Raw genomic sequence first — 571,480 nt, 5'->3', positions numbered from 1 at the left:
TAACGGTTTCACAACCTCACCGCTAGTGAGGTTATCCATCAGTCCAGCCCTGGGCCCGTATTCATAAAGTGTCTAACATGCTGACCACACCGCCCGCGAGCGTTGCAAAATAAATGTACACATTCATGTTATTCAATCATTGCACTCACACTGCTCACGAGCATCTGCTTAGCCAGGCGCTAAAATAGAACTTGGTTCTATTTGTGAAGCTTGACGCGCTGCAAGTCCCGCCTCTCCCATCTCCTCATTGGTTTTTAGGAGCATATACCCATGTGGGTGATTGAAAGATGAACTGAGGTCCACACTCCAGTCCAGTTGGTGGTGGTAATGCATCTTAAAGTTGGTTGCCAACCGCCATATAAAGTCCAAAGAAGGAGAAGCCTGAAGGAAGCCTGAACTTGGTGTACCATTTTATCTGTGGATTAATTGTCGAGTAGAGGACCTTGTGCATTTCAGGTAAAATAACAACCCAATGTTTATATCCCAGGACAAATGAGCTAGCAACAGCAATTAGCTAGCTAAATTGCCATACATGTTTAATGCTTTTCGACCTGTCCCCAAATTAATATAGTTGGTTCAGGTTTCGTTTTGATATTTCAACCTGCGTGTCCTGATCACATCTGGTGTGAGGGGACAAAATCAACATGCGCGCGATGGCGCACTCGCCCAGTCTAGTCAGCATGTTAGAGTGCTAATCTAGGATCAGTTTATTCCTTTAAATAAAAGGTTAATAAGATCACATGGACAGGGGGTACCTGATCCTAGATCAGCACTCCTATTCTGCAATGCTTTATGAATATGGGTCCCGGCCAATCAGCTACCGCCCACTTATTTACTTACTTACTAGACCCTCTTCTTTATAGGAAAAACACATGAACACCATGACATCCATCAGCCTCCATCACCATGACATCCATCACCATAACATCCATCAGCCTCCACCACCATGACATCCATCAGCCTCCATCACCATGACATCCATCACCATAACATCCATCAGCCTCCACCACCATGACATCCATCAGCCTCCATCACCATGACATCCATCACCATGACATCCATCAGCCTCCATCACCATGACATCCATCACCCCCCACCAACATGACATCCATCAGCCTCCATCACCATGACATCCATCACCATGACATCCATCAGCCTCCACCACCATGACATCCATCACCATGACATCCATCAGCCTCCACCACCATAACATCCATCACCCTCCACCACCATGACATCAATCAGCCTCCATCACCATGACATCCATCAGCCTCCATCACCATGACATCCATCACCATGCAATCCATCAGCCTCCACCACCATGACATCCATCACCATGACATCCATCAGCCTCCATCACCATGACATCCATCACCCCCCACCAACATGACATCCATCTGCCTCCATCACCATGACATCCATCAGCCTCCACCACCATGACATCCATCAGCCCCCAACCACCATGACATCCATCAGTCTCCATCACCATGACATCCATCAGCCTCCATCACCATGACATCCATCAGCCTCCACCACCATGACATCCATCAGCCTCCACCACCATGACATCCATCAGCCTCCATCACCATGACATCCATCAGCCCCCAACCACCATGACATCCATCAGCCTCCACCACCATGACATCCATCAGCCCCCAACCACCATGACATCCATCAGCCTCCATCACCATGACATCCATCAGCCCCCAACCACCATGACATCCATCAGCCGCCACCACCATGACATCCATCAGCCTCCATCACCATGACATCCATCAGCCCCCAACCACCATGACATCCATCAGCCCCCACCACCATGACATCCATCAGCCTCCATCACCATGACATCCATCAGCCTCCACCACCATGACATCCATCAGCCCCCACCACCATGACATCCATCAGCCTCCACCACCATGACATCCATCAGGACAATAGAGGATGACACAAGACAGATAGACTGAGCTCAGCCAGATTGGTAAGGTATCTACTTGTCAGTGGAGATGGATAGGGACATGAGGACTCTAAATAGGTTACACAGATTACCATCCCAAGTCTCTGTGGCCTAGACCACTGCTGGGAGGGAGGCAGAGACTGTCAGAGCTGACAGAAAACAGACCAGGAAATGTTCTTAGCAGCAGGAAAGCGTCACCGTGCTGCTGGGCAAAGACGTTTGATCAAGACTTGATTTGTGGTTGTAATCTGTCTTGAAATGAGACAGAGTATGGGGGCAACATAATTATGTTGATTGATAAGTTAAATATTGTACACAATAGACTACAAACACCCAAACAGTATTGGAGTCACTTTTCATTCAGCTAACAATGTCAGTATACTGACGCTACCTTGACATCCATGACTCTAGGAACAAACTAAACAGACAAAAGTATTTAACAACTCTAGCAAGAAAATGGAAGTCAAAACAACTAGACTAGAAGATAAAGAACATTTTCTTCTAAGACAGGCTGAATATCTGTTCTCTTGTACATCAAATGGCCCTCACTACATATTCGTCGCCAAACCCACTGGCTCCAGGTCATCTATAAATCACTGCTAGGCAAATCCCCGTCTTATCTTAGCTCACTGGTCACCATAGCAACACCCACCCGTAGTCTGCGCTCCAGCAGGTATATCTCACTGGTCATCCCCAAAGCCAACACCTCCTTTGGCCGCCATTCCTTCCAGTTCTCTGCTGCCAATGACTGGAACGACCTGCAAAAATCTCTGAAGCTGGAGACTCTTATCTCCCTCACTAACTTTAAGCGTCAGTTGTCAGAGCAGCTTACCGATCACTGCACCTGTTCACAGCCCATCTGTAATTAGCCCACCCAACTACCTCATCCCCATATTGTTATTTATTTTGCTAATTTGCACCCCAGTATCTCTATTTGCACATCATCTTTTGCACATCTATCATTCCAGTGTTAATTACAAAATTGAAACTATTTTTGCACTACGGCCTATTTATTTATTGCCTTACCTCCATAACTTACTACATTCGCACACACTGTATAGATATTTTCTGTTGTATTTTTGACTTTATGTTTTGTTTACCCCAAATGTAACTCTGTGTTGTTGTTTTTATCGCACTGCTTTGCTTTATCTTGTCCAGGTCACAGTTGTAAATGAGAAAAAACAAAAACAATTCTTAAATTATTTAAAATAAGTACTGTTGCGAGGGGTCCGTATGGATGCTCCACGGACGCAAAAACACACACTTTCTGTATCTAGTCTTTCTACACCCACATCCACCCACTGCATTTCACACACAGATCCCGCTAGACAACCAAACTACTATCCCCATGTAAACACACATGCACCCTGCCTGTCCGTCTGTCTCACGCAGATTTAGTTCTGTACAGTCCATCAGCTCCAGGTAGAAGTTGCCTGTCGACACAGATCTAGGATCAGCCTATCGTCCCCCACATCCTATTGTTAACCATTAGGAGGGGACTTGAACAACTGACCTTAAGTTAGTGTCTTATGGAACGCATTCCATCCTCCTCCTACCTTTGACTCGCAGGTAGAAGAGGAGTGTTAGCAGCATCCCTCCTTTATCTGGCGGCAGCAGAATCACCTGCTCCCTCTGTTTACAGTCCGACCTTCATCATAGCATTCTCTCTTCCCTCCTTCTAGTCCTCCTCATCTTCCTTCGACACCAGTTCTCCTCCCATCTCTCTCTCTCTCCCCACTCCCTCCATCCTCCCCACTCCCTCCATCCTCCCCACTCCCTCCATCCTCCCCACTCCCTCAAGGCTGCTACTCAGCAGCAGTCTCTCTCTCTCTCCCTCCCTCCCTCCCTCCCGCCCTCCCTCCCTCCCTCCCAGTACTTCCCTACTGCCTAGTCTTTGGACATGTCTAAAAGGCAAGACAGTATATAACAGTCCCCAACGAGCAGCTCTCGTTCCTCTTGGATTTAGCTAGCTGCTTTATTTAAGCTAATCGGCACATAACTGAGAATATCAAATGGGGCTTTCCATAGAGGAGCCACCACGGTGATACAGTCTAGAGGTCTTCCGTTTCGAAATGTATCCGTGGCTTTCCCACTCGACCCGATATGCATAAATACATTTTCAAAAAACGTAGACCCGTTCCGAATGGACCCAACAACAGTCCGACCTGTTCCGAAAAGGCCTGTGGAAAAACAGACCCAAACAGACTCGTGCTGGTTCGGATCCGAGAGACACGTTCAGATCAGAGAGTAGAAAGAGAGAGAAAGAAACCTCCAACTGGGAGCTGCCATCGCCATCAATAAACGAGCAATATATATATATATATACACTGAACAAAAATATAAACGCAACATGCAACAATTTTAAAGATTTTACTGAGTTACAGTTCACGTAAGGAAATCATTCAATTGAAATAAATTCATTAGGCCCTAATCTATGGATTTCACATGACTGGGAATACAGATACGCATCTGTTTTTCACAGATGCCTTTAAAAAAAAAAAAGGTAGTGGTGTGGATCAGAAAACCAGTCAGTATCTGGTGTGACCACCATTTTCTTCATGCAGTGCGACACATCTCCTTCGCATAGAGTTGATCAGGCTGTTGATTGTGGCCTGTGGAATGTTGTCCCACTCCTCTTCAATGGCTGTGCGAAGTTGCTGGATATTGGCGGGAACTGGAACACGCTGTCGTACACGTCGATCCAGAGCATCCCAAACATGCTCAATGGGGGACATGTCTGGTGAGTATGAAGGCCATGGAATAACGCCATGGACATTTTCAGCTTCCAGGAATTGTGTACAGATCCTTGCAACATGGGGCCATGCATTATCATGCTGAGACATGAGGTGATGGCAGCGGATGAATGGCACTTTCAATGGGCCTCAGGATCTCGTCACGGTATCTCTGTGCATTCAAATTGCCATCGATAAAATGCAATTGTGTTCGATGTCCGTAGCTTAAGCCTGCCCATACCATAACCCCACCGCCACCATGGGGCACTCTGTTCACAACGTTGACATCAGCAAACCGCTCACCCACACAATGCCATACAGGCTGTCTGCCATCTGTCTGGGACAGCTGAAAGAAGAGCACACTTCTCCAGTGTGCCAGTGGCCATCGAAGGTGAGCATTTGCTCACTGAAGTCGATTACGACGCCGAACTGCAGTCAGGTCAAAACCCTGATGAGTACAACGAGCACGCAGATGAGCTTCCCTGAGACGGTATCTGACAGTTTGTGCAGAAATTCTTCGGTTGTGCAAAACCCACAGTTTCATCAACTGTCCGTGTGGCTGGTCTCAGATGATACCACAGGTGAAGAAGCTGGATGTGGAGGTCCTGGGCTGGGGTGGTTACACGTGGTCTGCGGTTGTGAGGCCAATTGCACGCTCCCTGAAAACCTGAGACATCTGTGGCATTGTCTTGTGTGACAAAACTGCACATTTTAGAGTGCCCTTTTATTTTCTCCAGCACAAGGTGCACCTGTGTAATGATCATGCTGTTTAATCAACTTCTTGATATGCCACACCTGTCAGGTAGATGGATTATCTTGGCAAAGGAGAAATGCTCACTAACAGGGATGTAAACATATTTGTGCACAAAATGTGTATGGTTTGAGTGCGAGTAGCCATTTAGTAGGCCTACCAGTAATTCTATTATATTGCAGCAAACACAACATTACAGTTGGAACTTAATTTGGCCAAAGAAAATGTCTCAACAGAATGAAACAAGACACTTGTTGCATATTTCAATAACTGGTTTGGAGTATAAAATAGGCTTACAATAATAATAATAATAATAATAATAATAATAATGATAAAACAAATGATAATGAATACGAAAATAAATAAAAGTTAGAAAATTGCATCAAACATGAATAGTGAGTTGTACACAGTCCATTTGACCGCGACAACGTTCTTCTCATCTTTGTCCACTACAACATCAAAACTTGTCCCCGAGGACATTCCCCTTGTCGTCCCCGAGGACATTCCCCTTGTCGTCCCCGAGGACATTCCCCTTGTCGTCCCCGAGGACATTCCCCTTGTCGTCCCCGAGGACATTCCCCTTGTCGTCCCCGAGGACATTCCCCTTGTCGTCCCCGAGGACATTCCCCTTGTCGGCTTCTTTTAACTATACTCTTTATCCTCTCACTTTCCTTTTACTTCAATGAAAAAGGCCTCCATCTTTGCAATAAACAAAGCCAAGGCTCCTTTCACTCACTCTCGCTCGCTCTCCTCAGCTGAAGGCGCATGTGAGGAGAGCAGCCGGAACCAGTTTCAGCTGGACATAAGCTATACGTTTTATTGAGTTGCAATTGTCTGACACAAATAACAAACGTGCGCAGTTCTCATCACCTCACACAGATTACATGAACAGAGAACAGGTCCAATTGGGTCGTGTCGGTAAATCATTTTTAATTGCACATACCCGAGACCCGTGGCAATTACAGTGCCTTCAGAAAGTATTCACACCCCTTGACTTTTTCCACATTTTGTTGTGTTACAGCCTGAATTTAAAATGAATTAAATGTAGATGTTTTTGTCACTGGCCTACACACAATACCTCATAATGTCAAAGCTGAAATGCCTTGAGTCAATAAGTATTCAACCCCTTTGTTATGGCAAGCCTAAATGAGTTCAGGAGTAGAAATGTGCTTAATGAGTCACATAATAAGTTGCATGGACTCACTATTATTGTATGTGTGGATGAAAAACGAATTTGAATGACTCCAACATAAGTGTATGTAAACTTCCGACTTCAACTGTATGTTTATCTTTTTTTTTTGCTATATAGTTTCTGCCCCACCTGCCCTGAATGGTCGCCACTGGAAGATTATTCTGTCGCAGGTTTAGTAACTGAGTTTCATTCATTCTCAAATGTAGTTGCATGCTTGCAAATCTTATTGTATTTATTCACACATCACATCACGCGCTTGCAAGTGTTGTTGCATTTGTTCACATGTTTGCAAATATGTTTTGCAATTACAAAACTCAGTATACCGGTGCAACTCATATTTTACATGTGCAAATCATACTTTACATGCTTATATAATTATGTCATTATTCTACCTCCATAAATGTTGCACAATGTATTTTATGTGAAGCGCATTCAATGGCGCCGTAGGTGATGGCTGTCGTTTAAGGGCTCCTAACCAACTGTGCTATTTTGTTTGTTTTATCGCATTGTTTATAACTCATTTTGTACATAATGTTGCTGCTACCGTCTCTTATGACCGAAAAGAGCTTCTGGACATCAGAACAGCGATTACTCACCTCGAACTGGACAAATATTTTTTCTTTAATGAGTCCGACGCGAAGGATATACTGCTTTGTCAACACAAGGCCCAAATCCCCGTCATCATCGTGAAGAAAAGACGGAGGAAAAGGGGGAGGAGCTTGTAAGAATACACAGACGAGTAGGTAAACCACCACTTCCCTCCGTATTATTGGCCAACGTGCAATCATTGGAAAACAAACTGGACGATCTACGATTAAGACTATCCTACCAACAGGACATTAAAAACTGTAATATCTTATGTTTCACCGAGACGTGGCTGAACGACGACACGGATAATATAGAGCTGGCTGGCTTCTCCGTGTATCGGCAGGACAGAGCAGCTACGTCTGGTAAGACGAGGGGCAGGGGTGTGTATCTATTGGTCAATAACTGCTGGTGCGCAATGTCTAATATTAAAGAAGTCTCGAGGTATTGCTCGCCTGAGGTAGAATACCTCATGATAAGCTGTATGCCACACTATCTACCAAGAGAGTTCTCATCTATATTATTCGTAGCCATCTATTTACCACCACAAACTGATGCTGGCACTAAGACCGCACTCAACGAGCTGTATAAGGCCATAAGCAAACAAGAAAACGCTCATCCAGAAGCGGCGCTCCTAGTGGCTGGGGACTTTAATGCAGGCAAACTTAAATCTCCTTTACCTAATTTCTATCAGCATGTGCAACCAGAGGGGGAAAAAACTACAAAGTATTGACTCAGGGGTGTGAATACTTATGTAAATGAGATATTTATGTCTTTCATTTTCAATAAATGTGCAAAAATGTCTAAAACATTATTTTCACTTTGTCATGATTGGGTATTGTGTTTAAAAATATACACAACCGTTCAAAAGTTTGGGGTCACTTAGAAATGTCCTTGTTTTCGAAAGAAAAGCAATTTTTTGGTCCATTAAAATAACATCAAATTGATCAGAAATACAGTGTAGACAATGTAAATGGCTATTGTAGCTGGAAACGGCTGATTTTTAATGGAATATCTACATAGGCATACAGAGGCCCATTATCAGCAACCATCAGTCCTGTGTTCCAATTGCATGTTGTGTTTGCTAATCCAAGTTTATCATTTTAAAAGGCTAATTGAGCATTAGAAAACCCTTTTGCAATTATGTTAGCACAGCTGAAAACTGTAGTGCTGATTAAAGAAGCAATAAAACTAGCCTTCTTGAGACTAGTTGAGTATCTGGAGCATCAGCAATTGTGGGTTCGATTACAGGCTCAGAATGGCCAGAAACAAAGAACTTTCTTCTGAAACTCGGCAGTCTATTCTTGTTCTGAGAAATGAAGGCTATTCCATGCGAGAAATTGCCAAGAAACTGAAGATCTCATACAATGCTGTGTACTACTCCCTTCACAGAACAGCGCAAACTGGCTCTAACCAGAATAGAAAGAGGAGTGGGAGGCCCCGGTGCACAACTGAGCAAGAGGACAAATACATGTGTATAGTTTGAGAAACAGACGCCTCACAGGTCCTCAACTGGCAGCTTCATTAAATAGTACCTGCAAAACACCAGTCTCAACGTCAACAGTGAAGAGGCGACTCCGGGATGCTGACCTTCTAGGCAGAGTTGCAAAGAAAAAGCCATTTCTCAGACTGGCCAATAAAAATAAAAGATTAAGATGGGCAAAAGAACACAGGCACTGGACAGAGGAAGATTGGAAAAAAGTGTTATGGACAGACAAATCGAAGTTTGAGGTGTTCGGATCACAAAGAAGAACATTTGTGAGACTTAGACCAAATGAAAAGATGCTGGAGGAGTGCTTGATGCCATCTGTCAAGCACGGTGGAGGCAATGTGATGGTCTGGGGGTGCTTTGGTGGTGGTAAAGTGGGAGATTTGTACAGGGTAAAAGGGATCTTGAAGAAGGAAGGCTATCACTCCATTTTGCAATGCCATGCCATACCCTGTGGACGGCGCTTGATTGGAGCCAACTTCCTCCTACAACAGGACAATGACCCAAAGCACAGCTCCAAACTATGCAATAACTATTTAGGGAAGAAGCAGTCAGCTGGTATTCTGTCTATAATGGAGTGGCCAGCACAGTCACCGGATCTCAACCCTATTGAGCTGTTGTGGGAGCAGCTTGACCGTATGGTACGTAAGAAGTGCCCATCAAGCCAATCCAACTTGTGGGAGGTGCTTCAGGAAGCATGGGGTGAAATCTCTTCAGATTACCTCAACAAATCGACAACTAAAATGCCAAAGGTCTGCAAGGCTGTAATTGCTGCAAATGGAGGATTCTATGACGAAAGCAAAGTCTGAAGGACACAATTATTTTTTCAATTAAACATAATTATTTCTAACCTTGTCAATGACTACATTTGCTAAGCATTTTGCTATATTTCCTATTCAAACTCATTTCATGTATGTTTTCATGGAAACCAAGGACATTTCTAAGTGACCCCAAACTTTTGAACGGTAGTGTATATTTAATCTATTTTAAATTCAGGCTGTAACACAACAAAATGTGGAATAAGTCAAGGAGTATGAATCCTTTCTGAAGGCACTGTATATCAGACCTGACCTAGATCCGAGACAAAATTCACAATTTAGGACCCGCTCGGGTCCCGGGTCAGAGCTAGGAATTCCAGGTCTGTTGGACCCGTGACCTCTATCACACATTATGACCTCTATGACCTCTATCACCCTGATGATCACCAGGGTGATGTTACCCAACTCAACCACTAGATGGCAGAACTAGCTGTGGGTTTGACACCATCACCATCCTTTGCACTGAATCCATTTCCACCTAAATTTATACATCAGTGTCTATTTTTAGACTAGGTGCTGAGGTTCTGAGGCTCGGAAGAGAGTGGAGGAGGCGGAGTTGCCTTATGGTGTCCATGACCTGTGGTTTTGTTCTGGACCTAGAGGCTGTGGGTGTGTACTGCCAATCCCTATATACCTACCGCACACACTCACATATTGTTCCACATCAGAAAGGATTAAAACAAGCATAACACACACACACACACACACAATTGCGAAAAGTTCACGCCTTAGATAAGCAGCTATTGAAAAACCATAAATGCCACCTTTGGCACCGTAAACCCCTGCTTCTGGATGGCTGCTTGCTGCTGCCTTCTAACTGATCTAACTCCCACTGAGATTTCCCTCCAACAGTGAACCTGCTAATGTTGCAACACTGGGGAGGTTGAGGTTGTGCAAGCATTTCCCACATTCCTTCACAGTGAGAGTATAGCGTCTCCCTGGCCAATACCACAGGCTTTATCAGAGCAGGGCTGAGGTGGATTGGGACCAGAAATCGGCATTTCTAACACCCCACCGGCCCATTTAATTCCATCAAGGCCGCCACACCGGCCCATTGGTTTTTCCTTGAGGCCCCCTACTAGCCAAATAATGGTCCTTCTGTGCAAAAACAACAATTCAGACAGGCCAACTGGGCTGAAGATGGACCAGCCCATCTGGCATTTGCCAGACCTGCCTTATGGCCAGTTCATCTCTTGAGCAGGGCTAAGGCACGTCACTTTATCAGCCAGCCTACTGCTGAAGGAGACCTCATTACCGCAGCTCTATAGACCTCATTACCACAGCCCTATAGCCCTCATTACCACAGCCCTATAACCCTCATTACCACAGCCCCATAGACCGCATTACCACAGCCCTATAGACCACATTACCACAGCCCTATAGACCTCATTACCACAGCCCTATAACCCTCATTACCACAGCCCCATAGACCGCATTACCACAGCCCTATAGACCACATTACCACAGCCCTATAGACCACATTACCACAGCCCTATAGCCCTAATTACCACAGCCCTATAGACCACATTACCACAGCCCTATAGCCCTCATTACCACAGCCCTATAGACCACATTACCACAGCCCTATAGACCTCATTACCACAGCCCTATAGACCTCATTACCACAGCCCTATAGACCACATTACCACAGCCCTATAGACCACATTACCACAGCCCTATAGACCACATTACTACAGCCCTATAGACCGCATTACCATTACCACAGCCCTATACCCCTATAGACCTCATTACCACAGCCCCATATACCTCTTTACCACAGCCCTATAGACCTCATTACCACAGCCCTATACTAATATAGATAGACGCCTATCTGAATCTGCCCTTCACACCTTTTCCTTCAGCAAAGTGGAACCGATGCTGTTGGTTATATAACAAGGATGAAGGGTAGAAGACATAGGTGTACGATGCATTGCTCCCAGTCTTGCGTAGTAGGCCCTGGCAGTTGGAGGCTATTATTTAGGGAGGTAAAGCTAATCCTAGATCTGCAGCTAAGAAGCTAAGACCAGATTTGCAGTTAAAGACACACTCCCGTTAGGGCTGCACGATACAGGCAAAAAAATCCAATTGTGATTTTTTTCTAACCAAATATTGCAATTTGACTCGCAATATAGATCAAAACACTTGGGTGAACTGTTGGAATCATAGAAATATTATTTATATTAAGAAGCAAAGTGGAAAGCAGCATCGTTCTTATTTGGAACAATCTGTTGACTGCATTTGACCTAACAGAACAGCATGCAAACTTACAGCGAATCTAACAGCGGGGAGGAGAAACTGTACAGCTTGAGTTACAGGAGGCGGGGCTATGTGTGGGAAGCAGCCAAGAGAAGAGGGAGAGAGACGACAAACAGAGTAAACTATAAAACCGGACGTTACATGTGTCTGAGTGGCGTTTTAAAATTTTGCGATATGGATATCTGTTGCGATATTGTGATTTCGATGTGAATATGATTATTTTCTAACTTTTCCTGTTGAAAATCAGCAGCGGCATTTTGTGATGTTCTAAATATGCTCAACCCCCTCGTAGATCGCTGTTGTCATATTATGTAAGAGTTGAAAATTGCTAGCTTTCAATCCTGTGTTTTTCGAGAGAGAGAGAGAGAGAGAGAGAGAGAGAGAGAGAGAGAGAGAGAGAGAGAGAGAGAGAGAGAGAGCGAAAGAGAGAGAGAAAGAGAGAAAGAGAGAGAGAAAGAGAGAAAGAGAGAAAGAGAAAGAGAAAGAGAGAGAGAGAGAAAGAGAGAAAGAGAGAAAGAGAGAGAGAGAGAGAGATAGTTGAAGACATATAAAGAGACAGATAAAAACAGAAAGAACAGGGTCGGGTTAAAAGGAGGCCATCATCATCATCATCATCATCATCACATAGATCAGACAAATGATCCAATAGATTCCCCCCATCTTTGCGATCACCCGCCCACTGGAGATGTAGCCTAGCTAGCACTATAGCCCCATTGTTGCTATTGAGCGTGTACCAACTAAGTGGTTTGTCCAGTGGGGGCCTCGGGGGCGAACGCCATTCACCAGAGGTCCAATCTGCGAGAGAAACACACAATGTAGCAACCACTTGGCATGAACCGCTCCAAATCCTGTCCCATCAGCCCCGGAAGGGGTTAGCTCAGGCCTCACCCACAACATATGGGTCAGATACATAATTGAAGACGTACAACGGTACTAAGGATAGTGAAGTGTGAAGTGAACTGCAGTCAGGCCAGATAAGGCTTTGAGTGGCTGAGACTAAAGGAGGGCATGTGATAGGTTGTTAGGCTGTTGGGGTTTTTCCTGGGGCTGTTTTCTGGGTTATGGTCGTTCCACTCTCAGTGCTACCCAGATTAGTGTTCCCCTAGGCACCACCAGTGCTGAAGTCCTGCAAGCATCCTGACAGTCTGCGACAGGGCCTGAGCTATTTTTATGCCTGTCTGTTTTCTGTGTGTGTGTGTGTGTGTGTGTGTGTGTGTGTGTGTGTGTGTGTGTGTGTGTGTGTGTGTGTGTGTGTGTGTGTGTGTGTGTGTGTGTGTTCGTTCGTGTGTGTGTGTGCGCATCTCTTTCTCCATCCCCCTCTCTCTCCTCATCTCCCCCTCTCTTTCCCTGTCCCATCTCGATCTCACTTTTAGTTATTGCATCAGCCAATCGATAGACAACAAGCCTACATAATCTCTGCCTCCGAGGCTTCTGCTGCAGGACACTGCTGAGATGTGAGGAGAGAGAGAAGGCTTATAGATGAAGCAGAATCTATAAGCCCCGCCATGACAGAACACAGCAGGGCATCTCTCTCAGTCTCCACCTGACCTCTGCTCGGCTGGGTCCTATTCATTAGGGAACATCGTAGCAAAACATTTTGCAACAGAAAACGAAAACAAGCGTTTCTTATTGGACAAGTTCAGGTAGTCCTTCCCTGTTTCAGTTTGTTTTCTTCTATTTCGTGCATAATGAATACAACCCTGGTTGGTCCCCCAGTAAGACAAAAGGAGGAATCTGGGCATTCCTGTTCTATCTTAATGAGAGTGACGACAGCGTATTGAAATGTGATGATGACCAAATCGTATAGATACAAGCTTCGGGATGCGTAGGACTGCTGTCATACTTGCTGTTGCTGTATCCGTTATCAAGTTAGACTCTTTGGTCAAACAAATCAGGAAGATCATTGATCATGATGTAAAAGGTGTCGTCTTTCCACGCCAATCTTACTGCAACTGGCAATAGTACAGTAGCTCATTGTACACTCTTAGAAAAAAACTAGAACCTAAAAGGGTTCTTTGGCTGTCCCTATAGGAGAACCCTTTGAAGAACCCTTTTTGGTTACATGTAGAACCCTTTCCACAGAGGGTTCTGCCTGGAACCCAAAAGGGTTCTACCTGGAACCAAAAAGGGTTCTCCTATGGGGACAACTGAAGAACCATTTTGGAACCCTTTTTTCTAAGAGTGTATGGCAAACTGGTGACTTAAAAGGTCAGGGTGTGGGGGGGTTGATAGTTACAAGGAAACATGATCTGATCTGGTGATGAGGATCTTTATGATCTGATATGGAGTGTCTGAATGTGACAGTCAGTTCAGGAGACAGATGAATACGACAGTCAGTTCAGGAAACAGATGAATATGACAGTCAGTTCAGGAGACAGATGAATATGACAGTCAGTTCAGGAGACAGATGAATACGACAGTCAGTTCAGGAGAACGATGAATACGACAGTCAGTTCAGGAAACAGATGAATATGACAGTCAGTTCAGGAGAACGATGAATACGACAGTCAGTTCAGGAGAACGATGAATACGACAGTCAGTTCAGGAGAACGATGAATACGACAGTCATTTCAGGAAACAGATGAATACGACAGTCATTTCAGGAAACAGATGAATACGACAGTCATTTCAGGAGAACGATGAATACGACAGTCAGTTCAGGAGATAGATGAATATGACAGTCAGTTCAGGAAACAGATGAATATGACAGTCAGTTCAGGAAACAGATGAATATGACAGTCATTTCAGGAGAGATGAATACGACAGTCAGTTCAGGAGACAGATGAATACGACAGTCAGTTCAGGAGATAGATGAATATGACAGTCAGTTCAGGAGATAGATGAATACGACAGTCAGTTCAGGAGACAAATGAATACGACAGTCAGTTCAGGAGACAGATGAATATGACAGTCAGTTCAGGAGAACGATGAATACGACAGTCAGTTCAGGAGAGATGAATACGACAGTCAGTTCAGGAGACAGATGAATACGACAGTCAGTTCAGGAAACAGATGAATACGACAGTCATTTCAGGAGAACGATGAATACGACAGTCAGTTCAGGAGATAGATGAATATGACAGTCAGTTCAGGAAACAGATGAATATGACAGTCAGTTCAGGAAACAGATGAATATGACAGTCAGTTCAGGAGAACGATGAATACGACAGTCAGTTCAGGAGAACGATGAATACGACAGTCAGTTCAGGAAACAGATGAATATGACAGTCAGTTCAGGAAACAGATGATAGGGAGCCTGAGCTGAACTGAACAGAAAACACTGCCATTTTCTCATGTGAAGAAGCCCTGGGACACAACATAACTGTTTTTGCAGAGGTCGTCAACTACTTTACCCATTCAAATGAATGAGACAGAGATATCCAGTGTTTTAGAAAGCAAGCTACTGCTGCCACCTTCTGAGCACATGTACTTCTTCTCTCTGACCCAGAATGTGTCGACTCCCCACCAAGCAGCCATGTTGAGAACTGGAAGCACACATCTCCCAGCCAAAATCCTTCCCTCCATCTTGTGCACTCCTTCAAATTAGAGTGATGGATAGACAGTGTGAGGGAGCGTTAAAAAATCTGCCAACCAGCAAGTCTTTTGCTGCCAGTTAGTTTATTGCCGTCCTAAATCGCATCCTCCCTGCAGTCAAAATATTCCCACTAAAGGTCCCACCGAAAATGATTTTCCACACTGCACAATGACTACATCACAGAGATAAATTAATACAGGAGTGGCTGAGGGAAAATTAGGAATTAAAAGGAAGAGGTTTGTAAAACACATCTAAAATACTGAAAATGGCTATACAGATAGATTTAATTAAAACACAGGCCTCCAGTAGCTGAGTACAGTGACAAGTAGGTTACCATCCTGCCATTAAAGCTGTAATCCACATTAGGGAAAACAGCGCCACTGTACATCTGTTATTGTTTTAGTTATGAAACTGAGAGAAAAAAATGGCGATACATACTTTGCTGTTCTATCATGCGTGCAATGATTTCTGAGAGGAAAAAAAAACATTGTTTGTTGTATGAAGTAATTTCTTGGTTGTCGCAAACGGACGTGGCAGTTTAACGTTTACTGATTCCAGCTTTAAAAAGGCGTATCTGACAGATGGAACTGAAGACACAGTGCTTTTACCAACAGGACTGAGACTTGGGAGAGGTAGATGCTAATGCTACGGGCTATGCGATGCTATGCTAACAAAGCTACGCTGACAGAGCTACAGTATCTCTACTAACCAACAGGATTTTGATAATAACGTTAGCATACAGTACACTAAGGGCATGTATACACAATACAGTACACTAAGGGCATGTATATCTTTACAGAGTAAAGTCCTTCTACAATGACAAGTACCATCATAGGAGTATCTGAGAGTTTAATCTAATGCTGTGTTTACACAGGCAGCCCAATTCTGATATTTCTTTCACAGATTGGTATTTTGACCAATCAGATCAGCTCTGAAAAATATCTTGATGTGATAATATCTGATCTGCTTGGTCAAAAGACAAATTGGTGGAAGATTAGAATTGGGCTGCCTCTGTAAACATAGCCTAATATGCCGTGAGCAGTGAGGATCCTCGATTAAAACCCACACAAAACCAAATCATCCGATCAAGTCTTTCTAGGCTCTGAGAAGGAAAGACAAAGATAGAGCGGGACCATTCTCATTGGAAGGTAATGATGTGGGGACGAGCGCTGCAGGCCTATACAGGGCATTACGTAATGAATGGAAAACCTTTGAGGCACAAAACGAGGTACATGGGAGAGAGATGGATGGCTAGGCATGGGCAAACATCTCAGAGAACGGCCTTCCCTCACCAAGCTATTTGCTAAATGCCGAGAGCAGTGTCGCATCATCGAGTGAGCTAGTGGTACACTTGGTGTTGTTACCATTTAACGTCACAATTAGATTGGCGTGGTAAACGATGTGCTCTTGTAACCCATTTGGCTTAAGGTAAAAATGTGTGTATGATACAGGATCAGACAGCTCACATGTGTAACGATATTACATCCAAGAGAGCAGCCATCTGAGCTTCATGCATCATCATCACCTAGCAACGCTTCACACACACTGCGGTAACCATGGTTTTATGGTCCTTGCATACACACACACACACACACACACACACACACACACACACACACACACACACACACGCTGTGACACACTGACTCAGTCTCCGGGGGATCGGTTTCATCTGCATGTCAGCTGAATCATCCAAGCCATTATAGATTAGTGTCAGCAGCAGTCTATTGAGTGGCAAGGAGCGAGTGTGTGTGTGTGTGTGTGTGTGTGTGGCTTCATAAAGATGAGCAATAATGACTATAAAATAAATCATTAAAATACTAAGCTATATTGTATAAAAAAAGAAAAGGGAAATTATATAATTTTATACTAACACTAATTGCTCAGAGAAAGAGATTTTGTTTAACAAGTATTATTTATATTTATTTTGGTAAAGGTAGGGGTCAATATTGACACCCCTAAAGATTCTTATAAATAAAGTGGTCAAAAGTGTAGTATTTGGTCCCATATTCCTAGCATGTAATGACTACATAAAGGTTGGGACTCTACAGACTTGTTGGATACATTTGCAGTTCGTTTAGTTTGTGTTTCGGATTATTATGTGCCCAATAGAAATGAATGTTAAATAATGTGTTGTCATTTTCAAGTCATTTTTATTGTAAATAAGAATAGAATGTTTCTGAACACTTCTACATTAATGTGGAGGCTACCATGGTTACGGATAATCCTGAATATAATGTGAATATTGATGGGATAAATGTACAGAAATTCAAAGGTCATACCCCCAAGACATTCCCATTTAGTTTTGCATACAATATAGCTCAGTATTATAATTATCTATTTTATACAGTCATTATTGCTAATCTTTATCAAGGATCTCAATCATTTCGGACCCCACCGTATATGTAGCCAATGTGAATCTGACCTTGGTGAAATCCTATTCTTCAGACAATACAACAAAGCTAATTTGATGGAGAGGTATATATTTACGTTAATATATTAATTCAGATGAGTCACAGTTTTTCTAGATCCGTGTGTGCACTGCATAGATGTATAAAAACAGGAATATGATGTGTTTGTCCACTGTATAGTTTTTTCAGTGAAGACTTGCCTATGCTCACATAGGTGTTTGCGGCTCTGTAACATAAGCTATGCATTACAGTTCATTTGTTAGCCTACATAATGCAGATACTAAAATACATTCCTTTATCATAGGCTAGCCATGATGAAAGGCATAGAGGGGTGGAAAAAAGTATTTCCACTTACTAACTCCCCTTTGTCTGTTTCTGTGTCTATTCAACTGTCTTTTCTACCTCAACACTTCAGACAAAAGGTCAAGTACGAGAGCGCCAAGAATCCAACATGGACTTTGCTTTGAGTTTCTTGACTAATTTCCCTTTCATTGCCAAGCAAAACAGAGACAGCTCAGTACATCATGTGAAGGATGTTTCCAAAATGTCAAAGTAAGACGAGCATGGTTTCGATTAAGAATCATCTGGTTGAGGTATTAGGAGTGATGTCGGATGTCAAAGATAGGGTGGCATTGCTCAAACAGATTTACTTTATTTTCACACGTGAGCACTTGCATCCACAAAGGGGCATTCTGGTCAGTGTAAGAGAGCACAGTGAGATAACAAGAGAACAATGGAGCTGTATAATACCACTAACAGAACTACTGACAGAATAACCCTGTTAGTTTAGTTGTTAGTCTCTCTACTACAGCTGTATAATACCACTAACAGAACTACTGACAGAATAACCCTGTTAGTTTAGTTGTTAGTCTCTCTACTACAGCTGTATAATACCACTAACAGAACTACTGACAGAATAACCCTGTTAGTTTAGTTGTTAGTCTCTCTACTACAGCTGTATAATACCACTAACAGAACTACTGACAGAATAACCCTGTTAGTTTAGTTGTTAGTCTCTCTACTACAGCTGTATAATACCACTAACAGAACTACTGACAGAATAACCCTGTTAGTTTAGTTGTTAGTCTCTCTACTACAGCTGTATAATACCACTAACAGAACTACTGACAGAATAACCCTGTTAGTTTAGTTGTTAGTCTCTCTACTACAGCTGTATAATACCACTAACAGAACTACTGACAGAATAACCCTGTTAGTTTAGTTGTTAGTCTCTCTACTACAGCTGTATAGTACCACTAACAGAACTACTGACAGAATAACCCTGTTAGTTTAGTTGTTAGTCTCTCCTACAGCTGTATAGTACCACTAACAGAACTACCGACAGAATAACCCTGTTAGTTTAGTTGTTAGTCTCTCCTACAGCTGTATAGTACCCTTTTTTATGCAAAGGGAATTCTGAGCACATTTGATCTCATCTCTCAGAAAGAACATCTGACTGTATAATTCCATCTTTATAGATGTGGGTGGAACTGCAGGGGAGGATAGAAATTGCTAGATGCAGGAAGGGTGCTAGTTGACACAGATGCCTGTTATGTCATGCTTATGACATGCTACTGTATGTCATTCATGATTAAAGGGATACTTTGGGATTTTGGCAATTAACCGTGGTGTAAAGTAACTAAGTAAAAATACTTTGAAGCACTACTTAAGTAATTTTTTTTGGGTATCTGTACTTTACCATATATATTTTTGACAACTTTTACTCCTAAGGAAAATATGTACTTTTTACTCTTTTCCCTGACACCCAAAAGTATTCATTACATTTCGAATGCTCAGGCATGACAGCAATATGGTCAAATTCACGCACCTATCAACACATTGTCATCCCTACTGCCTCTGATCTGGCGGAAACACAAAAACTGCATTTGTAAATTATGTCAGTGTTGGAGGGTGCCCCCGAGCTGTCCGTAAAAAAAGAAAAAAGAAAATCGTGCCATCTGGTTTACGTAATATAAGGAATTTGATGTTTAGCATTTACTTTTACTTTTTACTTTTACTCAAGTATGATAATTTAGTACTTTTCCCACCACTGTACCTAAGTACGTTTAAAACCAGATACTTTTAGACTCTTACTCAAGTAGTATTTTACTGGGTGACTTTCACTTTTACTTGAGTCATTTTCTATTAAAAGGTATCTTTACTTTTACTCAAGTATGACAATTGAGTACTTTTTCCACCACTGGCAATGAAGCCCTTTATCTATTCCCCAGAGTCAGATGAACGTATAGATACCATTTGTATGTCTCTTCATCTAGTATAAAGAAAGTTAGAGGTAGTTTCGCGAGCCAATGCTAGCAGCTACCAGTCATTGCGCTAATGCTTGTTAGCAAATTGTGCTAACGCTAGTTAGCAACTTTCCAGGGGCGGTGTGTTCATTAGGGCGATATGGGCGACGCACTGCCAAACGGGAAAAGGAAGGGATTTTTTTTCTAATCAATTATATCACAGCAACAGTAGTTATCAGTGTTCTAATCTAGACGTCTGATCTGCCACTAAATGTCCAATCAGGCTAAAGTCGTGCTTCAAATGGCCCCGCCCCCTTTGGGGCGATTTCAGTCAGGTTGAAAATCGCCCAGAAGTCTCTCATAGCCTGTCATGTAAAATCTTTTTTTTTCAAATATCAGAGCTTTCAATACAATCTCTATGGGTTTCTGAGGGCTTGCACTTACGCGCTTTCGTCATACGTAACATAACCATGAACGTAACTAAGAAAAGAGCGGGTAGCAGCGTCAATCAATTCACGTACTACTATCAAGATGGCTAGCCTTCAGTGCAACTGGATTGTCTCTTTGAAAGAAGTTCACATCAAAGACCATTCAAAACGAGCTACTGTAACTGGAGTGTATGCTAGCGGTCATGAGGGAACATATTGTGGAGGAGGTGAAGTCGGCGAACTTCGTAGCTATCCAAGCTGACGAGACCACGGACGTTTCTACACAGATACAGCTGGTGTTTGTGCTGAGGTACATAGATAGCAACCACAAAGTGCAGGAGCGCTTTTTTGAGTTCCTTCCCATCTCGGAATCAACCTCAGTCTCAATCGCCAGTGTGCTTTTGGAGAGACTGAACGGTCTTTTTGCCATTCAATGGGCCAGGAACGTCTGAATGCACTGGCCATGCTTTCCATGGAGAGTGAACTAGTCCTCAGCATGCCTGATTTCAATGAGAAAGTCATTGACCGCTTTGCTGAATTGAAAGAGAGAAGAGAACAGTTTCAGTACAAGTAATGTAGCCTCTCTCTCTCTTTGTCCCTCCCTGTCTGTCTCTTTAACACACACACGCCCAAATCAGTTCACAGTTGATGTTGTTTAAAATAGTTATTTTTCATTTTAAAAAAAGTTAAAAAATAATAATAATCTGTTCATGTTCATTTTTACAAATCTATACAATTGGCCAGAATATGGTTGTTCATATTTACAAATCTATACAATTGGGCAGAATATGGTTGTTCATTTTTACAAAGCCATACAGATAGCTGTGTTTACCTTTTCTAGAAATTATTTTCAAATTCTGTTTTCAGGCAAAATGTCTCACTGTTCATTTTCACAAATCTATACAAGAGGGCAGAATATGGAAGTCTATAAAAATTTCTTATTACCAATAACTTGCATCAATGTTTTCAGTAGCCTCTATCAAAAGCTCCTGCTTGCTTGTTGTGAATTATGCTCAGGTGCACATATTTCCAATTCAACCATGAGGCAAAAAATGTGGTAAAAGCTCTTGTTGATCCTGCAATCTGAACAAATACCAAGATGCTGTATTTTCAGCTGATATTTCATTTGTTTATGGAAATGCATATTGTTTATGCAGTGTTGAGGAATGTGAAAGAACACCCTTGATTATTTTTACAGTGATAACTTATTTTGCTTTTGTAAGCCAACACTTTTGAGATCAGTCAATAAATGCTTCTGGCATTGACTTATATGCTGCCCCTGTCTTCATGTTGTTGCTGGACATATCTTTTTTAAAATGTGTGTAGGTCACCTAAATCATCAGAAAAATTGCCCCCCCTGAGAATTTTTTCAGGAGCCGCCACTGCAACTTTCTTTAAACTGCACGCAGAGACATAAAAATGGTATCCACAAGTTCATCTGACTCTGGGGAAGTAGATAAAGGGCATTTCCAAAATCCTGACGTATCCCTTTAAGACAGCATACATTGGGAGAAATCATGGAAAGTTGAAGACATGTTACATTGCAAAACAATGTCCTTACTCAAAACGCATAAGCACATACACTCACACATACAAGCATGCACACACTATAGGAGAGAAATGTTCTGAGGGTGATATGTGGCCTACCAATTTTACTCTTTGTGAAATGGGGAGTCTGGAAAAGAGCATCCTGGCAAATTAATTTAGAGACCACAAAATACATCTGCAGAAAGCCCTTCCTTTCCTTTCCTCATCTCCTCCTGTCTCAGGGGGGTCCTCGACAGTTCCTTTGCTTCAAAATGCCTGAAGAAAAGGCTTAACTAAAGGTGGCTAACTTTATATGAAGGCATTTAAATGCCCTTTCTCTATTTAATTTTGTTTTGTTACGAAACGAAAACTAATAGCATAAGAGTAGAGTCTTTATTATACCCGAGGGGCAATTCATTACGCAGCACGTAGCGAAACACGCTAAATACATGACAATGAATATACACCAAAACAGTATTTAGACAGCACACAATACTACTACAGCTGATTGCAGCTGGGATGAATGCTAATTTAGACCTGGTTTTACATTTGGGGAGCCTGTACCTGCGGTCTGAGGGAAGCATTGTAAATTAATCAAATAAGGGATGACGGGAGTCCCTCAGAATGGATTGTGACGTGACGTGACTTCCTCTTTCAGACATTAACACTCCATCTTAACTCCTCCTTCACATTTACTGGATTGGTTGAACAGTGCAGAAGAGAACCTCCTGACGGTTTTTTGAATCTCATCAAGAACAGCATGTGGGGGATCTAGTTTCAGGCGTTTCTTTTACACCTGCTACGGTATTGCCTAACTGGTGGAGTCATCACATCAAGTGAATTGGCCATCCCTAAACTGTGCAGATGATCTGGGTCTCATAGTGAGGTTATCGTCCATATCATGGAAGTTGTCATTAAAAACTAGCAAATAGAAATAGTGGAACTTAGAAAAAAAACACAGAATCACAAGCCACAACAACTGATTAGCTCGCTGTGTCACCGCGAGCCCAAATTAAATCTATTCTAAATGCTCTCTGGCTCGCACTGACGCGCTCTCTCTCTATGACATAATCCTAGCTAACACTGCGTGGCCTGGCCTGCACACAGCACACCCATTCACTCACCAGTACATGCAGGGCCCTTATAGCTTTCGGATAGCATGTGATTGCAATGCTAATAGCATGCTAATGCCCTCAGTGCAGTGCCTCATCAAAAGGAACACTGACTGATTTCCTTCTCTCTCCCTGTTTCTTGATTTCCTTTCTCTTTCAATCAATTTATTTCTCTCTTTCTCTCTCCTGTCATATCGGTCTCGCACTGTGCCTTCTCAGTGGAATTAAGTCATCATTGGTACACTGGCTTCCAGGCTTTGACAGCAACCCCGTTCTCTCATGTGTGAACGGCCTACACACACATTCTCTCTCTGAGGTTTAAGAGTGGACCAATGAGTGAGACACCTCCACAGCACTCAGCCCCTCCCACATATCCCCTGGCTACGGCAAAGGCACTTAGCACTATCACTTAAGCCCCTAGGGTGAAGAAAGAAAGAAAGAAAGAAAGAAAGAAAGAAAGAAAGAAAGAAAGAAAGAAAGAAAGAAAGAAAGAAAGAAAGAAAGAAAGAAAGAAAGAAAGAAAGAAAGAAAGAAAGAAAGAAAGAAAGAAAGAAAGAAAGAAAGAAAGAAAGAAAGAAAGAAAGAAAGAAAGAAAGAAAGAAAGAAAGAAAGAAAGAAAGAAAGAAAGAAAGAAAGAAAGAAAGAAAGAAAGAAAGAAAGAAAGAAAGAAAGAAAGAAAGAAAGAAAGAAAGAAAGAAAGAAAGAAAGAAAGAAAGAAAGAAAGAAAGAAAGAAAGAAAGAAAGAAAGAAAGAAAGAAAGAAAGAAAGAAAGAAAGAAAGAAAGAAAGAAAGAAAGAAAGAAAGAACGAAACTACATCCTCAGAGCTATGACAGTGTAAATTAATATGCCAACTTATCAAGACAATCATGAAACAATAATTGTTATCAGACGAGAGATAAAAACTATTAAAAAGCTATTATTTCTTAGTGGAATAAATGTGTCACAGGTTGTGTAATGAATTTCAGTCCCACATTCCCCCATGGATATAAAAACACACTTAGACATAGCCTCATTCTACTCCTCCCCCTTCTGACCTGCTTTGACCCCACTTTCTCACTTGCCAGCAGCAGTGACAGCTAGGTCACACCAGCCAGCCAGTTCCACTGTGTCTCCCATTAACCTGAACTCCCACTCAACTACACTGCAACCTATGAGCCAAACCACACCGACATGCCACTGAAGCAAAGAAGGGCTGGGTCTGGTTAGTGCTTGGAAGGGAGACCAAAAGGTTTATGGTAGTGTATATGCCATGCTTTATGGTAGTGTATATGCCATGCATAGCCAGTACATAAGAGCGGGTCGTATAGGATAGAATGTGATGAGGGAGGGAGGGAGGAACCCCCCCCAACCCTCCCCCCATCTCACCCCACACACACACACTAGGTTAGAGACTCCAGAGTTCAATGAAGCAACACTGCAGCCATTTGAAGTCACCAGAAGCACCCACAGTGCTGAAATACACCAGAAGCATCTAAAAAGTGTTTGGTATTTTTCCCTTCTCTTCATAGGAGACCTCCAGAGGAACTCATTGTTGAAGGAAGGTGATGATATAGGAGACCTCCAGAGGAACTCATTGCCCAGGTCTATTACCCAAGCATAATGGCATTACAAGGCATCTACATCCAGGGCCCTTATCCTAAACGGTTGCCAGATTCCTAGGCCCTTATTGTCATCCCCACATACGACATATGTCACCATGGCGACATATTTCAAAATGGAGAGAGCTATCAAGGTCATCACTAAACGGCCATGTTAGAGAGGACAAGGGCGGCAATGTAGTCAGAGGTTTTTAGCAAGTGCATGAGCTATCCTATTTTCTCTTATTCCAGAGTTGGGGATCGGGATAAAGTTAGTGGTCAAGTTTGGGTATGGGTTAAAGGTCAGTGTTAGAAGCTAGTGTAAAACTGCATTTTGTACTGTAGTTAGAAAGTACGTGCCTATTAAATCAGGGCTCGTATTCATAAAGCATCTCAATCTTATTCATTACGATCTAAAAGGCTAAACTGATCCTGGATCAGCTCTCCTACTCTGAGATGTTTTATGAACACAGGCCCTGAATTCCCCTCATTAAACGTGTTCCTGACTTGTGTCAGCAGGTCAGAGGCATCATTTAGAACGCTCTGAGCTGGCCCTCCTGTTGTTATACGGGTTAAATCATAGGCCGAATCTCATGTCGTCAGGAGAGAGAAGCGAGCTAAAGGCCAAGTCGTAGCAGAGAGTCAATCAGCCAATGTTATCTGTTTCTGTGAAGCTAAGGAGTATGGAAAGGCGAGAAGTGTGCTCTTTCTGACTAGGGTGTGTGGAGTGTGTGACAATATTATGTATTTCTGTGAAACAGCTAGCATAGCTAGCAGCGTCTGCTCTCTGACTAGGGTGTGTGATAATATTATTTATTTCTGTGAAACAGCTAGCATAGCTAGCACAGTCTGCTCTCTGACTAGGGTGTGTGGAGTGTGTGCCTGCAAGCACACAATCAGTCAGGTGTTGATTGGTGCTTGTTCATGGTGGTGCTCCTCTCCAGAAATGGAAGGAAAGTTGGTCCGCCTCACCTTTACTTACCACAATAGCATGACAACTATAGCTATATCCTCTGGATAGCATGACAACTATAGCTATATCCTCTGGATAGCATGACAACTATATCCTCTGGATAGCATGACAACTACATGTATATCCTCTGGATAGCATGACAACTATAACTATATCCTCTGGATAGCATGACAACTATAACTATATCCTCTGGATAGCATGACAACTACAACTATATCCTCTGGATAGCATGACAACTATATCCTCTGGATAGCATGACAACTATAACTATATCCTCTGGATAGCATGACAACTATAACTATATCCTCTGGATAGCATGACAACTACAACTATATCCTCTGGATAGCATGACAACTATAACTATATCCTCTGGATAGCATGACAACTATATCCTCTGGATAGCATAACAACTATAACTATATCCTCTGAATAGCATGACAACTATATCCTCTGGATAGCATGACAACTACAACTATATCCTCTGAATAGCATGACAACTACAACTATATCCTCTGGATAGCATGACAACTATAACTATATCCTCTGGATAGCATGACAACTATAACTATATCCTCTGGATAGCATGACAACTATAACTATATCCTCTGGATAGCATGACAACTATAACTATATCCTCTGAATAGCATGACAACTATAACTATATCCTCTGGATAGCATGACAACTATAACTATATCCTCTGGATAGCATGACAACTATATCCTCTGGATAGCATGACAACTATATCCTCTGGATAGCATGACAACTACAACTATATCCTCTGAATAGCATGACAACTATATCCTCTGGATAGCATGACAACTATAACTATACTATATCCTCTGGATAGCATGACAACTATAGCTATATCCTCTGGATAGCATGACAACTATAACTATATCCTCTGGATAGCATGACAACTATAACTATATCCTCTGGATAGCATGACAACTATAACTATACTATATCCTCTGGATAGCATGACAACTATAGCTATATCCTCTGGATAGCGTGACAACTATAACTATATCCTCTGGATAGCATGACAACTATATCCTCTGGATAGCATGACAACTATAACTATTTCCTCTGGATAGCATGACAACTATAACTATATCCTCTGGATAGCATGACAACTATAACTATATCCTCTGAATAGCATGACAACTATATCCTCTGGATAGCATGACAACTATAACTATATCCTCTGGATAGCATGACAACTATAACTATATCCTCTGGATAGCATGACAACTATATCCTCTGGATAGCATAACAACTATAGCTATATCCTCTGGATAGCATGACAACTATAACTATATCCTCTGGATAGCATGACAACTATAACTATATCCTCTGGATAGCATGACAACTATAACTATATCCTCTGGATAGCATGACAACTATAACTATATCCTCTGGATAGCATGACAACTATATCCTCTGGATAGCATGACAACTATAACTATATCCTCTGGATAGCATGACAACTATAACTATATCCTCTGGATAGCATGACAACTATATCCTCTGGATAGCATGACAACTATAACTATATCCTCTGAATAGCATGACAACTATAACTATATCCTCTGGATAGCATGACAACTATAACTATATCCTCTGGATAGCATCACAACTATAACTATATCCTCTGGATAGCATGACAACTATATCCTCTGGATAGCATGACAACTACAACTATATCCTCTGAATAGCATGACAACTATAACTATATCCTCTGGATAGCATCACAACTATAACTATATCCTCTGGATAGCATGACAACTATATCCTCTGGATAGCATAACAACTATAACTATATCCTCTGGATAGCATAACAACTATAACTATATCCTCTGGATAGCATGACAACGCATATCTGTGACTCAAGAGGGTGGAAATCTGCCCTGTGAAGCGAAGGCAATGATCAAAATGTAGTCACCAGAGAGAAAACGCAGACAGGCAGACAGGCATGCCTATGGAGTGTGGAGTGACAGTGAGAAGCACGGTAGGCTGATTATAAGCCTGTTTCAGACCGTTTTCAACGATATAGCAGATTAGAGGATTGTGTTAAGGCCGAAATAACACAAGGTCAAAGGTAATATTATTAGTATTCAATAGACCCCTCTCTGTTTTTGATAGGAACCATCAAAAAGAGTGTTGAGAGAGTTGAGAGCAGAGAGAAATAGGTGGCCTTGCAGTGAAACGTCATCCATGGCATCTGCATTCAATCAAGGGCCAATTCCATTTAATCAAGCCAATCAAGCCAAATTTGAGAAGCGGGTAGTGTGTAGGAGTTCAATGTAATATGATGAACAGCAAAGTCCTTCATACTGCTGACCCCCTTAAAAACGTGTGACTCACCATTTTCAAAGCTCTATACACTGTTTGTTAATTTCCTACCATTAGACCCACTTAATGGACCGTGGTTTAACATGTAAAGGGCTCTGGCTGTAGGTGGTTGAACATGTAAAGGGCTCTGGCTGTAGGTGGTTGAACATGTAAAGGGCTCTGGCTGTAGGTGGTTGAACATGTAAAGGGCTCTGGCTGTAGGTGGTTGAACATGTAAAGGGCTCTGGCTGTAGGTGGTTGAACATGTAAAGGGATCTGGCTGTAGGTGGTTGAACATGTAAAGGGCTCTGGCTGTAGGTGGTTGAACATGTAAAGGGCTCTGGCTGTAGGTGGTTGAACATGTAAAGGGCACTGGCTGTAGGTGGTTGAACATGTAAAGGGCTCTGGCTGTAGGTGGTTGAACATGTAAAGGGCTCTGGCTGTAGGTGGTTGAACATGTAAAGGGCTCTGGCTGTAGGTGGTTGAACATGTAAAGGGCTCTGGCTGTAGGTGGTTGAACATGTAAAGGGCTCTGGCTGTAGGTGGTTGAACATGTAAAGGGCTCTGGCTGTAGGTGGTTTAAAATGTAAAGGGTTCTGGCTGTAGGTGGTTGAACATGTAAAGGGCTCTGGCTGTAGGTGGTTGAACATGTAAAGGGCTCTGGCTGTAGGTGGTTTAACATGTAAAGGGCTCTGGCTGTAGGTGGTTGAACATGTAAAGGGCTCTGGCTGTAGGTGGTTGAACATGTAAAGGGCTCTGGCTGTAGGTGGTTGAACATGTAAAGGGCTCTGGCTATAGGTGGTTGAACATGTAAAGGGCTCTGGCTGTAGGTGGTTGAACATGTAAAGGGCTCTGGCTGTAGGTGCATGCATTTGCTAAATTAGTATATGTGAATGAATGGTAGCTACAAGCTAGCCACGTAGTGGTAATTAGATTGGATGAAGGCATGGCCTTGTGGTACCCACCCCTCCCCCACTGTCAGAGAAAAAGTCCCTAGTCAAGCCTCTCATGCACCTGCCCCCCTAGACCCCCCATTTGGGGAGAATAGAGGGTGTGTGTGTGTGTGTGTGTGTCTCTATATGTTTAAGGATGGGTGTGGTTTCTCCTCTACTCTGTTCTTGCGGCGTAATAATCAAGCTGTGCTATAGGGAGGAGAGAATGGGCAGCGAGGGGGCTGACCTCCACAGAGAAATGGAGTCAATTACCAAGTGTTTATTAAAGCTGCAATATGTACATTTTTGGGCGACCTGACAAAATTCACATAGAAATGTGAGTTATAGATCTGTCATTCTGATTGAGAGAAAGTCCAAGAAGCGGTAGATCTGTGCTATTTCCATGCTTCTCGTTTTTAAGTGTCATTTTTGCATCTTTTACTTTTGGTTTGGTACACCAGCTTCAAACATCTGAAAATACAATCTTTTTGATGATGGAAAATATATTTCACAGCAGTTTAGATGGTACAACGATTCTCTACACTATACTTGCTTGTCACATTGTAACAATGTACGCTGGGGGTCGGGAAGCAAGGACAGGGAGTGCATTTAATGATAAATAAAACATGGAACAAAACAAGAGTAGCGTCCAGACAGGAACAGAGTAACAGAATCAATAACACCCAGGGAAGGAACCAAAGGGAGTGACATATATAGGGGAGGTAATCAGGAAGGTGATGGAGTCCAGGTGAGTCTGATGAGGCGCTGGTGCGCGTAACGATGGTGACAGGTGTGCGTAATAAAGAGCAGCCTGGTGACCTAGAGGCCAGAGGGGGAGTATACGTGACACACATAAACTTAAAATCAGGCGAACTATTAGAGGAAATGGAGGAGTGATTTCTGCATAGTGCACCTTTAAAGGGGGAATCATATGAAACAATGTGCTCGGTGAGGAGAACTGATGGAGAAGATGATTATGATGTTATTAGCCTGGTAATTGGCCAGACTGGTTATCAGTAGCAGTACAGCTTCTGCAGAGACTTTACAACCACCTTGCTAATACGTACGCATGTACCAGGGTTGGGGGCAATTCTTTTCCAATTCAGTCAAGTCAGGAAGTTAACTGAAATTCCAATTCCAAATCCATATAATGTAGTATACTGTCCTTATACTGTCTTTAGTATAGTAGTATAATGTAGTAGTATAATGTAGTAGTATAAAGTAGTAGTATACCATCCTTATGTCATTAGTATAGTAGTATAATGTAGTAGTATAATGTAGTAGTATAATGAAGTAGTATAATGCCTGTAAAATACATATCTATCTATGGGTTGCCCTACTTTGCTCCTGGCTCTTGGAAGAGAGAGTTCACACGCCTCATCTTAAACCTGAGACATTCAAATCTGAATCGTTCCTGTGCCTTGTAATTTTCTCCTTGTTGGGTGGCAGAGCTAGGTGATCATACTACTCCCCCCAGATGTAAAGGTTGGGCTCCTCCCCCCCAGATGTAAAGGTTGGGCTACTCTCCCCCCAGATGTAAAGGTTGGGCTCCTCCCCCCCAGATGTAAAGGTTGGGCTCCTCCCCCCCAGATGTAAAGGTTGGGCTCCTCCCCCCCAGATGTAAAGGTTGGGCTACTCCCCCCCAGATGTAAAGGTTGGGCTACTCCCCCCCAGATGTAAAGGTTGGGCTCCTCCCCCCCAGATGTAAAGGTTGGGCTACTCCCCCCCAGATGTAAAGGTTGGGCTACTCCCCCCCAGATGTAAAGGTTGGGCTACTCCCCCCCAGATGTAAAGGTTGGGCTACTCCCCCCCAGATGTAAAGGTTGGGCTACTCCCCCCCAGATGTAAAGGTTGGGCGACTCCCCCCCCAGATGTAAAGGTTGGGCTACTCCCCCCCAGATGTAAAGGTTGGGCTACTCCCCCCCAGATGTAAAGGTTGGGCTACTCCCCCCCAGATGTAAAGGTTGGGCGACTCCCCCCCCAGATGTAAAGGTTGGGCGACTCCCCGCCAGATGTAAAGGTCCATTAATATTCAAGGTTCTTTGGGGGATGGTATAAATTATAGATTCCTGCTTAACCAAATCTATTGCTGTTTCAAATGCTCTCAATGTGTTTAAGACCAGCTCACCACTTAGCAGCTCATCTTTCTGAACTCTCAGATGTGTGAAGGCCCAACATGTGGTGTGTGTGTGTCTGTGTGTGTGTTTCCGCCTGTCTATTCTGAAATGGTGGTCTACTACACGTCCCCTGCTGCTCAAGGCAGTCTCTGCTTTTCAGGACAGTCTCTGCTGCTCAGGGCAGTCTCTGCTGCTCAGGGCAGTCTCTGCTGCTCAGGGCAGTCTCTGCTGCTCAGGGCAGTCTCTGCTGCTCAGGGCAGTCTCTGCTGCTCAGGGCAGTCTCTGCTCTTGATCCAGTTTCTGAGTCACTTCATTGTGCAGCAATGAGGGTGATGGGCGTGGGAGAGGGAGAGGTGAAGAGAGCACAGTGCCAGTGATGGGAGAGGGAGAGGTGGACAGTGCCAGTGTGGGAGAGGTGAAGGTGGACAGTGCCAGTGTGGGAGAGGTGAAGGTGGACAGTGCCAGTGTGGGAGAGGTGAAGGTGGACAGTGCCAGTGTGGGAGAGGTGAAGGTGGACAGTGCCAGTGTGGGAGAGGTGAAGGTGGACAGTGCCAGTGTGGGAGAGGTGAAGGTGGACAGTGCCAGTGTGGGAGAGGGAGAGGTGAAGGTGGACAGTGCCAGTGTGGGAGAGGTGAAGGTGGACAGTGCCAGTGTGGGAGAGGGAGAGGTGAAGGTGGACAGTGCCAGTGTGGGAGAGGTGAAGGTGGACAGTGCCAGTGTGGGAGAGGTGAAGGTGGACAGTTCCAGTGTGGGAGAGGTGAAGGTGGACAGTGCCAGTGTGGGAGAGGTGAAGGTGGACAGTGCCAGTGTGGGAGAGGTGAAGGTGGACAGTGCCAGTGTGGGAGAGGGAGAGGTGGAGAGAACAGAGTGCCAGTGTGGGAGTGCCGCTCATTCCTCCACTGACTCACACACAGCTACCATTTTCTCTCTTTAAAGGTCTGCTAACAATGTTCTTGTCAAACCTCCTTTACATATTGCTTCCGCTCCATATCTAATGCGGTAAACTGTTGACTGGGAGTCATTTTGGAAAGAATGTCAGCTATAACAGTTTAGAAGCATATTTAGTAATGCTACATAGCCTAATTCCTATAACATAAATGTCATAGCAAAATGTATATAAATATATTTCATATAATCTAGCCTATACAGTGTTTCAATGTAGAGCTAGAACAAATCATTGGATAGTGAAGTGAAACCAAAACATAACAGTATGTATTCAGACCAATATAGCCATTATACACAGTCTGAGACTTCCAAAAGGCTTTGACAAATAACAAACAAAAATATGATCCGAACGTAAAGTAAGCTACATCACACTACCGTAAGCTACATCGCACTACTGTAAGCTACATCACACTACCGTAAGCTACATCGCACTACTGTAAGCTACATCACACTACCGTAAGCTACATCACACTACTGTAAGCTACATCGCACTACTGTAAGTAAGCTACATCGCACTACCGGAAGCTACATCGAGAGGCTAATGTAACCTCATATGATAGACCAATAAACAACATGCACAACCACATAAATACTAAAATAGCTCAGAGATCTATACAGTGGATGAACAAAATGCACTAATATTAGCCTAAAACTCATAGACCTAGGAAACAGCTCTTTACCAAAAATAGACTAGAAGCAGATGTTTGGGGAAGCACATTATACCGCATTGATATCATATTCTCCTGAAAACGGTTATGGACATTATTGATGGTAATCTCCTTGGCAAAGACCATTAAATATCACTCAGTAGCAGTGCACCAAAACCCTTTCATATCAGAAAATGGTGGTCTGAGACTGACGGAGGCCGTAAATAAAAATAACACAATATTACAATTGACAGTTTAGTCGCTTATGTAACTAGATGTGGGTGAAGAGTATCCACGGTTGGTTGCCATGCGCAGCCTCGTAAAAACCTGCGTGTCATTAACGTGACACCTGTCCTCAACATGCGTGACAGCTAATGTGGATCCATTACGCCTATGGGTACTTTATGTGTACTTTGTGTGTACTTTATGTGTACTTTGTGTGTATAAAGTAGCACATCAGCAGCTAGAGTACTGTGTAAGGGCTGTGTCATACATAAAACGCCTTTCATAGACAGTGCACTACCGTAAGCTACATCGCACTACCGTAAGCTACATCACAATACCGTAAGCTACATCGCACTACTGTAAGTAAGCTACATCGCACTACCGTAAGCTACATCCCACTACTGTAAGTAAGCTACATCGCACTGCTGTAAGTAAGCTACATCGCACTACCGTAAGCTACATCACACTACTGTAAGCTACATCGCACTACTGTAAGCTACATCGCACTACCGTAAGTTACATCGCACTACCGTAAGCTACATCACACTGTTGTAAGCTACATCGCACTGCTGTAAGCTACATTGCACTGCTGTAAGCTTATTGCACCACTGCAAGCTACATCGCACTACCGTAAACTACATCGCACTACCGTAAGCTACATCGCACTACCGTAAACTACATCGCACTACTGTAAGCAAGCTACATCGCACTACCGTAAGCTACATTGCACTACCGTAAGCTACATCACAGTACCATAAGCTACATCGCACTACTGTAAGCTACATCACACTACTGTAAGTTACATCGCACTACCGTAAGCGACATCGCACTGTTGTAAGCAAGTTACATCGCACTACCGTAAGCTACAATCGCACTACTGTAAGTAAGCTACATCGCACTACTGTAAGTAAGCTACATCGCACTACTGTAAGCAAGCTACATCACACTACTGTAAGTAAGCTACATCACACTACTGTAAGTAAGCTACATCGCACTGCTGTAAACTACATTGCGCTACCGTAAGCTACATCGCACTACATCGCACTGCTGTAAGCTACATCGCACTGCCGTAAGCAAGCTACATCGCACCACCGTAAGCAAGCTACATCGCACTACCGTAAGCAAGCTACATCGCACTACCGTAAGCAAGCTACATCGCTCTACTGTAAGCTACATCGCACTACCGGAAGCTACATCGAGAGGCTAATGTAACCTCATATGATAGACCAATAAACAACATGCACAACCACATAAATACTAAAATAGCTCAGAGATCTATACAGTGGATGGACTCTAGAACATGGATACTGTGTCTAAAAACAGACATGATTGGCCGGCTGTACCTCGATATTCTATCCCCAGCAGTCATAAGCAAGCCAAGGAAGAGTTGGACCAAAATGCCTCATCACTCATGTCCTCTCCAACACCTATATACCAACCCTATGTCCTCTCCAACACCTATATACCGACCCTATGTCCTCTCCAACATCTATATACCGACCCTATGTCCTCTCCAACATCTATATACCGACCCTATGTCCTCTCCAACACCTATATACCGACCCTATGTCCTCTCCAACACCTATATACCGACCCTATGTCCTCTCCAACACCTATATACCGACCCTATGTCCTCTCCAACACCTATATACCGACCCAATGTCCTCTCCAACACCTATATACCAACCCTATGTCCTCTCCAACACCTATATACCGACCCTATGTCCTCTCCAACATCTATATACCGACCCTATGTCCTCTCCAACACCTATATACCGACCCAATGTCCTCTCCAACACCTATATACCAACCCTATGTCCTCTCCAACACCTATATACCGACCCTATGTCCTCTCCAACATCTATATACCGACCCTATGTCCTCTCCAACATCTATTTACCGACCCTACAGTGAGGGAAAAAAGTATTTGATCCCCTGCTGATTTTGTACGTTTGCCCACTGACAAAGAAATGATCAGTCTATCATTTTAATGGTAGGTTTATTTAAAGAGTGAGAGACAGAATAACAACAACAAAATCCAGAAAAACGCATGTCAAAAATGTTATAAATTGATTTGCATTTTAATGAGGGAAATAAGTATTTGACCCCCTCTTAATCACAAAGATTTCTGGCTCCCAGGTGTCTTTTATACAGGTAACGAGCTGAGATTAGGAGCACACTCTTAAAGGGAGTGCTCCTAATCTCAGTTTGTTACCTGTATAAAAGACACCTGTCCACAGAAGCAATCAATCAATCAATTCCAAACTCTCCACCATGGCCAAGACCAAAGAGCTCTCCAAGGATGGCAGGGACAAGATTGTAGACCTACACAAGGCTGGAATGGGCTACAAGACCATCGCCAAGCAGCTTGGTGAGAAGGTGACAACAGTTGGTGCGATTATTTGCAAATGGAAGAAACACAAAAGACCTGTCAATCTCCCTCGGCATGGGGCTCCATGCAAGATCTCACCTCCTGGAGTTGCAATGATCATGAAAACGGTGAGGAATCAGCCCAGAACTACACGGGAGGATCTTGTCAATGATCAAGGCAGCTGGGACCATAGTCACCAAGAAAACAATTGGTAACACACTACGCCGTGAAGGACTGAAATCCTGCAGCGCCCGCAAGATCCCCCTGCTCAAGAAAGCACATATACATGCCCGTCTGAAGTTTGCCAATGAACATCTGAATGATTCAGAGGAGAACTGGGTGAAAGTGTTGTGGTCAGATGAGACCAAAATGGAGCTCTTTGGCATCAACTCAACTCGCCGTGTTTGGAGGAGGAGGAATGCTGCCTATGACCCCAAGAACACCATCCCCACCGTCAAACATGGTGGTTGAAACATTATGCTATGGGTGTGTTTTTCTGCTAAGGGGACAGGACAACTTCACCGCATAAAAGGTACGATGGACGGGGCCATGTACCGTCAAATCTTGGGTGAGAACCTCCTTCCCTAAGCCAGGGCATTGAAAATGGGTCATGGATGGGTATTCCAGCATGACAGTGACCCAAAACACACGGCCAAGGCAACAAAGGAGTGGCTCAAGAAGAAGCACATTAAGGTCCTGGAGTGGCCTAGCCAGTCTCCAGACCTTAATCCCATAGAAAATCTGTGGAGGGAGCTGAAGGTTCGAGTTGCCAAACGTCAGCCTCGAAACCTTAATGACTTGGAGAAGATCTGCAAAGAGGAGCGGAACAAAATCCCTCCTGATATGTGTGCAAACCTGGTGGCCAACTACAAGAATCGTCTGACCTCTGTGATTGCCAACAAGGGTTTTGCCACCAAGTACTAAGTCATGTTTTGCAGAGGGGTCAAATACTTATTTCCCTCATTAAAATGGAAATCAATTTATAACATTTTTTATTTGCGTTTTTCTGGATTTTTTTGTTGTTATTCTGTCTCTCACTGTTCAAATAAACCTACCATTAAAATTATAGACTGATCATTTCTTTGTCAGTGGGCAAACGTACAAAATCAGCAGGGGATCAAATACTTTTTTCCCTCACTGTATGTCCTCTCCAACACCTATATACCGACCCTATATCCTCTCCAACATCTATATACCGACCCTATGTCCTCTCCAACACCTATATACCGACCCTATGTCCTCTCCAACACCTATATACCGACCCTATGTCCTCTCCAACATCTATATACCGACCCTATATCCTCTCCAACATCTATATACCGACCCTATATCCTCTCCAACACCTATATACCGACCCTATGTCCTCTCCAACACCTATATACCGACCCTATGTCCTCTCCAACATCTATATACCGACCCTATGCCCTCTCCAACACCTATATACCGACCCTATGTCCTCTCCAACACCTATATACCGACCCTATATCCTCTCCAACAGCTATATACCGACCCTATGTCCTCTCCAACACCTATATACCGACCCTATGTCCTCTCCAACATCTATATACCGACCCTATGTCCTCTCCAACATCTATATACCGACCCTATGTCCTCTCCAACACCTATATACCGACCCTATGTCCTCTCCAACAGCTGTATACTGACCCTATGTCCTCTCCTACACCTATATACAGACACTATGTCCTGTCCTACGCCTATATGACTCTATGTCCTGTCCAACACCTATATACAACCCTATGTCCTGTCCAACACCTACATAACGACCCTGTCCTGTCCAACACCTACAGTATATGTATTCTATACAGATATACATCTAGCTTACATATATATATATACACACACATCTAGCTTACATACCTATATGTATTTTATACAGATATACATCTAGCTTACATACCTATATGTATTTTATATATATATATATATATATATACACACACACATCTAGCTTACATACCTATATGTATTCTATACAGACATATATACTGTACATATACACCACATAATAAATAGATATTACACATTAAGGCACACATAGATCACCTGCCTTCTCCCCTACTAGTCAAAGCTAAACCCCTCAGAGTAGAGAGAGAGATAGAGACCATTTCAACTCAGAGACACACAAAAACGCACTATAAAAGTATACTTTTTCTGCTTGACAATCCACAACAATGCTCCTTTTGTTTTGAGCAACGCAATAATCAGCGGAGAGAGAGCGAGAGAGAGAGAGAGAGACAGAGAAGATTGGAGAAAGGAGAGTCTTGTTATTAGCTACATCTGCTACATGACACACACACCGCCACTCCCCCCGGAGCAAAAACAAACATTTTGCCAACACTAACCCCCACCCACGCCCAACCCCCCTTTTGACCAAAGCCCCGTTATTTGGGTGCTGGATGCACTTAACTAGCCGATGAGAATCGTTATTAGTGCCTGGGCTAATTATCTTGTTATGGGAGGAAGAGGGGAGAATTACAGATAGGGAGTCTATTTTGGGGGGTTAATTCACCCCCCTCCCCCTTTACACAGAACAATACGCAATGACACAAATCACACCCTCCGAGCTCTGTCCCCCCCCCCGCCTCCTCCTCCTCCTCCTCAAGAGTAGCAGTCATAATAGCAAATCTCTGTTCTACCAGAGATGACAAAATCACATAGGTACCCATAGACCTTGAGTCCAGTCAGAACAGGCATTACAAACAGGTTGCTTCGTGGTGGTGGTGTTAAGCACAACACAAAAAAACACAACAACCAATCTGGATAGGGCTGCTTTTTTTCTTATCAAACGGTAACATTTCTCACGTACCGTCATCCTTTATAGGATGCATTTAGTCCTCCTTTGAAGAGCCGTCGGCTGGGTTACAAAGAGCCCTAATCTGGGAGTCGTGGTTCCTTTGTGCCTCGGCTGGCGGACGGTGTGGTGATGAGAGCGCTCTCGCCTCTTCCCAGCAGCACTGACTAGCACAGCCAGGTAGGCACACACCCACTGCCGGCACATACACACACTCCATCACCGCACACACAGCCTCTCTCTCACACACACACACACACACACACACACACACACACACACACACTAACACACACACACACAGTGCTGCACTCTCTAACAGGTCCAGACCCTTTCAAGGGGACTGCCAACAAGACACCAGGCCAGAGCCCAGACTGTAATGTTATTGCAGGAAACAAGCCAGAAGAAGCCGCTAGCAGATAGCGATCAAGGCTAGCAGGAAGCATGCATCCACAGTGTATAGACACAGTCACTGCCTGCCTGCCTGCCTGCCTGCCTGCCTGCCTGTCTGTCTGTCTGTCTGTCTGTCTGTCTGTCTGTCTGTCTGTCTGTCTGCCTGCTACACATGAGAGGATGAGCTAGCTAGTAGCTATACACACAGCAGTTATGGAGGCAGAGCGCAGAGCACGTACACACACACACAGAGATTACATCCAGGCTAAAACCCAGAGAATGACACTGCCGTCAAATCTATTTTCCGTGGTGGAGAGATGGATGGATAGATGGATAGAGGGATGGAGGGATGGATGGAGATATTGCTCACCGGTGTCCTTCCTCCTTTTCTTTCTGGCTCCTTCAGCACATTATCCTGGCTGGTATTTACGTTGGGCCGGGAAGGAAACGTAGCTACATCCCCTCCTCTCTCGCCCTCTCTCCTCTCTCCCCGATGCCTCTCTTCTTCTCCTGGCAATTTATTTAATTATTTCCTCCCTCTCTCTCTCTCTCTCTCTGACTGCCTGCCTGCCTGCCTCCCCTCCTCCCTCCCTCCCTCCCTCCTCCCTCTCTCCTCCCTGTAGCACGGTTGCTACAGCTGTCAGTGTTGCCCTCTCTCTTTTTTTTGTGGCTATTTAATTCCCCCTGTTTCTCTCTCTCCCTCTGATTGATGCCTCTCCTCCTCTGCCGGCAGCACTGATGTGTAGCAACAGACAAATGGAGGGATTGCCTTGAACTTTAAGAACATATATTTTATGGTACAGTGATCTCCCTCTCTATCTCTCTCTCTCTCTATGACATCTCCTCCTGATGTCGCCAGGCACGGGGGGTAGCGACGCTAGCACTAGTGGTAACCAAACTCGTCCCCGGAGAGGCAGTGGTACACAGTGGAGGCTGCTGGGAAAACACGACATGGATCGATGCTGAGCGGGGGAATAGGCGGAGGTGGTGCAGGGGACCGCTGGAGAGCCCGGAGCAATCTCCGCCTGAGTGCATCCGGGCTTTCAACCCCCCCTCCCTCTCCTTCTCCCACACAGAGCGGGTCTGTTCACACTCTCAGGGCCGAGAAGAGTTCTCAACTGAAGGCTCACACAACAAGCCTGACAAGGCCGGATCAGTAAGCCAGCTAGCGAGCTCCGTTTAGAGGGAGATTAAGCATTGTCTGTTGTTGTGAGCTGTGTGTTTTGATGAGGTCTGTGAGGAGACAAGCTAGCATAGCCTCTACTCTGCAGTACAGTAAGGTCAGTATAGGGAGAAATGCAATAGCAAAAGCTGGCGAATGTAGGTCAATGAACTAATTTCTCTAACTTTACATTTTTATACTTAGAATTTGTATTGTTTATAATTCATCTGAATCTGGCATCTGCCAATCAATAGTCAATGAGAAAAATGCTCTGCCAGTTAGGCGAGTTCTATTCTGTATCATCCTGTCTAGTGAGTGTATCCATCACTGGTTAGTGTGAAATACATGTCTAATACAGCGAGCACACCTATGTTTGTATTGGGCTTTTGGAGCACAGCGGTAAAAGGCTTATACAGTAAATAAATGATAGTATGCTACAGTCAGTGTGTGAGGTCGTCCACAAAATAACAGGGGGAAGAGATAAATATCTAGAGTGGTTTCCTAACCTAGAAACACAATTGTTTAGCACATTCATTAATAAACAACATCCACCTTAATGCATATTCATATCCGTCTTTGAAGAACCAGAAGCATCCGAAGGAAAAGACAATAACTACTTGTACAATCATTTGATTCTGAAATACAGTGACCATAAGAGATAAACCAATAAGGTTAACAAACAGAGTCTGGATTGAATTTGCAGTTTCAAAAATAAAATAAAAACTGTAATAGAAAAAAGTCCAGGCAAACCCCCTTGGGATTCCGTAATGAGGGGATCTAGTATTTCGGAACAAATTCCCAATTGTGGCAAACCCCCCCCCCCCCCCCCAAACAAGGGACTTCTTTGCTTTCACTAAAAATACATTCCTGATGACCTCACTTCCTCCTCTTCCTACTAGCCATTGAGACATCTCCATACAGCAACAGATACAGTGTATGACAGACACCCTGCCTTATCCTCAAATACTCCTGACTAACCGCTTTTATCACTCAATGAATAACAAAAAAAATAATAATACTGTACCTATGAACCCCTTCTAATATATTACTATCATCTTATAATGATCCTGAGTTATCAGCCTATTTGAGTCTGTAGAAACATAACCACACTTAAAATATCATATTATGAGTGATAATAAAACATTATAAGGGCTTAAACACGCTTAAAACAACTCATTATACCTCATTATAAACTGGGTGGTTCGAGCCCCGAATGCTGATTGGCTGAAAGCCGTGGTATATCAGACCGTATACCATGGGTTTGACAAAAAATAATACTTTTCACTGTTCTAATTACGTTGGTAACCAGTTTATAATAGCAATAAGGCACCTCGGGGGTTTGTGGTATAGTGGGGGAAAAAAGTATTTAGTCAGCCACCAATTGTGCAAGTTCTCCCACTTAAAAAGATGAGAGAGGCCTGTACTTTTCATCATAGGTACACGTCAACTATGACAGACAAAATGAGAAAAAAAATCCAGAAAATCACATTGTAGGATTTGTAATGAATTTATTTGCAAATTATGGTGGAAAATAAGTATTTGGTCAATAACAAAAGTTTCTCAATACTTTGTTATATACCCTTTGTTGGCAATGACACAGGTCAAACGTTTTCTGTAAGTCTTCACAAGGTTTTCACACACTGTTGCTGGTATTTTGGCCCATTCCTCCATGCAGATCTCCTCTAGAGCAGTGATGTTTTGGGGCTGTCGCTGGGCAACACGGACTTTCAACTCCCTCCAAAGATTTTCTATGGGGTTGAGATCTGGAGACTGGCTAGGCCACTCCAGGACCTTGAAATGCTTCTTACGAAGCCACTCCTTCGTTGCCCGGGCGGTGTGTTTGGGATCATTGTCATGCTGAAAGACCCAGCCACGTTTCATCTTCAATGCCCTTGCTGATGGAAGGAGGTTTTCACTCAAAATCTCACGATACATGGCCCCATTCATTCTTTCCTTTACACGGATCAGTCGTCCTGGTCCCTTTGCAGAAAAACAGCCCCAAAGCATGATGTTTCCACCCCCATGCTTCACAGTAGGTATGGTGTTCTTTGGATGCAACTCAGCATTCTTTGTCCTCCAAACACGACGAGTTGAGTTTTTACCAAAAAGTTCTATTTTGGTTTCATCTGACCATATGACATTCTCCCAATCCTCTTCTGGATCATCCAAATGCACTCTAGCAAACTTCAGACGGGCCTGGACATGTACTGGCTTAAGCAGAGGGACACATCTGGCACTGCAGGATTTGAGTCCCTGGCGGCGTAGTGTGTTACTGATGGTAGGCTTTGTTACTTTGGTCCCAGCTCTCTGCAGGTCATTCACTAGGTCCCCCCGTGTGGTTCTGGGATTTTTGCTCACCGTTCTTGTGATAATTTTGACCCCACTGGGTGAGATCTTGCGTGGAGCCCCAGATCGAGGGAGATTATCAGTGGTCTTGTATGTCTTCCATTTCCTAATAATTGCTCCCACAGTTGATTTCTTCAAACCAAGCTGCTTACCTATTGCAGATTCAGTCTTCCCAGCCTGGTGCAGGTCTACAATTTTGTTTCTGGTGTCCTTTGACAGCTCTTTGGTCTTGGCCATAGTGGAGTTTGGAGTGTGACTGTTTGAGGTTGTGGACAGGTGTCTTTTATACTGATAACAAGTTCAAACAGGTGCCATTAATACAGGTAACGAGTGGAGGACAGAGGAGCCTCTTAAAGAAGAAGTTACAGGTCTGTGAGAGCCAGAAATCTTGCTTGTTTGTAGGTGACCAAATACTTATTTTCCACCATAATTTGCAAATAAATTCATTAAAAATCCTACAATGTGATTTTCTGGATTTATTTTCTCAATTTGTCTGTCATAGTTGACGTGTACCTATGATGAAAATTACAGGCCTCTCTCATCTTTTTAAGTGGCAGAACTTGCACAATTGGTGGCTGACTAAATACTTTTTTCCCCCACTGTACCACTGTCACGAATTCAGCCGAGGCTGCCCCTCCTCCTTGCTCGGGCAGGCTTCGGCGTTCGCCGTCACCGGAGTACTAGCTGCCACCGATTTATGTTTCTGTGTTCTACTTGTTTTGTCTTTATTGTACACACCTGGTTCCCATTATGTTCATGATTTGTTCCCTATTTAACCCTCTGGCTCCCACTGTGTTGTGTGTGTGTTTGTTCTATGTTTGGGGTCAGTGATTGGTGAGCGGGATTTGTCCTCCCTGCGTGGAGATTATGTTCATTTATTTTCACGAGTAAAGTACGTTGTTTACTAGCTCGGTGTCCTGCGCCTGACTCCGTCCTACCGCTACACACTGACGCCTGACAGAAACACGCACCTCAAATGGAGTCAGCAGGTACATTCATTCCTTCCGGATCAGTGGAGGAACGCGTCCAGCAGCAAGCAACCATGATACAGACTCTCGGCACAGCCATGGATCGCGTGTTGAACACTATGGAGCGATGGGAGAGAGGGGGTTTTCCTACACCTCCTTCAACTACACTGCAACCCACACCGCTGTCCACCCCTTCGTCACCTGGGTCCAGTGGGATTCGGCTCTCGCTCCCGAGGGCATATGATGGAACAGCTGCCGGGTGCCAGGGGTTTCTGCTCCAGGTGGAGCTCTACCTGGCGACCATCCAGCCGGCTCCCTCGGGATACGAGAGCGTGTCCACCCTCATCTCCTGTCTGTCGGGAGAGCGCTCGAGTGGGCCAACGCCGAGTGGGGAGGAATAGATGTGGCGTCGGTGCGCTATGAAGATTTAATTTGATCATCCACCGGAGGGGAGAGCGGCGGGGAAACGTCTGTTCTACCTCAGACAGGGGAAGAGGAGTGCTCAGGACTTCGCACTGGACTTCAGGACCCTGGCAGCCAGCGCAGGATGGAATGAGAGGGCCCTGATTGACCACTACCGATGCAGCCTACGGGAGGACGTTCGTCGGGAGCTGGCCTGCAGGGACACCACCCTTAACCAGGACCAGCTGGTGGATTTATCGATACGGCTGGATAACCTGTTGGCCACCCGCGGACGTCCGGATCGGGGTCCGTCCATTCCATCCCCCAGCACCTCCGACCCTACACCGATGGAGCTCAGAGGTTCTGCTCTAAGGGAGACCGGAAGGGGGGCCGTTTCCTGCACCAACTGTGGCCGCAGAGGACACACTGCTGGTCGGTGCTGGGGAGGTTCCTCAGGGAGTCGAGGCAGCAGGCAGAGCACTGGTGGACCATCCCAAGTGAGTAGGCACCCGACTCACCCAGAGCTCCCTGTTGCGCACATGTGTATTGACATAGAATTTCCTGAGTTTTCCCTGCATTCCCAGCATAAGGCGCTCGTAGATTCAGGCGCAGCTGGGAACTTTATTGATTTGCCCGTAGATTAGGGATTCCTATTGTTCCTGTTGATGTGCCCTTCCCTGTACATGCCTTAGATAGTCGCCCTTTAGGGTCAGGCCTGATTAGGGAGGTCCCAGCTCCACTCTGGATGAAAACGCAGGAGGGTCATGAGGAGATAATTAGTCTCTTTCTGATTGATTCTCCTGCGTTTCCAGTGGTGTTGGGGCTTCCCTGGTTAACCTCTCATTACCCCACTATTTCATGGCAACACAGGGCTCTCAAGGGATGGTCAAGACAGTGCTCGGGGAGGTGTGTAGGTGTTTCCATAGGTGCAACTACGGTGGAAAGTCCAAACCAGGTCTCCAATGTGCACATTCCTCCCGAATATGCCGATTTGGCTCTCGCCTTCTGTAAAAAGAAGGCGACTCAATTACCAACCCATCGACAGGGGGATTGTGCGATAAATCTCTGGGTAGGCGCTGCACTTCCCCGGAGTCACGTGTATCCTCTGTCACAGGAAGAGACGGCGGCTATGGAAACATATGTCTCCGAATCTCTGGGACAGGGATACATTCAGCCTTCCACTTCACCTGCCTCCTCAAGTTTATTTTTTGTGAAGAAGAAGGATGGAGGTTTACGCCCGTGCATTGACTACCGTGGTCTCAATCAGATCACTGTTAAGTACAGTTATCCACTACCTCTCATTGCTAGTGTGACGGAGTCATTGCACGGGGCGCGCTTCTTCACCAAATTGAATCTCAGGAGCGCGTACAACCTGGTGCGTATCCGGGAGGGGGATGAGTGGAAGACGGCATTTAGTACCAGATCTGGGCACTAGGAGTACCTTGTCATGCCGTACAGGTTGATGAATACTCCATCAGTCTTCCAATCCTTTGTCGATTCGATTTTCAGGGACCTGCACGGACAGGGTGTAGTGGTGTATATAGATGACATTCTCATATACTCCGCTACACGAGCCGAGCATGTGTCCCTGGTGTGCAAGGTGCTTGGTCGACTGTTGGAACATGACCTGTACGTCAAGGCGGAGAAATGTCTGTTCTTTCAACAGTCCGTCTCCTTCCTAGGGTACTGCTTGTCCGCGTTAGGGGTGGAGATGGAGAATGACCGTATTTCGGCCATGCCGAAAGGAGGTGCAGCGATTCTTAGGGTTTGCCAACTACTACTGGAGGTTTATCCGGGGCTTTGGTCAGGTAGTGGCTCCCATTACCTCCTTGCTGAAGGGGGGACCGGTGCGACTGCGGTGGTCAGCTGAGGCGGACAGGGCTTTTGGTCACCCGAAGGCCCTGTTTACCTCTGCCCCTGTGCTGGCTCATCCGGATCCCTCCTTGGCATTCATAGTAGAGGTGGACGCGTCCGAGGCTGGGATAGGAGCTATACTGTCTCAGTGCTCGGGTACGCCACCAAAGCTCCGCCCCTGTGGTTTCTTTTCGAAGAAGCTCAGCGCGGCGGAGCGCAACTATGATGTGGGGGACCGGGAGCTGTTAGCTGTTGTCCAGGCTCTGAAAGCGTGGAGGCATTGGCTTGAGGGGGCTAAACACCCTTTCCTCATTTTGACTGACCACCGCAATCTGGAGTACATCCGGGCGGCGAGGAGACTGAACCCTCGCCAGGCAAGGTGGGCCATGTTTTTCACCCGTTTTGTGTTCACCCTTTCTTACAGACCAGGTTCCCAGAACGCTAAGGCAGACGCTCTGTCCCGGCTGTATGACACAAAGGAGAGGTCCATGGAGCCCACTCCTATACTTCCGGCTTCTTGTCTGGTGGCACCGGTGGTATGGGAGGTTGACGCGGACATCGAGCGGGCGTTACGTACGGAGCCCACTCCCCCACAGTGTCCAGAGGGTCGTATGTACGTTAAGTTAGATGTCCGCGATCGATTGATCTATTGGGCTCACACGTCACCCTCCTCTGGTCATCCTGGCATCGGTCGGACAGTGCACTGTCTTAGTGGGAAGTACTGGTGGCCCACTTTAGCTAAGGACATGAGGATTTATGTTTCCTCCAGCTCGGTGTGCGCCCAGTGCAAGGCACCTAGACCCCTGCCCAGAGGGAAATTACAACCCCTACCCGTTCCACAACGGCCGTGGTCACACCTATCGGTGGATTTCGTTACGGACCCTCCCCCGTCACAAGGGAACACCACGATCCTGGTCGTTGTGGATCGGTTTTCTAAGTCCTGCCGTCTCATTCCTTTGCCGGTCTCCCTACGGCCCTACAGACTGCGGAGGCCCTGTTTACACACGTCTTCCGGCACTACGGGGTCCCTGAGGATATAGTGTCTGATCGGGGTTCCCAGTTCACCTCAAGGGTCTGGAGGGCGTTCATGGAACGTCTGGGGGTTTCACCCTGAGAGTAATGGGCAGGTGGAGAGAGTAAACCAGGATGTGGGTAGGTTTCTGCGGTCCTATTGCCAGGACCGACCGGGGGAGTGGTTGGCTTTCATCCCCTGGGCAGAGATGGCCAAAAACTCCCTCCGCCACTCCTCCACTAACCTGTCTCCTTTCCAGTGTGTACTAGGTTATCAGCCGGTCCTGGCACCATGGCATCAGAGCCAGATCGAGGCACCTGCGGTGGATGAATGGTTTCGGCGCTCTGAAGAGACCTGCAACGGGCTATCAGGCGACAGAAGGCGAGCGCCGACCGCCACCGCAGTGGCGGTCGGCGCTCGCCCGAAACCTCTCGACCCGAAACCTGCCCCTTCGCCTGCCCTGCCGGAAGCTGGGTCAGCGGTTTGTGGGGCCATTTAAAGTCCTGAGGAGATTGAACGAGGTATGTTATAGGTTACAGCTTCCTCCTGATTACCGTATTAACCCCTCGTTCCATGTGTCTCTCCTCAGGCCGGTGGTAGCTGGTCCACTCCAGGAGTCTGAGGTACAGGAGGATCGTCCGCCCCCACTAGACATCGAGGGGGCACCGGCGTACTCGGTCCGTTCCATCCTGGATTCGAGGCGTCGGGTGGGGGGCCTGCAGTATCTCGTGGAGTGGGAGGGGTACGGTCCGGAGGAACGGTGCTGGGATCCTAGGAGGGACATCCTCGATCCCTCCCTGTTGAGGGATTTCCACCGTCGTCATCCGACTCGCCCTGCTCCGCGTCCTCCTGGCCGTCCCAGAGTATCTGGCTGTTTTGGCAAAATCACTACATATCCCATCAAGCCAAGCGGGAATAGGCTGCCCAGTTCCAAGACCAGTCATGAGCACAAGGCTAATTCAGGAGGCAGATTGTAGTTTTTATGCCGTGATATAAGGAGCTGGCGGCGAAAAGTTTGATTAAACAATTTAGAGATGGAAACAAATAAATAAGATGTCTTATATTTAAGGACAGTGAATCGATACACAATCCCGAAATCAGCTGCAACTGTCAATAGTAAAACAAAGCTCAAACTATGTTTGAGTGAACCCTGAATATGAATGGTGAAGTCGCTTCCAGACACGGTAGACATCGCCTCCTCCTCACCGCTCTATTCCTGTTGGTTTTAAGTATTTTTCTATTATCTAGTCTTTTATCTGACATCAATCACCAGGGCACCCACTCCCACACCCTGCAGAAGCATGTTTGTCAGGGTGAAACGTTCAGATTAAAAATAGAACAGTATCATATAGAACGAACAGAGATCTTCACTTCACAAGTCTAGTATGTCTATTCTCTATTGTAGTGACGTGTCGTTTTAACGTCATATGTTGAACAATGTTGAACATCCTTTTACTGTCTGTTTATAATGCTGTGAACTGTTATGGACTACTGACTTCCTCCAAGCTCTCTCTATCTTTCTCCAAGACAAAGGGTCATAAAAGTGGCCCGTAACACGTCGGTGTGATCATAGAAATAAGAATGAAGAGAAGTGAGTTGGAAGCTTCAACCCTGACAAAGTGACTGGTAAACTCATGGGTACACTCGCAATGGCTGCCTGATAATTACATTTAATCATTTTAGCAGAAGCTCTTATCCAGAGCGACTTACAGTTAGTGAGTGCATACATTTTTTCATACTGGTCCCCCGTGGGAATCGAACCCACAACCCTGGCGTTGCAAGCGCCATACTCTACCAACTGAGCTACACGGGACTAGTAATAATGTGATGCAATAATGTTGGAATGTTCTATCAACTGATAGACCCAGTCGGTTTTAGAACGTCGTGACCATGCCCGACTATGGGGAAAACAACCTGTGGTTACCTAGGTTACCCCCTTGGCTCACAGCAAATACTTGGCCTTTTTCAAACGCAATTTTCTTTTTGTCTGCTTGTTTTAGTCAATTTACTACATTTAAGCAAAGTACAACATGTCTAAAGATCACTTTTCAACATTGCCTGCTCCTGAGTGTTCTCACTACTTAGAAAAATGTAATATTGTAGGGCTTCCCTTATGCCCCTTTCCATGACGATGCTAGCAGCCACATGAGTGAGTGCTAGCTAGCTAGCGACCAGAACATTAAGCTAGCCAAGACCAACAACACAAACAAACAGACTAAAACAGCTCCAAGTAGTGAGTGGGGTTACAAACAGACTATACTAAACAAGTTAAATGTCTTACATGTGATTAAATGTTTTCCACACACATAGCTACATGCAGTGGCGATTTTAGCATGTAAATCTTGGTGGGGCAAACAAAAAATTAACTTGGGGGGATGCATTCCAGCAAAGCCATTACACAACACTAAACAATACATTAATTGCACTATAACGGTGACAAACGGTGCCCACAAACTGTTAGGGCCTACATAAAGCTGTCCCAACACCTTGCTATCAGCGGAGCCTTGTCTGGCAGTGAAACAGTTCATTCAGCCTCATTTACTGCGTAACAAAACATAGCTGATATGGCTGACTTGCTTTAAAAAAATGTGGTTTCGACTGACAATTGAGATGTACAAACTATGGCATCAGGGGACGACAACCGGATAAGAGGGGGTGTGATACCACTTGACCTCACAGGACTACAAAAGGACTCTGGTGTCTCCCCCTCACGCTCTTAACTTCTTTTCCTACTGGACCTCTTAACTCTGGACCCAAAGAAGGGAGAAGGATCTCCATCTCCAGCTGCCCGACCACAGGGCCTGGACCTTTGCCTTTAATGGCCAGAACTGGTAACTGATAAGTTAGGGGGAAAGTACATTTTAGGGAATAGTACCTGTAATCCAGTACAGAAATTGGGACGGAAGTGCCCATGCACTAAACAGACTCAGAAGAAGACTTACTCTCAGAAGAAGACAGAAGACCTCAAAGAGCTAGTGTAGCCTGAATGGTACACTTCAGCTAACCTTCTCCAAGGATAAAGAGCTAGCTTAGTCTGAACGGTACACTTCAGCTAACCTTCTCCAAGGACAAAGAGCTAGTGTAGCCTGAACGGTACACTTCAGCTAACCTTCTCCAAGGACAAAAAGCCAGCGTAGCCTGAACGGTACACTTCAGCTAACCTTCTCCAAGGACAAAGAGCCAGCGTAGCCTGAACGGTACACTTCAGCTAACCTTCTCCAAGGACAAAGAGCCAGCGTAGCCTGAACGGTACACTTCAGCTAACCTTCTCCAAGGACAAAGAGTCAGCGTAGCCTGAACGGTACACTTCAGCTAACCTTCTCCAAGGACAAAGAGCTAGCATAGCCTGAACGGTACATTTCTGCTAACCTTCTCCAAGGACAAAGAGCTAGCGTAGCCTGAACGGTACATTTCAGCTAACCTTCTCCAAGGAAAGAGGGAGAAGACTATTAGAGCACAGCCTCTGCAACTCCAGCAAGGAGCCAACAGAGAACAGCAACAAGCATAAGGACACCAACTCAGGGCCAGAGGAGCAACCTGAAGGAGGAACCCCAAAATAACCAGAAAGGACACACGGCCATCATTTTCCTTTGTTCTCCTCCATGCAGCCTGAACATTCTAGAAGACACAACAGACTTTGATCACATACTGAGTATGACATCATTTCATTTTTAGGATCTCCAGGTCTTCACTTATTTTATTTCATTCTACTTACTACCTTTCCATGATCGAACTCATCATGTTTGTAAATATTTTGATTAGTGTTATTAAATGTTGATTGCGTAAAGAAATTGTGTTTGTGTTGTTATTCTGATAAAGAACTCCCAAATGATTCTCAAAATAATTCCTACCTTCAGATAAGTCTGTTATTACTGTTGTTCTAATTGTAGTCTTATAGAGTTATTGTAAATAACTGATGTTACGAACCCCATGGCTTTGAACGTCTAGGGTGATGGACATGAGACCCGTAACATAATTCATGTAAATTATAAGTGTGACATGGAACAGTGAGAAGGAAAAACTACACGACAACCATAAACTACCGTCAAACACAAATGGTTTATTTCTGAACACACGGTAACGGTTTGGGAAAAAGGGCTGAGCAGGACCCAAGAAATGAAACAATAGTGTAAAACACCCCTAAACTGATCTTGCCTGCCTCAAGAACCGCTAGGCTACTGCTACCATACAAAAATACAGTGGGTGGTCCGCTCAGGTCTACCTAGTGTTTATAGACAGTTCTTTCTACGGGAAATGTATGCCCAAGGGCAGCTAGCTCAAACTCCCCTTTTCCCAGAAACACACAATAGTTACCAAACAAAGTAACCAGCAAATTAATGAGTACTCTTAACACAGGACATCACAGTATCCATTACTCACATACAAAACAGTGGTCTAACAAAATTACCAACCAGAGTAACCGGCAACTTAGTGAGTAAACAAAAACAGGACACCACAGTGTCCATACTCACATACAAAAATAGTCTCTCTCTCTCACAACTAACACAAGTGACTGGTTTTTATATAATGGGATGTGTGATTGAAAAAACGAGTAACAGGTGGTGCAATGCACAGGAATGTTCACTGATTGGTCCAATCAGCAGACACCTCAACGACCACCAATCAGGAACATACAGGACACCTGTGATTAGGGCAGAAGGAGTAGAAACACACAAAAACACAGGATACCTGTATCCGTAACAACTGATAAATCAGGTCTTCTTAGAAGGCCATTTTGTCAAATAACTGGACTGGTTAATCATTTCATAGTAATAACACACTGCCTTACTTTTTATACTACATTTGTAACTACCACGATGCGTAGAAGCTTTGGGGCTTTGTGTTCAACCTGAAAATAAGATTTTTTAAATACATTAAACGTTATCGCCATCTGGAGCTGCTTTATGTACTGCATCTTTAATTGTCAAAATCAACCAATCAATCATTCAGCCAATCAATCATTCAGCCAATCAGTCATTCAGCCAATCAATCAACACAACCAAGCAACACTGAACCACTCCACCTTGTTGAATAAGCTCCTGGTCACGGTCCCCTGCTCAGATGTTGCATGCATCAACCAATGGCTGCATGCCACGTCATTGACTGTTATAACATATGATGTGGTTAGCTGATACCTATCCAGGTGTTGTGAGATCTGGCATGCGTCAGCAACACCTGGGCAGAGGGACACGCCCTCAGACACTGACACCCAGGTGGACACGCTCTCAGACACTGTGACACCCAGGTGGACACGGCCTCAGACACTGTGACACCCAGGTGGACACGGCCTCAGACGCTGACACCCAGGTGGACACGGCCTCAGACGCTGACACCCAGGTGGACACGGCCTCAGACACTGTGACACCCAGGTGGACATGGCCTCAGACGCTGACACCCAGGTGGACACGGCCTCAGACACTGTGACACCCAGGTGGACACGGCCTCAGACGCTGACACCCAGGTGGACACGGCCTCAGACGCTGACACCCAGGTGGACACGGCCTCAGACGCTGACACCCAGGTGGACACGGCCTCAGACGCTGACACCCAGGTGGACACGGCCTCAGACGCTGACACCCAGGTGGACACGGCCTCAGACGCTGACACCCAGGTGGACACGGCCTCAGACGCTGACACCCAGGTGGACACGGCCTCAGACGCTGACACCCAGGTGGACACGGCCTCAGACGCTGACACCCAGGTGGACACGGCCTCAGACGCTGACACCCAGGTGGACACGGCCTCAGACGCTGACACCCAGGTGGACACGCCCTCAGACGCTGACACCCAGGTGGACACGCCCTCAGACGCTGACACCCAGGTGGACACGGCCTCAGACGCTGACACCCAGGTGGACACGCCCTCAGACACTGTGACACCCAGGTGGACACGGCCTCAGACGCTGACACCCAGGTGGACACGGCCTCAGACGCTGACACCCAGGTGGACACGGCCTCAGACACTGACACCCAGGTGGACACGGCCTCAGACGCTGACACCCAGGTGGACACGGCCTCAGACGCTGACACCCAGGTGGACATGGCCTCAGACGCTGACACCCAGGTGGACACGGCCTCAGACGCTGACACCCAGGTGGACACGGCCTCAGACGCTGACACCCAGGTGGACACGGCCTCAGACGCTGACACCCAGGTGGACATGGCCTCAGATACTGACACCCAGGTGGACACGGCCTCAGACGCTGACACCCAGGTGGACACGGCCTCAGACGCTGACACCCAGGTGGACATGGCCTCTATGTCTCTCACACAGAAACGCTGTGATACTGCAGCTGCATAGTCTCCTCCCCCTCCTCCCCCGAGACAATAGAAAGGCTATCTCCAGGACAATTTATTGTGTTCTTCCTCCTCCTCCTCCCATTCCTCCCTCACTCCTTCATCCTCCTCCTCCACAAGAATGGTCACAGCTCATGATCAGCAGCATTTGGGCCAACCCTCTCATCCTGAAGCACTAAAACAGTACTATAGATAAACTAACTAACCTAACCAAGCTCTATGTGGCACACAGAACACAAACATGTTCCTTACAAACATAGCAGGTGTATGGACAGCAAGCTACAGAATACATCACATGCTCTACGATTACCTAAGCACAGAATACAGTATCATATAAAATCACCACACACCCTCAATGACTGCATTTATCTATATTGCCGACAGACTGGTGGTCAGCGTCCGGTAACAGTGTTCTCCTCTAAACAGAGCACAGGCATCCCTTACATCACACACACACTGGTGCACTAGCCGGCAAAATATGCTGGTGCAGCAAATGTACTGGAGTGTATTATAGGCAACCTGAGACTATGTGTGAGAGAGAGAGAGGCCACGATACACCACACACAGCATAGAAAACCAACAAGAGGGCACAACGTGACTCAGATGCCTGATATAGACCTAAGGGTCGAAACGTTGTTATAAATCAAATCACATGGGCGCAGTGTGCGGCGTTTTCCTTTCTGACATCTGTCATTTTTATCTCCTAAGTTAACCATTCTTAACCAATTAGAGAAAGTGATTGTCATTTCCGACATTAGCATAAAGGTTAACATGCACACCTCTCTGTGACGCTGACATTAGACAACCCAACACCAAAGAACCCATCAACACAGAATATCTCAGTCAGACAACTTGAGAGTACTGTGTCTCAAAATCAGCCTCACAGCCAGGGAATGTCAGAAGGAATGGAGAGAGAAACCCAAGAGGGAATGGAGAGAGAGACACCATAGCTAGTGTCAGAGGGAATGGAGAGAGAGAAACCATAGCTAGTGTCAGAGGGAATGGAGAGAGAGAAACGAGAATGAAGGAAAGAAAGGAAGAGGGGGAGAGAAGAAGAGAAGGTGTCAGCAGTGAGCTGAAGACATCCCGCTGCTGTCACCACCTTGTGAAACGGACGAGTGGTAAACCCCTGACACCTTATAGGAGGGAACGCTCCAGAACTAAGATGGTAAACCCCCGACACCTTATAGGAGGGAACGCTCCAGAACTAAGATGGTAAACCCCCTGACACCTTATAGGAGGGAACGCTCCAGAACTAAGATGGTAAACCCCCTGACACCTTATAGGAGGGAACGCTCCAGAACTAAGATGGTAAACCCCCTGACACCTTATAGGAGGGAACGCTCCAGAACTAAGATGGTAAACCCCCGACACCTTATAGGAGGGAACGCTCCAGAACTAAGATGGTAAACCCCCGACACCTTATAGGAGGGAACGCTCCAGAACTAAGATGGTAAACCCCCTGACACCTTATAGGAGGGAACGCTCCAGAACTAAGATGGTAAACCCCCTGACACCTTATAGGAGGGAACGCTCCAGAACTAAGATGGTAAACCCCCTGACACCTTATAGGAGGGAACGCTCCAGAACTAAGATGGTAAACCCCCGACACCTTATAGGAGGGAACGCTCCAGAACTAAGATGGTAAACCCCCGACACCTTATAGGAGGGAACGCTCCAGAACTAAGATGGTAAACCCCCGACACCTTATAGGAGGGAACGCTCCAGAACTAAGATGGTAAACCCCTGACACCTTATAGGAGGGAACGCTCCAGAACTAAGATGGTAAACCCCCGACACCTTATAGGAGGGAACGCTCCAGAACTAAGATGGTAAACCCCCGACACCTTATAGGAGGGAACGCTCCAGAACTAAGATGGTAAACCCCCTGACACCTTATAGGAGGGAACGCTCCAGAACTAAGATGGTAAACCCCCGACACCTTATAGGAGGGAACGCTCCAGAACTAAGATGGTAAACCCCCTGACACCTTATAGGAGGGAACGCTCCAGAACTAAGATGGTAAACCCCCGACACCTTATAGGAGGGAACGCTCCAGAACTAAGATGGTAAACCCCCGACACCTTATAGGAGGGAACGCTCCAGAACTAAGATGGTAAACCCCCGACACCTTATAGGAGGGAACGCTCCAGAACTAAGATGGTAAACCCCCGACACCTTATAGGAGGGAACGCTCCAGAACTAAGATGGTAAACCCCCGACACCTTATAGGAGGGAACGCTCCAGAACTAAGATGGTAAACCCCCGACACCTTATAGGAGGGAACGCTCCAGAACTAAGATGGTAAACCCCCGACACCTTATAGGAGGGAACGCTCCAGAACTAAGATGGTAAACCCCCGACACCTTATAGGAGGGAACGCTCCAGAACTAAGATGGTAAACCCCCGACACCTTATAGGAGGGACCGCTCCAGAACTAAGATGGTAAACCCCCGACACCTTATAGGAGGGAACGCTCCAGAACTAAGATGGTAAACCCCCGACACCTTATAGGAGGGAACGCTCCAGAACTAAGATGGTAAACCCCCGACACCCTATAGGAGGGAACGCTCCAGAACTAAGATGGTAAACCCCCTGACACCTTATAGGAGGGAACGCTCCAGAACTAAGATGGTAAACCCCCGACACCTTATAGGAGGGAACGCTCCAGAACTAAGATGGTAAACCCCCGACACCTTATAGGAGGGAACACTCCAGAACTAAGATGTGCTTAACAATACTGGGCTGCTTCAGTAAACGTTCAAGTAACGTCCAGGTAACGTTCAGCAGGTCCATTGCTGTGAGCAAGCACACGAGGAACATATCTATATCATATGTTGTTTTGTTTTTTATTTAAAAAAAAGGTTTAATAAAATATTATTTATTTATCATTACAATACTTATATTTTACTAATATAGAAGCAACTTTTAAAACAACTTCCATGTCCTCTAAGAGTAACTAAATATTTTTGTGCACCTAGCTTGGTCTTGATGTCATGCTCATTGGTTTTACTGTGATTTAGCGAGCGTATCATAGATTCAGTATAGTGACCAAGTGACATAGTTGCTAACCTAAGCCCCTGAGGAAATTAACAGATGTAAAAGGTGGCCAGTTGTCTTTCTAACGTCTGCAGTCAATGAACAGATCAATTGACAGTATTTGCATACTCCACATTCAGACCCTCAAGGACCGATATTGAGTATGCACAGGCTGATGAAAGAGGTTAACCTCTGTTTGTTTGGAGATAAAGGCTATCTGAGACGAGGTCTAATGTGACTCTGTTCCTTCTAGGTGGTCTAATTTGCTGTTACAGCCTGACAAGCGGTGTTGTCGATAACATCGTGCACAGGCTGCCTTGGTTTCTCCTTCAGAGAACAGGATGAGGAACCTGAACTGCCGGTTAGTCCAAGCATGAACACTGAACACCACAAAAGGTAGAGAAGCATGCCGTGTTACAGTAGCAAAGACTGAAGGAATGGTACTTATTTTAACTTGTAAATAAGTGTAATGTTTCATCCTACAGTTAACTACTAGGTTAGTTACAGTTAGTAAGTTACCATTCCTACACTATACTCTCCTAGATAAATACTCCACGAGGGCATGTCATGTTGTGGTAGCTAGCTAGTGGTAGCTAACTAAACGTAAACAAATGAGTTGTATAATCCCACAGTCAACTATTAAATGTATTTACATTCAGTTAGCTAGCTAGAGTGACTCTTCTCATTTACTAGCTACAGAACACAGCTTCATGCCTCCAAAAATAACGGGGAGGTGCCTCCAGTTTTGTTTACATTTTGCGAATGGTTAGTGGTGTTAGCACCTCCTGGGAAACCAGGTGTAATCCATGTGTAGCACTAGTACTCACTGTCTTCACCTGGACATGGCATACCAGGCTTCATTGGTATACTGGGGAAGACTGCAAGAAAAGAGTGAAAGACAACTATGAATATCCAGAGACATGCCCAATCAAAACCTCCGGATATAGACGGACTAACGGTTACTCATATGAACAGGTATGTATCCCAATCCATTCAATTAAAAAAGATAATGAGATAATGGTAGAATGATTGGAGAGGAGGAGAGGAGGATCTGAAAAGAGAGAAGAGAAGACGAGGTAGAGAGAGAGGGGGGGGGGGGTGAGTGCAGACAGACAGAGGTCTGACTGACCGTGCAGCAGGAGTCCAGAGTTCCTGTTGCGGCTGTAGATCCGGAAGGCCTCCTCCAGTTCCATCTGAGAAGAGATGGTACATGGGTCTCCTATGGGACACACGCATGGTGACACACACAAACAGATGATTAACTTATTTCACACACATAGTCGAGATAAGCAGGTCGTAGCTAGCTAGCTTATGACCTTGTCTACCCTGATTACAACTGAGTTTTCTTCCCCACCTACCCTCATCGTCGATCCACTTGAGTGTGATTGGCTGCTGCCGGGCCAGGCTGCACATCACCCTCACCTCCTCACACAGTCCCATGTAGGTTACCGTGGCAGCCAGGTCCGTGATCAGCATGTCCCTGCACACAAAGGAGAAATAATATGAATATTATTCAAATCACAAAGACTCTTTCACATTGATGAATATTATTCAAATTACAGACTCTTACACATTGCAACACACCAAGGTTAGGGCAAATGGAATTACACCCAATTGGATTCAGTCGAGAAGGCTTGAACATAAATTAAAATGCAGCCCAAGCACTGAATACATACACTTCAGTCAGAGAGTATTTCCTTAAGACAACTCTGGAGGTACATGTCCAGTAGTGGTTCATTGTTAGATGTGTGGACTAAATATCTTGTAAAAAGGGAATTACAACAAACCACTACGGACATCCATCCGTCAAACACTCACGTGACTGCCGTTTGAATGTGATAAACAGACCTCAAGGAAGGATGAAATACAACACAATATGATTTTATCAACTGTGCACGGCTACAGGTTTCACTGTGCAGATGAACATTTGGACTTCCTTTAGCGGGAGATAGCGGTATGATCCATGGCAGTGACGGCCTGGTGGTCAACACCATGCCACACACAAGCTGCTGCACACTGCGTGTGTGCGTGTCCGTCTGAATCCTGAAACGAGGGGGCTACTGGATGCCGGGTTGTGTTAGATGCTACTCCAGGCAACCACTAGTCAACCACTAGTCAACCACTAGTCAACCACTAGTCAACCACTAGTCAACCACTAGTCAACCAACCAGTCAGCCACTCTCATTCAGATATCACTCTTGTCTTGTATCATTGCTCTATGGATGGGCATGAGTACTCCAGTACTCGAACGGACGTCAAAACTCAATCTTTAACCAGAGATTTAAAAAAATATATTAATAATAATAATACTGTAAAACTATTTGGTGGAATGTGCTTTGTGGTGTGTGTGTCCCCGAGAAAAGAAAATGTCATGTTGTCTTGAAGACAAGGTTAACTTGCTTTGACTCTAGTGTTCCATAGGCCTACATGTGAATTTGAGGGGCACAACAACAAAAAAACCAAGGCAAGCGTCACACAGTTCTTCTCCCTAAATTCTCTTTCCCCTCAGTGTCTCACTCACTCAATTGCATTCTGAACGCTCCCTCTACACATGCGTGCTGAGTTTGCACACAAACTCCGATTAGGCCTAAAGAAATAAATGCTTATAAAAACAGTGGGACGGCGGGCATAAAAAATGCCTCTAACTGATGGGATACACAAGATACATTCCTTGCCAAATGACAACAGTTTTATCACAAATTCAAAATGGACTGGTTGATTGAAGTAGGGAAATATGTGTTCCAACAACGACCAGCAGTTTTGGCATAATTGCGTTTTTTTTTGCCTAGGCTATAACATTAGTTTAATAAAGACAAAGAACATATTTTCATTAGAATCATTAAGTCTTGAACTACTCATCAAACAGATGTCGTAATTCATCACCATGCAGCGTTCAATGTCGGAATTGTTCATCCGTTTAGCAAATTCCAAAGAACAGGCAGAATAAACTAAATCGAATGCCTGTAGGTCTGTATTGAAAAGAAGACCGATTTTGTTTTGTAATCATTTATTTTTTATTTCTTTACGCGCCAAACTAAGCCCCGTTTCAAATGATCACTCTTTGAGAATAACTGATCCAGACGCGCATCACTTCACATGGCAACTTTTTTTATTTAGAAAAATATTCTGTTTTATTTTATTCTGTTATAGTACAACTGTGCCCCCCCACCCCACATTCTGACATTGCATTTTTGTCCCCCCCGCAGTTTTATCATTGGTTATCATGTGTTATAAAACAAGGCGGGTGTGCTTTAGGACCATGCGGACACCCCCGAGCGGTTGGGTAGGTTGCTTGGAGTGTTTATATGACTGGATAAAATAAATACATAAAAAGTTGTGTCCCCCACCCTACTTCTAAAACCAAAGTTGCGCCCCTGATAGTACATCATTTGTTTTGGCTACAAATAGGTGTCTTGACTGTGATAAGGGAAATAAGAGTGTCTTGCCTGTTAAATTAACAAGGCTTTGCCATTGCACAGCCATAGGCTTCTATAAGCAAGCGCCACTGCTGAGGCTACAGCCTTTTTGAATATTGTGTTCCACGATATAATATAACCAGTTGATATTACAGTTTCAATAAATTATTCTTAAATGGCAATTGTTTTTTTATTGACTGAATCTATAGGAGGCAATTTAGCAATTAGGATTTGTTATCTGTAATGGTTAATGATACATTTGGCATTGTTGTGCACTGTTGGCATATACACTGAACAAAAATATAAACGCAACATGTAAAGTGTTGGTCCCATGTTTCATGAGCTGAAATACAACATCCCCGAAATTTTCCATACGCACAAAAAGCTCATTTCTCTTAAATGTTGTGCACAAATGTGTTTACATCCCTGTTAGTGAGCATTTCTCCTTTGCCAAGATAATCCATCCACCTGACAGGTGTGGCATACCAAGAAGCTGGTTAAACAGCATGATCATTACACAGGTGCACCTTGTGCTGGGGACAATAAAAGGCTACTACAATGTGCAGTTTTGTCACACAACACAATGCCACAGAGTTCTCAGGTTTTGAGTGAGCATGCAATTGCAGGAATGTTCCCCCAAGCTGTTGCCAGAGAATTGAATGTTCATTTCTCTACCATAAGCCGCCTCCAACGTCATTTTAGAGAATTTGGCAGTACATCCAACAGGCCTCACAACCGCAGACCATGTGTATAGCGTTGTGTGGGTGAGCGGTTTGCTGATGTCAACGTTGTGAACAGAGTGCCCCATGGTGGCGGTGGGGTTATGGTATGGGCAGGCATAAACTACGGACACAATTGCATCTTATCGATGGCAATTTAAAGCACAAAAATACCATGACGAGATCCTGAGGCCCATTTTGAGGCCCTTTTAAAAAATGTATATATATCTGTGACCAGCAGATACATATCTGTATTCCCAGTCATGTGAAATCCATAGATAAGGGCCTAATTAATTGATTTCAGTTGACTGATTTCCTCATATGAACTGTAACTCAGTAAAATCTTTGAAATTGTTGCATGTTACGTTTATATTTTTGTTCAGTATAGATCAATTAGCACATCTTTTTTTTCCATTCCAGTGTGGGCCTTGCCCTTGTGTTCTAAACATGAATATTTTCTTCCATTCAGAGTACTCGAAAAAAAACACCATGTGAGTACTTGAACAGTCCAAAAATGGACAATGCCCATCCCTGCATTGCTCTCTGTTCAATAGCAACTCATCATAAGTACTCTCCTTTGGTTGAGTCAATGACACTAGAAAAGGCCTACAGTTCTCTGCTATGGGTAGCAGGTGTTATGGGGTAGCCATGGCAACTACTATGTATAGGTTAATTTTGACTTGTTCTACAATATGCATTTATGGTTTTCTATACAGAGACCAGTTTGAGTCCAATGACAGACAGTGGCTTCATACAAGCCAGAGGCAAGAGACACAAGGCTCCTCTTCTCACAACTCACAGCTGCATTCTACAATACACCAGCTAGACAGCTGTATTCTACAATACACCAGCTAGACAGCTGCTCTGTGCTTTGTTAGAGAGAAAATTGGCAACCTGGGCAAGTCATTCTTATTCATTGACTAAAATAATTCAGTTCCCTCATGCAGTTAAACAGGTGTCTCACTATTTGTGAACATTTTAAGTGAAATATAAAAGGCTAGATGAAAAAAATCAACCAGCTATTAGCAAACAGCTAAAGCAAATAGCTAACAGCTATTTATAAACTATGTATTTAACAAACTATGCAAAATAGGCAACCAGTGTCTAGTAGTTAGCCTGGTGGAACCAGCCTGATAGCTGCGTTCACTATTATGTTTAGAAGTTAAACGTGATCAGGCTGGTTCCACCAAGCTATCCAGTAGTAGGATATTTCCATGAAATATCAGAGGCACAGCATATACAGAAAAGGTTGGCGGCACTGATGAGATGGCTAGCCTAATTGGAAGTGGATTGCAAATCCAACTCACATTCATTGGCATGTGGTGAGCAGACCATTCATTATAATGCAGGTTTCACTTCTGTTTCTCGGCTACTAGGCTACTATTGACGTGGACACAGACACCCGTGATTGTTCCTTGTTTGTGGCTCAAACCATTGCCAGGTCTCAGCTGTTGACTGCATCATGGTTGGTGCTGCGGCCATCTGCCGGATTCAGAGCGTCTATTTGTTGGCACAAAATGGCTACCTACCCTGCATCGCCAGACCGGTGGCAGGCTACATTTTGATGGATAGGTTAATATCGTTATCACCATACAATGGTATCAACTGGTGAACTGCATTTGTAATCCATTACAAATCCATAGGCCTACATCAAATCACTGAAAATATTTGGTTTATTTTCATATTTGAATCTAAAATAGTCATTTAACATTCTGACAATTGAGATTACGCTTCTCCTACATAAATTCATAGGTGACCTTGTGGACACCCTTTGATATGGACACTGTAAACTGTAGTGTGTTCATTTTCAACACCACACCTCATTAGGCCAACCTAACCCGCTACTGTTTGAATCTGCTACTGTTGACAACACACAAACCCAATTCAGAATATGGGCATTGACCAATGGGGCCAATAGGCAGCAAACATAGCGTATATTAGATATGTTCAGGATCATTTAAGCCAGATATACAGTGGGGAAAAAAAGTATTTAGTCAGCCACCAATTGTGCATGTTCTCCCACTTAAAAAGATGAGAGAGGCCTGTAATTTTCATCATAGGTACACGTCAACTATGACAGACAAAATGAGGAAAACATTTCCAGAAAATCACATTGTAGGATTTTTTATGAATTTATTTGCAAATTATGGTGGAAAATAAGTATTTGGTCAATAACAAAAGTTTCTCAATACTTTGTTATATACCCTTTGTTGGCAATGACACAGGTCAAACGTTTTAAGTAAGTCTTCACAAGGTTTTCACACGCTGTTGCTGGTATTTTGGCCCATTCCTCCATGCAGATCTCCTCTAGAGCAGTGATGTTTTGGGGCTGTCGCTGGGCAACACAAACTTTCAACTCCCTCCAAAGATTTTCTATGGGGTTGAGATCTGGAGACTGGCTAGGCCACTCCAGGACCTTGAAATGCTTCTTACGAAGCCACTCCTTCGTTGCCCGGGCGGTGTGTTTGGGATCATTGTCATGCTGAAAGACCCAGCCACGTTTCATCTTCAATGCCCTTGCTGATGGAAGGAGGTTTTCACTCAAAATCTCACGATACATGGCCCCATTCATTCTTTCCTTTACACGGATCAGTCGTCCTGGTCCCTTTGCAGAAAAACAGCCCCAAAGCATGATGTTTCTACCCCCATGCTTCACAGTAGGTATGGTGTTCTTTGGATGCAACTCAGTATTCTTTGTCCTCCAAACACGACGAGTTGAGTTTTTACCAAAAAGTTCTAGTTTGGTTTCATCTGACCATATGACATTCTCCCAATCCTCTTCTGGATCATCCAAATGCACTCTAGCAAACTTCAGACGGGCCTGGACATGTACTGGCTTAAGCAGGGGGACACTCAGGATTTGAGTCCCTGGCGGCGTAGTGTGTTACTGATGGTAGGCTTTGTTACTTTGGTCCCAGCTCTCTGCAGGTCATTCACTAGGTCCCCCCGTGTGGTTCTGGGATTTTTGCTCACCGTTCTTGTGATCATTTTGACCCCACGGGGTGAGATCTTGCGTGGAGCCCCAGATCGAGGGAGATTATCAGTGGTCTTGTATGTATTCCATTTCCTAATAATTGCTCCCACAGTTGATTTCTTCAAACCAAGCTGCTTACCTATTGCAGATTCAGTCTTCCCAGCCTGGTGCAGGTCTACAATTTTGTTTCTGGTGTCCTTTGACAGCTCTTTGGTCTTGGCCATAGTGGAGTTTGGAGTGTGACTGTTTGAGGTTGTGGACAGGTGTCTTTTATACTGATAACAAGTTCAAACAGGTGCCATTAATACAGGTAACGAGTGGAGGACAGAGGAGCCTCTTAAAGAAGAAGTTACAGGTCTGTGAGAGCCAGGAATCTTGCTTGTTTGTAGGTGACCAAATACTTATTTTCCACCATAATTTGCTAATAAATTCATTAAAAATCCTACAATGTGATTTTCTGGATTTTTTTTCCTCAATTTGTCTGTCATAGTTGACGTGTACTTATGATGAAAATTACAGGCCTCTCTCATCTTTTTAAGTGGGAGAACTTGCACAATTGGTGGCTGACTAAATACTTTTTTCCCCCACTGTAAATCTGTATTTGTATTTCCATCATTTTAGGGCAGCCAGTGGTGATATGGTTAGTATTTCACTGATCTCGGTTAACCAGAAGTAAAATTCTCGCGAAAGTTGTCACTTCCCGTTTAACTTCTGGGGGGGACTGACATTAATAATTGGGATTTCCGTTTTGTGAAGGAAGCAAAGTGTCCTCCCTTGCAAAAGGAAACTCTCGGCCAGATCCCTCCCTTCAGCGAATTTCTCCCGTGTGTATGATCCGTGTGGATACACGTGCGAAGCAGTAAACATGGAAGTGAGTGCGGATGTTTTCAACACAACAATTTTGAATCTTAGCAGTGTCCATTCCATCCCGTAGTTTAAGCCAATGGGTGACTGGCAAAGGGGACGTTTTAACATGCTTGCCAACTGGCTATGGCAAAAGTTTAAATATACTGTATAATAATATTAATTTAATTAATACAGCCACAGTATATGAAACCAAAACAAACCCATTTCATTTAGCAGGTTAATGTGCTTTGTTCAACCACTAAGTTAATAAGAGGCAGTAGATACCCTGAGTGTACAAAACATTAGGAACACCTGCTCTTTCATTTTACATTTTACATTTTAGTCATTTAGCACACACTCTTATCCAGAGCGACTTACAGTTAGTGAGTGCATACATCTTTCCATGACATAGACTGATCAGGTGAATCCAGGTGAAAGCTATGATCCCTTATTGATGTCATTTGTTGAATCCACTTCAAATCAGTGTAGATGAAGGGGAGGAGACGGGTTAAAGAAGGATTTTTAAGCCTTGAGATAAGTGAGTTCTTCAAACAACAGTGTTCAGCAAACAGTTGATAGGACAGGCAGTGGACGAAGTGCACGCTGTTGTTCACCGGTAAGTCTACATTTCAGACGAGCTCGTTGCCATTGCAGCTATCTGAATCAGGCAGCTTTAGATGTGAGGGAAAATGTTATATATATTGAACAAAAATACTCCACAGTTTCATCAGCTGTCCAGGTGGCTGGTCTCAGACGATCCCGCAGGTGAAGAAGCCGGATGTGGAGGTCCTGGGCTGGCGTGGTTACACGTGGTCTGTGGTTGTGAGGCCGTTTGGACGTACTGCCAAATTTTCTAAAACGACGTTGGAGGTGGCTTATGGTAGAGAAATTAACATTACATTCTCTGGCAACAGCTCTGGTGGACATTCCTGCAGTCAGCATGCCAATTGTACGCTCCCTCAAAACTTGAGACATCTGTGGCATTGTGTTGTGTGACAAAACTGCAGATTCTGGAGTGGCCTTTTATTGTCCCCAGCACAAGGTGCACCTGTTCCAAGCTGTTCACCAGCACAGCAGCATTGATTTGATCAAGAATGTCCAATATCCTGGCCTCCTGAGTGGCGCAGTGCTAGAGGCATCACTACAGACCCGGGTTCGATCCCGGGCTGCATCACAACCGGCCGTGATCGGGAGTCTCATAGGGCGGCACACAATTGCCCCAGCATCGTCCGGGTTAAGGGAGGGTTTGGCCGGGGGGGGGGGCTTTACTTGGCTCATCGCGCTCTAGCGGCTCCTTGTGGCGGGCCGGGCACCTGCAGGCTGACCTCGATCAACAGTTTCCTCCGACACATTGGTGCGGCTAGCTTCCGGGTTAAGCAGACGGGTGTTAAGAAGTGCAGTTTGGCGGGTCACGTTTCGGGGGACGCATGACTCGACCTTCGCCTCCCGAGCCCGTTGGGGAGTTGCAGCGATGAGACAAGATCGAAATTGGGGAGAAAAAGCGGGTAAAAAAACAACAAAGTGAGAGATCATATTGATACATACAGTATAAGCATTACACATTATTGTTTCGGAGGTGCCAATGTGAAACATGGTATTTAATGAAAATATACAGTGCATTCGGAAAGTATTCAGACCCCTTGACTTTTTCCACATTTTGTTACGTTACAGCCTTATTCTAAAATTGATTAAATTATAATTTTTCTTCTCATCAATCTACACACAATACCCCATAATGACAAAGCGAAAACAGGTTTTTAGAAATTTTTGCAAAGGTATTAAAAATAAAAAAACAGAAATACCTTATTTACATAAGTATTCAGACCCTTTGCTATGACACTCAAAATTGAGCTGAGGTGCATCCTGTTTCCCCTGATCATCCTTGAGATGTTTCTACAACTTGATTGGAGTCCACCTGTGGTAAATTCGATTGATTGGACAGGATTTGGAAAGGCACACACATGCCTATATAAGGTCCCACCGTTGACAGTGTGTGTCAGAGCAAAATCCAAGCCATGAGGTCTAATGAATTGTCCGTAGAGCTCCGAGACAGGATTGTGTCGAGGCACAGATCTGGGGAAGGGTACCAAAAAATGTCTGCAGCATTGAAGGTCCAGGAACACAGTGGCCTTCATCATACTTAAATGGAAGAAGTTTGGAACCACCCAGACTCTTCCTAGAGCTGGCTGCCCGGCCAAACTGAGCAATCGGTGGAGAAGGGCCTTGGTTAGGGAGGTGACCAAGAACCCGATGGTCACTCTGACAGAGCGCCAACGTTCCTCTGTGGAGATGGGAGAACCTTCCAGAAAGACAACCATCTCTGCAGCACTCCACCAATCAGGCCTTTATGGTAGATTGGCCAGACGGAAGCCACTCCTCAGTAAAAGGCACATGACAGCCCGCTTGGAGTTTGCCAAAAGGCACCTAAAGGACTCTCAGACCATGAGAAACAAGATTCTTTGGTCTGATGAAACCAAGATTGAACTCTTTGGCCTGAATGCCAAGCGTCACGTCTGGAGGAAACCTGGCACCCTCCCTACGATGTTTTTCAGCGGCAGGGACTGGGAACGATCTAGGGATCTAGGGAAAGATCTAGGGAAAGTCAGGATCTAGGGAAAGATGAACGGAGCAATGTACAGAGAGATCCTTGATGAAAACCTGCTCCAGAGCGCTCAGGAACTCAGACTGGGACGAAGGTTCACCTTCCAACAGGACAACAGCCCAGGAGTGGCTTCGGGACAAGTTTCTGAATGTCCTTGAGTGGCCCAGACAGAGCCCGGACTTGAACCCGATCGAAAATCTCTGGAAAGTCCTGAAAATATCTGTGTAGCAACGCTCCACAGCCAACCTGCCAGAGCTTGAGAGGGTCTGCAGAGAAGAATGGGAGAAACTCCCGAAATACAGGTGTGCCAAGCTTGTAGTGTCATACCCAAGAAGACTTGAGGCTGTAATCGCTGCCAAAGGGTCTGAATACATATACATACATATAAGTTTATGTAAATGTGATATTTACGTTTTTTATATTTAACACATTCGCAAAAGTTGTTTTTGCTTTGTCATTATGGGGTATTGTGTGTAGATTGATGAGGGGGAAAAAACGATTTAATAAATGTCTATATAAGCCTATAAAGTAACAAAATGTGGAAAAAGTCAAGGGGTCTGAATACTTTCCGAATGCACTGTAAATGTAGAACGAACGGTCCGTCTTTAGTGTTTCCCCGGGGGTACAATAACTACTGAGCACAGGGCTTGAAATCACTGTCCCAGTTTAAGCACCGCCTTCGCTTAATTCGGATTCGTCCAAATAATAAATGAAGAAAACCCAAAACCAGGAACTACTGCTGCTTGTAATCACATAATTGACAGATTCTCTAAGTTTACATGTGAATCTGTCCACAAGAGATTAGTATTTGACAGATTGTGGTGTAGGGTGGTATTTGGGGTTGTTCTGTATGACAGGTTGTGGTGTAGGGTGGTACTTGACATGTTTTGGTGGGGTGGTATTTGGGGTTGTTTATCTGACAGGTTGTAGTGTAGCTCAGTTGGTAGAGCATGGCGCTTGCAACGCCAGGGTTGTGGGTTCGATTCCCACGGGGGGCCAGTATGAAAATGTATGCACTAACTGTAAGTCGCTCTGGATAAGAGCGTCTGCTAAATGACTAAACATTTTTTTTAAATGTGGTGTAGGGTGGTATTTAACAGGTTGTGGTGTGGTGTAGGGTGGTATTTGACAGGTTGTGGTGGTGTAGGGTGGTATTTGACAGGTTGTGGTGTGGTGTAGGGTGGTATTTGACAGGTTGTGGTGTGGTGTAGGGTGGTATTTGACAGGTTGTGGTGTGGTGTAGGGTGGTATTTGACAGGTTGTGGTGTGGTGTAGGGTGGTATTTGACAGGTTGTGGTGTGGTGTAGGGTGGTATTTGACAGGTTGTGGTGTGGTGTAGGGTGGTATTTGACAGGTTGTGGTGTGGTGTAGGGTGGTATTTGACAGGTTGTGGTGTGGTGTAGGGTGGTATTTGACAGGTTGTGGTGTGGTGTAGGGTGGTATTTGACAGGTTGTGGTGTGGTGTAGGGTGGTATTTGACAGGTTGTGGTGGTGTAGGGTGGTATTTGACAGGTTGTGGTGTGGTGTAGGGTGGTATTTGACAGGTTGTGGTGTGGTGTAGGGTGGTATTTGACAGGTTGTGGTGGTGTAGGGTGGTATTTGACCGGTTGTGGTGGTGTAGGGTGGTATTTGGGGTTGTTTCGTGACTGACTCCTATGGGGAGGGAGATGGGAACCGCTTGGGCCTCAGCAGCAGACTACAGTTACCCTCACTAGGCACATCCTCTGCCAACATGGCACACACACACACACACACACACACACACACACACACACACGTGCACACATACACAGAGAAACGGACACATGGGCTGTGTTTACACAGGCAGCCCAATTCTGATAATTGTTTTACTGATTGGTCTTTTGACCAATCAGATCAGCTCTCAAAAAGATCTGATGTGAAAAGATCTTATGTAAAAAAGTTCTGATGTGATTGGTTAAAAAAAAACAATGAATGGAAAATATATCAGAATTGGGCTGCTTGTGTTTTAATCACATCAGATCAGATTTTTTTCAGAGCTGATCTGATTGGTCAAAAGACCAATTAGTGGAAATAAATATCAGAATTGGGTTGCCTGTCTAAACACAGCCTTAGATCCATAGAGGATCCTACCTTATCTTTAATCATCTCAGAACCCGGAACCAATTTGTGCAAGCGCTAGATAGTTTAACGCCTGTCACAAGAGATTATCTTGGCATACAAACCTAAGGAATACAATCTCTAGTTAATATGAACATTACAAAAAACTCAATTGTTTGTTGGTGGACTTCACAAAACCCTTTTTTCCCTACATTTTCTTTGATCCAATTAGCCTATTGAGTAGTCAACAAACTCTGGGTGTCAGTCCACTGTTTCAATCTGCCTTGTTTAAACCAACTCTGGGTGTCAGTCCACTGTTTCAATCTGCCTTGTTTAAATGCCAATGTTTTGTTTGAACACAAGTACAACAACACACTAAGGTTGGCCAACATCCCTTTAGCTACTGTTAGTTCCAGTATTTCATTTATGAGCTTCAGGGTTGTGGCCACAACAATTGTAGAGGTATGTTTTAGGTCAGGTGTGGCAGCTAGCGTCCCTAACGGCATGTGCAGGAAGCAGGTCTCTGACACTTACAGTACCAGTCAAAAGTTTGGACACACCTACTCATTCAAGGGTTTTTCTTTATTTGTACTATTTTTTACATTGTAGAATAATAGTCACGACATCAAAACTATGAAATAACACATATGGAATCATGTAGTAACCAAAAAGTGTTAAACAAATCAAAATCTATTTGAGATTCTTCAAAGTAGCCACCCTTTGCCCTGATGACAGCTTTGCACACTCTTGGCATTCTCTCAACCAGCTTCATGAGGTAGTCACCTGGAATGCATTTCAATTAACAGGTGTGCCTTGTTAAAAGTTAATTTGTGGAATTTCTTTACTTCTTAATGCATTTGAGCCAATCAGTTGTGTTGTGACAAGGAACCAAACATGCGTCGAAATCACTAAGCAGTGTACTTCGAAGCAGCATGCCGATGTTTGGTTAAATTACATAATCTGGTGTTACAATCTGTAGCTAATTCAGAGCCTAATGCCATGTAAGGACTTAAAGAATACGGTTGTGGATACTTCTCATGATACAGTGGGGAGAACAAGTATTTGATACACTGCCGATTTTGCAGGTTTTCCTACTTACAAAGCATGTAGAGGTCTGTAATTTTTATCATAGGTACACTTCAACTGTGAGAGACAGAATCTAAAACAAAAATCCAGAAAATCACATTGTATGATTTTTAAGTAATTAATTTGCATTTTATTGCATGACATAAAGTATTTGATACATCAGAAAAGCAGAACTTAATATTTGGTACAGAAACCTGTTTGCAATTACAGAGATCATACGTTTCCTGTAGTTCTTGACCAGGTTTGCACACACTGCAGCAGGGATTTTGGCCCACTCCTCCATACAGACCTTCTCCAGATCCTTCAGGTTTCGGGGCTGTCGCTGGGCAATACGGACTTTCAGCTCCCTCCAAAGATGTTCTATTGTGTTCAGGTCTGGAGACTGGCTAGGCCACTCCAGGACCTTGAGATGTTTCTTACGGAGCCACTCCTTAGTTGCCCTGGCTGTGTGTTTCGGGTCGTTGTCATGCTGGAAGACCCAGCTACGACCCATCTTCAATGCTCTTACTGAGGGAAGGAGGTTGTTGGCCAAGATCTCGCGATACATGGCCCCATCCATCCTCCCCTCAATACGATGCAGTCGTCCTGTCCCCTTTGCCCTTTGCAGAAAAGCATCCCCAAAGAATGATGTTTCCACCTCCATGCTTCACGGTTGGGATGGTGTTCTTGGGGTTGTACTCATCCTTCTTCTTCCTCCAAACACGGCGAGTGGAGTTTAGACCAAAAAGCTATATTTTTGTCTCATCAGACCACATGACCTTCTCCCATTCCTCCTCTGGATCATCCAGATGGTCATTGGCAAACTTCAGACAGGCCTGGACATGCGCTGGCTTGAGCAGGGGGACCTTGCGTGCGCTGCAGGATTTTAATCCATGACGGCGTAGTGTGTTACTAATGGTTTTCTTTGAGACTGTGGTCCCAGCTCTCTTCAGGTCATTGACCAGGTCCTGCCGTGTAGTTCTGGGCTGATCCCTCACCTTCCTCATGATCATTGATGCCCCACGAGGTGAGATCTTGCATGGAGCCCCAGACTGAGGGTGATTGACCATCATCTTGAACTTCTTCCATTTTCTAATAATTGCGCCAACAGTTGTTGCCTTCTCACCAAGCTGCTTGCCTATTGTCCTGTAGCCCATCCCAGCCTTGTGCAGGTCTACAATTTTATCCCTGATGTCCTTACACAGCTCTCTGGTCTTGGCCATTGTGGAGAGGTTGGAGTCTGTTTGATTGAGTGTGTGGACAGGTGTCTTTTATACAGGTAACGAGTTCAAACAGGTGCAGTTAATACAGGTAATGAGTGGAGAACAGGAGGGCTTCTTAAAGAAAAACTAACAGGTCTGTGAGACCCGGAATTCTTACTGGTTGGTAGGTGATCAGATACTTATGTCATGCAATAAAATGCTAATTAATACCTTAAAAATCATACAATGTGATTTTCTGGATTCCGTCTCTCACAGTTTAAGTGTACCTATGATAAAAATGACAGACCTCTACATGCTTTGTAAGTAGGAAAACCTGTAAAAATCGGCAGTGTATCAAATACTTGTTCTCCCCACTGTATGTATCCATTAACCTATTGATCCGTCATAGTAAAAATCTAATCAGAGTCCTCTGTAGCTCAGCTGGTAGAGCACGGCGCTTGTAACGCCAAGGTAGTGGGTTCGATCCCCGGGACCACCCATACACAAAAAAATGTATGCACGCATGACTGTAAGTCGCTTTGGATAAAAGCGTCTGCTAAATGGCTTATTATTATTATTATTATTATATTTGTCATGTACACAGGATACAGCAGGTGTAAAGTAAAATGCTTTAATTTTTACATTTACAGTCATTTAGCAGAAACTCTTATCCACAGTGATTTACAGTAGTGAGTGCATACATTTTCATACTTTTTTGTACTGGTCCCCCATGGGAATCGAACCCACAACCCTAGCGTTGCAAACGCCATGCTCTACAAACTGAACCACACGGGACTTTAATGGCATACTCATGTCCCATGTCAACACTTCCCTGTGGACCTTTCTTTAACGTGACTTCATATAGGCACTTCGATGTAATTACGTTAACATGTACACTGAGTACACAGAACATTAGGAACTGGTTCAAAGGCACTTAAATATTTTGTCTTGCCACTTCACCCTTTGAATGGCACACACACGATCCATGTCTCAAGGCTGAAAAATCCTTCTTTAACCTGTCTCCTCCCATTCATACACTGATTGAAGTGGATTTAACAAGTGACATCAATAAGGGGTCATACTGTAGCTTACACCTGGATTCACCTGGTCAGTCTATGTCATGAAAAGAGCAGGTATTCTTAATGTTTTGTACACTCAATGTATGTTGTATGTTCTGGGATGCTGACGGGAGAGGTTGTGTTTTCTCTAGCAGGAGGTAAGCTTGGCTTCTTATATGGTGTTGAGTAAAGCTTAAACCATGTATTTAGATTGTAGGTAGGTATTGTAGTTAGGTATTATAGGTAGTTTACTCAGGTAGTTATTGAAGGTTATTGTAGGTAATTATTGTAGGTAAGGACTGTATTCGGCGGACTCCGGCGAAGCACGAGGCTAGCCTACCCACTACTTGGACCAACAAAGCTAGCTAGCTAGCGGGTAGCTACCGGTAACTTTTAGCAACTGTGGTTAGCTGTTTCCAATGTTATTTCACGCTTAAGAGTACCTGTAATTGAGCCAGCTAGCTGCCACCTTCAGCTGTTTTTCTAACCTCATTATCATTAACGTTAGGTGGTTGGTAGCTGCTGTACTTAATTTCGGCTACTGATTGCAGTCTGCCAGTTTGGCTTTATACATAGCTTGGGCTTTGTCGAGTAAGGCTTAAACTATGTATTTAGATTGTAGTTAGGTACTATAGGTAGGCATCGTGGGCTGTATATTATTAAGTAGTATAGGTAGGCATCGTGGGCTGTTGTGGGTAGCTGTTGTGTAGTTATTGTAGGTTACTTTTGTATTCGGCGGTGCCGGATGTAGCACGAAGCTAGCTAGCTAACTCACCTCCTGGATTAGCTGGCGAGTTGCTATTAGCAACGGTTGCAACTAAAAACAATATCCTTTTAGCCAGCTACATTCGTTCGCAGCGACGCCGTTTTTCAAACAAAGTCAACACAGTAGCCATTGCTAGCCAGCCAACACTACCAGCAGGCTGTGGTAGCTAAATACAATATCTTTGTGCTAGCTACCCAACGTTTAATCGTTGCTGCGTTATGAAAGGTAAGCTTGGCTTCTTATATGGTGTTGAGTTAAGCTTAAACCATGTATTTAGATTGTAGGTAGGTATTGTAGTTTGGTATTATAGGTAGCTTACTCAGGTAGTTATTGAAGGTTATTGTAGGTAATTATTGTAGGTAAGGACTGTATTCGGCGGACTCCGGCAAAGCACGAGGCTAGCCTACCCACTACTTGGACCAACAAAGCTAGCTAGCTAGCGGGTAGCTACTGGTAACTTTTTGCAACTATGGTTAATTGTTTCCAATGTTATTTCATGCTTAAGAGTACCTGTGATTGAGCCAGCTAGCTGCTACCATTCAGCTGTTTTTCTAACCTCATCCGAGGCATTAACGTTAGGTGGTTGGTAGCTGCTGTACTTAATTACAGCTACTGATAACAGTCTGCTGTAGTTTACAACAATTCTAATTTCTAAAGTGGAAGTTGGGAGAGTTTTACTCGGGTGGTTCAGTGAAACAATTATAGTTTCTGAGGTGGAAGTTGGGAGAGTTATATATATTTATTTTTTTTTGGTGAGGGAGGCCTGCTCTCTCCTTTCCCTGATGTTTAGTTCATTTCATCCCGATCTCCTCTGCATTATTGTAGCCATCTGCTGCAGCCTGTCAACTATGCCTCTGCCTATCCCTGTTCTCTCCTCTCCGCACAGGCTACACAAACGCCTCACACCGCGTGGCTGCTGCCTCTCTAACCTGGTGGTCCCTGCACGCACCACACACCTGGAGTTCCAGGTCTCAGGCAGCCTCTGGAACTGCCGTTCTGCCGCCAACAAGGCTGACTTCATCCCAGCCTATGCCACCCTCCAGTCCCTCGACTTCCTGGCACTGACGGAAACATGGATTACCACTGAAAACACTGCTACTCCTACTGCTCTCTCCTCGTCTGACCATGTGTTCTCGCATACCCCGAGAGCATCTGGTCAGAGGGGTGGTGGCACAGGAATCCTCATCTCTCCCAAGTGGTCATTCTCAATTTTCCCCTAACCCATCTGTCTATCTCCTCATTTGAATTCCACGCTGTCACAGTCACTAGCCCATTTAAGCTTAATATCCTTGTCATCTATCGCCCTCCAGGTTCCCTTGGAGAGTTCATCAATGAGCTTGACGCCTTGATAAGTTCCTTTCCTGAGGATGGCTCACCCTTCACAGTCTTGGGGGATTTCAACCTCCCCACGTCTACATTTGACTCATTTCTCTCTGCCTCCTTCTTTCCACTCCTCTCCTCTTTTGACCTCACCCTCTCACCATCCCCCCCCACTCACAAGGCAGGCAATACGCTTGACTTCATCTTTACTAGATGTTGCTCTTCTACTAATCTCACTGCAACTCCCCTCCATGTCTCCGACCACTACTTTGTATCCTTTTCTCTCTCGCTCTCCTCCAACACTACTCACTCTGCCCCTACACAGATGGTAACGCGCCGCCGCAACCTTCGCTCTCTCTCTCCCACTACTCTCTCCTCTTCCATCCTATCATCTCTTCCCTCTGCTCAATCCTTCTCCCTCCAATCTCCTGATTCTGCCTCCTCAACCCTCCTCTCCTCCCTTTCTGCATCCTTTGACTCCCTGTGTCCCCTATCCTCCCGGCCGGCTCGGTCCTCCCCTCCAGCTCTGTGGCTTGATGACTCATTGCGAGCTCACAGAACAGAGCTCCGGGCAGCTGAGCGGAAATGGAAGAAAACTAAACTCCCTGCCGACCTGGCATCTTTTCACTCCCTCCTCTCTACATTTTCTTCATCTGTTTCTGCTGCTAAGGCCACTTTCTACCACTCTAAATTCCAAGCATCTGCCTCTAACCCTAGGAAGCTCTTTGCCACATTCTCCTCACTGCTGAATCCCCCCCCCCCCCCCCCCCCCCCCCCCTCCTCCCTCTCTGTGGATGACTTTGTCAACCACTTTGAAAAGAAGGTTGACGACATCCGATCCTCGTTTGTTAAGTCTAATGACACTGCTGGTCCTGCTCACACTGCCCTACCCTATGCTTTGACTTCTTTCTCCCCTCTCTCTCCAGATAAAATCTTGCGACTAGTGACTGCAGGCCGCCCAACAACCTGCCCGCTTGACCCCATCCCCTCCTCTCTTCTCCAGACCATCTCCGGTGACCTTCTCCCCTACCTCACCTCGCTGATCAACTCATCCTTGACCGCTGGCCATGTCCCTTCCGTCTTCAAGAGAGCGAGAGTTGCACCCCTTCTCAAAAAACCAACACTCGATCCCACTGATGTCAACAACTACAGACCAGTATCCCTTCTTTCTTTTCTTTCCAAAACTATTGAGCGTGCCGTCTTTAGCCAACTCTCTTGCTATCTCTCTCAGAATGACCTTCTTGATCCAAACCAGTCAGGTTTCAGGACTGGTCATTCAACTGAGACTGCTCTTCTCGGTGTCACGGAGGCTCTCCGCACTGCTAAAGCTAACTCTCTCTCCTCTGCTCTTGTCCTTCTAGACCTGTCTGCTGCCTTTGATACAGTGAACCATCAGATCCTCCTCTCCACCCTCTCCGAGCTGGGCATCTCCGGCGCGGCTCACTCCTGGATTGCGTCCTACCTGACCGGTCGCTCCTACCAAGTGGCGTGGCGAGAAGCTGTCTCCGCACCACGTGCTCTCACCACTGGTGTCCCCCAGGGCTCAGTTCTAGGCCCTCTCCTTTTCTCCCTATACACCAAGTCACTTGGCTCTGTCATATCCTCACATGGCCTCTCCTATCATTGCTACGCTGACGATACACAACCAATCTTCTCCTTTCCCCCTTCTGATAACCAGGTGGCGAATCGCATCTCTGCATGTCTGGCCGACATATCAGTATGGATGACGGATCACCACCTCAAGCTGAACCCTGGCAAGACGGAGCTGCTCTTCCTCCCGGGGAAGGACTGCCCGTTCCATGATCTCGCCATCACGGTTGACAACTCCGTTGTGTCCTCCTCCCAGAGTGCGAAGAGCCTTGGCGTGACCCTGGACAACACCCTGTCGTTCTCCGCCAACATCAAGGCGGTGACCCGATCCTGCAGGTTCATGCTCTACAACATTCGGAGAGTACGACCCTGCCTTACACAGGAAGCGGCACAGGTCCTAATCCAGGCACTTGTCATCTCCCGTCTGGATTACTGCAACTCGCTGTTGGCTGGGCTCCCTGCCTGTGCCATTAAACCCCTACAACTCATCCAGAATGCCGCAGCCCGTCTGGTGTTCAACCTTCCCAAGTTCTCTCACGTCACCCCCCTCCTCCGCACACTCCACTGGCTTCCAGTTGAAGCTCGCATCCGTTACAAGACCATGGTGCTTGCCTATGGAGCAGTGAGGGGAACGGCACCTCCGTACCTTCAGGCTCTGATCAGTCCCTACACCCAGGCGAGGGCATTGCGTTCATCCACCTCTGGCCTGCTGGCTCCCCTTCCTCTGCGGAAGCATAGTTCCCGCTCAGCCCAGTCAAAGCTGTTCGCTGCTCTGGCACCCCAATGGTGGAACAAGCTCCCTCACAACGCCAGGACAGCGGAGTCACTCACCACCTTCCGGAGACATTTGAAACCCCACCTCTTTAAGGAACACCTGGGATAGGATAAAGTAATCCTTCTACCCCCCCCCCCCCCCCCCCCCCCAAAAAAAAAAAAAAAAGTATAATTGTAAAGTGGTTATCCCACTGGCTATAGGGTGAATGCACCAATTTGTAGTCGCTCTGGATAAGAGCGTCTGCTAAATGACGTAAATGTGCCCTTGAGCAAGGCACTTAACCCTAATTGCTCCTGTAAGTCGCTCTGGATAAGAGTGTCTGCTAAATGACTAAAATGTAAATGTATAGTGTGCGTCATCTCTTAGAAAAATGCTTAGGTTAGAGTCAAACGTCAGGAAAGTCAAAGCATTATCCTACGCATGAAGAGATTCCCAAAAGCCTGGCAGTGATGAGCGAGGTATGAAATGATTCACTATGACAGATCAAAGCCCATGTGAATCTCTAAGTGCAGGTAGAGGCTCACTGCATGTCTCAGACAGCTCAGGAGCTCCTTTGCACACGAGAGCCCACTGAGTTAAAGGGATAGTTCACCTGAAATTAAAGTTTGCCAGACTTTTTCATGCCTTAAAAGGTGGTCTAGTCAAGCTGAACCCATATACCACACCATCTGTGGTTGTAGTTCCTATATGCAATAGGAGACATCTACAGGCTCCAAAACTGGAATTAAAGATAGTCACCATGTAAATAGATGACATGGGTCCCATCTTCCCTTTTCATTTTTACTTCAGTGTGACCTATCCCTTTAACGATAACTAATATTGCTGCTCATAATGGGTTGCTAGGCAACTGAAAGAATTAGGCTGTCTGCAAACGGACACTCAGCCCACCAGAGCCACACAATATTACCTCCCCCACCCCTTTAAATATGTTTAGAATTGGGGAATAACCAATGCATCCGGAGAGCGCCGAAAGAGGGCTGAAGCAATTCTGAGTATTCAAATTCTACCTCAGTCAACTTCCCCACATTATCACAGACTCCATCATTTTCATTGCATAACTAGGCACTGTCGAGCTGTAATCTTCAAACCTTGAACAGTACTTCCTACCTGTGCATGCACACTTCCTTATTCATGTTCATTTGCGGGTTTGTAATGTCGATGTGACACACAAAGTAAATACAATGGGCAAAAGTGAGGGCTATGTATAACAAGACTCAAAGCGTTCAGTCATCAACAGAGAAATACACTACATGACCAAATGTATGTGGACAACTTTTCGTCGAACATCTCATTCCAAAATCATGGGCAGTCAAGTTCTTCAACACCGATCTCAAAAAACAATTTCTGTATGGATCTCGCTTTGTGCACAGGGGCATTGTAATGCTAAAACAGGAAAGGGCCTTCCCCAAACTGTTGCCACAAAGTTGGAAGCACAGAATCATCTAGAATGTAATTTGTATGCTGTAGCGTTAAGATTTCCTTTCATTGGAACTAAGGAGCCTGAACGATCGAAAAACAGCCCCAGGCCATTAATTCCTCCTCCACCAAACGTTACAGTTGGCACTATGCATTGGGGCAGATAGCGTTCTCCTGGCATCCGCCAAACCCAGATTCGTCCATCAGACTGCCAGATGGTGAAGCGTGATTCATCACTCCAGAGAACGCATTTCCACTGCTCCAGAGTCCAAAGTCGGCAAGCTTTACAACACTCTAGCCTACGCTTGACATTGCGCATGGAGGTCTTAGGCTTGTGTGTGGCTGCTCGGCCATGGAAACCCATTTCATGAAGCTCCCGACAAACAGTTATTGTGCTGTCGTTGCTTCCAGAGGCAATTTGGAACTCTGTAATGAGTGTTGCAACCGGGGACAGATGATTTTTACTCGCTTCAGCACTCGGCGGTCCCGTTCTGCGAGCTTGTGTGGCCTACCACTTTGTGGCTGAGCCGTTGTTGCTCCTAGACGTTTCCACTTCACAATAACAGCACTTACAGTTGACCAGGGCAGCTCTACCAGGGCAGAAATGTTACGAACTGACTTGTTGGAAAGGTGGCATCCTATGACGGTGCCACGTTGAAAGTCACTGAGCTCTTCAGTAAGGCCATTCTACTGTTAATGTTTATCTATGGCGATTGCATGGCTGTGTGCTCGATTTTATACACCTGTCAGCAACGGGTGCCTGAAATAGCCGAATCCACTAATTTGAAGGGCTGCCCACATACTTTGTATATATAGTGTTAAGTGATTCCCTTCAAACATTCAGAGAGTCTGAACCTGACCTTTCAGTGCACAGCAGGTCTGGTTAATAAGCCAATTGGGTGATGTTATGTTATTGTATAGCGCCAGCCCACTAGCCTAGGCCATAGTCATCTTCTCTGCCTTTCTTTTTGGCACAATGATTTGTTTAGGATGGGGTGGGATCTTCAGAGCCTCCGCAAATCAAGGACACTGACATTTTGCATATTCAAAAAATAGCTTATCAAACATCCAAGTATATCCTGAGCTTGGCTCGACTCTCATCCGCTGAGGTGTGACTGATCAGGACTTTTGTTGGCAAGACATTGAAGGAGCATCCTTATCACAAGGTTGCAGCCCATCATTAACATTTGATGCATTGCATCTGAGCCATTATAAGTTGCAATCATTTTTTACCCCAAGACAATTAAGGACATCGTTTGTTTGTTTCAACAACCAGAAACGTGTTATTAAGAATATAGCCTCCAGGGTTATGGGTTCATCTCCAGAATGTAGAAGAGAATATGGGTCCCTATTCACATTGCATCTCATTAGAGTGCTGGTCTGGGATCAAGGAATCAGCTCTTGTTCACTAGGATTGTAAAGGCAAAACTGACACTAGATCAGCACTCCTAGTCTGAGAAGCTTTGGGAATACTAACACTGGTGTTTGGCCATATGAGACCACATCCTATTCTGACAGGAATTATTGCCAAGTTGTTCAGGGGGCATCATCGTTCCCCATTTATTATTAACACCGCAGCCCTCAACCTCGTAACCGCCAAGCCTTACATCTATCTACCTACCTACAAGAACCTTTTGTCTGTAGACAAACTAGTATGTTTAAACTAGCACATCACCTTGGCTCCCTCTTACGGCTATGTCAACAGCCAGGCCCAGATTTGTTTGACTGCCCGTCCCAGCAACACTTAACACACGTCTGTTAAATAATAGCATCAGCCACCTACAATAAAAGCACCGATATCACTGCAATTTTGCAATCCTGGAATGTGACGATGATTCTCCAGTGACACTGATTCAAGGAAACAACTTATGAACTTGAATTATGCAATGTAGTTGAATATTTATTTATTGCCTTACCTCCATAACTTACTACATTCGCACACACTGTATATATATTTTCTGTTGTATTTTTGACTTTATGTTTTGTTTACCCCATATGTAACTCTGTGTTGTTGTTTTTATCACACTGCTTTGCTTTATCTTGGCCAGGTCGCAGTTGTAAATGAGAACTTGTTCTCAACTGGCTTCGTGGTTAAATAAAGGTGAAAAAAAAAAAAAAAAAATACACATGGTTGTCTAAGTCCCTGAACGTGTTTAGTAATGATTAGGCCTGAGATGAATAAGAAAGGTCTTATCAGCCTATCAAACATGGTATGGCCATTACTTTCTGATAATATTGTAGCGAACGGCGGGGCAGGGAAGTGAACCCGGGTCGCTGGCGCGAAAGTCAAACACCCTACGCATCGCGCCAATAGTGTTAACGTGGCTCATATAGTAAGGATTGCTCCACTGCCACCACCGAACAGGAAGGCACCGTGCTTCGACTACTCAGTCCTCTCACACGTCCGGGCCGTGCTTTCCGATGGCCTCACAGCCGCCATCCTACTTCTGACACCAATGTAGCGAACAGCGGGGCAGGGAAAATAACCCAGGTCGCTGGCGTCGAAGGCAAACACTCTACCCATCGCGCCAATAAGGTTAACCCACTTGGTGGGAATTGTAATGTGGCTCATATAGTGACGATCACTCCAATATGACCAGGGTTGTTTATGTCCAACTATATGTATGTACATGTATGTGTCACTGTCCCATATCCCCATTCCCATGTAAACTCAGCAAAAAAAGAAAAGTTCCTTTTTCAGGACCCTGTCTTTCAAAGATAATTCGTAAAAATCAAAATAACTTCACAGATCGTCATCTACAGGGAGACAGGACGGACAGCTGATCGTCCTCACAGTGCAGACCACATGTAACAACACCTGCACAGGATCAGTAAATCCGAATATCACACCTGCAGGACAGGTACAGGACGGCAACAACAACTGCCCGAGTTACACCAGGAACACAATCCCTCCATCAGTGCTCAGACTGTCCGCAATAGGCTGAGAGAGGCTGGACTGAGGGCTTGTAGGCCTGTTGTAAGGCAGGTCCTCACCAGACATCACCGGCATAAACGTCGCCTATGGGCACAAACCCACCGTCGCTGGACCAGACAGGACTGGCAAAAAGTGCTCTTCACTGACGAGTCGCGGTTTTGTCTCACCAGGGGTGATGGTCGGATTTGCATTTATCGTCGAAGGAATGAGCATTACACCGAGGCCTGTACTCTGGAGCGGGATCGATTTGGAGGTGGAGGGTCCGTCATGGTCTGGGGCGGTATGTCACAGCACCATCGGACTGAGCTTGTTGTCATTGCAGGCAATCTCAACGCTGTGCGTTACAGGGAAGACATCCTCCTCCCTCATGTGGTACCCTTCCTACAGGCTCATCCTGACATGACCCTCCAGCATTACAATGCCACCAGCCATACTGCTCGTTCTGTGCGTGATTTCCTGCAAGACAGGAATGTCAGTGTTCTGCCATGGCCAGCGAAGAGCCCGGATCTCAATCCCATTGACCACGTCTGGGACCTGTTGGATCGGAGGGTGAGGTCTAGGGCCATTCCCCCCCAGAAATGTCCGGGAACTTGCAGGTGCCTTGGTGGAAGAGTGGGGTAACATCTCACAGCAAGAACTGGCAAATCTGGTGCAGTCCATGAGGAGGAGATGCACTGCAGTACTTAATGCAGCTGGTGGCCACACCAGATACTGACTGTTACTTTTGATTTTGACCCCCCCTTTGTTCAGGGACACATTATTACATTTCTGTTAGTCACATGTCTGTGGAACTTGTTCAGTTTATGTCTCAGTTGTTGAATCTTGTTATGTTCATACAAATATTTACACATGCTAAGTTTGCTGAAAATAAACGCAGTTGACAGTAAGAGGATGTTTATTTTTTTGCTGCGTTTATTATATGATGGCACTTGGTCCCCATCCCACCAGTCCAACTTTAAACAAATTACAACTTTTAAGGCTTTATGAAGCCATTATAAATCCAGTATGAGGCTAAATAGATGCTTCAGAAATCATTGCAAATATAACGTTATAGGTTATGCCACTTTTGACAAAGCATCATCATGTAAGGACCTTTAAATCCCATTATCCCACTGTTATACCGAGAAGATTGAACGACTGCTAGTTGTTTTTTTTTGTAGTCGTTCAATCTTCTCGGTGTAACAGTTGGGATAATGGGACAATTCCGAGTCCAACTCATTTCTCATCCTTGGATTGAGGTACGTTTTCTGAGCCATATCTCGTGCTGGCTCCATGATGTCTTAATCTACACAGGAATGCTGTCAGACCCTAGTGCAGCTGTAAGCAAGTGGTTCGGATCTGCTGGCTACCTTTGCTTCAGCCTTTATAACTTGTAGTTCATTATAAGTGTGACCATCCCACCTTGCCTTTGAGCAACTTTGGTTTTAGAATTGGGAGGGACATTTTATTGTATATATATATTTTTTAATCCTGTTGTATAAACACTCCAGACAGCCTACCCGACTGCTCGGACGCGTCCGCATAGTTCTAAAGCACACCGTTGCCTCGTTTTGTATCACATTCCAATAATACAACTTGGGGGGACAAAAATGCAATTTCATGCCCGTCCGTCCGTCCCGTCCCCAGTGAAAGTTGCGCCCCTGCTTTGAGCTACCTAATGCCCTAGGCTATAATGACTATTTCGCACCTAGGACTTATTTAAATTCACAACATTGTTATTCCATTTGTGACAGTGACACTCATGTCAGTGTGAAACAGTTTTGAAACGAGCATAGGCTAAACTACAAAGTGTTCTGCTAGCCATACTGTAGGACTGAAACGGTTATCAATGGGGAATTCCAACTCTAACCATTCCACAGGTTGTTTCGTCGTCGATACATCAACAAAAGACGCAGTTTCTCATTATTTTTTCATCTAGAAGACAGCCAACCTCCATACTAGTTACTTTGTTAGAAGCCGAATGTTGCAAATGCAATCCGGTTTAAAAATTGATACAAAGTAACCCTTGAGTGACCGCTCGAAGCCTCGAGGACATAACCGACTTGCTAAATACTCACCCGCTGTAGTGCGCTTTAATTGTCACGTACTCCGAGCCCAGGCCCATCAGGGATCCGTAATTTGAAGGCATTGTAATCCAGGATAGGAACTACCAGGCAACTAAATAAACCTGTATCAACAGGCCTCATTTGAAGATAAACATTTCCATGGCACATTTGGTATTGACCGCTCGATTGAAACTATGCCGTTATGCGACGTGTCAAGCATGAAATATCCAACTACCTGCCTTTCATGGAATTCGCACGGAACGTTTTATATTCGTCATTCTGGACACGGTCGTCTCCGGTGAAATGGGGCTATGGTTACCGACCGTAGGGGGCGGAGAAAACGCACTGCCAGGGCTGGCTGGCCTGGTCCAAATCACCTGTTGACAGTGTTGGGTAAAACTAACAATACCTTAATAGAAAATGACTCAAGTCAAGTGAAAGTCACCCAGTAAAATACTACTTGAGTAAAAGTCTAAAAATATTTGGTTTTAAATATACTTAAGTATCAAAAGTAAAAATCATTTCAAGTTCCTTATATTAAGCAAACCAGACAGCCCAATTAAAACAATTATTATAATTTACGGATAGCCAGGGGCACACTCCGATACTCAGACATAATTTACAAATTAAGCATGTGTGTTTAGTGAGTCCTCCAGAGGCCGTAGGGACCACCAGGGGTGAATTAGACAATTTTCCTGTAAAAATGTAACAAGTACTTTTGGGTGTCAGGGAAAATGTATGGAGTAAAAAGTACATTATTTTCTTTAGGAATGTAGTGAAATAAAATTTGGCAAAAATATAAATAGTAAAGTACATGGCCCGGTTGCATAAAACGTTATGTTAATTTCTCCCTAATCTTTTACCTTAAAGTTTCCTTGACTTTAAGTCAGTTGCACAAAACATTTTAAGTTAAATTTCCCCCTTCAATTAAGTGAAAAGGTTAAGGGTGCCCATGAGGTCCCTTAACTGCTTCATTCAGTATGGATATCGATGTAAACAGCATTTGTGGAGGTGAATATTGCTTTCATCTGCTCTGGTTACAAAAGGAAAACATCAACCAGATAGCTACTTGGCTAAACAATGGAAGGTGCACAATCCATGACTACAAAGCTAGCTGGCTAGTTAGTTATAGCTACTCTGTAAGCTAGTATTTTTACTTAAGTACTTTAAACCAATGCCCGTTGATTTAGGACATTTACCTAAGTAAAATATGGCAGTCATTTACATTTTAAGGGCCATGATCCGCTTTGTGAAATTACTGGTACAAATTCAGGAAATGAACAAATTTAATCAAAGCACTTGAGTTTTCCTTTGTGACATTTTTAGTAATAACCTTTTCTTAATTACCCTAAGTTTGAAGATATATATATATATATATATATATATATATATATATATATATATATATATATATATATTAAGTGTTTGTAATCATTAATCAGAAGGTTACAACCAAACCGAGACCGACCCTCACCTGTTCTGATCCCTGAGCTATTAGGTTCTGATTAGCCCATTATATCTCGGCTCCAGGGTTCCATCGATTGAGATAGAGAAGTTCTTGAGTGTGGCTGTAACTGTTCCACTTGTGCGCCATCTCATGGATTTACAGAGTAAATGCATTTATGAGACTCAAACCATTAGGCTACTACTGGAAACAGTTAACTTGTATTCATGTATTTAGTGACATGTATTAACAAATTGTATTTAAGAAATTGATCCTAGCAACAAATTAGGCACCACTGTATATACAATAACGGTCAAAAGTTTTAGAACACCTACTCATTCAAGGGTTTTTCTTTATTTTTACTATTTTCTACATTGTACAATAATAGTGAAGACATCAAAACTATGAAATAACACATATGGAATCATGTAGTAAACAAAAAAGTGTTAAATCAAAACATTATTTATATTTGAGATTCTTCCAATTCTCTTAACCAGCTTCATGAGGTAGTCACCTGGAATGAATTTCAAATAACAGGTTTGGCTTGTTAAAAGTTAATTTGTGGAATTTCTTTCCTTCTTAATGCATTTGAGCCAATCAGTTGTGTTGTGACAAGGTAGGGGGGTATACAGAAGATAGCCCTATTTGGTAAAAGACCAAGTCCATATTATGGCAAGAAAAGCTCAAATAAGCAAAGAGAAACAACAGTCCATCATTACTTTAAGACATGAAGGTCAGTCAATACGGAACATTTCAAGAACTTTGAAAGTTTCTTCAAGTGCAGTCGCAAAACCCATCAAGCGCTATGATGAAACTGACTCTCATGAGGACCGCCACAGGAATGGAAGACCCAGAGTTACCTCAGCTGCAGAGGATAAGTTCATTAGAGTTACCAGCCTCAGAAATTACAGCCCAAATAAATGCTTCACAGAGTTCAAGTAACAGACACATCTCAACATCAACTGTTCAGAGGAGACTGTGTGAATCAGGCCTTCATGGTCGAAATGCTGCAAGGAAACCACTACTAAAGGACACCAATAAAAAGAAGAGACTTGCTTGGGCCAAGAAACACGAGCAATGGACATTAGACCGGTGGAAATGTGTCCAAATTGGAGATTGTGAGGGAAAAAAGTATTTGATCCCCTGCTGATTTTGTATGGTTGCCCACTGACAAAGACATGATCACTCTATAATTTTAATGGTAGGTTTATTTGAACAGTGAGAGACAGAATAACAACAAAAAAATCCAGAAAAATGCATGTCAAAAATTTTATAAATTGATTTGCATTTTAATGAGGGAAATAAGTATTTGACCCCTCTACAAAACATGACTTAGTACTTGGTGGCAAAACCCTTGTTGGCAATGACAGAGGTCAGACGTTTCTTGTAGTTGGCCACCAGGTTTCCACACATCTCAGGAGGGATTTTGTTCCACTCCTCTTTGCAGATCTTCTCCAAGTCATTAAGGTTTTGAGGCTGACGTTTGGCAGCTCGAACCTTCAGCTCCGTCCATAGATTTTCTATGGGATTAAGGTCTGGAGACTGGCTAGGCCACTCCAGGACCTTAACGTGCTTCTTCTTGAGCCACTCCTTTGTTGCCTTGGCCGTGTGTTTTGGGTCATTGTCATGCTGGAATACCCATCCACGACCCATTTTCAATGCCCTGGCTGAGGGAAGGAGGTTCTCACCCAAGATTTGACGGTACATGGCCCCGTCCATCGTCCCTTTGATGCAGTGAGTTGATGCCAAAGAGCTTGATTTTGGTCTCATCTGACCACAACACTTTCACCCAGTTCTCCTCTGAATCATTCAGATGTTCATTGGCAAACTTCAGACGGCCCTGTATATGTGCTTTCTTGAGCAGGGGGACCTTGCGGGCGCTGCAGGATTTCAGTCCTTCACGGCGTAGTGTGTTACCAATTGTTTTCTTGGTGACTATGGTCCCAGCTGCCTTGAGATCATTGACAAGATCCTCCCGTGTAGTTCTGGGCTGATTCCTCACCGTTTTCATGATCATTGCAACTCCACGAGGTGAGATCTTGCATGGAGCCCCAGGCTGAGGGAGATTGACAGTTATTTTGTGTTTCTTCCATTTGCGAATAATCGCACCAACTGTTGTCACCTTTTCACTAAGCTGCTTGGCGATGGTCTTGTAGCCCATTTCAGCCTTGTGTAGGTCTACAATCTTGTCCCTGACATCCTTGGAGAGCTCTTTGGTCTTGGCCATGGTGGAGAGTTTGGAATCTGATTGATTGATTGCTTCTGTGGACAGGTGTCTTTTATACAGGTAACAAACTGAGATTAGGAGCACTCCCTTTAAGAGTGTGCTCCTAATCTCAGCTCGTTACCTGTATAATAGACACCTGGGAGCCAGAAACCTTTCTGATTGAGAGGGGGTCAAATACTTATTTCCCTCATTAAAATGCAAATCAATTTGTTACATTTTTGACATGCGTTTTTCTGGATTTTTTTGTTGTTATTCTGTCTCTCACTGTTCAAATAAACCTACCATTAAAATTATAGACTGATCATTTCTTTGTCAGTGGGCAGATGTACAAATTCAGCAGGGGATCAAATACTTTTTTCCCTCACTGTATATATAGTTGAAGTCGGAAGTTTACATACACCTTAGCCATATACATTTAAACTCAGTTTTTCACAATTCCTGACATTTAATCCTAGTAAAAATTCCCTGTCTTAGGTCAGTTAAGATCACCACTTTATTTTAAGAATGTGAAATGTCAGAATAATAGTAGAGAGAATGATTTAGTTCAGCTTTTATTTCTTTCATCACATTCCCAGTGGGTCAGACGTTTACATACACTCAATTAGTATTTGGTAGCATTGCCTTTAAATTGTTTAACTTGGGTCAAATGTTTCGGGTAGCCTTCCACAAGCTTCCCACAATAAGTTGGGTGAATTTTGGCCCATTCCTCCTGACAGAGCTGGTGTAATTGAGTCAGGTTTGTAGGCCTCCTTGCTCGCACAAGCTTTTTCAGTTCTTCCCACACATTTTCGATAGGATTGAGGTCAGGGCTTTGTGATGGCCACTCCAAGACCTTGACTTTGTTGTCCTTAAGTCATTTTGCCACAACTTTGGAAGTATGCTTGGGGTCATTGTCCATTTGGAAGACCCATTTGCGACCAAACTTTAACTTCCTGACTGATGTCTTGAGATGTTGCTTCAATATATCCACATAATTTTCCTTCCTCATGATGCCATCTATTTTGTGAAGTGCACCAGTCCCTCCTGCAGCAAAGCACCCCCACAGCATGATGCTGCCACCCCCGTGCTTCACGGTTGGGATGGTGTTCTTTAGCTTGCAAGCAACCCCCTTTTTCCTCCAAACATAACGATGGTCATTATGGCCAACAGTTCTATTTGTGTTTCATCAGACCAGAGGACATTTCTCCAAAAAGTAAGATCTTTGTCCCCATGTGAGTTGTAAACCGTAGTCTGGCTTTTTTATGGCGGTTTTGGAGCAGTGGCTTCTTCCTTGCTGAGCGGCCTTTCAGGTTATGTCGATATAGGACTCGTTTTACTGTGGATATAGATACTTTGTACCTGTTTCCTCCAGCATCTTCACAAGTGTGACACTCTGGCTCTGGGACTTTTGTATTTGAGCCAGGGTGTATTTTGTTTTGTTGGGTTTTGGTTTTGTATTTCTAGGTTTGCCTTTCTGTTGGTTGTATTTCTAGGTTTGGTCTATGACTCCCAATCGGAGGTAACGAGTGTCAGCTGTCGGCTCGTTATCTCTGATTGGGAGCCATATTTATTCTGAATGTTTTCCTGTGGGAATTGTGGGTTTTTGTTCTTAGTTCTGTCAGTGTTGCAGAGGACTTCACGTATCGGTCGTATTTTGTTGTTTTGTTCCAGACTTTGATAAATAATAAAGTCATGTTTCTTGGACACGCTGCGCCTTGGTCATATTTAGACGACATCGACCCTCGTGACAACAAGGTCCTTTGCTGTTGTTCTGGGATTGATTTGCACTTTTCGCACCAAAGTACGTTCATCTCTAGGAGACAGAATGCATCTCCTTTCTGAGCGGTATGACGGCTGCGTGGTCCCATGGTGTTTATACTTGCTTATTATTGTTTGTACAGATGAACGTGGTACCTTCAGGCGTTTGGAAATTGCTCCCAAGGATGAACCAGACTTGTGGAGGTCTACAATTATATTTCTGAGGTCTTGGCTGATTTCTTTTGATTTTCCCATGATGTCAAGCAAAGAGGCACTGAGTTTGAAGGTAGGCCTTGAAATACATCCATATGTACACCTCCAATTGACTCAAATTATGTAAATTAGCCTTTCAGAAACTTCTAAAGCCATGACATCATTTTCTTGAATTTTTCAAGCTGTTTTAATGCACATTCAACTTAGAATTGTGATACAGTGAATTATAAGTGAAATAATTTGTCTGTAAACAATTGTTGGAAAAATTACTTGTCATGCACAAAGTAGATGTCCTAACCGAGTTGGTAAAACGTTTGTTAACAAGAAATGTGTGGAGTGGTTGAAAAACGAGTTTTAATGACTCCAACCTAAGTGTATGTAAAATTCTGACTTCAACTGTATATACACATATATTTAAATTGAATATTAAAACATACAATCTACTTGCAGTGAAGCCGCTCAACATTTACATTACATTCAGTCATCGAACAGACTCCCATCCAGAGAGACCCACAGAAGCAACAAGGGTCAACGCTCTGCTCAAGGGCACGTCGACAGATCTCTCAAAAACAGGGACCCGAACAAGCGACCTATCAGTCACCGGCCCAAGCTTGATACAGCCAGGCCACCAGCCCTCCAAGGCTCCCCGAGAGTTGCCCTTCAACCATCCAATAACCCCCCCGCCAACCCACAGTCCCCCCGAGAAAAGAAATCACAATAAAATCAAACAAAATAATTCCATACCCCAGAGACCCCCCACCAACCCAAGCCACCGTCCCCCACAACCAAGAAAATTAACAAAAGAGAAAAAAAATAGATAAAAAAGAAAACAGAAAACAAAAGACATTAAGGAATCAAAATTCATAACAGCTGAATACATTTGAGTGCATGTATGGCACTATTTACGTGTGTGTGTCCGTGCATGTGCATGTGTGGCACCACTGTATTCTGAGGTTGATAATTTTTTCCCAATATTGACAAATGTACAACTGTATTAAAACATGGGAATACAATTTAATTGTTATCCAATCAATCATCAAAACAGTTTGGGTATTTCAAACAGTGAAATTAGAAAAGTTTATTTAAAATGTACAGGTACTGTTAATATAAAAAGTGTAAGTAAAACGTGACAATGTCCTGGTATAGATTAGATGTGGTAGGAGGATGACCAGTTTCAGTCACCATGTTCAACAGTCCACGCTCGGTAACTACACTTATTAGTCAGAATCCAAGAGCAAATGCATTGCAGTTCGAAAGTACTCAATTCATTTAATCCCCAGGAAATACTGTATCTGTGTGCACCAGTTTTAGAGCCTTCTGGGTATCTGCATGCATTCATGGCACTTCATCCGAGTTTAGTGGATGCTGAATGTCAACATCCGTTACAACATTTCCAGGCACATTCTCTGCTGTTTCCACTCTGGAAAACAAGAAGCAAACAAGTCAATAATTTAGTTAGTAATAGTATAAAGTAGGGTCGGGACGATACCAGTGTTGCAATATTTTTCCCATGGCAAAATTAAAACACGAAGCAGACCAAACTTTGGTCCTTTAAAAACCTTCTGTATGTAAAATATTGTCTGCTATAGCTTGGAAAATAAATACATGTGACTGCATGACAACATGCTTCTTTCCAACATTAGGGCTGTTTTCCTAAAGATGTTCAAGCCGCTTCAGGTTTTGTTTCCTTGTCACAATACACTAACGAGCATCACGATACTGTTATCGTCCCGGCCCTAGTATAAAGTAATCTGCATTACTCAGTTATTACTATGATAGTCTGAAATATTGAATCCAAATGGATGACGTACGGGGAGCTACTGGTGACTTGTAGAGGTCCCGTTTCTTGCACAGGAACCTATGATGTATTACATAAATTAGGATTGCTATAGCAACTAAAACGGACTAAATGACAATAACAACATTGAATTCTTTAGCCATAAAATGAACAATTTTTCACTCACTAGAAATCATTTTTCAGGAAGAACTAACTTTGACAATGGATTTGCTTTCATAAATGTTATAAGAGGGTTTTATACACTGCTCAAAAAAATAAAGGGAACACTATAATAACACATCCTAGATCTGAATGAGTGAAATAATCTTATTAAATACTTTTTTCTTTACATAGTTGAATGTGCTGACAACAAAATCACACAAAAATTATCAATGGAAATCAAATTTATCAACCCATGGAGGTCTGGATTTGGAGTCACCCTCAAAATTAAAGTGGAAAACCACACTACAGGCTGATCCAACTTTGATGTAATGTCCTTAAAACAATTCAAAATGAGGCTCAGTAGTGTGTGTGGCCTCCACGTGCCTGTATGACCTCCCTACAACGCCTGGGCATGCTCCTGATGAGGTGGCGGATAGTCTCCTGAGGGATCTCCTCCCAGACCTGGACTAAAGCATCCGCCAACTCCTGGACAGTCTGTGGTGCAACGTGGCGTTGGTGGATGGAGCGAGACATGATGTCCCAGATGTGCTCAATTGGATTCAGGTCTGGGGAACGGGCGGGCCAGTCCATAGCATCAATGCCTTCCTCTTGCAGGAACTGCTGACACACTCCAGCCACATGAGGTCTAGCACTGTCTTGCATTAGGAGGAACCCAGGGCCAACCGCACCAGCATATGGTCTCACAAGGGGTCTGAGGATCTCATCTCGGTACCTAATGGCAGTCAGGCTACCTCTGGCGAGCACATGGAGGGCTGTGCGGCCCCCCAAAGAAATGCCACCCCACACCATGACTGACCCACCGCCAAACCGGTCATGCTGGAGGATGTTGCAGGTAGCAGAACGTTCTCCACGGCGTCTCCAGACTCTGTCACGTCTGTCACGTGCTCAGTGTGAACCTGCTTTCATCTGTGAAGAGCACAGGGCGCCAGTGGCGAATTTGCCAATCTTGGTGTTCTCTGGCAAATGCAAAACGTCCTGCACGGTGTTGGGCTGTAAGCACAACCCCCACCTGTGGACGTCGAGCCCTCATACCACCCTCATGGAGTCTGTTTCTGACCGTTTGAGTAGACACAAGCACATTTGTGGCCTGCTGGAGGTCATTTTGCAGGGCTCTGGCAGTGCTCCTCCTGCTCCTCCTTGCACAAAGGCGGAGGTAGCAGTCCTGCTGCTGGGTTGTTGCCCTCCTACGGCCTCCTCCACGTCTCCTGATGTATTGGCCTGTCTCCTGGTAGCGCCTCCATGCTCTGGACACTACGCTGACAGACACAGCAAACCTTCTTGCCACAGCTCGCATTGATGTGCCATCCTGGATGAGCTGCACTACCTGAGCCACTTGTGTGGGTTGTAGACTCCGTCTCATGCTACCACTAGAGTGAAAGCACCGCCAGCATTCAAAAGTGACCAAAACATCAGCCAGGAAGCATAGGAACTGAGAAGTGGTCTGTGGTCACCACCTGCAAAACCAGTCCTTTATTGGGGGTGTCTTGCTAATTGCCTATAATTTCCACCTGTTGTCTATTCCATTTGCACAACAGCATGTGACATTTATTGTCAATCAGTGTTGCTTCCTAAGTGGACAGTTTGATTTCACAGAAGTGTGATTGACTTGGAGTTACATTGTGTTGTTTAAGTGTTCCCTTTATTTTTTGAGCAGTGTATTAACTTATAATTACTAAGATTTGGATTTCAAAATATTTTAAACAAATAGAAATGTTGAAGTAAAATGACTTACCTCACAGAATTCATGCATCTCTGAAAGTTCAGTAAAAAGGAAAAACAAACTAGTTAACATCAAGGAGTCATACTGAGACCAATGTCTCTTTTACAGATGAGCCCTGAATTATATTAAGTACAGAAAATACACACATCAAAATACATACAAAATGCAAGTAGAAAGAAAAACATGCTCATAAAGAACAAACACATTTATCAGTAATAAGGACCTCATTCAGCTTTCTGAATTATCCTAGAGACACCAAAACATCACATTTAAGAACATTTTGAAGATTGTAACACAAATAAGGTGCAAGAACTAAAAGCGGATTTACCTAACTGTCTGTGTAGAGACCAAAGAGTTAACCATCCCTGAGATTGGGTGTGGTAACTCGTATGTCTAAAGTTTAGTAAAGATGTTAGGTACAGTGGGACTTTTTGTAAAAGGGCTTTATAAATGAAAACATAGCAATGTATCAACCTACGTGACATCAAAGAGGGCCAACCAACATTCTGAGAGAATGCAGTGATGAGTACTAATTACTAACACAAAGATGGCCGCCGGTCCACCCACCGTCAAATGTCAACTTAAACGGTCATGTCTATTCTATGATCTATATTTCTATGATTTCAATAGGTTTCCTATGGAGGATTGACAGTGTAATTTAAAACAGATATTCCCATTCAAATCAACATTGTCACGGATTCAGCCGAGGCTGCCCCTCCTCCTTGCTCGGGCAGGCTTCGGCGTTCGTCGTCACCGGAGTACTAGCTGCTACCGATCCATGTTTCCATGTTCGACTTGTTCTGTCTTTATTGGTTACACCTGTTTCCCATTATGTAGTATTGTCTTCCCTATTTAACCCTCTGTCTTACACTGTGTGTTGTGTGTGATTGTTTTATGTTTTCGGCAGTCGTTAGTGTGCGGGTTATTTCCCTCCCTGTGTGGAGGTTGTTGTATCTCAGAGTACCTTCGAGTAAAGTACGTTTTCTGTTCAGCTCTGTGTCCTGCGTTTGACTTCGCCTACCGCATTTCACTGACACCCTTGACAAACATTCACTGATGTGTGGACCTCCAACCATCTTTGTGGTACCATTTGAAAGGTGAAATTTCAAATTGTATTCAGTATTTAAGTATATTTATTAGGCAAAACATTACACTCACCTTGTATTCAAGAACATGTTGAGTCTCACCCGATGGAGGGCACAACACAAAAACCTCATGACCTAAAATAGGGCCTAAACTATATGCGTTTTTAGATCATTTATGTTTTCTAATAAAACAAAATATATAACGTTTTTTTTCTTCAAACAATTATCAAATTGTTTGACAACCCTGTTTTTAAGCTTTTAAATTATATCAATCTCAACCGCTCATCTTTTCCAGTGATGAAGACATGGCTGTCTCATGGTTTGGTGGGGTATGCAAAATAGGTCAACTTTGAGCACCTTTATCTCTTGAATGTTTTGGCATTCAGGTCCAAAAAGTCACGTTCTGCGCACTTGTTTTTTGTTCAAATCAAAAGGGGTGCTGTCAAGAAGTGAAAGAATTCAAATGGATTTACCATTAAGCCAGCCTGTAATTATATTGTCAACCAAAGCTATCTAGAGCCCATGCTATATTCAATGATCAGAATTCTGATGTCCTGTACGATATTTAGCCTCTACTTCATACTTACCAGGTGCAGTAGTGCTCTGGCCCGGTGAACATTGTGTATGTGCCACTGCAAAGCTACACTCTGAGTTGGATGAGTAGCTTCTACAGTAGTATCCATCTAGAACGTGGCACACTGTGTTACTTGTTGTTGTGCACTCTGTCTGAGTGAAAAGGCCCTGTCCTGGAAAATATCAGGGTTGATTCATTTCAGTCAGAGGACTACTTGTGAGAAGAAGGCACCTCATACCGTTTTCACACTATTGTGGTGACCTGAAACGTACGACACTGGCTTAGATATTTTCTTTTTTACATTGTACTTTCCAATTGGTGGATGCAGAACCCAGCCAGTGCAATACAACTCAGCTCAGCAGTGAAAAGGGTATGATGTGCACAGCTAAAAGGAAAGGTGGGAAGGTTTTGGAAGAAAATGAAATGTACCTGGATCACAGGGAGTGCAGGGAAAGCACTTGTTTAGACCATTGGCCTCGTTCATGAAGGTCCCTCTGATACAGGGTATGCAAGATGTGCTGGACTCCAATGTACAATCTCTGCGGACCACCGAACCTAATCATAGAAAATACAATTTAGTAAAACGCATCTTTAAGTAGCCTAGTTGTGTTGTTTTGGCTACTTGAAGAGAATTAGGGCCTATCACTCGCAGCCCACCTCTTCCAATGCATTGTGAGAAAGTGTGCATCGAATTCTACTAGATGAAGAGTCAATTAGTATAACATCCTGGCATTTAAACCATACTTGATTTTCAAAAATTCACATACTATAAAACATGCGATTGAGTTGTTTCCCGCTATTGATTTCGGTAGGGTATCCCCATATCTAATTGATCAGCTGTTGTCAAAGCCGAAATGACTGACATCCGGCCATTTGAAGTATACTAGATTATTTAAATATCACATACTATATGTACGAAAGACTACTGAGAGTAAATATCAGTTCATCATAGGAGCGCTGTAGCTCCGCCCACAAGTGTTGTGGAGCACAGCATGTGGGGCAATCTAACCCTCCTGTTGTCCTGGGGTCATTCTGACCCCAAATTAAATATTTTGCCGACAAAATATGTTTTTTATTCATCAATTGGTCTGAAAATAACGGTAGTTGTTTAATACTATGCTCTTTATGATTCAAACAAATTTGAAGTAATTTGATTGAATGATGGGTGTTTTACTAAATGTAATAACTTCTGTTGTCCTCTGGGGTCAAAAAGACCCCGCAGCACAAAGTTTACATACTGCTTGGCAAAACATATTTGATCATGTTTCTTTGATGTGTGGGGTCAAGCAATGGTTATGACAAAAAAAAAAATAATAATAATAATTCTCACAGGTGTTTGGGCATTTCACATTTTAGTCTGAGAGAGACAGGCAGCACAATGAGGAGGCAGAAGTTTTATAATGCACAGGAGGCTTGCAAGATAATTTTTGAAATAAAAGAAAATAATGACCAGGTGGACAATGCTGCACATAATGAGGATGAATCAACTGATGAAGAGGGTTCAGGGTCAGAAGAGGAGGAACATAATGATGAGGTGATAGATCCAACATACAGACAGCATGCTACTTCTTCCCCCGAAGATTCCCCCACATCTCCTGCTGCAGAAATGGAAGATGATTATGAATATAAGGAAATGGATGAACGTGATGATGACCTAGAATCTGAAGCTGGTATGGAAGAAGTGTCAGAAGTGGAGCACTGCACCTAGTATGATGAAGAATCAACAGATGAGGTAGAATCTGAAGTTGAAATGGAAGAAGTGTCAGAAGTGGAGGACATCATCTATTATGATGAAGACGAAGAATCAACAGATGAGGTAGAATCTGAGGAAGAGGACCCAGCTGAGATGGAAGAATATTTCCAGTCAAAGGATGAAACATTGATCTGGTCTTCCATCCCTCCCAGTGACCGACGACGCATGTTGACAGCAGAGAGAGATACAAGCCACCATGGTCCAACTGCATATGCAAGGTCTCGGATTGATGACATAAAGTCCACTTTTGACCTGTTTCTGCCAAAGCCTATTGAAGACGCAGTGCTGAGCATGACAAACAAGGAGGGGCAACGCGTTTATGGCAACAAGTGGAGAAAGATGGATCAAATGGATTTGCAGGCATATGTGGGTGTGTTGATTCTTGCTGGCGTGTACCGATCTAGTAAGGAAGCTACATCTAGTTTATGGCATGCCGAGTCTGGTAGGACAATTTTCCGTGCTATCATGACACTCAAGATGTTTCATAAAATCTCAAGAGTGATTAGATTTGATGATAAAGCCACAAGAGAAAATCGCCGTGCACGAGACAAACTTGCTCCCATTCGAGATGTATGGGACAAGTGGGTGTCTCTCCTGCCGTTGATGTACGATCCAGGTACTGATGTGACTGTGGATGTGTGACAGAAGGAGCCCTCTCTGGTTCTCCTAGTGATAGTGGGAAATGGCGCCACCCCATGGCCGCTGTCAAATTGGTTAAGGAGATCCAGCAGGTCTCCTCCAGCTCTACCTCTGCAGCAGCTCCCCCTCTCCCAGTTCCCTCATGCCGACCAGCCCTTCCTCGCCCATTACCCAAAAGGAGTAGGTGCAAATTCTGCCCTCGCCGAAGTGATTTCAAAACATCCAAAATGTGCCAAAAATGCAATGCATACATCTGCAAAGATCACGCCATTACTACCTGCCTCGCATGCAACTGAGGGCTCATTCAGACTAAAAAGTTAGGTTTTGAAGTTGAAAATGTTTTGGAAATGAATTATAACATGTGTTATATGTCAGGTAATAAGTTGGAATAAAGTTGACTGAAAAGTTGAAACAGAGAAGTGATTGTAAATGTATACTGTATGCTTTATAAACAGTCAAACCAGGCGGGGTCATTTTTGACCCCAGAGGACAAAAGGTGTGATTATGGGCTGTCATTAATAAAAATAAAATGATTCAAAAACAGCATCCTCACTAAACTTTTACAAATACCACTCAGTGATAAGTCAAATAGTCAAAATAATAATAGGTCAAAATAATTCATAGTTTCATTGTATTTTTACTTAAAAACAGGGTATACTTTTATGTAAACAAGGTCTATTGGCTCTAAATTCCAAAACAAATGAAAAAAATTCTAGTAATGGGTTGAACAGAAGTAAGACTAAAGATGTAACACAGAATTGATTGAAAATGTATACTGTATGCTTTATAAACAGTCAAACCAGGCGTGGTCATTTTTGACCCCAGAGGACAAAAGGCGTAAGGCATTTGGGAGAACAACACGAGGTTAACTGAGAAGGAAGTAACTAGAGAAAGTACACAAGCCGTGATAAGTTCCAGCCATCTCCTGTGATGACCTTCAGTTAGCATTCTTTAATTTAGCCAAGGCCAGTGTATGTCCTTCAGAAATGTGAGGTCATATTTCTTACAATTCATGTGTTGTGGACGCACTCCGTTATGCTAATTATCGTTTTTACCGCAAGTTAGCAACTGTAACCCTGCTAACCCTGTTGTTTGTCATCTCATTTCAGACATTTACCATTTCAGTGTCAAGTCTTATATATCCTGTGGTTATATGGATGTATTCTGTATAAATTATGTGGGTATTTTGTTAGCAATGAGCCGTGTGGATGCATTATACATTGAAGTTCATGCACGCATGACTGTAAATCGCTTTGGATAAAAGCGTCTGCTAAATGGCTTATTATTATTATTAGTTGTGTGAGGATGATGGTGCTGCTCAGTAGTGCTGTGTGGTTGCACTCCTCTGACCATTCCCTTTTTCAGAACCACACACAAACTCTTGGTTAACACAATTGTCAAGCCATACACTATCTACATTCTTCCAATAAGAAAGCTGTTAAAACAATCAATATGTGTGTATCTTTGAAGGTCTTTGTATAATCTGTAATTTGTTATACAGGCTAGCAAATGTTATCATTGTCTGTTTGTATACTTCTTGTAGATATGCTGATGTTTCTGCAATAACAAAATAACAAAATATAAAAAAGGACTACTGTTGCCAGGAAATGACCCGCCATCACATGATCCTTCTGAGCCTGTGTAGGGAACTGATTAAACAAAAAAACTGGTTGATTTAGTTTAATGAACATTTCGTCACTGATAGTTTGTATGGAGTTTTTATTTTTTTAAGCCGCATTTTTTATCCACCTGTACAGTGGGTTGCAGAATGCACATATAATTTTTGCAAACGCCATTACACCAAATAAGGAGAAGGTGGGAAAGGTTAAGAATATCTGAGCACTAACCATGGAAAGTCCCTCATAAACGAAAGTGTAAGCTAGTCCGAGTTCATCTAACAAGGTAAGACTGCTCTGTTACATGTGTAGGAAAAGTGTATTCAATATTGATTAAATATGTGTAATATCGTATTTTGCAACATGATTTTCGTGTTCGAAATGAAACGTTAGCTAAAGTATTATTTAACGTTGAAGTTGGTGCTAGCCCTAAAGGACACCACTCCACGGTTCATTTAAGTGCATGCGCTGTCCAGCCGTTTGTGTAGCCAAGACAAATTGTAGTTTATCAAAGTTACATTATTGTACCTTCATTATGCTAACCTAGCTACTTTATTGGCTATCTACATACATGATAAAAGACAAACACCAAGAGGCTGGTCAGCGTTGTGTTTTTTTAGCTACATACAGGCTTAAAGGGTAACGTTAGGTAGCATAAACGTAACTACATGTAACATATGTGACCGACCGGCTCGATTCGGTCGTATGCAGTGGTGTAAAAAGTACGCAATGGTCATATTTGAGTAAATGTAAAGAAAGATACCTTAATAGAAAATGACTCAAGTAAAAGTGAAAGTCAGCCAGTCAAATACTACTTGAGTAAAAGTCTAAATGTATATGGTTTTAAATATACTCAAGTATCAAAAGTAAATGTAATTGCTAAAATATACTTGGGTATCAAAGGTAAAAGTATACATTTTCAAATTCCTTATATTAAGCAAACCAAACGGCACCATTTTCTTGTTTTTTTTAATTTACGGATAGCAAAGGGCACACTACCAACACTCAGACATAATTTACAAATGAGTCATTTGTGTTTAGTGATTCCGCCAGATCAGTGGCAGTAGAGATGAACAGGGATGTTCTCTTGAGAAGTGTGTGAATTGGACCATTTTCCTGTCCTGCTAAGCATTCGAAATGTAATGAGTACCTTTGGGTGTCACGGAAAATGTATGGAGTAAAAAGTACATTATTTTCTGTAGGAATGTAGTGAAGTAAAAGTAGTCAAAAATATAAATAGTAAAGTACTACTTAAGTAGCAATGGTGTAAAGTACTTGAGTAAAAATGCTTTCAAGTACATTTACATTTTACATTTTAGTCATTTAGCAGACGCGCTTATCCAGAGCGACTTACAGGAGCAATTAGGGTTAAGTGCCTTGCTCAAGGGCACATTTACGTCATTTAGCAGACGCTCTTATCCAGAGCAACTACAAATTGGTGCATTCACCCTATAGCCAGTGGGATAACCACTTTACAATTATACTTTTTTTGGGGGGGGGGTAGAAGGATTACTTTATCCTATCCCAGGTGTTCCTTAAAGTGGTGGGGTTTCAAATGTCTCCGGAAGGTGGTGAGTGACTCCGCTGTCCTGGCGTCGTGAGGGAGCTTGTTCCACCATTGGGGTGCCAGAGCAGCGAACAGCTTTGACTGGGCTGAGCGGGAACTATGCTTCCGCAGAGGAAGGGGAGCCAGCAGGCCAGAGGTGGATGAACGCAATGCCCTCGCCTGGGTGTAGGGACTGATCAGAGCCTGAAGGTACGGAGGTGCCGTTCCCCTCACTGCTCCATAGGCAAGCACCATGGTCTTATAACGGATGCGAGCTTCAACTGGAAGCCAGTGGAGTGTGCGGAGGAGGGGGGTGACGTGAGAGAACTTGGGAAGGTTGAACACCAGACGGGCTGCGGCATTCTGGATGAGTTGTAGGGGTTTAATGGCACAGGCAGGGAGCCCAGCCAACAGCGAGTTGCAGTAATCCAGACGGGAGATGACAAGTGCCTGGATTAGGACCTGTGCCGCTTCCTGTGTAAGGCAGGGTCGTACTCTCCGAATGTTGTAGAGCATGAACCTGCAGGATCGGGTCACCGCCTTGATGTTGGCGGAGAACGACAGGGTGTTGTCCAGGGTCACGCCAAGGCTCTTCGCACTCTGGGAGGAGGACACAACGGAGTTGTCAACCGTGATGGCGAGATCATGGAACGGGCAGTCCTTCCCCGGGAGGAAGAGCAGCTCCGTCTTGCCAGGGTTCAGCTTGAGGTGGTGATCCGTCATCCATACTGATATGTCGGCCAGACATGCAGAGATGCGATTCGCCACCTGGTTATCAGAAGGGGGAAAGGAGAAGATTAGTTGTGTATCGTCAGCGTAGCAATGATAGGAGAGGCCATGTGAGGATATGACAGAGCCAAGTGACTTGGTGTATAGGGAGAAAAGGAGAGGGCCTAGAACTGAGCCCTGGGGGACACCAGTGGTGAGAGCACGTGGTGCGGAGACAGCTTCTCGCCACGCCACTTGGTAGGAGCGACCGGTCAGGTAGGACGCAATCCAGGAGTGAGCCGCGCCGGAGAGGGGGGGGGGGGGGATTCAGCAGTGAGGAGAATGTGGCAAAGAGCTTCCTAGGGTTAGAGGCAGATGCTTGGAATTTAGAGTGGTAGAAAGTGGCCTTAGCAGCAGAAACAGATGAAGAAAATGTAGAGAGGAGGGAGTGAAAAGATGCCAGGTCGGCAGGGAGTTTAGTTTTCTTCCATTTCCGCTCAGCTGCCCGGAGCTCTGTTCTGTGAGCTCGCAATGAGTCATCAAGCCACAGAGCTGGAGGGGAGGACCGAGCCGGCCGGGAGGATAGGGGACACAGGGAGTCAAAGGATGCAGAAAGGGAGGAGAGGAGGGTTGAGGAGGCAGAATCAGGAGATTGGAGGGAGAAGGATTGAGCAGAGGGAAGAGATGATAGGATGGAAGAGGAGAGAGTAGTGGGAGAGAGAGAGCGAAGGTTGCGGCGGCGCGTTACCATCTGTGTAGGGCAGAGTGAGTAGTGTTGGAGGAGAGCGAGAGAGAAAAGGATACAAAGTAGTGGTCGGAGACATGGAGGGGAGTTGCAGTGAGATTAGTAGAAGAGCAACATCTAGTAAAGATGAAGTCAAGCGTATTGCCTGCCTTGTGAGTGGGGGGGGGGGTGGTGAGAGGGTGAGGTCAAAAGAGGAGAGGAGTGGAAAGAAGGAGGCAGAGAGAAATGAGTCAAATGTAGACGTGGGGAGGTTGAAATCCCCCAAGACTGTGAAGGGTGAGCCATCCTCAGGAAAGGAACTTATCAAGGCGTCAAGCTCATTGATGAACTCTCCAAGGGAACATGGAGGGCGATAGATGACAAGGATATTAAGCTTAAATGGGCTAGTGACTGTGACAGCGTGGAATTCAAATGAGGAGATAGACAGATGGGTTAGGGGAAAAATTGAGAATGACCACTTGGGAGAGATGAGGATTCCTGTGCCACCACCCCTCTGACCAGATGCTCTCGGGGTATGCGAGAACACATGGTCAGACGAGGAGAGAGCAGTAGGAGTAGCAGTGTTTTCAGTGGTAATCCATGTTTCCGTCAGTGCCAGGAAGTCGAGGGACTGGAGGGTGGCATAGGCTGGGATGAAGTCAGCCTTGTTGGCGGCAGAACGGCAGTTCCAGAGGCTGCCTGAGACCTGGAACTCCAGGTGTGTGGTGCGTGCAGGGACCACCAGGTTAGAGAGGCAGCAGCCACGCGGTGTGAGGCGTTTGTGTAGCCTGTGCGGAGAGGAGAGAACAGGGATAGGCAGAGGCATAGTTGACAGGCTGCAGCAGATGGCTACAATAATGCAGAGGAGATCGGGATGAAATGAACTAAACATCAGGGAAAGGAGAGAGCAGGCCTCCCTCACCAAAAAAAAAATATATATATATATATAACTCTCCCAACTTCCACCTCAGAAACTATAATTGTTTCACTGAACCACCCGAGTAAAACTCTCCCAACTTCCACTTTAGAAATTAGAATTGTTGTAAACTACAGCAGACTGTTATCAGTAGCTGTAATTAAGTACAGCAGCTACCAACCACCTAACGTTAATGCCTCGGGTGAGGTTAGAAAAACAGCTGAATGGTAGCAGCTAGCTGGCTCAATCACAGGTACTCTTAATCATGAAATAACATTGGAAACAATTAACCATAGTTGCAAAAAGTTGGTCCAAGTAGTGGGTAGGCTAGCCTCGTGCTTCGCCGGAGTCCGCCGAATACAGTCCTTACCTACAATAATTACCTACAATAACCTTCAATAACTACCTGAGTAAGCTACCTATAATACATTTTACATTTTACATTTTAGTCATTTAGCAGACGCTCTTATCCAGAGCGACTTACAGTTAGTGAATACATTTTTTTATTTTTATTTTATTTTTTATACTGGCCCCCCGTGGGAATCGAACCCACAACCCTGGCGTTGCAAACGCCATGCTCTATCAACTGAGCTACATCCCTGCCGGCCATTCCCTCCCCTACCCTGGACGACGCTGGGCCAATTGTGCGCCGCCCATGAGTCTCCCGGTCGCGGCCGGCTGCGACAGAGCCTGGATTCGAACCAGGATCTCTAGTGGCACAGTTAGCACTGCGATGCAGTGCGATGCAGTGCCTTAGACCACTGCGCCACAATACCAAACTACAATACCTACCTACAATCTAAATACAGTGGGGGAAAAAAGTATTTAGTCAGCCACCAATTGTGCAAGTTCTCCCACTTAAAAAGATGAGAGGCCTGTAATTTTCATCATAGGTACATGTCAAATATGACAGACAAAATGAGAAGAAAAAAAAAACAGAAAATCACATTGTAGGATTTTTTATGAATTTATTTGCAAATTATGGTGGAAAATAAGTATTTGGTCAATAACAAAAGTTTCTCAATACTTTGTTATATACCCTTTGTTGGCAATGACACAGGTCAAACGTTTTCTGTAAGTCTTCACAAGGTTTTCACACACTGTTGCTGGTATTTTGGCCCATTCCTCCATGCAGATCTCCTGTAGAGCTGTGATGTTTTGGGGCTGTCGCTGGGCAACACGGACTTTCAACTCCCTCCAAAGATTTTTTATGGGGTTGAGATCTGGAGACTGGCTAGGCCACTCCAGGACCTTGAAATGCTTCTTACGAAGCCACTCCTTTGTTGCCCGGGCAGTGTGTTTGGGATCATTGTCATGCTGAAAGACCCAGCCGCGTTTCATCTTCAATGCCCTTGCTGATGGAAGGAGGTTTTCACTCAAAATATCACGATACATGGCCCCATTCATTCTTTCCTTTACACGGATCAGTCGTCCTGGTCCCTTTGCAGAAAAACAGCCCCAAAGCATGATGTTTCCACCCCCATGCTTCACAGTAGGTATGGTGTTCTTTGGCTGCAACTCAGCATTCTTTGTCCTCCAAACACGACGAGTTGAGTTTTTACCAAAAAGTTATATTTTGGTTTCATCTGACCATATAACATTCTCCCAATCCTCTTCTGGATCATCCAAATGCACTCTAGCAAACTTCAGACGGGCCTGGACATGTACTTGCTTAAGCAGGGGGACACTGCAGGATTTGAGTCCCTGGCGGCGTAGTGTGTTACTGATGGTAGGCTTTGTTACTTTGGTCCCAGCTCTCTGCAGGTCATTCACTAGGTCCCCCCGTGTGGTTCTGGGATTTTTGCTCACTGTTCTTGTGATCATTTTGACCCCACGGGGTGAGATCTTGCGTGGAGCCCCAGATCGAGGGAGATTATCAGTGGTCTTGTATGTCTTCCATTTCCTAATAATTGCTCCCACAGTTGATTTCTTCAAACCAACTGCTTACCTATTGCAGATTCAGTCTTCCCAGCCTGGTGCAGGTCTACAATTTTGTTTCTGGTGTCCTTTGACAGCTCTTTGGTCTTGGCCATAGTGGAGTTTGGAGTGTGACTGTTTGAGGTTGTGGACAGGTGTCTTTTATACTGATAACAAGTTCAAACAGGTGCCATTAATACAGGTAACGAGTGGAGGACAGAGGAGCCTCTTAAATAAGAAGTTACAGGTCTGTGAGAGCCAGAAATCTTGCTTGTTTGTAGGTGACCAAATACTTATTTTCCACCATAATTTGCAAATAAATTCATAAAAAATCCTACAATGTGATTTTCTGGATTTTTTTTCCTCAATTTGTCTGTCATAGTTGACGTGTACCTATGATGAAAATTACAGGCCTCTCACATATTGTTAAGTGGGAGAACTTGCACAATTGGTGGCTGACTAAATACATTTTTTCCCCACTGTACATGGTTTAAGCTTAACTCAACACCATATAAGAAGCCAAGCTTACCTTTCATAACGCAGCAACGATTAAACGTTGTGTAGCTAGCACAAAGATATTGTATTTAGCTACCACAGCCTGCTGATAGTGTTGGCTGGCTAGCAATGGCTACTGTGTTGACTTTGTTTGAAAAACGGCGTCGCTGCAAACGAATGTAGCTGGCTAAAAGGATATTGTTTTTAGTTGCAACCGTTGCTAATAGCAACTCGCCAGCTAATCCAGGAGGTGAGTTAGCTAGCTAGCTTCGTGCTACATCCGGCACCGCCGAATACAAAAGTAACCTACAATAACTACACAACAGCTACCCACAGCAGCCCACGATGCCTACCTATACTACTTAATAATATACAGCCCACGATGCCTACCTATAGTACCTAACTACAATCTAAATACATAGTTTAAGCCTTACTCGACAAAGCCCAAGCTATGTATAAAGCCAAACTGGCAGACTGCAATCAGTAGCCGAAATTAAGTACAGCAGCTATCAACCACCTAACGTTAATGATAATGAGGTTAGAAAAACAGCTGAAGGTGGCAGCTAGCTGGCTCAATTACAGGTACTCTTAAGCGTGAAATAACATTGGAAACAGCTAACCACAGTTGCTAAAAGTTACCGGTAGCTACCCGCTAGCTAGCTAGCTTTGTTGGTCCAAGTAGTGGGTAGGCTAGCCTCGTGCTTCGCCGGAGTCCGCCGAATACAGTCCTTACCTACAATAATTACCTACAATAACCTTCAATAACTACCTGAGTAAACTACCTATAATACCTAACTACAATACCTACCTACAATCTAAATACATGGTTTAAGCTTTACTCAACACCATATAAGAAGCCAAGCTTACCTCCTGCTAGAGAAAACACAACCTCTCCCGTCAGCATCTGTATTGACAGAGGGTCCCTGGTGCTTCGAGGGTGACTGTTGTCGATACTTAAGTAGTTTTTTTGGTATCTGTACTTTTACTTCACTACATTCCTAAAGAAAATAATGTACAGTCGTGGTCAAAAGTTTTGAGAATGACACAAGTATTGGTCTTCAAAGTTTGCTGCTTCAAATGTTTTTAGATATTTTTGTCAGATGTTACTATGGTATACTGAAGTATAATTACAATCATTCCATAAGTGTCAAAGGCTTTTATTGACAATTACATTAAGTTTATGCAAAGAGTCAATATTTGCGGTGTTGACCCTTCTTTTTCAAGACCTCTGCAATCCGCCCTGGCATGCTGTCAATAAACTTCTGGGCCACATCCTGACTGATGGCAGCCCATTCTTGCATAATCAATGCTTGGAGTTTGTCAGAATTTGTGGGTTTTTGTTTGTCCACCCGCCTCTTGAGGATTGACCACAAGTTCTCAATGGGATTAAGGTCTGGGGAGTTTCCTGGCCATGGACCCAAAATGTAGATGTTTTGTTCCCCGAGCCACTTAGTTATCACTTTTGCCTTATGGCAAGGTGCTCCATCATGCTGGAAAAGGCATTGTTCGTCACCAAACTGTTCTTGGATGGTTGGGAGAAGTTGCTCTCGGAGGATGTGTTGGTACCATTCTTTATTAATGGCTGTGTTCTTAGGCAAAATTGTGAGTGAGCCCACTCCCTTGGCTGAGAAGCAACCCCACACATGAATGGTCTCCGGATGCTTTACTGTTGGCATGACACAGGACTGATGGTAGCGCTCACCTTGTCTTCTCCGGACAAGCTTTTTTCCAGATGCCCCAAACAATCGGAAAGGGGATTCATCAGAGAAAATGACTTTACCCCTGTTCTCAGCAGTCCAATCCCTGTACCTTTTGCAGAATATCAGTCTGTCCCTGATGTTTTTCCTGGAGAGAAGTGGCTTCCTCGCTGCCCTTCTTGACACCAGGCCATCCTCCAAAAGTCTTCGCCTCACTGTGCGTGCAGATGCACTCACACCTGCCTGCTGCCATTCCTGAGCAAGCTCTGCACTGGTGGTGCCCCGATCCCGCAGCTGAATCAACTTTAGGAGATGGTCCTGGTGCTTGCTGGACTTTCTTGGGCGCCCTGAAGCCTTCTTCACAACAATTGAACCTCTCTCCTTGAAGTTCTTGATGATCCGATAAATGGTTGATTTAGGTGCAATCTTACTAGCAGCAATATCCTTGCCTGTGAAGCCCTTTTTGTGCAAAGCAATGATAACGGCACGTGTTTCCTTGCAGGTAACCATGGTCAACAGAGGAAGAACAATGATTTTAAGCACCACCCTCCTTTTAAAGCTTCCAGTCTGTTATTCTAACTCAATCAGCATGACACAGTGATCTCCAGCCTTGTCCTCGTCAACACTCTCACCTGTGTTAACGAGAGAATCACTGACATGATGTCAGCTGGTCCTTTTGTGGCAGGGCTGAAATGCAGTGGAAATGTTTTTTGGGATTAAGTTCATTTTCATGGCAAAGAGGGACTTTGCAATTCATCTGATCACTCTTCATAACATTCTGGAGTATATGCAAATTGCCATCATAAAAACTGAGGCAGCAGACTTAGTGAAAATTAATATTTGTGTCATTCTCAAAACTTTTGACCACGACTGTACTTTTTACTCCATAGATTTTCCCTGACACCTAAAAGTACTTGTTACATTTTGAATGCTTAGCAGGACTGGAAAATGGTCCAATTCATGCACTTATCAAGAGAACATCCATGGTCATCTACTGCCTCTGATCTGGCGGACTACTTGAGAGCTCTTCTTTGTCTACACCCATTCAGCATCATTCACACCCTCATAAGCCTTAGCCCCACCATTTCTTTAAATGTGCTATACAGAGTGAGTACGGTAGTGTATTAAACAACCAAAGATTGCAAGACTAAAGGCTGGTTTATACTACGTCTATCAACATATCTGTAGACAGTTGTCGCAGTGACATCATGAACATTCTATTGTGGTCCAACATCAAACTTGTTGTTATGAAAAAGTATAAACACAAAAACAACAGGCTGCATGACATCAGCAGCCTGGTGGTCCAAAATAGCATGACTGGTGTATTTTAACACCAATAAACCCATCCGTATTTAAAAATGAATTTGGTTTATGTCAATCTAGCAAACCAGGCAACTAAAAGCAACTTTCTAAACAATTATTTGGTTAGTTTGTAGCTTGTTGGCTAGTTAGCTAACTTTAAGTTAGCTGGCTAGCCAGTTCAAATAATGACCATATTCTACTGTATAGCTAACATCTTAACTTTAACTAATTTTGTATTTGTTATTATGTAAAATAAACTCTCAAGATCATTATTTACAAGTTAATGGTGAGCTAATTACAGAAAATAGCTTACAGTTGTGAGTGTGACGAAATAAAAGCAGGGCATTCTACCGGAGAATTTTAGAACTTGGACACTGTCTCGTTGCCCTAACGTCTTATCCTGATTTGACTTTGGTGCTGGTCATCTTAGCTAAAGCTAACCAACTAGCTAGGTTCAATGTTAGCTAGCTAGCTAACGTTAGGCTATAACTAGCAATGCAAATGGCTCTGAGATATGAATAATATTACTACACAGATCATACACGTAACGTTAGCTAGTGAGCCAGCCTGCTAACGTTAGTTAGCTAGCTAACAGTACACTTTAACTTACAATTACAAAATTAGAAACGTATAATATCTGAAAATGTAGCTAGCTAGACTCTCTTACCCGTATACATGGATGAACGCTTCTCCCTCTCTGTCATGGATGCCATGGTTGCCCTTAGTTTGAAGATGTAATCCGGAGACAGGTGTTTTATACAACAGCCTTCTTATGTGTGTTCTCTTTTCGACTCCCTCCGCATTATTTGCAATCAAACGGCTGAATTTTCTCCATCTCCTTAGCTATCATACTCTGCTTCCACCGGGCATTCAACTGATTTCAAAACTCGGTCCTCCAGAAAGTGGAGCACATTAGCAACACTTATGCAGTTCTTTGTGATATCTTTCAATATAGCCGTGTAAGAAAGGATTACCTACACATACTGAGCAGCTCATGTTATAGACAGAAGCGTGCTACATGGCAGAACAATCCAAACTTATATCACGGCATGTCCAGCCCATCCATTATCTCAGCCAATCATGGCTAGCAGGAAGGTTCCTGTCTTTTTCCGTGGCTAAACCAACTCGTAATTGAACAATTTAATTCGTATTTAGATGGCATACAAGTTTGTTATTGAGAGTTCACATGTTCCAGCAGGCATTTCTGCCAAAAACGCATTTTGATAAAAAATAAATGTTTACATTCAAATGCCTCTCCTGTGCAGTAGTGTCGAATGACATTGGCCTAGTTTCCTGAAACAAGTCACATATGGCTTTGCGTTAGTATACACATCAAAAAGTCCCAACGCACCACTCAGCCCGTACTCTACCTGCAGCATAACCAATCAGAGCTGCAGTAGGCCTATATGCAAATAATTCTGTGCCATTTACTTTGAACTGAACTGTTTACACTATGAGCCGGTTGTGAGTAGATGCAGCTCTCACTTTAATCTCAAAACAAGCGCATGTAGCCACGTGTGCACATTTAGTTCATATCCTTTACTAGTTAGTGAGTTATTAGCCCAGTTATATATAATCTGTAGTCAGCAATATGGGAGTGATTGCTTTCTACAAGAGCACAAAACGTGTACATTTCTAGACATCTTTGAAAAGCAAGTCAGGAAAATAGTTTTTTTGCCTTAAAGGGGCAGTGTTGTATTTTGAGACAGGCTTGAATAAGCCAAGTAGCCAATTGGCAGAGGGTAGCATAATTTGTCTGATTCTCTGTAATAATAGTGCATTTTGTAAAGTTGTTTCTTGCATCAAATAACACATTTTCAGTCACCTCTTTGTCTGAAGGACAAGTGGATAAACAGGTTAATGTCAAGCCCTGAATGCTTTTTTCCAAAGTCTAATGGAATGTAGGTCTACATTGAACACCACACATTGGCTGCTACTGTAGGCTGAATGATAACAGCTATTGCCATGTTAAAATGTTATGGGATGCCTTTTCTCCATTGTTTTTGATGGTAGGCCATTCTGGTAGGCCTACGTTATGATCAAATAGCCACAGTAGCCTACGTGGCCACTGTTAAAACTGTAACTGAAAGCAGGTACAGCCTCAGTGTTGCACAGAATTTTCACAACGTTAAAGTTTGCGCTCAGCAGACCTGAAATTAGTTCAGTGCCGAAAAGTGAACATTGGTGTCAATGTGTGTATATATAGTGTATCTTTTCCATAACCAAAAATATTGTATTTTCAGCTGTTTGAAGCTGGTGTACAAAAACGAAAGTAAAATATGCAAAAACTAAACTTAAGAACGGGAAACATAGAAATAGCTCTTCTTAGACTTCTGTTCAATGAGAATGACAGATCTATAACTCACATTTCTATGTGAATTTGGTCGGGTCACTCAAAAAGTTACATATTGCAGCTTTAAAAGCGTGCAGACTGAGTTAGCGACCAAAGCCAGGGGGAGGCGTTGCTTCACTGGCCGATGACGTGTCGGGGTAATCCAAAACAGATTCTAGATGTCAGCTAGCATGCTAGCACTAAGCCAAGGTGGAAAAAGTTACAAAACTCCCGTAGCCTACTTCACAGAGAACATCCCGAAAAGTTGACAAAACAAAAAAGACGAGGTACTACACAATAAGAGCAAGCAGGTATGATTTTCTCTTTCGTTTTGAGCCCACTGCAACAAGGCACCAGAGCCTGCTGTGCTAACAGGTTCCCACTAGATAAGTGACAAAGTCTGAAGAGCATGCTGCCAAAGACTTTTATAACTAACCAAGATGGACCACATCTTGTCGTTTCCAATGGAAGCAAATTAATCATAGTGGGCAGAACAAGCAGGGAGGTGGGCAGAGCCAAGCACGAGCTAGCGAGATTCTATTGGCGCGTTCGAGCATGTATTTGCATATTTCTGTTAGGGAACGCCTACTCTGTGAAGTGCACGTGTGCAATAACTTTCACTCCTTCTGAACAATGCAATTAAAAAATAAAATAAACTTAGGCAAAGGGTAAAGTCTACAAAACGTAGTCCACTCTGTTCATAATAGGTTCTAGTTTTGGGAACAGAAAACTGTATTGAGATCAAATGTTTCATTGATGAGAAAATTTGCAGAATGTCGGCCAAAATCCATCTCGCTCCATCTTCTCCCACTGCCGGCCACTGGGTTTCCTCTCATCACCATATTTGGTAGTGAGTGGAAATGCCAACCGGATGCTTCAGATTTATACATCAGGTAATTCATCTGGCTCATTGTTCTATCTGTGATGCTGCCTGGCCGAACGTGCTCCTTGTTTACATCACACTTCCTGTGATTTTGATTGATGGATTACCTGATGTATATCTCGCTCACCACTGCCAACATTTGGTCTGGAATGTAATTACATGCTAGCATGGCTAGTGGCTACTGTTAGCCAACTTGAGCTAGCATATGAACCAAGGGGCCAGGGTTCCGGTCTAGAAGGACGGTTTTGACTGCTCCTACAGTTTTGCTTTGGTACTGCAGTTTAACTGACGCCCGGCCCAGAAAGACAATTTCCATACACGGCCGCATAGAGATGTCAGATTAGACAATTCCTAATGAGACACTTTATTCATCACCTTTGTGCACAAAACATCCCATTGAATTATTCAAATAATTGTTGCTGAGGCCGTGTTTATTTTTTTTCATCACTCAGATATTAACATATTGCGTTCATCCAATGTATGCCATGTTTTTGGATGACGTGATGACATCGGCGCTGCTCCCGAATGCTAGTGCCATGTGATGTTGGTCCGTATAAACTGGATGCAATCCGAGTATAGACGGTCCATGAATTGGCGTATGTGAACGTGAGTAGATTACCTTGAAAACAACGGGCGGACATCTTGGACGCAGTCTCCAGTTCTTATTATACTTCAGTGATACGAACTATGTAGTTTAAATTAGTGGATTCGGCTATTTCAGCCACACCCGTTGCTGACAGGTGTATAAAATGGAGCGCACAGCCATGCAATCTCCATTGACAAACATTGGCAGTACAATGGCCTTACTGAAGAGCTCAGTGACTTTCAACGTGGCACCGTCATAGGATGCCACCTTTCCAACAAGTCAGTTCATCAAATTTCTGCCCTGCTAGAGTTGCTCCGGTCAACTGTAAGTGCTGTTATTGTGAAGTGGAAACGTCTAGGAGCAACAACGGCTCAGCCGCGAAGTGGCTCACAGAACGGGACCGCCGAGTGCTGAACCACATAAAAATAATCTGTCCTCAGTTGCAACACTCACTACAGAGTTCCAAACTGCCTCTGGAAGCAATGTCAGCACAATAACTGTTTATCGGGAGCTTCATGAAATGGGTTTCCATGGCCGAGCAGCCGCACACAAGCCTAAGATCACCAAATGCAATGCCAAGCGTTGGATGCAGTGGTGTAAAGCTCACCGCCATTGGACTCTGGAGCAGTGGAAACGTGTTCTCTGGAGTGATGAATCACGCTTCACCATCTGGCAGTCCGACAGACAAATCTAGGTTTGGCGGATGCCAGGAGAACGCTACCTGCCCCAATGCATAGTGCCAACTGTAAAGTTTGGTGGAGGAGGAATAATGGTCTGGGTCTGTTTTTCATGGTTCGGGCTTGGCTGTCCTGCACAGAGCCCTGACCTCAACCCCATCGAACACCTTTGGGATGAATTGGAATGCAGACTGCGAGCCAGGCCCAATCGCCCAACATCAGTGCCCGACCTCACTAATGCTCTTGTGGCTGAATGGAAGCAAGTCCCCACAGCAATGTTCCAACATCTAGTGGAATGCATTCCCAGAAGAGTGGAGGCTGTTATAGCAGCAAAGGGGGGGACCAACTCCATATTAATGCCCATGATTTTGGAATGAGATGTTCAACGATTAGGTGTCCACATACTTTTGGTCATGTAGTGTATGTAATAACAGCAAAACATAACTATGTTTGTACTTATAGGTAACCAGATCGTGACTACAACTACGTCTTTGACCACATTGTGTTGTTACACTGGTGAGTAAAAACTCATGCCTTCTACCCTTTAAATGAAGAACATACATTTAGTTGGTTATCAGAGTCCAGCATTTGTACTACAAATCACTGTGTGATAGAAGGCATTTTGGTTGCTTGGCGATTGGAGAACAGCATTAGGTTTTAGTATGTTGCTATTACATTTTATATGTTGGCGTTACATTCTATATTGTTGGCATTACATTTTATATTGTTGGCATTACATTCTATATATACATAAAAATGTATGCGCACATGACTAAGTCGCTTTGGATAAAAGCGTCTGCTAAATGGCATATTATTATTATTATTATATTGTCGGCATTACATTCTATATGTTGGCATAACATTGACATATACGATAAAATTCCCTTGAACCAAAAATGATCTGTTCTAATTTAACATTTGTTAGATATTGTACGGCAAATATTTAAATATTGTATGGTATTAAACTTTTCCAATAATTGTATTAGTGTGTGACTCTCAAGGTCTACATGAGGAAGGACGACAACAGAGGTGTTGCCATTGTGATAGTTCAAAAGTAAGAATCCAGGGTGGTGGACCTTCTTCCACTGAGATGTTGAGGATTGGAGAACCATGGCTCGGTCTCAAAGCTCGATATGGACGGTAAGTTAAACGTTTTTGGTTTTGTAAGCTTAGTAGCTTGGCATAATTTCAGGCTACAGCAGTACTTGGCACCAGATAGGATACACCAATGATGTACAGTGGGGGAAAAAAGTATTTAGTCAGCCACCAATTGTGCAAGTTCTCCCACTTAAAAAGATGAGAGGCCTGTAATTTTCATCATAGGTACACATCAACTATGACAGACAAATTGAGAAAAAGAAATCCAGAAAATCACATTGTAGGATTTTTTATGAATTTATTTGCAAATTATGGTGGAAAATAAGTATTTGGTCACCTACAAACAAGCAAGATTTCTGTCTCTCACAGACCTGTAACTTCTTCTTTAAGAGGCTCCTCTGTCCTCCACTCGTTACCTGTATTAATGGCACCTGTTTGAACTTGTTATCAGTATAAAAGACACCTGTCCACAACCTCAAACAGTCACACTCCAAACTCCACTATGGCCAAGACCAAAGAGCTGTCAAAGGACACCAGAAACAAAATTGTAGACCTGCACCAGGCTGGGAAGACTGAATCTGCAATAGGTAAGCAGCTTGGTTTGAAGAAATCAACTGTGGGAGCAATTATTAGGAAATGGAAGACATACAAGACCACTGATAATCTCCCTCGATCTGGGGCTCCACGCAAGATCTCAACCCGTGGGGTCAAAATGATCACAAGAACAGTGAGCAAAAATCCCAGAACCACACGGGGGGACCTAGTGAATGACCTGCAGAGAGCTGGGACCAAAGTAACAAAGCCTACCATCAGTAACACACTATGCCGCCAGGGACTCAAATCCTGCAGTGCCAGACATGTCCCCCTGCTTAAGCCAGTACATGTCCAGGCCCGTCTGAAGTTTGCTAGAGTGCATTTGGATGATCCAGAAGAGGATTGGGAGAATGTCATATGGTCAGATGAAACCAAAATAGAACTTTTTGGTAAAAACTCAACTCGTCGTGTTTGGAGGACAAAGAATGCTGAGTTGCATCTAAAGAACACCATACCTACTGTGAAGCATGGGGGTGGAAACATCATGTTTTGGGGCTGTTTTTCTGCAAAGGGACCAGGACGACTGATCCGTGTAAAGGAAAGAATGAATGGGGCCATGTATCGTGAGATTTTGAGTGAAAACCTCCTTCCATCAGCAAGGGCATTGAAGATGAAACGTGGCTGGGTCTTTCAGCATGACAATGATCCCAAACACACCGCCCGGGCAACGAAGGAGTGGCTTCGTAAGAAGCATTTCAAGGTCCTGGAGTGGCCTAGCCAGTCTCCAGATCTCAACCCCATAGAAAATTTTTGGAGGGAGTTGAAAGTCTGTGTTGCCCAGCGACAGCCCCTGGCTTGAGCAGGGGGACCTTGCGTGCGCTGCAGGATTTTAATCCATGACGGCGTAGTGTGTTACTAATGGTTTTCTTTGAGACTGTGGTCCCAGCTCTCTTCAGGTCATTGACCAGGTCCTGCCGTGTAGTTCTGGGCTGATCCCTCACCTTCCTCATGATCATTGATGCCCCACGAGGTGAGATCTTGCATGGAGCCCCAGACCGAGGGTGATTTGACCGTCATCTTGAACTTCTTCCATTTTCTAATAATTGCGCCAACAGTTGTTGCCTTCTCACCAAGCTGCTTGCCTATTGTCCTGTAGCCCATCCCAGCCTTGTGCAGGTCTACAATTTTATCTCTGATGTCCTTACACAGCTCTCTGGTCTTGGCCATTGTGGAGAGGTTGGAGTCTGTTTGATTGAGTGTGTGGACAGGTGTCTTTTATACAGGTAACGAGTTCAAACAGGTGCAGTTAATACAGGTAATGAGTGGAGAACAGGAGGGCTTCTTAAAGAAAAACGAACAGGTCTGTGAGAGCCGGAATTCTTACTGGTTGGTAGGTGATAAAATACTTATGTCATGCAATAAAATGCAAATTAATTACTTAAAAATCATACAATGTGATTTTCTGGATTTTTGTTTTAGATTCCGTCTCTCACAGTTGAAGTGTACCTATGATAAAAATTACAGACCTATACATGCTTTGTAAGTAGGAAAACCTGCAAAATTGGCAGTGTATCAAATACTTGTTCTCCCCACTGTATGGCAAATAGAAATCCTATATGGATGGTGTTAAAAGATAGATGAGAGGTATTGAATGGAGTTGAAGGATGGGACTAATAACAAATAACAATAAATAATAACAAGATAACTAATAAGTAAGCATACTGTGTCCAAAATGAGCTTTTGGGAAAGAGCACAGTTAGAAAGATATGGCATATAGAAGCAAATCGGATGGACATCATGAAAATGATCGGAGAGGTTGAGAGTTCAGGAGCAAAACAAATAAAATTTAATTATTGTAAAATTGAATGTGTCCATAAGGTGTAGATAGTAAGTATTTGCTGGAAGTAGAGGCCTGGGCATTGTTGTTCACTAGTTTACTCCAAGTAGGGAAAGGATGGCGGGGTTTAAAAGTAATAAAGGGGAGTATATACACTGCTCAAAAAAATAAAGGGAACACTTAAACAACACATCCTAGATCTGAATGAATGAAATAATCTTATTAAATACTTTTTTCTTTACATAGTTGAATGTGCTGACAACAAAATCACACACAAATGTATCAATGGAAATCAAATGTATCAACCCATGGAGGTCTGGATTTGGAGTCACCCTCAAAATTAAAGTGGAAAACCACACTACAGGCTGATCCAACTTTGATGTAATGTCCTTAAAACAAGTCAAAATGAGGCTCAGTAGTGTGTGTGGCCTCCACGTGCCTGTATGACCTCCCTACAACGCCTGGGCATGCTCCTGAGGGATCTCCTCCCAGACCTGGACTAAAGCATCCGCCAACTCCTGGACAGTCTGTGGTGAAACGTGGCGTTGGTGGATGGAGCGAGACATGATGTCCCAGATGTGCTCAATTGGATTCAGGTCTGGGGAACAGGCGGGCCAGTCCATAGCATCAATGCCTTCCTCTTGCAGGAACTGCTGACACACTCCAGCCACATGAGGTCTAGCATTGTCTTGCATTAGGAGGAACCCAGGGCCAACCGCACCAGCATATGGTCTCACAAGGGGTCTGAGGATCTCATCTCGGTACCTAATGGCAGTCAGGCTACCTCTGGCGAGCACATGGAGGGCTGTGCGGCCCCCCAAAGAAATGCCACCCCACACCATGACTGACCCACCGCCAAACTGGTCATGCGGATGTTGCAGGCAGCAGAACGTTCTCCACGGCGTCTCCAGACTCTGTCACGTTTGTCACATATGCTCAGTGTGAACCTGCTTTAATCTGTGAAGAGCACAGGGCGCCAGTGGCGAATTTGCCAATCTTGGTGTTCTCTGGCAAATGCCAAACGTCCTGCACGGTGTTGGGCTGTAAGCACAACCCCCACCTGTGGACGTCGGGCCCTCATACCACCCTCATGGAGTCTGTTTCTGACCGTTTGAGCAGACACATGCACATTTGTGGCCTGCTGGAGGTCATTTTGCAGGGCTCTGGCAGTGCTCCTCCTGCTCCTCCTTGCACAAAGGTGGAGGTAGTGGTCCTGCTGCTGGGTTGTTGCCCTCCTACGGCCTCCTCCACGTCTCCTGATGTACTGGCCTGTCTCCTGGTAGCGCCTCCATGCTCTGGACACTACGCTGACAGACACAGCAAACCTTCTTGCCACAGATCGCATTGATGTGCCATCCTGGACGAGCTGCACTACCTGAGCCACTTGTGTGGGTTGTAGACTCCGTCTCATGCTACCACTAGAGTGAAAGCACCGCCAGCATTCAAAAGTGACCAAAACATCAGCCAGGAAGCATAGGAACTGAGAAGTGGTCTGTGGTCACCACCTGCAGAACCACTTCTTTATTGGGGGTGTCTTGCTAATTGCCTATCATTTCCACCTGTTGTCTATTCCATTTGCACAACAGCATGTGAAATGTATTGTCAATCAGTGTTGCTTCCTAAGTGGACAGTTTGATTTCACAGAAGTGTGATTGACTTGGAGTTACATTCTGTTGTTTAAGTGTTCCCTTGATTTTTTTGAGCAGTGTATATAAAAAACATGGGGGATTGGAAGTGATGCAGACAATTACATTGATGGAAGTTACAATCTATCTGCAATATTAAGCTGATCTACCCCCCCACAAAAAAAAAAAATAATAATAATAAAACATTTATTTCCTGAATAATAAAAACATGGAAATCTTAACTATGCTTTCTCTCAATTTGAAACTGTCAATCGCTCCTCAATCTGAAATCTCCTCCTCTCACATCTCTACTCTAACCTCAAACTCTCTTCATCCCTGCTTTGCCAATGTGTGACCCCCCCCCCTCCCCCATTTTTCAACAGGGTTAATGTGTTAATTTTCTCTATTTACAGATAGACCTAGCAATCATTTTGACGCTTCTAAACATTGAGCTCTCTATCGCATGTGGTAGAGCAGAGTACAGAAGAGTTGATAAGTGCTGTCCAATGTGTTCACCAGGTAAGTACCAGTTCTGTATACAATATGGATTATTATGAAGAAAATACATTGCAATACCAATCAATCCATGACACTGACCTTCTATCCCACAGGAAACCGGGTACATAAACACTGTACAGAATTTACAAGTGCTTCCTGTGTCCCCTGTACCGACTCCACTTTCCTTGATGAACCCAATGGTCTTACAGCATGCAAACTGTGTACCAACAACTGTGACCCAGGCTTTGGCTTAACGGTAAAGCAGCCATGTAGACCTTCATCAGACACTGTCTGTGGGACACTGGAGGGGTTCTACTGTCTAGACCCAACTAAGGATGGTTGTAGAGCAGCCCAGAGACACAGCAGCTGTAAACCTGGTCAATACATCAGCCACACAGGTTGGTCTTCTGTCTCACTCATAAAACGAATTGTGTTGTCATAATTCATTTGAGTCAAGTTAACTTCAGTGTGAATAATCATTACAGTTAATGGAATTAAATTAGTAGGGGAAAAATTAAATGCAATTCTTAATTAACATTTCAACATGTATTTATGCAGGAACAACATCTACAGATACTGTGTGTGCTGACTGCATTGGTGATACTTATTCAAATGGATCATTTACATCCTGCCAGCCACACACACAGTAAGTGTGGCTCATGCAAATGGTTATTTCCTTCAAAATATAAACTAAATACTGCAATACGCTAACAGTTTTCATAATGTAAAACAAAGTTAGATTATCAAATTGTCGATTACCAATGGTCCATTTCTCTTATTATAGATGTGATACCTTGAAGCTTCAGCAAATTAAACCTGGAACTCATTCATCCAACTCTGAATGTGGACCGCAGACCTCCCTTCCCATAGCTGAAATAATATCTGCTGTTGTGGTGGTGGTACTAGCTGTGATTGCAGTAACTATATTTATAAGAAAATATCTATCTGGTAAGATGATTTTGGAGGGAGGGGAATTATCAGTTCTAATAGTTATTGTTTTAATTGCCTAGATCAGGGATGGGCAACTTTGATGGGCAACACCCCCCCCCCCCCCCCCCCCCCCCCCCCACACAGACACATTGCAAGGAAAACATTTTAGTGGCCCTCCTCTTGACAGCGATGTGACATTTTGTTGCGTTTTAGGGTGTAGAGAAAATGTTGCAGTTTTATAGCAAGCTTGCTGTAATTCTACACATTTTGCCATGGGGCGGAGGGAAATGTTGGCAGTGTTTAATATGATATCTGAGTCAGACTGACTAACAAATTCAATGAGGGCCCCCTGGTCGGTAATTCGACCATGATAACAAGTTTAGATAGTTTAGCGGCCAGCTAATTTAGGTATCTAGAAATATTTTGCTGACATGGGATAATTGCACAACCAAATTTCAAAATTGCATCTTGTGTGTTCTACTATTCTAACTTACAACAGTAAGTTGAGACCCTGACTGAGCTTTAAAAAAATTAATCAAAGTTAGTTTTTTGGGGAAATTGATCCGAGGGCCACCAGTTGCCCATCCCTGGCTTAGATGAACAGTGAGAAATATCCAGTTTTTGTCAATTCTGACAATACCACTGCCTACCGATCATATGACGATATTGATTATTTTGTCTCAACGCTAATTATTGTATTTCTACACAAAAACCTACAGATGTACATAAAGGCCTACAAATGCCTATAGAGGTATGTTCATGTGCGCACCCCCCCCCCCCCCCCCCCCCTGTATTTTATATATTACTCACTGTGATAAGGAGATAGATGACAGAAATTGTTCAGTTATTTCTATTGACTCGAGGGTTCCACTTGATGTTTTATTGAGTTGAGGTTTCATTTGCAGGAATCAGACACAGAGGGAACAACGATGTTTGTGGGACCAAGAACAGGTAAAGGTTTTGTTAACATATGTACAAAATGGTATGCATGAGTTCTCGTAACAATAGTACGTTATATTTTTGTAAACTTGACTTCTTATGAATATTATGCTTACCAGATTCAACCCTCCAGGACATTCATCAGAACAGTCCAGTCTAATGTGTGGTTCATTGGCTTGAAAACTAGACTGGGCAGTAGGGTCCAATGTCTGTCCACTACATGGTAAATGTGATCTAGACTCCATTTTTAAATAAAAGTTGGGTGCTGGCACATTTGTTTTGTGGTGTACAGATTAAACCGACTATGAACTTGATACATGGTCTGAAACCTTAAAACACAATTCCATGAAAACTTTTTTTGTTGTTAAATATTCCAATACTGGGGACAAAGATGTAAACCTTAGTAGGAGCCAAGTCTGTTCTGTCCAGGGTAATGTCAGATGGCCTACATTTTAATGGTCAGTCCAAGTCATTTGAGCATAACTGGAACTAAATGAGTTTTGTATGACACTGCACCTGGTCTTTGGATGATGGTGCAGGATACAACAGCATCTTGGAGCAATTGTCCTTGAACTGAGAAAATCTACAGATGATCCCACAACATCCCCATGGAACTTGTGCTTCTGGTGATGGTGTACTGTAGATTCTGTTGATACAAACTGTGCAAAGGACCTTTGGATAACATGGCCTGGACACTGGTTTGGAAAACAAATGACTTGTGTGACCATGGCTGTGTATATTCCCATGCCCCACAAGGGGCAATGGTGCAAAGAGAAAGTATATTTCCAGTGTGTGACCCCAATTAATGATATACACTTCATGGCTTTTCTTACAGACCTCCATGATTGTATAGTTCCTTTGCTTTTTATGCATATTTTGTACATATTGCATAATAGTGTTTATCAGATTATTCACATAAAACTGACTTTGCATTGGATTTTTGATCATGTATTGTTTTTTGATTCCATGGGTTTAAAGTCTATTCTATTGAATCCATTTGCTTCTCTGTAAGTAATGGGTTGTGCTTGTTTCACCAGCCATCAGTGCTCAGTCTCTCTGATGTATGATGTTTCTGTGTAAGTATGGAGACATCTCCATTGTCCAATCGTGGGATTAATAAGTAGAGGATCTGCAGTAAAATGTTATGTTCAAGTGTTCCAATGACCTTGCATTGTAAAAATCTATTACAGCAAAATGTGAACTGCAAGGGTGTGAGTAGGCCAGTTAAGTTAATTTGTATACTGTACCTCCTAATATTTCAGACCGGTTATACTAAATTCAATGGTTTCCAGTCATACTTTAGGGAAGAAAATATGCATTTTCAAATCATTTGAACGGGGCCAATATTTTTTTATTTAACCAAGTAAGCCAGTTGAGAACAAGTTCTCATTTACAACTGCGACCTGGCCAAGATAAAGCAAAGCAGTGCGATAAAAACAACAACACACAGTTACATATGGGGTAAAACAAAACAAAGTCAAAAATACAACAGAAAAAAATATATATACAGTGTGTGCAAATGTAGCAAGTTATGGAGGTAAGGCAATAAATAGGCTAGTGTGCAAAATAATTACAATTAGTATTAACACTGGAATGATAGATGTGCAAGAGATGATGTGCAAATAGAGATACTGGGGTACAAATGAGCAAAATAAATAACAATATAGGGATGAGGTAGTTGGGCGGGCTAATTTCAGATGGGCTGTGTACAGGTGCAGTGATTGGTAAGGTGCTCTGACAACTGATGCTTAAAGTTAGTGAGGGAGATAAGTGTCTCCAGCTTCAGAGATTTTTGCAATTTGTTCCAGTCATGACATTACGACATTACTGTAGACCGGATATGATGTTTGTGACCTCACCCTGCTTGATATGCTTGTCATGAGCAACGGGGCCGATAGCTGGCTTACCTGGTTAAATAAAGGTTACATTTTTATTTTATTTTTTATGGTAGGATTTAGATTCTCCCAGTCTGTCCCACACTCCAGTACAGTAGGTGGCGGTAATGCACCTTAACGTTGGATGCCAACCGCCAATAAACCTCACTGAAGAAAAATATGCTACCCATCTTGCTAGCTAACTAGCTAAACAACAGACACAGCATTTACAAATAAGTGTGTTTAAAAGCAAGTTGACATGATAGTTGGCAAGTATCAGTATTAATGTATCGTGACAACGTAGAGTTCTGACGTCTTTATCAAGTCGCAATGGTGTGCCTTTCGTTTGAACAGTATTTCCTCATTGGTAAGTTAGCTGGTATAGCTACATTTAGGTTTTACAAAAGTGTGATATAAATTGGCTAGTGTTAGAAATTGCGTAATTCAAATCTGGTATTGGAATAAGAGAAAACATAATCAAGAGATATTCAATCCAAGCTAAATTTATTATATGCAAAATGTATGTATGATAAGTATGAAGGTTCGTATATACGGGTCCACTGAAATACCACGCAGGGCATTCAGTTAACTAATCCATTGTTCTAAGTTCTTCTTAAAATACTCTGACAGAAATCCTCCACTTCTTCTGTTGGCCAACCAGAGCAAAGGACTGAGTGTGGTCCAGCCAATCCGTTGGCGCAGGGGTGGGCCCAACTCCTCGGCACTCCATTTGTTACTAGACATAGTTGCTATGATAACCTGCGGAGTCAGCACCCAGAAAGACATCATCCCACTGTACTCCATGTTCAAGGACAGTTTCACAGAATACAAAGAGAGAGTGTTCGCATCTGCAAGAAACACAAGTCTTATCTGTCCTACCCCCAACGTTCCCCACCCTGTTATGTGAAACAATCCATATCAGTACAGTGCTCCTCATTAATGCATTCCTTCCAAGCTATCCATCACATACAGATCCAATTATGAGAAAAATAAAACCCAACAATTCCCTCTTTTGACGCCCTCTAGGGTGTCACTCATTAAAATACAATACAAACAAAAATAAACACTTTTATTAATAGACAATTTGATAATAAAAATCCTTCAATCTACACCCAACTTGCAAACTGTTACCAGTCATCAAAGAAGTTCAAACCTTCACATAAGGAAAGACAAACATTCACATGGTTAACTTGATTAATAAAGCATAAAACACAGGATTATCCCTAGAGTGAACACAAAACACAAGATTATTAAAACTCTAGGGTGTGATTAAAGATTTTTAAAGGGAAATTTTAGAATTCCCTCTTTTGACACCATTTATGGTGTCACTCTAAACAGAGTATAATCACCCTTAAGAATAACAGGATATGGAAATTAAATCACAACATTTAATGTTAATAAAAAATAAAAAATAATAATTTTAACCCTCTATTCCTCCCCTACACCTAACATGTACTGAGTTGGCTACCAGCCACCCAGGAATCCTTTACCTTCACATCAGGAAGAATAAACAATCACAGTGGTTAGTAAAAACATAAGGTAATAAATGAGCAAGAACTGAAAATAAATGCGTGTATGTATTTTACTAGGCAAACCATGGATCATCCAGCTTGGTCTCAGAGTCAGTAGCAGAGTCACCCGCATCATCCTGGGCCGGTAACAACAGCATCATACCTGACGCCTGCACCGCTCCTACCACTGACCTCCTGAGACAGGGGACGATGCAAGCAGCACAACACATTAACAGCAAAAACACAATTATTAGGGTCAGAAATCCAGTAACCACCATAGAAGAGTACTCACCAAACCAGTCACTCAGCCAGGAGAACAGCCCACCACTCCCCACTCCAGCCATGCTCTCCATTTCTGCTGACAACTTCTCCAGGCCAACAAGGGCCTTTGTTATGCTCCCGTCAGGGCTATTATTGTTAGGAATAAACGTACAGCATTGTTCCCCAAACATCTTACAAACACCCCCCTGGTTAGCAAGCAACATGTCAAGTGCTAGTCTATTTTGCCTAGCCACCCTAGAGGTGGCCTCTAGTTGTTCGAACATTCCAGTCAGGGCAGTGCGTGTGTAGTTAACAAATCGCTGTTGGTTATAATATATGTAATTTATCCAAGATCGCTGTTTAGCAGCATCTATGGCAGGACCTATGATTGGCAACAGATGCCACAACCCATCGTTCCTGTTGAGTGCCTGGAACTGTAATGGTACTCCCACAGGCACCCCCAACAGGTTAGAGTGGATCTCCTCTTCTGTTGACCATGGGGCACTACGTCTCCCCCGCCTCATTCTCTCTCTGTCTGGGGTTAGCTGGGCAATCCCCAAAAGTTGGTCTGAGGAAACATCAATAATGGTCAGTGGTATAATTAAACTAGCTAATGCACACGTGCCCTGCCAGTCCCCCTTTAGAATCGGGGTTAGTTTTCTATTTGGTCCACAGATCCACCACACATCAGCCACCCCTTTTGTCTGGGTTTTACCCTCTATTGGCCAAGTGCTGTTCATGGTTACATTCACAGCACAATCCCCGGGTGGTAGCCTACCATAGTTAACACCCTTACCTGTTCCAGTAATGCAACTGTAATTACCTCCATAAGCCTGAACTCCCTCAGGTGCCTTTTGTGGGGGAACCTCAGGGAAAATCAAACTTAGGGCTTTGCACAGGGTGGTGTTTGGCAGTGAATGGTAGAACTCTTCCAATATGCACTGCCATCCTTCCCCTTCTCCTAAAGCGAATGGGTGGGTTGCCAACCCAGGTCTTGCATGCCCACAGATAACACAATTCTGCCTGGCCAGTGTCCTAGCCGTATACCTCATGTATGCCAACCACATATTTTCTTTCCCTTCATAGCCAGTTTCTGTCCCCAATTGGTCGCTGTCCGTTATATCCCTAACATTAATCACCTGAACAGGGTTTGGTACCCTAGTGGGTTGAAGTTGAGCTGGTCCTGGAGCGGGGGTGTGGTCCAACTGGGTCTGTCTCTCCCCAGCTGCAGGTTTGGGTGTGACTGCGATGGTGAACATACCCATGGTGTCTGGTCCGGATCGTACTGCTGCTAAGGTGTACACACCTGCGTCTGTAAGTTTAATGTCTTGAATGGTTAGTAGGATTTCATCACCTTTACATGCACCCCCTTTTGACCCCTGTACACCCCTTATCATTGAAAACCTAGCTGCTTTAGAAGCATCTCCTAATGCATACGGATAGCCTCTACGCCATTCCCAGAAGGTGCCAACATTTGTGATCATATAGTCCCAATATGGACACCACTTTCCCTCACACAGATAAGTACCTCTCTTTAACACATGGGGATTCATTTTGTTACAGTTTCCCTTCTGGTTCCAATTGCAACCAGTGTCCCCAATTCCACTAGCCCTATTCCTCCATGACCAGATCTTACATGGTTCTAGGGACATCACTTGAGATTCCCCTTCCTGTAAGGTAATGACTATGTTATGGTACTGATTGGGAGCTGAGAACACTGTTCCCCATAAGGCGAGCCCCACTCCTAACCACAACATCATCATCACTCCCCTTCTGTTGCCAAGTCCTGTTGTACCTGATCTAGAGTCCTTCCTGGAACTATGTCCTTGGCACAGTGTGTCCTGTGGTACCACACGTCTTTCTTGCTCGTGTTCACCCGCAACGAGTGGCTTGATACCTCTTTTACCCGGAAGGGCCCTTCCCACCTTGGCTCCGTCCACTTTCTGGAATGCACCTTCACTCTCACCCAATCCCCCACCAGGATGTCTCTGTTCTCGTCCGTGGTTTCAACAGCAGGAGTGCGCACTTCCACCACCTGTTTAGACAATCTTTCAACAAGAGAAATTAGCGCTTGCATGTAGTCTGTGTATCTGATTTTTGCAATATCTAGCCTAGGCATACTAAGATTGTCTGCTGGTGGCCCTGGCATTCTGCGTCCTGTCATAAGCTCATGGGGCGTTAAATGGGTGTCAGACCCAGGTGAGTTTCTCATTGACATTAGAGCTAGGGGCAGCGCATCTACCCACTTCAGTTTAGTTCCGGCCATGATTTTGGCCATTTTTCGTTTCAGCGATTGGTTAGCTCTCTCTACGAGTCCCTGCGATTGGGGGTGGTATACTGACCCGAACTTGTGGGTGATTCCTAGGGCCTGCTCTACCTCCCTCAGGTGTTTGTTCTTGAAATGTGTACCGTTGTCGGAACGGACCATTCGCGGGACCCCGAACCTTGGAATGAGGTCCCTCCTCAGCCATTTAATCACAGCCTTTGCATCTTCTCTTGCTGTGGGGATGGCTTCCACCCATCTGGTGAATCTGTCAACCATTACCAACAGGTATCTTTTTCCTTCCACTCTGTTGTCCTGTCCCATGTCCGTGAAATCTATGCAAATGTCTTGAAATGGCGCGTCAGGTATTGGGAAGCTGCCAATCACTGCTCCAAGTGACACTTTGTTGTTGTATTGTTTGCACACTTCACAGCTCTCTGATGTCTCTCTTGCCATGTCCAACATGTGTGGATGCCACCATGCTTTCTCAACTGATTTTGCGACACTTTTCCATCCTCCATGAGCCTTCTCATGCTCTTCCCTTAAGATTGATCTGAGGAGTTTTGCAGGTCCCACTGTTTTTCCTGTGTGAGATCTCCAAATCCCATGATGGTCTTGTCTTGCTCCCTGTCTGCTCCATACGTTCTGTTCGTAGGCGCCTGCTGCTTCTTGCAACTGTCTTACTGTGTCTGTCGTCAACTCCTCCTGTCCTTGAGTGGCTCGTTGCACCATCTGCTGGGCAGTGTATCCTCCTGCATCCTTTGCTGCTTGATCAGCCCGATCATTTCCTTCACGCACTCTGGTGCTTTCTCTGCTATGACCTTTGCACTTCATTATTGCCACTCGTTTGGGAAGCTGGATTGCATCAATTAACTTCTGTACTTCAACCTTGTGTTTGATGGGCTCATTTGAGCTGGTCACAAATCCTCTCCTCATCCACTGTGGTCCATCAATGTGTGCAATCCCATGTGCATAGGCAGAGTCTGTGTAGATGTCCACATTCTTTCCTTCACTTAGTTGTAGAGCTCTCCTCAATGCCCTAAGTTCAGCTAGTTGTGCTGAACTTTCATTGGGATTCAGTCTTTTTGCTTCAACAACTTCGTGTTCTCCTTCCTTGTCTTGCTTTACCACAGCATAGGCAGCAACATTCCCTTCCTTTGGGTCTTTTGACCTATAGCAGCATCCATCTGTGAACAGGGTGGTCTTGTTGCCGTCCAGAGGTGAGTTCTGTAGGTCCATTCGAACCTTGATTTGTTTGGCTGCTCTGTCTTCACATACATGTGGTTCTCCCTGACCCATGCCATCAGTCATGTTGGTTGTGGTCGTCACATAGGTAATGTGTTTTGCAGTGATGGCCTTTGTTATGTTGGATTTTCTTTTGCTGGACAACGTGAAAAGTTTAGAGCCAATAAAAGCTGTCACTCCATGGTCTGTGTTGATTTCAAGTGGATGTCTCATTACAATGTGAGCTGTTTTGCCTACAGCTTTAGCAATGGCAGCCATGTGTCTGGCACAGTCAGTTTGTCCTGTCTCAATGTTGTCCAGTTTTGCACTGTAGTAGTGTAAGATTCTTCTCTCCCCCTTTTGTTTCTGATACAGGATGGAATGCACATAACCATCCCTTTCAGAAACATCCAAACAGAATGGCGTGGTGTAATCAGGTAAAGACAGTGCTTCAGCCTGCGCTAGCGTTTGTTTGAGTTGGATAAAAGCTGCCTCTGCCTCTGGAGTCCACTTAAGGACAGCTGTGAGGTTTCTGTTTCCTGCTTCTCTCAAGATTGCTCGCAGTGGTTCCACCTTAAGACAGTATTCTGGCACGTGCGTTCGGCTGTATCCAGTAAGGCCAAGAAATGACAAAAGGTGTTGTACAGTAGTGGGTTTGGGATGTTCCAAGATTGATGTCCTCTGGGCCGAAGAGACAGCTTGTCCCTTTCCTGACAGTACTCTCCCCAGGAACTGTACACTTCTCCTACAGCACTGCACTTTCTCTTTCTTCACTTTGTACCCTTTCTTAGCTACCAAGAGGAGAAGGGACTTGCTGGCCTGCAAACAAGACTCAGCAGTTGGTGCTGCCAACAGGAGATCATCAACGTATTGAAGCAGTGTCACCCCTTCTGGTAATGTTAACTCCTCCAAGTGACTTTTCAGGATAGCGTTGAAGATTCCTGGGGAATCACGATATCCTTGTGGAAGACGAGAATAGGTGAATTGCTGTCCTCTGTAGGTGAATGCAAATAGTGGTTGAGACTCCGGGTGTAACGGAATGCAGAAAAATGCATTAGCAAGGTCCACCACTGTAAACCAGTCTTGGGTAGGTGAGATGTTTTGCAGGGCCAGATATGGGTCTGGTACAGGTCTAACGTCCGGTACAGTTACTTCGTTGATTGGTCTGAAGTCCTGCACCATCCTCCATTTTCCAGTGTCACCTTTCTTTACTGGTAAAATTGGAGTGTTCCAGTTGGAGCAGGTTGGATATATTACTTGCCCTTTTTGAAGTCCTGATATTGTAGGCTCAATTCCCCTTGTTTTTTCTTCACTGAGTGGGTATTGGCGCTTGCAAACTGGAATACAGTGATCCCTCGCCACTTCGCGGTTCACTTATCGCGGATTCGCTATTTCGCGGATTTTCATAATGCATTTTTTTTTTTTTTTTGGTGCATTGTGCTCTGCATTCTGATTCGCTAAAAACTCACTCCCGCTTCTTGTATCAAAACATGCTACGAATTGTGCTATCATTTTGTCGTCTCGTGCAGTTATGTGTACGTACATAAAACAGCTTGGCAAATTTACATTAAGTTGGCCAAATTATCTTGTAATTTCGAACATCTTCTAAACCCATAATGTCGACGAAACGGCCTACACGTGAGTCACTGTATTTGTATACGTAATAGTTGCTAATTGTAAAAAAAAAAAAGTTTTCTATTTCGCGGATTTCACTTATCGCGGGTCATTTTCGGAACGTAACCCCCGCGATAAACGAGGGATTACTGTAGTAAGGCCACTGTCTTTTCTAACTGAAACCACCACTGGTTCTACATCAACTAGTCCCACATCCTCTGCAGTTAATGTCCACAGTTGTTCTGGTAACTGGTTGAAGATGTTGACCGTGTCTGGATGGTCAGTCATTTCTCTTCCATGGTAACGAGATCTTCTCACCACTTCAGGTTTTCCAATGTCATCCACGTTTAGTAAGATTCTCCAAACCTGATTTCCATCCATGACTGAGCTTTGTATCTTATAACAGGCGCTCTTGCTCCACTGCAGGCAGCTTGCCTTCTTTACTGCTGGTCCCAATGATCTTGCCTCATAGCCAAACCCTACTAGGAGAGTAACATGTGGCACAGAGTCACCAGGAAGTGCGTACCATTTGTCTGTCAGTACCACATCTCCATCCATTACCATGCAACTGGTTGCCACTCCTTCTTTGAGTATGTACATGTGATTGCTTGTCACACTTGGTCGTCTGTCCTCCATTTCTTCTTCCCATGCTTCATCATATGCTTCATCCAGGTCCCTGGTGTAGTTCATTGTGACGTGTGGAGGGTCCTCAGGAGGGTAGTATGCGTTTAAAGTCTGTATCCATGCCTTCCATAGCTGGAACTCTCTGCATACTCTAGGAGCATCAGGGTCAGTATCCATTAACTTCAGCCAATACACATATGTTTCTTCCTCCTCCTCTTCTTCTGAGTGTGTTCCCATGTACAGCATGCGTGGGGGATCAGAGAGTTCCTTCATGAGTATTGGCATGAGTTCATCAATAGGTGTGATAGAAGCATGCAGTCCCTCTTGGTTACAATAGATGCTGCATCCCAGCTTGGAGAGCAAGTCCCTTCCCATTAACCCCACCGAACACTCTGGATTGTAGAGAAACTGGTGAGTTACTTGCAGGTCATCCCATACAACTTCCAATGGAACTGTATATGGCTTTCTCATAATTGCCCCAGAAACCCCAGAGAAAGCTTGTGTCTTGGTAGTGAGTGGATATGATGCTTGTACAGAAGACCATGTGCATCCTGTATCAATCAACATATTATGTTTTCTTCCTCCAATTAAACATGACACTACCGGTTCTGACCCTGGTGGAAATGAGTAGATGTTGGTGTTGAGGTTATATTGGGTTTCTAGGCAGCTTCATTGGGGGTCCTGGTTGGGGTGTTGCATTCCCATCCATGACATACCTGGTAGCAATGCCGCATTGGGCACTGGTTGTGGCTGCCCATTGTTTCCTCCAGGGTTTTGCTGGGGTGGTGGAAATTGTTGGCCTCCTTGCCAGCTTCCTCGTCCCTGTTGGAACCTTTGCATTCCTCTTCTTTGCTGTCCACCATACCCTCTTCCTTTTTGTTGTCTTGATAGCTGGTGTGAGTGTGGGCAAAATCTTGCCATGTGTCCTTCTTTCCCACAATTAAAACATCCTCTATCTGCGTATCTGCGGGGTGCATAGCCAGGCTGTTGAGATGGGTCTGGTTCTGTGTACATCCCGACAGAGAAATACCCATTTGGCCCCACAGGAGCCATCATCCGGGGTGCCATCATCCCAGCCATTGCCTGTACTACTGCAGCAGCCGCGGCTGCAGCTGGATCAATACCTGGCACACCCTGTGGATTCGGGGTACTGGTCAGAACCATCTGTTTGCCTGGTTTGTCTTCAGCCAGTTGTTTTTTCAAAACTTTCTTCTGTAGCTGCTTTAGTTCGTCTTCCTCCTTCCTCTTGCCTTCCCTCCATCGCTCCACATGATGTTGGGCTATCTCTGTGAACTCTGGGATGGATTTTGCTGTGAGTGCCACAACCTTTTCACACTCTACCCGGGCCTGGTCTGGGAGTCCCCCCAGGCAGTTTGCCAGGAAGAGGTGACTCATTGTATTTTTGGTGGGCTCTTCATTCCATGCTTGTCTCCAGAGGCACTTTGCCCTCTTCATGTAGGCTGGTATGGTTTCATCATCATTCAGCGTCAGTGTTCTCATGAGATCTGGCCTTGCCTGAGTGGGATACTTCCTTCTAACTGCATCCCATATGACAGTTCGGTATCGATCAAAACCAGTTGCTGCTCCTACTATTCCTCTCAGGCCTGCTTGTGTGAGTATCTCTTTGCATTCATGATCTCCCATGCACCTGTTCATCACTGCCACCATATCCCCTATGGTGAGTTCATCTGCTGCAGTAAGGCTCTCAAAAGCCTTCACCCACCTGTGTCCTGATTCTTCAGGCTGGGGTAAACTGTCAACCAGAGTTTGCACATCCCTGTGTGGCCAGGGTTTGTATACTGAAGCTCCCACTGTTGTTTCTCTCAGAGGATACTGACCCCCACAGTTACCCCCTCTCCCTTGAGTTTTGGCCCGTGTGCGTTGTGCAGGCCCTTCCTCATCCCAAATATCTCCTTGAAAAGCTCCATAGAGCATTTTTGTCTGCTTTACGTCTTCATACTCTTCCTCTTCTTCTCCCAAATCAATACAATGGCCCCCCCTTGGCTCTGATGTTCTTTGCAGTGATGTGAGTGCCAGCTCCTTTCTGTCTTCTCTCACCTGCTTTTCCAGTACTTTCAGTTCCTTTTTTAATTCGGCATTGTTGTCATAAATGGTTGAACTGGCTGTGCTTCTACCTCCTATTTCCTCATTCTCTCTCTCACTTGCTCCGGTTCGACACAAGTCCCGGTACTCTGTACTTCTCTCTGAGTCTTCTTCCTCTTTATCCAGTCTACTCAGCTGAGAAATCTGTTCTTTCAGTTCTCGTGCAGTTTTCAACATCTGTTCGATATCACCTCTTCGTCTATTCACCTCTTCTTCACCCACCCATGTGTCCTGCAGCACGCCGTCTTTCTGCTGATACTGTACCTGCCCAGTCAGTTCCAACACTGGTGCCATTGTTTTTGGAGGGGTTTCATACGGTGGTGGGGCCGATGGCAGGGCTGGATACAACCGATTTGTTATCTTGGGTGGTGCTTTGTCTTCCCACATTTTCTTTAGTTTCTCCAACATAGCCAAACCAATCCGCTCCTTTAACCTGGCTTTCTCCATCGCGTCTTTGGACTTCCCTTTGAGGGGCTCTCCTTCCTCTTTCCACTCACTTACTGCCTTCTCTGTTCTCTTCTTCAGGGCCGTCAGTATTGTCCTCGGTTCTCCTTCCCCTGGGATTCCATTCATTGCCATTATCCATCCATCTGCTATCCATTCTTTGTATAACTTTTCTCCTCTCCTCTTCCATTCCTTCCCGTCTTTTCCCCCATTTATCTCGAGGGTGGATTTCAACACTTTAATTACTTTATCTGTCATTTTTGCCAATGTTGTTGTATCTATACTTTTGTTTTAAGAACTTTATTATTTATTCTTAATTGTAATTTAAAACCTTACTGACTCCAATATTTTGTATAAAAAGTGCTTTCAATGTTAATGGTCTAATATTTTTAGTTTATAACGCAAATTGGTAATTGTAATACCATTAGACCACTTTATTTAACTAAATAACCAAAAATGCAAATATAAATGATACAGATATCCCCAGTCCTAACCCATCAATAATTGTTTGTATCAATCTAAATCACCCCCCTTCTCTCTCTCTCCTGACTCTTCAAAAGCCACACTCTCGCTGTCTCCAGCCCCTCCCCTCGCAACTCTCTCTCCCTCTCCTCTGGGAGCAGGTTCCTTCGAGGAGCTGTGTTAGTGTTTCCAATATTCTGTGGTTATTTAAAGTACTTTCATCTAGTTATTTAAATCAAATTATTCCCACCTAATTAGTTAAAGTTGGTGCATGTTTATATTTAAATGATAAACCGAATTATTTCAGTCTAATTGTTTAACCAGTATTTTGCAGGGTCAAACATTACATCAAATAATCAACAAAAAAGAAGCCTCAACCCAAGCACCTAAAACCAGTATTATGCTATGTCAAACATCAAACACTGAATCAAATAATAAACCAAATTGTTTCAACACAACTATTCAAAACCAGTTCAGTCACACAATTAATCACTTTAGCTTTATGTTCCCAATTGTTATTGATGGGTTATATGGTTTAAACAATCACGAACCCAACAGTTATCCCTAAATTACACAGTTTGGACAGCCACAGACGTTTTAACTTCCAATTCGTTTTCTAACAAAATATACAGGCTTGTCATTCACACTCTCATTCATAAGACCACACTCGCACTGTCTAACTTTTAAAGTACCCCCTATGAGCCTTCAGTCATAGCGTCGCACTATCTAATCTATTTTAAAGTACCTCCTATGAGCCTTCAGTCATAGCGTCGCACTGTCTAATCTATTTTAAAGTACCTCCTATGAGCCTTCAGTCATAGCGTCGCACTGTCTAATCTATTTTAAAGTACCTCCTATGAGCCTTCAGTCATAGCGTCGCACTGTCTAATCTATTTTAAAGTACCTCCTATGAGCCTTCAGTCATAGCGTCGCACTGTCTAATCTATTTTAAAGTACCTCCTATGAGCCTTAGTCATAGCGTCGCACTGTCTAATCTACTTTAAAGTGCCTCCTATGAGCCTCAGTCATAGCGTCACACTCCCATGGGTTTAACCATCACAATTATCAAACATTTGCATAGTATATTATGAAATCGAAATAGTATACTGTAATTGTTATTTATAGTAGAATAGGGTTCACTTACATCAAACAGGTGCTTCACAAAATTAATTTGGATAAAGCCAATGTGCAAAACTTCAGTTATATTACAATAGGTGTTTTGCTTACCTTTATAGAAGCCCGGGCAATTTGTGAAACACGGTTCGATGACAGTGATGTCCAATAGGCTGGGTGAATTCCAGCGAAGTGAAGTTCCGCTACCAGATCACAGTCGGAGGTCACCAATTGTTAGAAATTGCGTAATTCAAATCTGGTATTGGAATAAGAGAAAACATAATCAAGAGATATTCAATCCAAGCTAAATTTATTATATGCAAAATGTATGTATGATAAGTATGAAGGTTCGTATATACGGGTCCACTGAAATACCACGCAGGGCATTCAGTTAACTAATCCATTGTTCTAAGTTCTTCTTAAAATACTCTGACAGAAATCCTCCACTTCTTCTGTTGGCCAACCAGAGCAAAGGACTGAGTGTGGTCCAGCCAATCCGTTGGCGCAGGGGTGGGCCCAACTCCTCGGCACTCCATTTGTTACTAGACATAGTTGCTATGATAACCTGCGGAGTCAGCACCCAGAAAGACATCATCCCACTGTACTCCATGTTCAAGGACAGTTTCACAGAATACAAAGAGAGAGTGTTCGCATCTGCAAGAAACACAAGTCTTATCTGTCCTACCCCCAACGTTCCCCACCCTGTTATGTGAAACAATCCATATCAGTACAGTGCTCCTCATTAATGCATTCCTTCCAAGCTATCCATCACATACAGATCCAATTATGAGAAAAATAAAACCCAACACTAGCTAGTTGGTGTCCTGACAAATCAAATAGTCAAACTATCAAATTTGAGATTGAATCAGTAAACTTTAGTTAACGATGCTAGCTAGAAACGGACTTTGCAATCACTACACCCACCCATAGCATGTTGCCAAAGTAATGAGGTACGCTAGCGATCATGTTGAATACATACTTTCATTCGAGTTTAATTCATCCTTCCTTGCCTAACAGTTGCACCACAGAACACTTTATATTTGGTAGCAGTATCCCTTAATGGTCGGCATGCAAAGTTATAGCTAGCTACAACAATCTGGTTTACGTCATTAGCTAGACAATATATGAGAAGAAAATCATGCAATAAGGTTGTGGGGAGCTGAGGAAGTCCTGCGGTACATTCAGAAGTTTCAATCTGATGACTGACGCAAAACCCCCAATGATGATTACATGAACGTTTAATGACTGCCTTATCGACTTAGCTAAATATTCAGAAGTACTTTGTGATTAGTCTAGCGTACTCATCTGATGTTACAGTATTTCTGACCCGAAATGGATTGCGCATCGTGCTGCGCAAGTGTAGGGTAGGCTACATGGTCGCTATTTCTGTGTGGGCAGCTCCCCTGTAGGATAGGCTACATGGTCGCTATTTCTGTGTGGGCAGCTCCCCTGTAGGGTAGGCTACATGGTCGCTATTTCTGTGTGGGCAGCTCCCCTGTAGGATAGGCTACATGGTCGCTATTTCTGTTTGGCCAGCTCCCCTGTAGGATAGTCTACATGGTCGCTATTTCTGTGTGGGCAGCTCCCCTGTAGGGTAGGAAACATGGTCACTATTTCTGTGTGGGCAGCTCCCCTGTAGGGTAGGAAACATGGTCACTATTTCTGTGTGGGCAGCTCCCCTGTAGGATAGGAAACATGGTCACTATTTCTGTGTGGGCAGCTCCCCTGTAGGATAGGCTACATGGTCACTATTTCTGTGTGGGCAGCTCCCCTGTAGGGTAGGAAACATGGTCACTATTTCTGTGTGGGCAGCTCCCCTGTAGGATAGGCTACATGGTCACTATTTCTGTGTGGGCAGCTCCTCTGTAGGGTAGGAAACATGGTCACTATTTCTGTGTGGGCAGCTCCCCTGTAGGGTAGGAAACATGGTCACTATTTCTGTGTGGGCAGCTCCTCTGTAGGGTAGGACACATGGTCACTATTTCTGTGTGGGCAGCTCCCCTGTAGGGTAGGAAACATGGTCACTATTTCTGTGTGGGCAGCTCCCCTGTAGGATAGGAAACATGGTCACTATTTCTGTTTGGGCAGCTCCCCTGTAGGATAGGCTACATGGTCACTATTTCTGTGTGGGCAGCTCCTCTGTAGGATAGGCTACATGGTCACTATTTCTGTGTGGGCAGCTCCTCTGTAGGGTAGGAAACATGGTCACTATTTCTGTGTGGGCAGCTCCCCTGTAGGGTAGGCTACATGGTCGCTATTTCTGTGTGGGCAGCTCCCCTGTAGGGTAGGCTACATGGTCACTATTTCTGTTTGGCCAGCTCCCCTGTAGGGTAGGAAACATGGTCGCTATTTCTGTGTGGGCAGCTCCCCTGTAGGATAGGCTACATGGTCACTATTTCTGTGTGGGCAGCTCCCCTGACTCGAAGTCGACAGATCGATGTTGTCTTTAGTCAGTCTGACAGTCAGCCACCATCCTGTAGATTTCCACTTATTAGGGGAAGGAAGACACAAAGTCATAATTAACGTTTTAATAAGTTCCTGTCAGTTTGTACTATTTAACTCCTATGTCATTGTCAAGGGCATGGTATGAGAATTAAGAAGTTGTCAAGAGAGCACAGAGAGACTGGCACTTAACCTATGCATCTTTCATTTTATGCTTGTATTTGGAAAGGATTGTGGGCCACCAGAATACAAAACATCTGATGGGCAGTGCTGCCCAATGTGTAATAAAGGTAATGTTCTTTTTTTTTTACATGAGCTTTTTCAATGTTTACATATTACCAGTAAACAAGGGGCAGGCACATTTCTACAGGTAGCCTACAATATCTCTCACACACTACAGTATTTCAGTAGGCCTCTTGCAGTAAATGGGAGGCATTGGTTTTGTCAGAAGACCCAGACTATGTACTCATCGTCGCATACTATTTAGCACATACTGTTTAGTAAAAGGTATGCCACAACGCAGTAGAGACTCCTGACTGGCTGAGAAGGTGGGGCGGGGCCGAGTGTCACCGGGGGCCATAAAAAAAAAACGTAATGATGCAGAGAGCTGTGTTCCATGAAACACTGGCTGTTTCCATGAAACAGTGGCCGTGTCCGAATACCCATACTTCCGTCCTAAATAGTAGGCCTTCTGAGTATGCGAAAAAGGAACGTTTTATAGTGTAGTTGAGTGTTGTTTGTTCCTTTGAATAATGACAAACTGGGGCATAGGTTGAACTACTTTTAATAAACATACTTCTGCTAGCAATCTCCTTGTGTAGCCATGCAAGGCATACTTCAATTTACCCCCCTCGCATAGCCTGCTGGGTAACGTAGTCTTCATGTTATTAACATAACACATCTTCCTTCCTTTATAATATAATAATAATAATAATAATAATAATAATAATAATATGCCATTTAGCAGACGCTTTGGATGAAAGAAAACAATTTTTTCTCTAACTAAACATGTCACAGCACATTTGTTTACTCAACCTGCATAACATGTAATTTTCAATAACACATTTACTTCCCCGTTTTTTTTCTCAACTAAATTCAGTCTCTGTCCAACAATACTCTATTGAGGCTCTATTTCTTTTCACAAACAAAAACATCCAATCCAGATGCCCCTTTTTTTTTTTTTTTTGCAATTCTCAATAAGCCTTTCAGGGGCTCTGGCATTCATTTTTGGTCGTTCTGCTGAAGTGCTTCCTGAAGCAGTTGGACAGCGTTCATTGTCAAGTCAGGGTTTTCTGACTGAATTGTCCATTGGTAAAGGAATTTGACACTTCAGCAGTATCCCCTGATGATCATTAGTCCATTGAGTGAGTGGCTGAAGCCTTAGTTCCACTCTGTTTTGTCTCAGTTGTGATCCATGCTCCGTGTGGATCTCATAGGATCGCGGTGCAACTTCTCTCTGCACGCACCCTTGCTGCATCCAAGTTCCTGTAGTGACATCTCGGAGTCGTACATGATCTCCAGGTTTCAGTTCAGGTATGTGTCTTGCACTTTTGTCTTTCTGTTTTTCCTTTGCGAGTTTGTCGTTGTGAGCACCTCTGGGTGTTAACAAGTCCTCATGGATGGGTAGGTTGGTTCTGATGCGACGTCCCATCAACATTTGTGCAGGTGAAAGTCCATTTTGCGGTGCGCTGCGGTAGATCAGACTTTTTAGGAAGTCCTCCTTTCCATCATGTGCCTTTTTCATCAGACCTTTGACAATTTTGACTGAACTTTCTGCTAAGCCGTTGGGGCTGGAGGTGTTGTGTCGGAACCCCCAGTCATTAGCGAACGATCGGAATTCAGAACTTGAGAACTGCGGGCCATTGTCAGAGTTCCTGAAGCAGATCCTTTGACTTTCCCGAAGCAGATCCTTTGTTTGCTCTCCCCAGGGCAACTGAACTGATTCTAGCGGCTGACCCTAAACATCGCCTGCGGAGGAGAGGCCTGCTGGTTCGACTTAGGAGGCGCGCACACCACCCACCGCTTCCAAGGATACTACTAATGTTCAGTCTTTGGTTAACAAGGTCGACGAACTACGGGCAAGGATTTCTTTCCAGAGAGACGTCAAGGCCTGTAACATACTCTGTTTCATGGAAACATGGCTCTCTTAGGATATTCTGTCGGAATCGGTCCAGCCAGATGGGTTCTCAGTTCATCGCGCAAACAGGAGTAAATATCTCTCCGGGAAGCAGAAGGGCAGAGGTGTGTGTTTCATGATTAACGACTCATGGTGTAATTGTAGTAACATACAGGAACTCGAGTCCTTCTGTTCACCCGACCTAGAATATCTCACAATGAAATGCAGACCGTATTATCTCCCAAGATAATTTTCTTCGGTTATAGTCACGTCCATGTATATTCCCCCTCAAGCCGATACCACGACGGCCCTCATAACTTCACTGGACCTTATGCAAACTGGAAACCACATATCCTGAGGCTGCATTTATTGTAGTCGGGGATTTTAACAAAGCAAATTTGAGAACTAGGCTATTTGAACTTCCGGGATGGTTATAAGACCCTCCCCCGCCCTCCTTTCGGCAAATCTGACCACGACTCCATTTTGGTTCTCCCTTCATATAGGCAGAAACTCAAACAGGAAGTACCCGTGCTAAGGACTATTCAACGCTGGTCTGACCAATCGGAATCCACGCTTCAAGATTGTTTCGATCATGCGGACTGGGATATGTTCCGGGTAGCTTCCAAATCTTTTTTTTTTTTTTTTGACCTACACTGAAACGTTGACTGAGTTTATCAGGAAGAGTATAGGTGATGTTGTGCCCACAGTGACTATTAAAACCTACCCTAACCAGAAACCGTGGTTAGATGGCAGCATTCGTGCAAATCTAAAAGCGCGAACCACTGCATTCAACCATGGGAAGGTGACTGGGAATATGGCAGAATACAAACAGTGTAGCTACTCACTCTGCAAGGCAATTCAACTGGCAAAACATCAGTATAGAGACAAAGTGGAATCGCAATTCAACGGCTCAGACACGAGACGCATGTGGCAGGGTCTACAGACAATCACGGACTACAAAAGGAAAACCAGCCACATCGCCGACATCTCGCTTCCAGACAAGCTAAACACCTTTGCCCGCTTTGAGGATAACACAGTGCCACTGACGAGGCCCACTACCAAGGACTGTGGCCTCTCCTTCTCCATGGCCGACGTGATTAAGACAGTTAAGCATGTTAACCCCCGCAAGGCTGCCGGCCCAGACGGCATCCCTAGCTGTGTCCTCAAGAGCATGCGCAGACAAGCTGGCTGGTGTGTTTATGGACATATTCAATCTCTCCCTTTCCCAGTCTGCTGTTCCCACATGCTTCTAGATGGCCACCATTGTTCCTGTACCCAAGAAAGCAAAGGTAACTGAACTAAATGACAATCACCCTGTAGCACTCACCTCTGTCATCATGAAGTGCTTTGAGAGACGAGTCAAGGATCATATCACCTCTACCTTACCTGTCACTCTAGACCCACTTCAATTTGCTTACCGCCCCAATAGATCCACAGACGATGCAATCGCCATCACACTGCCCTATCCCATCTGGACAAGAGGAATACCTATGTAAGAATGATGTTCATTGACTTTAGCTCAGTATTCAACACCATAGTACCCTCCAAGCTCATCATTAAGCTTGAGGCCCTGGGTCTGAACCCCGCCCTGTGCAACTGGGTCCTGGACTTCCTGACGGGCCGCCCCCAGGTGGTGAACTTCGCTGATCCTCAACACTGGGGCCCCACAAGGGTGCGTGCTCAGCCCCCTCCTGTACTCGCTGTTCACCCATGACTGCGTGGCCAAACACGCCTCCAACTCAATCATCAAGTTAGCAGACGACAACAGTAGTAGGCTTGATTACCAACAATGACGAGACCGCCTACAGGGAGGTGGTGAGGGCTCTGGGAGTGTGGTGCCCGGAAAATAACCTCTCACTCAACATCAACAAAACAAAGGAGATGATCGTGGACTTCAGGAAACAGCAGAGGGTGCACCCCCCTATCCACATCGACGGGGCCGCAGTGGAGGTGGAAAGTTTCAAGTTCCTTGGTGTACACATCACCGACAAACTGAAATGGTCCACCCACGCAGACAGTGTGGTGAAGAAGGCGCAACAGAGCCTCTTCAACCTCAGGAGGCTGAAGAAATTCGGCCTAGCACTTAAAACCGTCACAAACTTTTACAGATGCACAATTAAGAGCATCCTGTCGGGCTCTATCACCGCCTGGTACGGCAACTGCACCGCCCACAACCGCAGGGCTCTCCAGAGGGTGGTGCTGTCAGCACCCGATGTCACAGGAAGATCAAAAAGAGCATCAAGGACTTCAACCACCCGAGCCACTGCCTGTTCACCCCGCTATCATCCAGAAGGCGAGGTCAGTATAGGTGCATCAACGCTGGGACCGAGAGAATGAAAAACAGCTTCTATCTCAAGGCCATCAGACTGTTAAATAGCCATCACTAGCACATTAGAGCCTATTGAAATCACTGGCCACTTTAAGAAATGGAACACTATTCACTTTAATAATGTTTACATATCTTGCACTACTCATCTCATATGTATATACTGCATTCTATTCTATAACATTCTACTGTATCTTAGTCCATGCCACTCTGTCGTTGCTTGTCCATATGTATATATTCTTAAATCCCATTCCTTACTAGTTTTGTGCGTACTGGGTATATGATGTGAAATTGTTAGATATTACTTGTTAGATATTACTGCACTGTTGGAGCTAGAAGCACAAGCATTTCGCTACACCCGCTATATCTGCTATACACGTATGTGACAAAATTTGATTTGAGTTCAGACGCAACCCCATGTCTTGCGAAGACTGATTTCAGGTAGGTGATTACATCTTTGCTGGAGGTAATTGGCAGTGTTGCTACTTCAGGGTAGTTTGAGAAGTAGTCGGTAACAACAATGTGACTTTTGCCATTGCAGTCAAAAGGTCAACTCCAACTTAGTAGTAAGGGTTGGTTGGGTAACTGGATGAGCCAATAGCGGTTCTGCTTCCTGCTTTGGCCTGGAGGTCAAACACAGTTCACATGAAGCAGTGGTCTGGCTGATTTCCTGGTTCATTCTTGGCCAGTACATTACTTCTCGTGCTCGTCGTTCACATTTTCCACAACCCAAGTGGCCCTCGTATTTTCTGTAGCATTTCTTTGCGTAGTGTCATGGGAATTTACATTTACATTTACATTTTAGTCATTTAGCAGACGCTCTTATCCAGAGCGACTTACAGTTAGTGAATACATTTTTTTTTTTATACTTGTTGCCTTTGAACACCATGTCATCCACAACAGTGAGCTCTGCTCTGCTCATCCAGTAATCCTGTGTTCTCCTTGGACAGTTGTTTTTCTGTGCAGGCCATCCTATCAGTATTGTTTCTTTCAACTGTCATTGTTTGGTCAGCTGCTGTCTCTCTTTTGATCTGCGCCATTCTCTCAGAAGACACTGGAAGTGATGCAACGATCATGTCGACGAAGGCCTGAATCTGTGTTTTTCTGCGTGTCGGCGCTCTCTTTCTTGTCGACTGCTCGAGAAAGAGTGTCGGCGGCGAACATGAACTTTCCCGGGGTGTAGATCATCTTCACATCATACTTTTGCAGTCTGATCAACATTCTCTGGATTCTCATTGGACAATCATTAAGTGGCTTAGACATGATTGACACCAATGGTTTGTGGTCTGTTTCTACTTGGAAGACTTGTCCGTAGACGTATTGGTGAAACCTTTCACACACGTATGTGCTCGCCAGTAGTTCTCTCTATTTGTGCATATCTTGTTTCTGCGCCTGTCAAGGCTCTGGATGCATAAGCGACAGGTTGCCATGTGTCGTCATGCTTTTGCAAAATAACTGCTCCCAGGCCAAACTGTGATGCACCTAAGAAATCCTTGTGCTTTTCTCTGGATCATAGAACCTGAGCACTGGCTCTTCCGTGATTGCCTTCTTTAGGTTTTTGAAGCAGTTTTCCTGCTCATGGGACCATTCCCATTCGTTTTTCTGTTCCAGAAGACATCTGAGTGGAGCAGACTGTGCTGACAGTTCAAATCAAATCAAATAAAATTTTATTGGTCACATGCGCCGAATACAACAGGTGCAGACATTACAGTGAAATGCTTACTTACAGCCCTTAACCAACAGTGCATTTATTTTAAACAAAAAAAGTAAGAATAAAACAACAACAAAAAAAGTGTTGAGAAAAAAAGAGCAGAAGTAAAATAAAGTGACAGTAAGGAGGCTATATATACAGGGGGGTACCGTTGCAGAGTCAATGTGCAGGGGCACCGGCTAGTTGAGGTAATATGTACATGTGGGTAGAGTTAAAGTGACTATGCATAAATACTAGGAACTTGAAGCTCTCAACCTGTTCCACTACAGCCCCGTCGATGAGAATGGGGGCGTGCTCAGTCCTCTTTTTTTTTCCTGTAGTCCACAATCATCTCCTTTGTCTTGGTCACGTTGAGGGAGAGGTTGTTGTCCTGGCACCACACGGCCAGATCTCTGACCTCCTCCCTATAGGCTGTCTCATCGTTGAGGTATGAACTTTGCAAGGTAGGTGATCATGCCCATGAAGCGTCTCACATCGTCCTTGTTCTTCGGGCGCTCCATGATGTTGATGGCTGATGTTTTCCTCAGGACTGGTTTGACTCCATCCTCTGAAAGTACGTCTCCCACGAAGGTAAGTGTTTTCACACCAAACTCGCATTTGTCCTTGTTTAGTTTCAGGTTGACTTTCCGTGTCAGGTCCAGCACTTGTCTCACTCGCGCGTTGTGTTCTTTTGTGGACCCCCAGACAATAATGTCGTTCATCATGGTCTCTACTCCTGGAATGTGCTTGAAGATCATGTGAATAGTCTTGTGGTAGACCTCTGGTGCTGAGAGAATCCCATATGGTAGACGAAGAAATCTGTACCTGCCCTCAGGTGTGTTGGATGTCCAGAGCCTTGAGCTTGCATCATCTAGCTTCATTTGCCAAAGTCCTGATGAGGCGTCAAGCTTACTGAACCACTTTGCTCCAACAAACTGCAACATTCTCTTCTCTGGTTGGCAACTTGAAATGCTTGAAAGCTTTGCTGAGATCTCTCGGGTCTAGACATATCCGGAGATCGCTGTTCTTTTTCACCACAATAACCAGTGAGCTTACCCAATCTGTAGGTTCATCCATTTTTGTGATGACGTCCATCTTTTCCATGCGTCCGAGTTCCTCCTTGAGCTTTTTCCTCAGTGCAAATGGAACTTTTCTGTACAACTGGAGTAATTTTGTCATCAGTACATATTGTGTTCTTCAGGTAAACATCCGAGACCCTCACACACGTCCTCGTACTCAGCCAGTAGCGACTCTTGGTAATTTTCAGTCACTACATACTCTTTTCACCAAATTGAGCTTTTCACATGCTCTGATTCCTAGAATAGACTGTACACTCTCTTCCACGATCAGCAGCTGTGCTTTGAACTGTTTTCCTTTGTGCTGTAAAGTTACTATGCAGATTCCTTTAACTGGTACGTTCTCCCCAGTATAACCAGTAACCTTCCTTTAACTGGTACGTTCTCCCCAGTAAAACCACTAACCTTCCTTTAACTGGTACGTTCTCCCCAGTATAACCACTAACCTTGATTTAACTGGTACGTTCTCCCCAGTATAACCACTAACCTTGATTTAACTGGTACGTTCTCCCCAGTATAACCACTAACCTTCCTTTAACTGGTACGTTCTCCCCAGTATAACCACTAACCTTCCTTTAACTGGTACGTTCTCCCCAGTATAACCACTAACCTTGATTTAACTGGTACATTCTCCCCAGTATAACCACTAACCTTGATTTAACTGGTACGTTCTCCCCAGTATAACCACTAACCTTCCTTTAACTGGTACGTTCTCCCCAGTATAACCACTAACCTTGATTTAACTGGTACGTTCTCCCCAGTATAACCACAAACCTTGATTTAACTGGTACGTTCTCCCCAGTATAACCACTAACCTTGATTTAACTGGTACGTTCTCCCCAGTATAACCACTAACCTTGATTTAACTGGTACGTTCTCCCCAGTATAACCACTAACCTTCCTTTTAACTGGTACGTTCTCCCCAGTATAACCACTAACCTTCCTTTAACTGGTACGTTCTCCCCAGTATAACCAGTAACCTTGATTTTTACAGGGTGTATTTTGCTCTTCACTTTCAGTGTTTTGTAGTCATCCAGCGACAACAGGTTTACCTGAGCTCCAGTATCGAGCTTGAATGGTATTATAGTTTCATTCAGTCAATGGCACAATCCATTCAGCTTTTACTGCATTGCATATTTCCACAGAATCAACAAAGAATCCTTCAGTCTCCTCTTTTTCTTTGTAGCCTCAGCTTTGCAGCATTTTGAGAAATTATTATTTTTCCCACAGTTGTTACACGATTTACCATATGCAGGGCAATTTTTTGGGCTTGTGGGTAACTCCATTATCCACACGTAGTGTTTTCATTTCTCTTTTGCTTGTTTTTGTTTTGTAAAGCGTTGTGTTGCTCCTCTCTTTTTATTGTACTGACGTCTCATCCCTGCTCAGCTCTTTAGCTTGTGCTCTGGTGGTTTCAGCTGCTCCACACATTCACTGCTTTATCCAAAGTTAAATCTTGCTCACGCAGCAATCTCTCCTCGAGTCCATTATCAAGTATGCCACAGACTATCCTGTCTTTCACTAGTGAGTCTTTCACATTTTCAAATTCACACGTTTTGCTCAGTGTGTTCAGCTCAGCCAAGTACTGGTCAAAACTGACTCCCTGTTTCTGATCATGAGAGGAAAAACTTGTATCTCTCAAACGTGACGTTCTGGCTTGGTACAGTCAATGTCAAGTTTGCGTCATCTAGCTGAAAGCTATTGTAAATGTCCAATGCATCCTCTCCATTAACATGCAGAAAAATTGAAGCTTTCAATTTGTCGTCATCTCCCCCTGCTCCACTGGCTGCTAGGTAGATATTGAATCTCTGCTTGAAACGTTTCCAATTGTCAGTTAGATTGCCTGTTAACTGCATAAGAGTAGGAGGACTAAGCCTATCCGTGACGGGAAACAGGAACAGTTTCAATTTCTCTTACTTCAGTAGGTTGCTCGTCAACAGATTCCAGTGCTGCTGTGGCTCGTTGGCATCGCTCTTGCAAGCTAGCATCTTCGACTACTCATTTCACTTGACTTGTGGTAGACTGTTCAATTTTCGTTGTGGAAATTTGCAGAGTTACTCCTTTCTTTTCTCTGTCTCGTCATAGCAACTACCAATCTGACACCATCTTATGTTTGTTCCTTTAACTAATGACAAACCGGGGCGTAGGTTGAACTACTTTTAATAAACTGATACTTCAGCTAGCAATCTCCTTGTGTAGCCATGCAAGGCATACTTCAACTTCCCCCCCCTCGCATAGCCTGCTGGGTAACGTAGTCTTCATGTTATTAACACATAACAACACATTGAGGACTTGGTGGACTGTATATTCTGTAGGGTTAGGTTTTACTTAGCACTATGTGTTCTCTCCCAGGTGCTTGTAAGGGCACAGATGACAGACCGGTATGATTCCAGTTGAGGTTGTTTAATGACGCTGATTCAATCAATTTTCAATCAATCAATTTTATTTTATATAGCCCTTCTTACATCAGCTAATATCTCGAAGTGCTGTACAGAAACCCAGCCTAAAACCCCAAACAGCTAGTAATGCAGGTGTAGAAGCACGGTGGCTAGGAAAAACTCCCTAGAAAGGCGAAAACCTAGGAAGAAACCTAGAGAGGAACCAGGCTATGAGGGGTGGCCAGTCCTCTTCTGGCTGTGCCGGGTGGAGATTATAACAGAACCATGCCAAGATGTTCAAAAATGTTCATAAGTGACAAGCATGGTCAAATAATAATCAGGAATAAATCTCAGTTGGCTTTTCATAGCCGATCATTAAGAGTTGAAAACAGCAGGTCTGGGACAGGTAGGGGTTCCATAACCGCAGGCAGAACAGTTGAAACTGGAATAGCAGCAAGGCCAGGCGAACTGGGGACAGCAAGGAGTCACCACGGCCAGTAGTCCCGACGTATGGTCCTAGGGCTCAGGTCTCTCAGTTGGCTTTTCATAGCCGATCATTAAAGAGTTGAAAACAGCAGGTCTGGGACAGGTAGGGGTTTCGTAGCCGCAGGCAGAACAGTTGAAACTGGAATAGCAGCAAGGCCAGGCGGACTGGGGACAGCAAGGTGTCATCATGCCCGGTAGTCCTGACGTATGGTCCTAGGGCTCAGGTTCTCAGAGAGAAAGAGAGAACGAGAGAATTAGAGAGAGCATACTTAAATTCACACAGGACACTGGATAAGACAGGAGAAGTACTCCAGGTATAACCAACTAACCCCAGCCCCCCGACACATAAACTACTGCAGCATAAATACTGGAGGCTGAGACAGGAGCGGTCCGGAGACACTGTGGCCCCATCCGAAGAAACCCCCGGACAGGGCCAAACAGGAAGGATATAACCCCACCCACTCCGCCAAAGCACAGCCCCCGCACCACTAGAGGGATATCCCCAACCACCAACTTACAATCCTGAGACAAGGCCGAGTATAGCCCACAGAGGTCTCCACCACAGCACAAACCAAGGGGGGGGCGCCAACCCAGACAGGAAGATCACGTCAGTAACTCAACCCACTCAAGTGACGCACCCCTCCCAGGGACGGCATGAAAGAGCACCAGCAAGCCAGTGACTCAGCCCCTGCAACAGGGTTAGAGGCAGAGAACCCCAGTGGAGAGGGGAACCGGCCCGGCAGAGACAGCAAGGGCTGTTCGTTGCTCCAGCCTTTCCGTTCACCTTCACACTCCTGGGCCAGACTACACTCAATCATATGACCTACTGAAGAGATAAGTCTTCAGTAAAGACTTAAAGGTTGAGACCGAGTCTGCGTCTCTCACATGGGTAGGCAGACTGTTCCATAAAAATGGAGATCTATAGGAGAAAGCCCTGCCTCCCGCTGTTTGCTTAGAAATTCTAGGGACAATTAGGAGGCCTGCGTCTTGTGACCGTAGCGTACGTATTGGTATGTACGGCAGGACCAACTCGGAAAGATAGGTAGGAGCAAGCCCATGTAACGCTTTATAGGTTAACAGTAAAACCTTGAAATCAGCCCTTGCCTTAACAGGAAGCCAGTGTAGGGAAGCTAGCACTGGAGTAATATGATCAAATTTCTTGGTTCTAGTCAGGATTCTAGCAGCCGTATTTAGCACTAACTGAAGTTTATTTAGTGCTTTATCCGGGTAGCCGGAAAATAGAGCATTGCAGTAGTCTAACCTAGAAGTAACAAATGCATGGATTAATTTTTATGCATCATTTTTGGACAGAAAATTTCTGATTTTTGCAATGTTACGTAGATGGAAAAAAGCTGTCCTTGAAACAGTCTTGATATGTTCGTCAAAAGAGAGATCAGGGTCAAGAGTAACACCGAGGTCCTTCACAGTTTTATTTGAGACGACTTTACAACCATCAAGATGAATTGTCAGATTTAACAGAAGATCTCTTTGTTTCTTGGGACCTAGAACAAGCATCTCTGTTTTGTCCGAGTTTAAAAGTAAAAAGTTTTCAGCCATCCACTTCCTTATGTCTGAAACACAGGCTTCTAGCGAGGGCAATTTTGGGGCTTCACCATGTTTCATTGAAATGTACAGCTGTGTGTCATCCGCATAGCAGTGAAAGTTAACATTATGTTTTCGAATAACATCCCCAAGAGGTAAAATATATAGTGAAAACAATAGTGGTCCTAAAACGGAACCTTGAGGAACACCGAAATGTACAGTTGATTTGTCGGAGGACAGACCATTCACAGAGACAAACTGATATCTTTCCGACAGGTAGGATCTAAACCAGGCCAGAACTTGTCCGTGTAGACCGATTTGGGTTTCCAGTCTCTCCAAAAGAATGTGGTGATCGATGGTGTCAAAGGCAGCACTAAGGTCTAGTAGCACGAGGACAGATGCAGAGCCTCGGTCTGACGCCATTAAAAGGTCATTTACCACCTTCACAAGTGCAGTCTCAGTGCTATGATGGGGTCTAAAACCAGACTGAAGCATTTCGTATACATTGTTTGTCTTCAGAAAGGCAGTGAGTTGCTGCGCAACAGCTTTTTCTAAAATTTTTGAGAGGAATGGAAGATTCGATATAGGCCGATAGTTTTTTATATTTTCCGGGTCAAGGTTTGTCTTTTTCAAGAGAGGCTTTATCACTGCCACTTTTAGTGAGTTTGGTACACATCCGGTGGATAGAGAGCTGTTTATTATGTTCAACATAGGAGGGCCAAGCACAGGAAGCAGCTCCTTCAGCAGTTTAGTAGGAATAGGATCCAGTATGCAGCTTGAAGGTTTAGAGGCCATGATTATTTTCATCATTGTGTCAAGAGATATAGTACTAAAACACTTAAGTGTCTCTCCCGATCCCAGGCCCTCGCAGAGCTGTGCAGATCCAGGACAGCTAAGCCCTGGAGGAATACGCAGATTCAAAGAGGAGTCCGTAATTTGCTTTCTAATGGTCATGATCTTTTCCTCAAAGAAGTTCATGAATTTATCACTGCTGAAGTGAAAGCCATCCTCTCTTGGGGAATGCTGCTTTTTAGTTAGCTTTGCAACAGTATCAAAAAGAAATTTTGGATTGTTCTTATTTTCCTCAATTAAGTTGGAAAAGTAGGATGATCGAGCAGCAGTGAGGGCTCTTCGGTACTGCACGGTACTGTCTTTCCAAGCTAGTCGGAAGACTTCCAGTTTGGTGTGGCGCCATTTCCGTTCCAATTTCCTGGAAGCTTGCTTCAAAGCTCGGGTATTTTCTGTATACCAGGGAGCTAGTTTCTTATGACAAATGTTTTTCGTTTTTAGGGGTGCAACTGCATCTAGGGTATTGCGCAAGGTTAAATTGAGTTCCTCAGTTAAGTGGTTAACTGATTTTTGTCCTCTGACGTCCTTGGGTAGGCAGAAGGAGTCTGGAAGGGCATCAATGAATTTTTGTGTTGTTTGAGAATTTATAGCACGACTTTTGATGCTCCTTGGTTGGGGTCTGAGCAGATTATTTGTTGCGATTGCAAATGTAATAAAATGGTGGTCCGATAGTCCAGGATTTTGTGGAAAAACATTAAGATCTACAACATTTATTCCATGGGACAAAACTAGGTCCAGAGTATGACTGTGGCAGTGAGTAGGTCCAGAGACATGTTGGACAAAACCCACTGAGTCGATAATGGCTCCGAAAGACTTTTGGAGTGGGTCTGTGGACTTCTCCATGTGAATATTAAAATCACCAAAAATTAGAATATGATCTGCTATGACTACAAGGTCTGATAGGAATTCAGGAAACTCAGAGAGGAACGCTGTATATGGCCCAGGAGGCCTGTAAACAGTAGCTATAAAAAGTGATTGAGTAGGCTGCATAGATTTCATGACTAGAAGCTCAAAAGATGAAAACGCCATTTTTTTTTTTGTAAATTGAAATTTGCTATCGTAAATGTTAGCAACACCTCCGCCTTTGCGGGATGCACGGGGAATATGGTCACTAGTGTAACCAGGAGGTGAGGCCTCATTTAACACAGCAAATTCATCAGGCTTAAGCCATGTTTCAGTCAGGACAATCACATCAAGATTATGATCAGTGATTAGTTCATTGACTATGACTGCCTTTGAAGTGAGGGATCTAACATTAAGTAACCCTATTTTGAGATGTGAGGTATCACGATCTCTTTCAATAATGGCAGGAATGGAGGAGGTCTTTATCCTAATAAGATTGCTAGGGTGAACACCGCCATGTTTAGTTTTGCCCAACCTAGGTCGAGGCACAGACACAGTCTCAATGGGTATGGCTGAGCTGACTACACTGACTGTGCTATTGGCAGACTCCACTAAGCTGGCAGGTTGGCTAACAGCCTGCTGCCTGGCCTGCACCCTATTTCACTGTGGGGCTAGAGGAGTTAGAGCCCTATCTATGTTGGTAGATAAGAGGAGAGCACCCCTCCAGCTAGGATGGAGTCCGTCACTCCTCAGCAGGTCAGGCTTGGTCCTGTTTGTGGGTGAGTCCCAGAAAGAGGGCCAATTATCCACAAATGTTATCTTTTGGGAGGGGCAGAAAACAGTTTTCAACCAGCGATTAAGTGCTGAGACTCTGCTGTAGAGCTCGTCACTTCCCCTAACTGGGAGGGGGCCAGAGACAATTACTCGATGCCGACACATCTTTCTAGCTGATTTACACGCTGAAGCTATGTTGCACTTGGTGACCTCTGACTGTTTCATCCTAACATCGTTGGTGCCGACGTGGATAACAATATCTCTATACTCTCTACACTCGCCAGTTTTAGCTTTAGCCAGCACCATCTTTAGATTAGCCTTAACGTCGGTAGCCCTGCCCCCTGGTAAACAGTGTATGATCGCTGGGTGATTCGTTTTAAGTCTAATACTGCGGGTAATGGAGTCGCCAATGACTAGGGTTTTCAATTTGTCAGAGCTAATGGTGGGAGCCTTCGGCGTCTCAGACCCCGTAACGGGAGGAGTAGAGACTAGAGAAGACTCAGACTCAGACTCCGACTCGCTACATAATGGGGAAAACCGGTTGAAGGTTTCTGTCGGCTGAATGAGCGACACCGGTTGAGCATTCCAACAGTATTTCCCTCCAGAAGCCATGAGAAAGTTGTCCGGCTGCAGGGACTGTGCGGGGGGATTTATACTAACGTTACTGTCTGTACTTACTGGTGGCACAGATGCTGTTTCTTCCTTTCCTACACTGAGATTACCCTTGCCTAACGATTGCGTCTGAAGCTGGGCTTGTAGCACAGCTATTTTCGCCGTAAGGCGATCGTTCTCCTGTATATTATGAGTACAGCGACTGCAATTAGAAGACATCATGTTAATGTTACTACTTAGCTTCGGCTGTTGAAGATGTTGATGAACCATGTCCAGATAAAGCGTCCGGAGTGAAAAAGTTGAATAAGGGAAAAAAGTTGCGATGGAAAAAAGGAAAATAACGTAAAGTTGGCAGCTAAAACGCACAGGAAAATGACTCTTCTGTCTCGGGATAAACGTCCGGGGTGAAAAAGTTTAACGAAAAAAGATGAGTGAGGACAAAACTAAAAAGTTGGTAAATTTGTTGAACACAAAGATTGATTAAACGTTTATTAAAAGTAAAACGTGAATAGTTTGGCAGGTAGCCAAGTAGCAACAAACAGCACAGCAGTACGGAGACAATTCACAGAGCAGTAACGGCACAGTACAGTGTATGGCTTGACAATTGTGTTAACCAAGAGTTTGTGTGTGGTTCTGAAAAAGGGGAAATGAAATACAATAGTAAATGGCAGGTATAGGCTTAATACAACCTCCAATTACATAAGCTATTGTAGCCATATTATTTATAGGTTATCTGCTGCACAGGGCAATACAACCTAACATGGCTGTGACTAACCTAATGAATGATCAGAGGAGTGCAACTACACAGCACTACTGAGCAGCACCATCATCCTCACACAACTGCATGAACTTGAATGTATAATGCATCCACACGGCTCATTGCTAACAAAATACCCACATCATTTATACAGAATACATCCATATAACCACAGGGCATATACAGTGGGGGAAAAAAGTATTTAGTCAGCCACCAATTGTGCAAGTTCTCCCACTTAAAAAGATGAGAGAGGCCTGTAATTTTCATCATAGGTACACGTCAACTATGACCGACAAATTGAGAATTTTTTTCTCCAGAAAATCACATTGTAGGATTTTTTAATAAATTTATTTGCAAATTATGGTGGAAAATAAGTATTTGGTCACCTACAAACAAGCAAGATTTCTGGCTCTCACAGACCTGTAACTTCTTCTTTAAGAGGCTCCTCTGTCCTCCACTCGTTACCTGTATTAATGGCACCTGTTTGAACTTGTTATCAGTATAAAAGACACCTTTCACAACCTCAAATAGTCACACTCCAAACTCCACTATGGCCAAGACCAAAGAGCTGTCAAAGGACACCAGAAACAAAATTGTAGACCTGCACCAGGCTGGGAAGACTGAATCTGCAATAGGTAAGCAGCTTGGTTTGAAGAAATCAACTGTGGGAGCAATTATTAGGAAATGGAAGACGTACAAGACCACTGATAATCTCCCTCGATCTGGGGCTCCACGCAAGATCTCACCCTGTGGGGTCAAAATGATCACAAGAACGGTGAGCAAAAATCCCAGAACCACACGGGGGGGCCTAGTGAATGACCTGCAGAGAGCTGGGACCAAAGTAACAAAGCCTACCATCAGTAACACACTACGCCGCCAGGGACTCAAATCCTGCAGTGCCAGACGTGTCCCCCTGCTTAAGCCAGTACATGTCCAGGCCTGTCTGAAGTTTGCTAGAGTGCATTTGGATGATCCAGAAGAGGATTGGGAGAATGTCATATAGTCAGATGAAACCAAAATAGAACTTTTATGTAAAAACTCAACTCGTCGTGTTTGGAGGACAAAGAATGCTGAGTTGCATCCAAAGAACACCATACCTACTGTGAAGCATGGGGGTGGAAACATCATGCTTTGGGGCTGTTTTTCTGCAAAGGGACCAGGACGACTGATCCGTGTAAAGGAAAGAATGAATGGGACCATGTATCGTGAGATTGAGTGAAAACCTCCTTCCATCAGCAAGGGCATTGAAGAGGAAACGTGGCTGGGTCTTTCAGCATGACAATGATCCCAAACAACGAAGGAGTGGAAGCCACGTAAGAAGCATTTCAAGGTCCTGGAGTGTTTTAGCCAGTCTCCAGATCTCAACCCCATAGAAAATCTTTGGAGGGAGTTGAAAGTCTGTGTTGCCCAGCGACAGCCCCAAAACATCACTGCTCTAGAGGAGATCTGCATGGAGGAATGGGCCAAAATACCAGCAACAGTGTGTGAAAACCTTGTGAAGACTTACAGAAAACGTTTGACCTGTGTCATTGCCAACAAAGGGTATATAACAAAGTATTGAGAACCTTTTGTTATTGACCAAATTCTTATTTTCCACCATAATTTGCAAATAAATTAATTAAAAATCCTACAATGTGATTTTCTGGATTTTAGGTCTGCAGATTTTGTCTGTCATAGTTGACGTGTACCTATGATGAAAATTACAGGCCTCTCTCATCTTTTTAAGTGGGAGAACTTGCACAATTGGTGGCTGACTAAATACTTTTTTTCCCCACTGTAGCATTCCAGTGTTAATACGAAATTGTAACTATTTTGCACTATGGCCTATTTATTGCCTTACCTCCATAACTTACTACATTTGCACACACTGTATATATATTTTCTGTTGTATCTTTGACTATGTTTTGACTATGAACTTGCACAATTGGTGGCTGACTAAACACTTCAACTGTGAGAGACGGAATCTAAAACAAAAATCCAGAAAATCACATTGTATGATTTTTAAGTAATTAATTTGCATTTTATTGCATGACATAAGTATTTGATCACCTACCAACCAGTAAGAATTCCGGCTCTCACAGACCTGTTAGTTTTTCTTTAAGAAGCCCTCCTGTTCTCAACTCATTACCTGTATTAACTGCACCTGTTTGAACTCATTACCTGTATAAAAGACACCTGTCCACACACTCAATCAAACAGACTCCAACCTCTCCACAATGGCCAAGACCAGAGAGCTGTGTAAGGACATCAGGGATAAAATTGTAGACCTGCACAAGGCTGGGATGGGCTACAGGACAATAGGCAAGCAGCTTGGTGAGAAGGCAACAACTGTTGGCGCAATTATTAGAAAATGGAAGAAGTTCAAGATGACGGTCAATCACCCTCTGTCTGGGGCTCCATGCAAGATCTCACCTCGTGGGGCATCAATGATCATGAGGAAGGTGAGGGATCAGCCCAGAACTACACGGCAGGACCTGGTCAATGACCTGAAGAGAGCTGGGACCACAGTCTCAAAGAAAACCATTAGTAACACACTACGCCGTCATGGATTAAAATCCTGCAGCGCACGCAAGGTCCCCCTGCTCAAGCCAGCGCATGTCCAGGCCCGTCTGAAGTTTGCCAATGACCATCTGGATGATCCAGAGGAGGAATGGGAGAAGGTCATGTGGTCTGATGAGACAAAAATAGAGCTTTTTGGTCTAAACTCCACTCGCTGTGTTTGGAGGAAGAAGAAGGATGAGTACAACCCCAAGAACACCATCCCAACCGTGAAGCATGGAGGTGGAAACATCATTCTTTGGGGATGCTTTTCTGCAAAGGGGACAGGACGACTGCACCGTATTGAGGGGAGGATGGATGGGGCCATGTATCGCGAGATCTTGGCCAACAACCTCCTTTCCTCAGTAAGAGCATTGAAGATGGGTCGTGGCTGGGTCTTCCAGCATGACAACGACCCGACACACACAGGCAGGGCAACTAAGGAGTGGCTCCGTAAGAAGCATCTCAAGGTCCTGGGGCCTCATGTACAAAGACTTGCGTTGAATTCATACTAAAACATTGCGTACGGACAAAGCCATAAATGTGCGTACGCACCAAAAAAATCTGATGTATGAATCTCTGCGTACGCAGCATTCCACATACATTCTCTTTGTACATCCCAATCAACGCGAAATTGAGCGCACATGCACGAGCACCACACCACACCCTGTCTCCTCCCTCAATTAAATCAATTTAAATATGGTAATTAGTCCAATTTGGCAAAAGAAACCTGCAAGAACATGGCTAAAGCAAGCAAGAAACGAAATTTCACTGAAAACGAATTAGAGGTGCTACTATCAGAGGTAGAAACAAGAAAAAATATTTTATTTGGAAATCTGTCCTCTGGAATTAATAACAAAAGAAAGAAAAAAGAGTGGGCGAGTTTGTCTGATGCCGTCAACGCGGTGGGATCTAAGAGTCGCACCGTAAATGAACTGAAGAAGAAATGGTCAGACATAAAGGTGGAAGTTAAGCGGAGAACTGCTGCGCACCGACAAAGTGTGGGCAGAACAGGCGGTGGTACAGGGACCGATGAACTTGCACCCTTTGATCAGAGAGTTGCCTCTATTGTAGGAGACACGTTAATCTCTGGAATCGTATCCGCTGATGTAGGAGACTCTGATATACTACAGGACTGCCAGCAAGGTGACTCAGATTTATTTCCTTAACTTTGATATACATAGCCAGCCACCGTTTAATTTTAAAATGCATGCAATATAGCAAAAGGTACACCAGAGATTTCACGTATCCACTGCTTTTATTGCAAATGCGTGTACCCATTAATAAGGAACAGACTCAAATTACTGTTAAGATGTGCCTGTGTTTAATTGGACTTAGGAACCGCAGGAACGTCCACTGGCACGCACTCAGAGTCCGCACCACCTGAGCAGCCAGAGCCCATTCAGTCCAGCGTCTCCCGTGTCTCTAATGTTCCCCCCAGTGCTGAAGCCCGTCCATCTGGCCGTGTCTTGACGCATGCTGTTCTGGAGTCACAACAACAAATTGTTAGGGCCATTGAAGAAATGAACAGTCACCTTAAAAATGTCACTGACGCACTCACAGAAATAAGCCATTCATTAAAAGAATTGGTCAAAAAATGAACTTTGTGTCTGAGTACCATTTATATTGTGGCAATTACACGTTGACGGGCCTGAATGGCTTGTTGATTGTGCTGCACATATACTGGTCCTGGGTCAGGGTCATCTGGCGGTGCCCCCACCTCACCAAGGGGTATGCCATGCCTGTGCGCGACATTGTGCAGCACTCCACAGGCCAGTATGATGCGGCAAACCTTGTCAGGGCGGTATAACAGCATCCCCCCGGTCCTGTCAAGGCAGCGCCACCGACATTTCAGCTGCCCAATCGCCCGCTCCACAACTGACCGAGTGCGGGAATGGGCATCATTGTATCTGCGCTCTCGGTCAGTTTGTGGGTTGGTGAGGGGGGTTAACAGCCACGTCTTTAGTGGATAACCACTGTCTCCTGATGGGCAGTAATAATAATTACAGACACAAACATTTTACTTTTAGATAGAACCATACATTTAAATGCATAACTTTACCAAGTAGCCACCCATCGTGCACCCTGCCAGCTTGGAGTCTCATCCCAACCATGCTGTTTGTAAGGATATATGAATCATGGGTTGACCCAGGCCACCTTGCCACAATATTTGTTAGGCGCATTTGTGCATCACATATAATCTGCACATTTATTGAATGGAAATGTTTCCGATTCACATATGCAAATTCGTCTTCAGATGGCGCCTTTATAGCAATATGTGTGCAGTCGATCGCTCCGATTACATTAGGAAAACCGGCTATCGCTGCAAATTGCGCTTTGATGTTTGGCTGGTCACCTGCATCGTATGGGAACGTTATATACCTGGTAGACAAGCGGATGATGCCGTCCCATACAGGTGGCATTGCACGGCTCAAACACGACTGGCTTATTCCTGAGCGGTCTGCCAGTTCTCTTTGGAAAGAACCGGTTGCTAGGAAACCAAGTGTAGTAAGCACCTGTAAAGGAACGGGTAATGCGTGGCTCCTCACTGTCTCTCTTTCCAAATTCGGACCAACTCAGCGCAGAGCTCCAAGAGTATAGCCCTTGGAAATCTGAAACGGCTGATGAGCCAGTCATCGTCGTGGGCCAGAAAATCACCGTGGTCCCTAAAAACTCGTTCTCTCCGGATTTGTCCATTGAAAATGTCTTCTAATAAAGCCAAAGCTGCCATTGCTAGACGGGTTGTATCAATTTTCACATCCTTTATATATGTTCTTACTTAATTGCATAATTAATAGAATATTCTAATAAGACTCGTGTGACAATAATATGGCAAATCATTTATCAATTACAAATTATAAGCAATATCTGGCAGGTGCGATAGAACAGTTCGTAGTGTAATGTTTGCCACTTCACTTTATTGCCTCTATGAGTCGCCAACGGACAAACATCACAAAAATGTACGTACGCCAGGCCTGAAGTTTACGTGGAAGAACGCACATTCTTACGTTAATTTCACTGTTAGTACATCTGACCGTGAACGTGAAAGCTGGCGTACGCCGTGTTTTCGTGCGTACGCAAGATTGATACATGAGGCCCCTGGAGTGGCCTAGCCAGTCTCCAGACCTGAACCCAATAGAACATCTTTGGAGGGAGCTGAAAGTCCGTATTGCCCAGCGACAGCCCCGAAACCTGAAGGATCTGGAGAAGGTCTCTATGGAGGAGTGGGCCAAAATCCCTGCTGCAGTGTGTGCAAACCTGGTCAAGACCTACAGGAAACATATGACCTCTGTAATTGCAAACAAAGGTTTCTGTACCAAATATTAAGTTCTGCTTTTCTGATGTATCAAATACTTATGTCATGCAATGAAATGCAAATGAATTACTTAAAAATCATACAATGTGATTTTCTGGATTTTTGTTTTAGATTCTCTCACAGTTGAAGTGTACCTATGATAAAAAATTACAGACCTCTACATGCTTTGTAAGTAGGAAAACCTGCAAAATTGGCAGTGTATCAAATACTTGTTCTCCCCACTGTATATATATATATACTGCCTTAATTTTGCTGGACCCCAGGAAGAGTAGCTGCTGCCTTGGCAGGAACCAATAATAAATACAAATACAAATTACACCGGTTTTAAGGTCTCTCACTGGCTACCTGTGAGTTTTAGAATTCATTTTAAGATTATTCTATTGGTTTTTAAATCAATCCACGATTGTGCACCCCAACACATGTCAGACATGCTTTTAAGTTATGTACCCAGTAGGTCCCTCAGGTCCTCTGGCACTGGCCTTTTAAAGTGGGGGAAAAAAGTATTTAGTCAGCCACCAATTGTGCAAGTTCTCCCACTTAAAAAGATGAGAGAGGCCTGTAATTTTCATCATAGGTACACGTCAACTATGACAGACCAATTGAGAATTTTTTTCTCCAGAAAATCACATTGTAGGATTTTTAATGAATTTATTTGCAAATTATGGTGGAAAATAAGTATTTGGTCACCTACAAACAAGCAAGATTTCTGGCTCTCACAGACCTGTAACTTCTTCTTTAAGAGGCTCCTCTGTCCTCCACTCGTTACCTGTATTAATGGCACCTGTTTGAACTTGTTATCAGTATAAAAGACACCTGTCCACAACCTCAAACAGTCACACTCCAAACTCCACTATGGCCAAGACCAAAGAGCTGTCAAAGGACACCAGAAACAAAATTGTAGACCTGCACCAGGCTGGGAAGACTGAATCTGCAATAGGTAAGCAGCTTGGTTTGAAGAAATCAACTGTGGGAGCAATTATTAGGAAATGGAAGACATACAAGACCACTGATAATCTCCCTCGATCTGGGGCTCCACGCAAGATCTCACACCGTGGGGTCAAAATGATCACAAGAACGGTGAGCAAAAATCCCAGAACCACACGGGGGGACCTAGTGAATGACCTGCAGAGAGCTGGGACCAAAGTAACAAAGTCTACCATCAGTAACACACTATGCCGCCAGGGACTCAAATCCTGCAGTGCCAGACGTGTCCCCCTGCTTAAGCCAGTACATGTCCAGGCCCGTCTGAAGTTTGCTAGAGTGCATTTGGATGATCCAGAAGAGGATTGGGAGAATGTCATATGGTCAGATGAAACCAAAATATAACTTTTTGGTAAAAACTCAACTCATCGTGTTTGGAGGACAAAGAATGCTGAGTTGCATCCAAAGAACACCATACCTACTGTGAAGCATGGGGGTGGAAACATCATGCTTTGGGGCTGTTTTTCTGCAAAGGGACCAGGACGACTGATCCGTGTAAAGGAAAGAATGAATGGGGCCATGTATCGTGAGATTTTGAGTGAAAACCTCCTTCCATCAGCAAGGGCATTGAAGATGAAATGTGTTTGGGTCTTTCAGCATGACAATGATCCCAAACACACCACCCGGGCAACGAAGGAGTGGCTTCGTAAGAAGCATTTCAAGGTCCTGGAGTGGCCTAGCCAGTCTCCAGATCTCAACCCCATAGAAAATCTTTGGAGGGAGTTGAAAGTCCGTGTTACCCAGCGACAGCCCCAAAACATCACTGCTCTAGAGGAGATCTGCATGGAGGAATGGGCCAAAATACCAGCAACAGTGTGTGAAAACCTTGTGAAGACTTACAGAAAACGTTTGACCTGTGTCATTGCCAACAAAGGGTATATAACAAAGTATTGAGAAACTTTTGTTATTGACCAAATACTTATTTTCCACCATAATTTGCAAATAAATTCATAAAAAATCCTACAATGTGATTTTCTGGATTTTTTTTCTCATTTTGTCTGTCATAGTTGACGTGTACCTATGATGAAAATTACAGGCCTCTCTCATCTTTTTAAGTGGGAGAACTTGCACAATTGGTGGCTGACTAAATACTTTTTTCCCCCACTGTAACTATCCCAAAGCCTAGGACCAAGAGGCATTGAGAGTCAGTTTATAGTTATTATGCACCCAGCCTCTGGAATAGCCTGCCAGAGAACCTGAGGGGGGCCAAAACTGTAGACATATTTAAAAGAGATCTTAAAACGTACGTTTTTAGCTTTGCTTTTTCTTAGGGTGCTTTTTAGTCGTTCAGTTTTTATTGTTATTATTTTAGGTTTTTTATCCTCTTATGTTTGTTGTTTTCTGTGATTTTCAGTTTTTTTGTTTTAGATTCCGTCTCTCACAGTTGAAGTGTACCTTTGATAAAAATTACAGACCTCTACATGCTTTGTAAGAAGGAAAACCTGCAAAATCGGCAGTGTATCAAATACTTGTTCTCCCCACTGTATATATTTTTTCTTTAGCCGCCATTGGCGTCTAAAGACATTAGCACATGGAACTCAGAGATAGCCTATAGGCCAATTCAGCAGTAGGCCTATAACTTCCATCGTCAACTAAGTAAAATACATAGGCCTAAGGCCAACAAATAAAAACAGTAGACAATATCCTGATGAAAATGCAGGTTCTTTCAATCGCATTAATCTCTACTCCGCTTGTCTGCTTCCCTTTCTATTGGTCTTGACTTGAGCTATCACTAGTGAAGTGCAACATTATGTCAACTCAGGAGGTTGGTGTGCTCAGCCACAGTTGCTCCCTCAACGTTATCAGCACAGAGAAACCACACATGCTCACTGCTCACATGGAGCACTCCAAACAAAAGACAATAAAAAAATGGACAAAACTCCTAAATGATGGTTATGAAATAAACCTAAACTTGTTTCTCACAAGTGTAGCAGGTTGTAAACTCTGCAAACAACGTTTCCACTCCGAGAATGAGAACGGTAAATTATTGTAATGCATGCATTAACAGTAATTAATGTAACCAAATGACAGGGATTAACGGTACATTTACTAGGCCTACTGGTTACATATGTAATGGGGAATTGATCAAAATAAATAATCAAAGGGCAAACAATTCACACAATAAAACAATGAATGTTCAAGAATTGTCAGGAGACAGCAGAGCACATTCTGGAGAGCTGAGTGCATTCTGGAGAGAGACGCCCATATCTTCACCACACACCCTCCCCTTCTTCTTGTCTAAACACTTTAAATTATACTCAAGACACATTATCTTCACACATTTTAGATGCTTTTCACTGACAGCCGAAACTCAATAATCAGCTAGGCCTATTGCCACGCTCGCTGCCCAACTTGCTGTCTTCCCAAATAGGCATAGGGCTGTGCACTTGTGATTTAAAACAACCCACAGCATAAAAATAAAAAAAAGCTGCGGTTAAGTCAAGCTCTCTGGTAAAGTATTTTGAATGATTTTATTTAGAAAGGAGTAACTATACAATTTTGGCAAAATATCAATTTACTTTAGGGGAAGCCAGCATCCGAACAGTGCACCCGCCAACTTTCTTTTCTAATTCGCAAGTGGCTGAAACCAGAGATCTGTATATAATGATGAGATGCCTACGTCGTTGTCCCAAAGGCGAGAATGCAGGTGACAAGCTTAGGTCTGCATATTATGCCCATAGAAACGCATTGGGCTTATTCAGGACAGATTTGGGCGAGAGTGAGCCCTCTTGCTTCGCCTTTTCCTGAAACTAGTGAGCGAAACAGCGGCTGTCTGTTTTACTATATGAAGCCCATGTATCTGATGCTGTCTGGACAGAAAAAGTTTGACATGCCATACTCCTTTTGTCCAGACAGCATCAGATACATGGTCTACACTTACAGAGACAGAGGGGCGCTGTTTCACTTGCTCGGATGCTTTATCTGAGATTGATGCGTCTTTCTGTCTGTGTGCGTCTTGGTCAAATAAATGATCAATATTTCAATATTTTATTTGGATAAACTGGATAATATGGAGTTGGTTCCCCCTTTTGCTGCTATAACAGCCTCCACTCTTCTGGGAAGGCTTTCCACTAGATGTTGGAACATTGCTGTGGGGGACTTGATACCATTCAGCCACAAGAGCATTAGTGAGGTCAGGCACTGATGTTGGGCAATTAGGCCTGGCTCGCAGTCGGCGTTCCAATTCATCCCAAAGGTGTTCGATGGGGTTGAGGTCAGGGCTCTGTGCAGGCCAGTCAAGTTCTTTCACACCAATCTCGACGGGGGCATTGTCATGCTGAAACAAGAAAGGGCATTCCCCAAACTGTCGCCACAAAGTTGGAAGCACAGAATCGTCTAGAATGTCATTGTATGCTGTAGCGTTAAGATTTCCCTTCACAGGAACTAAGGCACCTAGTCCGAACCCATTTCATGAAACTCCAGACGAACAGTTCTTGTGCTGACGTTGCTTTCAGAGGCAGTTTGGAACTCGGTAATGAGTGTTGCAACCGAGGAAAGACTATTTTTACGTGCTATGCGCTTCAGCACTCGCCGGTCCAGTTCTGTGAGCTTGTGTGGCCTACCACTTTGTGGCTGAGCCGTTGTTGCTCCTAGACGTTTCCACATCACAATATCAGCACTTACAGTTGACCGGGGCAGCTCTAGCAGGGCAGAAATTTGACGAACTGACTTGTGGAAAGGTGTCATCCTATGATGGTGCCACGTTGAAAGTCACTGACCTCTTCAGTAAGGCCATTCCAACGGCCAATGTTTTTCTATGGAGATTGCATGACTGTGTGCTTGATTTTATACACCTGTCAACAACGGGTGTGGCTGAAATAGACTAATCCACTAATTTGAAGGGGTGTCCTCATACTTTTGTATTCATCGTGTACTTTGTTCAGTTAGTTAAAGACGTCATTGAAACACTACAACTGGACTTTGGTTTCTCTGCCTTGCTATCCGCAAACTCTCCCAACCAAGTACATGTGGTGTTACACACATCCTGAATCTTGTGATGGCAGACAATAGGAGTAGTTATAGCAATAGGAGTAGTTATAGCAATAGGAGTAGTTATAGCAATAGGAGTAGTTATAACAATAGGAGTAGTTATAGCAATAGGAGTAGTTATAGCAATAGGAGTAGTTATAGCAATAGGAGTAGTTATAGCAATAGGAGTAGTTATAGCAATAGGAGTAGTTATAGCAATAGGAGTAGTTATAACAATAGGAGTAGTTATAGCAATAGGAGTAGTTATAGCAATAGGAGTAGTTATAACAATAGGAGTAGTTAGAGCAATAGGAGTAGTTAGAGCAATAGGAGTAGTTATAGCAATAGGAGTAGTTATAGCAATAGGAGTAGTTATAGGAGTAGTTATAGCAATAGGAGTAGTTATAGCAAGTGTGTTGCTGTTCTCTACTAAATAACCTGGCAGTGTTAATTCCAGAGTCCTACACAATAATTAATGTGTGGAGGGAAAAAGCCTGGACACTCGCCACAGACGTCTCTCTCCTATAGGAGAAAAACACTGGTGTGCTGTGAAGAGGGCCACAGACACTGACAAGCTGCAAGAACAGGATGAAGACACCGAACAGGAAGTGTAAGCTGAGATGCCTGGGGAAGCCCATGCCTGGGGAGTTGGCTCAGGATGAGACTGATAGAGATGCAGAGAGGGTCTACAAGACTAAGGTGCACTTTGTCATCATGGATACAGTCACTGATAGCATCTATCAGCGCTTTCTGACACAAGGCACATTGTACACAGACTTTGCTTATCTGGACCCCAGCAGGTTCTCAGAGATAAAATATAATGGATTGCCCCAGACATCACTTGCTAAACTAAGCAAACTCTTGCTTAAGTTTGCCAGCCGAGCATCTGTCAGCACTTTGCAGTGTGAGTTGACCAGTCAGTGGGAGAGCGTGAAAACATCAGCAGTGGAGAAGGACACAACCAGGAATGTGAGTGAGATACCAGCGGATGGACATGATGAAGAACAAGTGGAGAGGATGAATAAAAGTTGTTCAACATGTAAGAACTGTTCTGTATGTTGTTATCAACTTCTATGGTGGTACATCTTGTTGACAGAGGCTTACCATGTTATAGGCCTGGGGTACAAGTTCCTACTCACCCTGTCTGTCATCCAGGTAACCTGTGAGAGGAGCTTCTCTACTCTCAAATTCATAAAACATCGACTCAGGAGCACCCTTATCCTACGATCACTTGGAGGCATTATGCTGATGACAACTGAAAAGGAAATCCTTATGGTCCTGGATACAGATGATGTCATTGACAGGGTGGCAGAGAAGAACTGCTGTGATGCCAGCTGACAAAAGGGTAGGGAGGACAGAGAGACAGCAGAGGAGAACAAGAAGAAACAGAGACCGACAGAGTGACAGAGTGACAGACAGCAGAGGAGAATCACAGACAGACAGAGAGACAGCAGAGGAGAACAAGGAGAATCACAGACAGAGAGACAGTGACAGCAGAGATGCATAGACAGACAGCACAACAGGGAGAAAACAGACTTAGAGGCCCAGTTATAGTGGTGAGTTGTATCGCCAGACTCCAGTGTGTTTTAACATGTATTTGTTTCAAATATGAGCCGGTTAAAAATAGCTGGTTAAAAAAGGAAGAAGACCATGTTCCTTCAGTCACTGGTATACACAGCAGGTTAGGAGAGTTAGGTTAAGGTTAGGAAAGGGGTTAGGGTTAGTGAAAATGCTCTCCTTACCTGCTACAAAAACTTCCAGTCTTAGCTGTATCAAGTGTCAAAGATGGCAGCATTCTCTAATAACTACATGCCTAATTCTGTTTCATACTTCTCAAAGTTGATAACTAGCTTATTAGTTATTTTTTCAGTGATTCAATTCAGTAAGATATCATAATTTACAAATTGAAAGGTTTATATTGACATGTACTAAAATACATTAATTCTACAGGTCAGTTCATCTCCATACTTCAAAACGCCTAAGAACTTCACAAATCCAGTGTGTGGGTCTTCCAGTGAGTTGGAGAGGATTGAGGAACCATGGCACAGTTTGAAACCTTGATATGGACTGTAAGTTAAACATTTCTGATTAGCACATTGTGGCTTGGCATGTTTTAAAACCAATTATCTATTTAAATATTTCCTCTATGAAATATAAATCAGTTATTATTAGCCTACTAGTTCTGTCCATTTTACTGAAACCTTCGTAGAAAAAATGTGGGGGAGAGAAGTACATTTGTCACACCTTTTAAAGACAAAATAAGCACACCAGTGGGTGCCACCACACTCACAAAAGCCTGTTTAAAATGGTCCCACATAATTACAATAATTATATTTGAAATGGGAATATTTAGGTTAGAATTCTGTTATCTACTTCTGTAGGTTTTATGAATAAACACCATCAGTTTAGATTTTTGCGATTTTATTTCTAAAATGTTCTCTACTTCCAGATACCTAATATATTGGTGCTTGGAAACATTGGATCCTGTATCTCATGTGGTAGAGCCGAGTACAGAATAGGGGATGAATGTTGTCCCATGTGTTGGCCAGGTAAGGACCGTCTCTTTACATCATATGAATCACCAGACATTAATACATCATCAACACCAACATATAACTTCTATACTTCTAAACATTGAACCCTGTTTCACATATGATCGCCCCATCTATAAATTAGGCGATAGAGATTGCATAATGTGTTGGCCTGGTAAGGACCTTGTGTATTTTTATGAGGGGTTAATTATAATAATAACTATACAAAAAATGTAAAATGTAACAATAATAATAATTATGATAATAATAATAACAAAACGTAATTATTTTCTGGTTTTCTTTTCAACAGGATATCGTGTATATAGTCATTGTACTAAATCTACACGTACACCTTCCTGTGTGCCCTGTATTGACTCCACATTCCTTGATGAGCCCAGTGGGAAAACAACATGCAACAACTGTACCACATGTGATCCAGGTGAGAATTCTGTGTTCTGGGTGTAAACACTGAGCTACTTTAATATCAGCTGTTGTTTTAATTAAATACAACAGGTTTTACATTTAGCTTCAGATACCAAGTGACATGTTTTCTCCATAGGTTTGGGTTTGAAGGTAAAGCAGCCATGTAGACCTTCATCAGACACTGTCTGTGGGACACTGGAGGGGTTCTACTGTCTAGACCCAACTAAGGATGGTTGTAGAGCAGCCCAGAGACACAGCAGCTGTAAACCTGGTCAATACATCAGCCACACAGGTTGGTCTCCTCTCAAGTATTGAACATGATTTTGTCATGATTTCTAGTGTGCCAAGTTACTCTACTGAATTAAAAGTAGCTGATCGTTTGATTGATTGATTGAAATTATTGGACAATTAAAATTAAGTCAAGATGAGTACATGGGGAAAGTTTAAGTACAATGTTTACAAGTTTGTTTTGGGAAGTCTAGTTCTATATCGTGGAGCTCCGCCCCATAGGGGAGCTCTGCTCCTAGTGGTTTACCCTCTGCCCTACGGCAACAGCAGCCTGAGACAAAATTATGCACACACCTACAGCCAATAGGAGTACAGGTGTCCCTATAAGAGGGGATGCCTCCCCTCAATCAGCCTCCCTTTTTCTTCAGCGACTGGATGACTAGACTGAAGAGCCAAGAAGAGACGAAGCACGAAGACTCAGGACGAAAACGTTGTTGATATTCCAGTCATCAACGTCGTCTAAATGAGCACACCGGGAGATTTTCCACCCCCATAAGCTATTTTCAGAGCTCAGTGCAGATGCACTTCCATGGCGGCCAGTGACCACCACGACCTATGTTTCGTGTGTTTGGGATCCCAGCATGCCAAGGAAGGCGTCTGCAGTCCCCCGAATTGCGCCTCCTGCGCCCTCCTTTCTTTAAAGGAGAGGAAGCAGCGTTGGGCGTTTTTCAGGGAGGACATCCCCCTTGAGGATGTGCTGTCGATACTAGCCTCTGCTTCAGAGGCGTCGTCCGACGGCGCAGACTCGGGGGAAGATAGGGACTTTGAGGAAGGGTCTGGCATTCCAATGGAACAGTCGGACCCCGTCCCTCATACTTTCAAGCCCCCCTTTCCTTTGGAGAGCGAGAGGGCTTGTAGTCCCTATAGCGAAGGGGATACGAGCTCTGAGAGATCAGAAGCTCTCTCTTTCGCTGCAGCCTCTCTGAGATCGGACTTTCCGGGTATCATTGAGAGAGCTGCTCAACGGCTGGTAATAAGGCTGCCCCCTCTTCCCTCCGCACCGGAGGTTGATATGATGGAGGGCGGTCCTTATTCCAGGCCAAGGAAGGCGGCGGAGCCAGTGGCTCCTGCCATGCCTTCTTTGGCTAGGTACGTTGAGGGCTCGTGGGAGGCACCTTTAGCGGCGCGTTCGCCTGTAAAAGCGTATCTCCCATTCACGAGAGTGGAAGGAAGGTTTCAGGGTCAGGGAATCCCCAGGTTAGAGAGCGCCATGGCGGCGTATCTCGTACCGGGTTCGAGCCCTTGGCCCTCTTCCAAGAAGGCCACGTTGCCATCCCAGAAGGACCGACTCACAGCACAGCTGTTAGAGAAGTATTTTGGGTTGGGAGCCCAAGCTGTAGCAGCAGCTAACAACATTGCCCTTTTGGCGGCCTCTCTGTCCCGTTTAACCACGGGTAAGACAGAGATGGCACCGGAGGAGGTGGAGGAGGCGTCCAGAATTTCTGCCGCCATACTCCACCTGACACAGGCGTCCGCAGTCTGCGCGGGGAGATCCATGGCCACTTCGGTGGTCGGTGAACGACACCTCTGGTTGTCATTGACATCCATGAAAGAGGCAGACAGGACGTCTCTCTTGAACGCCCCACTCTCTGACGATGGCCTCTTTGGGGTCGCAGTCAAAGAGGCGACGGAGCGTTTCTCTAAGTTAGAGGATGGAGAAGAAGCAGTTGGCCAAGCACCTGCCGTTGGCAGGACGACTCGGCCCCCCTCCTCCCCAAAGGCCATCTACCTCCGCCCCTCTAAGTAGACCGGGGTCTACGACGAGGCGGCGTAATCGGCGTCATCCGGCGGCCACGAGCAGCAAGGGAATGGGCCCGGCCCTCCCAGCAGCTACGGTAGCCCCACTACAGCCGGCGAGGGAGGTGACGAGGACGCCGACCTGGCCCTCCAAGGGAGGCAAGAGGAGGCGTACGTGACGGGACGCGGGGGAGAGGATGGAGGACGCATCGATGGTGTCGAACGTGCCCACTGTTCCCCCCCACCCTTCGGTTGAAGGGATGGGTGTTGATGTTAATGCCTTTGTTGATGTGTTTAATAAAGAGTTGGCTCCACCTGACTTTGTCAAAAAAGAGCCTCTTTTCCATAATACGTCCGAGAGCGTTCAAATCTCACCCTCTCTTCCTTACCACTCTAAGAGCCGTTCAGCCCACCGAGGGTGCGTTGCTGAACAGGCACTAAGAGTATGTATCCAGAAGACCTCAATCAGGTCGTCACATCACACTTCACGTATAAGAATTGCTTTACATAGAAGGCAGCAGTCCCGGTCAGATTCTGACATGAGGACGCAGCCGCTATTTGGGGATGGCGCACTAGCACAGACTAAGGTCTCCACTAGTACGAGCCAGACCCATGCTGCGTTCACGGAGGGCCCGATTACCGCGGTCACCAAGGTGCCCAGAGTATCGGCGCCCCCAGGCATTGTAACACAGCAGCTATCTGGGGACGGCGCATTATCGCAGACCAAGGTCTCGGTTAATGCGATTCAGACCCATGCTACGTTCAAGGAGGGCAGGATTACTAGCGTTATGGGTATAACCAAAGTATCAGCTCCCCTGACAGAACGAGCCAGTACTCACCACACTGAGCGTGAATCAACCCACCAGGGGTGCAGTGTTGAACACACACAGAAGGTGAAAGTCAAGAAGGTATCAAGGCGCCGCCTTGTTTTACCTCATAGAGACCTCATACTACAGACTTCTAGGAGTACTGTAGTGAAGGGCTCTGATAGCGAATTGCAGTCACCTAAGATGACGCAATCGCTTGCTGGGGATGGTGCTCTGCCGCAGGCTGTGGCCTCGGTCAGCGCAATTCAGACCAGCGATGCGTTCAAGGAGGGCAGGAATACGACGGTTACGGGTTTAACCGACGTCCCTACTCCTCTTTCTTTCTCAGAACGCATCGATAGTTCCTCTCCCTTTCACGGGAGGCCCACCTTGGGCTGTTCCACCACTTCAATGTTGGGGAACAGTGGCGGTAAGGGCCATAGAGGAATACAGGTCCTTCCTACTGGATGCACCACAGCTGCACCCTCTCACACTGGCTAGAACAGACGTTGCAGAAGGGTTATGCTCTCCAATTCCACCGAACCCCACCCCCGTTCAGGGGAGTGGTGGAGACGGTGATGAAAACGCCAGACAAAGTGGCCGCTCTGATGACAGAGATTACAGAACTTTTGGCGAAGGAGGCGGTGACAGTAGTTCCCCGGGAGCAAAGGAACAAAGGGCTATATTCGCCTTATTTCCTAGTGCCCAAAAAGACGGGGGGAGTGAGGCCGATTTTGGATTTACGCATTCTCAACGAGAGCATAACCAAGCGGCCCTTCCGACTGCTAACGACAAAACGTCTGCTGGAATGTGTCCAGAGAGGGGACTTTTGTGCGAGCATAGACCTAAAGGACGCGTACTTTCATGTGCCGGTTCAGCCGCGTCACAGGAAGTTTCTGCGGTTCGCCTTTCAAGGGGTGGCGTACGAATACACGAGGATGCCATTTGGGTGGAGGTGGCATTGGAACCGTTGCGTCGTCAGGGAATACGGCTACTAGCCTACCTGGACGACCTACTGGTTCTCGCCCCGTCAGCAGAGCTGGCGATTACCCACACAACACAGACAGTGATGCATCTCACAAGTCTGGGGTTTGCTGTGAATTGGAAAAAGAGCGCGCCCTGGCCCACTCATCAGATTGTCTACCTGGGGATACAGCTAGACACTGTGAGGATGAGGGCCCGAATCTCGGACCCCCGAAGGGTAGCCTTGTTGCTAGCCCTAAGGAAGTGTCGTCCGAATCACACGGTGATGGCGCTGTCGATCATGTCACTTTTGGGTCTCATGTCGTCAGCCCACTCTGTGGTTCCGCTGGGACTCCTGCATATGCGCAGGATGCAGCGATGGTTCGCCCAACTAAGACTAGACCCATTGCGTCAACGTCATCGGTTGGTGGTGGTTCCCCTCTCGCTCAGTGCAGACCTAAACTATTGGAGAAACTCGCGCGTTCTCACGCACGGAGTCCCGATAGGAAAGGTGTCCTCTCACATCCCAGTATTCACGGATGCGTCCCTGACGGGATGGGGAGGGACATGTCAGACACAAGCGATAGGAGGTGTGTGGCCTCAATCAGGTCGTCACATCAACCTCCTGGAGTTGGAAACGGTTCGACTGGTTCTGACCCACTTCGCGTCTACCCTTCGGGGTCGCGATGTGCTGGTCTGGTCAGACAACCGGGCCACAGTAGCCCACATAAATCGCCAGGGAGGAGTCAGGTCTCCTGCTCTCCATCGGGCGGCAGAGGAATTGTGGCTGTGGGTTCACGAGCACCTTCGCTCATTGAGAGCAGCACACATTCCGGGCTACTTGAACGTAGGAGCAGACCTCATGTCAAGAGGGGGTCCTCGAGACGACGAGTGGTGTCTGCATCCAGGCATTGTTCTCCAGATTTGGGAACAATTCGGGAGAGCCGAGGTGGACCTATTCGCGTCACGCGTGAACGCGCAATGTCCTCTGTGGTTCTCTCTGAGGGAACAGGACGAACCGCCACTGGGAAGGGACGCCTTTGCGCACCAACCGTGGCCGAGAGTTCTCCTGTATGCATTCCCTCCGCTGTCCTGCATTCTCCCACTGCTAGCCAGGGTGAGGTCAGAGGGGCTGTCAGTGATACTGATAGCGCACGATCGCCCGGGGGCTCCGTGGTTTGCGGAGATTAGTCAGATGTTGATTGCGCCACCTTGGCCAATTCCACATCGACGGGACACGTTGTCTCAGGCGGCTGGCACGATAGGGAAATTGCCCATAATCGGCCAACCACTGAAGGCCTGGCTGCTGAGAGGGACAGGCTAGAGCGCCGTGGGTTATCTGATGCAGTGATCAGGACCATACAGGGTTCACGTGCCAGTTCCACTTCTAAGATGTATGCCAGTAGATGGAACGTGTTTTCACGATGGTGTGTCACACAAGGTGTAGACCCCATGAGCTGTCAGGTGGAGAGTATTCTCTCTTTTCTACAGCTCATGTTTGATAAGCAAAAATCGCCTGCCACGATTAGAGTGTTTGCAGCAGCGATTTCAGCTTGTCATGAGGGTTTTGGCAGAGACAATGTCTTTAGCCACCCTCTAGTGAAACACTTCCTATTAGGAACGCGGCGACTTAGGCCAACACCTAGAGTCACGCTTCCTCAGTGGGATTTGGCTTTGGTACTCGAAGCGCTATGTAAGTCGCCGTTCGAGCCATTGAATCAAATACCCCTCATGTTGCTGTCTATAAAGACAGCACTGTTGCTCGCTTTGACTACAGCTAAGCGGGTCAGTGATTTGTGTGCTCTTTCGACGAGACCTGACTGCTTGGCCATCAATGGTGACCTGAGCAGAGCAGTGTTACATCCTAACCCGGCATTTGTGCCGAAGGTTATTAAGAGTTCATATAGGTCACAGACCGTGGAGCTGTGGGCTTTTTCTCATCCTCCTCATAGAGAGAGGAGTGAGGAAAAGCTCCATCGCCTGTGCCCGGTAAGCGCTTTGGCGTGTTACGTCGAGCGCACAGCAGCGATTAGGTCATCGCCTCAGTTGTTTGTGTGTCACGGTGCGGCTGCACTAGGTAGACCACTTTCAAAACAGAGGTTGTCTCATTGGCTTTGTGAAGGCATTGAGACAGCTTATGAGGCAGCGGGGCGGCAATTGCCTCAGGGTATCAGAGCTCACTCCACTCGTGGAGTAGCGGCTTCTACTGCCCTTTTCAGAGGAACAGGAGTAGAGGATATCTGTAGAGCAGCATCCTGGTCGACGCCGTCTCCATTTATCCGTTTCTATCTCTTAGATATGTCTTCTAATTCTCTGGCTCGATCTGTACTCAGCGTGGCTGAAGGGAGATCTTGAGCAAGAAAGAGAGGAGAAGCAGGACTGTGGACACAGGTTTCCATCAGGTCCGCTTTGGTTAGGAAGACGTGTTTTTTGACAGATGTGTTTTCTAACTCTTTGGCTCGGTCTGTACTCAGCATAGCTGAAGGGAGATCTTGAGCTAGGAAGAGAGGGAAAAGCAGGACTATGGACAGGGTTTCCATCAGGTCCGCTTTGGATAGGAAAACATATTTTGTGGCATGAATCCTGACTGACAGGGTCAGTACAGTAGAGGCATGCGTTGATTAACAGAATGTGAGGTCATCTATCTGCTTGTTCAGTTAGTATGACTCATGTTTTTGTTCCTGCCCACTAATCTCTGGGATTCCATTGAGTGAGTGAGGCGGTCTACCGCGTTTACAATGTAGAGTGACACTTGGTGTCATTCCATTAATGGTCGGTAGTGTTTTCACAGGATATTGAGGCACATCTATCTGCTAGTACAGATTAGTATGGCTTCTATTCTGGTGATCTGCCCACTAGTCATTGGCATTGCCATTGGACTAGGTGGGGCAGGTCTTTAACCGATGACGCGGTATATTGTGACGCCCGTAGGGGTTTTTAGTTGCAGTACTGCGGGACTCGGTTGCAGCCATTGCTAGGCCTGACTTTCTCGTTTCGATGGGAAGTGTTAGGCTCGGCAGGGAGTACATTTTGGAGCGCTACGCTCCGCCTTAAACCACTAGGAGCAGAGCTCCCCTATGGGGCGGAGCTCCACGATATAGAACGATTAGTTACCGGAGTGTAACTCCAGTTCTATGAGTGGAGCGGAGCCCCATAGGACTTAAGGCCCTGCCGACCCTCTCTAGTCTCGCTGAAGATAAATATCTCGGGAGGCTGATTGAGGGGAGGCAGCCCCTCTTATAGGGACACCTGTACTCCTATTGGCTGTAGGTGTGTGCATAATTTTGTCTCAGGCTGCTGCTGCCATAGGGCAGAGGGTAAACCACTAGGAGCAGAGCTCCCCTATGGGGCTCCGCTCCACTCATAGAACTGGAGTTACACTCCGGTAACTAATCGTTTTTTATTTATGTTTAAACCTCCATTTATGCAGGAACAACATCTACAGATACTGTTTGTTCTTACTGTACTGGTGATACTTATTCAGATGGATCATTTACAGCCTGCCAGTCACACACTGGGTAAGTGTGGCTTACACAAATAGTTTCCCCCCTAAATACAAAGTTACCTAACACAAATCTAAAACTGAAAGATGTATGACCAAGTTATAAAGGAATCATTAATGGCCAGTATTTATCTGTTTATAGATGTGAATCCTTGGGACTTCAGGAAATGAAACCAGGATTTCCTTGGTCGGATTCAGCGTGTGGACCACAACTATCCCATTCAACAGCTAGAGGCATAATTGGTGTTGTGGCATCCATGACAGTTCTCATGATATTAGCTGGAGCTGTTTTCTTATTAATAGTAGTGAGAAAAAGAAAAAAACTCAGATTCATTTTAGGAATTGCATCAGTAAATTATTGTTTAGTGTGTGTGTGAATTATTTTTTAGTGTTTGTGTGAGTATGAGTGAGTTAGAGAGAGTGGTGGCAGGTAGTCTAGCGTTTAAGAGCGCTAGGCCAGTAACCGAAAAGTTGATTGTTCAAATCCACGAGACGACTAGGTGACTAAGGTCGTTGGTTTGAATCGCTGAGCAGACTAGGTGGAAGAAAAAAACATTTTGTCGATTTGCCCTTGAGCAAGGCACTTAACTCTAAGAGCATCTGCTAAATTATTTAAATGTAAACATTTTGAGTGTGTGCACCCCTATCAATCCAAAACATCCTGTCCATTTGGATTAAGTATTTCTCAGACTATCATAGTAATAACTAACCAAATTATACTTGTTTTGCATCTTGTTTTTCCAGAGTGGAAACAGAAGAGACATATAGTGTCTTAAATCAGGGGTTCGAACCAGTTCAGGGAACAGAACCAAAACAGAACCAACATTTATTTCAAGAAACCGTAACTGAACTGGGAACAGAAGTGATCTCTAGTCTTCTGGAACAGAACCGTTATTTACAAATCTTGAGAACAGGTTTATATAATGTTATTTTAAGTTCCAAAAGTATTCCTAATGTCTAGTATATAATTATGTAATTCAGTGAAGTTCTGATGCTAGTAATAGCCTAAACACAGTCCAATTCACATCATGATGTTCAGTGCTTCAAGCCATGCGCCCTCCATGTCCACCCCCCACTCTCGCTCTCTACCCACCCGTAAAATGTCAGTCGCATCTCGCAGCCTGCACTAATCTGGGAGCTGAGTTTGAAAGTGTACCATTGAAAATGTGCAATATCATAAATGATCCATCCACTGTACTCAGATGAAGTGTCATGGATGCCACACACCAGAACTGGAGCGTGAAAATATCCACACCGCCGTGGATAAAATGAACTGCAATGCACTTCCACTTTAATTTTGACTAATCCAATGTGGATTTATCAGGAGTTGACTGTATTCAGCCAAAGTTACTGGGATCTGGGATCTTGATTCACCTGTTATTTAGCCAAGTTGTTTTGCAACATCCTAGATCAAGACCATGTCACTTTTTACTGTTAATTGTGCTACAAAAAATAAAATGTGATATGAACAGTCTTTACTTGTGCCTTCTAACCAAACCGGTTTGCTGATTGCTTGTAAATTATATTTAAATTACCCGATACATTTTCCATTACTTGTTTTTCTGAACAGTAATTTGTATGGGCACAAAACACTTGTACATTTGTTAATATTGTGAAAATAATCAACATCCATTCAGCAAGTGTACCTTCTTTTTTGCTTTTAATTTGACAAATATTTTTTGTGTTTATTATTTGAAATGCATGGAGGACACCCACTTCAAAAACATCCCTTCCAGTTTCAGCTGTCCCTCCACTGTGTGTGACATTAGATCTTCTTCTGTGGTGTTGGAGCAGCTGCTTTCTCTCATTAGAACTTCTTCTGTGGTGTTGAAGCTGCTGCTTTCTCTCGTTAGATCTTCTTCTGTGGTGTTGGAGCTGCTGCTTTCTCTCATTAGAACTTCTTCTGTGGTGTTGAAGCTGCTGCTTTCTCTCGTTAGATCTTCTTCTGTGGTGTTGGAGCTGCTGTTTTCACTCCCCCAGCCTCAGCTTTAGCTCCCTGTACGTCACAAAGTAAGAGGAGGGATTTGCTCTACTTTCGGCTGCAGTTTTTGGTAGAACTTTGAACTGTCATCAATGATTTTCTAAAACTAACAAAAATCAATCAGTATTTTATGTTTTAAAGCTTCCAAATTGTCATGGGCATAGTTTATTGGTAAATGCTAGCATTACTATGGGAATGGCTGATTACAGGGGCATCCGTTCTGGTAAATGTAGCATTTTATTCATTTAACCTTTATTTTTACCTTTGAGGTGAGAAAATGACTTTTGTTTGGGGGAAGACTTGGGTAGTATCCAGTTGATTTAGGTGTTTAACCTGTTTGGGGAATCTGTTATCTGTGGGGTAGAAAACATTGACCTGGATGAAGCTTCATCACATTTCAATCAGACTACCCCCTAGACCAGGGGTGGGCAAACCTTTTGGCTCAAGGGCCACGTTGAGATTTTGAAACCAAGTGAAGGGCCACATACTATATGCGTGACAAAACATGTGAAGCCTTTATTCATTTTCACATTGACACGCAACTACTAGTGTACTGTAGGTGTACTTAGGCTTGCAGAACAATTCTACCCTTGTTTATTTGTGATTTTCCTTTTTACAAAATTGATATTTATGTCACAGACACCGTCAAACACACACAGATCCTGCATCTCTACCCTTGTAAAGTACAATCAAACGTACAGTTACAATATGCAAACTTAAAAATATATATTATATGACTGGAGACATGCTAAATGTAACAGCAGATGTGTACAAAAATAAAATAATAATAATCTAACATTTGAGTGAAACATATGGTTAGAGCATCTGTTTCATTTGGGTGGTCTGTTTTTGAAAGCATATTAAGGAAAAATTCTCATCTCCATTGTGAGCCATATTGACAGTTATCCAATCACCTCAGCCCAAATTTGACTGATTAGTTATTACCTGTATCCAAATGCATTGCTGGATAATTATCACTGCATAACATCACCATGAAAAGGTGTAATCCTTGCCTACCCCAGTCACAGTTATTTGTGTCTTAATGTGAACAATGGGTCTGGTCACCTCTCTTGGCAAGGGCATCAAAGTCTGGTGTCATCTTTGATGTAGAGATTCTCAGAACAGCTGACAAGTGGTAATTTGTTACATTTGACCTGTGATGGGATTTGTTGTAATTCATGACTGAGAACGTTTGTTCACACACATATGTGGACCCGAATAAAACAAGCATCCTTTGGGCGTGCTTTTTAATGTTTGGAAACTTTGTTTCATTCAGTGAGCCATAGAACTGGTCTATTGTTGCTGTTTTGTACTTCTCCTTCAAAGCCAATTTGTAAGTCGCTCTGGATAAGAGCGTCTGCTAAATGACGTAAATGTAAATGTAAAAGCAATGTCACATTGGATGTCGATGAGCTCCAATTGTGTGTCTGGTGGTGCTTTCTCACTGTCGAAAGACAGGGGGCATGATACAAGCTCCAGCTCAGTCTCAATCTTGGTGAAGTCTGAGAAGTGGTGGGAAAACTCAGCATGCAGGTCAATCAAAGTGCTACTGTATGTCTCAGTGCGGCACTGCGATGTGGGCGCGTTCAGTGCGGCCAGTGTCGGAAAATGAGCGAGAGACCGGCTGCTCATTTGTCTGGAGAACAACATAAGTTTGGCCTTGGAATACAGTTCATGCACAAAAACACAATTTCCCTGCAGTTTCACATTTAGATCGTTCAGATGCCCCAATATGTCCACACCGAAAGCAAAGTCGCCCAGCCAGTCTGTGTCTTTCAACTCTGAGAAGTCGTCAGCTTTACCAACCGTATCAAGGAACATACCTATCTCCCCTCTTAGTTCCCACACACGGCGAAATACTTTTCCCAGGCACATTTGAATGCTACAACAAGTCCTGGTGCTCTGCCTCCGTGTCATTGAGCAGCTGAATGAACTGACGATGGTTAAGCCCCCTTGCCCGTATAAAGTTGACAAGTTTTACAACCACTTTGACAACTTTTCCAGCTTTAACACACTTTGACACAGGGCTTCCTGATGAATAATACAGTGAAGAAATATAAATTCCTCCGGGTTAGGGCTTTCTTCTTTTACTTTGTCTTGTAATCTTTTAAGGAGGCCAATGTTTTTACAGGTTAGATTTGGTGATCCATCTGTTGTGACGTTTGTCAGTTTCCTCCACGGTAGATTCATTTTCTCCAAGCAGGCAGACACCCTGTCATATAAGTCAGAGCCACTGGTTGTTCCCATCATTGATTCCATCGCAAGAAGTTCCTCTGTTATTTCAAAGTTCTCATTTATTCCTTCAACAAAAATTAAAAGTTGAGTGGTGTCTCTGAAGTCAGTCCACAACGACCAGGATGGTGGTGTTACCTTCAGAGAGGGGAAGATCAGTAAGGAAATCAATACTCAGGTGAGAACATTGTGGCCGTTGTGGAACTGGTAAAGGCTGTAACTTACCCGCTGGGAGGTGCCTAGGTGCCTTACTCTGGGCACACACCGAGCAGGAGGAAACACTGCTAATGACTTAAATGTAAATGTAAATGAAACATACACCCTTATGTCCTTAGCCAAGGTAGGCCACCAGTACTTTCCGGTCAGGCAGCGCACTGTACGACCGATACCTGGGTGACCAGAGGAGGGGGACGTGTGTGCCCAATAGATCAGACGGTCACGGACAAGAGCAGGCACGTACCGCAGCCCAGCTGGACACTGAGGTGGAGATGGCTCTGTGCGTAATGCCTGCTCTATATCCGCGTCCATACTACCGGCGCCACAATACAGGAGGCCGGTAGTATGGGGGTGTTGTCTCTGGGCCTTTCCTCTGTGTCGTACAGCCGTGACAGTGCGACTGCCTTCACGTTCTTCGTACCCGGGATGTATGATAGTGTAAAATCAAACCGGGTGAAGAATAGGGCCAACCTGGCCTTGCGAGGGTTCAGCCTCCTCGCTGCACGGATGTACTCCAGGTTACGGTGGTCCGTCCATACGAGGAAAGGGTGTTTCGCCCCTTCGAGCCAGTGCCTCCACATGGTCAGGGCTCGGACAACAGCCAACAGCTCCCAATCACCAACGTCGTAGTTCTGCTCCGCCGGGCTGAGCTTCTTGGAGAAGAAGGCACAGGGGCGGAGCTTTGGTGGCGTGCCCGAGCGTTGAGATAGGACCGCGCCTATCCCTACCTTGGACGCATCCACCTCCACTATGAACGGTAGTGATGGATCAGGGTGGGCCAGTACCAGGGCTGAGGTGAACAGACCCCTCAGGTTATTGAAGGCCCTGGAGCCTCAGCAGACCAGCGGAGCCAGGACGGCCCACCCTTCAACAGAGATGTGATGGGAGCTGCTACCTAGCCAAAGCCCCGGATAAACCTCCGATAGTAGTTGGCAAAGTCAATAAAGCGCTGCACCTCCTTTACCGTGGTTGGAGTCGGCCAATTACGCACGGCTGAAATGCGATCTCCCTCCATCTCCACACCTGAGGTGGTAATGCGGTATCCGAGGAAGGAGACAGACTGTAGGAAAAACAAACACTTTTCTGCCTTGGCATAAAGGTCATGTTCCAACAGTCGGGCCAGCACTTTGCGAACCAGGGACACATGCTCGGCGCGTGTAGCGGAATACACCAGAATGTCATCGATGTAGACCACTACACAGTGACCAAGCATGTCCCGAAACACCTCGTTCACAAAGGACTGGAAGACTGAGGACTACCCGACTGAGGTACTGTACGTCCCCTGTAGCTCAGTTGGTAGAGCATGGCGCTTGCAACGCCAGGGTTGTGGGTTTGTTTCCCACGGGGGGCCAGTATGAAAATGTATGCACTCACTACCTGTAAGTCGCTCTGGATAAGAGCATCTGCTAAATGACAAAAAATAAATAAATAAAAAGACGGATGGAGCATTTATCAAACCATAAGTTATCACCAGGTATTCGTAATTCCCTGTGGTTGTGCTTAATGCTGTCCCCCTCTCGGACACACACCAGGTTGTACGCACTCCGGACATCTAATTTTGTGAAGAAGCGTGCCCCATGCATTGACTCGATCACAGATGGAATGAGGGGTAGAGGATAACTAAATCATATCGTCCCCTTGTTCAGTGATCGGTAATCAATGCACGGGCGCAGACCGCCGTCTTTCTTCTTCACAAAAAAGAAACTTGAGGAGGCGGGCGAAGTGGAGGGACGTATAAACCCCTGGCGCAGGAACTCAGAGACGTATGTCTCCATAGCCTCCGTTTCAGCCTGTGACGGGATACACATGACTCCTGGGAGGCACAGCATCTACCCGGAAGTTTATCGCGCAATCCCCCGCCCGATGAGGTGGTAATTCGGTTGCCTGCGTTTTGGAAAACGCGTGCGCCAAATCGAGGTATTCGGGGGGAATGCGCACGGTGGAGGTACTGTCTGGACTTTCCACCGTGGTTGCACCAATGGAAACACCGAGACACCTACCCTGACACTCTCGCGACCACCCCGTGAGAACCCTCTGCGGCCATGAAAAGGTGGGGTTGTGGAGTGCTAACCAGGGAATACCTAATACAACAGGGAAAGCAGGAGACTCAATAATTTAAAAAAAGTGACTTGCTCGCGATGAGTCTTGTGTGTAACCATAGTGACTGGTGCTGTAACCTCCCTAACGAACCCGGACCCTAATGGTCGACTGTCAAGTGCTCTGATGGGGAGTGGAATGGATAGGGGAACCAAAGTAATGCCTAGACTGTGTGAAAATGACCTGTCCATAAAGTTCCCAGCTACGCCTGAATCGACCAGCGCCTTACACTGGGGAACTACAATGTAATCAGGAAAGTGGATGGGAAGGGTACAGTGTGCAGCAGAGGGCTCTGAACGAGTGTGGGTGTTCGATACCTGGGATGACGTGAGAGTGCCCTGCCTGCCGCCTCCAGACCCAAAAGAACGCTGACGACATCGTGCAGTGAAATGTCCTCTCGTGCCACCAGAGTGACACTGGCGCTGTCGTCCTCCGCTCTCCCGGATCGCCGCTCCATCAGCTCGTGATTTGGGTCGGGCGGGGTTGGAATGGGCAGGCCCCCTCCTGGACGTCCTCTGGCCGCCAGCAGGTTGTCCAACCGGATGGCCATGTCCACCAGTTGAGTGAAGGACTGCATGGTGTCCCGGCAGGCTAACTCCCTTCGGACGTCCTCCCGTAGATGGCACCGGAAGTGGTCGATGAGGGCCCGCTCGTTCCACCCGGACCCTGCTGCTACAGTCCGGAACTCCAGGGCGAAGTCCTGCACGGTCCTCGTCCCCTGCCTCAGGTGGACCAGCCGCTCGCCCGCCTCTCGACCCTCGGGCGGGTGATCGAAGACAGCCCGAAAGAGGCGAGCGAACTCCCCGTAGTTGTCCAACGCGGCTCCTCCTTCATTCCAGACCGCGTTGGCTCACTCCAGGGCTTTCCCCGAGAGGCAGGAAACGAGGGCGGACACCTTCTCCCGCTCCAATGGGGCCGGGCTGATGCTGGAATAGTAAAGCTCCAGTTGGAGGAGGAATACCTGGCAGAGAGCAGCTGTCCCGTCGAAATCCCGTGGTCGGGATATATGGATCCTTCTGGGTGCTGGGGTGTGGGTGGCTGGATCCGGTCGCCCAGCTGGTCCCGACAAATCGTGTCCTCTCCAGGCATTGGGCGACCTGGATAACCCGATCCATCGCTTCTCCCAAGCTGGCTAGCATCGCCGAATGCTCCTGGACCCGTGCCTCGACTCCAGGCATGTGCTCCTCTCCTGCTGACTCCATGGCGGGTGTGTGATTCTGTGATGGATGATTTGAAGGAGTCAGGCGCAGGAGGGTAAATCACAGAATACAGAATTTATTCCGGAATACAGAGTTACGCAGAAATGCGTCAAACAGTCCAGTGCGCAAAACAGGCGCACTGGAACCAAACAGGCACACGGGAAAAATACCCCGGCAATACAAAATACATGGAGCTCAACCGAGCTGCACTCTCCTCACAATAAACAATCACACACAAGGACAAGGGGGCAGAGGGAACACTTATACAAGTACTAATGAGGGGATATGAACCAGGTGTGTGTAATAGACAAGACAAAACAAATGGAATGATGAGATGAGGAGCGGTAGTGGCTAGAAGGCCGGTGACGAAGAACGCCGAAGCCTGCCCGAACCAGGAGAGGAGGCAGCTTCGGAGGAAGTTGTGACATCAGGACAATGCTTATGTACACGATTTCTTGGGGAAGAGAGAATCACAATGTCATGTTTTTCTCTTAGTGTTGATGATATCTTGACAAAATTCTCTAAAACAACGTTGGAGGTGGCTTATGGTAGAGAAATTAACATAAAATTATCTTGCAGACATTCCTGCTGTCAGCATGCCAATTGCACGCTCCCTCAAAACATGAGACATCTGTGGTATTGTGTTTTGTGACAAACCTGCACATTTAGAGTATCCTTTTATTGTCCCCAGCACAAGGTGCACCTGTGTAATGATCATGCTGTTTAATCAGCTTCTTGATATGCCACTCGTCAGGTGGATGGATTATCTTGGCAAAGGAGAAATGCTCACTAACAGGGATGTAAACAAATTTGTGCACAAAATTTGAAAGAAATAAGCTTTTTGTGCGTATAGAAAATGTCTGGGATCTTTTATTTTAGCTCATGGGACCAACACTTTACATGTTGCGTTTATATTTTTGTTCAGTGTATTTTCAAATACAGTGGGGAAAAAAAGTATTTAGTCAGCCACCGATTGTGCATGTTCTCCCACTTAAAAAGATGAGAGAGGCCTGTAATTTTCATCATAGGTACACGTCAACTATGACAGACAAAATGAGAAAAAAAATCCAGAAAATCACATTGTAGGATTTTTTATGAATTTATTTGCAAATTATCGTGGAAAATAAGTATTTGGTCAATAACAAGTTTTTCAATACTTTGTTATATATCCTTTGTTGGCAATGACACAGGTCAAATGTTTTCTGTAAGTCTTCACAAGGTTTTCACACACTGTTGCTGGTATTTTGGCCCATTCCTCCATGCAGATCTCCTCTAGAGCAGTGATGTTTTGGGGCTGTCGCTGGGCAACACGGACTTTCAACTCCCTCCAAAGATTTTCTATGGGGTTGAGATCTGGAGACTGGCTAGGCCACTCCAGGACCTTGAAATGCTTCTTACGAAGCCACTCCTTCGTTGCCCGGGCGGTGTGTTTGGGATCATTGTCATGCTGAAAGACCCAGCCACGTTTCATCTTCAATGCCCTTGCTGATGGAAGGAGGTTTTCACTCAAAATCTCACGATACATGGCCCCATTCATTCTTTCCTTTACACGGATCAGTCGTCCTGGTCCCTTTGCAGAAACACAGCCCCAAAGCATGATGTTTCCACCCCCATGCTACACAGTAGGTATGGTGTTCTTTGGATGTAACTCAGCATTCTTTGTCCTCCAAACACGACAAGTTGAGTTTTTACCAAAAAGTTATATTTTGGTTTCATCTGACCATATGACATTCTCCCAATCCTCTTCTGGATCATCCAAATGCACTCTAGCAAACTTCAGACGAGCCTGGACATGTACTGGCTTAAGCAGGGGGACACGTCTGGCACTACAGGATTTGAGTCCCTGGCGGCGTAGTGTGTTACTGATGGTAGTCTTTGTTACTTTGGTCCCAGCTCTCTGCAGGTCATTCACTAGGTCCCCCCGTGTGGTTCTGGGATTTTTGTGATCATTTTGACCGCACGGGGTAAGATCTTGCGTGGAGCCCCAGATCGAGGGAGATTATCAGTGGTCTTGTATGTCTTCCATTTCCTAATAATTGCTCCCACAGTTGATTTCTTCAAACCAAGCTGCTTACCTATTGCAGATTCAGTCTTCCCAGCCTGGTGCAGGTCTACAATTTTGTTTCTGGTGTCCTTTGACAGCTCTTTGGTCTTGGCCATAGTGGAGTTTGGAGTGTGACTGTTTGAGGTTGTGGACAGGTGTCTTTTATACTGATAACAAGTTCAAACAGGTGCCATTAATACAGGTAACGAGTGGAGGACAGAGGAGCCTCTTAAAGAAGAAGTTACAGGTCTGTGAGAGCCAGAAATCTTGCTTGTTTGTAGGTGACCAAATACTTATTTTCCACCATAATTTGCAAATAAATTCATTAAAAATCCTACAATGTGATTTTCTGGATTTTTTTTCTCAATTTGTCTGTCATAGTTGACGTGTACCTATGATGAAAATGACAGGCCTCTCTCATCTTTTTAAGTGGGAGAACTTGCACAATTGGTGGCTGACTAAATACTTTTTTTCCCCACTGTACTTTCCTATAAACAGACTACTATTCGAAAGTATTTTCTAATACTTATTTCCAAATACATTATTTCAAATACCTAACAGACCTGATTCAATTGCATGGGAGTATTTAAATATTTGTATAAATACTATATATGTAATAAATACATGCCACAATTTTCGAAGTGTATTTCCAAATACAGACCAATATTCAATTACTTGTGTTTTCAAATAAAAAAATATCAAAATACTTATTTCCAAATGTCTTTGAAAGTAATTGAAATACCCTAAATAGTATTTTAACCCAGGTATGGTCTAGATTACTACTGTTTGTTAACGTCATGGTATATTTATTACAATATTGGACATCTGACTTTTTTATAGACCCTCATACTGACACAGGTATGTTTGGAAATCTATGAATATCTTTCATCACATTGTTTTACTAAGTGGTCTCTTCTGGCTGTGATATGTGAATTTAATGGGCCAGTTTCCCAGGCATAGATTAAGCCTATCCTTGGACTAAAAAGCACTTAAAATGGAGAATCTCCATTGAAAAGGACTGGGCTTAATCTCTGTCCGGAAAAGCAGCCCAATGTGTTTGACTAATTACTGATTCCATTTGATAGGCATCCCCAGAGCAGGGAATATCGATGCTGTCTGTGAGAACTTGAAAAGGTAAGGCAAGGTTTTAAAAATATGTTTACAGAATAGTTTTTAAGAGTTAAAAGAATTTCAAACATATTTATAAGTAAATGTGTATGGTATATTACTTCATCAAGTCATCAATGCTAAGACAAATGATATGTAAGAATATATGACAAACTATTGTACTGCAAAACATTGTCCAGAATGTAAGTAAATTACTGATGAATTCCAAGTTACGTCTCTCCCCAGATTCAAGGCCCCATCACAGTCAGGGACTCCACATTCTGGTAGCACATGGGGATGTATGAGCCTGTCTCCACTTGCCCCACCGAATAGCTTTTTACTGCTGTAGACACTCAACTAAGGATGGTGGTAGAGCAGCCCAGAGACACAGCAGCTGTAAACCTGGTCAATACATCAGCCACACAGGTTGGTCTCCTCTCAAGTATTCAACATGATTTTGTCATGATTTCTAGTGTGCCAAGTTACTCTACTGAATTAAAAGTAGCTGATCGTTTGATTGATTGATTGAAATCATTGGACAATTAAAATTAAGTCAAGATGAGTACATGGGGAAAGTCTAAGTACAATGTTTACAAGTTTGTTTTGGGAAGTATAGTTTTTTATGCAGGAACAACATCTACAGATACTGTGTGTTGTGACTGTACTGGTGATACTTATTCAGATGGATCATTAACAGCCTGCCAGTCACACACTGGGTAAGTGTGGCTTACACAAATAGTTTTATGTCATGTGCACTAATAACAATACTTGACTGCCCTCTAGAGGTTACCCCAAATGAAATCAGTGGTAAATATCAAGGCAGGAAGCATGTGAAAAACAACTGTTTGGAATGGCCTGGAGGAGACGGATAACTAAACTAAACAGGTGTCAACATATATGTTTTGCAACCAAGTTGCATGTTAGTTATTGTACACTTACACATGAAACACAAAACCCTAGATTAACACTTTAGTTAAAGAGTATAGGCTACAGAGATATTGAGTTTGATTGTATGACTGGTACATTGTACATTTGTTTTTTAGTTTGTAAAAACGTAGTTTGTTGTGTGACTTCAAGATCACCACATTTTGTATCAATCTGTCAACAGTTGCGCTATCAGACACAAGACAATGGAAATAAGGAACTATTGTAAATCTCTCAGTTACCTAGCAATGGATTGACCTGGAAACATTTACTTGGATGGATATTTAGTTATTGTACACATGAAACCCAAAAGCCTAGGTAAACACAGCACTTTGATGAAAAGGTATAGGCTACAGAGATATTGCGTTTTATTCTATGACTGGTACATTGTAAATTGACAGATTTTTAGCTTGTAGTTTGCTGACTTCAAGATCACCAAATGTTGAATCAATCTGTCAACAGTTGCACTATCAGACATAAGACATTGGATATAAGGGACAATTGTATATCTCTTACCTAGTAATGGATTGACCTGTAAACATTTACCTGGATGAAGCTCAATTAAAGTTAAATCAAACTACTCCCTAAAGGTACCTGTATGGTGGGGAGAAGAGTCTGATCACTGTCTTCAGTTTGGGGTTGTTTGGCTCCAGGAGAAGAGCCTGATCACTGACTTCAGTTTGGGGTTGTTTGGCTCCAGGAGAAGAGCCTGATCACTGACTTCAGTTTGGGGTTGTTTGGCTCCAGGAGAAGAGCCTGATCACTGACTTCAGTTTGGGGTTGTTTGGCTCCAGGAGAAGAGCCTGATCACTGTCTTCAGTCTGGGGTTGTTTGGCTCCAGGAGAAGAGAACACAGCCTGGATGATCTTCAATCTCAGCCTCTCATGTTGGAAGACATGGAACCAGGTTTAATTATGACTTAATAAACAATAACAACAAAGTATAGATATAAATAATGTAGATGGAACCAGGTTTATCCACACAGCCTTCTAAAGGTGCCGATAGCTTCTATGTAGTTCAACCATTTATGAACAGCTCTAAATTGTTTAACATTCAGTGCAGTTTGTCAGTGCTGTCAGTGTAACCACACATTAATACGTCAGTGAGAAAACCGCCGAAACCAAGGCCTACACTAAACTAGAAGGAGATGATCTGTATCTGATTGATACACTATCTATAAACTTAAAGTTAACATTATTGCATAATTTGTCAATACATCGTTGCATATGGCAACAGCATAATGACGATGACTATGAATGAGGAGAGAGGTCAGTCATACCCTGGTCTGTACTCCAGATGACTATGAATGAGGAGAGAGGTCAGTCATACCCTGGTCTGTACTCCAGATGACTATGAATGAGGAGAGAGGTCAGTCATACCCTGGTCTGTACTCCAGATGCCTATGAATGAGGAGAGAGGTCAGTCATACCCTGGTCTGTACTCCAGATGACTATGAATGAGGAGAGAGGTCAGTCATACCCTGGTCTGTACTCCAGATGACTATGAATGAGGAGAGAGGTCAGTCATACCCTGGTCTGTACTCCAGATGACTACGAATGAGGAGAGAGGTCAGTCATACCCTGGTCTGTACTCCAGATGACTATGAATGAGGAGAGGTCAGTCATACCCTGGTCTTTATCTACTCCAGAGCCACTAGGCTGTTGTTGCTCTTCAGGTTCAGAGAGTCAATGGTCTCCTGGCAGACCTGGACCTCTCTCCTCAGGATCCTCTGGGCTTCAGCGCTCGGCTGAGCTTCTAGTCTGACCTTTGACCTCCGCTCCTTCCTTTTTCCTCTGGGACACTCCTCTTCCACCTGGACTACAACCTGAAGTAGAATCACAGGGTACATTAGAGTATTTTGTGTAAAACTGTGACAAAAAAATCCAAATAAAATCCATTTTAATCCCAACTTGTAACACAAGATAATATTTTAGTCCTATTAGTTGACTGAGAACGCTCCAGTGAGAAACCTAAAACATAATCGCAGTGTTTGTGAATCTTCCTTCCTTTACATCCATACGATTTTACTAGATGATGCTCATACAGTATATATTTTGTTATTGTAAAGAGCTTTGCTCTCACAAACAACAATGCAAATGCTTTTCACTCTTCAACCTGGGGTTATGAACACTTCCTTGGTGGTTAACACAAAGCGTAGCTAGGCTATATTGGTTCAACAAGTGGGACTTTTTGAGACAACATGGCATGTTTCCAACCACTTACACATTTGGTAGATACATACACTTCTAACAGAAATAATCTTAAATGTTAACCAAATATCCAACAGTAAAAGTATCCAACAGTAAAAGTATCTATTTACAAAGTGTTTATGAGCCTGAAAAGTGACATTGGTACTTTTTCGCTTGGACGTTAAACTATTTATCTTAGTTGGAAGGAAATTGTACTTTGCTAGAAGTGTGTCAACCAATGCCTTATCTAGCACAGTTCATGAAAATAAGCCGAATATGAATTCAAACACAAAAGTATTTAGGCTTTCTAACCATGGGCATCAGTCTCTTTAAGAGGAAGTGTAGAGTATAAACAAAGTTATCAAATGATAATTATCATGAGTTCCATTCTCCTCCTCCAGCATTATCACGAGTTCCATTCTCCTCCTCAAGCATTATCACGAGTTCCATTCTCCTCCTCAAGCATTATCACAAGTTCCATTCTCCTCCTCAAGCATTATCGCGAGTTCCATTCTCCTCCTTCAGCATTATCGCGAGTTCCATTCTCCTCCTTCAGCATTATCGCGAGTTCCATTCTCCTCCTCCAGCATTATCATGAGTTCCATTCTCCTCCTTCGGCATTATCATGAGTTCCATTCTCCTCCTTCAGCATTATCATGAGTTCCATTCTCCTCCTTCAGCATTATCATGAGTTCCACTCTCCTCCTCCAGCATTGTCACGAGTTCCACTCTCCTCCTCCAGCATTATCACGAGTTCCACTCTCCTCCTCCAGCATTGTCACGAGTTTCTTATACACATAAACAGGAGAACTGAAAGTAAAGAACTAAAATAACTGAAAGTAGAGGCAGTTCATAGAAAAGTCACATTCACAGTTTATTTGAAAGGACTTTAGGTGTGCTCGATCTAGGAACAATGGAAACAACGGAAGTGTGCCAAAAGTGCAAACACTGCCTGCTGTTATCATGAGCTAAATCATGAGCAGCTGTAGTATTGAAATTATTTGAAATACATATTTGACCCAGGTCTGATTCACATATATAGCTATATAGCCTAATGTACAAATCTACACACTCAATGCATACCTTCCTGGACATGGCCTGTAGCTGGAAAAACCTGTTCTTCACTACCTTCCTGTTCATGGCCTGTAGCTGGACCAACCGGTCCTTCAGCTGCTGTCTCAACTCATCCTGTTGGCCTTTAGCAGTGATCATCTCTTCTTCCTTTATGGACAGAGTTCTACACAAGGAACTCACTGTACCTGCAGAGTACAAATACAGTATTGATTGGGATAATATCTATCCTCAGATCTCTGCAAGTACATATTAAATTTGGGATTACGGTCTCAACCACCCAGTTTAGGGTTCTAAACCTATGGTTGATAAGTCTGTACACACCAGAAGAGATCACATAATCCTGGCCTCCTCTAAGTTCTCTCCACTTCTCTCATCTGTTCAGTAAGTGATACTCTGTTGTCTTCCTCCTCACTGTCCACAGCATTATCTGTATATCTGAAGAGCTGTGTTTGAGGCTCAGACTCAGACAAGGCCACCATGCAAGATTAGATCAGTTTTGGTCTTATACCAGATTGTCACGGATTCTGCCGAGGCTGCTCCTCCTCCTTGCTCGGGCAGGCTTCGGCGTTCGTCGTCCCCGGAGTACTAGCTACTGCCGTTCGATGTTATCGGTGTTTGTTTAGTTTTGTCTGTATTGTTTACACCTGTTCGTCATTATGTTAATTGTTTCCCTTATATTACCCGTCTCTCATCTGTTTTTATTACCCGTCTCTCTACTTTGTGTGTGATTGTTTTCCTCTTCACGGTTGTCTATTTTGTGAGCGGGTTATTTCCTCCCTGCGTGGAGTTATTTTCTGTGTCCTTTTGGATCCTTTTCGTATTAAAAGTACGTATCCGAGAGTTCTGTGTCCTGCGCCTGACTTCGTTTACCGCATCTCACAGACAGTCGTGACACAGATGGTAACATTACGTGCAGTCTTTATATCAATTTCAAATGTTATCAAATGATTCATTCCTAACTCTGACCAAGTTAACTAAGGGTTAACCTCATGCTCTATGTCTTGGTGTTCTGTCTCAGAGTGAGTTGCTTCTCTGTCCAACAGGGCTCCGAACCCTCCACGTTCAGGACCCCACCCAGGGCTGGCCTCTCTCAGCCTGTGGAGCTCCTCTTCTAGCCTGGTTATTTACATTTTACATTTTAGTCATTTAGCAGACGCTCTTATCCAGAGCGACTTACAGTTAGTGAATACCAATTTTTTTTTTTTTTTTATACTGGCCCCCCGTGGGAATCGAACCCACAACCCTGGCGTTGCAAACGCCATGCTCTATCAACTGAGCTACATCCCTGCCGGCCATTCCCTCCCCTACCCTGGACAACGCTGGGCCAATTGTGCGCCACCCATGAGTCTCCTGGTCGCGGCCGGCTGCGACAGAGCCTGGATTCGAACCAGGATCTCTAGTGGCACAGTTAGCACTGCGATGCAGTGCCTTAGACCACTGCGCCACTCAGGAGCAGCTGTAGCTCTTCTCCTGCACCTCCTTCTCCACCTCCCTCAGATTCCTGGCCTCCTCTGACAGACGCACTATCAACTCCGCCTTCAATACAAAGAAGCCCACAGAGAAGTTTGTCAGATGACCAAGGTTACTTCAGTTCCTCATTTTCACTTTTTTTTTTCTATACAATTTAGGCTTTTTATTGGTTTTATTTTAGTTTGACAGGTTTTTATATTTAATTCTAGATGTGTGCTGTGCTCTGTTGGATCTGGTATCAGTTTTAGTTTGAACAGTCCTGTAACCTGAAGTTTATACTTTCTTTTTCATTTTGTTTTAGTTTAAATGTTAGTCAACCTTTCTGGTTCAAAGGCAGAGGGACAGATGGTACTGTTAAAGTTAGAGCACTGCTGTGGTAATCAGTATATGGCTGTATACCCATCAGACTGTATCAAATGGACAAAAGTCACAACTTATTGTTCAGTACATGAGCTGAAATACTCTCACAGAAGTCTGAAATATACAGTGCAGAGGAGTCCCTACTTCCTCCCTGACCTCTGTCCACATCCTCATTACCAGAAATGATCAGTTCTGTCAGCTTCTCCTGAAGCACAGAGATCTCTTGGTCTTTCTTCGAACACTCCTCTTCAAACTCTGACAGGCGAGTGATTTCCTCACCTAACATCAGTATGTTCTGCTCCTGTAAAAATAGGGATTACAATACTACAACTACAGTCACTACCAACCTCTAATATGGTGTACAGCCCTCTGAGCCAACCATAGTGCTAACAACCATCAGATCTGGGCTATCAATAAAGTGTCTACATGGATGTTTTGTTTTCAGACTGATCCCCACCAATCTATAGAAAATGATGTACCTTCTCATGTAGTAGGGTCATGTACCATGGTACCTTCCCCCCTGTGTCCTCAGACATGGTGGTTCTGGTGAAGTTAGGCTTGTTCTGATGACCTTCTCTGGCTGCTCCTGGGTCCAAGCAGGCTCAACCTGCCATTTCCTTTGGTGGAGCAATTAACCTGCAGGCTTCAGTTGCATGCAAGAAACATTCATTAACTGTCACTTTATTCATTAAACCTATAGTTTTCTTTTTACACGAGCTGTTTGTTTTACCTATCCAACACTAAACAAACGTTCATTTCAATGTTTTGTTTTGACGTGTTATTACCTATGGGCATATGCTTTTATTAATGGCAATTGCAAGGGTTACATTTTAAGTATCATCCATTCAATAAGCTAGCAACATGAGTAGTCCTGTCACCTTACACCGGAGGGAGGGGGCAGATTTAGGGATGACTTTGGGATGCTCTGCTGATGCTCTGGCACATGATGGACACTTCTGATTGTCCTCAAAGGCAGATGGACCTTCTCTCTCTGACTGTTGACTGGATTCCTTCTCATTTCGGTCAGTAAAACAAACTATCAACTAAGAGTGATTTAAATGTGAAATGAAAAATGTAAGTCACAGTTTATAAACTGGATTCAAAGTGGGGTTCCCACTGAACAAGAAATGTTGAGTTTGATAATCTGTGATGCTGCTACAGCCCGTTACAACATTATAGAACATATCTGGTAAGTCTGGGTAACTGGTTGTCCTGGGAGTGTGGAGGGGTCCAGCAAAACTGGTTGTCCTGGGAGTGTGGAGGGGTCCAGCAAGTCCTTCACAGGAGCAGATGTTGTGTCTTGGCTGCATTCATGGATGTGTTTGGCCTACCTGGTGACTCACCTGCTGCTCTCATCATTGTTTACCTTGGAGGGATATCCTGCAGGTGGAAACCACCATCAGGAAATGTTTACTAAATGTATCTTTAGAATGTCAAGAAAGTTCATGTAGCATATTATTGTAGAAAGCAGTGATAGAAGTCGCCTATCTTAATAATAATTTAGATGTTAGACAACCAGTACTTATGTTAACATTTTACCAAGACAATATGAGAGAAAAAAAGTATATGGGACAGTTTTTTTTATTTTATCGTATAGCTTACAATATCTCAATGGTTATTACATAGAAGGTTTTAACATTCCATCTCAATGAATATAGTTTTTCTTTGAGACTGCCACCATAGAGATGAAACACGTTCTGTCTCTATGGCTGCTAATGTCATAGAGTGGTTGTTACATAGAAATATAATGAATTGCCAGGGTTAGAGTTTCCAAGCCCGTTATATTCATTCTATTTATATGGGTTGTTAGCCTACCACAGAGATCCTATTAAATGATGTAAATCTAAACAAAGGCGTTTGAGGGACACAATCAGAATGAATGAGAATGAACATGCTTTGCATCATGCTAAGAAAAAGCCCTTAGCGTGCATGCCTTCCTGCTTCATTGCAGCATTATTGTTTGTATGTAGTTTAAATTACATGAAAACAATGGGGATTACGGAAACAAATTCATCAAATTAAATTGCAGGCTAAATGTTCTTTAAAAACAAACACGTTTATTTTTTAAGAAATCACACATTTAATATGGATTCACAATGGGGCTAATATCCACTCAGAATAAGCATCCCTTTTGATAACCTTTATGGGTATTTAAATAAAATATTAGCTTCAAGCCTGTCCGGTTATCCTACAGACACAGCGCATTGTGACATGGTACTTGAAGGAGCATTGGACGTTAATAATTTGGTACTCTGTTTAGATTGAGCACATCTAAACGAAATCTACACTTTGTCATGACGACATAAACAGATGGATGTGTTCCAGACAAGTATGGCCATACCATCTATTGTCTGATTTGGCGATCTGGAGTGTAGGTCATTGTATTAAAAGCGTTATGATAATGTGATAGTGTGTGATCCCATATCTCCAGTGACGAGTCTCCTGAGTGGCGCAGTGTTCTAAGGCACTGCATCGCAGTGCAAACTGTGCCACTAGAGATCCTGGTTCGATTCCAGGCTCTGTCGCAGCCGGCCGCGACCGGGAGACTCATGGGCGGCGCACAATTGGCCCAGCCTCGTCCAGGGTAGGGGAGGGAATGGCCGGCAGGGATGTAGCTCAGTTGATAGAGCATGGCGTTTGCAACGCCAGGGTTGTGGGTTCGATTCCCACGGGGGCCAGTATAAAAAAAAAAAAATGTATTCACTAACTGTAAGTCGCTCTGGATAAGAGCGTCTGCTAAATGACTTAAAATGTAAAAAAAAAAAAAAGAAATGTAAAAACAATAATGATATAGCTATGAAGCGTTCCAACACGATTTCCTGATTTTCACAGGCGAACAATTTACAAGTGAAATCATGGGGAAATGTTTTATTTTACCGACTGATACAACGTAGGCTTTCACCAAATTGACAGGAGTTTAATGATTTTTAATTCTGGGGTGGAATATCCTTTTAAATTATATAGCGTCTTATCAGCAGCCCTGCCTCCACGTCTCGCAAACGTTATTTGCAAAGTGAAAGTACAATAGTCAAAATGCGAACCAAGGCAGGGTAAGATATGGATTATTTGATGATATATAGAAATAGCCTACTTAACATGTTCAGTGCAGTAACTGAAAGAATAATGACATATTTTAATCATGATAAATGACTGTATTTGTAATTTGACGACAAGGCTGTTCTCTCCCTGTTTTCTTCAATGTCTGTTCTGCCTCTGGTGACTCAACTGCCTTCTGTTTTGAAAGTGCGCTGCTGAACAGTCGATTTTTCCCTGTTTTTGAAAAATGAAAAGCTTTGGCCTTGTCGTTTTCAAGAAAAATAATTAAAAGCTTACTTAACAACAAAACAGAGAAAATAATACAGCGAACGTCAACAGCCCTGACTTGAACCGGACGTAGGTCTTCTCCATTAATTATTTTGGCTTGCTGCCAGGGCGAATTGGCCGTCTGACAATTATTCTGGGAAAAGGCAGAAAGGACGGACCATTTTTTATTAGATAGGGCTGGTCGAAAATGCAATAATGATTTTTTTCTACAAATAAACATGGCCGGCGGCTCATCGGCCTGTTTTTCTACGACTTTAGTGACATTTCTCTGTTGTCATAATAATCAATATTGAGCATTTGGCTGACCAGTAGGCAACGGCCGTCCCCCTACCGAGATGGGCCGGCCCGGTTTTCTGATAGGCTGAGCTGAAGTGGCGCAAATTCACATTCAAAGTCAAACGGGTATCAAAGAGAGTGATAAATACCTGCTGCCTGCTGGTTCTGCTGGTCCGAGTGCTGGGTCTGTTAGAAATGACAGACCAGCTGCTGCTGCAGAACTAATCAGTAGGAGGGGCATTTGATTTCTATATGCGGGCCCGTTTTTCACGCAACCTCCTGTGTTCACGCGCTTGCGAATTTTGATAATGTGTGTTCTAATAAAGACCATAGGCAGCTCTTGAGTTTCAAGTTTGGGGAAGCTTACAATTTATTTCTACATATCTCAAATCAAATTGTATTTGTCACATGCGCCGAATACAACAGGTGTAGACCTTACAGTGAAATGCTTACTTACAAGCCCTTAACCAACAATGCAGTTTTAAGAAAAATAAGTGTTAACTGCGTGCCAGTTATGATTATTTTTATATGCACGTTTTCGTTTCTCAAAAGTATTGTCACGTGGTCAATCATAAAACTGAATAAACATTATAAAAATCAAAAAGTTAAAATTCAACTAAAGCCTTTGCTAAGAACACATTCAAATCAAATCGAGCTTTATTTATACAGCACATGTCAGACATGGAATGCAACGCAATGTTCTTCACAGGAAAAAAATTATAATGACAATGAATTAAATCTTTTATTTTATTAAACAACAAACATAAGAGGATAAAAAACCTAAGTCTCCCAAGTGGTGCAGTGGTCTAAGGCACTGCATCGCAGTGCTAGCTGTGCCACTAGAGATCCTGGTTTGAATCCAGGCTCTGCCGTGACTGGGAGACCCATGGGGCGGTGCACAATTGGCCCAGGGTAGGGGAGGGATTGGCCGGCAGGGATGTAGCTCAGTTGGTAGAGCATGGCGTTTGCAACGCCAGGGTTGTGAGTTCGTTTCCCATGGGGGGCCAGTATGATTTATTTTTATTTTTATTTATGCTCTGGATAAGAGCATCTGCTAAATGTAAAAACTGAACGACTAAAAAGCTAAAAACGTATGTTTTAAGATCTCTTTTAAATATGTCCACAGTTTCGGCCCCCCTCAGGCTATTCCAGAGGCTGGGGGCATAATAACTATAAGCTGACTCTCCATGCCTCTTGGTCCTAGGCGTTGGGATAGTTAAAAGGCCAGTGCCAGAGGACCTGATGGACATACTGGGTACATAACTTAAAAGCATGTCTGACATGTGTTGGGGTGCACAATCGTGAATTGATTTAAAAACCAATAGAATAATCTTTAAATGAATTTTAAAACTCACAGGTAGCCAGTGAGAGACCTTAAAACCGGTGTAATTTGTATTTGTATTTATTATTGGTTCCTGCCAAGGCAGCAGCTACTCTTCCTGGGGTCCAGCAAAATGAAGGCTGTGGGGAGAACAAGTATTTGATACACTGCCGATTTTGCAGGTTTTCCTACTTACAAAGCATGTAGAGGTCTGTCATTTTTATCATAGGTACACTTCAACTGTGAGAGACGGAATCTAAAACAAAAATCCAGAAAATCACATTGTATGATTTTTAAGTAATTAATTTGCATTTTATTGCATGACATAAGTATTTGATCACCTACCAACCAGTAAGAATTCCAGCTCTCACAGACCTGTTAGTTTTTCTTTAAGAAGCCCTCCTGTTCACCACTCATTACCTGTATTAACTGCACCTGTTTGAACTCGTACCTGTATAAAAGACACCTGTCCACACACTCAATCAAACATACTCCAACCTCTCCACAATGGCCAAGACCAGAGAGCTGTGTAAGGACATCAGGGATAAAATTGTAGACCTGCACAATGCTGGGATGGGCTACAGGACAATAGGCAAGCAGCTTGGTGAGAAGGCAACAACTGGAAGAAAATGGAAGAAGTTCAAGATGACGGTCAATCACCCTCGGTCTGGGGCTCCATGCAAGATCTCACCTCGTGGGGCATCAATGATCATGAGGAAGGTGAGGGATCAGCCTAGAACTACACGGCAGGACCTGATCAATGACTTGAAGAGAGCTGGGACAACAGTCTCAAAGAAAACCATTAGTAACACACTACGCCGTCATGGATTAAAATCCTGCAGCGCACACAAGGTCCCCCTGCTCAAGCCAGCGCATGTCCAGGCCCGTCTGAAGTTTACCAATGACCATCTGGATGATCCAGAGGAGGAATGGGAGAAGGTCATGTGGTCTGATGAGACAAAAATATAGCTTTTTGGTCTAAACTCCACTCGCTGTGTTTGGAGGAAGAAGAAGGATGAGTACAACCCCAAGAACACCATCCCAACCGTGAAGCATGGAGGTGGAAACATCATTCTTTTGGGATGCTTTTCTGCAAAGGGGACAGGACGACTGCACCGTATTGAGGGGAGGATGGATGGGGCCATGTATCGCGAGATCTTGGCCAACAACCTCCTTCCCTCAGTAAGAGCATTGAAGATGGGTTGTGGCTGGGTCTTCCAGCATGACAATGACCCGAAACACACAGCCAGGGCAACTAAGGAGTGGCTCCGTAAGAAGCATCTCAAGGTCCTGGAGTGGCCTAGCCAGTCTCCAGACCTGAACCCAATAGAAAATCTTTGGAGGGAGCTGAAAGTCCGTATTGCCCAGCAACAGCCCCGAAACCTGAAGGATCTGGAGAAGGTCTGTATGGAGGAGTGGGCCAAAATCCCTGCTGCAGTGTGTGCAAACCTGGTCAAGACCTACAGGAAACGTATGATCTCTGTAATTGCAAACAAAGGTTTCTGTACCAAATATTAAGTTCTGCTTTTCTGATGTATCAAATACTTATGTCATGCAATAAAATGCAAATTAATTACTTAAAAATCATACAATGTGATTTTCTGGATTTTTGTTTTAGATTCCGTCTCTCACAGTTGAAGTGTACCTATGATAAAAGTTACAGACCTCTACATGCCTTGTAAATAGGAAAACCTGCAAAATCGGCAGTGTATCAAATACTTGTTCTCCCCACTGTATATATATATATATATATATATATATATATATATATATATATATATATATATATATATATATATATATATATATATATATATATATATATATATATATATATATATATATATATATATTTACATTACAATACATTCACAACAGATTTCACAACACCTTCAGTGTGTGCCCTCAGGCCCCTACTCTACTACCACATATCTACAACACAAAATCCATGTATACATGTGTGTATAGTGCGTATGTTATTGCGTGTGTGTATGCATGTGTCTGTGCCTATGTTTGTGTTGCTCCACAGTCCCCACTGTTCCATACGGAACTGTAATGTGTGCTCTTCGGAGACCATTACAGTAGTCAAGCCTGCTTGTAATAAAAGCATGGATGAGTCTCTCTGTATCAGCCTGAGAGAGAAACGGCCACACCTTGGCAATTTTCCTCAGGTGGTAAAAAGCTATTTTGGTCACATTCCTAATGTGCATATTCGTAATTGAGTTCAGAATCTAAAATGACACCTGGGTTTTTTACCTGGTGTTTTATCTTTATTACCTGTGAATTAAAATGTGCGGCCAGATTCTCTCTGTGCTTTGGCTCCAACAATAAGTACCTCAGTCTTGTCTTGAGTTAGCTGGAGGAAGTTGTGAGCCATCCAAGTATTTACATCACTAATATAGTCTAATAAATATATCCGTGGAGCTAAAATCCTCTGGTGACACAGAAATGTAAAGTTGCGTCGTCTGCATAGCAGTGAAAATCAATGCTGTGCTTTCTGATAACGCTGCAATGGGGTAACATATATAAACTGAACAGTACCGGAACAAAAATCTAATCTTGTGGAACACTACATGTGATATGTATTTTTTCTGAGATATGCTAGTGAAGTGCAACATTGTATCAACTCAGGAGGTTGGTGTGCTCAGGGGCACGCGCTCCCTCAACGTTATCAGCACAGAGAAACCACACATGCTCACTGCTCACATGGAGCACTCCAAACAAAAGACAATAAAAAATGGACAAAACTCCTAAATTATGATTATGAAATAAACCAAAACGTGTTTCTCACAAGTGTAGCAGGTTGCAAACAACGTTTCCACTCCGAGAATGAGAACGGTAAATGACTGTAATGCATGCATTAACAGTAATTAATGTAACCAAATGACAGGGATTAACGGTACATTCACTAGGCCTACTGGTTACATATGTAATGGGGAATTGATCAAAATAAATAATCAAAGGGCAAAACAATTCACACAATAAAACAATGAATGTTCAAGAATTGTCTGGAGACAGCAGAGCACATTCTGGAGAGCTGAGTGCATGCATTCTGGAGAAAGACGACCATATCTTGGCCACACACCTCTCTGCTTCTTCTTGTCTCAATATTTTAAATTATACTCAAGACACATTATCGTCACACATTTTAGATGCTTTTCACTGACAGACAAAACTCAATAATCAGCTAGGCCTATTTCGTCGTGCGCCGCCCAGATTGCTGGCTTCCCAAATAGAGGATCATTAGTCATGGGTCTTGTCCTGGAGGCAGAACTAAGCAATTTCCCCTTAAATAGGCCAGCTGCAAAGTCAAAATTGGCTATATTGTAAACATTTATTAAAACAAAAGTGTGCTTTTTGGTCTTAATTTAAGGTTAGTCATTAGAGTTAGCAGTGTGGTTAAGGTTAGGGTTACGTTTAGGGTTAGGTTTACAATCAGATTTTATGACTTTGTGGCTGTGCCAGCTAGGGACCACTGCAGAGCTGCCTCCAGAACAAGATTCATGACAAAAAAATACTAACCTGCTGTTTTTGAGACAATAATTTGGTGCAATGCCATAAGACAATGTTAGTGACCAGATTGAATAGGTAAAGGCATAACTATTAAATACAAATGGTAGGCTATATGTATCCTATTAAAATATGTGTATATATACAGTGCATTCAGAAAAGTATTCAGACCCCTTGACTTTTGTTATGTTACAACCTTATTCTAAAATGGATTGAATAAAACATTTTCCTCAACAATCTACACACAATACCCCATAATGACAAAGCCAAAACTGGTTTTCACATAAATATTCAGACCCTTTGCTATGACACTCGAAATTGTGCTCAGGTGCATCCTGTTTGCATTGATCATTCTTGAGATGTTTCTACAACTTGATAGAAGTACACCTCTGGTAAATTGAATTGATTGGACATGATTTGGAAAGGCACACACCTGTCTATGTAAAGGTCCCACAGTTGACAGTGCATGTCAGAGAAAAAACCAAGCCATGAGGTCGAAGGAATTGTCCGTAGAGCTCTGAGACAGGATTGTGTCGAGGCACAGATCTGGGGAATCGTAAATAACAATGTTGGCCAGCATTGAAGGTCCCCAAGAACACAGTGGCCTCCACCATTCTTAAATGGAAGAAGTTTGGAACCCCCAAGCCTCTTCCTAGAGCTGGCCGCCCGGCCAAACTGAGCAATCGGGGGAGAAGGGCCTTGGTCAGGGAGGAGACCAAGAACCTGATGGTTACTTTAACAGAGCTCCAGAGTTCCTCTATGGAGATAGGAGAACCTTCCAGATGGACAACCATCTCTGCAGCACTCCACCAATCAGGCCTTTATGGTAGAGTGGCCAGATGGATGCCACTCCTCAGTAAAAGGCACATGACAGCCCGCTTGGAGTTTGCCAAAAGGCACCTAAAGACTCTCAGACCATGAGAAACAAGATTATCTGGTCTGATGATACCAAGATCGAACTTTTTGGCCTGAATGCCAAGTGTCACGTCTGGAGGACACCTGGCACCATCCCTATGGTGAAGCATGGTGGTGGCAGCATCATGTTGTGGGGATATTTTTCAGCGGCAGGGACTGGGAAACTAGTCAGGATCGAGGGAAAGATGAACGGAGCAAAGTACAGAGAGATCCTTGATGAAAACCTGCTCCAAAGCGCTCAGGACCTCAGACTGGGGCAAAGGTTCACCTTCCAACAGGACAACAACCCTAACCACACAGCCAAGATAACACAGGAGGGGCTTCGGGACAAGTCACCGAATGTCCTTGAGTGGCCCAACCTAAGCCCGATCGAACATCTCTGGAGAGACCTGAAAATAGCTGTGCAGCAACGCTCCCCATCAAACCTGACAGAGCTTAAAAGGATCTGCAGAGAAGAATGGGAGAAAGTCCCCAAATACAGGTATACAGGTGTGCCAAGCTTGTAGCGTCATACCCAAGAAGACTCAAGGCTGTAATCGCTGCCAAAGGTGCTTCAACAAAGTACTTAGTAAAGGGTCTGAATACTAATGTAAATGTGATATTTCCGTATATATGTTTTTTTTGTTGCAAACATTTCTTTACAAAAGTTTTTGCTTTGTCATTATGGCATTTTAGAATAAAGCTGTAACATAACAAAATGTGGAAAAAGTCAAGGGATCTGAACACTTTCCGAATGCACTGTATATATATATATATAGCTTTATTTCAGTTTCCAACTTCCTACCCACCAGGAAGCCACAACCCCCACATTGAAAACCACTGATCTATAAGGCATTTATTCAGTGATTTTCTTCTTGGTCTAATATGTATGTGTTTATTCATTCACAACTAGGATGTTGATGAGACCAGTACAGGCAGTGTCGTCCCCTCCTCCTCTGTTCCCAGTGATGCTAGTCATAGCACAGACAGCTCAGCTGCTGCTACAGAGTCAAGTGTAGTGGAGGTAGGAATACGACACACAGAGAGAGACACACTGACACACACACGGTCAATACTGCTGCTACTATTGACTTTATTGCACATCCCAGCATATACTGCATATTCCTATTGTGTATGTATTCCTAGTACAGTCGTGGTCAAAAGTTTTGAGAATGACACAAATATTAATTTTCACAAAGTCTGCTTCCCCAGTTTTTATGATGGCAATTTGCATATACTCCAGAATGTTATGAAGAGTGATCAGATGAATTGCAATTCATTGCAAAGTCCCTCTTTGCCATGAAAATGAACTTAATCCCCAAAAAACATTTCCACTGTATTTCAGCCCTGCCACAAAAGGACCAGCTGTTCATCTCCATACTTCAAAACTCCTAAGAACTTCCCAAATGAGTTGGAGAGGATTGAGGAACCATGGCACAGTTTGAAAGCTTGATATGGACTGTAAGTTAAACATTTCTGATTTGCACATTTTGTGGCTTGGCATCTTTCAAAAACAATTGATCAATGTAAATATTTCCTCTATAAAATATAAATCAGAGTTATTATTAGCCTACTAGTTCTGTCCATTTTACTGAAACCTTAGTAGAAAAAAATGTGGTGGAGAGAAGTACATTTTCACATTTATTGACTGAATTTGCAGATACTACTTCTGTAAGTTTTATGAATACACACAATCAGTTTAGATGTTTGTGATTTCTTTCTAACATGTTCTCTACTTCCAGATAAATATTATATTGGTGCTTGGAAGCACCGGATCCTGTATTGCATGTGGTAGAGCAGAGTACAGAATAGGGGATGAATGTTGTCCCATGTGTTCACAAGGTAAGGACCGTCTCTTTACATCAAATGAATCACCAGACATTAATACATCATCAACACCAACAGAATAACATGACATTGTGATTCTCTCTTCTGCAGGAAATCGTGTTTATAAGCATTGTACTGAATTCACCAGCACCTCCTGTGTGCCCTGTGTTGATTCTACATTCCTTGATGAGCCCAATGGTCTCATGAAATGCAAAGTGTGTACCAACTGTGATCCAGGTAAGAGTGGTCCTGTGTGTCTGCACTGAAACCCTGACACAAACACTGATGTTAGTCTATGCTGTTGTGCTATGAGGATATGTCAGTTGTATGAATGAAATGTGTCTCATATTTTGCATCAGATAATACATGCCATGTTTTCTCCATAGGTTTGGGTTTGAAGGTAAAGCAGCCATGTAGACCTTCATCAGACACTGTCTGTGGGACACTGGAGGGGTTCTACTGTCTAGACCCAACTAAGGATGGTTGTAGAGCAGCCCAGAGACACAGCAGCTGTAAACCTGGTCAATACATCAGCCACACAGGTTGGTATTCTGTCTCACTCATTATACTAATTGTGTTGTCATAATTCAATTGAGTCAAGCTGTTAACTTCAGTGTGAATAATCATTAACAGTTAATGGAATTAAAGAAGTGGGGGGAAAAAACAAATGCAATTATTCATTAACGTTTCAACATATATTTGTGCAGGAACAACATCTACAGATACTGTGTGTGCTGACTGCACTGGCGATACCTATTCAAATGGATCATTTACATCCTGCCAACCATACACAGAGTAAGTAAATGGTTATTTCCCTCAAAATATAAACTAAATACTACAATAATATGCTCACATAGGAATGTAAAACTGAAAGTTTGGTGACCAAATTGTCAGTTACCAGTGGTCTGTTTCTCTTATTATAGATGTGATACCTTGAAGCTTCAGCGAATTAAACCTGGAACTCATTCATCCAACTCTGAATGTGGACCACAGACCTCCCCTCCCATAGCTGCAATAATATATCCTGTTGTGGTGGTGGTACTAGCTGTGATAGCAGTGACGACAGTAGCTATTAGAAGAAAAAAAAAACCATATCCTGTATCTGGTGAGATTATTTTGGTGAATTGTACAGTTTCATTTATTGTTTTAATTGCCCAGATGAACAAGTGAGAAATATCCAGCACTAAATCAAATCAAATGTTATTTGTCACATGCGCCGAATACACCGAGTGTAGACTTGCTTACTTACGAGCCCTTCCAAACGATGCAGTTTGGTAACACACAAGAATAAAATACAGAAGAATGGAGCTATATACAGGGACTACCAGTAAAGTTCCTGTGTGGCTCAGTTGGTAGAGCATGGCGCAACGTCAGGATTGTGGGTTCGATTCACATGGGGAAACAGTATGAAAAATGTATGCACTCTGGAAAAGAGCATCTGCTAAATGACTAAAATAAATAAAATATTAGAGCACACAAGATTAATGAAATACACAAGAATGTTTTGAAAATCATGACAATGCCATACAGTGTATGTTATCGATTTCTACATTTGTTTTTGTCTCAATGTTAATTCTTGTACCTTTCCAGAGAGGACTTTTCAAGAGACACAAAGCCCTACAGAGGTATGTCAATGAGTAACACCCACAGTATTTTCTATCATACTCAATGTGGTAAGGAGACGGCTGACAGGAATTTATATTACCCCAACGGTTTTTTATGTTTTATTGAGTTTAGGTTTCTTTTTACTAGGTATCAGACAGAGGGAACATCAATGCTGTTTGTGGTAACAAGAACAGGTAAGGTAGCCTATAACTTATCAGAATCATATGCTTGAGTTCATGAATTTCAGCCTGATTTGAACTAAAAATATTTATGATTTATTACTTGACTACTTATGAATGTTATGCTTACCAGATTCAAGCCTCCAGGACATTCATCAGAACAATCCAGTCTAATGTGTGGTTCATTGGCTTGAAAACTAGACTAGGCAGTAGGGCCCAATTTCTGTACACTACACGGTAAATGTGATCTAGACTCAATTTTTAAATAAATGTTGGAGGCTGGCATATTTGTTTTGTGGTGTACAGATTAAAAAGACCATGACCTTGATAGACAACCTGAAACACTAAAACGTAACTATTTTTTTCAATGTATTTTTCATCTTCCAATACTGGGGATGAAGATGGAGACCGTAGTAGGAGCCAGGTCTGTTCTGGCCAGGAAAGGTCAGGTGTGTCCATGATTTCAATGGTCAGTCCAAGTCAGTTGAAGGTAATATGGAATAAAACACAAAGGAGATTTTGTAAGACACTGCACCTGGTCTTTGGATGGTGGTGCAAGATACAATGACAACTTGGAGCAATTGCCCTTTGAGGAAATCTACAGATGATCCCACAACATCCCCATGGAACTTGTGGAACTTGTGCTTCTGGTGATGGTGTACTGTAGATTCTGTTGACACAAACTGTGCAAAGGACATATGAATGACATGGCCTGGACACTGGTATGGAAAAATGGACTCCACTTACTTGTTTTGTGACCATGGATTTGTATAATCCCACAGAGTAAACATCAAGAGGCAATGGTGCAGTGTGTGACCCATGATGCATACCAATGGGACAAATGTTTTATGCAAATCTTTTGCATAGAGTTCTCTTCTTACAATCCTCCCAAAATATATTATTTATTGTCACATACACCGGGATACGTGCAGTGAAATGTGTTGTTTTACAGGGTCAGCCATAGTAGTACGCTGGAGCAAATTAGGTTTAAGTGCCTTGCTCAAGGGCACATCGACAGATTTTTCACCTTGATTGTGTAGTTATTTGTATTGTACAGTTCCTTTGCTTTTGGTGTGTATTTTGTAGATATTGTATTATACTTTGCACATTATTCAATGCCATTATTCATTGTATTGATAATGAATTTATGTTTTTGATTCCATGGGTTTAAAGTCTATTCTATTGAATCCATTTGCTTCTCTGTAAGTCATGGGTTGTGCTTGTTTCACCAGCCATCAGTGCTCAGTCTCTCTGATGATAGGTAGATGAGCTTTAATATTGCAGATAGATTGTAACTTCCATCAATGTATTTGTCTGTATCACTTCCAATCCCCCAGATGTTTTTTTTCTCTCACACACACATATATATATATATACATACATTGTTTGTTTGTTTTTACTCCTGAACTTCCTCAACCATCTGGTTTGCGTCTTTATGCCATATCTTTCTAACTCTGCTCTTTCACTAAAGCTCTCAACCTATAACCTATATACTTATTATGGACACAGTATGTGTCACGGTCGTCGTAAATAGAGGAAGCGGACCAAGGCGCAGCGTGTCCATGAAACATGACTTTATTAAATAACGTATCCAAAACAAAAGACGACTCAAATGAAGTCCAACAGCAACACTGACTGAAAGGAACAAAAACCCACAAAACCAAGGTGAAACCACACAGTTTAAATATGGCTCCCAATCAGAGATAACGAGCCGACAGCTGTCACTCGTTACCTCCGATTGGGAGTCACATGAATACAAACAAGGAAGACAACCACCTAGACACCCCAACCAAACAGCACACAACAAAACGAACACACCCTATACCCAACCTAACCCACACAACACCCAACAATACAAACACACCCTGGTTCATAAACAACGTCCCGGAACCAGAGCGTGACAGTACCCCCCCCTAAAGGTGCGAACCCCGGGCGCACCAACATAAAGTCTAGGGGAGGGTCTGGGTGGGCGTCTGTCCACGGTGGCGGCTCTGGCCCCGGTCGTGATCCCCACCCCACCACAGTCACAAACTGCTTAAGTAGCCTCCTCCCACTGACCACCCTCCAAACTAACCCACCTGGATAAAGGGGCAGCTCCGGACGAAGAGGCAGCACCGGACTAAGGGACAGCACCGGACTAAGGGGCAGCACCGGACTAAGGGGCAGCACCGGGCTAAGGGGCAGCACCGGGCTAAGGGACAGCACCTGACTAAGGGGCAGCACCGGACTAAGGGGCAGCACCGGGCTAAGGGACAGTACCTGACTAAGGGGCAGCACCGGACTGAGGGGCAGATCCTGGCTGGCTGGCTCTGGCGGATCCTGGCTGGACGGCTCTGGCGGATCCTGGCTGGACGGCTCTGGCGGATCCTGGCTGGCGGAAGGCTCTGGCTGATCCTGTCTGGCAGAAGGCTCTGGCTGATCCTGTCTGGCGGAAGGCTCTGGCTGATCCTGTCTGGCGGAAGGCTCTGGCTGATCCTGTCTGGCGGAAGGCTCTGGCTGATCCTGTCTGGCGGAAGGCTCTGGCTGATCCTGTCTGGCGGAAGGCTCTGGCTGATCCTGTCTGGCGGAAAGCTCTAGCGGCTCCGGTCTGGCGGACGGCTCTGAAGGCTCATGGCAGACGGGCGGCTTTGCAGGCTCAGTACAGACGGGCAGTTCCTGCGGCGCTTGGCAGACGGACAGTTCAGACGGCGTTGGGCAGACGGGCAGTTCAGACCCCGTTGGGCAGACGGCAGACTCTGGCCGTCTGAGGCGCATCGTAGGCCTGGTGCGTGGTGCCGGAACTGGAGGTACCGGGCTGAGGACACGCATCTCAGGGCTAGTGCGGGGAGAAGCAACAGGGCATGCTGGACCCTGGGGACGCACCGTAGGCCTGATGCGTGGTGCCGGAACTGGAGGTACCGGGCTGAGGACACGCATCTCGGGGCTAGTGCGGAGAGCAACAACAGGACGCACAGGACTCTGGGGACACACAGGAGGCTTGGTGCGTGGTGTATGCACTGGTGGTAAAGGGCTGGAGACACGCACCATCGAGCCAGTGCGTGGAGGAGACACAGGGCTCTGAAGACGCACAGGAAACCTGGTGCGTGGTGTAGGTACTGGTGGTACTGGGCTGGAGCGAGGAGGTGGCGCCGGAAATACCGGACCGTGCAGGCGTACTGGCTCCCTTGAGCACTGAGCCTGCCCAACCTTACCTGGGTTGATGCTCCCCGTCGCCCGACCAGTACGGGGAGGTGGAATAACCCGCACCGGCCTATGTGGGCGAACCGGGAACACCATGCGTAAGGCTGGTGCCATGTACGCCGGCCCGAGGAGACGCACTGGTGACCTGCTGCGTGGGACCGGCTTCATGACATCCGGCTCAACACTCAATCTGGCCCGGCCGATACGTGGAGCTGGACTGTACCGAACCGGGCTATGCCTGCGTACAGGAGACACCATGCGCTCAACTGCGTAACACGGTGTCTGCCCGTACTCTCGCTCTCCACGGTCAGTCCAGGGAGTAGGCGCAGGTCTCCTACCTGACTTCGCCACACTCCCTCTTAGCCCCCCCCCAAGAAATTCTTGGGTAGTACCCACAGGCTTCCAGTCTTGCCTCCGTGCTGCCTCCTCATATCGCCGCCTCTCGGCTTTAGCTGCCTCCAGCTCTTCACGAGGACGGCGATATTCTCCCGGTTGTGCCCAAGGCCCCTTACCATCCAGAATCTCCTCCCATGTCCATGAATCCTTTATGGGTGGATATAAATCCTGTGTAGGTGGATCCTGTTGCCGCTTGACACGCCGCTTGGTCCTTTTAAGGTGGGTTTTTCTGTCACGGTCGTCGTAAATAGAGGAAGCGGACCAAGGCGCAGCGTGTCCAAGAAACATGACTTTATTAAATAACGTATCCAAAACAAAAGACGACTCAAATGAAGTCCAACAGCAACACTGACTGAAAGGAACAAAAACCCACAAAACCAAGGTGAAACCACACAGTTTAAATATGGCTCCCAATCAGAGATAACGAGCCGACAGCTGTCACTCGTTACCTCCGATTGGGAGTCACATGAATACAAACAAGGAAGACAACCACCTAGACACCCCAACCAAACAGCACACAACAAAACGAACACACCCTATACCCAACCTAACCCACACAACACCCAACAATACAAACACACCCTGGTTCATAAACAACGTCCCGGAACCAGAGCGTGACAGTATGCTTACATTATTAGTTATCTTGTTGTTATTAGTCCCATCCTTCAACTCCATTCAACACCACCCATCTATCTCTTAACACCATCAATATTGGATTTCTATTTGCCATATATATTTCAACCGTACTGTGATGTTTTACAAAAGTTCTGAACCTTTCTATTCTCATTGTTTCTACAGATTGTAAATTGAAAATAAACATTTTTGCTAAAAGTATTATTATATTATTGATCGATTGACTATGACTTTTCAGATCACCCAGTAATGCTACCTGCAGGGTTAGCTCCGGGTAAATATTGCAATCCTTTAGCAATTCCTGGACCTGTGTCCAAAAACAAGCTACAAATGATGTATATTGTTGCTGTAAGTGTATTGATGGTGACAGATCCAATGTCCCCTCTTGGGATTAATAAGTAGAGGATCCCCAATAAAATTAGGCCAGCTAACTTTCTTAATGTTCTTATGTTCAAGTGTCCCAGCTACATTGTAAAAATGCAATTGAATAAAGCAAATTGATTGAAGCAAAATGTGAAAACTGCAAGGGTGTGAGGAGGCCAGTTAAGTTCATTTGTGTAATGAACTTCCTGATATTTCAGACTTGTATTATTGACTAAATTCCAAAACAATTCTTAATTTCTTCAGAGATTCCAAACGAAAAGGATTGTGTTAACAATCCTTTAAAAAGTGCATCCTTCCTCCCTTCCTTGAAGACTTCATGTTGTCATGTTGTGTTGCTACCATGCTGTGTTGTCATGTGTTGCTACCATGCTGTGTTGTCATGTGTTGCTACCATGCTGTGTTGTCATGTGTTGCTACCATGCTGTGTTGTCATGTGTTGCTACCATGCTGTGTTGTCATGTTGTGTTGCTACCATGCTGTGTTGTCATGTGTTGCTACCATGCTGTGTTGTCATGTTGTGTTGCTACCATGCTGTGTTGTCATGTGTTGCTACCATGCTGTGTTGTCATGTGTTGCTACCATGCTGTGTTGTCATGTGTTGCTACCATGCTGTGTTGTCATGTGTTGCTACCATGCTGTGTTGTCATGTGTTGCTACCATGCTATGTTGTTGTCTTAGGTCTCTCTTTATGCAGTGTTGTCTCTCTTGTCATGATGTGTGTTTTGTCCTATATTTGCATTTTATTTTTAATCCCAGCCCCGTCCCCGCAGGAGGCCTTTTGCCTTTTGGTAGGCCATCATTGTAAATAAGAATATGTTCTTAACTGACTTACCTGGTTAAATAAATAAATAAAAATAAAATACTGATTGGACATGATTGGACAGGTGAATTGGCTCCACATGGGTTTCACCTGTCATTTATATCTCAAGGAAGGATGGAAGGCAGTGGTGGTCAGTGCCGTTTAAGATTAGGGAGGGCGATTTCTTTCTTTTTTATGAGCATGGCCTTATTTCTATTACAGCATATTGGATGACTGTAATTCATATTCCATACACCCAGCTCAATGTAACAGGCTAGGTTTAGGCTACTACATAATACTCTAATTTTCCCTATACCCATCATGAGATTGCTACAACCTAGCGTACGAATGAAGGTTTACAACGTAGGTGCACAAGTCGAGGGAAATATTTGAGTAATCAAGGTGACAGACAGTGACACATTCACTACCGCCTTGCACACTCTTGCCTGTATCTATCTGATCTAGGATGTAATCAATAGTCCAAACAGTTGCAAACAAGTTTCTATTGGACAAATTCAGGTATGTTTATCCCTGTTTCGTTCCTTTTGCTTCTGTTCATGAAACGTTTTTCAACAGAATCAGTGGAATGAATACACCCCTGATCACCCGCAAACACAGTTCACTTTCATAGCAGCCACATACAAACAGCATGATCACTTTGCTTGTTGTATAATTCCTTCTCGCATCTATGCGCTCTCCTCTTCTCACCTTTTCCCTTCACTTGTGGACTTCAACAGCTGTCTATGACCAGGCGAAAAAAAACATTTTCCAAGCCATACCTTCCTACCATAACCACTACACACAGACTACATCGTTGTCACCATATTAGCTAATGTCATAGTCAACAGAGCTACTAGAACTAACGCGTTAGTAAACCCGCTACAATCATGCAGTACAGTGTACAGTCAGCAAGCACTTTAGCAGTTACACCGGTTGTCCCCGGTGGCAATACATTTATAAAACCAAAAGCTTAGCCTGACTTGGAAGAGTTCCAGTGTTGGATAGCCATAGCATGCTAGCTAACAAAGCATCACTCTCTATTTGAGCCGTGTGTTTGAGTAGGCTAAACTAGCTAGTTGCATTCACTAGCAAAGTAAGTGAACGTGAAAAAACTACAACAAAATATAGCTAGCTCTTTCTCTTGCTTCTCCTTCATATTTGAAGAAATTAATTTGTTCAAAACTGTTCAACTATTGTCTTACTCTCTCTTTGTGTCAATTTGTTGTATTTTTTAAAATGTAACCTTTATTTAACTAGTCAAGACAATTACGAACAAATTCCGGTTTACAATGACGGCCTACCAAGAGCCAAAATCCTTGTGCGGGGACGGGGGCTGGGTTTAAAAAAGAAAACATATGTAGGACAAAACACACATCACGACACTACATAAAGAGAGACCTAAGACAACAACACAGCATGGCAGCAGCACAACATGGTAGCAGCACAAACATGGTACAAACATTGTTAGGCACAGACAACAGCACAAAGGGCAAAAAGGTAGAGACAACAATACATTACACAAAGCAGCCACAACTGTCAGTAAGAGTGTCAATGATTGAGGGTTTGAATGTAGAGATGGAGATAAAACTGTCCAGTTTGAGTGTTTTTTGCAGCTCGTTCCAGTCGCTAGCTGCAGCGAAATGAAAAGAGGAGCGACCCAGGGATGTGTGTGCTTTGGGGACCTTTAACAGAATTTGACTGGCAGAACACTTGTTGTATGTGGAGTTTGAGGGTTTACCTTTTACATTTTCGTCATTTAGCAGACGCTCTTATCCAGAGCGACTTACAGTTAGTGAGTGCATACATTATTATTATTTTTTTTTTTTCATAGTGGCCCCCCATGGGTTGCATTAGGTATCTCAGATAGGGGGGAGTGAGCAGTAGGTATCTCAGATAGGGGGGAGTGAGCAGAAGGTATCTCAGTGAGTATTCTTCTTACCGAACCACATCACCTTTGTTTTACTACTCAACAAATGTTAAGCACTGCAGTGCTAGCTAGCTGTAGCTTATGCACTCAGTACTAGATTTGGCCTAGCCCGAACCATGAAAAACAGTCCCAGACCATTATTCCTCCTCCACCAAACTTTACAGTTTGCACTTATGCATTGGGGCAGGTAGTGTTCTCCTGGCATCTGCCCAACTCAGATTCGTCCGTCGGACAGCCAGATGGTGAAGCGTGATTCATCACTCCAGAGAACACGTTTCCACTGCACCAGAGTCCAATGGCGACGCTTGGCATTGCACACGGTGATCTTAGGCTTGTGCGACTGCTGGGCCTTGGAAACCCATTTCATGAAGCTCCCGACGAACTGCTCTTGTGCTGATGTTGCTTCCAGAGGCATTTTGAAACTCGGTATTGAGTGTTGCAACCGAGGACAGACGATGTTTACGCGCATCAGCATTCGGCGGTCCTGTTCTGTGAGCTTGTGTGGCCTACCACTTTGCGTTTGAGCATTTGTTGCTACTAGAAGTTTCCACTTCACAATAAAAGCACTTAAGCACTTGACCGGGCCAGCTCTAGCAGGGCAGAAATTTGACAAACTGACTTGTTGGAAAGGTGGCATCCTATGAAGGTCCCACATTGAAAGTCACTGAGCTCTTCAGTGAGGCCATTCTACTGCCAATGTTAATCTATATAGATTGCATGGCTGTGTGCTTGATTTTATACACCTGTCAGCAACGGGTGTGGCTGAAATGGCCAAATCCACTAATTTGAAGGAGTGTCCACATACTTATGTATATATAGTGTATCTATGAAGTGGCCAAACTTGTGATGCTATTTTACCAACTTGCTGATGATGGACTTGTAGACTGCTGCACCAAATAGGAACTGTTCCCAGAAATTCAGCTCATAGATCAGACTCAAAGCTGCCTGGCAGCTGGAATAATACAATTATTTGTGATTGTGTTGGTTTTATTAGACCATAAATTATGTTGTCAGCAAGTTCCTGAAAGTGAAAATAAAGAATCCTCTCTCTAGTCTACACATGTGTGACTAGTGAAGATCGCAAGAGATGGAGTTTGGAAATATACTGAACAAAAATATAAAACGCAACATGCAACAATTTCAAAGATTTTGCTGAGTTACAGTTCATGTAAGGAAATCAGTCAATTGAAATAAATTCATTAGGCCCTAATCTATGGATTTCACATGACTGGGCAGGGGTGCAGCCATGGGTGGGTCTGGGAGGGCATAGGCCCACCCATTTGGGAGCCAGGCCGACCCACTGGGGAGCAAGGCCCAGCCAATCAGAATGAGTTTTTCCCCATAAAAGGGCTTTATTACAGAAATAAATACTCCTCCGCCGGATGTGGAGGTCCTGAGCTGGCGTGGTTTCACGTGGTCTGCGGTTGTGAGGCCGGTTGGACGTACTGCCAAATTCTTTAAAACGATGTTGGAGGCGGCTTAAACTAGAGAAATGAACATTAAATTATATGGCAACAGTTCTGATGGACATTCCAGTAGTCAGCATACAAATTGCACACTCCCTTCAAAAACTTGAGACATCTGTGGCATTGTGTTGTGTGACAAAACTGCACATTTTAGAGTGGCCTTTTATTGTCCCCAGCACAAGATGCACCCGTGTAATGCTGTTTAATCAGCTTCTTGATATGCCTCACCTGTCAGGTGGATGGATTATCTTGGCAAAGGAGAATACTCACTAACAGAGATATAAACAAATTGATGGGCCAAATTTGAGATAAATAAGCTTTTTGTGCACATGGAACATTTCTGGGATCTTTTATTTCAGCTCATGGGACCAACACTTTACATGTTGCGTTTATATTTTTGTTCAGTATACATGGAAAACAAATTGGATTTGCAAGTCATGAACGTAGACCATCTCTTTATACAACTTTTAAAGGTGCAATATACAGAAATCGCTCTGCCATTTCCTGGTTGCTAAAATTATAATAGTTTGCCTAATTTCAGTTTATGCGACAAAACAAGCTATGTATAATGTAGAGAATCAGTGTACCATCTAAACCACTCTGGAATATCTTTTCAATAACCAAAAAAAGAAACTTAAGAATGGGAAGCATAGAAATAGTGCAATTAGGACAGATCTAATGCTTCTTAGACTTGCTTTCAATGAGAATGACAGATCTATAACTCACAGGAATGTTAATCTGACATCTCTGCCCAGTGGAGTGATCAAAGAGTTAACCAGGTGAACACACATTTCAATCGCTTTCATTTGACAGACTGATCTGACGTTGTGAATTACAAGGAATCCAGTCAACGGTCAGAGAGAGGTCCATCTGCCTTTGGTTGAGGTCAATCAGAAGTGTCCATGAGCATCAGGAGCAGAAAGCGTTCCACAGGAGCTGAAGCCTGCAGGAGCAGAACATACTGATGTTAGGTGAGGAAATCCCTCGCCTCTCAGTTTGAAGAGGTGAAGAAAGACCAAGAGATCTCTGTGCTTCAGGAGAAGCTGACAGAACTGATCATTTCTCATAATGAGGAAGTGGCCAGAGGTCAGGTAGGAAGTAAGAACCTTTCTGCGCTGTACACTGAGAGTATCTCCCGAGTGGCGCAGTGGCTGTGCCACTAGAGATCCTGGTTCGAATCCAGGCTCTGTCGTAGCTGGCCGTGACCGGGAGACCCATGCACAATTGGCCCAGCGTCGTCCAGGGTAGGGAATGGCCGGCAGGGATGTAGCTCAGTTGGTAGAGCATGGCGTTTGTAACGCCAGGGTTGTGGGTTTGATTCCCACGGGGGGCCAGTATGAAAAAGAAAAAAAAGAATGTATTCACTAACTAACTGTAAGTCGCTCTGGATAAGAGCGTCTGCTAAATGACTAGAACGTAAATGTAGTACAAAACATTAAGAACTGCTCTTATCATGACGTAGACTGTCAGGCGCACCGTTTTGTGTCAAGAACTGCAACGCTGCTGGGTTTTTCACACAACATTTTCCCGGTGTCCAGCCAACTTGACACAACTGTGGGAGGTATTGGAGTCAACATGGGCCAGCAGCCCTGTGGAACGCTTTCGACACCTTGTAGAGTCCATGCCCCGACGAATTGACGCTGTTCTGAAGGAAACGTTGTTTGTTTTTTTGTACACTCAGTGTATATTTGAGTGCTTTGAGACTGTACAATAATCATGTACTGATACTGTCACGATCGTTACAGAGCAACGGACCAAGGCGCAGCGTGATATGCGTACATCTTTTAATGAGTACTTTATAACAATAACAAAACGATACGTGAAGTCCTAAGGTTAACAAAACACAAACCTCTCCGGAACAAGATCCCACAAATGACAAGTGCAAAACAGGCTGCCTAAGTATGGTTCCCAATCAGAGACAACAAGCCACAGCTGCCTCTGATTGGGAACCACCCCGGCCACATAGAAACACATGAACTAGAACATGAACATAGAACACTAAACATAGAAACTAACACCCTGGCTCAACATATAAGAGTCCCCAGAGCCAGGGCGTGACAGTACCCCCCCCCCCCAAAGGCGCGGACTGCGACCGCGCCAACTAAACCCAACAGGGGAGGGGCCGGGTGGGCATTCCGCCTCGGAGGCGGATCCGGCTCCGGGCGTGACCACCACTCTCTAGCTACCCCCCCGTAGCGCCCCTGGTCTGGTCTGGCCCCGCTGGCTGGAGCTGGACATCGGTGGAGCGGATTGCTTAGGCTCCGGTGTGGAGCAGCTGACCGGTACCTGACCAGGCACCGGTGGAACAGGCACGGGCTGTGCCGGACTGACGACGCGCACCACTGGCTTGGTGCGGGGAGCAGGAACAGGCCGGGCCGGGCTGGCGACGCGCACCACAGGCTTGGTGCGGGGAGCAGGAACCGGCCGGACCGGGCTGGCGACGCGCACCACTGGCTTGGTGCGGGGAGCAGGGACGGGCCGGACCGGGCTGACGACGCGCACCACTGGCTTGGTGCGGGGAGCAGGAACGGGCCGGACCGGGCTGACGACGCGCACCACTGGCTTGGTGCGGGGAGCAGGAACGGGCCGGACCGGGCTGGCGACGCGCACCATTGGCTTGGTGCGGGGAGCAGGAACAGGCCGGACCGGGCTGGCGACGCGCACCACTGGCTTGGTGCGGGGAGCAGGAACAGGCCGGGCCGGGCTGGCGACGCGCACCACAGGCTTGGTGCGAGGGGCAGGAACAGGCCGGGCCGGGCTGGCGACGCGCACCACAGGCTTGGTGCGAGGGGCAGGAACAGGCCGGGCCGGGCTGGCGACGCGCACCACTGGCTTGGTGCGAGGGGGAGGAACAGGCCGGGCCGGGCTGGCGACGCGCACCACTGGCTTGGTGCGAGGGGCAGGAACAGGCCGGGCCGGGCTAGCGACGCGCACCACTGGCTTGATGCGAGGGGCAGGAACGGGTCGGGCCGGACTGGGAACATGCACCACTAACTTAGTGCGGGGAGCAGGAACGGGTTGGGCCGTACTGGGAACACGCACCACTAACTTAGTGCGGAGAGCAGGAACGGGTTGGGCCGGACTGGGAACACGCACCACTAACTTAGTGCGGGGAGCAGAAACGGGTTGGGCCGTACTGGGAACACGCACCACTAACTTAGTGCGGGGAGCAGGGACGGGTCGGGCCGGACTGGGAACACGCACCACTAACTTAGCGCGGGGAGCAGGATCGGGTTGGGCCGTACTGGGAACACGCACCACTAACTTAGTGCGGGGAGCAGGAACGGGCCTGACCGTACTGGGAACACACACCACTGGCCTTGTGCGGGAATCAGGAACGGGCCGGACCGGACTGGTGACACACACCACTTGCTTGGTGCGAGGAGCGGGACTGGGTTTCCTCATAAACCTCCGCTCCCTCTGCTGCCTACTCAGTTCCTCTCGCCGTGCCTCTACACTCTCCTTCTCCCTCCTGACCAATGGCCCCCGTAACCTGGTGGCCTCCTCTCCTAGTCCACAAACTCGCCCTGTAGCTGCCTCCAGCAGCCCCGTCGTCCATGCCGTGTGCCCCCCCCCCCCCCAAAAAAAAATATTGGGGTTGCCTCTCGCCTGTCCGACGACGGCCCGGTTGGCGCCGCTTCTCCTCTCCTGCCTGGACATCCTCCCTCATCGCCCTCCGGTAGCGGACGGCCTCCTCCTCGGTGATCTTCCCCCAACCGAGGAGGACATCCACTAGCGTTACCTCCGGCGTTTGCTCCTGGACACGCTGCTTGGTCCTTATTTGGTGGGATCTTCTGTCACGATCGTGATATGCGTACATCTTTTAATGAGTACTATAACAATAACAAAACAACAAAACGATACGTGAAGTCCTAAGGTTAACAAACACAAACCTCTCCGGAACAAGATCCCACAAATGACAAGTGCAAAACAGGCTGCCTAAGTATGGTTCCCAATCAGAGACAACAAGCCACAGCTGCCTCTGATTGGGAACCACCCCGGCCAACATAGAAACACATGAACATAGAACACTAAACATAGAAACTAACACCCTGGCTCAACATATAAGAGTCCCCAGAGCCAGGGCGTGACAGATACATGTACTGAACAACAAGTTGTGACCTTTGTCCATTTGATACAGTCTGATGGGTATACAGCCATATAATGATTACCACAGCAGTGCTCTAACTTTAACAGTACCATCTATCCCTCTGCCTTAAAACCCTCATGGTTGACTAAAATTTAATCTAAAACTACATTGTAAAAGAAACGAAAAATAAAGTAAACCTTGAAACTTCAGGTTACAAGACTTTTCAAACTAATACTGATACCAGATCCAACAGAGCACAGCACACATCTATAATTAAATATAAAAACCTGTCAAACTAAAATAAAACAAATGAAAAGCCAAAATTGTATAGTGAAAATGAGGAGCTGAAGTAACCTTGGTCATCTCACATAGTTTTCTGTGTGTTTCTTTGTAATGAAGGTGGAGTTGATAGTGCGTCTGTCAGAAGAGGTCAGGAATCTGAGGGAGGTGGAGAAGGAGGTCCAGGAGAAGAGCCAGCAGATAACCAGGCTAGAAGAGGAGCTCCACAGGCTGAGAGAGGCCAGCCCTGGGTGGGGTCCTGAACATGGAAGGTTCCTAACGTAATGTTTTCTTCTTGTATAAGACCTAAAACAAATCTAATCTTGCATGGTGGCCTTGTCTGTGTCTTGGAACAAGGCCACAAACACAGCTCTTTCAGTGTGATTATGCCTCTGCTATCTGCTTCAGTCAGTTTTTTTGTAATTCTTTGTGAGAAGTCTTGCAGAGCTTTTAATGAAACCTAAAAGATGATTGGCAAGTTGTGTAAAAGAACGGTGACACAGAGCTGTCTTTAATACTGACTTGTAAAGGAAATCATTCAGTGATCATTATCAAAAAGAGATCATCATCAAAATGAAATATGATTGGCTCGTTAGACCTTTTAGATGTACAGTATGGAGGCTCAGAATCCCTGAATGTGGTTGAGTCAAGTGAAGCAAGTCATAACCTCCCAACTAATCCTGTATTCTGACTGTTGTCATAGAATGCTTGCTACTGCTCATCAGTCCATGTCCATATCACCATGTCATAATGTGCTAGAATATAATATATAATCTGTTTTGATGAGTCTGCACTAGTTAGTGCATTGTAACAAAAGGCATGTTTATTATTTCACAAAGCATACTGTGCCATCAGAAAGTATTCACACCCCTTGACTTATTCCAAATGTTTTTAAAGCCTGAATTCAAAATGGATTTAATAGATTTTATTTCTCACCCATCTATACACAATACCCCATAAAGAGAAAGTGAAAACATGTTTTTGGGCATTTTTGCAAATGTATTGAAAATGAAATATGTAAATATCTCATTACTTTGTAGAAGGGTATTTCTATAAATAATGGGGCCAATGTGTGACATTGGGATCACATTTTCAAAATGTTTTTTATGCAGAGTAGCGCAACATTCTTCAATTGAAGCGGCAGGAAACAAATGAAAGTGGCGACATCTCTCACAAAAACGGATAAAAAATGAAATCACGGATAATTATAAGGGAGCACGATAACTTATAAATTGGCTATTTGGACTTTTCAAGTACCAAATTGAGGAAATGTCAGATGTTCAAGGTAGGCCTATTCCAGTACTTGAATTTCTGAACTCCAAATTCAAGTTCAAATAGGCTACTTCAAGCCCCTTGTATTGTTTAAAATTGCAGGTGTAACATAGAAAACCAAATATATTTGTCATGTTATTTCATTACCAGATCATATTGTGAATAAACCCACTATGCTATGTAATGTGTTGTCATTATGCGTGTTGTGCAATAGTCTATCCTACGCTGCAACCTGGTCTCAGAGCATTTCGTATTATTCTGTATATAAAACCAAGACACTCCTTTTAGTATGATATCTATTAACTTTTGGATGTCCATCATTCATTTCGTATGATACAGTGGGGGAAAAAAGTATTTAGTCAGCCACCAATTGTGCAAGTTCTCCCACTTTAAAAGATGAGAGAGGCCTGTAATTTTTATCATAGGTACACGTCAACTATGACAGACAAATTGAGAAAAAAAAATCCAGAAAATCACATTGTAGGATTTTTAATGAATTTATTTGCAAATTATGGTGGAAAATAAGTATTTGGTCACCTACAAACAAGCAAGATTTCTGGCTCTCACAGACCTGTAACTTCTTCTTTAAGAGTCTCCTCTGTCCTCCACTCGTTACCTGTATTAATGGCACCTGTTTGAACTTGTTATCAGTATAAAAGACACCTGTCCACAACCTCAAACAGTCACACTCCAAACTCCACTATGGCCAAGACCAAAGAGCTGTCAAAATTGTAGACCTGCACCAGGCTGGGAAGACTGAATCTGCAATAGATAAGCAGCTTGGTTTGAAGAAATCAACTGTGGGAGCAATTAGAAGACATACAAGACCACTGATAATCTCCCTCAATCTGGGGCTCCATGCAAGATCTCACCCCGTGGGGTCAAAATGATCACAAGAACGGTGAGCAAAAATCCCAGAACCACACAGGGGGACCTAGTGAATGACCTGCAGAGAGCTGGGACCAAAGTAACAAAGCCTACCATCAGTAACACACTACGCCGCCAGGGACTCAAATCCTGCAGTGCCAGACGTGTCCCCCTGCTTAAGCCAGTACATGTCCAGGCCCGTCTGAAGTTTGCTAGAGTGCATTTGGATGACCCAGAAGAGGATTGGGAGAATGTCATATGGTCAGATGAAACCAAAATATAACTTTTTGGTAAAAACTCAACTCGTCGTGTTTGGAGGACAAAGAATGCTGAGTTGCATCCAAAGAACACCATACCTACTGTGAAGCATGGGGGTGGAAACATCATGCTTTGGGGCTGTTTTTCTGCAAAGGGACCAGGACGACTGATCCGTGTAAAGGAAAGAATGAATGGGGCCATGTATCGTGAGATTTTGAGTGAAAACCTCCTTCCATCAGCAAGGGCATTGAAGATGAAACGTGGCTGGGTCTTTCACCATGACAATGATCCCAAACACACCGCCCGGGCAACGAAGGAGTGGCTTCGTAAGAAGCATTTCAAGGTCCTGGAGTGGCCTAGCCAGTCTCCAGATCTCAACCCCATAGAAAATCTTTGGAGGGAGTTGAAAGTCTGTGTTGCCCAGCGACAGCCCCAAAACATCACTGCTCTAGAGGAGATCTGCATGGAGGAATGGGCCAAAATACCAGCAACAGTGTGTGAAAACCTTGTGAAGACTTACAGAAAACGTTTGACCTGTGTCATTGCCAACAAAGGGTATATAACAAAGTATTGAGAAACTTTTGTTATTGAACAAATACTTATTTTCCACCATAATTTGCAAATAAATTCATAACAAATCCTACAATGTGATTTTCTGGAAAATGTTTTCTCATTTTGTCTGTCATAGTTGACGTGTACCTATGATGAAAATTACAGGCCTCTCTCATCTTGTTAAGTGGTAGAACTTGCACAATTGGTGGCTGACTAAATACTTTTTTTCCCCACTGTATGTTACGAATTACAATTCGTATGATATGTTACGAATTGCAATTCGTACATTGTGTTTTGAATTTGCAAAAGTAAAATAAGTTATGAATCTGCTAAACGTATGATATATTACCAATTTCAATTTGTTGTAGCTAACGTTCGCTAGGTGGCTAACGCTAACTAGCTGGCTAACGTTAGCTACATTTACATTTACATTTTAGTCATTTAGCAGACGCTCTTATCCAGGCTAGCCCACTCAGCACGTGACGTCCATGGATGTCGAAATATGAGCAATATCAGATCCGTCCGTCGTGGCTGATATTTCACCCAAAAATAGTCTGTTTGTTTTGGTCCAAATTTAGCCGAAGCTTGCTGTACTCATTGAAAACATGAGATCCATCAAAATAATCATACATTTTGTAGGCTATATTGATTAAATTATGGTGGCTTCATGGAAATATCCACAATAAAATATTCATAAAATACAGATGTTTTCCCCCAACATTTTCTACATTGTAGAATAATAGTGAAGACATCAAAACTATGAAATAACACATATGGAATCATGTAGTAACCAAAAAAGTGTTAAACAAATCAAAATATATTTTAGATTTTAGATTATTCAAAGTAGCCACCGTTTTCCTTGATAACAACTTTGCACACTCTTGGCATTCTCTCAACCAGCTTCATGAGGAATGCTTTTCCAACAGTCTAGAAGGAGTTCCCACATATGCTGAGCAATTGTTTGCTGCATTTCCTTCACTCTGCCATCCGACTCATCCCAAACTATCTCAATTGGGTTGAGGTCGGGGGATTGTGGAGGCCAGGTCATCTGATGCAGCACACCATCACTCTCCTCCTTGGTCAAATAGCCCTTACACAGCCTGGAGGTGTGTTTTGGGTCATTGTCCTGTTGAAAAACAAATGATAGTCCCACTAAGCACAAACCAGATGGGATTGCGTATCGCTGCAGAATGCTGTGGTAGCCATGCTGGTTAAGTGTGCCTTGAATTCTAAATAAATCACAGTGTCACCAGCAAAGCACCCCCACACCATAACACCTCCTCCTCCATGCTTTATGGTGGGAACTACACTTGCGGAAATCATCCGTTCACCCACACCGCGTCTCACAATGACACGGCGGTTGGAACCAAAAATCTCAAATTTGGACTCCAGACCAAAGGACAAATTTCCACCTGTCTAATGTCCATTGCTCTAGTTTCTTGGCCCAAGCAGGTCTCTTCTTATTATTGGTGTCCTTTAGTAGTGGTTTCTTTGCAGCAATTCGACCATGAAGGCGTGATTAACACAGTCCCCTCTGAACAGTTGATGTTGAGATGTGTCTGTTACTTGAACTCTGTGAAGCATTTATTTGGGCTGCATCTGAGGCTGGTAACTCTAATGAACTTATCCTCTGCAGCAGAGGTAACTCTGGGTCTTCCATTCCTGTGGTGGTCCTCATGAGAGCCAGTTTCATCATAGCGCTTGATGGTTTTTGCGACTACACTTGAAGAAACTTTCAAAGTTCTTGAAATGTTCCGTATTGACTAACCTTCATGTTATCCTAATGGCGCCGGAGAAGATGGCTGCCGTTTTACAGCCCTCTAACCAATTGTACTATTATGTGTGTTTTTCCGCGTTATTTGTAACTTATTTTGTACATAATGTTTCTGCCATCGTCTTTTATAACCAAAAAGAGCTTCTGGATATCAGGACAGCGATTACTCACCTCGTATTGGAGAAGATTTTTTCTTCAACGGGGCGGCCGTGAAGGATATCCTACAGACACCCGACAAGGCCCAAATCCCCGTCATTCGCATGAGGAAGAGACGGAGATATCGTGGATGTAGGTCGGGGTGCCTTGTAAGGATCCGACGGCGAGCGAGTAAATTGCCGCTCCCATCAATCCTATTAGCCAATCTTCAATCACTTGAGAATAAATTGGATGATTTAAGATTACGGTTATCCTACCAACGGGACATTAAAAACTGTAATATATTATGTTTCACCGAGTCGTGGCTGAACGACGACATGGACAACATACAGCTAGCGGGCTATACTCTACATCGGCAGGATAGAACGGCTGACTCCGGTAAGACAAGGGGTGGCGGTCTGTGTATATTTGTAAACAACAGCTGCTGCACAAAATCAAATACTAAGGAAGTCTCGAGGTTTTGCTCGCCTGAGGTAGAGTATCTTATGATAAGCTGTAGACCACACTATTTACCAAGAGAGTTTTCATCTATATTTTTCATAGCTGTCTATTTACCACCACAAACCAATGCTGCCATTAAGATTGCACTGAATGAGCTGTATAAGGCCATAAGTCAACAGGAAAACGCTCATCCAGAGGTAGCGCTCCTAGTGGCCGGGGACTTTAATGCAGGGAAACTTAAATCCGTTCTACCTCATTTGTACCAGCATGTTAAATGTATAACCAGAGGGGAAAAAAACTCTAGACCACCTTTACTCCACACACAGAGACGCATACAAAGCTCTCCCTCGCCCTCCATTTGGCAAATCTGACCATAACTCTATCCTCCTGATTCCTGTTTATAAGCAAAAACTAAAGCAGGAAGCACCAGTGACTCGGTTAATAAAAAAGTGGTCAGATGACGCCTGATCACCAACAACGATGAGACAGCCTATAGGGAGGAGGTCAGAAACCTGGCCGTGTGGTGCCAGGATAACAACCTCTCCCTCAACGTGACCAAGACAAAGGAGATGATTGTGGACTACACGAAAAAAAAGAGGACTGAGCACGCCCCCATTCTCATCGACGGGGCTGTAGTGGAACAGGTTGAGAGCTTCAAGTTCCTTGGTGTCCACATCACCAACGAACTATCATGGTCCAAACACACCAAGACAGTCGTGAAGAGGGCACGACAAAGCCTATTCCCCCTCAGGAGACTGAAAAGATTTGGCATGGGTCCTCAGATCCTCAAAAAATTCTACAGCTGCACCATTGAGAGCATCCTGACTGGTTGCATCACCGCCTGGTATGGCAACTGCTTGGCCTCCGACCGCAAGGCACTACAGAGGGTAGTGCGTACGCCCCAGTACATCACTGGGGCCAAGCTTCCTGCCATCCAGGACCTCTATACCAGGCGGTGTCAGAGGAAGGCCCTCAAAATTGTCAAAGACTCCAGCCACCCTAGTCATAGACTGTTCTCTCTGCTACCGCACGGCAAGCGGTACCGGAGTGCCAAGTCTAGGTCCAAAAGACTTCTCAACAGCTTCTACCCCCAAGCCATAAGACTCCTGAACAGCTAATCATGGCTACCCAGACTATTTGCACTTCAGGATTTATCCTTGAAAGGTCGAGTATTGCTTTCTAAAGCTGAAGGTATCTCCAGACTTACTTACGCAGCCCAGTCCCTAAATCTTCACAACAAAATAGGTAAAGCGGTTGACCAGATGCTTTTCAACTTCATCTTTAAAAATCGTACACATTATATTAGGAAATCTGTCGTTATGAACACATATGAATATGGTGGTCTCAATTTTTTCAGATAAATTGGGCTAAACATTTCTTAAAGAATCCAACTTCAATTTGGAATTTCATCCCTCATTATAACTTCTCCGGTTTTGGTGGCTTCAATTTGATGTTACTTTTTAACTATAACATTGATAAGATACCTACAAAATTATCTGCTTTTCATAGACAAGTATTCTTAAAGTGCTCATTAATATATAAACATAATTTTTCCCCACATAGGTATTTCATTTGGAACAATACGGATATGTTGTATAGAAACAAGTCTTTATTTTTTAAGAACTGGTTTAATAATCATATCCTGCTGGTGAGTCAACTTTTGAATGCAGAAGGATTGTTACTCAATTATGAGGATTTTTTATCTCGTTACAATATCCCTGTTACACCTTGAGAGTTCGCCATAGTCTTTGATACTATTGTAGTGTATTAGGATTATGCCTTTGTTAAATGTTTTTCATGAAGAAATGGAATGTTGTTTATGTTAGGTCAAAAGTAGCCAGTTGTGGGGTGACGCCCCAGGGGAGACTGGTGATTGGACAGAAGAGGGAGCAACCCATCTGTTTGCATTGTTTATAAGCATGGGCGGTGTGTTCAATAGGGCGATATGGGCGACGCACTGCCAAACGGGAAAAGGAAGGGAATTTTTTTCTAATCAATTATATCACGGCAACAGTAGTTATCAGTGTTCACGTCTGATCTGCCAGCCACTAAATATCAAATCAGGCTAAAGTCGTGCTTCAAATGGCCCCGCCCGTTTTTGGGGCGATTTCAGTCAAGTTGAAAATCGCCCAGAAGTCTCTCATAGCCTGTCATGTAAAATCAATTTTTTTCAAATTTCAAAGCTTTCAATACATTCTCTATGGGTGTCTGTGGGCATGCACTTACGCGCTTTCGTCATACGTGACGTAACCATGAACGTAACTAAGACAATGGCGGCTAGCAGCGTCTCTGTTGTGACCTGCAGTGTGGCGTTATTTTATGTTTTTAATTTGTAGACTTAGTTTACAAACATTCTGCAAACATTCTGCTTTGAACTGATCTTTCGGTTTTGGACTGATCTTGTTGATCGTGTACATACCCGCTACGAACGGACTAAATAATGAAAACGCTGCAGGCAGCTGTAATCCCAATACAGCTGGGAGACTTGGCTGGATGACAGAGTCCCGGACAGAGAAGTGGAGCCGGCCACCTTCACCCTGGTCAGAGCGGACCGCGATCCTGGTAAGAGAGCGACTCTGTACCCCGACATTGAACTGCTTTCTGTGTCATTGCGACCTTACTATCAATTCAATTCAATTTAAGGGCTTTATTGGCATGGGAAACGTGTGTTAACATTGCCAAAGCAAGGGAAGTAGATAGTAAACAAAAGTGAAATAAACAATAAATATTAACAGTAAACATTACACTCAGAAGTTTCAAAAGAATAAAGACATTTCAAATGTCATATTATGTATATATACAGTGTTGTTACAATGTGCAAATAGTTAAAGTACAAATGGGAAAATAAATAAACATAAATATGGGTTGTATTTACAATGGTGTTTGTTCTTCACTGGTTGCCCTTTTCTTGTGGCAACAGGTCACAAATCTTGCAGCTGTGATGGCACACTGTGGTTTTTCACCCAGTAGATAAGGGAGTTTATCAAAATTGGGTTTGTTTTCGAATTCTTTGTGGATCGCTGTAATCTGAGGGAAATATGTGTCTCTAATATGGTCATACATTTGGCAGGAGGTTAGGAAGTGCAGCTCAGTTTCCACCTCATTTTGTGGGCAGTGTGCACATAGCCTGTCTTCTCTTGAGAGCCAGGTCTGCCTACGGCGGCCTTTCTCAATAGCAAGGCTATGGTCACTGAGTCTGTACATAGTCAAAGCTTTCCTTAAGTTTGGGTCAGTCACAGTGGTCAGGTATTCTGCCACTGTGTACTCTCTGTTTAGGGCCAAATAGCATTCTAGTTTGCTCTGTTTTTTTGTTTGTTCTTTCCAATGTGTCAAGTAATTCTCTTTTTGTTTTCTCATGATTTGGTTGGGTCTAATTGTGTTGTTGTTGTTGTTGTTGTTGTTGTTGTTGTCCTGGGGCTGTGTGGGGTCTGTTTGTGTTTGTGAACAGAGGCCCAGGACAAGCTTACTTAGGGGACTCTTCTCCAAGTTCATCTCTCTGTAGGTGATGGCTTTGTTATGGAAGGTTTGGGAATCGCTTCCTTTTAAGTGGTTACTATCTGCCCCGTGAGTTCCCCCAATTGTTTGTTACCGTTGTGTACTGTTGATAATCACAAGTTTACTGGAGAACTGAGACCAAGTAGAGACTTTGGACAGGGTGGATATGGTATAATAAAGGCAGTTTATTCAGAGGTAAAGATATCTGGAATCGCGTGCACGGACTCGTTCGTGCACGCGAGTAAAGTAAAAGTGTCCTGTCTTAGGTCAGCTAGGATCACCACTCCTTGGCCACCTGCTGACAAGGCTGACAAGATAGGACTCTTTTGTCCATTGTTATAGGATAGGAACAGAAACAAACGCCCAACACAAAATGGGTCATGCACAAGATTTTAGTCAGACCAAGCTATAACATTATATATTTACTACGACAGTACATTCAACCAAAAGCTAATATAACAAAGGCATCAGAGATTATTTATAATCTGTCACAGAAACTGGAATCCATCTCCCCAGATCAGTCAATAAATGCTTCTGGTATTGACTTATATGCTGCCCCTGTCTTCATGTTGTTGCTGGACATATCTTTTTTAAAATGTGTGTAGGTCACCTAAATCATCAGAAAAATTGCCCCTCCTGAGAATTTTTTCAGGAGCCGCCACTGTTTATAAGTATATGCAGGACGAAGTAGAAGTCAGAGCAGCCATTAGAATTCGAGGACACTGCTCTCCAGACCCTGCAAGTCTGTAACTCATGCTGAAAGCTTGTGATATAAATAAAACTTATGATCCAGGTTCAGTATGAGCGGACTCCTTTGTTTGACAGCAATGAGCACCAGCATTCGACGCGACACGATACTATTCCATCTGGAACTCTCACGTTGTTTAGAGGTGTAACCAGACCTCACCTCCTTGAGCTACCCTCGCTTAATCCAGTTGACATTTGTTTCTCCTTGCTCCCTCAGAACAACAGATCTATATGTGCTTTATTCCAAAGGGATATTGTATCTATTCCTTATGTCACAACTTACTGGAATACATTTGTCAATAATATCTGTTTGAAAAAAGTCTGGTTATTACCACACAAATACCTGCTTGTTAACAAGGTCAAAGAGGTCTCTTTCAGAATGATCCATAAGTATTACCCTGCGAATCATTACCTGAAGAAACTCAAAAAAATACATTAACATTAACTGTACTTTTTGTGTTGAGCATCTGGAAACAGTTTTGCATTTATTTTGCATTGTCTACATGTAAAGAAATTATGGCAAGATATTTATAGTTTTATAATTGTTAATATTCTTGATGACTTTAGTTTTTTATGGGAGAATGTGCTGCTCGGTTTCCTTTACTATAATAAGGATAAAGAAAAACTATTTTACCTCTTAAATCTAACTGTGCTAAAGGCAAAATGTCATATTCATAAATGTAAATTCACTAATAAAAAAACACTCTTCCATGTTTTCTATAAGGAATTCGAGCAGTACATTTAAGATCATTCTACATTCTTCCAATAAGAAAGCTGTTAAAACAATCAATGTGTGTGTATCTTTTAAGGTCTTTGTATAATCTGTAATTTGTTGTACACGCTAGCAAATGTTATCATTGTCTGTTTGTATACTTCTTGTAGGTATGCTGATGTTTCTGCAATAACAAAATAAAAATATATAAAAAATGACTACTGTTGCCAGGAAATGACCCGCCATCACATGATCCTTCTGAGCCTGTGTAGGGAACTGATTAAACAAAAAAACAGGTTGATTTAGTTTAATGAGCATTTCGTTACTGATAGTTTGTATGGAGTTTTTATTTTTTTAACCCGCATTTTTTATCCACCTGTACAGTAGGTTGCAGAATGCAAATATAATTTTTGCAAACGCCATTACACCAAATAAGGAGAAGGTGGGAAGGGTTAGAATATCTGAGCACTAACCATGGAAAGTCCCTCATAATCAAAGTGTAAACTAGTCCGAGTTCATCACGACAGGTAAGACTTCTCTGTTACATGTGTAGGAAAAGTGTATTCAATATTGATTAAATATGTGTAATATCGTATTTTGCAACATGATTTTCGTGTTCGAAATGAAACGTTAGCTAAAGTAGTATTTAACGTTGAAGTTGGTGCTAGCCCTAAAGGACACCACGCCACGGTTCATTGAAGTGCATGCACTGTCCAGCCGTTTGTGTAGCCAAGACAAATTGTAGTTTATCAAAGTTACATTATTGTACCTTCATTATGCTAACCTAGCTACTTTATTGGCTATCTACATACATGATAAAAGACAAACACCAAGAGGCTGGTCAGCGTTGTTTTTTTTAGCTACATACAGGCTTAAAGGGTAACGTTAGGTAGCAGAAACATATCTACATGTAACATAGGTGACCCGACCGGCTCGATTAAAAAAAAATATATATTTATTTCACCTTTATTTAACCAGGTAAACCAGTTGAGAACAAGTTCTCATTTACAACTGCGACCTGGCCAAGATAAAGCAAAGCAGTGCGATAAAAAACAACAACACAGAGTTACATATGGGGTAAAACAAAACAAAGTCAAAAATACAACAGAAATACGTGTAATATACAGTGTGTGCAAATTTAGCGAGTTATGGAGGTAAGGCAATAAAATAGGCTATAGTGCAAAATAATTACAATTAGTATTAACACTGGAATGATAGATGTGCAAGAGATGATGTGCAAATAGAGATACTGGGGTACAAATGAGCAAAATAAATAACAATATAGGGATGAGGTAGTTGGGCGGGCTAATTTCAGATGGGCTGTGTACAGGTGCAGTGATCGGTAAGGTGCTCTGACAACTGATGCTTAAAGTTAGTGAGGGAGATAAGTGTCTCCAGCTTCAGAGATTTTTGCAATTTGTTCCAGTCATTGGCAGCAGAGAACTGGAAGGAATGGCGGCCAAAGGAGGTGTTGGCTTTGGGGATGACCAGTGAGATATACCCGCTGGAGCGCAGACTACGGGTGGGTGTTGCTATGGTGACCAATGAGCTAAGATAAGGCGGGGATTTGCCTAGCAGTGATTTATAGATGGCCTGGAGCCAGTGGGTTTGGCGACGAATATGTAGTGAGGACCAGCCAACAAGAGCGTACAGGTCAGTGGTGGGTATTATATGGGGCTTTGGAGACAAAACGGATGGCACTGTGATAGACTACATCCAATTTGCTGAGTAGAGTGTTGGAGGCTATTTTGTAAATGACATCGCCGAAGTCAAGGATCGGTAGGATAGTCAGTTTTACGAGGGCATGTTTGGCAGCATGAGTGAAGGAGGCTTTGTTGCGAAATAGGAAACCAATTCTAGATTTAACTTTGGATTGGAGATTCTTAATGTGAGTCTGGAAGGAGAGTTTACAGTCTAACCAGACACCTAGATATTTGTAGTTGTCCACATATTCTAGGTCAGACCCGTCGAGAGTAGTGATTCTAGTCGGGTGGGCGGGTGCAAGCAGCGTTCGGTTGAAGAACATGCATTTAGTTTTACTAGTGTTTAAGAGCAGTTGGAGGCTACTGAAGGAGTGTTGTATGGAATTGAAGCTTGTTTGGAGGTTTGTTAACACAGTGTCCAATGAAGGGCCAGATGTATACAAAATGGTGTCGTCTGCGTAGAGGTGGATCTGAGAGTCACCAGCAGCAAGAGCGACGTCATTGATATACACAGAGAAAAGAGTCGGCCCAAGAATTGAACCCTGTGGCACCCCCATAGAGACTGCCATAGGTCCAGACAACAGGCCCTCCGATTTGACACATTGAACTCTATCTGAGAAGTAGTTGGTGAACCAGGCGAGGCAGTCATTTGAGAAACCAAGGCTATTTAGTCTGCCAATAAGAATGCGGTGGTTGACAGAGTCGAAAGCCTTGGCCAGGTCAATGAAAACGGCTGCACAGTACTGTCTATTATCGATCGCGGTTATAATATCGTTTAGGACCTTGAGCGTGGCTGAAGTGCACCCATGACCAGCTCGGAAACCGGATTGCATAGCGGAGAAGGTACGGTGGGATTCGAAATGGTCGGTGATCTGTTTGTTGACTTGGCTTTCAAAAACCTTTGAAAGGCAGGGCAGGATGGATATGGGTCTGTAACAGTTTGGATCTAGAGTGTCACCCCCTTTGAAGAGGGGGATGACCGCGGCAGCTTTCCAATCTCTGGGGATCTCAGACGTTACGAAAGAGAGGTTGAACAGGCTAGTAATAGGGGTTGCGACAATTTCGGCGGCTAGTTTTAGAAAGTAAGGGTCCAGATTGTCTAGCCCAGATGATTTGTAGGGGTCCAGATTTTGCAGCTCTTTTAGAACATCAGCTGTCTGGATTTGTGTGAAGGAGAAGCGGGGGGGGCATGGGCAAGTTGCAGCGGAGGGTGCAGAGCTGGTGGCCGGGGTAGTGGTAGCCAGGTGGAAAGCATGGCCAGCCGTAGCAAAATGCTTGTTGAAATTCTCGATTATTGTAGATTTATCGGTGGTGATAGTGTTTCCTAGCCGCAGTGCAGTGGGCAGCTGGGAGGAAGTGCTCTTATTTTCCATGGACTTTACATGATTCGGTCGTATGCAGTGGTGTAAAAAGTACGCAATGGTCATATTTGAGTAAATGTAAATATACCTTAATAGAAAATGACTCAAGTGAAAGTCAGCCAGTCAAATACTACTTGAGTAAAAGTCTAAATCTATATGGTTTTAAATATATCCCCGCCTTATCTTAGCTCATATCCCCGCCTTATCTTAGCTTATTGGTCACCATAGCAGCACCCACCCGTAGTCTGCGCTCCAGCAGGTATATCTCACTGGTCATTCCCAAAGCCAACACCTCCTTTGGCCGCCATTCCTTCCAGTTCTCTGCTGCCAATGACTGGAACGAATTGCAAAAATCTCTGAAGCTGGAGACTCTTATCTCCCTCAATAACTTTAAGCATCAGTTGTCAGAGCACCTTACCGATCACTGCACCTGTACACAGCCCATCTGAAATTAGCCCACCCAACTACCTCATCCCTATATTGTTATTTATTTTGCTCTTTTGCACCCCAGTATCTCTATTTGCACATAATCTCTTGCACATCTAGCATTCCAGTGTTAATACTATTGTAATTATTCTGCACTATAGCCTATTTATTGCCTTACCTCCATAACTTGCTACATTTGCGCACACTGTATATATATTTTCTGTTGTATTTCTGACTTTATGTTTTTTACCCCATATGTAACTCTGTGTTTTTTATTGCACTACTTTGCTTTATCTTGGCCAGGTCGCAGTTGTAAATGAGAACCTGTTCTCAACTGGCTTACCTGGTTAAATAAAGGTGAAATAAAAAATAATAAAAATAAATGACATAAGTATTTGATCACCTACCAACCAGTAAGAATTCCGGCTCTCACAGACCTGTTAGTTTTTCTTTAAGAAGCCCTCCTGTTCTCCACTCATTACCTGTATTAACTGCACCTGTTTGAACTCGTTATCTGTATAAAAGACACCTGTCCACACACTCAATCAAACAGACTCCAACCTCTCCACAATGGCCAAGACCAGAGAGCTGTGTAAGGACATCAGGGATAAAATTGTAGATGGGCTACAGGACAATAGGCAAGTAGCTTGGTGAGAAGACAACATCTGTTGGCCCAATTATTAGAAAATGGAAGAAGTTCAAGATGATGGTAAATCAACCTCGGTCTGGGGCTCCATGCAAGATCTCACCTCGTGGGGTATCAATGATCATGAGGAAGGTGAAGGATCAGCCCAGAACTACACGGCAGGACCTGGTCAATGACCTGAAGAGAGCTGGGAAGCATTTGTGTTTAATGATTCCGCCAGATCAGTGGCAGTAGAGATGAACAGGGATGTTCTCTTGAGAAGCATTCAAAATGTAATGAGTACCTTTGGGTGTCACGGAAAATGTATGGAGTAAAAAGTACATTATTTTCTGTAGGAATGTAGTGAAGTAAAAGTAGTCAAAAATATAAATAGTAAAGTACTACTTAAGTAGCGATGGTGTAAAGTACTTAAGTAAAAATGCTTTCAAGTACTACTTCAGTAGTTTGTTGGTATCTGTACTTTTACTATTTTTATTTTTGACATCTTTTACTTTTACTAACCTACATTCCTAAAGAAAATAATGTACTTTTTACTGCATAGATTTTCCCTGACACCTAAAAGGACTTGTTACATTTTGAATGCTTAGCAGGACAGGAAAATGGTCCAATTCATGCACTTATCAACTAAACATCCATGGTCATCTACTGCCTCTGATCTGACGGACTACTTGAGAGCTCTTCTTTGTCTACACCCATTCAGCATCATTCACACCCTCATAAGCCTTAGCCCCACCATTTCTTTAAATGTGCTATACAGAGTGAGTACAGTAGTGTATTAAACAACCAAAGATTGCAAGACTAAAGGCTGGTTTATACTACGTCTATCAACATATCTGTAGACAGTTGTCGCAGTGACATCATGAACATTCTATTGTGGTCCAACATCAAACTTGTTGTTATGAAAAAGTATAAACACCACAAACGACAGGCTGCATGACTGGTGTATTTTAACACCAATAAACCCATCCGTATTTAAAAATGAATTTGGTTTATGTCAATCTAGCAAACCAGGCAACTAAAAACAACTTTCTAAACAATTATTTGGTTAGTTTGTAGCTTGTTGGCTAGCTAGCTAACTTTAAGTTAGCTGGCTAGCCAGTTCAAATAATGACCATATTCTACTGTATAGCTGACATCTTAACTTTAACTAATTTGTATTTGTTATTACGTAAAATAAACTCACAAGATCATTATTTACAAGTTAATGGCGAGCTAATTACAGAAAATAGCTTACAGTTGTGAGTTTGACTAAATAAAAGCAGGGCATTCTACCGGAACATTTTAGAACTTGGACACTGTCTCGTTGGCCTAACGTCTTATCCGAATTTGACTTTGGTGCAGGTCATGTTAGCTAAAGCTAACCAACTAGCTAGATTAAATGTTAGCTAGCTAGCTAACATTAGGCTATAATTAGCAATGCAAATGGCTCTGAGATACGAATAATATTACTACACAGATCATACACGTAATGTTAGCTAGTGAGCCAGCCAGCTAATGTTAGTTAGCTAGCTAACAGTACACTTACAATTACAAAATTAGAAACGTATAATATCTGAAAATGTACCTAGCTAGACTCTCTTACCCGTATACATGGATGAACGCTTCTCCCTCTCTGTCATGGATGCCATGGTTGCCCTTAGTTTGAAGATGTAATCCGAAGACAGGTGTTTTATACAACAGCCTTCTTATGTGTGTTCTCTTTTCGACTCCCTCCGCATTATTTGCAATCAAACGGCTGAATTTTCTCCATCTCCTTAGCTATCATACTCTGCTTCCACCGGGCATTCAACTGATTTCAAAACTCGGTCCTCCAGAAAGTGGAGCACATTAGCAACACTTATGCAGTTCTTCGTGATATCTTTCAATATAGCCGTGTAAGAAAGGATTACCTACACATACTGAGCAGCTCATGTTATAGACAGAAGCGTGCTACATGGCAGAACAATCCAAACTTATATCACGGCATGTCCAGCCCATCCATTATCTCAGCCAATCATGGCTAGCAGGAAGGTTCCTGTCTTTTTCCGTGGCTAAACCAACTCGTAATTGAACAATTTAATTCTTATTTAGATGGCATACAAGTTTGTTATTGAAAGTTCACATGTTCCAGCAGGCATTTCTGCCAAAAACGTATTTCGATAAAAAATAAATGTTTACATTCAAATGCCTCTCCTGTGCAGTAGTGTCGAATGACATTGGCCTAGTTTCCTGAAACAAGTCACATATGGCTTTGCGTTAGTATACACATCAAAAGGTCCCAACGCACCACTCAGCCCGTACTCTACCTGCGGCATAACCAATCAGAGCTGCAGTAGGCCTATATGCAGATGGTCCTGTGCCATTTACTTTGAACTGGACTGTTTACACTATGAGCCGGTTGTGAGTAGATGCAGCTCTCGCTTTAATCTCAAAACAAGCGCATGTAGCCACGTGTGCACATTTAGTTAATATCCTTTACTAGTTAGTGAGTTATTAGCCCAGTTATAGTTAATTTGTAGTCAGCAATAGGGGAGTGATTGCTTCCTACAAGAGCACAAAACGTGTACATTTCTAGACATCTTTGAAAAGCAAGTCAGTTAAAGAGTTTTTTTGCCTTAAAAGGGGCAGTGTTGTATTTTGAGACCGGCTTGAATAAGCTAAGTAGCCAATTGGCAGAGGGTAGCATAATTTGTCTGATTCTCTGTAATAATAGTGCATTTTGTTTTGTAAAGTGGTTTCTTGCATCAAATAACACATTTTCAGTCACCTCTTTGTCTGAAGGACAAGTGGATAAACGGGTTAATGTCAAGCCCTGAATGCTTTTTTCCAAAGTCTAATGGAATGTAGGTCTACATTGAACACCACACATTGGCTGCTACTGTAGGCTGAATGATAACAGCTATTGCCATGTTAAAATGTTATGGGAAGCATTTTCTCCATTGTTTTTGATGGCAGGCCACTCTGGTAGGCATACATTATGATCAAATAGCCACAGTAGCCTACATGGCCACTGTTAAAACTGTAACTTAAAGCAGGTACAGCCTCAGTGTTCACAGTAAACGCACGCTGGAAGTTGCACAGAATTTTCACAACGTTCAAGTTTGCGCTCAGCAGACCTGAAATGTGTTCAATGCCGAAAAGGGAACATTGGTGTCCACATACATTGTGTATATATAGTGTATCTTTTCCATCACCAAAAATATTGTATTTTCAGCTGTTTGAAGCTGGTGTACAAAACCGAAAGTAAAAGACCCAAAAACTAAACTTAAGAACGGGAAACATAGAAATAGCGCTTCTTAGACTTCTGTTCAATGAGAATGACAGATCTATAACTCAAATTTTTATGTGAATTTGGTCGGGTCACCCAAAAAGTTACATATTGCAGCTTTAAAAGTGTGCAGACTGAGTTGGCGACCAAAGCCAGGGGGAGGTGGCGCTTCACTGGCCGATGACGTGTCGGGGTAATCCAAAACAGATTCTACATTTACATTACATTTTAGTCATTTAGCAGACGCTCTTATCCAGAGCGACTTACAGTTAGTTAGTGCATACATTTTCATACTGGCCTCCCGTGGGAAACGAACCCACAACCCTGGCGTTGCAAGCGCCATGCTCTACCAACTGAGCTACAGGGGACTACACCTAGATGTCAGCTAGCGTGCTAGCACTAAGCCAAGGTGGAAAAAGTTACAAAACTCCCGTAGCCTACTTCACAGAGAACATCCCGAAAAGTTGACAAAACAAAAAAGACGAGGTACTACACAATAAGAGCAAGCAGGTATAATTTTCTCTTTCGTTTTGAGTCCACGGCATCAAGGCACCAGAGCCTGCTGTGCTAACAGGTTCCCACTAGATAAGTGACAAAGTCTGAAGAGCATGCTGCCAAAGATTTTTTATAACTAACCAAGATGGACCACATCTTGTCGTTTTCCAATGGAAGCAAATTAATCATAGTGTGCTGAACAAGCAGGGAGGTGGGCAGAGCCAAGCACGAGCTAGCGAGATTCTATTTGCGCGTTCGAGCATGTATTTGCATATTTCCGTTAGGGAACGACCTACTCTGTGAAGTGCGTGTGTGCAATAACTCAATTCACCCTTGCACTCCTTCTGAACAACGCAATTAAAAAATAAAATAAACTTCGGCAAAGGGTCAAGTCTACAAAACGTAGTCCACTCTGTTCATAATAGGTTCTAGTTTTGGGAACAGAAAACTGTATTGAGATCAAATGTTTCATTGATGAGAAGATTAGCAGAATGTCAGCCAAAATCCATCTCGCTCAATCTTCTCTGGGTTTCCTCTCACACCATATTTGGTAGTGAGTGGAAATGCCAACCGGATGCTTCAGATTTATACATCAGGTAAGTAATCTGGCGCATTGTTCTATCTGTGATGCTGCCTGGCCGAACGTGCTCCTTGTTTACATCACACTTCCTGTGATTGATGGATTACCTGATGTATATCTCGCTCATCACCGCCAACATTTGGTCTGGAATGTAATTACATGCTAGCATGGCTAGTGGCTACTGTTAGCCAACTTGAGCTAGCATATGAACCAAGGGGCCGGGGTTCCGGTCTAGAAGGACGGTTTCGACTGCTCCTACAGTTTTGCTTTGGTACTGCAGTTTAACTGACGCCCGGCCCAGAAAGACAATTTCCATACACGGCCGCATAGAGATGTCAGATTAGAAAATTCCTAATGAGACACTTTATTCATCACCTTTGTGCACAAAACATCCCATTGAATTATTCAAATAATTGTTGCTGAGGCCGTGTAAATTTTTTTTCATCACTCAGATATTAACATATTGCGTTCATCCAATGTATGCCATGTTTTTGGATGACGTGATGACATTGCCGCTGCTCCCGAGTGCTAGTGCCATGTGATGTTGGTCCGTATAAACTGGATGCAACCCGGGTATAGACGGTCCATGAATTGGCGTATGTGAACGTGAGTAGATTACCTTGAAAACAACGGGCGGACATCTTGGACGCAGTCTCCAGTTCTTATTAAATCTCAGTGATACGAACTATGTAGCACAGAGTAGGTCCTCCATATGACGTTGAGAAATGGTGCATTGTGGCTAGTTTATTAGATATCCGGAAATAAGAAAATAAATATACTATACAGTTGAAGTCGGAAGTTTACATACACTTAGGTTGGAGTCATTAAAAGTCGTTTTTCAACCACTCCACACATTTCTTGTTAACAAACTATAGTTTTGGCAAGTCGGTTAGGACATCTACTTTGTGCATGACACAAGTAATTTTCCAACAATTGTTTACAGACAGATTATTTAACTTATAATTCACTGTATCACAATTCCAGTGGGTCAGAAGTTTACATACACTAAGTTGACTGTGCCTTTAAACAGTTTGGAAAATTCCAGAAAATTATGAAGCTTCTGATAGGCTAATTGACATCATTTGAGTCAATTGGAGGTGTACCTGTGGATGTATTTCAAGGCCTACCTTCAAACTCAGTGCCTCTTTGCTTGACATCATGGGAAAATCTAAATAAATCAGCCAAGACCTCAGAAAAATTGTAGACCTCCACAAGTCTGGTTCATCCTTGGGATCAATTTCCAAACGCCTGAAGGTACCACTTTCATCTGTACAAACAATAGTACGCAAGTATAAACACCATGGGACCGTCGTCATACGCAGCCGTCATACCGCTCAGGAAGGAGACGCATTCTGTCTCCTAGAGATTAAAGTACTTTGGTGCGAAAAGTGCAAATCAATCCCAGAACAACAGCAAAGGACCTTGTGAAGATGCTGGAGAAAACGGGTACAAAAGTATCTATATCCACAGTAAAACAAGTCTTATATCGAAATAACCTGAAAGGCCACTCGGCAAGGAAGAATTCACTGCTCCAAAACCGCCATAAAAAAGCCAGATGGTTTGCAACTGCACATGGGGACAAAGATTGTACTTTTTGGAGAAATGTCCTCTGGTCTAATTAAACAAAAATATAACTGTTTGGCCATAATGACCATCGTTATGTTGGAGGAAAAAGGGGGTGGCTTGCAAGCCGAAGAACACTATCCCAACCGTGAAGCATGGGGGTGGCAGCATCATGCTGTGGGGGTGCTTTGCTTCAGGAGGGACTGGTGCACTTCACAAAATAGATGGCATCATGAGGAAGGAAAATTATGTGGATATATTGAAGCAACATCTCAAGACATCAGTCAGGAAGTTAAAGCTTGGTCGCAAATGGGTCTTCCAAATGGACAATGACCCCAAGCATACTTCCAAAGTTGTGGCAAAATGGCTTAAGGACAACAAAGTCAAGGTATTGGAGTGGCCATCACAAAGCCCTGACCTTAATCCTATAGCAAATTTGTGGGCAGAACTGAAAAAGCGTGTGCGAGCAAGGAGGCCTACAAACCTGACTCAGTTACACCAGCTCTGTCAGGAGGAATGGGCCAAAATTCACCCAACTTATTGTGGGAAGCTTGTGGAAGGCTACCCGAAACGTTTGACCCAAGTTAAACAATTTAAAGGCAATGCTACCAAATACTAATTGAGTGTATTTAAACTTCTGACCCACTGGGAATGTGATGAAAGAAAAAAAAGCTGAAATAAATCACTCTACTATTATTCTGACATTTCACATTCTTAAAATAAAGTGGTGTTCCTAACTGACCTAAAACAGGGAATTTTTATTTGGATTAAATGTCAGGAATTGTGAAAAACTGAGTTTAAATGTATTTGGCTAAGGTGTATGTAAACTTCCGACTTCAACTGTATATACAAAAGTATGTGGACACCCCTTTTAAATTAGTGGATTTGGCTATTTCAGCCACACCCGTTGCTGACAGGTGTATAAAATGGAGCGCACAGCCATGCAATCTCCATTGACAAACATTGGCAGTACAATGGCCTTACTGAAGAGCTCAGTGACTTTCAACGTGGCACCGTCATAGGATGCTACCTTTCCAACAAGTCAGTTCATCAAATTTCTAACCTGCTAGAGTTGCCCCGGTCAACTGTAAGTGCTGTTATTGTGAAGTGGAAACGTCTAGGAGCAACAACGGCTCAGCCGCGAAGTGGTAGGCCACACAAGCTCACAGAACGGGACAACCGAGTGCTGAACCGCATAAAAATCATCTGTCCTCAGTTGCAACACTCACTACAGAGTTCCAAACTGCCTCTGGAAGCAACGTCAGCACAAGAACTGCTTGTTGGGAGCTTCATTAAATGGGTTTCCATGGCCGAGCAGCCGCACACAAGCCTAAGATCACCATATGCAATGCCAAGCGTTGGATGCAGTGGTGTAAAGCTCACCGCCATTGGACTCTGGAGCAGTGGAAACGTGTTCTCTGGAGTGATGAATCACGCTTCACCATCTGGCAGTCCGACAGACGAATCTAGGTTTGGCGGATTCCAGGAGAACGCTACCTGCCCCAATGCATAGTGCCAACTGTAAAGTTTGGTGGAGGAGGAATAATGGTCTGGGTCTGTTTTTCATGTTTCGGGCTTGGCTGTCCTGCACAGAGCCCTGACCTCAACCCCATCGAACACCTTTGGGATGAATTGGAATGCAGACTGCGAGCCAGGCCCAATCGCCCAACATCAGTGCCCGACCTCACTAATGCTCTTGTGGCTGAATGGAAGCAAGTCCCAGCAGCAATGTTCCAACATCTAGTGGAACGGCATCCCAGAAGAGTGGAGGCTGTTATAGCAGCAAAGGGGGGGACCAACTCCATATTAATTCCCATGATTTTGGAATGAGATGTTCAACGATTAGGTGTCCACATACTTTTGGTCATGTAGTGTATGTAATAACAGCAAAACATAACTATGTTTGTACTTATAGGTAACCAGATCGTGACTACAACTACGTCTTTGACCACATTGTGTTGTTACACTGGTGAGTAAAAACTCATGCCTTCTACCCTTTAAATGAAGAACATACATTTAGTTGGTTATCAGAGTCCAGCATTTGTACTACTCACTGTGTGATAGAAGGCATTTTGGTTGCTTGGCGATTGGAGAACAGCATTAGGTTTTAGTATGTTGCTATTACATTTTATATGTTGGCATTACATTTTATATGTTGGCATTACATTTTATATGTTGGCATTACATTCTATATTGTTGGCATTACATTCTATATTGTCGGCATTACATTCTATATGTTGGCATAACATTGACATACAGTGGGGAGAACAAGTATTTGATACACTGCCGATTTTGAAGGTTTTCCGGTCTGTAATTTTTATCATAGGTACACTTCAACTGTGAGAGACGGAATCTAAAACAAAAATCCAGAAAATCACTGTATGATTTTTAAGTAATTAATTTGCATTTTATTGCATGACATAAGTATTTGATCACCTACCAACCAGTAAGAATTCCGGCTCTCACAGACCTGTTCGTTTTTCTTTAAGAAGCCCTCCTGTTCTCCACTCATTACCTGTATTAACTGCACCTGTTTGAACTCGTTACCTGTATACAAGACACCTGTCCACACACTCAATCAAACAGACTCCAACCTCTCCACAATGGCCAAGACCAGAGAGCTGTGTAAGGACATCAGGGATAAAATTGTAGACCTGCACAAGGCTGGGATGGGCTACAGGACAATAGGCAAGCAGCTTGGTGAGAAGGCAACAACTGTTGGCGCAATTATTAGAAAATTGAAGAAGTTCAAGATGACGGTCAATCACCCTCGGTCTGGGGCTCCATGCAAGATCTCACCTTGTGGGGCATCAATGATCATGAGGAAGGTGAGGGATCAGCCCAGAACTACACGGCAGGACCTGGTCAATGACCTGAAGAGAGCTGGGACCACAGTCTCAAAGAAAACCATTAGTAACACACTACGCCGTCATGGATTAAAATCCTGCAGCGCACGCAAGGTCCCCCTGCTCAAGCCAGCGCATGTCCAGGCCCGTCTGAAGTTTGCCAATGACCATCTGGATGATCCAGAGGAGGAATGGGAGAAGGTCATGTGGTCTGATGAGACAAAAATAGAGCTTTTTGGTCTAAACTCCACTCGCCGTGTTTGGAGGAAGAAGAAGGATGAGTACAACCCCAAGAACACCATCCAAACCGTGAAGCATGGAGGTGGAAACATCATTCTTTGGGGATGCTTTTCTGCAAAGGGGACAGGACGACTGCACCGTATTGAGGGGAGGATGGATGGGGCCATGTATCGCGAGATCTTGGCCATCAACCTCCTTTCCTCAGTAAGAGCATTGAAGATGGGTCGTGGCTGGGTCTTCCAGCATGACAACGACCCGAAACACACAGCCAGGGCAACTAAGGAGTGGCTCCGTAAGAAGCATCTCAAGGTCCTGGAGTGGCCTAGCCAGTCTCCAGACCTGAACCCAATAGAAAATCTTTGGAGGGAGCTGAAAGTCTGTATTGCCCAGCGACAGCTCCGAAACCTGAAGGATCTGGAGAAGGTCTGTATGGAGGAGTGGGCCAAAATCCCTGCTGCATTGTGTGCAAACCTGGTCAAGACGTACAGGAAACGTATGATCTCTGTAATTGAAACAAAGGTTTCTGTACCAAATATTAAGTTCTGCTTTTCTGATGTATCAAATACTTATGTCATGCAATAAAATGCAAATGAATTACTTAAAAATCATACAATGTGATTTTCTGGATTTGGTTTTAGATTCCATCTCTCACAGTTGAAGTGTACCTATGATAAAAATTACAGACCTCTACATGCTTTGTAAGTAGGAAAACCTGCAAAATCGGCAGTGTATCAAATACTTGTTCTCCCCACTGTATATGATAAAATTCCCTTGAACCAAAAATTATCAGTTCTAGTTTAACATTTGTTAGATATTGTACGACAAATATTTAAATATTGTATGGTATTAAACTTTTCCAATAATTGTATTAGTGTGTGACTCTCAAGGTCTACATGAGGAAGGACGACAACAGAGATGTTGCCATTGTGATAGTTCAAAAGTAAGAATCCAGGGTGGTGGACCTTCTTCCACTGAGATGTTGAGGATTGGAGAACCATGGCTCGGTTTCAAAGCTCGATATGGATGGTAAGTTAAACGTTTTTGGTTTTGTAAGCTTAGTAGCTTGGCATCATTTCACGCTACAGCAGTACTTGGCACCAGATAGGATACACCAATGATGTATATTTGAAGCAGTCCTCCATAGGAATGAATGGAATTTTACATTCAATAAAAATTTTAAGGACGAAATTACTTGTATTTTAGTATTTATTTGTTGATGTGGTGACAGTAACATTAGTACTAAAAAAAAAAATACTTTAAGAAATAGGTTATTTTTTAATTGTTGTTAACTTCACATAATTTAATGTATAAGTATGCATTAAGGTGTTTGTGATAGAATGTAGGCTACTTGTCAAAAAAACGAATGTAGACATTATTAAATGCATTTCTATAGCTTCCAAAATCTTTACCAAAATGGCTGCGTGGTGCTCAATTCATCCTGGGTTTATACACATTGTCTGTGTCAAATTCTTGTTCTAAAAATGGTTTGGTCTTTGAACATCGTCAAATCTTCCAGCAGGGGACGTGGCCTTGCAAAAGCAAAATTATCAATGTAAATATTTCCTCTATGAAAAATCATTTACTGAATAATAAAAACATGGGAATTTTAACTCTGCTTTCTCTCAATTTGAAACTGTCAATCAATCTGAAATCTCCTCTGCTCACATCTCTACTCTAACCCCAAACTCTCTTCAACCCTGCTTTGCCAATGTGTGACCCACCCCCCCCCCCCTCCCCCCTTTTTCAACAGTGGTAATGTGTTAATTTTCTCTATTTATAGATTAACCTAGCACTCATTTTGACGCTTCTAAACATTGAGCTCTCTATCGCATGTGGTAGAGCAGAGTACAGAATAGTTGATAAGTGCTGTCCAATGTGTTCACCAGGTAAGGACCAGTTCTGTATACTATATGGATTATTATGAAGAAAATACATTGCAATACCAATCAATCCATGACACTGACCTTCTATCCCACAGGAAACCGGGTACATAAACACTGTATAGAATTTACAAGTACATCCTGTGTCCCCTGTACCGACGCCACTTTCCTTGATGAACCCAATGGTCTTACAGCATGCAAACTGTGTACCAACAACTGTGACCCAGGCTTTGGCTTAACGGTAAAGCAGCCATGTACACCTTCATCAGACACTGTCTGTGGGACACTGGAGGGGTTCTACTGTCTAGACCCAACTAAGGATGGTTGTAGAGCAGCCCAGAGACACAGCAGCTGTAAACCTGGTCAATACATCAGCCACACAGGTTGGTATTCTGTCTCACTCATAAAACGAATTGTGTTGTCATAATTCATTTGAGTAAAGTTAACTTCAGTGTGAATAATCATTACAGTTAATGGAATTAAATTAGTAGGGGAAAAAATAAATGCAATTTTTAATTAACATTTCAACATGTATTTATGAAGGAACAACATCTACAGATACTGTGTGTGCTGACTGCATTGGTGATACTTATTCAAATGGATCATTAACATCCTGCCAGCCACACACCAAGTAAGTTCACATATGTTTACATAAATCAAAAGTGTAAGACAAAGACTACAATAATATACTAAAGTACAAATCTACAATAAAACGGAAAGTTGAATTATCAGATTGGGTTCTCAGACTGTTATATTATGTGTTACAGGTGTAAATCCTTAGGTCTTCAAGAACTTAGACCAGGAACTCATTTGTCCAATTCTGAATGTGGACCACAATCCTCAAAAATAGAAACTGGAATCATAATTGGTGTTGTGGCATCAGTCCTAATAATAATAATAATAATAATAATAATAATAATAGGATTTGTAATTCTAAGGAGGAAAAGACGTCCAACAACAGTGACTTTTTCTCCAGTGACACTAAATGATGTAAAGGTATGTTGATATCATGTACATTTTAAAGAGTCCATATTTTCATTTTGAACAGTCACTGTGTTAAGGTTAGCTGACCGGTTGTTGTTATTGTTCTACTTTGGGGCTGAACTTGAAATGTTTTATTGAGTAATATGTTTCCTTCTATTAGGCATCATCAGATTTAGAGGAAACACCAAGCAATGTACAATGAAACAGAAGAAGGTACAGCGTCTTGCATGTGTTCGTTTTGGAAGTAAGTAATGGTGAGTTGTCAAGAACTTCAGCCATATGACAAAAGATGTACGCTCTATTGCTTCACGTTATCAATGCTATGATGACAATGAAGATATGGTCAAAGTGGTATAAAACTATAGCCTCACTCTCACACTGTCCTTGTTCATTACTGGTCGCTGATGCACGTAACGATGGTGACAGGTGTGCGTAATGATGGTTAGCCTGGCGTCCTCGAGCACCAGGGGGCGGGAGCGGGAGCGAGAGCAGGAGCAGGCGTGACACAAAAAATGACACTGGTAAGTTAGCGTTATAATACAGGTACAGTAGCTGCTTGGAGCGTGTGCCCCAGAGAGCAGAGTATGAGGGGGTTAAAGGTTATAGCGCAGAAGCATGGGGAAATGTACAGATTACAACATCACCAAGACTGGAAAGCAAACATTGTATCTTTGTAAGAGAGCCTAGAAGACGCTGATCGCGCTCCAGTGAGTTTTTATCAAACCGCAGAATGAGACTGAAAATGAAAGTTAATTTAGATTCAATTTCATTTCACAACGCGGCAGCATGTAAATTGTATTTTTATGTAATACATCTTCACTCTCTCCTTCTCAAACTGACCCGAACATAGGCTAGTCCTTTTTGACCTAATCAAACATTATTTTCGGAAGAACCATTTGACTCCCCTCTTGAGCACCGTAGGCCTACACATCCATTGGTTAGGCTGTGTGAGCAGAGCAGGCCGAGGATCACATTAGGAATATCCATTCCAGTGTGTAATGCAGCCTAGTTTTATTTACACCTTCCCAGCAGCTATCTTAGAAATGTTTGTCTCACCTAGGGTGGCAGAATATCCAGGGCCGGGCCTGTTAGGCCCATAAATTGTGAACACATAGGAGGTCCAGTACCGGGAAGAAATGTAATCTACACTGAACAAAAATATAAACGCAACATGTAAAGTGTTGGTCCGATATTTCATGAGCTGAAATAAAAGGACCACTCTTACCTGGATCACAATTGCAAAAAACAAATTATTAATTTAGATATTTCATCTATGAAATATAAATCAGTTATTATTAACCTACTAGTTCTGTCCATTTTACTGAAACCTTGTAGAAAAAATGTGGTGGAGAGAAGTACATTTTTATATTTATTGACTGAATTTGCAGATAACCTAGGTCAGTGTTTCCCAAACTAGGTCCTGGGGAACCCAAGGGGTGCACGTTTTGGTTTTTGCCCTAGCACTACACAGCTGATTCAAATAATGAACTCATCATCAAGCTTTTATTATTTGAGTCAGCTGTGTAGTGCTAGGGAGACAACCAAAACGTGCACCCCTTGGGGTCCCAGGACCAAGTCAGGGAATCGCTGATCTAGGTTATCTTGGGTCAGGTGTCACACCTTGGAAGACTAAATAAAATAACACTAGGGGGCGCTACCACACTCACAAAAGCCTGTTTAAAATGGTCCCACATAATTACAGTAATTATATTTGAAATGTGAATGTATATAGCCTATTTATTGCCTTACCTCCATAACTTGCTACATTTGCACACACTGTATATATATATTTCTGTTGTATTTCTGACTTTATGTTTTTTTTACCCCATATGTAACTCTGTGTTGTTTTTATTGCACTACTTTGCTTTATCTTGGCCAGGTCGCAGTTGTAAATGAGAACCTGTTCTCAACTGGCTTACCTGGTTAAATAAAGGTGAAAAAAAAAAAAAAAAAATGTTTGGGTTAGAATTTTGTAAACTACTTCTGTAAGTTTTATGAATTCACACCATCAGTTTTGATTTTTGTGATTTATTTTCACAAATTCTCTCTACTTCCAGAGACCTAATGATATTGGTGCTTGTAAGCATCGGATCCTTTATCGCATGTGGTATCTCTTCTGCAGGAAATCATGTACATAAGCATTGTACTGAATTCACCAGCACCAGCTGTGTGCCATGTGAAACCCTGACACAAACACTGACATGTTAGTCTATGCTGTTATGCTATGAGGATATGTCAGTTGTATCTGCATCAGATAATACATGCCATGTTTTCTCCATAGGTTTGGGTTTGAAGGTAAAGCAGCCATGTAGACCTTCATCAGACACTGTCTGTGGGACACTGGAGGGGTTCTACTGTCTAGACGCAACTAAGGATGGTTGTAGAGCAGCCCAGAGACACAGCAGCTGTAAACCTGGTCAATACATCAGCCACACAGGTTGGTCTCCTCGCAAGTATTCAACATGATTTTGTCATGATTTCTAGTGTGCCAAGGTACTCTACTGAATTAAAAGTAGCTGATCGTTTGATTGATTGAAATCATTGGACAATTACAATTAAGTCAAGATGAGTACATGGGGAAAGTTTAAGTACAATGTTTACAAGTTTGTTTTGGGAAGTATAGTTTTTTAATAATTTAAACGTATGTTTAAACCTCCATTTATGCAGGAACAACATCTACAGATACTGTGTGTTCTGACTGTACTGGTGATACTTATTCAGATGGATCATTAACAGCCTGCCAGTCACACACTGGGTAAGTGTGGCTTACACAAATAGTTTTTACCCTAAATACAAAGTTACCTAACACACATCTAAAACTGAAAGATGTATGACCAAGTTATAAATGAATCATTAATGGCCAGTATTTATCTGTTTATAGATGTGAATCCTTGGGACTTCAGGAAATGAAACCAGGATCCCCTTGGTCAGATTCAGAGTGTGGACCACATCTATCCCATTCAACAGCTAGAAGCAGTGCTGTGGCATCCATGACAGTGATATTAGCTGGAGCTGTTTACATTTTAGTCATTTAGCAGACACTCTTATCCAGAGTGACTTACAGTAGTGAATGCATACATTTTCATTAATACTGGTCCCCCATGGGAATTGAACCAACAACCTTGGCATTGCAAACACCATGCGCTACCAACTGAGCTACACTGGACATAGTTTTAATAATAATGAAAAAAAGAAAAAACTCAGATTCATTTTAGGAATTGTATCTGTTTCTATTGCATCTGTAAATTATTGTTAAGTGTGTGTATGAATTCTTTTTTAGTGTTTGTGTGTGTGCGTGCGTGTGTGAGAGTGAGTGAGTGAGTGAGTCAGAGAGAGGACCACTGGGCGGCAGGTAGCCTAGCGGTTAACAGCGTTAGGCCACTAACTGAAAGGTCGCCCGTTTGAATCCCTCAGCCGAATAGATGACTAAGGTTGCTGTTTGGAATCCCTCAGCCGACTAGCTGACTAAGGTTGCTGTTTGGAATCCCTCAGCCGACTAGCTGACTAAGGTTGCTGTTTGGAATCCCTCAGCCGACTAGCTGACTAAGGTTGCTGTTTGGAATCCCTAAACAGACTAGGTGGAAGAAAATGTTTTATGTTGATCTGCCCTTCAGCAAGGCACTTAACCCTAAGAGCTTCTGCTAAATTATTTAAATGTACATTTGGTTCATGAAACAGAAACTGAACTGGGAACAAAAGTGATGTCTAGTCTTCTGGAACAGAACTGTTATTTACAAATCTTGAAAACCGGTTTATATAATGTTATTTTAAGTTCCAAAAATATTCCTAATGTCTAGTATATAATTATGTAATTCAGTGAAGTTCTGATGCTAGTAATAGCCTAAACACATTCCAATTCACATCATGATGTTCAGTGCTTCAAGCCATTTGCCCTCCATATCCACCCCCCACTCTCGCTCTCTCCCCACCCGTAAAATGTCAGTCGCATCTCGCAGCCTGCACTAATCTGGGAGCTGAGTTTGAAAGTGTACCATTGAAAACGTGCAATATCATAAATGATCACCATCCACTGTACTCAGATGAAGTGTCTGGAGAACTGGAGCGTGAAGATATCCACAGCACCGTGGATAAAATGAATTGCAAGCACTTCCACTTGAATTTGGACTAATCCAATGTGGATTTATCAGGAGTTGACTGTATTCAGACAAAGTTACTGGGATCTTGATTCACCTGTTCTTTAGCCTAGTTGTTTTTGCAACATCCTACAGTGCATTCCGAAAATATTCAGACCCGTTACTGGGATCTGTGATCTTGATTCACCTGTTATTTAAAAATCAAATGTGATATGAACAGTCTTTACTTGTGCCTTTTAACAAAACTGGTTTGATGATTGCTTGAATTAAAATTCTATGTAAATTCTATTTAAATGATCTGATACATTTTACATGACTTGTTGTTTTTCTGTACAGTAATTTGTATTGGCACAAAACACTTGTACATTTGTTAATATTGTGAAAATAATCAACATACATTCAGCAAGTGTACCTTATTTTGTAAAAAAAAAAAAAAGTTTGCTAAATAAAACAAAATACCAAGGCCACTAGTGAATTGATTCCAGTAGTAGCCTAAATTAATTGACATGTCATTCCACAAGATGGCGGACAAGTGTAACAGTTACAGTCACAATCAAGGTTATCCCTTCCAGTTGCAGCTGTCAGGAGTTCCTCCACTGTGTGTGACATTTGATCTTCTTCTGTGGTGTTGGAGCTGCTGCTTTCTCTCATTAGATCTTCTTCGGTGGTGTTGGAGCTGCTTTTTTCTCTCATTAGATCTTCTTCTGTGGTGTTAGAGCTGCTGCTTGCTTTCATTAGATCTTCTTCTGTGGTGTTGGACCTGCTGCTTTCACAGCCGTGATCTTCAATCTCAGCTTTCATGCTGGAAGACATGGAACCAGGTTTATTATGACTTAATAAACAAACCGATAATTAATAGTTTATCTACTTAGAAACGCTTTATAAATCCTTCATTAAGTATGCCTTCCTATTAATGCCTTACATGATTGCTATAGAAATGTTTGTGGTCAGATGCACGTCCTTAAAAGGGTAGGTGCTGGGCTAATAAAGTATACATAAAAACAGGTTAGAAACATTGTGATTAAAGGTGTTAATTCGATACAGACAGTGTGCAGGCCTTTCTGCTGTTTTCATAACTACATCATTGCATACTATCTATAAACGTATAGTTAACATCATTGCATCATTGGTGACTACATCATTGGTCACTACATCATTGGTGACTACATCATGATAAGGATGACTATGAATGAGGAGAGAGGTCAGTCATACCCTGGTCTGTTCTCCAGATGACTATGAATGAGGAGAGAGGTCAGTCATACCCTGGTCTGTACTCTAGATGACTATGAATGAGGAGAGAGGTCAGTCATACCCTGGTCTGTACTCCAGATGACTATGAATGAGGAGAGAGGTCAGTCATACCCTGGTCTGTCCTCCAGATGACTATGAATGAGGAGAGAGGTCAGTCATACCCTGGTCTGTCCTCCAGATGACTATGAATGAGGAGAGAGGTCAGTCATACCCTGGTCTGTACTCCAGATGACTGTGAATGAGGAGAGAGGTCAGTCATACCCTGGTCTGTACTCCAGATGACTATGAATGAGGAGAGAGGTCAGTCATACCCTGGTCTGTATCGACTCCAGAGCCACTAGGCTGTTGTTGCTCTGCAGGTTCAGAGAGTCAATGGTCTCCTGGCAGACCTGGGCCTCTCTCCTCCGGCTCCTCTGGACTTCTCTCTCCACCTTCTGCGCCTGGCTGAGCTGCTTTGTCTGACCTTTGACCCCAGCTACTCCTGGAGCTGGACTACAACATGTAGTAGAATCACAGGGTACATTAGAGTATTTTGTGTAGATCAGTGACAAAAAGTGTAGATCAGTGAAAAAACAAAAAAACATTTCATCCATTTTAATCCCAACTTGTAACACAATATAATATTTTAGTCCTATTAGTTGACTGAGAACGCTCCAGTGAGAAACCTAAAACATAATCACTGTGGGTGAATCTTCCTTCCTTTACCTCCATATGTTTTTACTAGATGATGTAAATACACAGAGTACACCAAACATTTGGAACACCTTCTAAATATTGAGTTAAACCCCCTTCACCCTCAGAACAGCCTCAATTCGTCGAGGCATGGACTCTACAAGGTGTTGAAAGCGTTCCACAGGGATGCTGGCTCATGTTGACTCCCACAGTTGTGTCAAGTTGGCTGGATGTCCTTTGGGTGGTGGACCATTTTTGATACACACAGGAAACTGTTGAGCGTGAAAAACCAAGCAGCATTGCAGTTCTTGACACAAACCAGTGTGCCTGGCACTTACTACCATACCCCGTTCAAAGGCACTTAAATATTTTGTCTTGCCCATTCACCCTCTGATTGGAACAAGTACACAATCCATGTCTAAATTGCCTCAAGGCTTAAAATCCTTCTTTAACAAGTCTCTCCCCTTCATCTACACTGATTGAAGTGGATTTAACAAGTGACATCAATAAGGGAGCATAGCTTTCAGCTGGATTCACCTGGTCAGTCTATGTCACGGAAAGAGCAGGTGTTCTTAATGTTTTGTACACTCAGTGTGTCACGCCCTGGCTCGGGGGACTCTCTTATGTTGAGCCAGGGTGTTAGTTTCTATGTTTTGTGTTGTAGGTTGTGGGTCTAGTTTGCTTATTTCTATGTTGGCCTGAGTGACTCCCAATCAGAGGCAACGAGTGTCAGCTGTCAGCTGGTTGTCTCTGATTGGGAGCCATATTTAAACAGTCGGTTTTTCTTTCGTGTTTGTGGGATTTTGTTTCAGATCTGTTTATGTTTGACCGTGAACTGTCACGTATCGTTTATTGTTTTGATCGTGTTTCTATTAAAGAGTATGTTTGCCTGCAACGCTGCGCCTTGGTCCTCTTCATCTGTTCTAGACGATCGTGACAGAAAATCCCACCACAACTGGACCAAGCAGCGAGTCGAGGAGCCATCGCCAGGGAAATCCCTAGCAGATCTCCGTGGCAGCCTCGACTGGGTCAAGCCGATTGAAGAGCGGAGAGAGTGGACTTGGGAACAATGGAGGAAGAGTTTCGACTGGGTCAAGCCAATTGAGGAGCTGAATAGCGGGAGTTGGAAGCAGAAGAGCGAGAGTTGGGCGAGAACTATAGAGGCCTGGCCCACGGGGAGGAGAGACCCCCAGAAAATTTTTAGGGGGAGGCTCACGACGTCGGGGCAGCAGGAGGCCGAGATAGAGCGGTCCAGCGGGTTGGCAGAGGAGGCCGCCAGGTTATGGGGGCCACTGGCCGAAGAGTGGGTGGAAGGTGTAGAGGCACGGCGAGAGGTACTGGGGTGTGTTACCAGTCCGGTCCGGCCCATTCCAGATCCCGGCGTAGGACCAGTGGTGTGTGTCCCCAGTACGGTCCGGCCTGTTCCTGCTCCCCGCACCAAGTCTGTGGTGCGTTTCGTCAGCCCTGTCCGGCCCTTTCCTGCTCTCCGCACCAAGTCTGTGGTGTGTCTCGTCAGCCCGGCTCGGCCCGTTCCTGCTCCCCGCACCAAGTCAGTGGTGTGCTTCGTCAGCCCGGCTCGGCCCATTCCTGCTCCCCGCACCAAGTCTGTGGTGCGTTTCGTCAGCCCGGCTCGGCCCATTCCTGCTCCCCGCACCAAGTCTGTGGTGCGTTTCGTCAGCCCTGTCCGGCCCATTCCTGCTCTCCGCACCAAGTCTGTGGTGCGTTTCGTCAGCCCTGTCCGGCCCGTTCCTGCTCTCCGCACCAAGTCTGTGGTGCGCGTCGCCAGCCCAGTCCGGCCCATTCCTGCTCCCCGCACCAAGTCTGTGGTGCGTTTCGTCAGCCCTGTCCGGCCCGCTCCTGCTCCCCACACCAAGCCAGTGGTGTGCATCGTCAGTCCAGCACGGCCCGTGCCTGTTCCCCACACCAAGCAAGTGGTGTGCGTCGTCGGTCCGGCACGGCACGTGCCTGTTCCACTGGTGCCTGGTCCGGCGCCGGTCAGATGCGTTACGCCGGAGCTAGAGCAATCCGCTCCACCAGTGTGCAGTCCAGCTCCGGTCAGCAGGGCCAGACCGGACCAGGGGTACTTTGGGGGGTTAGAGAGCGAGTGGGGATCATGCCCGGAGCCGGATCCGCCGCCTAGGCGGAGTGCCCACCCGGTCCCTCCCCTGTTGTGTTTGGTTGGCGCGGTCGGAGTCCGCGCCTTTAGGGGGGGGTACTGTCACGCCCTGGCTCGGGGGACTCTCTTATGTTGAGCCAGGGTGTTAGTTTCTATGTTTTGTGTTGTAGGTTGTGGGTCTAGTTTGCTTATTTCTATGTTGGCCTGAGTGACTCCCAATCAGAGGCAACGAGTGTCAGCTGTCAGCTGGTTGTCTCTGATTGGGAGCCATATTTAAACAGTCGGTTTTTCTTTCGTGTTTGTGGGATTTTGTTTCAGATCTGTTTATGTTTGACCGTGAACTGTCACGTATCGTTTATTGTTTTGATCGTGTTTCTATTAAAGAGTATGTTTGCCTGCAACGCTGCGCCTTGGTCCTCTTCATCTGTTCTAGACGATCGTGACACAGTGTATGTATTTACACATTTGGTAGATACATACACTTCTAACAAACATGATCTTGAATGTGAACCAAATATCCAACTGTAACAGTATATATTTACAATGTGTTAATAAGGCTGAAAAGATGACATTGGTACTTTCTCGTTTGGACGTTAAACTATTCATCTTAGTTGGAAGGAAACTTTACTTTGCTAGAAGTATGTAGACCAATACCTTATCTAGCACAGTTCATTAAGGTGAGATATTAACCCGAAATAAGAATTCAAACACAAAAGTATTTAGGCTTTCTAACCATGATATCTCTTTAAGAGGAAGTGTAGCATATAAACCAAGTTATCAGATCATGAGTTCCATTCTCCTCCTCCAGCATTCTCACGAGTCCCTCACACCTTCACGTAAACAAGAGAACTGAAAGTAAAGGCAGTTCATAGAAAAGTCCCATTCACAGTTTATTTGAAAGGACTTTAGGTGTGCTCGATCTAGGCACTGTCACACCCTGGCTCTGGGACTCTAAATGTTGAGCCAGGGTGTGTTCATTCTTTGTGTTATGTTTCTTTGTTGGCCTGAGTGACTCCCAATCAGAGGCAACGAGTTTCAGCTGTGGCTGGTTGTCTCTGATTGGGAGCCATATTTATACTGTCTGTTTTCCCTTGGCGTTGGTGGGTTTTTGTTCCAGTTGGTCATTGTTACCTAGGACGTTACGAGTCGTTTTTTTGTTTTGTATCGTGTGTGCACTTTAACTAATTAAAGTATGTTCGCTCAACACGCTGCGCCTTGGTCCTCCTCTATTAACGACGATCGTGACAGGCACAATGGAAACAACGGAAGTGTGCAAAAAGTGCAAACACTGCCTGTCGGTTAAGCTAAATTATGAGCACCTGAAGTATTTCAATTATTTGAAATACATATTTGACCCAGGTCTGATTCACATATATAGCTATATAGCCTAATCTACAAATCTACACACTCAAAGCATGTTCAAACCTTTCTAGACATGGCCTGTAGCTGGGCCAACCTGTTCTTCACTACCTTCCTGGACATGGCATATAGCTGAGGCAACCAGTTCTTCACTACCTTCCTGTTCATGGCCTGTAGCTGGGCTAATTGGTCCTTCAGCTGCTGTCTCAACTCATCCTGCTGGCTTTTAGCAGTCTTCAGCTCTCCTTCCTTTATTGGCACAGAGTTCTACACAAGGAACACACTGTACCTGCAGAATACAAAATACAGTATTGATTGGGATAACATACAACAGAAGTGTCACCTTTTATTGACAGGATTGTTCACACCTATCCAAACCTTTCACTGAGTTTGACAATGCCTATTCCCCCTCAGGAGACTGAAAAGATTTGGCATGGGTCCCCAGATACTCAAAAAGTTCTACAGCTGCACCATCGAGAGCATCCTGACCGGTTGCATCACCGCCTGGTATGGCAACTGCTCGGCATCTGACCGTATGGTGCTACAGAGGGTAGTGCGTACGGCCCAGTACATCACTGGGGCCAAGCTTCCTGCCATCCAGGACCTCTATACCAGGCGGTGTCAGAGGAAGGCCCAAAAAATTGTCAAAGACTCCAGTCACCGAAGCCATAGACTGTTCTCTCTGCTACCGCATGGCAAGCGGTACCGGAGCGCCAAGTCTAGGTCCAAAAGGCTCCTCAACAGCTTCTATCACCAAGCCATAAGACTGCTTAACAATTAATCAAATAGCCACCCGGACTATTTGCATTGACACCTCCACCCCACCTTTGTTTTTACACTGCTGCTACCTGCTGTTTATTATCTATGTATAGTCACTTTACCCCTACCTACATGAACAAGTTACCTCGACTAACCTGTACCCCTGGATATAGCCTCGTTATTGTTATGTTATTTTATTGTGTTACTTTTTTTTACTTTAGTTTATTTAGTAAATATTTTCCTAACTCTGTTTTCTTAAAACTGCATTGTTAGTTAAGGGCTTGTAAGTAAGAATTTCATGGTAAAGTCTACACCTGTTGATGCCGCGCATGTGGTAAATACAATTTGATTTGATACTGTATCTCCATGCCTACACACCAGAAGAGATCAAATTATTCTTCCTGGCCTCCTCTAAGTCCCTCATCAGTTGTTCATTGGTTCTCTCCACTTCTCTCATCTGTCCAGTAAGTGATACTCTGTTGTCTTCCTCCTCACTGTCCACAGCATTCTCTGTATATCTGAAGAGCTGTGTTTGAGGCCATGTTCCAAGACTCAGACAAGGCCACCATGCAAGATTAGATCAGTTTTAGGTCATATTTTAGAAAATAACATTACATGCAGCCTGTATATCAATTTTAAATGTTAACAAATATTAATTCCTAACTCTGACCAAGTTAACTAAGGGTTAACCTCATACTGTATGGCTTGGTGTTCTGTCTCAGAGTGAGTTGCTTCTCTGTCCAACAGGGCTCGGAACCCTCCATGTTCAGGACCCCACCCAGGGCTGGCCTCTCTCAGCCTGTGGAGCTCCTCTTCTAGCCTGGCTATCTGCTGGCTCCTCCTTCTCCACCTCCCTCAGATTCCTGACCTCCTCTGATAGATGCACTATCAACTCTGCCTTCAATACAAGAAAACACAGGGTGAAACAGGGAGAAGTTTTTCCTCATTCCTCATGTCTTCTATCATTCGTCCTCTTCCCGACAACTTTTCAAAACACCATAAGGAGGCGAGGAGGGGAAGAATCTGTTAATGGTATGTACAAATTATTTTGTTGACTTTAATTTGTTAATTTATTTTGTATTTAATTTGAAGTTAATTCATGCCAGTTTCAGTATACATTTTACAGCAGGCTATCTTTCAATCAGAGATGTTCTATTTTAGTTCAAATTTTAGGCAAAGTGAAAGAGAATTGGATGAGGATATCGTTCAATACAAAGAACCTAAAAGAAAAGTATATGAGATGAGCAAAGTTAGTGCAATTTTGGCTTTCATTTATGTTTCATTTTAGTTTTAAAGTTTAATTCTAGATGTGTGTTGTGCTCTGTTGGTTCTGGTATCAGTCTTGTAACCTGATCTTGTTTCGTTTTTGTTTATTTTCCTTTAGTTAACATTTTAGTCAACCTTCATGGTTCAAAGGCAGAGGGATAGATGGTACTGTTAAAGTTAGAGCACTGCTGTGGTAATCAGTATATGGCTGTATACCCATCAGACCGTATCAAATGAACAAAGGTCACAACTTGTTGTTCAGTACATGAGCTGGAATACTCTCACATGACTCTGAAATATACAGTGCAGAAAAGTTCCTACTTCCTCCCTGACATGAGGGGGGAGTGTGTTCAATCTATCTTACAGTATAAGGAGAGGGTCATGTGAAAATATTTGTAACGTTGGGGAGGGGGGTGCATTTATATTTTTTATGAAACTTTTAGGTGGACCAATTTTGGCATGTTTCCACTATTTTCATGTTTGCATCAGTTTGAATACGGACTTTTATTTTGAAGGCAAACCACCGATTACACAAATGTTGCACATACTAATGCTGTTCACGACACACACATGGGGTTCCAGTGACTTTCCAGAGGGTGTATTAATTACGGAAACCGTTGACCATTTCAGGATCAAACGGAAGCAAACAGAGCAAAACAAGAGTTTCTATTGGACAAATTCAGGTAGTCTCTCCCCGATTTCTATATTTAGCTTCCATTTAAGAAACGTTGTGCAACAGAATCAGCGTAATGAATATACCCCAGGCTGAACATAAAACAAAACAAATAAAATACGATTTAACCCTCAAACTACCAACATATTTTACATGGATTATACCGTTCTGAGGTCATTTTGACAGCAGAAAGAAATTATTGGAAAAAGCAACAATCAAAGTCGAACATCAACATGTTTCTTATCAAAACATCATTAGACATGTAAATAATTGTATCTAAAATAAAAAAAATAACCAACAGACTGTTATTTTAGGTGCTTGTCTCCCGAGTGGCGCAGTGGTCTAAGAATTAACTGAAAATAATGTTTACGCCCACATATAACAACAACTAGCGACCCTGTGTTTATAAACGTGGATATCGACTTTGTCAGTTCAGTATGCTTTGTGGCACAGTCGATGCCACGCAGGACTACAGGCTAGAAGGGTGAGGGTTCGCCGATCACCACAGCCGAACTCCCTCTTCCTGCCTGTTTTATTACTTCACGATCAGAGCCGGTTGCAGACAATGATCAGGTATGGGGGAATCAGATTTTGATTCCATATTTATAATTATATAAAATATATGCAACAAATGTTCCACCAACAGGTTTCTGTGCCAGTGCACCACACAACCACGAAACAAAACAAACCGATTTCGGGCACTTCAACATCATGGTTTGCGTTTTCAACACCACAATAAATAGATTATGTCAATCTCGACAAACAGAACATACATCCCTCCCTACGGTGTTATGTAGGTTTACCCAGTATCAAAGGCTTGGTTTGACAATCTCCAAACGTCAAACTTTTTGGTGTTTTGTAACAGATTTATCTTTCTATTCATCAAATTGCCGCCGCACAGTTTGGATTGATTGATTTAATTTTATTTGTCAGTTTAAAAAAAATACATACTGTACAGTGGGGAGAACAAGTATTTGATACACTGCCGATTTAGCAGGTTTTCCTACTTACAAAGCATGTAGAGGTCTGTAATTTTTATCATAGGTACAGTTCAACTGTGAGAGATGGAATCTAAAACAAAAATCCAGAAAATCCCATTGTATTATTTTTAAGTAATTCATTTGCATTTTATTGCATGACATAAGTATTTGATCACCTACCAACCAGTAAGAGTTCCGGGTCTCACAGACCTGTTAGTTTTTCTTTAAGAAGCCCTCCTGTTCTCCACTCATTACCTGTATTAACTGCACCTGTTTGAACTCGTTACCTGTATAAAAGACACCTGTCCACACACTCAATCAAACAGACTCCAACCTCTCCACAATGGCCAAGACCAGAGAGCTGTGTAAGGACATCAGGGATACAATTGTAGACCTGCACAAGGCTGGGATGGGCTACAGGACAATAGGCAAGCAGCTTGGTGAGAAGGCAACAACTGTTGGCGCAATTATTAGAAAATTGAAGAAGTTCAAGATGACGGTCAATCACCCTCAGTCTGGGGCTCCATGCAAGATCTAATCTCGTGGGGCATCAATGATCATGAGGAAGGTGAGGGATCAGCCCAGAACTACACGGCAGGACCTGGTCAATGACCTGAAGAGAGCTGGGACCACAGTCTCAAAGAAAACCATTAGTATCGCACTACGCCGTCATGGATTAAAATCCTGCAACGCACGCAAGGTCCTCCTGCTCAAGCCAGCGCATGTCCAGGCCCATCTGAAGTTTGCCAATGACCATCTGGATGATCCAGAGGAGGAATGAGAGAAGGTCATGTGGTCTGATGAGACAAAAATAGAGCTTTTTGGTCTAAACTCCACTTGCCGTGTTTGGAGTAAGAAGAAGGACAAGTGCAACACCAAGAACACCATCCCAACCGTGAAGCATGGAGGTGGAAACATCATTCTTTGGGGATGCTTTTCTGCAAAGGGGACAGGACGACTGCAACGTATTGAGGGGAGGATGGATGGGGCCATGTATCGCGAGATCTTGGGCAACAACCTCCTTCCCTCAGTAAGAGCATTGAAGATGGGTCGTGGCTGGGTCTTCCAGCATGACAATGACCCGAAACACACAGCCAGGGCAACTAAGGAGTGGCTCCGTAAGAAGCATCTCAAGGTCCTGGAGTGGCCTAGCCAGTCTCCAGACCTGAACCCAATAGAAAATCTTTGGAGGGAGCTGAAAGTCCGTATTGCCCAGCGACAGCCCCAAACCTGAAGGATCTGGAGAAGGTCTGTATGGAGGAGTGGGCCAAAATCTCTGCTGCAGTGTGTGCAAACCTGGTCAAGACCTACAGGAAACGGATGATCTCTGTAATTGCAAACAAAGGTTTCTGTACCAAATATTAAGTTCTGCTTTCTGATTTATCAAATACTTATGTCATACAATAAAATGCAAATGATTTACTTAAAAATCATACAATGTGATTTTCTGGATTTTTGTTTTAGATTCCGTCTCTCACAGTTGAAGTGTACCTATGATAAAAATTACAGACCTCTACATGCTTTGTAAGTAGGAAAACCTGCAAAATCGGCAGTGTATCAAATACTTGTTCTCCCCACTGTATATACAGTGGGGGGAAAAGTATTTAGTCAGCCACCAATTGTGCAAGTTCTCCCACTTAAAAAGATGAGAGAGGCCTGTAATTTTCATCATAGGTACACGTCAACTATGACAGACAAAATGAGAAAGTAAAATCCAGAAACTCATATTGTAGGATTTTTAATGAATTTATTTGCAAATTATGGTGGAAAATAAATATTTGGTCAATAACAAAAGTTTCTCAATACTTTGTTATATACCCTTTGTTGGCAATGACACAGGTCAAACGTTTTCTGTAAGTCTTCACAAGGTTTTCACACACTGTTGCTGGTATTTTGGCCCATTCCTCCATGCAGATCTCCTCTAGAGCAGTGATGTTTTGGGGCTGTCGCTGGGCAACACGGACTTTCAACTCCCTCCAAAGATTTTCTATGGGGTTGAGATCTGGAGACTGGCTAGGCCACTCCAGGACCTTGAAATGCTTCTTACGAAGACACTCCTTTGTTGCCCGGGCAGTGTGTTTGGGATCATTGTCATGCTGAAAGACCCAGCCACGTTTCATCTTCAATGCCCTTGCTGATGGAAGGAGGTTTTCACTCAAAATCTCTCGATACATGGCCCCATTCATTCTTTCCTTTACACGGATCAGTCGTCCTGGTCCCTTTGCAGAAAAACAACCCCAAAGCATGATGTTTCCACCCCCATGCTTCACAGTAGGTATGGTGTTCTTTGGATGCAACTCAGCATTCTTTGTCCTCCAAACACGACGAGTTGAGTTTTTACCAAAAAGTTATATTTTGGTTTCATCTGACCATATGACATTCTCCCAATCCTCTTCTGGATCATCCAAATGCACTCTAGCAAACTTCAGACGGGCCTGGACATGTACTGGCTTAAGCAGGGGGACACGTCTGGCACTGCAGGATTTGAGTCCCTGGCGGCGTAGTGTGTTACTGATGGTAGGCTTTGTTACTTTGGTCCCAGCTCTCTGCAGGTCATTCACTAGGTCCCCCCGTGTGGTTCTGAGATTTTTGCTCACCGTTCTTGTGATCATTTTGACCCCACGGGGTGAGGTCTTGCGTGGATCCCCAGATCGAGGGAGATTATCAGTGGTCTTGTATGTCTTCCATTTCCTAATAATTATTTCCTAATAATTGCTCCCACAGTTGATTTCTTCAAACCAAGCTGCTTACCTATTGCAGATTCAGTCTTCCCAGCCTGGTGCAGGTCTACAATTTTGTTTCTGGTGTCCTTTGACAGCTCTTTGGTCTTGGCCATAGTGGAGTTTGGAGTGTGACTGTTTGAGGTTGTGGACAGGTGTCTTTTATACTGATAACAAGTTCAAACAGCTGCCATTAATACAGGTAACGAGTGGAGGACAGAGGAGGCTCTTAAAGAAGAAGTTACAGGTCTGTGAGAGCCAGAAATCTTGCTTGTTTGTAGGTGACCAAATACTTATTTTCCACCATAATTTGCAAATAAATTCATTAAAAATCCTACAATGTGATTTTCTGGATTTTCTCTCTCTCAATTTGTCTGTCATAGTTGATGTGTACCTATGATGAAAATTACAGGCCTCTCTCATATTTTTAAGTGGGAGAACTTGCACAATTGGTGGTGACTAAATTATTTTTCTCCCCACTGATACATACAAATGTATGCGCACATGACTAAGTCGCTTTGGATAAAAGCGTCTGCTAAATGGCTTTATTATTATTATTATTATTATTATTATTATTATTATTATTATTATTATTATTATATTGTCATTACATTCTATATGTTGGCATAACATTGACATATACAATAAAATTCCCTTGAACCAAAAATGATCAGTTCAAATTTAACATTTGTTAGATATTGTATGGTATTACACTTTTCCAATAATTGTATTAGTGTGTGACTCTCAAGGTCTACATGAGGAAGGACGACAACAGAGGTGTTGCCATTGTGATAGTTCAAAAGTAAGAATCCAGGGTGGTGGACCTTCTTCCACTGAGATGTTGAGGATTGGAGAACCATGGCTCGGTTTCAAAGCTCGATATGGATGGTAAGTTAAACGTTTTTGGTTTTGTAAGCTTAGTAGCTTGGCATCATTTCACGCTTCAAATCTTTACCAAAATGGCTGCGTGGTGCTCAATTCATCCTGGGTTTATACACATTGTCTGTGTCAAATTCTTGTTTTAAAAATGGTTTGGTCTTTGAACATCGTCAAATCTTCCAGCAGGGGACGTGGCCTTGCAAAAGCAAATTATCAATGTAAATATTTCCTCTATGAAAAATCATTTACTGAATAATAAAAACATGGGAATCTTAACTATGCTTTCTCTCAATTTGAAACTGTCAATCAATCTGAAATCTCCTCTGCTCACATCTCTACCCTAATCCCAAACTCTCTTCAACCCTGCTTTGCCAATGTGTGACCCCCCCCCCCCCTTTTTCAACATTGGTAATGTGTTAATTTTCTCTATTTACAGAGTAACCTAGCACTCATTTTGACGCTTCTAAACATTGAGCTCTCTATCGCATGTGGTAGAGCAGAGTACAGAATAGTTGATAAGTGCTGTCCAATGTGTTCGCCAGGTAAGGACCAGTTCTGTATACAATATGGATTATTATGAAAAAAATACATTGCAATACCAATCAATCCATGACACTGACCTTCTATCCCACAGGAAACCGGGTACATAAACACTGTACAGAATTTACAAGTACATCCTGTGTCCCCTGTTCCGACTCCACTTTCCTTGATGAACCCAATGGTCTTACAGCATGCAAACTGTGTACCAACAACTGTGACCCAGGCTTTGGCTTAACGGTAAAGCAGCCATGTACACCTTCATCAGACACTGTCTGTGGGACACTGGAGGGGTTCTACTGTCTAGACCCAACTAAGGATGGTTGTAGAGCAGCCCAGAGACACAGCAGCTGTAAACCTGGTCAATACATCAGCCACACAGGTTGGTCTTCTGTCTCACTCATAAAACGAATTGTGTTGTCATAATTCATTTGAGTCAAGTTAACTTCAGTGTGAATAATCATTACAGTTAATGGAATTAAATTAGTAGGGGAAAAACTAAATGCAATTTTTAATTAACATTTCAACATGTATTTATGAAGGAACAACATCTACAGATACTGTGTGTGCTGACTGCATTGGTGATACCTATTCAAATGGATCATTAACATCCTGCCAGCCACACACCAAGTAAGTTCACATATGTTTACATAAATCAAAAGTGTAAGATAAAGACTACAAAATATACTAAAGTACAAATCTACAATAAAACAGAAAGTTGAATGATCAGATTGGTTTCTCAGACTGTTATATTATGTGTTACAGGTGTAAATCCTTAGGTCTTCAAGAACTTAGACCAGGAACTCATTTGTCCAATTCTGAATGTGGACCACAATCCTCAAAAATAGAAACTGGAATCATAATTGGTTTTGCGGCATCAGTCCTAATAATAATAATAATAATAATAATAATAATAATAGGATTTGTAATTCTAAGGAGGAAAAGACGTCCAACAACAATGACTTTTTCTCCAGTGACACTACATGCTGTAAAGGTATGTTGATATCATTTACATTTTAAAGAGTCCATATTTTCATTTTGAACAGTCACTGTGTTAAGGTTAGCTGACCGGTTGTTGTTGTTGTTCTACTTTGGGGCTGAACTTGAAATGTTTTATTGAGTAATATGTTTCCTTCTATAAGGCATCATCAGATTTAGAGGAAACACCAAGCAATGTACAATGAAACAGAAGAAGGTACAGCGTCTTGCATGTGTTCGTTTTGTAAGTAAGTAATGGTGAGTTGTCAAGAACTTCAGCCGTGTGACAAAAGGTGTACGCTCTATTGCTTCACGTTATCAATGCTATGATGACAATTAAGATATGGTCAAAGTGCTATAAAACTATAGCCTCACTCTCACACGGTCCTTGTTCATTACTGGTTTATTCTCTCCCCAGATTCAAGCTCTGGCCACACTTATTACAATGCTACCTGAGGTATGTCCAGATTCTGTACACTGTGGTAAATGTGATCTAGATTCAATTTTTTCTTTAAGTTGGTTTCTATGCATATTAATTTTGTAGTGTACAGAGATTCAGCTGACTTTGAAGCTTAACCATGGACCCGATGTCCTGAATCCCTAAAAGTAATTCCAAGGAAATGGCACAATTTTAATTTTTTATATCCTGGGGGCAAAGAAAGAAACCTTAGTTGAAAACAGGTTCTGTGGGGGGAAACCCTCTGCTCTCTCTACAGGGAAGGTCAAGTGGGCCCACATAGGTGCAAATTCAAATGTCTGGCAGTTGAAGCTTCAGTACAAAAGGGACTAAAAATGACCCTGGTTAGCCTTCTAATACAGGCAGGGGCGGCCTGTTCAATAGGGCGATATGGGCGACGCACTGCCAAACGGGAAAAGGAAGGGATTTTTTTTCTAATCAATTATATCACGGCAACAGTAGTTATCAGTGTTGTAATCTATACGTCTGATCTGCCACAGTGCCACACTGCCACTAAATGTCGAATCAGGCTAAAGTCGTGCTTCAAATGGCTCCCCCCCCTTTTGGGGCGATTTCAGTCAGGTTGAAAATCGCCCAGAAGTCTGTAATAGACTCCCATGTAAAATCTATTTTTTTCAAATTTCAGAGCCTTCAATACAATCTCAATGGGTGTCTGTGGGCTTGCACTTACGCGCTTTCGTCATACGTTACGTAACCATGAACGTAACTGAGAAAAGATTGGATTGTTTGAAAGAAGTTCCTTTTTGTCGGCGAACAAATGAAGATAAATTGGCAACGAAACAATTAGGACCTCCCAGACCAAATTTAATAATTCAACAGGTTTCTACTAAAGGCGGAAAGTCCTACACCCGAGGATTTTCCAAAAATTGGTACGAACGAAAAAAGACATTGCCACTCACTCAACTGGATGACGAGGGATACAGGCTAGCTGTCCGCCGCCACAACGATGAGGTTAGTGTTGATAATCACAAGTTTACTGGATGTGGATATGGTGTAATAAAGGCAGTTTATTCAGAGGTAAATATATCTGGAATCGCGTTCACGGACCCGTTCGTCAAACTCTTAGGGAGCTATAAATTAAGCCCCATTACTTACCATATCAGATAAGAGAAATTGCTGCAGCTACATATATTTTACATCCTGGCCCTACATAGTTCACTATTTGCATCACTTACCAAAATATTACATGTGGTCATATATGCTTGGAAAGTGGAGATGCCATAGAACGTCAAAAAAGTAAACATTGCTGGAGACACATTGCCGTTTTGGAGAAGACATCGCGTTTGCTAGCGAAGAGATTTGTTGTGGCAAATGAACTTGGGCTGGGAATTGCCAGGAACCTCACGATAAGATATATGCATCAGCATTGCGAGTCTCATGATTCTATACGTATTGCGATTCGATACTGTGATTTTATTGCGCACCATATGTCTGTTGCAGAGGGATCAGAAAGCCATGAGAACGAGTTTTGATCAGTCATGGAAATAAAAGTGCTGAAAACAAATTGGCTCCCAATGTGAAAAGATTGAGCACAAGCTATGAAGGAACAATAATGGTGTTTTGGTGCAGGTACAGCCAACTAGCGCTAAAATATTGCGATATTGTCAATACAGTATATCGTAAAGTATCACTATGTAACTCGATTTCTTTCACCCCAATCCCTCAAATTAACGGTAAATAACTGAATTGTTTGCCCCACATTTAGCTAAGATGATTAGCTAGCCAGCTAAAATGTTTTATTTAGTTAGCAGTCGCATCTACAATAGTTTACTGTCAATAACATGTCTCCAAAAATGACGTGGTGTCTCCAATTGTGTTGACATTTTACAATTGCAATGCGCATCCATGAGTATCCACTTTCTGTAGCTCAGCTGGTAGAGCATGGTGCTTGTAACGCCAAGGTAGTGGGTTCGATCCCCGGGACCACCCATACACAAAAATGTATGCACGCATGACTGTAAGTCGCTTTGGATAAAAGCGTCTGCTAAATGGCATATTATTATTATTATTATTATTATTATTATCTGAAGAGAGCCCCGAAACATTGTGTGCAGACATTTTATGCAATAAATGAAGTAGGTTCAATCTAGTAGTTCTGATCTTCTGATTGGTCCTGATGAGTTGGGCGAGGTCACCTCCAGGCTACTGTCACTGTTGCATTGGCTCTGAGTCGGGTTCTCTGTCTTCAAATGTTCAGCCTAAGAGAGGGGATTTTTGTGTGTGTGTGTGTGTGTGTGTGTGTGTTTAACAGTGATGATGTGTGTGTGTGTGTGTGTTTAACAGTGATGATGTGTGTGTGTGTGTTTGTGTGTGTGTGTGTCCTCAGAGCAAGAACTCGTGAGTTGGAAGAACTGAGAGGCCTATACATTTACATTTACATTTTAGTCATTTAGCAGACGCTCTTATCCAGAGCGACTTACAGGAGCACCTGTGGCGTGGGTGTTGTCCTTGGCCACCTGCTGACAAGGCTGACAAGATAGGACCCTTTTGTCCATTGTTATTGGATAGGAACAGAACTTATAACCAGCTCCTGACCTAAATAGATCTTAGCACAACATTTTACTCAACATATCATATTCCATATTCACTATAACAAATATATTTACTACGACATTAGCAAGAACCGCCACATCCTCAGCCGGCTAATCCAGTGTGTGAAGTTTTGCGGAGTGTTTGAGTTAGCTTTGCGAGGCAAAGATGAAACTGAGGGCTCCACCAACCCTGGTAAGCCAACACTTTTGAGATCAGTCAATAAATGCTTCTGGTATTGACTTATATGCTGCCCCTGTCTTCATGTTGTTGCTGGACATATCTTTTTTTAAATGTGTGTAGGTCACCTAAATCATCAGAAAAATTGCCCCTCCTGAGAATTTTTTCAGGAGCCGCCACTGGTCCCGACCCTACTTTATACTATTACTAACTAAATTATTGACTTGTTTGCTTCTTGTTTTCCAGTGTGGAAACAGCAGAGAATGTGCCTGGAAATGTTGTAACGGATGTTGACATTCAGCATCCACTAAACTCGGATGAAGTGCCATGAATGCATGCAGATACCCAGAAGGCTCTAAAACTGGCGCACGTAGATACAGTATTTGCTGGGGAGTAAATGAATTGAGTACTTTCGAACTGCATTGCATTTGCTCTTGGATTCTGACTAATAAGTGTAGTTACCGAGCGTGGACTGTTGAACATGGTGACTGAAACTGGTCATCCTCCTACCACATCTAATTTCTACCAGGACATTGTCACGTTTTACTTACACTTTTTATATGAAACTGGTCATCCTCTTACATTTACATTTTACATTTACATTTTAGTCATTTAGCAGACGCTCTTATCCAGAGCGACTTACAGTTAGTGAATACATATTTTATATATATTTTTTTATACTGGTCCCCCGTGGGAATCGAACCCACAACCCTGGCGTTGCAAACGCCATGCTCTACCAAACTGAGCTACATCCCTGCTGGCCATTCCCTCCCCTACCCTGGACAACGCTGGGCCAATTGTGCGCCGCCCCATGGGTCTCCCGGTCGCGGCCTGCTACGACAGAGCCTGGATTCGAACCAGGATCTCTAGTGGCACAGCTAGCACTGCGATGCAGTGCCTTAGACCACTGTGCCACATCTAATATCTACCAGGACACTTTACTTACACCTTTTTATATTAACAGTACCTGTGGATTTTAAATAAACCTTTCTAATTTCACTGTTTGAAACAGCGCCCCTCTGTCTCTATGGGTTAATTTATTCTTATTTAATTTGAAGTTAATTCATGCCAGTTTCAGTATAAATTTTACAGCAGGCTATCTTTCAATCAGAGATGTTCTGTTTTAGTTGAAATTTTTGGCAAAGTGAAAGAATTGGATGAGGATATCGTTCAAGGCCTTCAATACAAAGGAAAGTATTTGAGATGAGCAAAGTTCATTTATGTTCCATTTTAGTTTTACAGTTTAATTCTAGATGTGTGTTGTGCTCTGTTGGTTCTGGTATCAGTTTTAGTTTGAAGAGTCCTCTAACCTGAAGTTTATACTTTCTTTTTCATTTTGTTTAAGTTTCCATTTTAGTCAACCTTTATGGTTCAAAGGCAGAGGGATACAGTGGGGGAAAAGTATTTAGTCAGCCACCAATTGTGAAAGTTCTCCCACTTAAAAAGATGAGAGAGGCCTGTAATTTTCATCATAGGTACACGTCAACTATGACAGACAAATTGAGAAAATCCAGAAAATCACATTGTAGGATTTTTAATGAATTTATTTGCAAATTATGGTGGAAAATAAGTATTTGGTCACCTACAAACAAGCAAGATTTCTGGCTCTCACAGACCTGTAACTTCTTCTTTAAGAGGCTCCTCTATCCTCCACTCGTTACCTGTATTAATGGCACCTGTTTGAACTTGTTATCAGTATAAAAGACACCTGTCCACAACCTCAAACAGTCACACTCCAAACTCCACTATGGCCAAGACCAAAGAGCTGTCAAAGGACACCAGAAACAAAATTGTAGACCTGCACCAGGCTGGGAAGACTGAATCTGCAATAGGTAAGCAGCTTGGTTTGAAGAAATCAACTGTGGGAGCAATTATTAGGAAATGGAAGACATACAAGACCACTGATAATCTCCCTCGATCTGGGGCTCCACGCAAGATCTCACCCCGTGGGATCAAAATGATCACAAGAACGGTGAGCAAAAATCCCAGAACCACACGGGGGGACCTAGTGAATGACCTGCAGAGAGCTGGGACCAAAGTAACAAAGCCTACCATCAGTAACACACTACGCCGCCAGGGACTCAAATCCTGCAGTGCCAGACGTGTCCCCCTGCTTAAGCCAGTACATGTCCAGGCCCGTCTGAAGATTGCTAGAGTGCATTTGGATGATCCAGAAGAGGATTGGGAGAATGTCATATGAAACCAAAATATAACTTTTTGGTAAAAACTCAATGCTGAGTTGCATCCAAAGAACACCATACCTACTGTGAAGCATGGGGGTGGAAACATCATGCTTTGGGGCTGTTTTTCTGCAAAGGGACCAGGACGACTGATCCGTGTAAAAGTGTAAAGGAAAGAATGAATGGGGCCATGTATTGTGAGATTTTGAGTGAAAACCTCCTTCCATCAGCAAGGGCATTGAAGATGAAACGTGGCTGGGTCTTTCAGCATGACAATGATCCCAAACACACCGCCCGGGCAACGAAGGAGTGGCTTCGTAAGAAGCATTTCAAGGTCCTGCAGTGGCCTAGCCAGTCTCCAGATCTCAACCCCATAGAAAATCTTTGGAGGGAGTTGAAAGTCCGTGTTGCCCAGCGACAGCCCCAAAACATCACTGCTCTAGAGGAGATCTGCATGGAGGAATGGGCCAAAATACCAGCAACAGTGTGTGAAAACCTTGTGAAGACTTACAGAAAACGTTTGACCTGTGTCATTGCCAACAAAGGGTATATAACAAAGTATTGAGAAACTTTTGTTATTGACCAAATACTTATTTTCCACCATAATTTGCTAATAAATTCATTAAAAATCCTACAATGTGATTTTCTGGATTTTTTTTCCTCATTTTGTCTGTCATAGTTGACATGTACCTATGATGAAAATTACAGGCCTCTCTCATCTTTTTAAGTGGGAGAACTTGCACAATTGGTGGCTGACTAAATACTTTTTTCCCCCACTGTAGATGGTACTGTTAAAGTTAGAGCACTGCTGTGGTAATCAGTATATGGCTGTATACCCATCAGACTGTATCAAATGGACAGTGGTATGAAGTACTTAAGTAAAAATACTTCAAAGTACTATTAAGTAGTTTTTGGGGGTATCTATACTTTACTATTTATATTTTTGACAACTTTTACTTCACTACATTCCTAAAGAAAATAATGTACTTTTTACTCCATACATTTTCCCTGACACCCAAAAGTACTCGTTACATTTTGAATGTTTAGCAGGACAGGAAAATGGTCTAATTCACACACTTATCATCTCTACTGCCTCTGATCTGGCGGACTCACTAAACCACAAATGCTTCATTTGTAAATGATGTCTGAGTGCTGGAGTCTGCCCCTGGCTTTCTGTAAAAAAAAAAAAAAAAAGGACAATTGTGCTGTCTGGTTTGATTAATATAAGGAATTTGAAATCATAAATTTACTTTTGATACTTAAGTATATTTAAAAACAAAAACTTTAAGACTTTTACTCAAGTAGTATTTTACTGGGTGACTTTCACTTTTACTTGAGTCTTTCTATTAAAAGTATATTTTATTTTACTCAAGTATGACAAATTAGGTACTTTTTCCACCACTGCAAATGAAAAGGTCACAACTTGCTGTTGTTCAGTACATGTGTGAGCTACAATACTATCACAGAAGTCTGAAATATACAGTGCAGAGGAGTCCCTACTTCCTCCCTGACCTCTGGGTACATCCTCGTTATGAGAAATTATATCTTGGTCTTTCTTCAAACACTCTTCTTCAAACTCTGACCAGTGAGTGATTTCCTCACCGAACATCAATATATTCTGCTCCTGTAAAAAGTGGGATTACAATGTTACAGCTACAATCAATACCAACCTCAAATATGGTGCACACCCCACTGAGCCAACCATAGTGCTAACAACCATCAGATCTGGGCTATCAATAAAGTGTCTACATGGATGTTTTGATTTCAGACTGATCCCCACCAATCTGTATAAAATGATGTACCTTCTCATGTAGTAGGGTCATGTACCATGGTACCTTCCCCCCTGTGTCCTCAGACATGGTGGTACTGGTGAAGTTAGGCTTGTTCTGATGACCTTCTCTGGCTGCTCCTGAGTCCAAGCAGACTAAACTGGTCATGTCCCTTTCTAGAGTCATTGACCTGCAGGTTTCAGAGAAAAACATTTCCAGTTGAGCATGGTTGCAGAAGCACAACACTGGGTGAAAGGTTACAAACAATACAACGGCTGAAAGGGGCTGACAATTACACTTTTAAAGGCAACCAAAGGTCAAATGTGGACTTTATTACAGATTCATACATTTCAATAAGCTGGCGACATTAATTAACTTACAACTAAGGGAGGGGTCAGATTTAGGTAGACTTTGGGATGCTCTGCTGATGATCTGGCACATAATGGACACTTCTGATTCCTCAACTAAAGGCTGGGAATGGGAATGAGAGTGCTACTTACACAGTGCTGGGAAGGGATCACAGCAGTGATTGAATGAGGGTATGAGTCATGAGTTGAGGTGTTCAGAGGCTTGACCAGTGCAGGACAGGATTTGACTGGGAAGACAAAAAACAATAACACAACACACTGCACAGTTAGACAAAAGAGCTAAGAATGAGTTAGTCCAAGCAAGGAGTAAAATCATTGATGTGTAATAATGTAAATGTGTTTGTGTATGTGATTGACTACATACAGTACTGAGAGAAAATTGGTAGGGGTACTCACAGTGCTTGGAGGGGAAACATTCAATGTGCCAGTGGATGAGCGGGCACATGAGACGTGGCTTCAGTTCATGTCAGGAGTTGACAATGGTAGTGGAGCGGAGTAGTCATCACCTCTTAAATCAGGGAACAGGAGAGGACTTGGCTGTAAACACAAATTACACATACATTCCATTACAGCTGCACCATCGTAGGTTTGGACAACACGTTTTACTATTCAGTTAATCTCAGACATCTCAAAATAAATAAAGTCAAACACAGACTGCACATCTCGCTCACTTGACACATCAAAGTAGCCCAAGAAACGTTCCTGAATAAAGCCCTGATCATCAGGCTGCAGCTACCTTGTATTTGTTCCTATAAATTATATTTAGACTAGATTAGGAGGGGGATTTCCTCTACCCAGACAACAACTGATAGACAATAGAACTCACAGGGCTGAGCTTGCTTTATGCATGTTTGCATCATACAGGCCTATGCAACTGTAGGCCTTATAAAAAAAAAATACTCACATCTGTCATCACTATTATGTTGACTGATTAATTCCAGTTAATAATTTTGGGTTAAAAACGTATAGGCAGCCTAGCCAGCCTAATGTTGAATATAAACTAAATGTGATCACATTTTCTCCTGACACATGTCATGGACTATAAATACATAACGTTACCAATTAGTTTACCCTGACCAGCTGGACAGGGCGCATAGGATATGCAGCTGCTCTTATTAATAGCCTACAGTCAGTGGCGGCTCCTGAAAAAATTCTCAGGGGGGGCAATTTTTCTGATGATTTAGGTGACCTACACACATTTAAAAAAAGATATGTCCAGCAACAACATGAAGACAGGGGCAGCATATAAGTCAATACCAGAAGCATTTATTGACTGATCTCAAAAGTGTTGGCTTACCAGGGTTGGTGGAGCCCTCAGTTTCATCTTTGCCTCGCAAAGCTAACTCAAACACTCCGCAAAACTTCACACACTGGATTAGCCGGCTGAGGATGTGGCGGTTCTTGCTAATGTCGTAGTAAATATATTTGTTATAGTGAATATGGAATATGATATGTTGAGTAAAATGTTGTGCTAAGATCTATTTAGGTCAGGAGCTGGTTATAAGTTCTGTTCCTATCCAATAACAATGGACAAAAGGGTCCTATCTTGTCAGCCTTGTCAGCAGGTGGCCAAGGACAACACCCACGCCATAGGCCTCTCAGTTCTTCCAACTCACGAGTTCTTGCTCTGAGGACACACACACACACACAAACACACACACACACACATCATCACTGTTAAACACACACACACACACACACACACACACACACACATCATCACTGTTAAACACACACACACACACACACAAAAAAAAAATCCCCTCTCTTAGGCTGAACATTTGAAGACAGAGAACCCGACTCAGAGCCAATGCAACAGTGACAGTAGCCTGGAGGGGACCTCGCCCAACTCATCACGACCAATCAGAAGATCAGAACTACTAGATTCAACCTACTTCATTTATTGCATAAAATGTCTGCACACAATGTTTCGGGGCTCTCTTCAGATAATAATAATAATAATAATAATAATAATAATAATAATAATAATAATAATAATATGCCATTTAGCAGACGCTTTTATCCAAAGCGACTTACAGTCATGCGTGCATACATTTTTGTGTATGGGTGGTCCCGGGGATCGAACCCACTACCTTGGCGTTACAAGCGCAATGCTCTACCAGCTGAGCTACAGAAAGTGGATACTCATGGATGCGCATCGCAATTGTAAAATGTCAACACAATTGGAGACACCACGTCATTTTTGGAGACATGTTATTGACAGTAAACTATTGTAGATGCGACTGCTAACTAAATAAAACATTTTAGCTGGCTAGCTAATCATCTTAGCTAAATGTGGGGCAAACAATTCAGTTATTTACCGTTAATTTGAGGGATTGGGGTGAAAGAAATCGAGTTACATAGAGATACTTTACGATATACTGTATTGACAATATCGCAATATTTTAGCGCTAGTTGGCTGTACCTGCACCAAAACACCATTATTGTTCCTTCATAGCTTGTTCTCAATCTTTTCACATTGGGAGCCAATTTGTTTTCAGCACTTTTATTTCCATGACTGATCAAAACTCGTTCTCATGGCTTTCTGATCCCTCTGCAACAGACATATGGTGCGCAATAAAATCACAGTATCGAATCGCAATATGTATAGAATCATGAGACTCGCAATGCATATATCTTATCGTGAGGTCCCTGGCAATTCCCAGCCCAAGTTCATTTGCCACAACAAATCTCTTCGCTAGCAAACGCGATGTCTTCTCCAAAACGGCAATGTGTCTCCAGCAATGTTTACTTTTTTGACGTTCTATGGCATCTCCACTTTCCAAGCATATATGACCACATGTAATATTTTGGTAAGTGATGCAAATAGTGAACTATGTAGGGCCAGGATGTAAAATATATGTAGCTGCAGCAATTTCTCTTATCTGATATGGTAAGTAATGGGGCTTAATTTATAGCTCCCTAAGAGTTTGACGAACGGGTCCGTGCACGCGATTCCAGATATCTTTACCTCTGAATAAACTGCCTTTATTATACCATATCCACCCTGTCCAAAGTCTCTACTTGGTCTCAGTTCTCCAGTAAACTTGTGATTATCAACACTAACCTCATCGTTGTGGCGGCGGACAGCTAGCCTGTATCCCTCATCCAGTTGAGTGGCAATGTCTTTTTTCGTTCATACCAATTTTTGGAAAATCCTCGGGTGTAGGACTTTCCGCCTTTAGTAGAAACCTGTTGAATTATTAAATTTGGTCTGGGAGGTCCTAATTGTTTCGTTGCCAATTTATCTTCATTTGTTCGCCGACAAAAAGGAACTTCTTTCAAAGACACAATCCGCTCTTTTCTTAGTTACGTTCATGGTTACGTTACGTATGACGAAAGCGCGTAAGTGCAAGCCCTCAGACACCCATAGAGATTGTATTGAAAGCTCTGAAATTTGAAAAAAATAGATTTTACATGGGAGTCTATGACAGACTTCTGGGCGATTTTCAACCTGACTGAAATCACCCCAAAAGGGGGGGGAGCCATTTGAAGCACGACTTTAGCCTGATTCGACATTTAGTGGCAGTGTGGCACTGTGGCAGATCAGACGTATAGATTACAACACTGATAACTACTGTTGCCGTGATATAATTGATTAGAAAAAAAATCCCTTCCTTTTCCCGTTTGGCAGTGCGTCGCCCATATCGCCCTATTGAACAGGCCGCCCCTGGTCGGGACGATACCAGTATTGCAATATTTTTCCCATGGCAAAATTAAAACACGAAGCAGACCAAACTTTGGTCCTTTAAAAACCTTCTGTATGTAAAATATTGTCTGCTATAGCTTGGAAAATAAATACATGTGACTGCATGACAACATGTTTGTTTCCAACATTAGGGCTGTTTTCCTAAAGATGTTCAAGCCGCTTCACGTTTTGTTTCCTTGTCACAATACACTAACGAGCATCACGATACTGTTATCGTCCCGGCCCTAGTATAAAGTAATCTGCATTACTCAGTTATTACTATGATAGTCTGAAATATTGAATCCAAATGGATGGCGTACAGGGAGTTACTGGTGACTTGTTGAGGTCCAGTTTCTTGCACAGGAACCTATGATGTATTACATAAGTTAGGATTGCTATAGCAACTAAAACAGACTAAATGACAATAACAACATTGGATTCTTTAGCCATAAAATTAACAATTTTTCACTCACTAGAAATCATTTTTCAAGAAAAACTAACTTTGATAATGGATTTGCTTGCATAAATGTTAAGAGGGTTTATATTCACTTCAAATTACTAAGATTTCAAAATATTTTAAACAAATAGAAATGTTGAAATAAAATGACTTACCTCACAGAATTCATGTATCTCTGAAAGTTCAGTAAAAAGAGTCATTCAGAGGAAAAACAAACTAGTTAACATGGTGAGGAAGGTATTAATGCAAATAAATTGAGACTGACCTTTCCTACGTTTAGCTGAAAACACAACAAGCGTAATCAGATTAGTAGGGGTAAAGACAACTCACCATTAATTGCATGTTTATGTATTACAATTGTAAGTTACATGACAATTACATGCCTTTAGAGAAGCGACTAATTTAGAGCAATAAAGTTAAATAAATAAAAGACTAACCTCTTGCCAGGTAGTACAAATAAAACAGTGTTAGGATTAATAATAATGGTGGAGCTATTAGAGTGCAATGACTCCTTGATGGAACTTTGTTACAAATAACATCTTGTCTAGAATGTCCGTCTTTAGTCTTCACGTGTCCGATCGCTGCACAACTGCAGAGTAAGCAACACATAAAAACGTATTTAATTAGACAGGTCAAGTACAGCATATTGTAATGTCAAGTTGTATATGGGTTAAGGGTAAATCCATTTTGAATTCAATGTTTACCTATAGAAGAAGTGGTCAGAAAGTTATTTTTTGGACCTGAATGGGGAAAAAAACACAGGAGATAAAGGTGCTCAAATTTGACCCATTTTGCAAAGCCCACCATACCATGAGACATCCATGGCTTCATCACTGGAAAAGATAAACCGTTGAGTTTGATATAATTTAAAAGCTTACAAAACAGGGTTGTTAAACTATTTTATAATTTCTTGAAAAAGTTATTTCATAATAATAATTGACATTTAACGTCAATTATAAAAAATGCGTACACTCAGATTGTTTCCATAGACCCTACTTGTAGCCTGTTATCAGTGGAGACTGAATATGCTCTTGAAAACAGGGTAGGTGTTACTTCAATAATACAAATATAATTGATAGGGATAGGACCTATCCCTTCATCTGGTACACCGTTTACTTTTTTACTTTATTTTTTATTTTATTTTATCAAGGAGTCATACTGAGACCAATGTCTCTTTTACAGATGAGCCCTGAATTATATTAAGTACAGAAAATAGACACATCAAAATACATACAAAATGCAAGTAGAAAGAAAAACACGGTCATAAAGAACAAACACATTCATCAGTAATAAGGACCTCATTCAGCTTTCTGAATTACCCTAGAGACAACAAAACATCACATTTAAGAACATTTTGAAGATTGTAACACAAATAAGGTGCAAGAACTAAAAGCGGATTTACCTAACTGTCTGTGTAGAGACCAAAGGAATTTCCAGAGTTAACCATCCCTGAGATCGGGTGTGGTAACTCGTATGTCTAAAGTTTAGTAAAGATGTTAGGTACAGTGGGACTTTTTGTAAAAGGGCTTTATAAATGAAAACATAGCAATGTATCAACCTACGTGACATCAAAGAGGGCCAACCAACATTCTGAGAGAATGCAGTGATGAGTACTAATTACTAACACAAAGATGGCCGCCGGTCCACCCACCGTCAAATGACAACTTAAACGGTCATGTCTATTCTATGATCTATATTTCTATGATTTCAATAGGTTTCCTATGGAGGATTGACTGTGTAATTTAAAACAGATATTCCCATTCAAATCAACATTCACTGATGTGTGGACCTCCAACCATCTTTGTGGTACCATTTGAAAGGTGAAATTACAATTGTATTCCCATTTTAGTATATTTATTAGGCAAAACACCCTGTATTCAAGAACATGTTGAGTCTCAACCGATGGAGGGTACAACACATATAACCTCATGACCTAAAATAGGGTCTAAACTATATGCGTTTTTAGATCATTTACGTTGAAGTTAAAATATTGTTTTTATTATCAAATTGTTTGACAACCCTGTTTGTAAGCTTTTAAATGATATCAATCTAAACCAGTCATCTTTTCCAGTGATGAAGACATGGCTGTCTCATGGTATGGTGGGGTATGCAAAATAGGTCAACTTTGAGCACCTTTATCTCTTGAATGTTTTGGCATTCAGGTCCAAAAAGTCACTTTCTGAGCACCTCTACAATGGGCAAATATGTATGGAAAGTTTCGTTCAAATCAAAAGAGGTGCTGTCAAGAAGTGAAAGAATTCAAATGGATTTACCAATAAACCAGCCTGTAATTATATTGTCAACCAATATCTGGTTGCCAGAACTGAATCTATAGATTGCTATCTGAGCATTGATACTGCTTTGTGAAATATATCATATCATCAATATCCCAATGATCTTTTAAAGAAAGAACCTAAAGCAATTCAAGAAAGTCTAGTACACAAACGATGACCTACTCAGTCCAAGCTGTGCAGTTCACACCATGTTGTGAGTAAAAGCCATCCTGACACTCCTCACAAATGGTATCTGTTGTCTTTGTTCCTGTAAGGTAAGAACAAATGGTGTTATCACGTTCAAAAGTTAACCATTTTGGTGCTGGACAAGTCAAAATCACCTGAGGTAAACACAAAGCTATCTAGAGCCCATGCTATATTCAATGATCAGAATTCTGATGTCCTGTACGATATTTAGCCTCTACTTCATACTTACCAGGTGCAGTAGTGCTCTGGCCCGGTGAACATTGTGTATGTGCCACTGCAAAGCTACACTCTGAGTTGGATGAGTAGCTTCTACAGTAGTATCCATCTAGAACGTGGCACACTGTGTTACTTGTTGTTGTACACTCTGTCTGAGTGAAAAGGCCCTGTCCTGGAAAATATCAGGGTTGATTCATTTCAGTCAGAGGACTACTTGTGAGAAGAAGGCACCTCATACCGTTTTCACACTATTGTGGTGACTTGAAACGTACGACACTGGCTTAGATATTTTCTTTTTTTACATTGTACTTTCCAATTGGTGGATGCAGAACCCAGCCAGTGCAATACAACTCAGCTCCGCAGTGAAAAGGGTATGATGTGCACAGCTAAAAGGAAAGATGGGAAGGTTTTGGAAGAAAAATTAAATGTACCTGGGTCACAGGGAGTGCAGGGAAAGCACTTGTTTAGTCCATGGCCTCGTTCATGAAGGTCCCTCTGATACAGGGTATGCAAGATGTGCTGGACTCCAATGTACAATCTCCGCGGACCACTGAACCTAATCATAGAAAATACAATTTAGTAAAACGCATCTTTAAGTAGCCTAGTTGTGTTGTTTTGGCTACTTAAAGAGAATTCGGGCCTATCACTCGCAGCCCACCTCTTCCAATGCATTGTGAGAAAGTGTGCATCGAATTCTACTAGATGAAGAGTCAATTAGTATAACATCCTGGCATTTAAACCATACTTGATTTTCAAAAATTCACATACTATAAAACATGCGATTGAGTTGTTTCCCGCTATTGATTTCGGTAGGGTATCCTCATATCTAATTGATCAGCTGTTGTCAAAGCCGAAATGACTGACATCTGGCCCTTTGAAGTATACTAGATTATTTAAATATCACATACTATATGTACGAAAGACTACTGAGAGTAAATATCAGTTCATCATAGGAGCGCTGTAGCTCCGCCCACAAGTGATGTGGAGCACAGCATGCTGGGCGATCTTTAACTGAGAAGGAAGTAACTAGAGAAAGTACACATGCCGTGATAAATTCCAGCCATCTCCTGTGATGACCTTCAGTTAGCATTCTTTAATTTAGCCAAAGCCAGTGTGCGTCCTTCAGAAATGTGAGGTCATATTTCTTACAATTCACACTCCTTTGTTATGCTAATTCACGTTTTTACCGCGAGCTAGCAACTGTAAGCTTGCTAACCCTGTTGTTTGTCATCTCATTTCAGACATTTACCATTTCAGTGTCTAGTCTTACAGTGGGGGGAAAAAGTATTTAGTCAGCCACCAATTGTGCAATTAAAAAGATGAGAGGCCTGTAATTTTCATCATAGGTACACGTCAACTATGACAGACAAAATGAAAGAAAAAAAAATCCAGAAAATCACATTGTAGGATTTTTCATGAATTTATTTGCAAATTATGGTGGAAAATAAGTATTTGGTCAATAACAAAAGTTTCTCAATACTTTGTTATATACCCTTTGTTGGCAATGACACAGGTCAAACATTTTCTGTAAGTCTTCACAAGGTTTTCACACACTGTTGCTGGTATTTTGGCCCATTCCTCCATGCAGATCTCCTCTAGAGCAGTGATGTTTTGGGGCTGTTGCTGGGCAACACGGACTTTCAACTCCCTCCAAAGATTTTCTATGGGGTTGAGATCTGGAGACTGGCTAGGCCACTCCAGGACCTTGAAATGCTTCTTACGTGGCTTCCACTCTTTCGTTGTTTGGGATCATTGTCATGCTGAAAGACCCAGCCACGTTTCCTCTTTATTACCCATTGGTTTTCACTCAATCTCACGATACATGGCCCCATTCTTTCTTTCCTTTACACGGATCAGTTGTCCTGGTCCCTTTGCAGAAAAACAGCCCAAAAGCATGATGTTTCCACCCCCATGCTTTACAGTAGGTATGGTGTTCTTTGGATGCAACTCAGCATTCTTTGTCCTCCAAACACGACGAGTTGAGTTTTTACCAAAAAGTTCTATTTTGGTTTCATCTGACTATATGACATTCTCCCAATCCTCTTCTGGATCATCCAAATGCACTCTAGCAAACTTCAGACAGGCCTGGACATGTACTGGCTTAAGCAGGGGGACACGTCTGGCACTGCAGGATTTGAGTCCCTGGGGGCGTAGAGTGTTACTGATGGTAGGCTTTGTTACTTTGGTCCCAGCTCTCTGCAGGTCATTCACTAGGTCCCCCCGTGTGGTTCTGGGATTTTTGCTCACCGTTCTTGTGATCATTTTGACCCCACGGGGTGAGATCTTGCGTGGAGCCCCAGATCGAGGGAGATTATCAGTGGTCTTGTATGTCTTCCATTTCCTAATAATTGCTCCCACAGTTGATTTCTTCAAACCAAGCTGCTTACCTATTGCAGATTCAGTCTTCCCAGCCTGGTGCAGGTCTACAATTTTGTTTCTGGTGTCCTTTGACAGCTCTTTGGTCTTGGCCATAGTGGAGTTTGGAGTGTGACTGTTTGAGGTTGTGGACAGGTGTCTTTTATACTGATAACAAGTTCAAACAGGTGCCATTAATACAGGTAACGAGTGGAGGACAGAGGAGCCTCTTAAAGAAGAAGTTACAGGTCTGTGAGAGCCAGAAATCTTGCTTGTTTGTAGGTGACCAAATACTTATTTTCCACCATAATTTGCAAATAAATACATTAAAAATCCTACAATGTGATTTTCTGGAATTTTTGTTCTCAATTTGTCTGTCATAGTTGACGTGTACCTATGATGAAAATTACAGGCCTCATCTTTTTAAGTGGGAGAACTTGCACAATTGGTGGCTGACTAAATACTTTTTTCCAACACTGTATATGCCCTGTGGTTATATGGATGTATTCTGTATAAATTATGTGGGTATTTTGTTAGCAATGAGCCTTGTGGATGCATTATACATTGAAGTTCATGCAGTTGTGTGAGGATGATGGTGCTGCTCAGTAGTGCTGTGTAGTTGCACTCCTCTGATCATTCATTAGTGAAGTCACAGCCATGTTAGGTTGTATTGCCCTGTGCAGCAGAACCTATTCCAGCCATATTATTTATAGCTTATTGGAGGTTGTATTAAGCCTACACCTGTCATTTTACTATTGTATTTCATTTCCCCTTTTTCAGAACCACACACAAACTCTTGGTGAACACAATTGTCAAGCCATACACTGTACTGTGCCGTTACTGCTCTGTGAATCAGCGTCATTAAACAACCTCAACTGGAATCATACCGGTCTGTCATCTGCGCCCTTACAAGCACCTGGGAGAGAACACATAGTGCTAAGTAAAACCTAACCCTACAGAATATACAGTCCACCAAGTCCTCAATGTGTTGTTATGTGTTAATAACATGAAGACTACGTTACCCAGCAGGCTATGCGAGGGGGGGGGGAGTTGAAGTATGCCTTGCATGGCTACACAAGGAGATTGCTAGCTGAAGTATCAGTTTATTAAAAGTAGTTCAACCTACGCCCCGGTTTGTCATTAGTTAAAGGAACAAACATAAGATGGTGTCAGATTGATAGTCGCTATGACGAGACAGAGAAAAGAAAGGAGTAACTCTGCAAATTTCCTGAAAATTGAACATTCTACCACAAGTCAAGTGAAATGAGTAGTCGAAGATGCTAGCTTGCAAGAGCGATGCCAACGAGCCACAGCAGCACTGGAATCTGTTGACGAGCAACCTACTGAAGTAAGAGAAATTGAAACTGTTCCTGTTTCCCGTCACGGATAGGCTTAGTCCTCCTACTCTTATGCAGTTAACAGGCAATCTAACTGACAATTGGAAACGTTTCAAGCAGAGATTCAATATCTACCTAGCAGCCAGTGGAGCAGGGGGAGATGACGACAAACTGAAAGCTTACATTTTTCTGCATGTTAAATGGAGAGGATGCATTGGACATTTACAATAGCTTTCAGCTAGACGACGCAAACTTGACATTGACTGTACCAAGCCAGAACGTCACGTTTGAGAGATACAAGTTTTTCCTCTCATGATCAGAAACAGGGAGTCAGTTTTGACCAGTACTTGGCTGAGCTGAACACACTGAGCAAAACGTGTGAATTTGAAAATCTGAAAGACTCACTAGTGAAAGACAGGATAGTCTGTGGCATACTTGATAATGGACTCAAGGAGAGATTGCTGCATAAGCAATATTTAACTTTGGATAAAGCAGTGAATGTGTGAAGCAGCTGAAACCACCAGAGCACAAGCTAAAGAGCTGAGCAGGGATGAGACGTCAGTACAATAAAAAGAGGAGCAACACAACGCTTTACAAAACAAAAACAAGCAAAAGAGAAATGAAAACACTACGTGTGGATAATGGAGTTACCCACAAGCCCAAAAAATTGCCCTGCATATGGTAAATCGTGTAACAACTGTGGGAAAAATAATAATTTCTCAAAATGCTGCAAAGCTGAGGCTACAAAGAAAAAGAGGAGACTGAAGGATTCTTTGTTGATTCTGTGGAAATATGCAATGCAGTAAAAGCTGAATGGATTGTGCCATTGACTGAATGAAACTATAATACCATTCAAGCTCGATACTGGAGCTCAGGTAAACCTGTTGTCGCTGGATGACTACAAAACACTGAAAGTGAAGAGCAAAATACACCCTGTGAAAATCAAGGTTACTGGTTATACTGGGGAGAACGTACCAGTTAAAGGAAGGTTAGTGGTTATACTGGGGAGAACGTACCAGTTAAATCAAGGTTAGTGGTTATACTGGGGAGAACGTACCAGTTAAATCAAGGTTAGTGGTTATACTGGGGAGAACGTACCAGTTAAATCAAGGTTGGTGGTTATACTGGGGAGAACGTACCAGTTAAATCAAGGTTAGTGGTTATACTGGGGAGAACGTACCAGTTAAATCAAGGTTAGTGGTTATACTGGGGAGAACGTACCAGTTAAAGGAAGGTTAGTGGTTATACTGGGGAGAACGTACCAGTTAAATCAAGGTTAGTGGTTATACTGGGGAGAACGTACCAGTTATATCAAGGTTAGTGGTTATACTGGGGAGAACGTACCAGTTAAAGGAAGGTTAGTGGTTATACTGGGGAGAACGTACCAGTTAAAGGAAGGTTAGTGGTTATACTGGGGAGAACGTACCAGTTAAAAGGAAGGTTAGTGGTTATACTGGGGAGAACGTACCAGTTAAAGGAAGGTTAGTGGTTATACTGGGGAGAACGTACCAGTTAAAGGAATCTGCATAGTAACTTTACAGCACAAAGGAAAACAGTTCAAAGGACAGCTGCTGATCGTGGAAGAGAGTGTACAGTCTATTCTAGGAATCAGAGCATGTGAAAAGCTCAATTTGGTGAAAAGAGTGTATGTAGTGACATCACAGACTGAAAATGACCAAGAATCGCTACTGGCTGAGTACGAGGACGTGTGCGAGGGTCTCGGATGTTTACCTGGAGAACACAACATATGTACTGATGACAAAATTACTCCAGTTGTACATGTGTACAACTGGGGGGGGGGGGGGGGTCCACAAAAGAAGAACACAACGCGCGAGACAAGTGCTGGACCTGACACGGAAAGTCAACCTGAAACTAAACAAGGACAAATGCGAGTTTGGTGTGAAAACACTTACCTTCGTGGGAGACGTACTTTCAGAGGATGGAGTCAAACCAGTCCCGAGGAAACCATCAGCAACATGGAGCGCCCGAAGAACAAGGACGACGTGAGACGCTTCATGGGCATGATCACCTACCTTGCAAAGTTCATACCTCAACTGTCAGCACAGTCTGCTCCACTCAGATTTATTTATTTTTTATTTAACCTTTATTTAACCAGGTAAGCCAGTTGAGAACAAGTTCTCATTTACAACTGCGACCTGGCCAAGATAAAGCAAAGCAGTGCGATGTCTTCTGGAACAGATAAACGAATGGGAATGGTCCCATGAGCAGGAAAACTGCTTCAAAAACCTAAAGAACGCAATCACTGAAGAGCCAGTGCTCAGGTTCTATGATCCAGAGAAAAGCACAAGGATTTCTTAGGTGCATCACAGTTTGGCCTGGGAGCAGTTATTTTGCAAAAGCATGACGACACATGGCAACCTGTCGCTTATGCATCCAGAGCCTTGACAGGCGCAGAAACAAGATATGCACAAATAGAGAGAACTACTGGCGAGCACATACGTGTGCGAAAGGTTTCACCAATACGTCTACGGACAAGTCTTCCAAGTAGAAACAGACCACAAACCATTGGTGTCAATCATGTCTAAGCCACTGAATGATTGTCCAATGAGAATCCAGAGAATGTTCATCAGACTGCAAAAGTATGATGTGAAGATGATCTACACCCCGGGAAAGTTCATGTTCGCCGCCGACACTCTTTCTCGAGCAGTCGACAAGAAAGAGAGCGCCAACATGCAGAAAAACACAGATTCAGGCCTACGTCGACATGATCGTTGCATCACTTCCGGTGTCTTCTGAGAGAATGGCGCAGATCAAAAGAGAGACAGCAGCTGACCAAACAATGACAGTTGAAAGAAACAATAATGATAGGATGGCCTGCACAGAAAAACTGTCCAAGGAGAATACAGGATTACTGGATGTGCAGAGCAGAGCTCACTGTAGTGGATGACATGGTGTTCAAAGGCAACAAGATTGTCATTCCCATGACACTACGCAAAGAAATGCTACAGAAAATACGAGGGCCACTTGGGTGAGGGAAAATGCAAACGACGAGCACGAGAAGTAATGTACTGGCCAAGAATGAACCAGGAAATCAGCCAGACCACTGCTTCATGTGAACTGCGTTTGACCTCCAGGCCAAAGCAGCAAGCAGAACCGCTAATGCCTCATCCAGTACCCAACCGACCCTTACTACTAAGTTGGAGTTGACCTTTTTGACTGCAATGGCAAAAGTCACATTGTTGTTACCGACTACTTCTCAAACTACCCTGAAGTAGCAACACTGCCAATTACCTCCAGCAAAGCTGTAATCACCTATCTGAAATCAGTCTTCGCAAGACATGGGGTTGCGTCTGAACTCAAATCAAATTTTGTCACATACGTGTATAGCAGATATAGCGGGTGTAGCGAAATGCTTGTGCTTCTAGCTCCAACAGTGCAGTAATATCTAACAATTTCACATCATATACCCAATACGCACAAAACTAGTAAAGAATGGGATTTAAGAATATATACATATGGACAAGCAATGACAGAGCGGCATGGACTAAGATACAGTAGAATATCATAGAATAGAATACAGTATATACATATGAGATGAGTAGTGCAAGATATGTAAACATTATTTAAGTGACTAGTGTTCCATTTCTTAAAGTGGCCAGTGATTTCAATAGGCTCTAATGTGCAAGTGATGGCTATTTAACAGTCTGATGGCCTTGAGATAGAAGCTGTTTTTCATTTTCTCGGTCCCAGCTTTGATGCACCTATACTGACCTCGCCTTCTGGATGATAGCGGGGTGAACAGGCAGTGGCTCGGGTGGTTGATGTCCTTGATTATCTTTTTGGCCTTCCTGTGACATCGGGTGCTGACAGCACCACCCTCTGGAGAGCCCTGCGGTTGTGGGCGGTGCAGTTGCCGTACCAGGCGGTGATAGAGCCCGACAGGATGCTCTTAATTGTGCATCTGTAAAAGTTTGTGACGGTTTTAAGTGTTAGGCCGAATTTCTTCAGCCTCCTGAGGTTGAAGAGGCTCTGTTGCCCCTTCTTCACCACACTGTCTGCGTGGGTGGACCATTTCAGTTTGTCGGTGATGTGTACGCCAAGGAACTTGAAACTTTCCACCTTCTCCACTGCGGCCCCGTCGATGTGGATAGGGGTTGCACCCTCTGCTGTTTCCTGAAGTCCACGATCATCTCCTTTGTTTTGTTGATGTTGAGTGAGAGGTTATTTTCCTGGCACCACACTCCCAGAGCCCTCACCACCTCCCTGTAGGCGGTCTCGTCATTGTTGGTAATCAAGCCTACTACTGTTGTCGTCTGCTAACTTGATGATTGAGTTGGAGGCGTGTTTGGCCACGCAGTCATGGGTGAACAGGGAGTACAGGAGGGGGCTGAGCACGCACCCTTGTGGGGCCCCAGTGTTGAGGATCAGCGAAGTTCACCACCTGGGGGCGGCCCGTCAGGAAGTCCAGGACCCAGTTGCACAGGGCGGGGTTCAGACCCAGGGCCTCAAGCTTAATGATGAGCTTGGAGGGTACTATGGTGTTGAATACTGAGCTAAAGTCAATGAACATCATTCTTACATAGGTATTCCTCTTGTCCAGATGAGATAGGGCAGTGTGATGGCGATTGCATCGTCTGTGGATCTAATGGGGCGGTAAGCAAATTGAAGTGGGTCTAGAGTGACAGGTAAGGTAGAGGTGATATGATCCTTGACTCGTCTCTCAAAGCACTTCATGATGACAGAGTTGAGTGCTACAGGGTGATTGTCATTTAGTTCAATTACCTTTGCTTTCTTGGGTACAGGAACAATGGTGGCCATCTAGAAGCATGTGGGAACAGCAGACTGGGAAAGGGAGAGATTGAATATGTCCATAAACACACCAGCCAGCTTGTCTGCGCATGCTCTTGAGGACACAGCTAGGGATGCCGTCTGGGCCGGCAGCCTTGCGGGGGTTAACATGCTTAACTGTCTTAATCACGTTGGCCATGGAGAAGGAGAGGCCACAGTCCTTGGTAGTGGGCCTCGTCAGTGGCACTGTGTTATCCTCAAAGCGGGCAAAGGTGTTTAGCTTGTCTGGAAGCGAGATGTCGGCGATGTAGCTGGTTTTCTTTTTGTAGTCCGTGATTGTCTGTAGACCCTGCCACATGCGTCTCGTGTCTGAGCTGTTGAATTGCGATTCCACTTTGTCTCTATACTGATGTTTTGCCAGTTGAATTGCCTTGCAGAGTGAGTAGCTACACTGTTTGTATTCTGCCATATTCCCAGTCACCTTCCCATGGTTGAATGCAGTGGTTCGCGCTTTTAGATTCGCACGAATGCTGCCATCTAACCACGGTTTCTGGTTAGGGTAGGTTTTAATAGTCACTGTGGGCACAACATCACCTATACACTTCCTGATAAACTCAGTCACCGTTTCAGTGTAGGTCAAAAAAAAAAAAAAGATTTGGAAGCTACCCGGAACATATCCCAGGCCGCATGATCGAAACAATCTTGAAGCGTGGATTCCGATTGGTCAGACCAGCGTTGAATAGTCCTTAGCACGGGTACTACCTGTTTGAGTTTCTGCCTATATGAAGGGAGAACCAAAATGGAGTCGTGGTCAGATTTGCCGAAAGGAGGGCGGGGGAGGGTCTTATAACCATCCCGGAAGTTCAAATAGCCTAGTTCTCAAATTTGCTTTGTTAAAATCCCCGACTACAATAAATGCAGCCTCAGGATATGTGGTTTCCAGTTTGCATAAGGTCCAGTGAAGTTATGAGGGCCGTCGTGGTATCGGCTTGAGGGGGAATATACATGGACGTGACTATAACCGAAGAAAATTATCTTGGGAGATAATACGGTCTGCATTTCATTGTGAGATATTCTAGGTCGGGTGAACAGAAGGACTCGAGTTCCTGTATGTTACTACAATTACACCATGAGTCGTTAATCATGAAAAACACACACCTCCGCCCTTCTGCTTCCCGGAGAGATATTAACTCCTGTTTGCGCGATGAACTGAGAACCCATCTGGCTGGACCGATTCCGACAGAATATCCTAAGAGAGCCATGTTTCCATGAAACAGAGTATGTTACAGGCCTTGACGTCTCTCTGGAAAGAAATCCTTGCCCGTAGTTCGCCGACCTTGTTAACCAAAGACTGAACATTAGTAGTATCCTTGGAAGCGGTGGGTGGTGTGCGCGCCTCCTAAGTCGAACCAGCAGGCCTCTCCTCCGCAGGCGATGTTTAGGGTCAGCCGCTAGAATCAGTTCAGTTGCCCTGGGGAGAGCAAACAAAGGATTTGCTTCGGGAAAGTCAAAGGATCTGCTTCAGGAACTCTGACAATGGCCCGCAGTTCTCAAGTTCTGAATTCCGATCGTTCGCTAATGACTGGGGGTTCCGACAACACCTCCAGCCCCAACGGCTTAGCAGAAAGTTCAGTCAAAATTGTCAAAGGTCTGATGAAAAAGGCACATGATGGAAAGGAGGACTTCCTAAAAAGTCTGATCTACCGCAGCGCACCGCTGCAGAATGGACTTTCACCTGCACAAATGTTGATGGGACGTCGCATCAGAACCAACCTACCCATCCATGAGGACTTGTTAACACCCAGAGGTGTTCACAACATCAAACTCGCAAAGGAAAAACAGAAAGACAAAAGTGCAAGACACTTACCTGAACTGAAACCTGGAGATCATGTACGACTCCGAGATGTCACTACAGGAACTTGGATGCAGCAAGGGTGCGTGCAGAGAGAAGTTGCACCGCGATCCTATGAGATCCACACGGAGCATGGATCACAACTGAGACAAAACAGAGTGGAACTAAGGCTTCAGCCATTCACTCAAGGGACTGAGGATCATCAGGGGATACTGCTGAAGTGTCAAATTCCTTTACCAATGGACAATTCAGTCAGAAAACCCTGACTTGACAATGAACGCTGTCCAACTGCTTCAGGAAGCACTTCAGCAGAACGACCAAAAATGACTGTCAGAGCCCCTGAAAGGCTTATTGAGAATTGCTAAAAAAAATATATATGGAAGAGAAAAAAAAGGGGCATCTGGATTGGATGTTTTTGTTTGTGAAAAGAAATAGAGCCACAATAGAGTATTGTTGGACAGAGACTGAATTTAGTTGAGAAAAAAAATGGGGAAGTAAATGTGTTATTGAAAATTACATGTTATGCAGGTTGAGTAAACAATTGTGATGTGACATGTTTAGTTAGAGAAAAAATTGTTTTCTTTCATCCAAAGCGTCTGCTAAATGGCTTATTATTATTATTATTATTATTATTATTATATTATAAAGGAAGGAAGATGTGTTATGTTAATAACATGAAGACTACGTTAGCCAGCAGGCTATGCGAGGGGGGTAAATTGAAGTATGCCTTGCATGGCTACACAAGGAGATTGCTAGCAGAAGTATGTTTATTAAAAGTAGTTCAACCTACGCCCCGGTTTGTCATTATTCAAAGGAACAAACAACACTCAACTACACTATAAAACGTTCCTTTTTCGCATACTCAAAGGCCTACTATTTAGGACGGAAGTATGGGTATTCGGACACGGCCACAGTTTCATGGAAACAGCCAGTGTTTCATGGAACACAGCTCTCTGCATCATTACGTTTTTTTTTATGGCCCCCGGTGACACTCGGCCCCGCCCCACCTTCTCAGCCAGTCAGGAGCCTCTACTGCGTTGTGGCTTACTTTTTACTAAACGGTATGTGCTAAATAGTATGCGACGATGAGTACATAGTATGCAGTTTAAGTATGTAGTACGGACAAAACCAATGCCTCCCATTTACTGCAAGAGGCCTACTGAAATACTGTAGTGTGAGAGATATTGTAGGCTACCTGTAGAAATGTGCCTGCCCCTTGTTTACTGGTAACGTGTAATTGTTGTACAACATTGAAAAAGCTCATGTAAAAAAATGAACATTACCTTTACCACACATTGGGCAGCACTGCCCATCAGATGTTTTGTATTCTGCTGGACCACAATCCTTTCCAAATACAAGCATAAAATGAAAACCTGAAACAGACAACAAAAAGATGCATAGGTTAAGTGCCAGTCTCTCTGTGCTCTCTTGACAACTTCTTAATTCTCATACCATGCCCTTGACAATGACATAGGAGTTAAATAGTACAAACTGACAGGAACTTATTAAAACGTTAATTATGACTTTGTGTCTTCCTTCCCCTAATAAGTGGAAATCTACAGGATGGTGGCCGACTGTCAGACTGACTAAAGACAACATCGATCTGTCGACTTCGAGTCAGGGGAGCTGCCCACACAAAAATAGCGTCCATGTAGCCTATCCTACAGGGGAGCTGCCCACACAGAAATACACTTGCGTAGCACGATGCGCATCCATTTCGGGTCAGAAATACTGTAACAACATCAGATGAGTACGCTAGACTAATCACAAAGTACTTCTGAATATTTAGCTAAGTCGATAAAACATATTAATACGCTAGAACTTATGCATATAAAATAAATAATGGAGACAAAGCACTGGAAAACGACTAGGCGCGCTAGAGCGCATTACATAAATTCGCTCAGAGGTGGTTTAAACTGCGTTCTAATGTTGACTGCTTAAAGAAAACGGTATCAAGCGAAGTGCTGTATGCATGCTCAGGTCTTGGGTCTCGGGGGCTGCCCGAGTGGACATTTTTAAATGGAAGTTATGGAACTCCCTCGCTTGGTTCTTTTTATGGGGAAAAGTCCTCAATGAATCGGACATTAGGCTAAATGTGGAGAATTATACATTTGCCTCTGTTGGCCATCAAGTAGCCTATTAATGTATATGCCATTGTAGGCTACCTTTTGTTACAATAAATATGTTTAAATTATGATTTCACTGGAGTCATTGCAAATCAATTTGTGCCTCTTGTGTAGCCTACCTGGAGCTGGCAAACCAATTTAATAAATAGCCTGGCTTCAGTTTGTTGTTGTAGCGTTGTGTTATTAAGAACACATTAGATTGGCGTTAACAGTAGTCAGATTAGGCTACAGGTAAAACACAAACACTGGCTGTTGTTGACAAGCATATTCAGTTCATATAGATTATTAATATTTAATTCAGTGATTGAAATTATGACCCCATCCTCAGTAGCCTATTCCAGCTGGCTATTGGGAAACACAAGCACTTCTTATTGCGAAATCGCCTCGCTATTCATGTTGAATAAATTTGTCTGTTAATTTGAACTAAGCAAGCTGCTAAATCGTTCAGTTTACATTACATTTGACATTTTAGTCATTTAGCAGACGCTCTTATCCAGAGCGACTTACAGTTAGTGCATACATTTTCATACTGGCCCCCCGTGGGAAAACGAACCCACAACCCTGGCGTTGCAAGCGCCATGCTCTACCAACTGAGCTACAGGGGACTACATCTTGTCTAGGTTACTGTAGACTATCTGAAATGAGATGTAGGCCTATCAGGGGCTATAGGCTACCTTCCTTTAGCTAAGCAAACTATGGGAAAATGTAATTACGATCATAAACCCTGATTTTAGTCTGTAGCCTATGCCTATTGAAATGACAATTCAATCTCGCAAATAGTCTTGTAATCTTAACACATAACAGCACAATTGCCAGAAAATAACATTTTAAAAAAATGTGTTCATCCAAGTGTTTCTTGCTCAGAGATTTCGAGATCCTCTGTCCAACTCTTACCACTCAGAACTCTCCTGTCAGATTTATCTTTATTTATGCACATGTGCAAAGGGGATTTATTTACATTTATAAACCTGGTTCGAGCCCTGAATGCTGATTGGCTGAAATGCTGATGACAAAACATTACATTTTTACTGTTCTAATTACAGTGGTAGCCAGTTTATAATATCAATAAGGCACCCAGAAGGTTTGTGGTATATGGCCAATATACCATGGCTAACGGCTGTATCCAGGCGCACTGTGTTGTGTTGTGCTTAAGAACAGCCCTTAGCCAATGGTATATTGGCCATATATCATACCCCCTCATGCCTTATTGCTTAATCATAGCAGTCAAACTAGTTAAATCGGCATTCATTGATGGAAAATGATCTGGTGAGTTTAATAAGGGCAAATGATCGTTTCTCTTGCCACATATTCAAATTCCATTATTATGTCATGTCATAGCTTGTAATCATTATTATTTTGAGGAAACCCGAATTTTGCTTCTAACGTCGTTACGAGTTACTATGATATTTCTTCTTAATTGGGTCGATAACGTTATGAAAAAAAGTGTTTATTGTATAGACATGACAACTCCCCACTTGCTGTGAGAATAAGCAATTGGGCTTGTTTTCAGGCCTACTGTGCAGGTTGTTAGTGGGCATTGGGCAAAAAAATTTACTTGACCTGGCAACTCCTATCAAATCCCATTGAGAGCATACGTCATTGACAGAAAAACTTGAATTGTTGCATCTCGTTGTTGTTGTCCTCCAGTGGCTATCTAGTCAGCTAGCTCAAATTGGCCCTTTCCTAAATTAGCCATGGATGGAGATCGGGATCTGGACTTGTGGTTTTACTTAATTCTCCGTTCTGGCCAATGATTATAATGGCAATTCTGATCCAACCATTAATTAATACGTTGTTGTGCCCCTGGCCTGAGAGGATGGAAGTTCAATATGTAGCTAGATGTAGAAGGCTAATGTTAACTAGCTAACGTTGCCCATGAATGCAAGTTAGGCTAGCGAGCAAGCATTTTAGCCAGGTAGCCAAGGAGTCCTAGTACGACAACAACAAATAAAAGTGTGTACTGCGTTTCTCTACAAGTAGGGCGAGTCAACATGTTTTTTCTACTTGCACGAACGCACACAGAAATCAGAACCATGGACAGCCACATATTTCGCTTACGTAGAATAGACCAAATTGTTTTGGGTGTCTTTTAGTTGTCACTGTATTAGACTAAACAGAGGTGATTTGATGATGTTGAAATGGTGCTGGAACAGTGGAGGCAGCTCCTGTTTTCTTTGCGACTTGCGGTAACTCTCTGTGGTTCTAAATCAATAGTTGTTTAGTGGTCCGTAAATGTTGGAAATATTAACTTGCTTGACCATGCTGTAGGTCTTGTAACTGTCTGTTACTGTACATGCAATATGCTTTGTGTACTTCATTGGACAGAGTTTGCTATCCGGTTTTGTGATAAAACAAAGGTGTGGTTGAATTTATTCTGCCACTGTGTCTTCTTAATGTCTCGGCCTTTAGGCCTATATGTCACGGTCGCAAGGCATATGAACTAACAGGTTATAGAGCAAACAACGCAATTATCACAACACATAGGTTGTAATATGGCTATTTTGGGGGGAGGGGGGGCTTGGCTTCCCCAGTGATTTTACCCACGCACCACCACTGTGTGCACACGAACATACCTTTTGTAGGCCTTTATGTACATCTGTAAGTTGTTGTGTCTCTGTAGAAATACAAGCGTTAGCGTTGAGACAAAATAATCAGGTTCTACCATCTCCACAGAGGAACTCTGGAGCTCTGTCAGAGTGACCATCGGGTTCTTGGTCACCTCCCTGACCAAGGGCCTTCTCCCCTGATTGCTCAGTTTGGCCGGGCGGCCAGCTCTAGGAAGAGTCATGGTGGTTCCAAACTTCTTCCATTTTATCGATGGAGGCCACTGTGTTCTTGGGGACCTTCAATGCTGCAGGAATGTTTTGGTACCCTTCCCAATATCTGTGCCTCAACACAATCCTGTCTCAGAGCTCTATGCACAATTCCTTCGACCTCATGGCTTGGTTTTACTCTGACATGCACTGTCAACTGTGGGACCTTACATAGACCAGTATGTGCCTTTCCAAATCATGTCCAATCAATAGAATTTACCACAGGTGGACTCCAATTAAGTTGTAGAAACATCTCAAGGATGATCAATGGAAACAGGATGCACCTGAGCTCAATTTCCAGTCTCATAACAAAGGGTCTGAATACTTATGTAAATAAGATATTTCTGTTTTTTATTTTCAATACATTTCTAAACCTGTTTTCACTTTGTCATTAAATTAGATGCAGGGTGAGCTTGTCTGTGGTGGGCGGCGAACCCTCAACCTTCTGGCTTGTAGCCCTGCGTGGCGTAGACTGTGCCACAAAAGCAGTCGCTACAGCTCTTATTTGTGGGTGTAAACATTATTTTGAGTTAATTCTATGAGGAGGGTGATCAATTTATTTTACGATACAAGGGGAGGGTCATGTGAACATATTTTTATGTTGGGAGGGGGGTGTATTTTTATTTTTTTGACACCTTGAGTTGTAAATAATGTTATCTGAAATAAAAAATAACCACCACAGACTGTTATTTTTGCAAAATTAGGCTACAGCTAATTTGCATATACAAATATATACATTTTACCATTGTATAATGTGCTGTTTTTTTCCTAAATACAATCCACATTAGTACTAAAAAGCTGGTTTACCATCATTTGATTCACTTTCCAAACCACAAGATCTAGTATATAGTTGAACAACCTTTCCATGAAAAGTGGGTGAATAGGGACAGATTTTTTGTTGTTGATAATCTACATCAATGGAGGCTCCTCAGAGGAGGAAGGGGAGAACCATCCTCAGTGAAATTTCATAAAAATAGTGAAACATTTAAAAAGTTATCCTTTTTAGATAACTATACTAAATATATCCATATGTCACCAAATAATTGATTAAAATACACTGTTTTGCAATGAAGGTCTACAGTAACTTCAACAGCACTCTCTGGGGTAGCACTATGGCGTAGCCGGAGGACAGCTAGCTTCCGTCCTCCTCTGGCTAAATTGACTTAAATGCAAAACCTAGGAGGCTCGTAGGCCTCACCCCCTTCCATAGACATACATGGTAATTATGACCACTTCCAGAGGATGTCCTCCAACCAATCAAAACTTTTGCAGTATGAACTGACATGTTGTCCATCCAATCATAGAATTAGGATCAGAGAATGAACCTAGTGTGTTGTATTGGGATTGTGCCACAGAGCATTATGGGGGTTCTATGTGTTGAGAAGCTTGGTGACATTGTTGGATAAAGATTAAGAGTGAAGAGTGATAGTTGAGCATTTTTTGGATATTATTCCATTCAAATTAGTTTTTTCAAATTACAGGAGACGGAGGAGGTATATTATAAATTGTTTTCTTGGTTTTAGAACTTTATGTTTGTGTCCAGTTAGTGCAATTTATTTAAATGTGCCTTGCTAACTTCAGTAGCTAGCTACCAGCGCGAGTGTGCAGTTTTCTCCACCAGAATGGTAGAATTACCAACACTGCCGAAAATGTTGTGGACTTTTTGTTGAAGAACCCCTTTCATTCTCTGGGGTACACGTAAAAGGTGCGAATTAAAAGCGAGGGTCGAGCTCTGCCTGAGGTCAGTTTCATGAAGAAGGATGAAAAGGTGAGGGCGTTCAATACCAACTGGTATCAACAGTATAGCTGGTGAACAGGGAGCCTTTCATCAGGCCGCCTGTATTGCTGGCCCTGCCTGCTTTTGGAAAGTCTGAGCCTTGGTCGAAAGGTGGGTACAGTGACCTGAAGAACATCGATTGTTCAGCTAAACGGCAAAACAAAAGCAGGGAGCATATTTTCTGCCCACATCCTGAACCAGAGGAAAGGAAAGATGGTGGAAGCGGATGATGAAGTGGATTCTGAATACAAATCAAATCAAATGTTATTTTCCACATGCGAATACAACAGGTGTAGACATTACAGTGACATTTTTTTTATTTAAGTAAAAAATAATAGCAAATGACTAAAGAGCAGCAGTAAAATAAAATAACAGTAGGTAAGCTATATACAGGGGGGTACCGGTACAGAGTCAATGTGCGGGGGCACCGGCTAGTCGAGGTAATATGTACATGTGGGTAGAGTTAAAGTGACTATGCATAAATAATAAACAGAGTAGCAGCAGCGTAAAAGAGGGGGATGGGATGGGGTGGGGTGGGGTGGGGGGGCAGTGCAAGTAGTCTGGGTAGCCATGATTAGCTGTTCAGGAGTCTTATGGCTTGGGGGTAGAAGCTGTTAAGAAGCCTTTCGGACCTAGACTTGGCGCTCCGGTACCGCTTGCCGTGCGGTAGAAGAGAGAACAGTCTATGACTAGGGTGGCTGAAGTCTTTGACAATTTTGAGGGCCTTCCTCTGACACCGTCTGATATAGAGGTCCTGGATGGCAGGAAGCTTGGCCCCGGTGATGTACTGGGCCGTACACACTACCCTCTGTAGTGCCATGCGGTTGGAGGCCGAGCAGTTGCCATACCAGGCGGTGATGCAACCAGTCAGGATGCTCTCGATGGTGCCGCTGTAGAACTTTTTGAGGATCTGAGGCCCCATGCCAAATCTTTTCAGTCTCCTGAGGGGGAATAGGCTTTGTCGTGCCCTCTTCACGACTGTCTTGGTGTGTTTGGACCATGATAGTTTGTTGTTGATGTGGACACCAAGGAACTTGAAGCTCTCAACCTGTTCCACTACAATGGCGGTAGAATCAAGGAGTATTGTTCAAAAGAATGGAAAACGGAGCAAAGTAGTGTACAGTGATGAGAATGTCCCTTTATATCTTGTAGGAGGAAGGTTTGTTAAGGAGCAGCTTATCAAAGTACCAATCTTGAAGAATCCATTTGAGATATCCAAACTGGTGGAGAGAGTGATGGGTAAAGTGAAGGCTGTGAGGATCACGAGAGGCGGGCTTGTTTAGATTTTTTTGTGCTTCTGAGGATCAGAAGGAACGTGCGTTGTCTTAACCGATTTGATAAGTTTGAAGTGTTGTGTGTGTGTGCGTGTCTCTTCTGAATAGGGCACCCCTCAAGGGGGTTATATCTGGCGTCTCATGGGAAGTCGATTAAAAATATTCCTGGAGTGATTTGATGCACGTCGGATGAATCGAGTGGTGAATGATGAAAAAGTGAAGTCTATCTGTTCTTTTGTTTTTTGATATGGAGTCTCTCCCTACTCAAGTGCAGTTTTGGTATATAAACTACAGAGTAAGATCATTTATCCCAAGACCAATGCAGTGTGACCATTGTTAAGCTTTTGGTCATGTTTCAAGTATTTGCAGAAGGGAGAAGCAGAGATGTTCAAGTTGTGGAAAATATCATATTATGTGTTTATAAAAGTGAGGAAAATGTGAAATGTTGCAGTTGTGGTGGGAACCATGGAGCCACGTCTTTCGAATGCCCCACAAGGGTGAAAGAGAGTGAGGTGGCCAAAGTCAGGGCTGACCAGAGCATTTCATATGCAGCAGCTGTTAAAAGGGTTGAGGGTTTGAATGGTGCACCTGAAGAGTCCATGGTGGTGGATGGGCCTTCGCTGCAGGGGGTGACTTTCACCAGCTGGATCCTGACATTTTAAAGGTTAAGAAGGTGGCCTTTATAGCGATGGTGAAAAATGGCACTGCCAAGGTGGAGAGAAGGTCCAGGAAGATAGAAATCATTGTGGAAGCGGAAGAGCGGTTCCTGGGGCTGAAATATTTCTCAGCGAAGGAGTTACTTGGAATATTGTCACAAGCCGTACCATCCTCTCATGCCCTACAGCCTGAGAAGGGAGATATGGAGATTAGAAAGAAGGAAGAAGTAGGAGTTTTGTTTTGTTTTGTCAATGTACTATTTTTATTTGGGTGGATTAAGTTAGTTTCCCGATTACGTATGGATTTTCTTTTTACCTTGTTTTGGTTTCAACCCGTCCAGTTGGTGGCGGCAATGCACCTTTTTGGGTTGTAGTCTGCCATAGAAGAGGAAGAAGAAGAAGAATGCCCACATCTGATTCAAGTTTCTGGCATAGGGAGGAGAACAAGAATTGGCAACTCAGAGTTTAGTCAGCAACACGTGACAACGGAGGGTGCTCTGAGCGAGCTGGTAGGGGTCGAGGCGGTTGTTTGGAAGCAGAGAGAAGACCGACTGAGGGGTGGAGCATGGCGTCTTCAGCGCAAAAGACGAGCAGTTGGAAAGGGAGTAAGTCCCGATGATAGTGAGGATAACAGCTCGGATGAGGGATCGGAAGACTATGGTGATTCAGGAGGACAGCGGATCAGAAGAGGAGAGCAATGAAGAGGTCAAGGCCGAGGATAGAATAGACGCCGGAAGGGAAAGGAGGGGGAAATGGAGTCCTTAGAGAAGGCAAGAAACAGATATAGGTTTAGAGAAATGCAGTATTATCATAAGGAGAGGTATACTTGGATGAATGAGGAGGGAAAAAGAGAGGCAGAGAAGGTCTAAGAGAGAGAGGGAGGAAGACTGTGAGTTTGAGTCGGTAAAAATGGCGGGGAGAAGGTTTGTTAAAGAAGAGTGGTAGGAAATGTAAGCAAAGTGAGCTGAAGACAGGAGTAGAAATGGAACTGAATGAGGGTGAAGTATCGGAGGTGGTAGGTGTGGTGAAGTGCTCGGAGCCAGAGGCTTGCGCAGAGGGTCAGGATAAAGATGAGTCTGCGACAGTAGGAGTGTAGTTTGTGGAAAAATTGGATCCTTGCCTTTTGGCTGATCCATTTGTGGTTTCAAGATGGGTGAAAAAAGCGTTGGGTATAGTGGAATCGGTGAGGGTAACCCGAAGTGGTCTAGTGATAATTGTTTGTGTTTCTGTTGGGCAGAGGGAGAAGGTGCTCAGAGTTAAACAAATGGGGGAGGCAGTGAAGAAAGTAGAGGAAGATGGGTCAAGGGGGAGGGATCCTGAGAGAAATGGTGTGAGTAGTAGAGATGTACCAGTACAGAGGGATAAACCAAAAAGTTATATATGGTTCAGCAAGATTGGATTTTTAGCGTTTATAGCAATGGTTATTAATTGTACTGCAGGGATGGAATGCAAATCGAATAAAATTGCAGTGGTGGTGGCAGCTGCAGAGAGATATTTGGGTGTGCGAGACTTGACAGCAGAAGAGTTACAGGGAGTGTTAAGTGGTGATGTCCCATCAATTCAGGTTGATCGCATGAGGTAGGAGTGAGTGTATTTAAACAGTGGAGAAGGGTAGGGTTGTAGTGTTGAAGGTGTGAGTGTAGTGTTAGATGGTAGGATATTTCTTTGCTTTGGTTTATTTTATTTTTCAAGGAAAGATAAGAGAGTTGAACTCCAGTCTAGTAGGTGGCGGTAATGCAACAAATTGGATGCCAACCACCGTTAAACCTCGTCGAAGAAGTTGTTTCTGGCATAAATCTGCATGTATTATGACGAAGGTCTGCGTATTCAAACTGCGCAACACGACGAGAAGCACGGATGTTCTCAACCGGTGTTTTTGGGCATGCCAGGACACGCTAAGAGCGAAAGGTCAGCCAACAAGGGCAACTAGAAGGAGCTTGCAGAGGTAATTGCACCTTACGATGCTTTACTGCTGAACATATTGAACTTTCCACTGTCTTTTCTCTGATGTCGAAAACAATTCAGAATGATTTGATAGCTTACATCGCATCACCCATTTAAAAGTTAGATTCAAGAGAGAGGTTGATGCAGCGCTTTCCACTTTCCTCTGGTATTTATTTAGCAAAGATGATATCACATAATCACTCCGGACAGACAAGAAAAAACTCATGACATAAATGTTGCAGCAGCCTACACCTAAACATTAGAGATCTGACATGCTGTATGGGATGAAAACGAGAATATTTTTCAGTTTGATCAACTGTAGGCTATTAATAAGAGCAGCTGCATATCCTATGCGACCTGTCCAGCTGGTCAGGGTAAACTAATTGGTAACGTTATGTATTTATAGTCCATGACGTGTGTCAGGAGAAAATGTAGTTTATATTCAACATTAGGCTGGCTAGGCTGCCTATACGTTTTTAAGCCCAAATTATTAACTGGAATTAATCAGTCAACATAATAGTGATGACAGATGTGAGTAATTGTTTTTTATAAGGCCTACAGTTGCATAGGCCTGCATGATGCAAACATGCATAAAGCAAGCTCAGCCCTGTGAGTTCTATTGTCTATCTGTTGTTGTCTGGGTAGAGGAAATCCCCCTCCTCATCTAGTCTAAATATAATTTATACGAACAAATACAAGGTAGCTGCAGCCTGATGATCAGGGCTTTATTCAGGAACGTTTCTTGGCCTACTTTGATGTGTCAAGTGAGCGAGATGTGCAGTTTGTGTTTGACTTTATGCATTTTGAGATGTCTGAGATTAACTGGCCGTTACCGGCCTCACACCGTCCACGGGCTGAGCCTCGATCAGAAGGACTCAGGCCCCCGATCGACACCGGGCAAAGCGGTCTTCTATACGCCACATTTCCCGCGCCCGCCGGACGGACGGGGATTCGGCGCTGGGCTCTTCGCTCGCCGCTACTGAGGGAATCCTTGTTAGTTTCTTTTCCTCCGCTTAGTAATATGCTTAAATTCAGCGGGTTGTCTCGTCTGATCTGAGGTCGTAGTCAAAGTGAAATGGAGCGTGGCCGGTCGCCCGGGCTCACCTTCTCAATTTCTGTTCAGGTCGGCGGTCAATAGTAAAACGTGTTGTCCAAACCTACGATGGCGCAGCTGTAATGGAATGTATGTGTAATTTGTGTTTACAGCCAAGTCCCCTCCTGTTCCCTGATTTTAAGAGGTGATGACTACTCCGCTCCACTACCATTGTCAACTCCTGACATGAACTGAAGCCACGTCTCATGTGCCCGCTCATCCACTGGCACATTGAATGTTTCCCCTCCAAGCACTGTGAGTACCCCTACCAATTTTCTCTCAGTACTGTATGTAGAGTCAATCACATACACAAACACATTTACATTATTACACATCAATTATTTTACTCCTTGCTTGGACTAACTCATTCTTAGCTATTTTGTCTAACTGTGCAGTGTGTTGTGTTATTGTTTTTTGTCTTCCCAGTCAAATCCTGTCCTGCACTGGTCAAGCCTCTGAACACCTCAACTCATGCCTCATACCCTCATTCAATCACTGCTGTGATCCCTTCCCAGCACTGTGTAAGTAGCACTCTCATTCCCATTCCCAGCCTTTAGTTGAGGAATCAGAAGTGTCCATTATGTGCCAGATCATCAGCAGAGCATCCCAAAGTCTACCTAAATCTGACCCCTCCCTTAGTTGTAAGTTAATTAATGTCACCAGCTTATTGAAATGTATGAATCTGTAATAAAGTCCACATTTTACCTTTGGTTGCCTTTAAAAGTATAATTGTCAGCCCCTTTAAGCCGTTGGATTGTTTGTAACCTTTCAGCCAGTGTTGTGCTTCTGCAACCATGCTCAACTGGAAATGTTTTTCTCTGAAGCCTGCAGGTTAATGGCTGCAGAAAGGAACATTATTTTATACAGATTGGTGGGGATCAGTCTGAAATCAAAACATCCATGTAGCCACTTTATTGATAGCCCAGATCTGATGGTTGTTAGCACTATGGTTGGCTCAGAGGGCTGTGCACCATATTTGAGGTTGGTATTGATTGTAGCTGTAACATTGTAATCCCACTTTTTACAGGAGCAGAATATATTGATGTTCGGTGAGGAAATCACTCACTGGTCAGAGTTTGAAGAAGAGTGTTTGAAGAAAGACCAAGAGATCTCTGGGCTTCAGGAGGAGCTGACAGAACTGACCATTTATCATAATGAGGATATGGTCAGAGGTCAGGGAGGAAGTAGGGACTCCTCTGCACTGTATATTTCAGACTTCTGTGATAGTATTGTAGCTCATACATGTACTGAACTAGAAGTTGTGACCTTTTCATTTGCAGTGGTGGAAAAAGTACCTAATTTGTCATACTTGAGTAAAAGAAAATATACTTTTAATAGAAAGACTCAAGTAAAAGTGAAAGTCACCCAGTAAAATACTACTTGAGTAAAAGTATTTGTTTTTAAATATACTTAAGTATCAAAAGTAAATTTATGATTTCAAATTCCTTATATTAATCAAACCAGACAGCACAATTGTCCTTTTTTTTTTTTTTTTTTTTACAGAAAGCCAGGGGCAGACTCCAGCACTCAGACATCATTTACAAATGAAGCATTTGTGGTTTAGTGAGTCCGCCAGATCAGAGGCAGTAGAGATGATAAGTGTGTGAATTAGACCATTTTCCTGTCCTGCTAAACATTCAAAATGTAACGAGTACTTTTGGGTGTCAGGGAAAATGTATGGAGTAAAAAGTACATTATTTTCTTTAGGAATGTAGTGAAGTAAAAGTTGTCAAAAATATAAATAGTAAACTATAGATACCCCCAAAAACTACTTAATAGTACTTTGAAGTATTTTTACTTAAGTACTTCATACCACTGTCCATTTGATACAGTCTGATGGGTATACAGCCATATACTGATTACCACAGCAGTGCTCTAACTTTAACAGTACCATCTACAGTGGGGAAAAAAAGTATTTAGTCAGCCACCAATTGTGCAAGTTCTCCCACTTAAAAAGATGAGAGGCCTGTAATTTTCATCATAGGTACATGTCAACTATGACAGACAAAATGAGGAAAAAAAATCCAGAAAATCACATTGTAGGATTTTTAATTAATTTATTAGCAAATTATGGTGGAAAATAAGTATTTGGTCAATAACAAAAGTTTCTCAATACTTTGTTATATACCCTTTGTTGGCAATGACACAGGTCAAACGTTTTCTGTAAGTCTTCACAAGGTTTTCACACACTGTTGCTGGTATTTTGGCCCATTCCTCCATGCAGATCTCCTCTAGCGCAGTGATGTTTTGGGGCTTTCGCTTGGCCTAGCGTTGTCCAGGGTAGGGGAGGGAATGGCCAGCAGGGATGTAGCTCAGTTGATAGAGGATGGCGTTTGCAACGCCAGGGTTGTGGGTTCGATTCCCACGGGGGACCAGTATGAAGAAAATATATAAAACATGTATTCACTAACTGTAAGTCGCTCTGGATAAGAGCGTCTGCTAAATGACTAAAATGTAAAATGTAAATGTAAGAGGATGACCAGTTTCATATAAAAAGTGTAAGTAAAACGTGACAATGTCCTGGTAGAGATTAGATGTGGTAGGAGGATGACCAGTTTCAGTCACCATGTTCCACGCTCGGTAACTACACTTATTAGTCAGAATCCAAGAGCAAATGCATTGCAGTTCGAAAGTACTCAATTAATTTACTCCCCAGGAAATACTGTATCTGTGTGCACCAGTTTTAGAGCCTTCTGGGTATCTGCATGCATTCATGGCACTTCATCCGAGTTTAGTGGATGCTGAATGTCAACATCCGTTACAACATTTCCAGGCACATTCTCTGCTGTTTCCACTCTGGAAAACAAGAAGCAAACAAGTCAATAATTTAGTTAGTAATAGTATAAAGTAGGGTCGGGACGATACCAGTATTGCAATATTTTTCCCATGGCAAAATTAAAACACGAAGCAGACCAAACTTTGGTCCTTTAAAAACCTTCTGTATGTAAAATATTGTCTGCTATAGCTTGGAAAATAAATACATGTGACTGCATGACAACATGTTTGTTTCCAACATTAGGGCTGTTTTCCTAAAGATGTTCAAGCCGCTTCACGTTTTGTTTCCTTGTCACAATACACTAACGAGCATCACGATACTGTTATCGTCCCGGCCCTAGTATAAAGTAATCTGCATTACTCAGTTATTACTATGATAGTCTGAAATATTGAATCCAAATGGATGACGTACAAGGAGTTACTGGTGACTTGTGGAGGTCCAGTTTCTTGCACAGGAACCTATGATGTATTACACAAGTTAGGATTGCTATAACAACTCAAACAGACTAAATGACAATAACAACATTGAATTCTTTAGCCATAAAATTAACAATTTTTCACTCACTAGAAATCATTTTTCAAGAAAAACTAACTTTGATAATGGATTTGCTTGCATAAATGTTAAGAGGGTTTATATTCACTTCAAATTACTAAGATTTCAAAATATTTTAAACAAATAGAAATGTTGAAATAAAATGACTTACCTCACATAATTCATGTATCTCTGAAAGTTCAGTAAAAAGAGTCATTCAGAGGAAAAACAAACTAGTTAACATGGTGAGGAAGGTATTAATGCAAATAAATTGAGACTGACCTTTCCTACGTTTAGCTGAAAACACAACAAGCGTAATCAGATTAGTAGGGGTAAAGACAACTCACCATTAATTGCTGAAAACACAACAAGCGTAATCAGATTAGTAGGGGTAAAGACAACTCACCATTAATTGCATGTTTATGTATTACAATTGTAAGTTACATGACAATGACATGCCTTTAGAGAAGCGACTAATTTAGAGCAATAAAGTTAAATAAAGAAGACTAACCTCTTGCCAGGTAGTACAAACAAAACAGTGTTAGGATAAATAATAATGGTGGAGCTATTAGAGTGCAATGACTCCTTGATGGAACTTTGTTACAAATAACATCTTGTCTAGAATTTCCGTCTTTAGTCTTCACGTGTCCCATCGCTGCACAACTGCAGAGTAAGCAACACATAAAAACGTATTTAATTAGACAGGTCAAGTACAGCATATTGTAATGTCAAGTTGTATATGGGTTAAGGGTAAATCCATTTTGAATTCAATGTTTGCCTATAGAAGAAGTGGTCAGAAAGTTATTTTTTGGACCTGAATGAGAAAAAAAACACAGGAGATAAAGGTGCTCAAATTTGACCCATTTTGCAAAGCCCACCATACCATGAGACATCCATGGCTTCATCACTGGAAAAGTTAAACCGTTGAGTTTGATATAATTTAAAAGCTTACAAAACAGGGTTGTTAAACTATTTTATAATTTCTTGAAAAAGTTATTTCATAATAATAATTGACATTTAACGTCAATTATTAAAAATGCGTACACTCAGATTGTTTCCATATTTGCATATATTGTAGCCTAGACCCTACTTGTAGCCTGTTATCAGTGGAGACTGAATATGCTCTTAAACAGGGTGGATGTTACTTCAATCATACAAATATAATTGATAGGGATAGGACCTATCCCTTCAGACCACTGTAATTCAATTTTTTTATTTTATCTTTATTTTATCAAGGAGTCATACTGAGACCAATGTCTCTTTTACAGATGAGCCCTGAATTATATTAAGTACAGAAAATAGACACATCAAAATACATACAAAATGCAAGTAGAAAGAAAAACATGCTCATAAAGAACAAACACATTTATCAGTAATAAGGACCTCATTCAGCTTTCTGAATTATCCTAGAGACACCAAAACATCACATTTAAGAACATTTTGAAGATTGTTACACAAATAAAGTGCAAGAACTAAAAGCGGATTTACCTAACTGCGTAGAGACCAAAGGAATTTCCAGAGTTAACCATCCCTGAGATCGGGTGTGGTAACTCGTATGTCTAAAGTTTAGTAAAGATGTTAGGAAAAGTGGGACTTTTTGTAAAAGGGCTTTATAAATGAAAACATAGCAATGTATCAACCTACGTGACATCAAAGAGGGCCAACCAACTTTCTGAGAGAATGCAGTGATGAGTACTAATTACTAACACAAAGATGGCCGCCGGTCCACCCACCGTCAAATGTCAACTTAAAACGGTCATGTCTATTCTATGATCTATATTTCTATGATTTTAATAGGTTTCCTATGGAGGATTGACAGTGTAATTTAAAACAGATATTCCCATTCAAATTAACATTCACTGATGTGTGGATCTCCAACCATCTTTGTGGTACCATTTGAAAGGTGAAATTACAATTGTATTCCCATTTTAGTATATTTATTAGGCAAAACACCCTGTATTCAAGAACATGTTGAGTCTCACCCGATGGAGGGTACAACACATAAAACCTCATGACCTAAAATAGGGTCTAAACTATATGCGTTTTTAGATCATTTACGTTGAAGTTAAAATATTGTTTTTATTATCAAATTGTTTGACAACCCTGTTTGTAAGCTTTTAAATGATATCAATCTAAACCAGTCATATTTTCCAGTGATTAAGACATGGCTGTCTCATGGTATGGTGGGGTATGCAAAATAGGTCAACTTTGAGCACCTTTATCTCTTGAATGTTTTGGCATTCAGGTCCAAAAAGTCACATTCTGAGCACCTCTACAATGGGCAAATATGTATGGAAAGTTTCATTCAAATCAAAAGAGGTGCTGTCAAGAAGTGAAAGAATTCAAATGGATTTACCATTAAGCCAGCCTGTAATTATATTGTCAACCAATATCTGGTTGCCAGAATTGAATCTATAGATTGCTATCTGAGCATTGATACTGCTTTGTGAAATATATAATATCATCAATATCCCAATTATCTTTTAAAGAAAGAAAACCTAAAGCAATTCAAGAAAGTCTAGTACACAAACGATGACCTACTCAGTCCAAGCTGTGCATTTCACACCGTGTTGTGAGTAAAAGCCATGCTGACACTCCTCACAAATGGTATCTGTTGTCTTTGTTCCTGTAAGGTGAGAACAAATGGTGTTATCACGTTCAAAAGTTAACCATTTTGGTGCTGGACAAGTCAAAATCACCTGAGGTAAACACTAAGCTATCTTGAGCCCATGCTATGTTCAATGATCAGAATTCTGATGTCCTGTACGATATTTAGCCTCTACTTCATACTTACCAGGTGCAGTAGTGCTCTGGCCCGGTGAACATTGTGTATGTGCCACTGCAAAGCTACACTCTGAGTTGGATGAGTAGCTTCTACAGTAGTATCCATCTAGAACGTGGCACACTGTGTTACTTGTTGTTGTGCACTCTGTCTGAGTGAAAAGGCCCTGTCCTGGAAAATATCAGGGTTGATTCATTTCAGTCAGAGGACTACTTGTGAGAAGAAGGCACCTCATACCCTTTTCTCACACTATTGTGGTGACCTGAAACGTACGACACTGGCTTAGATATTTTCTTTTTTTACATTGTACTTTCCAATTGGTGGATGCAGAACCCAGCCAGTGCAATACAACTCAGCTCCGCAGTGAAAAGGGTATGATGTGCACAGCTAAAAGGAAAGATGGGAAGGTTTGGAAGAAAATTAAATGTACCTGGGTCACAGGGAGTGCAGGGAAAGCACTTGGTTAGACCATTGGCCTCGTTCATGAAGGTTCCTCTGATACAGGGTATGCAAGATGTGCTGGACTCCAATGTACAATCTCTGCGGACCACCGAACCTAATCATAGAAAATACAATTTAGTAAAACGTATTGAGACGTTTGTTTGGCTACTTGAAGAGAATTAGGGCCTATCACTCGCAGCCCACCTCTTCCAATGCATTATGGGAAAGTGTGCATCGAATTCTACTAGATGAAGAGTCAATTAGTATAACATCCTGGCATTTAAACCATACTTGATTTTCAAAAATTCACATACTATAAAACATGCGATTGAGTTGTTTCCCACTATTGATTTCGGTAGGGTATCCCCATATCTAATTGATCAGCTGTTGTCAAAGCCGAAATGACTGACATCCGGCCATTTGAAGTATACTAGATTATTTAAATATCACATACTATATGTACGAAAGACTACTGAGAGTAAATATCAGTTCATCATAGGAGCGCTGTAGCTCCGCCCACAAGTGATGTGGAGCACAGCATGCTGGGCGATCTTTAACTGAGAAGGAAGTAACTAGAGAAAGTACACAAGCCGTGATAAGTTCCAGCCATCTCCTGTGATGACCTTCAGTTAGCATTCTTTAATTTAGCCAAGGCCAGTGTGCATCCATATTTCTTACAATTCACACTCCTTTGTTATGCTAATTATCGTTTTTACCGCGAGCTAGCAACTGTAACCCTGCTAACCCTGTTGTTTGTCATCTCATTTCAGACATTTACCATTTCAGTGTCTAGTCTTACAGTGGGGGAAAAAAGTATTTAGTCAGCCACCAATTGTGCAAGTTCTCCCATTTAAAAAGATGAGAGAGGCCGACTATGACAGACAAAATGAAAAAAAAGAAAAATCCAGAAAATCACATTGTAGGATTTTTAATTAATGTATTTACAAATTATGGTGGAAAATAAGTATTTGGTCAATAACAAAAGTTTCTCAATACTTTTGTTATATACCCTTTGTTGGCAATGACACAGGTCAAACATTTTCTGTAAGTCTTCACAAGGTTTTCACACACTGTTGCTGGTATTTTGGCCCATTCCTCCATGCAGATCTCCTCTAGAGCAGTGATGTTTTGGGGCTGTCGCTGAGCAACACAGACTTTCAACTCCCTCCAAAGATTTTCTATGGGGTTGAGATCTGGAGACTGGCTAGGCCACTCCAGGACCTTGAAATGCTTCTTACGTGGCTTCCACTCCTTCGTTGTTTGGGATCATTGTCATGCTGAAAGACCCAGCCACGTTTCCTCTTTATTGCCCTTGCTGATGGAAGGAGGTTTTCACTCAATCTCACGATACATGGCCCCATTCATTCTTTCCTTTACACGGATCAGTCGTCCTGGTCCCTTTGCAGAAAAACAGCCCCAAAGCATGATGTTTCCACCCCCATGCTTCACAGTAGGTATGGTGTTCTTTGGATGCAACTCAGCATTCTTTGTCCTCCAAACACGACGAGTTGAGTTTTTACCAAAAAGTTCTATTTTGGTTTCATCTGACTATATGACATTCTCCCAATCCTCTTCTGGATCATCCAAATGCACTCTAGCAAACTTCAGACAGGCCTGGACATGTACTGGCTTAAGCAGGGGGACACGTCTGGCACTGCAGGATTTGAGTCCCTGGGGGCGTAGTGTGTTACTGATGGTAGGCTTTGTTACTTTGGTCCCAGCTCTCTGCAGGTCATTCACTAGGTCCCCCCGTGTGGTTCTGGGATTTTTGGTCACCGTTCTTGTGATCATTTTGACCCCACGGGGTGAGATCTTGCGTGGAGCCCCAGATCGAGGGAGATTATCAGGGGTCTTGTATGTCTTCCATTTCCTAATAATTGCTCCCACAGTTGATTTCTTCAAACCAAGCTGCTTACCTATTGCAGATTCAGTCTTCCCAGCCTGGTGCAGGTCTACAATTTTGTTGCTGGTGTCCTTTGACAGCTCTTTGGTCTTGACCATAGTGGAGTTTGGAGTGTGACTATTTGAGGTTGTGGACAGGTGTCTTTTTATACTGATAACAAGTTCAAACAGGTGCCATTAATACAGGTAACGAGTGGAGGACAGAGGAGCCTCTTAAAGAATAAGTTACAGGTCTGTGAGAGCCAGAAATCTTGCTTGTTTGTAGGTGACCAAATACTTATTTTCCACCATAATTTGCAAATAAATTCATTAAAAATCCTACAATGTGATTTTCTGGAGAAAAAAAATCTCAATTTGTCTGTCATAGTTGACGTGTACCTATGATGAAAATTACAGGCCTCTCATCTTTTTAAGTGGGAGAACTTGCACAATTGGTGGCTGACTAAATACTTTTTTTCCCCCCCACTGTATATGCCCTGTGGTTATATGGATGTATTCTGTATAAATTATGTGGGTATTTTGTTAGCAATGAGCCATGTGGATGCATTATACTTTGAAGTTCATGCAGTTGTGTGAGGATGATGGTGCTGCTCAGTAGTGCTGTGAGTTGCACTCCTCTGATCATTCATTAGTGAAGTCACAGCCATGTTAGGTTGTATTGCCCTGTGCAGCAGATGACCTATTGTAGCCATATTATTTATAGCTTATGTAATTGGAGGTTGTATTAAGCCTACACCTGTCATTTTACTATTGTGTTTCATTTCCCCTTTTTCAGAACCACACAAACTATTGGTTAACACAATTGTCAAGCCATACACTGTACTGTGCCGTTACTGCTCTGTGAATCAGCGTCATTAAACAACCTCAACTGGAATCATACCGGTCTGTCGTCTGTGCCCTTACAAGCACCTGGGAGAGAACACATAGTGCTAAGTAAAACCTAACCCTACAGAATATACAGTCCACCAAGTCCTCAATGTGTTGTTATGTGTTAATAACATGTAGACTACGTTACCCAGCAGGCTATGCGATGGGGGGAAGTTGAAGTATGCCTTGCATGGCTACACAAGGAGATTGCTAGCTGAAGTATCCGTTTATTAAAAGTAGTTCAACCTACGCCCCGGTTTGTCATTAGTTAAAGGAACAAACATAAGATGGTGTCAGATTGGTAGTCGCTATGACGAGACAGAGAAAAGAAAGGAGTAACTCTGCAAATTTCCACAACGAAAATTGAACATTCTACCACAAGTCAAGTGAAATGAGTAGTCGAAGATGCTAGCTTGCAAGAGCGATGCCAACGAGCCACAGCAGCACTGGAATCTGTTGACGAGCAACCTACTGAAGTAAGAGAAATTGAAACTGTTCCTGTTTCCCGTCACGGATAGGCTTAGTCCTCCTACTCTTATGCAGTTAACAGGCAATCTAACTGACAATTGGAAACGTTTCAAGCAGAGATTCAATATCTACCTAGCAGCCAGTGGAGCAGGGGGAGATGACGACAAATTGAAAGCTTCAATTTTTCTGCATGTTAATGGAGACGATGCATTGGACATTTACAATAGCTTTCAGCTAGACGACGCAAACTCGACATCGACTGTACCAAGCCAGAACGTCACGTTTGAGAGATACACGTTTTTCCCTCTCATGATCAGAAACAGGGAGTCAGTTTTGACCAGTACTTGGCTGAGCTGAACACACTGAGCAAAACGTGTGAATTTGAAAATCTGAAAGACTCACTAGTGAAAGACAGGATAGTCTTGTGGCATACTTGATAATGGACTCAAGGAGAGATTGCTGCATAAGCAAGATTTAACTTTGGATAAAGCAGTGAATGTGTGGAGCAGCTGAAACCACCAGAGCACAAGCTAAAGAGCTGAGCAGGGATGAGACGTCAGTACAATAAAAAGAGAGGAGCAACACGACGCTTTACAAAACAAAAACAAGCAAAAGAGAAATGAAAACACTACGTGTGGATAATGGAGTTACCCACAAGCCCAAAAAATTGCCCTGCATATGGTAAATCGTGTAACAACTGTGGGAAAAATAATAATTTCTCAAAATGCTGCAAAGCTGAGGCTACAAAGAAAAAGAGGAGACTGAAGGTTTCTTTGTTGATTCTGTGGAAATATGCAATGCAGTAAAAGCTGAATGGATTGTGCCATTGACTGAATGAAACTATAATACCATTCAAGCTCGATACTGGAGCTCAGGTAAACCTGTTGTCGCTGGATGACTACAAAACACTGAAAGTGAAGAGCAAAATACACCCTGTGAAAATCAAGGTTAGTGGTTATACTGGGGAGAACGTACCAGTTAAATCAAGGTTAGTGGTTATACTGGGGAGAACGTACCAGTTAAATCAAGGTTAGTGGTTATACTGGCGAGAACGTACCAGTTAAATCAAGGTTAGTGGTTATACTGGGGAGAACGTACCAGTTAAATCAAGGTTAGTGGTTATACTGGGGAGAACGTACCAGTTAAATCAAGGTTAGTGGTTATACTGGGGAGAACGTACCAGTTAAATCAAGGTTAGTGGTTATATTGGGGAGAACGTACCAGTTAAAGGAAGGTTAGTGGTTATACTGGGGAGAACGTACCAGTTAAAAGGAAGGTTAGTGGTTATACTGGGGAGAACGTACCAGTTAAATCAAGGTTAGTGGTTATACTGGGGAGAACGTACCAGTTAAATCAAGGTTAGTGGTTATACTGGGGAGAACGTACCAGTTAAATCAAGGTTAGGTTATACTGGGGAGAACGTACCAGTTAAAGGAAGGTTAGTGGTTATACTGGGGAGCACGTACCAGTTAAATCAAGGTTAGTGGTTATACTGGGGAGAACGTACCAGTTAAATCAAGGTTAGGTTATACTGGGGAGAACGTACCAGTTAAAGGAAGGTTAGTGGTTATACTGGGGAGAACGTACCAGTTAAATCAAGGTTAGTGGTTATACTGGGGAGAACGTACCAGTTAAATCAAGGTTAGTGGTTATACTGGGGAGAACGTACCAGTTAAATCAAGGTTAGTGGTTATACTGGGGAGAACGTACCAGTTAAATCAAGGTTAGGTTATACTGGGGAGAACGTACCAGTTAAAGGAAGGTTAGTGGTTATACTGGGGAGAACGTACCAGTTAAATCAAGGTTAGTGGTTATACTGGGGAGAACGTACCAGTTAAATCAAGGTTAGTGGTTATACTGGGGAGAACGTACCAGTTAAATCAAGGTTAGTGGTTATACTGGGGAGAACGTACCAGTTAAAGGAATCTGCATAGTAACTTTACAGCACAAAGGAAAACAGTTCAAAGGACAGCTGCTGATCGTGGAAGAGAGTGTACAGTCTATTCTAGGAATCAGAGCATGTGAAAAGCTCAATTTGGTGAAAAGAGTGTAGTGACATCACAGACTGAAAATGACCAAGAATCGCTACTGGCTGAGTACGAGGACGTGTGTGAGGGTCTCGGATGTTTACCTGAAGAACACAATATGTACTGATGACAAAATTACTCCAGTTGTACATGCGTGCAGAAAAGTTAAATTTGCACTGAGGAAAAAGCTCAAGGAGGAACTCAGACGCATGGAAAAGATGGACGTCATCACAAAAATTGATGAACCTACAGATTGGGTAAGCTCACTGGTTATTGTGGTGAAAAAGAACAGCGATCTCAGGATATGTCTAGACCCGAGAGATCTCAACAAAGCTATCAAGCATTTCAAGTTGCCAACCAGAGAAGAGAATGTTGCAGTTTGTTGGAGCAAAGTGGTTCAGTAAGCTTGACGCCTCATCAGGATTCTGGCAAATGAAGCTAGATGATGCAAGCTCAAGGCTATGCACATTCAACACACCTGAGGGCAGAAGAACAAAAGAAGAACACAACGCGTGAGTGAGACAAGTGCTGGACCTGACACGGAAAGTCAACCTGAAACTAAACAAGGACAAATGCGAGTTTGGTGTGAAAACACTTACAGTGAGGGAAAAAAGTATTTGATCCCCTGCTGATTTTGTACGTTTGCCCACTGACAAAGAAATGATCAGTCTATAATAACTGCTTGGCAATGGTCTTGTAGCCCATTCCAGCCTTGTGTAGGTCTACAATTATGTCCCTGACATCCTTGGAGAGCTCTTTGGTCTTAGCCATGGTGGAGAGTTTGGAATCTGATTGATTGATTGCTTCTGTGGACAGGTGTCTTTTATACAGGTAACAAGTTGAGATCAGGAGCACTCCCTTTAAGAGTGTGCTTCTAATCTCAGCTCGTTACCTGTATAAAAGACACCTGGGAGTCAGAAATCTTTCTGAGAGGGGGTCAAATACTTATTTCCCTCATTAAAATGCAAATCAATTTATAACATTTTTGACATGCGTTTTTCTGGATTTTTTTGTTGTTATTCTGTCTCTCACTGTTCAAATAAGCCTACCATTAAAATTACAGACTGATCATGTCTTTGTCAGTGGGCAAACTTACAAAATCAGCAGGGGATCAAATACTTTTTTCCCCTCACTGTACCTTCGTGGGAGACGTACTTTCAGAGGATGGAGTCAAACCAGACCCGAGGAAAACAGACATCAACAACATGGAGCGCCCGAAGAACAAGGACGATGTGAGACGCTTCATGGGCATGATCACCTACCTTGCAAAGTTCATACCTCAACTGTCAGCACAGTCTGCTCCACTCAGATGTCTTCTGGAACCGAAAAACAAATGGGAATGGTCCCATAAGCAGGAAAACTGCTTCAAAAACCTAAAGAAGGCAATCACGGAAGAGCCAGTGCTCAGGTTCTATGATCCAGAGAAAAGCACAAGGATTTCTTAGGTGCATCACAGTTTGGCCTGGGAGCAGTAATTTTGCAAAAGCATGACGACACATGGCAACCTGTCGCTTATGCATCCAGAGCCTTGACAGGCGCAGAAACAAGATATGCACAAATAGAGAGAGAACTACTGGCGAGCACATACGTGTGTGAAAGATTTCACCAATACGTCTACGGACAAGTCTTCCAAGTAGAAACAGACCACAAACCATTGGTGTCAATCATGTCTAAGCCACTGAATGATTGTCCAATGAGAATCCAGAGAATAATGATCAGACTGCAAAAGTATGATGTGAAGATGATCTACACCCTGGGAAAGTTCATGTTCGCCGCCGACACTCTTTCTCGAGCAGTCGACAAGAAAGAGAGCGCCAACACGCAGAAAAACACAGATTCAGGCCTACGTCGACATGATCGTTGCATCACTTCCGGTGTCTTCTGAGAGAATGGCACAGATCAAAAGAGAGACAGCAGCTGACCAAACAATGACAGTTGAAAGAAACAATACTGATAGGATGGCCTGCACAGAAAAACAACTGTCCAAGGAGAATACAGGATTACTGGATGTGCAGAGCAGAGCTCACTGTAGTGGATGACATGGTGTTCAAAGGCAACAAGATTGTCATTCCCATGACACTACGCAAAGAAATGCTACAGAAAATACGAGGGCCACTTGGGTGAGGGGAAAATGTGAACGACGAGCACGAGAAGTAATGTACTGGCCAAGAATGAACCAGGAAATCAGCCAGACCACTGCTTCATGTGAACTGTATTTGACCTCCAGGCCAAAGCAGCAAGCAGAGCCTCTAATGCCTCATCCAGTACCCAACCAACCCTACTACAAAGTTGGAGTTGACCTTTTTGACTGCAATGGCAAAAGTCACATTGTTGTTACCGACTACTACTCAAACTACCCTGAAGTAGCAACACTGCCAATTACCTCCAGCAAAGCTGTAATCACCTATCTGAAATCGGTCTTCGCAAGACATGGGGTTGCGTCTGAACTCAAATCAAATGTTGTCACATACGTGTATAGCAGATATAGCGGGTGTAGCGAAATGCTTGTGCTTCTAGCTCCAACAGTGCAGTAATATCTAACAATTTCACATCATATACCCAATACGCACAAAACTAGTAAAGAATGGGATTTAAGAATATATACATATGGACAAGCAATGACAGAGCGGCATGGACTAAGATACAGTAGAATATCATAGAATAGAATACAGTATATACATATGAGATGAGTAGTGCAAGATATGTAAACATTATTTAAGTGACTAGTGTTCCATTTCTTAAAGTGGCCAGTGATTTCAATAGGCTCTAATGTGCTAGTGATGGCTATTTAACAGTCTGATGGCCTTGAGATAGAAGCTGTTTTTCATTTTCTCTGTCCCAGCTTTGATGCACCTATACTGACCTCGCCTTCTGGATGATAGCGGGGTGAACAGGCAGTGGCTCGGGTGGTTGATGTCCTTGATTATCTTTTTGGCCTTCCTCTGACATCGGGTGCTGACAGCACCACCCTCTGGAGAGCCCTGCGGTTGTGGGCGGTGCAGTTGCCGTACCAGGCGGTGATAGAGCCCGACAGGATGCTCTTAATTGTGCATCTGTAAAAGTTTGTGACGGTTTTAAGTGCTAGGCCGAATTTCTTCAGCCTCCTGAGGTTGAAGAGGCTCTGTTGCCCCTTCTTCACCACACTGTCTGCGTGGGTGGACCATTTCAGTTTGTCGGTGATGTGTACACCAAGGAACTTGAAACTTTCCACCTTCTCCACTGCGGCCCCGTCGATGTGGATAGGGGGGTGCACCCTCTGCTGTTTCCTGAAGTCCACAATCATCTCCTTTGTTTTGTTGATGTTGAGTGAGAGGTTATTTTCCTGGCACCACACTCCCAGAGCCCTCACCACCTCCCTGTAGGCGGTCTCGTCATTGTTGGTAATCAAGCCTACTACTGTTGTCGTCTGCTAACTTGATGATTGAGTTGGAGGCGTGTTTGGCCACGCAGTCATGGGTGAACATGGAGTACAGGAGGGGGCTGAGCACGCACCCTTGTGGGGCCCCAGTGTTGAGGATCAGCGAAGTTCACCACCTGGGGGCGGCCCGTCAGGAAGTCCAGGACCCAGTTGCACAGGGCGGGGTTCAGACCCAGGGCCTCAAGCTTAATGATGAGCTTGGAGGGTACTATGGTGTTGAAGGCTGAGCTAAAGTCAATGAACATCATTCTTACATAGGTATTCCTCTTGTCCAGATGAGATAGGGCAGGGTGATGGCGATTGCATCGTCTGTGGATCTATTGGGGCGGTAAGCAAATTGAAGTGGGTCTAGAGTGACAGGTAAGGTAGAGGTGATATGATCCTTGACTCGTCTCTCAAAGCACTTCATGATGACAGAGGTGAGTGCTACAGGGTGATTGTCATTTAGTTCAATTACCTTTGCTTTCTTGGGTACAGGAACAATGGTGGCCATCTAGAAGCATGTGGGAACAGCAGACTGGGAAAGGGAGAGATTGAATATGTCCATAAACACACCAGCCAGCTTGTCTGCGCATGCTCTTGAGGACACAGCTAGGGATGCCGTCTGGGCCGGCAGCCTTGCGGGGGTTAACATGCTTAACTGTCTTAATCACGTCGGCCATGGAGAAGGAGAGGCCACAGTCCTTGGTAGTGGGCCTCGTCAGTGGCACTGTGTTATCCTCAAAGCGGGCGAAGAAGGTGTTTAGCTTGTCTGGAAGCGAGATGTCGGCGATGTGGCTGGTTTTCCTTTTCTAGTCCGTGATTGTCTGTAGACCCTGCCACATGCGTCTCGTGTCTGAGCTGTTGAATTGCGATTCCACTTTGTCTCTACACTGATGTTTTGCCAGTTGAATTGCCTTGCAGAGTGAGTAGCTACACTGTTTGTATTCTGCCATATTCCCAGTCACCTTCCCATGGTTGAATGCAGTGGTTCGCGCTTTTAGATTCGCACGAATGCTGCCATCTAACCACGGTTTCTGGTTAGGGTAGGTTTTAATAGTCACTGTGGGCACAACATCACCTATACACTTCCTGATAAACTCAGTCACCGTTTCAGTGTAGGTCAAAAAAAAAATAAGATTTGGAAGCTACCCGGAACATATCCCAGTCCGCATGATCGAAACAATCTTGAAGCGTGGATTCCGATTGGTCAGACCAGCGTTGAATAGTCCTTAGCACGGGTACTAACTGTTTGAGTTTCTGCCTATATGAAGGGAGAACCAAAATGGAGTCGTGGTCAGATTTGCCGAAAGGAGGGCGGGGGAGGGTCTTATAACCATCCCGGAAGTTCAAATAGCCTAGTTCTCAAATTTGCTTTGTTAAAATCCCCGACTACAATAAATGCAGCCTCAGGATATGTGGTTTCCAGTTTGCATAAGGTCCAGTGAAGTTATGAGGGCCGTCGTGGTATCGGCTTGAGGGGGAATATACATGGACGTGACTATAACCGAAGAAAATTATCTTGGGAGATAATACGGTCTGCATTTCATTGTGAGATATTCTAGGTCGGGTGAACAGAAGGACTCGAGTTCCTGTATGTTACTACAATTACACCATGAGTCGTTAATCATGAAACACACACCTCCGCCCTTCTGCTTCCCGGAGAGATATTAACTCCTGTTTGCGCGATGAACTGAGAACCCATCTGGCTGGACCGATTCCGACAGAATATCCTAAGAGAGCCATGTTTCCATGAAACAGAGTATGTTACAGGCCTTGACGTCTCTCTGGAAAGAAATCCTTGCCCGTAGTTCGCTGACCTTGTTAACCAAAGACTGAACATTAGTAGTATCCTTGGAAGTGGTGTGCGCGCCTCCTAAGTCGAACCAGCAGGCCTCTCCTCCGCAGGCGATGTTTAGGGTCAGCCGCTAGAATCAGTTCAGTTGCCCTGGGGAGAGCAAACAAAGGATCTGCTTCGGGAAAGTCAAAGGATCTGCTTCAGGAACTCTGACAATGGCCCGCAGTTCTCAAGTTCTGAATTCCGATCGTTCGCTAATGACTGGGGGTTCCGACACAACACCTCCAGCCCCAACGGCTTAGCAGAAAGTTCAGTCAAAATTGTCAAAGGTCTGATGAAAAAGGCACATGATGGAAAGGAGGACTTCCTAAAAAGTCTGATGCACCGCTGCAGAATGGACTTTCACCTGCACAAATGTTGATGGGACGTCGCATCAGAACCAACCTACCCATCCATGAGGACTTGTTAACACCCAGAGGTGTTCACAACATCAAACTCGCAAAGGAAAAACAGAAAGACAAAAGTGCAAGACACTTACCTGAACTGAAATCTGGAGATCATGTACGACTCCGAGATGTCACTACAGGAAATTGGATGCAGCAAGGGTGCGTGCAGAGAGAAGTTGCACCGCGATCCTATGAGATCCACACGGAGCATGGATCACAACTGAGACAAAACAGAGTGGAACTAAGGCTTCAGCCATTCACTCAAGGGACTGAGGATCATCAGGGGATACTGCTGAAGTGTCAAATTCCTTTACCAATGGACAATTCAGTCAGAAAACCCTGACTTGACAATGAACACTGTCCAACTGCTTCAGGAAGCACTTCAGCAGAACGACCAAAAATGACTGTCAGAGCCCCTGAAAGGCTTATTGAGAATTGCTAAAAAATATATATATGGAAGAGAAAAAAAAGGGGCATCTGGATTGGATGTTTTTGTTTGTGAAAAGAAATAGAGCCACAATAGAGTATTGTTGGACAGAGACTGAATTTAGTTGAGAGAAAAAATGGGGAAGTAAATGTGTTATTGAAAAGTACATGTTATGCAGGTTGAGTAAACAATTGTGATGTGACATGTTTAGTTAGAGAAAAAATTGTTTTCTTTCATCCAAAGCGTCTGCTAAATGGCTTATTATTATTATTATTATATTATAAAGGAAGGAAGATGTGTTATGTTAATAACATGAAGACTACGTTAGCCAGCAGGCTATGCGAGGGGGGTAAATTGAAGTATGCCTTGCATGGCTACACAAGGAGATTGCTAGCAGAAGTATGTTTATTAAAAGTAGTTCAACCTACGCCCCGGTTTGTCATTATTCAAAGGAACAAACAACACTCAACTACACTATAAAACTTTCCTTTTTCGCATACTCAGAAGGCCTACTATTTAGGACGGAAGTATGGGTATTCGGACACGGACACTGTTTGATGGAAACAGCCAGTGTTTCATGGAACACAGCTCTCTGCATCATTACGTTTTTTTTTATGGCCCCCGGTGACACTCGGCCCCACCCCACCTTCTCAGCTAGGCAGGAGTCTCTACTGTGTTGTGGCTTACTTTTTACTAAACAGTACGTGCTAAATAGTATGCGACGATGAGTACATAGTATGCAGTTTAAGTATGTAGTACGGACAAAACCAATGCCTCCCATTTACTGCATGAGGCCTACTGAAATACTGTAGTGTGTGAGATATTGTAGGCTACCTGTAGAAATGTGCCTGCCTCTTGTTTACTGGTAACGTGCAATTGTTGTACAACATTGAAAAAGCTCATGTAAAAAAATGAACATTACCTTTATTACACATTGGGCAGCACTGCCCGTCAAAAGTGTTGTATTCTGCTGGACCACAATCCTTTCCAAATACAAGCATAAAATGAAAACCTGAAACAGACAACAAAAATATGCATAGGTTAAGTGCCAGTCTCTCTGTGCTCTCTTGACAACTTCTTAATTCTCATACCATGCCCTTGACACTGACGTAGGAGTTAAATAGTACAAACTGACAGGAACTTATTAAAACGTTAATTATGACTGCGTGTCTTCCTTCCCCTAATAAGTGGAAATCTACAGGATGGTGGCCGACTGTCAGACTGACTAAAGACAACATCGATCTGTCAACTTCGAGTCAGAGGAGCTGCCCACACAGAAATAGTGACCATGTAGCCTATCCTACAGGGGAGCTGCCCAAACAGAAATAGTGACCATGTAGCCTATAGGGGGAGCTGCCCACACAGAAATAGTGACCATGTAGCCTATCCTACAGGGGAGCTGCCCACACAGAAATAGTGACCATGTAGCCTATAGGGGGAGCTGCCCAAACAGAAATAGTGACCATGTAGCCTATAGGGGGAGCTGCCCAAACAGAAATAGTGACCATGTTCCCTATCATACAGGGGAGCTGCCCACACAAAAATAGTGACCATGTTTCCTATCCTACAGGGGAGCTGCCCACACAAAAATAGTGACCATGTTCCCTATCCTACAGGGGAGCTGCCCACACAGAAATAGTGACCATGTAGCCTATCCTACAGGGGAGCTGCCCACACAGAAATAGTGACCATGTAGCCTATCCTACAGGGGAGCTGCCCACACAGAAATAGTGACCATGTAGCCTATCCTACAGGGGAGCTGCCCAAACAGAAATAGCGACCATGTTTCCTATAGGGGGAGCTGCCCACACTAATCACAAAGTAACTCTGAATATTTAGCTAAGTCGATAAGGCCGTCATTAAACGTTCATGTAATCATCATTGGGGGTTTTATCTCAGTCATCAGATTGAAACGTCTGAATGTACCGCAGGACTTCCTCATTTCCCCACAACCTTATTGCATTATTTTATTCTCATATATTGTCTAGCTAATGACGTAAACCAGATTGTTGTAGCTAGCTATAACTTTGCATGCCGACCATTAAGCGATACTGCTACCAAATATAAATTGTTATGTGGTGCAACTGTTAGGCAAGGAAGGATGAATTAAACTAGAATGAAAGTATGTGGAGTCAACATGATCGCTAGCGTACCTCATTACTTTGGCAACATGCTATGGGTGGGTGTGGTGATTGCAAAGTCCGTTTCTAGCTAGCATCGTTAACTAAAGTTTGCTGATTCAATCTCAAATTTGATAGTTTGACTATTTGATTTGTCAGGACACCAACTAGCTAGCCAATTTATATCACAATTATGTAAAACCAAAATGTAGCTATACCAGCTAACTTACCAATGAGGAAATACTGTTCAAACGAAAGGCACACCATTGCGACTTGATAAAGACGTCAGAACTCTACGTTGTGACGATAATTTAATACTGATACTTGCCAACTATCATGTCTACTTGCTTTTAAACACAATTATTTGTAAATTCTGTGTCTGTTGTTTAGCTAGTTAGCTAGCAAGATGGGTAGCATCTTTTTCTTCAGTGAGGTTTATTAGCGGTTGGCATCCAACGTTATGGTGCATTACCGCCACCTACTGTACTGGAGTGTGGAACAGAGACTGGGAGAATCTAAATCCTACCATTTATTTTTATTAAACCTTTATTTAACCAGGTAAGCCAGCTATCGGCCCCGTTGCTCATGACAAGCATATCAAGCAGGGTGAGGTCACAAACATCATATACGGTCTACAGTAATGTCATGACTGGAAAAAATTGCAAAAATCTCTGAAGCTGGAGACTCTTATCTCCCTCACTAACTTTAAGCATCAGTTGTCAGGGCACCTTACCGATCACTGCACCTGTACACAGCCCATCTGAAATTAGCCCGCCCAACTACCTCATCCCTATATTGTTATTTATTTTGCTCATTTGTACCCCAGTATCTCTATTTGCACATCATCTCTTGCACATCTATCATTCCAGTGTTAATACTAATTGTAATTATTTTGCACTATAGCCTATTTATTGCCTTACCTCCATAACTTGCTACATTTGCACACACTGTATATATATTTTTTTCTGTTGTATTTTTGACTTTGTTTTGTTTTACCCCATATGTAACTCTGTGTTGTTTTTATCGCACTGCTTTGCTTTATCTTGGCCAGGTCACAGTTGTAAATGAGAGCTTGTTCTCAACTGGCTTACCTGGTTAAATAAAGGTTAAATAAAAAAATATTGGCCCCGTTCAAATGATTTGAAAATGAATATTTTCTTCCCTAAAGTATGACTGGAAACCATTGAATTTAGTTTAATCGGTCTGAAATATTAGGAGGTACAGTATACAAATTAACTTAACTGGCCTACTCACACCCTTGCAGTTCACATTTTGCTGTAATAGATTTTTACAATGCAAGGTCATTGGAACACTTGAACATAACATTTTACTGCAGATCCTCTATTTATTAATCCCACAATTGGACAATGGAGATGTCTCAATACTTACACAGAAACATCATACATCAGAGAGACTGAGCACTGATGGCTGGTGAAACAAGCACAACCCATGACTTACAGAGAAGCAAATGGATTCAATAGAATATACTTTAAACCCATGGAATCCAAAAACAATACATGATCAAAAATCCAATGCAAAGTCAGTATTATGTGAATAATCTGATAAACACTATAATACAATATGTACACAATATGCATCAAAAGGAAAGGAGCTATACAATCATGAAGGTCTGTAAGAAAAGCCATGAAGTGTATATCATTAATTGGGGTCACACACTGGAAATAGCCTTTCTCTTTGCACCATTGCCCCTTGTGGGGCATGGGAATATACAAATCCATGGTCACACAAGTCAATTTTTTCCAAACCAGTGTCCAGGCCATGTTATCCAAAGGTCCTTTGCACAGTTTGTATCAACAGAATCTACAGTACACCATCACCAGAAGCACAAGTTCCATGGGGATGTTGTGGGATCATCTGTAGATTTCCTCAGTTCAAGGACAATTGCTACAAGATGCTATTGTATCCTGCACCATCATCCAAAGACCAGGTGCAGTGTCATACAAAACTCATTTAGTTCCAGTTATGCTCAAATGACTTGGACTGACCATTAAAATGTAGGCCATCTGACATTACCCTGGACAGAACAGACCTGGCTCCTACTAAGGTTTACATCTTTGTCCCCAGTATTGGAATATTTAACCAAACAAAAGTTTCCTTGGAATTGTGTTTTAGGGTTTTTAGGCCTTGTATCAAGTTCATAGTCGGTTTCATCTGTACACCACAAAACAAATGTGCCAGCCTCCAAATGTTATTTAAAAATAGAGTCTAGATCACATTTCCCATGTAGTGGACAGAAATTGGGCCCTACTGCCCAGTCTAGTTTTCAAGCCAATGAACCATACATTAGACTGGACTGTTCTGATGAATGTCCTGGAGGGTTGAATCTGGTAAGCATAATATTCATAAGAAGTCAAGTTTACAAAAATATAAAGTACTATAGTCACGAGAACTCATGCATACCATTTTGTACATATGTTAACAAAACCTTTACCTGTTCTTGGTCCCACAAACATCGTTGTTCCCTCTGTGTCTGATTCCTGCAAATGAAACCTCAACTCAATAAAACATCAAGTGGAACCCTCGAGTCAATAGAAATAACTGAACAATTTCTGTCATCTATCTCCTTATCACAGTGAGTAATATATAAAATACAGAGGGGAGGGGGGGGGGGGGGGGGGGTGCACATGAACATACCTCTGTAGGCATTTGTAGGCCTTTATGTACATCTGTAGGTCGTTGTGTCTCTGTAGAAATACAATAATTAGCGTTGAGACAAAATAATCAATATCGTCATATGATCGGTAGGCAGTGGTATTGTCAGAATTGACAAAAACTGGATATTTCTCACTGTTCATCTAAGCCAGGGATGGGCAACTGGTGGCCCTCGGATCAATTTCCCCAAAAAACTAACTTTGAGGGTGTTGCCCATCAAAGTTGCCCATCCCTGATCTAGGCAATTAAAACAATAACTATTAGAACTGATAAAATTCCCCTCCCTCCAAAATCATCTTACCAGATAGATATTTTCTTATAAATATAGTTACTGCAATCACAGCTAGTACCACCACCACAACAGGAGATATTATTGCAGCTATGGGAAGGGAGGTTTGCGGTCCACATTCAGAGTTGGATGAATGAGTTCCAGGTTTAATTTGCTGAAGCTTCAAGGTATCACATCTATAATAAGAGAAATGGACCATTGGTAATCGAAAATTTGATAATCTAACTTTGTTTTAACATTATGAAAACTGTTAGCGTATTGCAGTATTTCGCTTATATTTTGAAGGAAATAACCATTTGCATGAGCCACACTTACTGTGTGTATGGCTGGCAGGATGTAAATGATCCATCTGAATAAGTATCACCAGTGCAGTCAGCACACACAGTATCTGCAGATGTTGTTCCTGCATCAACACAGGGTGAAACTCATTAAGGGTCCTAACTTGAGATGTGCTTAACTCACAACTGCATAAATCATGCACTGATGTCAATGGAAGATTTGCATGAAGACCAACCTGTGTGGCTGATGTATTGACCAGGTTTACAGCTGCTGTGTCTCTGGGCTGCTCTACAACCATCCTTAGTTGGGTCTAGACAGTAGAACCCCTCCAGTGTCCCACAGACAGTGTCTGATGAAGGTCTACACGGCTGCTTTACCTTCAAACCAAAGCCTGGGTCACAGTTTGTACACTGTATGCATGCCGTAAGACCATTGGGTTCATCAAGGAAAGTGGAGTCGGTACAGGGGACACAGGATGTACTTGTAAATTCTGTACAGTGTTTATGTACCCGGTTTCCTGTGGGATAGAAGGTCAGTGTCATGGATTGATTGGTATTGCAATGTATTTTCTTCATAATAATCCATATTGTATACAGAACTGGTCCTTACCTGGCGAACACATTGGACAGCACTCATCAACTATTCTGTACTCTGCTCTACCACATGCGATAGAGAGCTCAATGTTTAGAAGCGTCAAAATGATTGGTAGGTCTATCTGTAAATGGAAAAAATGAAAACATATCACTGTTTAAATATTTTTCAGTCTTATCTACAGCCATGGTTTCATAAAACCAGTGAATTAGAGTCAAGACAGTGGGTGGGTGAGTGGGGCACCATTGGCAAAGCAGGGATGAAGAGAGTTTGGTGTTAGGGTGGAGATCTGAAAGGAGAAGAGAGAGTTGAGATTGAGGAGCGATTGACAGTTTCAAGTTGAGAGAAATAATATGTAATGTTTTCCATGTTTTTAGGTCAGTAAATACATGTACATTTGCTTTTGCAAGGCCATCCCCCAGCTGGAAGCTTTGACTATGTTCAAATAGACAATTTTCAAATCAGGGTTCATAATTAAAGTAAGAATTTGACATACATTGTCGGTGTGTACTCAGAGCATACTATCAGGTACCAAGTACACCTACAGCTGTGGCATGAAAGGATGCCAAGCCACTAGGCTTACACAACCGAAATGTTTAACATACCATCCATTTGCTTTGAAACTGCGCCATGGTTCTCCAATCCTCACCATCTCACTGGAAGAAGGTCCACCACCTTGGATTCTTAGGAGTTTTGAACAATAACAGTGGCACCATCCCTGTTGTCTTCAATCTTAATGTAGATTTTGAGTCACGGACTAATAAAACTATTAGAAGACAAGGGAAAAGGTTTAATACACAATATTGAAACACACAGTACAATAAGATCTGATTAATTCGATTCAATGCAATTTCATATTTGGTGGCAATATTCATGTATTTCAGTGTAACGTGAACCAATATAGTCAGCCTGGCCTCACAGCCTGGACAGCCGCTATTTACCGGTATTTTGTCCCTGGCCCAAAAACAGTTGTGGGAACCACAACATAATAAGAATATGACCTAACGTAATAACAATATGACCAGTCACCTTACATTTACATGTTTGTAATTTAGCAGACGCTCTTATCCAGAGCGACTTACAATTTACGGCTGTCCCCAACAACAACAAAAAATCTTTGTCGACCAAGAGTCGTCTGTTCTTTCGACCAATCGATTGGTTGAAATTTTAAAACGTGTATTTTTCCATATATATATATTTATATATATATCCCATGTGTTTTAATCAAATCAATTATATTCACTGAGCTTGTCTGATGCTTTAAGCACACCGTTTGATTAAATAATTAAGACACACAAATGACTAGAGGGAGTCCGACCAGCAATTGATTTGATTGTGCCGGGCTGGTATCAGACTTGTTTAAAAAAAAGACAGCGAGTAACCAGCATCTTTTGTTGTCTCTCTCCTCCCTGCTGCAGCGGCCACCAGTGTTTATTGTGCTGTTACAATATCATTTATCTGACCGTTTGGAACAATGTAAACACTAAATAAATTATAAGTGTACCAGAGAGTCTGTTGTAAAGTTTTTTTGTTAAGCCTTTATTACAGCAAAGACTAAAAACGGTCACATTCGTGAATGTAATTTCTGTAATAGAAGGGTTTATTTATTGTTTAAGCTAATTATTCAAGGCTCGCTTTATTTTATTTTAAAACTAAAATGTTTGATTGCATTTCAAATCATGAATGACTCGTATGCTGTGTGATGACATGAACGAATGAATGATTGATACAGTAGCCTATATAAGTATTGAAATATAGGCCTAAGTAAGTTAAGGTATTAAGACTAAACAGGAGGTGCTCTTAGGCCTACAGTGATGGTGGTTATAACAGGCTGCTATACTAAGCCTACTAATGATAATGACATTACATATTATTATAATGATGATCATAATAATAACAATAAGGAGATCAAGAAAAATGAGGATTATTTGTAACTCAGCTGGTAGAGCACAGCGCTTGTAACGCCAAGGTAGTGGGTTCGATCCCAGGGACCACCCATACACAAAAATGTATGCATGCATGACGGTAAGTCACTTTGGATAAAAGCGTCTGCTAAATGGCATATTATTTATTTATTATTATTATAAATATGATTTCCGACAGTTGGGAACAGTGTAAAGAACACTAAATCAATTATAAATAATACCAGAGAGGCTGTTCTAACGAGAAAAAAAAAAGTGTAAAGCCTTTATTACAGCAAAGCAAAGATTAACATCAAACAGACGCAGGATCGGTCTTATTTCTGTAGATATAAATGGATGCTGTATAAAGCCAGGCCCATTTAACAGTTAGGCTATTGATTATAGACCTAATTAAGTTGGGGTTTCCTCTCTCCTCACTTTTCTTAGACAATAAGGCAAGAGCTTTTTTCTCATCTCCTCATTCTGCTGCTGCCTCCGCAGCATTGTTCTCAACACCAATAAGCTGGTTAACTTTGCTATTATACACACAGCAACTTGGTCTAGGAAAAGGCACCAATTCAACAGCGCACTGATGTGTTTCAGAACCGCAGACAGCAACCACTAGCCAATGCGGGAGAAGGCGCATGTTATAAAATAATATTATTTTGATTAGTGTTGCACCATTTGTTCATATGTAATATAACCATATACAATTTCAGTAGCACATATCTTAGACTGATGGACTGTGCCATCCCCACGGCCTCCACAATGGATCAGTCCACTCAGAAAGGCACGAATCCTTGGTTGACCAACAGCCTATCGACCAGTCGACTAAATGGGGTCAGCCCTAATAGCAAATAGGGACGCACGATATATCGGTAAGCATATCGGAATCGGCCAATATTAGCTAAAGATGCCAACATCTATGTCATCAACAGCTCTATGTATAGTTTAACGCCGATGTGCAAAACCGATGTCAAAGCTGACGTGCATACCTGTATAACGTAGGTAGATTACGTAATGGCGCAACGAAAAATACAGCGCTACACGTGCAACACAGCATTCCTAACCTAGCCCACAATGTCTGCTGTGTGGATCTATTTTGAAGTTTCAAAGGAAGATAACAGAAAGGCCATATGCAACGTTTGTGCTGCTATTGTTTCCTGAGGGGAAAAACACGTTTTAATGACTCCAACCTAAGTGTTTGTAAACTTCCGACTTCAACTGTAGAAATCCATAATGCAAAAAAGGCTCAAACAAAGCAGAACAATGCAAAATAAAAGGCTACTTTTAAAAACAAAACTTAGATGGGTTTTTATTTTATTTTTAAGCAAAGTAAAAGGGAGTTGTACTCCAGTCTAGTAGGTGGCGGTAATGCAACATTTATTGGATGCCAACCGCCGTTAAACCTCATCGAAGAAGACATTGTTGTTTTGTCTGGCGACATCCGCGGGTTTCCCACCTCGACCTCGTTTCAAATGGCGCCTGTGTGACTAAAACATATACCACAGAAACAACAAATATTTGCGTATACTCCCGAGGTTTCCACAGCCACAAAGTCAATATTGGGAATTTCATAAAATGTCAAAAAAAATTAGAAAAAATGGTTAATTTAAGGTTAGGCATAAAGTTAGCAGTCTGGTTAAAGTTAGGTTTACAATCACATTTTAAGAAGATAATTGTAGAAATAAGTTGCATTAGTGACTTTGATAACTATTGACGAACATAATCGGTCGCCATTTTGGGCTGCAGCTACCCATACTTGTACATACAAATGGTATCCACGGGTTCATCTGACTCGGGTAGTAGATAAAAGGGCTTCGTTGTCAAAATCCCGAAGTATCCCTTAACCATTTAGAGTTAAAACATGCTCTCAAACACAATTTAAGGCGCTCTAGATTATAGCCTCCATAGTTATACTGTAGCCTACAGTGTAGGGCTTTCACTCACTGCTGTACGATATATGCAGCAGCCGTTCGACGTCGCTAAATCCAGTCAACTCACAAAATTATTGCATGGCAGTGTTTGACGACAGAACAAACAAAAATAATGTTGCAAAATACGACATTATGCACTATCAATCAATATTGAATCATTTTACCACACACTGCAGTCTTACCTGATTTTAGGACTAGTTGGCCTATTTGTAAGTCGCTCTGGATAAGAGCGTCTGCTAAATGACGTAAATGTAGGCTATCACTTTCGTTTGAGGACAGGGTTGCCAGGTGTAGCAAAATCGGGTGCAATGAAATGTATTGAATTTAAAATCAAATCAATCGTAAACATTAAAAATAAAGTTAAATGTAAAGATGATATTTTCGAGGAAGGGTGAAAAAATTACAGGAATAACTACCGTTTAACTACCGTTGGACTAAACTCCCTTCCATACAGTCCCATCTCCTTCGCCTGGGTATTACCCACCCACCCAAAACTCGTGTTCTGTCTTCGCTCATGTTCCCAGCATGCCTGTAAAATCCCTTTCGCAGGATGAGACACCCCATGTCCTTGTAGGTTGACCCAGTAATTCATTGACAGCTGCTGTCTCCTAATCTGCAATGGCATATCCCCCATCTCCACCTGTAATGCAGCCACTGGGGATGTCTGAAACGCCCCACTACATATTCTGATTCATTGCCCCTGTATTTACATTTACGTCATTTAGCAGACGCTCTTATCCAGAGCGATTTACAAATTGGTGCATTCACCTTATAGCCAGTGGGATAACCACTTTACAATTTTTTTTTTTTTTTTTTGGGGGGGGGGGTAAAGATTACTTTATCCTATCCCAGGTATTCCTTAATCTAGCCTTTCCAGTGAGGTCCAGGCTGCGGAACCATATGCTAAACCTCCGTAGTCTATTACAGATCGGATCAATAGAACATTATTTTTCATGTTTACGATTGATTTGATTTTAAATTCAATACATTTCATTGCACCCGATTTTGCTACAAACATGGTCTTCAATGAGAAACGCCCAGCCCCCAGGGCAGTGTTTTTGAGTGCCGGTTCATCTTAACCCAATCAATGAACATGATAGACAGGATTTTACGTATTGCGAATTTAAGACAGCAGACTAATCTATGTAGTTAAGTAACGTATTTAAAGCACTCTAGATTATAGCCTCCATAGTTATACTGTAGCCTACAGTGTAGGGCGTTCAATCACTGATGTACGGTATATGCAGAAGCCGTTCGACGTCGCTAAATCCAGTCAACTCACAAAATTATTGCATGGCAGTGTTTGACGACAGAACAAACAAAAATAATGTTGCAAAATACGACATTATGCACTATCAATCAATATTGAATCATTTCACCACACACTGCAGTCTGACCTGATCAAGGACTAGTTGGCTATCGCTTTCGTTTGAGGGCAGGGTTGCCAGGTCTAGCAAAAAATCGGGTGCAATGAAATGTGTTGAATTTAAAATTGAACAATTGAAAGCGAAAAGTATAAACAAAAATAATTACATCAAAAGCAAAACCCCAAAACTTGCAAACAACTAATTTTAAAGCGAGAGCAAAACTATATGACAAATGATTTTATTTTATAACTCGTTTTCAGTTAAACTTGCCCAAAAAACAATCCTATTGAATTCATTTTGCCTACGCTCTTGCATTTACTACCTTTTGTTTACGCTACTCGTATCTTTCCTTTAGTTGTCAGATTTTTTCTTCGTCTTCAGTGGGGTTTATCGACGGTTGGCATCCAACATTATGGTGCATTACCGCCACCTACCGTACTGGAGTGTGGGCCAGAGACAGGGATAAACTAAATCCTACCTGCCAACCCCGTTTCTCTTAAAAAATATAATATTTTAGACTATATCTAATGACGCTCTACTCAATATACTATTTAAACTAATTTACTGTATCCCCTTCTCCCTCATACTAAATTTGTATTTTATTTTTAAGCAAAGTAAAAGGGAGTTGTTCTCCAGTCTAGTAGGTGGCGGTAATGCAACATTTATTGGATGCCAACCGCCGTTAAACCTCATCGAAGAAGACATTGTTGTTTTGTCTGGCGACATCCGGGGGTTTCCCACCTCGACCTCGACCTCGTTCTCGTTTCAAATGGCGCCTGTGTGACTAAAACATATACCACAAAAACAACAAATCTTTGCGTATACTCCCGAGGTTTCCACAGCCACAAAGTCAATATTGGGAATTTCATAAAATGTCAAAAAAAATAAGGAAAAAAAGGTTAATTTAAGGTTAGGCATAAAGTTAGCAGTCTGGTTAAAGTTAGGTTTACAATCACATTTTAAGAAGATAATTGTAGAAATAAGCTGCATTAGTGACTTTGATAACTATTGACGAACATACTCGGTCGCCATATTGGGCTGCAGCTACCCATACTTGTACATACAAATGGTATCCACGGGTTCATCTGACTCGGGTAGTAGATAAAAGGGCTTCGTTGTCAAAATCCCGAAGTATCCCTTAACCATTTAGAGTTAAAACATGCTCTCAAACACAATTTAAGGCGCTCTAGATTATAGCCTCCATAGTTATACTGTAGCCTACAGTGTAGGGCTTTCACTCACTGCTGTACGATATATACAGCAGCCGTTCGACGTCGCTAAATCCAGTCAACTCACAAAATTATTGCATGGCAGTGTTTGACGACAGAACAAACAAAAATAATGTTGCAAAATACGACATTATGTACATTCAATCAATATTGAATAATTTCACCACACACTGCAGTCTTACCTGATTGAAGGACTAGTTGGCTATCACTTTCGTTTGAGGACAGGGTTGCCAGGTGTAGCAAAATCGGGTATAATGAAATGTATTGAATTTAAAATCAAATCAATCGTAAACATTAAAAATAAAGTTAAATGTAAAGATGATATTTTCGAGTAAGGGTGAAAAAATTACAGGAATAACTACCGTTGGACTAAACTCCCTTCCATACAGTCCCATCTCCTTCGCCTGGGTATTACCCACCCACCCAAAACTCGTGTTCGGTCTTCGCTCATGTTCCCAGCATGCCTGTAAAATCCCTTTCGCAGGATTAGACACCCCATGTCCTTGTAGGTTGACCCAGTAATTCATTGCCAGCTGCTGTCTCCTAATCTGCAATGGCATATCCCCCATCTCCACCTGTAATGCAGCCACTGGGGATGTCCGAAACGCCCCACTACATATTATGAGTCCTTGCCCCTGTATGACATCTAGCCTTTCCAGTGAGGTCCGGGCTGCCGAACCATATGCTATACTTCCATAGTCTATTACAGATCGGATCAATGCAACATACATGGTCTTCAATGAGGAACGCCCAGCCCCCAGGGCGGTGTTTTGGAGTGACGGTTCATTTTAACCCAATCAATGAACATGATAGACAGGATTTTATGTATCGCGAATTTAAGCCAGCAGACTAAACTATGTAGTTAAGTAACATACTTCAAAATTGTCACGGGTCAATATACACTGAATAAAAATATAAATACAACATGTAGTGTTGGTCCCATGTTTCATGAGCTGAAATAAAAGATCCCAGACTGGTTTTTATCTCAAATTTTGTGCACAAATTTGTTTACATCCCTGTTAGTGAGCATTTCTCCTTTGCCAAGATAATCCATCCACCTGACAGGTGTGACATATCAAGAAGCCGATTAAACATCATGATCATTACACAGGTGCACCTTGTGCTGGGGACAATAAAAGGCCACTAAAATGTCCAGTTTTGTCAGACAACACAATGCCACAGATGTCTCAAGTTGAGGGAGCATGCAATTGGCATGCTGACTGCAGGAATGTCTACCAGGGCTGTTGCGAGAGAGTTGCATGTTCATTTCTCTACCATAAACCACCTCCAACATTGTTTTAGAGAATTTGGCAGTACGTCCAACGGGCCTCACAACCGCAGACCACATGTATGGCATTGTGTGGGCGAGCGGTTTGCTGATGTCAACCTTGTGAACAGAGTGCCCCATGGTGGGGTTATGATATGGGCAGGCATATCTTAAGGACAACGTGCACAATTGCATTTTATCGATGGCACGGTTGAATGCACAAAAATACCATGACGAGATTCTGAGGCCCATTTTTTTTTAAAGGTATCTGTGACCAACAGATCCATATAGGTATTTCCAGTCATGTGAAATCCATAGACTAGGGCCTAATGCATTCATTTAAATTGACTGATTTCCTCATATGAACTGTAACTCAGTAAAAATCTATGACATTGTTACATGTTGCATTTATATTTTTGTTCAGTATATTAAGCGTATCTTTATACAACACATTTCATGGTATCAAGCAAGATTGGGTCTAGGCTTCAGGTATTGTTATGGGAATAGCTATTTAGGGTTGTCGCTGTTTTATCTCACTCACGCACGCACGCACGGCAAACATACGGACAAACCTTTCACTGGCAGTGGCTAGCTGTACCGTGACAGGCATGCAGTCTTGCGTTTCATTCCATTTCCATTTGGCTAGCAGCTAGTCTTACACCAAAGCCAGCCAACTAAGCTAACGTACTTCAAAATTGTCAGTCACGGGTCAATAATGTACGGATATTACAAGCGTGTCTATCTAATACTTTTAATGACAAACCATGTAACTACTCAGGTAAACATATTAAATACCTGTTGCTCAAAGTTCAGCGCAGGTGTTGGTAGCTGGTCAGCCATGTTCAGAACATTGGGCCACTGGGGGAAAGAGTTGGCGTGTAGTCACCTGGAATGCATTTCAATTAACAGGTGTGCCTTGTTAAAAGTTAATTTGTGGAATTTCTTTCCTTAATGCGTTTTTTGAGCCAATCAGTTGTGTTGTGACAAAGTAGGGGTGGTATACAGAAGATAGCCCTATTTGGTAAAAGACCAAGTCCATATTATGGCAAGAACAGCTCAAATAAGCAAAGAGAAATGACAGTCCATCATTATCTTTAAGACATGAAGGTCAGTCAAGCCGGAAAATTAGGAACGTTGAAAGTTTCTTAAAGTGCAGTCGCAAAAACCATCAAGCGCTATGATGAAACTAGCTCTCATGAGGACAGCCTCAGAAATTGCAGCCCAAATAAATGCTTCACAGAGTTCAAGTAACAGGCACATCTCAACATCAACTGTTCAGAGGAGACTGAGTGAAACCACTACTAAAGGACACCAATAAGAAGAAGAGACTTGCTTTGGCCAAGAAACACGAACAATGGACATTAGACCGGTGGACATCTGTCCTTTGGTCTGATGAGTCCAAATTTGAGATTTTGGTTCCAACCGCCGTGTCTTTGTGAGACGCAGAGTAGTTGAACAGATGATCTCTGCATGTGTGGTTTCCACCGTGTAGCATGGAGGTGATGGTGTGGGGTTGCTTTGCTGGTGACACTGTCTGTGATGTATTTAGAATTCAAGGCACACTTAACCAGCATGGCTACCACAGCATTCTGCAGTGATATGCAATCCCATCTGGTTTGCGCTTAGTGGGACTATCATTTGTTTTTCAACAGGACAATGACCCAACACACCTCCAGGCTGTGTAAGGGATATTTGACCAAGAAGGAGAGTGATGGAGTGCTGCATCAGATGTCCTGGCCTCCACAATCACCCGACCTCAACCCAATTGAGATGGTTTGGGATGAGTTGGACCGCAGAGTGAAGGAAAAGCAGCCAACAAGTGCTCAGCATATGTGGGAACTCCTTCAAGACTGTTGGAAAAAGCATTCCTTATGAAGCTGGTTGAGAGAATGCCAAGACTGTGCAAAGCTGTCATCAAGGCAAAGGGTGGCTACTTTGAAGAATCTAAAATTTAAAATATATTTTGATTTGTTGAACACTTTTTTGGTTACTACATGATTCCATATGTGTTATTTCATAGTTTTGATGTCTTCACTATTATTCTACAATGTAGAAAATAGTAAAAATTAAGAAAAAACGTGGAATGAGTAGGTGTGTCCAAACTTTTGACTGGTACTGTATGTCTGCAATGGGCTGTCTTGCGTTAGATGGCGGTGGTGCTGTATTGTTCAGTATATTAAGCGAGATGGCGGTGGTGCTGTGTTCAGTATATTAAGCGAGATGGCAGTGGTGCTGTATTGTTCAGTATATTAAGCGAGATGGCAGTGGTGCTGTGTTCAGTATATTAAGCGAGATGGCAGTGGTGCTGTATTGTTCAGTATATTAAGCGAGATGACGGTGGTGCTGTGTTCAGTATATTAAGCGAGATGGCAGTGGTGCTGTATTGTTCAGTATATTAAGCGAGATGGCGGTGGTGCTGTATTGTTCAGTATATTAAGCGAGATGGCAGTGGTGCTGTATTGTTCGGTATATTAAGCGAGATGGCAGTGGTGCTGTGTTCAGTATATTAAGCGAGATGGCAGTGGTGCTGTATTGTTCAGTATATTAAGCGAGATGGCAGTGGTGCTGTGTTCAGTATATTAAGCGAGATGGCAGTGGTGCTGTATTGTTCAGTATATTAAGCGAGATGGCAGTGGTGCTGTGTTCAGTATATTAAGCGAGATGGCAGTGGTGCTGTATTGTTCAGTATATTAAGCGAGATGGCAGTGGTGCTGTATTGTTCAGTATATTAAGCGAGATGGCAGTGGTGCTGTGTTCAGTATATTAAGCGAGATGGCAGTGGTGCTGTATTGTTCAGTATATTAAGCGAGATGGCGGTGGTGCTGTATTGTTCAGTATATTAAGCGAGATGGCGGTGGTGCTGTATTGTTCAGTATATTAAGCGAGATGGCGGTGGTGCTGTGTTCAGTATATTAAGCGAGATGGCAGTGGTGCTGTATTGTTCAGTATATTAAGCGAGATGGCGGTGGTGCTGTATTGTTCAGTATATTAAGCGAGATGGCAGTGGTGCTGTATTGTTCAGTATATTAAGCGAGATGGCGGTGGTGCTGTATTGTTCAGTATATTAAGCGAGATGGCGGTGGTGCTGTATTGTTCAGTATATTAAGCGAGATGGCAGTGGTGCTGTGTTCAGTATATTAAGCGAAATGGCAGTGGTGCTGTATTGTTCAGTATATTAAGCGAGATGGCAGTGGTGCTGTATTGTTCAGTATATTAAGCGAGATGGCGGTGGTGCTGTATTGTTCAGTATATTAAGCGAGATGGCGGTGGTGCTGTGTTCAGTATATTAAGCGAGATGGCAGTGGTGCTGTGTTCAGTATATTAAGCGAAATGGCAGTGGTGCTGTATTGTTCAGTATATTAAGCGAGATGGCGGTGGTGCTGTATTGTTCAGTATATTAAGCGAGATGGCAGTGGTGCTGTATTGTTCAGTATATTAAGCGAGATGGCGGTGGTGCTGTATTGTTCAGTATATTAAGCGAGATGGCAGTGGTGCTGTATTGTTCAGTATATTAAGCGAGATGGCGGTGGTGCTGTATTGTTCAGTATATTAAGCGAGATGGCGGTGGTGCTGTGTTCAGTATATTAAGCGAGATGGCAGTGGTGCTGTGTTCAGTATATTAAGCGAAATGGCAGTGGTGCTGTATTGTTCAGTATATTAAGCGAGATGGCAGTGGTGCTGTATTGTTCAGTATATTAAGCGAAATGGCAGTGGTGCTGTATTGTTCAGTATATTAAGCGAGATGGCAGTGGTGCTGTATTGTTCAGTATATTAAGCGAGATGGTGCTGTGGAAGTGGAAGGCTGTGCTTTGTCTAACCTCTGTTGAATTATCACAGTCTGTGGGTCAAAAACAATCACATAGATGTGGAGTCATTTGAGGGGCAGTTAGGTCATCATTCTGTGAGTGTGTTCCTTGACAGGTATGACTCCATATCCACTATTTTCTGGATAGTTGATCAAAATAAAATAAAAATCTGTTTCTTTGGTTTATTTTCTATGGCCTCCTTTTTTCTGTCTGGGAAAGTTGTGAGATGGATGTCAGTTCACCACTTTCTTTTCTCTCGATGCATGTTATTTTTGTTTCTTAAGATACTCCTGGTATCTTATAGGATCTTGTTTGATTTTGTTTATATACACTACATTACCAAAAGTATATGGACACCTGCTCGTCTGTATGGACCTCACTTTGTGCAAGGAAAGGGCCTTCCCCAAACTGTTGCCACAAAGTTGGAAGCACAGAATCATCTAGCTTTAAGGTTTCCCTTCACTGGAACTAAGGGGTCTAGCCCAAACCATGAAAAACAGCTCCAGACCATTATTCCTCCTCCATCAAACTTTACAGTTGGCACTATATATTCGGTTAGGTAGCGTTCTCCTGGCACCTGCCAAACCCAGATTCGTCCGTCAGACTGCCAGATGGTTTTTACGCGCTTCAGCACTCTGTGGTCCTGTTCTGTGAGCTTGTGTGACCTACCACTTGGCGGCTGAGCCGTTGTTGCTCCTAGACGTTTCCACTTCATAATAACAGCACTTACAGTTGACCAGGGCAGCTCTAGCAGGGCAGAAATTTGACAAACTGACTTGTTGGAAAGGTGACATCCTATGACGGTGCCAGTTGAAAGACACTGAGCTCTTCAGTACGGGCCATAATACTGCCAATGTTTGTCTATAGAGATTGCATGGCTGTGTGATCGATTTTATGCTGAAATAGCCTAATCCACTAATTTGAAGGGGTGTCCACATACTTTTGCATATATAGTGTATGTCCTTGTCCTGTTCTTGGTTGATTTAGGGGGTATCCTATAGAAAAATAAAACAGTCAGTAACCATAGTTAGTCACATAAATAGACATAAAAAATCACTCAATCATCCTAACAGACAAAATGTAATGGTCTTATTTAGCAAATAAGTCTTCAATTTCAAAGTTATTAACAATCTTTTAAGGGTTTATGAAAAGTGTATTCCCATACTGACTTTTACATGAGTCCTTTGTATTGGTGTAGACTTGACGGACCTGACGGGATTAATTCCCTCACAAACAAAAAGGAGAAATCAATATCTTCTCTGGTAAGCACAACCTACCTGGCACCCTTAACAAACAATAACCTCAAGTCAAAACCGTTAGTGTTCCAATGACCTTACATTGTAAAAATGTATTAAAGCAAAATGTGAACTGCAATGGTTGGAGTAGGCCAGTTAAATGCATTTGTATACTGTACCTCCTAATATTTCAGACCGATTATAGACTATTATAGACTAAATTCAGGGAAGAAAATATGCATTTTCAAATCATTTTAACGGGGCCAATATGACATTACACCGGATATGATTGTGACCTCACCCTGCTTGATATGCTTGTCATGAGCAACGGGGCTGATGTGTAGGATTTAGATTCTCCCTATCTCTGTTCCACACTCCAGTACAGTAGGTGTCTGTCTTTATCAAGTCGCAATGGTATGCCTTTCGTCTGAACAGTATTTCCTCATTGGTAATTTAGCTGGTATAGCTACATTTTGGTTTTACATAATTGTGATATAAATTGGCTAGCTAGTTGGTGTCCTGATAAATCATATAGTCCAACTATCAAATTTGAGATTGAAGCAGCAAACTTTAGTTAACGATGCTAGCGAGCTAGCCACACCCATGGCATGTTGCCAAAGTAATGAGGTACGCTTGCGATCATGATGAATCCAAAGATAATGCTTTAATTCATCCTTCCTTGCCTAGCAGTTGAACCACAGAATAATTTATATTTGGAAGCACTATCCCATAAAATGGTCGGCATGCAAAGTTATAGCTAGCTACAACAATCTGGTTTACGTCATTAGCTAGACAATATATGAGAAGAAAAACATGCAATAAGGTTGTGGGGAGCTGAGGAAGTCCTGTGGTACATTCAGAAGTTTCAATCTGATGACTGAGATAAAACCCCCAATGATGATTACATGAACGTTTAATGACGGCCTTATCGACTTAGCTAAATATTCAGAGTTACTTTGTGATTAGTCGAGCATACTCATCTGATGTTGTTACAGTATTTCTGACCCGAAATGGATTGCGCATCGTGCTGCGCAAGTGTAGGGTAGGGAACGTGGTCGCTATTTCTGTGTGGGCAGCTCCCCTGTAGGATAGTCTACATTGTCGCTATTTCTGTGTGGGCAGCTCCCCTGTAGGATAGTCTACATTGTCGCTATTTCTGTTTGGGCAGCTCCCCTGTAGGATAGGCTACATGGTCACTATTTCTGTTTGGGCAGCTCCCCTGTAGGGTAGGCTACATTGTCGCTATTTCTGTGTGGGCAGCTCCCCTGTAGGATAGGCTACATGGTCACTATTTCTGTGTGGGCAGCTCCCCTGTAGGGTAGGCTACATGGTCACTATTTCTGTGTGGGCAGCTCCCCTGTAGGGTAGGCTACATGGTCACTATTTCTGTGTGGGCAGCTCCCCTGTAGGGTAGGCTACATGGTCACTATTTCTGTGTGGGCAGCTCCCCTGTAGGATAGGCTACATGGTCACTATTTCTGTGTGGGCAGCTCCCCTGTAGGGTAGGCTACATGGTCACTATTTCTATGTGGGCAGCTCCCCTGTAGTATAGGCTACATGGTCACTATTTCTGTGTGGGCAGCTCCCCTGTAGGATAGGCTACATGGTCACTATTTCTGTGTGGGCAGCTCCCCTGTAGGGTAGGCTACATGGTCACTATTTCTGTGTGGGCAGCTCCCCCTATAGGCTACATGGTCGCTATTTCTGTGTGGGCAGCTCCCCTGTAGGATAGGCTACATGGTCGCTATTTCTGTGTGGGCAGCTCCCCTGTAGGGTAGGCTACATGGTCACTATTTCTGTGTGGGCAGCTCCCCTGTAGGGTAGGCAACATGGTCACTATTTCTGTGTGGGCAGCTCCCCTGTAGGATAGGCTACATGGTCACTATTTCTGTGTGGGCAGCTCCCCTGTAGGGTAGGCTACATGGTCACTATTTCTGTGTGGGCAGCTCCCCTGTAGGATAGGCTACATGGTCACTATTTCTGTGTGGGCAGCTCCCCTGTAGGATAGGCTACATGGTCACTATTTCTGTGTGGGCAGCTCCCCTGTAGGATAGGCTACATGGTCACTATTTCTGTGTGGGCAGCTCCCCTGTAGGGTAGGGTACATGGTCACTATTTCTGTGTGGGCAGCTCCCCTGTAGGGTAGGCTACATGGTCACTATTTCTGTGTGGGCAGCTCCCCTGTAGGATAGGCTACATGGTCACTATTTCTGTGTGGGCAGCTCCCCTGTAGGGTAGGCTACATGGTCACTATTTTTGTGTGGGCAGCTCCCCTGACTCGAAGTGGATAGTTAGTTGTCTTTAGTCAGTCTGACAGTCGTTGGTAGCCGGCCACCATCCTGTAGATTTCCACTTATTAGGGGAAGGAAGACACAAAGTCATAATTCATGTTTTAATTATAAATTCCTGTCTGTTTGTGCTATTTTCAACTCCTATGTCGTTTTCATTTTATACTTGTATTTGGAAAGGATTGTGGTCCAGCAGAATACAACACTTTTAACGGGCAGTGCTGCCCAATGTGTGGTAAGGGTAATGTTAATTTATGCATTTGCTTTTTCAATGTTGTACAATTGCATGTTACCAGTACATAAGGGGCAGACACATTTCTACAGGTAGCCTACAATATCTCACATACTACAGTATTTCAGTAGGCCTCATGCAGTAAATGGGAGGCATTGGCTGTGTCGACGTTACCTGGCAGCATTCTCTAATAACTATTTGCCTATTTCTGTTTCATACTTCTCAATTATTATTTTTTTTTACTGATTCAATTCAGCAAGATATCATAATTTTACAAATTGAAAGGATTATATTTACATGTACTAAAATACATTAAGTCTACAGGTCAGTTCATCTCCATACTTCAAAACTCCTAAGAACTTCATAAATCCAGTGTGTGGGTCTTCCAGTGAGTTGGAGAGGATTGAGGAACCATGGCACAGTTTGAAACCTTGATATGGACTGTAGGTGAAACATTTCTGATTAGCACATTTTGTGGCTTGGCATGTAAAAAAGAAGAAGAAAAAAAAGTGATCAATGTAAATATGTCCTTTATGAAATATGAATCAGTTATTAGCCAACTAGTTTTAGTTAACATTTGACTGAGAGACGTACATTTCACTAACATTTATTGACTGAATTTGCAGATAACAGGTTCTTGGGTTTGGTGTCATCTTTAAATGTAATGTATGCTGATGCTGATGTTTTATTTATTCTCTATTTGCAGATACCTATCACTTTTATACTTCTAAACATTGAACCCTGTTTCACATATATTCGCCCCATCTATAAAATAGGCGATAGATATTGCAGAATGTGTAGGCCTGGTAAGGACCTTGTGTATTTTTATTTACATTTACATTTAAATTTACATTTACAAATGTATTATTATGAGGGGTTAATTATAATAATAACTATAATAATACCAACATTTAATTATTTTCTGGTTTTCTTTTCAACAGGATATCGTGTAAATAGTCATTGTACTAAATCTACAATCACCTCCTGTGTGCCCTGTATTGACTCCACATTCCTTGATGAGCCCAGTGAGAAAACAACATGCAACAACTGTACCACATGTCATCCAGGTGAGAATTCTGTGTTCTGGGCATAAACACTGAGATACTTTACTATATCAGCTGTTGTTTTAATGAAATACAACAGGCTTTACATTTAGCTTCAGATACCAAGTGACATGTTTTCTCCATAGGTTTGGGTTTGAAGGTAAAGCAGCCATGTAGACCTTCATCAGACACTGTCTGTGGGACACTGGAGGGGTTCTACTGTCTAGACCCAACTAAGGATGGTTGTAGAGCAGCCCAGAGACACAGCAGCTGTAAACCTGGTCAATACATCAGCCACACAGGTTGGTCTTCTGTCTCACTCATAAAACTAATTGTGTTGTCATAATTCAATTGAGTCAAGTTGTTAACTTCAGTGTGAATAATCATTACAGTTAATGGAATTAAATGAGGGGAAGAAATTACATTTTTATTAATATTTCAACATGTACAGTTGAAGTCGGAAGTTTACATACACCTTAGCCAAATACATTTAAACTCAGTTTTTCACAATTCCTGACATTTAATCCTAGTAAAAATGCCCAGTCTTAGGTCAGTTAGGATCACCACTTTATTTTAAGAATGTGAAATGTCAGAATAATAGTAGAGAGAATGATTTATTTCAGCTTTTATTTCTTTCATCACATTCCCAGTGGGTCAGAAGTTTACATACACTCAATTAGTATTTGGTAGCATTGCCTTTAAATTGTTTAACTTGGGTCAAACGTTTTGGGTAGCCTTCCACAAGCTTCCCACAATAAGTTGGGTGAATTTTGGCCCATTCCTCCTGATAGAGCTGGTGTAACTGAGTCAGGTTTGTAGGCCTCCTTGCTCGCACACGCTTTTTCAGTTCTGCCCACAAATGTTCTATAGGATTGAGGTCAGGGCTTTGTGATGGCCACTCCGATACCTTGACTTTGTTGTCCTTAAGCCATTTTGCCACTTTGGAAGTATGCTTGGGGTCATTGTCCATTTGGAAGACCCATTTGCGACCAAGCTTTAACTTCCTGACTGATGTCTTGAGATGTTGCTTCAATATATCCACATCATTTTCCTTCCTCATGATGCCATCTATTTTGTGAAGTGCACCAGTCCCTCCTGCAGCAAAGCACCCCCACAGCATGATGCTGCCACCCCCGTGCTTCACGGTTGGGATGGTGTTGTTCGGCTTGCAAGCGACCCCCTTTTTCCTCCAAACATAACGATGGTCATTATGGCCAAACAGTTATATTTTTGTTTCATCAGACGAGAGGACAGTTGCAAACCGTAGTCTGGCTTTTTTAATGCCGTTTTTGGAGCAGTGGCTTCTTCCTTGCTGAGCGGCCTTTCAGGTTATGTCGATATAGGACTCGTTTTACTGTGGATATAGATACTTTTGTACCCGTTTTCTCCAGCATCTTCACAAGGTCCTTTGCTGTTGTTCTGGGATTGATTTGCACTTTTTGCACCAACGTACGTTAATCTCTAGGAGACAGAATGAATCTCCTTCCTGAGCGGTATGACAGCTGCGTGTTTCCATGGTGTTTATACTTGCATACTATTGTTTGTACAGATGAACGTGGTACCTTCAGGCGTTTGGAAATTGCTCCCAAGGATGAACCAGAATTGTGGAGGTCTACAATTTTTTTTCTGAGATCTTGGCTGATTTCTTTGGATTTTCCCATGATGTCAAGCAAAGAGGCACTGAGTTTGAAGGTAGGCCTTGAAATACATCCATAGGTACACCTCCAATTGACTCAAATTATGTCAATTACCCTATTAGAAGCTTCTAAAGCCATGACATCATTTTCTGGAATTTTCAAGCTGTTTAAAGGCACAGTAAACTTCTGACCCACTGAAATTGTGATACAGTGAATTATAAGTGAAATAATCTGTCTGTAAACAATTGTTGGAAAAATTACTTGTGTCATGCACAAAGTAGATGGCCTAACCGACTTTCCAAAACTATAGTTTGTTAACAAGAAATTTGTGGAGTGGTTGAAAAACGAGTTCTAATGACTCCAACCTAAGTGTATGTAAACTTCCGACTTCAACTGTATTTATGCAGGAACAACATCTACAGATACTGTGTGTGCTGACTGCCCTGGTAAAACTTATTCAGATGGATCATTAACATCTTGTCAACCACACACAGAGTAAGTGTGGACATTATTAGTTAGTTCAAATGGTTAAGATATAAAAATACAATAATTATTATGCTCAAATGGAATCTTTCAAAAACTATATTTATGTCTTTGACATAGATGTGAATTCTTGGAAATTTAACCAGGAACTCCTTGGTCGGATTCAGAATGCGGAGTAACCTCACTTCCCACAGCTGGAACCATAGCTGGTGTTCTGATAGGTTTCCTGATAGCCACCATAGCTGGTGTTAGTTTATTTATAGTGAGAACAAGAGAAAACTTAGGTAAGATTTCTGGAGTTTTATCTGTACCTTTCATTGTTTTCAATGCCTGTGATAATCAGTATACTCTGTAACTGCTACATGTTCTACTTCTCATAGTGTAGATTACTGTTTGTTAACGTCATGGTTACATGGTATGTTTATTACAATATTGGACATCTGACTTTTTTATAGGCCCTCAAATACATACACAGGTATGTTTGGAAATCTATGAATATCTTTCATCACATTGTGTTACTAAGTGATCTCTTCTGGCTGTGAAATTTGAATTTAATGGGCCAGTTTCCCAGGCATAGGTTACGCCTAGCTTTGGACTAAAAAGCACTTAAAATTGAGAATCTCCAATGTACGTGCTTCTTAGTCCAGGACTGGGCTTAATCTCTGTCTGGGAAACTGGCCCAATGTGGTTTACTAATTACTGATTCTGTCTGATAGGCATTCCCAGATCAGGAAATACCAATGCTGTCTGAGGAAACTGTAAAAGGTAAGGCAAACTTTCAAGGTTTTCTAAATATGTGTACGGAATAGTTTTTATGAGTTAAAAGAATTTCAAACATATTTATAAGTAAATGTATATGGTTTATTACTTCATCAAGTCATCAATGCTAAGACATGATATGATCCAATAATAAATTACTCTGGATACAAGCAATTGTTCTACAAATCATTGTCCAGAACGTAAATTAATTACTGATAAATTACAAATGACTTCTCTCCCCAGATTCAAGCCCCCATCACAGTCAGGTGACTCAACATTCTGTAAGCTGTGGTCCACTGGCTGGCTGGTCCAGCCATCTATAGTGTATTTTAACACTACATGTTAAATGTGGTATTGTAGAATCTGGTTGGTATAAAAACAGGATTCTACAGCACGTTCAAAGAATATGACCTCTGGGTAGAGGATCACTGTGCATTGACAATTACTATTATGTGGCATAGTGTATGAATCATATACATCAGCTTCCACCCACACTGGAACACGTGCATCAGCTTCTGCCTACAGCCTGTTCTAAAATGAAAAGGACCATGTGATGAGTATTAGGAACCAGCATCGGTAGGTGAGAACCCTCTGCTCTGTCCAGGGGAAAGTCAAACGTGTTCATAACTTCAGGACCACAACGTCTGTTAGCCCAGACTATGGAACTCCGAATGGGACTTGATAATATCTTGAGACACAGATTACTGGATACTGGTGCAGGATGCAACCTTCGCTTGGGGAAGATGCCCTAGAAATTAGAAACGTCGTCAAAAGGATGGGAAGGAAATTCAAATAGATACCTTTACACTACAAGGACATCAACATCACGCTCATAGAAGCCGACAAGGACATCAACATCACGCTCATAGAAGCCGACAAGGACATCAACATCACGCTCATAGAAGCAGACAAGGACATCAACATCACGCTCATAGAAGCAGACAAGGACATCAACATCACGCTCATAGAAGCCGACAAGGACATCAACATCACGCTCATAGAAGCAGACAAGGACATCAACATCACGCTCATAGAAGCAGACAAGGACATCAACATCACGCTCATAGAAGCAGACAAAGACATCAACATCACGCTCATAGAAGCAGACAAGGACATCAACATCACGCTCATAGAAGCAGACAAGGACATCAACATCACGCTCATAGAAGCAGACAAGGACATCAACATCACGCTCATAGAAGCAGACAAAGACATCAACAACACGCTCATAGAAGCAGACAAGGACATCAACATCACGCTCATAGAAGCAGACAAGGACATCATCATCACGCTCATAGAAGCAGACAAGGACATCAACATCACGCTCATAGAAGCAGACAAGGACATCAACATCACGCTCATAGAAGCAGACAAGGACATCAACATCACGCTCATAGAAGCAGACAAAGACATCAACATCACGCTCATAGAAGCAGACAAGGACATCAACATCACGCTCATAGAAGCAGACAAGGACATCATCATCACGCTCATAGAAGCAGACAAAGACATCAACAAGCAGATACAACCTCACTATGGACTGTATGGATCACAGAAGCATTGAAAAGACAACATTTCAGGAACTATCCTGAACTGCTTCCCCTCCTATCTCACATATAGGTGAGAATAAGTATTGTAGAAGAGTGCAGGTCCACTCAGTCACCTGTGGTGTCCCACACCCTGGTCATCCTGACCGTACTTCCTCTCAGTTATGTTAATCAGGTGACTTAGGGTCCTCTTCCACAGTTTTTCGGATGACATGCATGTCTACATCTAAACGGCCCCTAATCCCTTAAAGTACAGGCTTGGTTGAAGCTCTACATTCTTCATGTGAGCAGAAGCAAAACTGAAGCCATACCAAGTTGCCACCCTTTCAAGTGCACCCACAGCCTGATTAGCCAGGAATATTCCAGAATGCACTATATTATATCTGCTCCAAACAGCTATAAAGTGCCTTTCTGTATGCTGTCCTCTCTCTGTTCTGGACTGATGATATAAAAAGGGCTTTAAAAAAATATTTATTAGGCTTTATAAATGAATTTGATTGATTGTCCTTTATTTTATTTACCCATAGCTAGAGCCTTGCGTTACCTCGAGGCCGATACAGCGCCTTCTCACATAATGTGTGAAACAATTGTAACGTCATTATCCAATTAGTCCAAAATAAGTTCCCAACCATGTTGATTGACTTCAAATTAAATGTCTGCCGACACTCACAGCATCGTTCTCATCAGCAGGCTACACTAGGACCGGACACAACCTCTAGCCACATAGGGCCTACAATGTTTTATCAATCAAAATAAATACCATCGTAAAAATAATGAATTGATTGTGTTAAACGCACATATCTTTTTCCAACATGAGTCATTAATAAGTAGTATTTTTAAATAATCAATGGGTATTCATTAATTTATAAGTCCAAAAAAAGCTGTCATCTATTTCATAGATCACGTAGATTCAATTGACAACTCATCAATCAATGGATCATACAGTTCTCAACATGTTGCACTTTATATACAGTTGAAGTTTGTCCAATTATATCTGTATGTTACTGTACTCTGTTGCACTGACTGTCCTCAAAAATGTGAGGTAAAAACATGTAACATGTAAAAGTTATCACGTTTACTATGTCCCAGTTAAATCAGTTCAACTGAAGAGGCTAGTTGACGAGGAGAAATTAAACTACTGGTTACAAATAGATAATCATATTTCTGGCACCATTTAGCTAACCAAGATGATTGTCCATCAGTCTTTATCAGTTAACTTTACTACAGGTTTCGCTACAATCTTTTGCATCCCCAACTGTTTACAGAAATATGAGGTAGGCCATAAGATTCACTAGAGCTTCTGCTGTGACTTCAAAATCACCAAATGACCTGGGAAGATGTCAACATTATCCAGCAAGTTCTTTACAGAAAAAAAAGGTGGTATAACCAAAGTTTTACACTGTGCAATACTCCCAATTGGAATAATATCCATTTTATTTAGAGATGAATGTTGTCTAATGTTGAGGGATTTGTACAAAGACTGAGTCAATTTTAGAGGCCAATTTGTCCTGGAAATGAACACGACAAAAAGGAGTTGGAAAAATTGGTAATATGATCTCACAAATGTTTATGTAATGGATGTACTTGAAGGTTGAATATAATGCTGTTAAATTCAATGCAGTTTTGCTAAACAATGTACACTTGCTGTGTTTATTATTTGAAATGCATGGAGGACATCTACAGAACAAAAACAGCAATATTTCATGCAATGTTTTAAAGCTTCCAAATTGTAATGCCCACCGTTCATGGGTAAAGGCTGCCATTAGCATGGGAAATTACAATTTTTATTATTTTAGTAAATATTGTCAATAGCACATTTTAGAGCTCTACTGAACTGTAAATTAAAGTACAAATATTACACCAGACTGCTATAACATTATTGACCTCATGACCTCCTGAATGTCACTATTCTATGAATCCAAGTAAGAGGGTTATTAACCCAGTCTCATTCTGCAAAAGCATTTTAATTTCATACAATGTGCACTACTAACATTACATGACTGCCCTCTAGAGGTTACCCCAAATGAAATCAGTGGTAAATATCAAGGCAGGAAGCATGTGAAAGACAACCGCTTAGAATGGCCTGGAGGACAGGAGTATAACACAACTAAACCGTCAAGATATACAGTATGTTTGGCAACCAAGTTGCATATTAGTTATTGTACACTTACACACAAAACCCAAGACCCTACATAAAGACAGCACTTTAGTTAAAGAGTATAGGCTACAGAGATAGAGTTGATTGTATGACTGGTACATTGTAAATTAACTGGTTTTACTCAGTGGTTAACAGTTTTTGGTTTGTAAAACAACATTTAGCTGCGTGACTTCAAGATCACCTAATCACCAATAATTTTGTCAACAGTTGCGCTATGAGACATAAATATTCCTTGTTTCAGCCGTGTCACTAGCCCCTCTGTGTGTGAAGACATTAGATCTATTTTGGTGTTGGAGCTGCTGCTTTCTCTCATTAGATCTTCTTCTGTGGTGTTGGAGCTGCTGCTTTCTCTCATTAGATTTTCTTCTGTGGTGTTGGAGCTGCTGCTTTCTCTCATTAGATCTTCTTCTGTGGTGTTGGAGCTGCTGCTTTCTCTCATTAGATCTTCTTCTGTGGTGTTGGAGCTGCTGCTTTCTCTCATTAGATTTTCTTCTGTGGTGTTGGAGCTGCTGCTTTCTCTCATTAGATCTTCTTCTGTGGTGTTGGAGCTGCTGCTTTCACTCCCCCCCAGTCTCAGCTTTAGCTCCTTGTACCTTACAGAGTAAGTGGAGGGATGTTCTCTCCTTTCTGTTGCAGTTTTTGGTAGAACTTTGTCATCAATTATTTTCTAAAATGAAATAATATTTAACACATAAAGCTCCCAAAATGTTATGGCCACAGTTTATGGCTACATTATAGGAAAGGCAACCATTAGTCAGGGTGTCATAAAACAAGGTTATCTGGTGAAGGGGTGTTTCAAAAGTGGGTATCTTATCCAGTGGCGGCTCCTGAAAAAATTCTCAGGGGGGGCAATTTTTCTGATGATTTAGGTGACCTACACACATTTTAAAAAAGATATGTCCAGCAACAACATGAAGACAGGGGCAGCATATAAGTCAATACCAGAAGCATTTATTGACTGATCTCAAAAGTGTTGGCTTACCAGGGTTGGTGGAGCCCTCAGTTTCATCTTTGCCTCGCAAAGCTAACTCAAACACTCCGCAAAACTTCACACACTGGATTAGCCGGCTGAGGATGTGGCGGTTCTTGCTAATGTCGTAGTAAATATATTTGTTATAGTGAATATGGAATATGATATGTTGAGTAAAATGTTGTGCTAAGATCTATTTAGGTCAGGAGCTGGTTATAAGTTCTGTTCCTATCCAATAACAATGGACAAAAGGGTCCTATCTTGTCAGCCTTGTCAGCAGGTGGCCAAGGACAACACCCACGCCATAGGCCTCTCAGTTCTTCCAACTCACGAGTTCTTGCTCTGAGGACACACACACACACACACACAAACACACACACACACACATCATCACTGTTAAACACACACACACACACATCATCACTGTTAAACACACACACACACACACACACACACAAAAATCCCCTCTCTTAGGCTGAACATTTGAAGACAGAGAACCCGACTCAGAGCCAATGCAACAGTGACAGTAGCCTGGAGGGGACCTCGCCCAACTCATCAGGACCAATCAGAAGATCAGAACTACTAGATTCAACCTACTTCATTTATTGCATAAAATGTCTGCACACAATGTTTCGGGGCTCTCTTCAGATAATAATAATAATAATATGCCATTTAGCAGACGCTTTTATCCAAAGCGACTTACAGTCATGCGTGCATACATTTTTGTGTATGGGTGGTCCCGGGGATCGAACCCACTACCTTGGCGTTACAAGCGCCATGCTCTACCAGCTGAGCTACAAAAAGGTACCTGCATGGTGGGGAGAAGAGCCTGATCACTGACTTCAGTTTGGGGTTGTTTGGCTCCAGGAGAAGAGAACACAGCCTGGATGATCTTCAATCTCAGCCTCTCATGCTGGAAGACATGGAACCAGGTTTAATTATGACTTAATAAACAATAAACCTATAATTAATAGTTGATCTACTTAACTCTTCATAAATCCTTCATTAAGTATGCCTTCCTATTAATACCTTACACTTGGCGTTTGTAATGATGTTTAGGCTACTATTTCGTCATTTGACCATGCATCTTGCTGACCGTGCGTCTTGGTGGTTGGGGTAGATATTTTGTATTTTGTATTTTGTCGTTATAAAAAGAAGCTTATCAAACTGGGTGGTTCGAGTACCGAATGCTGATTGGCTGACAGCCGTGGTATATCAGACCGTATACCACAGGTATAACAAAATATTTATTTTTACTATTCTAATAATTACATTGGTAATTAGTTTATAATAGCAAAAAAGGCACCTCTGGGGTTTGTGGTATATGGCCAATATACTACGGCTAAGGGCTGTATCCAGGCACTCCACGTTGCGTGGTCCTTAGCCATGGTATATTGGCCCTATACAGCGCATTCGGAAAGTACTCAGACTCCTTACTACCACCTTTAATCACAATGTTTTCAATCCTGTTTTATCTATACTTTGTTAGCCCAGCACCTATGTTTTTATGTTTTAAAGGATGTGTGTATGACCACAAAAAAATTCTATAGCAATCATGTAAGGCATTAATAGTAAGGCATACTTAATGAAGGATTCATGAAGAGTTAAGTAGATCAACTACTAATTACAGGTTTGTTTATTTAGTCATAAATAAACCTGGTTCCATGTCTTCCAGCATGAGAGGCTGAGATTGAAGATCATCCAGGCTGTGTTCTCTTCTCCTGGAGCCAAACAACCCCAGACTGAAGTCAGTGATCAGGCTCTTCCCCCCACCATGCAGGTACCTTTAGGGCAGTGGACGCTGGTGACTTGAAAAATTGAGGAGGATGGGAGACCCACGGTATAGGCGCAGAACGCACAGAGACGACAGTGTGTTTCAAAAATTGTCAAAGACTAATTATTTTACCCTAAAGCGTTTAATAAAGACATAGTACAATAATGGGAATGAGAGGGCTACTTACATAGTGTTGGAAAGGGATCACAGCAGTGATTTAATGAGGGTATGAGGCATGAGTTGAGGTGTTCAGAGGCTTGACCAGTGCTTGACTGGGAAGACAAAAAAACATTAACACAACACACTACACAGTTAGACAAAAGAGCTAAGAATGAGTTAGTCCAAGCAAGGAGTAAAATCATTGATGTGTAATAATGTGATTGTGTTTGTGTATGTGATTGACTCTACATACAGTACTGAGAGAAAATTGATATGGCTCCTCACAGTGCTTGGACGCAAAACATTCAATGTGCCAGTGGATGAGCGGACACATGAGATGTGGCTTCAGTTCATGTCAGGAGAAAGTTGACAATTAGTGGAGTGGAGTAGTCATCACCTCTTAATCAGGGAACAGGAGGGTGTCGTGTAATCAAACTTGTCTGTATGTGAGTAAAATAACTACTTTAACGGTGTATCTTTATGAAGGCACATTTATTGCTAACTTGACGTTGCTTCACATTACAAGCCAATCGAGAGAGCGATGCTTTCCTCATGAACCCCTACAGTCCCACAGACCCTCATTAGCGTATGGCCAATCAGGATGCAATATGCAAATAACACCATCTCCCCTTTGTCTCAACAGACCTCAAAGGACTATTCTGCCCTTATGTCGTTAGGTCTGTTCCTGCCTAGTTCTTCTGGAACAGTTCAACATAGACATGAACGTAAAATATTTTCTGTGAATGTAAAATATTTCCTGTAATCTTTAACCCAAAATGCATCTCTCATTTCTTTTAACACAAATCTACCCCACAGGTATGTTAGAACTGTAACAACTTGACAGCTGTAGTTTTGTCTTTTTATACTTTGAGCTCAGTCTTTTGTTCTTGTTGCTCTGACTAATAAGTTCAGTCTTTGAGGTTTAACTATTGCTCGCCCAGACCTTGTTCTGGGTGTAGCAGGTACATCCAGGATTACCTTGGGTGTTGGTGGTCTCTGGCAATGCTGTGTGTCGGAGTGGTGAAGACACTTGAATCGTCTCCTGCGTTGCGTTGTTGTTCTCAGGTCCATCCATAGGGATGAGGTGATGTCTGTTCCTGCGGACAGACCCGTGGGGAACTTCCACCATGTAGGATCGGCCTATTGTCCGTAACCAGGACCTCAGGTACTCCATGGCAGGCGAATATGGACTTCAGATGAACTACGACATCCGCAGACTTTGTTAGTGACAGGTTTGCGATTTCCACATATCTTGAGAAGTAGTCCACCACTAGCAAGTAGGTGGTGCTTTTCAGAGTGAATAAGTCCGCTCCCAGTCTTTGCCAGGGTCTCTCAGGTAGTTGTGACGGTATGAGTGGTTCTGTGTGGTTTGTGCGCCCTTTGATGCATGTCCTGCAGTTAAGCACAAGTTTTTCAGTTGCTGGCTGAGCCCAGGCCACCCCACAGCCTGTTGTGTGCATTCTCTGTACTTGACCACACCTTGATGACTCTCGTGCAGCTTAGTGAGGACATCATTTCGTAAGGCTGATGGAATGACAAGTCTTGTTCCTTTCAACAGAAGACCGTCGTGCACTGTGAGAAAAGCGCGTTCTGCCCAGTACAGTCTCAGACTCAGACCATCCTTCCTGTCACACAGTCATGACTTTTGAGCACACACTGTCGGCTTTGAGTTGTTCTCTCAGATTGTCCACGTAGGAAACACTCACTGGAAGCTGTTCCACGATGGCGTCCACATAGATATATTTGTGGTCTCCATGAGCTCCTTTTCTGCAGCAGTAGCTTTAGCTTTGACTGGTGCACGTGACACCGTGTCTGCAGTCCACAGACTTTCCAGGGACATGAGCAATCGTGTAAGAGTATCTCATAAGTTTCATCCTGAAGCGTTGGGTTTGTGGGGGGAAGAGTGTCCAAGGTTTGGTTCCCCAGAAGGCTCAGGAGTGGTTTGTGATCAGTTTCAAGCTGAAAGTGTTGACCAATAAGAAGTGGTCTCTGAATCTTTCACATGCCCATGTCAAGCCAGAGAGCTTATTTTTCCATGAGCGTATCTCTGCTCTGTTGGTGTGAGAGACCGGGAAGCGTAGGCAACGGGTCTCCATTCCTCGCTCTCCTTCTGCAGCAGCACTCCTCCTAGTCCGTAGTCATCGGCTGACACCTTTATCTCTTTGTTTGGGTCGTACAAGGCGGCTGTGGATGTCAGCTCCTCCTTCAGCTCTTGGTCGGCCTCCCAGTACCAGTAGTTTCTCTGAGAGGTTTGTCCTTTTCTGCTAACTGAGGGATGAACTTTCCCAGTTGGTTCACCATTCCTAGAAAACTCTGTAGCACACTGACGTTGGATGGCTCCGCCATTTCCTTGACAGCCTCTGTCTTTGTCGGATCGGGCTGTACTCCTTTGTCTGAGATAATGTGGCCCAGGAACTTCACTTCCTCCTTTGACAGGTCACATTTGTCCATGTTCAGAGTTAAGCCGGCTTTTTCCATCTTCTGCAATGCGGCATGAAGTCTTGCATCATGCTCCTCCTGAGTTTGTCCCAGACCAACACATCATCCATGTGACAGACCACACCTTCCAGGCCTTCAGTGACCTCTGTCACCATTCTGTTCTGGAAGTGTTCAGGTGCTGAAGCAATGCCAAAAGGCAGACGGTTGAAGTAGTAACGTCCGAAAGGTGTGATGAAGGTTGTTAGCTTAACTGACTCCTCGGCTAGCGGGATCTGCCAGAAGCCCATGTTCGCGTCGAGCTTGCTGAAGATCTTTGCCCCGGCTAGTGAGCCAAAGGTCTGTTCGACAGTGGGAAGTGTGTATTCTTCTCTACACACTGACTCATTGAGACTGGTGAAATCGACACATATCCGCACGTCCCCGTTCTTCTTTGGGTCAACCACCATGCCGGCGCACCAGTCCATGGGCTCCTCCACTCTGGTGACAACCTTGAACCCTTGCATGCACTCTAACTCTTTCTTGACTTTTGGCAGCAATGTCAGAGGAATCTGTCGTGGAGTGAGTAGGGCTCTGCGCCGGGTTTCAGCTTGATGGTATATGGTTGTTGTACTGTGCCAAGACCGCTGCACAGCTTTGGATAGCTTTCTTTCAGTGTCTGTAAATCAATGTTGTCGAGTCGAGCAACTAGCTCAAGCTTTGTGATAGCTGGTCTGCCTAGTAAAGATGTGTGTAGATCTCTGATGACATCATCCACGTCCTCCAGTGTCTCCTTTTCTCCCTTTCGTAGAACCACACTTGCGACACCGATCACGTCCAGCGGCGCTCTTCCTGGTCCTAGCAGAGGTGAAGTTGGTTTTTGCAGAGCTGGCTTGCTGGTTCCTGCAATAATGTGATTGAACACATTGTCTGGGATAACAGTCACATCGGCACCAGTGTCTTTTGAATTTCACATTTCTCTCCATCACATGAATCTCAGGGACATGGGTCACCTCCTGCTGTTATTGTTCCTAGGAAAATGCTGTCATCCTCTTCTTGAATCTCTTTTACGGCTCTTGATGATATACACACGTTGGTAGTGTCCTTTTTTCTCACAGGAGTGACACACTACTTCATTAGCTGCACACTGTGCTCTTGGATGTGCAGGGATTTTGTCAGTAGCATTAGCATTTTCATGGCTAGCATTCTCACGCTGAAATGTCTGTTTCCACTGGCTGCCTTTCTGCATAACTCTTATCCACTGAGCATGCCTCTGTTGTTACTGTCTCACCTCGCAGGCAACGTTGCTGCTTTTTCACTTCTTCAGTTTGCCATGCCATCTCAATGACTCTCTCTAGCTTGAGATCTTTATCTAGCTGCATAAGGTCTGACAGACGCATGTCTGCTAACCCAACGACTAGCCTGTCTCTAATTAGTTAATCATGCAAAAGACCATAGTTGCAATACTCTGCTAGGGCATATAAGGCTGTGACAAAATAATCCACTGTTTCATTTTCCCTCTGTCTCTGCACGTTACAGCAGGCTCTCTCATAGATCACATCCCTTTTCACAATAAAGAATGCATGAAATCCGTCTCTTATTTGTCCATACTGAGTTAGTTTAGGTTTAGACCCCTCAAAACGTCATCTGCTTCGTCGCCCATACAGTACCTGAGAGTGTTTACCTGGTTCTCCTCGGTAGATGTGTGAAGATTACACGCATGACGAAAGCGCTCGAACCTCCTCATCCATTTGGTCCAGTCTTGAGGTTTAGAAAAATCTAACGGCTCCGGCGGCTGTTCGCTGAATGTAGCACTTGGGCCTGTACGTGCGAGCATCTGTGCCCCTCCTGCTGCACCTTGCACGGACGGCTGCTGCGCTTCTCCCGCGACGTCTTCCATGCTGATTAGCCTCAAATTTCTTCCCAAAACTTTTCAACCAGGTACTGTAAGCTAAACTCTGTTAGTAAATACACTCGTTCTAGTCCACTTCTGACACCATGTCGTGTAATCAAACTTGTCTGTATGTGAGTAAAATAACTACTAACGGTGTATCTTTATGAAGGCACATTTATTGCTAACTTGACGTTGCTTCAAGCCAACCGAGAGAGCGATGCTTTCCTCATGAACCCCTACATTCCCACAGACCCTCATTAGCGTATGGCCAATCAGGATGCAATATGCAAATAACACCACACATCAGGCTATAAAATCAACGTTGGTAGAACTATTGCAATGATGATATTTGGTGATGCACCCTCAAGTATAAAAGACAACTACGCATTTAAGTGGACTAATACAAGCATGCGTTACTTGGGTGTTCATATTACGTCAGACTATGGGTAACTATATGCTTTGAACTACCCCCCTGTGATTAGTAAAATCACTGAAGATCTTTAGACCGTTGGATGCCCCTCCCTATATCTCTAGCAGGTCGGGTTGCTTCAGTGAAAATGAATATTTTACCAAGACTGCTTCATCTGTTTTCAATGCTTCCTGTTAAAATTCCTGCTAAAACCTTTACTCGCCTAAATGCAGCAATAGGCACATTGTTATGGCAAAATAAGAAGGCTCGTATTGGTTATAAAAAAACTACAGCTGTTCAAAGAATTGGTGGGCTTGGCCTCCCTAACCTTAAATCATATTACTGGGTGGCGCAACTTAATCACATAGCATCATGGATTCAACAACCGAAGGATTTGTCATGGCTTGAAATTGAGAGTCAATATTGTGATATGCCTTTACATTGTGTGGTGTCCGAACAACGATGCTGATATGCTGCGTTGACAAGGAATCCGCTGACACTGAACTTGATTATAACTTTTATTATATCAAAGATTTCAGCATCAATTTACAGACTTCTGCAGAAATCCGGAGAACAACTAACCCAATCTCAAATATGATTATTCTCCTCGTCCTTTGTTCAAACCTGGTATATATCCTATGTAACATAATATGGCGTGCTTTGAATAGACCAATCCCTGACCTCCACATAGCAAACTCTCCTATGTTTCAGGGGGGCCCTATAGTAATACCTTCCAGATGTTTCAGCAAAGCAGAGTAAAGTTCATCTAACACACAATATGCAACCTCAGCCAAAATTATAGACGGTCAGATACTACAATTGTCTTCTAGCAGACCCTATTTCTATTGACAGGATTTTTATTTTATTTCACCTTTATTTAACCAGGTAAACCAGTTGAGAACAAGTTCTCATTTACAACTGCGACCTGGCCAAGATAAAGCAAAGCAGTGCGATAAAAACAACAACACAGAGTTACAGTGGGAAAAAAAAGTATTTAGTCAGCCACCAATTGTGCAAATTCTCCCACTTAAAAAGATGAGAGAGGCCTGTAATTTACATCATAGATACACGTCAACTATGACAGACAAAATGAGAAAAAAAAATCCAGAAAATCACATTGTAGGATTTTTAATGAATTTATTTGCAAATTATGGTGGAAAATAAGTATTTGGTCAATAACAAAAGTTTCTCAATACTTCGTTTTATACCCTTTGTTGGCTATGACACAGGTCAAATGTTTTCTGTAAGTCTTCACAAGGTTTTCACACACTGTTGCTGGTATTTTGGCCCATTCCTCCATGCAGATCTCCTCTAGAGCAGTGATGTTTTGGGGCTGTCGCTGGACAACACGGACTTTCAACTCCCTCCAAAGATTTTCTATGGGGTTGAGATCTGGAGACTGGCTAGGCCACTCCAGGACCTTGAAATGCTTCTTACGAAGCCACTCCTTCGTTGCCCGGGCGGTGTGTTTGGGATCATTGTCATGCTGAAAGACCCAGCCACGTTTCATCTTCAATGCCCTTGCTGATGGAAGGAGGTTTTCACTCAAAATCTCACGATACATGGCCCCATTCATTCTTTCCTTTACACGGATCAGTCGTCCTGGTCCCTTTGCAGAAAAACAGCCCCAAAGCATGATGTTTCCACCCCCATGCTTCACAGTAGGTATGGTGTTCTTTGGATGCAACTCAGCATTCTTTGTCCTCCAAACATGACGAGTTGAGTTTTTACCAAAAAGTTATATTTTGGTTTCATCTGACCATATGACATTCTCCCAATCCTCTTCTGGATCATCCAAATGCACTCTAGCAAACTTCAGACGGGCCTGGACATGTACTGGCTTAAGCAGGGGGACACGTCTGGCACTGCAGGATTTGAGTCCCTGGCGGCGTAGTGTGTTACTGATGGTAGGCTTTGTTACTTTGGTCCCAGCTCTCTGCAGGTCATTCACTAGGTCCCCCCGTGTGGTTCTGGGATTTTTGCTCACCATTCTTGTGATCATTTTGACCCCACGGGGTGAGATCTTGCGTGGAGCCCCAGATCGAGGGAGATTATCAGTGGTCTTGTATGTCTTCCATTTCCTAATAATTGCTCCCACAGTTGATTTCTTCAAACCAAGCTGCTTACCTATTGCAGATTCAGTCTTCCCAGCCGGGTGCAGGTCTACAATTTTGTTTCTGGTGTCCTTTGACAGCTCTTTGGTCTTGGCCATAGTGGAATTTGGAGTGTGACTGTTTGAGGTTGTGGACAGGTGTCTTTTATACTGATAACAAGTTCAAACAGGTGCCATTAATACAGGTAACGAGTGGAGGACAGAGGAGCCTCTTAAAGAAGAAGTTACAGGTCTGTGAGAGCCAGAAATCTTGCTTGTTTGTAGGTGACCAAATACTTATTTTCCACCATAATTTGCAAATAAATTCATTAAAAATCCTACAATGTGATTTTCTGGATTTTTTTTCCTCAATTTGTCTGTCATAGTTGACGTGTACCTATGATGAAAATTACAGGCCTCTCTCATCTTTTTAAGTGGGAGAACTTGCACAATTGGTGGCTGACTAAAAACTTTTTTTCCCCACTGTACATATGGGGTAAAACAAAACAAAGTCAAAAATACAACAGAAATACATATAATATACAGTGTGCAAATTTAGCAAGTTATGGAGGTAAGGCAATAAAATAGGCTATAGTGCAAAATAATTACAATTTAGTATTAACACTGGAATGATGTGCAAGAGATGATGTGCAAATAGAGATACTGGGGTACAAATGAGCAAAATAAATAACAATATAGGGATGAGGTAGTTGGGCGGGCTAATTTCAGATGGGCTGTGTACAGGTGCAGTGATCGGTAAGGTGCTCTGACAACTGATGCTTAAAGTTAGTGAGGGAGATAAGTGTCTCCAGCTTCAGAGATTTTTGCAATTATTGCAATTTTTGCAATTTGTTCCAGGATTAAACAAAACCCAATTATTACTGTTACATTGAAGACATGGAGGGAGGTTCAACGCCAATATTAACATGAGTAATGACATTCACAACCCAGCCTTTCTTCCTGCTACTAAATTTATGTCCTAAGGATTAGAGGAATGGGAAGAGAGAGGGCTTTGTAGACTCTCTCAACTATTCAAAGGTTACATTTTTTTTAAATATATAATTTCAAGAAATCCAGGAGGAATTCATTATATCCCAAACAAATGTTTATAGGTACCTTCAAGTAAGGCAATTCGTTGTTAATTAAAGGATTGTTACATAAAAATGACTGAGCCGATTACTCCTATTGAAGAGATGATTGAATTACTTTATCAAGGGGAAAACATTGGAACCGTTTCAAATTTTTATCACAATATCCTTAACATGCTAATATTATCTTTAGATAATCTTAGTAACTCAAATTATATGTGGTTAGGTCTATGCTGGGAACTTGCTGACATGGAGAGAACCACATCAATCTTACAACATAGACAGCATAGGTATGAAGGTATCTGGTCAGAGTTCCTGATATATCGGACTGGTCTTATTCTGTAAATTCTGTTTTTTTGTTTGTTTCTGTTGTTTTTCTTTGGCTTTATCCAAATTGTATTCTTATTCAGACTCTTGAAGTATTTGCTCTATACAGCCAAAATGTACCCTTTACATGTGAATGTAAATACGCTCCTTTGTAAAGACAGCAAAGGTATGTTGTGTATGTATGGTACATGTTCTTGAATACAAATTAATTTTAAAAAACAAACTAAAAAAACAATCCCAATATGAATGAAGAAAAGATCCATGGAAGGGTGATCCAAAAGGGAATGTTAGTTGGGTGTATCTATACAGTGAAAAACATATCCACATTTGGCTTTGTATTCACACACATTGTTCCCTGCTCTTAAGCAAGATGGCTGAGCTCATTACATTTTCCATGGTCTTAATAACTTTTATGGATTAGGTTTTGACCAGTTCAAAGCCAGGCTGAAACTCTCCCCCAAAAGAGTATATATCAACAGGATCATATTACCCTTTCAGGTTAGAACGGGGTTTAAACATCAAGGAGTAAAACTGTGGGTTAACTGAGACGTCTATGGGTTAACTGAGACCTATTCTTAGTTTTTCTAGGAACGGATCTGCATGTAAGTCCGTCTCTCGTGAGGTATTAGCTACAATATCTGTTGTACAGAAACTATTCCACAATGGGTGGTCCCACATACACATAGTTGTGCAGTAGACTCATCATTCTATAAAAACACCTGTTGCCAGTCAACATGCATGAGGACCTGTCTAATCTAGTCTGCCTGTCCTCTGATCATGCGGGTAACATCAGTGGATAAATCCTCTATATGTTGTCAAGGGGGAAGGATAACGATAAAAACAGAAATACAGAGTGTAGCTTATCCTTGAGTTCTTCTCTATCAGGTGGACTAGAAAGTATTTAGCTAAAAAACACCACAGGGACACACACACAATGATTTATTTCTCTCTCATCTGAGAGTGGAGGACTACCGTACCTGAGTCGAAGATATCATCGAGAAAGGGGGTGGAGAGAGAGGAACATGTGAAATGTCAAAATAATGATAGACGAATGCTGCCAGTTAAACAAGATGTAAAAGGCTGATGTCATAATTGGAAAAAACAGGAGTAGTGATAAAAAAAAAAGATAGTTACATATAGGGATATAATTTTTGAATATACACTACCAGTCAAAAGTTTGGACACACCTACTCATTCAAGGGTTTTTCTTTATTTGTACCGTTTTTTACATTGTAGAATAATAGTGAAGACATCAAAACTATGAAATACAGTGGCTTGCGAAAGTATTCAACCTTCTTGGCATTTTTCCTATTTTGTTGCCTTACAACCTGGAATTAAAATGGATTTATTGGGGGTTTGTATCATTTGATTTACACATGCCTACCACTTTGAAGATGCAAAATATTTTATTGTGAAACAAACAAGAAATATGACAAAAAAACAGAACTTGAGCGTGCATAACTATTCACCCCCCCCAAAGTCAATACTTTGTAGAGCCACCTTTTGCAGCAATTACAGCTGCAAGTCTCTTGGGGTATGTCTCTATAAGCTTGGCACATCTAGCCACTGGGATTTTTTCCCATTCTTCAAGGCAAAACTGCTCCAGCTCCTTCAAGTTGGATGGGTTCCGCTGGTGTACAGCAATCTTTAAGTCATACCACAGATTCTCAATTGGATTGAGGTCTGGGCTTTGACTAGGCCATTCCAAGACATTTAAATGCTTCCCCTTAAACCACTTGGGTGTTGCTTTAGCAGTATGCTTAGGGTCATTGTCCTGCTGGAAGGTGAACCTCTGTCCCAGTCTCAAATATCTGGAAGACTGAAACAGGTTTCCCTCAAGAATTTCCCTGTATTTAGCGCCATCCATCATTCCTTCAATTCTGACCAGTTTCCCAGTCCCTGACGATAAAAAACATCCCCACAGCATGATGCTGCCACCACCATGCTTCACTGTGGGGATGGTGTTCTCGGGGTGATGAGAGGTGTTGGGTTTACGCCAGACATAGTGTTTTCCTTGATGGCCAAAAAGCTCAATTTTAGTCTCATCTGATCAGAGTACCTTCTTCCATATGTTTGGGGTGTCTCCCACATGCCTTTTGGCGAACACCTATTTTTTTCTTTAAGCAATGGCTTTTATCTGGCCACTCTTCCGTAAAGCCCTGCTCGGTGGAGCGTACGGCTTAAAGTGGTCCTATGGACAGATACTCCAATCTCCGCTGTGGAGCTTTGCAGCTCCTTCAGGGTTATCTTTGGTCTCTTTGTTGCCTCTCTGATTAATGCACTCCTTGCCTGGTCCGTGAGTTTTGGTGGGCGGCCCTCTCTTGGCAGATTTGTTGTGGTGCCATATTCTTTCAATTTTTTAAAATAATGGATTTAATGGTGCTCCGTGGGATGTTCAAAGTGTCAGATATTTTTTATAACCCAACCCTGATCTGTACTTCTCCACAACTTTGTCCCTGACCTGTTTGGAGAGCTCCTTGGTCTTCATGGTGTCGCTTGCTTGGTGGCGCCCCTTGCTTAGTGGTGTTGCAGACTCTGGGGCCTTTCAGAACAGGTGTATATATACTGAGATCATGTGACACTTAGATTGCACACAGGTGGACTTTATTTAACTAATTATGTGACTTCTGAAGGTAATTGGTTGCACCAGATCTTATTTAGGGGCTTCATAGCAAAGGGGGTGAATACATATGCACGCACCACTTTTCCGTTATTTATTTTTTAGAATTTTTTGAAACAAGTAATTTTTTTCATTTCACTTCACCAATATGGACTATTTTGTGTATGTCCATTACATGAAATCCAAATAAAAATCAATTTAAATTACAGGTTGTAATGCAACAAAATAGGAAAAACGCCAAGGGGGATGAATAGTTTTGCAAGGCACTGTAACACATATAGAATCATGTAGTAACCAAAATATATTTTATATTTGAGATTCTTCAAATAGCCACCCTTTGCCTTGATGACAGCTTTGCACACTCTTGGCATTTTCTCAACCAGCTTCATGAGGTAGTCACCTGGAATGCATTTCAATTAACAGGTGTGCCTTATTAAAAGTTAATTTGTGGAATTTAATTCCTTCTTAATGCGTTTGAGCCAATCAGTTGTGTTGTGACAATAGATAGCCCTATTTAGTAAAAGACAAAGTCCATGTTATGGCAAGAACAGCTCAAATAAGCAAAGAGAAACGACAGTCCATCATTACTTTAAGACATGAAGGTCAGTCAATACGGAACATTTCAAGAATGTTTCAAGTTTCTTCAAGTGCATTCGCAAAAACCATCAAGCGCTATGATGAAACTGCCTCTCATGAGGACCGCCACAGGAATGGAAGGCCCAGAGTTACCTCTGCTGCAGAGGATAAGTTCATTAGAATTACCAGCCTCAGAAATTGCAGCCCAAATAAATGCTTCACAGAGTTCAGGTCACAGACATCTCAACATCAACTGTTCAGAGGGAACTGTGCGAATCAGGCTTTCATGGTCGAATTGCTGCAAAGAAACCACTACTAAAGGACACCAATAAGAAGAAGATACCTGCTTGGGCCAAGAAACACAAGAAATGGACATTAGACAGGTGGAAATTTGTCCATTGGTCTGGAATCCAAATTTGAGATTTTAGCTTCCAACCGCCGTGTCTTTGTGAGACGCGTTGTGGGTGAATGGATTATCTCTGCATGTGTAGTTCCCACCGTAAAGCATGGAGGAGGAGGTGTTATGGTGTGGGGGTGCTTTGTTGGTGACACAGTCTGTGATTTATTTAGAATTCAAGGCACACTTAACCAGCATGGCTACCACAGCGATACACCATCCCATCTGGTTTGGGCTTATTGGGACTATCATTTGTTTTTCAACAGGACAATGACCCAGCACACCTCCAGGCTGTGTAAGGGCTATTTTACCAAGAAGGAGAGTGATGGAGTGCTGCATCAAATGACCTTGCCTCCACAATCCCCCAACCTCAAACCAATTGAGATGGTTTGGGATGAGTCGGACGGCAGAGTGAAGGAAAAGCAGCCAACAAGTGCTCAGCATATGTGGGAACTCCTTCAAGACTGTTGGAAAAGCAATCCAGGTGAAGCTGGTTGAGAGAATGCAAAGAGTGTGCAAAGCTGTCATCAAGACAAAGGGTGGCTGTTTGAAGAATATCAAATATATTTTGATTTAACACTTTTTTGTTACTACATGATTCCATGTGTTATTTCATAGTGTTGATGTCTTCACTATTATTCTACAATGTAGAAAATAGTAAAAATAAAATAAAAACCCTTGAATGAGTAGGTGTGTCCAAACTTTTGACTGGTACTGTATATCATATCGTATCATTTTGACAATAACGTAATATTATTTTTGTGCTAGATAGCTGTCCCTGCACCAAAACGCCAGTATTTTTCCTTCATAGCTTGTTCTCCATCATCTTTTTAAAATAGGGAGCCAATTCGTTTTCAGCACTTTTATTTCCATGACTGATCAAAACTAATTTTCTCATGGCTCTCTGTCTCTCTGCAGCAGACATATGGTGAGCAATATGTTTGGGACATCGAATCGCAATACATTTCGTATCGGCACCTAAATATCGTGATAATATTGTATCGTGAGGTCCCTGGCAATTCCCAGCCCTAACCAGGAGTGGACAATCTTAGGCCCATTTCTGACTTGTCCACAATCTTTATCAATTTCTCTCATCCAATCATCAGTCATTTGTGTAAGTGCCGTGCATGTTGAATGCCCTGCTCTAGAAGCGTGCTGAAAGTCTATTACATTTATTTACTGTAAAATAGCATTGTATCTGCTCAAACAATTTTCACTCCAAAAGTTTACTAAGGGTTGGTAACAGGCTGATTGGTCGGCTATTTGAGCCACTAAAGGATGCTTTACTACTTCCCTCCAGGTCTGAGGGCACACACTTTTTTGTAAGCTTAGATTGAAGAGATGGCAAGTAGGAGTGGCAATATCGTCCGCTATCATCCTCAGTAATTTTGCATCCAAGTTGTCAGACCCCGGTGACTTGTCAATGTTGATAGACCCCCCCAAAAAATTCACCTCTTCCACACTCACTTTATGGAATTCAAAATTACAATGCTTGTCTTTCATAATTTGGTCAGTTATACTTGGATGAGTAGGTTCGGTGTTTGTTGCTGGCATGTCATGCCTGAGTTTGCTACTCTTGCCAATTAAAAAAATTATTGAAGTAGTTGGCAATATCAGTGGGTTTTGTGATGAATGAGCCATCTGATTCAATGAATGATGGAGCTGAGTTCACCTCCAAAGCTTTTAACTAACATTCTTTATATCATTTATTTGTTTCATAGTATTAGTTTATTTTTGTTATGTTTAGTCACATGATTTCTCAATAATGTAGTAGGTTTGCCAATCGGTTATGCAGCCAGACTTATTTGTCATTCCTTTTGCCTCATCCCTCTCAATCATAACATTTTTCAAATTCCTCATCAATCCACCAGGGATTTAACAGCTTTTAGTCATTTTCTTAAATGGGTGCTTGCTTAGTAGTAAGTGGAGTAGTGATTTCATAAATGTGTCAAGTGCAGCGTCTGGTTGCTCCTCATTCCATCAGGCATGAGGGTTAACCTAATTCTCCTAACCTGCTGCATAAATTCTTCTAACCTGCTTCTAGTTGTAGCTGTGTCGACGTGGCATGTTTTTAGGGAATCTCAAACGCATTTGGGTCACAAACATCACATCCGGTTGGGCCTCCCTAGTGGCAAAGTGGTCTAAGGCACTGCATCGCAGTGCTAACTGTGCCACTAGAGATCCTGGTTCGAGTCCAGGCTCTGTCGCAGCTGGCCGCCCATGGGAGACCCATGGGGCGGCGCACAATTGGCCCAGTGTCATCCAGGCTAGGGGTGGGTTTGGCCGGCAGGGATGTTCTTGTCCCATCGCGCACTAGCGACTCCTGTGGCGGGCCGGGTTCAGTACACGGTCGCCAGGTGTACAGTGTTTCCTCCGACACATCGGTGCGGCTGGCTTCCGGGTTAAGCGGGCATTGTGTCATCGGGAGAGGCGAAGGTCGAGAGCCGTGCGTCCTCCGAAACACAACCCAACCGAGACGCACGGCTCTCGACCTTCGCCTCTCCCGATGGACCTAGACTGTAACTACCAATTGGATACCATGGAAAAAGAGGAAGCGAGACACCCCATGAGACACCCCACTCCCGCAATATTTTATCTTTACATTACAGTAAATTATCTAAGCAGCCCAGACCAAGCTGCTATTGCACTGGTGTCTCAGGGAGAACCCCCCCCATTAAGCAGACCCCAACTAACAATTTTTTTCAGTGGTAAACAGTGAACTATGTTCATTTATCCACCATCCATTTTGCTGTCAGTGTCAAATATTGGCCCCGTTGAAATTCTTTAAATGTGCATCCTTCCATAAAACCCATGTGGAGCATGGAAGGACTGTCCAATCAGTAAGTCTTCAAGGAAGGATGCACTTCTTTTAAGGAATGTAAACATAATCCTTCTAGTTTGGAATATCTGAAGAAATTCTGAATTGTTTTGGTCCCATTGAATTTAGTCTATAATACACGTCTGAAATATCAGGAGGTTCAGTATACAAATGAACTTAACTGGCCCTTGCAGTTTTCACATTTTGCTTCAATCAATTTGCTTTATTCAATTGCATTTTTACAATGTAGCTAACGTCATTGGGACACGTGAACATAAGAACATTACGAAAGTTAAAGTTAGCTGGCCTAATTCTATTCATTTTATTGCTTATCCTTACAGTGCATTCGGAAAGTATTCAGACCCATTTACTTTTTCCACTTTGTGACGTTACAGCCATATTCTAAAATGTACATATTTTTCTTCTTCAATGTACTCAATCTACACACAGTACCCAATAATGACAAAGCAAAAACATGTTTAGACATTTTAGCACATTTATTAAAAATAAAGAAAACGGAAATATATTACATTTACATAAGTATTCAGACCCTTTACTCAGTACTTTGTTGAAGTACCTTTGGCAGCGATTACAGCCTCAAGTCTTCTTGGGTATGACGCTACAAGCTCGGAACACCTGTATTTGGGGATTTTCTCCCATTTTCTCCCCTTCTCTGCAGATCCTCTCAAAGCTCTGTCAGGTTGGATGGGGAGCATCACTGCACAGCTATTTTTAGGTCTCTCCAGAGATGTTCGATCAGGTTCAAGTCTGGGCTCTGGCTGGGCCACTCAAGGACATTCAGAGACTTGTCCCAAAGCCAATCCTGTGTTGTCTTGGCTGTGTGATTAGGGTCGTTGTCCTGTTGGAAGGTGAACCTTCGCCCCCAGTCGGAGGTCCTGAGCGCTCTGGAGCAGGTTTTCATCAAGGATCTCTCTGTACCTTGATCCATTCATCTTTCCCTTGATCCTGACTAGTCTCCCAGTCCCTGCCCCTGAAAAACATATCCGGATGGTGCCAGGTTTCCTCCAGACATGACACTTGGCATTCAGGCCAAAGAGTTCAATCTTGGTTTCATCAGACCAGAGAATCTTGTTTCTCATGGTATGAGAGTCCTTAGGTGCCTTTTGGCAAACACCAAGCAGGCTGTCATGTGCCTTTTACTGAGTTATTGGCTTCCGTCTGGCCAATCTACTATAAAGGCCTGATTGGTGGAGTGCTGCAGAGATGGTTGTCCTTCTGGAAGGTTCTCCCATCTCCACAGAGGAACTCTGGAGCTCTTTCAGAGTGACCATCGGGTTCTTGGTCACTTCCCTGACCAAGGCCCTTCTCCCCAGATTGCTCAGTTTGGCCGGGCGGTTGTTCTAAACTTCTTCCATTTAAGAATTAACAAATGTGCCAGCCTCCAAATGTCTAGATCACATGTCTAGAGTCTAGATCACATTTCCCATGTAGTGGACAGAAATTGGGCCCTACTGCCCAGTCTAGTTTTCAAGCCAATGAACCACACATTAGACTGGATTGTTCTGATGAATGTCCTGGAGGGTTGAATCTGGTAAGCATAATATTCATAAGTAGTCAAGTTTACAAAATATGCAAAGTAATAAATTGGTTCAAATCTGGCTGAAATTCATGAACTCAAGCATATGATTCTGATAAGTTATAGGCTACCTTACCTGTTCCGACAGACAGCATTGATGTTTCCGCTGTGTCTGGTACCTAGTAAAAAGAAACCTAAACTCAATAAAACAAAACAAAAGTGCAACCGTTGGGGTAATATACATTCCTGTCAGCCGTCTCCTTACCACATTGAGTATGATAGAAAATACTGTGGGTGTTACTCATTGACATACCTCTGTAGGACTTTGTGTCTCTGGAATGGTCCTCTCTGGAAAGGTACAAGAATTAACATTGAGACAAAAACTAATTTAGAAATCGATAACATACACTGTATGGCATTGTCATGATTTTCAAAACATTCTTGTGTATTTCATTAATCTTGTGTGCTCTAGTATTTATATTTATTTATTTTAGTCATTTAGCAGACAATCTTTTCCAGAGTGCATACATTTTTCATACTGTTCCCCCGTGTGAATCAAACCCACAATCCTGACGTTGCAAGCGCCATGCTCTACCAACTGAGCCACACGGGAACTTTACTGGTACTCCCTGTATATAGCTCCATTCTTCTGTATTTTATTATTGTGTGTTACCAAACTGCATCGTTTGGAAGGGCTCGTAAGTAAGCAACTCTGTGTATTCGGCGCATATGACAAATAACATTTGATTTGATTTAGTGCTGGATATTTCTCACTTGTTCATCTGGGCAATTAAAACAATAAATGAAACTACAATTCCCCCAAATAATCTCACCAGATATAGGATCTTTTCTTTTTTTCCTTCTAGTTTTCATAATAGCCGTCCCTCCTGCTATCACAGCTAGTACCACCACCACCACCACAACAGGAGATATTATTGTAGCTATGGGAAGGGAGGTCTGTGGTCCACATTCAGAGTCAGACCAATGAGTTCCAGGTTTAATTTGCTGAAGCTTCAAGCCATCACATCTATAATAAGAGAAACAGACCACTGGTAACTGACAATTTGGTCACCAAACTTTCAGTTTTACATTCCTATGTGAGCATATTATTGTAGTATTTAGTTTATATTTTGAGGGAAATAACCATTTACTTACTGTGTGTGTGGCTGGCAGGATGTAAATGATCCATTTGAATAGGTATCGCCAGTGCAGTCAGCACACACAGTATCTGCAGATGTTGTTCCTGCACAAATACATGTTGAAACGTTAATGAAAAATTTGCATTCGGTTTTTCCCCCCACTTCTTTAATCCCATTAACTGTTAGTGATTATTCACACTGAAGTTAACAACTTGACTCAATTGAATTATGACAACACAATTAGTATAATGAGTGAGACACAAGACCAACCTGTGTGGGTGATGTATTGACCAGGTTTACAGCTGCTGTGTCTCTGGGCTGCTCTACAACCATCCTTAGTTGGGTCTAGACAGTAGAACCCCTCCAGTGTCCCACAGACAGTGTCTGATGAAGGTCTACATGGCTGCTTTACCTTCAAACCCAAACCTATGGAGAAAACATGTCACTTGGTATCTGAAGCTAAATGTAAAGCCTGTTGTATTTCATTAAAACAACAGCTGATATAATTCTCACCTGGACCACATGTGGTACAGTTGTTGCATGTTGTTTTCCCACTGGGCTCATCAAGGAATGTGGAGTCAATACAGGGCACACAGTAGGTGATTGTAGATTTAGTACAATGACTATTTACATGATATCCTGTTGAAAAGAAAACCAGAAAATAATTACGTTTTGTTATTATTATTACCATAATTATTATTATTGTTACATTTTACATTTTTTGTATAGTTATTATTATAATTAACCCCTCATAAAAATACACAAGGTCCTTACCAGGCCAACACATTATGCAATCTCTATCGCCTAATTTATAGATGGGGCGATCATATGTGAAACAGGGTTCAATGTTTAGAAGTATAGAAGTTATATGTTGGTGTTGATGATGTATTAATGTCTGGTGATTCATATGATGTAAAGAGACGGTCCTTACCTGGCCAACACATGGGACAACATTCATCCCCTATTCTGTACTCGGCTCTACCACATGAGATACAGGATCCAATGATTCCAAGCACCAATATAATAGGTACCTGGAAGTAGAGAACATTTTAGAAATAAAATCGCAAAAATCTAAGCTGATGGTGTTTATTCATAAAACCTTCAGAAGTAGTTAACAGAATTCTAACCTAAATATTCCCATTTCAAATATAATTATTTTAATTATGTGGGACCATTTTAAACAGGCTTTTGTGAGTGTGGTGGCACCCACTGGTGTGTTTATTTCATCTTTAAAGGTGTGACACCAAAGATAACCTAGGTCAGCATTGAAAATGTACTTCTCTCCCCCACATTTTTTCTACGAAGGTTTCAGGAAAATGGACAGAACTAGTAGGCTAATAATAACTGATTTATATTTCATAGAGGAAATATTTAAATAGATAATTGGTTTTAAAACATGCCAAGCCACAAAATGTGCAAATCAGAAATGTTTCACTTACAGTCCATATCAAGCTTTCAAACTGTGCCATGGTTCCTCAATCCTCTCCAACTCACTGGAAGACCCACACACTGGATTTATGAAGTTCTTAGGAGTTTTGAAGTATCGAGATGAACTGACCTGTAGAATTAATGTTATATATAATATAATATATATAATATAATCCTTTCAATTTGTAAATTATGCTATCTTACTGAATTGAATCACTGAAAAAATAACTAATAAGCTAGTTATCAACTTTGAGAAGTATGAAACAGAATTAGGCATGTAGTTATTAGAGAATGCTGCCATCTTTGACACTTGATACAGCTAAGACTGGAAGTTTTTGTAGCAGGTTAGGAGAGCATTTTCACTAACCCTAACCCCTTTCCTAACCTTAACCTAACTCTCCTAACCTGCTGCGTATACCAGTGACTGAAGGAACATGGTCTTCTTCCATTTTTAACCAGCTCTTTGTAACCGGCTCATATTTAAAACAAATACATGTTAAAACACACTGGAGTCTGGCGATACAACTCACCACTATAACTGGGCCTCTGAGTCTGTTTTCTCCGTCGTGCTGTCTGTCTATGCATCTCTGCTGTCACTCTGTCTGTCTGCGATTCTCCTCTGCTGTCTCTGTCTCTGTCTCTGTCTGTCTGGTCTGTCTGTCTGTCTGTCTGTCTGTGATTATCCTCTGCTGTCTGTCACTCTGTCTGTCTGTGATTCTCCTCTGCTGTCTGTCACACTCAGCAAGAGTTTGCTTAGTTTAGCAAGTGATGTCTGGGGCAATCCATTATATTTTATCTCTGAGAACCTGCTGGGGTCCAGATAAGCAAAGTCTGTGTACAAGTGCCTTGTGTCAGAAAGCGCTGATAGATGCTATCAGTGACTGTATCCATGATTACAAAGTGCACCTTAGTCTTGTAGACCCTCTCTGCATCTCTATCAGTCTCATCCTGAGCCAACTCCCCAGGCATGGGCTTCCCCAGGCATCTCAGCTTACACTTCCTGTTCGGTGTCTTCATCCTGTTCTTGCAGCTTGTCAGTGTCTGTGGCCCTCTTCACAGCACACCAGTGTTTTTCTCCTATAGGAGAGAGCCGTCTGTGGCAAGTGTCCAGGCCTTTTCCCTCCACACATTAATTATTGTGTAGGACTCTGGAATTAACACTGCCAGGTTATTTAGTAGAGAACAGCAACACACTTGCTATAACTACTCCTATTGTCTGCCATCACAAGATTCAGGATGTGTGTAACACCACATGTACTTGGTTGGGAGAGTGTGCGGATAGCAAGGCAGAGAAACCAAAGTCCAGTTGTAGTGTTTCAATGACGTCTTTAACTAACTGAACAAAGTACACGATGAATACAAAAGTATGTGGACACCCCTTCAAATTAGTGGATTAGTCTATTTCAGCCACACCCGTTGCTGACAGGTGTATAAAATCGAGCACACAGTCATGCAATCTCCATAGACAAACATTGGCCGTTGGAATGGCCTTACTGAAGAGCTCAATGACATTCAACGTGGCACCATCATAGGATGACACCTTTCCACAAGTCAGTTCGTCAAATTTCTGCCCTGCTAGAGCTGCCCCGGTCAACTGTAAGTGCTGTTATTGTGAAGTGGAAACGTCTAGGAGCAACAACGGCTCAGCCACAAAGTGGTAGGCCACACAAGCTCACAGAACTGGACCGGCGAGTGCTGAAGCGCATAGCACGTAAAAATCGTCTTTCCTCGGTTGCAACACTCATTACCGAGTTCCAAACTGCCTCTGAAAGCAACGTCAGCCCAAGAACTGTTCGTCTGGAGTTTCATGAAATGGGTTCGGACTAGGTGCCTTAGTTCCAGTGAAGGGAAATCTTAACGCTACAGCATACAATGACATTCTAGACGATTCTGTGCTTCCAACTTTGTGGCGACAGTTTGGGGAATGCCCTTTCTTGTTTCAGCATGACAATGCCCCCGTCGAGATTGGTGTGAAAGAACTTGACTGGCCTGCACAGAGCCCTGACCTCAACCCCATCGAACACCTTTGGGATGAATTGGAACGCTGACTGCGAGCCAGGCCTAATGGCCCAACATCAGTGCCTGACCTCACTAATGCTCTTGTGGCTGAATGGAATCAAGTCCCCCACAGCAATGTTCCAACATCTAGTGGAAAGCCTTCCCAGAAGAGTGGAGGCTGTTATAGCAGCAAAGGGGGAACCAACTCCATATTATCCAGTTTATCCAAATAAAATATTGAAATGTTGATCATTTATTTGACCAAGACGCACACAGACAGAAAGACGCATCAATCTCAGATAAAGCATCCGAGCAAGTGAAACAGCGCCCCTCTGTCTCTGTAAGTGTAGACCATGTATCTGATGCTGTCTGGACAAAAGGAGTATGGCATGTCAAACTGTTTCTGTCCAGACAGCATCAGATACATGGGCTTCATCTAGTAAAACAGACAGCCGCTGTTTCGCTCACTAGTTTCAGGAAAAGGCGAAGCAAGAGGGCTCACTCTCGCCCAAATCTGTCCTGAATAAGCCCAATGCGTTTCTATGGGCATAATATGCAGACCTAAGCTTGTCACCTGCATTCTCGCCTTTGGGACAACGACATAGGCATCTCATCATTATATACAGATCTCTGGTTTCAGCCACTTGCGAATTAGAAAATAAAGTTGGCGGGTGCACTATTCGGATGCTGGCTTCCCCTAAAGTAAATTGATGTTTTGCCAAAATTGTATAGTTACTCCTTTCTAAATAAAATCATTCAAAATACTTTACCAGAGAGCTTGACTTAACCGCAGCTTTTTTAATTTTTTATGCTGTGGACTGTTACAAATCACAAGTGCACAGGCCTATGCCTATTTGGGAAGACAGCAAGTTGGGCAGTGAGCGTGGCAATAGGCCTAGCTGATTATTGAGTTTCGGCTGTCAGTGAAAAGCATCTAAAATGTGTGAAGATAATTGTCTTGAGTATAATTTAAAGTGTTTAGACAAGAAGAAGGGGAGGGTGTGTGGCCAAGATATGGGCGTCTTTCTCCAGAATGAATGCACTCAGCTCTCCAGAATGTGCTCCTCTGTCTCCAGACAATTCTTGAACATTCATTGTTTTATTGTGTGAATTGTTTGCCCTTTGATTATTTATTTGTATCAATTCCCCATTACATATGTAACCAGTAGGCCTAGTAAATGTACCGTTAATCCCTGTCATTTGGTTACATTAATTACTGTTAATGCATGCATTACAATAATTTACCGTTCTCATTCTCAGAGTGGAAACGTTGTTTGCAGAGTTTACAACCTGCTACACTTGTGAGAAACACGTTTTGGTTTATTTCATAACCATCATTTAGGAGTTTTGTCAATTTTTTATTGTCTTTAGTTTGGAGTGATCCATGTGAGCATGTGTGGTTTCTCTGTGCTGATAACGTTGAGGGAGCACCTGTGGCTGAACACACCAACCTCCTGAGTTGATATAATGTTGCACTTCACTAGTGATAGCTCAAGTCAAGACCAATAGAAAGAGAGGCAGACAAGCGCAGTAGAGATTAATGCGATTGAAAGAACCTGCATTTTCATCAGGATATTGTCACGCTCTGGCTCCGGGACTCTGTATGTTGAGCCAGGGTGTGTTTGTTCTGTGTGGGTTGTTTCTATGTTGGGTTTTCTAGGTTGTTGTTTTCTGTGTTGGCCTAAGTGACTCCCAATCAGAGGCAACGAGTGTCAGCTGTTTTCTGGTTGTCTCTGATTGGGAGCCATATTTAAACTGTCTGTTTTCACTTTGTGGTTGTGGTTTCTTGTTCCTTTTGGTTTGTGTGTATCGAAGGACTTCACGTTTCGTTCGTTGTTTTGATCGTGTGATCTGTTTAATAAATAATATGTACGCATTCAACGCTGCGCCTTGGCCCGCTTCATTTCAAGACGATCGTGACAGAAGAAACCACCATGACTGGGTCAAGCAGCGTGATGAGGAGAAAGGCTGGAATTACGAAAAGTGGAGAGAGAATTGGACGAGAACCATGGAGGCCTGGTCCACGGGGGAGAGACAAGCCCAGACCATTTTTAGGGGGGGGCTCACGCCGTGGACGACGGGGCAGCAGGAGTACGGGATAGAGTGGTGCAGAAGGTTGGCAGAGAGGGCCGCCAGGTTAAGGGGGCCACCGGTCACAGAGGAGAGGGAAAGTGTGGAGGCACGGCGAGAGGTACTGGGGTGTGTTACCAGTCCGGTCCGGCCCGTTCCTGATCCCTGCGTAGGGCCAGTGGTGTGTGTCCCCAGTACGGTCCGGCCTGTTCCTGTTCCTCGCATCGAGCCTGTGGTGCGTGTCGTCAGCCCGGCCCGGCCTGTTCCTGCTCCCCGCGCCAAGTCTGTGGTGCGCGTCGTCAGCCCTGTCCGGCCTGTTCCTGCTCCCCGCACCAAGTCTGTGGTGCGTTTCGTCAGCCCTGTCCGGCCTGTTCCTGCCACTCGCATCAAACCTACGGTGCGCGTCGCCAGCCCGGCCCGGCCTGTTCCTGCTCCACGCACCAAGCCTACAGGGTGCGTCGCCAGCCCAGCCCGGCCTGTCCCTGGTCCACGCACCAAGCCTACGGTGTGCGTCACCAGCCCGGTCCGGCCTGTTCCTGCCACCCGCACCAAGTTTACGGTGCGCGTCGCCAGCCCGACCCGGCCTGTTCCTGCCACTCGCACCAAACCTACGGTGCGCGTCGCCAGCCCGACCCGGCCTGTTCATGCCACTCGCACCAAACCTACGGTGCGCGTCGCAAGCCCGGTCCGGCCTGTTCCTGCTACTCGCACCAAGCCAGGGATGCGAGTAGCCAGTCCGGTGAGGCCCGTTCCTGCTCCACGCACCAAGCCAGGGGTGCGTATCGTCAGCCCGGTCCGGTCCGTTGCTGCTCCACGCACCGAGCCAGGGGTGCGCATCGTCAGCCAGGTCCGGTCCGTTCCTGCCTCACGCGCCAAGCCAGGGGTGCGTATCGTCAGCCCGGTCCGGTCCGTTGCTGCTCCACGCACCGAGCCAGGGGTGCGCATCGTCAGCCAGGTCCGGTCCGTTCCTGCCTCACGCGCCAAGCCAGGGGTGCGCGTCGTCAGTCCGGTGCCTGATCAGGTACAGGTCAGCTGCTCCACAACGGAGATTAAGCAATCTGCTCCGTCGATGTCCAGTCCAGATCCAGCCAGCGGGGTCAGACCGGACCAGGGGCGCTACGGGGGGATTATGGAGGGGTGGTGGTCAAGCCCGGAGCCGGAACCGCCACCGAGGAAGTATGCCCACCCAGCCCTCCCCTGTTTTGCTATTTTTGAGGCGCGGTCGCAGTCCGCGCCTTTAGGGGGGGGTACTGTCACGCTCTGGCTCCGGGACTCTGTATGTTGAGCCAGGGTGTGTTCGTTCTGTGTGGGTTGTTTCTATGTTGGGTTTTCTAGGTTGTTGTTTTCTGTGTTGGCCTAAGTGACTCCCAATCAGAGGCAACGAGTGTCAGCTGTTTTCTGGTTGTCTCTGATTGGGAGCCATATTTAAACTGTCTGTTTTCACTTTGTGGTTGTGGTTTCTTGTTCCTTTTGGTTTGTGTGTATCGAAGGACTTCACGTTTCGTTCGTTGTTTTGATCGTGTGATCTGTTTAATAAATAATATGTACGCATTCAACGCTGCGCCTTGGCCCGCTTCATTTCAAGACGATCGTGACAGATATTTTCTACTGTTTTTATTTGTTGGCCTTAGGCCTATGTATTTTACTTAGTTGACAATGGAAGTTATAGGCCTACTGCTGCATTGGCCTATAAGCTATCTCTGAGTTCCATGTGCTAATGTCTTTAGCCGCCAATGGATCATGGTGTATCAATGTGTCACGCCCTGGCTCGGGGGACTCTTAAATGTTGAGCCAGGGTGTGGAGTTTCTGTTACATTTTCTATGCTTTTGTTCTAGATCGTTTATATCTATGTTGGCCAGGGTGGTTCCCAATCAGAGGCAGCTGTAGCTCGTTGTCTCTGATTGGGGACCATACTTAGGCAGCCTGTTTGGCACTAGTATTTTGTGGGATCTTGTTCCGTAGGGTTTTGTGTATAACCTAGGACTTCACGTATCGTTTGGTTTATTGTTTTGTTTCGTGTGCAGTACGGTCAATAAAGAATGTACGCTTATCACGCTGCGCCTTGGTCCGCTTCATCTGTCGACGATCGTGACACAATGTCCACTTCTAAATTGGTTTACGACCTATTTAACCGGTTGAGAGTTTTTTGTCACCTTGGTGAACATAACTCAGAAAAAATACATATCACATGTGGTGTTCCACAAGATTAGATTTTTGTTCCGGTACTGTTCAGTTTATATATGTTACCCCATTGCAGCGTTATCAGAAACGCTATTGATTTTCACTGCTATGCAGACGATAAACAACTTTACATTTCTGTGTCACCAGAGGATTTTAGCTCCACGGATATATTTATTAGACTATATTAGTGATGTAAATACTTGGATGGCTCACACCTTTCAACCAGCTAACTCAAGACAAGACCGAGGTACTTATTGTTGGAGCCAAAGCACAGAGAGAGAATCTGGCCGCACATTTTAATTCACAGGTTTAATAATAAAGATAAAACACCAGGTAAAAATCCTAGGTGTCATTTTAGATTCTGAACTCAATTACGAATCACACATTAGGAATGTGACCAAAATAGCTTTTTACCACCTGAGGAACATTGCCAAGGTGCGGCCGTTTCTCTCTCAGGCTGATACAGAGAGACTCATCCATGCTTTTATTACAAGCAGGCTTGACTACTGTAATGGTCTCCGAAGAGCACACATTACAGTTCCGTATGGAACAGCGGGGACTGTGGAGCGACACAAACATACACACACGCAATAACATACGCACTATACACACACGTACATATGGATTTTGTGTTGTAGATATGTGGTAGTAGAGTAGGGGCCTGAGGGCACACAGTGAAGGTGTTGTGAAATCTGTTGTGAATGTATTGTAATGTAAAAAAATATATATACAGTGGGGAGAACAAGTATTTGATACACTGCCGATTTTGCAGGTTTTCCTACTTACAAAGCATGTAGAGGTCTGTAATTTTTATCATAGGTACACTTCAACTGTGAGAGACGGAATCTAAAACAAAAATCCAGAAAATAACATTGTATGATTTTTAAGTAACTAATTTGCATTTTATTGCATGACATAAGTATTTGATACATCAGAAAAGCAGAACTTAATATTTGGTACAGAAACCTTTGTTTGCAATTACAGAGATCATATGTTTCCTGTAGGTCTTGACCAGGTTTGCACACACTGCAGCAGGGATTTTGGCCCACTCCTCCATACAGACCTTCTCCAGATCCTTCAGGTTTCGGGGCTGTCGCTGGGCAATACGGACTTTCAGCTCCCTCCAAAGATTTTCTATTGGGTTCAGGTCTGGAGACTGGCTAGGCCACTCCAGGACCTTGAGATGCTTCTTACGGAGCCACTCCTTAGTTGCCCTGGCTGTGTGTGTCGGGTCGTTGTCATGCTGGAAGACCCTGCCACGACCCATCTTCAATGCTCTTACTGAGGGAAGGAGGTTGTTGGCCAAGATCTCGCGATACATTGCCCCATCCATTCTCCCCTCAATACGGTGCAGTCGTCCTGTCCCCTTTGCAGAAAAGCATCCCCAAAGAATGATGTTTCCACCTCCATGCTTCACGGTTGGGATGGTGTTCTTGGGGTTGTACTCATCCTTCTTCTTCCTCCAAACACAGCGAGTGGAGTTTAGACCAAAAAGCTATATTTTTGTCTCATCAGACCACATGACCTTCTCCCATTCCTTGTCTGGATCATCCAGATGGTCATTGGCAAACTTCAGACGGGCCTGGACATGCACTGGCTTGAGCAGGGGGACCTTGCGTGCGCTGCAGGATTTTAATCCATGACGGCGTAGTGTGTTACTAATGGTTTTCTTTGAGACTGTGGTCCCAGCTGTCTTCAGGTCATTGACCAGGTCCTGCCATGTAATTCTGGGCTCATCCCTCACCTTCCTCATGATCATTGATGTCCCACGAGGTGAGATCTTGCATGGAGCCCCAGACCGAGGGTGATTGACCGTCATCTTGAACTTCTTCCATTTTCTAATAATTGCGCCAACAGTTGTTGCCTTCTCACCAAGCTGCTTGCCCATTGTCCTGTAGCCCATCCCAGCCTTGTGCAGGTCTACAATTTTATCCCTGATGTCCTTACACAGCTCTCTGGTCTTGGCCATTGTGGAGAGGTTGGAGTCTGTTTGATTGAGTGTGTGGACAGGTGTCTTTAATACAGGTAACGAGTTCAAACAGGTGCAGTTAATACAGGTAATGAGTGGAGAACAGGAGGGCTTCTTAAAGAAAAACTAACAAGTCTGTGAGAGCCTGTGAGAATTCTTACTGGTTGGTAGGTGATCAAATACTTATGTCATGCAATAAAATGCAAATTAATTACTTAAAAATCATACAATGTGATTTTCTGGATTTTTGTTTTAGATTGCGTCTCTCACAGTTGAAGTGTACCTATGATAAAAATTACAGACCTCTACATGCTTTGTAAGTAGGAAAACCTGCAAAATCGGCAGTGTATCAAATACTTGTTCTCCCCACTGTATATATATATATATATACTGCCTTAATTTTGCTGGACCCCAGGAAGAGTAGCTGCTGCCTTGGCAGGAACCAATAATAAATACAAATTACACCGGTTTTAAGGTCTCTCACTGGCTACCTGTGAGTTTTAGAATTCATTTTAAGATGATTCTATTGGTTTTTAAATCAATCCACGATTGTGCACCCCAACACATGTCAGACATGCTTTTAAGTTATGTACCCAGTAGGTCCCTAAAATGTAAAAATGTAAGAGGCATTGAGAGTCAGCCTGTAGTTATTATGCCCCCAGCCTCTGGAATAGCCTGCCAGAGAACCTGAGGGGGGCCGAAACTGTAGACATATTTAAAAGAGATCTTAAAACATACGTTTTTAGCTTTGCTTTTTCTTAGGGTGCTTTTTAGACGTTCCGTTTTTATTGTTATTATTTTAGGTTTTTTATCCTCTTATGTTTGTTGTTTAGTAAATTATTTTTATTTTCATTGTCTTTATAATTTTTTTCCTGTGAAGAACATTGCGTTGCATTCCATGACTGACATTTGCTTTATAAATAAAGCTTGATTTGATTTGAATGTGTCCATATGGCAAAGGCTTTAGTTGAATTTTAACTTTTTGATTTTTATTATTTTTATTCAGTTTTATGATTAACCACGTGACAATACTTTTCAGAAACGAAAACGTGCATATAAAAATAATCATAACTGGCACGCAGTTAACACTTATTTTTCTTAAAACTGCATTGTTGGTTAAGGGCTTGTAAGTAAGCATTCCACTGTAAGGTCTACACCTGTTGTATTCGGCGCATGTGACAAATACAATTTGATTTGAGATATGTAGAAATAAATTGTAAGCTTCCCCAAACTTGAAACTCAAGAGCTGCCTATGGTCTATTATCAAAATTCGCAAGCGCGTAAACACAGGAGGTCGCGTGAAAAACGGGCCCGCATATAGAAATCAAATGCCCCTCCTACTGATTAGTTATGCAGCAGCAGCTGGTCTGTCATTTCTAACAGACCCAGCACTCGGACCAGCAGAACCAGCAGGCAGCAGGTATTTATCACTCTCTTTGATACCCGTTTGACTTTGAATGTGAATCTGCGCCAATTCAGCTCAGCCAATCAGAAAACCGGGCCGGCCCATCTCGGTAGGGGGACGGCCGTTGCCTACTGGTCAGCCAAATGCTCAATTTTGATTATTATGACAACAGAGAAATGTCACTGAAGTCGTAGAAAAACAGGCCGATGAGCCGCCGGCCATGTTTATTTGTAGAAAAAATTCATTATTGCATTTTTTTAATTTTCGACCAGCCCTATCTAATAAAAAATGGTCCGTCCTTTCTGCCTTTTCCCAGAATAATGGAGAAGACCTACGTTCGGTCCAAGTCAGGGCTGCTGACGTTCGCTATATTATTTTCTCTGTTTTGTTGTTACAAACAAGTAAGCTTTTAATTATTTTTCTTGAAAACGACAAGGCCAAAGCTTTTCATTTTTCAAGAACAGCAAAAATTCGACTGAGTTCAGCAGCGCACTTTCAAATCAGAAGGCAGTTGAGTCACCAGAGGAAGAACAGACATCGAAAACAACAGGGAGAGAACAGCCTTGTCGTCAAATTACAAATACAGTCATTCATCAATACTTTTTTTCTCTCCAGTTACTGCACGGAACATGTTAAGAAGGCTATTTCTACATATACACAAATAATCCATATCTTACCCTGCCTTGGTTCGCATTTGGACTATTGTACTTTCTTTCACTTTGACTTTCCAAATAACGAAAAGTGGGAGGCTACTGATAAACCATCCCAGAAAAACTTGTCATGAAACTCCTGTCAATTTGGTAAAAGCCTACATTCTATTGGTGGGTATCATAAAATGTTTCCACATGATTTAACATCGTGTAGGAACGCGTCATAGCTATATAAACCTTCACTGGAGATATGGGATCACACACTATCACATTATTATAACGCTTTTAATACAATGACCTACACTCCAGATCGCCAAATCAGACAATAGATGGTATGGCCATACTTGACTGGAACACATCCATCTGTTTATATCGTCATGACAAAGTGTAGATTTCGTTTAGATGTGCTCAATCTAAACAGAGTACCAAATTATTAACATCCAATTCTCCTTCAAGTACCATGTCACAATGCGCTGTGTCTGTAGGATAACCGGACAGGCTTGAAGCTAATATTTTAATTAAATACCCATAAAGGTTATCAAAAGGGATGTTTATTCTGGGTGGATATTAGCCCCATTGTGAATCCATATTAAATGTGTGATTTCTTAAAAAATAAATGTGTTTGTTTTTAAAGAACATTTAGCCTGCAATTTAATTTGATGAATTTGTTTCCGTAATCCCCATTGTTTTCATGTAATTGTAACTCTACTTTTATTCCATTAAAAAATATATATACATACATACAAACAATAATGCTGCAATGAAGCAGGAAGGCATGCACGCTAAGGGCTGTTCTTAGCATGATGCAAAGCATGTTCATTCCCATTCATTCTGATTGTGTCCCTCAAACGCAGTTGTTTAGATTTACATCATTTAATAGGATCTCTGTGGTAGGCTAACAACTACTTTACATAGAATGAATATAACGGGCTTGGAACCTCTAACCCTGGCAATTCATTCTATTTCTATGTAACAACCACTCTATGACATTAGCAGCCATAGAGACAGAACGTGTTTCATCTCTATGGTGGCAGTCTCAAAGAAAAAGTATTATTTGAGATGGAATGTTAAAACCTTCTATGTAATAACCATTGAGATATTGTAAACTATATGATAAAAAAAAAAAACTGTCCCATTTACTTTTTTTTTCTCTCATATGATCTTTGTAAAATGTCAACATAAGTACTGGTCGTCTAACATCTAAATTATTATTAAGGTAGGTGACTTCTATCACTGCTTTCTACAATAATATGCTACATGAACTTTCTTGACATTCTAAAGATACATTTAGTAAACATTTCCTGATGGTGGTTTCCACCTGCAGGATATCCCTCCAAGGTAAACAATGATGAGAGCAGCAGGTGAGTCACCAGGTAGGCCAAACACATCCATGAATGCAGCCAAGACCCAACATCTGCTCCTGTGAAGGACCTGCTGGACCCCTCCACACTCCCAGGACAACCAGTTACCCAGACTTACCAGATATGTTCTATAATGTTGTAACGGGCTGTAGCAGCATCACAGATTATCAAACTCAACATTTCCTGTTCAGTGGGAACCCCACTTTGAATCCAGTCTATAAACTGTGACTTACATTTTTCATTTAATATTTATTCAGTGGGACTTTTTGTAAAAGGGCTTTATAAATGAAAACATAGCAATGTATCAACCTACGTGACATCAGAGGGCCAACCAACATTCTGAGAGAATGCAGTGATGAGTACTAATTACTAACACAAAGATGGCCGCCGGTCCACCCACCGTCAAATGTCAACTTAAACGGTCATGTCTATTCTATGATCTATAGTTCTATGATTTCAATAGGTTTCCTATGGAGGATTGACAGTGTAATGTAAAACAGATATTCCCATTCAAATCAACATTCACTGATGTGTGGACCTCCAACCATCTTTGTGGTACCATTTGAAAGTTGACATTTCAGTTGTATTCCCATTTTAGTACATTTATTAACCAAAACATTACACTCACCTTGTATTCAAAAGCATGTTATGTCTCAACCGATGACGGGCACAACACAAAAACCTCATGACCTTAAATAGGCCTTTTTAGATAGACATTTAAGGTTTTAAAAAATGTGTTTATTAGTAAACTATTTTTTCTTCCAAACAATTATAAAATAGTTTGAAACCCCTGTTTGTCAGCTTTTAAATGATATCAATCTCAACCGTTTATCTTTTCCAGTGATGAAGACATGGATGTCTCATGGTTTGTTGGGGTACGCAAAATAGGTCAGCACTATCTCTTGAATGTTTTGGCATTCAGGTCCAAAAAGTCACTTTCTGAGTACTTCTACAATGGGCAAATATGTATGGAAGGTTTTGTTTAAATCAAAAGGGGTGCTGTCAAAAAGTGAATTCAAATGGATTTACCATTAAGCCAGCCTGTAATTATATTGTCAACCAATATCTGGTTGCCAGAACTGAATCTATAGATTGCTATCTGAGCATTGATACTGCTTTGTGACATATAATATCATCGATATCCCAATTATCTTTTAAAGAAGAAAGAAAACCTAAAGCAATTCAAGAAAGTCTAGTACACAAACGATGACCTACTCAGTCCAAGCTGTGCAGTTCACACCATGTTGTGAGTAAAAACCATGCTGACACTCCTCACAAATGGTATCTGTTGTCTTTGTTCCTGTAAGGTGAGAACAAATGGTGTTATCACGTTCAAAAGTTAACCATTTTGGTGCTGGACAAGTCAAAATCACCTGAGGTAAACACAAAGCTATCTAGAGCCCATGCTATATTCAATTATCAGAATTCTGATGTCCTGTACGATATTTAGCCTCTACTTCATACTTACCAGGTGCAGTAGTGCTCTGGCCCGGTGAACATTGTGTATGTGCCACTGCAAAGCTACACTCTGAGTTGGATGAGTAGCTTCTACAGTAGTATCCATCTAGAACGTCGCAGACTGTGTTACTTGTTGTTGTGCACTCTGTCTGAGTGAAAAGGCCCTGTCCTGGAAAATATCAGGGTTGATTCATTTCAGTCAGAGGACTACTTGTGAGAAGAAGGCACCTCATACCGTTTTCACACTATTGTGGTGACCTGAAACGTACGACACTGGCTTAGATATTTTATTTTTTACATTGTACTTTCCAATTGGTGGATGCAGAACCCAGCCAGTGCAATACAACTCAGCTCCGCAGTGAAAAGGGTATGATGTGCACAGCTAAAAGGAAAGGTGGGAAGGTTTGGAAGAAAATGAAATGTACCTGGGTCACAGGGAGTGCAGGGAAAGCACTTGGTTAGACCATTGGCCTCGTTCATGAATGTCCCTCTGATACAGGGTATGCAAGATGTGCTGGACTCCAATGTACAATCTCTGCGGACCACCGAACATAATCATAGAAAATACAACTTATTAAAACGTATTGAGACGTTACATATTTTCTTTAAAAAGGTATATCTTCCACTTTTTAACATTATATTCACTATCTCCAGAACCATACCAGTATGTAAAAGATAGAAGAACAGGTCCTAAGAAAACGACACCCTATGATGTCACCGGGAGTCATAAAAAAAATGTCAACGCAATGATGCAGAGCTGTGTTCCATGAAACATGCCTCTCATTTACAGCATGAGACTTTATATAGGCCTACTGAAATACTGTATTGTCTGAGATTGTAGGCTACCTGTGGAAATGTGCCTCCCCCTTGTTTACTGTTAACGTATTTCCCGTACCCGTTGTGTGCAATTGTAAAAATTAAAATAATCTAAAAGATAATGTATTAATTTACATTACCTTTATTACACATTGGGCAGCACTGCCTATCATTAGTTTTGTATTCTGCTGGACCACAATCATTTCCAAATACAAGCACATTATGAAAACCTGAAACGACAAAAGATTAATAGGCTAAGTGGAAGTCTGTAAAGCTCTGTTCACATTGGCAGTTTGAAGTGACTCAGATTCTATTTTTTGGCATTTCCAAATAGAATCTGTTCTTTTTCCCGCAGTCTAAACAGCCAAAAAGCATATGGTATCGGATATTTCAAGCCACAAATCTGTGACTTGTGTCTGACTGTTCAAATCTGATTTATTTCAAGTTGTTTTTAGACTGTTATTTGGCATATCTTGTTGCTTGCTAGCTACTCTGTTGACAGTTTGACAAGAACATGTGGTATCTAATTAGCTTATTAATTGTTTAGAAACAAATTAGTGAATGTACAAGAAAGCTAAACAGGTACCTAGCTAGCTAGTTTTGGCTAGCCAAAAAGGACTTGTTTTGAAAGTTGGATAATATTATACTTTGAGCGTTTAAAAGTGTTTTTACAATGATTTTGAACATTCAAAGCAACTGGGAAACTTCCATGGCAGGCATTGTTGTCACCTTAGGTTGATACATAACTTCTGAGTGATGGGAAGCACAAGCACCACCACCAATCAGCCTAAACCACTACGCACACCAAAGAAATAAGAATGAAGTGAAGGGAGTTGGAAGCTCTAACCCTGGAAATTGACTGGTAAACGTATGGGTACACTTGCAATGGCTGCCTGGTATTGTGATGAAATAATTTCCATGGCATTTTGGAATGTTTTATCAACTGATGCTGGATTGCCATGGTAATGTAGATCGTTAATTCAAATGATGCTAACTGATGTGGCTTATGCAATAGAACGTATTTCTTTGCAAAATGGCTGACATTCCACCCATTATGCACTCATTGACTTGAACGAAAACGCACTTTCTATTCGTTCTTATTTCTATGGCGCACACACCCACCTGTCATTACTACGATAACTAGCGTAGCCATGTCGGCAAATGACAGCTTTCTGACTCTGACACACATCCGTTTAGTCATTTGTAACTTGCTGTTTGGACAGTCGGTGTTCCAAAATGTCATCGTCATGCCCTTGACAATGGCATAAGAGTTGACAATAGCACAAACAGGAACTTATCATTTAAACGGTCGTTATAACAAACTTTCCCCCATTAATAAGTGGAAATCTACTGGACAACATCGATCTAGACGTCGAGTCAAGAGTGTTACTACACTAAAGGTCCAAGTTGCATCCACCCTTGACCTGAAAAGAGCGACCTTGTAACCTAACAACATCAGGTGAGTATACAAGTCCGTCATACAATTTTAATTTAATCAACATTGGGGATTTTGGTAGTAATTTTATGGCTCAGTCATTATCAGCTTGAAACTTCTGAATGTGCGCACGACTTCCAGTGCTCCACCACAACCGTATTTTAATCTAATCAATCTAGTCTAGCTAATGTAAAATATATTGTGGTAGCTACACATGCCGACCATTTTTAGGGCAAACTTGGTGCTGCTACTGCTAGGCAAGTAACGTTAAGGGTTCAACACCAAGGATGAAAGCATAATCTTTGCATTCAACATATTTGGCAACAAGCATGCACATGGTTGTGGTGGTTGCGAAGTTAGTTGCTAATACTGTACAGTAGCTTGCTAAAGTTTGCTGATCCCATTTGGGGGTAGGTAGAATCGCCGATTTGATAGTTGGACTAACGTTATTTGATTATCATTAGGACAGTAACGTTAGCTAAGATAGCTAGTTAGACACAGTTCGCTAATTTACCAAGGGGTGATACTGTTCAGACGGAAGGCATACCATTTTCACTTCCTGACTTCGCTAATACTACAACGTTAGTAGCTAGCTACAGTTCGCTGATTACATTTGGGGGGTAGCTAGAATAGCCAATTTGATAGTTGGACTAACGTTATTTGATTTTCATTAGGACAGTAGCTACGCTAACTAGATACAGTTCGCTAACTTACCAAGGAGGAAATACTGTTCAGATGAAAGGCATACCATTTTCACTTGCTGAAGAAAATGTCTACGCTCTCTACGTTGACAATAGATTAAACGTTACAGATCATTACAAAATAAGTGTTTAAATACTAATGTTATACAACAATGCTTTCTAACACTTATTTTTTAATGATCTGTAACGCAAAGCATGCTAAATATATTCACATGCGTGCCGCACATAGTCTAGTTTCAGTGCAATATCATCTGCTGGCAGGAAAAGCGCGCCGCTCTCGTGGTTTTGGCATGAAGCAGCAGAATGTAATCGGTAGCGGGTAGGAAAGACGTTTCAACTTGTGATATCTACCAGTAAATGCTAACTAAGGCAACAATGGGTATGCAAACCAGGTATTGAAAAAGTTTGGTTAGAAGTCTTGTTTAGTAGGCTACTTGTGATGTTTAATTCAGTCATCATGCACTGTTTGAATCAGGGGTGTAGGCATGAGTGGGCCTAGGTGGACACAGGTCCACCCACTGAGGAGCCAGGCCCACCCAATCAGATTGAGCAAAAACTAAAAAATAATACATTTGAGTGAAAAAAATAAATATATAATAATAATAATAATAATATATATATACATACATACATATACAGTGAGGGAAAAAAGTATTTGATCCCCTGCTGATTTTGTATGTTTGCCCACTGACAAAGAAATGATCAGTCTATAATTTTAATGGTAGGTTTATTTGAACAGTGAAAGACAGAATAACAACAAAAAAATCCATAAAAACGCATGTCAAAATTGTTATAAATTGATTTGCATTTTAATGACGGAAATAAGTATTTGACCCCCTCTCAATCAGAAAGATTTCTGGCTCCCAGGTGTCTTTTTATACAGGTAACGAGCTGAGATTAGGAGAACACTCTTAAAGGGAGTGCTCCTAATCTCAGTTTGTTACCTGTATAAAAGACACCTGTCCACAGAAGCAATCAATCAATCAGATTCCAAACTCTCCACCATGGCCAAGACCAAAGAGCTCTCCAAGGATGTCAGGGACAAGATTGTAGACCTACACAAGGCTGGGATGGGCTACAAGACCATCGCCAAGCAGCTTGGTGAGAAGGTGACAACAGTTGGTGCGATTATTCGCAAATGGAAGAAACACAAAAGAACTGTCAATCTCCCTCGGACTGGGGCTCCATGCAAGATCTCACCTCGTGGAGTTGCAATGATCATGAGAACGGTGAGGAATCAGCCCAGAACTACACGGGAGGATCTTGTCAATGATCTCAAGGCAGCTGGGACCATAGTCACCAATAAAACAATTGGTAACACACTACGCCGTGAAGGACTGAAATCCTGCAGCGCCCGCAAGGTCCCCCTGCTCAAGAAAGCACATATACAGGCCCGTCTGAAGTTTGCCAATGAACATCTGAATGATTCAGAGGAGAACTGGGTGAAAGTGTTGTGGTCAGATGAGACCAAAATCGAGCTCTTTGGCATCAACTCAACTCGCCGTGTTTGGAGGAGGAGGAATGCTGCCTATGACCCCAAGAACACCTTCCCCACCGTCAAACATGGAGGTGGAAACATTATGCTAAGGGAGTGTTTTTCTGCTAAGGGGACAGGACAACTTCACCGCATCAAAGGGACGATGGACGGGGCCATGTACTGTCAAATCATGGGTGAGAACCTCCTTCCCTCAGCCAGGGCATTGAAAATGGGTTGTGGATGGGTATTCCAGCATGACAATGACCCAAAACACACAGCCAAGACAACAAAGGAGTGGCTCAAGAAGAAGCACATTAAGGTCCTGGAGTGGCCTAGCCAGTCTCCAGACCTTAATCCCATAGAAAATCTGTGGAGGGAGCTGAAGGTTCGAGTTGCCAAACGTCAGCCTCGAAACCTTAATGACTTGGAGAAGATCTGCAAAGAGGAGTGGGACAAAATTCCTCCTGAGATGTGTGCAAACCTTGTGGCTAACTACAAGAAACGTCTGACCTCTGTGATTGCCAACAAGGGTTTTGCCACCAAGTACTAAGTCATGTTTTGCAGAGGGGTCAAATACTTATTTCCCTCATTAAAATGCAAATCAATTTATAACATTTTTGACATGTGTTTTTCTGGATTTTGTTGTTGTTATTCTGTCTCTCACTGTTCAAATAAACCTACCATTAAAATTATAGACTGATCATGTCTTTGTCAGTGGGAAAACGTACAAAATCAGCAGGGGATCAAATACTTTTTTCCCTCACTGTGTGTGTGTATATATATATATATATATATATATATATATATGGGGAAACATAGGATTTTTCACACAGCATGCCTTTTCTTTGCTGGGCAGGACGTTTGGGAAATGTTAGAGTATACCCAATTCTCCAGGCACCACTACATCACTGACTATATGTACAAATTTGCAAAACGTATGACATCTTACGAATTCTAGCTAGGTGGCTAAGGTTAGCTAGGGGTTAGGGTTAAGTTTAGGAGTTAGGTTAAAGGGTTAGGGAATGGTTAGCTAAAAGGGTTAAGGTTGGGCGGAGGGTTTGCTAACAAGCTAAGTAGTTGGAAAGTAGCTAAAAAGTAGTAAGTACTTAAATGCTAAAGTTGTCTGTGATGAGACTCAAACTCACAACCTTTGGCCTTAAGTAATCATCTATCTTGTGTGACCATATGCAACGTAGCATATCTTACTAATGATTGTGCCGGATTTACATTTACTATGTTACGTGTAGTCTATGAGACCAGGCTGAATTATTGCTAAACCTCACCTATTTCTACAATTTATCTTTGAAAAATTATTTTAAACCTAACCTTAACCAAACTGATAACCATATACCAATTTTGACTTTGTGTTTTTGGTAACTAGTAATGACCCATGTGACGATAGCTTGCAAAGCATGTCAGGGTCACAAACAACCGGTCTACCCTTTGTCAAAAGCTGGTTAGGAGAATTGGGTTAACTTTAGGAAATGAGTTAGGGTTAGCTAAAATGCAAAACATTTCAACTTTAATTTTACTAAAGCTGGATCCCTTCTAGCCATGACAGATATAGCCCCTGGTTCTCCTCAGACTTGACTGCCCTTGACCAGCACAAAAACATCCTGTGGCGTACTGCATTAGCATCGAACAGCCCCCGCGATATGCAACTTTTCAGGGAAGTCAGGAACCAATATACACAATCAGTTAGGAAAGCAAAGGCTAGCTTTTTCAAACAGAAATGTGCATCCTGTAGCACTAACTCCAAAAAGTTTTGGGACACTGTAAAGTCCATGGAAAATAAGAGCACCTCCTCCCAACTGCCCACTGCACTGAGGCTAGGAAACACTGTCACCACCGATAAATCTACAACAATCGAGAATTTCAACAAGCATTTTGCTACAGCTGGCTATGCTTTCCATCTGGCTACCACTAACCCGGCCACCAACTCTGCACCCTCTGCTGCAACTTGCCCATGCCCCCCCCCGCTTCTCCTTCACACAAATTCAGACAGCTGATGTTCTGAAAGAACTGAAAAATCTGGACCCCTACAAATCAGCTGGGCTAGACAATCTGGACCCTTTCTTTCTAAAATTAGCCGCTGAAATTGTCGCAACCCCTATTACTAGCCTGTTCAACCTCTCTTTCGTAACGTCTGAGATCCCCAGAGATTGGAAAGCTGCCGCGGTCATCCCCCTCTTCAAAGGGGGTGACACTCTAGATCCAAACTGTTACAGACCTATATCCATCCTGCCCTGCCTTTCGAAAGTATTCGAAAGCCAAGTTAACAAACAGATCACCGACCATTTCGAATCCCACCGTACCTTCTCCGCTATGCAATCCGGTTTCCGAGCTGGTCATGGGTGCACCTCAGCCACGCTCAAGGTTCTAAACAACATTATAACCGCGATCGATAATAGACAGTACTGCGCAGCCGTCTTCATCAACCTGGCCAAGGCTTTCGACTCTGTCAACCACCGCATTCTTATTGGCAGACTAAATAGCCTTGGTTTCTCTAATGACTGCCTCGCCTGGTTCACCAACTACTTCTCAGATAGAGTTCAATGTGTCAAATCGGAGGGCCTGTTGTCTGGACCTCTGGCCGTCTCTATGGGGGTGCCACAGGGTTCAATTCTCGGGCCGACTCTATTCTCTGTGTATATCAATGATGTCGCTCTTGCTGCTGGTGACGCTCGGATCCACCTCTATGCGGACGACACCATTTTGTATACATCTGGCCCTTCATTGGACACTGTTAACAAACCTCCAAACAAGCTTCAACGCCATACAACACTCCTTCCGTAGCCTCCAACTGCTCTTAAACACTAGTAAAACTAAATGCATGCTCTTCAACCGAACGCTGCTTGCACCCGCCCACCCGACTAGAATCACTACTCTCGGCGGGTCTGACCTAGAGTATGTGGACAACTACAAATACCTAGGTGTCTGGTTAGACTGTAAACTCTCCTTCCAGACTCACATTAAGCATCTCCAATCCAAAGTTAGATCTAGAATCGGCTTCCTATTTCGCAACAAAGCCTCCTTCACTCATGCTGCCAAACATGCCCTCGTAAAACTGACTATCCTACCGATCCTTGACTTCGGCGACGTCATTTACAAAATAGCTTCCAACACTCTACTCAGCAAATTGGATGTAGTCTATCACAGTGCCATCCGTTTTGTCACCAAAGCCCCATATACTACCCACCATTGTGACCTGTACGCTCTTGTTGGCTGGCCCTCACTACATATTCATCTCCCTCACTAACTTTAAGCATCAGTTGTCAGAGCACCTTACCGATCACTGCACCTGTACACAGCCATTCTGAAATTAGCCCACCCAACTACCTCATCCCCATATTGTTATTTATTTAGCTAATTTGCACCCCAGTATCTCTATTTGTACATCATCTTTTGCACATCTACAGTGGGGAAAAAAAGTATTTAGTCAGACACCAATTGTGCAAGTTCTCCCACTTAAAAAGATGAGGACGTGTACCTATGATGAAAATTACAGGCAACTATGACAGACAAAATGAGAAAAAATAATCCAGAAAATCACATTGTAGGATTTTTAATGAATTTATTTGCAAATTATGGTGGAAAATAAGTATTTGGTCAATAACAAAAGTTTCTCAATACTTTGTTATATACCCTTTGTTGGCAATGACACAGGTCAAACGTTTTCTGTAAGTCTTCACAAGGTTTTCACACACTGTTGCTGGTATTTTGGCCCATTCCTCCATGCATATCTCCTCTAGAGCAGTGATGTTTTGGGGCTGTCGCTGGGCAACACGGACTTTCAACTCCCTCCAAAGATTTTCTATGGGGTTGAGATCTGGAGACTGGCTAGGCCACTCCAGGACCTTGAAATGCTTCTTACGAAGCCACTCCTTCGTTGACCGGGCGGTGTGTTTGGGATCATTGTCATGCTGAAAGACCCAGCCACGTTTCATCTTCAATGCCCTTGCTGATGGAAGGAGGTTTTCACTCAAAATCTCACGATACATGGCCCCATTCATTCTTTCCTTTACACGGATCAGTCGTCCTGGTCCCTTTGCAGAAAAACAGCCCCAAAGCATGATGTTTCCACCCCCATGCTTCACAGTAGGTATGGTGTTCTTTGGATGCAACTCAGCATTCTTTGTCCTCCAAACACGACGAGTTGAGTTTGATCTGGTTTCATCTGACCATATGACATTCTCCCAATCCTCTTCTGGATCATCCAAATGCACTCTAGCAAACTTCAGACGGGCCTGGACATGTACTGGCTTAAGCAGGGGGACACGTCTGGCACTGCAGGATTTGAGTCCCTGGCGGCGTAGTGTGTTACTGATGTAGGCTTTGTTACTTTGGTCCCAGCTCTCTGCAGGTCATTCACTAGGTCCCCCCGTGTGGTTCTGGGATTTTTGCTCACCGTTCTTGTGATCATTTTGACCCCACGGGGTGAGATCTTGCGTGGAGTCCCAGATCGAGGGAGATTATCAGTGGTCTTGTATGTCTTCCATTTCCTAATAATTGCTCCCACAGTTGATTTCTTCAAACCAAGCTGCTTACCTATTGCAGATTCAGTCTTCCCAACCTGGTGCAGGTCTACAATTTTGTTTCTGTTGTCCTTTGACAGCTCTTTGGTCTTGGCCATAGTGGAGTTTGGAGTGTGACTGTTTTGAGGTTGTGGACAGGTGTCTTTTATACTGATAACAAGTTCAAACAGGTGCCATTAATACAGGTAACGAGTGGAGGACAGAGGAGCCTCTTAAAGAAGAAGTTACAGGTCTGTGAGAGCCAGAAATCTTGCTTGTTTGTAGGTCACCAAATACTTATTTTCCACCATAATTTGCAAATAAATTCATAAACAATCCTACAATGTGATTTTCTGGAGAAAAAAAATCTCAATTTGTCTGTCATAGTTGACGTGTACCTATGATGAAAATTACAGGCCTCTCTCATCTTTTTAAGTGGGAGAACTTGCACAATTGGTGGCTGACACTACTCTTTTCCCCCACTGTATCATTCCAGTGTTAATACGAAATTGTAACTATTTTGCACTATGGCCTATTTATTGCCTTACCTCCATAACTTACTACATTTGCACACACTGTGTATATATATTTTCTGTTGTATTTTTGACTATGTTTTGTTTTACCCCATATGTAACTCTGTTGTTTTTATCACACTGCTTTGCTTTATCTTGGCCAGGTCGCAGTTGTAAATGAGAACTTGTTCTCAACTGGCTTACCTGGTTAAATAAAGGTGAAATAAAATTAAAAATTAAAAAAATGACCGTGAAATGAAAGTCCCGTACTGTTTTTGAAGGATTCCCACTAGTTAACACAGCCACAGAGTCATAATGGGCTATTTCGTAAAAATGAATTAAAACAAATTAGCAATTTGGTCTTAATTTAAGGTTAGGCTTGAATTAACATTTTAAGATAAATTGTAGAAATGGGCGGAGTTTGAATTCGTGGCTGTGGTAACTAGTGACTGCCTTTTTGAATGGGCATCAAGATGTATAAATGTATGTAAAATTATATTTGTATTGTGTGTTTTAATTTACCTTTACCCAATGCCTTTTATGAAGGTTTTCGAATTACTGAAAAAAATAAGCAAATCAAAAACCTTCATGAAAGGCATCAAGGTAGAAGCAAATGAATCCACAAATATAATTTTACATTTCTTAAATTAGGAAGGAAAGATGCACTTTTAAGGGTTTCGAATATCTTCCTCGTTTGGAATCTCAGAATTGATTTGGTCCCATTGGCATTGAATTTACTCTAAAATACACATCTGAGTGAAATAACACCCTTGCAGTTTTCACATTTTGCTTCAATCAATTTGCTTTCATATTTTTTTTTTTTTTTTTTTTACAATGTAGCTAAGGTCATTGGAACACTTGAACATAATTATATTTTATAGCAGACCCGCTACTTATTAATCCCAAGAGGGGACATTATAAACCCATGGAATCAAAAAAGTGCAATACAATACGCCACTATGAATGACATAATATGCTATATAAAACCTTTGCTCCATTGGTATGCATCATGGGTCACACACTGGACATCGCCTACACTTTGCACCATTGTACCTTGTGGTTTACTCTGTGGTGAATGGGATTATACAAATCCATGGTCACACAACATGTAAGGGGAGTCCATGTTTCCATACCAGTGTCCAGGACATATTATTCGCAGGTCCTTTGACAGTTTGTGTCAACAGAATCTACAGTACACCATCACCAGAAGCACAAGTTCCACAAGGTCCATGGTGATGTTGTAGGATCATCTGTTTGTTACATTTGAGGGTTTCAGGCCATCTATTAAGGTCATGGTCTTTTTTTTATCTGTACACCACAAAACAAATGTGCCAGCCTCCAACATTTATTTAAAAATGGAGTCTAGATCACATTTACCATGAAGTGGACAGAAATTGGGCCCTACTGCCTAGTCTAGTTTTCAACCCAATGAACCACACATTCGACTGGATTGTTCTGATGAATGTCCTGGAGGGTTGAATCTGGTAAGCATAATATTCATAAGTAGTCAAGTTAACGAAAATATGTAAAGTAATTAATCATCAATATTTTTACTGAAAATGTGGCTGAAATTCATGAACTCAAGCATACCATTCTGATAAGTTATAGGCTACCTTACCTGTTCCCACAAACAGCATTGATGTTCCCTCTGTGTCTGATACCTAGTAAAAAGAAACCTAAACTCAATAAAACATAAAAAGTGCAACCGTTGGGGTAATATACATTCCTGTCAGCCGTCTCCTTACCACATTGAGTATGATAGAAAATACTGTGGGGGTTATTCATTAACATACCTCTGTAGGACTTTGTGTCTCTTGAAAAGGCCTCTCTGGAAAGGTACAAGAATTAACATTGAGACAACTAATTTAGAAATTGATAACATACACTGTATGGCATTGTCATGATATTTAAAACATTCTTGTATATTTAATTGTATTCATCTTGTGTGCTCTAGTACTGGTACTCCTGTATATACCTCCATTCTTGTATATTTTATTTTAATCCTTGTGTTACTATTTGTATTTATTTTTTAACCGCATCGTTTGGAAGGGCTCGTAAGCAATCATTTCACAGTAAAGTCTACACCCGTTGTATTTGGCGCACGTGACAAATATATTTTTATTTGATATAGTGCTGGATATTTCTCACTTGTTCATCTGGGCAATTAAAACAATAAATAAAACTACAATTCCCCCAAATAATCTCACCAGATATAGGATCTTTTCTTTTTTTCCTTCTAGTTTTCATAATAGCCGTCACTGCTGCTATCACAGCTAGTACCACCACCACCACCACAACAGGATATATTATTGCAGCTATGGGAAGGGAGGTCTGTGGTCCACATTCAGAGTCAGACCAATGAGTTCCAGGTTTAATTTGCTGAAGCTTCAAGGTATCACATCTATAATAAGAGAAACAGACCACTGGTAATCAACAATTTGGTCATCAAACTTTCAGTTTTACATTCCTATGTGAGCATATTATTGTAGTATTTAGTTTATATTTTGAGGGAAATAACCATTTACTTACTCTGTGTATGGCTGGCAGGATGTAAATGATCCATCTGAATAAGTATCACCAGTGCAGTCAGCACACACAGTATCTGCAGATGTTGTTCCTGCATCAACACAGGGTGAAACTCATTAAGGGTCCTAACTTGAGATGTGCTTAACTCACGACTGCATAAATCATGCACTGATGTCAATGGAAGACTTACATGAATACATACCTGTGTGGCTGATGTATTGACCAGGTTTACAGCTGCTGTGTCTCTGGGCTGCTCTACAACCATCCTTAGTTGGGTCTAGACAGTAGAACCCCTCCAGTGTCCCACAGACAGTGTCTGATGAAGGTCTACATGGCTGCTTTACCTTCAAACCCAAACCTATGGAGAAAACATGTCACTTGGTATCTGAAGCTAAATGTAAAACCTGTTGTATTTAATTAAAACAACAGCTGATATAGTAAAGTAGCTCAGTGTTTATGCCCAGAACACATAATTCTCACCTGGATCACATGTGGTACAGTTGTTGCATGTTGTTTTCCCACTGGGCTCATCAAGGAATGTGGAGTCAATACAGCGCACACAGGAAGGTATACGTGTAGAATTGGTGCAATGACTATTTACACGATATCCTGTTGAAAAGAAAACCAGAAAATAATTACGTTTTGTAATTATTATTATCATAATTATTATTATTGTTACATTTTACATTTTTTGTATTGTTATTATTATAATTAACCCCTCATAAAAATACACAAGGTCCTTACCAGGCCAACACATTATGCAATCTCTATCGCCTAATTTATAGATGGGGCGATCATATGTGAAACAGGGTTCAATGTTTAGAAGTATAGAAGTTATATGTTGGTGTTGATTATGTATTAATGTCTGGTGATTCATATGATGTAAAGAGACGGTCCTTACCTGGCCAACACATGGGACAACATTCATCCCCTATTCTGTACTCGGCTCTACCACATGCAATACAGGATCCGATGCTTACAAGCACCAATATAATAGGTATCTGGAAGTAGAGAACATTTTAGAAATAAAATCGCAAAAATCTAAGCTGATGGTGTTTATTCATAAAACCTACAGAAGTAGATAACAGAATTCTAACCTAAATATTCCCATTTCAAATATAATTATTGTAATTATGTGGGACCATTTTAAACAGGCTTTTGTGAGTGTGGTGGCACCCACTGGTGTGCTTATTTTGTCTTTAAAGGTGTGACACCAAAGATAACCTAGGTCAGCGTTGAAAATGTACTTCTCTCCCCCACATTTTTTCTACGAAGGTTTCAGTAAAATGGACAGAACTAGTAGGCTAATAATAACCGATTTATATTTCATAGAGGAAATATTTAAATAGATAATTGGTTTTAAAACATGCCAAGCCACAACATGTGATCATCAGAAATGTTTCACTTACAGTCCATATCAAGGTTTCAAACTGTGCCATGGTTCCTCAATCATCACCAACTCACTGGAAGACCCACACACTGGATTTATGAAGTTCTTAGGAGTTTTGAAGTATGGAGATGAACTGACCTGTAGAATTAATGTATTTTAGTACATGTAAATATAATCCTTTCAATTTGTAAATGATGATATCTTACTGAATTGAATCACTGAAAAAATAACTAATAAGCTAGTTATCAACTTTGAAGAAGTATGAAACAGAATTAGGCATGTAGTTATTAGAGAATGCTGCCATCTTTGACACTTGATACAGCTAAGACTGGAAGTTTTTGTAGCAGGTAAGGAGAGCATTTTCACTAACCCTAACCCCTTTCCTAACCTTAACCTAACTCTCCTAACCTGCTGCGTGTACCAGTGACTGAAGGAACATGGTCTTCTTCCTTTTTTAACCAGCTCTTTTTAACCGGCTCATATTTAAAACAAATACATGTTAAAACACACTGGAGTCTGGCGATACAACTCACCACTATAACTGGGCCTCTGAGTCTGTTTTCTCCCTGTCGTGCTGTCTGTCTATGCATCTCTGCTGTCACTGTCTCTCTGTCTGTGATTCTCCTTGTTCTCCTCTAATGTCACTCTGTCTGTCTGTGATTCTCCTCTGCTGTCTGTCACTCTGTCACTCTGTCTGTCTCTGTTTCTTCTTGTTCTCCTCTGCTGTCTCTCTGCCCTCCCTACCCTTTTGTCAGCTGGCATCACAGCAGTTCTTCTCTGCCACCCTGTCAATGACATCATCTGTATCCAGGACCATAAGGATTTCCTTTTCAGTTGTCATCAGCATAATGCCTCCAAGTGATCGTAGGATCAGGGTGCTCCTGAGTCGATGTTTTGTGAATTTGAGAGTAGAGAAGCTCCTCTCACAGGTTACCTGGATGACAGACAGGGTGAGTAGGAACTTGTATCCCAGGCCTATAACATGGTAAGCCTCTGTCAACAAGATGTACCACCATAGAAGTTGATAACAACATACAGCACAGTTCTTACATGTTGAACAACTTTTATTCATCCTCTCCACTTGTTCTTCATCATGTCCATCCGCTGGTATCTCACTCACATTCCTGGTTGTGTCCTTCTCCCCTGCTGATGTTTTCACCCTCTCCCACTGACTGGTCAACTCACACTGCAAAGTGCTGACAGATGCTCGGCTGGCAAATTTAAGGAAGAGTTTGCTTAGTTTAGCAAGTGATGTCTGGGGCAATCCATTATATTTTATCTCTGAGAACCTGCTGGGATCCAGATAAGCAAAGTCTGTGTACAAGTGCCTTGTGTCAGAAAGCGCTGATGGATGCTCTCAGTGACTGTATCTATGATGACAAAGTGCACCTTAGTCTTGTAGACCCTCTCTGCATCTCTCTCGGTCTCATCCTGAGCCAACTCCCCAGGCATGGGCTTCCCCAGGCATCTCAGCTTACACTTCCTGTTCGGTGTCTTCATCCTGTTCTTGCAGCTTGTCAGTGTCTGTGGCCCTCTTCACAGCACACAAGTGTTTTTCTCCTATAGGAGAGAGCCGTCTGTGGCGAGTGTCCAGGCTTTTTCCCTCCACACATTAATTATTGTGTAGGACTCTGGAATTAACACTGCCAGGTTATTTAGTAGAGAACAGCAACACACTTGCTATAACTACCCCTATTGCTATAACTACTCCTATTGCTATAACTACTCCTATTGCTATAACTACTCCTATTGCTATAACTACCTCTATTGCTATAACTACTCCTATTGCTATAACTACTCCTATTGCTATAACTACTCCTATTGCTATAACTACCTCTATTGCTATAACTACTCCTATTGCTATAACTACTCCTATTGCTATAACTACCCCTATTGCTATAACTACTCCTATTGCTATAACTACTCCTATTGCTATAACTACTCCTATTGCTATAACTACCTCTATTGCTATAACTACTCCTATTGCTATAACTACTCATATTGCTATAACTACTCCTATTGCTATAACTACTCCTATTGCTATAACTACTCCTATTGCTATAACTACTCCTATTGCTATAACTACTCCTATTGTCTGCCATCACAAGATTCAGGATGTGTGTAACACCACATGTACTTGGTTGGGAGAGTGTGCGGATAGCAAGGCAGAGAAACCAAAGTCCAGTTGTAGTGTTTCAATGACGTCTTTAACTAACTGAACAAAGTACACGATGAATACAAAAGTATGTGGACACCCCTTCAAATTAGTGGATTAGTCTATTTCAGCCACACCCGTTGCTGACAGGTGTATGAAATCAAGCACACAGTCATGCAATCTCCATAGACAAACATTGGCCGTTGGAATGGCCTTACTGAAGAGGTCAGTGACTTTCAACGTGGCACCGTCATAGGATGCCACCTTTCCACAAGTCAGTTCGTCAAATTTCTGCCCTGCTAGAGCTGCCCCGGTCAACTGTAAGTGCTGTTATTGTGAAGTGGAAACGTCTAGGAGCAACAACGGCTCAGCCACAAAGTGGTAGGCCACACAAGCTCACAGAACTGGACAGGCGAGTGCTGAAGCACATAGCACGTAAAAATCGTCTTTCCTCGGTTGCAACACTCACTACCGAGTTCCAAACTGCCTCTGGAAGCAACGTCAGCACAAGAACTGTTCGTCTGGAGTTTCATGAAATGGGTTCGGACTAGGTGCCTTAGTTCCAGTGAAGGGAAACCTTAACGCTACAGCATACAATGACATTCTAGACGATTCTGTGCTTCCAACTTTGTGGCGACAGTTTGGGGAATGCCCTCTCTTGTTTCAGCATGACAATGCCCCCGTCGAGATTGGTGTGAAAGAACTTGACTGGCCTGCACAGAGCCCTGACCTCAACCCCATCGAACACCTTTGGGATGAATTGGAACGCCGACTGCGAGCCAGGCCTAATTGCCCAACATCAGTGCCTGACCTCACTAATGCTCTTGTGGCTGAATGGAATCAAGTCCCCCACAGCAATGTTCCAACATCTAGTGGAAAGCCTTCCCAGAAGAGTGGAGGCTGTTATAGCAGCAAAGGGGGAACCAACTCCATATGATCCAGTTTATCCAAATAAAATATTGAAATATTGATCATTTATTTGACCAAGACGCACACAGACAGAAAGACGCATCAATCTCAGATAAAGCATCCGAGCAAGTGAAACAGCACCCCTCTGTCTCTGTAAGTGTAGACCATGTATCTGATGCTGTCTGGACAAAAGGAGTATGGTATGTCAAACTGTTTCTGTCCAGACAGCATCAGATACATGGGCTTCATCTAGTAAAACAGACAGCCGCTGTTTCGCTCACTAGTTTCAGGAAAAGGCGAAGCAAGAGGGCTCACTCTCGCCCAAATCTGTCCTGAATAAGCCCAATGCGTTTCTATGGGCATAATATGCAGACCTAAGCTTGTCACCTGCATTCTCGCCTTTGGGACAACGACATAGGCATCTCATCATTATATACAGATCTCTGGTTTCAGCCACTTGCGAATTAGAAAAGAAAGTTGGCGGGTGCACTGTTCGGATGCTGGCTTCCCCTAAAGTAAATTGATGTTTTGCCAAAATTGTATAGTTACTCCTTTCTAAATAAAATCATTCAAAATACTTTACCAGAGAGCTTGACTTAACCGCAGCTTTTTTTTTTTTTATGCTGTGGGTTGTTTTAAATCACAAGTGCACAGGCCTATGCCTATTTGGGAAGACAGCAAGTTGGGCAGCGAGCGTGGCAATAGGCCTAGCTGATTATTGAGTTTCGGCTGTCAGTGAAAAGCATCTAAAATGTGTGAAGATAATGTGTCTTGAGTATAATTTAAAGTGTTTAGACAAGAAGAATGGGAGGGTGTGTGGCCAAGATATGGGCGTCTTTCTCCAGAATGCACTCAGCTCTCCAGAATCTGCTCTGCTGTCTCCTGACAATTCTTGAACATTCATTGTTTTATTGTGTGAATTGTTTGCCCTTTGATTATTTATTTGTATCAATTCCCCATTACATATGTAACCAGTAGGCCTAGCAAATGTACCGTTAATCCCTGTCATTTGGTTACATTAATTACTGTTAATGCATGCATTACAGTCATTTACCGTTCTCATTCTCGGAGTGGAAACGCTGTTTGCAACCTGCTACACTTGTGAGAAACACGTTTTGGTTTATTTCATCATCATAATTTAGGAGTTTTGTCCATTTTTTATTGTCTTTTGTTTGGAGTGCTCCATGTGAGCAGTGAGCATGTGTGGTTTCTCTGTGCTGATAACGTTGAGGGAGCACCTGTGGCTGAACACACCAACCTCCTGAGTTGATACAATGTTGCACTTCACTAGTGATAGCTCAAGTCAAGACCAATAGAAAGGGAGGCAGACAAGCGGAGTAGAGATTAATGCGATTGAAAGAACCTGCATTTTCATCAGGATATTTTCTACTGTTTTTATTTGTTGGCCTTAGGCCTATGTATTTTACTTAGTTGACAATGGAAGTTATAGGCCTACTGCTGAATTGGCCTATAGGCTATCTCTGAGTTCCATGTGCTAATGTCTTTAGCCGCCAATGGATCATGGTGTATCAATGTGTCACGCCCTGGCTCGGGGGACTCTTAAATGTTGAGCCAGGGTGTGGAGTTTCTGTTACATTTTCTATGCTTTTGTTCTAGATCGTTTATATCTATGTTGGCCAGGGTGGTTCCCGATCAGAGACAGCTGTAGCTCGTTGTCTCTGATTGGGGACCATACTTAGGCAGCCTGTTTGGCACTAGTATTTTGTGGGATCTTGTTCCGTAGGGTTTTGTGTATAACCTAGGACTTCACGTATCGTTTGGTTTATTGTTTTGTTTCGTGTGCAGTACGGTCAATAAAGAATGTACGCTTATCACGCTGCGCCTTGGTCCGCTTCATCTGTCGACGATCGTGACACAATGTCCACTTCTAAATTGGTTTACGACCTATTTAACCGGTTGAGAGTTTTTTGTCACCTTGCTGAACATAACTCAGAAAAAATACATATCACATGTGGTGTTCCACAAGATTAGATTTTTGTTCCGGTACTGTTCAGTTTATATATGTTACCCCATTGCAGCGTTATCAGAAACGCTATTGATTTTCACTGCTATGCAGACGATACACAACTTTACATTTCTGTGTCACCAGAGGATTTTAGCTCCACGGATATATTTATTAGACTATATTAGTGATGTAAATACTTGGATGGCTCACACCTTCCAATCAGCTAACTCAAGACAAGACCGAGGTACTTATTGTTGGAGCCAAAGCACAGAGAGAGAATCTGGCCGCACATTTTAATTCACAGGTTTAATAATAAAGATAAAACACCAGGTAAAAATCCTAGGTGTCATTTTAGATTCTGAACTCAATTACGAATCACACATTAGGAATGTGACCAAAATAGCTTTTTACCACCTGAGGAACATTGCCAAGGTGCGTCCGTTTCTCTCTCAGGCTGATACAGAGAGACTCATCCATGATTTTATTACAAGCAGGCTTGACTACTGTAATGGTCTCCGAATAGCACACATAACAGTTCCGTATGGAACAGCGGGGACTGTGGAGCGACACAAACATACACACACGCAATAACATACGCACTATACACACACGTATACATGGATTTTGTGTTGTAGATATGTGGTAGTGGAGTAGGGGCCTGAGGGCACACACTGAAGGTGTTGTGAAATCTGTTGTGAATGTATTGTAATGTAAAAAAATATATATATACAGTGGGGAGAACAAGTATTTGATACACTGCCGATTTTGCAGGTTTTCCTACTTACAAAGCATGTAGAGGTCTGTAATTTTTATCATAGGTACACTTCAACTGTGAGAGACGGAATCTAAAACAAAAATCCAGAAAATAACATTGTATGATTTTTAAGTAATTCATTTGCATTTTATTGCATGACATAAGTATTTGATACATCAGAAAAGCAGAACTTAATATTTGGTACAGAAACCTTTGTTTGCAATTACAGAGATCATATGTTTCCTGTAGGTCTTGACCAGGTTTGCACACACTGCAGCAGGGATTTTGGCCCACTCCTCCATACAGACCTTCTCCAGATCCTTCAGGTTTCGGGGCTGTCGCTGGGCAATACGGACTTTCAGCTCCCTCCAAAGATTTTCTATTGGGTTCAGGTCTGGAGACTGGCTAGGCCACTCCAGGACCTTGAGATGCTTCTTACGGAGCCACTCCTTAGTTGCCCTGGCTGTGTGTGTCGGGTCGTTGTCATGCTGGAAGACCCTGCCACGACCCATCTTCAATGCTCTTACTGAGGGAAGGAGGTTGTTGGCCAAGATCTCGCGATACATGGCCCCATCCATCCTCCCCTCAATACGGTGCAGTCGTCCTGTCCCCTTTGCAGAAAAGCATCCCCAAAGAATGATGTTTCCACCTCCATGCTTCACGGTTGGGATGGTGTTCTTGGGGTTGTACTCATCCTTCTTCTTCCTCCAAACACAGCGAGTGGAGTTTAGACCAAAAAGCTATATTTTTGTCTCATCAGACCACATGACCTTCTCCCATTCCTTGTCTGGATCATCCAGATGGTCATTGGCAAACTTCAGACGGGCCTGGACATGCACTGGCTTGAGCAGGGGGACCTTGCGTGCGCTGCAGGATTTTAATCCATGACGGCGTAGTGTGTTACTAATGGTTTTCTTTGAGACTGTGGTCCCAGCTGTCTTCAGGTCATTGACCAGGTCCTGCCATGTAATTCTGGGCTCATCTCATCCCTCACCTTCCTCATGATCATTGATGTCCCACGAGGTGAGATCTTGCATGGAGCCCCAGACCGAGGGTGATTGACCGTCATCTTGAACTTCTTCCATTTTCTAATAATTGCGCCAACAGTTGTTGCCTTCTCACCAAGCTGCTTGCCCATTGTCCTGTAGCCCATCCCAGCCTTGTGCAGGTCTACAATTTTATCCCTGATGTCCTTACACAGCTCTCTGGTCTTGGCCATTGTGGAGAGGTTGGAGTCTGTTTGATTGAGTGTGTGGACAGGTGTCTTTTATACAGGTAACGAGTTCAAACAGGTGCAGTTAATACAGGTAATGAGTGGAGAACAGGAGGGCTTCTTAAAGAAAAACTAACAGGTCTGTGAGAGCCTGTGAGAATTCTTACTGGTTGGTAGGTGATTGTTGTGTCAATTCCTGACTACAAGCTATATCGAGCACTCAAGCCTAAATCCACCCAGGGTGCTCAAAGCACTCCCAACCTGCAGGGGGCAACCATGCAACCGGAGCTGTTGAAACCAACCACCAGGAAGTGCTCTGGGGACCATATTAACCTGCGCACCCACAAGCAGTGCAGGTGCATGGCATCGAAATGTTTGGTAAAAGCTTACTTGGCTCTCACTCATTCCTGAGAAGAGATACCAATGACCACAGCTCCTGATCATCCAAAGACGCAACTGGTAGGACAGAATGTGTTGTGAATTCATGCTTCTATATGCCCTTTTGTTTGGTTGTAACATACAATACAATTATTAATTAAATTAAATAGTGAAGACTTCATTATGTGAACGTAGTATTTGACAGTAACGTTACTATAATCATGTGTATTGTTAAATGTTTAATTATGATATTGATATTTAATTATTAACTTGCAATGATCCTAGGTTAATCTAAATGATGAAATGATTGTTTGGTTAGGTTTGAGGATTCAGTAACATTAGTTTATGCTTATTTTTGAGAAAGGGAATTGAGAGTTATTTGTAACTAATCCATGGTTTTTTGTTTGTGTGGTTTGAAGGTTATCAACCTATTCTGTTCCATCTTTATGACAATAAAAAATCATAAAGTGAACAGTTTTGAGTTGTCCTTTGCGTTCATCAAGGATAAAGCCGTTTTCAAGTTTGGGCAGAGCTGTGGTCAGCCAGAAATCACGCAGAACTTGACAGTTGATAACCATCGCGGCAGTGAAGACGAGGATCAAAGGGCTGAAGTCAAGCTGTCGACGCAAAGGAAGAATTGCCTGTGAAACTCTACACCATGGCCAAGGAAACTTTTGGGAAAACAGTCAAGCAACTGAAGCAAGAGCGGACCTTAGCCAAATCTGCTTTCACCAGACAAGCGAACTACCTGAGTAAAGCTGCAGCTGGTATGATTAAGCATGAACTACAAGAGGAGTTCAGCAAGCTCAGTTCCCTGGCTAGAAGTGTCGGTGATTCAAATGATGACTACGCGGCTGGCCTACTGGCTGAAGCGGGAACTAAGGGAGATGAAGAGGTCAAGCTCGACAAGGACCAGCATGCTGATCTTGAAAGGACGATTGAAGAGTGCGACATGAAATTGGAGGAAATCCGAGAGGCAGTCCAATTCAACCTCTGGCCAAGATACGGTAAAGAGGAGGTAGACTTTGCAATCCAAGAAGCGGAGAAAGCCTGTGACAGAGCCAAAGAAACCCCCGTCACTGCTATTAACAGGGACGGCTATGAACTACAGCTGGAAAGAGCGAGGAAGCTAATCCATGATGCAAGTGAAAGCCTGAAAGACTGGGAAAAATGGGTCCCACACGATGAGACTGCAGATCTGAAAGGCAGAGTAAAAGATCTGAGAATATTCGGCAGTAACCTCGAGGCCAAAAGAACAGAATTCCTCATCGCACAGAGAATTGCAGAAGAGGACAGAAGACCTACAGAGCTTCAACCAAGAGCAGTCCCACAACCAGTGGTGAGAATAAAACCAACCAGTCTACCTAAATTCACTGGGCTTAGGAGGAATTTCCACAGATGGAGGAAAGACTGGGAGAGCCTGCAAAAGCAGGGAGAGCCGACTGGTTCAGTGGAGGTGAAGAAGTTTCAACTTCTTGACAATGTGGACGAGAGAATATGTAGAGACCTGCGCCTGTCATCATATAACAGTGCTGAAGACATGTTTAGAGTACTCCAAAACCGGTATGGAAACAAGCCAACAATTGCTTTGGAGATAATTGAGGACCTGGAGAGGATCCCTCCTTTAAAGTCACACCAACCAAGGAAGGTTATTGACCTGATTCAAGCTGTGGAAAAGGCCCTGAATGACCTCACGGAGGTCGAAAGCAGTGGAGCCATAAAGAATCCCCTTGTCATCAGATCCATAGAGAGCAAGCTGCCGGATAACATGAAGAGGGACTGGCTGACATTCATGGTCAACCCAAGAAAGGGAGTCACACCTGACAATCACTTCGACAGCCTTCTAAGATTTTTAAAGACACAAGAGGACATACTGGAGAAACTAGACCAGTTGGGTGTAAGTGAAAACCCTGAAAAGAAAGCTACGTACCCGGAGAAGCGGTATGCTTCCACAAGGTCCACGAGAAAGGGAGGATGCGTTGTGTGTGGAGATGAAAAGCACCGTGAGAAGATTTTCTTTTGTAAGCAGTTCAAAGAACTAAAGCCTAGTGAGAAGCTGAATGCTGTCGAAAGACTGGGAGCATGCAGAAGATGCCTCAGATGTCATGGAGAGGATGAGGAATGTACGGACACTTACCTTTGCAGAAACAGAGACTGCAAAAGAGGAAGCTCCTCGGATCACCATTTCTTTCTCTGCCTTAAAGGAGGGGCTAAGAGGAAAGAATACGTGAAAGTGGAAAAACCCAGCACCAGGAGGCAAACATTCACAGAGGAGCAAGAGAGATTAATACGTGAGCTCACCCCGGACGTGGCAGAAAAAATCAGGAATGCTTTCACCAACATGGCAAAATCACACTGCACTGGAGGAAGCCTTCCTGGGGTAATGGACTCAAGCACACGTGAATTACCAGTTATTCTTATGCTTCTCGAAGTAACTACTAACGCAGGGCAGAAAATTGGAACTCTCATTGACTTAGCATCAGACACCAACTACATCACTCACACAGCCGCCAGGAGACTGAAGCTTCGAAGTGAAAGGATCACACTAGTCGTCCATGGAGTTGGAGGCATGGCCATGAAGGTGAAGACCAAAAGATACTTACTCAAGGTGAGAGTCAAGACACCAAGAGGCACGGAGAAAGCTCATGAGCTGATCTGTTATGGGTTGGATGAGATTGCAAAAGTTCACAGAGCAATCAAAGCACAACACCTCAAGAAGTTATTCCCCGATACCAACCTGGAAGACCTTCACAGACCAGAACATGTTGAGCTTCTCATAAGCCACCGGGAAGGAAGACTTGCTCCACAGAGAGTAAAGGTAGTAGGAGATCTTGTCCTGTGGGAGAGCCCTTTAGGAAAGACTGTTGGAGGAGCACATCCAGACCTCTGTGAAGTAGTGGACATGGCCCTGCACAATTCTGAAACTCATTTTGCACGATCTATGAGAATCACAGCAGTAAAGTATCAAGAAATTGCTGAGATGCAAGAATCTAGAGCTGAAACTAAAACCACTATTATTGGCAAAGAGTTCTTGGACTGGTGGAAGTGGGACAGCATTGGTGCGGCCTGTGAACCCATGTGTGGAGGATGTCGTTGTGGTAATTGTCAACCAGGAGGCAAAGACATTACTCTTAGTGAAGAAAGAGAGCTTGAGATAATCAGGCAAGGTCTCAGTTACGTGGAGTCAGATGTGCATAGTCAGGAGCCTCACTGGGACACAAAATACCCTTGGATTGAAGATCCAAGTTCCCTGCCCAACAACAGAAGCGCAGTGGAAGCCACGTTTCTGAGGACGGAGAAACAACTCAAGAGAGAACCAGATTGGCGTGCAGCATACACAACTCAAGTTCATGAGATGGTGGAAAGGAAGGCAGCAAAGAAACTCACTAGAAAGACCATTGCCGACTGGAAAGGTCCAGTATGGTACGTCAGTCACTTGATAGCACCAAACCCACACTCTATAACTACACCTGTCCGACTGGTATGGAACAGCAGCCAGAGGTTTAGAGGAAGCAGCATGAATGACCTTCTTCTGAAAGGGCCTGATGTACTTAATCCTATTCGAGCGGTACTGCTAAGGTTCAGGAGAGGAATCCATGCTGCTCTCGGCGACATCAAAAAGATGTACAATTCTGTGTGGCTCGAAGACCTGGAGATGCACCTCCATAGATTCCTCTGGAGAGACGGTGATGATGGGGACATTGAGGAATATGCCATCACCAGGGTCAACATGGGCGATCGACCAGCAGGGTGTATCGCACAACTAGCCATGAGAGAAACAGCGAAGTTGCCCATGTTCACACATCTGAAAGAGGAACGGAGGGTCCTTGAAGAGGATTCCTACGTAGATGACATCCTGACATCCCATAATGACCTGGAAAAGCTAGACGGAACCACCAAAAAAGTCGAAGAAATCCTAAAGGCAGGTGGATTCTTCCTCAAGCCGTGGGTCCGATCAGGCCAAAGTGGGAGGCAAACATCTACATCAGAACATCCAACATCATCAGATGAAGTCTTCATCCTCCCCAACCAAGTGAGAGAAGGAGACAACAGAGCCCTTGGAGTTGGTTATTTAGTCGAATCAGACAAACTGTACCTCATGACCTCGATAAACTTCTCAAAGAGACAAAAGAAGATGAGGATCAGTCAAGATCTCGTTGGAGATGAAGTGAGAATGAAAACTCCAAACCCACTGACCAGAAGGCAACTGCTTAGCCAAGTAGCTAGTTTGTACGACCCAATAGGCCTTGCAACACCTGCCAAACAGAAAGGAGCCATTTTAGTCAGAAAAGCATTCCAAGAAACTGGAGGCATAGCTCTAACAAGAGACACATGGGACACACCTCTGTCTGAGAAACTTAGAGGAGAAGCAATCCGCCTGTTTGAGGAATACAGACACCTCAACCAAATTACCTTCCATAGAAGCCTGACTCCAGTCAAAAGGATTGGAGAACCCTGGGGAATAACATTCTCAGATGGGAGCGACCAGAGTTATGGAGCAGTGGCATACTTCAGGTGGGGGACCGAGCAAGGCATCCTGGTCCGTCTTGTTGAGTCCAAAGCCAAGCTTACACCACTTGACCAAAAGGGAGAACCAGTGAAGGCTGAAGTCTGTGGTGCTGTGTTCGCTGCAAGACTCAGGAAATACATTGAAAAGCACAGTCGGATGCAAGTAGGACGTTGGATCCATCTGTTAGATAGTCAAACTGTGCTGGGTGCAATCCAAAGGGACAGTTATGGGTACCAGACCTTTTTTGCAAACAGAGTGGGAGAGATCCAGAAGTCCACATCAGTTGAGGACTGGAGATGGATTCCAGGTGAGCAAAACATTGCTGACCTCATGACAAGAGGAGCAACCCCAGAGGACCTCAAAGAGAACTCTGTGTGGCAGAACGGCCCAGAGTTTCTGAAACGACCTGTAGAGGATTGGCCGACAAAGTCAGCCAAAGAAGTCGCTGCAGATGCCAAAGAAGGCATAAACAAGCTCCAAAGGAAATGTTTTACAGCAGCACTGACCCGAGCGCAGGTGGGGAAAAAAATCCAACATGCTCCACGTATACCAATATCTCCAAACTCTGACAAAGGTAAAGACCTGCAAAGCAGCCCTAATGGAGGAGGGCACCAAATCCAAGTCCAAAGACCACCTTCTGGTTATTCAGTGGGGAATATCCTTAACATCAGCAAGTTCAGCAGTTTAACCAGGTTGACAAGAGTCATTGCCTGGGTGTGGAGAGCTGCCACAAGGTGGAAAGAAATGCTAGCCACGACCACCACCACAAGCAAGCCAAAGAAAAAGGAAATTCCTTCAGCTCTTGAGATCAAGTCCAGAATCAAGAAAGCTACACTTACCATCATGGAGTGTGAAGATGCACTCAGGGATCTCTTCCTTGCAGCCCAAAAGGATGTAACCTGGCCAGACACCACACTCAGCAGGCTTGCTGTGGTCAAAGAGGAAAACACTGGACTCTTGCTCTGTGGAGGAAGATTCCAAATCTTTAATGAAGAAAAAACTGCAGTACAGGCTTGCCAGAGTTATTGACGTTAACACTGACAAGAAGGGAATTGTGAGGGATGTATATCTCCGATCCTTCCCCAGCTACCCAGTCGCAACTGTGAAGCCCACTAAAAAGATGGAAAAACATTCAATCAAGATACCAGCAACAGTTCTTCACAGGGATGTCAGACGGATAGTTGTCTTGCTTCCAGTTGAAGAGCAGCAGCAACAGGATCAAAAATAGAGTAACTGAATCCAACACATCACAGTTCTGTGTGACCTCCTTGGGTTGAAGAACCAGGAGGTCAAGTGGGAGGTGTTGTGTCAATTCCTGACTACAAGCTATACCGAGCACTCAAGCCTAAATCCACCCAGGGTGCTCAAAGCACTCCCAACCTGCAGGGGGCAACCATGCAACCGGAGCTGTTGAAACCAACCACCAGGAAGTGCTCTGGGGACCATATTAACCTGCGCACCCACAAGCAGTGCAGGTGCATGGCATCGAAATGTTTGGTAAAAGCTTACTTGGCTCTCACTCATTCCTGAGAAGAGATACCAATGACCACAGCTCCTGATCATCCAAAGACGCAACTGGTAGGACAGAATGTGTTGTGAATTCATGCTTCTATATGCCCTTTTGTTTGGTTGTAACATACAATACAATTATTAATTAAATTAAATAGTGAAGACTTCATTATGTGAACGTAGTACTTGACAGTAACGTTACTATAATCATGTGTATTGTTAAATGTTTAATTATGATATTGATATTTAATTATTAACTTGCAATGATCCTAGGTTAATCTAAATGATGAAATGATTGTTTGGTTAGGTTTGAGGATTCAGTAACATTAGTTTATGCTTATTTTTGAGAAAGGGAATTGAGAGTTATTTGTAACTAATCCATGGTTTTTTGTTTGTGTGGTTTGAAGGTTATCAACCTATTCTGTTCCATCTTTATGACAATAAAAAATCATAAAGTGAACAGTTTTGAGTTGTCCTTTGCGTTCATCAAGGATAAAGCCGTTTTCAAGTTTGGGCAGAGCTGTGGTCAGCCAGAAATCACGCAGAACTTGACAGTGATCAAATACTTATGTCATGGAATAAAATGCAAATTAATTACTTAAAAATCATACAATGTGACTTTCTGGATTTTTGTTTTAGATTCCGTCTCTCACAGTTGAAGTGTACCTATGATAAAAATTACAGACCTCTACATGCTTTGTAAGTAGGAAAACCTGCAAAATCGGCAGTGTATCAAATACTTCTTCTCCCCACTGTATTTGACCCAAGTCTGAATCACACATATAGCCTCATCTACAAATCTACCCCCTCAATGCAAGATCCTTCTGTTCATACTGTACCTTCCTGGACATGAACTGTAGCTGGACCAACCGGTTCTTCAGCTGCTGTCTCAACTCATCCTGCTGGCCTTTAGCAGTGTTCTGCTCTCCTTTCTTTATGGACAGAGTTCTACACAAGGAACTCACTGTACCTGCAGAGTACAAATACAGTATTGATTGGGATAACATACAATAAGAGTGTCGCCTTTTATTGACAGGATTGTTCACACCTATCCAAACCTTTCAGTTCTCAGAGTACATAGGGGTTAAGGGGAAAGGGGCAAGGGGGAGATTTGGGATTGGGGGCTCATCCTCCCACAGTTTAGGCTCTAAAGCTGTGTTTGATATTGTATCTCCTCTCCTACACACCAGAAGAGATCACATGATTCTTCCTGGCCTCGTCTAAGTCCCTCATCAGTTGTTCATTGGTTCTCTCCACTTCTCTCATCTGTTCAGTAAGTGATACTCTGTTGTCTTCCTCCTCACTGTCCACAGCATTCTCTGTATATCTGAAGAGCTGTGTTTGAGGCCATGTTCCAAGACTCAGACAATGCCACCATGCAAGATTAGATCAGTTTTAGGTCTTATACCAGATGGTAACATTACGTGTAGTCTTTATATCAATTATATCAAAACCGACCAGCAATTGATTTGATTGTGCCGGGCTGGTATCAGACTTGTTTAAAAAAAAGACAGCGAGTAACCAGCATCTTTTGTTGTCTCTCTCCTCCCTGCTGCAGCAGCCACCAGTGTTTATTGTGCTGTTACAATATCATTTATCTGACCGTTTGGAACAATGTAAACACTAAATAAATTATAAGTGTACCAGAGTCTGTTGTAAAGTTTTTTTGTTAAGCCTTTATTACAGCAAAGACTAAAAACGGTCACATTCGTGAATGTAATTTCTGTAATAGAAGGGTTTATTTATTGTTTAAGCTAATTATTCAAGGCTCGCTTTATTTTATTTTAAAACTAAAATGCTTGATTGCATTTCAAATCATGAATGACTCGTATGCTGTGTGATGACATGAACGAATGAATGATTGATACAGTAGCCTATATAAGTATTGAAATATAGGCCTAAGTAAGTTAAGGTATTAAGACTAAACAGGAGGTGCTCTTAGGCCTACAGTGATGGTGGTTATAACAGGCTGCTATACTAAGCCTACTAATGATAATGACATTACATATTATTATAATGATGATCATAATAATAACAATAAGGAGATCAAGAAAAATGAGGGTTATTTGTAACTCAGCTGGTAGAGCACAGCGCTTGTAACGCCAAGGTAGTGGGTTCGATCCCAGGGACCACCCATACACAAAAATGTATGCATGCATGACGGTAAGTCACTTTGGATAAAAGCGTCTGCTAAATGGCATATTATTTATTTATTTATTATTATTAATATGATTTCCGACAGTTGGGAACAGTGTAAACAACACTAAATCAATTATAAATAATACCAGAGAGGCTGTTCTAACGAGAGAAAACAGTGTAAAGCCTTTATTACAGCAAAGCAAAGATTAACAACAAACAGACGCAGGATCGGTCTTATTTCTGTAGATATAAATGGATGCTGTATAAAGCCAGGCCCATTTAACAGTTAGGCTATTGATTATAGACCTAATTAACTTGGGGTTTCCTCTCTCCTCACTTTTCTTAGACAATAAGGCAAGAGCTTTTTTCTCATCTCCTCATTCTGCTGCTGCCTCCGCAGCATTGTTCTCAACACCAATAAGCTGGTTAACTTTGCTATTATACACACAGCAACTTGGTCTAGGAAAAGGCACCAATTCAACAGCGCACTGATGTGTTTCAGAACCGCAGACAGCAACCACTAGCCAACGCGGGAGAAGGCGCATGTTATAAAATAATATTATTTTGATTAGTGTTGCACCATTTGTTCATATGTAATATAACCATATACAATTTCAGTAGCACATATCTTAGACTGATGGACTGTGCCATCCCCACGGCCTCCACAATGGATCAGTCCACTCAGAAAGGCACGAATCCTTGGTTGACCAACAGCCTATCGACCAGTCGACTAAATGGGGTCAGCCCTAATAGCAAATAGGGACGCACGATATATCGGTAAGCATATCGGAATCGGCCAATATTAGCTAAAGATGCCAACATCGGCTCTATGTATAGTTTAACGCCGATGTGCAAAACCGATGTCAAAGCTGACGTGCATACCTGTATAACGTAGGTAGATGACGTAATGGCGCCACGAAAAATACAGCGCTACACGTGCAACACAGCATTCCTAACCTAGCCCACAATGTCTGCTGTGTGGATCTATTTTGAAGTTTCAAAGGAAGATAACAGAAAGGCCATATGCAACGTTTGTGCTGCTATTGTTTCCTGAGGGGAAAAACACGTTTGAATGACTCCAACCTAAGTGTTTGTAAACTTCCGACTTAAACTGTAGAAATCCATAATGCAAAAAAAGTCTCAAACAAAGCAGAACAATGCAAAATAAAAGGCTACTTTTAAAAACAAAACTTAGATGGGTTTTTTAAAAAATTTTAAGCAAAGTAAAAGGGAGTTGTACTCCAGTCTAGTAGGTGGCGGTAATGCAACATTTATTGGATGCCAACCACCGTTAAACCTCATCGAAGAAGACATTGTTGTTTTGTCTGGCAACATCCGGGGTTTTCACACCTCGACCTCGCTCCAAATGGCGCCTGTGTGACTAAAACATATACCACAGAAACAACAAATATTTGCGTATACTCCCGAGGTTTCCACAGCCACAAAGTCAATATTGGCTATTTCATAAAATGTCATAAAAAAAAAGGAAAAAAAAGGTTACTTTAAGGTTAGGCATAAAGTTAGCAGTCTGGTTAAAGTTAGGTTTACAATCACATTTTAAGAAGATAAATTGTAGAAATAAGCTGCATTAGTGACTTTGATAACTATTGACGAACATACTCGGTCGCCATATTGGGCTGCAGCTACCCATACTTGTACATACAAATGGTATCCACGGGTTCATCTGACTCGGGTAGTAGATAAAAGGGCTTCGTTGTCAAAATCCCGAAGTATCCCTTAACCATTTAGAGTTAAAACATGCTCTCAAACACAATTTAAGGCGCTCTAGATTATAGCCTCCATAGTTATACTGTAGCCTACAGTGTAGGGCTTTCACTCACTGCTGTACGGTATATGCAGCAGCCTTTCGACGTCGCTAAATCCAGTCAACTCACAAAATTATTGCATGGCAGTGTTTGACGACAGAACAAACAAAAATAATGTTGCAAAATACGACATTATGCACATTCAATCAATATTGAATCATTTTACCACACACTGCAGTCTTACCTGATTTAAGGACTAGTTGGCTATCACTTTCGTTTGAGGACAGGGTTGCCAGGTGTAGCAAAATCGGGTGCAATGAAATGTATTGAATTTAAAATCAAATCAATCGTAAACATTAAAAATAAAGTTAAATGTGAAGATGATATTATCGAGGAAGGGTGAAAAAATTACAGGAATAACTACCGTTGGACTAAACTCCCTTCCATACAGTCCCATCTCCTATCACTTTCGTTTGAGGACAGGGTTGCCAGGTGTAGCAAAATCGGGTGCAATGAAATGTATTGAATTTAAAATCAAATCAATCGTAAACATTAAAAATAAAGTTAAATGTGAAGATGATATTATCGAGGAAGGGTGAAAAAATTACAGGAATACAATTACAGGAATACACTTCCGTTGGACTAAACTCCCTTCCATACAGTCCCATCTCCTTCGCCTGGGTATTACCCACCCACCCACCCACCCACCCAAAACTCGTGTTCGGTCTTCGCTCATGTTTCCAGCATGCCTGTAAAATCCCTTTCGCAGGATTAGACACCCCATGTCCTTGTAGGTTGACCCAGTAATTCATTGCCAGCTGCTGTCTCCTAATCTGCAACGGCATATCCCCTGTCTCCACCTGTAATGCAGCCACTGGGGACGTCCGAAACGCCCTACTACATATTCTGAGTCCTTGCCCCTGTATGACATCTAGCCTTTCCAGTGAGGTCCGGGCTGCCGAACCATATGCTATACTTCCATAGTCTATTACAGATCGGATCAATGCAACATACATGGTCTTCAATGAGGAACGCCCAGCCCCCAGGGCGGTGTTTTGGAGTGACGGTTCATCTTAACCCAATCAATGAACATGATAGACAGGATTGTATGTATCGCGAATTTAAGCCAGCAGACTAAACTATGTAGTTAAGTAACATACTTCAAAATTGTCACGGGTCAATATACACTGAATAAAAATATAAATGCAACATGTAGTGTTGGTCCCATGTTTCATGAGCTGAAATAAAAGATCCCAGAATGGTTTATATCTCAAATTTTGTGCACAAATTTGTTTACATCCCTGTTAGTGAGCATTTCTCCTTTGCCAAGATAATCCATCCACCTGACAGGTGTGACATATCAAGAAGCCGATTAAACATCATGATCATTACACAGGTGCACCTTGTGCTGGGGACAATAAAAGGCCACTAAAATGTCCAGTTTTGTCAGACAACACAATGCCACAGATGTCTCAAGTTGAGGGAGCGTGCAATTGGCATGCTGACTACAGGAATGTCTACCAGGGCTGTTGCCAGAGAGTTGCATGTTCATTTCTCTACCATAAGCCACCTCCAACATTGTTTTAGAGAATTTGGCAGTACGTCCAACCGGCCTCACAACCGCAGACCACATGTATGGCATTGTGTGGGCGAGCGGTTTGCTGATGTCAACCTTGTGAACAGAGTGCCCCATGGTGGGGTTATGATATGGGCAGGCATATCTTAAGGACAACGTGCACAATTGCATTTTATCGATGGCACGTTTGAATGCACAAAAATACCATGACGAGATTGTGAGGCCCATTTTTTTTAAAGGTATCTGTGACCAACAGATGCATATATGTATTTCCAGTCATGTGAAATCCATAGACTAGGGCCTAATGCATTCATTTAAATTGAATGATTTCCTCATATGAACTGTAACTCAGTAAAAATCAATGACATTGTTACATGTTGCGTTTATATTTTTGTTCAGTATATTAAGCGTATCTTTATACAATACATTTCATGGTATCAAGCAAGATTGGGTCTAGGCTTCAGGTATTGTTATGGGAATAGCTATTTAGGGTTGTCGCTGTTTTATCTCACTCACGCACGCACGCTCACTCATGCACGCACGGCAAACATACGGACAAACCTTTCACTGGCAGTGGCTAGCTGTACCGTGACAGGCATGCAGTCTTGCGTTTCATTCCATTTCCATTTGGCTAGCTAGTCTGACACCAAAGCCAGCCAACTAAGCTAACGTACTTCAAAATTGTCAGTCACGGGTCAATAATGTACGGATATTACAAGCGTGTCTATCTAATACTTTTAATGACAAACCATGTAACTACTTAGGTAAACATATTAAATACCTGTTGCTCAAAGTTCAGCGCAGGTGTTGGTAGCTGGTCAGCCATGTTCAGAACATTGGGCCACTGGGGGAAAGAGTTGGCGTGTAGTCACCTGGAATGCATTTCAATTAACAGGTGTGCCTTGTTAAAAGTTAATTTGTGGAATTTCTTTCCTTAATGCGTTTGAGCCAATCAGTTGTATTGTGACAAAGTAGGGGGGTATACAGAAGATAGCCCTATTTGGTAAAAGACCAAGTCCATATTATGGCAAGAACAGCTCAAATAAGCAAAGAGAAATGACAGTCCATCATTATCTTCAAGACATGAAGGTCAGTCAAGCCGGAAAATTAGGAACGTTGAAAGTTTCTTAAAGTGCAGTCGCAAAAACCATCAAGCGCTATGATGAAACTAGCTCTCATGAGGACAGCCTCAGAAATTGCAGGCCAAATAAATGCTTCACAGAGATCAAGTAACAGGCACATCTCAACATCAACTGTTCAGAGACTGAGTGAAACCACTACTAAAGGACACCAATAAGAAGAGACTTGCTTTGGCCAAGAAACACGAACAATGGACATTAGACCGGTGGACATCTGTCCTTTGGTCTGATGAGTCCAAATTTGAGATTTTGGTTCCAACCGCCGTGTCTTTGTGAGACGCAGAGTAGTTGAACAGATGATCTCTGCATGTGTGGTTTCCACCGTGAAGCATGGAGGTGATGGTGTGGGGTTGCTTTGCTGGTGACACTGTCTGTGATGTATTTAGAATTCAAGGCACACTTAACCAGCATGATGACCTGGCCTCCACAATCCCCCGACCTCAACCCAATTGAGATGGTTTGGGATGAGTTGGACCGCAGAGTGAAGGAAAAGCAGCCAACAAGTGCTCAGCATATGTGGGAACTCCTTCAAGACTGTTGGAAAAGCATTCCTTATGAAGCTGGTTGAGAGAATGCCAAGAGTGTGCAAAGCTGTCATCAAGGCAAAGGGTGGCTACTTTGAAGAATTTAAAATCTAAAATATATTTTGATTTGTTGAACACTTTTTTGGTTACTACATGATTCCATATGTGTTATTTCATAGTTTTGATGTCTTCACTATTATTCTACAATGTAGAAAATAGTAAAAATTAAGAAAAAACGTGGAATGAGTAGGTGTGTCCAAACTTTTGACTAGTACTGTATGTCTGCAATGGGCTGTCTTGCGTTAGATGGTGGTGGTGCTGTATTGTTCAGTATATTAAGCGAGATGGCGGTGGTGCTGTGTTGTTCAGTATATTAAGCGAGATGGCGGTGGTGCTGTATTGTTCAGTATATTAAGCGAGATGGCTGTGGTGCTGTGTTCAGTATATTAAGCGAGATGGCAGTGGTGCTGTATTGTTCAGTATATTAAGCGAGATGGCAGTGGTGCTGTGTTCAGTATATTAAGCGAGATGGCAGTGGTGCTGTATTGTTCAGTATATTAAGCGAGATGGCAGTGGTGCTGTATTGTTCAGTATATTAAGCGAGATGGCGGTGGTGCTGTATTGTTCAGTATATTAAGCGAGATGGCAGTGGTGCTGTGTTCAGTATATTACGCAAGATGGCGGTGGTGCTGTATTGTTCAGTATATTAAGCGAGATGGCAGTGGTGCTGTATTGTTCAGTATATTAAGCGAGATGGCAGTGGTGCTGTATTGTTCAGTATATTAAGCGAGATGGCTGTGGTGCTGTGTTGTTCAGTATATTAAGCGAGATGGCAGTGGTGCTGTGTTGTTCAGTATATTAAGCGAGATGGCAGTGGTGCTGTATTGTTCAGTATATTAAGCGAGATGGCAGTGGTGCTGTGTTCAGTATATTAAGCGAGATGGCAGTGGTGCTGTATTGTTCAGTATATTAAGCGAGATGGCAGTGGTGCTGTATTGTTCAGTATATTAAGCGAGATGGCAGTGGTGCTGTGTTCAGTATATTAAGCGAGATGGCAGTGGTGCTGTGTTCAGTATATTACGCAAGATGGCGGTGGTGCTGTATTGTTCAGTATATTAAGCGAGATGGCTGTGGTGCTGTATTGTTCAGTATATTAAGCGAGATGGCAGTGGTGCTGTGTTCAGTATATTAAGCGAGATGGCAGTGGTGCTGTATTGTTCAGTATATTAAGCGAGATGGCGGTGGTGCTGTATTGTTCAGTATATTAAGCGAGATGGCAGTGGTGCTGTGTTCAGTATATTAAGCGAGATGGCAGTGGTGCTGTATTGTTCAGTATATTAAGCGAGATGGCTGTGGTGCTGTATTGTTCAGTATATTAAGCGAGATGGTGCTGTGGAGGTGGAAGGCTGTGCTTTGTCTAACCTCTGTTGAATTATCACGGTCTGTGGGTCAAAAACAATCACATAGATGTGGAGTCATTTGAGGGGCAGTTAGGTCATCATTCTGTGAGTGTGTTCCTTGACAGGTATGACTCCATATCCACTATTTTCTGGATAGTTGATCAAAATAAAATAAAAATCTGTTTCTTTGGTTTATTTTCTATGGCCTCCTTTTTTCTGTCTGGGAAAGTTGTGAGATGGATGTCAGTTCACCACTTTCTTTTCTCTCGATGCATGTTATTTTTGTTTCTTAAGATACTCCTGGTATCTTATAGGATCTTGTTTGATTTTGTTTATATACACTACATTACCAAAAGTATATGGACACCTGCTCGTCTGTATGGACCTCACTTTGGGCATGGAAAGGGCCTTCCCCAAACTGTTGCCACAAAGTTGGAAGCACAGAATCATCTAGCTTTAAGGTTTCCCTTCACTGGAACTAAGGGGTCTAGCCCAAACCATGAAAAACAGCTCCAGACCATTATTCCTCCTCCATCAAACTTTACAGTTGGCACTATATATATATTCGGTTAGGTAGCGTTCTCCTGGCACCTGCCAAACCCAGATTCGTCCGTCAGACTGCCAGATGGTGAAGCGTAATTCATCACTCCAGAGAACACGTATCCACTGCTCCAGAGTCCAATGGCGGCTAGCTTTACACTACTACAGCAGACGCTTGGCATCTCCCATGGTGATCTTATGCTTGTGTGCGGCTGCTCGGCCATGGAAACCCATTTCCTGAAGCTCCCGACGAACAGTTATTGTGCTGACGTTGCTTCCAGAGGCAGTTTGGAACTCGGTAGTGAGTGTTGCAACCGAAGACAGACGATTTTTACGCGCTTCAGCACTCTGTGGTCCTGTTCTGTGAGCTTGTGTGACCTACCACTTGGCGGCTGAGCCGTTGTTGCTCCTAGACGTTTCCACTTCATAATAACAGCACTTACATTTGACCAGGGCAGCTCTAGCAGGGCAGAAATTTGACAAACTGACTTGTTGGAAAGGTGGCATCCTATGACGGTGCCAGTTGAAAGACACTGAGCTCTTCAGTACGGGCCATAATACTGCCAATGTTTGTCTATAGAGATTGCATGGCTGTGTGATCGATTTTATGCTGAAATAGCCTAATCCACTAATTTGAAGGGGTGTCCACATACTTTTGCATATATAGTGTATGTCCTTGTCCTGTTCTTGGTTGATTTAGGGGGTATCCTATAGAAAAATAAAACAGTCAGTAACCATAGTTAGTCACATAAATAGACATAAAAAATCACTCAATCATCCTAACAGACAAAATGTAATGGTCTTATTTAGCAAATAAGTCTTCAATTTCAAAGTTATTAACAATCTTTTAAGGGTTTATGAAAAGTGTATTCCCATACTGACTTTTACATGAGTCCTTTGTATTGGTGTAGACTTGACGGACCTGACGGGATTAATTCCCTCACAAACAAAAAGGAGAAATCAATATCTTCTCTGGTAAGCACAACCTACCTGGCACCCTTAACAAACAATAACCTCAAGTCAAAACCGTTAGTGTTCTGTCGTATCGCGTAAGTGCTGGCAATTATTGCTGATAAACAAAGGAGTCCGCTCATACTGAACTTGGATCATAAGGTTTATTCATATCACAAGCTTCAGCATAAGTGACAGATGTCATGACATCCGGAGAGCGACGCCTCAGAATGGCCGCTCTGCCTTCTTCTTCGTTTAGCCCCTACTTATAAACAATGCAAAAAAATGGGTGCTCCCTCTTCTGGCCAATCACCAGTCTCCCCTGTCTACAACACACTTCCTGTCTGTTGTATGTGGCGTTACACTAAAACATTCCCTCTTGATACTAAAATTAACGTCCTCTCTGGGTTCACTTAAAACATTTAACAAAGGCATAATCCTAATACACGACATTTCCCCCCTTCGAGACGAACTAAAAGTCTCGAAAACAAACAGAATAGGATTATGACAAGTGACAATTTATCTTATTGAGTATCTTTAACATTAAACCAAAAACATTCTTCTCTAGAGTGTAAATACCTTTCTATGAAATATGAATAACTGTTTATGAAGTGTGAATACATTACTATGAAATATGAACAAATCTTTATGGAGTGTAAGAGCGAAAAACTGTCCGGCAACCTTCGTTCCAAATCCATCCATCAATCAAGACAGTAAAATTCTCTCACGGTCCCTCTGCCCCAGGCAACCACCTCGGTACTCCAGATAAACTCATAAACAATGTAAATGCATTTGAAACTATGATGCAATTAAATACACATGTAAGCCCCTGCAAACAAAATCCTATCCAAAAAATATCCACTCTAAGGCTGGTCAACCCATTGGACCCTATAGTGGACCTCTCCCTGCCTAGACTCCCTGTCCCTAAGCATCACCGAAATAAACAAAAACATCTAAGATCCTCACATGTATTCAATAACATCAAATATCATTCTACAAAAATTAATACGTAAGAGTATGACACAATTTATGTATTACACATGTCTATATTTCATTGCAGACACTGGAATGTAGTCCACTACACTTCATCTCCCCGTAGTCTCGACTTCCAATGGATTGTTGATGATGGAATCGGCCACACCCTCCTTGTTTCATCTCCTCCAGTCATATTGTCCTTTCATATTGTCCCTTCATATTGTCCTTGTTTGAGTATTTCAATCTCCACATGTTCCCCCAAATGCTTCTGAAAGAAAAGGAAAGACCAAACAGTATCTTTTGCAAAACAACACTTTCAAATTAAACATCAATATCAACTAAGAATATAAAAATGATATATAAATGATGTATGAATCACATTAACCTATTCCCCCCCTTTGATTCATAAAATCATACAAAAAATCATACTAATATTTGAAAAAAAATTTTTTTTGAAAAATGATCAAAACATCAAAAATGATATTTATCCATTCAGTTCCACTTGTCCATCTTCATCCAGATCAGGAACAGTCAACACCGGCATCTGAGTGTTGTCTCCAGGCATCACTCTCCAACCTATCTCAATATCATAGCTTTCTCAAAGGTCAGTAACAAATTACAAACCTCACACACAGTGCTATCAAAGCTGCAACTAGAATCTGAACCATCACTGCCCCTACTGGCCTACCTGATCTTGCAACCAAGTCTTCGCTGACTTCCGCTCCTTCAGATCTACCAAATGCATCCCTTATATTCTTCAATGCATATACAGTGAGGGAAAAAAGTATTTGATCCCCTGCTGATTTTGTACGTTTGCCCACTGACAAAGAAATGATCAGTCTATAATTTTAATGGTAGGTTTATTTGAACAGTGAGAGACAGAATAACAACAACAAAATCCAGAAAAACGCATGTCAAAAATGTTATAAATTTATTTGCATTTTAATGAGGGAAATAAGTATTTGACCCCCTCTCAATCAGAAAGATTTCTGGCTCCCAGGTATCTTTTATACAGGTAACGAGCTGAGATTAGGAGCACACTCTTAAAGGGAGTACTCCTAATCTCAGCTTGTTACCTGTATAAAAGTCACCTGTCCACAGAAGCAATCAATCAATCAGATTCCAAACTCTCCCTCATGGCCAAGACCAAAGAGCTCTCCAAGGATGTCAGGGACAAGATTGTAGACCTACACAAGGCTGGAATGGGCTACAAGACCATCGCCAAGCAGCTTGGTGAGAAGGTGACAACAGTTGGTGCGATTATTCGCAAATGGAAGAAACACAAAAGAACTGTCAGTCTCCCTCGGCCTGGGGCTCCATGCAAGATCTCACCTCGTGGAGTTGCACTGATAATGAGAACGGTGAGGAATCAGCCCAGATCTACACAGGAGGATCTTGTCAATGATCTCAAGACAGATGGGACCATAGTCACCAAGAAAACAATTGGTAACACACTACGCCGTGAAGGACTGAAATCCTGCAACGCCCGCAAGGTCCCCCTGCTCAAGAAAGCACATATACAGGGCCGTCTGAAGTTTAACAATGAACATCTGAATGATTCAGAGGAGAACTGGGTGAAAGTGTTGTGGTCAGATGAGACCAAAATGGAGCTCTTTGGCATCAACTCAACTCGCCGTGTTTGGAGGAGGAGGAATGCTGCCTATGACCCCAAGAACACCATCCCCACCGTCAAACATGGAGGTGGAAACATTATGCTTTGGGGGTGTTTTTCTGTTAAGGGGACAGGACAACTTCACAGCATCAAAGGGACGATGGACGGGGCCATGTACCGTCAAATCTTGGGTGAGAACCTCCTTCCCTCAGCCAGGGCATTGAAAATGGGTCATGGATTTGTATTCCAGCATGACAATGACCCAAAAAACACGGCCAAGGCAACAAAGGAGTGGCTCAAGAAGAAGCACATTAAGGTGCTGGAGTGGCCTAGCCAGTCTCCAGACCTTAATCCCATAGAAAATCTGTGGAGGGAGCTGAAGGTTCGAGTTGCCAAACGTCAGCCTCGAAACCTTAATGACTTGGAGAAGATCTGCAAAGAGGAGTGGAACAAAATCCCTCCTGAGATGTGTGCAAACCTGGTGGCCAACTACAAGAAACATCTAACCTCTGTGATTGCCAACAGGGGTTTTGCCACCAAGTACTAAGTCATGTTTTGCAGAGGGGTCAAATACTTATTTCCCTCATTAAAATGCAAATCAATTTATAACATTTTTGACATGCGTTTTTCTGGATTTTTTTGTTGTTATTCTGTCTCTCGCTGTTCAAATAAACCTACCATTAAAATTATAGACTGATCATTTCTTTGTCAGTGGGCAAACGTACAAAATCAGCAGGGGATCAAATACTTTTTTCCCTCACTGTATAACCCTAGTGATAATATCTGAACTATCTGGACTCAAAGTATAACTAATATTATCAATATGATCTTCCCAAATGTTACACCATACCATGGAAAAAGTCCCCCCTTCTCCCTTAGATTTATCCTTCAATGATAGGCTTGAAGACTATAACATGTAGCCATGTCTCTTTCCATCCAATTTCAAACCTAGCTTCAGATTTATCTGTGTCCGGTGCTACCTGTCACGGATTCTGCCGAGACTGCTCCTCCTCCTGGTTCGGGCAGGCTTCGGCGTTCGCCGTCCCCGGAGTACTAGCTGCCACCGCTCTATGTTTCTTGGTGTGATTGCTTTCGTCTGTCTTTTACACCTGTGTCCAGTTGTGTGTTGATTACTTGTCCTATAAGTTCCTTGTTTTGCTTAGGCTAGATTGTGTGTTGTTTTTTGCCTGTCCGTTGTGCTGCGTGTTTTGTTCCTGTTTTCGTGTTATTTTGTTTTACGCACAGTTTGCGTATTTTCTCGCCTCTGTTTATTGTTGAGGCCGTTCTCTGTATTTTGCCATTTGGATTACTTCAGTAAACTTTGTTGGACTAGCTTCGGTGTCCTGCGCCTGACTTCCACACACCATACACCTCAGCCCTTGACACTACCCCTCTTTTAATGGTAGAAACCTCATATGGAAGCTTCAACGTTGACATGTAACAACATCCTGTCCATCCATAGGGTAAGAATATATATGCTTTATCCCCACAAACCCTCTAAATATCTTTAACATTCCCAATAGTCACATTGACAGGCAAAAGCTGATCTTTTAACCATCAAAGTCCTGCTGTTCCTACTACCTGGTACATAAAAAGTTACATTATATTTGTCCTCTCTAACCTTATGTTCGTGCTTATCCAAAGTCATCATATAATCATCACAATCTGATATTCCCATAAACATACCCCTTACATCATATGTTTTATTAGAACAAAAACAACTTTTAGCCCTCACTGCTTTCACCTCAAATGCTTCAGGGTTTGCTATTACCTGATTTTTCTTCCCATCTAACAAATGCACACAAGTTAATTCACTTAACCCAATACCACCTAACCCTAGGCTTAAACAAATGTTTTGACAATGACATTATTTTATCTGTTACTGATTGTTGTTGCTAATACAACAGTCATGACAAAGCATAAGATTGACACATGCTCGATAGAGGTCGAGCCCCACGTGTCTGGTGCTGGAATTCTCAACAGACATGGACCCTCAAGATTCCTTACTGATATTACAGAATGAGCTGCTGGAACCTGCCCATCTATCTCTAATTTTCACAACAGAAGAATCAAACCCATCCATTTAGTTTCTCTCTTCCCTAACGAGCGGTACTGATCAGATACCTCTCCTTGTCTGTCATTAAAATCAAAGACCTCATCCTGTACCTCCATGATGAATCTATATTGACAGCACTCTCTATCCGTATCATAAACCCCTGAGTCTCTCTTGCTGCCTCCTTTAATTTCAGAAAAGTTGTTGTCGGTGTCGTACTTCCTACATTTGCTATTGCCATCGTATCATTAATCCCTTTCCACAGTTACCATTAAAGTAGTTGACTTAGTTGATGTATTAACACTCTTAACTACTTCTAGTGCGAAAGCTACCGATATCCTATGTGTATTATCTACTGTTGGAGTGACTACTGCAACATATTCTTCCTGAACTCCTTTGGTGACTGTGGAAACTTCAACAGACTTCAAATCTTCCATTATAAGCGTCACTTTATGAATTACATAGCCTTTTAACCAATAATTCTTAACCGGAACAAATTTTAATGCTTGCACTAGATAAGTATACTTATTCTCCATAATTATCTCTCCATGTGGGAGGAACGTCCCCATCCTAACCCTAATAAGTATTTTCCTCTAAAATTGGTGCTGGAGCCATTGGTTCCCTTATAATCAAATGCGATATATTTATGGCTTTAATAACTATCAATGTTGAAAGAGTTAAATTGCTTCTCACTGTTGTTTTAATAGACTGAAGTGTTAATGTCCTTAGTTACTTCATCCATTTCCCCAAAGCTTTGAACTCTTTGCTTGTACTTCCATCTATCACCACTAGTGTCACTTTTTCCCAACTCTCAGTCCTACCTCTAATCCCTGACTTTCAAACTTTTGATTATAAAAAATACATCTATAATTACCTTGATCTCCCTGCTGGGAACTGTAACTATAGATACTCAATCACCCTCAATCTTCTCTTATCATTCAGCAACACATACTTTCTCAATGCATCTGCTCCTAACAGATCTAAACTCCTACCATATCTTCCCACTAAACTCTAAAATGTCCTTCACCACTGTTCTCTTTCTCTTACTACTAACTTTGAAACTTAGCTTACTGTCTTAGAGTTCCTTCAACCTAGTTATCCTAACTTATTTTAATCTAATCTTTTCTCCTATCCTTTAAAAACCTTTTCCACTGATTTATTCACAAAATCCCTTTACCACCCAATTTTTAGAATATGTGATTGGGAAAGTCCCCACCTGCTTCTGACTTCTTTACACACAGACTTGGCAAACGACTAAACACCTTTTAGCCTAGCCTGAAATCTCTTGGTGTAAGAATGTAACCCAGAATAACAGTCACCCCTTTTAACTTTATTTTCCAGACAGATTGTCTAATAGATTATCATCCTTCCTATGATATTATCTTTTTAAGCAAATATGATTCCCAAAAACCCTACTTTTTAAAATCTCTTCTACCAGACAGCCGTTTAGTGTACATCTTATTGTACAATTCAATTTAAACAATGCATCTCTTCCCAACAATGCAATAGGTACTAATATTAGTATGTCTATTTTGATTTCTCTTTGAGTTCTATAGCAGAGCTCAATTGGTTCCTTAAGAGTAGCTGTTTTACTACCTCAAATCCCTATCCTAATTAGTTAATTTTACATAGTGAGATGTTTAACCTCTTTAGGCTGAACACAGATAAAAGCTTTTACACTATTCACTATCACTTCTCATAGTCCTCTTTTTACTTCAATTGTTAGATATTTTCTCTTCTTCTCTAATCGGTGCTATCAGCTGACACCCCCCTTCGTACCTTCTAGGCACTCTAGAATCCTTAGGGTTCACCTGGAGAACAGGTGATCTTGAATGGCCCCTGTATCTTCCTTAAAAATGTTCTCTGTTGTTTCCTCCTGACTTGTTGCAGTCACAGGTAAAGTGACCAATCTGTCCACAATTATAACAGTCTTCTGAAAGTTGCTGGAAGTGTAGCTGAAATCTTCCTCCTCCTTCTAAGCCTTCTCGTCCTCTTCCTCTACAACTCTGTGTCTGTCCAGAAACTGGCTGTGGATATGGAACACCTGGTACCCCCCTTGGCTGGTACAATTGCATTTGATATTGTTCAGTTGAAGCTGTAACAGTGATTGTTGATTTGGTTCACTCTGATTCTTCATAACCAAAGCTTCTCTTCTCCACCAGTTGTATGATTGAGTTTTTTGAGAGTTTCTTCGTCCTGTTCTTTGTTGTTGACATATCAGGATTCTTCAACAGCTTATATTCTAAGCACTGTCCTCGAAATATCATCTTCCATCATCTTCTTACTTTTCTTCAGCATCTTGGCCTCAATGTATTCTTCTTCTCCTCCAATTCTTGGGATTATTTTCTCAGCAGGTTTTCTCCTTCTGTATCTTCATCCTCATCTTTCCGACCCTCATTCTTCTCTTAGTTTCCAGACATCTCGGTTTTTCTTACTTCTGGAGTTTTGGATTCATCTTTCTGGTCGTTTCTGCTTGTCCTCTATCTATTATTCATCTTCATCTCTGATGCAACAATCACCCTCCTGGATGATCACCGGAAGCTGAGGATAAACATCCCTAAGCTCTACTTCCTTCTCGTAAGGTGGGTGTCTTTTTGCTGAATCCGTATGTGAGAAAGGTGTACTAACTTCTGCCATTAGTTTTCCTGTCGCCTTTTCTTCCTTTATTTATCTTATTGCTGGAATCTTTTATCAGTTTTTGTTTGAGAATGAAGGGCAACTTTTGTTTCATTTGCCGGATAACCTAACACTACTTTAGTTAAAGGATTACTATTTTTCCCATATCAACCAGTGTAATCACTTTCATAGCCTTGCTGTCCTTTCTCCCCATTGTAACAACCCTTTTATATTCCTTTATCGTGAATTATTTTATTTTAGACTATATAGCCTATGGCTTCCCCCCTTCAATTATTAATATAACCTAATATAACCTAACCTAAATAAATAAATCAACCAAAATATGAATATGAAAAAATTCCATTAAATTTTTTTATCAAAAACCATTTCTAATTAAAATAAAAAATCAATTTAAAAAAATCAATTTAAAATTATGAATAATTAAAACCAATTTTTATTTCTATATCCTATCTTACCCATTTATCAATTAGTGGTGGCTATCTTACCACAACCCATCAAATGCAAGTAGTCAACTTCAGACTACAATTCCCATAACCCCTTGCTCTATAAGCACCTAATTATCTTAAATTTACAGAATAATGTCAGTCCTTGATTCCCAACACAACTCCAATCAACCCCAGTGATGCACATAGCCTCCAAAATGCAATTTTTAATGAATTTGCCAAGCCTATGTGAAATTGTCATAACATCAAATATCCTGTAGGGGATGATTTTGTGAACTAGCCTGATATCTGATCCTCTGCCTGCGTCACACCTTGTCACGTCAGTCACACGTTAGCCCCTCCTCTCTCTCTCCTTTGCTCTCATATGACAAAAGAACAGAGACACAGAAAACGATTTTAGTAGTTACTGCAATCATTGAGTTATCTCAACCATATTCAACATTCCTTCGTTCACATTCGCTCTAAGAATCAACTCAGAACTAAATAGATCAATAACATTTTTATTTAATTTTTATTTATTTTAATCGTCATTTAATTTAATTTATTATAATTCGTCCTCATATATCAAATTTATAAATTCACTACATCTCAACAAATAGTTTCATGTTCAAACAACAGTCACTTTAACGATTTAGAAGATTCGTGTCCAAATCTCTCCTCTTTGTGGCTATTTCTCTGTCTATTCCTGCAGCCCGCAGCCCCCCAGAAATATGACACGTTACCCACAATCCCGTTTTGTAGTTTTAATAAACAACGTTTTGTAGTTTTTTAGTACCGGAACCCAACGTCTCATAATCTCGTGCCATAAACTACAACTCCCACGTTTTGTAGTGTAGTGTCATAAAATTAAACGCATGCGCAAATGCATTCAATGATACGATTCCCAGACAATAGAACGATAGCATTACGCTACAGCTTCACTATTTTATACCCTATACTCACACAATTACACATAACAGAGCTCACATTTGCGTAGAACTTTGAATTCCACACACAGACATATTTTAAGAGGCTTATCCTATCGCAATAGGACCTCTAAGGACACGTTAGCATGTAGCACGCAACACAATTAGCATTAGCATTTAGCATTAGCCGCTATGTACCATGTAGCATGAAACCCAATCCAGCATTTAGCATTAGCATTAGCCTTAGCCTTTAGCTAACTGCGGCCTACCACGCCCTAAGTAACCTGTATTGTGCCTAAATCATTGTCCATTTATCCCCTGCTAACTTTATGCTGCCGTAAGTTCTGGATAATCATATGAGCGGTTACCCCAAACGAATACTCCGTCGACTATAAGATGAGCATAACATACAATATAACCCGTCCACCTCATGGTTCCTAGAACCAACCTGACACCACCCTAGCGCGTTGCCCGGATTTATGGCCCACTCCTAAGGAGTCGCCTCGTTTCGAGGTCTTTAACAGATTCACAATGCTCTAATTGCATACGTATTCCTGACTTTATTCTACCAATATCTGCCTTAATCTCTACCATCGATTGTTCTAAAATTCCAAGCCTACTCTCCCCCCTTTTGCCCTGTCTACCAGTGCAACAATTGATAATGATTAGCCAGACACCCAGTTATCAGCAATAACGCCACACGAGGCACGGTCGTATGGTACATTTCTCCAGTGTACACAAGCAGTATAATAATAATAATAATATGCCATTTAGCAGACGCTTTTATCCAAAGCGACTTACAGTCATGCGTGCATACATTTTTTTTTTGTGTATGGGTGGTCCCGGGGATCGAACCCACTACCTTGGCGTTACAAGCGCCGTGCTCTACCAACTGAGCTACAGAGGACCACTATCCAACCTAACAAGCTCCAAAGCGGTAAGAAAAACTCACCCTTGTCTGGCCATGGCTTCAAAGCGAGTTAGCCTGGCGGCTGAATGAAACAGAGGAGAGGTGCAGACCAGCCCCACGTTGGGCGCCATTTGTCGTATCGCGTAAGTGCTGGCAATTATTGCTGATAAACAAAGGAGTCCGCTCATACTGAACTTGGATCATAAGGTTTATTCATATCACAAGCTTCAGCATAAGTGACAGATGTCATGACATCCGGAGAGCGACGCCTCAGAATGGCCGCTCTGCCTTCTTCTTCGTTTAGCCCCTACTTATAAACAATGCAAAAAAATGGGTGCTCCCTCTTCTGGCCAATCACCAGTCTCCCCTGTCTACAACACACTTCCTGTCTGTTGTATGTGGCGTTACACTAAAACATTCCCTCTTGATACTAAAATTAACGTCCTCTCTGGTTCCACTTAAAACATTTAACAAAGGCATAATCCTAATACACGACAGTTCCAATGACCTTATATTGTAAAAATGTATTAAAGCAAAATGTGAACTGCAATGGTTGGAGTAGGCCAGTTAAATGCATTTGTATACTGTACCTCCTAATATTTCAGACCGATTATAGACTATTATAGACTAAATTCCGGGAAGAAAATATGCATTTTCAAATCATTTTAACGGGGCCAATATGACATTACACCGGATATGATTGTGACCTCACCCTGCTTGATATGCTTGTCATGAGCAACGGGGCTGATGCGTAGGATGTAGATTCTCACTGTCTCTGTTCCACGCCCCAGTACAGTAGGTGTCTGTCTTTATCAAGTCGCAATGGTATGTCTTTCGTCTGAACAGTATTTCCTCATTGGTAATTTAGCTGGTATAGCTACATTTTGGTTTTACATAATTGTGATATAAATTGGCTAGCTAGTTGGTGTCCTGATAAACCATATAGTCCAACTATCAAATTTGAGATTGAATCAGCAAACTTTAGTTAACGATGCTAGCGATCTAGCCACACCCATGGCATGTTGCTAAAGTAATGAGGTACGCTTGCGATCATGTTGAATCCAAAGATAATGCTTTAATTCATCCTTCCTTGCCTAGCAGTTGAACCACAGAACAATTTATATTTGGAAGCACTATCCCATAAAATGGTCGGCATGCAAAGTTATAGCTAGCTACAACAATCTGGTTTACGCCATTAGCTAGACAATATATGATAATAAAAACATGCAATAAGGTTGTGGGGAGCTGAGGAAGTCCTGCAGTACATTCAGAAGTTTCAATCTGATGACTGAGATAAAACCCCCAATGATGATTACATGAACGTTTAATGACGGCCTTATCGACTTAGCTAAATATTCAGAGTTACTTTGTGATTAGTGTGGGCAGCTCCCCTGTAGGATAGGCTACATGGTCACTATTTCTGTGTGGGCAGCTCCCCTGTAGGATAGGCTACATGGTCACTATTTCTGTGTGGGCAGCTCCCCTGTAGGATAGGCTACATGGTCACTATTTCTGTGTGGGCAGCTCCCCTGTAGGATAGGCTACATGGTCACTATTTCTGTGTGGGCAGCTCCCCTGTAGGATAGGCTACATGGTCACTATTTCTGTGTGGGCAGCTCCCCTGTAGGATAGGCTACATGGTCACTATTTCTGTGTGGGCAGCTCCCCTGTAGGATAGGCTACATGGTCACTATTTCTGTGTGGGCAGCTCCCCTGTAGTATAGGCTACATGGTCACTATTTCTGTGTGGGCAGCTCCCCTGTAGTATAGGCTACATGGTCACTATTTCTGTGTGGGCAGCTCCCCTGTAGTATAGGCTACATGGTCGCTATTTCTGTGTGGGCAGCTCCCCTGTAGTATAGGCTACATGGTCACTATTTCTGTGTGGGCAGCTCCCCTGTAGGATAGGCTACATGGTCACTATTTCTGTGTGGGCAGCTCCCCTGTAGTATAGGCTACATGGTCACTATTTCTGTGTAGGCAGCTCCCCTGTAGGATAGGCTACATGGTCACTATTTCTGTGTGGGCAGCTCCCCTGTAGGATAGGCTACATGGTCGCTATTTCTGTGTGGGCAGCTCCCCTGTAGGATAGGCTACATGGTCGCTATTTCTGTGTGGGCAGCTCCCCTGTAGGGTAGGCTACATGGTCGCTATTTCTGTGTGGGCAGCTCCCCTGTAGGATAGGCTACATGGTCGCTATTTCTGTGTGGGCAGCTCCCCTGTAGGATAGGCTACATGGTCGCTATTTCTGTGTGGGCAGCTCCCCTGTAGTATAGGCTACATGGTCGCTATTTCTGTGTGGGCAGCTCCCCTGTAGTATAGGCTACATGGTCGCTATTTCTGTGTGGGCAGCTCCCCTGTAGTATAGGCTACATGGTCACTATTTCTGTGTGGGCAGCTCCCCTGTAGTATAGGCTACATGGTCACTATTTCTGTGTGGGCAGCTCCCCTGTAGGATAGGCTACATGGTCACTATTTCTGTGTGGGCAGCTCCCCTGTAGGATAGGCTACATGGTCACTATTTCTGTGTGGGCAGCTCCCCTGTAGGATAGGCTACATGGTCACTATTTCTGTGTGGGCAGCTCCCCTGTAGTATAGGCTACATGGTCACTATTTCTGTGTGGGCAGCTCCCCTGTAGGATAGGCTACATGGTCACTATTTCTGTGTGGGCAGCTCCCCTGTAGTATAGGCTACATGGTCACTATTTCTGTGTGGGCAGCTCCCCTGTAGGATAGGCTACATGGTCGCTATTTCTGTGTGGGCAGCTCCCCTGTAGGATAGGCTACATGGTCGCTATTTCTGTGTGGGCAGCTCCCCTGTAGGATAGGCTACATGGTCGCTATTTCTGTGTGGGCAGCTCCCCTGTAGGATAGGCTACATGGTCGCTATTTCTGTGTGGGCAGCTCCCCTGACTCGAAGTGGATAGTTTGTTGTCTTTAGTCAGTCTGACAGTCTGCCACCATCCTGTAGATTTCCACTTATTAGGGGAAGGAAGACACAAAGTCATAATTCATGTTTTAATTATAAATTCCTGTCTGTTTGTACTATTTTTAACTCCTATGTCGTTTTCATTTTATACTTGTATTTGGAAAGGATTGTGGTCCAGCAGAATACAACACTTTTGACGGGCAGTGCTGCCCAATGTGTGGTAAGGGTAATGTTAATTTATGCATTTGCTTTTTCAATGTTGTACAATTGCATGTTACCAGTAAATAAGGGGCAGACACATTTCTACAGGTAGCCTACAATATATCTCACACACTACAGTATTTCAGTAGGCCTCATGCAGTAAATGGGAGGCATTGGCTGTGTCGACGTTACCTGGCAGCATTCTCTAATAACTATTTGCCTATTTCTGTTTCATACTTTTCAAAGTTATTTTTTTTTTACTGATTCAATTCAGCAAGATATCATAATTTTACAAATTGAAAGGATTATATTTACATGTACTAAAATACATTAAGTCTACAGGTCAGTTCATCTCCATACTTCAAAACTCCTAAGAACTTCATAAATCCAGTGTGTGGGTCTTCCAGTGAGATGGAGAGGATTGAGGAACCATGGCACAGTTTGAAAGCTTGATATGGACTGTAAGTGAAACATTTCTGATTAGCACATTGTGGCTTGGCATGTAAAAAAAGAAAAGTGATCAATGTAAATATGTCCTTTATGAAATATGAATCAGTTATTAGCCAACTAGTTTTAGTTAAAATTTTACTGTAACCTCGTAGAAAAAAAGTGGTGGAGAGACGTACATTTCACTAACATTTATTGACTGAATTTGCAGATAACAGGTTATCTTGGGTTTGGTGTCATCTTTAAATGTAATGCATGCTGATGCTGATGTTTTATTTCTTCTCTATTTGCAGATACCTATAACTTCTATACTTCTAAACATTAAACCCTGTTTCACATATTTTCGCCCCATCTATAAAATAGGCGATAGAGATTGCAGAATGTGTAGGCCTGGTAAGGACCTTGTGTATTTTTATTTACATTTACATTTACATTTACAAATGTATTATTATGAGGGGTTAATTATAATAATAACTATAATAATACCAACATTTAATTATTTTCTGGTTTTCTTTTCAACAGGATATCATGTAAATAGTCATTGTACTAAATCTACAATCACCTCCTATGTGCCCTGTATTGACTCCACATTCCTTGATGAGCCCAGTGGGAAAACAACATGCAACAACTGTACCACATGTCATCCAGGTGAGAATTATATCAGCTGTTGTTTTAATGTGTCGTGTATGACGATTATGACTAGTCTTGAGGGACAAAGAAGAACTGTTTATCTTAAGTTTGAATGTAGCAGTTGGAGGGTGACGCCCCAGGGGAGACCGGTGATTGGATGGAAAAGGGAGCGACCCATTTATTGCCATTGTTTATAAAAATGGGTTAAGACAAAGGGAAAGGGAGAAGCGTTCAGATTAATTTGGGAAACGGGGCTTCTCCAGACTTCGCGGGTCTGTAACTTATGCTGTAACCTCGTGATTTTAATAAAAGCCTCTAAAACACGGTGCAGCTTAAGCGGACTCCTTGATTGACAGCAATATCCTGCAGACAACAGACACTACAAATGAAATACAACAGGCTTTACATTTAGCTTCAGATACCAAGTGACATGTTTTCTCCATAGGTTTGGGTTTGAAGGTAAAGCAGCCATGTAGACCTTCATCAGACACTGTCTGTGGGACACTGGAGGGGTTCTACTGTCTAGACCCAACTAAGGATGGTTGTAGAGCAGCCCAGAGACACAGCAGCTGTAAACCTGGTCAATACATCAGCCACACAGGTTGGTCTTCTGTCTCACTCATAAAACTAATTGTGTTGTCATAATTCAATTGAGTCAAGTTGTTAACTTCAGTGTGAATAATCATTACAGTTAATGGAATTAAATGAGGGGAAGAAATTACATTTTTATTAATATTTCAACATGTACAGTTGAAGTCGGAAGTTTACATACACCTTAGCCAAATACATTTAAACTCAGTTTTTCACAATTCCTGACATTTAATCCTAGTAAAAATGCCCAGTCTTAGGTCAGTTAGGATCACCACTTTATTTTAAGAATGTGAAATGTCAGAATAATAGTAGAGAGAATGATTTATTTCAGCTTTTATTTATTTCATCACATTCCCAGTGGGTCAGAAGTTTACATACACTCAATTAGTATTTGGTAGCATTGCCTTTAAATTGTTTAACTCGGGTCAAACGTTTTGGGTAGCCTTCCACAAGCTTCCCACAATAAGTTGGGTGAATTTTGGCCCATTCCTCCTGATAGAGCTGGTGTAACTGAGTCAGGTTTGTAGGCCTCCTTGCTCGCACACGCTTTTTCAGTTCTGCCCACAAATGTTCTATAGGATTGAGGTCAGGGCTTTGTGATGGCCACTCCGATACCTTGACTTTGTTGTCCTTAAGCCATTTTGCCACTTTGGAAGTATGCTTGGGGTCATTGTCCATTTGGAAGACCCATTTGCGACCAAGCTTTAACTTCCTGACTGATGTCTTGAGATGTTGCTTCAATATATCCACATCATTTTCCTTCCTCATGATGCCATCTATTTTGTGAAGTGCACCAGTCCCTCCTGCAGCAAAGCACCCCCACAGCATGATGCTGCCACCCCCGTGCTTCACGGTTGGGATGGTGTTGTTCGGCTTGCAAGCGACCCCCTTTTTCCTCCAAACATAACGATGGTCATTATGGCCAAACAGTTATATTTTTGTTTCATCAGACGAGAGGACAGTTGCGAACCGTAGTCTGGCTTTTTTAATGGCGTTTTTGGAGCAGTGGCTTCTTCCTTGCTGAGCGGCCTTTCAGGTTATGTCGATATAGGACTCGTTTTACTGTGGATATAGATACTTTTGTACCCGTTTTCTCCAGCATCTTCACAAGGTCCTTTGCTGTTGTTCTGGGATTGATTTGCACTTTTTGCACCAACGTACGTTAATCTCTAGGAGACAGAATGAATCTCCTTCCTGAGCGGTATGACAGCTGCGTGTTTCCATGGTGTTTATACTTGCATACTATTGTTTGTACAGATGAACGTGGTACCTTCAGGCGTTTGGAAATTGCTCCCAAGGATGAACCAGAATTGTGGAGGTCTACAATTTTTTTTCTGAGATCTTGGCTGATTTCTTTGGATTTTCCCATGATGTCAAGCAAAGAGGCACTGAGTTTGAAGGTAGGCCTTGAAATACATCCACAGGTACACCTCCAATTGACTCAAATTATGTCAATTACACTATTAGAAGCTTCTAAAGCCATGACATCATTTTCTGGAATTTTCAAGCTGTTTAAAGGCACAGTAAACTTCTGACCCACTGAAATTGTGATACAGTGAATTATAAGTGAAATAATCTGTCTGTAAACAATTGTTGGAAAAATTACTTGTGTCATGCACAAAGTAGATGGCCTAACCGACTTTCCAAAACTATAGTTTGTTAACAAGAAATTTGTGGAGTGGTTGAAAAACGAGTTCTAATGACTCCAACCTAAGTGTATGTAAACTTCCGACTTCAACTGTATTTGTGCAGGAACAACATCTACAGATACTGTGTGTGCTGACTGCCCTTGTAAAACGTATTCAGATGGATCATTAACATCTTGTCAACCACACACAGAGTAAGTGTGGACATCATTAGTTAGTTCAAATGGTTAAGATATAAAAATACAATCATTATTATGCTCAAATGGAATCTTTCAAAAACTATATTTATGTCTTTGACATAGATGTGAATTCTTGGAAATTGAACCAGGAACTCCTTGGTCGGATTCAGAATGCGGAGTAACCTCACTTCTCACAGCTGGAATCATAGCTGGAACCACAGCTGGAACCATAGCTGGTGTTCTGATAGGTTTCCTGATAGCCACCATAGCTGGTGTTTGTTTATTTATAGTGAGAACAAAACTAAATTTAGGTAAGATTACTGGAATTTTATCTGTACCTTTCATTGTTTTCAATGCCTGTGATACTCAGTATACTCTGTAAATGCTACATGTTCTACTTCTCATAGTGTAGATTACTGTTTGTTAACGTCATGGTTACACAGTATGTTTATTACAATATTGGACATCTGACTTTTTTATAGGCCCTCAAATACATACACAGGTATGTTTGGAAATCTATGAATATCTTTCATCACATTGTGTTACTAAGTGCTCTCTTCTGGCTGTGAAATTTGAATTTAATGGGCCAGTTTCCCAGGCATAGGTTACGCCTAGCTTTGGACTAAAAAGCACTTAAAATTGAGAATCTCCAATGTACGTGCTTCTTAGTCCAGGACTGGGCTTAATCTCTGTCTGGGAAACTGGCCCAATGTGGTTTACTAATTACTGATTCTGTCTGATAGGCATTCCCATATCAGGATATACCAATGCTGTCTGAGGAAACTGTAAAAGGTAAGGCAAACTTTCAAGGTTTTCTAAATATGTGTACGGAATAGTTTTTATGAGTTAAAAGAATTTCAAACATATTTATAAGTAAATGTATATGGTTTATTACTTAATCAAGTCATCAATGCTATGACAAATATGATATGATCCAAGAATAAATTACTCTGGATACAAGCAATTGTTCTACAAATCATTGTCCAGAACGTAAATTAATTACTGATAAATTACAAATGACTTCTCTCCCCAGATTCAAGCCCCCATCACAGTCAGTGACTCAACATTCTGTAAGCTGTGGTCCACTGGCTGGCTGGTCCAGCCATCTATAGTGTATTTTAACACTACATGTTAAATGTGATATTGTAGAATCTGGTTGGTATAAAAACAGGATTCTACAGCACATTCAAAGAATATGACCTCTGGGTAGAGGATCACTGTGCATTGACAATTACTATTATGTGGCTTAGTGTATGAATCATATACATCAGCTTCCACCCACACTGGAACACGTGCAACAGCTTCTGCCTACAGCCTGTTCTAAAATGAAAAGGACCATGTGATGAGGATTAGGAACCAGCATCAGTAGGTGAGAACCCTCTGCTCTGCCCAGGGGAAAGTCAAACGTGTGTATAACTTCAGGACCACAACGTCTGTCAGCCCATACTATGGAACTTCAAATGGGACTTGATAATATCTTGAGACACAGATTACTGGATACTGGTGCAGGATGCAACCTTCGCTTGGGGAAGATGCCCCAGAAATTAGAAACGTCGTCAAAAGGATGGGAAGGAAATTCAAATGGATAACTTTACACTACAAGAACATCAACATCACGCTCATAGAAGCAGACAAGGACATCAACATCACGCTCATAGAAGCAGACAAGGACATCAACATCACGCTCATAGAAGCAGACAAGAACATCAACATCACGCTCATAGAACCAGACAAGGACATCAACATCACGCTCATAGAAGCCGACAAGGACATCAACATCACGCTCATAGAAGCCGACAAGGACATCAACATCACGCTCATAGAAGCAGACAAAGACATCAACATCACGCTCATAGAAGCCGACAAGGACATCAACATCACGCTCATAGAAGCCGACAAGGACATCAACATCATGCTCATAGAAGCAGACAAGGACATCAACATCACGCTCATAGAACCAGACAAGGACATCAACATCACGCTCATAGAAGCAGACAAGGACATCAACAACACGCTCATAGAAGCAGACAAGGACATCAACAACACGCTCATAGAAGCAGACAAGGACATCAACATCACGCTCATAGAAGCAGACAAGGACATCAACAAGCAGATACAACCTCACTATGGACTGTATGGATCACAGAAGCATTGAAAAGACAACATTTCAGGAACTATCCTGAACTGCTTCCCCTCCTATCTCACATATAGGTGAGAATAAGTATTGTAGAAGAGTGCAGGTCCACTCAGTCACCTGTGGTGTCCCCCACCCTGGTCATCCTCTGCCTACTTCCTCTCAGTTATGTTAATCAGGTGTTCTTCCACAGTTTTGCGGATGACATGCATGTCTACATCTAAATGGCCCCTAATCCCTTAAAGTACAGGCTTGGTTGAAGCTCTACATTCTACATGTGAGCAGACGCAAAACTGAAGCCATACTATGTTGGCAACCCACACTTTCAAGTGCACCCACAGCCTGATTAGCCAGGAATATTCCAGAATGCACTATATTATATCTGGTCCAAACAGCTATAAAGTGCCTTTCTGTATGCTGTCCTCGCTCTGTTCTGGACTGATGATATAAAAAGGGCTTTAAAAAAATATTTATTAGGCTTTATAAATGAATTTGATTGATTGTCCTTTATTTTATTTACCCATAGCTAGAGCCTTGCGTTACCTCGAGGCCGATACAGCGCCTTCTCACATAATGTGTGAAACAATTGTAACGTCATTATCCAATTAGTCCAAAATAAGTTCCCAACCATGTTGATTGACTTCAAATTAAATGTCTGCCGACACTCTCAGCATCGTTCTCATCAGCAGGCTACACTAGGACCGGACACAACCTCTAGCCGCATAGGGCCTACAATGTTTTATCCATCAAAATAAATACCATCGTAAAAATAATGAATTGATTGTGTTAAACGCACATATCTTTTTCCAACATGAGTCATTAATAAGTAGTATTTTTAAATAATCAATGGGTATTCATTAATTTATAAGTCCCAAAAAAGCTGTCATCTATTTCAAGGATCACGTAGATTCAATTGACAACTCATCAATCAATGGATCATACAGTTCTCAACATGTTGCACTTTATATACAGTTGAAGTTTGTCCAATTATATCTGTATGTTACTGTACTCTGTTGCACTGACTGTCCTCAAAAATGTGAGGTAAAAACATGTAACATGTAAAAGTTATCACGTTTACTATGTCCCAGTTAAATCAGTTCAACTGAAGAGGCTAGTTGACGAGGAGAAATTAAACTACTGGTTACAAATAGATAATCATATTTCTGGCACCATTTAGCTAACCAAGATGATTGTCCATCACAGTCTTTATCAGTTAACTTTACTACAGGTTTCGCTACAATCTTCTGCATTATCCAGCAAGTTCTTTACAGAAAAAAAAGTGGTATAACCAAAGTTTTACACTGTGCAATACTCCCAATTGGAATAATATCCATTTTATTTAAAGGGGAATGTTGTCTAATGTTGAGGGATTTGTACAAAGACTGAGTCAATTTTAGAGGCCAATTTGTCCTGGAACAAAAGGAGTTGGAAAAATTGGTAATATGATCTCACAAATGTTTATGTAATGGATGTACTTGAAGGTTGAATATAATGCTGTTAAATTCAATGCAGTTTTGCTAAACAATGTACACTTGCTGTGTTTATTATTTAAAATGCATGGAGGACATCTACAAAACAAAAACTGCAATATTTCATGCAATGTTTTAAAGCTTCCAAATTGTAATGCCCACCGTTCATGGGTAAAGGCTTCCATTAGCATGGGAAATTACAGTTTTTATTATTTTAGTAAATATTGTCAATAGCACATTTTAGAGCTCTACTGAACTGTAAATTAAAGTACAACTATTACACCAGACTGCTATAACATTATTGACCTCATGACCTCCTGAATGTCACTATTCTATGAATCCAAGTCAGAGGGTTATTAACCCAGTCTCATTCTGCAAAAGCATTTTAATTTCATACAATATGCACTAATAACATTACATGACTGCCCTCTAGAGGTTACCCCAAATGAAATCAGTGGTAAATATCAAGGCAGGAAGCATGTGAAAGACAACCGTTTAGAATGTCCTGGAGGACAGGAGTATAACACAACTAAACCGTCAAGATATACAGTATGTTTGGCAACCAAGTTGCATATTAGTTATTGTACAATTACACACAAAACCCAAGACCCTACATAAAGACAGCACTTTAGTTAAAGAGTATAGGCTACAGAGATAGAGTTGATTGTATGACTGGTACATTGTAAATTAACTGGTTTTACTCAGTGGTTAACAGTTTTTGGTTTGTAAAACAACATTTAGCTGCGTGACTTCAAGATCACCTAATCACCAATAATTCTGTCAACAGTTGCGCTATGAGACATAAATATTCTGTGTTTCAGCCGTGTCACTAGCCCCTCTGTGTGTGAAGACATTAGATCTCTTTTGGTGTTGGAGCTGCTGCTTTCTCGCATTAGATCTTCTTCTGTGGTGTTGGAGCTGCTGCTTTCTCTCCCCCCCAGTCTCAGCTTTAGCTCCTTGTTCCTCACAGAGTAAGTGGAGGGATGTTCTCTCCTTTCTGTTGCAGTTTTTGGTAGAACTTTGTCATCAATTATTTTCTAAAATGAAATAATATTTAACACATAAAGCTCCCAAAATGTTATGGCCACAGTTTATGGCTACATTATAGGAAAGGCAACCATTAGTCAGGGTGGCATAAAACAAGGTTATCTGGTGAAGGGGTGTTTCAAAAGTGGGTATCTTATCTGGCATTCCATTGATTCAAGGGTTTTAACATTTTAGGAATCTAGTATCTACAGGGTACAAAAAATGGACCTGGACATACAGTGAGGGAAAAAAGTATTTGATCCCCTGCTGATTTTATATGTTTGCCCACTGACAAAGAAATGATCAGTATAATTTTAATGGTAGGTTTATTTGAACAGAAAAATCCAGAAAAACGCACATCAAAAATGTTATAAATTGATTTGCATTTTAATGACGGAAATAAGTATTTGACCCCCTCTCAATCAGAAAGATTTCTGGCTCCCAGGTGTCTTTTATACAGGTAACGAGCTGATTAGGAGCACACTCTTAAAGGGAGTGCTCCTATTCTCAGCTTGTTACCTGTATAAAAGACACCTGTCCACAGAAGCAATCAATCAATCAGGTTCCAAACTCTCCACCATGGCCAAGACCAAAGAGCTCTCCAAGGATGTCAGGGACAAGATTGTAGACCTACAAAAGGCTGGAATGGGCTACAAGACCACCGCCAAGCAGCTTGGTGAGAAGGTGACAACAGTTGGTGCGATTATTCGCAAATGGAAGAAACACAAAATAACTGTCAATCTCCCTCGGCCTGGGGCTCCATGCAAGATCTTACCTTGTGGAGTTGCAATGATCATGAGAACGGTGAGGAATCAGCCCAGAACTACACGGGAGGATCTTGTCAATGATCTCAAGGCAGCTGGGACCATAGTCACCAAGAAAACAATTGGTAACACACTACGCTGTGAAGGACTGAAATCCTGCAGCGCCCGCAAGGTCCCCCTGCTCAAGAAAGCACATATACAGGGCCGTCTGAAGTTTGCCAATGAACATCTGAATGATTCAGAGGAGAACTGGGTGAAAGTGTTGTGGTCAGATGAGACCAAAATGGAGCTCTTTGGCATCAACTCAACTCGCCGTGTTTGGAGGAGGAGGAATGCTGCCTATGACCCCAAGAACACCATCCCCACCGTCAAACATGGAGGTGGAAACATTATGCTTTGGGGGTGTTTTTCTGCTAAGGGGACAGGACAACTTCACCGCATCAAAGGGACGATGGACGGGGCCATGTACTGTCAAATCTTGGGTGGGAACCTCCTTCCCTCAGCCAGGGCATTGAAAATGGGTCGTGGATGGGTATTCCAGCATGACAATGACCCAAAACACACGGCCAAGGCAACAAAGGAGTGGCTCAAGAAGTAGCACATTAAGGTCCTGGAGTGGCCTAGCCAGTCTCCAGACCTAAATCCCATAGAAAATCTGTGGAGGGAGCTGAAGGTTCGAGTTGCCAAACGTCAGCCTCGAAAACGTTATGACTTGGAGAAGATCTGCAAAGAGGAGTGGAACAAAATCCCTCCTGAGATGTGTGCAAACCTGGTGACCAACTACAAGAAATATCTGACCTCTGTGATTGCCAACAAGGGTTTTGCCACCAAGTACTAAGTCATGTTTTGCAGAGGGGTCAAATACTTATTTCCCTCATTAAAATGCAAATCAATTTATAACATTTTTGACATGCGTTTTTCTGGATTTTTTTGTTGTTATTCTGTCTCTCACTGTTCAAATAAAAAATACCATTAAAATTATAGACTGATCATATCTTTGTCAGTGGGCAAACGTACAAAATCAGCAGGGGATCAAATACTGTTTTCCCTCACTGTATACACAGCTTGTTACACAGTGATTTGTCACAAACTGTCCCCAGACCGAAACTCCCCAAAGGTACCTGCATGGTGGGGAGAAGAGCCTGATCACTGACTTAAGTTTGGGGTTGTTTGGCTCCAGGAGAAGAGAACACAGCCTGGATGATCTTCAATCTCAGCCTCTCATGCTGGAAGACATGGAACCAGGTTTATTTATGACTTAATAAACAATAAACCTATAATTAATAGTTGATCTACTTAACTCTTCATAAATCCTTCATTAAGTATGCCTTCCTATTAATACCTTACACTTGGCGTTTGTAATGATGTTTAGGCTACTATTTCGTCATTTGACCATGCATCTTGCTGACCGTGCGTCTTGGTGGTTGGGGTAGATATTTTGTATTTTGTATTTTGTCGTTATAAAAAGAAGCTTATCAAACTGGGTGGTTCGAGTACCGAATGCTGATTGGCTGACAGCCGTGGTATATCAGACCGTATACCACAGGTATAACAAAATATTTATTTTTACTATTCTAATAATTACATTGGTAATTAGTTTATAATAGCAAAAAAGGCACCTCTGGGGTTTGTGGTATATGGCCAATATACTACGGCTAAGGGCTGTATCCAGGCACTCCACGTTGCGTGGTCCTTAGCCATGGTATATTGGCCATATACAGCGCATTCGGAAAGTACTCAGACTCCTTACTACCACCTTTAATCACAATGTTTTCAATCCTGTTTTATCTATACTTTGTTAGCCCAGCACCTATGTTTTTATGTTTTAAAGGATGTGTGTATGACCACAAAAAAATTCTATAGCAATCATGTAAGGCATTAATAGTAAGGCATACTTAATGAAGGATTCATGAAGAGTTAAGTAGATCAACTACTAATTACAGGTTTGTTTATTTAGTCATAAATAAACCTGGTTCCATGTCTTCCAGCATGAGAGGCTGAGATTGAAGATCATCCAGGCTGTGTTCTCTTCTCCTGGAGCCAAACAACCCCAGACTGAAGTCAGTGATCAGGCTCTTCCCCCCACCATACAGGTACCTTTAGGGCAGTGGACGCTGGTGACTTGAAAAATTGAGGAGGATGGGAGACCCACGGTATAGGCGCAGAACGCACAGAGACGACAGTGTGTTTCAAAAATTGTCAAAGACTAATTATTTTACCCTAAAGCGTTTAATAAAGACATAGTACAATAATGGGAATGAGAGGGCTACTTACATAGTGTTGGAAAGGGATCACAGCAGTGATTTAATGAGGGTATGAGGCATGAGTTGAGGTGTTCAGAGGCTTGACCAGTGCTTGACTGGGAAGACAAAAAAACATTAACACAACACACTACACAGTTAGACAAAAGAGCTAAGAATGAGTTAGTCCAAGCAAGGAGTAAAATCATTGATGTGTAATAATGTGATTGTGTTTGTGTATGTGATTGACTCTACATACAGTACTGAGAGAAAATTGATATGGCTCCTCACAGTGCTTGGACGCAAAACATTCAATGTGCCAGTGGATGAGCGGACACATGAGATGTGGCTTCAGTTCATGTCAGGAGAAAGTTGACAATTAGTGGAGTGGAGTAGTCATCACCTCTTAATCAGGGAACAGGAGGGTGTCGTGTAATCAAACTTGTCTGTATGTGAGTAAAATAACTACTTTAACGGTGTATCTTTATGAAGGCACATTTATTGCTAACTTGACGTTGCTTCACATTACAAGCCAATCGAGAGAGCGATGCTTTCCTCATGAACCCCTACAGTCCCACAGACCCTCATTAGCGTATGGCCAATCAGGATGCAATATGCAAATAACACCATCTCCCCTTTGTCTCAACAGACCTCAAGGGACTATTCTGCCCTTATGTCGTTAGGTCTGTTCCTGCCTAGTTCTTCTGGAACAGTTCAACATAGACATGAACGTAAAATATTTTCTGTGAATGTAAAATATTTCCTGTAATCTTTAACCCAAAATGCATCTCTCATTTCTTTTAACACAAATCTACCCCACAGGTATGTTAGAACTGTAACAACTTGACAGCTGTAGTTTTGTCTTTTTATACTTTGAGCTCAGTCTTTTGTTCTTGTTGCTCTGACTAATAAGTTCAGTCTTTGAGGTTTAACTATTGCTCGCCCAGACCTTGTTCTGGGTGTAGCAGGTACATCCAGGATTACCTTGGGTGTTGGTGGTCTCTGGCAATGCTGTGTGTCGGAGTGGTGAAGACACTTGAATCGTCTCCTGCGTTGCGTTGTTGTTCTCAGGTCCATCCATAGGGATGAGGTGATGTCTGTTCCTGCGGACAGACCCGTGGGGAACTTCCACCATGTAGGATCGGCCTATTGTCCGTAACCAGGACCTCAGGTACTCCATGGCAGGCGAAGATGGACTTCAGATGAACTACGACATCCGCAGACTTTGTTAGTGACAGGTTTGCGATTTCCACATATCTTGAGAAGTAGTCCACCACTAGCAAGTAGGTGGTGCTTTTCAGAGTGAATAAGTCCGCTCCCAGTCTTTGCCAGGGTCTCTCAGGTAGTTGTGACGGTATGAGTGGTTCTGTGTGGTTTGTGCGCCCTTTGATGCATGTCCTGCAGTTAAGCACAAGTTTTTCAGTTGCTGGCTGAGCCCAGGCCACCCCACAGCCTGTTGTGTGCATTCTCTGTACTTGACCACACCTTGATGACTCTCGTGCAGCTTAGTGAGGACATCATTTCGTAAGGCTGATGGAATAACAAGTCTTGTTCCTTTCAACAGAAGACCGTCGTGCACTGTGAGAAAAGCGCGTTCTGCCCAGTACAGTCTCAGACTCAGACCATCCTTCCTGTCACACAGTCATGACTTTTGAGCACACACTGTCGGCTTTGAGTTGTTCTCTCAGATTGTCCACGTAGGAAACACTCACTGGAAGCTGTTCCACGATGGCGTCCACATAGATATATTTGTGGTCTCCATGAGCTCCTTTTCTGCAGCAGTAGCTTTAGCTTTGACTGGTGCACGTGACACCGTGTCTGCAGTCCACAGACTTTCCAGGGACATGAGCAATCGTGTAAGAGTATCTCATAAGTTTCATCCTGAAGCGTTGGGTTTGTGGGGGGAAGAGTGTCCAAGGTTTGGTTCCCCAGAAGGCTCAGGAGTGGTTTGTGATCAGTTTCAAGCTGAAAGTGTTGACCAATAAGAAGTGGTCTCTGAATCTTTCACATGCCCATGTCAAGCCAGAGAGCTTATTTTTCCATGAGCGTATCTCTGCTCTGTTGGTGTGAGAGACCGGGAAGCGTAGGCAACGGGTCTCCATTCCTCGCTCTCCTTCTGCAGCAGCACTCCTCCTAGTCCGTAGTCATCGGCTGACACCTTTATCTCTTTGTTTGGGTCGTACAAGGCGGCTGTGGATGTCAGCTCCTCCTTCAGCTCTTGGTCGGCCTCCCAGTACCAGTAGTTTCTCTGAGAGGTTTGTCCTTTTCTGCTAACTGAGGGATGAACTTTCCCAGTTGGTTCACCATTCCTAGAAAACTCTGTAGCACACTGACGTTGGATGGCTCCGCCATTTCCTTGACAGCCTCTGTCTTTGTCGGATCGGGCTGTACTCCTTTGTCTGAGATAATGTGGCCCAGGAACTTCACTTCCTCCTTTGACAGGTCACATTTGTCCATGTTCAGAGTTAAGCCGGCTTTTTCCATCTTCTGCAATGCGGCATGAAGTCTTGCATCATGCTCCTCCTGAGTTTGTCCCAGACCAACACATCATCCATGTGACAGACCACACCTTCCAGGCCTTCAGTGACCTCTGTCACCATTCTGTTCTGGAAGTGTTCAGGTGCTGAAGCAATGCCAAAAGGCAGACGGTTGAAGTAGTAACGTCCGAAAGGTGTGATGAAGGTTGTTAGCTTAACTGACTCCTCGGCTAGCGGGATCTGCCAGAAGCCCATGTTCGCGTCGAGCTTGCTGAAGATCTTTGCCCCGGCTAGTGAGCCAAAGGTCTGTTCGACAGTGGGAAGTGTGTATTCTTCTCTACACACTGACTCATTGAGACTGGTGAAATCGACACATATCCGCACGTCCCCGTTCTTCTTTGGGTCAACCACCATGCCGGCGCACCAGTCCATGGGCTCCTCCACTCTGGTGACAACCTTGAACCCTTGCATGCACTCTAACTCTTTCTTGACTTTTGGCAGCAATGTCAGAGGAATCTGTCGTGGAGTGAGTAGGGCTCTGCGCCGGGTTTCAGCTTGATGGTATATGGTTGTTGTACTGTGCCAAGACCACTGCACAGCTTTGGATAGCTTTCTTTCAGTGTCTGTAAATCAATGTTGTCGAGTCGAGCAACTAGCTCAAGCTTTGTGATAGCTGGTCTGCCTAGTAAAGATGTGTGTAGATCTCTGATGACATCATCCACGTCCTCCAGTGTCTCCTTTTCTCCCTTTCGTAGAACCACACTTGCGACACCGATCACGTCCAGCGGCGCTCTTCCTGGTCCTAGCAGAGGTGAAGTTGTTTTTTTCAGAGCTGGCTTGCTGGTTCCTGCAATAATGTGATTGAACACATTGTCTGGGATAACAGTCACATCGGCACCAGTGTCTTTTGAATTTCACATTTCTCTCCATCACATGAATCTCAATCATCCATGGGTCACCTCCTGCTGTTATTGTTCCTAGGAAAATGCTGTCATCCTCTTCTTGAATCTCTTTTACGGCTCTTGATGATATACACACGTTGGTAGTGTCCTTTTTTCTCACAGGAGTGACACACTACTTCATTAGCTGCACACTGTGCTCTTGGATGTGCAGGGATATTGTCAGTAGCATTAGCATTTTCATGGCTAGCATTCTCACGCTGGAATTTCTGTTTCCACTGGCTGCCTTTCTGCTTAACTCTTATCCACTGAGCATGCCTCTGTTGTTACTGTCTCACCTCGCAGGCAACGTTGCTGCTTTTTCACTTCTTCAGTTTGCCATGCCATCTCAATGACTCTCTCTAGCTTGAGATCTTTATCTAGCTGCATAAGTTCTGACTGACGCATGTCTGCTAACCCAACGACTAGCCTGTCTCTAATTAGTTCATCGTGCAAAAGACCATAGTTGCAATACTCAGCTAGGGCATATAAGGCTGTGACAAAATAATCCACTGTTTCATTTTCCCTCTGTCTCTGCACGTTAAAACAGGCTCTCTCATAGATCACATCCCTTTTCACAATAAAGAATGCATGAAATCCGTCTCTTATTTGTCCATACTGTTTTTGCTAGAGTTCGTTTAGGTTTAGACCCCTCAAAACGCCATCTGCTTCGTCGCCCATACAGTACCTGAGAGTGTTTACCTGGTTCTCCTCGGTAGATGTGTGAAGATTACACGCATGACGAAAGCGCTCGAACCTCCTCATCCATTTGGTCCAGTCTTGAGGTTTAGAAAAATCAAATGGCTCCGGCGGCTGTTCGCTGAATGTAGCACTTGGGCCTGTACGTGCGAGCATCTGTGCCCCTCCTGCTGCACCTTGCACGGACGGCTGCTGCGCTTCTCCCGCGACGTCTTCCATGCTGATTAGCCTCAAATTTCTTCCCAAAACTTTTCAACCAGGTACTGTAAGCTAAACTCTGTTAGTAAATACACTCGTTCTAGTCCACTTCTGACACCATGTCGTGTAATCAATCTTGTCTGTATGTGAGTTAAATAACTACTAAGGGTGTATCTTTATGAAGGCTATTTATTGCTAACTTGACGTTGCTTCAAGCCAACCGAGAGAGCGATGCTTTCCTCATGAACCCCTACAGTCCCACAGACCCTCATTAGCGTATGGCCAATCAGGATGCAATATGCAAATAATAACCTTTACTCGCCTAAATGCAGCAATAGGCACATTGTTATGGCAAAATAAGAAGGCTCGTATTAGTTATAAAAAACGACAGCTGTTCAAAGAATTGGGTGGGCTTGGCCTCCCTAACCTTAAATCATATTAGTTGGTGGCGCAACCTAATCACATAGCATCATGGATTCAACAACCGAAGGATTTGTCATGGCTTGAAATTGAGAGTCAATATTGTGATATGCCTTTACATTGTGTGGTGTCCGAACAACGATGCTGATATGCTGCGTTGACAAGGAATCCGCTGACACTGAACTTGATTATAACTTTTATGATATCAAAGATTTCAGCATCAATTTACAGACTTCTGCAGAAATCCGGAGAACAACTAACCCAATCTCAAATATGATTATTCTCCTCGTTCTTTGTTCAAACCTGGTATATATCCTATGTAATATAATATGGCGTGCTTTGAATAGACCAATCCCTGACCTCCACATAGCAAACTCTCCTATGTTTCAGGGAGCCCCTATAGTAATACCTTCCAGATGTTTCAGCAAAGCAGAGTAAAGTTAATCTAACACACAATATGCAACCTCAGCCGAAATTATAGACGGTCAGATACTACAATTGTCTTCTAGCAGACCCTATTTCTATTGACAGGATTAAACAAAACCCAATTATTACTCTTACATTGAAGACATGGAGGGAGGTTCAACGCCAATATTAACATGAGTAATGACATTCATAGACACTGGCCTAAATTCACAACCCAGCCTTTCTTCCTGCTACTAAATTTATGTCCTAAGGATTAGAGGAATGGGAAGAGAGAGGGCTTTGTAGACTCTCTCAACTATTCAAAGGTTACATTTTTTTTAAATATATAATTTCAAGAAATCCAGGAGGAATTCATTATATCCCAAACAAATTTTTATAGGTACCTTCAAGTAAGGCAATTCATTGTTAAAAAAGGATTGTTACAAAAAAATGACTGAGCCGATTACTCCTATTGAAGAGATGATTGAATTACTTTATCAAGGGGAAAACATTGGAACCGTTTCAAATTGTTATCACAATATCCTTAACATGCTAATATTATCTTTTAGATAATCTTAGTAACTCAAATTATATGTGGTTAGGTCTATGCGGGGAACTTGCTGACATGGAGAGAACCACATCAATCTTGCAACATAGACAGCATAGGTATGAAGGTATCTGGTCAGAGTTCCTGGTCTTATTCTGTAAATTCTGTTTTTTTGTTTGTTTCTGTTGTTTTTCTTTGGCTTTATCCAAATTGTATTCTTATTCAGACTCTTGAAGTATTTGCTCTATACAGCCAAAATGTACCCTTTACATGTGAATGTAAATACGCTCCTGTCACGATCGTCATGGAGAGACCAAGGCGCAGCGTTGCGGGTGAACATATTATATTTATTAAATGATCACACGATCAAAACAATAAACAACGAATGCGTGACGTCTATGGTTACAACACAAACCAACATGAACAAGAAACCACAAACACAACGTGAAAGACAGATAGTTAAATATGGCTCCCAATCAGAGACACCCAGCTGACACTCGTTGCCTCTGATTGGGAGTCACTCAGACCAACATAGAAAAATCAAACATAGAATTTCACACCCTGGCTCAACATAACATTGTCCCCAGAGCCAGGGCGTGACAGTACCCCCCCCTAAAGGCGCGGACTCCGACCGCGCCAACTAAATCCCACAGGGGAGGGACCGGGTGGGCACTCCGCCTAGGCGGCGGATCCGGCTCCGGACATGACCCAGGCACGGGTTGTGCTGGACTGACGACGCGCACCCCTGGCTTGGTGCGTGGAGGAGGAACGGGCCTTACCAGGCTGACGACGCACACCGTAGGCTTGGTGCGTGGAGCCGGGACAGGCCGGACTGGGCTGACGAAGCACACCACTGACTTGGTGCGGGGAGCAGGAACGGGCCGAGCCGGGCTGACGAAGCGCACCCCTGCCTTGGTGCGGGGAGCAGGAATGGGCCGGACCGGGCTGACGACGCGCACCACTGACTTGGTGCGGGGAGCAGGAATGGGCCGGACCGGGCTGACGACGCGCACCACTGACTTGGGGCGGGGCAGCAGGAGGCCGCGATAGAGCGGCCCAGCGGGTTGCCAGAGGAGGCCGCCAGGTTACGGGGGCCACTGGTCGAAGAGGGGATGGAAGGTGGAGAGGCACGGCGAGAGGTACTGGGGTGTGTTACCAGTCCGGTCCGGCCCGTTCCAGATCCCGGTGTAGGGCCAGTGGTGTGTGTCCCCAGTACGGTCCGGTCTGTTCCTGCTCCCCGCACCAAGTCAGTGGTGCGCTTCGTCAGCCCGGCTCGGCCCGTTCCTGCTCTCCGCACCAAGTCTGTGGTGCGCGTCGCCAGCCCAGTCCGGCCCATTCCTGCTCCCCGCACCAAGTCAGTGGTGCGTTTCGTCAGCCCTGTCCGGCCCGTTCCTGCTCTCCGCACCAAGTCTGTGGTGCGCGTCGCCAGCCCAGTCCGGCCCATCCAAGCTCCCCGCACCAAGTCAGTGGTGCGCTTCGTCAGCCCGGTCCGGCCCGCTCCTGCTCCCCGCACCAAGTCAGTGGTGCGTTTCGTCAGCCCGGCTCGGTCCGCTCCTGCTCCCCACACCAAGCCAGTGGTGTGCGTCGTCAGTCCGGCACGGCCCGTGCCTGTTCCACCGGTGGCGGGTCCGGCACCGGTCAGGTGCTGCGTCACGCCGGAGCTAGAGCAATCCGCTCCACCAGTGTTCAGTTCAGCTCTGGTCAGCAGGGCCAGACCGGACCAGGGGTACTTTGGGGGGTTAGAGAAGGAGTGGGGGTCATGTCCGGAGCCGGATCCGCCGCCGAGGCGGAGTGCCCACCCGGTCCCTCCCCTGTTGTATTTGGTTGGCGCGGTCGGAGTCCGCGCCTTTAGGGGGGGGTACTGTCACGCCCTGGCTCTGGGGACTCTAGTATGTTGAGCCAGGGTGTGAGTTTTCATTTGTTTATGTTCTAGTTGTTGTAATTCTATGTTGGCCAGGGTGGCTCCCAATCAGAGACGGCTGTAGCTCGTTGTCTCTGATTGGGAGTCATACTTAGGTAGCCGTTAGGCATTCATTATTTGTGGTTTCTTGTTCCGTGTTGGTTGGTGTATGTAACCAGGGACGTCACGGTTTCGTTTTGTTGTTTTGTTCGTGTGATCATTTATTAAATAAAGAATATGTTTGCCTTCAACGCTGCGCCTTGGTCCTCCTCCTTAGACGAGCGTGACAGTTCCTTTGTAAAGACAGCAAAGATATGTTGTGTATGTATGGTACATGTTCTTGAATACAAATTAATTTTAAAAAACAAACTAAAAAAACAATCCCAATATGAATGAAGAAAAGATCCATGGAAGGGTGATCCAAAAGGGAATGTTAGTTGGGTGTATCTATACAGTGAAAAACATATCCACATTTGGCTTTGTATTCACACACATTGTTCCCTGCTCTTAAGCAAGATGGCTGAGCTCATTACATTTTCCATGGTCTTAATAACTTTTATGGATTAGGTTTTGACCAGTTCAAAGCCAGGCTGAAACTCTCCCCCAAAATAGTATTTATCAACAGGATCATATTACCCTTTCAGGTTAGAACGGGGTTTAAACATCAAGGAGTAAAACTGTGGGTTAACTGAGACGTCTATGGGTTAACTGAGACCTATTCTTAGTTTTTCTAGGAACGGATCTGCATGTAAGTCCGTCTCTCGTGAGGTATTAGCTACAATATCTGTTGTACAGAAACTATTCCACAATGGGTGGTCCCACATACACATAGTTGTGCAGTAGACTCATCATTCTATAAAAACACCTGTTGCCAGTCAACATGCATGAGGACCTGTCTAATCTAGTCTGCCTGTCCTCTGATCATGCGGGTAACATCAGTGGATAAATCCTCTATATGTTGTCAAGGGGGAAGGATAACGATAGAAACAGAAATACAGAGTGTAGCGTATCCTTGAGTCCTTCTCTATCAGGTGGACTAGAAAGTCTTTAGCTAAAAAACACCACAGGGACACACACACAATGATTTATTTCTCTCTCATCTGAGAGTGGAGGACTACCGTACCTGAGTCGAAGATATCGTCGAGAAAGGGGGTGGAGAGAGAGGAACATGTGAAATGTCAAAATAATGATAGACGAATGCTGCCAGTTAAACAAGATGTAAAAGGCTGATGTCATAATTGAAAAAAACAGGAGTAGTGATAAAAAAAAAAAAGATAGTTACATATAGGGATATAATTTTTGAATATACACTACCAGTCAAAAGTTTGGACACACCTACTCATTCAAGGGTTTTTCTTTATTTGTACAATTTTTTACATTGTAGAATAATAGTGAAGACATCAAAACTATGAAATACAGTGGCTTGCGAAAGTATTCAACCTTCTTGGCATTTTTCCTATTTTGTTGCCTTACAACCTGGAATTAAAATGGATTTATTGGGGGTTTGTATCATTTGATTTACACATGCCTACCACTTTGAAGATGCAAAATATTTTATTGTGAAACAAACAAGAAATATGACAAAAAAACAGAACTTGAGCGTGCATAACTATTCACCCCCCCCCAAAGTCAATACTTTGTAGAGCCACCTTTTGCAGCAATTACAGCTGCAAGTCTCTTGGGGTATGTCTCTATAAGCTTGGCACATCTAGCCACTGGGATTTTTTCCCATTCTTCAAGGCAAAACTGCTCCAGCTCCTTCAAGTTGGATGGGTTCCGCTGGTGTACAGCAATCTTTAAGTCATACCACAGATTCTCAATTGGATTGAGGTCTGGCCTTTGACTAGGCCATTCCAAGACATTTTAAATGCTTCCCCTTAAACCACTTGGGTGTTGCTTTAGCAGTATGCTTAGGGTCATTGTCCTGCTGGAAGGTGAACATCTGTCCCAGTCTCAAATATCTGGAAGACTGAAACAGGTTTCCCTCAAGAATTTCCCTGTATTTAGCGCCATCCATCATTCCTTCAATTCTGACCAGTTTCCCAGTCCCTGACGATAAAAAACATCCCCACAGCATGATGCTGCCACCACCATGCTTCACTGTGGGGATGGTGTTCTCGGGGTGATGAGAGGTGTTGGGTTTACGCCAGACATAGCGTTTTCCTTGATGGCCAAAAAGCTCAATTTTAGTCTCATCTGATCAGAGCACCTTCTTCCATATGTTTGGGGAGTCTCCCACATGCCTTTTGGCGAACACCTATTTTTTTCTTTAAGCAATGGCTTTTATCTGGCCACTCTTCCGTAAAGCCCTGCTCGGTGGAGCGTACGGCTTAAAGTGGTCCTATGGACAGATACTCCAATCTCCGCTGTGGAGCTTTGCAGCTCCTTCAGGGTTATCTTTGGTCTCTTTGTTGCCTCTCTGATTAATGCACTCCTTGCCTGGTCCGTGAGTTTTGGTGGGCGGCCCTCTCTTGGCAGATTTGTTGTGGTGCCATATTCTTTCCATTTTTTTAAATAATGGATTTAATGGTGCTCCGTGGGATGTTCAAAGTGTCAGATATTTTTTATAACCCAACCCTGATCTGTACTTCTCCACAACTTTGTCCCTGACCTGTTTGGAGAGCTCCTTGGTCTTCATGGTGTCGCTTGCTTGGTGGCGCCCCTTGCTTAGTGGTGTTGCAGACTCTGGGGCCTTTCAGAACAGGTGTATATATACTGAGATCATGTGACACTTAGATTGCACACAGGTGGACTTTATTTAACTAATTATGTGACTTCTGAAGGTAATTGGTTGCACCAGATCTTATTTAGGGGCTTCATAGCAAAGGGGGTGAATACATATGCACGCACCACTTTTCCGTTATTTATTTTTTAGAATTTTTTGAAACAAGTAATTTTTTTCATTTCACTTCACCAATACGGACTATTTTGTGTATGTCCATTACATGAAATCCAAATAAAAATCAATTTAAATTACAGGTTGTAATGCAACAAAATAGGAAAAACGCCAAGGGGGATGAATAGTTTTGCAAGGCACTGTAACACATATAGAATCATGTAGTAACCAAAATATATTTTATATTTGAGATTCTTCAAATAGCCACCCTTTGCCTTGATTACAGCTTTGCACACTCTTGGCATTTTCTCAACCAGCTTCATGAGGTAGTCACCTGGAATGCATTTCAATTAACAGGTGTGCCTTCTTAAAAGTTAATTTGTGGAATTTCATTCCTTCTTAATGCGTTTGAGCCAATCAGTTGTGTTGTGACAATAGATAGCCCTATTTAGTAAAAGACAAAGTCCATATTATGGCAAGAACAGCTCAAATAAGCAAAGAGAAACGACAGTCCATCATTACTTTAAGACATGAAGGTCAGTCAATACGGAACATTTCAAGAATGTTTCAAGTTTCTTCAAGTGCAGTCGCAAAAACCATCAAGCGCTATGATGAAACTGCCTCTCATGAGGACCGCCACAGGAATGGAAGGCCCAGAGTTACCTCTGCTGCAGAGGACAAGTTCATTAGAATTACCAGCCTCAGATATTGCAGCCCAAATAAATGCTTCACAGAGTTCAGGTCACAGACATCTCAACATCAACTGTTCAGAGGGAACTGTGCGAATCAGGCTTTCATGGTCGAATTGCTGCAAAGAAACCACTACTAAAGGACACCAATAAGAAGAAGATACCTGCTTGGGCCAAGAAACACAAGAAATGGACATTAGACAGGTGGAAATTTGTCCATTGGTCTGGAATCCAAATTGGAGATTTTAGCTTCCAACCGCCGTGTCTTTGTGAGACGCGGTGTGGGTGAATGGATTATCTCTGCATGTGTAGTTCCCACCGTAAAGCATGGAGGAGGAGGTGTTATGGTGTGGGGGTGCTTTGCTGGTGACACAGTCTGTGATTTATTTAGAATTCAAGGCACACTTAACCAGCATGGCTACCATAGCGATACACCATCCCATCTGGTTTGGGCTTATTGGGACTATCATTTGTTTTTCAACAGGACAATGACCCAGCACACCTCCAGGCTGTGTAAGGGCTATTTTACCAAGAAGGAGAGTGATGGAGTGCTGCATCAAATGACCTTGCCTCCACAATCCCCCAACCTCAACCCAATTGAGATGGTTTGGGATGAGTCGGACGGCAGAGTGAAGGAAAAGCAGCCAACAAGTGCTCAGCATATGTGGGAACTCCTTCAAGACTGTTGGAAAAGCAATCCAGGTGAAGCTGGTTGAGAGAATGCCAAGAGTGTGCAAAGCTGTCATCAAGACAAAGGGTGGCTGTTTGAAGAATATCAAATATATTTTGATTTAACACTTTTTTGGTTACTACATGATTCCATGTGTTATTTCATAGTGTTGATGTCTTCACTATTATTATTCTACAATGTAGAAAATAGTAAAAATAAAATAAAAACCCTTGAATGAGTAGGTGTGTCCAAACTTTTGACTGGTACTGTATATCATATCGTATCATTTTGACAATAACGTAATATTATTTTTGTGCTAGATAGCTGGCCCTGCACCAAAACGCTAGTATTTTTCCTTCATAGCTTGTTCTCCATCATCTTTTTAAAATAGGGAGCCAATTCATTTTCAGCACTATGTTTGGGTCATCGAATCGCAATACATTTCGTATCGGCACCTAAATATCGTGATAATATTGCATCGTGAGGTCCCTGGCAATTCCCAGCCCTAACCAGGAGTGAACAATCTTAGGCCCATTTCTGACTAGTCCACAATCTTTATCAATTTCTCTCATCCAATCATCAGTCATTTGTGTAAGTGCCGTGCATGTTGAATGCCCTTCTCTAGAAGCGTGCTGAAAGTCTATTACATTTATTTACTGTAAAATAGCATTGTATCTGCTCAAACAATTTTCTCTCCAAAAGTTTACTAAGGGTTGGTAACAGGCTGATTGGTCGGCTATTTGAGCCACTAAAGGATGCTTTACTACTTCCCTCCAGGTCTGAGGGCACACACTTTTTTGTAAGCTTAGATTGAATAGATGGCAAGTAGGAGTGGCAATATCGTCCGCTATCATCCTCAGTAATTTTGCATCCAAGTTGTCAGACCCCGGTGACTTGTCAATGTTGATAGACCCCCCCCAAAAATTCACCTCTTCCACACTCACTTTATGGAATTCAAAATTACAATGCTTGTCTTTCATAATTTGGTCAGTTATACTTGGATGTGTAGGTTCGGTGTTTGTTGCTGGCATGTCATGCCTGAGTTTGCTACTCTTGCCAATTAAAAAAATAATTGAAGTAGTTGGCAATATCAGTGGGTTTTGTGATGAATTAGCCATCTGATTCAATGAATGATGGAGCGGAGTTCACCTCCAAAGCTTTTAACTAACATTCTTTATATCATTTATTTGTTTCATAGTATTAGTTTATTTTTGTTATGTTTAGTCACATGATTTCTCAATAATGTAGTAGGTTTGCCAATCGGTTATGCAGCCAGACTTATTTGTCATTCCTTTTGCCTCATCCCTCTCAATCATAACATTTTTCAAATTCCTCATCAATCCACCAGGGATTTAACAGCTTTTACAGTCATTTTCTTAAATGGGTGCTTGCTTATTAGTAAGTGGAGTAGTGATTTCATAAATGTGTCAAGTGCAGCGTCTGGTTGCTCCTCATTCCATCAGGCATGAGGGTTAACCTAATTCTCCTAACCTGCTGCATAAATTCTTCTAACCTGCTTCTAGTTGTAGCTGTGTCGACGTGGCATGTTTTTAGGGAATCTCAAACGCATTTGGGTCACAAACATCACATCCGGTTGGGCCTCCCTAGTGGCAAAGTGGTCTAAGGCACTGCATCGCAGTGCTAACTGTGCCACTAGAGATCCTGGTTCGAGTCCAGGCTCTGTCGCAGCTGGCCGCCCATGGGAGACCCATGGGGCGGCGCACAATTGGCCCAGCGTCGTCCAGGTTAGGGGTGGGTTTGGCCGGCAGGGATGTTCTTGTCCCATCGCGCACTAGCGACTCCTGTGGCGGGCCGGGTTCAGTACACGGTCGCCAGGTGTACAGTGTTTCCTCCGACACATCGGTGCGGCTGGCTTCCGGGTTAAGCGGGCATTGTGTCATCGGGAGAGGCGAAGGTCGAGAGCCGTGCGTCCTCCGAAACACAACCCAACCGAGACGCACGGCTCTCGACCTTCGCCTCTCCCGATGGACCTAGACTGTAACTACCAATTGGATACCATGGAAAAAGAGGAAGCGAGACACCCCACGAGACACCCCACTCCCGCAATATTTTATCTTTACATTACAGTAAATTATCTAAGCAGCCCAGACCAAGCTGCTATTGCACTGGTGTCTCAGGGAGAACCCCCCCATTAAGCAGACCCCAACTAATAATTTTTTTTAGTGGTAAACAGTGAACAATGTTCATTTATCCACCATCCATCTTTGCTGTCAGTGTCAAATATTGGCCCCGTTGAAATTCTTTAAATGTGCATCCTTCCATAAAACCCATGTGGAGCATGGAAGGACTGTCCAATCAGTAAGTCTTCAAGGAAGGATGCACTTATTTTAAGGAATGTAAACATAATCCTTCTAGTTTGGAATATCTGAAGAAATTCTGAATTGTTTTTGTCCCATTGAATTTAGTCTATAATACACGTCTGAAATATCAGGAGGTTCAGTATACAAATGAACTTAACTGGCCCTTGCAGTTTTCACATTTTGCTTCAATCAATTTGCTTTATTCAATTGCATTTTTACAATGTAGCTAACGTCATTGGGACACGTGAACATAAGAACATTACGAAAGTTAAAGTTAGCTGGCCTAATTCTATTCATTTTATTGCGTATCCTTACAGTGCATTCGGAAAGTATTCAGACCCATTTACTTTTTCCACTTTGTGACGTTACAGCCATATTCTAAAATGTACATATTTTTCTTCTTCAATGTACTCAATCTACACACAGTACCCCATAATGACAAAGCAAAAACATGTTTAGACATTTTAGCACATTTATAAAAAATAAAGAAAACGGAAATATATTACATTTACATAAGTATTCAGACCCTTTACTCAGTACTTTGTTGAAGTACCTTTGGCAGCGATTACAGCCTCAAGTCTTCTTGGGTATGACGCTACAAGCTTGGAACACCTGTATTTGGGGATTTTCTCCCATTTTCTCCCCTTCTCTGCAGATCCTCTCAAAGCTCTGTCAGGTTGGATGGGGAGCATCACTGCACAGCTATTTTTAGGTCTCTCCAGAGATGTTCGATCAGGTTCAAGTCTGGGCTCTGGCTGGGCCACTCAAGGACATTCAGAGACTTGTCCCAAAGCCAATCCTGTGTTGTCTTGGCTGTGTGATTAGGGTCGTTGTCCTGTTGGAAGGTGAACCTTCGCCCCCAGTCGGAGGTCCTGAGCGCTCTGGAGCAGGTTTTCATCAAGGATCTCTCTGTACCTTGATCCATTCATCTTTCCCTTGATCCTGACTAGTCTCCCAGTCCCTGCCCCTGAAAAACATATCCGGATGGTGCCAGGTTTCCTCCAGACATGACACTTGGCATTCAGGCCAAAGAGTTCAATCTTGGTTTCATCAGACCAGAGAATCTTGTTTCTCATGGTCTGAGAGTCCTTAGGTGCCTTTTGGCAAACACCAAGCAGGCTGTCATGTGCCTTTTACTGAGGAGTGGCTTCCGTCTGGCCAATCTACTATAAAGGCCTGATTGGTGGAGTGCTGCAGAGATGGTTGTCCTTCTGGAAGGTTCTCCCATCTCCACAGAGGAACTCTGGAGCTCTTTCAGAGTGACCATCGGGTTCTTGGTCACTTCCCTGACCAAGGCCCTTCTCCCCAGATTGCTCAGTTTGGCCGGGCGGTTGTTCTAAACTTCTTCCATTTAAGAATTAACAAATGTGCCAGCCTCCAAATGTCTAGATCACATGTCTAGAGTCTAGATCACAATTCCCATGTAGTGGACATAAATTGGGTCCTACTGCCCAGTCTAGTTTTCAAGCCAATGAACCACACATTAGACTGGATTGTTCTGATGAATGTCCTGGAGGGTTGAATCTGGGAAGCATAATATTCATAAGTAGTCAAGTTTACAAAAATATGTAAAGTAATAAATTGGTTCAAATCTGGCTGAAATTCATGAACTCAAGCATATGATTCTGATAAGTTATAGGCTACCTTACCTGTTCCGACAGACAGCATTGATGTTTCCGCTGTGTCTGGTACCTAGTAAAAATAAACCTAAACTCAATAAAACATAAAAAACCGTTGGGGTAATATAAATTCCTGTCAGCCATCTCCTTACCACATTGAGTATGATAGAAAATACTGTGGGGGTTATTCATTAACATACCTCTGTAGGGCTTTGTGTCTCTTGAAAAGGCCTCTCTGGAAAGGTACAAGAATTAACATTGAGACAACTAATTTAGAAATTGATAACATACACTGTATGGCATTGTCATGATATTTAAAACATTCTTGTATATTTAATTGTATTCATCTTGTGTGCTCTAGTACTGGTACTCCTGTATATAGCTCCATTCTTGTATATTTTATTTTAATCCTTGTGTTACTATTTGTATTTATTTTTTAACCGCATCGTTTGGAAGGGCTCGTAAGCAATCATTTCACGGTAAAGTCTACACCCGTTGTATTTGGCGCACGTGACAAATACATTTTTATTTGATATAGTGCTGGATATTTCTCACTTGTTCATCTGGGCAATTAAAACAATAAATGAAACTACAATTCCCCCAAATAATCTCACCAGATACAGGATCTTTTCTTTTTTTCCTTCTAGTTTTCATAATAGCCGTCACTGCTGCTATCACAGCTAGTACCACCACCACCACCACAACAGGATATATTATTGCAGCTATGGGAGGGGAGGTCTGTGGTCCGCATTCAGAGTTGGATGAATGAGTTCCAGGTTTAATTTGCTGAAGCTTCAAGGTATCACATCTATAATAAGAGAAACAGACCACTGGTAATCAACAATTTGGTCATCCAACTTTCAGTTTTACATTTCTATGTGAGCATATTATGTAGTATTTAGATGATATTTTGAGGGAAATAACCATTTGCATGAGCCACACTTACTGTGTGTGTGGATGGCAGGATGTTAATGATCCATCTGAATAAGTATCACCAGTGCAGTCAGCACACACAGTATCTGTAGATGTTGTTCCTAAATCAACACAGGGTGAAACTCATTAAGGGTCCTAACTTGAGATGTGCATAACTCACGATTGCATAAATCATGCACTGATGTCAATGGAAGACTTACATGAACACATACCTGTGTGGCTGATGTATTGACCAGGTTTACAGCTGCTGTGTCTCTGGGCTGCTCTACAACCATCCTTAGTTGGGTCTAGACAGTAGAACCCCTCCAGTGTCCCACAGACAGTGTTTGATGAAGGTCTACATGGCTGCTTTACCTTCAAACCCAAACCTATTGAGAAAACATTGTATGTTATATCTGATGCAAAATATGAGACACATTTCATTCATACAACTGACATATCCTCATAGCACAACATTATATCAGTGTTTGTGTGTGAGTTTCAGTGCAGACACATAGGACCACTCTTACCTGGATCACAGTTGGTACACACTTTGAATTTTATGAGACCATTGGGCTCATCAAGGAATGTAGAATCAACACAGGGCACACAGCTGGTGCTGGTGAATTCAGTACAATGTTTATATACACAATTTCCTGCAGAACAGAGAATCACAATGTCATGTTTTTCTGTTGGTGTTGATGATGTATTAATGTCTGGTGATTCACATGATGTAAAGAGAGGTTCCTTACCTGGTGAACACATGGGACAACATTTATCCCCCATTCTGTACTCGGCTCTACCACATGCAATACTGGATCCAATGCTTACAAGCACCAATATAATAATAGGTACCTGGAAGTAGAGAACATTTTAGAAAAAAAATCTGAAAAATCTGAACTGATTGTGTGTATTCATAAAACTTACAGAAGTAGTATCTGCAAATTCAGTCAATAAATGTGAAAATGTACTTCTCTCCACCATGTTTTTTCTACAAGGTTTCAGTAAAATGGACAGAACTAATAGGCTAATAATGTCACACCCTGGCTCTGGGACTCTATATGTTGAGCCAGGGTGTGTTCATTCTATGTGGTATATTTCTATGTTGGGGGTTCTAGTTCTTCTATTTCTATGTTGGCTAGAGTGACTCCCAATCAGAGGCAACGAGTGTCAGCTGTCGTTGGTTGTCTCTGATTGGGAGCCATATTTAAACTGTCGGTTTTCCCTTTGTGTTTGTGGGTTTTTGTTCCGTGTTGGTCATTGTTACCGTGGACTTCACGAGTCGTTTCTTGTTTTGTTTATTGTTGTCTATTATCACTAAAGATAATAAAGTCAAACATGTTCGTTCATCACGCTGCGCCTTGGTCTATTCCCTACGACGATCGTGACAGAAAAACCCACCATACCAGGACCAAGCAGCGTGTCCAGGAGCAGGCAGCCTGGACGTGGGAGCAGATTTTGGACGGGCAGGGGTCCTGGACCTGGGAAGAAATCCTGGCCGGGATGGATCGCCGGCCATGGAGTGAAACTGTAGAGAGGCGACAGAGAGAGGAGCAACGCGTGATCAGGGTCGTCGTCGGACGGTCGAGAGGCAACCCCAAAAAAAATTTAGGGGGGGGCACACGGCATGGGCGACTGGGCAGCAGGAGGTTGCCACAGGGCGATTAGGTGAGGAGGCCACCAGGTTAAGGGGGCTATTGGCGCAGAGGGAGCAGGAGTTAGTGGTGCAGAGGGTAGAGTTACTGGAGGCGATAAGGGAGAGGGTGAGAATAGAGGCACGGCGAGAGGAACTAGGTAGGCAGCTGAGGGAGCGGAGGGTTATGATGAAACCCAGTCCCGCTCCTCACACCAAGCAAGTGGTGTGCGTCACCAGTCCGGTCCGGCCCGTTCCTGCTCCCCGCACTAAGTTAATGGTGCGCGTCGCCAGTCTGGCCCGACCTGTTCCTGCCCCTCGCACCAAGCCTACGGTGTGCGTCGCCAGCCCGGCCCGGCCTGTTCCTGCCACTCGCACCAAGCCTACGGTGTGCGTCGCCAGCCCGGCCCGGCCTGTTCCTGCCCCTCGCATCAAGCCTAAGGTGTGCGTCGCCAGCCCGGCCCGGCCTGTTCCTGCCACTCGCACCAAGCCTACGGTGTGCGTCGCCAGCCCGGCCCGGCCTGTTCCTGCCCCTCGCACCAAGCCTAAGGTGTGCGTCGCCAGTCCGGCCCAGCCTGTTCCTGCCACTCGCACCAAGCCTACGGTGCGCATCGCCAGCCCGGCCCGGCCTGTTCCTGCCACTCGCACCAAGCCTACGGTGCGCGTCGCCAGCCCGGCCCGGCCTGTTCCTGCCACTTGCACCAAGCCTACGGTGCGCATCGCCAGCCCGGCCCGGCCTGTTCCTGCCACTCGCACCAAGCCAGGGGTGCGAGTCGTCAGCCTGGTCCAGCCCGTTGCTGCTCCACGCACCAAGCCAGGGGTGCGAGTCGTCAGTCCGGTGAGGCCCGTTCCGGCTCCACGCACCAAGCTAGGGGTGCGCATCGTCAGCCCGGTCCGGCCCGTTGCTGCTCCACGCACCAAGCCAGGGGTGCGCATCGTCAGCCCGGTCCGGTCCTTTCCTGCCTCACGCACCAAGCCAGGGGTGCGCGTCGTCAGTCCGGCACAACCCGTGCCTGGATCACCGGTGCCTAATCAGGTACCGGTCAACTGCTCCACAACGGAGCTGAAGCTAACCGCTCCTGCTACGTCCAGTTCAGCTCCAGCCAGCGGGGCCAGACCGGACCAGGGGCGCTATGGGGGGATTATTGGAGGGTGGTGGGCATGGCCGGAGCCAGAACCGCCGCCGAGGAGGTATGCCCACCCAGCCCTCCCCTGTTTTGCTCTAGTTGAGGCGCGGTCGCAGTCTGCGCCTTTAGGGGGGGATACTGTCACACCCTGGCTCTGGGACTCTATATGTTGAGCCAGGGTGTGTTCATTCTATGTGGTATATTTCTATGTTGGGGGTTCTAGTTCTTCTATTTCTATGTTGGCTAGAGTGACTCCCAATCAGAGGCAACAAGTGTCAGCTGTCGTTGGTTGTCTCTGATTGGGAGCCATATTTAAACTGTTGGTTTTCCCTTTGTGTTTGTGGGTTTTTGTTCCGTGTTGGTCATTGTTACCGTGGACTTCACGAGTCGTTTCTTGTTTTGTTTCTTGTTGTCTATTATCACTAAAGATAATAAAGTCAAACATGTTCGTTCATCACGCTGCGCCTTGGTCTATTCCCTACGACGATCGTGACAAATAATAACTCTGATTTATATTTCATAAAGGACATATATACATTGATCAATTGTTATTTTAAACATACCAAGCCACAACATGTGCAAATCAGAAATGTTTAACTTACAGTCCATATCAAGGTTTCAAACTGTGCCATGGTTCCTCAATCCTCACCAACTCACTGGAAGCCCCACACACTGGATTTATGAAGTTCTTATGAGTTTTGAAGTATCGAGATGAACTGACCTGTAGAATTAATGTATTTTAATACATGTCAATATAATCCTTTCAATTTGTAAATTATGATATCTTGCTGAATTTAATCAGTAAAAAAAATAAAATAAAAATAAGCGAGTTATCAACTTTGAGATGTATGAAACAGAATTAGGCATGTAGTTATTAGAGAATGCTGCCATCTTTGACACTTGATACAGCTACGACTGGAAGTGATTTTCGTAGCAGGTTAGGAGAGCATTTTCGCTAACCCGAAACCCTAACCCTTTTCCTGACCTTAACCTAACTCTCCTAACCTGCTACGTTAATTTGTCTAACCTGCTGCTTAAGTTCTTCTAAAGGTCTGTGCTATCCAGAATCCTTGGGACGTCCCTACCCCATTGATCTGGAGCATTTGCCTCTCTTGCTTGTTCTCTTTCCTCAACTTGATGATGGGCCTGAGCAGCATGATCATTATCTGGTTCACTGTCTGCTAGGTCTAGCATCATCATTATCTGGTCCACTGTCTGCTAGGTCTAGCATCATCATTATCTGGTCCACTGTCTGCTAGGTCTAGCATCATCCTAGTTGGGAATGAATAAATACACTTATTAGACAATTATAGGGAACACACATAGATTTTTTTCCAGTTTTTAACTGTGTCTATGTGGACATAATTAGGATTATTGTGTCATATGTCATATGTGTTAAATAAATGCCTTATAGATCAGTGGGGGTTGTGGCTTCCTGGTGGGTAGGGAGTGGGAAACTGAAACAAAGCTATATAAATGCATTCGGAAAGTGTTCAGACCCCTTGACTTTTTCCACATTTTGTTACGTTACAGCTTTATTCTGAAATGGATTCAATTGTTTTTTCCCCTTTATAAATCTACACACAATAACCCATAATGACAAAGCAAAAACTATTTTAAAGAAATTTTTGCAACAAAATAATATATATACGGAAATATCACATTTACATAAGTATTCAGACCCTTTACTGTCACGCCCTGACTCAGGGGACGTTTATTTAAAGAGTCAGGGTGTGCATATTCCGTGTTATGTTAAGTTTTCTATGTTTAGTGTCTAGATCGTGTAGATCTATGTTGGCCAGGGTGGTTCCCAATCAGAGGCAGCTGTAGCTCGTTGTCTCTGATTGGGGACCATACTTAGGCAGCCGTTTGGCACCAGTCTGTGTGGGATCTTGTTCTGTATAGGTTTGTTTTGTGTAACCTTTAGACTTCACGTATCGTTTGTTTGTTGTTTTGTCGTGTTCAGTACTTGAATAAATATGTACGCTTATCACGCTGCGCCTTGGTTCGACCAGTCATTAAACGATCGTGACATTTACTCAGTACTTTGTTGAGCACCTTTGGCAGCGATTACAGCCTTGAGTCTTCTTGGGTATGACACTACAAGCTTGGCACACCTGTATTTGGGGACTTTCTCCCATTCTTCTCTGCAGATCATTTTAAGCTCTGTCAGGTTGGGTGGGGAGCGTCGCTGCTCATGCACTGTATATATACACACACGTATTTTTATAGGATACATATAGCCTACCATTTGTATTTAATAGTTATGCCTTTGCCTATTCAATCTGGTCACTAACATTGTCTTATGGCATTGCACCAAATTCTTGTCTCAAAAACATCTAATCTGTGCTTCAGAAGCAGGTTAGTGTTTCTTTGTCATAAATATTGTTCTGGAGGCAGCTCTGCAGTGGTCCTTAGCTGGCACAGCCACAAAGTCATAAAATCTGATTGTAAACCTAACCCTAAACTTAACCCTAACCTTAACCACACTGCTAACTCTAATGACTAACCTTAAATTAAGACCAAAAAGCACATTTTTGTTTTAATAAATTTTTACAATATAGCCAATTTTGACTTTGCATCTGGCCTATCTAAGGGGAAATTGCTCAGTTCTGCCTCCAGGACAAGACCCATGACTAATGATCCTCTATTTGGGAAGCCAGCAATCTGGGCGGTGCGCGTGGAAATAGGCCAAGCTGATTATTGAGTTTTGTCTGTGATATAACGTCTTTTGATAGAGTATTTGTTCATGTCTTTAAATTCATGAGCTGTATGTGGGAGAGAGGGCAAGGACACGCCATGTGTTAGTGATGTCACTGGTGGGTGACAGAGGGTCTGATAGATCAAATCAAATCAAATTTTATTGGCCACATGCGCCGAATACAACAGGTGCAGACATTACAGTGAAATGCTTACTTACAGCCCTTAACCAACAGTGCATTTTTTTTTTTTTAAGTAGAATAAAACAACAAAAAAGTGTTGAATCACATTGTATGATTTTTAAGTAATTAATTTGCATTTTATTGCATGACATAAGTATTTGATACATCAGAAAAGCAGAACTTAATATTTGGTACAGAAACCTTTGTTTGCAATTACAGAGATCATATGTTTTCTGTAGGTCTTGACCAGGTTTGCACACACTGCAGCAGGGATTTTGGCCCACTCCTCCATACAGACGTTCTCCAGATCCTTCAGGTTTCGGGGCTGTCGCTGGTCAATACGGACTTTCAGCTCCCTCCAAAGATTTTCTATTGGGTTCAGGTCTGGAGACTGGCTAGGCCACTCCAGGACCTTGAGATGCTTCTTACGGAGCCACTCCTTAGTTGCCCTGGCTGTGTGTGTTGGGTCGTTGTCATGCTGGAAGACCCAGCCACGACCCATCTTCAATGCTCTTACTGAGGGAAGGAGGTTGTTGGCCAAGATCTCGCGATACATGGCCCCATCCATCCTCCCCTCAATACGGTGCAGTCGTCCTGTCCCCTTTGCAGAAAAGCATCCCCAAAGAATGATGATTCCACCTCCATGCTTCACAGTTGGGATGGTGTTCTTGGGGTTGTACTCATCCTTCTTCTTCCTCCAAACACAGCGAGTGGAGTTTAGACCAAAAAGCTCTATTTTTGTCTCATCAGACCACATTACCTTCTCCCATTCCTCGTCTGGATCATCCAGATGGTCATTGGCAAACTTCAGACGGGCCTGGACATGCACTGGCTTGAGCAGGGGGACCTTGCGTGCGCTGCAGGATTTTAATCCATGACGGCGTAGTGTGTTACTAATGGTTTTCTTTGAGACTGTGGTCCCAGCTGTCTTCAGGTCATTGACCAGGTCCTGCCATGTAGTTCTGGGCTGATCCCTCACCTTCCTCATGATCATTGATGCCCCACGAGGTGAGATCTTGCATGGAGCCCCAGACCGAGGGTGATTGACCGTCATCTTGAACTTCTTCCATTTTCTAATAATTGTTGCCTTCTCACCAAGCTGCTTGCCTATTGTCCTGTAGCCCATCCCAGCCTTGTGCAGGTCTACAATTTTATCCCTGATGTCCTTACACAGCTCTCTGGTCTTGGCCATTGTGGAGAGGTTGGAGTCTGTTTGATTGAGTGTGTGGACAGGTGTCTTTTATACAGGTAATGAGTTCAAACAGGTGCAGTTAATACAGGTAATGAGTGGAGAACAGGAGGGCTTCTTAAAGAAAAACTAACAGGTTTGTGAGAGCCTGTGAGAATTCTTACTGGTCGGTAGGTGATCAAATACCTATGTCATGCAATAAAATGCTAATTAATTACTTTAAAAATCTTTAAATGGGATTTTCTGGATTTTTGTTTTAGATTCCGTCTCTCGCAGTTGAAGTGTACCTATGATAAAAATTACAGACCTCTACATGCTTTGTAAGTAGGAAAACCTGCAAAATCGGCAGTGTATCAAATACTTGTTCTCCCCACTGTACATATATATACTGCCTTAATTTTGCTGGACCCCAGGAAGAGTAGCTGCTGCCTTGGCAGGAACCAATAATAAATACAAATACAAATTACACCGGTTTTAAGGTCTCTCACTGGCTACCTGTGAGTTTTAGAATTCATTATAAGATTATTCTATTGGTTTTGAAATCAATCCACGATTGTGCACCCCAACACATGTCAGACATGCTTTTAAGTTATGTACCCAGTAGGTCCCTCAGGTCCTCTGGCACTGGCCTTTTAACTATCCCAAAGCCTAGGACCAAGAGGCATTGAGAGTCAGCTTATAGTTATTATGCCCCCAGCCTCTGGAATAGCCTACCAGAGAACCTGAGGGGGTCCAAAACTGTAGACATATTTAAAAGAGATCTTAAAACATACGTTTTTAGCTTTGCTTTTTCTTAGGGAGCTTTTTAGTCGTTCAGTTTTTATATTGTTATTATTTTAGGTTTTTTATCCTCTTTTGTTTGTTGTTTAGTAAATTATTTTTATTTTCATTGTCTTTATAATTTTTTTCCTGTGAAGAACATTGCGTTGCATTCCATGACTGACATTTGCTGTATAAATAAAGCTTGATTTGATTTGAATGTGTCCATATGGCAAAGGCTTTAGTTGAATTTTAACTTTTTGATTTTTATTATTTTTATTCAGTTTTATGATTAACCACGTGACAATACTTTTGAGAAACGAAAACGTGCATATAAAAATAATCATAACTGGCACGCAGTTAACACTTATTTTTCTTAAAACTGCATTGTTGGTTAAGGGCTTGTAAGTAAGCATTTCACTGTAAGGTCTACACCTGTTGTATTCGGTGCATGTGACAAATACAATTTGATTTGAGATATGTAGAAATAAATTGTAAGCTTCCCCAAACTTGAAACTCAAGAGCTGCCTATGGTCTTTATATATTATTTTAAAACACATTATCAAAATTCGCAAGCGCGTGAACACAGGAGGTCCCGTGAAAAACGGGCCCGCATATAGAAATCAAATGCCCCTCCTACTGATTAGTTCTGCAGCAGCAGCTGGTCTGTCATTTCTAACAGACACAGCACTCGGACCAGCACAACCAGCAGGCAGCAGGTATTTCTCTCTTTGATACCCGTTTGACTTTGAATGTGAATTTGTGCCACTTCAGCTCAGCCAATCAGAAAACCGGGCCGGCCCATCTCGGTAGGGGGACGGCCGTTGCCTACTGGTCAGCCAAATGCTCAATATTGATTATTATGACAACAGAGAAATGTCACTAAAGTCGTAGAAAAACAGGCCGATGAGCCGCCGGCCATGTTTATTTGTAGAAAAAATGCATTATTACATTTTTAAAATTTTCGACCAGCCCTATCTAATAAAAAATGGTCCGTGCTATCTGCCTTTTCCCAGAATAATTGTCAGACGGCCAATTCGCCCTGGCAGCAAGCCAACATAATTCATGGAGAAGACCTACGTCCAGTCCAAATCAGGGCTGCTGACGTTCGCTATATTATTTTCTCTGTTTTGTTGTTACAAACAAGTAAGCTTTTAATTATTTTTCTTGAAAACGACAAGGCCAAATCTTTTCATTTTTCAAAAACAGGGAAAAATCGACTGAGTTGAGCAGCGCACTTTCAAATCAGAAGGCAGTTGAGTCACCAGAGGAAAAACAGACATTGAAGAAAACAGGGAGAGAACAGCCTTGTCGTCAAATTACAAATACAGTCATTTATCAAGATCAAAAGATGTCATTATTATTTCAGTTACTGCACTGAATATGTTAAGTTGGCTATTTCTATATATAATCAAATAATCCATATCTTACCCTGCCTTGGTTCGCATTTGGACTATTGTACTTTCACTTTCCAAATAACGTTTGCGAGATGTGGAGGCAGGGCTAAAATCATGAAACTCCTGTCAATTTGGTGAAAGCCTATGTTGTATCAGTCGGTAAAATAAAACATTTCCCCATGATTTCACTTGTAAATTGTTCGCCTGTGAAAATCAGGAAATCGTGTTGGAACGCTTCATAGCTATATCATTATTTTCACTGGAGATATGGGATCACACACTATCACATTATCATAACGCTTTTAATACAATGACCTACACTCCAGATCGCCAAATCAGACAATAGATGGTATGGCCATACTTGACTGGAACACATCCATCTGTTTATGTCGTCATGACAAAGTGTAGATTTCGTTTAGATGTGCTCAATCTAAACAGAGTACCACATTATTAACATCCAATTCTCCTTCAAGTACCATGTCACAATGCGCTGTGTCTGTAGGATAACCGGACAGGCTTGAAGCTAATATTTTATTTAAATACCCATAAAGGTTATCAAAAGGGATGTTTATTCTGAGTGGATATTAGCCCCATTGTGAATCCATATTAAATGTGTGATTTCTTAAAAATAAATGTGTTTTTTTTAAAGAACATTTAGCCTGCAATTTAATTTGATGAATTTGTTTCCGTAATCCCCATTGTTTTCATGTAATTTAAACTACATACAAACAATAATGCTGCAATGAAGCAGGAAGGCATGCACGCTAAGGGCTTTTTCTTAGCATGATGCAAAGCATGTTCATTCTCATTCATTCTGATTGTGTCCCTCAAACGCTTTGTTTAGATTTACATCATTTAATAGGATCTCTGTGGTAGGCTAACAACCCATATAAATAGAATGAATATAACGGGCTTGGAAACTCTAACCCTGGCAATTCATTATATTTCTATGTAACAACCACTCTATGACATTAGCAGCCATAGAGACAGAACGTGTTTCATCTTTATGATAACAGTCTCAAAGCAAAACTGTATTCATTGAGATGGAATGTTAAAACCTTCTATGTAATAACCATAGATATTGTAAACTATATGATTTAAAAATGAAACTGTCCCATTTACTTTTTTTCTCTCATATTGTCTTGGTAAAATGTTAACATAAGTACTGTTTTGTCTAACATCTAAATTATTATTAAGATAGAAGTCTCCTATCACTGCTTTCTACAATAATATGCTACATGAACTTTCTTGACATTCTAAAGATACATTTAGTAAACATCTCCTGATGGTGGTTTCCACCTGTAGGATATCCCTCCAAGGTAAACAATGATGAGAGCAGCAGGTGAGTCACCAGGTAGGCCAAACACATCCATGAGTGCAGCCAAGACCCAACATCTGCTCCTGTGAAGGACTTGCTGGACCCCTCCACACTCCCAGGACAACCAGTTACCCAGACTTACCAGATATGTTCTATAATATTGTAACGGGCTGCAGCAGTATCACAGACTGTCAAACTCAACATTTCTTGTTCAGTGGGAACCCCACTTTGAATCCAGTTTTTAAACTGTGTCTTACATTTTTCATTTCACATTTAATCACTCTTAGTTGATAGTTTGGTTTACTGACCAAAATGACAAGGAATCCAGTCAATAGTCAGAGAGAGAAGGTCCATCTGCCTTTAGTTGAGGACAATCAGAAGTGTCCATCATGTGCCAGAGCATCAGCAGAGCATCCCAAACTCATCCCTAAATCTGACCCCTCCCTCCGGTGTAAGGTGACAGGACTACTCATGTTGCTAGCTTATTGAATGGATGATACTTAAAATGTAACTCTTGCAATTGCCATGAATAAAAGCATATGCCCATAGGTGATAACACGTCAAAACCAAACATTGAAATAAACATTTGTTTAGTAAAACAAACAGCTTGTGTAAAAAGAAAACTATACGTTTAATACCATGTTACATGACCCTACTACATGAGAAGTTTCATCATTTTATACAGATTGGTGTGGCCCAGTCTGAAAACCACTCACTTGTATTGTAATCCCTCTTTTTATAGGAGCAGATCATACTGATGTTAGGTGAGGAAATCACTCGCCTGTCAGTTTGAAGAGGTGAAGAAAGACCAAGAGATCTCTGAACTTCAGGAGAAGCTGACAGAACTGACCATTTATCATAATGAGGATGTGGCCAGAGGTCAGGGAGGAAGTAGGAACTCCTCTGCACTGTATATTTCAGACTTCTGTGAGAGTATTGTAGCTCATACATGTACTGAACAACAAGTTGTGACCTTTGTTCATTTGATACGGTTTGATGTGTATAAAGCCATATACTGATTACCACAGCAGTGCTCTAACTTTAACAGTACCATCTATCCCTCTGCTTTGAACCAGAAAGGTTGACTAACATTTAAACTAAAACAAAATTAAAAAGAAAGTAAAAACTTCAGGTTACAGGACTCTTCAAACTAAAACTGATACCGGAACCAACAGAGCACAACACACATCTAGAATTAAATATAAAAACCTGTCAAACTAAAATAAAATGAATAAAAATACAAAATTGTATAAAAATAATATTGGTCATCTCACATACTTTTCTGTGTGTTTCTTTGTATTGAAGGAGGAGTTGATAGTGCATCTGTCAGAGGAGGTCAGGAATCTGAGGGAGGTGGAGAAGGAGGTCCAGGAGAAGAGCCAGCAGATAACCAGGCTAGAAGAGGAGCTCCACAGGCTGAGAGAGGCCAGCCCTGGGTGGGGTCCTGAACATGGAGGGTTCGGAGCCCTGTTGGACAGAGAAGCAACTCACTCAGAGACAGAACACCAAGACATAGAGCATGAGGTTGACCCTTAGTTAACACTGTCAGAGTTAGGAATGAATCATTTGTTAACATTTGAAATTGACATAAAGACTACACGTAATGTTACCATCTGGTATAAGACCTAAAACTGATCTAATCTTGCATGGTGGCCTTGTCTGAGTCTTGGAACATGGCCTCAAACACAGCTCTTCAGATATACAGAGAATGCTGTGGACAGTGAGGAGGAAGACAACAGAGTATCACTTACTGAACAGATGAGAGAAGTGGAGAGAACCAATGAACAACTGATGAGGGACTTAGACGAGGCCAGGAAGAATCATGTGATCTCTTCTGGTGTGTAGGAGAGGAGATACAATATCAAACACAGCTTTAGAGCCTAAACTGTGGGAGGATGAGCCCCCAATCCCAAATCTCCCCCTTGCCCCTTTCCCCTTAACCCCTATGTACTCTGAGAACTGAAAGGTTTGGATAGGTGTGAACAATCCTGTCAATAAAAGGTGACACTCTTATTGTATGTTATCCCAATCAATACTGTATTTGTACTCTGCAGGTACAGTGAGTTCCTTGTGTAGAACTCTGTCCATAAGGAAAGGAGAGCAGAACACTGCTAAAGGCCAGCAGGATGAGTTGAGACGGCAGCTGAAGAACCGGTTGGTCCAGCTACAGTTCATGTCCAGGAAGGTACAGTATGAACAGAAGGATCTTGCATTGAGGGGGTAGATTTGTAGATGAGGCTATATGTGTGATTCAGACTTGGGTCAAATACAGTGGGGAGAACAAGTATTTGATACACTGCCGATTTTGCAGGTTTTCCTACTTACAAAGCATGTAGAGGTCTGTCATTTTTATCATAGGTACACTTCAACTGTGAGAGACGCAATCTAAAACAAAAATCCAGAAAATCCCATTGTATGATTTTTAAGTAATTCATTTGCATTTTATTGCATGACATAAGTATTTGATCACCTACCAACCAGTAAGAATTCCAGCTCTCACAGACTTGTTAGTTTTTCTTTAAGAAGCCCTCCTGTTCTCCACTCATTACCTGTATTAACTGCACCTGTTTGAACTCGTTACCTGTATAAAAGACACCTGTCCACACACTCAATCAAACAGACTCCAACCTCTCCACAATGGCCAAGACCAGAGAGCTGTGTAAGGACATCAGGGATACAATTGTAGACCTGCACAAGGCTGGGACAATAGGCAAGCAGCTTGGTGAGAAGGCAACAACTGTAGCTGCAATTATTAGAAAATGGAAGAAGTTCAAGATGACGGTCAATCACCCTCGGTCTGGGGCTCCATGCAAGGTCTCACCTCGTGGGGCATCAATGATCATGAGGATGGTGAGGGATCAGCCCAGAACTACACGGCAGGACCTGGTCAATGACCTGAAGAGAGCTGGGACCACAGTCTCAAAGAAAACCATTAGTAATACACTACGCCGTCATGGATTAAAATCCTGCAGCGCACGCAAGGTCCCCCTGCTCAAGCCAGTGCATGTCCAGGCCCGTCTGAAGTTTGCCAATGACCATCTGGATGATCCAGAGGAGGAATGGGAGAAGGTCATGTGGTCTGATGAGACAAAAATATAGCTTTTTGGTCTAATCTCCACTCGCCGTGTTTGGAGGAAGAAGAAGGATGAGTACAACCCCAAGAACACCATCCCAACCATGAAGCATGGAGGTGGAAACATCATTCTTTGGGGATGCTATTCTGCAAAGGGGACAGGACGACTGCACCGTATTGAGGGGAGGATGGATGTGGCCATGTATCGCGAGATCTTGGCCAACAACCTCCTTCCCTCAGTAAGCGCATTGAAGATGGGTCGTGACTGGGTCTTCCAGCATGACAATGACCCGAAACACACAGCCAGGGCAACTAAGGAGTGGCTCCGTAAGAAGCATCTCAAGGTCCTGGAGTGGCCTAGCCAGTCTCTAGACCTGAACCCAATAGAAAATCTTTGGAGGGAGCTGAAAGTCCGTATTGCCCAGCGACACCCCCAAAACCTGAAGGATCTGGAGAAGGTCTGTATGGAGGAGTGGGCCAAAATCCCTGCTGCAGTGTGTGCAAACCTGGTCAAGACCTACAGGAAACATATGATCTCTGTAATTGAAAACAAAGGTTTCTGTACCAAATATTAAGTTCTGCTTTTCTGATGTATCAAATACTTATGTCATGTAATAAAATGCAAATTAATTACTTAAAAATCATACAATGTGATTTTCTGGATTTTTGTTTTAGATTCCGTCTCTCACAGTTGAAGTGTACCTATGATAAAAATTACAGACCTCTACATGATTTGTAAGTAGGAAAACCTGCAAAATCGGCAGTGTATCAAATACTTGTTCTCCCCACTGTATGTATTTCAAATAATTTAAATACTTCAGGTGCTCATGATTTAGCTTAACCGGCAGACAGAGTTTGCACTTTTGGGACTATTTAGTTGTTTCCATTGTTCCTAGATCAAGCACATCTAAAGTCCTTTAAAATACACTGAATGTGACTTCTCTTTAACCTGCCTTTATTTTCAGTTCACCTGTTAACGTGACGGTATGAGGACCTCATGGTGATGCTGGAGGAGGAGAATGAACCCTGAGGCAGGTTGGGACACAGCTTTCCTGTTACTTCATCAGATAACTTTGTTTATACGCTACACTTCCTCTTAAAGAGACAAAGTTAGAAAGCCTGACTCACGGTTAGAAAGCCTCAGTACTTGTGTGTCTGTGTAATGTCCACTAGAATAGAATACAGCATATCTACCGTGTGCTGTTGGAAACATGATGTGTTTGTGACTGAAAGTAGGGATGTGGGTTGGTTTCCCACGGGGGGCCAGTATGATTTTTTTCTTTTTTTAAACATGTATGCATTCACTAACCGTAAGTCGCTCTGGATAAGAGCGTCTGCTAAATGACGTAAATGTAAGAAAATAGGCTAGTACAAGTGCATTGATTATGTCGAGGAATGCTTCAATGAGAAACCTCAAAGATTGGCAAGTAATACAAAAGAAAGGGTGTAGATCACAGGTGGTTGGTGGCACCTTAATTGGGGAGGATGGACTCATGGTAACGGCTGGAGTGGAATAGGCTGGAGTGTAATAGGTGGAATGGTGTCAAATACATCAAACGTGGTTTCCATGTGTTTAATGCCATTTGTTTCGCTACGTTCCAGCCGTTATTATGAGCCGTCCTCCCCTCAGCAGCCCCCCCTGGTGTAGATACTGTATCTCCAGGAACACAGGTCTGACTTTAACTCTGCGTTGTGAAGGGAATCATTCAGTGATCATCATCAAATGTGATTTGATCGTTAGACTTTGTAGATGTATGGAGGTTCTGAATCCCTGCTTCCCCAGGAACAGTAGCTAATGGGGATTATAATAAACGTAACTTCAATGAGAGATCCTGAAAGTGGTTGAGTCAAGTGAAGCGAGTCATAACAATCTTCCAACTTATCCTTTATTCTGGCTGATGCCATAGAAGGCTTGCTACAGGTCCAATCATATTATTTTCCAGAGCCACATGAGGATTGTCACAAATATAATAATATTATCGGTTGACTCTGTCCATGTCCATTTCACAATATCAGCACGTGCTAGAATATAATATATCTGTTTTGATGAGTCTGCACACTAGTGAGTCCATTGTAACAAAATACATGTTTATTATTTAGAAAGAGCATACATCCGGTCAATGGCTAGGTTGTACTGCCCTCTAGTGCCCTCTAGTGTCTGTAACATTAACATATATCAACTAAGTCTAATGTCAATCCAATATCAATCCAAGGTATTTCTCATTGATCGCTGAGTCTGTGATCCTCCAGGTTATAGTCCAGCTGCAGGAGGAAGTGTCCCAGAGGAAACAGGGAGCAGCTGAGGTTAAATGTCAGACGAAGCAGCTCAGCCAGGCGCAGAAGGTGGAGAGAGAAGCCCAGAGGAGCCGCAGGAGAGAGGTCCAGGGGCCTCATGTACAAAAACTTGCGTTGAATTCATACTAAAACATTGCGTACGGACAAAGCCATAAATGTGCGTACGCACCAAAAAAATCTGATGTATGAATCTCTGCGTACGCAGCATTCCACATACATTCTCTTTGTACATCCCAATCAACGCGAAATTGAGCGCACATGCACGAGCACCACACCACACCCTGTCTCCTCCCTCAATTAAATCAATTTAAATATGGTAATTAGTCCAATTTGGCAAAAGAAACCTGCAAGAACATGGCTAAAGCAAGCAAGAAACGAAATTTAACTGAAAACGAATTAGAGGTTCTACTATCAGAGGTAGAAACAAGAAAAAATATTTTATTTGGAAATCTGTCCTCTGGAATTAATAACAAAAGAAAGAAAAAAGAGTGGGCGAGTTTGTCTGATGCTGTCAACGCGGTGGGATCTGAGAGTCGCACCGTAAATGAACTGAAGAAGAAATGGTCAGACATAAAGGTGGAAGTTAAGCGGAGAACTGCTGCGCACCGACAAAGTGTGGGCAGAACAGGCGGTGGTACAGGGACCGATGAACTTGCACCCTTTGATCAGAGAGTTGCCTCTATTGTAGGAGACACGTTAATCTCTGGAATCGTATCCGCTGATGTAGGAGACTCGGATATACTACAGGACTGCCAGCAAGGTGACTCAGATTTATTTCCTTAACTTTGATATACCTAGCCAGCCACCGTTTAATTTTAAAATGCATGCAATATAGCAAAAGGTACACCAGAGATTTCACGTATCCACTGCTTTTATTGCAAATGCGTGTACCCATTAATAAGGAACAGACTCAAATTACTGTTAAGATGTGCCTGTGTTTAATTGGACTTAGGAACCGCAGGAACGTCCACTGGCACGCACTCAGAGTCCGCACCACCTGAGCAGCCAGAGCCCATTCAGTCCAGCGTCTCCCGTGTCTCTAATGTTCCCCCCTGTGCTGAAGCCCATCCATCTGGCCGTGTCTTGACGCATGCTGTTCTGGAGTCACAACAACAAATTGTTAGGGCCATTGAAGAAATGAACAGTCACCTTAAAAATGTCACTGACGCACTCACAGAAATAAGCCATTCATTAAAAGAATTGGTCAAAAAATGAACTTTGTGTCTGAGTACCATTTATATTGTCGCAATTACACGTTGACAGGCCTGAATGGCTTGTTGATTGTGCTGCACATATACTGGTCCTGGGTCAGGGTCATCTGGCGGTGCCCCCACCTCACCAAGGGGTATGCCATGCCTGTGCGCGACATTGTGCAGCACTCCACAGGCCAGTATGATGCGGCAAACCTTGTCAGGGCGGTATAACAGCATCCCCCCGGTCCTGTCAAGGCAGCGCCACCGACATTTCAGCTGCCCAATCGCCCGCTCCACAACTGACCAAGTGCGGGAATGGGCATCATTGTATCTGCGCTCTCGGTCAGTTTGTGGGTTGGTGAGGGGGGTTAACAGCCACGTCTTTAGTGGATAACCACTGTCTCCTGATGGGCAGTAATAATAATTACAGACACAAACATTTTACTTTTAGATAGAACCATACATTTAAATGCATAACTTACCAAGTAGCCACCCATCGCGCACCCTGCCAGCTTGTAGTCTCATCCCAACCATGCTGTTTGTAAGGATATATGAATCATGGGTTGACCCAGGCCACCTTGCCACAATATTTGTTAGGCGCATTTGTGCATCACATATAATCTGCACATTTATTGAATGGAAATGTTTCCGATTCACATATGCAAATTCGTCTTCAGATGGCGCCTTTATAGCAATATGTGTGCAGTCGATCGCTCCGATTACATTAGGAAAACCGGCTATCGCTGCAAATTGCGCTTTGATGTTTGGCTGGTCACCTGCATCGTATGGGAACGTTATATACCTGGTAGACAAGCGGATGATGCCGTCCCATACAGGTGGCATTGCACGGCTCAAACACGACTGGCTTATTCCTGAGCGGTCTGCCAGTTCTCTTTGGAAAGAACCGGTTGCTAGGAAACCAAGTGTAGTAAGCACCTGTAAAGGAACGGGTAATGCGTGGCTCCTCACTGTCTCTCTTTCCAAATTCGGACCCAACTCAGCGCAGAGCTCCAAGAGTATAGCCCTTGGAAATCTGAAACGGCTGATGAGCCAGTCATCGTCGTGGGCCAGAAAATCACCGTGGTCCCTAAAAACTTGTTCTCTCCGGATTTGTCCATTGAAAATGTCTTCTAATAAAGCCAAAGCTGCCATTGCTAGACGGGTTGTATCAATTTTCACATCCTTTATATATGTTCTTACTTAATTGCATAATTAATAGAATATTCTAATAAGACTCGTGTGACAATAATATGGCAAATCATTTATCAATTACAAATTATAAGCAATATCTGGCAGGTGCGATAGAACAGTTCGTAGTGTAATGTTTGCCACTTCACTTTATTGCCTCTATGAGTCGCCAACGGACAAACATCACAAAAATGTCCGTACGCCAGGCCTGAAGTTTACGTGGAAGAACGCACATTCTTACGTTAATTTCACTGTTAGTACATCTGACCGTGAACATGAAAGCTGGAGTACGCCGTGTTTTCGTGCGTACGCAAGATTGATACATGAGGCCCCAGGTCTGCTAGTGGCCCTGGAGTCGATACAGACCAGGGTATGACTGACCTCTCTCCTCATTCATAGTCATCTGGAGTACAGACCAGGGTATGACTGACCTCTCTCCTCATTCATAGTCATCTGGAGTACAGACCAGGGTATGACTGACCTCTCTCCTCATTCATAGTCATCCTTATCATGCTGTCACCGTATGCAATGATGTAGTCACAAATGATGTAGTCACCATTGATGTAGTCACCAGTGATGTAGTCACCCGTGATGAAGTCACCAGTGATGAAGTCACCAATGATGTAGTCACCAGTGATGTATTCACAAATGATGTGGTCACCAATGATGTAGTCACCAATGATGTAGTGACCAATGATATAGTCACCAGTGATGTATTCACAAATGATGTAGTCACCAATGATGTATTCACAAATGATGTAGTCACCAGTGATGTATTCACAAATGATGTAGTCACCAATGATGTAGTCACCAGTGATGTATTCACAAATGATGTAGTCACCAATGATGTATTCACAAATTATGTAGTCACCAGTGATATAGTCACCAATGTGGTCACCAATGATGTAGTCACCAATGATGTAGTCACCAATGATGTGGTCACCACTGATGTAGTGATCAATGATTTGGTGACCAAAGATGTAGTGACCAATGATGTAGTCACCAATGATGTAGTAACCAATGATGTGGTGACCAATTATGTAGTGACCAATGATGTAGTCACCAATGTTGTAGTCACCAATGATGTAGTCACCAGTGATGTATTCACAAATGATGTAGTCACCAATGATGTATTCACAAATTATGTAGTCACCAGTGATATAGTCACCAATGTGGTCACCAATGATGTAGTCACCAATGATGTAGTCACCAATGATGTGGTCACCACTGATGTAGTGATCAATGATTTGGTGACCAAAGATGTAGTGACCAATGATGTAGTCACCAATGATGTAGTAACCAATGATGTGGTGACCAATTATGTAGTGACCAATGATGTAGTCACCAATGTTGTAGTCACCACGATGAAGTCACCAGTGATTAATCAGACAAGTGTGTGACAGACCTCTCTCCTCATTCATAGTCATCTGGAGTACAGACCAGGGTATGACTGACCTCTCTCCTCATTCATAGTCATCCTTATCATGCTGTCACCGTATGCAATTATGTAGTCACCAGTGATGTAGTCACCAATGATGTAGGCACCAATGATGTAGTAACCAATGATGTAGTCTAGTTGACGAACCCTACCCTAGAGGCACCAAACATCACATTTAAGAACATTTTGAAGATTGTTACACAAATAAGGTGCAAGAACTAAAAGCGGATTTACCTAACTGCGTAGAGACCAAAGGAATTTCCAGCGTTAACCATCCCTGAGATCGGGTGTGGTAACTCGTATGTCTAAAGTTTAGCAAAGATGTTAGGTACAGTGTGACTTTTTGTAAAAGGGCTTTATAAATGAAAACATAGCAATGTATCAACCTACGTGACATCAGAGGGCCAACCAACATTCTGAGAGAATGCAGTGATGAGTACTAATTACTAACACAAAGATGGCCGCCGGTCCACCCACCGTCAAATGTCAACTTAAACGGTCATGTCTATTCTATGATCTATATTTCTATGATTTCAATAGGTTTCCTATGGAGGATTGACAGTGTAATGTAAACAGATATTCCCATTCAAATCAACATTCACTGATGTGTGGACCTCCCACCATCTTTGTGGTACCATTTGAAAGTTGACATTTCAGTTGTATTCCCATTTTAGTATATTTATTAGCCAAAACATTCTACTCACCTTGTATTCAAGAGCATGTTATGTCTCAACCGTTGACGGGCACAACACAAAAACCTCATGACCTTAAATAGGCCTTTTTAGATAGACATTTAAGGTTTTTAAAAATGTGTTTATTAGTAAACTATTTTTTCTTCCAAACAATTATAAAATAGTTTGAAACCCCTGTTTGTCAGCTTTTAAATGATATCAATCTCAACCGTTTATCTTTTCCAGTGATGAAGACATGGATGTCTCATGGTTTGTTGGGGTACGCAAAATAGGTCAGCACTATCTCTTGAATGTTTTGGCATTCAGGTCCAAAAAGTCACTTTCTGAGTACTTCTACAATGGGCAAATATGTATGGAAGGTTTTGTTTAAATCAAAAGGGGTGCTGTCAAAAAGTGAATGAATTCAAATGGATTTACCATTAAGCCAGCCTGTAATTATATTGTCAACCAAAATCTGGTTGTCAGAACTTAATCTATAGATTGCTATCTGAGCATTGATACTGCTTTGTGACATATAATATCATCGATATCCCAATTATCTTTTAAAGAAGAAAGAAAACCTAAAGCAATTCAAGAAAGTCTAGTACACAAACGATGACCTACTCAGTCCAAGCTGTGCAGTTCACACCATGTTGTGAGTAAAAACCATGCTGACACTCCTCACAAATGGTATCTGTTGTCTTTGTTCCTGTAAGGTGAGAACAAACAGTGTTTTCATGTTCAAAAGTTAACCATTTTGGTGCTGGACAAGTCAAAATCACCTGAGGTAAACACTAAGCTATCTAGAGCCCATGCTATATTCAATTATCAGAATTCTGATGTCCTGTACGATATTTAGCCTCTACTTCATACTTACCAGGTGCAGTAGTGCTCTGGCCCGGTGAACATTGTGTATGTTCCACTGCAAAGCTACACTCTGAGTTGGATGAGTAGCTTCTACAGTAGTATCCATCTAGAACGTCGCAGACTGTGTTACTTGTTGTTGTGCACTCTGTCTGAGTGAAAAGGCCCTGTCCTGGAAAATATCAGGGTTGATTCATTTCAGTCAGAGGACTACTTGTGAGAAGAAGGCACCTCATACCCTTTTCACACTATTGTGGTGACCTGAAACGTACGACACTGGCTTAGATATTACATTTTTTACACTGTACTTTCCAATTGGTGGATGCAGAACCCAGCCAGTGCAATACAACTCAGCTCCGCAGTGAAAAGGGTATGATGTGCACAGCTAAAAGGAAAGGTGGGAAGGTTTGGAAGAAAATGAAATGTACCTGGGTCACAGGGAGTGCAGGGAAAGCACTTGTTTAGACCATTGGCCTCGTTCATGAAGGTTCCTCTGATACAGGGTATGCAAGATGTGCTGGACTCCAATGTACAATCTCTGCGGACCACCGAACATAATCATAGAAAATACAACTTATTAAAACGTATTGAGACATTTACATTTACATTTACGTCATTTAGCAGACGCTCTTATCCAGAGCGACTTACAAATTAGACGTTACATGAGACGTTACATATTTTCTTTAAAAAGGTATATGTTCCACTTTTAACATTATATTCACTATCTCCAGAACCATACCAGTATGTAAAAGATAGAAGAACAGGTCCTAAGAAAACGACACCCTATGATGTCACCGGGAGTCATAAAAAAAATGTAAACGCAATGATGCAGAGCTGTGTTCCATGAAACATGCCTCTCATTTACAGCATGAGACTTTATATAGGCCTACTGAAATACTGTATTGTGTGAGATTGTAGGCTACCTGTGGAAATGTGCCTCCCCCTTGTTTACTGTTAACGTATTTCCCGTACCCATTGTGTGCAATTGTAAAAAATAAAATAATCTAAAAGATAATGTATTAATTTACATTACCTTTATTACACATTGGGCAGCACTGCCTATCATTAGTTTTGTATTCTGCTGGACCACAATCATTTCCAAATACAAGCACATTATGAAAACCTGAAACGACAAAAGATTAATAGGCTAAGTGGAAGTCTGTAAAGCTCTGTTCACATTGGCAGTTTGAAGTGACTCAGATTCTATTTTTTGGCATTTCCAAATAGAATCTGTTCTTTTTCCCGCAGTCTAAACAGCCAAAAAGCATATGGTATCGGATATTTCAAGCCACAAATCTGTGACTTGTGTCTGACTGTTCAAATCTGATTTATTTCAAGTTGTTTTTAGACTGTTATTTGGCATATCTTGTTGCTTGCTAGCTACTCTGTTGACAGTTTGACAAGAACATGTGGTATCTAATTAGCTTATTAATTGTTTAGAAACAAATTAGTGAATGTACAAGAAAGCTAAACAGGTACCTAGCTAGCTAGTTTTGGCTAGCCAAAAAGGACTTGTTTTGAAAGTTGGATAATATTATACTTTGAGCCTTTAAAAGTGTTTTTACAATGATTTTGAACATTCAAAGCAACTGGGAAACTTCCATGGCAGGCATTGTTGTCACCTTAGGTTGATACATAACTTCTGAGTGATGGGAAGCACAAGCACCACCACCAATCAGCCGACACCACTACGCACACCAAAGAAATAAGAATGAAGTGAAGGGAGTTGGAAGCTCTAACCCTGGAAGTTGACTGGTAAACGTATGGGTACACTTGCAATGGCTGCCTGGTATTGTGATGAAATAATTTCCATGGCATTTTGGAATGTTTTATCAACTGATGCTGGATTGCCATGGTAATGTAGATCGTTAATTCAAATGACGCTAACTGATGTGGCTTATGCAATAGAACGTATTTCTTTGCAAAATGGCTGACATTCCACCCATTATGCACTCATTGACTTGAACGAAAACGCACTTTCTATTCGTTCTTATTTCTATGGCGCACACACCCACCTGTCATTACTACGATAACTAGCGTAGCCATGTCGGCAAATGACAGCTTTCTGACTCTGACACACATCCATCGTTTAGTCATTTGTAACTTGCTGTTTGGACAGTCAAGTGTTCCAAAATGTCATCGTCATGCCCTTGACAATGGCATAAGAGTTGACAATAGCACAAACAGGAACTTATCATTTAAACGGTCGTTATAACAAACTTTCCCCCACTAATAAGTGGAAATCTACTGGACAACATCGATCTAGACGTCGAGTCAAGAGTGTTACTACACTAAAGGTCCAAGCTGCATCCACCCTTGACCTGAAAAGAGCGACCTTGTAACCTAACAACCTCAGGTGAGTATACAAGTCCGTCATACAATTTTAATTTAATCAACATTGGGGATTTTGGTAGTAATTTTATGGCTCAGTCATTATCAGCTTGAAACTTCTGAATGTGCGCACGACTTCCAGTGCTCCACCACAACCGTATTTTAATCTAATCAATCTAGTCTAGCTAATGTAAAATATATTGTGGTAGCTACACATGCCAACCATTTTTAGGGCAAACCTGGTGCTGCTACTGCTAGGCAAGTAACGTTAAGGGTTCAACACCAAGGATGAAAACATAATCTTTGCATTCAACATATTTGGCAACAAGCATGCACATGGTTGTGGTGGTTGCGAAGTTAGTTGCTAATACTGTACAGTAGCTTGCTAAAGTTAGCTGATCCCATTTGGGGGTAGGTAGAATCGCCGATTTGATAGTTGGACTAACGTTATTTGATTTTCATTAGGACAGTAACGTTAGCTAGTTAGACACAGTTCGCTAACTTACCAAGGGGTGATACTGTTCAGACGGAAGGCATACCATTTTCACTTCCTGACTTCGCTAATACTACAACGTTAGTAGCTAGCTACAGTTCGCTGATTACATTTGGGGGGTAGCTAGCTAGAATAGCCAATTTGATAGTTGGACTAACGTTATTTGATACGCTCTCTACATTGACAATAGATTAAACGTTACAGATCATTACAAAATAAGTGTTTAAATACTAATGTTATACAACAATGCTTTCTAACACTTATTTTTTAATGATCTGTAACGCAAAGCATGCTAAATATATTCACATGCGTGCCGCACATAGTCTAGTTTCAGTGTAATATCATCTGCTGGCAGGAAAAGCGCGCCGCTCTCGTGGTTTTGGCATGAAGCAGCAGAATGTAATCGGTAGCGGGTAGGAAAGACGTTTCAACTTGTGATATCTACCAGTAAATGCTAACTAAGGCAACAATGGGTATGCAAACCAGGTATTGAAAAAGTTTGGTTAGAAGTCTTGTTTAGTAGGCTACTTGTGATGTTTAATTCAGTCATCATGCACTGTTTGCATCAGGGGTGTAGGCATGAGTGGGCCTAGGTGGACACAGGTCCACCCACTGAGGAGCCAGGCCCACCCAATCAGATAGAGCAAAAACTAAAAAATAATACATTTGAGTGAAAATCTGAATATAGGAAAAAAAAAAAAAATATAATAATAATAATAATATATATATACATACATATACAGTGAGGGGAAAAAAGTATTTGATCCCCTGCTGATTTTGTACGTTTGCCCACTGACAAAGAAATGATCAGTCTATAATTTTAATGGTAGGTTTATTTGAACAGTGAGAGACAGAATAACAACAAAAAAATCCAGAAAACGCATGTCAAAATTGTTATAAATTGATTTGCATTTTAATGACGGAAATAAGTATTTGACCCCCTCTCAATCAGAAAGATTTCTGGCTCCCAGGTGTATTTTATACAGGTAACGAGCTGAGATTAGGAGAACACTCTTAAAGGGAGTGCTCCTAATCTCAGCTTGTTACCTGTATAAAAGACACCTGTCCACAGAAGCAATCAATCAATCAGATTCCAAACTCTCCTCCATGGCCAAGACCAAAGAGCTCTCCAAGGATGTCAGGGACAAGATTGTAGACCTACACAAGGCTGGAATGGGCTACAAGACCATCGACAAGCAGCTTGGTGAGAAGGTGACAACAGTTGGTGCGATTATTCGCAAATGGAAGAAACACAAAAGAACTGTCAATCTCCCTCGGCCTGGGGCTCCATCTAAGATCTCACCTCGTGGAGTTGCAATGATCATGAGAATGGTGAGGAATCAGCCCAGAACTACACGGGAGGATCTTGTCAATGATCTCAAGGCAGCTGGGACCATAGTCACCAAGAAAACAATTGGTAACACACTACGCCATGAAGGACTGAAATCCTGCAGCGCCCGCAAGGTCCCTCTGCTCAAGAAAGCACATATACAGGCCCGTCTGAAGTTTGCCAATGAACATCTGAATGATTCAGAGGAGAACTGGGTGAAAGTGTTGTGGTCAGATGAGACCAAAATGGAGCTCTTTGGCATCAACTCAACTCGCCGTGTTTGGAGGAGGAGGAATGCTGCCTATGACCCCAAGAACACCATCCCCACCTTCAAACATGGAGGTGGAAACATTATGCTAAGGGGGTGTTTTTCTGCTAAGGGGACAGGACAACTTCACCGCATCAAAGGGACGATGGACGGGGCCATGTACTGTCAAATCATGGGTGAGAACCTCCTTCCCTCAGCCAGGGCATTGAAAATGGGTTGTGGATGGGTATTCCAGCATGACAATGACCCAAAACACACGGCCAAGACAACAAAGGAGTTGTTCAAGAAGAAGCACATTAAGGTCCTGGAGTGGCCTAGCCAGTCTCCAGACCTTAATCCCATAGGAAATCTGTGGAGGGAGCTGAAGGTTAGAGTTGCCAAACGTCAGCATCGAAACCTTAATGACTTGGAGAAGATCTGCAAAGAGGAGTGGGACAAAATTCCTCCTGAGATGTGTGCAAACCTTGTGGCTAACTACAAGAAACGTCTGACCTCTGTGATTGCCAACAAGGGTTTTGCCACCAAGTACTAAGTCATGTTTTGCAGAGGGGTCAAATACTTATTTCCCTCATTAAAATGCAAATCAATTTATAACATTTTTGACATGCGTTTTTCTGGATTTTGTTGTTGTTATTCTGTCTCTCACTGTTCAAATAAACCTACCATTAAAATTATAGACTGATCATGTCTTTGTCAGTGGGAAAACGTACAAAATCAGCAGGGGATCAAATACTTTTTTCCCTCACTGTGTATATATATATATATATATATATATATATATATATATATATATATATATATATATATATATATATATATATATATATATATATATATATATATATATATATATGGGGAAACATAGGATTTTTCACACAGCATGCCTTTTCTTTGCTGGGCAGGACTTTTGGGAAATGTTAGAGTATACCCAATTCTCCAGGCACCACTACATCACTGACTATATGTACAAATTTGCAAAACGTATGACATCTTACGAATTCTAGCTAGGTGGCTAAGGTTAGCTAGGGGTTAGAGTTAAGTTTAGGAGTTAGGTTAAAGGGTTAGGGAATGGTTAGCTAAAAGGGTTAAGGTTGGGCGGAGGGTTTGCTAACAAGCTAAGTAGTTGGAAAGTAGCTAAAAAGTAGTAAGTACTTAAATGCTAAAGTTGTCTGTGATGAGACTCAAACTCACAACCTTTGGCCTTAAGTAATCATCTATCTTGTGTGACCATATGCAACGTAGCATATCTTACTAATGAGTGTGCCGGATTTACATTTACTATGTTACGTGTAGTCTGAGACCAGGCTGAATTATTGCTAAACCTCAACTATTTCTACAATTTATCTTTGAAAAATGATTTTAAACCTAACCTTAACCAAACTGATAACCATATACCAATTTTGACTGTGTTTTTGGTAACTAGTAATGACCCATGTGACGATAGCTTGCAAAGCATGTCAGGGTCACAAACAACCGGTCTACCCTTTGTCAAAAGCTGGTTAGGAGAATTGGGTTAACTTTAGGAAATGAGTTAGGGTTAGCTAAAATGCAAAACATTTCAACTTTAATTTTACTAAAGCTGGATCCCTTCTAGCCATGACAGATATAGCCCCTGGTTCTCCTCAGACTTGACTGCCCTTGACCAGCACAAAAACATCCTGTGGCGTACTGCATTAGCATCGAACAGCCCCCGCGATATGCAACTTTTCAGGGAAGTCAGGAACCAATATACACAATCAGTTAGGAAAGCAAAGGCTAGCTTTTTCAAACAGAAATGTGCATCCTGTAGCACTAACTCCAAAAAGTTTTGGGACACTGTAAAGTCCATGGAAAATAAGAGCACCTCCTCCCAACTGCCCACTGCACTGAGGCTAGGAAACACTATCACCACCGATAAATCTACAATAATCGAGAATTTCAACAAGCATTTTGATACGGCTGGCCATGCTTTCCACCTGGCTACCACTACCCCGGCCACCAGCTCTGCACCCTCTGCTGCAACTTGCCCATGCCCCCCCCCCTGCTTCTCCTTCACACAAATTCAGACAGCTGATGTTCTGAAAGAACTGAAAAATCTGGACCCCTACAAATCAGCTGGGCTAGACAATCTGGACCCTTTCTTTCTAAAATTAGCCGCTGAAATTGTCGCAACCCCTATTACTAGCCTGTTCAACCTCTCTTTCGTAACGTCTGAGATCCCCAGAGATTGGAAAGCTGCCGCGGTCATCCCCCTCTTCAAAGGGGGTGACACTCTAGATCCAAACTGTTACAGACCTATATCCATCCTGCCCTGCCTTTCGAAAGTATTCGAAAGCCAAGTTAACAAACAGATCACCGACCATTTCGAATCCCACCGTACCTTCTCCGCTATGCAATCCGGTTTCCGAGCTGGTCATGGGTGCACCTCAGCCACGCTCAAGGTCCTAAACAACATTATAACCGCAATCGATAAGACAGTACTGCGCAGCCATCTTCATCAACCTGGCCAAGGCTTTCGACTCTGTCAACCACCGCATTCTTATTGGCAGACTAAATAGCCTTGGTTTCTCTAATGACTGCCTCGCCTGGTTCACCAACTACTTCTCAGATAGAGTTCAATGTGTCAAATCGGAGGGCCTGTTGTCTGGACCTCTGGCCGTCTCTATGGGGGTGCCACAGGGTTCAATTCTCGGGCCGACTCTATTCTCTGTGTATATCAATGATGTCGCTCTTGCTGCTGGTGACGCTCTGATCCACCTCTATGCGGACGACACCATTTTGTATACATCTGGCCCTTCATTGGACACTGTGTTAACAAACCTCCAAACAAGCTTCAACGCCATACAACACTCCTTCCGTAGCCTCCAACTGCTCTTAAACACTAGTAAAACTAAATGCATGCTCTTCAACCGAACGCTGCTTGCACCCGCCCACCCGACTAGAATCACTACTCTCGGCGGGTCTGACCTAGAGTATGTGGACAACTACAAATACCTAGGTGTCTGGTTAGACTGTAAACTCTCCTTCCAGACTCGCATTAAGCATCTCCAATCAAAAGTTAGATCTAGAATCGGCTTCCTATTTCGCAACAAAGCCTCCTTCACTCATGCTACCAAACATGCCCTCGTAAAACTGACTATCCTACCGATCCTTGACTTCGGCGACGTCATTTACAAAATAGCTTCCAACACTCTACTCAGCAAATTGGATGTAGTCTATCACAGTGCCATCCGTTTTGTCACCAAAGCCCCATATACTACCCACCATTGTGACCTGTACGCTCTTGTTGGCTGGCCCTCACTACATATTCATCTCCCTCACTAACTTTAAGCATCAGTTGTCAGAGCACCTTACCGATCACTGCACCTGTACACAGCCATTCTGAAATTAGCCCACCCAACTACCTCATCCCCATATTGTTATTTATTTAGCTAATTTGCACCCCAGTATCTCTATTTGCACATCATCTTTTGCACATCTACAGTGGGGGAAAAAAGTATTTAGTCAGCCACCAATTGTGCAAGTTCTCCCACTTAAAAAGATGAGGCCTGTAATTTATCATAGGTACACGTCAACTATGACAGACAAAATGAGAAAAAATAATCCAGAAAATCACATTGTAGGATTTTTAATGAATTTATTTGCAAATTATGGTGGAAAATAAGTATTTGGTCAATAACAAAAGTTTCTCAATACTTTGTTATATACCCTTTGTTGGCAATGACACAGGTCAAACGTTTTCTGTAAGTCTTCACAAGGTTTTCACACACTGTTGCTGGTATTTTGGCCCATTCCTCCATGCAGATCTCCTCTAGAACAGTGATGTTTTGGGGCTGTCGCTGGGCAACACGGACTTTCAACTCCCTCCAAAGATTTTCTATGGGGTTGAGATCTGGAGACTGGCTAGGCCACTCCAGGACCTTGAAATGCTTCTTACGAAGCCACTCCTTCGTTGCCCGGGCGGTGTGTTTGGGATCATTGTCATGTTGAAAGACCCAGCCACGTTTCATCTTCAATGCCCTTGCTGATGGAAGGAGGTTTTCACTCAAAATCTCATGATACATGGCCCCATTCATTCTTTCCTTTACACGGATCAGTCGTCCTGGTCCCTTTGCAGAAAAACAGCCCCAAAGCATGATGTTTCCACCCCCATGCTTCACAGTAGGTATGGTGTTCTTTGGATGCAACTCGGCATTCTTTGTCCTCCAAACACGACGAGTTGAGTTTGATCTGGTTTCATCCGACCATATGACATTCTCCCAATCATCTTCTGGATCATCCAAATGCACTCTAGCAAACTTCAGACGGGTCTGGACATGTACTGGCTTAAGCAGGGGGACACGTCTTGCACTGCAGGATTTGAGTCCCTGGCGGCGTAGTGTGTTACTGATGGTAGGCTTTGTTACTTTGGTCCCAGCTCTCTGCAGGTCATTCACTAGGTCCCCCCGTGTGGTTCTGGGATTTTTGCTCACCGTTCTTGTGATCATTTTGACCCCACAGGGTGAGATCTTGCGTGGAGACCCAGATCGAGGGAGATTATCAGTGGTCTTGTATGTCTTCCATTTCCTAATAATTGCTCCCACAGTTGATTTCTTCAAACCAAGCTGCTTACCTATTGCAGATTCAGTCTTCCCAGCCTGGTGCAGGTCTACAATTTTGTTTCTGGTGTCCTTTGACAGCTCTTTGGTCTTGGCCATAGTGGAGGTTGGAGTGTGACTGTTTGAGGTTGTGGACAGGTGTCTTTTATACTGATAACAAGTTCAAACAGGTGCCATTAATACAGGTAACGAGTGGAGGACAGAGGAGCCTCTTAAAGAAGAAGTTACAGGTCTGTGAGAGCCAGAAATCTTGCTTGTTTGTAGGTCACCAAATACTTATTTTCCACCATAATTTGCAAATAAATTCATTACAAATCCTACAATGTGATTTTCTGGAGAAAAAAAATCTCAATTTGTCTGTCATAGTTGACAGAAAATTACAGGCCTCTCTCATCTTTTTAAGTGGGAGAACTTGCACAATTGGTGGCTGACACAATACTTTTTCCCCCCACTGTATCATTCCAGTGTTAATACGAAATTGTAACTATTTTGCACTATGGCCTATTTATTGCTTTACCTCCATAACTTACTACATTTGCACACACTATGTATATATATTTTCTGTTGTATTTTTGACTATGTTTTGTTTTACCCCGTATGTAACTCTGTTGTTTTTATCACACTGCTTTGCTTTATCTTGGCCAGGTCGCAGTTGTAAATGAGAACTTGTTCTCAACTGGCTTACCTGGTTAAATAAAGGTGAAATAAAATAAAAAATAAAAAAAATGACCGTGAAATGAAAGTCCCGTAATGTTTTTGAAGGATTTCCACTAGTTAACACAGCCACAGAGTCATAATGGGCTATTTCGTAAAAATGAATTAAAACAAATTAGCAATTTGGTCTTAATTTAAGGTTAGGCTTGAATTAACATTTTAAGATAAATTGTAGAAATGGGCGGAGTTTGAATTCGTGGCTGTGGTAACTAGTGACTGCCTTTTTGAATGGGCATCAAGATGTATAAATGTATGTAAAATTATATTTGTATTGTATGTTTTAATTTACCTTTACCCAATGCCTTTTATGAAGGTTTTCGAATTGCTGAAAAAAATAAGCAAATCGAAAACCTTCATGAAAGGCATCAAGGTAGAAGCAAATGAATCCACAAATAGAATTTTACATTTCTTAAATTAGGAAGGAAAGATGCACTTTTAAGGGTTTCGAATATCTTCCTCGTTTGGAATCTCAGAATTGATTTGGTCCCATTGGCATTGAATTTACTCTAAAATACACATCTGAGTGAAATAACACCCTTGCAGTTTTCACATTTTGCTTCAATCAATTTGCTTTCATATATATATATATATATTTTTTACAATGTAGCTAAGGTCATTGGAACACTTGAACATAATTATATTTTATAGCAGACCCGCTACATATTCATCCCAAGAGGGGACATTATAAACCCATGGAATCAAAAAAGTGCAATACAATACGCCACTATGAATTACATAATATGCTATATAAAACCTTTGCTCCATTGGTATGCATCATGGGTCACACACTGGACTTCGTCTACACTTTGCACCATTGTACCTTGTGGTTTACTCTGTGGTGAATGGGATTATACAAATCCATGGTCACACAACATGTAAGGGGAGTCCATGTTTCCATACCAGTGTCCAGGCCATATTATTTGCAGGTCCTTTGACAGTTTGTGTCAACAGAATCTACACAACACCATCACCAGAAGCACAAGTTCCACAAGGTCCATGGTGATGTTGTGGGATAATCTGTTTGTTACATTTGAGGGTTTCAGGCCATCTATTAAGGTCATGGTCTTTTTTTATCTGTACACCACAAAACAAATGTGCCAGCCTCCAACATTTATTTAAAAATGGAGTCTAGATCACATTTACCATGAAGTGGACAGAAATTGGGCCCTACTGCCCAGTCTAGTTTTCAACCCAATGAACCACACATTCGACTGGATTGTTCTGATGAATGTCCTGGAGGGTTGAATCTGGTAAGCATAATATTAATAAGAAGTCAAGTTAACGAAAATATGTAAAGTAATTAATCATCAATATTTTTACTGAAAATGTGGCTGAAATTCATGAACTCAAGCATACCATTCTGATAAGTTATAGGCTACCTTACCTGTTCTGTCATGAGCCTCTCACTCCACCGGGTTACCACCTTAATTTTCTTCCACTCTGCTCACCACTCTCTCTACTCAGCCTAACTAGCTCCACCTGTCCCTGCTCTGCTCTGCTCTAATTACTCTGCCAGCTGCGCTGCATTACCCACTACCTCTCCCAGTATTTAAGGCCCTGTCTTTCAGCTCTCCGGTGTCAGATCGTCTGCAAAGCTCACACCCGGAACCTGTTTGCTCGCGCTTCTGGCTCACCCTGGTTTTGTGACCCCGAACCTGCCTGATTTTTGGATACTCTTCTGCCCCAGGAGATCCAGACCTGCTTCTGCCATAACGACTCCTGACTACTCTTCAATCCCGGTAACTCTGACCAGCCTTCTGCCTTGCTACTACGTATTTTGGATTTCCCTTGAACTGTACTGCTGCCTTGTTTCATTCCGCCCTGTTGTGTCTGTGTCTCCCCCCCCCAGGACTTCTGGACCACCCACCACCGGCTTCATAGGACGCATCGCTGCCACTGGGGGGGGCACAGACCCAGCACATTGGACGGGATCCCTGTTACCCCTGGAGCCTTCATTCACTCCCTACTTCCCTTTTCCCTTTAGTTTTAATAAACTTTCTGGTGTGACGCAATTGTGGTCCTCTGGTCGTCTGTCTGAACCGTGACAGTACGATCTGACCATTATGGACTCAGCGCACACTTTCCCCGACATGGAAACCGATGAGCATGAGCAGCAGTTCCAGCAGCAGCAACAACAACTCGCCATGATCATTCAACTCCTCACCAACCTTACCCCAGCCAGTCTGCCCACCAGCCCTGCCCCCGAGTTACCTGCCCCGGTCATTGCAGCCGCTGCTCCGGAACCCAAGATTGGAAACCCCGAGCGGTTCAACGGCGACTCAACCCAGGTCCGGCCATTCCTGACTAGCTGCCGACTTCAGTTCTCCTTGCAGCCAAGGACCTTCGCCACGGAGGGGGCTAAAGTTGGGTATGCCATCACTCACCTGACGGGCCGAGCTCGACTCTGGGGAACAGCAGAGTTCGAACGTCAAACCCCCGCATGTGCAACCTTCGACCTGTTTGCTGAGGAGATGCTGAAGGTGTTTGACCTGGATTCACCAACCGCAGAGGCGTCTCGTGAACTGTTCAGTATTCGACAAGGCAGACGTACAGTCGCAGACCATTCCATCGACTTCCGAACCCTGGCTAGACGAAGTTCTTGGAACACACCATCGTTGGTGGACGCGTTCTTCCATAGTTTGGCTGACTATATCAAGGACGAGTTGGTCTCCCATGAACTGCCTTCCACTCTTGATGAAGCCATCGCACTGACTGTCAGGATCGACAGAAGGATACAGACCCGTCGTCGTGAGAGGGGGCGCCAAGGTCCACCTACTACCGGCATTCGGAGAGATCCGACTGGGCTCCTGTCATCTACTGCCACTCACCCAGGTCAGCTTGATCAGTCTGAGCCTATGGAGATTGGGCGAGCCTCTCTCACTCCTGCAGAGCGCCAGCGCCGCTTCACCTCAAACCTCTGCCTCTATTGTGGAGGTGATGGACATCGTGTGGTAACCTGCCCTTTAAAGGGCCGAAGCTCACCGGGCATAGGGGGAGTCCGGTTGAGTTCAATGACCATCCAGTCCTCCGACCGCAAACCCCTGCTGCAAGTTCACCTCCGCCTCTCTGACTCAACTCACACCCTGGCTGCTCTGGTGGATTCTGGCGCCGAAGCCAACATAATGGACATCAAGCTGGCACGCCAACTGGGACTGGAGAACCTCCGTTTGACACCTCCTATTCCTGCCCGGGCACTGGACGGACACTTACTCGGATCGGTCACTCATGTCACGGCCCCGGTCTCGATGGGTCTGTCCGGAAACCATCAAGAAACTATCCAGTTTCACCTGCTCCCCTCTCCAGGCCAACCCCTCATCCTGGGTTACCCATGGCTCCGCCGGCACAACCCTCAGCTCGACTGGGTGACCGGGGTGATCAGGGAGTGGGGAGAGGACTGCCACCGAACCTGCCTGCTTGCTGCCGCACTACCCCCTCGGCCAGTACCTACTAACTCCGCTCCTGACCTCTCCAATGTCCCAGAATGCTACCATGGTCTCAGAGAGGTGTTTAACAAAGCAAGAGCCACATCTCTGCCCCCTCACCGACCGTACGACTGTGCCATCGACCTCCTCCCTGGAACAGCCCCTCCAAAGGGTCGTCTTTATTCGTTGTCTGCTCCTGAAAGAAAGTCCATGGAGGACTACATCAATGGCTCTCTGTCCGCAGGATTAATCCGTTCATCTTCATCTCCTGCTGGTGCTGGCTTCTTCTTTGTGGGGAAGAAGGACGGATCTCTTCGCCCCTGCATCGACTACAGGGGACTCAACGACATCACAGTGAAAAACCGTTACCCTCTGCCTCTGCTCACCTCTGCTTTTGAGTTGCTCCAGGGAGCCACTGTTTTTACCAAGTTGGATCTCAGAAACGCTTACCACCTAGTGCGGATCCGGGAGGGAGATGAATGGAAAACCGCATTCAATACACCAACAGGCCACTACGAGTATCTGGTTATGCCTTTTGGCCTCACCAATGCTCCTGCTGTGTTCCAGGCTCTAGTGAATGATGTACTGCGGGACATGTTAAACAAGTTTGTCTTCGTTTACCTGGATGACATCTTAATCTACTCCAGAAACCTGTCTGAACACACCCGCCATGTCCAGCAAGTCCTTCATCGTCTTCTGGAGAATTCCCTCTACGCCAAGGCAGAGAAATGTGAGTTTCACGTCAAGACAGTGGCCTTCCTGGGGTACATAGTGGCAGAGGGAAGTATCCAAATGGATCCTGCCAAAGTATCAGCAGTCACTTCATGGCCAGTTCCGGAGAACAGAAAGAAGCTGCAACAGTTTCTGGGGTTTGCTAACTTCTACAGAAAGTTTATCCGGAACTACAGTACCGTTGCTGCCCCTCTCACTGCTCTAACCAGCACCAAGCAACCCTTCACCTGGACCCCAGCAGCCGACAAGGCCTTCAGTACCCTCAAGGTGAGGTTCACCTCCGCTCCCATCCTCCAGATGCCTGATGTGGACCGGCAATTCATTGTGGAGGTGGACGCCTCGGATGTGGGAGTTGGTGCTGTGATTTCTCAGTGGGCTGCGGAGGATAGGAAGCTCCATCCCTGTGCCTTTTTCTCACGTCGGTTGTCCCCCTCTGAGTGCAATTACGACATAGGGAACCGTGAGCTGCTGGCTGTAAAGCTTGCCTTGGAGGAGTGGCGTCACTGGCTGGAGGGGTCCACCATTCCATTTCTCGTTTGGACCGATCATAAGAACTTGGAGTACATCCGCACGGCCAAACGGTTGAACTCCAGGCAGTCCCGCTGGGCCCTGTTCTTCACCAGGTTTAATTTCACTCTGTCATACCGGCCTGGATCACGCAACACCAAGCCAGACGCCCTCTCCCGTCAATTCCAGAAGGATGACACCCCCTCCAAGGACCCTGTGTCGATTCTGCCAAGTCCCTGCATCGTTGCAGCTCTGACCTGGGCTGTTGAGGAACAGGTGCTGGAGGCTCTCCGTAACCAGCCAGGTCCCAGCACTTGCCCAGCTGACCGCCTTTTTGTCCCCGAAGACCTGAGGTCCCAGGTCGTTCAGTGGGGACATGACTCCCGCCTAGCTTGTCACCCTGGCTCCACCCGCACTTACAACCTGCTCGCCCAGAGGTTCTGGTGGCCCTCTCTGAGAAAGGATGTACGGGAATTCGTCCAAGCCTGCCCCATCTGCAACCAACACAAGTCGTCCTGCCAGCCCCCAGCCGGATTGCTGCAGCCCCTGCCTGTGCCCAGACGTCCCTGGTCTCACATCGCCCTTGACTTTGTCACGGGGCTGCCCCCTTCAAGTGGCATGACCGTCATTCTCACCATAGTTGACCGTTTCAGCAAGATGGCACACTTCATTCCCCTCCCCAAGCTCCCAACCGCCAAGGAGACCGCCCAGGTGGTCCTGGAACACGTCTTCCGGATCCACGGACTGCCAAAGGATGTAGTTTCTGACCGTGGTCCACAATTCTCCTCCGCTTTTTGGAAGGAGTTCTGTCACCTGCTGGGAGCCACAGTCAGTCTGACTTCCGGATTCCATCCCCAATCCAATGGGCAGTCAGAGCGGGCTAATCAGGAGCTCGAGAAGGCACTGCGATGCATGACTTCACGCAACCCCCACTCCTGGTCGCAGCAATTGACATGGGTGGAGTACGCACACAATTCTCTGACCTGCTCTGCCATCGGTATGTCCCCTTTCCAATGTGTTTATGGATACCAGCCTCCTCTATTTGCCAGCCAGGAAGAGGAGGTTACTTGCCCATCTGCACTTGCTTTTGCCCGTCGATGTCGCCGCACCTGGTCACAAGCCCGAGCCACACTCCTCAGATCCGTTGCCAGCTACACTACCGGGGCCAACCGTCGGAGAATTCCTGCTCCCACCTACCATGTTGGTCAAAGGGTGTGGTTGTCATCGAAGAACCTGCCACTCAGGGTGGAGTCACAGAAGCTGGCACCTCGGTTCATTGGCCCATTCCCTATCATAAGAGTGATTAGCCCAACTGCTGTCCGGCTCCAACTGCCTAATTCCCTGAGGGTGCACCCCACTTTCCATGTGTCTAAGATTAAGCCCATCCATGAGAGTCCGCTGGTCCCTGCTGCGCCTTGTCCTCCTCCTCCACGGCTCGTCGATGGTGGTCTGGTTTACACCGTCCGCCGCCTGCTTCGGTCCAGACGGAGGGGTAGGGGTCTCCAGTACCTCATTGACTGGGAGGGCTATGGACCTGAGGAAAGGACCTGGGTGCCAGCTAGTCGGATTGTGGATAGGACTCTCATCACCGCTTTCCACCAACGGCATCCTGATCAACCTGCAATCCGTAGGGGCCGCCCCAGAGGGGTCCCTAACCGTCCTGCCCGCTCGGCTTCCTGTCCTGTGCCTGATCCTGTCTCGGGACCTGTCCCATCTCCCGACCACGGCCCTCCGGCTTCCTCCGAGGATGAGGACGTTCACTCGGACCGTTCGGAGGAGTTCTAGCCCTCCTCCGGCTCCCCTCCTCCCGCCCGGCGTGGTGTTGCTCTTGGGACTTCTGGGGCCGTCCCTTGGGGGGGGGGTTCTGTCATGAGCCTCTCACTCCACCGGGTTACCACCTTAATTTTCTTCCACTCTGCTCACCACTCTCTCTACTCAGCCTAACTAGCTCCACCTGTCCCTGCTCTGCTCTGCTCTAATTACTCTGCCAGCTGCGCTGCATTACCCACTACCTCTCCCAGTATTTAAGGCCCTGTCTTTCAGCTCTCCGGTGTCAGATCGTCTGCAAAGCTCACACCCGGAACCTGTTTGCTCGCGCTTCTGGCTCACCCTGGTTTTGTGACCCCGGACCTGCCTGATTTTTGGATACTCTTCTGCCCCAGGAGATCCAGACCTGCTTCTGCCATAACGACTCCTGACTACTCTTCAATCCCGGTAACTCTGACCAGCCTTCTGCCTTGCTACTACGTATTTTGGATTTCCCTTGAACTGTACTGCTGCCTTGTTTCATTCCGCCCTGTTGTGTCTGTGTCTCCCCCCCCCAGGACTTCTGGACCACCCACCACCGGCTTCATAGGACGCATCGCTGCCACTGGGGGGGGCACAGACCCAGCACATTGGACGGGATCCCTGTTACCCCTGGAGCCTTCATTCACTCCCTACTTCCCTTTTCCCTTTAGTTTTAATAAACTTTCTGGTGTGACGCAATTGTGGTCCTCTGGTCGTCTGTCTGAACCGTGACATGTTCCCACAAACAGCATTGATGTTCCCTCTGTGTCTGATACCTAGTAAAAAGAAACCTAAACTCAATAAAACATAAAAAGTGCAACCGTTGGGGTAATATACATTCCTGTCAGCCGTCTCCTTACCACATTGAGTATGATAGAAAATACTGTGGGTGTTATTCATTAACATACCTCTGTAGGGCTTTTTGTCTCTGGAAAAGTCCTCTCTGGAAAGGTACAAGAATTAACATTGAGACAAAAACTAATTTAGAAATTGATAACATACACTGTATGGCATTGTCATGATATTTAAAACATTCTTGTATATTTAATTGTATTCATCTTGTGTGCTCTAGTACTGGTACTCCTGTATATAGCTCCATTCTTGTATATTTTATTTTAATCCTTGTGTTACTATTTGTATTTATTTTTTAACTGCATCGTTTGGAAGGGCTCGTAAGCAATCATTTCACGGTAAAGTCTACACCCGTTGTATTTGGCGCACGTGACAAATACATTTTTATTTGATATAGTGCTGGATATTTCTCACTTGTTCATCTGGGCAATTAAAACAATAAATGAAACTACAATTCCCCCAAATAATCTCACCAGATACAGGATCTTTTCTTTTTTTCCTTCTAGTTTTCATAATAGCCGTCATTGCTGCTATCACAGCTAGTACCACCACCACCACAACAGGATATATTATTGCAGCTACGGGAGGGGAGGTCTGTGGTCCGCATTCAGAGTTGGATGAATGAGTTCCAGGTTTAATTTGCTGAAGCTTCAAGGTATCACATCTATAATAAGAGAAACAGACCACTGGTAATCAACAATTTGGTCATCCAACTTTCAGTTTTACATTTCTATGTGAGCATATTATGTAGTATTTAGATGATATTTTGAGGGAAATAACCATTTGCATGAGCCACACTTACTGTGTGTGTGGCTGGCAGGATGTTAATGATCCATCTGAATAAGTATCACCAGTGCAGTCAGCACACACAGTATCTGTAGATGTTGTTCCTAAATCAACACCGGGTGAAACTCATTAAAGGTCCTAACTTGAGATGTGCTTAACTCACATCTGCATAAATCATGCACTGATGTCAATGGAAGACTTACATGAATACATACCTGTGTGGCTGATGTATTGACCAGGTTTACAGCTGCTGTGTCTCTGGGCTGCTCTACAACCATCCTTAGTTGGGTCTAGACAGTAGAACCCCTCCAGTGTCCCACAGACAGTGTCTGATGAAGGTCTACATGGCTGCTTTACCTTCAAACCCAAACCTATGGAGAAAACATTAAGTTATATCTGATGCAAATTATGAGACACATTTCATTCATACAACTGACATATCCTCATAGCACAACAGCATAGACTAACATCAGTGTTTGTGTCAGGGTTTCAGTGCAGACACACAGGACCACTCTTACCTGGATCACAGTTGGTACACACTTTGCATTTTATGAGACCATTGGGCTCATCAAGGAATGTAGAATCAACACAGGGCACACAGCTGGTGCTGGTGAATTCAGTACAATGCTTATGTACACGATTTCCTGCAGAAGAGAGAATCACAATGTCATGTTTTTCTGTTGGTGTTGATGATGTATTAATGTCTGGTGATTCATATGATGTAAAGAGAGGTTCCTTACCTGGTGAACACATGGGACAACATTCATCCCCTATTCTGTACTCGGCTCTACCACATGCAATACAGGATCCAATGCTTTCAAGCACCAATATAATATTTATCTGGAAGTAGAGAACATGTTAGAAAAAACATCTGAAAAATCTAAACTGATTGTGTGTTTTCATAAAACGTACAGAAGTAGTATCTGCAAATTCAGTCAATAAATGTGAAAATGTACTTCTCTCCAACACGTTTTTTCTACAAGGTTTCAGTAAAATGGACAGAACTAGTAGGCTAATAATAACTCTGATTTATATTTCATAGAGGAAATATATACATTGATAAATTGTTTTTGAAAGATGCCAAGCCACAAAATGTGCAAATCAGAAATGTTTCACTTACAGTCCATATCAAGGTTTCAAACTGTTCCATGGTTCCTCAATCCTCACCAACTAATTTGTGAAGTTCTTAGGAGTTTTGAAGTATGTAGATGAACTGACCTGTGGACTTAATGTATTTTAGTACATGTAAATATAATCCTTTCAATTTGTAAATTATATCTTGCTGAATTTAATCAGTAAAAATAAAAAAATAAAAACTAATAAGCTAGTTATCAACTTTGAGAAGTATGAAACAGAATTAGGCATGTAGTTATTAGAGAATGCTGCCATCGTTGCCACTTGATACAGCTATGACCAGAAGTGATTTTCGTAGCAGGTTAGGAGAGCATTTTCGCTAACCCGAAACCCTAACCCTTTTCCTGACCTTAACCTAACTCTCCTAACCTGCTACGTTAATTTGTCTAACCTTCTGCTTAAGTTCTTCTAACGGTCCGTGCTATCCAGAATCCTTGGGACGTCCCTACCCCATTGATCTGGAGCATTTGCCTCTCTTGCTTGTTCTCTTTCCTCAACTTGATGATGGGCCTGAGCAGCATGATCATTATCTGGTTCACTGTCTGCTAGGTCTAGCATCATCATTATCTGGTCCACTGTCTGCTAGGTCTAGCATCATCATTATCTGGTCCACTGTCTGCTAGGTCTAGCATCATCCTAGTTGGGAATGAATAAATACACTTATTAGACAATTATAGGGAACACACATTTTTTAAGTGTGTCTATGTGGACATAATTAGGATTATTGTGTCATATGTCATATGTGTTAAATAAATGCCTTATAGATCAGTGGGGGTTGTGGCTTCCTAGTGGGTAGGGAGTGGGAAACTGAAACAAAGCTATATAAATGATATATACAGTGCATTCGGAAAGCGTTCAGACCCCTTGACTTTTTCTACATTTTGTTACGTTACAGCTTTATTCTGAAATGGATTCAATTGTTTTTTTTCCCTTTATAAATCTACACACAATAACCCATAATGACAAAGCAAAAACTATTTTAAAGGAAATGTTTGCAACAAAAAACATACGGAAATATCACATTTACATAAGTATTCAGACCCTTTACTCAGTTCTTTGTTGAGCACCTTTGGCAGCGATTACAGCCTTGAGTCTTCTTGGGTATGACGCGACAAGCTTGGCACACCTGTATTTGGGGACTTTCTCCCATTCTTCTCTGCAGATCATTTTAAGGTCTGTCAGGTTTGATGGGGAGTGTCGCTGCTCAGCTATTTTCAGGTCTCTCCAAAGATGTTTGATCAGGTTTAAGTCCGGGATCAAGCTGGGCCACTCAAGGACATTTGGAGATGTGTCCCGAAGCCCCTCCTGTGTTATCTTGGCTGTGTGCTTAGGGTCGTTGTCCTGTTGGAAGGTGAACCTTTGCCCCAGTCTGAGGTCCTGAGCACTCTGGAGCAGGTTTTCATCAAGGATCTCTCTGTACTTTGCTCCGTTCATCTTTCCCTCGATCCTGACTAGTTTCCCAGTCCCTGCCGCTGAACAACATCCCCACAACATGATGCTGCCACCACCATGCTTCACCGTAGGGATGGTGCCAGGTTTCCTCCAGACGTGACACTTGGCATTCAGGCCAAAAAGTTCAATCTTGGTATCATCAGACCAGAGAATCTTGTTTCTCATGGTCTGAGAGTCTTTAGGTGCCTTTTGGCAAACATCAAGCTGGCTGTCATGTGCCTTTTACTGAGTAGTGGCTTCCCGTCTGGCCATTCTACCATAAAGGCCTGATTGGTGGAGTGCTGCAGAGATGGTTGTCCTTCTGGAATGTTCTCCTATCTCCATAGAAGAACTCTGGAGCTCTGTCAGAGTGACCATCGGGTTCTTGGTCTCCTCCCTGACCAAGGCCCTTCTCTCCCGATTGCTCAGTTTGGCCGGGCGGCCAGCTCTAGGAAGAGGCTTGGTGGTTCCAAACTTATTCCATTTAAGAATGATGGAGGCCACTGTGTTCTTGGGGACCTTCAATGCTGGCCAACATTTTTTTTTACGATTCCCCAGATCTGTGCCTCGACACAATCCTGTCTCAGAGCTCTACGGACAATTCCTTCGACCTCATGGCTTGGTTTTTTCTCTGACATGCACTGTCAACTGTGGGACCTTTACATAGACAGGTGTGTGCCTTTCCAAATCATGTCCAATCAATTCAATTTACCACAGGTGTACTTCTATCAAGTTGTAGAAACATCTCAAGGATGATCAATGCAAACAGGATGCACCTGAGCTCGATTTTGAGTGTCATAGCAAAGGGTGTGAGTATTTGTGAAAACCAGTTTTGGCTTTGTCATTATTGTGTGTAGATTGAGGAAAATGTTTTATTCAATCCATTTTAGAATAAGGCTGTAACATAACAACATTTGGAAAAAGTCAAGGGGTCTGAATAGTTTCTGAATGTACTGTATATATACACACACGTATTTTTATAGGATACATATAGCCTACCATTTGTATTTAATAGTTATGCCTTTGCCTATTCAATCTGGTCACTAACATTGTCTTATGGCATTGCACCAAATTCTTGTCTCAAAAACATCTAATATGTGCTTCAGAAGCAGGTTAGTATTTTTTTGTCATGAATATTGTTCTGGAGGCAGCTCTGCAGTGGTCCCTAGCTGGCACAGCCACAAAGTCATAAAATCTGATTTGTAAACCTAACCCTAAACTTAACCCTAACCTTAACCACACTGCTAACTCTAATGACTAACCTTAAATTAAGTCCAAAAAGCACACTTTTGTTTTAATAAATTTTTACAATATAGCCAATTTTGACTTTGCAGCTGGCCTATTTAAGGGGAAATTGCTTAGTTCTGCCTCCAGGACAAGACCCATGACTAATGATCCTCTATTTGGGAAGCCAGCAATCTGGGCGGCGCACGTGGAAATAGGCCTAGCTGATTATTGAGTTTTGTCTGTCAGTGAAAAGCATCTAAAATGTGTGACGATAATGTGTCTTGAGTATAATTTAAAATATTGAGACAAGAAGAAGCAGAGAGGTGTGTGTGGCCAAGATATGGGCGTCTTTCTCCAGAATGAATGCACTCAGCTCTCCAGAATGTGCTCTGCTGTCTCCAGACAATTCTTGAACATTCATTGTTTTATTGTGTGAATTGTTTGCCCTTTGATTATTTATTTTGATCAATTCCCCATTACATATGTAACCAGTAGGCCTAGTAAATGTACCGTTAATCCCTGTCATTTGGTTACATTAATTACTGTTAATGCATGCATTACAGTCATTTACCGTTCTCATTCTCGGGGTGGAAACGTTGTTTGCAACCTGCTACACTTGTGAGAAACACGTTTTGGTTTATTTCATAATCATAATTTAGGAGTTTTGTTCATTTTTTATTGTCTTTTGTTTGGAGTGCTCCATGTGAGCAGTGAGCATGTGTGGTTTCTCTGTGCTGATAACGTTGAGGGAGCACCTGTGGCTGAACACACCAACCTCCTGAGTTGATACAATGTTGCACTTCACTAGCATATCTCAGAAAAAATACATATCACATGTAGTGTTCCACAAGATTAGATTTTTGTTCCGGTACTGTTCAGTTGATATATGTTACCCCATTGCAGCGTTATCAGAAAGCACAGTATTGATTTTCACTGCTATGCAGACGACGCAACTTTACATTTCTGTGTCACCAGAGGATTTTAGCTCCACGGATATATTTATTAGACTATATTAGTGATGTAAATACTTGGATGGCTCACAACTTCCTCCAGCTAACTCAAGACAAGACTGAGGTACTTATTGTTGGAGCCAATGCACAGAGCGAGAATCTGGCCGCACATTTTAATTCACAGGTAATAAAGATAAAACACCAGGTAAAAAACCTAGGTGTCATTTTAGATTCTGAACTCAATTACGAATCACACATTAGGAATGTGACCAAAATAGCTTTTTACCACCTGAGGAACATTGCCAAGGTGCGGCCGTTTCTCTCTCAGGCTGATACAGAGAGACTCATCCATGCTTTTATTACAAGCAGGCTTGACTACTGTAATGGTCTCCGAAGAGCACACATTACAGTTCCGTATGGAACAGCGGGGACTGTGGAGCGACACAAACATAGGCACAGACACATGCATACACACACGCAATAACATACGCACTATACAGACATGTATACATGGATTTTGTGTTGTAGATATGTGGTAGTAGAGTAGGGGCCTGAGGGCACACACTGAAGGTGTTGTGAAATATGTTGTGAATGTATTGTAATGTAAATATATATATATATATATATATATATATATATATATATATACATACATACATACATACATACATACAGTGGGGAGAACAAGTATTTGATACACTGCCGATTTTGCAGGTTTTCCTATTTACAAAGCATGTAGAGGTCTGTAATTTTTATCATAGGTACACTTCAACTGTGAGAGACGGAATCTAAAACAAAAATCCAGAAAATCACATTGTATTATTTTTAAGTAATTAATTTGCATTTTATTGCATGACATAAGTATTTGATACATCAGAAAAGCAGAACTTAATATTTGGTACAGAAACCTTTGTTTGCAATTACAGAGATCATACGTTTCCTGTAGGTCTTGACCAGGTTCGCACACACTGCAGCAGGGATTTTGGCCCACTCCTCCATACAGACCTTCTCCAGATCCTTCAGGTTTCGGGGCTGTCGCTGGGCAATACAGACTTTCAGCTCCCTCCAAAGATTTTCTATTGGGTTCAGGTCTGGAGACTGGCTAGGCCACTCCAGGACCTTGAGATGCTTCTTACGGAGCCACTCCTTAGTTGCCCTGGCTGTGTGTTTCGGGTCATTGTCATGCTGGAAGACCCAGCCACAACCCATCTTCAGTGCTCTTACTGAGGGAAGGAGGTTGTTGGCCAAGATCCCGCGATACATGGCCCCATCCATCCTCCCCTCAATACGGTGCAGTCGTCCTGTCCCCTTTGCAGAAAAGCATCCCCAAAGAATTATGTTTCCACCTCCATGCTTCACGGTTGGGATGGTGTTCTTGGGGTTGTACTCATCCTTCTTCTTCCTCCAAACACAGCGAGTGGAGTTTAGACCAAAAAGCTATATTTTTGTCTCATCAGACCACATGACCTTCTCCCATTCCTCCTCTGGATCATCCAGATGGTCATTGGTAAACTTCAGACGGGCCTGGACATGCGCTGGCTTGAGCAGGGGGACCTTGCGTGCGCTGCAGGATTTTAATCCATGACGGCGTAGTGTGTTACTAATGGTTTTCTTTGAGACTGTTGTCCCAGCTCTCTTCAAGTCATTGACCAGGTCCTGCCGTGTAGTTCTGGGCTGATCCCTCACCTTCCTCATGATCATTGATGCCCCACGAGGTGAGATCTTGCATGGAGCCCCAGACCGAGGGTGATTGACCGTCATCTTGAACTTCTTCCATTTTCTTCCAGTTGTTGCCTTCTCACCAAGCTGCTTGGCTATTGTCCTGTAGCCCATCCCAGCATTGTGCAGGTCTACAATTTTATCCCTGATGTCCTTACACAGCTCTCTGGTCCTGGCCATTGTGGAGAGGTTGGAGTATGTTTGATTGAGTGTGTGGACAGGTGTCTTTTATACAGGTAACGAGTTCAAACAGGTGCAGTTAATACAGGTAATGAGTGGTGAACAGGAGGGCTTCTTAAAGAAAAACTAACAGGTCTGTGAGAGCTGGAATTCTTACTGGTTGGTAGGTGATCAAATACTTATGTCATGCAATAAAATGCAAATTAATTACTTAAAAATCATACAATGTGATTTTCTGGATTTTTGTTTTAGATTCCGTCTCTCACAGTTGAAGTGTACCTATGATAAAAATGACAGACCTCTACATGCTTTGTAAGTAGGAAAACCTGCAAAATCGGCAGTGTATCAAATACTTGTTCTCCCCACAGCCTTAATTTTGCTGGACCCCAGGAAGAGTAGCTGCTGCCTTGGCAGGAACCAATAATAAATACAAATACAAATTACACCGGTTTTAAGGTCTCTCACTGGCTACCTGTGAGTTTTAGAATTCATTTAAAGATTATTCTATTGGTTTTTAAATCAATCCACGATTGTGCACCCCAACACATGTCAGACATGCTTTTAAGTTATGTACCCAGTATGTCCATCAGGTCCTCTGGCACTGGCCTTTTAACTATCCCAACGCCTAGGACCAAGAGGCATGGAGAGTCAGCTTATAGTTATTATGCCCCCAGCCTCTGGAATAGCCTGAGGGGGGCCGAAACTGTGGACATATTTCAAAGAGATCTTAAAACATACGTTTTTAGCTTTTTAGTCGTTCAGTTTTTACATTTAGCAGATGCTCTTATCCAGAGCATAAATAAAAATAAAAATAAATCATACTGGCCCCCCATGGGAAACGAACTCACAACCCTGGCGTTGCAAACGCCATGCTCTACCAACTGAGCTACATCCCTGCCGGCCAATCCCTCCCCTACCCTGGGCCAATTGTGCACCGCCCCATGGGTCTCCCAGTCACGGCAGAGCCTGGATTCAAACCAGGATCTCTAGTGGCACAGCTAGCACTGCGATGCAGTGCCTTAGACCACTGCACCACTTGGGAGACTTAGGTTTTTTATCCTCTTATGTTTGTTGTTTAATAAAATAAAATATTTAATTCATTGTCATTATAATTGTTTTCCTGTGAAGAACATTGTGTTGCATTCCATGTCTGACATGTGGCGCAGTGGTCTAAGGCACTGCATCGCAGTGCTAACTGTGCCACTAGAGATCCTGGTTCGAATCCTGGCTCTGTCGCCGCTGGCCGCGACCGGGAGACTCATGGGCGGCGCACAATTGGTCCAGGGTAGGGGAGGGAATGGCTGGCAGGGATGTAGCTCACTTGATAGAGCATGGCGTTTGTAATGCCAGGGTTGTGGGTTTGATTCCCACGGGGGGCCAGTATAAAAAAAATATGTATTCACTAACTGTAAGTCGCTCTGGATAAGAGCGTCTGCTAAATGACTAAAATGTAAATGTATAAATAAAGCTCGATTTGATTTGAATGTGTTCTTAGCAAAGGCTTTAGTTGAATTTTAACTTTTTGATTTTTATAATGTTTATTCAGTTTTATGATTAACCACATGACAATACTTTTGAGAAACGAAAACGTGCATATAAAAATAATCATAACTGGCACGCAGTTAACACTTATTTTTCTTAAAACTGCATTGTTGGTTAAGGGCTTGTAAGTAAGCATTTCACTGTAAGGTCTACACCTGTTGTATTCGGCGCATGTGACAAATACAATTTGATTTGAGATATGTAGAAATAAATTGTAAGCTTCCCCAAACTTGAAACTCAAGAGCTGCCTATGGTCTTTATTAGAACACACATTATCAAAATTCGCAAGTGCGTGCACACAGGAGGTCCCGTGAAAAAAACGGGCCCGCATATAGAAATCAAATGCCCCTCCTACTGATTTAGTTCTGCAGCAGCAGCTGGTCTGTCATTTCTAACAGACACAGCACTCGGACCAGCAGAACCAGCAGGCAGCAGGTATTTATCACTCTCTTTGATACCCGTTTGACTTTGAATGTGAATTTGCGCCACTTCAGCTCAGCCAATCAGAAAACCGGGCCGGCCCATCTCGGTAGGGGGACGGCCGTTGCCTACTGGTCAGCCAAATGCTCAATATTGATTATTATGACAACAGAGAAATGTCACTAAAGTCGTAGAAAAACAGGCCGATGAGCCGCCGGCCATGTTTATTTGTAGAAAAAAATCATTATTGCATTTTTTAAATTTTCGACCAGCCCTATCTAATAAAAAATGGTCCGTGCTATCTGCCTTTTCCCAGAATAATTGTCAGACGGCCAATTCGCCCTGGCAGCAAGCCAACATAATTCATGGAGAAGACCTACGTCCAGTCCAAGTCAGGCCTGCTGACGTTCGCTATATTATTTTCTCTGTTTTGTTGTTACAAACAAGTAAGCTTTTAATTATTTTTCTTGAAAACGACAAGGCCAAAGCTTTTCATTTTTCAAGAACAGCAAAAATTCTACTGAGTTCAGCAGCGCACTTTCAAATCAGAAGGCAGTTGAGTCACCAGAGGCAGAACAGACATTGAAAACAACAGGGAGAGAACAGCCTTGTCGTCAAATTACAAATACAGTCATTCATCAATATTTTTTTTCTCTCCAGTTACTGCACGGAACATGTTAAGAAGGCTATTTCTACATATACACAAATAATCCATATCTTACCCTGCCTTGGTTCGCATTTGGACTATTGTACTTTCTTTCACTTTTACTTTCCAAATAACGAAAAGTGGGAGGCTACTGATAAACTGATAAATCATTACCAGAAAAATAAGTCATGAAACTCCTGTCAATTTGGTAAAAGCCTACATTCTATTGGTGGGTAACATAAAATGTTTCCACATGATTTAACTTCGTGTAGGAACGCGTCATAGCTATATAAACCTTCACTGGAGATATGGGATCACACACTATCACATTATCATAACGCTTTTAATACAATGACCTACACTCCAGATCGCCAAATCAGACAATAGATGGTATGGCCATACTTGACTGGATCACATCCATCTGTTTATGTCGTCATGACAAAGTGTAGATTTCGTTTAGATGTGCTCAATCTAAACAGTGTACCAAAATATTAACCTCAATCTCATTAATTCTGAATGTGTCCCTCAAACGCGATTGTTTAGATTTACATAATTATATACATAATTTAATAGGATCTCTGTGGTAGGCTAACAACTAATTTACATAGAATGAATATAATGGGCTTGGAACCTCTAACCCTGGCAATTCATTTTATATTTCTATGTAACAACCACTTTATGACATTAGCAGCCATAGAGATAGAACGTGTTTCATCTTTATGATAACAGTCTCAAAGCAAAACTGTATTCATTGAGATGGAATGTTAAAACATTCTATGTAATAACCATAAATATTGTAAACTATATGATTAAAAAAAAAATTGTCCCATTGACTTTTTTCTCTCTCATATGATCTTTGTAAAATGTCAACATAAGTACTGGTCGTCTAACATCTAAATTATTATTAAGATAGGCGACTTCTATCACTGCTTTCTACAATAATATGCTACATGAACTTTCTTGACATTCTAAAGATACATTTAGTAAACATTTCCTGATGGTGGTTTCCACCTGTAGGATATCCCTCCAAGGTAAACAATGATGAGAGCAGCAGGTGAGTCACCAGGTAGGCCAAACACATCCATGAGTGCAGCCAAGACCCAACATCTGCTCCTGTGAAGGACCTGCTGGACCCCTCCACACTCCCAGGACAACCAGTTACCCAGACTTACCAGATATGTTCTATAATATTGTAACGGGCTGTAGCAGCATCACAGACTGTCAAACTCAACCTTTGTTGTCCAGTGGGAACCCCACTTTGAATCCAGTTATAAACTGTGACTTACATTTTTCATTTCACATTTAATCACTCTGAGTTGATAGTTTGGTTTACTGACCGAAATGAGAAGGAATCCAGTCAACAGTCAGAGAGAGAAGTTCCATCTGCCTTTAGTTGAGGACAATCAGAAGTGTCCATCATGTGCCAGAGCATCAGCAGAGCATCCCAAAGTCATCCCTAAATCTGCCCCCTCCCTCCGGTGTAAGGTGACAGGACTACTCATGTTGCTAGCTTATTGAATGTATGATACTTAAAATATAACCCTTGCAATTGCCATTAATAAAAGCATATGCCCATAGGTAATAACATGTCAAAACAAAACATTGAAATAAACGTTTGTTTAGTGTTGGATAGGTAAAACAAACAGCTCGTGTAAAAAGAAAACTATACGTTTAATGAATAAAGTGAATGTTAATGAATGTTTCTTGCATGCAACTGAAGCCTGCAGGTTAATTGCTCCACCAAAGGAAATGGCAGGTTGAGTCTGCTTGGACCCAGGGGCAGCCAGAGAAGGTCATCAGAACAAGCCTAACTTTACCAGAACCACCATGTCTGAGGACACAGGGGGGAAGGTACCATGGTACATGACCCTACTACATGAGAAGGTTCATCGTTTTATACAGATTGGTGGGGATCAGTCTGAAATCAAAACATCCATGTAGACACTTTATTGATAGCCCAGATCTGATGGTTGTTAGCACTATGGTTGGTTCAGTGGGCTGTGCACCATATTAGAGGTTGGTAGTGACTGTAGTTGTAGTATTGTAATCCCTCTTTTTACAGGAGCAGAACATACTGATGTTAGGTGAGGAAATCACTCACCTGTCAGAGTTTGAAGAGGAGTGTTTGAAGAAAGACCAAGAGATCTCTGTGCTTCAGGAGAAGCTGACAGAACTGACCATTTATCATAATGAGGATGTGGCCAGAGGTCAGGTAGGAAATAGGGACTCCTCTGCACTGTATATTTCAGACTTCTGTGATAGTATTGTAGCTCATACATGTACTGAACAACATGTTGTGACCTTTGTCCATTTGATACAGTGATGGGTATACAGCCATATACTGATTACCACAGCAGTGCTCTAACTTTAACAGTACCATCTATCCCTCTGCCTTTGAACCCTCAAGGTTGACTAAAATGTTAACTAAAGGAAAATAAACAAAAACAAAACAAGATCAGGTTACAAGACTGATACCAGAACCAACAGAGCACAACACACATCTAGAATTAAACTTTAAAACTAAAATGAAACATAAATGAAAGCCAAAATTGCACTAACTTTGCTCATCTCATATACTTTTCTTTTAGGTTCTTTGTATTGAACGATATCCTCATCCAATTCTCTTTCACTTTGCCTAAAATTTGAACTAAAATAGAACATCTCTGATTGAAAGATAGCCTGCTGTAAAATGTATACTGAAACTGGCATGAATTAACTTCAAATTAAATAAAGAATAAATGAACAAATTAAAGTCAACAAAATAATTTGTACATACCATTAACAGATTCTTCTCCTCCTCGCCTCCTTATGGTGTTTTGAAAAGTTGTCGGGAAGAGGACAAATGATAGAAGACATGAGGAATGAGGAAAAACTTCTCCCTGTTTCACCCTGTGTTTTCTTGTATTGAGGGCAGAGTTGATAGTGCATCTATCAGAGGAGGTCAGGAATCTGAGGGAGGTGGAGAAGGAGGAGCCAGCAGATAGCCAGGCTAGAAGAGGAGCTCCACAGGCTGAGAGAGGCCAGCCCTGGGTGGGGTCCTGAACATGTCTTTTACAATTTTCTGGGCCTTCCTCTGACACCGCCTGGTATAGAGGTCCTGGATGGCAGGAAGCTTGGCCCCAGTGATGTACTGGGTCGTACGCACTACCCTCTGTAGCACCTTACTGTCAGATGCCGAGCAGTTGCCATACCAGGCGGTGATGTAACCGGTCAGGATGCTCTCGATGGTGCAGCTGTATAACTTTTTGAGTATCTGGGGACCCATGCCAAATCTTTTCAGTGTCCTGAGGGGGAATAGGCATTGTCAAACTCAGTGAAAGGTTTGGATAGGTGTGAACAATCCTGTCAATAAAAGGTGACACTTCTCTTGTATGTTATCCCAATCAATACTGTATTTTGTACTCTGCAGGTACAGTGAGTTCCTTGTGTAGAACTCTGACCATAAAGGAAGGAGAGCTGAACACTGCTAAAGGCCAGCAGGATGAGTTGAGACTGCAGCTGAAGGACCGGTTGGTCCAGCTATATGCTATGTCCAGGAAGGTAGTGAAGAACCGGTTTTTCCAGCTACAGGTCATGTCCAGGAAGGTATGCATTGAGTGTGTAGATTTGTAGATTAGGCTATATAGCTATATATGTGAAGCAGACCTGGGTCAAATATGTATTTCAAATAATTTCAATACTACAGCTGCTCATGATTTAGCTCATGATAACACCAGGCAGTGTTTGCACTTTTGGCACACTTCCGTTGTTTCCATTGTGCCTAGATCGAGCACACCTAAAGTCCTTTCAAATAAACTGTGAATGTGACTTTTCTATGAACTGGCTTTGCATTCAGTTCTCTTGTTTACATGAAGGTGTGAGGGACTCGTGGAATGCTGGAGGAGGAGAATGGAACTCAACTTGGTTTACAGTGAGGGAAAAAAGTATTTGATCCCCTGTTGATTTTGTACGTTTGCCCACTGACAAAGACATGATCAGTCTATAATTTTAATGGTAGGTTTATTTGAAATGTGAGAGACAGAATAACAACAACAAAATCCAGAAAAATGCATGTCAAAAATGTTATAAATTGATTTGCATTTGAATGAGAATCATTAAATTAATTAAGATTAATGAGTATCAAGAATGGTCCACCACCCAAAGGACATCCAGCCAACTTGACACAACTGTGGGAAGCATTGGAGTCAACATGAGCCAGCATCCCTGTGGAACGCTTCCGACACCTTGTAGAGTCCATGCCTCGACGAATTGAGGCTGTTCTGAGGGTGAAGGGGGTTTAACTCAATATTTAGAAGGTGTTCCTAATGTTTGGTGTACTCAGTGTATTTGCATCATCTAGTAAAAACATATGGATGTAAAGGAAGGAAGATTCACCCACAGCGATTATGTTTTAGGTTTCTCACTGGAGCGTTCTCAGTCAACTAATAGGACTAAAATATTATATTGTGTTACAAATTGGGATTAATATGGATGAAATGTTTTTTTTTTTTTTTTTCACTGATCTACACTTTTTGTCACTGATCTACACAAAATACTCTAATGTACCCTGTGATTCTACTACATGTTGTAGTCCAGCTCCAAGAGTAGCTGGGGTCAAAGGTCAGACAAAGCAGCTCAGAAAGGCGCAGAAGGTGGAGAGAGAAGCCCAGAGGAGCCTGAGGAGAGAGGTCCAGGTCTGCCAGGAGACCATTGACTCTCTGAACCTGCAGAGCAACAACAGACTAGTGGCCCTGGAGTAGATACAGACCAGGGTATGACTGACCTCTCCTCATTCATAGTCATCTGGAGTACAGATCAGGGTATGACTGACCTCTCTCCTCATTCATAGTCATCTGGAGTACAGACCAGGGTATGACTGACCTCTCTCCTCATTCACAGTCATCTGGAGTACAGACCAGGGTATGACTGACCTCTCTCCTCATTCATAGTCATCTGGAGAACAGACCAGGGTATGACTGACCTCTCTCCTCATTCATAGTCATCTGGAGTACAGACCAGGGTATGACTGACCTCTCTCCTCATTCATAGTCAATGTTAAATAATTTAGAACTGTTCATAAATGGTTGAACTACATAGAAGCTATTGGCACCTTTAGAAGGCTGTGTGGATAAACCTGGTTCCATCTACATTATTTATATCTATACTTTGTTGTTATTGTTTATTAAGTCATAAATAAACCTGGTTCCATGTCTTCCAACATGAGAGGCTGAGATTGAAGATCATCCAGGCTGTGCTCTCATCTCCTGGAGCCAAACAACCCCAGACTGAAGTCAGTGATCAGACTCTTCTCCCCACTATGCAGGTACCTCTAGGGAGTAGTTTGATTTAACTTTAATTGAGCTTCATCCAGGTAAATGTTTACAGGTCAATCCATTACTAGGTAACAGAGATTTACAATAGTCCCTTATAGCCAATATCTTATTTATTCATAGAATAAAACGCAATATCTCTGTAGCCTATACCTTTTTATTAAAGTGCTGGTTTAGCTAGGCTTTTGGGTTTCATGTGTACAATAACTAAATATCCATCCAAGGAAATGTTTCCAGGTCAATCCATTACTAGGTAACTGAGAGATTTACAATAGTTCCTTATTTCCATTGTCTTATGTCTGACAGATTGATTCAACATTTGGTGATCTTGAAGTCACACAACAAACTAAGTTTTTACAAACTAAAAAACAAATGTACAATGTACCAGTCATACAATCAAACTCAATATCTCTGTAGCCTATACTCTTTAACTAAAGTGTTAATCTAGGGTTTTGTGTTTCATGTGTAAGTGTACAATAACTAACATGCAACTTGGTTGCCAAACATATATGTTGACACCTGTTTAGTTTAGTTATCCGTCTCCTCCAGGCCATTCCAAACAGTTGTTTTTCACATGCTTCCTGCCTTGATCTTTACCACTGATTTCATTTGGGGTAACCTCTAGAGGGGAGTCAAGTATTGTTATTAGTGCACATGACATAAAACTATTTGTGTAAGCCACACTTACCCAGTGTGTGACTGGCAGGCTGTTAATGATCCATCTGAATAAGTAGCACCAGTACAGTCACAACACACAGTATCTGTAGATGTTGTTCCTGCATAAAAAACTATACTTCCCTAAACAAACTTGTAAACATTGTACTTAGACTTTCCCCATGTACTCATCTTGACTTAATTTTAATTGTCCAATGATTTCAATCAATCAATCAAACGATCAGCTACTTTTAATTCAGTAGAGTAACTTGGCACACTAGAAATCATGACAAAATCATGTTGAATACTTGAGAGGAGACCAACCTGTGGCTGATGTATTGACCAGGTTTAGAGCTGCTGTGTCTCTGGGCTGCTCTACCACCATCCTTAGTTGAGTGTCTACAGCAGTAAAAAGCTATTCGGTGGAGACAGGTTCACACAGCCCCATGTGCTACCAGAATGTGGAGTCCCTGACTGTGATGGGGGCTTGAATCTGGGGAGAGAAGTAACTTGGATTTCATCAGTAATTTACTTACATTCTGGACAATGATTTGCAGTACAATAGTTTGTTATATATTCTTACATATCATTTGTCTTAGCATTGATGACTTGATGAAGTAATATACCATACACATTTACTTATAAATATGTTTGAAATTCTTTTAACTCTTAAAAACTATTCTGTAAACTTATTTTTAAAACCTTGCCTTACCTTTTCAAGTTCTCACAGACAGCATCGATATTCCCTGCTCTGGGGATGCCTATCAAATGGAATCAGTAATTAGTCAAACACATTGGGCTGCTTTTCCGGACAGAGATTAAGCCCAGTCCTTTTCAATGGAGATTCTCCATTTTAAGTGCTTTTTAGTCCAAGGATAGGCTTAATCTATGTCCGGAAACTGGCCCATTAAATTCACATTTCACAGCCAGAAGAGACCACTTAGTAAAACAATGTGATGAAAGATATTCATAGATTTCCAAACATACCTGTGTCAGTATTTGAGGGTCTATAAAAAAGTCAGATGTCCAATATTGTAATAAATATACCATGACGTTAACAAACAGTAGTAATCTAGACCATACCTGGGTTAAAATACTATTTAGGGTATTTCAATTACTTTCAAAGACATTTGGAAATAAGTATTTTGATATTTTTTTATTTGAAAACACAAGTAATTGAATATTGGTCTGTATTTGGAAATACACTTAGACAATTGTGGCATGTATTTATTACATATATAGTATTTATACAAATATTTAAATACTCCCATGCAATTGAATCAGGTCTGTTAGGTATTTGAAATAATGTATTTGGAAATAAGTATTAGAAAATACTTTCGAATAGTAGTCTGTTTATAGGAAAGTACAGTGAGGAAAAAAAGTATTTAGTCAGCCACCAATTGTGCAAGTTCTCCCACTTAAAAAGATGAGAGAGGCCTGTAATTTTCATCATAGGTACACGTCAACTATGACAGACAAATTGAGAAAAAAAATCCAGAAAATCACATTGTAGGATTTTTAATGAATTTATTTGCAAATTATGGTGGAAAATAAGTATTTGGTCACCTACAAACAAGCAAGATTTCTGGCTCTCACAGACCTGTAACTTCTTCTTTAAGAGGCTCCTCTGTCCTCCACTCGTTACCTGTATTAATGGCACCTGTTTGAACTTGTTATCAGTATAAAAGACACCTGTCCACAACCTCAAACAGTCACACTCCAAACTCCACTATGGCCAAGACCAAAGAGCTGTCAAAGGACACCAGAAACAAAATTGTAGACCTGCACCAGGCTGGGAAGACTGAATCTGCAATAGGTAAGCAGCTTGGTTTGAAGAAATCAACTGTGGGAGCAATTATTAGGAAATGGAAGACATACAAGATCACTGATAATCTCCCTCGATCTGGGGCTCCACGCAAGATCTTACCCCGTGCGGTCAAAATGATCACAAAAATCCCAGAACCACACGGGGGGACCTAGTGAATGACCTGCAGAGAGCTGGGACCAAAGTAACAAAGCCTACCATCAGTAACACACTACGCCGCCAGGGACTCAAATCCTGCAGTGCAAGACGTGTCCCCCTGCTTAAGCCAGTACATGTCCAGGCTCGTCTGAAGTTTGCTAGAGTGCATTTGGAGTGTATCAATCAGAATGTCATATGGTCAGATGAAACCAAAATATAACTTTTTGGTAAAAACTCAACTTGTCGTGTTTGGAGGACAAAGAATGCTGAGTTACATCCAAAGAACACCATACCTACTGTGTAGCATGGGGGTGGAAACATCATGCTTTGGGGCTGTGTTTCTGCAAAGGGACCAGGACGACTGATCCGTGTAAAGGAAAGAATGAATGGGGCCATGTATCGTGAGATTTTGAGTGAAAACCTCCTTCCATCAGCAAGGGCATTGAAGATGAAACGTGGCTGGGTCTTTCAGCATGACAATGATCCCAAACACACCGCCCGGGCAACGAAGGAGTGGCTTCGTAAGAAGCATTTCAAGGTCCTGGAGTGGCCTAGCCAGTCTCCAGATCTCAACCCCATAGAAAATCTTTGGAGGGAGTTGAAAGTCCGTGTTGCCCAGCGACAGCCCCAAAAAAATCACTGCTCTAGAGGAGATCTGCATGGAGGAATGGGCCAAAATACCAGCAACAGTGTGTGAAAACCTTGTGAAGACTTACAGAAAACATTTGACCTGTGTCATTGCCAACAAAGGATATATAACAAAGTATTGAAAAACTTGTTATTGACCAAATACTTATTTTCCACGATAATTTGCAAATAAATTCATTAAAAATCCTACAATGTGATTTTCTGGATTTTTTTTCTCATTTTGTCTGTCATAGTTGACGTGTACCTATGATGAAAATTACAGGCCTCTCTCATCTTTTTAAGTGGGAGAACATGCACAATTGGTGGCTGACTAAATACTTTTTTTCCCCACTGTATTTGAAAATACACTGAACAAAAATATAAACGCAACATGTAAAGTGTTGGTCCCATGAGCTAAAATAAAAGATCCCAGACATTTTCTATACGCACAAAAAGCTAATTTCTTTCAAATTTTGTGCACAAATTTCTTTACATCCCTGTTAGTGAGCATTTCTCCTTTGCCAAGATAATCCATCCACCTGACGAGTGGCATATCAAGAAGCTGATTAAACAGCATGATCATTACACAGGTGCACCTTGTGCTGGGGACAATAAAAGGATACTCTAAATGTGCAGGTTTGTCACAAAACACAATACCACAGATGTCTCAAGTTTTGAGGGAGCGTGCAATTGGCATGCTGACAGCAGGAATGTCTGCAAGATAATTTTATGTTAATTTCTCTACCATAAGCCACCTCCAACATTGTTTTAGATAATTTTGTCAAGATATCATCAACACTAAGAGAAAAACACGACATTGTGATTCTCTCTTCCCCAAGAAATCGTGTACATAAGCATTGTCCTGATGTCACAACTTCCTCCGAAGCTGCCTCCTCTCCTGGTTCGGGCAGGCTTCGGCGTTCTTCGTCACCGGCCTTCTAGCCACTACCGCTCCTCATCTCATCATTCCATTTGTTTTGTCTTGTCTATTACACACACCTGGTTCATATCCCCTCATTAGTACTTGTATAAGTGTTCCCTCTGCCCCCTTGTCCTTGTGTGTGTGACTGTTTATTGTGAGGAGAGCGTAGCTCGGTTGAGCTCCGTGTATTTTGTATTGCCGGGGTATTTTTCCCGTGTGCCTGTTTGGTTCCAGTGCGCCTGTTTTGCGCACTGGACTGTTTGACGCATTTCTGTATAACTCTGTATTCCGGAATAAATTCTGTATTCTGTGATTTACCCTCCTGCGCCTGACTCCTTCAAATCACCCATCACAACTGAATTCACCAGCACCAGCTGCGTGCCCTGTGTTGATTCTACATTCCTTGATAAGCACAATGGTCTCAGGTAAGAGTGGTCCTTTTATTTCAGCTCATGAAATATCGGACCAACACTTTACATGTTGCGTTTATATTTTTGTTCAGTGTAGATTTAATTTATTCCCGGTACTTGACCTCCTATGTGTTCAAACGCGTGCATCAAAACAAGAGAAATGAAATTGAATATAAATTAACTTTCATTTTCAGTCTCATTCTGCGGTTTGATAAAAACTCACTGGAGCGCGATCAGCACAGAGACTGTTTAAAGTGATCTAGGCTCTCTTACAAAGATACAATGTTTGCTTTCCAGTCTTGCTGATGTTGTAATCTGTACATTTCCCCATGCTTCTGCGCTATAACCTTTAGCCCCCTCATACTCTGCTCTCTGGGGCACACGCTCCAAGCAGCTACTGTACCTGTATTATAACGCTAACTAACCAGTGTCATTTTTTTGTGTCACGCCTGCTCCCGCTCCCCCTCCCTGGCGCTCGAGGGCACCAGGCTGCCCATCATTACGCACACCTGTCACCATCGTTACACGCATCAGCGCTCGCTGGACTCCTTCACTCTTTTGATTGGCCGTTCTATATCTGTCTGTTCCCCAGGTTGATTCCCGTGTCTGCATTAATGTCGTTTTGTTCCCCCTGTCCAGACGCTGTTCTTGTTTTGTTATATATCCGTTTTTTCATTAAATGTTCACGACCTGTACTTCTCGTCTCCCAGCGTCTGTCCTCACATTTTGTCCCCTTTGTACTGAAGCTTCAACTGCCAGACATTTGAATTTGCACCTGTGTGGGCCCACTTTACCTTCCCTGTTGACAGAGCAGAGGGTTTCCCCCCATAGTATCGTATCTGAAGATTATGCCTTTGTTAAATGTTTTTCATGACGAAATGGAATGTTGGTTATGTTAGTATAATGTAACATATAATAGACAGGAAGTGTATTGTAAACTGGCCAGAAGAGGGAGCCCATCTTGTTGCATTGGTTATAAATAGGGGTACACGAAGAAGATAGGACAGAGCAGACATTAGAATTGGACGACACTGCTCTCCGGACCACGCGTGTCTGTAAACTCATGCTGAAGCTTGTGGTCTGAATAAACCTTATGATCAATGTTCAGTATGAGGAGACTCCTTTTGTTGACAGCAATAATTGCCACCATTCATCATATACGACAGAATGGCGAGCTTGCCAGGAGGGATGATGCAATCCTTCTTTGCTGCATTTGGAGTCATCAGGCTAAATCAAGCTGACTTTGGTCTGGAGTCATGACCCGACTAGACACAGCTAAGTTGTTGGTTTGTTACTGCTTATGTACACTGGAGGAATGTACCCTTATGACCGTGTTTCGGGTGGCGTTATGGCTGTTAACTGGGAGTCTGAACGAAAATATTTTAAATTTGGTTGATGTGTAAACGCTGTTTACAACAATGGATTGTACAAATGGATTGGTAGAGAATAATGTTGGGAAGATATCTGCATAGTTAGGGCACCGTGGATACGGAAAAGACCTCGAAACGGGGCGACTCGTAATAATTATTATTATTATTATTGAGTGGGCTACAAATCCTGGACTTAGTTAGGTTGGGTCAGGTTGATTCCTTAAGCGGGAATTATGAAGTGAATTGGTGTATTTATGTTATACTTCTCCTCTGGCCGACGGGAAATTGGCTGGGGATAACCGCTTGATATGAGATTCATCTTTCAAGGCAACAAAAAGTTAGAAGGAGATATTATTGATAATCATGGACAATGATTGGGCCACGGTGCGGGGTGTTCATTTGTATAGCTAGTAGGCCGCAGTTAGCTAGAGGCTAAAGCTCATTCTTGATTGTTTCAGGCCACGTGGTACATCGTGGCTAAATGCTGATGTTAATGCTTAAGGCTAACGGCTAATTGTGTTTTGTGCCACGGTGTACCTTAGGCTAAGCTAAAGGCTAATGCTACAGGCTAATTGTGTTGCGTGCTACATGCTAACGGATATCCTTAGAGATTCCATTGCGATGGATTAAAGTCTCTTAAACTTGTCACTGTCTGTAAGTCAGGTTGTATGTTTTGTGAGCGCTGTTAAATGTTGTTTGACTATAAGGGGGAAATGGGAATTACAGCTGGACTGGTATTATTCTGTTTGGGGAGAGAGAAGAGAGAATCTTTCTTTCACGGTGAAAAGGGGTTTTTGAATGGTTGTGCGCATGCGTTTAATTTTGCGACACTACACTATAGAAAGGGGAGTTTATGGCACGAGATTAGGGAACGTTTTGTTTTACGGCACTAAACGACACCACGAGGGGATGCTGCAACTCAAGCATGAGGTTAAAATGATATTTGCGCATGCGTGGGATTCTGCAAAACAACACATTGGTTAAACTGCAGGGGGAGACAGAGGAACACAGACGACGGAACAAATAGGCACAGGGAGAGTTTAACACGAATCTTATAAGTTTAAACTGCGATTGGTTAAAGATGAAACTTGTTTTGTAGCCTATTGAATTTATAAATTAAATATAGGATAACGGATTATAATAGATTGAATTAAATAATTAAATGACGGATTAAAATCAAGGTTTTTGGGCGATCTATTCGTCCTGAGTTAAAGTCTTAGAGCGAATGTAAAACGGACGAATATTGAATGTGGATAACTTGGTTAATTGCATAAACTGCTGAAATCGTGTGTGTTTCTATGTTTTTGTGAAATATGAGAGGAACATGGAACGGCGAGACGAGAGAGAGAGAAGGGGCTGACTGTGTGCGTCACGAACAAGGTGTGACGAGGCAGACGAGAGGATCGGATCAGGCTAGTACACAAACTCATCCTAACAGAATATGTGATGTTATGACGAGTTTACATGGGCTTGGCAAATACTATTTCATTAAAAATTGCATTTTGGAAGCTCTGTATCACTGGGGTTTAATTACAGATGTGTTGGGAATCCAGGATGGATTGAGGATTCTTCTGTAAATTTATGATAATTAGAGTTAATAGAGCAAGGGGTTATGGGAATTGGAGTATTGAAGGGTTGTAAGGTTAGAAGGCTTTGTTTATGGGTATTTTAGTCTGAAGATGACTAACTTGCATTTACTTGCATTTGATGGGTTGTGGTAATATACTCAACACTAATTGATAAATAGGTGACATAGGAATAAAAATTGGTTTTAATTATTCATGATTTTTAATTGATTTATTTGAATTTATTTGGAGTTGTTTAGGGTTATGTTAATAATTTAAGGGGGTAAGCTTTAGGCTATACAGTCTAGAATAACATAGTTCACAATAAAGGAATTTAAAAGGGTTGATATAGGGGAAAATTGACTAAAATAGTAATTATTTAACTAAGGTAGTGTTAAGAGAGACTAATGGCAGATGTTAGTACACCTTTCTCACATACGGATTCAGCAGAAAGACATCATCCAGCAGGGTGATTATGGCATCAGAGATTAAGACAAATACGAGCAGAAACGACGATGAAGATGAATTCAAAACTCCAGAAGGAAGAAAACCGAGATGTCTGGGAACTTAAGGAAATGAGGATGATGAACATGAGAGTGATTGAGAGAGGTCATGCATGGGTGGATATGACTCTGTGATCAGAAGGAAGTGGCAAGAGAGGAAAGAAGGATACTGGAGACTTGATCTCTGATGAAAGTTGAACGAAGAAGGAGACAAGAGATTCGAGTTCTGATGAAGAAAGTGATGAAGATTTGGAGATGAAAGGTGTTGTATGTTCAAGAGGATTTTATCCTACAATGACTGGCAGAGAAGAAATAGGAGATATAGACCGAGGCGTATCAGGCCTGGAGGAAGAGACGACTTTGGGAGAGGTAAGGGAGCTAGAGGAACAGCTCGAGACGCTGAAGATACAGAAGAGACAAGGAGAAAACCTGCGGAGAACATTTTTAATCCCAAGAATTGGAGGAGAAGAATAATACAGTGAGGCCAAAGGAAAGGCCACTGGTAAGAAGATGATATTTCAAGAACAGAACTTAGAAGATAACCTTTTGAAGAATACTGATATGTCAACGACGAGAAGGAACAGGACCAAGAAAACTGCTGAGAGCATCGATTAGAGAAGAAGAGGAAATAGCTAACAGTTGAAACAACTGACAATTAGAAGGGATAGTGAATAGGGGAAAACTTATGTGGGTTCAGTCTAAAGAGGTTAAACATCTCACTAATTGATAACTAATTAGGATAGGGATTTGAGGTAGTACTTACTCTTAAAGTACTAATATTAGAAGATACTGTTATTGTAGTGTTGGGAAGAGAATTGAAGCGTACAATAAGATGCACATTAGACGACTGACTGTCTGGTAGAATATTTTACGAAGTAGGGTTTTTTGGGAATCATTTGCTTAAAAGATAATATCCTAGGAAGGATGATAATGTATTAGATTACCTGTTAGACAATCTGTCTGGGAAAATAAACTTAATAGAGTGACTGTTATTCTGGGTTACATTCTTACACTAAGAGATTTCAGGCTAGGCTAAAAGGTGTTTAGTCGGTTTTGCCAAGTCTGTGTGTAATGAGTCAGAAGCAGGTGGGGAACTTTCCCAATCACATATTCCAAAAATTTGGTGGTAAGAGATTTTGTCAATAAATCAGGGGAAAAGGTTTTAAATGTTATGAGAGAAAAGATTAGATTAAAATAAGTTAGGGGTAGGATAGGTTGAAGGGACTCTGAGACAGTAAGCTAAGGTTTAACGTTAGTAGTAAGAGAGAGAGAGAACAGTAATGAATGACACTTTAGAATAGGAAGATCAAGGTAATTGTGGGTACCTTTTGTTATAATCAAAAGGTTTAAAGTTTAGAGGTAGAACTGAAAGGGGGAAAAAGTGACACTAGTGGTGATTGATGGAAGTATAAGGAAAGAATTCAGAGCTTAGGGGAAAACTAGGGATGAGGTAGTAACAATAATGACATCAACACGTGAGTCTCTTAAAACAACAGGTAGAAGTAATTTAACTCTTTCAACATTGATAGTTATTAAAGCCATAAATATAGCGCATTTGATTAAGGGTCCAGCATCAATTATAGGGGGAAAATACTGTTATGAGGGTTAGGAGAATAATAATTATAATATGCCATTTAGGATGATGACGTTTCTTTCACAGAGAGAGAGAGAGAGAGAGAGATAATTAGGGAGGATAAGTATTGTTAGCAGGATCAGAAGTAGGAGCTGTTGCACCTACTCAAATAAGGGATTATTTTGCGTAAGGTTACAGATAAAGATCAGGGAGAATATGTGTACTTATCTAGTGAAAGCATAGAAATTTGTTCCGGTTAAGAATTATTGGTTAAAGGGCTATGTAATTTGTAAGGTGATGCTTATAATGGAAGATTTGAAGTCTGTAAAACTTTCCACAGTCACAGAGGGAGTTAAGGATAAGTTTATTACAGTAGTCACTCCAACAGGGAATAATCGAATAGGATGTTGGTAGTTTCCCACTAGAGGGAATTAAGGGTTTTAATTCATCAACTAAATCAACAACGTTAATGGTAACTTTGGGAAGGGATTAATGATACGATGGTAATAGCAAATGTAGGAAGGATGACAACAACTTTTCTGAAATTAAAGGAGGCAGCAAGAGAGACTCAGGGGTTCAGGTTACTACGAATAGGGTTAAAAAAGTAGAGCAGATAGTAGTAGAGAGCAATATAGATTAATCTGAAATGGAGAAGAGAGATTCATCATGGAAGCTGCAGGATGGGGTCTTTTGATTTTGATGACAGAGGGGGGGGGCATCTGATCAGTGCTGCTCGTTCCTCTGTTGTGAAGATTAGAGATAGATTAACTCATTCTGTAAGAATCAGTGAGGAATCTTGAGGGTTGATGTCTGTTGGGGATGCCAGCCCAAAACGTGTTAGACGGTCGCGCGGCCTCTGGCAGGTGTGGGTCAGGGTTATGCTTTGTCATGACTGTGGTATCGGCAACAGTCATTGACAGATAAAATAATGTAGTTGTCAGACCAGTAGGGTTTAAGTGTTCTTGGGTGAAGGGATTACCCTATGGGCATTGGTTAGAGGGAAAGTAAAATCAGGTAATTGCAAACTCTGAAGTATTCAGGTGTAACCAGTGAGGATAAAAGTTGTTGTTGTTCTAATAAAACATATGAGGTAAGGGGTATGTTTATGGGAAGATCAGATTGGGATGTTATAGGATTACTTAGGATAAGTATGACCTTAAGGGTAGTAATGACAAATAATATGTTATTTAGGACTTTGATGGTTAAAAGATTAGCTTTTGACTGACAATGTGACTATGGGAATTTTAGAGATATTTGGTGGGTTTGTGATGATAGAGTATATTCTTACCCTATGGGGGATAGGATGTTGTTACAGGTCAACGTTTAAGCTTCCATATGAGGTTTTACCATTATAAGAGGGATAGCATTGGACACAGCTAACTCTAGGGTTAAAAGGGTGACATTACATTTGCATTTTAGTCATTTAGCAGACACATGGCGACATGTCATAGTCTTCAAGCCTATCATTGAAGAATAAGTTTAAGGGAGAAGGGGGGACTTCATTCATGGTATGGTGTAACATTTGGGAAGATAATATTGATAAATATTAGTTATACTTTGAGTCCAGATAGTCCAGATAATATCACTGGGGTTATAGATGATTATAAGGGATGTGTTTGGGAGATTTGAGAAGATTTGGTTTCAAGATCAATTAGGCCAGTAGGGGCAGTGATGGGTCAGATTCTAGTTTAAGCTTTGATAACACTGTGTGATGTTTGTACTGACTTTTGAGAAAGTTATGAGATTGAGATAGGTTGGAGAAGTGGTGCCTGGAGACAACACTCAGATGCCGGTGTTGACTGTTCCTGATCTGGATAAAGATGGACAAGTGGAACTGATGGATAAATATCATTTTGGATTATTTGATGATTTTTCAAATTGTTTTTCAATATTAGTATGATTTTTAGTATGATTTATGAATCAAAGGGGGGAATGGATAATGTGATTCATGCATCATTTATGTATCATTTTTTAAATTCTTAGGTGAAATGGAGGTTTAATTTGAAAGTGGTTGTTTTGCAAAGGATACTGTTTGGTCGTTTATTTTCTTGTCATTCCAGAAGCATTTGGGAGAACATGTGGAGATTGGAATACTCAAACAAAGACAATATGAAGGGACAATATGACTGGAGGAGATGAAACAAGGAGGGTGTGGCTGATTCCATCATCAACAAGTCCATTGGAAGAGGACACTACAGGGAGAGGAAGTGTAGTGGACTACATTCCAGTGTCTGCAATGAAATATAGACATATTTGATGTGTAATACATAATTGTGTCATATTCTTAGGTATTGATTTTAGTAGAATGATGTTTGATGTTATTGAATGCAGATGAGGATCTTAGATGCTTTTGTTTATTTCGATGGGGTTTAGGGATAGAAGGTCTAGAAAGGGAGAGATTCATTGTACGATTCGATGGGTGGACCAGCCGTACAATGGATATTTATGGATAGGATTTTGTTTACATGTGTATTTAATGGCATCATAGTTTCAAATGTATTTACATGGTTAATGAGGTTATCTGGAGTACCGACGGTGGTTGCCTGGGGCAGAGGGACCGTGAGAGAATTTTACTGTCTTGATTGATATGGATGGATGGCTGCTGGACAGTTTTTCGCTCTTACACTCCATAGAGATTTCTTCATATGTCATAGTAATGGATTCACACTTCATAAACAGGTATTTAATAGGAAGGTATTTACACTCTAGAGGAGAATGTTTTTGGGTTTAATGTTAAAGATACTCAAGGAGATAAATGGTTAATAGTCATAATCTTATTCTGTTTGTTTTCGAGACGTTTATTTCGTCTCGAAAGGGGGGAATATCGTATCTGAAGATTATGCCTTTGTTAAATGTTTTTCATGACGAAATGGAATGTTGGTTATGTTAGTATAATGTAACATATAATAGACAGGAAGTGTATTGTAAACTGGCCAGAAGAGGGAGCCCATCTTGTTGCATTGGTTATAAATAGGGGTACACGAAGAAGATAGGACAGAGCAGACATTAGAATTGGACGACACTGCTCTCCGGACCACGCGTGTCTGTAAACTCATGCTGAAGCTTGTGGTCTGAATAAACCTTATGATCAATGTTCAGTATGAGGAGACTCCTTTTGTTGACAGCAATAATTGCCACCATTCATCATATACGACAATAGAACCTGGTTTCAACTAAGGTTTCTTTCTTTGCCCCCAGGATATACAGTGAGGGGGAAAAAAGTATTTGATCCCCTGCTGATTTTGTACGTTTGCCCACTGACAAAGAAATGATCAGTCTATAATTTTAATGGTAGGTTTATTTGAACAGTGAGAGACAGAATAACAACAACAAAATCCAGAAAAACGCATGTCAAAAATGTTATAAATTAATTTGCATTTTAATGAGGGAAATAAGTATTTGTCCCCCCTCTCAATCAGAAAGATTTCTGGCTCCCAGGTGTCTTTTATACAGGTAGCGAGCTGAGATTAGGAGCACACTCTTAAAGGGAGTGCTCCTAATCTCAGTTTGTTACCTGTATAAAAGACACCTGTCCACAGAAGCAATCAATCAATCAGATTCCAAACTCTCCACCATGGCCAAGACCAAAGAGCTCTCCAAGGATGTCAGGGACAAGATTGTAGACCTACACAAGGCTGGAATGGGCTACAAGACCATCGCCAAACAGCTTGAAGGAATATAATCGAAATCGTCTTTTTTTTTCAAGCAAGCATGCTAACTAAGCAGATGGCTTCGATCTTTTTTCTACAGCATTGGATGAGAGTACTGACAGAGACACCACTCAACTTTACATTTTTGTTGAAGGAATAAATTTGAACTTTGAAATGACAGAGGAACTTCTTGCGATGGAATCAATGATGGGAACAACCAGGGGCTCTGACTTATATGACAGGGTGTCTGCCTGCTTGGAAACAATGAATCTACCGTGGAGGAAACTGACAAACGTCACAACAGATGGATCACCAAATCTAACCTGTAAAAACATTGGCCTACTTAAAAGATTACAAGACAAAGTAAAAGAAGAAAGCCCTAACCCGGAGGAATTTATATTTCTTCACTGTATTATTCATCAGGAAGCCCTGTGTCAAAGTGTGTTAAAGCTGGAAAATGTTGTCCAAGTGGTTAAAACTTGTCAACTTTATACGGGCAAGGGGGCTTAACCATCGTCAGTTCATTCAGCTGCTCAATGACACGGAGACAGAGCACCAGGACTTGTTGTAGCATTCAAATGTGCCTGGGAAAAGTATTTCGCCGTGTGTGGGAACTAAGAGGGGAGATAGGTATGTTCCTTGATACGGTTGGTAAAGCTGACGACTTCTCAGAGTTGAAAAACACAGACTGGCTGGGCGACTTTGCTTTCGGTGTGGACATATTGGGGCATCTGAACGATCTAAATGTGAAACTGCAGGGAAATTGTGTTTTTGTGCATGAACTGTATTCCAAGGCCAAACTTTTATGATGTTCTCCAGACAAATGAGCAGCCGGTCTCTCGCTCATTTTCCGACACTGGCCGAACTGAACGCGCCCACATCGCGGTGCCGCACTGAGACATACAGTAGCACTTTGATTGACCTGTATGCTGAGTTTTCCCACCACTTCTCAGACTTCACCAAGATTGAGACTGAGCTGGAGCTTGTATCATGCCCCCTGTCTTTCGACAGTGAGAAAGCACCACCAGACACACAATTGGAGCTCATCGACATCCAATGTGACATTGCTTTTACATTTACATTTACGTCATTTAGCAGACGCTCTTATCCAGAGCGACTTACAAATTGGCTTTGAAGGAGAAGTACAAAACAGCAACAATAGACCAGTTCTATGGCTCACTGAATGAAACAAAGTTTCCAAACATTAAAAAGCACGCCCAAAGGATGCTTGTTTTATTCGGGTCCACATATGTGTGTGAACAAACGTTCTCAGACATGAATTACAACAAATCCCATCACAGGTCAAATGTAACAAATGACCACTTGTCAGCTGTTCTGAGAATCTCTACATCAAAGATGACACCAGACTTTGATGCCCTTGCCAAGAGAGGTGACCAGACCCATTGTTCACATTAAGACACGAATAACTGTGACTGGGGTAGGCAAGGATTACACCTTTTCATGGTGATGTTATGCAGTGATAATTATCCAGCAATGCACTTGGATACAGGTAATAACTAATCAGTCAAATTTGGGCTGAGGTGATTGGATAACTGTAAATATGGCTCACAATGGAGATGAGAATTGTTCCTTAATATGCTTTCAAAAACAGACCACCCAAATGCAACAGATGCTCTAACCATATGTTTCACTCAAATGTTAGATTATTATTATTTTATTTTTTTACACATCTGCTGTTACATTTAGCATGTCTCCAGTCATATAATATATATTTTTAAGTTTGCATATTGTGACTGTATGTTTGATTGTACTTTACAAGGGTAGAGATGCAGGATCTGTGTGTGTTTGACGGTGTCTGTGACATTATAAATTATATCAATTTTGTAAAAAGGAAAATCACAAATAAACAAGGGTAGAATTGTTCTGCAAGCCTAAGTACACCTACAGGTCACTAGTAGTTGCGTGTCAATGTGAAAATGAATAAAGGCTTCACATGTTTTGTCACGCATATAGTATGTGGCCCTTCACTTGGTTTCAGAATCTCAACGTGGCCCTTGAGCCAAAAGGTTTGCCCACCCCTGGTCTAGGGAGTAGTCTAATTGAAATGTGATGAAGCTTCATCCAGGTCAATGTTTTCTACCCCACAGATAACAGATTCCCCAAACAGGTTAAACACGTAAATCAACTGGATACTACCCAAGTCCTCCCCCAAACAAAAGTCATTTTCTCACCTCAAAGGTAAAAATAAAGGTTAAATGAATAAAATGCTACATTTACCAGAACGGATGCCCCTGTAATCAGCCATTCCCATAGTAATGCTAGCATTTACCTATAAACTATGCCCATGACAATTTGGAAGCTTTAAAACATAAAATACTGATTGATTTTTGTTAGTTTTAGAAAATCATTGATGACAGTTCAAAGTTCTACCAAAAACTGCAGCAGAAAGTCGAGCAAATCCCTCCTCTTACTTTGTGACGTACAGGGAGCTAAAGCGGAGACTGGGGGAGTGAAAACAGCAGCTCCAACACCACAGAAGAAGATCTAACGAGAGAAAGCAGCAGCTTCAACACCACAGAAGAAGATCTAATATTGAAAGCAGCAGCTCCAACACCACAGAAGAAGATCTAACGAGAGAAAGCAGCAGCTTCAACACCACAGAAGAAGATCTAATATTGAAAGCAGCAGCTCCAACACTATAGAAGAAGATCTAATGAGAGAAAGCAGCAGCTCCAACACCACAGAAGAAGATCTAATGTCACACACAGTGGAGGAACTCCTGACAGCTGCAACTGGAAGGGATGTTTTTGAAGTGGGCGTCCTCCATGCATTTAAAATAATAAACACAAAACATTTTTGTCAAATTAAAAGCAAAAAAGAAGGTGGATGTTGATTATTTTCACAATATTAACAAATGTACAAGTGTTTTGTGCCCATACAAATTACTGTTCAGAAAAACAAGTAATGTAAAATGTATAATGTATCGGGTAATTTAAATAGAATTTACAAGCAATCAGCAAACCGGTTTGGTTAGAAGGCACAAGTAAAGACTGTTCATATCACATTTTATTTTTTGTAACACAATTAACTGTAAAAAGTGACATGGTCTTGATCTAGGATGTTGCAAAACAACTTGGCTAAATAACAGGTGAATCAAGATCACAGATCCCAGTAACTTTGGCTGAATACAGTCAACTCCTGATAAATCCACATTGGATTAGTCAAAATTAAAGTGGAAGTGCATTGCAGTTCATTTTATCCACGGCGGTGTGGATATTTTCACGCTCCAGTTCTGGTGTGTGGCATCCATGACACTTCATCTGAGTACAGTTGATGGTGATCATTTATGATATTGCACATTTTCAATGGTACACTTTCAAACTCAGCTCCCAGATTAGTGCAGGCTGTGAGATGCGACTGACATTTTACGGGTGGGGAGAGAGCGAGAGTGGGGGGTGGACATGGAGGGCGCATGGCTTGAAGCACTGAACATCATGATGTGAATTGGAATGTGTTTAGGCTATTACTAGCATCAGAACTTCACTGAATTACATAATTCTATACAAGACATTAGGAATATTTTTGGAACATAAAATAACATTATATAAACCTGTTCTCAAGATTTGTAAATAACGGTTCTGTTCCAGAAGACTAGAGATCACTTCTGTTCCCAGTTCAGTTACGGTTTCTTGAAATAAATGTTGGTTCTGTTTTGGTTCTGTTCCCTGAACTGGTTTGAACCCCTGATTTAAAACACTATGTCTCTTCTGTTTCCACTCTGGAAAAACAAGATGCAAAACAAGTATAATTTGGTTAGTTATTACTATGATAGTCTGAGAAATACTTAATCCAAATGGACAGGAAGTTTTGGATTGACACACTCAAAATGTTTACATTTAAATAATTTAGCAGATGCTCTTAGAGTTAATCAAATCAAATAAAATTGTATTGGCCACATGCTCCGAATACAACAGGTGCAGACATTACAGTGAAATGCTTACTTACAGCCCTTAACCAACAGTGCATTTATTTTTAACAAAAAAGTAAAAATAAAACATCAACAAAAAAAGTGTTGAGAAAAAAAGAGCAGAAGTAAAATAAAATAACAGTAGGGAGGCTACCGGTGCAGAGTCAATGTGCGGGGGCACCGGCTAGTTGAGGTAGTTGAAGTAATATGTACATGTGGGTAGAGTTAAAGTGACTATGCATAAATAATTAACAGAGTAGCAGCAGCGTAAAAGGATGGGGTGGGGGGGCAGTGCAAATAGTCCGGGTAGCCATGATTAGCTGTTCAGGAGTCTTATGGCTTGGGGGTAGAAGCTGTTGAGAAGTCTTTTGGACCTAGACTTGGCACTCCGGTACCGCTTGCCGTGCGGTAGCAGAGAGAACAGTCTATGACTAGGGTGGCTGGAGTCTTTGACAATTTTGAGGGCTTTCCTCTGACACCGCCTGGTATAGAGGTCCTGGATGGCAGGAAGCTTTGCCCCAGTGATGTACTGGGCCGTACACACTACCCTCTGTAGTGCCTTGCGGTTGGAGGCCAAGCAGTTGCCATACCAGGCGGTGATGCAACCAGTCAGGATGCTCTCGATGGTGCAGCTGTAGAATTTTTTTTCTTCCACCTAGTCTGCTCAGCGATTCAAAACAACGACCTTAGTCACCTAGTCGTCTCGTGGATTTGAACAATCAACCTTTCGGTTACTGACCTAGCGCTCTTAACCGCTAGACTACCTGCCACCACTCTCTCTAACTCACTCATACTCACACAAACACTAAAAAAGAATTCACACACACACTAAACAATAATTTACTGATGCAATTCCTAAAATGAATCTGAGTTTTTTCTTTTTCTCACTACTATTAATAAGAAAACAGCTCCAGCTAATATCATGAGAACTGTCATGGATGCCACAACACCAATTATGCCTCTAGCTGTTGAATGGGATAGTTGTGGTCCACACTCTGAATCCGACCAAGGACATCCTGGTTTCATTTCCTGAAGTCCCACGGATTCACATCTATAAACAGATAAATACTGGCCATTAATGATTCCTTTATAACTTGGTCATACATCTTTCAGTTTTAGATGTGTGTTAGGTAACTTTGTATTTAGGGTAAAAACTATTTGTGTAAGCCACACTTACCCAGTGTGTGACTGGCAGGCTGTTAATGATCCATCTGAATAAGTATCACCAGTACAGTCAGAACACACAGTATCTGTAGATGTTGTTCCTGCACAAATGGAGGTTTAAACATACGTTTAAATTATTAAAAAACTAGACTTCCCAAAACAAACTTGTAAACATTGTACTTAAACATTCCCCATGTACTCATCTTGACTTAATTGTAATTGTCCAATGATTTCAATCAATCAAACGATCAGCTACTTTTAATTCAGTAGAGTACCTTGGCACACTAGAAATCATGACAAAATCATGTTGAATACTTGAGAGGAGACCAACCTGTGTGACGGATGTATTGACCAGGTTTACAGCTGCTGTGTCTCTGGGCTGCTCTACAACCATCCTTAGTTGGGTCTAGACAGTAGAACCCCTCCAGTGTCCCACAGACAGTGTCTGATGAAGGTCTACATGGCTGCTTTACCTTCAAACCCAAACCTATGGAGAAAACATGGCATGTATTATCTGATGCAGATACAACTGACACATAGTGCATTCGGAAGGTATTCAGTGTAGATTACATTTCTTCCCGGTACTGGACCTCCTATGTGTTCACAATTTATGGGCCTAACAGGCCCGGCCCTGGATATTCTGCCACCCTAGGTGAGACAAACATTTCTAAGATACCTGCTGGGAAGGTGTAAATAAAACGAGGCTGCATTACACACTGGAGTGGATATTCCTAATGTGATCCTCGGCCTGCTCTGCTCACACAGCCTAACCAATGGATGTGTAGGCCTACGGTGCTCAAGAGGGGAGTCAAATGGTTCTTCCGAAAATAATGTTTGATTAGGTCAAAAAGGACTAGCCTATGTTCGGTTCAGTTTGAGAAGGAGAGAGTGAAGATGTATTACATAAAAATACAATTTACACACTGCCGCGTTGTGAAATTAAATTGAATCTAAATTAAAACTTTCATTTTCAGTCTCATTCTGCGGTTTGATAAATACTCACTGGAGCGCGATCAGCGTCTTCTAGGCTCTCATACAAAGATACAATGTTTGCTTTCCAGTCTTGGTGATGTTGTAATCTGTACATTTCCTCATGATTATGCTTTATAACCTTTAACCCCCTCATACTCTGCTCTCTGGGGCACACGCTCCAAGCAGCTACTGCACCTGTATTAGAAGGCTAACCAGGGTCATTTTTAGTCCCTTTTGTACTGAAGCTTCAACTGCCAGACATTTGAATTTGCACCTATGTGGGCCCACTTGACCTTCCCTGTAGACAGAGCAGAGGGTTTCCCCCCACAGAACCTGTTTTCAACTAAGGTTTCTTTCTTTGCCCCCAAGATATAAAAAATAAAAATTGTGCCATTTCCTTGGAATTACTTTTAGGGATTCAGGACATCGGGTCCATGGTTAAGCTTCAAAGTCAGCTGAATCTCTGTACACTACAAAATTAATATGCATAGAAACCAACTTTAAGAAAAAATTGAATCTAGATCACATTTACCACAGTGTACAGAATCTGGACATACCTCAGGTAGCATTGTAATGATAAGTGTGGCCAGAGCTTGAATCTGGGGAGAGAATAAACCAGTAATGAACAAGGACCGTGTGAGAGTGAGGCTATAGCTTTATAGCACTTTGACCATATCTTAATTGTCATCATAGCATTGATAACGTGAAGCAATAGAGCGTACATCTTTTGTCATATGGCTGAAGTTCTTGACAACTCACCATTACTTACTTCCAAAACGAACACATGCAAGACGCTGTACCTTCTTCTGTTTCATTGTACATTGCTTGGTGTTTCCTCTAAATCTGATGATGCCTAATAGAAGGAAACATATTACTCAATAAAACATTTCAAGTTCAGCCCCAAAGTAGAACAATAACAACAACCGGTCAGCTAACCTTAACACAGTGACTGTTCAAAATGAAAATATGGACTGTTTAAAATGTACATGATATCAACATACCTCTACAGCAATTACTGTCACTGGAGAAAAAAATCACTGTTGTTGGACTTTTTTTCCTCCTTTTTCCTCCTTAGAATTACAAATCCTATTATTATTATTAGGACTGATGCCGCAACACCAATTATGATTCCAGTTTCTATTTTTGAGGATTGTGGTCCACATTCAGAATTGGACAAATGAGTTCCTGGTCTAAGTTCTTGAAGACCTAAGGATTTACACCTGTAACACATAATATAACAGTCTGAGAACCCAATCTGATATTTCAACTTTCCGTTTTATTGTAGATTTGTACTTTAGTATATTATTGTAGTCTTTATCTTACACTTTTGATTTATGTAAACATATGTGAACTTACTTGGTGTGTGGCTGGCAGGATGTTAATGATCCATTTGAATAGGTATCACCAATGCAGTCAGCACACACAGTATCTGTAGATGTTGTTCCTGCACAAATACATGTTGAAATGTTAATTAAAAATTGCATTTAGTTTAGTTACTAATTTAATTCCATTAACTGTAATGATTATTCACACTGAAGTTAACTTGACTCAAATGAATTATGACAACTCAATTAGTTTTATGAGTGAGACAGAAGACCAACCTGTGTGGCTGATGTATTGACCATGTTTACAGGTGCTGTGTCTCTGGGCTGCTCTACAACCATCCTTAGTTGGGTCTAGACAGTAGAACCCCTCCAGTGTCCCACAGACAGTGTCTGATGAAGGTCTACACGGCTGCTTTACCTTCAAACCCAAACCTATTGAGAAAACATTGTGTGTTATATCTGATGCAAAATATGAGACACATTTCATTCATACAACTGATATATCCTCATAGCACAACAGCATAGACTAACATGTCAGTGTTTGTGTCAGGGTTTCAGTGCAGACACACAGGACCACTCTTACCTGGATCACAGTTGGTACACACTTTGCATTTCATGAGACCATTGGGCTCATCAAGGAATGTAGAATCAACACAGGGCACACAGCTGGTGCTGGTGAATTCAGTACAATGCTTATAAACACGATTTCCTGCAGAAGAGAGAATCACAATGTCATGTTTTTCTGTTGGTGTTGATGATGTATTAATGTCTGGTGATTCATATGATGTAAAGAGACGGTCCTTACCTGGTAAACACATAGGACAACATTCATCCCCTATTCTGTACTCGGCTCTACCACATGCAATACAGGATCCAATGCTTTCAAGCACCAATATAATATTTATCTGGAAGTAGAGAAAATATACACTAATCACTCAAATTGAAACTGATGTGTATTCATAAAACTTACAGAACTAGTTAGGAAAATTCTAACAAATATTCACAATTCAAATATAATGTAATTATGTAGGACCATTTTAAACTGGCTTTTGTAAATACTGTGAATTGAGCGTACAGTGAATTGAGCATACAGTGAATTGAGCATACAGTGAATTGAGCATACAGTGAATTGAGCATACTGTGAATTGAGCATGCTGTGAATTGAGCATACTGTGAATTGAGCATACAGTGAATTGAGCATACTGTGAATTGAGCATACTGTGAATTGAGCATGCTGTGAATTGAGCATACAGTGAATTGAACATACTGTGAATTGAGCATACTGTGAATTGAGCATGCTGTGAATTGAGCATACAGTGAATTGAGCATACTGTGAATTGAGCATGCTGTGAATTGAGCATGCTGTGAATTGAGCATACTGTGAATTGAGCATACTGTGAATTGAGCATACTGTGAATTGAGCATACTGTGAATTGAGCATACAGTGAATTGAGCATACAGTGAATTGCGCATACTGTGAATTGAGCATACTGTGAATTGAGCATACAGTGAATTGAGCATACAGTGAATTGAGCATACTGTGAATTGAGCATACTGTGAATTGAGCATACTGTGAATTGAGCATACTGTGAATTGAGCATACTGTGAATTGAGCATACTGTGAATTGAGCATGCTGTTTGGTGCCAGGAATTTCTGTTGCGTGAACAGAGAGCCTCATACAAACCATCCTGATCTCCAAGTTTACATTCTGTTTCGCAGCATATAAGGCTAGTAAAAACATGCCAAGCCACAAAATGTGCAAATCAGAAATGTTTCACTTACAGTCCATATCAAGGTTTCAAACTGTGCCATGGTTCCTCAATTCTCACCAACTCACTGGAAGACCCACACACTGGATTTGTGAAGTTCTTAAGAGTTTTGAAGTATCGAGATGAACTGACCTGTGGACTTAATGTATTTTAGTATTTGTGTACTGTATAGTAGGAATAGCTAAATTATATTCTGCTTAAATATTGCCCAGTTAATAAATACAATATAGTAATGTACGTTGGCTGGCCACCCTGAGTTATCAGTCACCACCATCAACGTGAATAAAACTGAACTAAATCATAAAAATATATAATGACCTTTCACTTAGTAAATTATGATATCTTGCTGAATTGAATCACTGAAAAAAACTGTGATAAGCTATTTATCAACTTTGAGATAAATAGCTTTAACAGAAATTGGACAGAAATTGGAAAATGATTATTAGAGAATGGTGCCCTCTTGTGGTGACGTAGCCTTGTACATGGAGCAATGTCCGTTCTACCAAAGACAGTACAGTATGAAGACAGACTAAAACTGCTTCACCAATAGAAATCCTCGATCACACTTGTAGGCGATGTCATGGTTACGTTGGCTCGCTAAGCGCATGCGTAGAAACACGTAATCGGGTCTAACGGTCGTCTCGGTTTGCACATGCACCGAACTGCGCATGTGCAAACCGTCAACTCAAAGGCACCCCTTCGATATAAAAGTGTTTTGGACGAAAATGAAAACATGTCAGTTTGTCACTTTCACGACTACTTAAGACATTGGCTCCAATCTAGGTTGTGCCTTTAGTTTTCGAGAAAATGTACAACTAAGGAGGAATTTATCAATTCTCTAATTGATTTCTCAAACCCTGGCCTGGGGCCTCATTTATTAACCGTGCATATTTACATTTACATTTTAGTCATTTAGCAGACGCTCTTATCCAGAGCGACTTACAGTTAGTGAGTGCATACATTTTTATTTTTTGTACTGGAATCGAACCCACAACCCTGGCGTTGCAAATGCCATGCTCTACCAACTGAGCTACATCCCTGCCGGCCATTCCCTCCCCTACCCTGGACGACACTGGGCCAATTGTGCGCCGCCCCATGGGTCTCCCGGTCGCGGCCGGCTACGACAGAGCCTGGATTCGAACCAGGATCTCTAGTGGCACAGCTAGCACTGTGATGCAGTGCCTTAGACCACTGCGCCACTCGGGAGGATACATGTACAAAATAGACCCCAAAACATGCGTGCGCCAGTTTTCCCGCAAAAGTTGGCATTTATAAAAACTGAACTTGACATGAAAATGTGCTCATCTTCCTGCAAACTAGACAATGCCTACGCAAAGTTTCTAGTGGTTGAAGTATATGCACTACGTGTTTACGCACAGACTTTGAGCTGCAACAAGTCAATTTGATAGAAACACAACTCTGATGTGAAAATGCGCCAGGGTTTCCCTTAGCCGGTAATTGCGTCTTTTGGACGATAAAAAGTGAAAAGCCAATAAATACAATTGTAGTGAAGATGGAGGCCTTTTTCATTGATGTAAAACAAAAGTTCGAGTAAAAACAGTTTGCCTATAGTGAAAAGCCTCCAAGGGGAATTGAATGTAGGTTTTAATATTGTAGTGAAAGATGAGAAGAACGTTGGCAAGACCAAATGCAGGCTACTGTGCAACTCCCTATTCAGGTAGGATGCAATTTTGGAACTTATATTTATTCATAATTATTTGTTTTATCATAATTATTATTGTATATCATTTATTATTGTAAGCCTATTTATTAATCAAAACCAGTTTAAATATGCAAAATCTGTTTTGTTTAATTCGGTTAAGACATTATAATTGGCTAAATTAAATTGATGATCTATATATATCAATTTTGAACAGGATTATCTATTTTGGATGCCATTTGAATGGAATTGATGGAGAGAGAAAATTACTATGACTGACTGCTGGCGTACACTACTCTACAGCAAATAAATAAATACAAATCTTTACAATTAAAAAATAAGGTGACCCCTGAAAGCCAGATGGAGATGTGTAAATTAGACGTGCATTTAGTCCTTGTATTACTGTAGCATATGCTGCAGCAAATATAGGGACCACAATGGAAATAAGACCCCGACTTTATTGTGCAATCCCAGTCACTTGTAAAATGATTTGTGTATATATACAGTATGTATTTTTTAAAACGGACAAATTAAATTAAATCAATCAATCCAAACTGTGCGGCGGCAATTTGATGAATAGAAAGATAAATCTGTTACAAAACACCAAAAAGTTTGACGTTTGGAGATTGTCAAACCAAGCCTTTGATACTGGGTAAACCTACATAACACCGTAGGGAGGGATGTATGTTCTGTTTGTCGAGATTGACATAATCTATTTATTGTGGTGTTGAAAACGCAAACCATGATGTTGAAGTGCCCGAAGTCGGTTTGTTTTGTTTAGTGGTTGTGTGGTGCACTGGCACAGAAACCTGTTGGTGGAACATTTGTTGCATATATTTTATATAATTATAAATATGGAATCAAAATCTGATTCCCCCATACCTGATCATTGTCTGCAACCGGCTCTGATCGTGAAGTAATAAAACAGGCAGGAAGAGGGAGTTCGGCGAACCCTCAACCTTCTAGCCTGTAGTCCTGCGTGGCATCGACTGTGCCACAAAGCATACCGAAGTGGCAAAGTCGATATCCACGTTTATAAACACAGGGTCGCTAGTTGTTGTTATTTGTGGGCGTAAACATTATTTTCAGTTAATTCTATGAGGGGGGAGTGTGTTCAATCTATTTTACAGTACAAGGAGAGGGTCATGTGAAAATATTTGTCACGTTGGGGAGGGGGGTTCATTTATATTTTTTATGAAACTTTTAGGTGGACCAATTTTGGCATGATTCCACTATTTTCATGTTTGCATCAGTTTGAATAGGGACTTATTTTGAAGGCAAACCACCGATTACACAAATGTTGCACATACTAATGCTGTTCACGACACACACATGGGGTTCCAGTGACTTTCCAGAGGGTGTATTAATTACGGAAACCGTTGACCATTTCAGGATCAAACGGAAGCAAACAGAGCAAAACAAGAGTTTCTATTGGACAAATTCAGGTAGTCTCTCCCCGATTTCTATATTTAGCTTCCGTTTAAGAAACGTTGTGCAACAGAATCAGCGTAATGAATATACCCCAGGCTGAACAATCAATCAATCAATCAATCAATCAATTTTATTTTATATAGCCCTTCTTACATCAGCTAATATCTCGAAGTGCTGTACAGAAACCCAGCCTAAAACCCCAAACAGCTAGTAATGCAGGTGTAGAAGCACGGTGGCTAGGAAAAACTCCCTAGAAAGGCGAAAACCTAGGAAGAAACCTAGAGAGGAACCAGGCTATGAGGGGTGGCCAGTCCTCTTCTGGCTGTGCCGGGTGAAGATTATAACAGAACCATGCCAAGATGTTCAAAAATGTTCATAAGTGACAAGCATGGTCAAATAATAATCAGGAATAAATCTCAGTTGGCTTTTCATAGCCGATCATTAAGAGTTGAAAACAGCAGGTCTGGGACAGGTAGGGGTTCCATAACCGCAGGCAGAACAGTTGAAACTGGAATAGCAGCAAGGCCAGGCGGACTGGGGACAGCAAAGAGTCACCACGGCCGGTAGTCCCGACGTATGGTCCTAGGGCTCAGGTCTCTCAGTTGGCTTTTCATAGCCGATCATTAAGAGTTGAAAACAGCAGGTCTGGGACAGGTAGGGGTTTCGTAACCGCAGGCAGAGCAGTTGAAACTGGAATAGCAGCAAGGCCAGGCGGACTGGGGACAGCAAGGTGTCATCATGCCCGGTAGTCCTGACGTATGGTCCTAGGGCTCAGGTTCTCAGAGAGAAAGAGAGAACGAGAGAATTAGAGAGAGCATACTTAAATTCACACAGGACACTGGATAAGACAGGAGAAGTACTCCAGGTATAACCAACTAACCCCAGCCCCCCGACACATAAACTACTGCAGCATAAATACTGGAGGCTGAGACAGGAGCGGTCCGGAGACACTGTGGCCCCATCCGAAGAAACCCCCGGACAGGGCCAAACAGGAAGGATATAACCCCACCCACTCTGCCAAAGCACAGCCCCCGCACCACTAGAGGGATATCCTCAACCACCAACTTACAATCCTGAGACAAGGCCGAGTATAGCCCACAGAGGTCTCCACCACAGCACAAACCAAGGGGGGGGGCGCCAACCCAGACAGGAAGATCACGTCAGTAACTCAACCCACTCAAGTGACGCACCCCTCCCAGGGACGGCATGAAAGAGCACCAGCAAGCCAGTGACTCAGCCCCTGCAACAGGGTTAGAGGCAGAGAACCCCAGTGGAGAGGGGAACCGGCCTGGCAGAGACAGCAAGGGCTGTTCGTTGCTCCAGAGCCTTTCCGTTCACCTTCACACTCCTGGGCCAGACTACACTCAATCATATGACCTACTGAAGAGATAAGTCTTCAGTAAAGACTTAAAGGTTGAGACCGAGTCTGCGTCTCTCACATGGGTAGGCAGACTGTTCCATAAAAATGGAGATCTATAGGAGAAAGCCCTGCCTCCCGCTGTTTGCTTAGAAATTCTAGGGACAATTAGGAGGCCTGCGTCTTGTGACCGTAGCGTACGTATTGGTATGTACGGCAGGACCAACTCGGAAAGATAGGTAGGAGCAAGCCCATGTAACGCTTTATAGGTTAACAGTAAAACCTTGAAATCAGCCCTTGCCTTAACAGGAAGCCAGTGTAGGGAAGCTAGCACTGGAGTAATATGATCAAATTTCTTGGTTCTAGTCAGGATTCTAGCAGCCGTATTTAGCACTAACTGAAGTTTATTTAGTGCTTTATCCGGGTAGCCGGAAAATAGAGCATTGCAGTAGTCTAACCTAGAAGTAACAAATGCATGGATTAATTTTTCTGCATCATTTTTGGACAGAAAATTTCTGATTTTTGCAATGTTACGTAGATGGAAAAAAGCTGTCCTTGAAACAGTCTTGATATGTTCGTCAAAAGAGAGATCAGGGTCAAGAGTAACGCCGAGGTCCTTCACAGTTTTATTTGAGACGACTTTACAACCATCAAGATGAATTGTCAGATTTAACAGAAGATCTCTTTGTTTCTTGGGACCTAGAACAAGCATCTCTGTTTTGTCCGAGTTTAAAAGTAAAACGTTTTCAGCCATCCACTTCCTTATGTCTGAAACACAGGCTTCTAGCGAGGGCAATTTTGGGGCTTCACCATGTTTCATTGAAATGTACAGCTGTGTGTCATCCGCATAGCAGTGAAAGTTAACATTATGTTTTCGAATAACATCCCCAAGAGGTAAAATATATAGTGAAAACAATAGTGGTCCTAAAACGGAACCTTGAGGAACACCGAAATGTACAGTTGATTTGTCGGAGGACAGACCATTCACAGAGACAAACTGATAGGTAAGATCTAAACCAGGCCAGAACTTGTCCGTGTAGACCAATTTGGGTTTCCAGTCTCTCCAAAAGAATGTGGTGATCGATGGTGTCAAAGGCAGCACTAAGGTCTAGTAGCACGAGGACAGATGCAGAGCCTCGGTCTGACGCCATTAAAAGGTCATTTACCACCTTCACAAGTGCAGTCTCAGTGCTATGATGGGGTCTAAAACCAGACTGAAGCATTTCGTATACATTGTTTGTCTTCAGAAAGGCAGTGAGTTGCTGCGCAACAGCTTTTTCAAAATTTTTTGAGAGGAATGGAAGATTCGATATAGGCCGACAGTTTTTTATATTTTCCGGGTCAAGGTTTGGCTTTTTCAAGAGAGGCTTTATCACTGCCACTTTTAGTGAGTTTGGTACACATCCGGTGGATAGAGAGCTGTTTATTATGTTCAACATAGGAGGGCCAAGCACAGGAAGCAGCTCCTTCAGCAGTTTAGTAGGAATAGGATCCAGTATGCAGCTTGAAGGTTTAGAGGCCATGATTATTTTCATCATTGTGTCAAGAGATATAGTACTAAAACACTTAAGTGTCTCTCCCGATCCCAGGCCCTCGCAGAGCTGTGCAGATCCAGGACAGCTAAGCCCTGGAGGAATACGCAGATTCAAAGAGGAGTCCGTAATTTGCTTTCTAATGGTCATGATCTTTTCCTCAAAGAAGTTCATGAATTTATTACTGCTGAAGTGAAAGCCATCCTCTCTTGGGGAATGCTGCTTTTTAGTTAGCTTTGCAACAGTATCAAAAATAAATTTTGGATTATTCTTATTTTCCTCGATTAAGTTGGAAAAGTAGGATGATCGAGCAGCAGTGAGGGCTCTTCGGTACTGCACGGTACTGTCTTTCCAAGCTAGTCGGAAGACTTCCAGTTTGGTGTGGCGCCATTTCCGTTCCAATTTCCTGGAAGCTTGCTTCAAAGCTCGGGTATTTTCTGTATACCAGGGAGCTAGTTTCTTATGACAAATGTTTTTCGTTTTTAGGGGTGCAACTGCATCTAGGGTATTGCGCAAGGTTAAATTGAGTTCCTCAGTTAAGTGGTTAACTGATTTTTGTCCTCTGACGTCCTTGGGTAGGCAGAAGGAGTCTGGAAGGGCATCAAGGAATTTTTGTGTTGTCTGAGAATTTATAGCACGACTTTTGATGCTCCTTGGTTGGGGTCTGAGCAGATTATTTGTTGCGATTGCAAACGTAATAAAATGGTGGTCCGATAGTCCAGGATTTTGTGGAAAAACATTAAGATCTACAACATTTATTCCATGGGACAAAACTAGGTCCAGAGTATGACTGTGGCAGTGAGTAGGTCCAGAGACATGTTGGACAAAACCCACTGAGTCGATGATGGCTCCGAAAGACTTTTGGAGTGGGTCTGTGGACTTCTCCATGTGAATATTAAAATCACCAAAAATTAGAATATGATCTGCTATGACTACAAGGTCTGATAGGAATTCAGGAAACTCAGAGAGGAACGCTGTATATGGCCCAGGAGGCCTGTAAACAGTAGCTATAAAAAGTGATTGAGTAGGCTGCATAGATTTCATGACTAGAAGCTCAAAAGATGAAAATGCCATTTTTTTTTTTGTAAATTGAAATTTGCTATCGTAAATGTTAGCAACACCTCCGCCCTTGCGGGATGCACGGGGAATATGGTCACTAGTGTAACCAGGAGGTGAGGCCTCATTTAACACAGCAAATTCATCAGGCTTAAGCCATGTTTCAGTCAGGCCAATCACATCAAGATTATGATCAGTGATTAGTTCATTGACTATGACTGCCTTTGAAGTGAGGGATCTAACATTAAGTAACCCTATTTTGAGATGTGAGGTATCACGATCTCTTTCAATAATGGCAGGAATGGAGGAGGTCTTTATCCTAATAAGATTGCTAGGGTGAACACCGCCATGTTTAGTTTTGCCCAACCTAGGTCGAGGCACAGACACAGTCTCAATGGGTATGGCTGAGCTGACTACACTGACTATGCTATTGGCAGACTCCACTAAGCTGGCAGGTTGGCTAACAGCCTGCTGCCTGGCCTGCACCCTATTTCACTGTGGGGCTAGAGGAGTTAGAGCCCTATCTATGTTGGTAGATAAGAGGAGAGCACCCCTCCAGCTAGGATGGAGTCCGTCACTCCTCAGCAGGTCAGGCTTGGTCCTGTTTGTGGGTGAGTCCCAGAAAGAGGGCCAATTATCCACAAATGTTATCTTTTGGGAGGGGCAGAAAACAGTTTTCAACCAGCGATTGAGTGCTGAGACTCTGCTGTAGAGCTCGTCACTTCCCCTAACTGGGAGGGGGCCAGAGACAATTACTCGATGCCGACACATCTTTCTAGCTAATTTACACACTGAAGCTATGTTGCACTTGGTGACCTCTGACTGTTTCATCCTAACATCGTTGGTGCCGACGTGGATAACAATATCTCTATACTCTCTACAATCTCCAGTTTTAGCTTTCGCCAGCACCATCTTTAGATTAGCCTTAACGTCGGCACCAACGAACATAAAACAAAACAAATAAAATACGATTTAACCCTCCAACTACCAACATATTTTACATGGATTATACCGTTCTGGGGTCATTTTGACAGCAGAAAGAAATTATTGGAAAAAGCAACAATCAAAGCCGAACATCAACATGTTTCTTATCAAAACATCATTAGACATGTAAATAATTGTATCTAAAATTAAAAAAATAACCAACAGACTGTTATTTTAGGTGCTTGTCTCCCGAGTGGCGCAGTGGTCTAAGGCACTGCATCGCAGTGCTAGCTGTGCCACTAGAGATCCTGGTTCGAATCCAGGCTCTGTCGTAGCTGGCTGTGACTGGAGACCCATGGGGCGGCGCACAATTGGTTGAGGGTAGTTTGCAATGCCAGGGTTGTGAGTTTGATTCCCACGGGGGCCAGTATGAAAAAAATAATAATGTATGCACTCACTAACTGTAAGTCGCTCTGGATAAGAGAGTCTGCTAAATAACTAAAATGTAAATTAAGCTAGAGCTCATTTAAATAAAAAAAACAATGTACATTTACCCTTGTATTATGTGCATATTTTTTCCAAAATACAATCCACATTAAAAAGCTTGATTCACTTTCCAAACTAAAAGATCTAGTATATAGTAGATGATTTCATATGAAATGAACAACCTATTCATGAAAAATGGGTGAATAGGGAAATATGTATTTTTTCAATAATTTACATATATTTTAAATCAACTTTAAAAATGGCATCCTGAAGATGATGTGTGAGACACCTGGTAGACTAATGACACCTGGAGCCAAGACCCACTACTGTTAAAGACTTCCTGGAGCCAAGACCCACTACTGTTAAAGACTTCCTGGAGCCAAGACCCACTACTGTTAAATACTTCCTGGAGCCAAGACCCACTACTGTTAAAGACTTCCTGGAGCCAAGACCCACTACTGTTAAAGACTTCCTGGAGCCAAGACCCACTACTGTTAAATACTTCCTGGAGCCAAGACACACTACTGTTAAAGACTTCCTGGAGCCCTCCAAACTACCAGGAAAACCAAGCTCTAATACACTACTAGAGCTCATTACATTGTCCACACTCACAGTGGAGTGCTGACTGGGAAAATGGTGCTAAATCAGCATTTTAACAACTTTGTCCAACTGATCTTTTAAAAAAAATCAATTATGCATGGAAAACAAATTGGATTTGTAAGTCATAAACGTAGACTCTTTATACAACTTTTAACCCAATTCACATTGAATTTATGTTGGTTGACAACTCAATGAAATATCAATCAAAACTGAATGTTGATCTGACATCTCTGCCAAGTAATCAGAGTTAACCAGGTGAACTTACTACAGTCACTTCTTTTGACAGACTGATCTGACACGATCAATGACAAGGAATCCTCTCAATGGTCAGAGAATGTCCATCTGCCTTTAGTTGTGGACAATCAGAAGTGTCCATCATGTGCCAGAGCATCAGCAGAGCGTCCCAAAGTCATCCCTAAATCTGACCCCTCCTTCAGTTGTAAATTGATTAATGTCACCATTATTTAAATGAATGAATCTGTAATAAAATCCACATTTGACCTTCGGTTGCCTTTAAAAGTATAATTGTCAGCCCCTTTCAGCCGTTGGATTGTTTGTAACCTTTCAGCCAGTGTTGTGCTTCTGCAACCATGCTCAACTATATATAAATGTTTTTCTCTGAAGCCTGCAGGTTAATGACTCTAGAAAGGGAAATGACCTGTTTAGTCTGCTTGGACCCAGCAGCAGCCAGAGAAGGTAATCAGAACAAGCCTAACTTCACCAGAACCACCATGTCTGAGGACACAGGGGGGAAGGTACCATGGTACATGACCCTACTACATGAGAAAGTACATCATTTTATATAGATTGGTGGGGATCAGTCTGAAATCAAAACATCCATGTAGACACTTTATTGATAGCCCAGATCTGATGGTTGTTAGCACTATGGTTGGCTCAGTGGGGTGTGCACCATATTAGAGGTTGGTAGTGACTGTAGTTGTAGTATTGTAATCCCTCTTTTTACAGGAGCAGAACATACTGATGTTAGGTGAGGAAATCACTCACCTGTCAGAGTTTGAACAGGAGTGTTTGAAGAAAGACAAAGAGATCTCTGTGCTTCAGGAGAAGCTGACAGAACTGATCATTTCTGGTAATGAGGATGTGGACAGAGGTCAGGGAGGAAGTAGGAACTTTTCTGCACTGTATATTTCAGAGTTCTGTGAGAGTATTCCAGCTCATGTACTGAACAACAAGTTGTGACCTTTGTTCATTTGATAAGGTTTGATGGGTATACAGCCATATACTGATTACCACAGCAGTGCTCTAACTTTAACAGTACCATATGTCCCTCTATCTCTGATAGAGCACTTTTATACTACAGTATAAAAGTGCTCTAACTTTAACAGTGTCATCTATCCCTCTGCCTTTGAACCCTCAAGGTTGACTAAAATGTTAACTAAAGGAAAATAATCAAAAACGAAACAAGATCAGGTTACAAGACTGTTCAAACTAAAACTGATACATGAACCAACAGAGCACAACACACATCTAGAATTAAACTGTAAAACTAAAATGAAACATAAATGAAAGCCAAAATTGCACTAACTTTGCTCATCTCATATACTTTTCTTTTAGGTTCTTTGTATTGAACGATATCCTCATCCAATTCTCTTTCACTTTTCCTAAAATTTGAACTAAAATAGAACATCTCTGATTGAAAGATAGCCTGCTGTAAAATGTATACTGAAACTGGCATGAATTAACTTCAAATTAAATAAAGAATAAATTAACAAATTAAAGTCAACAAAATAATTTGTACATACCATTAACAGATTCTTCTCCTCCTCGCCTCCTTATGGTGTTTTGAAAAGTTGTCGGGAAGAGGACGAATGATAGAAGACATGAGGAATGAGGAAAAACTTCTCACTGTTTCACCCTGTGTTGTTTTGTATTGAAGGCAGAGTTGATAGTGCGTCTGTCAGAGGAGGTCAGGAATCTGAGGGAGGTGGAGAAGGAGGAGCCAGCAGATAGCCAGGCTAGAAGAGGAGCTCCACAGGCTGAGAGAGGCCAGCCCTGGGTGGGGTCCTGAACATGGAGGGTTCCGAGCCCTGTTGGACAGAGAAGCAACTCACTCTGAGACAGAACACCAAGACATACAGTATGAGGTTAACCCTTAGTTAACTTGGTCAGAGTTAGGAATTAATATTTGTTAACATTTAAAATTGATATACAGGCTGCATGTAATGTTATTTTCTAAAATATGACCTAAAACTGATCTAATCTTGCATGGTGGCCTTGTCTGAGTCTTGGAACATGGCCTCAAACACAGCTCTTCAGATATACAGAGAATGCTGTAAACAGTGAGGAGGAAGACAACAGAGTATCACTTACTGGACAGATGAGAGAATGGCAGAGAACCAATGAACAACTGATGAGTGACTTAGAGGAGGCCAGGAAGAATAATTTGATCTCTTCTGGTGTGTAGGCATGGAGATACAGTATCAAATCAAATTGTATTTACCACATGCGCGGCATCAACAGGTGTAGACTTTACCATGAAATTCTTACTTACAAGCCCTTAACTAACAATGCAGTTTTAAGAAAACAGAGTTAGGAAAATATTTACTAAATAAACGAAAGTTTAAAAAAGTAACACAATAAAATAACATAACAATAACGAGGCTATATCCAGGGGTACAGGTTAGTTGAGGTAACTTGTACATGTAGGTAGGGGTAAAGTGACTATACATAGATAATAAACAGCAGGTAGTAGCAGTGTAAAAACAAATGGGGGGGGGGGGGTCAATGTAAATAGTCCGGGTGGCCATTTGATTAATTGTTAAGCAGTCTTATGGCTTGGGGGTAGAAGCTGTTGAGGAGCCTTTTGGACCTAGACTTGGCGCTCCGGTACCGCTTGCCATGCGGTAGCAGAGAGAACAGTCTATGACTAGGGTGGCTGGAGTCTTTTACAATTTTGAGGGCCTTCCTCTGACACCACCTGATATAGAGGTCCTGGATGGCAGGAAGCTTGGCCCCGGTGATGTACTGGGCCGTACGCACTACCCTCTGTAGCACCTTACGGTCAGATGCCGAGCAGTTGCCATACCAGGCAGTGATGCAACCGGTCAGGATGCTCTCGATGGTACAGCTGTAGAACTTTTTGAGTATCTGGGGACCCATGCCAAATCTTATCAGTCTCCTGAGGGGGAATAGGCATTGTCAAATTCAGTGAAAGGTTTGGATAGGTGTGAAAAATCCTGTCAATAAATGGTGACACTTCTGTTGTATGTTATCCCAATCAATACTGTATTTTGTATTCTGCAGGTACAGTGTGTTCCTTGTGTAGAACTCTGTGCCAATAAAGGAAGGAGAGCTGAACACTGCTAAAAGCCAGCAGGATGAGTTGAGACAGCAGCTGAAGGACCAGTTAGCCCAGCTACAGGCCATGAACAGGAAGGTAGTGAAGGACCGGTTGCCTCAGCTATATGCCATGTCCAGGAAGGTAGGGAAGGACCGGTTGGCCCAGCTACAGGCCATGTCTAGAAAGGTTTGAACATGCTTTGAGTGTGTAGATTTGTAGATTAGGCTATATAGCTATATATGTGAATCAGACCTGGGTCAAATATGTATTTCAAATAATTGAAATACTTCAGGTGCTCATGATTTAGCTTAACCGACAGGCAGTGTTTGCACTTTTTGCACACTTCCGTTGTTTCCATTGTGCCTAGATCGAGCACACCTAAAGTCCTTTCAAGTAAACTGTGAATGTGACTTTTCTATGAACTGCCTTTACTTTCAGTTATTTTAGTTCTTTACTTTCAGTTCTCCTGTTTATGTGAAGGAGTGAGGGACTCGTGAGAATGCTGGAGGAAGAGAATGGAACTCATGATCTGATAACTTGGTTTATATGCTACACTTCCTCTTAAAGAGATATCATGGTTAGAAAGCCTAAATACTTTTGTGTTTGAAGTCTTATTCGGGTTAATATCTCACCTTAATGAACTGTGCTAGATAAGGTATTGGTCTACACACTTCTAGCAAAGTAAAGTTTCCTTCCAACTAAGATAAATAGTTTAACGTCCAAACGAGAAAGTACCAATGTCATCTTTTCAGCCTTATTAACACATTGTAAATATATACTGTTACAGTTGGATATTTGGTTCACATTCAAGATCATGTTTGTTAGAAGTGTATGTATCTACCAAATGTGTATATATATATATATATACACTGAGTGTACAAAACATTAAGAACACCTGGTCTTTCCGTGACATAGACTGACCAGGTGAATCCAGCTGAAAGCTATGATCCCTTATTGATGTCACTTGTTAAATCCACTTCAATCAGTGTAGATGAAGGGGAGAGACTTGTTAAAGAAGGATTTTAAGCCTTGAGGCAATTTAGACATGGATTGTGTACTTGTACCTATCAGAGGGTGAATGGGCAAGACAAAATATTTAAGTGCCTTTGAACGGGGTATGGTAGTAAGTGCCAGGCACACCGGTCTGTGTCAAGAACTGCAATGCTGCTTGGTTTTTCACGCTCAACAGTTTCCTGTGTGTATCAAAAATGGTCCACCACCCAAAGGACATGCAGCCAACTTGACACAACTGTGGGAAGCATTGGAGTCAACATGAGCCAGCATCCCTGAGGAACGCTTCCGACACCTTGTAGAGTCCATGCCTGTTCTGAGGGTGAAGGGGGTTTAACTCAATATTTAGAAGGTGTTCCTAATGTTTGGTGTACTCGGTGTATTTACATCATCTAGTAAAAACATATGGATGTAAAGGAAGGAAGATTCACCCACAGCGATTATGTTTTAGGTTTCTCACTGGAGCAATCTCTGACAACTAATTGGCCTAACACATGAGATTGTGTTACAAATTGGGATTAATATGGATGAAATGTTTATTTTTTATTTTTTCACTGATCTACACTTTTTGTCACTGATCTACACAAAATACTCTAATGTACCCTGTGATTCTACTACAGGTTGTAGTCCAGCTCCAGGAGTAGCTGGGGTCAAAGGTCAGACAAAGCAGCTCAGACAAAGCAGAAGGTGGAGAGAGAAGCCCAGAGGAGCCTGAGGAGAGAGGTCCAGGTCTGCCAGGAGACCATTGACTCTCTGAACCTGCAGAGCAACAACAGCCTAGTGGCCCTGGAGTAGATACAGACCAGGGTATTACTGACCTCTCTCCTCATTCACAGTCATCTGGAGTACAGACCAGGGTATGACTGACCTCTCTCCTAATTTATAGTCATCTGGAGTACAGACCAGGGTATGACTGACCTCTCTCCTCATTCATAGTCATCTGGAGTACAGACCAGGGTATGACTGACCTCTCTCCTCATTCATAGTCATCTGGAGTACAGACCAGGGTATGACTGACCTCTCTCCTCATTCATAGTCATCTGGAGGACAGACCAGGGTATGACTGACCTCTCTCCTCATTCATAGTCATCGTCATTATGCTGTCGCCAAATGCAACGATGTATTGACAAATTATGCAATAATAAACTATAAGTTTATAGATAGTGTATCAATCAGATACAGATCAATCTCCTTCCAGTTTAGTGTAGGCCTTGGTTTCGTTTTTTTCCTCACTGACGTATTAATGTGAGGTTACACTGACAGCACTGACAAACTGCACTGAATGTTAAACAATTTAGAACTGTTCATAAATTGTTGAACTACATAGAAGCTATTGGTACCTTTTGAAGGCTGTGTGGATAAACTTGGTTCCATGTCTTCCAGCATGAGAGGCTGAGATTGAAGATCATCCAGGCGGTGTTCTCTTCTCCTGGAGCCAAACAACCCCAGACTGAAGTCAGTGATCAGACTCTTCTCCCCACTATGCAGGTACCTTTGGGGAGTAGTTTGATTTAACTTTAATTGAGCTTCATCCAGGTAAATGTTTCCAGGTCAATCCACTACTAGGTAACAGAGATATACAATAGTCCCTTATATCCAATGTCTTATGTCTGATAGTGCAACTATTGACAGATTGATTCAAGAGTTGGTGATCTTGAAGTCACACAGCAAACTACAAGCAAAAAATCTGTCAATTTACAATGTACCAGTCATAGAATAAAACGCAATATCTCTGTAGCCTATACCTTTTTATCAAAGTGCTGTGTTTACCTAGGCTTTTGGGTTTCATGTGTAAGTGTACAATAACTAAATATGCACCTTGGTTGCCAAACATATACAGTACCAGTCAAAAGTTTGGACACACCTACTCATTCAAGGCTTTTTCTATATTGTAGAATAATAGTGAAGACATGAAAAGATGAAATAACACATATGGAATCATGTAGTAACCAAAAAGTGTTTGACAAATCAAAATATATTTTATATTTGAGATTCTTCAAAGTAGCCACCCTTTGCCTTGATGACAGCTTTGCACACTCTTGGCATTCTCTCAATCAGCTTCACCTGGAATGCTTTTCCAACAGTTTCCTTACATATGCTGAGCACTTGTTGGCTGCTTTTCCTTCACTCTGCGGTCCAACTCATCCCAACTCATCCCAAACCATCTCAATTGGATTGAGGTCGGGGGATTGTGGAGGCCAGGTCATCTGATGCAGCACTCCATCACTCTCCTTCTTGGTCAAATAGCCCTTACACAGCCTGGAGGTGTGTTGGGTCATTGTCCTGTTGAAAAACAAATGATAGTCCCACTAAGCGCAAACCAGATGGGTGTGGTAGCCATGCTGGTTAAGTGTGCCTTGAATTCTAAATAAATCACTGACAGTGTCACCAACAAAGCACCCCCACACCATCACACCTCCTCCTCCATGCTTCATGGAGGGAACCACACTTATGGAGATCATCCATTCACCTACTCTGCGTCTCACAAAGACATGGTGGTTGTAACCTAAAATCACAAATTTGGACTCATCAGACCACAGGACAGATTTCCACCGGTCTAATGTCCATTGCTCGTGTTTCTAGGCCCAAGCAAGTCTCTTCTTCTTATTGGTGTCCTTTAGTAGTGCTTTCTTTGCAGCAATTCGACCATGAAGGCCTGATTCACGCACTCCTCTGAACAGTTAATGTTGAGATGTGTCTGTGACTTGAACTCTGTGAAACGTTTCTTTGGGCTGCAATTTCTGAGGCTGGTAACTTTAATGAACTTATCCTCTGCAGCAGAGGTACAGTGAGGGAAAAAAGTATTTGATCCCCTGCTGATTTTGTACGTTTGCCCACTGACAAAGACATGATCAGTCTATAATTTTAATGGTAGGTTTATTTGAACAGTGAAGAACAGAATAACAACAAAGAAATCCAGAAAAATGCATGTAACATTTTTTATAAATTGATTTGCATTTTAATGAGGGAAATAAGTATTTGACCCCCTCTCAATCAGAAAGATTTCTGGCTCCCAGGTGTCTTTTATACAGGTAACGAGCTGAGATTAGGAGCACACTCTTAAAGGGAGTGCTCCTAATCTCAGCTTGTTACCTGTATAAAAGACACCTGTCCACAGAAGCAATCAATCAATCAGATTCCAAACTCTCCACCATGGCCAAGACCAAAGAGCTCTCCAAGGATGTCAGGGACAAGATTGTAGACCTACACAAGGCTGGAATGGGCTACAATACCATCGCCAAGCAGCTTGGTGAGAAGGTGACAACAGTTGGTGCGATTATTCGCAAATGGAAGAAACACAAAATAACTGTCAATCTCCCTCGGCCTGGGGCTCCATGCAAGATCTCACATCGTGGAGTTGCAATGATCATGAGAACGGTGAGGAATCAGCCCAGAACTACACGGGAGGATCTTGTCAATGATCTCAAGGCAGCTGGGACCATAGTCACCAAGAAAACAATTGGTAAAACACTACGCCGTGAAGGACTGAAATCCTGCAGTGCCCGCAAGATCCCCCTGCTCAAGAAAGCACATATACAGGCCCGTCTGAAGTTTGCCAATGAACATCTGAATGATTCAGAGGAGAACTGGGTGAAAGTGTTGTGGTCAGATGAGACCAAAATCGAGCTCTTTGGCATCAACTCAACTCGCCGTGTTTGGAGGAGGAGGAATGCTGCCTATGACCCCAAGAACACCATCCCCACCGTCAAACATGGAGGTGGAAACATTATGCTTTGTGGGTGTTTTTCTGCTAAGGGGACAGGACAACTTCACCGCATCAAAGGGACGATGGACAGGGCCATGTACCGTCAAATCTTGGGTGAGAACCTCCTTCCCTCAGCCAAGGCATTGAAAATGGGTTGTGGATGGGTATTCCAGCATGACAATGACCCAAAACACATGGCCAAGGCAACAAAGGAGTGGCTCAAGAAGAAGCACATTAAGTTCCTGGAGTGGCCTAGCCAGTCTCCAAACCTTAATCCCATAGAATATCTGTGGAGGGAGCTGAAGGTTGGAGTTGCCAAACGTCAGCCTCGAAACCTTAATGACTTGGAGAAGATCTGCAAAGATGAGTGGGACAAAATCCCTCCTGAGATGTGTGCAAACCTTGTGGCCAACTACAAGAAACGTCTGACCTCTGTGATTGCCAACAAGGGTTTTGCCACCAAATACTAAGTCATGTTTTGCAGAAGGGGTCAAATACTTATTTCCCTCGTTAAAATGCAAATACATTTATAACATTTTTTACATGCGTTTTTCTGGATTTTCTTGTTGTTATTCTGTCTCTCACTGTTCAAATAAACCTACCATTAAAATGATAGACTGATCATGTCTTTGTCAGTGGGCAAACGTACAAAATCAGCAGGGGATCAAATACTTTTTTCCCTCACTGTAACTCTGGGTCTTCCTTTCCTGTGGCGGTCCTCATGAGAGCCCGTTTCATCATAGCGCTTGATAGTTAACTTTTTGCGACAGTGTTCAAAGTTCTTGAAATGTTCCTGATTTACTGACCTTCATGTCTTAAAGTAATGATGGACTGTCATTTCTCTTTGCTTAATTGAGCTGTTCTTGCCATAATATGGACTTGGTCTTTTACCAAATAGGGCTATCTTCTGTATACCACCCCTACCTTGTCACAACACAAATGATTGGCTCAAACGCATTAAGAAGGCAAGAAATTCCACAAATTAACTTTTAACAAGGCACACCTGTTCATTGAAATGCATTCCAGGTGACTACCTCATGAAGCTGGTTGAGAGAATGCCAAGAGTTGTGCAAAGCTGTAATCAAGGCAAAGGGTGGCTACTTTGAAGAATCTCAAATATAAAATATTTTTTGATATTTTTTGGTTACTTCATGATTCCATATGTGTTATTTCATAGTTTGGATGTCTTTCACTATTATTCTACAATGTAGAAAATAGTCAAAATAAAGAAAGACATTTGAATGAGTAGGTGTGTCCAAACTTTTGACTAGTACTGTATGTAAAAATGGCAAATATAACAAAAGCTAAATCAAGCATTGATTTACAACCATTTAACCATGTTAATCATTACTGAAACATGCAAACTACAAACATCGAAGCAGTTAAATATAAGAATACATGACAACTACATACAAATATTTTATAATAAATAACTGATACAAAAGTCAAGAGTTGGCTGTAACATGAGTACAAACAAAGTGAGTGAGTGTGTGTATATGTGTGTAAGTGTTTTGTGCGTGTGTGTCACGATCGTCAAAAGGATTGGACCAATGCGCAGCGTGGAATGCGAACATACTTTATTATATATTCACCACACGAACAAAAACAACAAAATGATACGTGAAGTCCTTGGTAACAAACACAAACCAACACGGAACAAGATCCCACAATACACTGTGCCAAACAGGCTGCCTAAGTATGGTTCCCAATCAGAGACAACAAGCAACAGCTGATTCTCGTTGCCTCTGATTGAGAACCACCCCGGCTAACATAGATACACATGAACTAGATCCTAACATAGAAACACAAACACATAGAATCTACACACCCTGGCTCAACATATAAGAGTCCCAGAGCCAGGGCGTGACAGTACCCCCCCCCCAAAGGCGCGGACTGCGACCGCGCCAACCATAAACCGAACAGGGGAGGGCCGGGTGGGCATTCCTCCTCGGAGGTGGATCCGGCTCCGGGCGTGACCACCACCCTCTAATAACCCCCCCGTAGTGCCTGGCGACGCGCACCATTGGCTTGGTGCGGGGAGCAGGAACAGGCCGGGCCGGGCTGGCGACGCGCACCATTGGCTTGGTGCGGGGAGCAGGAACAGGCCGGGCCGGGCTGGCGACGCGCACCATAGGATTGGTGCGGGGAGCAGGAACAGGCCGGGCCGGGCTGGCGACGCGCACCATAGGCTTGGTGCGGGGAGCAGGAACAGGCCGGGCCGGGCTGGCGACGCGCACCATTGGCTTGGTGCGGGGAGCAGGAACAGGCCGGGCCGGGCTGGCGACGCGCACCATTGGCTTGGTGCGGGGAGCAGGAACAGGCCGGGCCGGGCTGGCGACGCGCACCATTGGCTTGGTGCGGGGAGCAGGAACAGGCCGGGCCGGGCTGGCGACGCGCACCATAGGCTTGGTGCTGGGAGCAGGAACAGGCCGGGCCGGCGACGCGCACCATAGGCTTGGTGCGGGGAGCAGGAACAGGCCGGGCCGGGCTGGCGACACGCACCATTGGCTTGGTGCGGGGAGCAGGAACAGGCCGGGCCGGGCTGGTGACGCGCACCATAGGCTTGGTGCGGGGAGCAGGAACAGGCCGGTCTGGCGACGCGCACCATAGGCTTGGTGCGAGGGACAGGAACAGGCCGGACCGCACTGGGAACACACACCACTGGCCTTATACGGGGATCAGGAACGGGCCGGACCGGACTGGCAACACACTTCAGTACCTCTCGCAGTGCCTCTACACTTTCCCTCCCTCTAATCACCAATGGCTCCCGTAACCCGGTGGCCTTCTCTCCTCGTCCACAAACTCGCCCCTTATCTGCCTCCAGCAGCCCCGTCGTCCATGCCATGTGCCCCCCCCTAAAAATTTATTGGGGTTGCCTCTTGCCTGTCCGACGACACTGTTGGCGCCGTACCTTCTCTCTCGCCAAGGCTTTAACCTTTGCCCATGGTCCTCTGCCCTCGAACATGTCCTCCCAGGACCACCATTGGCCCACCTGGGCCATCGCCAACTTCTCCATCTCCTTACCCGGCGTTAGCTCCGAAACACGCTGCTTGGTCCAGTATTGGTGGGATCTTCTGTCACGATCGTCAAAAGGATTGGACCAATGCGCAGCGTGGAATGCGAACATACTTTATTATATAGTCACCACACGAACAAAAACAACAACACGATACGTGAAGTCCTTGGTAACAAACACAAACCAATGCGGAACAAGATCCCACAATACACTGTGCCAAACAGGCTGCCTAAGTATGGTCCCAATCAGAGACAACAAGCAACAGCTGATTCTCGTTGCCTCTGATTGAGAACCACCCCGGCCAACATAGATACACATGAACTAGATCCTAACATAGAAACACAAACACATAGAATCTACACACCCTGGCTCAACATATAAGAGTCCCAGAGCCAGGGCGTGACAGTGTGTGTGTATTATGGTGTGTATTATCATTTCCCAGCATAAAAATGTATCCCCATTCCCCAATCAAATACCTTCATCGATACCAAAAAATTAACTAAACCCTCATAAAATTTGTCATAGCCTTGTATTAAATGCATTTAGAAGAACATTTTGTAATATGAACTGCATTATGAAGAAAATCGTGTAGGGCTACTGCTGCCTATACGAAAAAAGGGCCTTTCTCACTACAAGTGGACTAGTAGCCCAATGTATTAAGCAAAAACAAACAGAAAACAGCATGAATAAAAATAAAACCTAAGGCTACTATTATATTATAATTATTTCGGTGACAACCTGATTAATTAACAATATTGGGTTGTTAACACATTCGTTTTTTTATATAAATAAATGTGGGACACAAAAAAAGGCAGTGTAGAACACCATTGCCCATCATGCATTGCTCCAATAACGTTCAAAAGATTGTTCCGAAGTTTGCCCCCAGAATTATTTTTCTTCCTATGAATTAAGTTGCACAAAAATGTGTGTGTTTTCCTACGAATTAAGTCGCATGACATTCGCGTCTTTTCACACAAATTAAGCCACACAACAATGCACAAAACACACAAAATCTGCTGCAATACTTTTTGTACATATTTGCACGAATTGAGTGTGAGATTGTGTTGATGGGAATGTCTCTTCTTAGAGATCACCACAGATAAGGTATGTTTGAACCTTGCAATAGTCCACAGATGGTCTGCCATCCAGACAATTTCATAAATCGTGATTGAGTCATCATGCTGGGCCTCGCACGCCAGCCAGTCACCAATCGCGAGTATATCACCTTCTCTCATTCTTCCACTACATTAGTAATTTATGGAAAACTAATGAAAAATCTAACGGCCCATGCGGAGCATCGAAAAACCAATTGATTATTAAAAAAATTACCGATGCCTGTTTATTCATACAAAGCAGAAGATAGTAAATATAATTAATCCCAATGGTTAGCCTATGCATTTTTTTGGGAAAACATTCTAAGCTTATTAATAAGACTACATTGAGCCTAATTGTGAACACATATGGCTGAGGGGAAAGGTCAAAGGATCCTAGTCAGGCTATTGTTTGTGAAATCCAGATTAAATATAGGCCTTCATGTGTATCAAATGTGTAGGCGACAGTGGGCTAAATCAATGAGAAGTAGAGCTGAAATGTGCAGGCTTTGTCATGATCTGTGATCCAAATAGGCTGGGGTGTTTCCGGTTCCGTTTAGGCTAAGGGTATGCGTAAGAACGCAACTGCACTGAAATGAATAGCCTGATTTAATGCGATTCTCCAGAATAAAAACATATGTTTATCTGTTAAGCTGTTTGGTCTATGAATACCGCTTCTATACCGAGTCTATCTTTTTGGTATTTTGCTATAGGCATAGCCTACCACTAATATTCTAAATTGTGGAGACTTTAATAAAACAACCATATTTTCCTGTGATAATGACACTTGCTTTTCATTTAAAAGGGAATGTTTTCATTAGCCTATAGGCCTACCAAGAACCCATGTTGAGGGTGGGCAAGACCTTCGATAGGCTAGTGGACTATGCAACAAAACTCTTGGAGTTAATCATAGCCTAGATCGCTTTATATAATCTGGACTGTTGTTTTTTTTCTAAGGCTGAGCAAACAAGGGGTACATATGCTTTTAGCCCGTCTCTATAACAAGAGTTAGGCATATATCCTCACATACCCCCTCAATTCAAGCCCTGCTTTTAACTATAAGACATCTCCACAGGAATTGGTAGCCTGCATGGTGACAGTGATTGTGTCTGTTAAACAGGGAAACTTGTGGTAAACTGGGAACCCTGGGAAAGGAGAAGGACAACACTAAAAGGCCACTGAACCCACACGTGGCGCCTGCACGATACAAAATTAGAACACAAGTTGTACTAATCATTAAGGTTGTTTGTCAGCATGACTTTCAACTGCACGATATGCATGAATTCAAAAATGTTCTGCTGAATTGGCCCTAGAAATGTAGCCTAGATAGTATCACTTCTTTTTTTCCCTTGTGAAACCTGTTCTACTTCCAGCAAGTAAATACACTTCTATCCACAGTTCTGAGTGAAACATATTCACCCAAAAGCACCTTTTTACCATAGACATATCATTTACAGTTGACAGTCTTATCATCCCCCCACAAAACACATAGTTATAACCTACAACTAGATGCAAATCATCTAACTGAACAAATGAAAGAGCAATGGACTTTTAAAACTTACCCATCCCTAACAGTCCCTGTTACACAACTGTACATGAGGTTTTAACACTAAGCTGTAGGCCAAGGTTTCCTTCCTCATAAAACTCCCCCCTCTTCTTGTTTTCCATTTCTGGACAAATGGATTTAAAGTTAAATTAGTACAACAACAATATAACTATTTGCAGTTTAGCAGGATTGTTATGATTAATTTCTCAAGACTACTCAGACAGATGGTAAAACAAATACCATAATGCTTTCACTTATCTCCTGTTCAGATCAGTGACAATGAAAGAAAGGAGATAGAGGAAGCCACTGTAGACTATTGAGGTGCACCCCTACAGTAGGCTATGACTGCCTTGTTATCCGTCCTGTGTAGGACACAGGGAAGGGTGTATTAAGTATTTCTCTCACTCAGGCAGATGAGACCAAGGAGCTGCTCTCACTTATGACTCCACTGTCTGATGAACAAACAAAGCCGCTTGATGACATTGGATCCTCCTCAAGAGGTCAAAGGGCAGACTGTAGCCTCTCAGGCAGTACCATCCCAGTCTGCTTCAGGGTCCCAGAAATCAGGAGCTGACTCAGCGCTGGATAGGTAAAGGATATTATTATCATAATCAAACCCAGACTCAGTGTGGTGATGTGATTTGAAGCAGTCAGGCGCAGGAGGGTAATTCACAGAATAACAGGTTTATTCCGTTGACACAGCGGTACGCAGCAATGCATCAAACACTCCAGTGCGGAAATATACGGTGCACTGGAAACAGCAAGGCACATGGGTGAATATCCCGGCGATACAAAATTCAAGAGCTCCACCGAGCTAAACTAACCTCCACAATAAACAATCACACACAAAGACAAGGGGCCAGAGTGAACACTTACACATGATGAGGGGAAACCAGGTGTGTGTAGTAAACAAGACAAAACAAATGGAATGATGAGATGAGGAGCGGCAGTGGCTAGAAGGCCGGTGACGACCAACGCCGAAGCCTGCCCGAACAAGGAGAGGAGGTAGCTTCGGAGGAAGTCGTGACAGTACCCCCCTGTTTACGCGCAGCTCCAGCAGTGTGCCGACACCAGCCTCGGGGACGGACAGGAGGCCGGATGGCCAGCAGCGAGCCGGATGGTGAAGATGGAAATCCCTCAAAAGGGTGGGATAGAGGATATCCCTCACCGGGACCCAGCACCGCTCCTCTGGACCGTATCAGTCCCACTCCACGAGGTACTGAAGGCCCCCACCCGACGCCTCAAATTCAGGATGGAACGGACAGAGTATGCCGGGGCCCCCTCGATGTCCAGAGGGGTGAAGGTTCTACAGCTGCACCATCAAGAGCATCCTGACTGGTTGCATCACTGCCTGGTATGGCAACTGCTCGGCCGCCGACCGCAAGGCACTACATTGACTCGGTATCGGTACCCCCGTATATAGCCTCGCAATTGTTATTTTTACTGCTGCTCTTTAATTATTTGTTACTTTTATTTCGTATTATTTTATATAGTCTTTTTTTGTGATTAAAAAATATATATTATTTCTTAAAACTGCATTGCTGGTTAAGGGCTTGTAAGTAGCATTTCACTGTAAGGTCTACACCTGTTGTATTTGGCATGTGACAAATAAACATTTGATTTGATTTTGATTTGATTTGAGGCTGTAAGTACATTGAAATTAAGTTGTTTTCAAGTCGTTGAAACTTTCAACCAAAACCAAACATAGATTGTACGTCAGGCATAGTCATCTTTTCAACTACATTTTGCTAGGTGGGTATAGCCTACCACATCTTCCATCCTCTCAGGCCAGAGGCACGATGTATGAATTAATGGTTGGATCAGAATCACCGTTATAATCATTGGCCATTACAGAGAATTAAGTAAAATCACAAGTCCAAATCCTTATCTCCATCCATGACTAATTTAGGAAAGGGCTGGTTTTAACTAGCTAGCTAGCCACCGGATGACAAAGACAAAAACATTTTTCAGTTGAAGCCAAATCTAAACTGACTTCCATTGACACATTTTTTGGGGTGCACCAGAACCATTCACAGTTGAGCTCACTCAGTTTAGCTCAATGCTGATTGGCTATTATTTTATACTTTTTTTTAATCAAGGGAGGCCAAATGCTCACTAGCTTCCCTTGCATTCAATGCTACGGGCGGCAACAATGTCAAACTAATTGACCAGACAGCATCAGATAGATGGGCTACACCTACAGAGACAGAGGGGTGCAGTTTCGCTCACTCAGATGCTTCCTCCGGTGAGATACATTCAGCCTTTTATGAATTGAAGGAAAATTATGAAACACAGAGAGACAAAATATAATTGTTAATTTTTTGGCCGGTTAATTTTGTGGTGAAGCCTGGCTTCCCTTAGCAGCCATGAATATATGCCACTGGGGGAAATCTGATTATCAACATATTGATGTTATATTTACAATTATATAAAATACAGACACACTTACTCATTCCAGGGTTTTTCTTCATTTTTACTATTTTCTACATTGTAGAATAATAGTGAAGACATCAAAACTATGAAATAACACATATGGAATCATGTAGTAACCCAAAAAGTGTTAAACAAATCAAAATATATTTGAGATTTGAGATTCTTCAAAGTAGCCACCCTTTGCCTTGATGACAGCTTTGCACAGTCTTGGCATTCTCTCAACCAGCTTCATGAGGTAGTCACCTGGAATGCATTTCAATGAACAGGTGTGCCTTGTTAAAAGTTAATTTGTGGAATTTCTTTCCTTCTTAATGCGTTTGAGCCAATCAGTTGTGTTGTGATAAGGTAGGGGTGGTATACAGAAGATAGACCTATTTGGTGAAAGACCAAGTCCATATTATGGCAAGAACAGCTCAAATAAGCAAAGAGAAATGACAGTCCAACATTACTTTAAGACATGAAGGTCAGTCAATCCAGAACATTTCAAGAACTTTTAAAGTTTCTTCAAGTGCAGTCGCAAAAACCATCAAGCGCTATGATGAAACTCTCTCTCACTTTCATCAAGGTCTAACAGAACAGCTGGATAGCAATAAAAACTGTAACATAGAGGCTCAGACTAAATTAGGAAAAACAAAAAGAAATTGAGAAACTTATTCAAGAAAGATCAAGTGTAATGAATTATAAAAATAAAGCAAACTGGATGGAATATGGGGAAAAATGCACCAAATTATTTTAAAATCTTCAACATAGAAATGCTACTAAAAAGAATTTACTAAAACTGGTTACAAATGACGGAGTCACCTATGATTCACCAAATGATATTTTGAAGGAGGATGCAAAGTACTTTAAGCATATGTTTTAGTTTCAGTCGCCTCCATCTCCTCTAACTGAAGCTAATTGTAGGGATTTTTTCTATTAATAATGTGAAATTAACAGCCATACAGAAAGACTCATGTGAAGGTGAAAATTACAGAGGAGGAACTTTTGGATGCAACTAAAGACTTTAAGTCCTGGAAAACTCCAGGGTTGGATGGCATACCAGTCGAAGGTATACCAAACCTTTTTTGATATACTCAGAGGTTATTAGCATGTTTTAACCACTCCTATGTAAATGGTAGATTATCAGACTCTCAAGAAGAAGGTCTGATTTCATTATTACTGAAACAGGACACAACTGGGAAATATAAAGATCCAGTCCATTTACAAAATTGGAGGCCGCTTACACTTCAGTGATGTGATGCAAAAATTCTAGCAAAATGTATTGCGCATAGAATTAAAAAGGTATTGTCGGACATTATTCATTCTAATCAGATAGGTTTTTTACATGGAAGATACATTGGAGATAATATAAGGCACGTACAATAGAACACTATGAAAAATCTGGGAAGCCAGTCCTACTATTCATAGCAGACTTCAAAAAGGCATTTGATAAAGTACGACTGGGGTTTATATATAAATGCCTGGAGCGTTTCAATTTTGGACAATCTCTTATAAATTGGGTTAAAATCGTGTATAGTAACCCTAGGTGTAAAATAGTAAATAATGGCTATTTCTCAGAAAGTTTTAAACTGTCAAGAGGAATGAAACAAGGTTGTCCACTATCGGCATATCTATTTATTGTGGCCATCGAGATGTTAGCTATTAAAATCAGATCCAACAATAATATCAAGGGATTAGAAATCCAGGGCTTAAAAACAAAGGTGTCATTGTACGCTGATGATTCATTTTTTTTTTTTTTTATCCACAACTAGAATCCCTCCACAGCCTCATAGAGGATCTAGATACATTTTCTAACCTCTCTGGATTACAACCAAATTATGATAAATGTACTATATTACGTATTGGATCACTAAAAAATACACAATACATATCCCAAAAGAAATAAATGATCTCACTCCAAAAGTTTTTAGTAGAAAGTTAGTAAAGATGGATAAGATCTTGCTACCATGGAGAGGTAAATACCTGTCAATTTGTGGAAAAATCACCCTGATTAACTCTTTAGTATTATCCCAGTTTACCTATTTACTTATGGTCTTGCCTACGCCTAGCGAACAGTTTTTGAAATTATATGAGAAAAAAATATTCAATTTTATTTGGAACGGCAAGCCAGACAAAATTCAACGGGCCTATTTATATAATGAATAACAATTAGGAGGACAGAAATTATTAAATATTAAAGCATTAGACCTATCACTAAAACCTTCAGTCATACAAAAACTATACTTAAATCCGAACTGGTTCTCTAGCAAACTAGTAAGATTGTCTCACCCAATGTTCAAGAAGGGACATTTTCCCTTTATTCAGATTACAACCCCTCACTTTCAGGTATTTCAAAAGGAAATAATCTCCCAAATATCACTATTTCTAAAACAAGCCATAGAAAGTTGGTTGCAATTTCAATTTAATCCTCCAGAAATGACAGAACAAATATTGCAACAAATATTGTGGTTAAACTCAAATATACTAATTGATTAAAAAAACGTTCTTTTTTGAGAAAATTAAAAAAAAAGGTATAATCTTCGTAAATGATATTATCGGTAGGAATGGTGGAGTTATGTCGCACACACAGCTAACAAAAACATATGGAAATGTCTGCTATACCCAAAATTACAACCAAATAATTGCAGCATTACCGCAAAAATGTGGGGATGGAAGTGGAGGAAAGTGGAAGGAGGAAAAAGTAAGGAACTTGTCTGTCGGCCTTACATTAAAGAACATAATTGGTTAAAGAAAATTGTGATAAATAAAAAAGTTTACCAGTTTCATTTAAGGACCAAAAGATTGACAGCCGTCCCATATAGATTGCAAAATAGTTGGGAAGAGATTTTTGACGTACCGATTCCATGGCATAGTGTTTATGAACTGATACGCAAAACGACGCCGGATTCAAAACTTTGAATTTTTCAATTTAAATTATTATATAAAATTCTTGCTACCAATAGAATGTTATTTGTATGGGGGATACAATCTTCCCAGCTCTGCAGATTTGGCTCTGAAGAGACAGAATCATTAGATCATTTGTTTTGGTACTGTCCATTTGTAGCTTGTTTCTGGACACAGGTCCAGGAATGGCTGAAGGATTGCAATATTTGCATGGAGCTGACCCTGCAGATAGCACTACTGGGTGATCTGAAAAGTCATAGTCAATCGATCAATAATATAATAATCCTTTTAGCAAAGATGTTTATTTTCAATTCACAAACTGTAGAAACTATGAGAATAGAAAGGTTCAGAACTTTTGTAAAACATCACAGTACAGTTGAAAAATATATGGCAAATAGAAATCCAATATGGATGGTGTTAAGAGATAGATGGGAGGTGTTGAATGGATCTGAAGGATGGGACTAATAACAACAACTAATAACAACAAGATAACTAGTGTAAGACATGCTGTGTCCATAATAAGTATATAGGTTATATATTGTGAGCTTTTGTGAAAGAGCACAGTTAGAAAGATATGGCATATAGAAGCATACCAGATGGACATCATGAAAATGATCGGAGGAAGTTCAGGAGTAAAAACAAACAAAATATAATTATTGACTGTGTCCATAAAATGTATATAGTGAGGGAAAAAAGTATTTGATCCCCTGCTGATTTTGTACGTTTGCCCACTGACAAAGACATGATCAGTCTATAATTTTAATGGTAGGTTTATTTGAACAGTGAGAGACAAAATAACAACAAAAAAATCCATAAAAACGCATGTCAAAAATGTTATAAATTGATTTGCATTTTAATGAGGGAAATAAGTATTTGACCCCTCTGCAAAACATGACTTAGTACTTGGTGGAAAAACCCTTGTTGGCAATAACAGAGGTCAGATGTTTCTTGTAGTTGGCCACCAGGTTTGCACACATCTCAGTAGGGATTTTGTTCCACTCCTCTTTGCAGATCTTCTCCAAGTCATTAAGGTTTCGAGGTTGACGTTTGGCAACTCGAACCTTCAGCTCCCTCCACAGATTTTCTATGGGATTAAGGTCTGGAGACTGGCTAGGCCTCTCCAGGACCTTAATGTGCTTCTTCTTGAGCCACTCCTTTGTTGCCTTGGCCGTGTGTTTTGGGTCATTGTCATGCTGGAATACCCATCCACGACCCATTTTCAATGCCCTGGCTGAGGGAAGGAGGTTCTCACCCAAGATTTGACGGTACATGGCCCCGTCCATCGTCCCTTTGATGCTGTGAAGTAGTTGTCCTGTACCCTTAGCAGAAAAGCACCCCCAAAGCATAATGTTTCCACCTCTATGTTTGACGGTGGGGATGGTGTTCTTGGGGTCATAGGCAGCATTCCTCCTCCTCCAAACACGGCGAGTTGAGTTGATGCCAAAGAGCTCGATTTTGGTTGATTTCACCCAGTTCTCCTCTGAATCATTCAGATGTTCATTGGCAAACTTCAGACGGGCCTGTATATGTGCTTTCTTGAGCAGGGGGTCCTTGCGGGCGCTGCAGGATTTCAGTCCTTCAAGGCGTAGTAGGTTACCAATAATTTTCTTGGTGACTGGTCCCAGCTGCCTTGAGCTCATTGACAAGATCCTCCTGTGTAGTTCTGGGCTGATTCCTCACCGTTCTCATGATCATTGCAACTCCACGAGGTGAGATCTTGCATGGAGCCCCAGGCCAAGGGAGATTGACAGTTCTTTTGTGTTTCTTCCATTTGTGAATAATCACACCAACTGTTGTCACCTCCTCAACAAGCTGCTTGGCGATGGACTTGTAGCCCATTCCGGCCTTGTGTAGGTCTACAATCTTGTCCCTGACATCCTTGGAGAGCACTTTGGTCTTGGCCATGGTGGAGAGTTTGGAATCTGATTGATTGATTGCTTCTGTGGACAGGTGTCTTTTATACAGTTAACAAGCTGAGATTAGGAGCACTCCCTTTAAGAGTGTGCTCCTAATCTCAGCTCGTTACCTGTATAAAAGACACCTGGGAGCCAGAAATCCTTCTGATTGAGAGGGGGTCAAATACTTATTTCCCTCATTAAAATGCAAATCAATTTATAACATTTTTGACATGCGTTTTTCTGGATTTTTTTGTTGTTATTCTGTCTCTCACTGTTCAAATAAACCTACCATTAAAATTATAGACTGATCATTTCTTTGTCAGTGGGCAAACGTACAAAATCAGCAGGGGATCAAATACTTTTTTCCCTCACTGTATATGCATGAAGTAGAGGCCTAAGCATTGTTGTTCACTAGTTTACTCCAATTAGGGAGGGGATGGTGGGGTTGGAAAGTAATACAGGGAAATATATATATTTTTAAAGGATATGTATGTATATATATATATGTATGTATGTGTATATATATATGCGAGAGAAAAAAAACACAAAAAACATATGGGGGATTGGAAGTGATGCAGACAATTACATTTATGGAAGTTACAATCTATCTACAATATTAAAGCTGAACTACCCCCTAAAAAAAAAAAAAAAAGTTTAATAGTTTAACTTCCAAGCGAGAAAGTACCAATGTCATCTTTTCAGCCTTATTAATACATTGTAAATATATACTGTTACAGTTGGATATTTGTTTCACATTCAAGATCATGTTTGTTAGAAGTGTATGTATCTACCAAAAGTGTAAATACATACACGGAGTGTACAAAACATTATGAACACCTGCTCTTTCCATGACATAAACTGACCAGATGAAACCTATGATCCCTTACTGATGTCACTTGGGGGGGGGTTCTACTACAGGTTGTAGTCCAGCTCCAGGAGGGATTGTCCCAGAGGAAAAAGGAAGTAGCTGGGGTCAAAGGTCAGACAAAGCAGCTCAGCCAGGCGCTGAAGGTGGAGAGAGAAGCCCAGAGGAGCCTGAGGAGAGAGGTCCAGGTCTGCCAGGAGAACATTGACTCTCTGAACCTGCAGAGCAACAACAGCCTAGTGGCTCTGGAGTAGATACAGACCAGGGTATTACTGACCTCTCTCCTCATTCATAGTCATCTGGAGTACAGACGAGGGTATGACTGACCTCTCTCCTCATTCATAGTCATCTGGAGTACAGACCAGGGTATGACTGACCTCTCTCCTCATTCATAGTCATCTGGAGTACAGACCAGGGTATGACTGACCTCTCTCCTCATTCATAGTCATCTGGAGAACAGACCAGGGTATGACTGACCTCTCACCTCATTCATAGTCATCTGGAGTACAGACCAGGGTATGACTGACCTCTCTCCTCATTCATAGTCATCTGGAGTAGATAAAGACGAGGGTATGACTGACCTCTCTCCTCATTCATAGTCATCTGGAGAACAGACCAGGGTATGACTGGTCTCTCTCCTCATTCATAGTCATCTGGAGTAGATAAAGACCAGGGTATGACTGACCTCTCTCCTCATTCATAGTCATCTGGAGTACAGACCAGGGTATGACTGACCTCTCTCCTCATTCATAGTCATCTGGAGTAATTACAGACCAGGGTATGACTGACCTCTCTCCTCATTCATAGTCATCCTTATCATGCTGTCACCGTATGCAATGGTGTAGTCACCAATGATGTAGTCACCAGTGATGTAGTGATCAATGATGTAGTCATCAGTGATGTAGTCACCAATGATGTAGTGACCAATGATGTAGTCACCAATGATGTAGTCACCAATGATGTAGTCATCAGTGATGTAGTCACCAATGATGTAGTCACCAATGATGTAGTCACCAGTGATGTAGTCACCAATGGAAGGAATATTTTTGAAGCAGGCGTCCTCCATGTGTTTCAAATAATAAACACAGCAATTATACTTTGTTTTATCCAGTTCTTCACTTACAAAATGTACACCCATTACATTCCTTTACTAGGTAACTGAGAGATTTACAATAGACCCCTATTTCCATTGTCTTATGTCAACAGCGCAACTGTTGACATAATTATTGGTGATTAGGTGATCTTGAAGTCACGCAGCTAAATCATTTATTACAAACTAAAAACTGTTAACCAGTTACAATGTACCAATCAAACTCAATATCTCTGTAGCCTATACCCTATAACTAAAGTGTTAACATAGTGTTTTGTGTTTCATGTGTAAGTGTACAACAACTAACATCTTGACACCCGTTTAGTTTAGTTATCCATCTCTTCCATGCCATTCTAAACGGTTGTCTTTCACCTGCTTCCTGCCTTGATATTTACCACTGATTTCATTTGGGGTAACCTCTAGAGGGCAGTCATGTAATGTTATTAGTGTGCCTTTTATGAAATTAAAATGCTTTTGCAGAATGAGACTGGGTTAATAACCCTCTTACTTGGATTCATAGAATAGTGACATTCAGGAGGTCATGAGGTCAATAATGTTGTAGCAGTCTGGTGTAATAGTGGTGCTTTAATTTACAGTTCAGTACTGCTCTAAATGTGCAATATTTACTAAAATAATAAATATGGTAATTTCCCATGCTAATAGAAGCATTTACCCAGGAATGGTGGGCATGACAATTTGCAAACTTTAAAACAGCATGAAATACTGACAGTTTTTGTTTTGTAGATGTCCTCCATGCATTTCAAATAATAAACACAGGAAGTGTACATTGTTTGGCAAAACCACATTTAATTGAACATCTTACAGTATTATATTTAACCTTCAATAAGTACATCCATTAGATAAACATTTAGTGAAAAATTTAGAAAACAAATCTAAATATTTTTTGTCGTGTTCATTTTCAGGACAAGTTTGTCTGTAAAATTGACTCAGTCTTTGTACAAATCCCTCAACATTAGACAACATTCCTCTCTAAATAAAATGATATTATCCCAATTGGGAGTATTGCACAGCGTAAAACCTTGGTTATACTACTTTTTTTTTTCTGTAAAGAACTTGCTGGATAATGTTGACATCTTCCCAGGTCATTTGGTGATTTTGAAGTCACAGCAGAAGCTCTAGTGTATCTTATGGCCTACCTCATATTTCTGTAAACAGTTGGGGATGCAAAAGATTGTAGCGAAACCTGTAGTAAAGTTAACTGATAAAGACTGTGATGGACAATCATCTTGGTTAGCTAAATGGTGCCAGAAATATGATTATCTATTTGTAACCAGCTGTTAAATTTCTCCTCTAGTCAACTAGCCTCTTCAGTTTAACTGGGACATAGTAAATGTGATAACTTCACATTTTGAGGACAGGTAGGCTATAAATCCAATAGTCATTGTATCTCCACAAATTATTTGGGGCCCTGAACAGAAAATTAAATAATATTTATATACACAGTATATATTGTATTTTTTGTTTAGGGTCCCCCCGGAGGTCAGGATCCACAGATAGCATTAATAAGGCTAAATGTTGTCTCAGCCTCATGGCAAAATGTGTAGAATAGCACGATTAGCTATAAAACAGAAATGTTTTCTCTCTACCCCATGGCAAACAAATCTAAATAAAAGAATAAAACATTGTGCCAACTTGGTATGGCTTCAGTTTGGCTTCTGCTCACATGAAGAATGTTGAGCTTCAACCAAGCCTGTACTTTAAGGGATTTGGGGCCGTTTTTGATGTAGACATGCATGTCATCCGAAAAACTGTGGCAGAGGACCCTAAGTCACCTGATTAACATAACTGAGAGGAAGTACGGAGAGGATGACCAGGATGGGGGCCACCACAGGTGACTGAGTGGACCTGCACTCTTCTACAATACTTATTCTCACCTATATGTGAGATAGGAGGGGAAGCAGTTCAGGATAGTTCCTGAAATGTTGTCTTTTCAATGCTTCTGTGATCCATACAGTCCATAGTGAGGTTGTATCTGCTTGTTGATGTCTTTGTCTGCTTCTATGAGCGTGATGTTGATGTCCTTGTCTGCTTCTATGAGCGTGATGTTGATGTCTTTGTCTGCTTCTATGAGCGTGATGTTGATGTCCTTGTCTGCTTCTATGAGCGTGATGTTGATGTCCTTGTCTGCTTCTATGAGCGTGATGTTGATGTCCTTGTAGTGTAAAGTTATCTATTTGAATTTTCCTTCCCATCATTTTGACGATATTTCTCATTTCTGGGGCACCTTGCACAAGCTAATGTTGCATCCTGCACCAGTATCCAGTAATCTGTGTCTCAAGATATTATCAAGTCCCATTTGAAGTTCCATAGTATGGGCTGACAGACGTTGTGGTCCTGAAGTTATACACACGTTTGACTTTCCCCTGGACAGAGCAGAGGGTTCTCACCTACTGATGCTGGTTCCTAATCCTCATCACATGGTCCTTTTCATTTTAGAACAGGCTGTAGGCAGAAGCTGATACACATGTTCCAGTGTGGGTGGAAGCTGATGTATATGATTCATACACTAAGCCACATAATACTCATTGTCAAGGCACAGTGATCCTCTACCCAAAGGTCATATTCTTTGAATGTGCTGTAGAATCCTGTTTTTATACCAACCAGATTCTACAATACCACATTTAACATGTAGTGTTAAAATACACTATAGATGGCTGGACCAGCCAGCCAGTGGACCACAGCTTACAGAATGTTGAGTCCTTGACTGTGATGGTGGCTTGAATCTGGGGAGAGAATTCATTAGTAATTTATCAGTAATTCAATTACGTTCTGGACAATGATTTGTAGAACAATTGCTTGTATCCAGAGTCCTATATTCTTGGATCATATCATTTGTCATAGCATTGATGACTTGATTAAGTAATATATCATATACATTTACTTATAAATATGTTTGAAATTCTTTTAACTCATAAAAACTATTCCATATACATATTTAGAAAATCTTGAAGGTGTGCCTTACCTTTTCCAGTTCCCACAGACAGCATTGATATTTCCTGATTTGGGGATGTCTATCAGATAGAATCAGTAATTAGTCAAACACATTGGGCCAGTATCCCGGACAGAGATTAAGCCCAGTCCTGGACAAAGAAGCACATTCAATGGAGGTCTATTGTTATGATGTTATTATGATGTAATTTCATATGGGTGTGTATAACTAGGTTAAAGTTAGTAAGAAGGAGTGGTTATTGGTGCCACGGAGTCTGAAGCAGGAAATGTCAATCTGTCCAGGGAGGATAGCGGTGTTTATAATAGAACGATGTACGGAGGGAACGTCCTGCTTAGGGCTACGAGGTCATGACATAGAATGGGTAGTGTGCATTGATGATGGCCAGATGTGGTTGAAGAAAAGTGTAACTGAGAGAGTATAAAGGGTTGAGAGATTTATGTGTGGTAGTTGGAATGACATGGGGCAAAGCTATCGCCGTTTGTTATGCCAATGCACGGGCCCGTGATCAAATAAATACTTATATGAACTCCCCACCTAAGTGTCTAAGTATATTCTTGCATCCTCACTTCTAAATACCAGAAACTCATCATAACATCTATTGTCTGGGAAAATGGCCCATTAAATTCAAATTTCACAGCTAAAAAGATGACTTAGTAATACAATGTGATGAAAGATATTCATAGATTTCCAAACATACCTGTGTCAGTATTTGAGGGCCTATAAAAAAGTCAGATGTCCAATATTGTAATAAACATGCCGTGTAACCATGACGTTAACAAACTGTAATCTACACTATGAGAAGTAGAACATGTAGCATTTACAGAGTATACTGAGTATCACAGGCAATGAAAACAATGAAAGGTACAGATAAAACTCCAGAAATCTTACCAAAGTTTTGTTTTGTTCACACTATTTCTCTTCTTCTCACCATTTCTCTTTTTCTCACTATAAATAAACAAACACCAGCTATGGTGGCTATCAGGAAACATATCAGAACACCAGCTATGATTCCAGCTGTGGGAAGTGAGGTTACTCCGCATTCTGAATCCGACCAAGGAGTTCCTGGTTCAATTTCCAAGAATTCACATCTATGTCAAAGACATAAATAGAGGTATGTTTTTTAAAGTTTCTATTTGAGGATAATTATTGTATTTTTATATCTTAACCATTTGAGCTAACTAATCATGTCCACACTTACTCTGTGTGTGGTTGACAATATTTTAATGATCCATTTGAATAAGTATCACCAGGACAGTCAGCACACACAGTATTTGTAGATGTATTTCCTGCACAAATATATGTTGAAATATTAATTACAAATTGTATTCGTCCCCCCCCCCCCCCCCCCCATTTATTTAATTCCATTAACTGTTAATGATTATTCACACTGAAGTTAACAACGTGACTCAATTGAATTATGACAACACAATTAGTATAATGAGTGAGACAGAAGACCAACCTGTGTGGCTGATGTATTGACCAGGTTTACAGCTGCTGTGTCTCTGGGCTGCTCTACAACCATCCTTAGTTGGGTCTAGACAGTAGAACCCCTCCAGTGTCCCACAGACAGTGTCTGATGAAGGTCTACATGGCTGCTTTACCTTCAAACCCAAACCTATGGAGAAAACATGTCACTTGGTATCTGAAGCTAAATGTAAAACCTGTTGTATTTCATTAAAACAACAGCTGATATAGTAAAGTAGCTCAGTGTTTACGCCCAGAACACATAATTCTCACCTGGATGACATGTGGTACAGTTGTTGCATGTTGTTTTACCACTGGGCTCATCAAGGAATGTGGAGTTAATACAGGGCACACAGGAAGGTGTACGTGTAGATTTAGTACAATGACTATATACACGATATCCTGTTGAAACCCCCCCCCCAGAAAATAATTAAATGTTGGTATTGTTATTGTTATTATTATTATTATTATTGTTGTTATTATTATAATTAACCCCTCATAATAATACACAAGGTCCTTACCAGGCCAACACATTATGCAATCTCTATCGCCTAATTTATAGATGGGGCGATCATATGTGAAACAGGGTTCAATGTTTAGAAGTATAGAAGTTATAGGTATCTGCAAATAGAGAAGAAATAAAACATCAGCATCAGCATACATTACATTTAAAGATGACACCAAACCCAAGATACCCTGTTATCTGCAAATTCAGTCAATAAATGTTAGTGAAATGTACGTCTCTCCACCACTTTAATTCTATGTGGTTTCAGTAAAATGTTAACTAAAACTAGTTGGCTAATAACTGATTCATATTTCATAAAGGACATATTTACATTGATCACTTTTTTTTTTTTTTTTTTACATGCCAAGCCACAAAATGTGCTAATCAGAAATGTTTCACTTACAGTCCATATCAAGGTTTCAAACTGTGCCATGGTTCCTCAATCCTCTCCAACTCACTGGAAGACCCACACACTGGATTTGTGAATTTCTTAGGCGTTTTGAAGTATGGAGATGAACTGACCTGTAGAATTAATGTATTTTAATAGATGTCAATATATTCCTTTCAATTTGTAAATTGACATCACTGACAAAAAAAACAAATAAGCGAGTTATCAACTTTGAGAAGTATGAAACAGAATTAGGCATGTAGTTATTAGAGAATGCTGCCATCTTTGACACTTGATACAGCTATGACGGGAAGTGATTTTTGTAGCAGGTTAGGAGAGCATTTTCGCTAACCCTAACTCCATTTCCTAACCTTAACCTAACTCTCCTAACCTGCTGTGTATACCAGTGACTGAAGAAACATGGTCTTCCTCCATTTTTAACCAGCTCATGTTTAAAACAAATACATGTTAAAACACACTGGAGTCTGGCGATACAACTCACCACTATAACTGGGCCTCTGAGTCTGTTTTCTCCCTGTCGTGCTGTCTGTCTATGCATCTCTGCTGTCACTGTCTCTCTGTCTGTGATTCTCCTTGTTCTCCTCTAATGTCACTCTGTCTGTCTGTGATTCTCCTCTGCTGTCTGTCACTCTGTCACTCTGTCACTCTGTCTGTCTCTGTTTCTTCTTCTTCTCCTCTGCTGTCTCTCTGTCCTCCCTACCCTTTTGTCAGCTGGCATCACAGCAGTTCTTCTCTGCCACCCTGTCAATGACATCATCTGTATCCAGGACCATAAGGATTTCCTTTTCAGTTGTCATCAGCATAATGCCTCCAAGTGATCGTAGGATCAGGGTGCTCCTGAGTCGATGTTTTATGAATTTGAGAGTAGAGAAGCTCCTCTCACAGGTTACCTGGATGACAGACAGGGTGAGTAGGAACTTGTACCCCAGGCCTATAACATGGTAAGCCTCTGTCAACAAGATGTACCACCATAGAAGTTGATAACAACATACAGCACAGTTCTTACATGTTGAACAACTTTTATTCATCCTCTCCACTTGTTCTTCATCATGTCCATCCGCTGGTATCTCACTCACATTCCTGGTTGTGTCCTTCTCCACTGCTGATGTTTTCATGCTCTCCCACTGACTGGTCAACTCACAATGCAAAGTGCTGAGAGCTGCTCGGCTGGCAAACTTAAGCAAGAGTTTGCTTAGTTTAGCAAGTGATGTCTGGGGCAATCCATTATATTTTATCTCTGAGAACCTGCTGGGATCCAGATAAGCAAAGTCTGTGTACAAGTGCCTTGTGTCAGAAAGCGCTGATAGATGCTATCAGTGACTGTATCCATGATGACAAAGTGCACCTTAGTCTTGTAGACCCTCTCTGCATCTCTATCAGTCTCATCCTGAGCCAACTCCCCAGGCATGGGCTTCCCCAGGCATCTCAGCTTACACTTCCTGTTCGGTGTCTTCATCCTGTTCTTGCAGCTTGTCAGTGTCTGTGGCCCTCTTCACAGCACACCAGTGTTTTTCTCCTATAGGAGAGAGCCGTCTGTGGCGAGTGTCCAGGCTTTTTCCCTCCACACATTAATTATTGTGTAGGACTCTGGAATTAACACTGCCAGGTTATTTAGTAGAGAACAGCAACACACTTGCTATAACTACTCCTATTGCTATAACGACTCCTATTGCTATAACGACTCCTATTGCTATAACGACTCCTATTGCTATAACTACTCCTATTGCTATAACTACTCCTATTGCTATAACTACTCCTATAGCTATAACTACTCCTATAGCTATAACTACTCCTATTGCTATAACGACTCCTATTGCTATAACGACTCCTATTGCTATAACGACTCCTATTGCTATAACTACTCCTATTGTTATAACTACTCCTATTGCTATAACTACTCCTATTGTTATAACTACTCCTATTGCTATAACTACTCCTATTGCTATAACTACTCCTATTGCTATAACTACTCCTATTGCTATAACTACTCCTATTGCTATAACTACTCCTATTGTTATAACTACTCCTATTGCTATAACTACTCCTATTGTCTGCCATCACAAGATTCAGGATGTGTGTAACACCACATGTACTTGGTTGGGAGAGTTTGCGGATAGCAAGGCAGAGAAACCAAAGTCCAGTTGTAGTGTTTCAATGACGTCTTTAACTAACTGAACAAAGTACACGATGAATACAAAAGTATGTGGACACCCCTTCAAATTAGTGGATTAGTCTATTTCAGCCACACCCGTTGCTGACAGGTGTATAAAATCAAGCACACAGTCATGCAATCTCCATAGACAAACATTGGCCGTTGGAATGGCCTTACTGAAGAGGTCAGTGACTTTCAACGTGGCACCATCATAGGATGAAACCTTTCCACAAGTCAGTTCGTCAAATTTCTGCCCTGCTAGAGCTGCCCCGGTCAACTGTAAGTGCTGTTATTGTGAAGTGGAAACGTCTAGGAGCAACAACGGCTCAGCCACAAAGTGGTAGGCCACACAAGCTCACAGAACTGGACCGGCGAGTGCTGAAGCGCATAGCACGTAAAAATCGTCTTTCCTCGGTTGCAACACTCATTACCGAGTTCCAAACTGCCTCTGAAAGCAACGTCAGCACAAGAACTGTTCGTCTGGAGTTTCATGAAATGGGTTCGGACTAGGTGCCTTAGTTCCAGTGAAGGGAAATCTTAACGCTACAGCATACAATGACATTCTAGACGATTCTGTGCTTCCAACTTTGTGGCGACAGTTTGGGGAATGCCCTTTCTTGTTTCAGCATGACAATGCCCCCGTCGAGATTGGTGTGAAAGAACTTGACTGGCCTGCACAGAGCCCTGACCTCAACCCCATCGAACACCTTTGGGATGAATTGGAACGCCGACTGCGAGCCAGGCCTAATGGCCCAACATCAGTGCCTGACCTCACTAATGCTCTTGTGGCTGAATGGAGCGCCGTGCTCTACCAGCTGAGCTACAGAGGACCACATCTAGTGGAAAGCCTTCCCAGAAGAGTGGAGGCTGTTATAGCAGCAAAGGGGGAACCAACTCCATATGATCCAGTTTATCCAAATAAAATATTGAAATATTGATCATTTATTTGACCAAGACGCACACAGACAGAAAGACGCATCAAACTCAGTTAAAGCATCCGAGCAAGTGAAACAGCGCCCCTCTGTCTCTGTAAGTGTAGACCATGTATCTGATGCTGTCTGGACAAAAGGAGTATGGCATGTCAAACTTTTTCTGTCCAGACAGCATCAGATACATGGGCTTCATATAGTAAAACAGACAGCCACTGTTTCGCTCACTAGTTTCAGGAAAAGGCGAAGCAAGAGGGCTCACTCTCGCCCAAATCTGTCCTGAATAAGCCCAATGCGTTTCTATGGGCATAATATGCAGACCTAAGCTTGTCACCTGCATTCTCGCCTTTGGGAAAACGACATAGGCATCTCATCATTATATACAGATCTCTGGTTTCAGCCACTTGCGAATTAGAAAAGAAAGTTGGCGGGTGCACTGTTCGGATATTGGCTTCCCCTAAAGTAAATTGATGTTTTGCCAAAATTGTATAGTTACTCCTTTCTAAATAAAATCATTCAAAATACTTTACCAGAGAGCTTGACTTAACCGCAGCTTTTTTTTTTTTTATGCTGTGGGTTGTTTTAAATCACAAGTGCACAGGCCTATGCCTATTTGGGAAGACAGCAAGTTGGGCAGCGAGCGTGGCAATAGGCCTAGCTGATTATTGAGTTTCGGCTGTCAGTGAAAAGCATCTAAAATGTGTGAAGATAATGTGTCTTGAGTATAATTTAAAGTGTTTAGACAAGAAGAAGGGGAGGGTGTGTGGCCAAGATATGGGCGTCTTTCTCCAGAATGAATGCACTCAGCTCTCCAGAATGTGCTCCTCTGTCTCCAGACAATTCTTGAACATTCATTGTTTTATTGTGTGAATTGTTTGCCCTTTGATTATTTATTTTGATCAATTCCCCATTACATATGTAACCAGTAGGCCTAGTTAATGTACCGTTAATCCCTGTCATTTGGTTACATTAATTACTGTTAATGCATGCATTACAATAATTTACCGTTCTCATTCTCGAAGTGGAAACGTTGTTTGCAGAGTTTACAACCTGCTACACTTGTGAGAAACAAGTTTTGGTTTATTTCATAACCATCATTTTGGAGTTTTGTCCATTTTTTATTGTCTTTTGTTTGGAGTGCTCCATGTGAGCAGTGAGCATGTGTGGTTTCTCTGTGCTGATAACGTTGAGGGAGCACCTGTGGCTGAACACACCAACCTCCTGAGTTGATACAATGTTGCACTTCACTAGTGATAGCTCAAGTCAAGACCAATAGAAAGAGAGGCAGACAAGCGGAGTAGAGATTAATGCGATTGAAAGAACCTGCATTTTCATCAGGATATTTTCTACTGTTTTTATTTGTTGGCCTTAGGCCTATGTATTTTACTTAGTTGACAATGGAAGTTATAGGCCTACTGCTGCATTGGCCTATAGGCTATCTCTGAGTTCCATGTGCTAATGTCTTTAGCCGCCAATGGATCATGGTGTATCAATGTGTCACGCCCTGGCTCGGGGGACTCTTAAATGTTGAGCCAGGGTGTGGAGTTTCTGTTACATTTTCTATGCTTTTGTTCTAGATCGTTTATATCTATGTTGGCCAGGGTGGTTCCCAATCAGAGACAGCTGTAGCTCGTTGTCTCTGATTGGGGACCATACTTAGGCAGCCTGTTTGGCACTAGTATTTTGTGGGATCTTGTTCCGTAGGGTTTTGTGTATAACCTAGGACTTCACGTATCGTTTGGTTTATTGTTTTGTTTCGTGTGCAGTACGGTCAATAAAGAATGTACGCTTATCACGCTGCGCCTTGGTCCGCTTCATCTGTCGACGATCGTGACACAATGTCCACTTCTAAATTGGTTTACGACCTATTTAACCGGTTGAGAATTTTTTGTCACCTTGGTGAACATAACTCAGAAAAAATAGATATCACATGTGGTGTTCCACAAGATTAGATTTTTGTTCCGGTACTGTTCAGTTTATATATGTTACCC

General features: G+C 42.7%; 12 protein-coding genes, 5 long non-coding RNA genes and 1 pseudogene across 32 annotated transcripts in view; 8 read left to right on the top strand and 10 right to left on the bottom strand.

Moving 5' to 3' along the window:
- LOC311148021 (protein kinase C zeta type-like) overlaps positions 1–82,331 on the bottom strand; it is a gene marked incomplete at its 5' end in the record, with an annotated part of 159,918 nt that extends 77,587 nt beyond the window's left edge. The window contains 4 exons of the mRNA XM_084184904.1: positions 56,268–56,318; positions 56,570–56,659; positions 56,799–56,920; positions 82,261–82,331. Coding sequence (XP_084041030.1) covers positions 56,268–56,318; positions 56,570–56,659; positions 56,799–56,920; positions 82,261–82,331 — 334 coding nt within the window. The remainder of the gene's footprint in view (positions 1–56,267; positions 56,319–56,569; positions 56,660–56,798; positions 56,921–82,260) is intronic.
- Positions 82,332–88,863: 6,532 nt separating this feature from the next.
- On the bottom strand, positions 88,864–283,869 carry LOC311148030 (tumor necrosis factor receptor superfamily member 5-like). Its single transcript, XM_084184919.1, has 9 exons — positions 283,064–283,869; positions 273,187–273,311; positions 272,769–272,927; positions 272,516–272,600; positions 270,497–270,648; positions 270,325–270,339; positions 270,215–270,234; positions 269,923–269,969; positions 88,864–89,289 (listed from the first exon to the last, which is right to left on the bottom strand). Exons 1-9 carry the CDS (start codon positions 283,180–283,182, stop codon positions 89,205–89,207), a joined length of 807 nt encoding a protein of 268 aa, XP_084041045.1. The 5' UTR covers positions 283,183–283,869; the 3' UTR covers positions 88,864–89,204.
- LOC311147572 (tumor necrosis factor receptor superfamily member 5-like) lies at positions 111,384–117,716 on the top strand (the record flags this gene model as incomplete). The annotated part of the gene is made up of 7 exons (XM_084184321.1): positions 111,384–111,515; positions 111,986–112,139; positions 116,507–116,612; positions 116,705–116,989; positions 117,150–117,237; positions 117,376–117,508; positions 117,666–117,716. The coding sequence occupies exons 2-7, from the start codon at positions 112,110–112,112 to the stop codon at positions 117,714–117,716; spliced, it is 693 nt and encodes a 230-aa protein (XP_084040447.1). The 5' UTR covers positions 111,384–111,515; positions 111,986–112,109.
- Positions 163,266–163,902, top strand: LOC311148038. The gene is made up of 3 exons (XR_014614858.1): positions 163,266–163,354; positions 163,490–163,618; positions 163,739–163,902. It is a non-coding gene; the product is annotated as an uncharacterized lncRNA (long non-coding RNA).
- LOC311148041 lies at positions 170,801–171,437 on the top strand. The gene is made up of 2 exons (XR_014614860.1): positions 170,801–170,914; positions 171,041–171,437. It is a non-coding gene; the product is annotated as an uncharacterized lncRNA (long non-coding RNA).
- Positions 190,607–202,069, top strand: LOC311148023 (tumor necrosis factor receptor superfamily member 5-like). The gene is made up of 11 exons (XM_084184907.1): positions 190,607–190,841; positions 198,030–198,140; positions 198,462–198,577; positions 198,859–198,958; positions 199,055–199,180; positions 199,330–199,485; positions 199,651–199,738; positions 199,867–200,048; positions 200,534–200,568; positions 200,696–200,742; positions 200,861–202,069. Exons 3-11 carry the CDS (start codon positions 198,548–198,550, stop codon positions 200,919–200,921), a joined length of 825 nt encoding a protein of 274 aa, XP_084041033.1. The 5' UTR covers positions 190,607–190,841; positions 198,030–198,140; positions 198,462–198,547; the 3' UTR covers positions 200,922–202,069.
- Positions 240,553–244,622, top strand: LOC311148037. 2 transcript variants are annotated; one of them, XR_014614856.1, is made up of 4 exons: positions 240,553–240,647; positions 242,408–242,563; positions 242,794–242,881; positions 243,008–244,622. It is a non-coding gene; the product is annotated as an uncharacterized lncRNA (long non-coding RNA). The 2 variants fall into 2 exon arrangements; XR_014614857.1 differs by lacking the exon at positions 240,553–240,647 and having other exon boundaries at positions 242,069–242,563; positions 243,008–244,531.
- Positions 251,241–262,613, top strand: LOC311148033 (tumor necrosis factor receptor superfamily member 5-like). 7 transcript variants are annotated; one of them, XR_014614850.1, is made up of 9 exons: positions 251,241–251,409; positions 256,751–256,904; positions 257,332–257,437; positions 257,530–257,814; positions 257,975–258,062; positions 258,198–258,426; positions 258,575–258,654; positions 258,829–258,867; positions 261,844–262,613. XR_014614850.1 is itself a non-coding variant. In XM_084184923.1 (8 exons), exons 2-7 carry the CDS (start codon positions 256,875–256,877, stop codon positions 258,614–258,616), a joined length of 780 nt encoding a protein of 259 aa, XP_084041049.1. In that variant the 5' UTR covers positions 251,241–251,409; positions 256,751–256,874; the 3' UTR covers positions 258,617–258,654; positions 261,844–262,613. The 7 variants fall into 7 exon arrangements, 1 of the variants encoding a protein (XP_084041049.1); XR_014614853.1 differs by lacking the exon at positions 261,844–262,613 and adding an exon at positions 259,514–259,681; XR_014614854.1 differs by lacking the exon at positions 261,844–262,613 and adding an exon at positions 259,514–259,681 and having other exon boundaries at positions 258,575–258,658.
- LOC311147756 lies at positions 265,409–266,446 on the bottom strand. The gene is made up of 3 exons (XR_014614812.1): positions 266,311–266,446; positions 266,047–266,141; positions 265,409–265,736 (listed from the first exon to the last, which is right to left on the bottom strand). It is a non-coding gene; the product is annotated as an uncharacterized lncRNA (long non-coding RNA).
- Positions 283,870–293,517: 9,648 nt separating the features above from the next.
- On the top strand, positions 293,518–296,217 carry LOC311148039. The gene is made up of 4 exons (XR_014614859.1): positions 293,518–293,639; positions 294,845–294,986; positions 295,158–295,252; positions 295,759–296,217. It is a non-coding gene; the product is annotated as an uncharacterized lncRNA (long non-coding RNA).
- A 1,225-nt stretch (positions 296,218–297,442) lies between these two features.
- LOC311148028 (tumor necrosis factor receptor superfamily member 14-like) lies at positions 297,443–315,384 on the bottom strand (the record flags this gene model as incomplete). Of its 2 annotated transcripts, XM_084184914.1 has the most annotated exons (10): positions 314,944–315,382; positions 313,516–313,605; positions 301,251–301,376; positions 300,833–300,991; positions 300,580–300,664; positions 298,550–298,701; positions 298,321–298,335; positions 298,211–298,230; positions 297,919–297,965; positions 297,443–297,527 (listed from the first exon to the last, which is right to left on the bottom strand). In XM_084184914.1, exons 1-10 carry the CDS (start codon positions 314,978–314,980, stop codon positions 297,443–297,445), a joined length of 816 nt encoding a protein of 271 aa, XP_084041040.1. In that variant the 5' UTR covers positions 314,981–315,382. The 2 variants fall into 2 exon arrangements, with proteins under 2 accessions (XP_084041040.1, XP_084041041.1); XM_084184915.1 differs by lacking the exons at positions 298,211–298,230; positions 298,321–298,335 and having other exon boundaries at positions 297,919–297,993; positions 314,944–315,384.
- Positions 315,385–317,646: 2,262 nt separating this feature from the next.
- LOC311148182 (tumor necrosis factor receptor superfamily member 5-like) lies at positions 317,647–322,608 on the bottom strand (the record flags this gene model as incomplete). The annotated part of the gene is made up of 6 exons (XM_084185066.1): positions 322,566–322,608; positions 319,151–319,311; positions 318,564–318,669; positions 318,190–318,471; positions 317,991–318,078; positions 317,647–317,851 (listed from the first exon to the last, which is right to left on the bottom strand). Exons 2-6 carry the CDS (start codon positions 319,175–319,177, stop codon positions 317,647–317,649), a joined length of 708 nt encoding a protein of 235 aa, XP_084041192.1. The 5' UTR covers positions 319,178–319,311; positions 322,566–322,608.
- Positions 322,609–349,919: 27,311 nt separating this feature from the next.
- On the bottom strand, positions 349,920–566,628 carry LOC311148022 (tumor necrosis factor receptor superfamily member 14-like). Of its 3 annotated transcripts, none has more exons than XM_084184905.1 (10): positions 456,755–456,776; positions 454,799–454,920; positions 454,145–454,247; positions 453,923–454,048; positions 453,626–453,781; positions 453,427–453,514; positions 453,095–453,288; positions 452,681–452,715; positions 387,244–387,286; positions 349,920–349,980 (listed from the first exon to the last, which is right to left on the bottom strand). In XM_084184905.1, exons 1-10 carry the CDS (start codon positions 456,759–456,761, stop codon positions 349,964–349,966), a joined length of 891 nt encoding a protein of 296 aa, XP_084041031.1. In that variant the 5' UTR covers positions 456,762–456,776; the 3' UTR covers positions 349,920–349,963. The 3 variants fall into 3 exon arrangements, 2 of the variants coding, with proteins under 2 accessions (XP_084041031.1, XP_084041032.1); XM_084184906.1 differs by lacking the exons at positions 349,920–349,980; positions 387,244–387,286; positions 454,799–454,920 and adding exons at positions 451,044–452,385; positions 452,511–452,553; positions 462,414–463,206 and having other exon boundaries at positions 456,755–456,873; XR_014614849.1 differs by lacking the exons at positions 349,920–349,980; positions 387,244–387,286; positions 452,681–452,715; ... (5 more) ...; positions 454,799–454,920; positions 456,755–456,776 and adding exons at positions 561,847–563,803; positions 564,043–565,118; positions 565,229–565,316; ... (2 more) ...; positions 566,016–566,115; positions 566,403–566,628.
- On the bottom strand, positions 359,455–373,444 carry LOC311148029 (tumor necrosis factor receptor superfamily member 14-like). 3 transcript variants are annotated; one of them, XM_084184916.1, is made up of 10 exons: positions 373,379–373,444; positions 363,089–363,207; positions 362,581–362,680; positions 362,163–362,288; positions 361,920–362,075; positions 361,666–361,753; positions 361,344–361,537; positions 360,824–360,858; positions 360,647–360,689; positions 359,455–360,522 (listed from the first exon to the last, which is right to left on the bottom strand). In XM_084184916.1, the coding sequence occupies exons 2-10, from the start codon at positions 363,116–363,118 to the stop codon at positions 360,482–360,484; spliced, it is 813 nt and encodes a 270-aa protein (XP_084041042.1). In that variant the 5' UTR covers positions 363,119–363,207; positions 373,379–373,444; the 3' UTR covers positions 359,455–360,481. The 3 variants fall into 3 exon arrangements, with proteins under 3 accessions (XP_084041042.1, XP_084041043.1, XP_084041044.1); XM_084184917.1 differs by lacking the exon at positions 373,379–373,444 and adding an exon at positions 363,984–364,757; XM_084184918.1 differs by lacking the exon at positions 373,379–373,444 and adding an exon at positions 363,608–363,971.
- Positions 426,448–430,233, top strand: LOC311148035 (tumor necrosis factor receptor superfamily member 14-like). Its single transcript, XM_084184927.1, has 8 exons — positions 426,448–426,475; positions 426,605–426,730; positions 427,158–427,313; positions 429,056–429,143; positions 429,252–429,439; positions 429,611–429,630; positions 429,872–429,920; positions 430,162–430,233. The coding sequence occupies exons 1-8, from the start codon at positions 426,463–426,465 to the stop codon at positions 430,185–430,187; spliced, it is 666 nt and encodes a 221-aa protein (XP_084041053.1). The 5' UTR covers positions 426,448–426,462; the 3' UTR covers positions 430,188–430,233.
- On the bottom strand, positions 473,759–476,465 carry LOC311147570 (tumor necrosis factor receptor superfamily member 14-like; the record flags this gene model as incomplete). The annotated part of the gene is made up of 5 exons (XM_084184319.1): positions 473,759–474,264; positions 474,433–474,591; positions 474,848–474,955; positions 475,453–475,542; positions 476,435–476,465. The coding sequence occupies 5 exons, from the start codon at positions 476,463–476,465 to the stop codon at positions 474,176–474,178; spliced, it is 477 nt and encodes a 158-aa protein (XP_084040445.1). The 3' UTR covers positions 473,759–474,175.
- Positions 491,729–493,409, bottom strand: LOC311147569 (tumor necrosis factor receptor superfamily member 14-like; annotated as a pseudogene). The gene is made up of 6 exons (XR_014615647.1): positions 493,340–493,409; positions 492,960–493,059; positions 492,738–492,863; positions 492,435–492,590; positions 492,236–492,323; positions 491,729–492,097 (listed from the first exon to the last, which is right to left on the bottom strand). The product of XR_014615647.1 is annotated as a tumor necrosis factor receptor superfamily member 14-like (transcript).
- Positions 525,506–540,318, bottom strand: LOC311148034 (tumor necrosis factor receptor superfamily member 14-like). Of its 3 annotated transcripts, none has more exons than XM_084184925.1 (10): positions 539,983–540,318; positions 529,187–529,312; positions 528,209–528,308; positions 527,987–528,112; positions 527,680–527,835; positions 527,435–527,522; positions 527,080–527,298; positions 526,838–526,931; positions 526,636–526,677; positions 525,506–525,593 (listed from the first exon to the last, which is right to left on the bottom strand). In XM_084184925.1, exons 2-7 carry the CDS (start codon positions 529,214–529,216, stop codon positions 527,097–527,099), a joined length of 702 nt encoding a protein of 233 aa, XP_084041051.1. In that variant the 5' UTR covers positions 529,217–529,312; positions 539,983–540,318; the 3' UTR covers positions 525,506–525,593; positions 526,636–526,677; positions 526,838–526,931; positions 527,080–527,096. The 3 variants fall into 3 exon arrangements, with proteins under 3 accessions (XP_084041051.1, XP_084041050.1, XP_084041052.1); XM_084184924.1 differs by having other exon boundaries at positions 529,187–529,305; XM_084184926.1 differs by lacking the exon at positions 539,983–540,318 and adding an exon at positions 531,716–532,059 and having other exon boundaries at positions 529,187–529,305.
- Positions 566,629–571,480: the final 4,852 nt, after the last annotated feature.

This window comes from Coregonus lavaretus (genome assembly GCF_964263955.1).
Source record: "Coregonus lavaretus genome assembly, chromosome: 20".
Lineage (NCBI taxonomy): Eukaryota > Metazoa > Chordata > Actinopteri > Salmoniformes > Salmonidae > Coregonus > Coregonus lavaretus.
The sequence above is the reverse complement of the archived record's forward strand: the minus strand, read 5'-3'. Positions and strand labels throughout refer to the sequence as shown.

Excerpts from the sequence above, each read along its gene's own strand:
- LOC311148023 (XM_084184907.1), top strand. The coding sequence starts at position 198,548 with ATGGCACAGTTTGAAAGCTTGATATGGACT. Across the intron at positions 198,959-199,054 it reads TTGTCCCATGTGTTCACAAG|GAAATCGTGTTTATAAGCAT; the intron begins GTAAGGACCGTC and ends TCTCTTCTGCAG. Across the intron at positions 199,181-199,329 it reads GTGTACCAACTGTGATCCAG|GTTTGGGTTTGAAGGTAAAG; the intron begins GTAAGAGTGGTC and ends TTTTCTCCATAG.
- LOC311148033 (XM_084184923.1), top strand. The coding sequence starts at position 256,875 with ATGGCTCGGTTTCAAAGCTCGATATGGATG. Across the intron at positions 258,063-258,197 it reads TCCTGCCAGCCACACACCAA|GTGTAAATCCTTAGGTCTTC; the intron begins GTAAGTTCACAT and ends TATGTGTTACAG. Across the intron at positions 258,427-258,574 it reads TGACACTACATGCTGTAAAG|GCATCATCAGATTTAGAGGA; the intron begins GTATGTTGATAT and ends TCCTTCTATAAG.
- LOC311148030 (XM_084184919.1), bottom strand. The coding sequence starts at position 283,182 with ATGCTCCGTGTGGATCTCATAGGATCGCGGTGCAACTTCTCTCTGCAC. Across the intron at positions 272,928-273,186 it reads CTGCACTCCCTGTGACCCAG|GACAGGGCCTTTTCACTCAG; the intron begins GTACATTTAATT and ends GATATTTTCCAG. Across the intron at positions 89,290-269,922 it reads CAAGTCACCAGTAACTCCCT|AGTGGAAACAGCAGAGAATG; the intron begins GTACGCCATCCA and ends CTTGTTTTCCAG.
- LOC311148029 (XM_084184916.1), bottom strand. The coding sequence starts at position 363,118 with ATGGCACAGTTTGAAAGCTTGATATGGACT. Across the intron at positions 360,859-361,343 it reads AAGAAAAGATCCTATATCTG|AGAGGACCATTCCAGAGACA; the intron begins GTGAGATTATTT and ends GTACCTTTCCAG. Across the intron at positions 360,690-360,823 it reads AGACACAAAGTCCTACAGAG|GTACCAGACACAGCGGAAAC; the intron begins GTATGTCAATGA and ends TCTTTTTACTAG.
- LOC311148035 (XM_084184927.1), top strand. Across the intron at positions 427,314-429,055 it reads TCAATACATCAGCCACACAG|GAACAACATCTACAGATACT; the intron begins GTTGGTCTTCTG and ends GTATTTGTGCAG. Across the intron at positions 429,921-430,161 it reads GTCTGAGGAAACTGTAAAAG|ATTCAAGCCCCCATCACAGT; the intron begins GTAAGGCAAACT and ends TTCTCTCCCCAG.
- LOC311148022 (XM_084184905.1), bottom strand. Across the intron at positions 454,049-454,144 it reads TTGTCCCATGTGTTCACCAG|GAAATTGTGTATATAAACAT; the intron begins GTAAGGAACCTC and ends TCTGTTCTGCAG. Across the intron at positions 453,289-453,426 it reads TCCTGCCATCCACACACACA|ATGTGATACCTTGAAGCTTC; the intron begins GTAAGTGTGGCT and ends CTCTTATTATAG.
- LOC311148034 (XM_084184925.1), bottom strand. The coding sequence starts at position 529,216 with ATGGCACAGTTTGAAACCTTGATATGGACT. Across the intron at positions 527,836-527,986 it reads GTGTACCAACTGTGATCCAG|GTTTGGGTTTGAAGGTAAAG; the intron begins GTAAGAGTGGTC and ends TTTTCTCAATAG. Across the intron at positions 527,523-527,679 it reads TCAATACATCAGCCACACAG|GAACAACATCTACAGATACT; the intron begins GTTGGTCTTCTG and ends GTATTTGTGCAG.